At 50.5% G+C, this 563,761-nt stretch overlaps 8 protein-coding genes, 2 long non-coding RNA genes and 1 other non-coding gene across 32 annotated transcripts; 5 read left to right on the forward strand and 6 right to left on the reverse strand.

The window, feature by feature from the left end:
* Positions 1–21,083: 21,083 nt before the first annotated feature.
* On the reverse strand, positions 21,084–78,896 carry PHKA1 (phosphorylase kinase regulatory subunit alpha 1). 5 transcript variants are annotated; one of them, XM_056809229.1, is made up of 34 exons: positions 78,694–78,896; positions 78,379–78,540; positions 77,200–77,358; positions 75,001–75,048; positions 71,691–71,859; positions 66,524–66,606; positions 65,908–65,988; positions 64,808–64,906; positions 62,856–63,002; positions 61,796–61,849; positions 60,359–60,481; positions 57,592–57,687; positions 56,980–57,087; positions 50,665–50,743; positions 49,871–50,005; positions 47,758–47,867; positions 46,057–46,201; positions 44,297–44,375; positions 43,237–43,418; positions 39,327–39,503; positions 37,841–37,935; positions 37,446–37,585; positions 35,763–35,919; positions 35,048–35,127; positions 31,144–31,222; positions 30,902–31,031; positions 30,132–30,233; positions 28,927–29,042; positions 28,665–28,703; positions 27,693–27,743; positions 26,708–26,878; positions 24,832–24,885; positions 23,871–24,071; positions 21,084–22,522 (listed from the first exon to the last, which is right to left on the reverse strand). In XM_056809229.1, the coding sequence occupies exons 2-34, from the start codon at positions 78,454–78,456 to the stop codon at positions 22,349–22,351; spliced, it is 3,741 nt and encodes a 1,246-aa protein (XP_056665207.1). In that variant the 5' UTR covers positions 78,457–78,540; positions 78,694–78,896; the 3' UTR covers positions 21,084–22,348. The 5 variants fall into 5 exon arrangements, with proteins under 5 accessions (XP_056665207.1, XP_056665208.1, XP_056665211.1 ...); XM_056809230.1 differs by lacking the exon at positions 28,665–28,703; XM_056809233.1 differs by lacking the exons at positions 28,665–28,703; positions 39,327–39,503.
* Positions 78,897–78,900: 4 nt separating this feature from the next.
* On the forward strand, positions 78,901–96,930 carry LOC103091968 (uncharacterized). Of its 2 annotated transcripts, none has more exons than XR_474879.3 (3): positions 78,901–80,560; positions 84,445–84,610; positions 89,882–96,930. It is a non-coding gene; the product is annotated as an uncharacterized LOC103091968 (long non-coding RNA). The 2 variants fall into 2 exon arrangements; XR_008914629.1 differs by lacking the exon at positions 89,882–96,930 and adding an exon at positions 85,995–88,332.
* Positions 96,586–103,908, reverse strand: LOC100020545 (uncharacterized). Its single transcript, XM_056809235.1, has 3 exons — positions 103,755–103,908; positions 98,095–98,291; positions 96,586–97,273 (listed from the first exon to the last, which is right to left on the reverse strand). Exons 1-3 carry the CDS (start codon positions 103,806–103,808, stop codon positions 97,213–97,215), a joined length of 312 nt encoding a protein of 103 aa, XP_056665213.1. The 5' UTR covers positions 103,809–103,908; the 3' UTR covers positions 96,586–97,212.
* On the reverse strand, positions 101,071–101,127 carry MIR12410 (microRNA mir-12410). Its single transcript, NR_163031.1, has one exon. It is a non-coding gene; the product is annotated as a microRNA mir-12410 (primary transcript).
* A 1,149-nt stretch (positions 103,909–105,057) lies between the features above and the next one.
* Positions 105,058–112,428, reverse strand: BMP15 (bone morphogenetic protein 15). Its single transcript, XM_056809234.1, has 2 exons — positions 110,684–112,428; positions 105,058–107,141 (listed from the first exon to the last, which is right to left on the reverse strand). The coding sequence occupies exons 1-2, from the start codon at positions 110,994–110,996 to the stop codon at positions 106,315–106,317; spliced, it is 1,140 nt and encodes a 379-aa protein (XP_056665212.1). The 5' UTR covers positions 110,997–112,428; the 3' UTR covers positions 105,058–106,314.
* A 6,475-nt stretch (positions 112,429–118,903) lies between these two features.
* Positions 118,904–266,915, forward strand: SHROOM4 (shroom family member 4). 4 transcript variants are annotated; one of them, XM_056809166.1, is made up of 11 exons: positions 118,904–119,169; positions 206,539–206,690; positions 244,257–244,397; positions 246,010–248,533; positions 250,918–250,979; positions 255,776–256,381; positions 259,805–259,935; positions 260,013–260,277; positions 261,664–261,880; positions 263,502–263,771; positions 264,300–266,915. In XM_056809166.1, exons 2-11 carry the CDS (start codon positions 206,575–206,577, stop codon positions 264,567–264,569), a joined length of 4,602 nt encoding a protein of 1,533 aa, XP_056665144.1. In that variant the 5' UTR covers positions 118,904–119,169; positions 206,539–206,574; the 3' UTR covers positions 264,570–266,915. The 4 variants fall into 4 exon arrangements, with proteins under 4 accessions (XP_056665144.1, XP_007507799.2, XP_007507801.2 ...); XM_007507737.3 differs by lacking the exon at positions 118,904–119,169 and adding an exon at positions 139,295–139,580; XM_007507739.3 differs by lacking the exons at positions 118,904–119,169; positions 255,776–256,381 and adding an exon at positions 139,296–139,580.
* A 56,714-nt stretch (positions 266,916–323,629) lies between these two features.
* Positions 323,630–461,982, forward strand: DGKK (diacylglycerol kinase kappa). Its single transcript, XM_056809327.1, has 26 exons — positions 323,630–323,821; positions 404,488–404,598; positions 409,730–409,810; positions 410,820–410,924; positions 420,992–421,124; positions 421,497–421,603; positions 421,740–421,865; positions 422,710–422,812; positions 429,107–429,269; positions 430,313–430,421; positions 431,016–431,155; positions 431,717–431,774; positions 434,467–434,749; positions 436,594–436,693; positions 438,111–438,218; positions 441,114–441,210; positions 442,769–442,876; positions 443,548–443,661; positions 444,046–444,180; positions 444,799–444,962; positions 448,264–448,384; positions 449,091–449,177; positions 451,351–451,473; positions 453,185–453,290; positions 455,973–456,103; positions 457,701–461,982. The coding sequence occupies exons 1-26, from the start codon at positions 323,630–323,632 to the stop codon at positions 457,773–457,775; spliced, it is 3,180 nt and encodes a 1,059-aa protein (XP_056665305.1). The 3' UTR covers positions 457,776–461,982.
* A 1,089-nt stretch (positions 461,983–463,071) lies between these two features.
* On the reverse strand, positions 463,072–482,901 carry CCNB3 (cyclin B3). 3 transcript variants are annotated; one of them, XM_056809421.1, is made up of 12 exons: positions 482,747–482,901; positions 479,997–480,153; positions 477,759–477,842; positions 475,696–475,814; positions 474,112–474,304; positions 473,479–473,577; positions 471,851–471,943; positions 470,368–470,505; positions 469,446–469,601; positions 468,157–468,306; positions 467,688–467,818; positions 463,072–464,798 (listed from the first exon to the last, which is right to left on the reverse strand). In XM_056809421.1, the coding sequence occupies exons 2-12, from the start codon at positions 480,117–480,119 to the stop codon at positions 464,723–464,725; spliced, it is 1,362 nt and encodes a 453-aa protein (XP_056665399.1). In that variant the 5' UTR covers positions 480,120–480,153; positions 482,747–482,901; the 3' UTR covers positions 463,072–464,722. The 3 variants fall into 3 exon arrangements, with proteins under 3 accessions (XP_056665399.1, XP_056665398.1, XP_007507802.1); XM_056809420.1 differs by having other exon boundaries at positions 473,479–473,580; XM_007507740.3 differs by lacking the exons at positions 477,759–477,842; positions 479,997–480,153; positions 482,747–482,901 and adding an exon at positions 476,223–476,371 and having other exon boundaries at positions 473,479–473,580.
* AKAP4 (A-kinase anchoring protein 4) lies at positions 482,111–522,258 on the forward strand. Of its 3 annotated transcripts, none has more exons than XR_008914658.1 (7): positions 482,111–482,125; positions 493,927–494,032; positions 505,327–505,441; positions 507,973–512,908; positions 514,850–514,945; positions 517,710–518,227; positions 519,259–519,517. XR_008914658.1 is itself a non-coding variant. In XM_007507741.3 (6 exons), exons 2-6 carry the CDS (start codon positions 514,850–514,852, stop codon positions 522,060–522,062), a joined length of 2,580 nt encoding a protein of 859 aa, XP_007507803.2. In that variant the 5' UTR covers positions 512,776–512,908; the 3' UTR covers positions 522,063–522,258. The 3 variants fall into 3 exon arrangements, 1 of the variants encoding a protein (XP_007507803.2); XR_008914657.1 differs by lacking the exon at positions 482,111–482,125 and adding an exon at positions 483,111–483,212; XM_007507741.3 differs by lacking the exons at positions 482,111–482,125; positions 493,927–494,032; positions 505,327–505,441; positions 519,259–519,517 and adding exons at positions 519,524–521,698; positions 521,907–522,258 and having other exon boundaries at positions 512,776–512,908; positions 517,710–517,760; positions 518,126–518,227.
* Positions 498,273–512,821, reverse strand: LOC103093583 (uncharacterized). Of its 4 annotated transcripts, none has more exons than XR_008914660.1 (4): positions 512,692–512,821; positions 501,238–501,376; positions 499,269–499,595; positions 498,273–498,592 (listed from the first exon to the last, which is right to left on the reverse strand). It is a non-coding gene; the product is annotated as an uncharacterized LOC103093583 (long non-coding RNA). The 4 variants fall into 4 exon arrangements; XR_474880.3 differs by lacking the exon at positions 512,692–512,821 and adding an exon at positions 501,914–502,068; XR_474881.3 differs by lacking the exons at positions 501,238–501,376; positions 512,692–512,821 and adding an exon at positions 500,561–500,718.
* A 7,444-nt stretch (positions 522,259–529,702) lies between the features above and the next one.
* LOC100027207 (tumor necrosis factor ligand superfamily member 10-like) lies at positions 529,703–550,220 on the forward strand. 7 transcript variants are annotated; one of them, XM_056809553.1, is made up of 9 exons: positions 529,703–529,900; positions 530,032–530,093; positions 531,421–531,869; positions 533,453–533,573; positions 544,599–544,745; positions 545,133–545,169; positions 546,336–546,452; positions 548,606–549,044; positions 549,579–550,220. In XM_056809553.1, the coding sequence occupies exons 4-9, from the start codon at positions 533,568–533,570 to the stop codon at positions 550,129–550,131; spliced, it is 1,299 nt and encodes a 432-aa protein (XP_056665531.1). In that variant the 5' UTR covers positions 529,703–529,900; positions 530,032–530,093; positions 531,421–531,869; positions 533,453–533,567; the 3' UTR covers positions 550,132–550,220. The 7 variants fall into 7 exon arrangements, with proteins under 7 accessions (XP_056665531.1, XP_056665532.1, XP_056665535.1 ...); XM_056809554.1 differs by lacking the exons at positions 529,703–529,900; positions 530,032–530,093; positions 531,421–531,869 and having other exon boundaries at positions 532,496–533,573; XM_056809558.1 differs by lacking the exons at positions 529,703–529,900; positions 530,032–530,093; positions 531,421–531,869; positions 533,453–533,573 and adding an exon at positions 534,908–535,294 and having other exon boundaries at positions 548,606–548,737.
* The last annotated feature ends 13,541 nt before the right edge of the window (positions 550,221–563,761 follow it).

Below are 563,761 nucleotides of genomic sequence, written 5' to 3' on the forward strand. Positions count from 1 at the left end.
AGATACTGATCGGTTTCTAGTTTTGTCAGATTGCTTTCCAGTTTTCCCAACAGTTTTTGTTAAATTTCCTTATTCCAATAGCTGGCATCCTCCAGGTTTATCAAACAACAATTGGCTGCTATGTTCATTTGCTTCTGTACCTTGTGTACCAAATTGTGCTACTACCCCTATTTCTTCCCCTTTATGTGATTTTGACAATCGTGGCTTTCTAGTTTCATTTGGGATCTACTACTGCTAGGCCCCCTTCCAATTTCTTTCATCATTTCCCTTGAGATTCTAAACCTTTTGTTTCTTCAGACAAATCTTATTATTTGTTTCTAGCATTTATAAAGTAGTCCTTTGGTAAGCTGGCACGTCACTGAATCGATACGTTAATAGGGATAATATTATAATTTTTTATATTGGGTTACTTTTCTGATGGACAATGAATATTTCTTCAGTTATTCAGATCTGTCTTCTTCTATTGCACTGAGCCAAGTGTCTGGGCTCACTAGAGGCATTTAATTTAAGAATCTTTTGCAGTTGTGTTCATTTGGTTCTTGTACGCATCTTGGCAGTTAAATTCCAGAGCATTTTACACTTCTAGAGGTATTTAAAATGGAATTTGTGTCTTCTGCTGGATTTTGTTGGCAATAGACAGAAATATTGATGATTTGCATCAGTTTCTTTTTTATCTTGCAACCCGGATGAAGCTGGGAATTTTTTTATTAGGTTTTAGTTGACTCAATAGGGATCTCTAAGCAAACCATCTCGTCATATTTGAAAGGCAACAATTTTATTTCTTTTTTGATTAAATTCATTCCTTTATTTTGACTCAGAAAGCCTAGGTTTTGGGGGTGACTTTGCAAAACCTCAATTAAAGGGTACCAAAAATGCTAAGAGAAAGAAAAGGGTAAGGTAGCATTTGGAATTCCTGGGGCCTTGCCAGTAATCACCCTCACACTGCCCTATTTTTACTCTTTTATTCAAACCAATTAAATGACATTTTTCAAACTGGAATGTATTCATTTATGTTTTCAGCAAGTAGTTCTATTCCTTTATTTTGGTAACGAAATACATTCATCTATATTTCTGGACAAATGGGCAGCTCCATGGAACAAAATTCACAAGAGCCTCCCCAAACATCCTTGTCAGACTTAAAGCTTGGGCAAGAACTAACCCGAATCTCATTGGCCACACTTAATGCTGGTGCATTTGTCTTTTCCCTCCCACACTCTATTAAAGAGGAAATGAGAACTCTCTTTTATTTGATCTTTTTTTAAGTTCAATGCATTTCATTTTCTTTTTTAACTAATCAATGTGGAAGATTTTTCCGTGGTTACATGATTCATGTTCATTTAAAATGAATCACCTCCCTGACAGCCAGGAGCAAGGTTCTTCAAGCTTCTCTTCTTTTGGCTTGGCATTGCCAAAATTCAGACAAAGGGACACCGAAATGTTAAAAAGAGGCAAGGTACCCTTTTATCGTGCCTGTGATGACCTTTCCAGGAAGCCTATTGCCATGAGGATGGAGGGAGGCTCAAGACCCCCAATACCAAAAGGGAAGGCACTGCTACTGTTTTAGCTACTTTTTTTGACCTAATGGACCAATTCATTTATATTTTGTTTTTGCATGAAAATTTTCATTGCTCTTTTGATATCAACAGATTTATTCATTTTCCCCTCAGCAAATAAATTTATTCCATTATCTTGACAAAAAACTGATTTCTCTGATTTTTTTTTTACAAATTTATCAAAATCATGCTTTTTAAATACCCCCAACCTTATGGAACAAAAATGTGAAAAATGTCTATAAATACATAAAAAGTCCCTTGGATCCAGACCCACATGACCAAGAAGTCTGGGCAAGGAAATAGTTTTGCCGTATTGGCAATGTCACAAAGTTATATGGACTTCGCTGCATTTTAAATGAGTCTCCACCATGGCAGGAAACATATGGGAACTTGTTTGTTTCTGACTTCCAGTGAATACATTTGGTTAATAATTCAATAAATGTTTACATTTCCAATATATTCCCTTGTTTTGCATTTTTTAGAAAGCTCGTTTAAAATGGCGCTTCCTCATAAATCCGGTCACACATAAGAAAAATGGGGGAAATGTCCCCAAATACCCTTGGAGAAGGTCAACCTAAATCTATATTTCAAAGCAGTATGGGCAGTAAAAAAATCCCAGGCCACCCTTGCCAAGCCCCAAATACCATGCAATTTGCTGACTCTCGAATAATAAACTCCCTCACAACAGGTAAGTGGGGAGGTTACTTGTTAGTCTTCTGCTCTTTTGGTTTGGTTTTTCCAAAGCTCAAATTAAGAATAGAAAATACTAAAAAAGGATTTAGTACCTATTAGGATTCCTATGACCTTGCCAGGAATTATCCTTGTGTCAAGGGGGTTGCAGTCTTGTGACTCCTAACATTAGTTGCTACATTTTATTCAATCCTTTCTTTAAAGAAATGAACCAGTTTATTTCTGATTTGAAAGGAATACATTTATCTAATTATTTTTTCAGAAAAAGAAATCTATTCCCTTATTATAAGTTTTCTTAAAAACCCTCACCTTCCATCTTGGAGTAAATACTGTGTATTGGCTACAAGGCAGAAGAGTGGTAAGGGCTGGGCAATGGGGGTTAAGTGATTTGCCCAGGGTCACACAGCTGGGAAGTGTCTGAGATCAAATTTGAACCCAGGACCTTACGTCTATAGGTTTGGCTCTCAGTCCACTGAGCTACCCAGCTGCCCCCTACAATTAACTTTGAATTTGCCTGTCCATGAGCCCTTACTACTTATAATTTTTAATGCATTATGATCTGAAAAAGTTGCATTTATTATTTCTGCTTTACTGCATTTGTTTGTAATGTTCTAGTACATGGTCAATCTTTGTATATGTACCATGTGCTGTTGAAAAGAAGGTATATTCCTTTTTATTCTTATTCAATTTCCTCCAGATAGCTATTCACTTTAATTTTCTAAAATTTAATTCACTTTTACTTCTTTCTTATTTAATTTTTGACTCGATTTATCTAGACCTGAGAGGGGAAGGTTAAGCACCCCTCCCCCCAGTATAGTTTTACTATCTATTTCCTCCTTCAGCTATATTAGTTTCTCCTTGAAAAATCTGGATATTATACCATTTGGTGTATATATATATTGAGCACTGATATTTCTTCATTGTCTATACTGCCTTTTATCAGGATAGAATTCTCTTCCTTACCTCTTTTAATCAGATCTGTTTTTGTTTTAGCTTTGTCAGAGATCATGATTGCTATTCCTGTCTTCTTTTTCTCAGTTGAAGTCCAATAAATTTTGCTCCAGCCTTTTACCTTTACTTTGTGTCTGTCTACCTGCCTTAAATGTGTTTCTTGTAAACAACCTATGGTAGGATTTTGATTTTTAAGCCACTTTGTTATCCATTTCTGTTTTATAGGTGAGTTCATCCCATTCACATTCAGTTATGATTACCATATGTGCATTCCCCATCATTTTGATTTCCTCTTTTAATCCTGCCCTTTCTCCTTTTGCTCTCTCTCCACACCAGTGTTTTGCTTTTAATTGGTCCCCCTTTACTCCTCCCTTATTTTACTCCCCTTTCCACCATCTCCCTTCTTAATCCTCTCCTACTTCTCTATGAGATAAGATAGAATTCTATACCCCAATGAATTTGTCGTTCTTCCCTCTCTGAACCAATTCCAATGAGAGTAAGGTATTACCTGTCACCAACCTCAGCCTCCCCTCCTAATAATAGTATACTGCACCCCCCATGCAACTTATATGGTATAAGTTACCCCATTTTATTTCTCTCTTCCCACTTCTCTTAGTACAATCCTCTTCCCCCCTTATTTTTTTACATATTATTAAAAACTTCTTAATACCACACCCTCTACCTATGCATATTTCTTCTATCTACTATGATAATAACAACAATTTTCAAAAGTCACATATATTATCTTTCCATATAGGATTATAATCAATTTGACATTGTTGAAGCCTTTAATTTTTTTCTCTTATTTATCTTTTTATTATTCTCTTCAATTTTGTATTTGGACATCAAATTTTCCTGTTTTAAGTCTAGTCTTTTCTTCAGGAATTCTTGGAAATCTACTATTTTATTAAATGCCCATACTTTCCCCTGAAAGTATATAATCAGTTTTGATGGGTAAGTGATTCTTGGTTGTAGACCCAGTTCTCTTGCCTTCTGGAATATCATATTACAAGCTTTGTGAGCTTTCAGTGTGGAGGCTGCCAGATACTGTGGAATCTTGATTGGGAATGCATGATATTTAAATTGTTTCTTTCGGGCTGTTTGCAGTAGTTTCTCCTTGGCCTGGAAGCTCTTGAACTTGGCTATAACATTCCTGGGAGTTGTCATTTGGGGATTCATTGCAGGAAGTAATCTATGGATTTTTTAATGTCTATTTTACCCTCTTCTTCAAGAATATCAGGACAGTTTTCTTGGATAATTTCTTGTAATATGATGTCTAGGCTTTTTTTAGTCATGACTTTCAGGTAGACCAATAATTCTCAAATTGTCTCTCCTGGATCTATTTTCCAGGTCAGTTATTTTTTCAATAAGAATTTTCATATTTTCTTCTATTTTTTCATTCTTTTGATTTTATTATTTCTTGATGTCTTATGAAATCATTAGCTTCTACTTGCCCAATTCTAGTCTTTAAAGACAGATTTTCATCCATGATTTTTTGGTTCTCCTTTTCTATTTGGTCTATTCTACTTTTCATGGCACTCTTTTCTTTCTTTTTTTTTTTAATTTTATAGTATTTTATTTGTTCATTTCCATGCATTTTTCATTAAAGACAAAGATCATTTTCTTTTCCTCCCTCCCACCCCCCGTGGCCGACGCGTGATTCCACTGGTATCATATGTGTTCTTGACTTGAACCCATTGCCATGTTGTTAGTATTTGCATCAGAGTGTTCGCTCCGAGTCTTTCCTCTGTCATGTCCCCTCAGCCATTGTAGTCAGGCAGTTGCTTTTCCTCGGTATTTCTATTCCCTCAGTTTGTCCTCTGCTTTTGGATAGTGTTTTTTTCTCCTTGATCCCTGCAGATTGTGCAGGGACATTACACCACCACTAATGGAGAAGTCCATTATATTCGATTATACCACAGTGTGTTTGTCTCTGTGTACAATGTTCTCCTGGTTCTGCTCCTCTCGCTCTGCATCACTTCCTGGAGGTTGTTCCAGTTCACATGGAAATCCTCCACTTTATTATTCCTTTGAGCACAATAGTATTCCATCACCAACATATACCACAATTTGTTCAGCCATTCCCCAATTGATGGGCATCCCCTCATTTTCCAATTTTTGGCATGGCACTCTTTTCATCACTGGACTTTTTCCTGTTCTTCCAGTAGGTTAATTCTGGTTTTTAATCTGCTTATTTCTTCATTTGATTTCTATGACTCTCTTTTCATTTGACCATTTTTGCTTTTTAAGCTGTTATTCTTTTTTCATACTTTCATTTCTTTTTCTCACTTTTCTTCCCATTTTTCTTCTACCTGTCTTATTTGGGTTTTGAACTCCTTTTTTGAGTTTTTCCAGAGTTTGTGATCAGTTTCCATTTTTTTTTTGGTGTTTGCATGTGTTTGCTTTTTTCACCATCTCCTATTGCTTTTCTTTTTTGCTCTTTTTCCCCACAGGAATTTTCCGGGGTCAAGAGCTTTCTTTCATCTCTGCTATTTGCTCATTTTCCTGCTCGTGGACTGGGAGTCCTGCAAGTTGCTGGTTATTTTCATCTTAGCTTCTGGCTTACAGTTTTGCCTTGGGGGTATCTTTACTATCCTGTTAAGAGTCTGTAGTGAGCCCAGTGCTATGGATGTCAGACCCTCACCTCTGGGGCCTAGGATTTCCAGGGGTAGGTCTGTAATGCTTTTTTTGTTGGTGTGGCCTGCTTCCCAGTGTTTTTTCCTGAGGCTATCTTCACTGCTGCTACCGTTGGGGAGACAATGCTATGGAGCTCCAAATCTCACTGCCAGGGCCTGAAGCAACCAGGGGGGGTAGGTCTGAAGTGCTTTTTTGTTAGCGTAACTTGCTTCCTGGAATCCTGAGGTTGCCCAGGCCATTTCTACATCTGGCATGGTAGGTGTGTGTGTGGTGGTGGTTGGCCTGCACGTTTCCAAACTGCTACACATCACCATTTAAGTTCTTTAACTGGGATACAGAATCACAGACCATTTTTTGATAGACTAATTCTCCATCCTTGAGAAGCAGACAATATAATATGGCTCCCATAGACTCCAATGCTAGAGATGGCCAGGAAGGCACATCTTCTAAGTCACTGTTGAGATTGAGTGGAAACTCTGTTCCAGAGTAAATCTAGGGGATGTCAAACACGGTAATAGTCCCTCACATTGTCTGCTGCCCTGCTTCCCTAGAGACGAAAAAATATTTCCACTGTTGAAAAACCAGAACTAATATCTCAATGTACTGCAAGTTTTATTGAAAGTTTTTTAGGGATTTATGGGAAATATTCACCCCCCCCAACTTGCACATCCTGTTCAAATTCTTCATTTGGGATACAGACTCTTAATCCCTCTCTCAATACATACTGATTTTCCCTACTTGGGGAACCAAGGAATTTTGAGTTATACAATTCAATTTGCACACTTCTGAGAAGGCTTATACATGATAGCAATGATTCAAATTACATGTTACCCTCTGTCACCTGAGCAGTACAGGGAAATATTACTAGGTTGGAAAAACCAGGAAGTAATCAGTCACCTGCCTAATGGCTTCAGGGGCTTTGGGGGGGACACATTTCCCCCCAAACATTTACACATCACTGTGAAAGTTCTTTAACTTAGATACAGAATTACAATACATTTTTCTTTTTTTTTAAACATTATTTTATTTGGTCATTTCCAAACTTTATTCATTGGAGACAAAGATCATTTTCTTTTCCTCCCCCACCCCCACCCCCCATAGCCAACGCGTGATTCCACTGGGTATCACATGTGTTCTTGATTCGAACCCATTTCCGTGTTGTTGGTATTTGCATTAGAGTGTTCATTTAGCATCTCTCCCCAATCATATCCCCTCCACCCCTGTAGTCAGGCAGTTGCTTTTCCTCGGTGTTTTTACTCCCACAGTTTGTCCTCTGCTTGAGGATAGTGTTTTTTCTCCTAGATCCCTGCAGATTGTTCAGGGACATTGCATTGACACTAATGGAGAAGTCCATTAAACAATCCATTTTTCTATACAGACTGATCCTCCATCCTGGAGAAACTAAGACAATATGGCTACCATAGATACCAAAGTTGGAGATGTCCAGGAAGACACCTCCTTATCTAAGTCACTGTTCAGATTGAATAGAAACTGTCCCAGTATAAATCTTGGGGATGTCAAACATGGTAACAATGCCTCACATTGCCTGCTGCCCTCCTTCACTCAAGATGGGGAAATATTTCCATTGTGGAAAAACCATGAATAAGTTCTTCAACTTTCTCCAAGTTTTCTTGAATTTTCCAAGACATTTTGGGGGACAAATTTGTTTTCTGCAAACTCATGCATCCTTTTTTAAGTTCTTCAATGGCAACACATCATCACCATCCATTTTTATACACACACTAATTCACAATCCTTGAAGAACTAAGAGTACATGAGTTATAAAGTCTCAATTTATTTGGTTACCTCCTCATAGATATAGACAAGTGAACAATGATCCACATTCCTTGCTGCCCTCTTTCACTTGAAAGAGGGAAATATTGCCATGGCAAAAAACAAAACAAAACATGAGTGAATCAGTCACCTGACTACTGGTTTCTAGAATGCTTTAACTGAAATACAGAATCAAAACCCATTTTTCTATAAAGACTGAGTCTCCATCCTTGCAGAGATAAGGCAATATAGACATAATAGTTTAAATTTGGAGATGTCTAAGAAGGGGTATTTTGATCTAAGTCACTGTTCTTGTTGAGCAGAAACCCTGTCCACATGTAAATTTCAGGGAGGTCAAACATGGCAAGTAGGGTTCACATTTTGTGCTGCCATCTTTCATCTGAGACAGGGAAATATCGCCATGGTGGGACAACCATGAACAAATCAATCACCTGGCTACTTGTTTTCTTGAATGCTTTCCATAGGGTTTGGGGGAACAAACAAACAACCCCCCCAACCAAAGTCCATTTTCTCCACAATTATTGATCCTACATCCTTGGGGAGCCAAGTGAATATGGATACCATGGAATCCAAAGTTGGATACCTTTGGGTAGACACATCTTGATCTCATCATTCTGATGGAGTGAAAACCTTTTCAACCAGTAGTGTTCCATATAACAGGAGTACGGAACCAGACAGGGAATCAGTGATCCACACTGCCTGTTGATCACTTCCCTTGAGCCAGGGAAAATTCCATTACATTCAAAACCCAAGAAAGATGGCCAAATGTTATGTCATAGTGTTTATACCTGCCCTGGCCAGGCAACAAGCGTTTTGAGATACCAGGGAGGTCTGTGATGATCCCAAACCCTGTGCTCAGAGATCTAGGGGGCCTTAACCAGTGGACATAGAGATCAGCATAAGTATCAGGGACCCTAGGGTATAGCACCCTAAATCAAAGTGCAGTGGGAGTGAAGTCCAGTCTAGTTACAAAACCCCAATTCCAAAACAAAAGGTGCTAAGATGAGCAAAGCAAATACTAATGGATATGAAAAGCACTGTAAATCTAACTATAAACAAATGCAAATGGAGACTCAAAGGAGAAAAATGGATTTTCCACAACTACGTTAATTCTTGGGGTGTATAGGGTATTGAAGGAGAACCAGCCCTTCTGGTGTTAGGGCTTGCCAAGCACTTTTCAGGGGCTGCCAATTCACTTTTGGGGTCCACCTTCTCCCCAACTCTTACCTATGGCTCCAAGAAGCTGTGGTATGCAGCCACACTCTAGTAAAACTGTTCCAACAGGTCAGTTAAATCAGGTTGAAGGGTACCAACCGGCCTCAGACCCATTGGTGAGTTAAGGGGCAAGTCTACTCCAAACATGTGATGAATTCTCCCAGTGGAAGGGGCAGATGAGTACAATTTGCTCCAATGGCCAGAAGGGTACCAGAAGTAGGCACTGTGGAGTGCTCAGAGCTTTGGTTAGATATCAAAGATGTAGCATCCCAGATATATTCTCATCTTGAAAATGTTATTGATGTATTGATATTGTAACCTAAGTACTCATATACCAGACACATGGCCATGCTACTTATTGATCACTGTATTTCCTAATCTTCAGTCCAAAGGTCAAAAGAATTCCTGGGCTGGGCGTTAGCTGCCACAGGGTCCTGGCTCCCCCCTTGTTAGACCACACTCCTTACCAAGTCACATGTTCAATTAACCTCCTCCTCATTGATTACGTGACTGTTAACTGAGCCAGTGTTAAGCCTATGCCATGTCACATGTTCATTAGCTACCTCCCACTTGTAAAGGTGAAAATCACCTTTAAAGGTTGTTAAAATATTTATTTATGGTCGCCAGGGAATTCAGCTATATAATTCCCTAAATGAAACACTCAAGTCAGAACCGAGTTTATGGTAGTTTAATCACAATGGGAGCAGGAAAAGGAGAGGGAGAGAAGGAGAGAGGAGGAAAGGGAAAGGGGTTAACTCAACCTCTGGCCAAGCCAGAGGGAGATTAGGCCCAAAGGGCCAAGGTAGAAAAGGAACTCAGTCCTTGACTCACGTGACCGATCTGAAGGGAAGCTGTCTGTGGGCCTCCTCACTCCTCAAGGTCCTCGCAGGAACTGCCGTCTACCTCTCTCCACAGGAAGTGAGCGAATTCCAGAGGCTGTTCCCTACCTCACTTCCTGTGCCTCACAAGTCCCAATGGTGGCTCTAGCTTGACTTAGGACCGCCCAGAGGTCTGTCCTTTTTTGCACATGGCTGTTGAGGGCCATATTCTCAAATAATTAAATCTTGAGTTTTGCTGCAGCCCTTCCTAATCTCTACCTGAGTAGGGTGGAGATTGCAGTTTCCAAGGCCTGACTTTGTTACTCCAAGTATCTCCATTGTCATTGATCAGGAAATAGCTAAATCCCATCCTCCAAAGAATGGTCTGAACAGGGTGGAGTAGTTTTGAAATTCACACACTCCACATTCCTAAATTCTCCAATAAAAAGTTTGGGGACAGGTGAAGATCACTCTCTCTCAATACCATCAGAGGAGCACGCATGATGGAGCCCATGTTTTTTTAACTCCTTGTCTCTAAGTCTTTATTTCTTTCTCTCTCTCTCTCTCCTTTACCCATTTTCCCGATGAAAGAAGCCAAGGTCATCCATTGCATCCTGAGCATCACTAATTGTCTTGACTTTGGTCTTGTTACTGGATTTCGACGTCTTCAGAAGAGAGTGTAAGACCCAAGACTTTTTGCAACTCTGTCTCACTTAAATTCAATTTATGCACAAGTCAAAAGACATCACCAGAGATGTCATTTTGGTCCTCTTCAAGGCCAAAAGACAACAATCATCCAATCTACCAACATTAATACCTAGAAGAAATGAAGCAAGAGATTAAAAAAATGAAATGCAAGTACTTGGGAAAACAATTGGAAGTAGAATAGATTCTATTAATAGAGAATGGGAAACCATACCCAAATAATGGAATCTTTGAAAATTATAGTAGGTAAAAGGGAAACCAGTGATTCTAACATTAGAACAAAATGCAAAGATTGAAAAAATAGAAAAATAAGATATCAGATATGGAAAACAATTGAAGTAAAAAAAGAGTCCATGCAGAGTTAACTTAAGTATCATTGGATTTAAAAAAATCACTGGATTCAATGAAAGTCACAGTCAAACAACAAAAGAAAACATGGACACTATATTTCAAGAAATTATAAGTGAAAAATTCTGTTCTGTTAGAACAAAGGAAAGGAAAGGCAAAGGAAAGAAAGAAGTTACCACTCACATTTTGAAAGGAACTCTAAAAAGAAAAAGTCCCAAGAATATTCATGAATATCTAGAGCTCCCAGGTAAAAATAAAAAACAAAACCAAAAAATGTGTTTCAGAGAGCAGCAATTCAAGTATCAAGGACCTCTAATGAGAGAAAAATCACTCCTCTGTAGAGTTTCTGATTTCATTTAGAATCCTATAACAAATGTACTAAAGATCATGTTACAAGGACATGATAGCAGAAAATTCTCCTGGAAAGACTTTTCAAAATTTTATTTAATTTTTAATATTTTCCATGGCTGCATTATTCATGTTCTTACTCCCAGAGCCGAAAAGCAATTCCACTTGGTTTTACATGTATCACTATTCAGAATCTATTTACATATTTCATATTTGCAATAGAGTGATCCTTCAAAGTGTCAATATAATTTTAGAGTTGTGACTTAAAATCTAGATTTAATTGGTCACCTGGGAAAATCCCAAATAAAATACCCAAGTCAGTCTGGAAATTTATGGTAATGTAATTAATATAGAGGGGAGGAATTTAAGGAGAAGGAGGGAAAAGGATATAGGATTCCTCCTGCCTGGTCTGTGCCAGGGGGAGTTTAAAATTCCTGCTTCTAGGTCTCTGAAGAAGATTAGAGGCTTCTAAGGAGATAAAGTTGGAAAAGTAAAGGAGGAAACTCAGCCAGAAACTCACCACCCAACTGGACAAATATCTTGTAGCCACGCTAAGATGCCAGAAGGCTCAGCACGCTGCTCTCAGCTAACTCTCCACCACCAATAAGGTGCTGGAGAGAACAAATATCCCAAATATATAGACCTTTCACCCTTGTGTCTCCTCCTTGTAAAAATGGAGACTTGAACCCCAGCCTCCAATCCCCAGAAGTCCTTGCTCTAAGTTCCCCCAATGCCCTCTAATCTCACTGAGAATTCTCACCTGGGCTGAGAACAAATTATTATTTAAAGGAACTCTCCTCCTACTGAGCCCTCTTCCTACTCCCGCTTCCCAGCAGACATGATTCTCATGATGTAAGTGAAATTGAATTGAGCCTCTCGGCCCACCTAGGCACATGCTTTCTTCCTTGTACTTTCTTAAATTCTTAATCTTAATAAACCTCATAAAATATAATACTTCTAGCAGAGAAACTAATTTTTACCTGCAACAGTTTGGCCCAAATTTTAATCTTAACATCCTCTAAATGTTCAGGTCTACCAATCATATCAAAGGCTTTTCTCCAGGACTGCCCATACTTTTAGTTCTCATCTTCTTTGATTTGATGATATCTTTAGAGTTACTTAACACTTCTTTGTTAAGTTCACCTTTTGTGAGTTACTTGACCTTTTTGTGATTAATTTAACCTTTATAGTTAAACTTAACACCTTTTTGTATTAAGATCTAAAAATAGATGTAGCTTAAAGTTCTAGCTTAACTATAAGGTGAGAACTAAGTACCTTCATTGTTCAATAAGGAGATTACCACTTTATCTTCCCCTAAAGTTTGGTCTAAGTAGGGTGGAGTAATTTAGAGTTCTCAAGACATTCCTGATTTTGTTAAACTAAGTATCTTCATTGTTACAAACAGGAAATAGCTAAATCCAATCTTCACAATAGTCAACATCCCCAGTCATATCCCTCTCAACCCATGTGATCAAGCAGTTGTTTTTCTTCTATGTTTCTATTCCCACAGTTCTTCCTCTGAATGTGGAGAGCATCCTTCTCATAGGCCTCTCAGAATTGTCCTGGATCATTGCATTGCTGCTAGTAGAGAAGTCCATGACATTCGATTGTACCACAGTGTATCTGTCTCTGTGTACAATGTTCTCCTGGTTCTGCTTGTTTCACTCTGCATCAAATACTGGAGGTCGTTCAAGTTCACATGGAATCCCTCCAGTTCATCATTCCTTTCAGCACAGTAGTATTCTATCACCAACATATACCATAATTTGTTCAGCCATTCCCCAATCGAAGGGCATCGCTTCCTTTTCCAATTTTTTGCCACCACAAAGAGTGCAGCTATGAATATTCTTGTACAAGTCTTTTTCCTTATTATCTCTTTGGGGTACAAATCCAGCAGTGCTATGGCTGGATCAAAGGGCAGACAGTCTTTTAGCACCTATTGGGCATAGTTCCAAATTGCCTTTCCTGGAGAGACTTTTTAAAACTACTTTCAATCCTTAATGATTACAATAAGAAAAAGATAGAAGAATGACACTCCTGGAGAGATTTTTGGACAAAGTTTTTCTTTTCTGTCTGTTTATTTTCTCTTTCTTTCCTTCCTTCAATGGTAAGGGTTAGGAAATTAGGATTAAATGACTTGCCCAGGGTCACATAGCTAGGAAGTGTTTGAGGCCAGATTTCAAGCACTTCTAAAAGTTGAGGGCTGAGTAGAAACTTTGAAATAAAGATGCAGAGAAGCAGAGAAACCTAGACAGGTCTCTTTATTTGAGAAACTGTAAGGAGCTCTGTCATGTTGTAGTTCTAAAATTCGAAAATGAGCATCAGAAAACAAGCATTTATAGATGACAAACTTTACACTGGGCGTGCCAAGCCTCACGATGTTGCTGGGAATGAGGGCAGCCTACTACCCTTGTCGGGGGCTTCCCTTGTGAGGTAGTGGTGGGAAATTTTTAGTTTGATCGAGATGCCCCATTCTCAGGGTTGACTTGTTTGGGGTGAACCCTATTTGGGTAAAACTCAGGCTAATCCTTTTAATCAGAATCAAGGGGAGTGCCAGCATGGCAGATGGATAAATATACTCTTCTTCCTAAATAATCTTGAAAACTCATAGGTGTAATATAATAAAAGATCGCAGTTTCCCACATTTCCAGCTACTAGCTCCACCAAGTGTGCTCCCCCAATCTGGAGTGACGCATGACTCTAGGGGAGTCATTTTTCTCTCAATCTCCCAACAAACTGTACCTCCATGAATACATTTCCAAGTGATGTTGAAAGGAGTGTGCAAAACTGAATCAAACCAGGGCAAGTTTTATCCCCAAAGCCAACAAAACGGAAACCAGTGGTTCGTTTGATTTTTTAAAAGGAAAGAAAACCAAATGACCATTAACAAAAATGAAAAGGGGGAATATACCACCAAGGAAGAGGAAATTAAAGCAATCAATAGGAGCTCTTTTGTTCAATTATATGCTGATAAAACTGACAATACAAAGGGAAATCGATGAATGCTTACCAAAAATACCAAAGTCTTCAACAACAGCTCATTTCAATATTCTAGAAATTATTCTAAAAAACCGGTAAAGCAGGAGGTCTCCTGGATTCCTGCTATGACATTAATACAGCAAAGACAGAGGAAGAAAAGAGATGAATTTTCCTAATGAATATCAATGCAAACATTTCAAATCCTATCCAGGAGATTATGGCAGCAGGCAGAGAGAGATCATACACTATAGCCTTATACCAGGAATGCAGGGCTGGCTCACTAGGATGGAAACTAAGTATAATTGACCATATCAATGGCAAAAACAACAGATGTAAAGCATGAGTGTGTCAACAGATGCAGAAAAAGCTTTTGACAAAATACAACCATTCCTATTAGAAAATACTCCAAGGGGGCAGCTGGGTAGTTCAGTGGTTGAGAGTCAGGCCTAGAGATGGGAGGTCCTGGGTTCAAATCTGACCTCAGACACTTCCTAGCTGTGTGACCATGGGCAACACAGTATTGACTCCAAGACGGAAGATAAGGGTTTAAAAAAATACTCCAAAGTCCAGCTAGTATTTCTAGTATAACATCAAATAGTTGTGCTAATTTAGAACATCCTGTCCCCCCCCCCCATCTTCCTGGGAAGGATTCTAGTTTGTTCCATTACAGATGCTTGTTGTGCACGGTTTTCTGTAGCTTCCCTTTATTTATTCCAATGGGTTTCTAAGGAACGGGGATGGCATTTTCTGCATCTATTGAGAGATTCATCTGGTTTCTGTTGGTTTTGCTATGGGGATGGTCAATTATGCTGAGGGTTTTCCTCCTATTGAACCAGCCCTGCATTCCTGGGACAAACCCCAAATGAAGCTTCTCTTAAAATGAGAAGTAGTTTTCTCTCTCTCTCTCTCTCTCTCTCTCTCTCTCTCTCTCTCTCTCTCTCTCTCTCTCTCTCTCTCTCTAACTAAAAACAAAGTTTATCTGTAAGAAGTAGGCCTGACAAGATTAAGGGTGCTTGTAAGTAAGGGTGCTCATTCTTCCCACTATTATGCGACACTATTAGAAATGCTGGCTATCTGACAAATGGCCAAAGGAGATGAAGAGGCACTTTGGGGAAGAAGAAATCAAAGCTATGCATAATCATACTGAAAAATGCTCTAAATCATTACTGATTAGAGAAATGCACACTCAAACACATTTGAGATACTATTTCACACCTAACGTATTGGCTGAAATGACAGAAGGGGAAAATAATAACTGTTGGGAGGGGATGTGGGAAAAATTGAGAGGAAAATCCACTGTTGGTGGAACTGTGAACCACTCCCACCATTTTGAGGAAGAGTTTGCAATTATGCCCAAAGTGCTAGAATACTGTGTACACCAGGAACACCACTGTTAGGCCTGCTATTTCTCAAGATGATCAGGAAAAGAATGTACCTAGATAATCTAAAACATTTTTGAGAGCAACTCTCTTTGTGGTGACAAAGAACTGGAATTTGAGGGGATGGTCATCCATTGGGCAATGGCTAAACGAGTTGTGGTATAGGATTGTGCTGTAAGAAACAAGGAGCAAATGGATTTTAGAAAAACACGGAAATGTTTTTCAACATCATCTGCCCTCATAATCTCGGTCTCTTGGCTTTCATCAAACAGGGCAGATGAGGCAAGGTAAGGCTCCAAATGGGTGGGCAGCCTTCCTGGCTAATCCTGGCCAGGTTCATCTTGTGCCTACTCAGGTGCCCAGCAAGGCAATACTGTCCCTTTACATCCTCTGTGACTTGTCCCCCACTGGAAATGCTGCACTAACCAGCACCCAGGAATGTCTTAATTTCAAGAGTTGATTGATATTTTGACTGGCTGAAGCTCAGCCCAATGAACATAAATGATCCTCCTATCTACCGCTGCAATCACCCACTTGTCCTGGGTTCTTTGGGATTACGTATACCAACTGAGGCTCACTAACTCACCGTGTTTCACATCTGTCCAGGGCTTAGCATCATTGGTGTCCACAGAAAGCCGACACCCAGAGCTAAAACCTTCCCCCCAACCCAGCACAGACCCAAATTCCCAATCCCCCTTCACACACACATACACACACACAGACACACAGACACACAGACACACAGACACACAGACACACACACACACACACACGACTGAGTCTGGTGGTGGATCTCTGGGGAATTTTGAGTTCCAGCCTTCCTCCATAACTAATATCTGACCAATTATTCCTAGTCTATAGATACACCCACAGTATTCTCATTCTTCCCATTCCCTATTCAATGGCCCTTCTTCCTTCCATTGTCAACAGAGGGCTCACTACCCTTCTACCAGTAGGGGCTCCCCAATGGGCAGCACCTTAGAGCTGCAGAGGCCAGAACTATGGCTGATGGTTCCCTGGCATCTTCGCCCAGTCCCCACCTTTCCCTACAACAGAATGAATAAGAAATATACATAAACTAACAATAAAGAACAAGGAGAATCTATCTGAAGTAATGTATTTTCAACCCATCCCAATGGCTGTCGATGCTGTCATGTGAGTAAAGGATATGCCAAGCAGGGCATCTTCAAAGGCAATGGGTCCTTTCGCTTGTCAATATGTGCTTTTCTCCACTAGACAGTTCTCTCCACAATAGCAAAATATAAGCTGCCCCTTTTATGGCACCTGAGGATTTAGAAAGTAATTCAGTGATTCCAGTTCACAACCAGAGGCCCATTTTTCTGACTTCAGGTTGCCCATTGGATCGACTAGGCAGCAGGCCTCTCAGCAGAAGAGAACTCTGGCCCTGTGGCTGGATGCCAACCTGCTTTATTTATTTAACGCATCCTCCATTACTCTTCTGGTCCACATCCATTGAGGTAAGCATCTTGCAGAGACCTGCGTCACAGTGACTTAGCCCTCTCCTTGCTAATGGCGCACCTGCTGAGAAAAGTGGAAGAAATGTGTGTTGCCAAGCAAGGAGGCTGGCAGGCCTACTTGATTCACTTAGGCCAACTGGAACCAACCAAAGGAACTGGCTTTGAAATCTTTCATTTAGCCTAGAGCATTTATTTATTGAAGCTTTCCTGGGCCCATTTGTAAACAAGATCCTATTTGTCCAGATATAAAGAACACAGAATAAATGAAAATCACCTCTGGCCATAGGGAGGGCCTCCAGCTGCCTAGCAAGGATGTACTTAAGCACTGAGGTCAGATTGAAAGAACCCCCTGAGGCCTGGGCCATTGAATCCACCCCAGGCAGGAAAACAAGCCTTTGGGATGCAAATATCACAAAAAGAAACATTAGAATGGTAAAGCTCAAAGGAAAATCACATTTGCATTGTTTTTAGGACACAAAGGCCAAGTTTGCACTAAATTGTCATCCAAAGCACCGAAAAGCTCTTAAAAGCCTGGCTTCCTGACCCCTCCCAGCACCAGCTTGTGCAGTTCACCTCAACTTCCTTTCTTGTACCAGTGGGATTTCTCTCCCTTCTGTCTCTGCCTGTCCTCTTCCCCAAGCGAAGGAACCTAGTATTCAGCAGACCCAAATTCAGTAGGATCTGCTGGGAGACCGTCACTTTCACTCTGTATGCTACCATAAGAACCGAGTGGATGGGCACCTTGGACAAGAGGAAGAACTTCTCGGCTCCATTGTTGTCAGGGAGAGCATGCCAGGGGCTAGTGGTGACCAAACCCGAGCCATCATTATGCCACCAAAGTTGTACCGAGTTCCATTTGAAGCCTTTAAATTAACAGACACTCCAGGGGAGAGGAGGCCACTTCGTCCAAGAGTTCTGGTAAGTGTGATAAGGCCAGACATTGAGAGAATTCCTACAAACAAGCCCTCTCTCCAGGAAGGAACTATCACCAGTGACAGGATTTCTCCATTTCGGCTACAACTTGGAGGAGGAGGGACCAATGCTGACATATGGCTGTTGAAGCTGTGAATTGGTCAGACTCTTCTAGAAAACAATTTGGAACCAGGGAAGGTAAGTTGTCACTGCTGAGCCTTGGGCCCAATCACCTGGCTGCAGGGCATGGGTTCCAGTCCAGACCACAGGATTCCTCAGTTACCCTTTTGGGACTGAGTGCTCAGTGGCTAAAGCAAGTGGGCTATCAGAATGCAACAGAATACCACAGTGGCCCAGTGACATGCAATGTTTAGGAGGCATTCTGAAAATCCTGACATACAGGAAAGTAAATAGAGTCAGGAGAAGAAGATACACAAGGACCACACCGAAATCAACAAAGGTCCTGACAGTCGTAGCCAAGTTCGAAGGGGCTGGGCTCATGGGAAAAGTACATGAGCTCTGCTTTGGGGGTTTTCTACAGCCACAGTCCAAAATGGCCATCGAACTAATAAATGGCCAAAGGGGATGAACAGGAGGTTCTCAAAGGAAGAAATCCAACTATTAACAAACTTTGAAAAGATTTCCAAATGAATAATCGTCAGAGAAATGAAAATTAGAGCGACTCCAAGTCACAGCCATGAGATTGTCAAAGTGGACACAAAGAGGAAAGTGACAGGGCCAGGGAAGGGGCCCTGCGCTGCTGTCAGCCCACAAAATCACCTCACTGTGCGCACATAACCTAGGACCTGGGGCTATACCCCACTGGACCACATAGAAGCCCCCAGGCACTCAGATGCACAAATACACAGCCAGCAGCTCTTTCTTTAGTGGCAAAAACTGGAAACTCTGGGGGGAGGGGGGCATCTATCATTTGGGAGACACAGGTAAGGAGGTGTAAGAACTGAATAATACTCCTACCCAGATACACACTTTTATAAAGTTTATTAGGAAGGGTAGACAATCATTGCTCTAAGTAACCTGACCACGTGGTGCCTAGCCTTCATGCCTCTTCCTCCTTCCCTTCACCTGCCTACTCTGTTCCTGACTTCCTCCTTCTTCCTTCTCCCCCTCACAAGCCCCAAGCTTTGACTTTTGTTGACATACAACACGTAGAGGGACACAAACCTGGTGCAACTGTGTTGTGTCAGGAATGTTTGATGGACAGGTCAAGCTACTCAGGAGGGGGAGGGGATAATCTTCCTTGACACAGAGGCATTGCTGGTCTGTATGAAATGATAAAAGGCCCAGAAGTCCGACTGTGAAGTGAACAGAAGAACCAGAGGCCAATTTGTGCCCCCCCAAGATCCAGAATGAGAGCAGAGTGTTTCATGTGGCCAATGTGGGAACCAGCTATGATGGAGGACACAAGTATTAGGGTGGTCTCTTCCAATTCAGGGAGAGAGTTAGAAAGAGAAAACAAGGGACTTTTTGTTCACTGAAAAAGACAAAGATCACCAAGAGAGGAAGAGGAGATGGAGGTCGGAGATAGCCCTTGGGGTCAGCCCTGTCAGTCATGGAGAGAGGTTAATCAGCATAGGAGACTAAAGAGATAGGCAGGTGGCAGGAGGACCAGGAAATCTAGAGGAAATGATGTAAACTGGGAAAGCTCACAGAAGAATGAAAGCAAGAAAGCCCAAGGAATACTGTGTTAGTGAAAGCTGCAGGTAACCCAGGGCACTGCAAGGTGAAGAATTTGGCGGACAAAGTGCTCGACTGGACCGTTTTCTCTTCTGAACTTTTCACCTGGCAATGGCCGGCCTCAAGTCCTTCCTCCATTCGGCCATTCACGGTCACTGAAATGATTTTCCAAAACCACAGGGCCAACCCTGGGTCACCCCCATGCTCAATACTCTCCAGTGGCTCCCTATTGCCCCCCAGATCAAACCATAAACAGGCAGTTTGGCATTCAAAGCTCTTCCAAAGGGTCTAGTTTTCTTACACCCACAAGTCCTCTTCATTTCTAGCTCCTGATTTTCTCTGGTCTGTAAAGCTCTCTCTCCTCATCTTCACTTCCTAACTTTCCTTTTCCAGCTAAAATCCCACCTCCCTATCGGAAGCTTTTCCCGATCCCTTTTCGAAAATTCTAGTGCTTTCCTTCATTTGTGGCACCAAATGAGATAATATCCATAAAGGCTCCAAAAGCACAGTGCTCCAACTATCTGTGGCTCCCTCCTTCTCCCATCTCTGGATGGTTCAGCTCGTGACTCAGTGGCCTGCAGTTGGAGCCCTTCTCACCATGTAATTCCCCAGCCTCGGCCTGGATCCAAGTTAAGAGCTGGCTTCGAGGCTGTCAGGAAGAAACCGCAGCTGGCACACCCCAGAAACTCAGCCCCACTTGCCCAGCCTGAAGTCTGCACCTTGGGCCATCACCAGGCCCGCCAGGCCCTTGAGCCCCACCCCCGCAGCGACATGGGGGCCCTTCAGTCTCTTCCCAGCCAGGGGAATAAGCTAGGGGTGCTCCTCTGGCCCCGGCCCCAACCTCTGCGAACTTTGTGCTACTTTAGGGCTCAAGACCCACGCCAGTCCCACCAAAGCACAGCGAGGGCCCTGCTTACCCACCTGGGCCTCCTAGCAAGGGATGAGTGCTGCAGAAACTCCCCCCACTTTTCGCTAGCCCTGCTAGTGCCGCGGATCCAAACTCCAAAAGCTTCTCTAGCCCAAGTGAACGAGTGAATGGCAGCAGGAGCGCTCTAGCTAGTGGTCCTAGCCAAGTCCTCCAAGTGCCTCTCCCGCCCCTAGGGAGGCGGGCCGTGGAAATGAGCTCCAGGCATGCCGGGATTTGTAGTTTCCTTCAAAATGTACCCAGTTAAAACTAGTCTCATTTCTCCATTGTCACAAGCCTGTGTGGTCACAAACCTTGTCAACAGTTTGCGGGTGGACATTCTGGATACGGCCCAGAATCGTCAGCCTTGAGCCCCCGCTGGCCAGGCAGGGGCCCTCAGTGGGCATCTTGTCCAGCTCCAACCCTGGAGTTGTCTTCCACTTGGGTGTCTCAGGTGAGGGGAAGCCCAGCCCCTTCCCCAGGGGCCATCTCTCATCCTTGGCCTCTAGGCAGAAATCTGCCTCTGCTCCTGGGAAGGCGGCCCCTCCAGCTCCTCAGGGTGCGGCTGTCCTGGCTGTGTCTCCTCCAGCTTCTCGGAGTGCCCCACAACTGCCCACCACCCCTGGACCTCCAGCACGGACAACAGCAGCAAGGTCTGAAATGTTAGACGAGCATCCGGACACACTTTCCTTTTATTGCCAACTTTCCAAACAACAAGCATCCTCTGTGTGCACTTTCTGGCAGACTGTGGCTATTGGAGTCAGACAGTGAACTGCCACTGCATGGGGAAACCTGGGAAGTCCTAGTGCTGGGGGATGCCAGGCTGTGTACCCACCCATTGAGCTCCAAACTAGAATGCCCAAGAACTCACCTCCAGAGCAACCCCATCTGCCCACCCATCTATTGCCCTTTGATCCTAAGAGGGCAGAGGGAGGGTTTCTTGGCACCTGATCCCCTGCCATTGCCTGAGAGTCCTTCTGGAGCTAAGAAGATTCTTACTGAGCTGCAGGCGAAGGTGGTTCTCTCTGGAGAAGGAACCTTGGCTCTCAGGTGCTTTCAAAGTCCTGCCTGATTGCTGGCAGAGGGAGGGGAAGAGGCAGTGACTGCTGGGAGCTCTGGGAGATAAGGTCTTGGTCTTCCAATCAGAGGGAAAAGTGGAAAACCCTTCCCTAGATGAGCTGAGTCAAATCAGTTAGGGAGGGGACTGGGGACTTCAGCCTCTGTGAGAAAGCCTGCTGGGCTGGAGCCCTCCCAAAGGCACACACAAATACAGGGAGAGCTTTCCGTAAGCTGGCATCCATGCACCCATGCTCCAAGTGGATCAAAGAGGGCCAGAACCCTCATTTGGGAAGAAGGCCCAGGTCTGTCCCTTGACTCATCTATCACTGTGGGGTCCAGGATAAGCAAGCTAGTGAAGGGGACCAGTTGCCTCCCCAGACTCCTTTGAAATGCCCATGAAAAGAGTGAGGAAAGTGTGCATGGACAAGGAGCCAGGGAAGAGTGGGAAGATGGATGGCTCTTTGTCTGGTCAGCACGGGTCACCCAGGAAAACCAGGAGGAAGTTAGGAGACAAGGCTTGGATTCCACCCCTGCCCTCTTCAAAGCTTTCAAAGTAACAGTCAAAGCACCCCCACCGACCCCACCCCACCCCACAACACAGCAACCCTGGAAAGGAGGAATCCATTAGGATGAAAACAGGAGACATGAGTCAGGAACAGACTCCACAAGGAACACTTGGGGGCCATCCCTCCAGAAGCATCAGCCTCTAGAGAAAGTTTGCTTCTGCCCAAGCAACTACTGTGGAAGGTGACTTTGCTCCCCTTCCAAACTAAGGACAACAGGGAAGAGAGGGAAGGAGTGCTTGATTCTGGGCCAGCTCCCAGCAAGGCAGGCTGCCTGCCCACCGGCCTGTCCATGGTAGGGGCTCCCCGACACATCCTCACTGCATAGCACAGACACTGTGAGGCAGAAACTCTTGGACGTAGGTAGCTGCAGCTTTGGAGAGGTAGGTCATGGTGCCAAACCTGCCACTGGGTGCACTGTCGTACAGGAGGGTGCAGATGCCAGAGGAAGGATCTTTTGTCAGCATGGCATCATCTGCCCCAAGGGCTTTCTGGTTCATTGGATGGAGGGGAAGTCAAGGGGAAAAGAAAAAAAAAACACCAATCACTTCCTGATACTTCCCAAATGGCTCATTGCCCTCCCCTGCCCCACAACTTCTGAGTGCCTGGCCAGATCTTGAGCCCCAAGGGGTGTGCATGTAAAGATGTAAGCACACATCTGTGGGAAAGAAGAATTCTCCAGGTCTCTTCCATTCACTTCCAGAGTGTCTGGAAGCAGATGTGTGATCAAGGAGGAGTAACTTCAGCTCACAGACACTCAGTTTCCCTGTCCGTAAAATGGGGATAATGATGACCTTCATTTCTACCACCCAATCAAAATCTACCATCCCTCTGGTACAGCCCCTTATCATTTCATGTCTGGCCTACTGCAATAATGTCTCGCCTCACTTCAGTCCATCCTCCAGTTGACCACTAAAGTGATTTTCCTAAAGCCCAGGTTTGGCTGTGTCACTCCCTTCTCAATAATCTCCACTGGCTCCCCATGATCAAATACAAAACACTCTGGCCTTCCAAGCCCTTCCTAACCAGTCTTCCTATACCGTACTCCCTGACACATACTCTGATCCAGATCCCCACAAGACCCTCTATCTCTGGGGTTCAGGCATTCTTTCTGGCTGTCCCCCATGCCCAGAATGCTCTCCCTCTTTCACTTTCACTATTGTCCTCTCTGATGGCTTTCTTTAAGCCTCCACTCAAACCCTACCTCTTCCAGGAAGCCTTCCATTGCAGAGCCTTCCTCTGCTAGTTTTTCCCTGTTCATTCTGTACAGAGATAGCTGTTGCATACATCTGCTTGCTTGTTGTCTCCCCTGTTGGGCTATCTTTTGCCTCTTTGTATCCCCAGGGTTTGGCACAGTGCCTGACACAGTGTAAATGTTTAATCAATGTTTACTACATGCCTGACTGATATTTGTCCTATCTCCTAAGGTGGCTGTGATGGGACTGTCTTATAAGATGCCAAAGAGATCAAGGCTACAGATCTCCTTCCTAGCCAGCAGCTGGTGAGGGGGGGGGACTTCTTTGGAGGAACCAATTAGGGAGCTTAGATCTATTCACATTCATGAATAGCTACTCTAGTGGGCCATTACTCTGCATTCCTCATTGGATCCCTGTGTTTCTCTTGCCTTCCCATAGAGACTGAGTCTGCAGAAGGCAGGGATGGAAGCTCTCTCCTTTGGGACATGGAGGCCTATGAGGAGCAGGCTGCCCTGCTCTAGGAAGCTGTAACCCCTCCATTATCCTATGAGAGGGCTAGCTGGTGCCATGGACACTTCTTACAGTTAGGAAATCAAGAAGCTCCTTAGGAGAGGTCAGAGTGCAATGGCCCTGGATAACACACCTGCTCCTGCAGGAACAGCTCGTTAGCAATGTGCACGACCTTCTCCACAGCAATGATGCTGCCAATGCTCTGAATTTCAATATCGGCCAGCATGGCCAAGACAAGGATGGCTTCAACCAGGAGCTGGCGGTATTCTGGCTGAGGAACGCGGTTGAGGACAGACTCCACATGAACAGAGAACTTGATCTCCCCTGGCGTCATCTAGAAGAAGGGAGAAGAGCACCATATCCAAGGTGTTCACCATCCAAGAGACATAGATGGTGGCTTTGTAAAGGCAGCAAAATCGCTGGTGCCAAGAGCTGTTTTGACCCTTTTTTCTTGGGATCTGCCTGATGCCACCCACTCTCATTCTGCCCCCATTTTGGTTTGGCCTCCAGACCAAGAAGAGGGGAGGGAAGAGAAAGGTGGCAAATATTTCTATAGCATCCACTTCTGTCAAGTAACTGCACTAGGCCCTTTTAAAAAACAAAATATTACCCCATTTGTCTGAGAGAGAAAGGGACAAAGAGAGACAGAGGACAAGTGGAGGCCACACAGAACATTCTCTTGATTCTCAGTAGTGAAGGATCTAGGAACATGGGCAAAGGCTAGGGTGGTATGCCACCTGGCACTCACCTGCAATGACTCCAGGGGGATCTCCAGTCCCCCAGCAACATCCACCATTCCTAGGTCACATGGCTATCCTGAAGTCATGTACCATTCCCACATTTCTAGCATCTCTGTCCTTCTGACAATACAAGCCTGGCAGTTGCCAGTCCAGGAGGCTGTCCGGCCATCAAGATATGTCTGACCTGGCACAGTTATGCAGTTTCCTACTGCTTAAGCCAATTTTTCTGCTTTTTCTAAACATGAGCCCCCAGCAAACAACTTAGAAATTCTCTCCGATGTCCAGGCCTCTGCCAAGTGGCCTAGCATGCATCACTCTAGCAGTGTCTTGGGAGCTCAAAGCCCAGATTCTTACCTCTCTGGTTGTTGAAGAAGGGAGAACGAAGCCTTCCACAGACAGGCCATGGCACTGCACAAGAGGAAAGCTTGGGTGACTGGCAGAAATGCACATTTCCGCATCTTCTGCCAGGCTACTACATTAACTGCTGTATGTTCTCTAGGAGACACTGGCAGTCAAGGATCACAGGCCAGAAGGCATTGGGTTTGTGTTTGGTGTTCGATGCATGGGGGGCACTTAGGAAAACATGGCTGGACTTGGAAGCCATGAAGCCCAGATCAGCTACCCAGAAGCTAGTTTGGCACTGGCCATTAGGGCACCTCTTCTGCTCTGTGCATGTGTGTGGGAGCACGTGAGCAGGCATGCAGGGGCCAGGCTCACCCCTCATATTTAAGGAATACCTCAGGGTCATAGATTCAAAGCAAGCCACATTGGATTCCAAATCTTCCCACTCCCTAGGACTGAGCAGAAACGCCTGGGGTAGGTAGGAGACTCCAGGGAGATCTGGAGGCCTCTGACCCAGCTCTCTCCCATGCTCTGCCTCCATTCTTTGGCCCCCCAGCAGGAGCCTTCTCCACTCCTTCCCACACATTCAGAGATGTTCTTAGGGTGGCAGCTGGAAATCCATGCCTTTCTAAAAAGTTTTGGCTGTCAAGGCCAATCTCTATTTGGGCTACAAATGTTAGGGTCTGAGCCAGCCTATTGCCGGCAACAGCACTAATCTCACCAAGAAGGACCTGGTAACGAGAGTCCCACGCTCAGCTCTGTAATAATCTGCCCAGTATTTCCTCCCTAGCATTGAAGCAGCCAAGCTAGGGAACCAAACAACTGCTGGGGCTGCTTCTGTAGCCAGAACCAAAGTCTACAATTAACTGCCTGAAAGGGTGTTGGAAGCTGCCCTCTCCTTCCAGATTTACAAGTTGTGGAGGGAAGCTAACCGAGGAGGGACTATGCCTATCATTGGAATGAGGCAGAATGGGGCCTAGGAGAGCACACCTGTTTTTGGTGTCACTCACCCAGGTACCACTGTGGGGCCAGAGACCCAGAGCAAACACTTCGGGGCCCACAGACCACCTGGGAAGCAAAGGTGTCAGGCCAGGCAGAGAAAACCATGGCACTGGAGCTACCAAGCAAGTTCGCCAACAGGGTCTTCAGCTTCCCTTGCCTGCCACAGACCTCCCCCTAAAAGCCTGGGAGATTGAGTATTACTATTCCCATTATACAGATAAGGACACAGCTAGTGACAGGACAGAACAGAGCCTCACACCCAGGGTTCTCTCCTGACTCCACCACTTGTGTTCCATACCATGCCAGGGGCCCTCCTTACCTCTCGAACTCCCTGAGTTCTAGAGCTTTCCGTCTAGTATCCCTCCCCTCGTCACAACTGGGTTCTCCCCCTTTCCAGTCTTTTATGTCTAGGGGTGGGGGATCATCCAGGAGAATGAATCAGTTCCTCCAGTGATGAGGGATTCCCCAACCCATCCAGACTTAATCAGCCCAAGAGTTTCTCCTTCTCAGGTCCTTCCATCAGTTTGCCAGGAGCAGTCCATCTAATACAGGGTTAGGAAGATCAAGCACCTATGTCAGCCAGCAAGAGGGGAGGGTTGTCTGGCCTGAGCAAAGACTGCCATTGCTGGTAGAGAGAAAAATCCACTTCTCTCCCTTCCCAAGAGACTGCATGGGGGAGGAAGCGAGAGCAGCAAAAGCTGCCCCTTGAGGCTAGAAGACTAGTCCTCTAGAGGATGGAGCTCCTGGCCTCTAGGATAGGGAAAAGGGGAAAAGGGAGCCAGAAAAAGCCAAAGGATTGCCTCCACCCACCCCAAAGGAGCAGGGCTATTCTGCTCCAGGGTTCAAAGGGGAAAGGAGGAAGCCACAACATCCAGTTCAGTCCAACCTTCTGCAGAACCTTCCACACTTTCTGATAAAATCCAATGGGGACTCGGTTCAGGGCTCCATCGAGCCGGCGCCGGCGCTGCCATTGACCCTGGCGAGTGTCCTTCCCGGCCTGCTCTCCATAGGCTCCCATGAAGGAGCCTCCACTTGGGCTTAATGAAGGGCCAGGTGACTGAATGGAAGAAAAAAACCCAACAGTGATAACAAGGCAAAAGAAATGGGGCATGTTACATAAATGAAGCCCAGGGCTTTGGAGCCTGGCTCAGGCTGATTTCATAAATGTTTTTGGGAAGACACTGGATTCAAACCCCATTGTGGGAAAAAGGAACCTGGGAGCTAAAGCAGGAAGTGGATGGAGCTCATGGCACTGCCAAAATCCCAGAGTGAGATGCTTGGTGTGCTGCCCTATTGGCCCAAGGAGGGATCTGAGAAAGCATCAACACCCAGTGCCTCTGACCACCCTTCCCTCTCCCTCTGTATCTCCCCCTGCTCAGCTCCCTGTCTTTAACAGGTCATCATTTTAAAATAATCTGTTATGCCTGTTAATTATAATGGCATACATACTAAGTGGTTAATATTGACTTAGACTGAACCATGTTTTTTTAAACTTAAAAGTAGACAAGGGCAGTTGGGTGGCTCAGTAGATAGGGCGCCAGGCCTAGAGTTGGGAAGACATGGGTTCAAACTTGGCTTCAGACACTTCCTGGCTGTGTGACCCTGGGCAAGTCATTTAATCCCATTTGCCTAGCCCTTGCCCTTCTGCTTTAGAGTTACTAAGACAGGAAGTGAGGGTTTAAAAACAACTGGGTAAGTGGAACTGTATGTTCTCTACCAACCCCTTCCTGCTGGGAATCGATGATTCTAGAGTTCCCCCAAAGCTCAGTTTCTTTAGTTTCATTTGGCCCTCAGTTCATAGTTCCTGGGTCAGCAGCACACAGACACAAAAGGTTTTTGAGCAGCAAGAAAGGCAAGATGTCAATAGTTACCAGAAAAGGCGGGGACATCAGCTCAGTACTCGGTAGATGGCCACCATTGGGCTAGGAAAGAAAAGCAGAGAACAACAGTTTCAAAGGAATGAGTCAAGGGTCCTCTTCAAAAAATAAAGTGATTAATCAATGCAAAGTCATGAATTTTTTCAAGCCTAGGTCAGCTTATTATCAGTGGAAAGCGAAAAATAATAGAATGAGTCTACGAAACCACAGAGAAGTACAACCAAGTAAGCCAGCCAGACCACAAAGACGTCCAATAGCTCTCTTTATAAAACATGTCTCTACTAAAGTCTTTCTCAGAGGATCAGGGAAGAAAAACAGAAGGAATGGGGCATGATGGGATGAAGGTCAAAGAGGGCTAACTGTATCCAACTCTGAACTTCCAGGTGGTCTCTTAGTTGCCTTTTCTCAGGCCTCGCCCTTCTTAACTTCTGCAGCCTGCTATTGTTGACCACCCTCTGGCTCTCCTCCAAACCTCTCTGGCTCCTCCTTCCCAGCCTTCTTTGAGGGATCCTCACCCGCTAACTGCAGGTGTCCCCCAAGGCTCTGTCCTAGGCCCTCTCTCCTTCCTTGTTGCTAGTTCACTTGGTGATCACATCAGCTGCCAGGAGTTCAACTATGTCTACGGAAATGATTCTCTGATTTGTTTTTCTAGCCCAGACTCCACTACTCTCCAAATGTCTACTGGGCATGTCAAACTAGATGCCCATGGACATCTCAAACAACACCAAGACCGACTTTCTTGTTCTCCTTCCCAGTAGAAGGGACGCTCCTTGGGAGCCCTTCAGAACCTATATGCCACACACACAACAGTACATAGTAGAGAGTTAACACAAGCTCCCTGACTGTTGATAAAGGGGCCTCAAGCATCTGCTAGTGGGCATAAGGGTGCCCAAGCATGAGCATGTTCACATGGTGACAGGCCAGGCTGGGTGCATTTGAAGCAGTTAAAGGCCTCAGTCATTTCACCTGACTTTCAACTGAAATAGACAGCCGACGTAATTCCACCTGGAAAATAATGAGGGGGGTAAGTGAGGTCCGAATGTGAAAGAACAGGAAAGAAGTATGGAAGGAGGGAAAGAAGGAGGGAAGGAAGAAAGGAAGGAGGGAAGGAGGGAAAGAAGGAAGAAAGGAAGGAAGGAGGGAAGGAGGGAAGAAGGGAAGGAAGGAAGGAGGGAAGTCCAGACCAGCTTCTGCTCTTCACCTGCTCTCCCCCCCCCCACTACCTTACCTGCTTTATGTCACTTTTTAACTGCAGGATTCCTGCCCGTTCAGTTCTGGTCGCCCCAGCAGCACCGACTTCATGAATGGAAATAGCAGGGCTGACATTGGAATCAGCAGGACGCACTAAAGAGTGAGAGTGAAAGTGCCAGCAGGAGGGAGACGAAATGGAGAGAGAAGGAGAGGGAGGGAGAGCAGTCACTTGCTAGGTGTCTCTCTAGACCAGGTCAGAGTCTGAGCTGGTTCCTGGAGATGCAAAGACAAACACAGCCAAGCCCTGCCCTCCAGGAGTTTCTGTTCTCTTGGTAACGGAATGATCAAATGATCAGGGGAAGGGAGAGAATCCTGTGTGTTCAGTCACTTTGCACAGCCTGTGTTGTGTGGGTGGAGGGCAGAGTGTAGGTTGGGGTGCCCGAGCTGAGCCCCAGTTCTGGAGGAAGCTGGACCAAGACAAGGAGAGGAGTGACACCAAGGAGAGCTCCGGCACACTTGATCCTGATGGCCAACCACCAAAGCCATGTGTCCTCCTCTAAAGGAGTATCATGCAATAACTCCCTCCAAGTTTAATGGTCACACTAAGGACATTTGCCAGGGCAAGAAGACAGGATGTGCTGATGAAAGGCAAAGAACTAGCTTACAAAAAAGTACTAGTCTTATCAAGGACAGAATTTCTATAACTCAGATCCCTTAGAGTCTGCATGCCCCCTGGCACTCATTGGTGCCCTCTGGTATATAGTGATTTGCAGGCCTCTAGAGCCTTGTTGCCCCAAGTGGGCAATTAGAGCTACCTATCAGATATTTTGACAGGAACTAACGGCAGGGCATCCCTGCCCAAATCTAGTGCAGCGCCCTGCTGACAGGGGGCCCTCAGGAAGTCTCATCCTCCTGTCACCTCACCTACCTGCCACCATGGCAAAACTGAGTAAGACAGAGCACCCCTATTTCTATTTGTCTACTCTGCTCCGTTCTAACTGTCTGGCATGAGTTGCTGCCATCTTGGTTACAGAACAGATGGAGAAATTGCTAAAGTCTGGAACTCTGGGGCAAAGGTGACAAGGCCTACCAGCTGGGCAGACACTAGGTGCCAAGAGGCTGAGCCCAGTGACACTCTGCCTTTCAGGGCTTGGGCCACAGAAATGCATCCCTACCTTCCTGCTGTGATCCAGTCCCCCACAAAAGCAACTCTCTGAAGCCCGGATGGGCCTTTGCACTTACCACTTCTTTCCACACCAAACTCTTTGCCACTGAGAATGTGGTGCAGGAGATTCTTCATAGCTGAAGGACTGAGGTTCATCAGGCTCTCTGTGGCTTCTTCAGCTAAGCATCAAAAAGTCAAAGATGGGGGTAGAGGGCAGGGCAGAGGCCATGGCTCCTGGCCGTGCTCCCTCCCCCTCCTCCCCACGTTCCTTCAGGATCTATTTCCATTTTCATGATCTATTTGCATTGCCTCCCATAGAGAACCCCATAAGCATTTATTAAAGGTGACCTGCTATACAGAGACTAAAGAACCAGCCTCTGAGACAGGAGGATCCAAATTCAGGTCTTGCCTCTGAGACCTCCTGGCTGCATGCCCCTGGACAGCCCGTTCTCCTCTCAATGGCTCACCATCATATTTCCCCAGCTCTTACCCACCCCCTCTACCCGCTCTTCTCAGGATTGTTGGCTACTGCCCTGGCTTCAGTTACCACCTCCAAACCTGCACCTTCACCCTCCACTTTCTCCAGAGCTCCTGTTCCATATTTCCAACTGCCTGCTGGGTAGCCCCACTAGCACTTCTGACTAAGCACACCCAAGCTCAATTCTTCAGCTTCCCCATAAAACCTTCCTCTTTCCTTTAAATCTCTATTTTTGCTGATGAAATCATTACCCAGGCAGCCATCAAGGCTTCAAACCTCTGCTCACCCATGTTTGACATAATAGTAGCCAACCAGCAGTGGAGCAGGCAGGGCCCAAGAGGCTAAAGAATAATAGTCCAAACGACATACCTGAGCAGCGAAGTGACTGCACCAGCTCTGTTGCCATCACCTGGATGATAAGGCCAATCCGGAGGCGGAACATCTCCGCAAAAAGGCTGGGTTGAGTTCGCATGTACATGGCCAGGTACACCAGGATCTCCTGGACATGCAACAGGTTGAGAGAAGAGAAGAGCAGGCAAGTCAGGGGTCCATACGTGGCTCTCTCCCTTGAAGGGACCAGCCACCAGGGGGGCCTTTGCCACTCTGCTCACCTGCGTGAGAACTGAGATGTTCACATCATTCTCGCTGGCTTCATCGATCAGCTTGGTGAGCTCTTCATACGGCAGAGGACTAAGGGATGAAAGCTGCCAGCATCACAAACAACATTCTAGTCTCATCAGAACCTCCAACCCCCTGAAGTCAGCGTATTCAAAACGACTCCAGGTCTGCCTGCCTGTTTGCCTGCCCAAGGGATTATTCTCCACTTGCCTATCGCTCCAGCTTCAGTTCCCCAGGCTCAAAAAGAGCTCTCATTCCCCTTCAGCCCACCATCTAGTCCATTCTCCGTGGTCACCAGGGCTTCCTTCCTTGGTGCCATCCTTTCACCCACTGTGTTTTTATAATCACAATCCCATTTCAGATCTCAGTTACCTTCCACATTCCAACACTAGGGGAGGGGCCATGGGAAATGTCAAATCCTAAAGCTAGCACTAGCAATTAGAGAAGAAGAAATTGAAGGGATTAAAGTAGGCAACCAGGAAACTAAAGGATCACTCTCTGCGGACGACATGATGGTCTACCTAGAGAATCCAAGAAAATCAGCTCCAAAACTAGGTAAAATAATTAATAACTTCAGCAAAGTCACAGGGTACAAAATAAACCCACAGAAGTCATCAGCATTTCTATATATTTCCAACACAGCTCAGCAACAAGAGATGGAAAGAGAAATTCCATTTCAAGTCACCCTAGACAATATGAAATATTTGGGAATCTACCTACGAAGACAAACTCAGGACTTATATGAACACAACTACAAAACACTTTCCACACAAATAAAATTAGATCTAAACAATTAGAAAAACATTAATTGTTCATGGGAAGGATGAGCTAATATAATAAAAATGACAGTTCTGCCTAAATTAATTTACTTATTCAGTGCCGTACCTATCAAACTACCAAAAATTGTATTTATAGAACTAGAAAAATAATAACAAAATTCAGCTGGAAGAACAAAAGATCAGTAATATCCAGGGAACTAATGAAAAAAAAATGCAAAGGAAGGAGGACTTGCAGTCCCAGATCTCAAACTGTACTATAAAGCAGTGGTCATCAAAACAATATGGTACTGGCTAAGAGACAGAAAGGAGGAGCAGTGGAATACATTTGGGGTAAGTGACCTCAGCAAGACAGTCTATGATAAGCCCAAAGAGCCCAGCTTTGGGGACCAAAATCCACTATTTGATAAAAACTGCTGGGAAAATTGGAAGACAGTGTGGCAAAAATTGACCAAGATAAGGTCAAAATGGGCATATGACTTAAACATAAGGAGTAATATTATAAGTAAATTAGGTGAACATGGAATAATATACCTGTCAGATCTATGGAGAATTTAAGACCAATCAAGCAATAAAGAACATTAGAAGATGTAAAATAAATAATTTTGATTATATTAAATGAAAAATGTTACCTACAAAAAATCCCCAATGAAACCAAAATGAGAAGGGAAACAACAACCTGGAAAATTTATGACAAAATTCTCTGACAAAGGTCTAATTTCCCAAATATACAAGGAACTAGGTCAAATTTATAAGAAATCAAATTATTCTCCAGTTGACAAATGGGCAAGGGACATGAATAAGTAGTTTTCACATGATGAAATCAAAACTCAATAATCACACGAAAAAATGTTCTAAATCCCTCCTTATTAGAGAAATACACATCAAAACTACTCTGAGGTATCACCTCACACCTAGCAGATTGGCTAACATGACAGCAAAGAAAAACAACGAATGCTGGAGGGGATGTGGCAAAGTGGGGACATTCATGCATTGCTGCTGGACTTGTGAATGGTGGGCAATTTGGAATAATGTCCAAAGGGTGCTAAAAGAATGCCTTCCCTCTGATCCAGCCATAGCACTGCTGGGTTTGTATCCCAAAGAGATTTAAAAAAGGGAAAGAATCTGTTTGTACAAAAATATTTATAGCTGCACCTTTTGTGGTGGCAAAGAATTTGAAACTTAGGGGATGTCCCTGAAGTGGGGAATGGCTGAACACATTGTGGTCTAGGATGGTGATGGAATACTATTGTGCTAAAAGGAATAATGAACTGGCTGATTTCTCTAAGAACTGGAAGGACCTCCATGAACTGATGTGGAGTGAAATAAGCAGAACCAGGAGAACGTTATACCCAGAGACGGATACATTGTGGCACAATCGAATGTAATGGACTTCTCTACTAGCAGCAATGCAGTGATCCAGGACAATTCTGAGGGACTTGTGAGAAAGAATGCTATAGTAGTAGAAATGCAGAAGAAAAACATATGATTTATCACTTGTTTATATGGGTACAGGATTTGGGGTTTTGGCTTTAAAAGATTACTCTATTATAAAAATGAATAATATGGAAATTGGTTTTGAGTGAAAATATATCTATAACCTAGTGGAATTGCTTGTCAACTCTGGGAGAGGGAAGGGAAGAAGGGAGGGAAACAACATGAATCATGTAATCATGGAAAAAATTTAAAATAAAATTTAAAATAATAATAATAATAAGAAGAAGAAAGTGTTAAATCCTGCCTCACTGAGTCACCTTGAACAAGTCACTTCAACTTCAAAGGCATTCAGTTTCCTCATTTGTAAATGGAAGGAGCTGGCCTATTAAAATCTCTTCAAACTCTAAAACTATGAATCTCTGACCCCAAAAGTAAGAGGCCTGAGATCAAAGCTTGGATTGGACACTTCCCAGTTGTATGCTCCCCATCTGCAAGGACTCTGGCTTAGAGCAGTGATGGCAAACCCTTTAGAGACGGAGTACTGGACCCGACCCCACCCTAGATGGAGTGCCTTACTGGCCCCCCACCAGAAACCACCAGAAACTGAGTTCTGTGCTGTGTCCCATCCCAGACAGGGGAGGGAGGAAGTGTTCCCATTGGGCTGCTGGGTGGAGGGGAAAGGGGATATGAAAAAACATTATTAGGTGTGGTGGAGAGGGTTAGGGGAGCAGCAAAGGGCAATGTGAAAAAATGTTATCAGGCATAATGGAGAGGGGAAGGGGAGTAGCTCTACCAGAGTCCCTCTGCCTTTCTAGTAATGAATTGGGGTGGGGGTTGACTGCGTGCCATCTTTGGCACCCATTCCACAGGTTTGTCATCACTGGCTTAGAGTATCACATATGCAGGAATTGTTATTCCAGTCTTTTTTGGCTTCACTCTACTGCACACTAGAAAGCAGCCATGGTCTTCCTTCTAGGGGCCACAAAATAGCTCCTGACTAGAGCTTGCACCAGGTTTCAGATGGGAACTTCAACATGGGGTCCCTCACATTCCATTCACTTTGTGCTGTCACTCCCCCTCTGATCTCCTGCTCCATGTGAGTCAGCTGGCCCCCAACACTTTCCCCTGCCACCTCTAAAGCACCACAGGTGCCTGTGCCTGGTCCTTTCTTCCCAGAGGCCAAGGGAATAGACACGTGGCTGAGTTGGTGAGAATGTCGATACCAAGCTATGGCTATGAGTCACTTTAAGTAATTATTAGAAGCCATTGAATCTTCAGGGACAGTTTCTAGAGGAGAGGGACTATGAGGCAACTCCCGGAGACAGGGTCAAGTGAAAGGCAGCAGGGAAAGGTACCTGTCTCTAGCAAGAATCCACCAATGAGTGGAGATCAATGGGTGAGTTTCCCAGAGGCCTGGAGGGAAAATGAACTGGGGGGGGGGCAGATGATGACTGAGGCATGGCTTCATGCTGGCCAGAACACAGAGGGCAGGTGAAAGAAGGGATTTTACCGCCAAAGAGAGAGAGCCCAATCAGGCAAGAAAAATTCTCTTTAGCCAAGAAGACAAAAAAAAAAAATCTAAGCAAGAGCAGCAAAGTGCATGTGCACGCACATGTATCCGGGCCAGAAGAGTCGGGCCCACACCAAACCAACTGACTCTAGTAAATCCAAGAAGCTGACTCACACAGAGATGGTCTTCTCACGAGGCTCTGGAGGGAGTCCCACTGTCAAATTCTTCTGGTGAGACAGTAGATCAGTGCAGGCCTAAAAGACAGTAGAATATGGCAGGTAAGTCAATGGGCACCTCACCCCTGGCACTCTTCTCCTGGGAGCTTCCCCTCCCTCAGCCTTCCCAGCACCATCCCCTGAAGCACCCAGCAGCCTCCCCCAAGCTCTGGACACATGACGTATGCAAACTTCAAGTTCATTCACTTCTACAAAGTGTCTCTGGAAAAGTCAGCCCCCTCCTGTGTGAAGCAGTCATGGCTCTCTTAATTTTGAAGAAAGACTTGAAAATCATTTATGTTGTTAGCGTCCAAAAAATGTTCCAAATTCAAAAATGCTGTCCAAATTATATCCAATGAGGGGGTATGTGGCTCAAAAGCTGACCTCAAAATAGGAAAGCCCTGAATTCAAGTCCTGCCTCTGACACATCCTGGTTTTGGAACCCTGGACAGCTCTCTAAGATGCTAAGTTAGAGGCAACCCTAGAATGTTCATCAGCAGAAGGATTTTCTGCACTGGAAGGTCCCTACATCGATGAAGTCAGAAATCCAGACCTTCCCCTCCCAACACCCAACAGACACACCCAAAAACTAAAAGCAACACTAAGTCAGAAAGTATGGGCAAAAGGAAATTTAATGTGTGGCCAGCAGAACCTTCCCTGGTGCCAAGACTTACCTCATCCAGTGCCTCCACTTTCTTTTTAAGAATGCCAGAGATGTAGCGGATTAGGCTCCAGTGGTGAGCTTCTCCCGCTTTGCTGTACAGGGCAGCAAGGAGCTCCCAGACTGTCACAGGCTCCTCACTAGAAGCGGCAGTGTTCCAATCAGGACCCCTAGGTGTGCCAAAACAAGAGGACAGGACACGTGCTTGGAGAATTGGGGAAACTGGCCAGCTTTCACAATGATGACAAGCTGTCCCAACAGAAAAATCTGTCTTTTACCAGATGCGATTGCACCATATCACATGGATAACCTCCATCAAACTCAGTCTCATGGAGGGGGCAGGAGGGAGAGGATTTAGAACTCAACAGTTTAGAGAATGTTGAAATTGTTTTTATTTGTAATTGGGGAAAAATAAAATATGGAGGAGAAAAACTAAAGAACTGGATCCCCAGCCTTGACCATCTTTATTTCTGGAGAATCCAAACTGTGGGTGACCCAAAGGACAGAGGAGAGAGAGACACCTGGTAGGAGGAAGGGGGCACAACCTTGAAGATGTGGGTGATGCCACTGAATTGAAGGGCAGGCTGCACTGGTACCTGGGGCAGGCCCAGAGCTCCAGGGGAGGATGGAGACACAAACTGCATGGGCCAAGAAGGTACAGAGGTAGCGGGGTGTGGCCTGGTGGAAGGAATCCTACAGAAAGGAGCCCAGATCCTTCAATCATTTGTTGTTAGACACCTACTACGCACCAAGAACTGGGCTTGGTCCTGTCTCAGGTCCCTGCCTGTCTCAGGGAGCTTATATTTTTTTAGAGGAAAAACATCAAAGATGCTTTACCCCTCTGGGGGAAGAGTAGAACAGCAACTGGGAAGAATCTTCAGTTTCTCAATTATCCAAAGCTCTTTCCCCAGACTTCATGAATTGCCCCCTGACCACTGCCTCCTGGCCGTCTCTTCCCTACCTCCTCTCTAGTGAAAATGCCCATTCTTTTATCAGCTAGCAGGCATCTGATTAAGGGGTGAGGGATCCTCTGGGAGGGTACTCCCAGGAGAATCCAAATTTTCAAGTATGGCGACACTGTTACTCAAGAGAATGAAAACCAGACAGTTGTAGCTTCATGCAGCATGAAAAGCTGGTGGGGCAACTCCCCAGCACCCTGCAAAGCAGGAGAACCCACCAACTCCAAAGGTCAGTCCTGCCCTTAATTACTGCTGACCTCATTCTAGCCATTTACCCTCTCTGGCTCAGTGGCACTGGGATCCAGTGACACCGACCTCCTCCTTGTCCTCTTAAGCCCATGCCCCTCTCCCTTTGTCCTGAATTTCCACTGGCTCTCTCAAGCTGGAATACAGTAGCTCTTCATCCTCACCTTAGGGAGTCCCTCTCCTCCTTCAGCCCCTGCTTCATGCTCCCTTTCATGTAGGCTGGCTGGAAACCAAGAGCATTCTCCTATCTTCTCTCCCCTCCTGCTCCCCCTACCTCCCTCTATTTGTTCGTCTCTCCCCAAGACCTGCCGTGTCCACTCTAACTCTGCCCCACTCCCACTTTCCGCTGTCCTCCCCCTCCTTCCAAGAAAAAAATGGAACAGTTTTCCACCTTACTCCTGGGTAATCAATTCTGGCCCCCATGTGAAACTCAGCTGGTTCAAACTTATATCTGGAGTCAAACATGTAATAACTGAGTCAGGGCCACGTACTTTGTGGTGTAAAGAAGGTACAGGATGTCAGCTTGGTTCTGTAAGCTTGGACACTCATGCAACTGGCCCACCAGGGCTTGGAAGTCGATCTCCCCAGATTCATCCCGGGGAAGGTGCATCTCCACATTGACTGAAGGAACCTGTAACAGCATAACAGAACATGGAAGAAGAAGGAGCAGGGGTCCCAAATGGTTTTCAGTCCATCACGTAGAGCCCCCACACTGTCAATGTTTTCCCTCCAATCCCCGATATCCATCAGAGCATTACAGCTCTGATTTGAGTGTTATCCAAAGCCTTCAGAAGCTCAGGCCTCCTGGTCTGCACCTAACCCAGACACAGTCGGTGGCCATTTCCTGGAGGGACAACAGTGGAAGGCAGTGATGCTGTCCGATTACCTGGTCAGCTTGGGGAGAGAAAGGCATTGTGTCCAGGAAGCTGATGGAAGTCCGGGAGGCTGGCAGTAACTTTGTAGGAAGATACATGTGAGCATCTGGAAGAAGTCAACATTGGAGGAAGGTTGGGGCCATGGGGAGCCTGAACCTTTCGCACAGGTCAAGGTTTCAGTCTCTGCTACAGCAAGCCCAGAACCCACTTACTGGTCAACTCTGTGGTGTGTAGGCGAGACGAGTTGGCCCTTTGGGGGTAACAACTCCAAGGGAAGGAGGTGTTGACATGAACTTGTTTCCAGAATGTCTAAGATACTAGGAGCATCGATTCGGAGCTGGGAAGGACCTTAGAAGTCATGTAACCTAACTCCCTCATTTTGCTGATAAATAAACTGGGGTCCCACGAGATTAAGTGACTGCCTCAAGATCACACAGGGAACAAAGCTGTGATGTGAACCTAGGCCCTCTGTCACCAAATCCAGACTACATGACTCTGAGCTCTAGGCAGAAGAGGGGCCTCCTCAAATCTGGCACCAAGAGCAGGAGAGCTTGCCAGGACATCCTTTGCTACAAGTATAACGAGTTGTCTATATAGCCTATCTGCCGATCTGCCCCATGTGACCATCCAGTGCTTGGTGGGGAGGGTACCCTGCTTTGGTGTGCACAAAGAAGGGGATGCGGATCCCCATTCTAGACCCATGAAGGAGACGGCCCTTGAGTGGAAAGAAAGAATCCTGCTTGGTACTTTGTACCTCTGCCCAAGCCTGCTACAGGCAGTAAGCCAGCAAATATTCACCAGGACCTGTGAGGAGGAGCACTTGGGTTGGCACCACTTCCCAGGTAGGAGGATGAAAGAAGAAATGGTCAAGCAAGGGAGCAGCAAGTTCAGAGCTGAACTTCTCACCTGAAGGCTACAAGTCTAGCTGCGCCATGCCCAAAGCCCCAGCAGCTGGCCACTAGTGCTGGGGTACCAAAGTCTAAGACAGCTGGGCCTCTGGTTAACAGTGGTCAATGGGTTATAGATGGCAAGGCCATGCATGCGGAGTCTTCCCAACTCATAGCAGAACACTTGGGACCCTTCCCAACCCCTGGGCACAGAAGAGTGACTAGCTTTCCCACTTGATAAAAGCCTCCATTACAGGCACTGCTGAAGGATGGGAGGATGGATGCGGCTCTTGGACACATAGGATGCCACTCTGAGTGCACTCTCTAAGCTGCGGATTTCCTTCATCCTTTTGTGGCTCTTGGCAATACAGGGTCCCATTTCTCCTCCTCTGATGAAACTGCACCTCTATGGAAGCTAAGGAAAGATCCCTCCCCTTCCCCAGAGGCCTCCTCTGTCCTCCTGACCACAGGTGACTCCACTGCCCCCTGGCTGGCTCTCCCAAGCCTACGGCAGAAGAAGTGGTGAGAGCCCAATAAAGAAGCTAGCTCCGCTCCCCACTACTAGACTATGCTCTTCCCCCTCCATCCAGGGAGCCGTGGGCTTACTCACTCTGCACATGCAGCTCCTTAGCCTTGGTCACCAATGACATGAAGTCACGGGTGGTTTGCACAGCCGTTCGGAAGCGATCGAGCCCTCCCTGTTGGGCAGTAGTGGGCAGGGTGGGCTTGGGAACAGTGTGCTCCAAAAGGTGATCTAAGTACCGAAGCACGTCATCACTGCCTCGAACTGCAGGGTTAGTGGGGCAGGAGAGAGAAAAGGAACACAGTTTAGATCACCCCAGAAAACTTGACGGCCTGGCCTGGCCTGCCCACACACGGGCAGGAAAAGATTGGCAAACAAACCCCAACCCTCAGACTCATCCCTGAGACTCTTTCACTCAGGAACCATTCATTTAGGCATTTGTTCAACACTTACTGACTCCTGACTGATGTCCCGCCAGGGGGCTACTAACAAGATACAGTCTCTGCCTTCAGTTTGTTCTACTCTAGTCAGGGAGCAAATCCTGAGAACACGGCAGAGGAAGGAATCCTGTCATTTCTCCTAAGAGCACATACAGAAAACGCAAGAGGAACCCAAGTCTAGAGATAGCCTTTGCCCCAACGCTCTCATTTGATGAAGGAGAAAACGGAGGCCCAGAGGGGCAAAGTCCCAACATGTCCTGCCATGTGGGATTGGAACCCAGATGCTCTGACTCTTCCAAGGCATCAGGATGATGGTGGTATTGAAACCTGGAGTGCAGGCATAGCAGAGATCTCAACAGGGTGACGTGGAGGCAGGTTGCTGTGGAGGGTGCATAGTGAAAGGGAGTTCAAGGTGGAGGGAACCAAAGATAGATGCCAAACCAATACCACAATCTCTATGGGAATCACTTCGAAGAGGCAGCATTGAAGCTGAGCCTTGAAAGAGCAGAAAGTTCCCAGAGGCAGCAAGGGGTCAGAGGGGAGGCACAGCCTGTGCAAAGGCTTGGAACCTTGACTTGGAGGTAGAAGGTGGAATTTCATGTGCAGGAAATAGCAGATTTGACTGGAAGGCAGATTACATGAAGAGGAAGAGGAGGAGGGGGAAGAGGAATGTGCTCTGTAATCAACCAGGACAGATGGGCTATAGCCACAGGACATGAGCCTGTAAATGCAAAACTGAGAGGATGGTATTGGACCCTATAGGTAATAGGGAGGCACTGAAGCTTCTTAACTCTTTCCTCCCTCCCTCCCTCTTTCCTTTCTTCCCTCTTTCCTTCCTTCTTTCCTTCCCTCTACCCTCCCTTCCTTTCTCATTTCCTTCCTTTCTTCCCTCATTCTTTCCTTCCTGGAGTCTGGCTGACTAGGGCAATGGTGGCACTGTGGACACAGTTGGGGACAACTGGGGAGGGATGAAGGTTTTCATTTGGAACCTAGTGAGTGGGAAGCGTTAGCAGAGTGTATGGCTGGCTGGAGGTTGCCTAGTGGCCAGGACCAGGGCTGGGTTAGAGAAGGGGATTGGGGACAATTGTAGCTGGGCTGGGGTTGGAGTCCTGAGGTGCCCTAAAAGAGGGGAGAAGAATGAAGACAGAATCCTGGAGAAAGCCTACTTCAGAAGTCAAAGGAATATGAAGTAGAGGCAGTTACAGAGCCCGAGAAAAGGTCTTTCTTAGCTCTGGGTGTGAGTTCAGGCCAGGGTGAGACAGCGATGAGTACCTGAGGTTAGCTCTGGCAGACCTCTTGGTGCTAGTTTAGTAGAATTGAGTGTTAGGTAGAATCCAGGCTGGGAAACTGGGCTGATGAGCAGACATTGTGGGTACGTACGTACTCTGCAGAGTTGGGCAGAACACAGGGACAAACAGTCACTGGTGGCACCTTACTGTCAACACCCTGGGAGGAGCCCGAGTGGCATGTCTGTGCTGCCCAGTTGTCTTTGAGTGGGCCCATGGTCATTCCCATCCTGCTCCAGAGCCCAAATGCAGAGTAGACCAAAGAGTTCCCAAAGTGAGCACCTCAAAGTGTCAGCAGCAGAGCTCCAGTCCCTGTTCCAAGAGGGGCTGGGCAACAGAGCTCGTACATAACATCAGTCCAGAAAGAAGACCAGAATGGCACAGTATCATGAAAGCCAAGAGAGGAGGAACTTGCACAAAGGAGGAGTGGCCAGTATGCAATGATGGGGCACTGGAGAAGGGGAAACTCAGGGTCAGGCGGGACAGGCTCCACTGGAGAAGTTGGGGTAAAGGAAAGGAGAGAAATAGATGTGGGAAGGCAGGAGAGGATGACCAGAACAGGCCTCAGGTAGGTGGCATGGCACAGGTTCAAGGGTACTACAGGTGGTGAGCTTAGCCTCAGGAAGAGGAAGGACAGGAATGAAAAGATGGGCAGAAGGGCAAAAAACTCTAAGGCAGAGAAAGGGGCCTTGATCTTCTTATCTGTGGAGAGGGCAGAGGGTCAGGGTGGGGCTGGGGGCAATGTCATCGATCGGATGGATCAGGCTAATGGAGGCAAAATGCTGAGCACACCAGAGGAGGAGGAAGAGGTGACGAGTTCAAACTGGGTGTGGAGGAGCGAGCATGAGGGAGAGAGGCAACAATAGCCAACTACAGGAGTGGGGATCAGAAACAGTCAAGGGCCCCACAAAGAGTAGCCACAGCTAGAAGGCAAACCCAACTGCCATGTGACCCTGGGGACCTCTTCTGCCACAACACCAACATACAAGCAGAGGCCATTCCTTAGCATGGAAAAGAGTACGAGAAAAATCGATTTCATGGGCTATTTATTAAATTATATTCTGGGCTAACACTCACATTAGTTAAGTGTCAGGACTGAAGTCAGGAAGCCTTATCTTCCTGAGTTCACAGCTGGCCTCAGATACTTCCTAGCTGTGTGCCCAGGGGCAAGTCACTTCAGCCTGTGTGCCTCAGTTTCCTCACCTGTCAAATGAGCTAGAGAAGGAAATGGCAACTCTCTCCAGTATCTTTGCCAAGAAAACCCCAAATAGGGTCTTGAAGAGTTGGATATGACCAAAATGAGTGAGCCCAGAAGGGTATTAGATCTTCTCTCCCCACGCCTGTTCAGGACACGTGCAGCTCCTCACACTGAGCTGGGGGAAACGGCCATCAGTGACCAGCTCAGGACATGCCTCCCTCCACACAGTCATACACAGATAAGAGGGCCGTGCAGAGTAGCTCTGCCCTCTTGAAGACATCCTGGAGATGCCTCCGAATCTGCCTCAGCCGAGCCTATCTCCCCCAGACCAGTGCCTCTGACTAGACACTGACTCAGCAAGAATCCCACCAGACCCAGTCAGTCACCAGATAAGGGAAGATGTCCTGCTGAGTGTCTGTTAGGCTGTGCTTCAGGAGAAGGAGCCAGGCGCTTGATGCCTCCTGTCCTGGCCTCTGCAATGCTCTTTGCTTCCTAATACATCAGGCCGCTTCATCAAGATAAGCACACTGGGGATGGGGAGAGGGTTTCCCACACCACACAATTTTAATCTGTCTCCAAGGCCCAGCTAAGGTCAGGTGCTAAACCAATCAATCAATAAACATTTATTAAGTGCCTACTATGTGCCAGGCACAAGTAGTAGACAAGTCCATCTTGTGGTCTCTCCTCTTTTCCTCCCCACCTTTTTCAATAAAATGACAAACCAACATTTCTACACATGGAAAAAATGCCGTTGGCATTTCTTCCACAAGCCTAGAGCAATCTAGAAGAGTACATCTAATTCTGGATTGCCTGGATCTCCTTCCCCATTGCTTCCTCCCACTGCAAAACTGTGCCCCCAGCCTTAGATCCTGGGGAAAGTGCTTTGGTCAGTGGACTGAAAGCCATTCCCACCTGCCCAGGCCAGAGCTTTGGGCCAGAAGTGATGGAAGCGTATCTAGTCAGGAAGAAGGCAGGAAGGTAGCTACTTGCAGCAGCTGCAGATTACGAGAAATATTAAGAAGGGCTGGTGTCACTGCTCGCAGTTACGTTACTTTGGATTCCCTGGTCCTTACCATGCTTGGGGGAGTCTAAGTCATCTGGCCAGTTGTCCAAGCACAGCTCTCCATCATCGTAATCATCGTCATCGTCATCATAATCGCCACTGTATGGCTTACCCTCCTGGCCAGGATCCATGAAGCTCAGGTGTGTACAGCAGGATGTTGTCAAGAACTCAGACAGTTTACCTGCTTGGACCCTTATGATTGGGGCAGAGAGAAGAGGGGGCAAATAGGGTGCAATGCCTCCTGAACCCTATGTTCTTCAGGGGAAGTCTGTGATGGGCTCAGGGTTCAAGGCAGTGCAATTTCACACTACCCGTACATTGATTCTGAAACTGGACTAATAAGGCCAAGGGAAATGTCAGCAATCAATAGTCAACAAACACTTAAGTCCTACTACATGTCTGGCACTGTGCTACCATTGCAGTTTCAAGATGGGCCAGTTAACTTTGCTTGATTCTACCCATAGTCAGACAGTGAGTAAATCCATGCCTATGGCCACAAAGGGAACCAGGAAAGAAAATGGGGACAAGTCTATGACCCTGATCTGGAGGTCCTAGTGCAATGGAGTGGAAAATGGATCAGCCTTAGAGTCAAAGGACCCAGGGCATTCACAGCCTGCCTGGGGGCCTTCTCTCTGGGACTCTATAACAAGGGCTAGACTAGATGGCCTCCAAGGTCCCTGCCATCTCCAATGCTGTGGTCCCCATAGAGTCATTCTCACATATGAAGAATAGTGTGTTTCCATTTGGGAGCTAGAGTAGGAGTAAATCTGACTCTACTGGATCTCCAAGGCCAGGAATCGAAATCTGGATTCCTGACTTGCAGTTTGAGCTGTTCTCAAAAGCATCTCATGATCGCATTTCTGACACTGAAGCCTGGGAACCAGGGGGAACATCTACCCTCATCATCCACCACCCAAATCCTTGATCTGATCTACAAGGCAGTCAGTACCCTGCATCAGAAGGGGACCTAAGGTTGAAATCACCCAAAAGCTGGGGGCAGAACAGTCTGTAGGCCTGTCCCACCCCTCTCACATATATTTTTCAATGGGCAAGCAGGAAAGGTCACTTACCTTGCCCCACCAAAATATCCATCTTGCATTTTTCTGAGTGCAGCCAGGATAGATGCATTTATGGTGGTTCCAGATTCATCTACAGAGAGCGAGAGAGAGACATAGAGACAGACAGACAGAGACAGAGACAGACAGAGAGAAGAAACATTTAGTGCTAGCACTCGGAGGTCATGAAAAAGTGGCAAGTGTAGCCAACTGCCCCATCAGAGGTGATGGGGCTAATGAATCGTCTTCCCTTTGAACCTCGAGTGGGGAGAGAATTGTGTGGCATTTTAACAATCATGTCCTCTTGGAAGGGTAGCCAATGTAATGATTCTGGCAAATTCTTGGCATGGAAGTCCCTAAGCCCATGCCTCTACACCTGGAGGAGATACTAAAGTCCTCATGGAACCTCCATGGAGTACAGCTTCAGCCCAGAACAGACTCCTAAGAGGTGCTCTGTGATTCATTCCTAGATAAGCCTAGACCCCTAGAAGGCAGTATGATGTCTAGGGCAGTCTTCCAGGAATTCTGGGCTATTTCAGGAGAGCCGGGCGTTTGAGACTTGACTAGAGACTTCTCTAAGATGCCATTATCCAAAGCCAAGATCCCAACAAACATTCCAAAGAGGCTCCAAGTATCCTCAGGCCAGTTACAGTGGACTGGAAGCACATCTCTTAGCTGTCCCCCAGCTGAAAGGCAGTGTGACGAGCTCGGAGTCCAGGAGGCCTGGGTCTAATACTACCTCAGACACACACTAACTGGGGCACGTCTCACACACTGAGCCTCAGGCCATACCTAGGCAGGCTATGGCCTTTGTGGGTCGGGGGGGGGGAGTCCCTGCACTGATGAAAGCTCAGCTCCTTGCCCTCTATTCTATAAGACTAGTCAGATGCCCACTCCTGACTGCTCCTGGGCCATGGATCCTCTGGCACCTGCCCCTTATTTTCCTATTTGATGCCTCTGTCATAACCCATAGTTGTGCTTCTATGGCTTCCAGGTCAATTCTGCTACCACTGGACTGATGTGGCTGCTGCCCAGCTTCCTTCACATACCCTATCCCAGTTCCCCAATTCCTAACACAGGGAGGGTCAATTCTGCCAGACCTCAAGGCCCTTTAGGATCCTAGCTCTGCCTTCCCAGTCTCCCCTGTTTCCCATTATGCATCAGTGGCAGCCCCAAATCCTGGGCACTAAAAGGAAAGCAAAGACTCGTCCTATTTTCAGGGTGAGATGCCAAAAGGAAAAATAAAGGCCCAGGACTTATTCTCTTCTGGATGTAAGGACTTCAGCTAAGCTAGGCCTTGCCATGAGAGGCCCATATACTTGGTACTGACAGATATTTACAGGGTAGCATTTTGCATGCGTGACCTCCACTGAAGGAGGCAGGCACTAGAGCCATCATCACCTTCATTGGTGAAATGAGGAAACAGAGGCCCTGTGAGCCTAGAGGATCACAGGAAACCAAAGGGGCTCTCCGTGGCATCCAACCCAGCCCCTTGGCCTTGATGAGAGAAAGGTGGGGCCCCAAGATGTTCCAGGGCTTGGATAAGGTCTTGAGGGTAGTGTGCACCAGAGGCTGGATTGAAACCTCCATTTGTCTTCATCCCAAGCCCAGCATGTTAATATCTTGATCCTCCATGAGAAACCAGATTCAAAATCTTTAGGAAGTGTAACTTCCCTCAAGTGTGTACTGGTTCAACTGCATTCCACTAATAGAGCAACCTGGCAGTGAGTCTAGGATCCAACAGGATTCAAGCATTCCTTAAGCCTGTTTCTTACCAAGCATGGTATGTAAGATGGGAAAGGTGATGGTGGGGCGGCCTGTCATTCGCCAGCGGCTACACAGGTAGGAAAGGTCTGTACGCAGCATCTCAACTATCATCTTGTTGTCAAGAGCCAAGTAGAACTGTTGCTGATCGATGAACTGAGGGAAAAGGCACAAGACAGAAGGAATCCTCATCACTAAACATTCTATACTATTTAGCAAATGCTCACAAGCCCATGGCCACATCACAGCCCCCAAATTCACCACTTAAAAGTTGCCAAGGCACTGGGTGGTGGCAAACACTAACGGTGGGTGTTGCAGATTCATGCCGTAGGCAAGGATGAAACCTGTTCCCCTGAGCCCCTGGCTCAGTATTGGAAAACTGAGCCCAGGGATCAGTCAGAAGTCAACCAGCATTTAGGACCCCGGCTCTGAGTTGTCACTAAAATGTCCAGAGCTTGGCTGGCCAAGATAAAGATTAAATTGCTATAAAGAGCAGCATTGGGGGCCTGAACACATACACTTATAGAAAGTGCTGCTTGCTCTCTCCAAAGCTGCCAGGGTCTCCTAGATGCCAAATGCAATGGCCTTTCCTCTGCCCTCCTTCTCCCTGACCTCTCTGCCCCCTTGGTTACCCTCTCCTCCTTGATACCCATTTCTTTCCAGGTTTCTAGGACAGCCCCCTCTCCTGGTTCTCCTCTTCCTTCTCTCACCACTCCTCCTCTGGCTCCTTTGCTGGATCCTCCTCCAGATCCTGCCCTCCTCCAGGTTGTGTCCTAGGCCCTTTTCTCTTCTTCCTCTAAACTACTTCATGATCTTTGGTACCTCCCCCATCTGGAGGGTTTTGGTGGGGAGGTTGGTGAGAGAGGAGGCCACAGGTGAGCAGGGAGAGAGAGCACAATACCATACAGTGAAGGGAGTACAGGTATCCATGGTAGGTCTTGGAACACATTCCCTGCAGAAATGGGGGCTCTACTGTTTTCTCTCTACAAGGTGTCAGTGCCAAGAGGTTGTAGGCTCCTTCCTGGCCCTATGTCCCTGGAGCCCAAGCAGGTACTTCACCCCCATCAGTACACTCACTTCTGCAAGGGCCTCTACTACCTGGAGGTAGTGTGCACGGCAGGATGCCTTGGCCATGTCCTGGGCCATGTGTTTTTCCAAGAACAAGGAGAGGCTCCATCAAACCACCTGGATTTGGGGAGGGGGGGACTGTCACTGCCATGAGATCATACAGCTAGATTCCACATGGTCCAGCCCCTCATTGATATAGGAAGAAACTGAGGAAGCCCAGAGGAGAGGGAAAGAGACTTTCTCAAGGCCTCTTATCCTCAATCCACTGCACTTTGCACTAGCCTGAGCTGACTTCAAATGTCAGAAGAACTGGCATCGAGGATGGGGATAAAGCTGATCCTGGCTCACCTCAGGAACCAACAAAGGAATGGGCTGCCTTATGAAGCTGCCAGCTCTGGGACACTCAAGGTGCTCAAACAAAGGCTGGCTGGCTCCCAACCATGGCTGTTGCACAGAATATCTGTTCATTAGACAGGGAGGTAGCTAAGTGCCCACCATCCCTTCCAGCTGTGATTCTAGGACTTTTAGGGTAGCCCTTGCATAACAGTGTCAACATAGATGCCAGACAAGAAGCTCATACTTTCCTGGTCAACAGATGCCATTCCCATCCAAGTTCCATGCATCCACCAGCCCATTGTACCCACCTGTGGTGTGAAAGCAAAGATGGTTTTGCGAATGTCATAGAGCTTTGATGTTCCTAGGACCCCCATGTGTCGGTACGGTCTCCCACTGAGTTTCATCCGACTGTTGCGGCCTAAGAAAGGATTGAGAAATGATCACCCTGTTGTTACTACGCTGTAAACACGTTCTGAGTGTCCAATGCAGGTGGCTTACTCAGCTGGGCACTATAGTGGGAAGGAAATCAGTAGCACAGTTCTGCCCTCCTTTCAGGATGCTTACACTCTAATCAGGGAGCCATGAGGAACATTGAAGAGAGCTATGAGAGCAGAACAAAGAAGTCTTCTAGAAATGAATGACTTTATGAAGTCTAGCTGTATATTTAGGGTCTCTACATCTCTTCCACACACAGATTTTCAGAAAAATATCAAAGAAATGCCCATTTGTTTAATAGCTGACACTTTGTCTCAAGGTACCCAACAGAAGTGAAAAATGAGCTTGAGGCATGTGCTAATCCTCCGATCCTCCTTTCCTCCTCTCTCTCTCTCTCTCTCTCTCTCTCTCTCTCTCTCTCTCTCTCTCTCTCTCTCTCTTCTTCCTTTCTTTCTCTTTCCAACTTCAGCCAACAGGTCTGAAAAGGAATTTCACCCTACTACATCACTGGTGGAGATTTGAAAATATGCAAAGAAAATGGCTAGAAATACTCTTGAACCCAGGAATTCTACTACTAGGGATAAACCCAAGGAGGACAATGATAAAAAAAAAACATTTACAACCAAATATTCATAAGAGCACTTTTTGTGGCAGTAAGGGCCAGGAAATGAAGCAGATGACCAGCTCTGGCCTTCCAATTTTTGAAGTTTATGTAACTTAGGAATTTATTATTCTTTAAGTGTCTGAGGGAATTTTACCAATAAATCCAGGTCCAGGAGCTGTTTTCCTTGAGAGTTCATTTATGGTTTGTAAATTTCTTTTTCTGATGCAGAGTTGCCTATGTAAGTTATTTCTTCTAGTCTAAGATTTTATTTTAATTTCTTAATTAAATTATATCTTTATTCAATGAAAATCTGCCTTCTTTCCTCTGTGGAAAAAGCAAGGAAGACAAAACCCTGGCTACAAACACATATATGCAAGCAAAATAAATTGCTGCATTATTCTATTTTATTTTTGTAAACAGTGATCCATTTTATCTAAATATCTGGAATATTTTGAAACAATAGTTTCAAACAACCTCCTTATTTCCTGTGCAGTTTTTATGAGTTCTTTTTTATATGAACAATTGAGTTTTTCACTTTGTAAAAAAAGACTACCTAAATGTTTACTTTTTCTTTAAAAATGAAAGCTCAAAGTTTTATCAATTCAATTTTTATTTGCTTTCAATTTTGTTAATCGCCCTTCTGATTTCTGAATTTCTACCCTGGTGTTTAGTTGAGGGAGAGGGGTAGAATTGTTGCTTTTTTAGTCTTTAGTCACATGCTAAATTCATTTATTTTTTCCTTCCTCTCTTTTGTGAATGAAAGCATTTTGAAATATACATTTTCCCCCAAGTCCTGCTTTCCTTGCATCCCATAAGTTTTGTCATGTTTCTCATTGCCCTTTTCTTTGATGGAATTTTCTTTTGTTTCTATGATTTGTTCTTTGACCTACCATTTCTTTAGGATTAAGTTATTTAGCCTCCAATTCATTTTCATACTTTGTTAAATAGCACTTTACTGAATGCAATTTTTACTGTATTAGAGTCAGGTTATGATGTATTAAATTTTTGTAAAAGCATGGCACATGGCTGAAGAATATGTAAACTCCTTCCTCTTTCCATTCAGTAATTATAGAGATCTCCTATGTTGATGGTAAGCCTTCGACCCATTAATGACTCCACTTGGAGTCCAGCCATTCAGTCTGTCCTGAATCCATCTAATTATATGACCATATGGGCCACCTCTCCCCATCTTATCCACAAGAATCATGGTCAATAAGATCACGAGGGACTCTGTCAAATGCCCTGCTATATAAGCTGTAGGGAGACTGGAGTCACAGCATTCCCTGCTCCACCAGTTTGGTTGCAAGGAAGGAAAGAATCCTAGTATAGACCCTGTTTGAAGCTAAAGGTCAGGCTTCCTGTGGGCTGGCACAGTACCTTACCTAGACTGGCATAAATATGGCTGAGGATCCGGGCTGGCTGTACTCTGATGGGGTACACTTCAGCAATAGTCTCCACATCAATTCCATTGTCCTTCAGGAGGGCCTTGATATCTTCTGTCTCAGCTAGAATGGACACTAGAGGGATGAAAAAAGGACGAAAAAAAACCACTAGAGTGTTTTCCTCTTAAAGGTGATCTGGAAGCTTTTCCTCTCTTCTACATCAGTGTCATCTCCCAGCTGGGGACAGTTATTGTGCCTATCCTCCCTCAGTCCTTCCTTCCACCAAAATGGCCTTCTTCTTGTCTGCCTAACCTCAGAAACATGCATTTTTCTTCTTATTAATTTATAATTGCTGTGGGTGGGCAATAGGGAGTTTGCTGGTTGAGGAGGTTGGTGGTGAAATGTTTTAGGAAAATCACTTTGATGGCAGAATGGGGGATGGACTGGAGCAGGAGGAGACTCGAGGTAAGCAGGCCCTGCAGCAACTATTGCGATAGTTTGGGTGTGAGGTGATGAAGGCCCAAGGTAGAGGTGAGGTAGAGAGGAGAGAAGATTGGATTTAGAACTAGGAAGACCAGGATTCAAATCCCACTTTGGATGCTTCCTAGCTGTCTGGCCATAAGCAAGTTGCCTCACCTTGCTCAGTCTTCATGTCCTCATCTATAAAATGGGGGTGATGAGAGGGTCAAATAAGACAATGCCTAGAAAACTTTTGTCAAACTTTTCCATGCTATTGCTGATACATATAACCATTCAGAAGGTATCTGCCTCTGAAAGTCTTTACACATGCTTACCTTGAACCACAACGTCTGGCTTGGGGACAGTTGAAAACCTACGATTGAGAGGATCAATTTCCCCAGGAGCTAAAAATCCCTAATAAAAAAGCAGAAATAAACTAATTACCAACTCTCCCAGCTGTCACCAGCTGATGGGGCCAAGCTTGCATTGCCCCATATCCTACAATGGGAAGAACACCATGTGGAATTGAATTGGTCATCTGTAACTGGGCAGGGAATGCCTGTTTGCTGTGGTACAGCAGAAGGAGGATGGGACTTGGAATATCCATTCTGCTCCTTAACACCTGCCACCTCAGGCAAATGACAACTTTCAGTGCCTCAGTTTCTTCATCTGAACTAACTGATTCCCAAGGTCCTGTGGTGGGAACAAGACTCTCACCCCCTTTTCCCCCTCTCCCCTCCTCCTTAAAAGATGTTGAACCTTATTGCTTCAAGGGACTAAAGGCTCAAACCATTACAAATCACTTCCTTGAAGTTTCGATGGAAGATCATAATAGGCAATTATAACAGAAGGGGAGCTTCATTCACATCCTTGTCCAATACCCTTCTCCTAGCTAAGGCTAAGTCACCCTCCCTTAATTAAATATTGGACAGCCTATGATTATCACCTTTTGTTTCAATATCAAACAGAAATGGCCAAAGCCCAGCCCTGAACAGCTCCCTTCTAACTCCCAATGTATGCTTTCATGACTTTCAGCCAAGTTCTTTTCTCCAGAGCTTGTTTTGTTTCAGACTCCAGCCTTCCCTGGACATGTCCTATCTGGTTGCAAAGCCCACAGTGTCAACCTCCATAATTCAGTTCCTCTGTCCTGCTGATTTCTCATTTGTCTCTCTCTAGGTTGTGTTGCTTGCTCAGCAAGTCACCTTGGGTTTAGGAGCTGCGGCAACATACGTGGTGCAGCGAACTTAATCTCCCCATAAGAATCGTGTTACTCAAGAATTCTAGGATGGTGAGCGAAAAGAACAAAAAGAAAATTGAAATGAAAAAGTTAGGACTGACAGGGGAAAGAACATTTCCAGACCTCAAAAGTCATCAAAACCATTTGATATTAGTTAAAAAATAGAGGAGTAGATTGATGGAACAGATCAGACAAGGGAGAATTAGAAATAATGGACTCAATAATCAAGAAGTCAATAAAGGGAAAAACATATGTTACTTAAGAAAGAACTCCCTATTTTAATAAGAACTGTTTGGAAAACTGGAGAGCAAGCTAGCAGAAGTCAGACTTTGGCCAATAACTTATACCATAGTCTACAATCAATTCAAAATGGAGACATGCCATGAATATCTGAGACTGTGCCATTTAGGAGGGAAAAGAAAAACAGATCATAGACTTCCCATGGCAAACAAAAGTGGGAGGCCATTACAGAAAATCATTTTGATTATCTGATTCTGCAAAGTTAAAGATCTAGGAAAAGAAGGGAATGGGGAACAGGGAAAAGCAAAACAAAAAACCTTTGTTACTGAATAGCTCTGACAAGACATGTTGAAAATGAGGAGACCTTTTGAAGGTGAAGTCAGTCAAAGGATGTGAACAAATGGCTCTCAAAGAAGAAGCGCAAACTATTAACAGCCAGTATAAAGACCTCCCTAAATTGGCAAAGACATCAAAAGGTGAAATTAGTCCATGTTGAGGGGCTTGTGGAAAAGCATGCCTGCAGATGTCTGATTGGCGGAGGAATGGGAATAGGAACTACCATTCTTGAAAGCCATTTGGAAGGATGCTGAGAAAATGGCTAAAATGCCCATCCCCATCCCATATATGTCTGTCCCTGACAAGAAGAAAGGCCCCCATGCCACCAAATACGTCTGGCAGGCTTTTTTTGTGGTAGCAAAGAACTGGAAACCAGGATGCCTGTCGAGTGGGAATTTCCCAAGTTGTGGCACATGGATATCATTGAATATGACTGTGCTATAAGAAATGATGGATGTGATGAACATGTGGCTTGAGGCAAAGTGAAGCAACCCAACCCTCCCTTCCCTGCCAGGCAGCAGGGAAGCAGAGGCAGGAGGGGCATTCCTAGGTGACACCGTGCATTCCACCTTGGTTTTACTGAATGTCTTTTTCTCTTAGCCCTCTTAATTGAAAAAAAAATCATTGTCACAGAGTATGGTTTTAGGTGGTACCAAACAAAAGCTATCAATAAGAAGTAATTTTCAAAATCTTTAGATAGATGAAACTCGATCAATGGGAAATGGAAGGAAAATGAATGCCGTGGAATGACAATGAACAAGCCTGACCTGGAAGAGCAGCTCCCTCTCTCCCTGCCAGTCCTCTGTGAAGGTGGGGGCCCATGGGTGTGGAACCTTGCCCAGAATGTCAGGTACTTGCTGATGGCTTGTTCACTTTGGCTTCTTCCCCTTTTGCTTTATTCCTAAATTCTTTGTTATAAAGGATGGCACTCTGGGAGGGGATTGGATATAATGAAAAGATACCAAGAAAATAAGTGTTTAAAAAGAAATGCATTCCTCCCTCCCCTTCTCTCTGCTCACATGGACCCAAAGCTTGGGGTGCTGGGGTACCTGGAGCACAGTGAGTGGTCCTCTTAAACTATTTCACACAGCCTAGTTGGTACACCCAGAAAAGGGGCAATGGGAAAATGTCCATCCCAAAGGAAAGGCTGGGTGAGCATCACTGTCCTGTGTGAATTTTAAAATCTCCATCTTGGTCTAGCACCCCAAAATTGTGCACACCCACACTACACGGGCATGTGCTAGTCAATGACAAATCAGAAATAACTAACTGCCCACCTGGGCTGTCCTAAGCCAAGCTTGAGCCACCATTGGCACGTGTGAGGCACAGGAAGTGACAGAGAAAGCAGCCTCTGGAATTCGCTCACTTCCTGTAGACAGGGCTAGATGTCAGTTCGTGTTAGAAGCTTGAAGAGAGAGGAGGCTCGCAGACAGCTTCCCTTCAGATCAGTGACATGAGTCAAGGACTGATTCCTTCCACCTTGGCCCTTTGGGCCTAAACTCCCTCTGCCTTGGTCAGAGGTTGAGTAGCCCCTTTCCCTTTTCTCCTCTCTCCTTCTCGCCCTCTCCTTTTCCCTACTCCCAGTGTGATTAAACCTCCATAAACTCCATTCTGACTTGAGTGTTTCATTTTAGGAATTTCATAAGTAAATTCCTTGGCGGCCATTGTTCAATATTATAATAATCTTAAAAGGTGAAATTTTCACCATAACAACTGGGAAAGCAGAGAAGGCCCAGCCCGGCCTATCTTCTACAGAAGATAACACTTCATGATACTTTCTGGCAGAAACCACCTTTAGTTTAGAAGTGCAGGGATAGAGCCTCCTTGAAGGTCCAGGGAAATACGGTGAGGAGTATTGGTATTAAGTTTACTGAGAAGCATGGGAAAACGGGTGAACTGAGGCAGTGAAAGAAGCCGAACCAGGAAGATAACATATGCCTACAACAATGGAAATGGAAACCCCAGCAATTTCCCACCCCAAACAGCAGATTCCGTGCTGAAAGCTGTGTAATTATAATGACTACATTTGGCCTGGTACATAGAAGGCCCTTGTTTTCTCTTCCCCTTCTAAGAAGAGATGAAAATTACAACCCCTTCCCTTCTTTCCAAAAGTGGGGGACTCCAGATGTAGAAGGGATAAAAGTGCCAGGCATGAGTTCAAATTGGGCTTCAGACATTTCCCAGCTGTGTGGCCCTGGGCAAGGCAAGTCCTTTAACCCTGCTGGTCTCAGTTTCCTCATCTGTAAAATGAAGAGCATGCATGAGATGAACTCTGAAGCCCTTCATTCCAGATTCACTGCCTATGAACCTGTTAGTCTGATAGGGGCCACAGTCTGACTTCTGAGCTCTCTTCTAATTTAGGGGGTAATTGGTTGGTGGAGTGGTTAGAGTAACAGGCTCGGAGTCAAGAAGACTCGTCTTTCTGAGTTCAAATCTGGCTTCACTTACTAGCTACCACTCTCTTTTCCAATCCTTTGTTCTAAGAGAAGGTTCTCTGGGTGGGGAAAAGGACTCAACTTTGAAGCTCAGAAACTAGTGTTATTGACTCTTTGAGAGCTCTATTTCAATAGAATTGGTTGCCTTCCTAAGCCAAGGCATTTCATTTTTGCTTCACTTAAACACCTTCCTCGGAGAAGGCTGCCTGAGAACCCAAGAAGGTGAAGAAATGATGGTCTAGTAGTCAGTCAACGAAGGCCATCAGTGAACTAGGGGTGGGGGGAGGCACTGAGATTTTCACCAGAGGGTTTATAAGCTGAGAAGAGAGCAGCCCAGCCTTTTAACTGGGCCTTAAAGCCTCAGGCCAAAGTGGCCTCTGCCCTAGAGGAGGGCTGCTTTCTTCCTTCCTCCCTCTGGGACCCCTACCCTCACCCCCAGACAAGCTTTGGCCATTTTCTTTTCTTTCTTTACTGGGTCTCATCACTGCCATTTGCTGTACTCTAAGCCCAGGGAGAAATGAAATCCGAGCTTGGGGTTTTAAAGGAGAGGACCTAGCACCATAGCACAGGGGGATCTGTCAAGGCAGTTCCCCATGGAGGGCCAGAAGCCACAGGCCAGGCCAAAGGGCCAGATGGCCAGGGAATGTGCCACTCTTGTCAGGCCAACCTCACAGATTGCCTTCCGGTGTCCATCTAGTACTGCACGGAGGCAGACAGAAGGGCTAAGGGGATTGTTGTCCCCTGAGACTTGACTTCGAAGCCCACCTCTGCCCCTCCCACGGTGTGTGCCCACCGGCAGGGCTTTCCCTATCAACTCTAAGCCTTGATTCCCTCATCTAGAGAGAAGGGATAGTGCTGATGCTGCGAGGAAGAATAGTTAGCATTTCGGTTCCACTTTAAGCCAGGCCTACACTTTACCTCACATATTATACAGGGTCCCCTGACCTGAAAACTGCTGAGCCTCTTGGACCACCCAGAATCATCTGACTGGAGGCTTACAGCAATGGAAAATTGAGACTGAAGCCATGATAAGCACCAGCGATGGCCTCTTGTTGTTCTTTGTACCCTCGGTGTATACCAGTGCCTGGCATATAGTAGGTGCTTAATGAATACCTGATTGATTGACTAGCTTGCTGGTTAGCACCCAGCTAAGAAAGGGCTTCCTAACTCCAAGTATAGAGCTTGGGCAGGTGCGCCACCTACTGCCCATAGGCTCTCTGAGAAGAGATCTGGGGAATCTTCATGTCCTCAGCCACCAGGAAGAAGGGAGAGGGACAACCAGAGGCTTGCTGAGCCATACCAAGAACACGTGGTACCCTAGTGCCCTCCCAGGGGCTCGTGGTCCACTCAATCAGAGGATTTCGTGCTGGAGATGATCTTAGAGAAAACAAGTCCAGGGATTCACAACCTGCGGCCAGGGCTCAGTGGCTTGGTTTTGCAAGATGTTTGGACAACTGTCTTTCAAGAGAATTGGCTTCCTTAGTAACTATATTTTTTATTTGATTTGATGCATTTAAACACGCTCTTCTGAGAAGACGTCCAAAAGCTTCACTAGGATGTCAAGGAGGCCCATGACACAATAGAGGTGAAGAGCCCTTGGTCTAGTCCAAGCCCCTCACTGTAGGGTCAAGGAAACCAAGGGTCCAAAACCTGAAGTATCCCATCCTAGTCACATGTGTTAATGAAACCAGGTCTTCTGGCTTCAAACTCTCCCAGTATGCCATGACACACCAAGGACACGGCAACACCAGTCAAGGAAAGCTGGTCTGCCAAGGTTGCAGGAGTGTAGCCCAAGAGGCAGTGTGGGCCAATCCCTGGGGCGCAGCTCTGCCTGCCCCTTCTGAGCTCGGCCTCAATGGGTGTCAATTTCCTCAGCTCAAAAGTGGGGGCTTGCTATGAGGCTTGGGTGGGATAAGTTAGACTCTGTGAACCCTCAAGTGCTACTATTCTTACCCATGTTTATTGTTATGAACAATAATGCTTTTTCTGAGAAAGGACCTTGCTCTAGAGGACCTTGAACTAAGGCCCCAGAAAGACAAAGGCCATCATCTATTGGCATCCCAACATTACCAAGTGGCAGAGACCTCAGCAAGGGCCCATTCAGTCCAAGGAAGGTCCCCTGTGACATGTGACCCCATGACCCTGTACCAGACCTCCATGGAGGGGAAATTTATCCCCTCTCAAGGAGGCCCGTTGCACCCTGGGAGCACTGTCATTGTGAGGCAGGTAGCGCTGCCTAAGCCCAGCCGACATTAGCCCCTTTGCCTCTTTCCCCTGTGGCTGCTCCTGGGCCTGTCCTTCCTGTCTACCCTGCCCCGCCAGCTTGCTCCACCATAGCTGCCTAAACACAGAGCAGCTGGCCATGAGAAAGCAGCCAGAGGTTCAGGGGTCTCTCTTCTTACCTCTGTCATCAAGTTTCCCAGGATGTACAGAGACTGGCCCCACATGTGAGGCAGCTTGCCCATGGGGACTCGGTCCACAGTGTGAGGGTGCTGGTATTCTTCGTCAACCTAGAAGAAGCCACATGAGCAGTTATTTCAAATGCCAGAGTCAGGAGATGGGCCCCAAGTTCTGCACTTTGAGCTCTCTGTTCTTGGACAAGGGGCCCATTACAGTAATGACTGACCCAGAGCTTTTTCCCTTCACCTCCAGTGAAGGGAAAGACTGACTCCTCAGTCCTCTGAGTGCTCCAGGTGGGGCCAGTAGGGAAAGAAGCCCCAGGAACTATCTGTGCATAAGGTAGATGGGGGCTTGGTTAGCCTCCCCTCTCTTATCCTGGCCCAGGAGCCTGACCCCTGGAGAGGCATCTGTCCAATATGGCCCGTCACCTTAGCCATGCCTCATTGTGAGTGCCTCTCCCCTCCCCATTCTGGCCCTAAGACACAGTCTGGGTGCCTGCCCTTAAAGCCTGCAAACAGTAAAAGCCCAGGCTCATTCCTAAGGGTCCCCTCAGCCCCGTGAAGAAGGTCAGTCTGGCAGGGTGGCTCCCTCTTCTCTCATTGAGTTATAGTCACCTTCTCAGGAGGGACACTGTAGAGTTCGGGCAGAAGATGAACTCCATTCTTGCCCTTGATGAGGACCCCTTCGAGAGCTTCCCGGTACTCCTGGACCTGCAAAGGAGGGCAAAGCAAGGAGACACCTTAGGCACCTTGAGAGGACCCTGAGGTGGGGCTGAGGCCACATGGAACCACTACCAAAGAGCTCCATCTTGGATTGAGGGCAACAAGATGGGCAAAGGGAGGCAGCAGAGCAGAGACCACAGAATCAAAGCCCTAAAGTGGGCCTGGTGGGGCTAGGCCATACCAGGGTTTAGTAGGCCTTGAACAAGCGAGAACAGACTGCTGTAGCAGGCCCTCACCTAAGATGCTTGAAGCCTTGCAGCAAAAGCCCAGCCCAAGGATTGGGAAGCCAGAAGGGCAGAGGGAGCATCACAGGGAATGGTGCCTGTCTGGTGCCAGCAGGAGGATATAGGGGATGTGAGCCACCTGGGTCAGAGAGTGCAGGAGAGCTCAGAGCCTCGAGCTCCTGGATCAAAGGAGAGGAGTGCACGCCTGACTTAGCATGCTTGTGGACTGCCACCTTGGAAAGACTCCTGGCTATTAGCCAAGGATGTCTAGAACTGGAGCAATGCTAATTACTAGCATTGGGGAGTGATTCCAGTGATACTTGGTGTGAACTCATTGCTATTGTCTGCGAATATTTGCCAAGGTCCCTCCACTGAGCTCCACCATAGCCTCATCACAGTGGCCCCATCCCTTCCCTCTCCTTCAGGGCTGGAAAGGGAGTACTGGGCACAGGACTGGGCCTCCCCTTTGTGAACAAACTGAGGAAAGAAACTGCTCTGGGAGCTAGAGGAATGGGGGCTATCAAAATCCAATGCAATCAGTTAATGAGCAGAAGGTGAGTGCCCACAGTGAAATGACAATGGCAATCATCACGATCAGCTATTTCTCTGTCACCAAACCCGCTTCTCCCAACAACTCATCAAACAGCTGCCATTGTGCCCATGTTATGAATGCGGAAGCTCAAGGCCACACAACTGGCACACAGTAGGCACTTCATAAATGCTGAGTGACTGAATGATTGGCTGATGGGAGAATAGAGGATTGTGCAGAGTTGAGCTGGACAATTGACAAAAGAGAAGGGAGGAGTCAGTGCAGGGGGGTGGTGGTGGGGTGGCCTGGGTCTGGAGGTCAATGGTTGAGGATGAAGAACAGGGTTAGGTATTGGAAGGCAGAGGGAGAGATCAAATGATAGAAGGTTCCATCCCTCTAAAGGAATTTCTGGGTTCTTGATCATGGAAGTGGAACACTTGGGAATGTTGATGAGATCAAGGCTCTGACTATCCCTGGGTATGGCCAAGGTGCAGAGGAAGAGGAAGAGGTCTCAGGGGCTTAAGAGACTGCAAGACTCCAGGACGTGGATGTTAGGGTATCTCATGCTCCCTAGCATAAGGGCAGAGCTTGGGGTGGCAAGGAAGACAGTTGGGCACAGAAGTCCTTGGGAAAAGAGTTGGTCAAGTCCAGCCCTTGGGACCCCAATGCCAAACAGCCAGGTGAGCAAACACTGAGCCAGTTCCTTTGCGTCTGTGTCCCCAGGACCAAGCACAAGGACTGACACAGAGTAATTGTGTGCTCAATGGATCCAAGTGTCGATATGGCCTTAACATTTGACATGAGCAGAGGCCTTGGTTTGTTTGGGCTTTTTGACTTGTTTAGTTACACATTTATTGTTACACAATTAAACTCACTTGAATCCAGTATTATATGCAGTAAAATATATTTCCTCGACAGCTGCTATAAACTTGGGATTCTCTATGAAGGACGGGAAGGGGAAAACAGAATAAAAAGCTCCACTCCTTTATACAATTCAAACGAAGTAATCGCAGAACAATTCATTCTGAACAAATTACCTTTTCCTTTGCAATTTTCTAGACTGAAGGATGTAGACTTTCAGAGCATCATTATTCATATCGCTGGGCGCAGTATGGAGTTGCTCTGATAACTTGACTTTGTTAGGAAACCCCCAATTTGGAGATGCCCTTGGAAGCCGTTTTCTTTATTTTGTGTCTAATTCTCACAATCAAAGCTCTTTGACTGATGTGAGATCATGGAAAAACAAAGGCTCTTCTAGCAGAACAACATAAAAGGACTGCCTTTTCTCTGGGACTGATTTAAAAGAAGAGTCCAATTCTGTCTGGCTCCCAGGCATTTACAGACCTACATGGATGACTCGAAGGCGCCTTCAAATAGGCTCCTCAATTAATTCTCTCTTGCTTTGGAATCGCAGATCTGGAAGGCATCTCAGAAATAGTCTTATCCAATTTGTCTTACAGATGAGAAAACTAAGAGGCAGAGAGGCTGGGGATGACCAAAAGGGATCACCAAAGTGTGGCCCCCCTTCAGACTCTAAGAATTCACTCTCTCATTTTCCAGAGAAGGCTGAGGATATTCAAGGGCAACTCCTCCAACTTCCCTCATCTCTGTGTCTGAGCAGAGACTCTGGGATGGAGTGGGAAGAAGCCAGGGTTCAAAGCCCAGCGCTGAGCCTCCCTGGCCTCCCCTTTAGAGTGAAGGGCTTAGACTCGATAGTCTCAAAGGTCCCCTCCAACTCCGATCACTTGGTCCTCAGATTGCTCTCTCCACAGTTTGGCCAGATCCCAGAGAGCCCCCTGTGAGGACAAAGGCTTGGGCCACTCACTGACTTGATGGGGAAAGCAGAATCTCAGGGCTAGCCTATTGGAGAAGACCTCCAGGCACCCCCAAGTGCAGGCCGGCGTACCTGTTCCATGTTGCCACTGAAGACCCCATCCAGGATGAAGTAGGTCCAGAACAAGGGCCATTCACACTCAATATTCTCAAAGAGCTTCAGCTCAGCTGGCTCATAGTACAGCCTATTAGGATCCTGCAAAAACCAAAGCCTGTCTGGGTTAACACAGCCAGAGTGCCAGGGCAGTAGAGTTGTGGGAAGCTGCCAATAGCCCACATGAGGGCAGCAGCCTCTCTTACTCTAAGGCTACATGTCGGTATCTATTGGCAAGCAGGAGAAACCAGGCTTCTGGGCAGGTACCCCCCCAATGAACCAGATACCATCACAGTTGGTGACCAGATTGTGACAGAAGAAGGTGGATCTAGTAAGAGGGCCAGGCAAGGCAGTGACCTGTGGGACTTTTCCCATGTGCTCTATGTAATCCTGGCCAGGTGCTGGGCATTGGACTCTTTTGTCTGCTGCCTGAAAACACCAAAGGACTGGCCAGTGTTGTCCCTTGACAACAGCTTGAATCTCTTTCTGTTCCCTCAGCCATGCTTGGGTCTGAGGCCATGGAGCTCTGATAATTAGCCCCCTGGCCTTAACAGCTTGGCCCTCACCCTGAGGCAGGAGCTTTTTTGCTAAGAGACAGATGGAGATTTTGGTCCCAGATAGCTACAGCACCAGACTGGGTTCTAATCAGGCCTCTGTGGGACACTGGGCATGTCACTTTGGCTCTCAGTTTCTCCATCTGTAAAATGGGGCTAATAATAGCCTACAGTGTGGTTTGAGGCTCAACTGAGATGGTGTTTATGTGAGGTCCTCTGCTAGCAATGACCTGATCTCTCTCCTGAGAGTTCTGATATGGACAATGAAGGAGACCGTCATGGATGGCACTGTGTATCGCTGGTACTAACACTGTAGAGGCCAGGCTACCTGTTCTTATCCCTCCCTGAAGCTTTCTAGCAAGGAAGCAAAGCTAGTACCAAGCTTGCTACCCTGGGCCTGGAGATCCTTACAGGGTTCACTCAGAAAGACAAAGAGTATGGGGAAGGAAGTGAGTGTGGGTGGGAAAAATGCTGAGCTTCAAAAGACAGTCAAGAGAAAGTGTCTATAGCATCACTGAGAAGGCAGGACTGGAACAGGAGAGAGAGGGCAGACTTGGAAAGGGGGATTCAGGGGTCATCTGACTAGGGTCAATAGGTAGAACCACCCAGACACTAGCTATATGTCTCTGGGGGAAATGGCTGTAGAGGAAGGATATAGACTTAAGGAGAGGATTCTGGGAATATCCTTTCGCCTCTGCTGTCACTATCCCAAGATGGGGTCAGGGGAGGAGAAAAACCTAGTACAAAAGACAAGCAATGGCATCAGTGGCATGTTGGTTGGCAACAGGTGCCCCAAATCCTTGGTACTGACCAAGCTGGCCTGGGGGCAGGGGGAGAGAAGGGCAGACAGAAAGAACCTTACCTCTTTGGGAGTTTTGTACCCATCTCGGAGAAAGCGACAACAGCCATAACGACCCTGGGGGACAAGAGGAAAAGAGAGGATCAGATTGCGAGGTCCCTCTGTAGACCCAGAGGGCAGCAGAATGTGCCAGCTGAGCACTGGGCACAGGCACACTTCAAAATAACTGGGGAAAGCACAAGTGGCCCAAACAAGGAGCTCTGGTTACTCAGCTTTGCCACCAAGCTGGTGATATTATTAGACTGAAGGAAAGCATCATGTCTCTGGCCAGGGAACTGAAGGAGCCTGGGCCCAGCAAGGCCAAGCCTCTGCCCCCTCACCTTTTTGGGGCCTACTGGCCAGACTTGGGATATCAATCAGGCATGGAATGGACAAACATTTATTAAACATCCACTATGTACCAGGCACTGTGATAAGTACTTTGCAAATATAATGTAATTTGAACCTCACTCCAAACCTAGGGGGTAGGTGCTGTTACTATCATCTCCATTTTACAAATGGGGAAACCGAGGCAAGCCCAGGTCTCACAGTAGTGAGTGTGTCTGAGGCTGGATTTAAACTCACATCTTCTGACTCCAAGTCCAGTGCTCATACACTGCTTCCAGGCTGTCTCAGCAACTTCCAATGGAGCAATAAAAACACCTTGGCCTTAGAGCCAAAGGATCTGGAAGTAAATTCTGATTGTGCTACGTGTGTCCCCTCTTTGGACTCTGCTTCTTCTTTTGTAAAATAATGGGGTGAGCCTAGATGAGCTGAGGTCCCTTCCAGGGTTTCATCCCATGATCCAACTGGTTTTCAAGTTGTATTGATTTCTTTTGGTTTTTAGGCCAATCATTTTCCCCAAACCACCAGCCCAGAGAAGCTTTCATACCACCTAGTCTTTCCCTCATCAAAAAGGACAGTTAAAGAGAACTGAGGCTGGCCAGGCCATTCTGCTTTGGGGGCCTTCCAACTCCCTGAAAGAAAGGTAGCATATGTCCCCTGTGAAGCAGCTCAGTGTCTACAATCCCCAGTACTGGCACATCCCCCTAAAGCTGGCATTTGAAATGAAATAGTGACTCACCTGAAGCTTAGTGATTATTTCCTGTTTTGTGATCTCCACTAATTGGCTGTCCTCTACAGCAAATGCTGGGAAGGAAATCACTGACAAGACACTGGCATCTACTTCTTTGGACATTGAAGCCCGGGGCAGCATGGAATGCAGGATAGACTAAGAGAGAGGAAAGAAAAGGACCTGATCAGGGCATTCTTTTTTTCATTTGTCATTTTTTATTTAATTAATTAAGAATGTTTTTCGATGGTTCCATGATTCATGTTCTTTCCCTCCCTCCCCCCCTCCCATAGCCATCACGTAATTCCACTGGGTTTTACATGTGTCATTGATCAAGACCTATTTCCACATTATTGATATTTGCACTAGAGTGATTGTTTAGAGTCTACATCCCCAATCCTATCCCCATCCAACTATGTGATCAATCCTATATTTTTCTTCTGTGTTTCTACTCCCACAGTTCTTTCTCTGGATATGGATAGCATCTTTCTTATAAGTCCCTCAGAATTGTCCTGGATCATTGCATTGCTGCTAGTAGAGAAGTCCATGACATTTGATGGTGCCACAGTGTATTAGTCTCTGTGTACAATGTTCTCCTGGTTCTGCTCCTTTCACTCTGCATCACTTCCTGGAGGTCCTTCCAGTTCATCATTCCTTTCAGCACAATAGTATTCCAACACCAACAGATACCACAATTTGTTCAGCCATTCTCCAATTGAAGGGCATCCCCTCATATTCCAATTTTTGGCCACCACAGAGAGTGCAGCTATGACTATTCTTGTGCAAGTCTTTTTCCTTATTATCTCACTGGGGTACAAACCCAGCAGTGCTATGGCTGGATCAAAGGGCAGACAGTCTTATCGCCCTTTGGGCATAGTTCCAAATTGCCCTCCAGAATGGTTGGATCAATTCACAACTCCACCAATAATGCATTAGTGTCCCAATTTTGCTGCATCAGGGCATTCTTTAGGGGCTCACACAACAAGCCACTTTTCTGTGGAAGGTTAGGTCCCAAGAGGAGTCCTTTTGCAAGGCTCACCAGGGAGTTCTGAAGGAAGAAACATTGAGGGAGCCATAAGAGAGGCCTGGTTTCCCTCCACTGTTGAGTCTGGTCACTCTGCAGCCCCCAGGGGCTCCCAAACATACTCACACTGGCTTGGAGCTCTCTACTATACTCTATAGTCTAGCCTGGGGTGGGGGTACAAGGTAGCCAAGAGTAAGACCCTAAGCCTAATTATTTAAACATGAAGGGACATATTTGGACCTCTGCTTACCATAAAAGTCATTCCTTATCCTCAACACTATCTAGAGCTTCTCTCCCCTGCTGCGAATGGGCACAGATCTTTCAAGCCCCATCAGCCCATGAGCAACTGTTTAAGCAACTGGGAACCTGCTTAGACAAGGGAAACTGTAGCTGTTGAGCAGCTCCACGTGAGGCCGCAGCTGCCAGCATCCCTCTCACATGGACCTTCTCCAGAATGGCCAAAGACTTTTTTTACTAATTTCAAAGGTCAATGTATACGCCACAAGCTACAGACTTGATCCCCAAACTCCCATTCCACATCACGCTCTGAAGTTCTGCCTGGGCGACACCCAAAAAGCCCAAATCCCTGTCCCAACCAAGAGGATCCTGAGTGTCCAAAGCTCACAGCAATTCCAGTCCGACCCTGAATGATTTTCCCAGAGCCAAGTCCCACTCTGCCAGGATTATCTCCTCTGCTTGGCTTTGGGGCCACCACCAAGGGCAGCTCAGTATGTACTCTTATTCTGCCAACGCTGCAAATCTAGAAAAGGAACAGCTTTGGGAATGTGTTCCCAGCTGGCCCAGGGGCTGAGTCCCACATAAAATGGTGGAGGATCCTCTGAGGGGAAGAGGCCCAAACCCCATCAAAAAGGCTCACTGGTTCAAGCACATGGCATGATTCAACCCAAGCAAGAGCAAATGTGGACTTCTGTCCTCTCACCTGGCAGTGCTGGACCTCATCTGACAAAACGTGGATTACAGACTGGGGACCACCCTTTACACCAAACAGGTCCAGCTCATCCAAAGCTTCCAGGGCTGCCTGTGAGCAGCAAGGAAAGAGAAAAACAAGTCCTTGAGAACTCATGGGCATACTTCATCTCTTCCCTGTGTCCTGTGTATCCCTGAAAGTGGCAGGCTATCATCTCTCTGTACACTCTGCTACAAAAGCAAGGACTCTATTTGCTATAAACTTTGCATCTGTCTCTGTGTGTGGCCCAGCATGGTGCACCAGAGAAGGCATTTACTGAATAGTTGTTAAGTGAATGAGTGAGTGAGTGAGCAAATGAATGAATGAGTGAGTGAGTGAGTGAGCAAGTGAGTGATGCTATTAGCCATCAGTCCTTTAAAACAAAAAAAAGATTGTTCTACTAAAGGAGCATGCAAGCAAAGCCCAGGAAATGGCCTATGCAGAGCTGTTAGCATTACATGGGCCTAGCTACAGATGGCCCCAGCATCTTTTATCCAGGCAGGTGCCAAGGGTGCTGTAGCACAGACGGGGCCCAACACAAACAGGTGAATCATCTATCCCCAGAAGACCAGACTGGCATGGCCCAAAGGACTTTCCATCAGTGTTGAGCACTGCCCTGCCCACAGGGAAAGCTACCCTCATGCCATAGGGCTGCCAGAACTGCTAGTCTGGGCAGGAAAGAGAGAAGGAACTGGAGGAGACCTCGTGTGTGTGTGTGTGTGTGTGTGTGTGTGTGTGTGTGTGTGACAAACCAGGCCATGTCACAAGCTATCTGAGGTCTCAAGCCCAGAAGGTCAGTGATGGCCACAGAGGACTACAGAGCTAGTAAAGGATTCCGGATCAAGGGCTCTTGCCACCCTGGCCAACACTGAAGATGTCCAGGCAGACATCAGCTGGTTCTTGCTACAGACACTGGAGAGGGGCTTCCTGGTCAGGTGTGGGCTGTCCCTGGACTCCCTCATAAATTTCTGAGTCTACCTGGGCTAGGCCACTGCCTGTTGCACATGGTGAACCAACAGGGCCCAGCTCCAAGGAAGAAGAGCTTTGTAGTAATTACAGTTAAAAATAATTACCTTTGCCATTCCAACAGAACTTGCATTCAGCTCAGAGATGCCTTGGTTGGTCTTATCACCACGTTCCCATATGCCAAAGTCCTGCCAGGAAACAGTAGCCTATGTCACTGTCAGCAGAACCCTGATGAAGCCTCCATGATACACACAGTCTGGGACCACGTGGCAGGGGGAAAATTAGGAACAGCCACCCTGGGAGGTATTAGGGCCCAGCATAACAAAGCAAAGAACCAAGAGAGAGCCTGCCTCGCCCCGCTATGGTGGCCATGACTGACACTGAGATTTCAACAGGGCCTTGCCTCAGGTAAGGGTAAAAGAGCTTACTCTTCTATATGTTTACGGGTCCAATGGACTGATCTGTTTCCTAGATTGCCATGGGGAGGGTGACTACACCACTAGTGAGAAACATCTCTGGCCCTCAAAAAACCAGCAAGTAGGTTGGGGCCAGGCCCAGGCCTGAAAGCTCACCGGTGTGCCAGAAACTGTTAGTGTTGGGCAATGCCTGGGAGAGCTTACGGACCCATTCACAGCATAGGCAGACATGGGGGCAGGGACAGGGCCTTAGCCAAGAGAAGGCCCATGGCTGGGCTGAGGAGCTGCCCCTCAGTGGAGTACTTACAGCTGTTTTATAAGCAGATTCAATATAAAACACGAGATTCTGTATGAAATTGACCTCGTCCAGGCTGTGGATGATGTGGAGCCCTAGGAACGGAATTCGGAACAGAAGAACAGCATAAGCACTGGCCACTGACCCAGAGCTGAGTGGACCTCAGGGGCCATCAAGGTCAACACCCCTTCCCCTCTGTCTAACAGATAGGAAATACAGACAAGTTCCATGATTTCTCCAAGGTCAGAGGTCAGAAGCACCCAAGGCAGGATTGGAACTGGGGTCTTCCCACCTCCAAGGCCAGACCCCTGGCCACTGCACTAATTCTGCTCTGATGATAATAATAAGACAAGAGCTCTAACTTGCTATTCTTTAGGGGGGATTGGTATGAACTTGCAGGGATGCCTCTCCCCACCAATGCTACTCCAAGACTGAGAAGGGATTTTTTGTACACAGTTGGTGCTTAGTAAGGGCTTCTTGGCTAGAAGGCTCCAAGCTCTCAGCAGGCATGCAGGCTTATCATAGCCTTAAATGCAGATAAGCTCCCCCTTGCAGGACAAGAAGACCCCTGGGAATCTCAGCCCCCAAGCCAAAGGCAGCGAGGTCCAGGAAAGATGAGGAGAATGCTATCTGGCCCAAGCCCACCATGGCTTATGCTGCAGGCAAGAGGAGGCTAGTCAAGAGCCTACAACTCCAAGCTGGGCGAAGAGAAAGCTCCAGATTGGGCAAGCTTGGTTATCTGCTCTCCCCAAGTCATCTCTTGGCCCTTCTTGAATTCAAAGGGGATGACGGTGAGTCAGAAGGAGCTTAGAAGTGGTGAAGGGAGAGTGGGGAGGCTCTGAGAATGAGAAAGGGCAGAATGCTGACACACGTTAATGATTAAATACCAGGCACTGGGGATCCAGAAATCTCCGCCCTCATAGAGTGCACTGTCTATCAGGGGAAACAACATAGACATCTGTAATTATATACAGCAGAAATATCAGAAGCCAATCTATGCACCATAGTTGGGGAGAGAGAGAGGCAGGGTAAGAAGGAGAGAGAGAGAGAGAGAGAGAGAGAGAGAGAGAGAGAGAGAGAGAGAGAGAGAGAGAGAGAGAGAGAGAGAGAGAGAGAGAGGAGAATCAGGAAAAGCTTTTCCTAGAGGGATCTCAAAAGGTGGAGAAAGTGCATTCATTCCAAGCAGAGCGGAGAGCCAGGAGAAATGGAGTATGGGGTGGGGTGAGGGAACAGAAAGTTGGTCAGTGAGGGAGGCAGGGAGAGTAATGCCCAAGGAGCCTGGAAAGATAGGTTGGGGTGAGCTTGGGTAAGGCTTTAAAAAGCGAAACAGAAGAGCTGAGATTTCATCCTTGAGGCAAGAGGGAGCCATTGGAGTTGATGGAGTAGGGGAGTCACAAGGTCAGATGTGTACCCAAGAAAAGACATCTGACAGCAGTGTGGGGAATGGATCGGAGCGGGGAGAAAGCTGATGCAGGCAGGCTAATTAGGAGGTGCGGAGGGCCTGAACTGTGGTGATAGCTGCATGAGTGAAGACAAGGGATCAGAAGGGAGACCCGTGGAGGAGAAAGGAATGGCAAGATTAAACGTCTAATCAGCTAAAGGAGATGAGGGGGCGAGGCTAAGGCCAAGCTTGGGATCAAAGGGATAGAAATGGAAAAGCTTAAAGGGAGGGAGTCTGGGTGGGCACCAGAACATAACAGGTTCAGATTTAGACATGGCAAGTGTGAGATGTCCCCCAGGCATCCAATATGAACTGTCCATTGGGAGAGAACCTGGGGCTGGGGAGACAGATCTGGGAGCCATCTGTAGAGATGATCATGAAATCCAGCATAACAATGAAATGTTATCTAGATCTGAGCACGACATGATAATCGATGGTCAGAGTCATTAAGAAGAGGCTCCTAGTCCAACCCACTCCTGGCACAGAATCCCAGCTATAGCATGTGAGCCCCTTCGGGAAGAGAGGCCATCGGGCACCAAGGTAGCCCCTTCCATTTTTGCCCAGCTCTCACTATCAGGAAGTTGTTCAAATCCAAACAAAACTGGCCTTTCTTTCCCATCTTGCTCCTTTTACCTAACTGTGTCCCACATCACTTTAATTCTGTGTGGGGCCAAGGAGAACAAGTCTAGCACCTCTTCCAAATGGTGGCCCTCCCAGGACTTGAAGACCATTCTCATGTTCCTGCTGTGTCTTGCCTTCCCCAGTCCTTTGAGCACATCCTCAAAGACTAGGACCTTCGCTCCTCTGGCCACTCTGGTTGCCATCCCAGGCATGAATGGGGCATCCAGAACTGAACCAAAGCTCTTTGGTGGGATGGTCTGGCCAGGGTGGAGGACAATCACTTGCCTTCAACAGTCATATGTCGCCACCTCACCTGGAGCTCGAGCAGTCCACCACAACCCTCCAAACATTTTCATGTGAATTGTTGTCTAAGCCTGCTTCAGGCCAGCATCCATCTGAACAGTGATTTTGTGAACCCAAGCAGAGGACCTTCCATTTGTCCCTATTCAATTTCATCTTCTTAGTGCTGATCCATAACTTGGCCTGTTAAGATCATTCAGGATTTCGACTGGACCATCTGCTGCATCAGCTGCCCCGAAAAGCACTGGATCAACTGCAAATCTGGCAAGGACGGCATCTCGACCTCCATGTAGCATTCAACAGGCAACAAGAATATTATACATTTTTAAATCTTTCCATAAAAAGATAATCCCTCAAAGCCAGGTTTTGCTGAATCCACAGCCTGCCCTGAGCTGAATGTATGCTGACTGTGTGAACCTGGGTAAATCACTTCCCCTGGCAGTGTCCCAGGACACTTTAAGCCTCAGACTTGCCAACCTACATTGGTGGGAGGGGTTTCCACACTGGAAGTTCCCAATGTGACAAAAATCACAGTTCCAAATCAAAAAGGCAAACCGACACCACAAAGAAATCAATGCCAGTTAACTGGAAAATCAGTATTCATGAAAGACCTTCTTTAGTGACAGCAGATAACCAAAGAGCTACTACTAATGATAGAACTTAAGACACTAGTTCTATGTGCCCTTGGAACCACTTAGCAAAAAGTTGAATAAATAGGTCACCAGAGGATTCACAATCACGCCAGTTTGTTTTCTCGTTAATGCTACCTTGGAATAAGGCCCAAGATGGGAGCATCCATTCACCAAATGGCCCAGCAGGAGAACTTCAAGCATTTGCTGGGCCAACAATAAATAACTCCAGGACATCCCTGATCATCAGGGCGGTACCCTGAAGGATGAGGGCAGGGCTGCCTCCACAGTGACCCTAGGCTGTGACAAAATATAAAGAGGAAGAGCATGTGGTCACCCACCAAGGGACAGAGAGAAGGCAATGAATCCAGAACACAGCAGAAGGCCAGGGGCAGTGTCTTCTGTAAAAGAAGACTACTGCAGACATGGGCTGCTCCATTGGCTTTCACAGAGCCACAGTAGCCCAGGACAAAGTGCATATCCTAGAACCTGGTGCTCAGGGGGTACCAGCCTCCTGAGCTTTGCATCAGAATCTAGGAATCTATCACCACAAGGCTGGTTCAGAAGAGTAGCACCTTCATTGGTCATTACCAAAAGAACAGTGTCTAATTGGTTCTTCCTCTGATTTCCAACCTTGGCAGTGGAAGGTATGCCCAGTTTTTCATGTATACATAAAGTGTAGCTATCAGAAGCAGCCTGGCCTAGGGGCCAATGCTGGGCTTATGGTCCTCCAGACAACGGCAGAGGCTGTTGAGATGATCGCTGCCTTGAATCTGAATACTCTGCCCTTCTTGGTGTTCCCTGAGATGGCATCTGCTTTCTCAGTGGCCACATCATTCCCTGATGACATACTGAGCTTGGAGTCTGCTGAAACCCACAGCTCTTCTTCAGAACTGCTGGCTTGCCATATCTCTGCCATCTTGTTCTGGTGAAGGCGGTTTTTCATACCCATGTGTGGGACTTTACATTCATCCTTAGTGAATTCTGTTCTGGGTTAGCACTCCCTCCCAACTCTGGGTATCTGCTCATTTGATGCATGCACTGGTGATGCCTCATTCAAAGTCACCGATGAAGGTGGGAAAGAGTAGAGACAAATAGACCTCCCCGGGGAACTCCACCCTCCAGAGATCTCTTGAAAAGTTGACAAAAGTCATTATTGACTATTCTTTGGGTTCAGATATTCAATCATCACTGACTCCATTTCATTATGCTAGCATATTGTCCACCTACTTCAATAACAGACAATAATAGTACGAGATACTTGATTGAAAATCTAGGCAAACTGCCCAGAGTCATGCTCTCACCAGCTAGTTTAGTCATTCTGTCCAGAAGGAAATAAGGTGAGTCCAGCAGGTCCTGGTCTTGAGTGTGTCAGCTTCTTGGAATCACTATTTCCTTTCTAAATTAACAATCCGTTCTAGCATTTTCCCAAGAATGGAAGCCAAGCTCCTTGGTCTGCTGTTTGCAGATTCTGTTCTCTTCCATTTTATACAAAATGGAGTGCGGCTGGGATCGCCATCCAGGGATGCCAGTAGGGGTCCTATTCAGGGCTATCATTTGTTCCTCTCTGATCTGGTAGTGCCTCTCCTGTTTGCCATGATCTTTGACAGCACTGATAGGTCTTTCAGGACCCAAATATTTGGAGCTTCTGAGCCTTGACTTGAATTCACCAATGATGGCTGGGAGCTTTCTTACCATCTCCTCACATGCCCATGGATCAATAAACATTAAGCACTGGGGCTACAAAAAGAGGAAAAAGGAAGTTGCTGCCCTCAAGGAGCTTCCAGACTGAGATGGTTTGGGTATCACTTCCCTTGGAGCCATTTTTAGTCTGTCTTTTCCAGTCTGAAGGTCATTTTCCTTGCCAGAGAAAATGAAAGTGAATAATAACAGTCTCTTAGTCTCCTCTCCTTTGTCAGCTATCATCACCCCATCCACTTTTCTGAGCCTCAGGCAACTTCCAAGAATGTAGCTGAGTCAGAAAACTATCTTCAGCTGGCATTAGAACCCAAGAAGGTACTTTTCTGTAGGGGAAAAAGTCTCCCTGGCTTTTCTTGACTCCACTGGCTGGGCATAGTGTAGGTTTGACAATCCCTCAAGACATCCTGGGGGGCCAAGAGAGGTCTGTGCAGCAGCCTTAAAAGCATAGCTCTCTTGGGCCCTGGATGTACACAACCTCCTGACTCACCTGAGGCCGTCATCTGGGCCAGGAACAGCAGGAAAACAGAGGTGGCATCCAACTGCAAGTGGCCCCACTGATCATCTCCCACCACGGTGGCACAGGTGTTGGTGTTGTACTTGGCATGGAGACTATCCTTGGTGCTCTGACTGTATTTGAAGGACTCCACTTTGTCCACCTGAAACACAACCAGGTCCAATTAGAACAGGCTCCAAAATTGGAGCCTTGCAGCCCCTCCTTCACCCCGAGTCATCTGCTCCCCCTTGGGCTTTGATGAGGGAAGAGCTTGGAGAGGCTGGCATTCTCCCTTTTCTTTTTCTAGGTCCCATCAATATTTATTAAGTATGGAATGGAGGGGATGGGGAATGTGGCAGGGATCCCCATCCTCTTGGAGCTCACTGCCCTTCCTAAGCTTGGGACTTTATTAGATAGAAAATACTACATGTACACACATACACACCTACAGCTATGCCTGCATGCTTCCATACCTCCTCCTACATCTGCCCAGCTCTCATTTCTCTCCTTAATGTCAGGCTCGCGTGGCCCACAGCCTCTCAAAGTGGCCCCCCGAATGGCCTATCATCACCTCAGACTCAATATGTCACAGACTGACCTTGTCATCTCTCCTTAGTCCAGCCTTCCTGCAGATGGCCGGCCCTACATCAGCCCTCTCAGACGTCCTTGCCTCCTGTTTCCACCTCCTTCATCAGCTCTCACAGCCAGATCTTGCCCCTTCTACCTCCATATCATCAGCGGCCAACCCTGTCCCTACTCAAATGGTTACCACCTTAGATCAGGCCCTCAGTGCCCCTCACCTGCACTAATGTAGTTGTCTCCTGAGTGGTTTCCAACTACTTCCCAGGCTTTTTCCTCTCAAATACAATCTCCTCCCAGCTGCCGAAGTCATCTCTCTGATTCAATCCGTTCTTCCTCAGCTCTGCTCCAGGACCTTCACCAGCTCCCCACAACCCCTAAGATCAAAGGTCAATGCCTTGTCTGGCACTGAAGGGTCCCCATAGGCAGCCCCCGACTCTTCTTTTTTAATATCATTATCATTTTCCAATGGCATGCACCTCTCATCCCTCTACCTTCAAGAAATGGTCCCTTCCCTAGAAAAAAAATACAGGCCAACACAAATCCCATTGGCCTTTGCAATGCCATTTTCCATGACTCCCTCTTGGCTCCTCAGCATTCTAGCAGGTAAGCTGCCCTTCTTACTGTTGGCCAACCACCCTGGCTCTGATAGCAAGCTTTTGCTGTCTCTCACCTCCCTGGCTCATCTCAGCTATCTCTCTCCATGGCCTGCCACTGTCCTTCACTGTCCAGCTCCCCTTCATGTATTGATTTCCCCCATCAGAATGTAACCTCTATGAGGACAAGGTTGATCTTTCTTTTTTGCTTGTATTTGTATCCTCACTTCTCAACATGGTACCTAGCACACAGTCAGTGCTTAATAGATACTCTATTGAACTATCTCTAATTCCTGCTTCAACCCATTCTGACAGTGTTGTCCCTCCCTGAAGCTTTCTCAAGACCCCAGCATAGCCATGCCACCCTCCCTCTGCCATTGCTTCCTCCTCCTCCCCCAGGCCTGAGTGCTCCCTCCCTTCTTCAGACTTCCCAAGAGCCTTGTGGGATCATGGGGTCCCCTCTAGGTGAAGGCAAGCCCCATGTGGGCAGGGGCTATGGTGATGTTACTTTGGGTGCACCACCCTCTGTGCTCAGCCCAGTAGCCTGGAGCCGAGTCCATAGGGCACTAAAACATTCTCCTAGCCCAAAATGTTGTGATGATGACAGCGGAAAAGTGGATCAGAGATAGTTGTCTGTTGTTATGTCAACACATGATGAGATGTTCAGGGACAGCAGGTGCTCATCAAATGCCAGTTATTCTTGAGACTCAGGAATGTGGAGTGGAGCACATGCCAGGGTGACCCAGAGGGAGTTTGGGGAGGAACAACCAATCCCAAGCTTTGGCCTCCTGGGATCTCCCCTTTGCCACCCAGGAGTCATGACTATCATGAGAGAGAATGTGAGGAGTGGGCCCTTTAACTGATTTGGAAGGATCTGGGAGGAGAGTGAGAATCTCTACTTCTTAACAGGGTACCAAGTGTCAAGGTCAGAGCATAACAAGAGAGCAGCAGCAGATGGGCCATCCAGAAGGAGGGATGCTGGAAGGCAGTGAAGGGCCTTGAACGCCCACATTCCCTGAGTGCCCCAGGCAGAAAAGACCTCGAGGCTGTCCCCTGTTCCATTCTACTTAGAGCCTGTTTGTCTTGGTCACTGGCCTGCCCTCACTAAGCTGGGCTGTGGTTTCTCCACTTAAGAGGGTGAAAAGGGGGTACCTTCTTCCTGAAAACAAGGCCTAGCAACAAGGCCTGATTAACACAGCATAAGAGGGTCCAAGAGATCCCAGACGGGAGGGCCCTGTTCTTTTTCACTTCTCATTCTCTCATTGTCTCAGTCTCTGTCTCTGTCCCTCTGTCTTTCTCCCTTTATTTCCTCTTTGTCTTTCCTTCTCCCCTTCTCTGTCCCTATGTCTCTCTCCCCCTCCTACTCTCTGTTTCAGTCTGTGTATGTCTCTCTCTTCCCTCTTTTTCTTTCTTTCTGTGTGTGTCTCTCCCTCATTCCCCTTCTCTATCATCCCTATCTGTCTCTTCCCTTCCAGGTCTCTCTGTCTCTGTCTTTCTGTGTGTCTCTCTCTGTCTCTGTCTCTACCTCTGTCTCACTCTATCTTTCTGCATGTGTGCCTCTGTTTCTCGGTCTGCATATCTCTCTCTTCCCCTCTAGTTCCCGTGTCTCCTATGTCTCTGTGTCCCCTCTGTCTCTTCCTCCGTTTTCCCCTCCCTCTATCCTTCTCTGTTTCTGTCTGTCTTTTTCCTGCTCTTTCACAGCCCAGATCTTATCAGCATCATATACTCCTTTCACACCTATTGCCAATGGTAGGTAACTCCTTGATCTGACTGTGAGGAGAGGCCAAAGAACAGGGTACAACATGGTACAGCTGATCAGTTAGCCCTATGACAGTGTTTTCTTCCATTCTGAGTCGGGAAATATCCCAGGGGTCACTTGACAAAGGAGGAAACCGAGGCCAGAGGAGAAGATGTGGTTTCCCCAAGGTTGCACAGGGGTAGGTGGCAGAGCTGGGGCTTGCCCCCAACCACCTATCTAAGGTGCCACAGTAAGCAGAAGGGAGGATTCTTCAGGTTTCAGAGCATCTTCAGGGCTGGAGAGGAGTATGGGGAGTCCTTCCCTTCCAGAACCCCCTTCATTCTTTGGAGTTGGGGGACCAGTCCATAGCAAAGCCAGACAGCAGGCATACCTGTCTGATCATACAGTGCAGAAGCCCCCTCATCAGTTTCACGACACTCTGTGGGGAGGAACAGAATATCAGCCTGTTAGTCCCATGGCCCAGGACAGGAGCTCCCTGAGTCAGCGAGTGCAGCTGGTCCCCGACCTTTGCAAAGCCTGTAACTTTATCCCCACTGAGTACTGAAACGGAATTTGCTTCATGGGTACATGGGAGAGCACGGGGTGCTGGATGTAGGGTGGAAAAGTACCCACTGCCTGTGTCTAGGCAAGCCAAAGAAAAAAGTCCAGCAGCCTTTGCCCCTGGACTGGCCACCCAAAAGAGCTGAGAGGCCTCCCTTGAGGCGGCAGTCCCTAGCAGGAGGGGGAAGTTGCCCTGCTGAAGCCAGGGAGGGACTTGAGGGGGCTTCACAGTCCCTTGCCCCTTTCTTTTCCCACAGTCAGGAGCTGTGTTGGAGAGAGCACAGGAACACCCATCTGGATCTTTTCCAGGGAACAGGGAGCTTCAGTTCAGAGACAAGTGCAGAGGCGCCATGCCCAAGAGAGCTGGTCTTCCCAGCTGGCCCCATTTACCCCACTGGGGCCTGACTCTAGAATCTCCATGCCTGAGGAGCCCCAACTCCAGCCCTCTGAAGCCCTAGGCCCCAGCATGGGGCCACTCATGCAGCACAAACCAACTCGGAGCTTGGCCCCACTCTGTAAGCAGCTTTTGTCCCACACTGCCAGTGGAGCACAGCCAAGCAAAGAGTGCAATGAGGGCTTGGGGGGAAGCAAGGACATCTGGGAAGTGAGAGCTCCCTTGATCACCCCACTACTCCTGATGGGGAGGGAGGAGCCTTTATTTAATGCCACCCTAAGTCAGCAACTTAAAGCTGCTTCCCCCAAGATGGCCACCTTCCCAAAGCAATGCCCCTCCCCTGAGAAAGGAAAGGGAGAACAGATAGCTATCTTCAATGTATCTGCCATGAGTGTGGAGATTTGATTCTGAGTTCCCTCCCCCTCCTCAAGAACACGTGGCGCCTCCCCCAGGCTGTCCTGTTTCACAAGCAGGCAGTGTTCTAGTACTTCAGGGGTGGGAGTGAGTCCCCTACTCTCTGAGGAGCCAGATCCAACTCTGTGCCCCGACACAGCCCACCATACACATGTCCATGATCCCAGGGGGCACATCCACTGCCTTCTTTCTCTACCTAGACAAGCCAAGTATGCCAAAGCTATTATTATAGATACCCACGGACTCACGCACATTCAGACAGAGCATTTTGTGAGAGGCATGGTTCCCCACACTCATCTCTCTCACCCTTTGCCATCCAGCCCATCTCCATACTTTTGGACTAACAGGCTACCTCATACTGGTAGATGGGAGGGTCTCCTGGTCCCCCAAAGTGACTGCTCATGACTTGGACACCAATCCGATACCTACTGGAGCTCTCGCTAGCCTGGGCCCCAAGAAGGATCTCTGCAAGCTTTCAATGTCTTATTATGAAGATGAGGAAAAGGATGCCCAGGGAGGAGGGGCGATTTTGCCAAAGTTCCAAAGGTACAAAAGGGCAGAACAGGGTAGAATTTGAATTCAAGTCTTTGGACTCCAGGACACGGCATCATTTCTTGTAGCATTCTGGATGTCTGAACAGTGACCATTCTCTATGAATGGGAATGGCTAGTCTAGGTGTCCTGAGTGTGGCATGTGTGGAAGAGCTCACCTAAATATGAGCTGCCTTCAAATCAGCATTCTGAGCAGACCAACGGGGCCTGAAAAGAGTGGTTATAGCCATGTAAGTCAAAGAACAGTCTTTCCTTGTGCCCAGTTGGTCCTATGCAAACAGACTTGACGGAGCACAAGGGACAACGTGATGGGCTTACCCCAAATAGTATTCTTAGAACAAATATACTGGGCATAGTGAGATACATTTATTTACAAGGAGGAATTTGAGCTTTAGGAACCACTTCCAGGCAATAGCACAGACAGCTTTTGAGTAGAAAAACTGACTGCCCAACTTGAGCCAACTTTCAGGAAAGCAGGCTCCGAATCAAGCAGGAGTGGAGAGGAGAGGAAGACTGAGAGAGGAGGTGGAAACAAAGCCTTGTTCTCTTTGCTAAGTTCTGCCAGCTAAGCTACGACTGCCTCTTTTCCTCCCTCTTGCCCACCTCCTTCCAGCCCTTAGTTCATCCAGTGCCCTGAGTGGGTGCCCCATGCCTTGAGGATTTTTTCTACCTGCTCCAATTCATAGGCCTTGGCCTTGTCCTCATCACGGTCTGCATTCTTGCGGTAAGCCAAGCCCAGGCCCCACACGGCCAGTATGCTGTAGACGTTATCCCGGACCCAAGCATCTTTCTGATCACAGCTGGCTGGAAGTAAGCCAGTCACAGGATTCTGCAGAGCCAAAAATGGAAGTCAGAAGAGGTCCAAAGACTGGGAGGGTGGGGAGAAGAGAGGTGGGGTGATGAATAATACCTGGAAGGTCCTAGAGCTCAGAGGCACTAGAGGAAACTTAATCTAGGAAATGGGCTCATCATGACCTTCTTTGGCTTTGCTTTTCAGCTGTGCCTCTCCTATGAAACTGCAAACCTTTGCTATTCTAAGAGGAGAGTTAAGGCTAGATATAGTCTGGCTCAAGGCTGAATTATGGACACTTTGTTTTGTTTTGCTGATAACTGGAGACACTTTTAACAGAACCATAACCTGATAGCAAGTATGGAAAGAATGAATTATGAACCCCAACTATGCAATAATGCCCAGTTCCTTTACTTACTAGCTGTGTGACCTGAGGCAAGACTCTTCCCCTCTTTGAGCCTCAGTTTCCCTCCTCTGTAACATGAGAGGGTTGGGCTCAGGAGTCTCCAAGGGTATTTCTATCTGGGTTACTCTATGATCCCAAGTCCACTGCCCTCCTGGTGGTGGTGGGGTGCCACTTAGTTTTCCTCTTTGTAACATACCTCCAAAGTCCCTCTCAGCTTTGACAAAGTAAGAGCAGACAAGCGCAATTGGTAATTCAGTTTCTGCTTTAGCAAACGACCCTACCAGGGGTTGGCATTCTGGATTTGTGGGGGCTGTCCTGGGAGGGGAGAATGGGAAGAAGAATCAGGGTTATCGCAGGCCACTGATTCATCAGGGTCTCCTAGGTCCCCTGGGGGCTCCTGGGATGGCTGTTAAGGATCTGGCCCCAGGTTGGGCTATTAACTCGGGCCAAGAAGCCAGGCCAAAGGACACTTGCTAGGCAACCTGGAAGTGATCCCAAACTGCATGGGAGCTCAGAGATCGCTTCCCTAGGGCAGCTGTCTCCCCTTCCAGGTGGGGAAACTGAGGCCTGGCTGAGGAAGCCAACTTGTCCAAGATCAGGGCTCTGAGGAGTTGGGGCCAAGCCCGGGACGGGCCCCACTGTCCCCCTCTCACCTGGTGACACAGGATGGTCTGCTGCACCAGGCGGGCGTAGCCATCCAGTCGGACCCCTGAGTTGCTCCTGCTCCTCATCGCGCCTCCGAGTCCGGGTGGCTGGCGAAGACTGAGGGGAGGCCGATGCCGGAGGCGGGGAGGGGCGGGGCCTGGGCGGGACGGCTGTTCAAGCACGAGCCAAACGCAAGGGCGACAGGGGCGTGATCACCGTTGGTCCCGCCCTTCAGACCCGCCCCTCCCAGGCCCCGGGCCCAGGCCCCTCCTCCCCCTGTCCTGGCCGGGCGCTCGTTCCTACACACAAAAACTCGAACTCACGTTCACATAAGCACACGCGGCCCTTCCCCCGCCCTCAGTCCGGGCTGCTTAAGGGTCTCCTTCTCTCCCTCCGGCCTAGTGGGCCCCCTGAGAAGCCACTGGGAAGTGTTCGCCTAAGAAGGCTCTGAGGGACCGATAGCCACTTCCCCACCTGGAGCCAAAACGTAAGGTGGCTGGGACGGGTCCGGAGTGTCTTCGCGTTCCCTTTAAGCCTCGCGCATGCCCAGAGCGGAGAGCTCAGCCCGGCTCCACCTTCCTCCTCCTCCCCTCCACAGGCCTCCGGGACGGAGTTGTGAGACGATCCCTAGGGAGGCCATCGAGCCAGGCGTCTGACTGGAGGTATCCCAGGGCAGCCGGCCACCGCCGACGAGAGGCGGCCCTGGCCCAGAGCCAGCGGTCTGCGCAGGTAGCTACTCTGCATCTCCAATCTGCCGGCTGGGCCCACGGCTGGACCCAGGGCCACGAGCACCCTCTGCACTTTCTCCTCTCGGAACTTTGGCTCGAGCCGTGCCCCCTTCTTGGAGGAACCCCCCTACCCCACCCTACTGCTTCCTCTCTGCTTACTTCCAGACTTAGATGCAGGCTCCAGCCCTCACAGGGCGTCGTCCAGCAGGAAACAGCCAGATCCAGCACAGGGCCGGCAGAGCCTCCCCTCCAACCCTCCCAGAAACTTTGTCCGGAACTTGTTTTGAAAATATTAGCAAACAGAAAGCAGCTTCACGTTGGCCAAAGCCCCCATCACGACTGAGTGAGGGCAGGGGCTGATAATAGGAAGATCCCAATTCGAAGGATCTTTCCCCTCCCAGGGTGGGCGTTTGACCACCTTGCCCCCTGAATACAGCACAGGCTGAGCAGGGCAATTCCTGCTGTGTCACCTCTCCTCTGTGCCTCAGTCTCACCCTTCTAACTTACCCCAAGGGATGCAGTTGGAGCACGTGCCAAGCTGTCTGGGACTTAAGAGATCAGTTCTAGGGGGACGTTGGAGGCACACACCTAATGGTCCTGAGCTTGTCACCATCACCTAATTGGCCACCATCCATTGAAGCCTCAGTTTCCTCATCTGAAAAGTCTGTAGTTTCAAGCTCAAATGAAGACATCCTGGCCCTCTTGCTGTTTCTCACACACAACATTCCATATTCTTCCCTCTGTGACTTGGCATGGCACTAAGTCCACGTCTGGAATGTGCCTTCTTCCCACCTCCAACTCTCCAAACGAGAATCGACTTTCCTCCAGAACGTTAGAGGAAATGGAGATGCCCAGTTATACCCAGGCACGGCCCACAGTTCTCCATTGCCACAAGGACACAGATGTGCATGGCTCTTTGGCTTTTTTTATGGTTTTTACACAGTAGAGGAACAGGAACACATCAGCCAAGCTGTGATTAGATCCTAGTGTGTACTGCCTCTCCCAAGAGCGGGGAGTTTGATAGAAAACATTCCAAGGACACAAAACTCAAAGGTTATACTGAGAGTCACCACATGAAGTCACATTGCTCATCTCTGTTGTTGCTCAGTCATGTCTGACTCTTTGCAACCCCATTTGAGTTTTTTTTTTTGGCAAAAATATTGGGGAAACTGAGGCTGAGAGAATTCCAGTGACTTTCTCAGGATCACAGAGCTAGGTAGCATTCAAACCCAGATGTTCTTAATTCCAAGTGCAGCACTCTGTCAACTGTGCCACCTAACTAGGAAGATGATGTGAGATGAGGACGAGAAGGCAGGATTTGTTCCTCCCTCAAACAACAAGGGCTTTGAGTGAGAAAAAGAATGGGGCAGGAGACCCCTGATACATGGACACTGATCAGCAAGTATAAGTGCCATTTGCTGTTTCCTTCTACTCCAAGCCTCTGCAGGAGACCAGCAGACAGGTACATAAACTTGGGCATTGCTGGAGTTGGATTTTTAAAATCCTGGGTGCTCCTCTCCTAGCTGGAAGACCAAGAGAAAAAACGAACCCGACATAGGGGTCTAACAGTTCTTACCACCCTCCCCACATCACTTCACTTCAGCTGGGTGCACAAGCACCATTTCTAATTGTGCCCTTTTCAAAAATTCAGTTCAAGACTATGTCTGACAGATCTAATCAGATTTCTCCTAAACACTTGGGCTTGGCCTTGTGCAGACATTTCCCGGCATCCCTTTGTTTGGAGCGTGAGAGTACAGAGCTGGCATCTGTCTCCCCCTGCTCTTTCTCCTACCCCATGGACCATTGGTAGAGAGGTCTTCTTGTTTTTTATTAAACCCCTACCTTCTGTCTTGAAATCAATGCTGTGTATTGGTTCCAAGGCAGAAGAGTGGTGAGGGCTAGGCAAGGGGGGGGGGTCAAGTGACTTGCCCAGGGTCACATAGCTAGGAAGCATCTGAGGTCAGATTTGAACCCAGGACCTCCCTTCTCTAGGCCTGGCTCTCAATCCACTGAGCTACCCAAGCTGCCCCCTCCTTTTTTTAAACCCTTTCCTTCCGTCTTGGAATCAATACTGTATATTGGGCAGAAGAGTGGTAAGGGCTAGGCAATGGGGGTGAAGGGACTTGCCCAGGGTCACCCAGCTGGGAAGTGTCTGAGGCCAGATTGGAACCCAGGATCTCCCTTCTCTAGGCCTGGCTCTCCATCCACTGAGCCACCCAGCTGCCCCTAGAGAGATCTTGTTTTCTGACTCGGGCATCATCAGAGTCAGTTCGTCACTGTCTCCCAAGGGCAGAATGATGGTGACCTTGGGCCATTGTGAAATCTGCCCATCTGCCTCCTGGCCCACTTCCTTCCTATCTGTACCTCTGTAAAGGGAAGGAATTGGAGGAGATGACCCCCTGGGTCCATATCATGTCTCAATCTCCAAGCCTCTGGCCTCCATGGCAGTACTGTCTTGGACCATGTTGGTTCATTTCAGCCCGGCCCATGTGAAACGATCACTGAATCCAAGTTATCAAAGGCCAGATTCGTGAAGCTTCCTTCTCTCCTTAGCTCACTGCTTCTCCACAGGTCTGAGTGGGGACAAGAAATAGAAGTGGAGGAATCAGAGGCCTATGTCCCCGGCCTCAAAGGAGTCCCAACTTCCTTGTTGCCAACTTGCACATTCAGTGTGCCATGGTTCCCTATGGAAAAACTTGTTACGCCATGAGCAAAAAGAGGCACATCTCTCACTGAGATCAGTGAAGCAGTAAACTATTTCTTGAACATTCACTGTCTAAGCTCGGCTTTCTAGGCTTCAGATAAGGCCTGGCCTGCTGCACCGCTATAACAGAAGCAGGCTGAGACTGGCTTGAGCTTGCTTGGCCATCGGGTGGCAGTGGAGCCCCAGGAAAGCTGCCTCTGCAGTTGGCATCTGCCCCACCCATTTCCCCCCCACCATTTCTGGTTTTTTCCAAGCTTGCTAGGTCATCTCCAAGCACTTGGGGGCAGGCCCAAGCTTCTGTACAAGAAAGGCACCACTGCCCTAGCAATTTCCAGCCCTACATGTGCAGGCTCACTCAGGCCCTTGCCCAGGGCACAAGGAGGCTCTGGTAGAATCAGGCCCCCCGAGCCTCTGTTTCCCTCCCAGCCTACCTCCATACCCCTTCCCCAGGCTCTGTCCCTTCCTCCTGTCATCTAAGACCTATCTGGCTCCTGGGGAAGCTAAGGGTTAGCAGCAGCGGTGAGGCTCCCAGGGTGCAGCTGGCTCAGGGAAGGTTTCTAACTCATTTCCTTTGAGGGGCTGGGCTCCTGTCAGGAGGCCCCGCAGTTTCAGGAGTCCATAGCACAGGACTGGATGAGGGGCCCTCAGGAATGAATGGCTAGAGAGGGCCCTTGGGAGGGATGGTCAGCTGCGTTCATTTGGGGTACCTCCCTCTCCAGCCTTTGCCCACTGAATCTGGGCAGAGCCATCAGGGGAGTCCAGGGTCTGGATCTTGCCTGCTCTGAGATAAAGCCAACAGTGCTCTGGAGCCAATTTCAGGCAAGAAACCAAGTCATTCAACCCAGGAGGGGCCCGGTTCCCCAGATTTCCAATGGCAGACAAAGTCTGCTTTGAGCTTATCAGGTGTAGATGTAGAATGTTCCAGGTGGATGGATTTAGAGCTGGAAAAAGGCCTTAGAAGTCATGGAGTCTTACCCCACCATTGGACAGAGGAGAAAGTCGAGGCCCACAGAAGGGAAATGTCTGGGGCCTATGCAATTGGCAAATGTCTGAAGAGAGATTCAAATCCAGGTCCTCCCAATACGAAGCCCAATGCCTTATTCACTCTGTTAGGGTGCCTCTAGTACATGGATTCTTAACCTAGGGTCCACAGATCCTTAAGGAGGTCTGGGGATCAATTTCAGGAGGTTCTTTGTGAACCTTCTTGAACCCTTTGGATGGGTAAATGACATCTTCATTTCCACTAACCTTCTACTCAGAGTGTGGGCACCAAACCATGCCTCTGAGAAGGGTTCCATGTGCTTCACCAGATGGACTGCCCTTAAAGGGCTCCATGCCCCAAAAGGGGATAAACGAGTCCCTGCTCTGGCGCAAGGCAGGGGCTTACAGCCAAGAAAACTGAGCATTGACCCCATGAGCTAATCCAATTTGCAGATAATACCCAACTAGCTAGAACAGCTTAGAGGGGGGAGGACACAATCAGGATCCAAAAAGATTCTGATGGACGTTGGGCCAAAGCTAAGCCAGAATCCAGCAGGGAGAAAGGCAACATCTTCCTCCTGGACTCAACAAATCACCTCCCAAGTACGGTGATTTATACAAGATGAGCCAGGCAGGGTGATGCAGCAGTTGGGCAAAGCTGGGCCTTTTCCTAGGCTTCGAGTTCCAGATGAGCCAACAGTAGAAGACTGCAGCCAGAAGGACCCGTGTACCATCGGGGTGCAGTGAGAGGCGCAGCTTCCAGAATAAACACTCTATCAGAGCACATCATCAGTATTGGCTTTTGGTTGTGGGTTGTGGCTTCTGAGTTGGGTGGAAGAAGGAAGGGCCTTGTTTCACTCTTGGGTCTAACCCTTTTGCCCTATAAGCCCAACTGCAGAATCTTGGTAGAAACATATGCCTGGGACTGCCAGAAAACCAAGAGCAGCTCCCCCAATGCAAATGTCCTCTTCTATTCTAGATGAAGTTGGAGGGAAGCAAACCCTTTGAATGAGGATCCCCAAAGATACTAGGTAGCAATGCCCAGAGTCCCTTCTAGGCCCAAGTGCCAGGGCTCTTCAGGCAGAAGTCTTCCCACAAGTCCTTTCCTGACCTACTAGGAGGAGGGAACCGGACTCTTTCTCTCTTCTTTTTGTTCTCTCTGATTTGCGGGATCCCTGCTTTGTGCCAACCCTCTCCTCTCCCCCGACCCCGTCAGTTTTCTCAATGAAGGACAACTTAAACATTCTCTGGGCTTTCTGTGCTGTCTCTCCAGGCAGAACAAGAAGAAGAATAAGAACATCTCCCAACCAGAGTCCTCCTGGGGCCTCTCAGGGTCGTTGGTTCCCCAGTAGAGGGAGGTTTCTCCTAGTCACTATCCCTAGTGTCAACCTGGACAAACCCAGAACCACTAAAATAGTCAGCAAAACCAAATCTTTCATCAGAAAAGAGACAAATCCTTACCAGAGCCAGTCCCCGGGGCTCTGAGGACAGTGTCTCTGAGAGGATCACCCGCTAGAGGATTCTCTAAAGAATAGAACTTGGGGATCTTCTGTGCCTTTGGGGGAATCAAGGACAGCAAACCGATGCAGGTTTGGGAAAGAGGCTGGGCTAGCAGGGAGTGCCTGGCTACAATGGATACTAAAAGGATGGTTCTTGCACAGGAGCTGGTCTTCTTGGGAGCCGATCTCTGGTACAACGGGGGAAACTTCTGGGACTAAAACGGTGATTGAGCAATTGAGGATTGTCATTCCTATTCAGGACACTTCATGGGCGCCAGGAGATCCCTTATTCGGTCTAAGCCCAAGTCACTTTGGGACTTCCCTTAAGGTAAGTTCTCAAGGGAAATGGGCAAATTTGGGGCTTCCAGAATTCCCGTTGACACCAGGCAGCACTCTATCCTCAGGAGCAGACAGAAGTTGGTTTCTCCCAATCACTCAGCCCTTAAAGGTTTGGGAAGGGCCCTGTTTAGCCAGAAACCATGTCTGCACTCCCATGCTAAGGCTAGGCAGAGAGCTAACTTCCAGAGTGCCAAGGCTGAGGGCCTTGTAATCTCCCAGGACAGACGAGGGAAGGGAGGAGGCAGAGATCCTTGGGAGAGGCTGGCATCAAGGCAACTGCATGGGGGCAAGCCAAGATGAATGGCTCCTCAGGGGTTGGGAGGAGATTGAAACCAGGAGCTCCCAGGCACGTGAGGCCCCAGAATTTTGAGGGCACTGGATAGCTCAGAGGGGGAAGAACAGAGCTGGGGGTGAGGGTCCTGCCAAAGAGACCAGACAATCGTCACATGGGGGAGTGTGGCAATGACAGTCCTAAGGAGGAGGTTGGTGTGGCCCAACAAGGGGAAAGAATCGAGATGGCCACAATGAGGGGATTGGACTCCTTGGTTCGAAGGAAGACCCCCACCCCCAGATCCTGCCACTGCCAGGGGCTCCCTCCTAACTACTTAGCTCACTAATGGGTTACTTAGCCATTCCAGGCCTCAATTACCCCACCATGCCACCAGGCCAGTTGTATCCATAAACTTGCTAATTGTACGTCTTCTAAGGCTCTCCTTCGGTGCTCTTCCCAGCTGGCTCCCTGTTAGAATTGAAGCCCTTTCCCAGGAGGCATTGTGTCATTGCTTGTAATTGGGTCCCCAGGGCCTAGCCCGGGGCCCCACACCTAGTTAGTACTGCCTAATTAAGCTTCCTGGGAGTCTGCTACCCACTGGAACAGTTCTGTTGGAGGCATCTGGGGCACATGAGAGGTCTTCCAGAGCAGAAAGGCCATCCCTCTCTTTTGCTCCTAAGAAAGGGGCGCATCAGATCCTTCATTGACCAGGCTGCTCAACAAAATAATTGCTTCAGGCTGCTCCCCTCATATCCCTTCTTGCCAACAGACAGTCTTTGAGAAAGCAGGGAGGGGGAGGAAGGGGAGGAGGAGGAGAGCTTGCTCCACTTGCAGCCAGAGGAGGACCCACCTCTGCCCTACAGACTACTTGGCTGACCTTCTCCCTCAGTTTCCTCCTCTCCAAAAGAAGGGGGAATGAGCTGGCTGCTGTCCAACCTGCACATTTAAAGGCAGCTAGCTTTATGGAGGTCTGATAATTAGCTAAGAATGAGGTCCAGAGGGGAAGAGATGATAATCTTTGGCCCCGCCTCAGGCACTAGAAAGAAGACATAGATCACCTAAGGGACCTCAGAGGGCATCTACCCAATCCCTTTCTTTCCAGGGAAGCCAAGAGAAGTGACTTGGCCAAAGTCATGCAGGCCATTGTCTCTGTCCATCCTCCTTTTGAAAAGCAGACCAGAGATATCGCATCACAGCTGATGTCCTGAATTGTGAATGAATTGGATTTCAGTGAGTAGCAGGTCTGGTGCAAGCCTTCAGTCAGTGCTCTTTCCACTGGGCAGCACCATCTCTCTTATCACATCCTCTTAGAGTAGCAAGAAAGGAATCGCCTTTCAGATCTCTGCCTAGGGGAAGAGTTCATGACCAAACTGGCAAGAGAGAGGGTCATAAAAGAGAAAATGGACAATTTTGATGACATAAAACTGAAAAGGTTTTTGCCCAAATCACATCACGTCTTCCCTGAGTCGGCTGGGGCTCGGACCCTCGGCCTCCTGGAGGAGCCCAGACTGTCTGGAGCCAGCCTGGGCTAGTTTCCCATGCCTCTTTTCCATCTACTATGGGGGGGGGAGTCAAGGGAACAGCCTGGGAAGGGACACCTGGAGTCCCCACCCCCCCAGAGCCTGGCCAGCGTGTTGGCCCAGGCATTTAGCTTCCCGAGCATGTTCGGAAAGGAAAGACAGCCTGGAAAAATGGCAGGCTTCACAAGGCTGCTCACATGGCCTTCTTCTAAGCAATGACGAGCCCAAGGTCCCCGGGAGAGGAGCAAGTGATGGATGGAGAGAGGGGCACAGCAGGCCAGCCAGCGCCTGATTCAAGGTCCAAGATGTCACAAGGCTGAGAGCGAGTAGGCAGGGCCAACCTGAAAAGGAGAGTTGAGCCCTGGGAGGGCCCCCTTGAGATCCAGGGAGGGGGGGGGCACAGGGGAAAGGCTCACAATGAATAGACTCCTCCCAGGAGTCCCTGTCACTTTACAGAGTTGGAAAGAATTGTGTCTAAAGTCACAGAGAGAAAGAGTACAGAGTTCAAGTTTTGAACCCAGGCCCATTCAACTTGGAGTCCAGAACTCTTTTCTATGACCCAGGCTGCCTTTAGGCCACGGGTTTGCTTGCTGGCTCCTTCCTCAATCCTGGATCTTGTCTCTTGGGAGTTACTGGCCCACTCTAGTGCCCTACTCCTTCCTGGATGGGGCCTACTTCTGCTGCCCTTCTTTCTATTCTCCAGTTCATCACAGGAATCCACTTCTGGGCAGTTTCCTCCCTCCCTCCCCACCCTAGTCAGTTTGAAACCTTTTGTTCAGATTTGCAAGAGAATTGCACCGACCCTGTGAGGCCTGCTCCTTCACTGGCCAAGGAAAGAAGTAATAATAGGAATAATCATACAAATTGCTAACATTTGCATCGACAACACTTCCAGGCCCTATACTAAGCACTTTACAATTATTTTCTCAGTGGAAATCAAGCTGGCACAGAAGAAAACCCTTTCCGTGTTTGGCCGAAGGGGCTTGAACTTGGGGCCGAGGGGAGGGGAGGTGTACTGTACTTTTTTAGAGCCAAGTTTTGGAGAAAGAGCCTGTTTTTCAAGGGAATGGAGTACAAATTTCAGGGACCACAAATCTCACTGTTCCAATATTTATTGTGTAGAAAACACATCCAGATTCCAAAGTGGACCTTGACACAGAATGAGAAAGGGGGCCAGGGGGCCAGGCTGTGGAGGCAAGTGGGGAACCAATGGGCTGAGGGCGGTTGGCAGTCTGTGGCTGAAAGGGAACTTAGATGAAGCTGTCTGGTCCAAATCCCTTCATTTTACAGAGGAGGAAACTGAGGTTCAGAGGAGAAGGGACTTGCTTGAGGTCACATAAGTATATCAGTCCATCTCTAAACAGCCAAAGACTCCTTTCCAATGGCTAAGGTAGCATGCCAGGTCCTGTGAAATCCTGGGAGTTAGGTGAGTGCCATGTCTTTTCTGCCAAGATGCTTTCACAAACAGTTAAGAGGCATGTGGTGCCAGACTGAGAGATTGGAGGTCCTGGTTTCAAATCTGGCCTCAGACACTTCTTAGCTGTGTGATCCTGGCCAAGTCACTTAACTGCCACTTCCTGGCCCTTACTGTTCTTCTGCCTTGGAACTGATATTGAGCATTGATTCGAAGATGGAAGGTAAAGTTAAAAAAAGACGTATCTCTCTTGATCCAATCAAATCTGCTTCCTCACCTGTCAGTGGCAGAACAGGGACTAGATCTGGGGTGGCTTAGTGAAGAGAGTGATAGATTTAGGAATTCATGGGTTAAATCTCCCCCATCAGCATTTATCAGCTGTGTGACCCTGGGCAAATCTCCATCCCTCTCTGAACCTCATCAATAAAATGGAGAAAATAAGGTCAATAGTAGCTCCTTGACAGAGTTATGGGGCTTAAATGAGATAAAAGCCTATAGAAAGGATGCTGGTCACTCTCATTTGATCTACTAAGGCCGTGTTGGCAAACCTATGGTATGTGTGCCAGACAGGGATGCTCCCCTCCCCCTCTTCACACATGCCTGAGGACATTTCTCATCTGTCCCTCTGTGCAGTGACTCAATGGGAGCACTTCCTCCCTCCCCTGTCTGTCTGGGGTAAGGTGGGGGGTTCACATGTGGCAATAGGATTGCCGTTTGGGCACTTGATCTCTAAAAGGTTCACCATCACTGGCCCAGGGTCTAGTCTGTCCCTTTGTCTCTCTGATAGGAACATTCTGGGAATAAGCAAGAGCTTTTCAGAACTCCAGAGATTATGTTAGGAGGAGGTGATTACTATGGCAGAAAGAGCAGGAAGCAAGTCCCAGCTCTGTAGCTACCTTCCTGTGTGACCTTGGGCCAGGCCCTTCTCATCTATGAGCTTCAGTGTCCTCATCTGTAAAATGGGAGGATAAGTGAGGCAAATCAACAAGCCTCTAGTAAGCAACTACTATGTGTTCATAGATGGAATATAAAATACAGTCCTTGCCTCAAGGAAGCTACATGCAAGTGACACTATGGAAAGAGTAGAAGAAAAATTAGGGCAATGAGCATTGGGGTTGGGTGGGGGGGTGGGGAAAGGCCTCCTGAAGAAGGGAGAGTGTGAGCGGAGCCTCAAAGGAAGTTGGGAGTGGCATTGAGGAAGGAGGGCATTCCAGGCAAAGGTATGGAGATGATAAGAAAGGAAATGTCCTGTGTGAGAAATAGCAGGGAAGCCAATGTAGCCAGACCCCACACACTGTGTGTGCAGGCAAGTAAGGAGTGAGAAGCCTGGAAAGGTAAGAAGGAGGCTGCTTCTGGAGAGCCACAAATGACAAACGGGATTTTCGTCAAGAGCCAGTGGAGTTTCTGGAGAGCAGGGAGGTGACCGGGCAGATGTGGGCATTAGGAAAGCCACCTCAGCAGCTGAGTGTAGGATGGAATGAAGTGCGGAGAGACTGGGGCCGAGACGAGGGGTTTGACAGTTCAGGTGCGAAGATAGAGCACAGAAGACCGAGAAAGAGCAGTCAGTCAGCCGAGTAGGAGGAGAAACAGGAGAAAGAGGTATGGGGAAGAGAGGGATGGGCAGTGCCACCCGATACACAGGGGTCAGGCCAAAGAGGATGCAGACTTGGGAAAAGGCCATTGGGTTTGGCAACTAGAAGATCGCCGGGAGAGGGAGAGGGAGTGAGAGCGGGAGAGACAGACAGAGAGATGCACATGGAGGAGAGACAGAGGGAGAGGGAAAACAATGGCAGCTGAATAATGAAATTGGGAAGCCAGGTTGCTGAGGGTTTCAAAACAAGAGAACAGCTTAGCCTCTAAGACTAGGGGAGTTATAGGCTAATAGCTAGGGAGATAGTTAAGTCAAACACAGGATTTTTGAGAATAGAGTCACATCTATGTCCATAGATAGCAGGGAAGCAAGCCATAGCCAGGGAGAGAGGGTGGGTGGGAAACAGACACAAAGGAGGCAACTGAGGCCCAAAGAGGTTGTGACCTGCTCATCTTGTCACACAGATGAGCATCAGAGATGGAACTGGACCCCAGGACTCCTGATTTCTACCCCCAGCTGGCTCCTTGACTCGGCCTGCTTCTCCAGAGCATCCGGGAGCCCGGGAGAATGTCTTCCATTTGTATAGGCCTTGGCCCTTCTCATCTATGATCAGAAAGCCTGAGTAGAAAGGACCCTTTTAAGGCAAGGCAGCTCTTCCACTGGAGACATGAAAAACGGAGGCCCAGGTTCACATCGTGGAATAGCAAGTGGCAGAGCCCAGAACTTCTACTGCCAAGTCCACCGTTGACTCTAGACACCACGGTGCCAGAGAGGCAAGTGCCAGAAGACTCCTGCACCCAGGGGCAGGCAGGCAGACACAGGTCACCTCAGTGAACTCTGTGCCTTGTGATGGTAGAACAGAAAAGGAGAAAGAAGAGGCCAAGAGAGAAGAAGGGCAGGCCAAAGGGTTCCACTTCCTGGAAGTGGCTCCCTTCTCAGCCCCTCTCTCCTCCTCCATAAGCCAGTCAGCTCTATCTCCAGATCTTTTAAAAGCACTGACCAGATGCCAGACACTGGGGAGGGGGAGACAGCCTGGAACCAGGCCCTGCCCTCCAGGAGCCTTCATTGTATTGGGGCATAGGGAAGCTGCTTTGGCTAAAGGAGAGAGTGTTGGGAGAGTCCTCTGGAAAGGCAGGCTAGAAGGTAAATATGAAGGGAGAAATGTGGATGTGATCCTGAAGGCTTAGATAAGGGCCCCTGAAGAGTGGTTGCCACTTGGAGAAGGCCCTTTGCCTCCAGGGAGCTCCCTAGACCAGAGGTGGCATTCGGAACTCTCCAGACCGGCCTCAGAGCTGAGAAATTTCTCTACTTCTGGTCACTGTGAAAAGGCTCATCTTCTTGGGAGGAACAGGATCCTGCCTTCTTCCCTGTCTCCCTGCACTCTGCCTCCCCAGGCTGGCCCTGCAGGGGCCCGGGCCTTGGCACCGCCAGCATTTTCTCCTCTGAATGCCTCCAGGGATGCCAGCATGAGGCCAGGTCCCCAGACAGCTGTGCGGAGCCCACAGGCCAACCCTCCTGGACCTTGCTCTTGCTGTTGCTGACTCTGCAGGTATAACTGCTGAGGTGGTGCAGTGTCCCTGAAAATGGGGAGCAGAGCTCCCTATCTCTCAATGTTCCCTACAGCTCAGGCCAATGACCCCCTTTTCCTATCTTCCTCAGTAGGGCTGGCCCTTGGTGGAATTCAGCAGAGGTGCTCTTGCTGTGGCCCACCCCAACACACACACACACACACACACACACACACTGTTCAGGTTCGCCTTCATGGGACCCCCGCCCCACTCCCAGGGTAGTCTCAGTGAAAGGGAGTCAGGAGCCCTACGTTGGAATGAATAATGGTTCTCTGGGACAAGGTATGACAAGTCATGCCTCTTTGGGCCTCAGTTTCCCCTGACTCCCTTCCCACCGGAGGTGATCCTAGGGAGCCATCAATCCCAAGTCTCTTCTCTTCCTTAGGCCTCAGTTTCTTGACCTGTAAAATGACTAGAAGTCCTCTAAAGTCCCTTCCAGCTCTAAATTTGCGATTTTATGACCCCTCCCCCAAGCTGGATGATGAGGGGCTCAGGCCTTCCTACCTTCCCTGTCACTCAGAGCACCTTATTTATTACAAGTTAGATTCCCCAAAGGCTCGCCAGGGAATAGGCTAAATGAATTCACACTAAGATGCTAATGGCTTAATAGCTGAATACCCAAGAGTGCTGAGGTTTCAACAAGGAAATCCCGAGACTTGAGGCCTTAACCCAAAGGCATGGATTTTGGATGGCAGAAGTTTCCCCAGTGTGGCGGGCCAGGGGAGGGGTGGCTTCTTTGAGCTCAGGTCCGACTGCTCAGCAGCTCATCCAGGGCACTTTCTCAGCCAAATGAGGGGGCTGGCCAGGATGATCCCTGAGGCTCCTTGCAGGCCTGACATCTTGGGGATCCTCTCCAGACCTCTCTGCACCTCTGCTTGGTGGGGCTCTGGCAGATGCAGGGCTGAGCCCTCGAGCCCCTGAGAATCCGTCAGTCAGAGGCCTACCTGGCAATTCTGGTGCCTGTGGCAGCCCTCAAGGATGCCTCCCGAGAGGCAGATGGAGCAGAGGAGGAAGGCACCATTTGGTAGCTTCCAATTTTAACTAATTAGTCTTGCTAATTAGGTGCTAAACTCATTTCTTTGGATAGCTGCAGTGCTCCTGCTGCCAGTGTGCCCTTTAAATCTGGCTGCCCTAAGACCAAGCTCTGACTGTCTCATCCTAGTTACCCAGTTGTAGCCCAGCTTCTGGTTTCCATGGCAACCTTTCAGCCAGTCTAGAACACTTACTTTGTCACTAACTGTACTGATGTGAAACCATCAGGACTGTGAATCACAGGGTAGTGCAGAGTGCTTTGCCAGCCTTTGAAATTACCTCCCCTCGGTGGTGAGTGAGTCACAGACTAATTAGATAGACTCATCAGCTTCCCTTCAGCTGGGGCCGAGGCCAGACCAAGTAGACCTGCTGTCCATGTGGGGAGATTGGGGGGGGGGTCTCCATGTCCCTGTGTAGCTCCATCGACGATGCTCAGGGCTTGAGAAGCTTGAAATGATTGTGTGGGTGCCAAGTCTGAGGCAGCTCTCCAGGCCATGCTGACTTACTCTTGAGGTGCTCTGACCCCTGTGCCCCCAGGTAGCCCTCCACCCCCAATGGCCACATGCCTGACCCTGTTGTCCAGTCAAGGGATGTCTTCTACCCCAAGCATGTGAAGCCTTCCCTGCCAGAACGGTTGGGTGAGATGGGAACAGTTCGTTCCAACAGCCGTGAAGGCGACTGAAGTAGATGCTCGGAGCTTGGTCTGACGTGGAGGACGCCAAGGCCATCCACTGCATCCTGGGCCATCGCCAGTTCTCCTCACTTCTGTCTGGCCACTGGACCTGGATGACTCTGTACCACTCTTCCTCACTGACATCCAAGCTGAGAGATCACACCCAGATGTCTCCAAAAAGAAGGGACACAAACACCACCACCACCACCATCCCTGTGACACAGATGAGGACACTGAGGCAGCTTATCAGGGACCAAGGCAGGGCCCCAGCCGCCCAGGCCAGGAAAACCTGGATCTTCTGTCCCACCTCAGAATGTGCCTTGTAAAAGGATGAGGGCTGGACCAGATGACCTCCAAGCTGACTTTCAGGTCGAAATGTAGGCTCTCTGATCTCTGACCACCAATTGAGAAATACTCATCTGAGCTATAGTAGTAGGAGGCAGGGTGTTTGGTCAGAGGCCTAGAGAGACACGCAGAACAGGAAAGTTCTTAACCTGGGGTCCATGGACCCGGCCTAGCCCGAAGGGGGCCACGTTTGATTTCAGGTGGTCCATGACCCTGAAGGGGATAAAAATGATACCATTGTTCCTACAAACCTTCATTTCCTACTGCAATCCTATACATTTTTAGTATATGGATTTAAAAAGCTTATTCTGAGAAGGGGGCCCAGAGGCATCCCTTCCACCCTGAGCCTTCCCACTCAAGGAGTGGGCCCTTAGCACTAGAAAAGGGAAGAAGCCTCAAGAGGAGATGGGAGAGCTAAAGCTGGCCGAGTGATGCTTAGCAAAATTGCAGAGAGAACTCTTGGGCAAGTGGGGGGTCCCAGTCATTCTGGGAGGCCTTGAACCAGACTCCCAAGATCCTAGCTGTCTCTAGCCCTTTAGCAAGGTGAGGGACTGTTCACACAAGTACCTGTTGGGAGCCCAGCAGGTTGGGACTGTTGCTAATGTGAGGGGAGGCCAGTGTAAATGTGACCCAGAAGGGTGCAACCTGCAAGGAAGAGCTCACCTAACCAAGCTCTCAGAAAGGTCTGGAAATGACCACGTCAATGGTAATTCACAAACGGACCATAGGCTGCCCAATTCTCTACACAAACAAGAAAGCAGGTGAGATTGGACCCTTGCATCGGAAGCAGGGGAGCTCTAGCATGTTTATTATGGTGAAGAGAGGCCCCAACAGCAGTGTTCCTGAAGCCACAGGACGGAGATGATCATTGCTAAGAGCTCAGAGGCTTCTTGTGGCCAGGGTGCACTCTCGTGGAAGGTTTTCAGTGCTGTGTGGCACAGGCCGAGAATGGAGGTGGGGCTTCCAAGAGCTGGGCTTTAGAAGGCCGGAGCCTGGAAAGGAGGAATGAGGCCAGGCATGTTCCAACATCAGGAGGAACGTGGCCAGAGAGATCCAGGACATTTGCCACTTTGTGTCAGGCACTGTGCTAGCAGCCTTTGGCCTTCAGGGATTTAGTCTCTTGAGGACCTCACACAAATTTCAAGAAATACCAACTCCTAAAACCTGGGGGAGGGGGGTCAACAAAGAGTCCTAGTGGCAGGGGATGCTTGGGCTGAACTCAAGGGGGGCAGGGGTTCTTGGAGGAAAGGCTGGGGGGCATTCCAGGAATAGGAGTCCAGCCTGCGCTAAGGCAGCAATGGGGGCGATGGCTAGTCGGGTATGGGGAGCACTGGGAAGGCCATTTGGGCTGGATGGGAGAGTGCTTGGAAACAAGGATTGTGGAGGACTTTACACACCAAGGGGCTGGAATTCCCAAGGCTAGGGCATACCCACAAGAGCTCAGCACTTCCTTTCTAGGATGAACCACCTTCCCTCCTCTTCTAGCTATCAGGTTGAGCTGTGCAGCTTCTTCACTTCCATCGCTCAGCATTTCTGGGCCATATCATCAGTCATGCCCCTGGCACCGGGTACTGCCCCTCTCCTTTATGGGTTCTCTTCCCCCAGGAGATGCTTGAAGGCCAGGATCAGCATCTGTACCTTTCTCGGCACCCACAGCAGTGCTCGGCACATGTTAAGCACATGCTAAGCACTTATTGCATGCTTTAGCAATGTGTCATCGTGGTGGGAGCACAGTGGGACTGGAGATTTGGTCAGCGGAGCCCTCGTAGCTATGTTGTAGGAGGCCAGAGTACTTCCTCCCAGCTCCCAGGACAGGCAGCTGCCACAGTCTGGTGTTTTGCTGACCGAGATACGGTGAAGGAGAAGATGGAGTTGTGGTGAGTGGGTCTCTACTGGGGTTTTGGGCCTTCCTGGCATGTAGAGTTAGCTCTTTGGTGGGGTAGGTGTCCCTATCCAATCCAGGCCTTGGAAGGATAATGTCAGCAGCCAATGAACCTTTGAAGAAATGGTACCCGACTTCTGCTCTGATACTCTGCACCCCAAGCTGCCTCCTTTCCTGTGGGCCTCAATTCCCCTTGCCTTGTCCCCCACCACATAAAAGGGTCTGACTAGATGGCCTCGTCCTGTTCTGACTCTAAGGATTCCTGATCTTTTCCATGAGCCTCGTGTCCTCGAGCTCTTCAAGGCTCTATTGGCTTCCCCAGGGCGGTGCCAGCACCCAGGTTTAGCATCTCAGGGCTGTAGCCTTTGTTCTCAAACATTTCCTACCCTCTTCAAAAGGATCCTGCCCACCCCTACCCCCACTCACAGCCGCTGAGGGCCCTGCTTTCTTGTAGATCATCGCTTCTAGCATGGTGGTGGGAGTGCACATGACTGAGTCTGCCTTCCTAAAGCAGGGACAGGCTACAAACAAGCTCCACTCCAAAGGGGCACCCCCCAATCAGAGGTTCATTAGAATAGCAAGCATTGCCGTTTTTCCAGGCTGTGAGGCATACTTGTGCACACATGGAGCAAGAAGGGGGGCACTGCAACACTTTACAAATGAGGGCTTGTTCAGGGGAGCTGTAGAAAAATGGAGAATTGAAGAGGAAAATGGGCTTCGAGGGAGAGGGAGTGCTAACTGCTGGCCCCTCAGGTGCCCACTCCACTGGCATCCTTCTGATGTCCAGAGAACATGAGGAAGGCCTCTCGGGGCAAACTAGGGGAGGACATGGCCGTGGCCAGGCTGAGCAGGCCCCAGCGGGCCTTAATCTGTATCCCTGGAGGGAGCATCCAGACCGAGGAGGTCACAGATGACTTGGAGCATTTCTGGATTGAGGAGGCAGTCCAAGTGTTATGGCTCCAGGCTACACAGCTAGGAAGCGTCAAAGCCAGGGTTCAGGAGGCCACAGGCATGAGGGAGACATAAGGTGTGTGTAAAGTGCACAGCAGACTTTATTCTCATTCTCCCCCCTGAGCACGTTTGCAGATAAGCTCGAGGGCATGTTTAAGGCCAGAAGTTTGTGGGGAAGGAAGCGTGGAGGGGGCCATCTTTGTCTAGAGCCAATCCAAGCCTCAGAGGGAGATTTGCATGGGAAAATGTCAGAGGTAGTGAGTCTAATGTGACTGTCTGGCCATTCAGGCTTTCCCTAGTGGGGGTGGGGGCCAGAGCCATCCCTAAAACAGTGTGAGTTTCCCCAGCCATTCCCAGTACCCATGCCACCCATCCTGAAGGGGCCACGAAGTTCTACACAGCTCTGGGAATGGGGGCCATGGAGGGAAGGTCGGGCTTTGGCTTGCCAAGAAGGGACAACTGATGGGCAGCTGAGGCGTGTGAACCTCAGATCTTCTTTTGGGGTACCCTCCCCCCAAATCCCACCCTCTTCCATCACTGCCTATCGTGGGTTGGTATGTGCCAGGCCCCCTGCCCTCTCCCAGACAGAACTCTCTGGAGGTGTCCAGAGTCAACAGTTTGCGCAAGGCAGCAAATTCCTCCCCAGGCTCCTGGGCTCTGTCCTACCAGGGAGCCATTTTGTTGCTTGGGGCAAGTCACATGGAGCAGGACTTCAAATCAAGCTTTTGAGACAAATTCATTTGTTGGAGGGAGAGATAGTTGGGCACAAAGTGGGGGGCATCACACCAAAATGGGGAAACAGATGCCTGCGCTGAGGTATTGAGCCTTCCTGAAGCTGCTTCTGAGGAGGTCAGAACAGGGCTTGTTGAGGTGGGGTCAGAGAATTAGCTTGGGTGCCAACAATTAGTGAGGGGAGGCAGTGACTAATTATTCTCATTAATTAGGTGCTGAGTTCAATTGTTTCTGTGCTACCAAAGGAGAGTAAGGGCTGTCGTCACCCTCTCAATTTGGGTGTCCTGGGACAAAGGCCTGCTTGCCACAGCCTAGTTATGGCTTGGTACCTCAACAGCCAGAAGCTAACTACTTCAGGACAGAGCCCTACTTTTTCCTATTGGGCTTCTCTAAATAGGAGCTGGGGGCTTCCTCCAAGGGCAGGATTCAGATGGGGTATGCAGGGGCCAAGCTAATGGGCATAACTGCCCCCCTGTCCCGAAAGCTTGGGAAAAGGCATGTTTTGTCCAGGGAAGCAAACCAAAGAGGAATAAAGCAAGGAGAAGGGGTTTCAAGCCCATAAATGAAGGTGGGGGAAGGTGGGGGCTCAGGTGACTTCTGGTGCCTCAGTGATCAGGCAGCCCCAGCTTCCAAGGCTTCAGGACTCCAGGGGGGCTTTGAGCAATAGCCATTCCTGTTAAGAAAAAGCAGAGAGTGAGCTGGGCCTGAGAGAGCCTTGGCATTGAAGAACCCCAGAATGGGGGTTCTAGGACCCTCAGGAATCACCTAAGCTTTATGCCCACTTTTAAGGTCTGCCCTTCCTCCAATCTCCATCCTGTGACATTATTCCTCGGCTCAAACACCATCAATGGCTTCTTCCTACCTACTTCTTGGCCTGGCATCTAGCGTCCTAAGTGATCTTAGGGTCCGAACCGCAAGGGTCTCTAGAGGCCATTTAATCCAACCCTCTCCCTTTACAGAGGAGGAAACCACAGAAATCTGGAGAGGAAGATCAGCCTGGACTTGACCCTAGCTCCTCTGCCTCCTGCTGTTAACCTGCCTTCCCAATCTTGTCTTAGGAGTCTCCCTTACACATATTCTCTGCTTTAGCCAGACTGGATTCTGAGATTTCCTGCAGCTCTAGAATAGCCTCTCTCCTTCTTCACCTTGACAAGTCTCTGCTTGAAACCCTTTGGCGAGGAGGAGATCCACCACTTCCCATGACTGCCTGGTCTGCTCTCAGGGACAACTGCCACCCATTGCCCCCAGCACTGCCCACCTGGCACAGAGAACGTGGCACCCTGACCACGGTTTGCTGCAGTGCCCACTTGGGAACAGGGATTCCACTTGGAATGCCAAGCAAGCTAGTATGGGCCTTGTGAAAGGCTTCCACCAAAGCCCCTGGGCTCCGAGAAGCCCAGATGACAAGGACTGAGTTCCTAGAGCTTCTGAACTAGGCAGTTCTGTGGCCTGCTTTCACGTCCCCTACCATTCCCCAAGGCTGGAGCCACTGACCTGCAGTATTTGCTGATGCATTCCAGGTCCCGCAGGCAATGAGCCTGGGAAGGTTTGAAGCCCAGGGACCTCCAGAATGGGGTCATCCGGGCCGCACGGCGAAGCAGGGGCTGTCCTGGAGAGGCAATCCCAGTCACAGTGTCCATCTCAGAGCTATGTCCAGAGGGCTTCTTGTCCCTCGCCGGGCTGGACACCACCTGAAATCGTAAGGCAGAGGCATCTTTTCCTATAGCCCTAGACCCTGCCGATATATAAATATGCATGTATGTACGCATGATCTCATGTTACGCCAACTCTAGGAGTTTAGAGAAGAATTACACTGACTTTGTGGCAGGGAAGTAAAGTCTGACTCCCAATGTCCAAGGAAACAGCAGAAACTGTTCAATGACCAACTTGGCCCCTCTGCTGGGGTCACTGCTGCCCCAGCCCCAAATGTGGGGATTTCCCACTTGGTCTGGGCAGGGCTGATGGATCACCTGGAGCTTCACAAGCTAAGGCAAATCTCCAAGCGGCGATTGAGCACCTTCTGTGTGCCAGACTGTGCTGAGCACTGAGGGTGCCCCCAAAGCCCTCAAGGACCTTGAAATCGAAGAGCTCCCAGGATTAACACTTGACTCTGATGGCAAACCAGCAGTGGAGAGAAATCCAAAGTGATCTGACCCACTGGGGCGCATTTGTGTTGTATATGGGCAAGGATAGTAGCCATGGGAAAGTGCACCAGGCATTCCACCCCTGGCATCAAAGGCTACATGCCCTTCTGCCTCACCCAAGTGAAGAAGAAATGGCCTCCTAAGCATAGTGGACTGCAGGGAATGCTATGAGACTTTGGATAATTCATGTTCCTTCTGTGGGCATACAGACTACTAAGTGACTCATCCCGACCTGGGAGAACTTCCTTCTCCTTAGGTGATTTATTTATTTGTTTATTTTATTTTTTTAAAAACCCTCACCTTCCATCTTGGAATCAATACTGTGTGTTGGCTCCAAGGCAGAAGAGCAGTAAGGGCTAGGCCATGGGGGTCAAGTGACTTGCCCAGGGTCACACAGTTGGGAAGTGTCTGAGGCTGGATTTGAACCTAGGACCTCCCATCTCTAGGCCTGGCTCTCTATCCACTGAGCCACCCAGCTGCCCCCTCCTTAGGTGATTTAGCCTGACCCAAAGGCCCAACTTCCTTCCTCCTCAGGCCTTCTGATCTTGTTGGGTCAGTTTGCAAAAAATGTTGGCTTCCGGGTGGGAGGACCGGGGTTCGAATCTCCATTCTAAATCTGTGCTTTCTCTCTAGATCTAAGCTTCCAGTCATACTGTTCCTCTCACTTTCTTTCCTCTATTCCTGAAATATCACTTGTCAGTCCAAGATCCAAAACAGAGTTTGGGCCCCCAAATCCCCATTTTCAAGAGCAGATCAGGGGCCTGTGGAAAACACATTGAACTGGAAGGCCATGGTCTGGGCTCTGCTATTGACTTGCTGTGTGTCCTCTCTGAGGAGTGACCACCTCTCCAAGCCTCAGCTGCCTTCTAAAAACAGAGAATGCCATCATTCTTGGAGGCTCAAAGGAGATCATAGATGGAAAGGGCTTTAAAATGGTGAAGAGCTTCCCACCATTCTTTCTTTCACACTTTCACGTTACCATCTTTCCTCCTTAATTTAGAATCCTTGCTGGTAGCCATGCCTTGTAGCATCATTTAATGGATGGAGAGAAGTTTTATGTGTCTGTGTGTCAGAATCAGCATGTGGGTGGGGTGACTGGGCCTTTGCCCCAGGGCGCAGAAACATAGAGGGCCCCACCAGCACTACCAAGCTCAGCACTTGAGGAGCTGGAAGAATTGGTTAAAACAGGCAGCCACACCCCAGTGAAATTCCTTTAACCTGCTGCCTGCCACCAAAGCCTGCTGCCTCCCCCCCTTCCCCCCCCCAGCAGGAGTGGCAGCCCGGAGTCTCTGCTGCCCGCCTCTCCCTACTGCCTGTCTTTGAACTGCACAGTGGGAAAAAGATGGAGTCTGACAAAAAGTCAAGTGCAGCCTCCACTGCTAACCAGTTCTTGACCCTCGTCAGGTCATGTCTTGAACTGGGCTCAAGTGAGAACCTGAGAAAATAATTCCTCTGTTCCTCTGCCTGGAAAACTGATTTGTCTGTGCTGACTTGAGTCCTTGCCTTGGGACTGTTGGCTACAGAGTTGGCACCCCACTCTGAGGGCTCTGGAACCAACCGTGCCAAGGCAGAACCCCACAATCAAGAAGTGGGGCTCACTCCCTGGGACCCCAGCACCCAGGAAGGCTTGCTCTGGATCAAAAGGGAAATGGAAGGAAAAGGGAGGGCCCTCTAGAGGGTGTCACCCCTGGCTAGCAGCCACCTGGCTGCGTGCAGCAGGCCTGCTGAGTCCAAAGCCAGAGGCCCCAGGGGAGAAGACAATGGAATCTTTGCTGGGGGCAGAACTTGGAGAGGGACAGAGAAATGGGGGGGGGGGAGAGCCAAGGAAGCCATGGGTCCTCCTGAGAAACAGAGCCAGCAGGCAGGGTGGGGCCCCTGGCTAATATGCTGGTAGCTCCCTCTAGACAGGAGCCCGGAGAAGAGACAGCTCTTGGGTCATCTTCAAGGCTTTACTAACAGGCAAATTGTTTGGAAAGTGAATGGTTTTCAGTGGTGGTGGTGGCAGAATAGTGGCATCGTGCCCGCCCAGTCACAGAAGGCTGGGGCTCCCCTGCTACCTTCAGGCTCGGTTTTCTTGAAAGGCCAATGAAAAGGAGCCTGCCAGCACCACAATCGGGCTCATCTTCTTGCTGGGTATGTTTTGATCTGCCATAGTCCCACACGGGAGGTGCCATATTATTCTCCCCATTTGACGATGGAGCAAGAACATTAGAGTAGGTGCCCTTGAGGATCTGTGTTCAGATTCTGGCTTGGCCATTCATAGGCTCATAGACTTCAACCTGAAATACATCCTAGAGGCCAGCTCATCAGACTCATCCATTTTGCAGAGGAGGAAACTGAGGCCCAGAAAGGTCACTTTCTCCTCCTGGATCTCAGTTTCCTTCTCTGTGAAATGGGGAAAGGGGAAGATGCAGGTTGGACTAGATGCCATCTGGGGACCGAAACCTCTGAACCTAAGAAGCTGAGAGTCAGAGAGCAGCTTGATTGGGTGCCAGGGTGCCAAGTCCTTGGGTGCCTCTCCCTCTTGGTTTCCATTTTTGCCAGTTTCTTTCATTTGAAGCAGGGGAGCTCTGTGACTGTGTGGTTATGGCTTTGTGGGTGTCATTTGTGAAGGGCTCACAGGGTTTACCGAGCTGGAGGCTCTCACCACAAAAGGTCATCTCCTAGCCCCATCCTCGACGTCTCTCCTCTGTGATACTCATTCCGCCAGTGCAGATACCTCAGATTCTCTCCACACACCTGCTTACTGACACAGCATCCACCAGGGGATCAGCCACTTAGAGCCTGAAGGGACCTTGAGGGTCATCCAGGTCTATCATCTCCTTTTTCCCCAAGGAAGGCCAGAGAGGGGAAGGGACTGGCCTGGGGTCACACAGCCAGGAATGGAACCCTGGTCTTCCTCACTTCAAGTCTGGCACCATGTTCACCACCCAATACTGCCTCCCCAGCCAGCCCCTCTAGAGCTATCACAACTCTACCTCCATTTGCTTTTTTCCTTCAGTCACCAATTCTCATCAAGTCCTGGCTCAGTTTCTTACTCCCTGTGTGGCCTTAGGTAAGTCATTTCCCTCTCTAAAAAAAGGAGGTATTCTAGGTAGCGTTTGCAGTGCCTTTCATTTGGAAAATGACTATCTGAAGGTTTCATAGGAAACCAGACCAGATCCCCAATCCTTCCTTCCAAAAGGGAAGGAGCAGGGCCTCTGGAGTGGGACTCAGAGATGTCCTTTATGGGGCTGTTTGACACCCTCCCCCCAGTGGCTTAACTCCCTTAGTTGAAAAGTCTGATCCTGGGATGGAACCGTATACCAACCCCCCACCCCATTCATTCTAAGGAGTTAGTCAGAGAAGCAAAGGTTGAAGCTTCCAATCACCTCCAAGGTTAAGTCCAAAGGAAACTGAAGCCCGAAGAGGGGCAGGCAATGCCTTGCCCATGGTCACAAGGCTCCTAAGTGGCAGAGTCTAAATTTGAACTCGGGTTCTCTGACTGCAGAACCAGTGTTCTTCCCTTGGCAGAGTACCATTTGTAGCCTCCCTGGTTGGCCACTTGTGGGCTGTTCGAATTGTCCACTTGGTCAGGAGGCCATTTTTCCCACAGAAGTCTGTATCTGCACCACGGGCCTAGAAAGGTTGGCTTGCTTGGGTACACTTGGGGCCGGCCTGACAGTGGGCAAGGAATGCCCTTTGGGAGGCCTCTTCCAGAACGCTGGGCAGGCACTCAGCCATTCTGTGCTGGAGGTGAAATGGTTAGGAAGCCTCTGGGAAGGGTACAAGGCTAGGGGCATGCCAGCATTCTGCCGGCAAGGAATCGGCTCCGTTGCCCAGCTTGAAGTTTGCCTGCGACGGGGCGGCCTCGGAGAGAAGCAAGAACACACTGATTTTTGCACCAAAGCCTTCTGCCCCAAAGAAAGCGTGCACAAGTTCTTTGCGAGCAGGCCAATTGGCCTCAGAGAACTCTGTTTTCAAGTGGAGCCTCTCCCCCGAGGATCAGCCTCTCATAAAAACTACTACAGAGGCGAACATCTCCAAGCACACTTTTAACAAGCACATTCTCTCCCTCTGGGAGATGGGAAGAGAGCCAGCCTCAGGCCACCACTTGCTTTATCGGCCCACAGGTAGCATCCCCCTACACCTTGGCGCTGTTCCCCCGCCCCCTTCCTAGCTTTGGGCACTACTCCTTATCTCCCAGGATCGCCCACCTGAAAACTTGTCCCCTATTTCTCCACTAAAGTGGGGCTTTGCCAGATGTGCTGGCTAGACCTTTCGGTTGTACTTCATACTTCTGAATCTGGCCAAGGGGCCTCAGAGGCATTTCCCAAGAGTACTTGGATGGCATCTTAATCATCCTATGGCAAATGAAAGGCAGAAAGACTTGGATTCCAGTCTTGCCACAGACACATCTTAACTATGGCCAAGCGATTTTCCCTCTCAAAATGGTCCTGCTTTTTCTAAGAATGGGCATTAGAGAGCAGCTGCTCAGCTATCAGAATCAGTGGAGAGAGGCTGCACACTGGGAGCTCCCCACACTGAAGAAATGTCTAGGATTACTGAGCTGTAAGTATCTAAGGTGGAACTGGAACTCAGGTCTCTTTCCTGACTCCAAGGTCAGCTGGATCATGCTGTTTCTCTTGGGGTGGAAAGTTTGAAAATTCAAAATGAATGGAAATAGTCATTTGGAGATTTCTGTATGTGAAAATGCTATGCAAGTCCCTGAAGAGAAATACCAGTCAACAGCCTGGGCTAGCTCCCAAAGGGGAATGGAATGTCCTGTGCCAGTGGGGGGGGGAATCCTTGGCCTTTCTGCTTGGCTGGGCCTCATGGGATCCTCACAGTTTCCTCTTCTGTAAAACGAGGCGGGCGGGGGGTGGGGGGAGAGTTAGAGTACCAATGGTTTCAAAGGATCCTCCCAGCTCTGACATTCTATTACCCTAACTTTTCCTTCCTGGACCTTAGTTTCCTCCTTGGGTCCCTGGCAGCTCTGGACATTTTCTGATTCCCCCAAAACAGACCTACCTGCTGAATGGGCAGAAAAAGGAACAGAGAGACAAGGAGGAGTAGCCTCTTCATGGCCAGACCTCACAGGCTGGATCAGGGCTGGGCCGATGCCACTCGTCTCTGCGGTCCCTGGTGCTCCACTGCAAATGCCCGCTGCCCCTTCACCTTCATATAGGCAGCTCAGCCCAACCCCCCCCCCATTGGCTTTCAGGACGTGTTCAAATATTTGAGACATTGTTGGTATTGGGCAACTACTCGCCCCTGCCCTCCTCACCTCTCATTTCTTTCCCCAGGCCCCTCCTGCCTCAGTGATATCGACCAGGCTCCAGTTTGGCCTCCAGATTGCCAAGCTAAGCAGAAAGGGCAGGGACACTGAGGAGGGAACCATGGTTACTCTAATTGCCTCGGCAACTATCCACTCTGTGGACAAAGCACTCAGCCCCCAGCTGGCTAGCACAGGCTATAGGGTCTTAGGGGACTTGCTTTCGCCACTGACTGTTCATGGCTCAGAATATTCTTGTGCTTTGATGAACCCTTCCCTGCCCTACCCTGGTACTTCAGGAATTGCCTTTGTGTGATCTATGATCCCACGTGCCACTCTGGGGTTTTATGGCTTCAATGCCATCCTGGGAGCTTCTTAAAAACTGCCCTCCTTTAGTTCAGCTGGCCCCACCCAGAGATTCCCCAGGAAAGCTCAGTAGTAGGCTTGCTTTTACTCAAGTACAGGCTTCCCATGAGAATAGTAGAGAGGTTGTCATTCTCTAGATCTCCAGAAATGGCAAAAGGACCTCAGCTGTCATGATAGCCACAGGCAACGAAAGTCACAGGAGTACATAAATGGCAGCCCCAATGAGTCCCTTCTTTGCCCAAGGGACCTAAAGAGTTCCAAACTCATAACACCCTAGGGTTCAACCCACACAAAATAAATTGGGGGTTTCTAGAGTCCCCCCCCCCCGTGGCTAGCAAGGCCCAGTTCTCTCCCATTTGTTCTCAACCTCCCTGGTAAGGGAGATCCATTATAAGTCAATGGCAAGGAATCTCCTTGAGGGCAGGGAGCCTGCACTTTTCACAGGTACATCCCTGCCGGTTGGATGGAACCAAATTCATTTAGCTTTCGAATCAGGAAAAGGCCTCCATCTTTACTGGGCCCCCAAATGGAGGGAGAGGGATATGCATAGCCCAGATCCCTGGCTGATCCAGCTTAAGGCCTAGACTCTCAAATCTAGCTAGAAGAGCTCTTTGGAGAGGAGCTAATTGGAGAAACCAAGGACTTTCCACTCTCAAATGACGACTCCCAGCCCAAGAAAGATCCACCTTTTCTTTAGCAAAATACTTGATTTATTTACCACAACGCCCTTCTCCCCTCAGTAGTTAAATACAGCACAAAAATAGAAAACTCCCATCATTCAGATCACTGGCCCTCTGTCAGAAAGAACGGGCCACTTGCCTCCCCCTCCCCTTCCTCTCCAGTCAGTCGTATAAAGGAAGCCAGCCTCATGTCCAGCAGGACCGCCAAACCCAGCCCAAGTGGTGTCAAAACTTCCTTAAAGAAGTGTCAGGCCCACGGCTCTGCCCCTTGTCCTTAATCAAGTTTAAAATTAACAGCAGACTTTTAGTGCCTGCCCGCCCTCCACCCCTGGCCCAGCACACTGGGGCCTCCCACCTTACCTTGCCTCTACCCCCGCCCCCCAACCACCAAGTGATCCACAGTCCATCTGGTGGGCTGGTTTTCTTTGTACATAAAACGAGACAACATTTTGTGAAGCTTTTTCTGTCCTAGACATTTTTTAAAAGAAGATCTTAGCCACAACTTCCTCTGAAGAAGGGATCTGAGCTCCTTATTCCCTCTTCCTCACCAAATACACGTGGGCTGAAGAGAAACAAATCCTCTGACCAATCCCAGGAATCCTCTCTGCCCACTTCCTTCTACATCTTGGCTAAACGTGAATAGGCCACGAGGGCCCAGGCAGCAGCAAGGGAATGATGGTGCTCCAGAAGGCCCAGCCAGGTGAAAGCCAGGGTTGGCCCAGAACAGATGGCAGCTTTGACAGATACATGGGCCAAGAGTGCCGAGAACCCCAGCTCCTTCCCTGAGAGGCTTAAAAGCATTCCCCCCTCACCAAGATCCAGATTCTGACAAGTCAAATGGCACTTCCTTCTAGACCTCAGGTGCCTGCCTGGGGGAATCAGAGGCTCTAGAAGGGAGAATGTGGGGCTTGTCTAGATGGGTGTTAGGGCTAGGGCTCCCAAAGAACAAAGTGCCACACCTTCTGTCATACCAATCCCAAAGATTCTCCTGGCAAGGTGGCTTCTCATTCAATGTGAAGAAACAGGAGGCAGGACTCCCAAGGACATAGTCTCCCAAGGCAGTAGGTATTCAGTCAGACTTAAAGCTTGGGTTTGGTTTTTAAATCAATGGTGGGGCGGGGGCAGGGGGGAGAGTATAGTGAGCATCGGAGAAAGAAAAACTGTGTCCAGCCAGGTGGGAGTGAGGGGACAGAGAGCCTGGGGGATCGGTGAAAGGAGGTCAATATCACCACAGGATGCTGAATAAGCTGGAGCCTCTTGACTTCCACGCTCACCTGCAGGTACAGGACTGGGCAATCATGTCTTCATATTCTTTGTAAAGGATGCTGCCACTGGCCTCAACCAGCAGGACACTAATGGGTGTGTACTTATAAGGGATGCACGAAGGCCGGGGGATGTTCCGGTCCACCAACTCGTTGATGAGGTTCTGAATGATAGCATGGTTGGGTGAGCAGAGACCAGAGCGTAGCACCCGAGGGCAGGACCCCTTGCAGTAGTTAGGGCTATACAGGTTTGGGGCAATGATCCAGTTTTCTAAGCCCAGCTGGTGGAAACTAATTCGGAAGGGATGGAGAGAACACTGGGTCTGCTCTGGTGAATGACCAGGCACCTCAGATCTCATGGGGCCCACCTGACGGACTTGCCGGGCCAGCAAAAGGGGATCGGCTCCCGCAGGATCCCCTGTCAGAAGTTCCTGTAGCCTAACTTGTGGCATACTGTCAAAGGTGTTGTTGAAATACAGAACCAGGAAAGCCGAGTCGCTGGCCAGTGCCTGCCTCCAGCCCAGGCCAAGGTTGGTCCTTTCTTGCTGTTCACACTTGACTTGGATGCGAAGGGTTCTCCTCCTCTCTTGAGGCCAGAATTGCTGCTGAATGTAATTGGTGATGTCCATCTCAGCCCAGGCCTCGGGCAGAGCAAACCCTGGGGAGCCTCCCCCCAGGAGGAGGGAGCTCTTGTGGGCCCAGGGTTCCACATGGCATGAGAGATGGGAGTGAGACAGGCGGAGGTGAGGGCGGTAAGCAACAGCAGCTCTCACAAGCTGGTATCCCTCACGGTTTGGCTGAAGGGGGAAGTCTAGGGTTTGCACATACCAGGGACCTACATGGAGGAGACAAGAAGAACAGACAGTCAGCTTCTGACCTCCCAGAGAGAGTTTCCCCTTCCTAACCCACCTGATAAGGAAAGGAGTTCAGGTTCCACTTTGTTACTTCCTAGCCTGGACAAGCCACAAATCCCCCTAGACCTCGGTTATCTCAGCTCTAAAATGGAGAGAGCATTCACTCAAAGTAGGACTGCATTTTTTGAACCCCTCACCTTCCATCTTAGAATCAATCTTGTATATTGGCTCCAAGGCAGAAGAGCAGTAAGGGCTAGGCCATGGGGGTGAAGTGACTTGCCCAGGGTCACCCAGCTAGGAAGTATCTGACACCAGATTGGAACCCAGGACCTGTAGGCCTGGCTCTCCACCCACTTAGCCACCCAGCTACCCCCAAGAACTGCATTTTCATCTCAGTTAAGATGGGTATCATTAGCTACAGAACTAAACTGGGGTGGGGACCAGAAATAAGGCTTAAGAAGCTAGACACACAGGAAGAACTTGGAATGAAGGAAGTCTCTGATTTAAAAAACCCCAGAGGTGCCTGCAGCAGGCAGACTCCTCAGAGGCTTTTGTCCAGAAGCTGGCTGCCTAGAGACTTCCAGTGACTCTAAGGAAGCTTGCCTGCATGTGTACACAAAGAAGGAACGAGTGCGCGCCCCCATCCTCAGGATCTCCTAGAACCTGAAATAAGTGTTGTTCATGGATCTGGGTGAACTGCTAGCACGCTGTCTTTCCATGGGGGAGGATGGAGAGAGAATGAGGCAGTCAGCTCACCGCCTCTCCTGAGTCAAAGGCCTCCTCTGCCAAGAGGGGATAGTCCTCCCGGGGGCACATGAGAGAGAGCCAGAGGCGGGGAAGAGTGTCACTGCTCCTCTCTCTCTCTCTCTCTGAGCCTCATTTCCCTCTTTTGTAAAGTGGAGAGAAATCCCCCTGCAGACCCTTTAAGGGCAAGAGGAAAAGGTCCATTATTGCCCTGTTCAGACTGACCCCAGAGCTTCTTTGCCACCACCAAGTGATGATCAGGTCGGGGCTATGGGATGTTCCCAAACACCAACACACGGAAATACTCAGAGATGCCTGTCCCATGGACACTTGGTCTAATCCAGCCTTCCCATCCTTGGGAAGGGGTGCTCAGAGCCTCTGCGGTCCTCCCCCTGAGAGCCAGTTGGCCATCTTGGTTTTCTTCCTACTCAAGCAGCCCCCACCAACTTCTGGTCCTCCATCACCTGTCACCTGGCCTACTCGGAGAGCTTCCTACTGTCAGCGCTCCGAATCACACATTCCTAAGCTCCATCCCCAAAGCGAAGGAGTTCCCGACTGTCTTGAGAACAAATTCCAAAGGCCTCCACTGGACTTTTGAAGCCCTGGCTCTGGCCATCCCTTCCAGCCTTCCAGATTCTTCTTCTTCATTCCCTCGAGCGTCTGCAGACTGCCCTCCCTGGTGTCACTTATGTAAGAGAGCTGCCATGCCTCCCTCCCATGTCTTTGCACCGGTGGGCCCTCCCCTTGGTCTGAGATCCACTCCCTTCTAGCCTGCACCTCTTCCCATGCCTGGGTTCCTCACCTAAGGCCTCCTCCCATTTCCTATACTGACTTACATGGGTCACGGCAGACTTGGTGACTTCAGTGCCTCACACATAGTAGGCCCTTTGGGAATGCCTGTTGGTTGTTTAGGAGCGCCCTGTCCACAAAGTCCAAGTTTGTTAGGGTTGGAAGGGTCCTTGGGGGGGGGGCTGGTCATTTATTTGAACAGTGGCTGGGTCCTGGGATGGGAGGGGGCATACAGTGACCTAACCTGAGGCCAGCTTGCTCTCCCTCTCTGGAAGTGTGACTCACCTCCACTCCCAAGCATCTTCCTCTTCCCAGGCACCACCCTTCCTGGGCTGCTGCCTCCACCCCACACACCCTCACTTCCCCCCATTGGTCCGGCTGCCTCTCCTCAGGTTCCAGCCTAAAGCTTGTTTCCGACCAAGGACCTCCTTGGCAGCCTCTTCACAGGCTCCCTCGAATGAGGGGCTCCAGGCAGATGGATTGCTCCACACCTTCTCCAGGGAGTGGAGGGCGAGAGGCCAACTTCCCACCAAGCCTGAGGCTATCCTGACCCCAAGTGGCTAACCCAGGGGACCGTCTGGACTGCTAGAAGTCTCAGAAGGCCCTCCACTGCCCCAATGAGAACTGGGAGGAAGCCCAGGCGTGGCTCAGCCCAAGGCTTGCTGAGTGAGACCCTGCCACCAGAGCTTGGAGGAGTGAGGCTGACTGAGGGTCCTCTCCTAGTGCCAGGGCTGGGGCCAGCTGGGGTGTTGGAGGGTGGTGCTCTAGCACCGACAAGGCGGGAGGCCTTTCCCAGGTTGAGGCTTTCAGGCTTCCCAAGGTGCCTGCTGGCCCCCTTTCCAAGCCCAATTCAAGTCGGTCAGTGGGTGGGTGGGGGTTACGAGCACAGGTGCAACTGGCTTCCTGAAGCTCTTTGAGTTCTTCCAGGTGGGAACCTGGGCCAAGTCTCCCAAGGTTCAAGGCTTCCTTCCATAAAATGAAAGGCCTGGACTCATCGCCGCAAGGCCTCCTGCCATTTTAAATGGGAAACCGGGCTTCAGCCCCCCCCCCCCCCAAAGCCCAGAACCTCTGCTCTGAAGCTCGAGACAATGAGTACCAATAGTAAGCAGCCAGGAACTCCCGACATTAACCACACTGAGAGCAGAGGCAGCTGCTAGAGACCCGTCCCTTTGGGAGCTGGCAGGGGTTTAATAAATGTTGATTTGACTGCCAGTTACAAACCGCTTCATTGGACACTGACTTTGGACAAGTCAGTGTCCAGCATCTCTCTAAGACCATTTAGGTTCCTGAGCAGTTGGGAATCTGTAAAGGGAATGGAGGTTCCCTCTGCCTCTGAGATCAAGTGTCTAGAACAGAAGCTGAAGGTGTTACTATCATCTTCTCAGAACCTCCCAGCAACCATGTGTGATGAAATAGATGCGACGGACATTTTCAGCCCCATTTTACAGATGGGGAGACTGAAGCTCAGGGGGTGTAGGGGTTGGAGGCCAATCATATTGGCCATATTAGACCCCCGACTTTCAGGGACTGGCCTTTTAGCCTCGAGTTACTTACTGGACACCCCTTCCCCGAAGCAAGCATCTAAGGGCCTTTGGCTGGTGGCCCGGGGCCCCACTTAGACCAGAAGGAGGGAGGGAAGGGCCCTCTCCTCCCTGACCTCATCCTGGGCTTCCAGGAGCAGGGTGGGGCGCCTCAGCTGGGAAGTGGCAGAGCCGCCCTCTCTCCCTGCTGCAAAGAAAGGGATGACTCACATCTTGGCCCCAAGGCTTTGAGACCCATTTGTGGGGGGTGGAGACAAGGAGGAAGGGAGGGCAGGTGTGGAGACTGGCCACATCACATGGTTCCCCAACCAGAACACCCCCCCCCCATTCTCCTGCAGCTGACCTCTCCAGTCTGGAGTGACTCAGTTTCCTCCTCTGAAAGATGAGGAGCTTCTCAGGTTCACAGACCTCTGGGGCCTGACCCTCCCCCCTGCTCCTGCCCCACTCACCCCGGGGGGGCAGCGCTCGGTGGCCTGCTGGCCTCACCAGCCTCACAGCGTCGACACGGAAGGTGCGGTTCTCCCGCGGGTGACCTTGTGGGTCGGCGCTCTGCCGGTATAGCTCCAGCATGTACTGCAGGGGGCGCCCTCGAGCTGGCTGCCATTGGGGGGTCTTTGGGGGCACTTCTTGCAGCAGCGCCCTGAGTAGGGGCAGCTGCAGAGCCACGTGGGCAGGAGCCGCAGCATCCTGGGAGTTGGTACCCTTCAGGGAGCTCAGCTCCAGGACAAAGAGCAGGGCCCACAGGAGCCAGTCTGCCTCCATGGACCACGGGTGCCCCTGGATGGGGAGAGGAAGTGAGGGAGCTGAGGGCACGTGGGGACCTAACCTATCAGACAGCTGCCCTTAGGAGACCTGTGGGGCTGGGGTTCAGGGGTGCATCAGCCCCGAGCAGCTCAGCCCAGCCCAGCCAACCTAGGTGCCCCAGAAAGGGCCAAGAAGGAAGCCCCAGATGCCCTTCTCTCCCCTCCCCTGCCTTACTCAGCTGATTCCACTCCTGCCTCTTATGAGCCAACTAGAGGGGAGGGACTGTGGGTTGGAGGAGGCCTTTGGTTGGCTCCCCCTCCAGGAAGCCTACAGCCCTTCTTGCTGACTTCCAGCTGCTTTCCTAAAGAGGGGAATCTGGAGAATTCCTTGGGGGTGCAGGCTGGGGGCCAAAGAACAGCGTGCCCCAAACAAAATAGGCTCCTACTTCCTCACTTCTCTTCCTCACTTCTCTAAGGGCAGTGCTGCCTGGGGGGAAATGTCCTGGAGACTCCATCCAAAGGTTGGCTTCTAGGTCTGCCTTTGTGCCTGCATCCCTCTCTGGGCCTCAGTTTCCCCCTCAATGAGGCAAGCATTTGTTAAGTGACTCCCTCATGCCAGGCTTGGTGCTGGGCACTGGAGATACAAAGCCAGAAAGTAAAGGAGCTGTGCCCATGAAGAGCTGGAGTTCTCTCTGGGAAATGAGCCCTCCAGACTGATTGGTGGCCAAGGAAACCTCAGGCTCAGACCTGCTCTGTTTACTAGACTCTGGGCAGGAGCGGGACCTGCCCCATTGGCAGAACTGTTGTGCCCAACTCTTCATGACCATGCGGCCGAGCACACCGGGCCCTTCTGTTCTCCACTGGCTCGAGATCCGCTCACTTCCATCTCCTCCTCCTCCTCCTCCTTTAGCCTTCAGGCTCTCCCAACATGGGGAACACTTTGCCAGGGAGTCCCGTCTTCTCATTGGGTGGTCAAGTGTTTCCGCTTCCACTTTAGTGTTTGTCCTTGCAAAGAATAGTGTGACGGGGTGACGCTGGCCCAGGGACTCTCCAAAGTCTTCTCCAGCAGCGCCACCGCTCCAAAGCGTTGATTCTGCGGCCCTCAGTTTTCTGAGAGGCCGATCCTCCCAGCCGCACGGAGCTTTGAGGTCCCGTGCTGGCAAGGTGACGTCTCTGCTTTTGAGATGCGGTCCAGACTGCCAAGGAGCCAGGGAGCGAGCGAGCACCTTCTCTTCAGGGCTGCAGTCGGCCTCTGCAGGGATCTTGGAGCCCAAGAATGTAAAAGCTGGCCCTGCTTCCACTTCGACTTCCTCTATTTGCCAGGGAGCGATGGGATCAGTTACCAACATGTTGGTTTTTGAAATAGAAAGCTTCAATCCGGCTTTTACATTTTCTTCTTTCATCCTCAAGAGCTTCTTAATTCTCCTTTACTTTCTGCTGTCATCAATGTTCAGGTTTCTCCCAGCAACCTTAATTCTGACTTTTGATTTGTCCCACCTGGCATCCTGCCTGATGCCCCGTGGAGTGAAGTGAAATAAATCAGGGAACAACAGACAGCCTTGTCATACTCCTTCCTGAACCCCAAAGCGATCATTCGTTCCATGGTGGGTTCTAACTGTTGCTTCTTGCCCCACATGCAGGCTCCTCAGGAGACCAGTGAGATGGGCCACTACTCAAATCTCTTTGAGCACTTGCCCCATTTTGCCTGGATCCACACAAAGGCTGGCATGGGAAATGAGCATAAGCATTCTGTCATTTGAACGCCCTTTGGCATTGCCCTTCTTTAGGGTTAGGAGTGAAACTGATCTTTGCCAGGCCAGTGGCCCCGGCTGAGTGTTTTCCAAATTTGCTGGCATATTAAGTGCAGCACTTTAACAGCATTGTCTTTTAGGATTTGAAATACCTCCACAACCCTGACTTAGCGCTGCTTCCTAGGGCACGCTTGACATCATTCTCTGGGATGTCTGGCTCTAGATCAGTAACCACATCACGGTGGTTCTTGGTGATGGGAAAATCTTTTGTATAGTTTCACTTTTTAACCGTTTCTACTTCTGTTACATCTTTTGTCTCTGGTCATGCCCGTTGGGAAACACTCCTTTGACATCTCTGGTTTTCTTGTCGTCTTTCCCATTCTGTTTCTCATTTAAGAAAACCTTCTAATGTCTTCTTGCTATTGGCTGGAGTTCTGCATTCACTTGCTTAGCTCTTCCCCTTTCATCTTCCTTCTTTCCTGGGCTCCTGGTAAAGCCTCATCAGATGGCCATTTGGCTTTCTTGCTCTTCTTTTTCTTGGAGCTGTTTTTTGTTGCTGCCTCCTCTATGTATTGTGAGCCTCTGTCTAGACTTCTTCAGGCACTAGTATAGCGACCAGATCGAATCCCTTAAGTCTATTCATTGCTTCCACTTCATATTCATTGGGGATGTTGGTTGGATCATGTTGCTACTTACTGTCCATGGAGTTCTCTGGGCAGACACTGGAGCGGCCTGCCATTTCCTTCTCCGGTGGGCCAGACCCCTTTTGTCCAAACTCTCCGCTAGGGCCTGGCCATCCTGGGTAACCCTGCGTGGACGGCATAGCTCAGAATTTCAGTGAGCCACGCAAGCTCCTCCTCCACAACAAGGCAGTGACTCAGGGGGGGTCCCTCTGAGGTCATTCCCAGTTCATTCTGTTTATAACTTGTTTGCGTGTGGTTCTTTGCATGTTGTCTACCTCATTAGGCTGTGAGCTCCCTGAGGAAAGGGACTATCTTTTGTCAGTGCTTACCAGAGTGCCTGGCACATAGTAGGTGCTAAACAAATAGCTGGTTAATGACCCATGGCCTGACTGTGCTCCCAGCAGGGGGCGTCACACACCTTCTGACCTCAGAACTCTCACTGCCCCAAAGCTTGCTTGGCATTTCTATGGAAAATTCTTATTGGCAAAGGGCCTGCTCCCCACAGCAGTTCTGAGGGGAAAGATGGCCAGCTTTATAGAAGAAGAATTCACCCCAGAGTGGTGAATTGTCTTGTGTCCTAGCATCATCGAGTAGCAAGTATCCGAGGCCTGGTTTGAACCCTCATCGTGCTCACTGCAATTCTAGGTCTCTATCCACTAAGCCACACTGCTGACTGCTTTTATCTCATCTTGGTGCACCCAACTTGATTTTTATGGAGTCTAGCTTTGTGCAATGGCTTTTGTTGTTGTCCTTCAGCTGTTTCAGTTGTAGCTGAGTCTTTGGGATCCCATTTGGGGTTTTCTTGGCAAAGATACTGGCAAGGTTTGCCATTTCCTTCTCCAGCCCATTTCACAGATAAGGAAACTAAGACCAACTTGCCTAGAGGCAGACGGTGAGGAAGTGTCCAGCCTGGCGTTCTAGCCACTGCTCCCCCTAGCTGCCCCTATGATACTTCTGGTGATGGGCATTTGTGGTACTGAGGCCCAAGAAACCCCCTTCTTTTGGGAGAAGCAGACACTTAGAATGGGAGGGACCCGGCTACTTCCTGCTGTTGGCATTGGCTACCTCCTGAGACAGTGCTTGTGGAGAAGCCCAGCTAACCAGCATGGGACCCGGGGAGCTTTGCCCAGGTGGCTGACAGCTTGGGCCGGCTTGCTTTTCTCCCACTCTGTCCCAAACTCCCATCCCCTAATGTGGTGGGCTGAGGGACACGGTTGTCCTTGTGAATAGGTAAGATCCCAGGTCAGGCCTACCAGAGCTCTGCCTGGATTGCCTGAATTCCAGACCGAGCATCTTGCCTGCCTTTGGTCTCCTTTCGTGGCTCCTTTCCTGTCCCACTCTAGATCCCCCACCGAAAAGTGATCTGGAACCTCCTGACCTGGCCCTGGTTCCTGCTTTCTCACTTTTCCCTATGCATATTTCCTTGACTGGAGATCCCGGTTTCTGTTCCGTGGCGTTCCTTCATTGAACCTGACCTCGGCCCCTCTCTTCCCCAAAGGCCCTGAACTCCAGGTGTGCTGAGGTTCCAGAAGCTAGGCCCTGACTTGCTAGGCCTGGGCCCTTGAGGGTTCCTCGGCCTGGTGAGTCTTTAACACTTCAAGACCATCTCGTTCTTGCCCATCCCCCACCCCACTCTGTTTCCAGATGAGTAACCGGTTTTCCAATTTAGAATTTCCCATAATCTTCCAGACCTCTTGTATTTCAAACTGCGTCGCTGGATAATTTACACCCATTTCCCAGAAATGTTTGGCAAATCTAGCCATTGCTGTGTGAAATCAGCCTTGAAGAGCAGCACTGCGTGAGGCCCAGGCCCCCACCGGGAGTGCTCTTGCTGACGGGGCCTGTGGCCAAGGCGATAAGTAATTGAGGCGCCCTCTACCTGCTGTCAGGTTTCCTCTGTGCTCACGGGAAGCTCCTTGTGCTGGAGGCTCTGGAGACAGACCTTTTTCACTTCTCACGTGGCTTTCTTATTGCTGTCCCTATGAATAAGGCGCCCACAGAGTCAGCCATTGAAATAGCAGAGTTTGGGCTCTCGTTCCCTGGCAGCCACAGAATCGTGCCCTCAGAGCCAGAAGGGCCAGCCGGTCCAACGAGGACCAGAGAAACTGAGTCTCACCTGGCAACAAAACAATAAGGGCAGGATTCAAACTCAAGTCCTCTTACTCTAGGTCTAGCACTCTCAGAAGAAAGAGATGATGAATGAAGCTTGGAAATGGCTCCTTGCCCAGTGGCTATCCTCCCTGCCCTCAGGACCAGTCCCCCAATTTAGGGCCCAGCTTCAGTTGGCACAGGCTCAGAGCAAAGTGGCATTTGGGCTAATAAGAATCAGTAGTTCTGTCATACCCCAAAGCGTGGCTGCTCGACTTTGCTCGTATCTGTGTCCCCCCCTGTCCAATTAGCATGTGACCTGGAACACAGGGAGAATTCGACATTGACACATGTTGAGGAAATGAGTGTGATTGATGAGATGGGGGAATCAGCCCCATTTCACAGATGAGGAGACTGAAGCACAGAGGTTAACTAGCCATTGTGGCACCACCTAGTGGTCTGTCCTAAGAACTGCGACCCAATACAGGGGGTTGGCTCTGCCCTAAGGTTTGGGTCCCTTCCCAGATAGCCAGTCCTGAGGGATTTGTTTTGGCCCCCGGCCCCTGGCCATCATAGGACTACCCTGGGTTCCCCGGGATCCACTCAGCTGCTGAATTTCCTGGGACTGGCTAGGCCTGCAAGGGGAGGGTACTCCCAGATTGTGCAGCCATTGGCCTTCAATATTAGGTTTCCTTTTTCCAGCCACCCAAGGTCCAGGGCAGTGCAGGTAGAACGGGGCTGCTGGCCTGGCCCCCGCTTAGCCAAGGGAAATCCGTTGGCAGCAGTGATTCCTTCCAGTGGGGCTGATTATAGCCCATCCTGTGTGACTTTTGCCCCCGTCCTTCCATCCTTCCTCTTGCTGTAGAGCACAGAAGCCGGTCGCCCCCCCCCCCCCCTCCACCAATGATTCATTTCCCACATGAGTTCTTTTCTACTATTTCTATATGGAAGTCATCCTTAGCCTGTGAACACCCACCAGGCACCTCTCTATTGCCCTCAGGGGCCCCTACAACCGGGATTCTTGGGAGACCGCCATGTTCCCTTGATCTGTCATTTGTAGCCGTGTAGGGTCCCTGGGAGTCCATTGGCACTGAAACATTGAGGTCTCCTGCCAAGTGCTGTGCAGTCTCTCAGTTGTTATGCCACCCATTCGTGCCCTCCGATTCTTTTCTGGGTCTTATTCATTGTCCGTTTTGGATGTCTGGCCAAGATGGTGGCAATGATGGTTCAGCTCTATCAGGTGCCCACTCAACTTCAAGGCAAATTTCAACCCACGGGCATTCTTTAACACTTTGATGTTCTTGTGTAGGTCGTGGCGCCAGTCTCTTTTGAGTGGCCATGAATGGAGTTGGAAGGGCCCTGTGCCTTCATCAGTATGGAGAACTCCTGGTGGGGAAACTTCACGCACCAATGAAGATTGTTGGCAGGGATTCCAGGAAGGAGGAGAGAAAAAGTCCTAGTGACCTTTACTAGGGATGTGATGCCCGGGGTCCCACAGAAAGCATAGGTCCACAGCAGCTAAGAAGCCTCCCGACTACCGCGCCCAATCCACACTCCAGGTACTGTAATGCCCATTTTACAGATGAGGAAGTGGAAGCCCACTGAAGTGCCCAGGATTACGCGGCTAGTGAGGCTCTGAGGCATGATTTGACCCTGGTGTCTGGCACTCAAGAAGTCACCTTCTAAATGGCAACCCTTCGGACCTCTGGCAGTTTTAGATGAGATTCTGGCAGAGGAAGGGAGGAGGTGGGAGCCCTTGGAGTAGGGCTCTCTGTTGGCAGGGAAGTAGAGTTCACTCCTCCTCCTCCACCATCAACAGTTGCTATTCACATCCTGGACCCCCCACCAAACCCTGCCAGTCCTGACCTGTCCTTCGAGCCTTGGCACTGCCTGTGATGAAATTATGCATGGCTGTGTGGGGGAGGGACAAAGCCTAGTACAAGGAACTCAGTGTCCCACACGCACCGTGGGGCTTCAATGAACTTTCCAAGCTAGACCAGCTTTATTGAAACCCCTTAGGCTGAGGCTGGCTCCGGTCCAGACCCTGACGCCCCTGGAGCAGACCCAAGCAATTCTTGTGAACAGTGGGCAAGGGGGGTGACTCCATCCACTAGGGCTTGGCTCCTCTTGGGGGCTTCTGTGCCCAGCTTGCTTTGGGGCTGACCAGTGACTCAACCCCCCAGGAGCGCCCACAGGCAGTGAGATGCTGTGGAGTATGCCCAAGGTGTGGAGTGAGAGGGCATTGGCTCGATGCCTGGCCCTGCCACTTAGGAGCTGGGACCTTGGCCCAGGAGATCTGCCCTCTCTAGGCCTCAGCCTCTTCCTCCATCAAATGAAGGCCTCTGGGCCCACGGTCAAGCCAGGCTTAATGGGCTTTTGACTGCCTGGCTCTGGGGCTCTCTAATACTCTGCAAGAGAGTAAGGAAGATACTGGCTAAGGCGAGACTTCCAGGGGCAGTCCCCCCTCAGAAGGGCGCAGGCGGCCTGGAAGCTGTCCTGACAGTCCTTATTCCTCTTAGCCATGTTTTGCCAAGGCAGACAGGGTGGAGACGCACAGAGAGTAGTGGCTGCCTTTTCTCTAGCAGGTGGCCACCAATAGGGTATGAGGGAGGGAGGTGCTGCTAAGGACCTTCCCTGCCACCTATGTGTGCTGGAAACCACCAGCACCCAGCTGACCAGATGGGACTCCCCCTCTCTTCCCTCCAGCTAATCTATTCAGTCTGGCTCTCCCCTCACCCTTCTTCTGATTGGTGGGCTAGTGTGTATAAGGACTGTCCCTGAGAGCCCACCGAATTCAACCTTTGCTTTTTACAGAGGGTGAAACTGAGGCCCAAAAAGTGGGAATAAGGCAGAGATTTGAATCCAGGACCTCTGCCTCCAGCGTCAGGTAACTCTTTGGGTGGGGGAAATGGAGACAGGTGTCAAGTCTAATGGCATTTTGGTTTGTTTCAACCCTTTCTTGAAGCTTGGGGAAGACAGCTGGTGAGGGTAGAGAGGTCCTGGCCAGAAGGAATATGGGGAAGGGAGAGAGGCAGACAGAGACACATAGGAAGAGGCTGAGGGAGGGAATGAGATGGGGAGAAGGGAGGGAGAGCTTCAGCCTTCCATGTGTGAGGCAGGCAGCCTGGTGCTGCAGGAGAAGTCCATGGAAATCCAGCGGATGGTGCCTCAGTTTCTTCCTCTGTAGAATGAGGAGCTCAATGGGCAGAGGGAAGGAAGCAGATGTCTTTGGTCCACTTCCTAACTTTACCATGCCATTCGTAGCCTGTTTGCTGAGGAACACAGTGAGGCCAATTTAGATGAAGCCTTTTTTTGAGCTGAGACACCAGCTGGCAGCCCTGGCCCCTCCCTCCCTCAGGAGGTGCCACCCTGAACTGAAGGCAGGAAGCTCGGGGCCACCAGGTTCAGTCAGCTCCCAAGGTCTGACCAGGGAGCAGAGCCTTGTGGCTCCATGTCCTGAGTGGCCCCAGGGCTCCTGTTTGAGGCCCATCTGTGCCGCAGAGGGGAGTAGAGCATCCTCCACAGGCCCCCTCACCTGTGGAGCCAGCAGCAAGCTTTTCAGAAGCAGCTAGTGGGTAGCGGGCATTGCCCTGGGCACCAAGGAGACGGAGCCAAAGCCGAGCAGCCCTTGCCCACAAGGAGCTCCCATTCTCCAGGGGAAGGCAGACAAGTAAGTCCAAGATAGCTCTCTCTGTTTCTGGCTTGGTCCCAATCTTTATGGGTTACACGCAGATGTGCAGACATCTGCACACAGTAGAGTAAGGGCTTGCAAACGACTGGCCGTGGGGCTGGGAAGGGCCTCATCCAGGAGCTAGAATGTGGGCTGCGCCTGGTCGGAGGAAGCCCAGGCTTCTGTGACAGGACGTGAGAAGAGTTGGCATTCCTGGCATGGGGGCTAGGTGGCCTCTGTGGGTTCTAGCTGGGGACCTCCTGGGGTCACATCTGGTCTGCCCACAGGAGGGCCCCCAACTAGCCAAGGCTGCCGGCTTGAGGCAGGGCCAGACTACTAGGCCCAGCAGCTTCCCAGCTGCTGGATCAGGTTGGACTAGACTTATCTGTGGGAAGGCTCTTTTGGCTCTCTGGCTGTAACCGTGGGCCTGGCTCCATGCTCGCTCACAGGTAACTTCTCAGGCTAGTGAGAACAGGGAAGTAGGCTGTGGACTGGGCTGGGTTAGGGCGGAGGGCAAAGTTTGTGAAACCCTGGGCTGGCCATCAGTGGCTCGGGTGGCTTCCAAAATGGTGTCGGGATGGGAGTGGAGGGCAGCTTTGGGCAGGCAGCCATGGGCTGGGTACCAGCCTAGCAGGTGAGCCGGAGTCTGGGGAGGTGTGGACGGGAGTGGGCAGCCACAGGAGAGCACAGGGCATCAGAGGCTGGGCCCACCTTGCTGTGTGGTCTTACCTAAACTGTGTGGTTGCCCTAGTTCTCCTCAGGGTTAGGAGCACCTCCTTTTCTGATGGGGTGAGGGCAGGCTAATGACTGTTTTCTAGAGCTCTGGGGTGAGAGCATGAGGGCTGTGGGTGGGGAAGTGGTGGGAGGCTTGGGGAGCTGCCCTCTCTCACTCCGGGGAAAAGGGCAGAGAGCTTTCTCTGCACGGCCAGGAAAGGGCCGGCCAGCGAAGTTCATCGCCACTCTTTCAGCCGGGAAGTGGGCCTTTCCTGGGCTCAGAGGGCTAGGGCTCAAAGGGACCTCAGAGGGTGGCGGCTTCAAGCCCAGAGTAGACTGAGGCTGAGGATGGGAGAGAATGTCGTGTCCCCACATGGGAAGAGACTGGAGCCAGGTCCTCCAAATCCACTTGCGACTCCTTCCACTGTCCCCCTTGACCTCTGGCTTCATGTGGGGTCCATCAGCCATTCTGAGAGCCAGCTGAGATGGGCTTGAGGCAAGGAGGGTTATATCTGAGGCCTTGTGACTAGGGCCAGAAGCTCAGAGCTGGAAGGGACCCTAATGTCTCCTCTAGAGAAACCCCACTGCCACTCACCGTCTGCCTCTGTGTGTGTGTGTGTGTGTGTGTGTATTTGGGACAATAATAGGAGGGTCACAGAACCTCCCTCTATAGAAGCTCTACACACATTCTTGTGCCTAGGGGTCTGGTCTTGGAGCCAGGAAGGCCTGTGTTCGAGTCCTACTTCTAACACACACCTATTGGTGATGTGGTGGAAGCCAAGTCCCTTGCCCTTTCTGTGCCAGGTGAGCCATCCCTTGCCCTCTTTGAGGTTCAGTGTCCCATGTGCTTCTGTGTCAGTGACAGAATGAGGGAAGGCCAGGCAGCTTGCTGCCGTCTCTGGTGGGCTTCCTTCTGTGAGCCACACACAATGTGCAAGTATGCTGTGACAATTAAGCCTTGCACTCATGGATGTCCTGAGTCATCCTCCCAAGGTCCATGGGGAGGGCCAGGTAGGGCTTGGTGCTCAGGACTGAGGGCATAGTGCCAACCTGCGCTTGGGCTGCTAACGGTCATTCCTTCCCATTGCCACGGACTAGCCCATGGAATGAGTGCAGGAGACCAGGATGAGATAGTGAGGATGGCCTGATGCCACCCTTTGTGGAGACGAAGACTCCCCAGGGCTCTCAGCCGTGGACAGTCAGTGTCAGGGGTATCAGCTTGGGAGATGAGTGGGTTCTCATGGGCTGCCTCCTCTTCCAGCCCACCTTCTTTCCTTGTGGGTGATACCCTCTGTCTGGGATCCAGAGCTACCTGAGAGGCTCCATTCAGGGGACTCCCAGCTGCCCCCAGCCATTAGTGTGCGCTTACCAGGGGAAGATCAGGGCTGCTCTAGCCTGGCTGGCCAGGATGGAGGGGCTCCCCGGAATCCTGGATCTTTAGTCAAAGGGAGGCTCTGAGGCATCTCCCCTCCTGCACTCCTGGGGGAGCATTCCCCCAAAGACCTCCCCTCAGGGGGTGCCCCAGGCTGCCAAGGAAAGGAAGCCGAGAAGATGGCGGCTTAGCTCTTTCCCCCTCAGACTCCTCGGGATTCAGGGCTTCAACTGATGCCACCCCTGCTCAGAAGGGAGAGGGGAGCACACCTGGCTTACCTCCTTCACATTGCAGAAGCACCAGGGGGCCACATGAGGAGGGGCAGTCTGTAGGGCTGGGGCAGGTGGGAGGGATGCCACATGCCATCTGGAGAAGAACCTGCTTGGCACCCTCTACCTTGGCCACTTAGCCAATCTGGAAGGCCTTATCTAGCAGACTCATTCCTCCCTCCTGGGTCACTAGTCACAACATGTGAGCTCCACCATGGGCCACGAGGATCACCCCAGGACACAGTGACGTCACCGGCCCGTTGCCAGGTGACACAGCCCTGTGCCCAGGCAGAGGTTTGGCACTTTGGGGAAGGAGGGCAGCAGGCCATGTGGAGGCCCTGGAGGGCTTGCTTAAGGCTCAGGCCCTCCCACCCTCCTTGGGCTCTTTCCTTGAGCCTTTCCAAAGGTGCGCCCTAGCTGGATAGTGCTGTGGGCCCCCCACAGAGTACCAGATTAGGGGATGGGCTCAGCCATGAGCTCTCTCCTTTGGGCCCCAAGGGAGCTCTGGCTCTCACTTCCTTTCTTTAGGCTCCAGGGTCCTCTGACACAAAGGGCTTGGCCAGGCGATGTCCAAGTCCCCTGCCAAGGGGACTGGCCTCTGGCCTATGTCTCTAGCTCAGCAGGTCGGGTGTCTGGGACTGTTTCAGTCCAAGCCATGTGTCAGGCCTCACCCCTTCAAAGGCTGGAGGGAGCCCTCTGAGAGCCACCCAAGCCTTCGGGTCAGAGACAGCGGAGACACCAGCTTGCCTTGCCCTAGTGAGCCATAGGCCCCTGAGTAGCCTCCATTTTAGAGTTGGCAGAGGATGTTTGAGAACATCGTGGTCATCTTATAGAGGAAGAGGAACCTGAGAGAAGGGACTTGTCCAAGGCCACACAAACAGCAGAGCCTGACTTTGAATGGAGCCTGCCTGGGCACTTCCCATCATTGAGCTTTGGGGACTTTGGGGGTGAAAGGAAGAGAGCTAAGGCAGTCCCTCTCGACCTCTTTCCCACGGAAGAAAGGATGGGGAGTGCCCGGGACACAAGATGGAGGCCAGCCCGAGAGAGCCCCATCGTCTTTCCCCTCCCTCTCTCTTGAGTTGGGAGGGCTCCTGGGGCCACTAGGGGGCCAGGGAGCTCCCCTGGCTCTAGCCCACTGAAGCACTGAGGAGGGCAAGAGGAGCAAATTCTTTCACAGTGAGGACAACGTGAACTGTCTGGAAAATCCCCACTTGGGTTCTCAGAGCGTCTGTCCGGCTTGCTGCTGGCCACAGCTCTCTAGAGCTGTGGAAGGAGACAGGAGGGAGGAAGGAAGAGAGGGCGGGAAGGGTGAACTCAAGCAGCAGCAGGGAGGGAGGCCAGGAAGGAAGGTGGGTGTATGGGCGTGTGGGAACACTGGGCTGGCCTAGAACCAGCTTGACCAGTGGGTGGAGGCTCCCCCTTGGAATGCCAGATAGAATTTGGGGCCAAGTTTGCACCTGACCCAGGGCTGGGCACACCGAGAGGCCACATGAGACCCTGGTGCTCCCCTCACAGCAGAGGCACCAAGAGAGCATGCAGGTCCTCAGGCCATCTCTGCCAACAGCTAATGTAAGCTCACTGTGTGTATCCTGGTGTTCCAGGCCACTCCAAACCGTTCCATCCCTGTGGCGATTACTGTGTTCTATCCATTTTACATGATAGAGCATTCACTTTAGAATCAAAAAGACCCGAGTTCAAATTCTACCTCAGACACTTGCTATCTGTGACCATGACCAAATTACCTAACCTAGCCTCAGTTTCCTCCTCTGTAAAATGGGCATAATAACAGCATCCGCCTCCCAGAGTTGTTGTTGTAAGGGTGAAAAGAGAGGCCTCTAGAAGGATAAGCATGGTCATTACACGCATGCCAAGTGCTGTGGGAGAGACAAAAGGGGGAGCTCCGGGGATCTTGGCCTGGGAGTGACCAGAGTTTCCTAGGCCTCTCTGTGGTCCTGGGGGCTCTCCTGGATTATGCCGCCTCTCCCTCAGCAGCATGCCTTCGGGCAGGATTTGACTCTCCTAGCTGCACCTCTAGCTCCCATTGTGCTCCCTTCCCTATTTCCCCAGAAGTGGCCAGTCCTTCTTCTGGGAAGGATAGCTTCATAGACACCTCAGGCTTTCCTGGCAGAGGTGCTGCACCCAGCCCAAGTCACCCCACCCGAAGCCTGCCCAGGAGAGAGTTGAGGCCTGCACCTGTATAACAGAGCCAGGGCAGCACTCAAAGGGAATGGCAGGGAGGCCCCGACCATGGGGAAGCAGTCACAAAAGCCTGGGCCCCTTGGGTAAGGCTTCATGGAGGAATTCTGAACTGAGGTTCAGTCGGTTCAGTTGTGTCTGCCTCTGTGACTCCACTGGGCCATTCTGGCGATTAAGAAGTCTGGGAATGCGTCGCTTTAAATGGGACCCGAGTCCTTGCGCTCACTGTATCTTGCCTGGACCTAGGCCTCTGCTCTCATTTCCGCTTTGCTGTCTTCCCAAGATGAATAGTGGCTCCCTGAGGACAGGGCCCATCTCCCATCACGGTCAGCCTTTGGCACAATAGCTGCTACTCAGTAAGGCTCCCCATTCCTTCAGCAGCAAGGCCCCAGCTGGCTCCTGGGAACACAAGGCCCGGCACACTGCCCCGACCAACCCATTGTGGAGGGGAGGGCAGCAGCTGTTGCCCCTGAAGCCAAGCAGGGGGTGCCAGCTAGAGCCCTGCCCAGTTCATTTGAGCGTTCTGTAAGGGACCAGCTGAGCACACTGACTCCCAGTGGGGACCGTTAGCTGCTGGGTGCCCATGCCATCTACTGAGTATGCAGAGCAGAGGTCCAGAAAGGGTGGACAAAAAGCCGCCGATGCTTGCGAGCCCTGTAAACGGGCCAGCTCTGGGCCAGGGGTCATCTTCTGCCTGTCAGGCGACTGCTGCCCCCTTCTAAGCAGTGCTCCTTCCCGGGGGGATGTTGGGCTGGCAGCAGGGCTCCGAGGGTCCTCTGGCTCTTAGCCACTCAGGAACCCTTCCCCTTGCTTTGGTGGCACCCAGGGACCTGCTCCTGGGTCACCAAGGTTTGGGCATCATTCCCCCTGCACTGGGAGCAGTGGTCTCAGAGACACTACAAAGGGAATGGCAAGGGCGTGTTTGCACACACACGTACACCACTATAAAGTATGTCACGAAAGAGAGAAGGCCTCAGCTGGTTATTAGTCAGTTGAGAAACCCTGAGTAAGCCCCCACTATGTACCAGTCTTGGTGCCCTCCTGGTTTCGAGGGGCGTGCCCCCTTGGCTCTTTTAGCCGCCTGCTCCTGGGCCCCGTGACCCAGATTAGCCTTCCTTATAGCTCCTTGCTGAATGTGCGGCCCCCAAACAAAAGTGCTTTCCTTTGGGACTTGGTACTCTATCCTTGCATCCCCTTGTGTCCCTCTGTGAGCTGTTGGGAGAAAGAGGAGCCTCCCTTGGCCCTGCTCTGAGGTAGGCTTCTGGAACATTGCTTGATCCTTTAAAGGTTCAATGGGAAAAATGGAGACGAACGGAAGGGGACATTATTTATATGGCACCTTCTATGTGTTGGACACTGTGCGCTAAGTGCTGTTTTGCAAATATGAGCCCATTGCATCCTCACCCCAACCCTGTGACGTAGGGTGCTCTTATGATCCCCACTTTGCAGTTGAGGAAACTGAGCCAGAATGGGGTTAAGTGACTTGCCCAGGGTCACACAGTTTAGCAATGTTGAAGGCAGTCTGCCTCTGAAACTAGCACTGTGCCCCCTAGAAACCCCTAGGATAGGCTTCCATGTTCCCTTAGCAGATATTGAGTTGTTCTAGCAGAGAGCTTCCTGTGTTTGTCTCTCTCCAGGATGCATGAAGGTGTGACATCTCTGTTCATTCTAGCTCAGCTCCAGAAATTGATCTCAGGTCAATCAAATCCTATCCAACGAGCATCTCCTGAGTACAGGGCCAAGCTCTGGGCTGGGCACGTCAGACATAAAGTCCCCTCCCCCCTCCCCCCAAGCTTCTGAGGGTGGCCAGTAGGGCCCATCCCTGGCTGCCAGGTGCTCCCTGACCTGACCTGGCCTTGAGGCAAAGAGCTGCTACACTGAGCATGGCTGCCTCAGTGGAAGCTGAAAAACATCCTAAGTGGGCCAAGGGCAAAACAGACAGCTTCTAAAGGAGACGGCGCCAGTCTCTGATCTGTTGTTTGGTCCTAGAGCTCCTTGGGGGGTACGTGAAGCAAACCAGTTTGCCATTGCCCAAGTTAATCATTACTGGCCTCTCATGTGGTCCTGCTCTTGGTCAAAGACTTTCTGCTTCTTGGAGACGGGACATGCTGCTCTCCTACTGGGGGCTGGGGCCTCTAGGGCTCTGCATGTGTGCCACGTTCAACCTTCAGAGCTCAAGGCTCAGCCCAGACCCTGACTAGGAGGCAGGGCTTTGGGCTGTGGCCTCGGTGGGTCCTAACCTGTGCCCTCTGCCTCACAAGCCCTGGATGTGATTAGTCAGTAGAAAAGTGGCCAACAGGGCAGGGTTAGTTTGCCGGCTCCCAGATGGCCCAGGCTGCATTGTTTATCCTTTGTGGATGCTGGGGTGAAGGGACAAGAAGACTTGGTCCCCATCATACCTCCTCGTAGGAGAGAGGAGGGGGGTGTGTGACCCTGGGTGGGTCCCTATGGGGTCCACCCATGAACCAGCCTATGGCAGGGTCTGCCTACCTACTGAGTTCGAGATGGAGGATGCTATCTGAGGCCCAGCTGAACTAAGCGTGGGCAGGGCCAGCTCCAAGGAGATATTCATGTGGCCAGGCTGAGCATGGCACCAATAGAAATTGAGACAATTCCAAATCCCTCGTGGCTCCCTCTCCTCTTGCAATGATTGTGGACGACAGTCTTTTCAGCCATGTCTGACTCTTGGTGACCCATCTGGCAGGTTCTTGGCAAAGATACTGCAGTAGATTTCCATTTCCTTCTCTAGTTCATTTGACAGATGAGAAAATTGAGGCAAACAGAATGAAGTGACTGGCTTAGGGTCACACAGCTAGGAAGTGTCTGAAGCTGGATTTGAACTCAAAAAATTAGTCTCCCTGACTCCAGGTCTGGCACTCAGTGCACTACAGCACCACCTAGCTGCCCAGTAAAGAGGGTAGAGTATACTAAGAACTACATCATTCTGAAGCCATCCAAGTGGCTCCTTACCATTGGGATGCTCAATGCCCAACTGTCCACACGGAGAAAACTAAGTGGCTGAAGAATACCCTGTGCCCAGCTTGTGGTGGAGAAACTCATGCAAGACCTGAGAAACCCGGAATTTGAAGGAGAAGGGACAGAAAGGAGACCAGAGGGATCCTGGTAAGAAGAAAAGAGGGAGGACCAACCAATGGACCATTCACTCTTCTGGCCTCTACAGGACATCAAGGGCCCTGGCAGAAGCAGCACTCGCCAGGTGTTGGGAAGAGCTCTGTGGCAAACTGATGGGATGGGAGCGACATGGCTCAGGCAGACGTGGAAAGGTTGCAATGTGAGTAGCTGGAGAGAACGCTGACATCAGGGAGTGTCTGCCTCCACTGAAGTAGCAAACTCCTCTTTCTTTTATTAATTTTTAAAATATTTAATTTTATTTAATTAATTAATTTAGAATATTGTTCTATGGTTACAAGATTCATGTTCTTTCCCTCCCCCACCCTTCCTGTAGCTGACTAGCAATTCCACTGGGTATTACATGTGTTCTTGATCAGAACCTATTTCCATGTTGTTGGTGTTTGCATTAGGATGTTCATTTAGCGTCTCCATCCCCAACCATATCCCCTTGACCCGTGTATTCAAGCAGTTCTTTTTCTTCTGTGTTTCTGCTCCCACAGTTTTTCCTCTGAATGTGTTCCGTATCATAGATCCCTTCAGGTTGTTCTGGATCACTGCATTCATTGCCACTAATGGAGAAGTCCATTCCATTTGATTGTGCCACAGTGTGTCCGTCTCTGGGTACAATGTTCTCCTGGCTCTTCTCCTTTCGCTCTGCATCACTTCCTGGAGGTTGTTCCAGTCTCCATGGAATTCCTCCACTTTATTATTCCTTTGAGCACAATAGTATTCCATCCCCAACATATACCACAATGTGTTCAGCCATTCTGAAGGGCATTCCCTCAAAAAGTGCAGCTATGAATATTCTTGTACAGGTCTTTTTCCCTATTATCTCTTTGGAGTACAAACCCAGCAGTGCTATGGCTGGATCAAAGGGCAGACAGTCTTTTAGAGCCCTTTGGGCCTAGTTCCAAATTGCCCTCCAGAATGGTTGGATCAGTTCACAACTCTTCTTTAATGCATGGTCTTTGCCCAGTGACCAATGAGCTGGCACAGTATGGGGAAGTGAGCCCCATCTAATGGGAACAAAACAGAGCTCCAGAGGATCCTGAGAGTGAGGGGTTCAGCTGCCTCCGGTCCAATCCACACACCAATGGGATCTCTGTTGTAACCTTGCACCCAATGGCCTTGCAGCCTCTCCTTGAAGACCTCCCATGATGGGGAGCCCTCCCCCTCCCAAGGTAGCACCTGCTACTCTTATACTTAGAATATACCCAAAGGTCCTGCCCCCCAACCTACAGTGCTCCCCAGGTTTAAAGTGACATCATTCTGACTCTCTGTATAGACCTCTTCCCACAGGACTATGCTACCTTTTGGAGGAAGGGGGTTAGCCTTCTCTCCTTGGCCCCCGAGGGCAGAACTAGGAGTAATGGTGGGGGGAGCAGCTGCAGAAGCCCATTTAGGCTTAGTGTGAAGACAAACATGGTAGCCATTTAAGCTATAACCAAGTGGAAGGGAGGGGCTGCCTTGGCTGGTGATGAGTCTCCCATCACCAGAGCTCTTTAAGCAATGGCTGGACACCTCATTACCAACAGGGGCTGCTGGGATTTTGTGAGTCTCCAGATTTGATTAAGAGTAAGTGTATGTGAGTGGATATGTAGATGTATGTATTCATATTGGTATAAATGTGGTTGTGTGTGTGCACATGTGTGAGTATGCGTGTGTATCAGGGCCTACATTTCCTAAAGAAAACATGTTGAGTAAGTGGTGCCTTTCACAAGAATATCTGAAACCCAAGGACAGACAGCAGCAGCCTGTTGGGCCTGGGTCATTCTGGGCTGGAGCCAAAAGCAGGCGCCCCCCACAGGCAGCTGGGGTCTCTTCATGTGCCTACTGCAAAAGAATTTGGTCAACAGAAAAAAGGAAATGGAAAATAAGGATCCTATAAAGAAAGGGAGAGGGAGAGGACAGGTAGGGAGCTCTTTGCCATTTTGGGGCTCTGGCCCCTCTCTGCATACAGTGACTGTCTGCGTAATGAACTTGCCCCCCCCCCCAGGAGTTCTCAAGGCCCTGTGCTGTGGCCTTCACTCTGGCAGAGCCTTTGCCGTGCCCACATGACTAATGAATCCACAGCCTTGCCCTTCTGTGTCAAGGAGGGGTGCATCCTGGGAAATTGCTGGGTGAAATCTGGTAGCCTCCTCCACCTCCCCAAGGCAGCAAAATGAAATTCTCTTAAGTGGGCCAGGCTGGGGTGGACAGAGATGGCATTTGAGAGGAGAAACAATACAGCCACCACAACTCCTCATACGGTGGCCCAAGATGAGAAATGCAGTGGATACTCGCTGACTCAGGAAGGGCCAAGCAGAGCAGAGCATGGGCCTGGCCTGGAACCTGATTGAACTTCGGGCTCAATGAATAAATATTTGTGAGCGGCTTAGAACATCACGGGAAAGCTCAAGTGGGCTGACAGTGCGGAGCAGAGAGGCAGGCCAGTCCACATGGTGGCGACGCCAATGACGGGCCACCACGCCAAAGGTCACAGCCATACTCAGCTCAAAGGTGATGGCCGATCTTGCTTCTATGGGGTTAGTGATAAAATCCAATGTCTTCTTCCAGAGGGGAACAGAAGGAGGCAAATGCTGTCAGGCAAATGAAGGGTCAGACAGGGGAAACTGTGGGTAGGACCAGAAAAAGGAAAGTTGGGCTACTCAGGAGGGAGGGATAAGCAAAAGCCAGGCCAGGAGCTCCACTGATGCCCGCGTGGTGTTAAGATAAGGCCCCTGAACCTTGGGCAGCCTCCCTATGATGAGCTTTTGGAGGTCACGGACCCAAGACCCAGGTGGGACAGTCGTGGATGGGCTGCAATCAGCATCACAGAGGAGCTTCCAGACCCATTGGGGTTAATGAGAATGTAGGCTCTCTGCTGGTAGAGCTGGCCTCTTTCTCTGAGCCTCTCCCAGTACCCATCAGAGTATTCGTGCCTCTACACACAATAGGCTCTTTGATGAGGGTTTGTTGAATGAATGGAGTAAGAGCAGGGACTACCAGACTTGTCTCTCTTTCTCCCTATCCCTAGAGTGATCATTCCTTCACACACTTCCCCCAGCTTCCTCTAGCCTCCCCCCCAAGGCACTGGCCATGGCACAATTAAGTAAACCTCTGACTGTTTAGTATCAAATGACCATCAATTCAGAGCTGGACGGAACCTGGAGGGGCCTCATTTGACAGCTGGGGAAACTGAGGACCAGGGAGGGGGAGCACCCGCCTCTTTGTATCTCTGGGGCTAGAAAACCAAAAAGGAAACAGCCCCTGCCTTCCAGAACCTTGGGGCTGGGGAGTGAAGGAAAGATACCCGCATGGAGCCTGGGAAATCATGGGGTGATTTGGGGTGGGAGAGAATGCTACCAATTGGGCAGGAAGGGCAGGGAAGGTTTCCCTGAGCTGGGCCTGGTAGGAAGTGTGTCAGGAGTTCTCAGAACTCGGAGGAGGCTGGGATGGAGAGGGTTACCTGAGGCAGGCTAAAACTACTTCAGCTTGGTTTAGGAAAAGCCAGGCTAGCTGAGCCAGTGGCTCCCAGGCCTGGGAGGTTTGCTGGTCAAACGGGATTTTAGCACACTACCAAATATTTCCAAGAGAATCGCTACCACAAGTTTGTGTCTCAGCGTGTCCTCCCAAAGAAGTCACCCAGCTGAAGGAATGAAGGGAAGCAGGGCAGAAGGAGTGGCTGCAAGTCTTCATTCCCTCCAGGCCCCCAAAGGCCATTTCTGAGAAAGGCCAACAATCCCTGGGCCACCCCAAAAAGGGGGTCAGGTGGGGCAGGGGCTGGCAGCAGGGCCTTTCCTGCTGCTGCTTCTCCCTCGTGGCTTAAGTGGAGCCTGGGCATCCCTAGGTTAGCCTCAGCAAATGGCAGCTGATGGCAGCTCTGGGGGAAGCCCAGCTGAACCAAGATGAATGGAAGGGTCCATCCCAGGCCAGCTGCAAGCAGAAGACACATTCTGGGAAGAGTCGTATTGTCCGAGCGCCATGCCGCTTTGGCGCTTTGGGGGGACTTTGGGAGTTGCCTGCCTATTTTACAGGCTGAGGGAACCTTCTCCGCCACAGTACTCCTGTTGGGGAGAGTAGCCTGGAGCACTGAGAAATGCAGCCACCCAGCCAGGGCCCACAGGCAATAGTGGAAGGAGAGTTGCTTCCCAGATAGCAAGGCTTGGGTTCAACTCTCACCTCTGGCAACTAAGAACAACATATCTCTGTAGCAGGTTGGCAAAGTCCTTGACCAAAGTGGAGATGCCATCTAGTCCAGACTTGGCCCAAGAGACAATGAGAAATAGCAGGTAAGTAAGGAGGGAAGTGCTTTGCTCTTCTACACTACACAGGGAGCTTTGAAACATTCTATTGGCTAATGGCATCCCCCAACGATTTCTTTTTCAAGAGAATGCTGAGCCCCTGGCCTGGACCACATTCACATCTGAGCCTTATCTTTTAGAACCGAGATTTGAGATTCCGATGAGGCAACAGCTTCCCCTAATCGCATCGCACCGAGTCACTTTTAAAAGGAAAACTGGACACCTGGCCTTGTACACCTGGGAAGTGCTAACAGACAGTAAAGCCACAGGGAACTTGTGGGTAGGAATGCCTTCTGCCTAGATGGCGCCTTGCTGATGCTAAATGTGCCAAGCAGCTTTGACGCTGCCCTGCATCATCACGGCCCCATCTGAGATGAGGGAGCACAATCTTCAGGGGAGTCCGGGGGGCTCTTCCAACAGATATTGATGGGTGGGTGGAAGGAGGCCCACGGGCCAAAGTGAGAGGAATGTTGGACTAACTGGTCAGCAGAAGCATACAAGGAGCATGGGCCAGGGCATGTGCATGGCCACTCATTCACACTGGTCAGTTATGGTGTCACGACTCTGAAAGGAGAGAGGGAGGGGAGGCCAGAACAGGGCTGATGGACTATTGTGAAGCTGGGTGGGGGGATACCTGGAAGCTGAAGATTCGTGTTGGGAGGAATGCCAGAGAAGGGTGGCATGGAGCAGTCACGGGATGGTGTGAAGGTGCCAGTCATGGGACACGAGGAGGTTTGGGATCTCAACATATATATATATACTGGACTTATGAGGGGTGGGGGTGAAGGGCAGCCCGTAATCTGGGTGCTGCGTGCCTTGAGAGAGGAGGAAGGGAAGGACATGGAGGGCACTGCAGAGAGCCCGGGTCCACCCAAAGGGAAGAGGAGAAGCTGGGAAGCAATGGAGATGACGGAGGGAGGGACAAGAGCAGTGGGTTGTTATTATCAGGAGATGATTATGCAAATAAAGACCCCAGGAAGGATAGTGAGAGCAGACTGAGCCCGGTATCTGGAGCTCATGGTCCTGGGTCTGCACCCCAGCTCTCTCAGGGTTCCCCTGCCCCACCCGCCCTCATTGGAGGAACGAGGAGGTTGGAGTAGATTAGCATCATCTGTTTGTTTGCTATGAGTGCAGGTCTGTCCTTGCATTGGTAACCCAACCCCGAGGTTCACGGGGCCTAGAATCTGCTCGGGCAACCCTGCACTGGGGAGAGTTTGGGTACCGCTTGGATTTTTGCAATGGCTCCTCTCCTTTCAGTTGGCTGAGTCCCGTGTGTGCCCTGCAGTAAATTACGGTCCACAGAGCTCTTAACGAACAAGGTGGTCTCTGATTAGAAGGCGACCAAGCAGTCGCCTTCCTTTGCTAAAGAGCAAATGGGAAACCATTTTGATGATGGGCTTAAAACAAAAATGGAGCTGCTGCCAACCTTTTGCATAATTCTTACTTATAATGATCTTGTATGAGATCGTTTAGACGGCAATTACAGAGCTGGAGGAGTAACCAATTTTTAGACTGACAATTGAGCTATTAAGGAATGACAAAATGGGCATTTAGATAGGAGAGACACCCATAAGCTAAAGAGAGGCCAGGCTGAGGAGGAGCTTAGAAATCATACCCTGCTGGGAAGGGGGAAAGAATAGGGGGGCGCAAGAGAAGACCAGGGAGGGCGGACACAAGAGCCACCCTCAAGGGTTCGAGGGTGACTGACCGTGTTCTGCTTGGCCTCTGAGGGCAGAGAGGGTGGCAAAGAGGTGGATTTGGGTCCCACGTTAGGACAAACTCCCCAAAAGTGAGGACAGTCCCCAAGGGGCAAAGTCTATCTTGGGGTGTGGGTGGTCTCCCCCTCCTTGGAGGTCTTCGACACAAGGTAAGGGATGTTGCAGAAGGGGATCTTGTTCAGGAATGAGAGGGCAAGGTAGCCTCGGAGGCCTCTATCCCTCTGGAGGGATGAGACCCACTGCCTGGGCTCCTTCCTCTCCTCCCAGCTGCCTCCTTTGCTAGAGCTCTCTGGAAGCCCCCTGGGGAAATGTGTTCAAAAGCATCTTCAGAGAGGTAGCCACTAGGAACACTGTTGTATATGTTATATATGGCAAGTGCTCTGAGTCCAGTTTGCGGAAGAGATTCCTCCCTCCAACACCGTCAAGGGAAGGAATGCTTCACAGAGGACAAGGCATGTGAGCAGATCTCAAAGGACGGAGGAGATGGCAAGGGGAAGAATAGGAGAGGTGAAGACGAGGGCATCTCAGATACAAGAAACAGTAAAAGGGAGTTGATGTGGGACGGTTCAGGATGTTCTGGGGAAGCTGAGAGTCTAGAGTATCTGAAACACAGCATACAGATAAAGCTCAACAAAATGTGTCCATTTTCTCTTTCCTTGGCCTTCTCTCGCCCACACATAGACCCACTGTTTCCAGCTGGAGAGTATCTTTGAGAACCAGAGTCCTTCAGGATGTAATGTATCAGCTGAATGGTGGGGCAAGAGGCCATGGGCAATGTGGGCCCCCAGTGGCCATGCAGCAAAGCATACTTCCCTCTCGGTAGAGATGGGGGGCGCCACAGGGGCCAGATGTCCCGCACGCTGCATATCAGATGTGGTGGTCATGTGGGGAGTTTGGGCTTAACTCTTTTTCTTCGTAGTGGAGTGGGCACGTGTTGAGAAATGTGTATGGTGTAGAAAAGCAAAAGAAGAAGCAAACGTTTAAAGGCAATCTATTGGGCTCTCTGCATTCAGTCGGTCAATGAATGAGTGTATTAAGGGCTTATGATGGGCCAGGCACTGGCTAAGTTCTAGCTATATGAAGAAAGGCAAAACTTAGGCTCTTTCCTTAAGGCATGTACGTTCTAATGGGAGAAACCCCTAAATAAATTGGTAATCATCCACAGCACATGGATGGCAACTTGAAAAGGGAATGTCCCAGCAGCTGGGGGACTGGGAAAGCCCCCCACCCCCACCCCGGGGAATGGAGAATTTATGCTGAGTCTTGAAGGAAGCCAGAGATTTGAAGAAGTCGACATGGAGAGGGAGTGCATTCCAGGCACAGCACGGCACGGGGGGACAGCCGGTGCAAAAAGACAGTCAGGAGCTGGAGTGTTATGTAGGTGTGAGAAGCAGCCAAAAGGCCACATGGCTGGACCGTAGAGTATGTGGGAGTTCACAGTGTGGAAGAAGACTGGATATAGGCAAAGGTCAGCTTGGGAAGGGGTAGGGAAGGAGAACACTTGGGGCTAATGGCGAGTCCCAGCGAGTGACCATCCCCGTGTGTGGCCAAGGTAGAGAGAAGGAATCATGGGCTTTAAAGGGGCCAAGGAACCAGAATACTCTGGAGTTTGCGGGAATATCTATATGGATCGGGACATCTCCTAGTGCAAGGGTAGGACTTGGAGAGGAGAGGAAGGTGGTGAGCCAAGGCTGAACTCCTTGAGGAAGACTGGCCTAGGGGTCAGTATACTATCTTCGAGGTTGGGTACAAAGCTTCCATTGAATGGGCTTCAGAAGAGGAAAGGTGTCTGAGTGAAAGAGACAAAGGCAAAGTCTGGAAGTGGCAAATGGTGGGGAGCAGGGACTCCAGGGCCAGTGGATCAGGGGGTGGGAGACATTGCCCAGCCAGGGATGCAGCAGCAGCAGAGGGTGGCGGTCCCTCTGTGAGGGCTAAGAGGGCCAGGGCTGGCACAATTAGAAGGCTGCTTCAAGAATCCAGGTGAGAGATGGTGAGAGAGGCCTGGCCCAGGAGGGCAATTGTGCAAATGGAAGGCCTCCAGCAAGGCCCAGGGGATCAGATTTGGCAGCAGATTAGTTAAATGGGAGTGGTGGGAATGAGGAATTGAGGACAGTACTGAAAAAGTTGTCAGCCTGAGTGCCTGGGAAGATGCCCAGGGAGGTGCCCTAGACAGGACCAGGGAAGGCTATCACACGTCGGGCTCAGAACACCCACTGGGCACTCAGTGACGAGGGTCTGGAAGTGAAGAGAAAGACGAGGGCTGGACGTCTAGGTCTGAGAATGGTCTGCAGAGAGATGATGCGTCGGTGCATGTAGCTCATATGAGGAGATCACCAAGTGCGGCTGTATGGAGAGGGGCCTGGGTCCTGGTCATTAGAAGGCCAAAGCTGGGTGAATATCTGGCAAAGGGGACTGAAGACTGGCTGGATGTCCAGGAGGCGAACCTAGAGAAGAGAGAGCATCCAGCAGAAGAGGGAGCCCAACAGTGGCAAAGGTAAGGCTGCCTAGAGAAGTGAGAAAAAGCCATTGGATTGGCCACCAAGAGCTGAGCAGTAACTGTGCAGAGAACAACAGGAGTTGAGGGGTGATTGCAGGGGTCAGGAAGAAAGGAAGTGAAGATGCCCACCGTCAAGGGCCTTCTCCGAGAGTGTCCAGCCTCAAGAAGGGGAGGAAATACCTAGGGTAGCACAGTGAGGATTTTTTTTAAAACCCTCACCTTCTGTCTTAGAGTCAATACTGTGTACTGGTTCTAAGGCAGAAGAGCAGTGAGGATTAGGCAATGGGGCTCAAGTGACTTGTCCAGGGTCACCCAGCTGGGAAGGGTCTGAGGTCAAATTGGAACCCAGGACCTCCCTTCTCTAGGCCTGGCTCTCAATCCACTGAGCCACCCAGCTGCCCCCCACAGTGAGGATTTTTGAAGATCGGGGGAGGCTTGGAAATGTTTGGAGGCAGCGGTGAGGTGGAAGAGGAGTGAAAGAATACGGCTGGTATGTGTGTGTATGTGCAATAGGATAGAGACAATGGGAGGGGATCACATGTACATGTACAGGCTTGGCCTTGTCATGGAGAAGGGCCACTTCTTCATGCAAGACAGAGGTGAATGTAGAAATGGCGAGGAATGCTATCAGAAGGGAGTGAGAGAAGGCGAAGGGGAGAAGGGGGCTCAGCTTTCTTCAGGGGCTTCGCTGAGAGGGCAGGAGACGGTGGTGCTGTGCCAGGTTGGAAGAGAGGCGTCTTGGCCCCATGGCTTTGTCTCTTCTTTGTATCCCCAGAACCCCCGAAAGGGCCTGGCGGGCATTAGGCACTTGCTAAATGTTTAGTGCTGGAGGTGATGGTACCACCTAGGAGAATTCAAGCACTTATAAAGTACCTACTGTGTGCCAGAGCCTGTGCTAGGCCCTGGGGCTACAGAGATAAACCCAAAGGCCCTGCCTGCAAGGATCTCCCCTTCTACTGAGGAGAATTCCAGCACAGCTACAAGTGGGCCCAAACTGTAATCAGTCATAGAAATTCCTTTGGCAAGGCTTCCCGGAGGGGATGGCGTGCGTGAGAGAGTCTGGGAAGTAGAGGGGAGGAGAGAGGATACAAGGGGAGCCCTCCTAGACTGTAGCCCAGCTGAGAAGGCAGGCCTGGAGATAGTAGGGGTCAACCTTGAGAGGAAGAGATGGAAGACCCTAACCAAACCCATCTGAGGGCAGAGCCTTGAAGAGCAGAGGTGCCAACCCGCCCCCCCACCCGGGGGTCTTCAGACAAGTAGGTGGCACACAGATACCCCAGCTTTCTCCGAAGGGGCCAGCTTGTTCATTGCTGGCCTTCCTGAGAGATACCATGTCATGTGGATTTGTTTCAAAGGGCAAACAATGCTGCTAGTCATGAAATTTCTGAGACTGCTTCAGTACTGACGTGGGGAGAGCCAGGCTGAGCTGCCCGCAGGGGAGTCAAAGGGTAGCTAGCTGCAGCCATGGGTGCACAGAGAGAAGGGGCCAGCATGCATATCCCGCAGGTGGGGGCTCTAAGATGGAGCTTCAGCTTCCAGGTATTCTGTGGGTTAGCATTTATTTCCTGCAAAAGGCACAGCACCCAAAAGCCCTCCAGCGCCCGCCTGCCTGCCTGCTTGCCCGCTCGCTCTCCCTCTGCTGTGCCACGTTTGCTTTTTCTCCAGTCAACCAGAGCAAACCCAAAACATGCCATTCAATGTCAGAGGGGCGACAAGGCACTAGATTTATTCAAGGCAGGAATGCTATGGAGGCAAACGAATAGGTGCCTACCGTGCCCAGAAAATACCCCAACGATCCCTGCTCTGGACAGAAGTGTCTTTCACTCCAGTGGGAGACCCAGTATGTGGCACACAGTAGGCACTTGGGAAATGGCTACTGGTTGGGAAACATGTCCATACAGAGAAGGTGAGATCATTAGCAGCTGGCGACCGGGACAGGCCTTCTGCACAAGACGGCTTTGGAGAAAGCCTGAGAGAGCCCATCAAAGACCCCAATGAGGGAGACTGAGCAAGCAGGAGATGAAGAAGCGAGCAGGGGGCCAAGGAGACAGGGTATGGGAAGCCTGGGAAGCCAGGGAGGGCAGTGGCCAGCGCATGGCCAGCTCAGGACTGGATTTTTCATGCTGGAGGAAGTGGGGAACCCTGTCCCTCAATGTGTGTGTGAGATCAGAGACAGACACAGACACAGACACAGACAGACACCACTACTGTCTGGAGGAGGGATCAGAACAAGGGTGCTCTGCTGGGGCAGGGACCACAGGCTGGGGTGGTTCAGCCAGGGCACATGCATGGAGCAACAAACAGTCCCTGGTTGGACTGTGGCTTTCTGGCATGGTCCAAAGCAGCCACCTGACTAACCAAGGGTTCAATGGGGCTTTGTACCCAGCCAGGGTTAGTCTTTGAGCCTAGCCTCACCATTTCATAGCGGAAACTGAGGCACAAAGGCACCCTCCTCTCCCTCACTGCAAGCTCCCTGCCCTAAGCAATGTTGCTTTTATTCAGTGCTGGCATCTCCTGGCCAGCCCAAACCTCCCCATCTCTCCCCAGGAGAGGTAGCTCTCCTGAGCCTGAGCACCTGCGGCAGGGCTCCCCTCTCTGGAACAGCTTCCAGTACTCTCGAGAATCCAGGGCTGAACTGGAGTCCCACAGTCCATCTGTGCCAGGGAGAGAGAAGTACGGAAAGCCCGGAAGGCAGGAAGTTCTCAGTTCAAGTCTTGCCTCGGACACAGAGCAGCTCCCCGCAATCACAGATGGGAGGGACCTGCCTGGGGGCGGGGCGGGGCGGGGCGAGAGAGATGGCAGGGATCCCCGGACCGTGGATGGCTTCAAAACCAACCATCTTTGCTTTGCCGACTGGCATTTTCTTCAATTATTTAAGAACTGGATTCTGACGAGGGGAGGCAGAAAGGGTGCAAAATCTCGCCTCTGGTCCAGTCTCTTTGTTTCTAAGGGTGACGCGAGGAGTAGGTTCCAGAACTGGATTTGAACTCAGGGCTTCTAAATCCCCTAGACAGGGGCAAGTCACTTCAGGAAGTTGCGTCGTCCCTCCCTCATTTCTGGCTTAAATAATTGAGAAAAAGATCGAGGCTTGTCATTCAAGGTACCGTGGGCTCCTGCCACCTGTTGCTTATCTCGTGAAGCCAGAGCTTGGAGCTCCGAGCGCCCCGAGCCCACGACATTGACCCCCTGTCCAGCACCGTGGCTGCATTGTTCGGGTTACTGCATTTTCCGAGTGAAATAGAATCGACGGGGAGTCTAATGAAGGCCTCCGGTTTTGTCAGAAGCCCCTGTCTTTGGGGAAGAGGCTGCCAAAGATGCGGCGGTAACAAGTGTGAAGGCAGAGGACCTGGGTTCCAATCCTACTACAGCTGCTCACTACTGTGAGCCTGGGCAAGTTACTTAAGCTCGCTGGCCGCACTTTCCCGATGAAGGCTTGTGTATGTGGAAGATGGCTGGCCTAACTCCACGAACTCTTTGAGTCTCAGTTTCCCCGCCTGTAAAATGGGGCCAGCTGGATCCTTGAAGTGCCAGCCTCCAGTGAGGTGCAGGGTGAGGGTTCTGGCCACCCCGGGCTGGCCACCCCCACCTCCTCCGCGGCCGCCGTCTTCCCGCCTCGAAGGTCGGGGGCGGAGAGCTGGGGGGAACAAGGCCCAGAGCGAATCGGCTGCACACTTCCCCGGTCCGGGACCGCCAACTTGGATGCCTGGGGAAAGTTGGGGGGGGCGTGCCTCGAGGGAAGAGGGACGCCCCCCCCCCAAGCAGAAGGAAACAATGTAAAAGCGGGGCTGCGCGGCGGCCCCTCCCATTGCTCCTCCGCCTTGTCCATTACACGCCTTTCCCCGCCCTCCCGGGCCGGCCGCTCTGGCCTTTCGGCTCTCCCTCCGCAGGAGGCAGCCCCGCCCCTCCCTGGCCCCGCCCACGTTCCGCCCAGGCCCCGCCCTGTCCCGCTGGTGCTGCGGCCACCGCCGAGGCCGCCTCCCTCACTCCCGGGCGCTAGGATCGCTTAGGCTCGCCCCGGCCCCGCCGCCCGGGTTTCCCCTGCGCCGCGCTGGGCCAGCGGGGGCGGAGCGCGATGGTGAGCGGCTAGCGGGCGCCATGGAGCCCGGGGCCAGGATGGAGCCCCGCGCGGGGGCCTGCCAGTACGCCCATGTGCAGCTGCAGGGGGGCGCGCCCTGGGGCTTCACTCTCAAGGGGGGGCTGGAGCACGGCGAGCCGCTCCTCGTGTCCAAGGTAAGCGGCGCCCGCACAGCTGCCCGGAACGGCCGCACCCGCCGTCGGCCTACGGGCCCGGGGTGCACCGCACGGGGCCCAGAGGCTGGGACCTCGGGCACATCCCGAGCGGGTTCCAGGCTCAGCGGCCCCGGACCGTGCGAGGGGGTGGGGAGCGCGGGGAACCCCGCGCAGCTCGGGGTGCGCCTCTTCCCCAACTGCCCGCCTCCAGGGGCACGGCCAGAGTAGAGAAGTGGCGCGCCCCCCTCCCGGGCCCCCTCTCCCGCCCGCCCCGCGCCCTGGTGATTTCCAGCCCCGGTTCCCAAGTTACAGAGCGGGGAGAAGCCTGGCGCTGAGCAGTCCAGCTGTGCTGCCGGGGCTGCTGCTGCTGCTGCTGCAGCCCAGTGTTTGTTTGTTTTACAGGACTGGAATCTGCTTGAAGCCCCCCGCGGCAGGGGGCAGGGGAAGAGTGCTGTGGAAGCGAGAATGCAGCGAGTGTGTGTGTGCGTGCGCGCGTGCGTGCGCACAGAGCGAGGGGGGTGGGAGGCTTTCTTTCTTTGGGAGGGAGAACAGTTCACCTTGACGAGCCTCGTGGAGCCGGACGTTCGAGAGTCTAGATTGAAACAAACTTGCTCCTAACTTCCCCAAAGCCTCCGAGGGGGAGGCGCAGATTCCCGAAGCGGCCCACGAGCCAAGAGCCCGGGAGGGGGGAGCTCTGGGTAGGGAACACATCCCCACCCCCATTTTATTCGGAGCCGGGGCCCCTGGCCATGCCTCGCACTTTCACTTCCCCACTTCCCGTCTGGACCCGCGAGTGCTGCGGGTCAAGGCTGTTCCAGAAGCAGCCCGAGGGGAGGGCAGGTTGGCCTTGGGCGCTTGGCAGCCTTGAGGCACCTCTGTGGGGAGGGGCTCTAATCTTCAGTTGGGCAAAGGGCCAGCCCGGCCTCCTTCCTCCTGGAAACTCTAGACCGTGCCTGGGTTCCCACTCTGGGGTTCCAGGGCTCTGGGAAATCACGTCTTTGGATGGTTGTTTTGACAACTGTATTTCGGCAGAATGGGGTTCCTTTCCACTCCTCAGCATTGCATGGGGAGCCTGAAAGAACCTCCTTTGGGGAGGGCCCTGCCCATAGGCTTCCCCACGCTGCCTGGCCTCTGTTCCTGGGGACCTTAGCTGTGGATCCAGCTCACTCTCACTCCCAGCTGCCCCATCTAGAACTTCTCCCACTCGGGGAATCTGTGGCCCAACTGCAGCCCTGGCCGAGAGTTCTCTAAGCAAACACATTCTTTACCTGCTTCCCCTCCGACTTCTCCCAGGGCTTGGCATTGCACAGCAAGGCAGGGCATGGCATGCCATGGCTCTGCTGTCTCTTCAGACCTGCTATTTGGGGGCTCCCCTTCCCAGCCTGGGGTCTCCTCTGGGATCAGGGAGGAACTGAGGATCCCCCAGCAGTCTGTGGTCTGCAGTGGAGAGGAGGAGGGTGGCTCCAGTTAGAGCAGGGGAACCCCGAAGATGGCAAAGCTAGCCTGCCCACGGGTCACCCATTCAAACACTTGCATGGCCCCAGCCTAAAAACTGAGGCCCCCCTCCAGTGGTTGCAGGCCATCCACACTCTCCTTAATGCCCCGCCCTGCCCCCTCATGGCAGAAGCCTTCAGACTGGCTCCCTAGGCTCTCCTCGTGCCAGTTCTCTGCCATGCCCTGGCTCCCACATGATCCATAGATGAGTCTCCAGGCTTCTCCCGGTGTGCCACGGTGCCCACCATTGGGGACATTAGAGACCACCCCTGCCCCAAATCAAGTTAAAAAGATCCTAGGAGTAACAGGGGCTCTAGAGTTGAGTGAGGGGATGGTGGAGGGCCTGGAGAGTCTGGAGGTAGGGAATCTGATTCATGAGAAGGCCCCACACCAGCAAGCGGGAGGTGTGTGTGTGGGGGGTGGGGAGAGGCAGCCCGGCACATCGGGGAGAGGGAACTTGGAGATGTGCTGTGGGATCTCCGAGCCTTCAGCTCACCCCAAACACAAAGAAGGGAAGGAGCTCCCGGACTCAGCTTGGGTGCCCAGATAGGGGTTAGCTCATCACGGCTTCAGAAGGGGAAGGTGGGAACTTGCACAGAGCAGGCTGGGGGAAGTGATGAAGGTACTGGGTAGGAAGGTGTGGCCATGTTGCTCATCTTCCCATCCTCTGATTGGCTAATCCCATGCCCAGTTTTGGAGGTGGCTGCCCTGTGGGATCTTAAGCAGCAGGAGGGCTTGTCTTGGCATCTTCTACAGTGGGCATCTAGCCCTTGTTTGGACCATTGAAATGAACAGAAAACGGGCTGAGGCCTCTGTCCCTGCTTCGTGTTCCAGAGGTTGTCAAAAGAGCTTTCTGTCTTTCTCTGAGGATGGGCTTCTGACAGGGTCATTATTGCAAGTGAGGGAGGCAGCAGGGGGAGCGACTAGAGCTCTGGCCTTGGGATCAGCAAGGCCTGGGTTCTACTCCTGCTTCAAACGCTTCCAGCTGAGTGATCCAGGCCAGGCAAGTCACTCACCTCATCTGGCCTCAGAGGCTTCTTCCATGATGTTCTGGAGAGGATATTCCTCTGAAGGGAGCTGTCAGGAATGAGTATCCCGGGAGAGGAAGAGGAGGGAGAACATTGATTCTTTGTCTCTAGGTTCCAGAGGGATCATAGGATCAAAACTCTCTCTATTCCAACCTCTTCATTTTACAGAGGGAAAAACTGAGACTGAGGGAGGTTGTGCCCAAGATCACAGGAATATTAAGGAGCTGAAGGGGCACAAAGCATGCTGGGAAAAGTACCCGCCAAAGACCAGAACACTCTTTAGAGGGAGGAAATCAGGTCATTTGGGACTCTTTGGATTGCTTAGAGTTTTTTTGTGGGGCAGGCTGGCTCAGAACATGGGAAAAGATTGCCCTGTGTTGGGGGACCGGTTCATGGGAGAAGGATGGGGAAAGAGGAAGCCTTGGGGCTATCTCACCTGGCATGTGTGCAGAGGCTTTGGTATGATTGATCTTGTTAGCCTGGTGGTGGTAGAGAGGTCACAAGAACTATCCAACACCTCAGGTCCCAGGAGGACCCTATCCTTGTCTTTGGTGGTGTCAGGGTAAGGCTTGAGGCTGCTGGAGCCCCTGAAGCTAAATGGAATAAGTATAGTATTAAAAAACATCTACTATGGGCTAAGCATCCTTTACAGATTTGATCTCATTTGTTCTTCACCGCAATCCTGGGAGATAGGTGCTAGTGTGATCCACATTTTATAGGAGTAAACTGTAGCAGGCAGAGGTGAAATGACTTGCCCAGGGTCACCGAGCTAGTAAGTATCCGAAGTTGGATTTGAACTCAAGGCTTCCTGACTCCAGGCCTAGTGTTCTTTTCACTGCCTCTGGTGGGCAGCTTCTGCCTCAATCATAGGAACTCAGAAATTGCATAATCCAATCCCCTCTTTTTAAGCTAGAGGAAACTAGGGGCCAGGGAGAGGAGGTACCTTGCCCAAAAGCTTGGGTCTGGCAACAAACTCCACTCTGACACTTTGTACCTGGGGCCTGGTCCTGAAGTGCAACTTTGTTTTCTTCACTAAGACTGTAGGCAGGGTCTCGGTGTGCTTGAGAGCCCCCAAACGCCCACCTGGGCTGGCTGCCCAGCCCAAGATTCACATTTCCCTCAGAATATGATTGGTGATGAGGCCTGCTCTGTGTAGGGCACTTCCTTTCTCCCGCCCCCATTCCCAGCGCCAGCCTGGGTGGGGCTGGAAGGTTCCCATCACTTCACTGGGAGTTTCCTGAATGGAGGGAGGTACTAACTTCTTTCCTGCTCTCCAGAGACTAGCATCTCTCCTGATCTCCTGATTCTCTCTCTCTCTCTCTCTCTCTCTCTCCGTCTCTCTCCCTCTCCCTCCTCTCTCCCTTTCTCTGTCTCTCTCTGTCTCTCTGTCTCTCTCTCTTTGTGTCTCTCTCTGTGTCTCTCTTTCCTTCTCTCTTCTCCTCCCTCTCCCCCCCCCCCTTCCTCCTCTCCCCCTCTCTCTTCTCCCTTCTCTTTCTCCTTTTCTCTCTCTCCCTCTTTTTGTCTCTCCCTCTCCCTCCGTCTCTCTCTCCCTCTCTCTCCTCTCTCTTCCTTTCCCCTTCCCCCCTCTCCATCCCTCCCCCTCTCTCCCTTTCTCTCTTTGTCTGTCTCTTTCTCTCTTTTCCTCTTCTCTCCGTCTCTCTCTGCCTCTCTCCCTTTCTCTCCCTCTCTCTTTGTCTCTCTCCCTCTCTCTGTGTCTCTCTCCCTCTCTCTCTCTCCCTCCCTCTCTTTCCCTCTCCTCTCCCTCCTTCTCTCCCTCTCTCTGTCTCTCTCTTTCCCTTTCCTCTCCCTCTCCTCTTTCTTTCCCTCCCTCTCCCCCTCTCTTTCAGTCTCTCCCCCTCTCTCTCCCTCCCTGTCTCTCTGTCTCTCTGTCCCTCTCCCTCTCCTTCTCCCCCCCTTGTTTCTGGGCTGTCTCCTCCTGTATGAGTGTCTGAGGGAGTGGAGATTCTTCTCCCCTCTGTTGGTCTCTAGAATTGGGCCTCCCTGGCTTGGCCTCCTGTGGGTGGGGAGGGAGGAGGGAGGAGGTTTTTGCCTGGCCCAGTAGAGAATCTGGTCCTGGGACAGAATGTGTGGGCTCTGGAGGGAGTAGGGGTGAAAGGGGTTCCACATCCTCTGTGGCTCTGGGCCACAGTCAGGGCCCCAACCTTGAGTGTGGGTGTTCAGCTAGTGGGACAGCCTGCCATACTGGTTGGAGGATTGGACTTGGCTTGAGTTTGAATCCTGCCCCTGAAACTGATCCTGGGCCAGTTGCCTAACATCTCCCAGCCTTGGCTTTCTTGTCTGTAAAATGGGCATGAGAACGTGTGTTATGCTTCCCTCACTAGGTGCCTGTGGGACACTGCAGAGCTGATCTATAGAGAGGCTTTTGCAGTCTTTATAGGGCTCCATCAGCTCCTGCTTTTAGTGCCATTTGGAGTGATGGCGGGTGGATGTAGGGAGGAGACTTCAACATCCTGAAGGCATGAAGTGGTTAAGAGATTGCATTTTCCTGGCCAGAGGGAGACTGACTTCTAGTCCTGGGACCTCAGTTTCCTCATTTGTAAAATGAGGTGCTGCGCTAGACAGGTTCTGAGGCCCTCCTGACCTCCTTCCATCTGCCTCGGTGCCGAATGGGAATGACAGCGATCCATCTCTAGCTGGGTGAGGGGGTTGCTGGTGGTGGATGAGAGTGAGTTGCCCAACCTTCCAATTCGAAGATAAAGTAACTTGGGAGTCTAGTGGCTCCCTCTACTCCTGGGGGCTCTAGAAGAATTTGCCCATTGGAGAAAGCATGTGGTCTAAGAAAAAGGGAGTCAGGACCTGAGTTCAAATTCTGACAGTATCACTGCCTCTATATCCTTGGGCAAGTCACCTTCTTCCTGATGCCTCAACTGCCTCGAATGTAAAATGAAAGGGTTGTACTTGATGGCCTCTGAGGGCCTTTCCAGCTCTGCTGCCCTCTCCCCTCACCTGGTACAAGCCCAGATGGTCATCTGGCAGAGGGACCCTGGGAAAGTCAGATTATTGTACCTGCAGGGCGGAGGGCTCAGAGGGCAGGCCAGAGCAGACGACAGTGCCATATGGCTAAAATCCAGCCTCATACTGATAATGCCAGCAACAGAGTTTTCTAAGTGACGGTGTCTGCCCCACCCGCCCGCCCGCCCGCAGGGATCCTTCTCTGCAGCTTATGGCCCCTGTTTCAGTTGGAGTTTGACCCCATTGCTCCCCCCTCCCAGTTGGTGAATGGTCTGCTGTGCCAGGCTCCTGTGAGGGCTCGTGGTGGGGCTAAGGAGCGGGTATGCGCCAATGCATGGAGAACACATCATAGGGGCCACAGGAATGCCAGTTAGTGTCTCAATACTGAAATGCAGCAGTTGCCAAAGAGGGTTTCGGTGAGGATTTGATGCAGTAGGAGGAAGGCGGTGGTCCCGAACCCTGGGAGAGACCCCGTGCATGTGTGCTCAGGGGAGGGCTTGGCCTCTTGCAGAAGCCCTCATTACTGGAACTGAACTGAGACTCCCCCATTCCCCAGCCATGTTGTGTGGACTCCCCCCAGCCCCTTTGGGTCATCTTTGCTTGGTGGGCCCCGTTTCAGGCCCAGGGGTCTTTGGAGCACTATTGCTGGTGGCATCCACAGTGCAGAAGGCCCAACCTGCTTCCGCGTTTGCCCCCTCCAACCCCAAGCAAACAAAAAATCTGGATCCAGCTGGAGGACACTTGAGCCTTGTCTTTGGGGGGACTTGGGGGGTGGAAGTGTTCCTTCTCCCAGGCATTTCTTGAAAGGATGTGGAGAGGCTGGGCTTGGGGGCTTTGGAGGAAGGGCCATGTGGTCCCACTTAGGTTTCTTCAGAACCAGGGTTAAAAAAAGCTGGCGCCGCTTTTGAGAGGGGTGCTGGCCAAGACCCCAAGCGCTGTAGCACTAGGCTTTCAGAGGGGTCCCCAAAACTGACCCTCCTCCATCCGAAGCCCTGGGCCGGATGGTTTGGGCCCAAGCCTCAAGGAGTTTCTGCTCCAGTGGGGAGGGAAGGAATGAGATGAGAATATGTGCTAGTCCAAGGCTAGGATGTTAGCTATTCAGCCAAGCAAGTGCTTTGGGGGGTCTGGAGGAGGAAGGACATGACTGATGGGGCCCACGCTGGCCTTGAAACTGGACAGACAAGGGCAGGGAGAATTCGGCAGGGGATTGGGAGCAGGGAGAACTTTCCTGGCATGGGGAACAGTGAGGCTTCCTGGCTCCAAGATGGAGAGTACTCTGCATCCCTGGGAGTTGGCTTGGAGTGAGAAACTTACAGGAAATACAGGATCCCATTCTAGAGCTGATATTGGCGGCCCCCTTATGGGGCATCGAGTCCAACCTTATTTTAGAGAGGAGAAACTGAGGGACAGAGAAAGGCAAAGACTTGTCTAAGGTCACCTAGGGAGCAGGGGCAGAGTTGGGCCTGGCACCCCCCCCCAACTTTAAGAGTCAAGGCTCTGATCTTCATTTTGCTCATCTGGGAGGAAGCCCTCTCTCCTGGAGTGTGGAATAAACCTTTGAGAGAAGATTTGAAACATGTGTGGAGTCGAGGCAGGGCTGGGCTTGAAAGCACCTGACTGCTCAAGGGCCCGTCCCTTCCAAGGACAGCCCCTCCCCCTCTCTTTCCCTCTCCCCCCCTCCTCCTCCTCCTTCTTCCTTCTCTCTCCTCTCCCCTCTCCCCTCTCCCTGGGCTGGGCCCTGCTGGGCTGGCCCAGCTGCCGCTGGGGCCTCTGCCCCTCAAGCCCCTGCTGCAGGAGGCCTGGCCCAGCAGGGGGGTGGGGGATAGGGAGGGAAAGAGGGAGGGAGGGAGGGAGGGAGGAAGAGCCTTGGGTTGGGGGAGGAGAGGGCCAGATGTGTGCAGGCAGCCCTAGCTGGATTCCTGCAACCTTGGCTCGATGGGAAGTTGGAACCACAATGCCTCACTCCCTCCCACTGTAGCCATCAAAGTTGGCAAAGCCCAGGAGGGCCGGATTTTACCCAGGAGTTCCTTGGTTCTTCTTTTGCCCACCATGCAAGGGTGAAGTTCAGAGAACTGGGCTGGGGGTGGGGCAGTGAGGGCAGGGAGGAGGAGGAGACATCTCAGGCCTCTAGGATCTTCTTAGAGGACTAACCCACTCAGTTTGTGGACAAGGAGGAAACTGAGGCCCAGGGAAGGAAAGCCATTTGGCCAGTGTCCTGGAGCCAGTGAACACCAGGCCTGGGCTGTTGCCGTGTGGTAGATGCTTCTTGCTTTGGCTTCTCCTCAAGATTTGGGATGCACCCGCTGTGTTTGCTCTGGGTGCTTGGGGACACCAAGACAGAAGTGGTTGCTGGGCAAAGCTCTTCTGACTCCCCAAGTGAGCTGCTGAGTTCTATACCCAGCAGAGGGCTCTACCTAGATGGAGTCTGGCAACATGTGACTTTGAATCCCACCTCTGGCTCCTGCTTAGCTGTGGGACTCTGGGAATACGGTTTTAACTTCTCCAGGCTCGGTTTCCTCAGCTGTAAGATTGAGGTGGTGCTCGAGTCACCTAGTATGGTTCTTGTGAATGCCAAGGAGGCGGGCCCTAGAAATGGCCCCAATGATTAGTACCAGTGTTGTTGCTCATCTCAAGGGACAGGGAAGTGTAGACTAGATGCAGCTTTTCAGCCCTAGCCTCTGCAGGGATTGGGCTCTTCTTCGTAGCTCTTATGGCAATGGGGGACAGCATCTGTGTGTTTTCTGAAGCCCAGCAAAAGTAGTTTAGAGTGGCAGCACCCCCCAGTGGGCACCTCTGTCACCCAGTGAGGAGAGACAGAGCCAGGCATGGTTGGTTTAGAGGGGCTGGATGAGTTCTCAGAAGTGTAACCTCTTCATTTGCCAGAAGAGGAGGCTGGGTCCCAGAGAGGAGAAGGGGGACATGTCTGAACTCATACCAGTTAGTAAGTGACAGCCAGCATTTGAGTCCCAGGCTCCCAAGTCCAGATTTGCCACGCTGTCTCAGACACACAAACCTCCGTTGTGTGAGGAGCTTAAGCAAGTGGCCCTTCTGCTCAGCGTGTATCCTGGCTGTCTGGGACCCCCATTCCATGCCCTGGAGATGCCACCTTTGGACAGCATTCTAACTTGGCTTGCAGTTTGAGGGGCTGCTCAGATGGACTCTGTTCCCTCCCCCTTCCTGGCTCTCCCAGGAAAAATAAACTGGATGGAAAGAGTGGCTAATGCATCCGTTGGGCAGGACATGGGTCCTTCTTCCCTCCATCACACTGGCATGTTTGCTTGGGCAGGCTGCCAGCCAAGCTGGGCACTGGAATCCAGGGGCCTGAAGAACTTGGCTTTTCTTGGGGAGCCCAGTCTAGCCTGGACTGCATGCTCGGGGCCAGCCTGTGGGGGGGAGGTGAAGGGCCCTGCAACAGGTGAGATAGCCCAGACCCCAGGCCATCTGCTGTCTGCCTCTGCTCAGGGGGTCCCGCTCTGTGTTCAGCGAGCCTCCCCTTTACTTGCATTCTTGGCAGATTTCACATGCTGGGGCCAGCCCTCGAAGGGCTAGGCTCCAGGCCTGCCCGTGTGACCCTGGGTCAGGGAGTCCACCTGGCTTGCCCCAATTTGTTCATCTGTAAAATTGGGATAAAGTTATGGGTGAAACCTCCCACCTAGAGCTGTAGTGAGAGGACCTAATAGGAGACTCCTGAAGCCTCCTTGCCAACTCTGAAGTGCTACAGAAATGGCGTCCTTCTCACCGAACAGAGAGTGGCCAGAGAGCAGGCACCCTGGGCTCAGGCCCTGGCTCTCACACATGCTCTCCACGTGGCGGGGCAAGCCTCTTTACTGCCCTGAAGACTCATGGACAGTCGGGGCTTGTTACTGAGGGGTGTGAGGGTCCAGTACCAATGGAATGGATGGCCCAGATGATCCGATGGGGAGGAAATCATCATTTCTTGTTGTTGTTGCTTGGTCATTTTTCAGTCACCTCTGACTCTTGGTGACCCTATTTGGTTTTTTTGGGGCAAAGATCCTGGAGCAATTTGCCATTTCCTTCTCCAGCTCATTTGACAGAGGAGGAAACTAAGGCCAACACCAGCTGCCCTTAGGTTGTAGACTGAACTGCATTGCGATGGGGAGTTTCACTTCCCCGGAGGCCCTTGTCCCGATGCAATCCCAGACCCGATTTCTATTGTGTTCTTAATGGATAATGTGGAAAATAAGATGGCAGCAGGGCAGGGAAAGGATGAAAAGGAGAGGGTTCCAAGGTCCTTCAGGAGCACTGTCAGGAAGGTGAGGCCCTGGTGGAAAGCCAGGGAGAGACAAAGAAAGTGTTGGGGGTGGGGGAGGCATTTCGTGAGTTCCGTCATGGAAAAAGAGGCCGAGAGAAGGGTTTGGGGCCCCTCGGCTCATTTCTGCCATTTTTATTCCTGATCATGAGAGTTGCAGACGGCACGCAGCCGGGAGGGAGGGAGATAACAGTTTACGTGTTTATTTTAGCACGACTTTTGATAGTTACCAATGCTGCTCTCGTGACGGAGACGGAGAGCTGGGATCGAGCCCATGGTATAATGAGGCAGGTTTGGACGTGGTTGAATGCTCAGGTGCAAAGAGTCATCATTAATTATTTGCTATCTGCTTGGAAGGAGGTCTCCAGGGATTTGGGCTTGGCCTGGTGCTGTTTAACATTTTTATTGATGACCTGGCATAAATGCCATGCTCATCACTTTTGAAGATGACCTAAAGCTAAGAAGAATAGCTAACATTTGGGAGGATGACAGACAAATCCCAGATGACAGGGACAGATCAGAACGTCGGGACAAGTCGAATGGGATGAAATTGAATAGATATAAACTGCAGCTCTTAGATTGGGGTTTCAAAAGCCCCAGCTCTGTTTGCAGGAAGCTGGGAAACTATCCCTCAATCTAGCACTGCATTGGAGAAAGATGGGGGTGTTTCGGGCCGGGTGTGTGTGTGTGTGTGTGTGTGTGTGGTGGAGTCAAATTGGCCACAGTAAGTAGGAATCCTCCCAGGACTATGGCAGTCCAGATGGACTGGAATTTGGGCCTTGTTGAAAGCTGTGGAGACCGAGCCCGGTAGGCCAGATCGAATCTGAATGAAGTTCTGCTGTTCAGACGTGAGTGCCACAGTTTAGGAAGACAATGGTGGCATGGAAGGATCCCTTGAAGAAAGTGAGCACGATTAGCCTGAAGAAGAGAAGACTTAGCTTGTCTTCTGCCTTCCCCATGGAGCACCCTGGACCACCAGCCCTCCAGAGACCTTACCTTGGGGAGCTCAACCCTCTCAGCCTGGGAACTCCCACCCAACAAGAGGCCCGTGTCGTCATTGTGGAGTGTGTGGCATGGCCCACTCTATCTAGACGATCCCAGCAATACTTCATATTCTGCTGCATCTCTTCTCTCCCCACCCCAATTTCTAGTGTATCAGTAAGGGCTTAGCAATGGGCGTGAAGTGGCCTGCCCAGAGTCCCACAGCTAGAAGGCGTCTGAGGCCAGATTGGAACCCAGGACCGCCCATCTCTAGGACCGACTCTCTTATCCACTGAGTCTCCTAGCTGCTCCTTGCCACTGTTTCAAGGTTCCCAAAGCACTACCCTCCCAGTGGCCCTTTGAGGTAGATAGCATTAAATATCACATTTTAAAAGGTGGCGTGGATACAGTTTCAGCTAGGGAGTTTGCTTTCAATTCCAGGGCAAATTCTAGGATTGATCTATTACGAGAGGGTGAGCTTGGGAGCTTTGGGAGGGGAAGCAACACTCTCCTCAAGCCAACCTGGCTCCTTCCAGAACACGCCACGGCACTGCCATGCTCATGTCCATTCTTTTGGAGCTGGGGGAGGCTGCTGTAGTCAGGAGAGGACTGGGGTGGTCACAGAATTCTGGGACCTCAATCAAGCTTCCCCTGAAGTGAGGCAGCAGTGGAGAGGAGAGGGTGAAGGGGGGCACTGGGAGGAAGAAATGCCAGTACTGGGGGTTTCTGGAGGAGGTCAATTGTGAGCCACTCCAAGACTTCTAACCTCAGGAGCCTAGAGGAATGTTACTCTTGTTTATTGCCAGAAATGGGGAGCCTGGGCAGGGGTCTTGGGGGGACAGAAGGACAGGACCATTCAGGACATTGTAAGTTCATGGAGGTGTCCCAGAGGCCACGGGAAATCAGGGGAGGGGGGATATTTAATTGTTGCTGACCATTGGCCATTCGGGTCAGAGGCCTTGAGGGAGGGGCAGTGTAGTCGATCTCCTCATTTGTGGACCGCTCTGGGAAACTGTATTGCTTGCTTGTGCTCCAGGTATCCCAGAAGGCTTTGGAGGGAGACATGATTTGATAGATTGTCTTATAACGCAGACGGTGGGCTGCTCTCGCCCTGGGGAAGGAAGGGGTCTCCAAAGTACTGCTACACACAAGGCCTGAGAAGATGTAAGAAGAAGGAGAGGGTAGCAGTTGCCTAGGGCTTCGGTGCTCCCGAGGCTGGACCCCAGGGAGGGCTTGAGCCCAAGTCTTGGGGGCTCACTTCCTCTTTGGGGGAGATGACTCACCAGGCCCAGTGAAACACGGCCCACGTTTGTGGTCTGTATTAAATGCTCATTTTTTGCCATTCTATTTGGGGCCTGATTTTCAGCCTGGCACAATTTTATTAATCTTTGGACAATCATTGTTATTTTAATCAGAATTATAGATTTTCTTGAAACATGTGATTGTAAGAGGTCTGCTGCATTCTTAAGTGGGATTTCATTATATCCAGTGGCATTTTTTCTCCCCTGGTAGAACACATCCTAGACATTTAAATGAAGCCAATGGAAGATGAAAAGGAATATAATAGGTTCATTTACAATGAAGTTGCCCGGAAGATGTCTCTTCTGTTAAGGGATGTTCATACAAGTACTGGGTCTTGGTATTCAATTATCCTCTTCCTCCTCCTCCTCCTCCAAGTCTGCCTGACTACAGCCCCGGATTGTATCTACCGTCTTACAGAGACTCCAGGGAAATGAATGGTGGGCTCAGCCCAAACATGGTCCCAACAGTGACCCGGGAGGCGATGACTGGCCCGGGAAGCGGCCTTGTCGTGCAGGGAGAGTCAGGGCTGGCCAATGAGGTGGCCTGGGGCTTGGTGCCCAGAGGAAGTTAGGAAGGAAGCCCCCAACGTGATGGGCAGCTCCTTCCCGAAGGGCTTCCAAGGGGAGAGGGACAAAAATGGCTCAGAGGAGAAGGCATGAAAGGATTGCTGACTTTGCCAAGGCTTTGGCTGTCACACACACGGCCCTTCTTTTGAAGGACCAGAGAGTAGCCTCCCAGAATCACACAGAGGCAGAAACAGTGGGAAGTGGGGCCCTCCTGACTCCCACTATGGCTCGGGGGCTTCTATCCCAGGGGAGCAAAGCTCTTTCTTCTCCGAGTGTGTGTGTGTGTGTGTGTGTGTGTGTGTGTGTGGTGTGCGCACGCATGCCTGCACACATGTGGAGCAGGAGGGAGCATGTGCAGAGATTGCACACTTGGCTCTTCTTGGTCTCACGAGTGACCTGGGCCATCATTGCTGTGACCCTGCCTGCAGCCTTGGCTTTGTTCACTGGTTGGCGTTTCTTCCTTCTCTCTGTACCTCAGGAGAGGCAAATAGACCAAGGGCCCTGTATGCACAGAGTGTTTGATAAATGAGCACCCATTGTTGGAGAGATTCCATTGGCAGAGGCAGAGACCTGCAAGGGGTAGTGGGAGGCTAAGGCCAAGAGCACTGCTGAGGGCCTGGCTTCCAATCTTGGTTTGGTCACTTCCTAGGTAGGAGGGCTTGGCCAATTGTCTCCCACCTCCTTGACCCTCAATTTCCTTCCCTGGCCAGATTGGACCCTCTGGGCAGGCAGGGTGGGGCTTTCCCTCTGCTGCTGTTGGACTTCCCCGCTGAGGGCTCTTCATTTGTTCCCACTTCCTCATACTCTGTTGTCCTTCCCTCCTGTGCTTTGGCTTCTGGGGCTCTAGTCTCTCCAAGGCCACCAGAAAATGCCTAATGGCCAAGTCCAGTGCCCCATCCCCATTTCTCTTTCCCTTCTTCCTCTCCTCTTTGTTTCTCTCTCTTCTCTCAGTTCCCCTCGTCTGTTTCTGTTTCTTTCTCCTCTTACTCCATCTCTTTGTCTCTGTCTAAGTCTCTCCCCCTCCCTCCCTTCTTCCCTCCAGCCCCATTGGCCTTTCTCAGTTGGATCAGGCTTGCCCTCTCCAGCCTGTACCTTGGTGACCACTCCTTTCCCATCATGTTCCCTGCTGGTCTCATCAAGCTGGGTCAGATGTTCTTGACCTGGGCTGGGTGAGTATGTTTCACGGGGTCTGTGAATGGGGAAGGACAATGCCATCTTTATTTTGGCCAGCCCTCTAACTTGCTTTGTGATCCCTTGTATCCGACTGCATGCTTTTTAGCACATTCTGGGAAGGAGGCCATAGACCTCCCTCAGGCCCCAGAGGGTTCAGGTCCCAAACAAGCTTCAGAGCTCGGGAGTTCCTGAGCTCCAGATGAGAGGATCATAGTTCTGGAGCCACATGAGTTCTTAGAGTCCAACTGCCTGAGAAAAGAGATGAGAAAATTGAGGCCAGAGCGGGATAAAGACTTGCTTAGGGTCATATGGCCCACATGTTCCTGACTCCCAGTCTACAGTTTTCACTGCCACGTCACAGTCTCTGCATCACTGACGTTGACTGACTAGGGACCCTGGGAGGAGGGTCCTGCAGGGCCCCTTGCCTGAGGGGTCCTGCTGGCCCCAGCCTCCTGTAGGGAGGGCATTGTGTACTGTGTGTACCCCTCCTCCTCAGTCTCCCGGCCATGTGTTCATGGTTAGCTGCTTGTATTTAGTAAACGATTGCAGCCCAGAGTTGGCCAGGGCCCGGAGTGGAGCAAGATGAACCCCTCAAGCGTGTTTGATGAGAATGTGCTTTTTGGTGGAAGCACTCTGGGTTCGGCCGATGGCTACGTGCTGTTCCAGATGGCCTTGAGGCCAGGTTGCTGATGTGCTCACTAATGGGTGGTACGCGTAATTGCCTCTTTGGAGCCAGAACCATTTCAGGAATCCAGCTGCCTTGCTCCCACTTGCAACCCACCCCCCAGCATCCCTTTAGCCTTGTCTGAAAAAGAGTGCTTGGTGATTGGCCAGTATTTCACAGAAAGTACAAACCATTGGCAAGAAGTAGGCCTCGGACCAGCACCGAGGGACTTGCACTCTGAATGATCAAACTTCCTTTCCCTGGAGTCGGCGCTTCCCAGTGATGCTGTGCTATTGAGCCCAAGTGAAGGCTCCTTCCACAGGGCCCCCTCTTCTTCCCTCCCAGATTTCATCAGCCCTATTGTTAAAAAGGGGCATATACGCTGCTTGTGATCATTCTTGAGCCATATGGGAGCCATACGGCTTTTTGTGCTTCTACTTAAGCACAGCAGCAGAGCACAGTGGGAAGAGGAGGGTTTTGGAACCTGAGGGCCTGGGTTCAGATCTTGACACTGCCACTTCCTGTGTGACCATGGGCATGTCACTCCCTTTTCTGGGCTTCTGTTTCTTCATCTGTTAAACCAAGGGGTTGGACCAGATGACCCAAGACCCCTCCTGGCTCTCAATTTATGGAGTTTTCAGAAAACCATCAGCTGGAACTTCCCAAATACCTGGGTTGTGGCAGCATCTACTGTCGCCTTCAGTTTGGATCCAGGAGATCACAGGAACATGGCAGACTCATCAGAGCTGGAAGGGATCTCTCATTTTACAGGGGAGGAAACTGAGGCTCAGTTAGGGGAAACCACTTGACCAAGGCCCTAGAAACTCCTCACGGGTGGATCCAGTGTTGGTCCCTATAGGGCCCCCTATTCCAGATCCAGTGTTCTTCCCGAAACACAATGCTACTTCTCATTTGGCATCTCCAGTATGGTCTGATGCAGCTCCCATTAACAACATCCAGATACTCTAAGGACTTGGAGGGTCCTGGAGAAGTCACCTACCTGACTCTTTCCTCAGCCTCCAAGCAGGATTAGGTGCAGCTAGAGTGCTTTTTGCTTTTGGCTCTAGTTGCAATGTGCTCTCTCTCCCTGGAGCTAGAGCAGTCCATCAATTGCTAAACAACCATTGATTAAGCACCTACTATGTGCCAGGCACTGTGCCAAGCATTGGGGATGCAAAAGAGGCAGAAGATAGTCCTTGCCTTCAATGGGTGTTCAGTAGGTGGTTTCTGAGGCCCCTTCCCCTCTCCCCCACCAAACCCTTCCCTAGTTCAGAAGCTCAATCCCAATACAGAGGAGAAGAGGCTTAATCAAATTCGGTTGACATCACTGGCCCACAAAGCAGCCTCTGTACCCCGCAGACTCACCTGGCCCTTTCTGACAGCAGCTTGATTTCTTTGGGTCGAGGCATGTGCGTCACTCCTCATCCCAGGCTGACTTCTTCTTAAAGGCAGCCAGGGACAAGAAAAGCAGTGAGCCTCTAGCCAGCCCCTGCTCTTTCAAGTTTCCATGACACCTTGTACTGGTTTGGGGCTTGGAGGTCTTGGGTTCAAGTCTCACCTCTAAATCTTACTACTCGTGTGACCATAGACAAGTCACTTAATCACCAGCACCCGAGTGGCCTCCTCTGTAAAACGAAGGCCTCCAAGGGTTCTGCCAGCAAGCTCATTCACTCACATTCAGGGATCTCAGTTTGTTAGATACTTAGTAGTCTTGTGACCACATCTCTGAAGGCCAAGCTAAGTCTCAGTTTCCTCATCTGTAAAATGGAAAGAATAGGGTTGTTGTTAAGATCAAATGAGATGATCTACAGGACTTTGGGAACACACTGTGCCTAAAGCTCTTTGCAAACCATATAGTGCTATAATTGCTAGCTGCTATTACTACTAATTGATCAGTAAACATTTATTAAGCACCTACTATGTGCCGGGCCCTGTGCTAAGATGGGAGAGGCACCATGCAGACAAATATCTATGTAAGCTTATGTGTGGCATAAATAGGAAAGGATGAATTAGCAGGGGGAAGCCACTGGAATTAAGGGTTGGGGAAGAAGACTTCCTGTAGAAGGGGGATTTTAGCTGGGACTTTTAGGAAGCCAGGGAGGTCCAAAGTTGAAGTGGAGAAAGAAGAGCTAGAGAGAATGCCTGGAGCTGGGATATGGAATGTCGTTTTGGGAACAGCCAGGAGGCCAGCATCACTGGATCCTGGTGGGGAGGATGGTGAAAGAAGACTGGAAAGTTGTGTGTGTGTGTGTGTGTGTGTGTGTGTGTGTGTGTGTGTGTGTAATCTTGGAGGTTATAGGGACTCATGGGGGGGGTAGGTGGGTGGGTGGGGGCGTGGCATGATGTGGCTGTGACATCAGACCTGAGCTTTAGGAAGGCCTCTTTGGTGGCCAAATGGAGGATGGACTGGCCTCGAGGCAGGCAGATATCCCAGTAGCTGTTGCAATCCAGGCCTGAGGTGATGAGGACCCGGATGGGGTGATTGCGGCAGAGGAGGGAAGGGAGCATCCTGGGGAGATACTGCTTAGCTGAAATCGACGGGTTTTGGCACCAGATGACAATAATCGTAATGATTTCTTTTCTCATTTTCTGAGCGGAGGATTACCTTGGCTTCTGTAGTGGGAGAGCGCCGTGGCTTTGGGTGCATTTCATCTCTGCTCACCTAATGACTCAAGCAGCCTCCAGGGTTGGGTTCAAATAGGAAGGAGTCCCCTGCCTCTCCGTTGGCTCACTCTCTTTATCTGAAAAGCATCCATTCACTCACTCAACAAATATCACGGAATCCTTGAGTCTCTGAACTGAAAGGGCTCTCAATGGATCCCTTCCTCCAAGGCCGTGAAGGCTCTTCAAAGAAGGGGAAGCTATCACCTTTCCCAGCAGTCCCTCCTACTTTGGGACAGCTGGTGTAGACAGGAAGCCTTTCATAATGGTTCAAATGGGCCTCTAGGTGCCTTCTCTCCATGGCTCCTAATTCTGCTGTCTAGAACCAAGCAGAGAAAGTCCGATCCCTCTCCCACATGACAGTCCTCTAGGCTCCAGAAGTACAGAGTGCCTCATACTAAGGACATACCCAATCAGCATTCTGTTCTTTAGATTCTCCACCAATAGTTCCTCAGGCCAGTATGGCATTTTAGAGAATAAATGGCACCCTATAGTCAAAAGTCATTTGCCTTTGTAGTAATAAAAATTGTCAGAAGACGTTCCCCAAGGATGCACCACCATTGGGGTCAAATGAGAAGAAGGTCGATGGATCTTTTTGATGAGGAGCCTGTGCTGGACACTTTTCCTGCCTTCCTCTCCTTAGGTCTATTTTCTTTTCTATTTTCTCACCAGTACTACAATTGGGGGCAGTGGAGACGGGGTTGGGGGGGGGCCGGAACTAAGCGCCATCTGTGAGTCCCACTCATATTTGCTACTGACTCAGTCTTTCAAAACAAACAAACATGTCTCTTGAACGCTTTGCTTCCCAGTCCATTCATCTGTTTCTTTTCCCATCCTCTAGTATGGACACCTTGGGAATTGTAGCCTCCCTGGAGAAGAACCCAGTCTCTACCTCTTCCTCCTACCCTCTTAGTCATCTTGCCAGGTGTTAACTCTGTTCTTGGCCTGTCCCAGCTCCAGGGCTTGCTGTCGACTTTTCCTCGACTTGTCAACCAGCCCCCCATTCCTTTGGGTGACTGAGCCTTTTCATCTGGAAGCCACTCTGGAATTAAGTGTCCACATTTCCCAGCCCCTGGTTCTCAGTGTGGGCCCAGCTCCAACATTCTGCATACTTTCTTCCCCAAGCATTCATTACCCACCAGCCACACAAAGAGGCCCCCTTGCCCACATGCTTATGGCAGGTGCCAAAGGCCCTGCTGACCACAGAATTTCCTAATCATATGCTGTTCCCCAACCCCCTCGTATCACTGGCTTCTTGGCCACTGTTAGGAGCTGGCTGTGGCTAGCTTTTGTGGGTTGGGGCTGTAGTGGCGGCCAGGGGTTACCTTGGGTGAGAGTGGGAAAAGTACCCAGTGACCACATTGCCCAGGAGTGAAAGGTTAGTGGAAGTGCACTGCATGGTGCGATTCACTGATCCAACATCTAATGAAGGAACATGGATTGAAACCCAAGCTAGGGAGGGAGATGATGACTTGCTGAGCTGACCATGGAGAAGGCTTGGAGAGGTTGGGCTCTCCACTCATAGCAGTGGACCACATGTCCAGGAGAACACAGCACGGTTCCAGAGTGGCTGTCTGGCTAGCCTGAGGCCTAGCCAGGTGGCAGTAGATATGCTCACTCAGCCACGGTGTGTCCACAGGCCACTGGACCTCATGCTGGCTCTTTCAGTGTCTTGGGATCCTGATGTGGCTGTTTATTTGGTCGCTTTCATTTGTACTAGCTCCTCAAGCCTGGGCTCTACCCTGGTCACGTGTGTCCTCAGTGATGCACAGCCACCATATGTACTGGTTTTTGGCATTCCTTCAGTGTTGTTCTTGCTGAGTGGCAGCCAGGGAGCCTGGCATCCATGGGAGGATGGCACAGTTGGGCTGGGGCTTAAGGAGCAGCAAGCACTTTTAGGATGACTGACGTCATTGGACACCTTTCCAAACTAAGCCAAGGAACAAATAACCTCTGCAGCTGTACCCGTTGGGTTCCTCGCTATTTGTGGGCCCCTTATGTGCTGGCATTCAGTGCTGCCACGGTACAGATTGCAGCCCCTCCCATCCCTTCTCATCCATCCCCTGAGACTCAAGAGAATTAGAGATGCTGCATGCAGGCTGGCTGTCGAGCCCCAAGATTGATTTCCAGCCCTGCCGGAGGCGCATGAAGGTGTGGCCAGGAGTGGAAAGGAAGCTGATCACACTGCTGAACAGTCAATCTTGGACCCAGGGGATTTGGCCTGCATGGAGCTGCTGGGGTGTCTGGAGGTGCTACAGGCTCCTCTGGACACTGTGACCATGGTGAGGCACAGTGAAGAGAGTGCTGGCCTAGGGGGCAGCAAGGCTGGAGGAGTCCCTCCATCTCTCCTCACCTCTGTTTCCTCCTCTCTAAAACAGGGATCACAAAATCCCCCTATCAGGATCAAATGAGATAACACGTGTCAAAGGGCTTTGCAACCCTTAAGGCCTGTTTCTGCACTGGGAACTGTTATTCTTGAGAAGGGGCCTTGCCTCAAATGTGGGTTGGACTTAAGGCAGTGACTTCTTCCAGACGGCCTGGCCTTGGCCAGGAAATATTCCCTGTTCTCCTCACCCAGTAGGACACAGAATTCATGGAGCTCTTTGGTGGGGCCTCACTTCTATCTTCTCTTTTCCCTCTCATGTGGGAATGTACCTGCTGGCATGCAGGTAGGGAGTTGAATGGTTAACCCACAAATCATGATCCTGCCTTAGGGTCCTAATTCTTTGCTGCTTCAGCAGGATGTAAGACTTGGAGCACCTGAGTTCATATCTTGACTCTGCCACTGATTGTATTTGTGACCTTGGCCAAATGATTTTCCCCTGGCTGGGCTGCCTCAGTTTCCCTTTCTGTAACATAAGGGTTTTGGACTGGCTGAGCCTTCAGGGCCCTTCCAGCACTAGGCTGATATGCCCCTGTGACCCATGTAGACATGGCTCTCTATTCAGGAAGCCTTCATTTCTTCTCCGTAGAATGACAAGGGTTCAAACTGTCCAGGTCTGTCGGCGTCCGGTAAGTCTGTGACTCAGTGGCCTCTTCTACTTGGTATTCTTCCCCCTCCTCACCTGAAGCATCTTTTAGATGAGCTGGAGAGATGGCAGGGCCGGACGTGGGAGAAGGGGCTGAGGATTGACAGAGAACGAGGGGAACCAGTGCATAGATTAGCCTTTTCAGCAATCTCGTGGGGCTGAGAGAGGGGAAGGGATGGGAGCTTGTTGCCTGAGGTGGCAGGAAGGAGAGAAGGCTTTGGTTTTCGTTCTCTTTAAAGGCTAGGGGGAGCCCTGAGCATGTGTGTAGCCATAGAGGGGAGGGAGCCCATGGAGATATAGGAATGAGGAAGACATAGATGGAAGACAAGAGAAACATCACTGATGCCAGGGAGGTAGGACTGAGGTAGGCTGGAGAGAATAGGATCCAGGGCGCAGGTAGACGGGCCAGCCCTGGCGAGGCCAAGGGACCCTGGGAGTAGGAAGGGGGAGGGAGAAAGGCTAAAGAGCCATTTGGGCGTGGAGAGAAAGAAAGGGGGAAGTGGCTCAAATCAGATGGCCTCCAGCTTCTCTGTCCAGGACGGGACAAGGCCAGGGGCAGGGAAGTTGCTTAAAGGGTGAAGGGCAGGGTGCAGACATTTGTTAAACTCCTCCGGTGTACCAGACACTGTACAAAATGCCGCACAAATACTGTCTCGTTGAGCCTAAAAAACCCTGTAAGGTGGCTGCTTTGCCAGGGTCCTGAGAAGCAGCCTTGAGCTATGACAATGGTGGGTGCTATGGATAGAGGAACTGGATTCGAGAGTCAGAAAGATTCACATTCCAATCCTGCCTCAGAGAGTAACCAGCCATGTGACGTGGAGCAAGTCATCAGGCTACTCTGCCTCAGTTTTCTCTTCCCTCAGTAGGGTCCTGACCTCCCAGGATGCTTGCAAGGATCGAGTGAGATAATACAGACAAGTAAAGTGTTTTGCAGACCTCACGATGCCATATCAATAACATTTATATTTGGGGGTACAGCCTAGGGGTCTTGCTGAGCCATAGCTCAGATGAGCGCTTAAAAGGCAAGTCCTGTGTTTGCAGCTTACCTTTAGACACTTACCTACTTTGCGCTTTTTCAGGGCCTCCTGGGAGGGAGGCTTTCTTTCTTCACTGAGAGGCCTGATGTGCATCTTCTAGAGGGAGTCTCGAGTGGAGATCTGTGGGAACTCCTCAGAACATCGGGGTGGCCCCTGCTCTCCTGCTGAGTAGCTAACATGGCAGGAGATGCTGCAGAGGCCAGGGAGGCCTAGCCCTTTTGCTTCCAGCCTTTCCTTTCCTTTCTTCCTTTAGTTTGAAAAAAGGCTGACATTTTATCTGGACCTTTTTTTTCATCCCTGTCACTTCCTTTTTTGGCCCAGTGAGCTTTCCCCTTAGAATACCTACAGTACCAACCCCTGCAACACAGCCTCCAGAAAGCCCAAACGGCCTGCTGCTGGGATCAGATTTAATAATGGCTTAACCCCCACCTCAGCACCAAAAGGAAGGGGATGGACTTCCTCTTCTCTGGGGTTGAAGTTGCTTAAGAAAACGAGGGCTTGATTTTCATGGTCTCCCTTTTGCTATTGGGGCCCTCGTGGAGCTCCTTTTCTTCCCCAGCTTGACTGTTAGCTCTTATGCCAGCTCCTGAATTTCCTTTCTGCTGTTTTTCTTTTTTAAATTCTTTTTTCTTGGTTTGGTTCATGGATCCAAGTGGGATTTAGGCCATGGTGGGAGCTAAGCTATTGAGCTGGTGTTTGCTCTCCTCCGTATTTGCTCTTGGTTTCATCCATTGATCCAGGCAGAGTTTATGATGCTATATAGTATGAGGCAGGGCTTGAAGTTCAGTTGAGCTAGCCTGCTTTGGGCTTTTTGTGGAATTCCTTGCCCCCGTGTTTTGTACAATTTGGCTTATCAACCACTGAACTCTTTTCTGGAGATGCTTCTACTTGTGGAGGCTCTCCTTTGAGTTGCGGATCTCCTTTTCTCTTCTTATCCAGAACTGGAGGATTTTGATGGTTGCCCCTTTCCAATCTGGTTGGGTGAGGACCCCCCTCTCCCCCACCCCCTTCATCTTTGTTCTTCATTGTTCCCTTTGTTATTTTTGGTCATTTATTTTTTCCATATGATTTGGGCTATTTTTACATAGAGGCAGCATCGAATACAGATAGGAGTCAGGAAGACCTGGCTTCAACAAGACAGATTGCTTCCTTTCTCAGGGCCAGTTGCTTCAGTGGGGATGAAGTCACACATCCTGGAAGCGTTGATGTCTCATTGGATCTCCTTCTATACAATAGCCCATCAGTCAGAATCGGGATTGTTCCAGTAGAGCCATAAAGTGGTTTGGGCAGTCTTGACATTTTGCTATGTTAACTCTACCTAACCAGGCACAAGGGACGTCCCCCTAATTATTCATTAAGTTCTTCCTGTCAGCAGGAAGCTCTTTAAGCCCACCTCTCTCTAGGCCTCATGTGGGCCTTGGTAGGTTAAAGTCCCAGTGTTTTGATCATCCTAAAGGACATTGTACTGGCAAGCCACTCCAGAGTCTTTGCCATGAAAACGGCATGGATGGCGTTAGTGTGCTTTGGTCCATGGGCTTGACTTCCACGAGTTGAACCCAACTGAATGCCTGAGCAGCGAAAAAGGCTCTTTCTTTCTCTTTCAGGCTGCAGATTTTTCTTGGCAACATTTGGCATGGCAGGCGTTTTTCTGGACTTAGCTCATGATGCTCGTCTCAGTAGTTAGTAGTTCCATTTTTTCACTGACCACCCCTCCATCTCCTTTGGTGGACTATCATCCACGGCACTCCCCTCAACAGTAGCTTCCCCCTTGAGCTCTGTCCTCCTCTTCTCCCTGGCGATGATCTCGTCAGCTCCTGTGGCCTCTGTTCTCCCCAGATCCAGAGTGCTGTCTCCTCCTTGAGAACTGGGACTGCCTTATTTCTTCTCTTTGGGCTTCACCCATGCTAAGTGCTTTAGTGAATGCTTTGTCATTCATTCCCATGTGCTTTGCAAACCTTAAAGCAGTGTGGAAATGCGAGCTGCCAGGGTTATTAATATTATTATTCACATATGCAGCTCTAATCTCTTTGCTAAGTGCTAAGCCAATATTACCAACTGCCTGCTGGAGATCGCCAGCAAGTCCCATAGGCACCTCCAACTGAACAGGTTCAAAATGGAACGCGCTCTGCTTCCCCCCAAAGCCACCCCTTCTCCAGGCCTCCTCAACTGGCCTGCTTGCACTGCTCTCCTCATCAAGCAAGTTCATAGCCTTGTTGTTGTCTTCCTTGATTCTGCCTTGGATCTCAGCGTCCACATCCCATCTCTGACTGCGTCTTATCAGATGCCGCCTCCAGGATGTGCTTCTCTCCTTCATCCCTTTCTCTCAACACACACAGCTTTCACCCTAGTTCAGGCCCTCTTCACCCCTTGCTGGGACTATTATGATACCCTCCAGTCTCTCCCTTCTCCAGTCTGCTGCCCAAGTGAGCTCGAAGTACAGACATGACTGCGTCACTTCCCCCACTCTCCCTCGTTCTATACAGACACACTGCTGTGGCTCCTTGTTGCCAAATCCTGAGGCCATCACTCATCACTTAAAGTCCCCACCTACCTCTCTAGTCTCATTTCCCATTACTTCCTTTCACACACTCTGTTCAAGTTGAAATGGCCATAGACAGCATTCCATCTTTCATCTCCAAGCCTTTACACGAGCACTCCCTCCCTCTTGCCTCACCCATGTCTGGAATGAATTCTCTCCTCCTCCCCTCTACCTCTTGGAATGCCCAGCTTCCTTTGGATCGCCCCGCAAGAGCCACCTCTCCTAGAGGAAGCCTGGCCTTCTATGTGCCTCTCTACCCCCCTTCCCCATCTCCAGGTACTTGCTCTTTCTCCCTCTTGAACTTATGGTGTCTAGAGATGACACCTAGTGGGTGGGCCTAACCGTGACCATCTCCATCGCGTGTGACGTTAGCACCTCTGGCCCATCTCACCCTCACCATCTGAGCATTTGCATGGCTACACAGATTTACACCATCCCTGTCCCTGCTCTCAATCTACACCTGCCTTTTCTTCCATGTTCCTCTTCTCTCGGTCCTCTGAAGGTCCATCCACTGTGCCAGGCCCAGGCCCATATCATCCTTCCTTTGTGTCTCCTTGCTCACAGCCCAGCATTACTGCTCTGTCTCTCCTTCTGCTCAGGCATCCGAGTGATATCTTTTCTGCCATTTCTTGGGCGAAAGCCATCGTAGATAAATGTTGGCCCAGTTGCATATGGAAACTGTGTCCGCTCGGGGCCCTCTTTTTCTGTTGGTGTAATTGTAACTTTACTATCTTATCTTCTGGATGTGACTTGCTACTGATTTTTTCTTAATATCAAACTGTCCGTGGATTGCTAGGACAAATACTGGGTTGCAAAGGAGCATTTTTCTTGGCCAGATGGCTGCCTGGGGGTTGCTGATATTGTGTTTCTTACACGTACATTGATCCTCATTAATGAGACTGGATTACAGTTTAGATTGGGAAAAGAGTTGGGCACCATACCCATCTTTCTTCTTAGAAATAGCTTCTGGAAAGGGGTGGGAGGTTCCTCGGTCTCTGAAGATACAGAATCACTTAGTTGTTTCTCGTGGCCCTTTTATGGGGCTGCTCCTTCATGGCCCATCTGATTGCTCACCAAGATTGATCTAGTCTGTTTCCTTATTTCTCTCTCAGCCACGTTGACTATTTGGGCTTGGTACAGATACTCCTCTGGTCTTTTCCACTTCTCACATGTATGGCCATAAAGCAGTGCTTGGGAACTTGAGAGAATCTTCCTTTTTTCTCCCTTGTCGTGATGACCCTCGCTCATTCTTTGATTTGGTCACTGTGCCTGAGTGCCTTGAATGGAGTGAAGCAAGCTAGGATGGAGGAGTTGACTGGGAAGTCTTGGGATTTTAAAACATTCTTAGGCCCAGTATGTGGGAGAGAAGGTGGTGAAGGAGGGATGGAAGGGCAGGGTAGTGGCATACAATGAAGGGGATAACCCTTCACAAGTTGGAAAAAGTCAGAGGGAGAAATGGTAGGCTTGGGGTGGCGGGGAGCCATGGCATTCAGCACACGCTAGGGCTGGCCACCATGGTGCCCTTTCCCTTCCAAAAGTTTTCTGCTCGGGCAACTTCAGGCTTCCTGTTCTGTGGGAATGCATCTCGGATCGGGTGAGATCAGCCAGTGAGAGAAGAAGGGTTCTTCTTCCCTAGGGAGTACTAGTCCTGCCTCTTGCCTTGCGCCAGTCCCCAGATTACCAGGGAGAATTTTCACGTCCAGGAAGCTTCCATCACTCACCTGCTATATTACCTGGCCATCCAGTCTTCTCTGTTCTACCCTCTCCTTACCTTTTAGTTCTGCCCCAGCTCTCCCACCATCAGCTCCCTGACTGAGGGCCCTGGTTTTCTTCTTGCCTTCGGCCTCTTGTGTTATCTTCTTTGTGCCAGTTGACCACTTGTGTATTATCTCCCCCAAGAGAATGGGTACTCCTTGAGGGCAGGGAGCCTGTTTTGGCCTTTCTTGTCTTCTCAGGGCTTAGCACAGGGCCTGCTTACCGAATGCTTGCTTGACTGACTAATGAACACAGTGGGGCTGTTATAGAAAGAGGGCTTTAGTGGAGGACGAAGCATCTTGCTGCAGTAGAGATGGGTTGTCTAGGTGGGCAACTTTGGGCAGGTTTCAGGCTCTTTGGGCCTCTACCTCCTTCTCTGTCAAATGCCATACTGAAGAAGTGCTCCAACCAAGGTGGCCGGCTTGATCAGTCTGGCTTCAGCCTTCCAGGAAGAAGTTTCCAACCCATTCCGTTCTCCCTTGCAGAGCTGGCCTTGACGGCTGCTCTGGACTGTCCTGCCCCCGACGCCCCAGCACCCCCTCCCCATCATGAAGTCATTGGCAGAACAGCAAGAACAAGCCCACAATTGTGCCATAATGAGTTTACGACCCAAGGGAGGGCCCTGCCAGTCTGTGAGCTGCCACCAGCCCCAGGCCGCCTCATAAAAGCGGTGCTGTCCCTTGGGTTTTCCAAGCTGCTTAATGACTCAGGCCTGGGAGTCTGAGAGTAACTGAGCCAGTGTGTTAGCATTTCCGGAGCTGACCTTTTTATTTTTATTTTATGCAAAAGTAACCTTTAGATTTCTTACAGCTGTTAGGCTGTATGAATGATGTAGCAGTGGTTGACTTTCTTCTCTGCCTAGTGTTGCTCCTTGTTTATGCTTCTAGTGGAGGGAGGGGGAGAGGAGAGAGGGGCACCCTGTGGTGTCTGTCTGTCCAGTCATGTGCCACAAATTGAAAGCTTTTCCCTCACTGGAAACTGCTTGGCCACCATCTCATGGAGGTCTTGCTTCCTGGCCCGCCACTACTATGCTAGTTCCTGGAATGTCCTTAGCATCCTAGAGCTTTAGAAGTCATCCAATCTAATCTCCTCATGTTACAGATGGGGAAACTGAGGGAAGGGACTTGCCCAGGGGCACATAGGGCAAAAGTAGCAGAGCCAAGATTTGAATCTATGCCCCGTGACTCTGAATCTAGTGCTCTTACCACCATATCCTCTTTCTCCCTTAGGCCAATCTAGTCCAAGCCCTTCATTTCACAGATGAGAGAACTGACGCTCAGAAAGGAAGAGACTTACCCAAGGGCACACAGTTGTGGAATTTGACTTCACATCCCCCAAACTCCAGATAGAACTGTCTCCCTGTGCCCTATTGACTTTTTCTTGTTATCTGATAGTTCCAGAAGCCCCTCTTTGGTGGAGAGAAAGAAGCTTGTGTGACATGGGGAAAGAGATCTGTATTGGGATAGGAGGCAGGGCCCCTGACAACAGTTGTCCAAGGCGCTTTACTCTGGGACACCCACTGAGATGGTATGGAGAGAGAAGAGAAGAAAAGAGGGCACCCATGGATATAGCAGGTGGGCCCTGGGGGAGACTCCAGCAATGAAGGCTGAGAAAGAGGGGCTGGATGGGGAGGAGGAGAATCCAAGAGGAGAGGGCAGTCAGTCAGCAGTGCCCAAGGCTACAGAGAGCTCGAGAAGGATGAGGCATGAGAAAAGGCCATTGGTTTGTCAACGAGGAGATCACTGGTACCTTTGGAGAGAGCCATTTGGGTAGAATGACGAGGTCAGGAGGCAAACTACAGAGGGTTTAGAATGGGGTGAGAGGAAAGGAAGAGGGGGAGGGAGGTCAGATGTCTTTCTCAAGATGTGGCTCTGAGGAGGCCTTTAGAGATATAGGATGCTAGCCAGCAGGGATGGGAGGATGAAGTGAGCTGTTTGATTGGTTGGTTGACTTTTCACAACTGAGGGAATCTTGAGTATGTTTGTAGTCATCAGGGATGTAGGGAGTAGTCCCAGGGAGGTGAAAGATTATGGAGGAGGGATGGGTGATGGAGAGGGACAGTCTGCTAGAGAAAACAGGACGGGAGAGGATCAAGGCTCCATTTAGTGGAGTTTGCTTTGTGTGTGGGGAAAGAGCCTTCCTTCCTCAGAATAAAGGAGGGGGGCAGGAAGGAGACATCTAAGTGATGTGAGAGGAGGCAAGGAGAAGAGGAAGCTAAGAGGGAAAGGAAAGGGGGTGCTTGGGAGCTTGAGACCAGCTTGGGACCAGCTGCTGCCATTAGTGGCATAGTGACTTGATTACAGAGATGTCAAAGATAGCCTTGCTGCAGTGAGGGCCTGGATGTGATTAGATAACAAAAATGTGGGGTGGATCCAGGCTGATTTTCTCCAGCTCTTTTGGGCAGCATATGAATAAGGGGTGATTGAAGCAGATGGTGGGAGTGATCTAAAGTTAGGGCTTGGGCCTGATCAGCGATAGGACAAGGGGGCAAGGGATTTGAGAGAAGAGGACAGTGTGGAGCTGAACTGCTGTTCCCCAAGGGGTAGAGATAGGAAAGGGGGAGAGGGTAACATTGAATGCGGGGCACCTTTGAAGGGGACCTCAGTTTCAGGCATCTCCGAATTTCCCTTCTGAATATCTTTTCTCTGGCAAACCAATGCCTCTGAAAACAGAAGTGCACCCAGAAGCCCTCATGGCGTTTGGTGTGGGTGCCCATGCCTTAGGACTCAGCTGTTGAAATTGGTCACTTGCCTGCCGATTTCCCGAGGGAGGGTGCCCAAGCTGCAGCCAAGGCTTGGGTTGGAACTTTCACAAACTGACGTTATTTTCCCAAAATACTTTTATTGAGTAGAAAAGCAGGGAGTTACAAAGAATTAAGTTAATGAAATGGTCATGGTCTTAATTCCATTTCTGCTCACCTCTGCCAGGCCCTCCAACCATGAATCATCCCCTCACTCCCATGCATCTTCTAGTCTGTCTCCACTGGCTCCTTCCCTTCTGTCTACAATCATGCTAAGGTCTCCCCTGTCCTAAATTAATAATAACAGTAGACATTTCTAGAGCTCCTGACAGTTTAAAAAGTACTTTCCATACATTAGGTCATTTGCTCCTCACCAGCCCCCTGGGAGGCGGGGAGAGCGCCATCTCTTAACCCTGTGGCCAGCGCCAGCTAATCTCCCATTCCTGCTCTCCGTTGCTGTCAAACTTCTGGAGAGAGAATCTGGCTTTGGGCTGCTTCTTCCTTTTCCTCGGCACCCACACCCTCCCCGCAAGCAGCCCCCCAACCAATTGTTGCTTTGCCTGTCAAGAGGCTCTCGGGAAGTCGAGAGGCTTGGTAGAATTTAGAGCTTGAAGAGACCCTAAAAAGCTGCTAGTATGGCACCCCTGCCCATTTTTAACAGGAGAGGAAACTGAGGTCTGCAAAGGAAAGTGACTTCAAGTATTTAGAATCAGAGTCAGAATTTGAACCCAGATCGTGACTTCAGAACTAGCATTCTTTCTAGAAGTGCAGCTGGCTCCTACTGGAGAGCTCCCGAATCCCAGGGGCCTTTTCTTAGACCTCATCTTCCTCAGTCACTTGGTCCTTTCTGTTTCTTTGATGGACAAAAGAAGAAATTCTATGCTCCTGCTCCTGATTGTACTCAAGACAAATGATGATCATTGACTAAATGCTTACTCTGTACTAGGTGCTGGGATTGCAAAAAGAAGCAAAAGACAGCTTCCTGGTCTCAAGAACGATCTTTGTAAAGTCCTCAGCCCTCAGTGCTGGGCACACAGTAGGTGTTGTGGGAATGCTTATCCCCTTCCCCATAACCCCAGACGTTTAGAATCTCCAAGGTGGAAGGAATCTTGGAAGCATCTCCTTCAGCCCACTCCCAACAAGTGCTTGGAGAGCTGGTGGGGAAGGGAGGTGGGAAGCCCACTTGATCCCATTCAGGGCTCTGGCATGTTTGGGGAAGCAGTGGATGGGCTGTGCTCTGAAGGGAATACTCTAGGAAGATTACTCAGTGCCTTGGAGTCCTTTGGCTAGCCCTGGGAGCTGGAGAAGGTGGGAAGGTGCAAGCTTGGCTTTTGAGCTTTTGGGGCCTAACCTCCAATGCTTTTTGGGCCTTAGGTCTCAGTGCGGGGATCTTTGCTGAGTCCGATGGTCCAGCTGCAGCAGAGGAAGTGAGTGAGGCCTGTCTTCTCCTCCTAGGGAACTCCCTGAATTCAACAAGTACCTATTTAAGGGCTGAGTGTTGACTAGGTGCTGACCCAGGCACTAGGAAACCATCTTCATCTTGCTAGATACTACTTTTTCCATGTTTACATGCTAGGGAAAGGGAAAGGTAGCCTGGAGGAGCGGGGAGAATCTTGGTTTGGGAGTAGAGAAGCCCTGGGGCCCAATCCCTGTTTCTGTCCCTTACAAGCTACAGGACATGGGGCACATCATCTCCCATCTGACCCTGGGGCCACTCCTTTAGGACTTCAGGACTAACGCAGACTTTGGGGGTTAAACTGTGGCTGTGTGGAAGGACCTCTCCACAATGGTGGTGATTGGGCACGCCTCACTGCATCTTTGGGCTGTTACTTGTCAACATTGGGCTCTGCTATCTTCTGCTCCCCGAGGAAGCAGTCCAGTCTGCTCTGGCTCATTCTGTGGCCAGGTATCTGAAAGGCTGCCATGTGGAAATCAGGCTGGACGGGGCTATGGGGAGGCAGATTTCTGATCAACGACAAAGAGACTTCCCAACTGTCTAGAGTGACCCAACAACAGGAAAGGCTGGCAGTAGAGACTGGGTTTTCTACTCTTTGGGACGTTGTAGGGGCATTCCTGCTAAGGGAATCTTCACTGGGCTACTTGGACTCTGAGGTCCTCACAGCCGAGATTCTGGGATTAAAGGTCAGTCCAACAGTGACTCCCTGACTTTTGTTTCTGGGTTCACGACTGAGAAGTTGGAGCAGGGGCAACTTTGAGAGAATCCTCTTGGTGTGTGGTGGGACAGAGCCAAGGACTGCTGCAGTGGTCCAGGCCTGAGTGTGCAAGCAAGTTAGTGCTCCCCCCCCCTTTTCTAAACTGCAGCAGGCCCCAAGTTGGGTGTGGACCAGTGGGGTCTACAGAGTCTCCACTCCACAGGGGGCCTGAACTCTCCAGCCACCGATCCCAAATTGCCACCTCCCAGGGACAGCAGCAGCTATGTTGTCTCTCTTAAGGCCTTCGTCAGCAACTCCTCTGAATGCGTGTGCCTGTGTGTAGGGGTGCACGTGAGAGAGTGTAAACTGCCCTGCCACTGTGGCCCCCTTGTAAAGTACCCCCCTTCATCCTGTGGCAGAATGAAAATCGGAGCCTTAGAGGACTTTTTAGCTGGAAGGAGCCATTGAGGTACATGGTCTGGCTGTTTTTCTATCCAGAGTCAATGCTCTCCCCACCTTCCCTGCAACCCTCACATCTGAACCTTCCCTTGTAAGAAGAGCAGGTAAGCAGAAAGCATTGATGTCTTGATGCTGGGACCTCCCTGATGATGGAGGTGAAGTTATGCCCCGATACCTTCCTCAGGGTGGGCCAGGCGTGTTTCCTTTGCTGCCATCGTTGCTTGGCTCTTGGTTTCCCAGAGTTCCCCTTCTCATGTTCTCATTGACTTCTCAAGTCTGGTGTTGCTCCCTCTGCATCAGTTCAGACAAGGCCTCCCATGTTTCTCTGAATTCCTTACTTGCCATTTTTTCCTGCTCAGTGATACCAAAGTCTGCTCAGCCATTCCTTCATCCCTGGGCATCTGATTGACTGTCAGATCAGAGCAGAGAAGAGAAACCTCACTACCCAGAGGAAAATGAAATAACCTAGCAAAGGTCCAAGGTGGCAAAGGTTGTCCCTGGGGATTGTGCCACCCCTTTTCTTCCTCTTCTTTGATTAGCAGTCCTTCCTGTTGCCTAGGGCAGGCAATCCATCTATCTAAATACCCCACTGGAGTTCTGTTGATTTTCTACTGCTTTGCGAGGGACCTCGGCCACTAGAGAGGGCAACTAGGGCATGGCCCAACTTGCTGGCTACACCACAGTCCAGCTCAGGGACCTGAGGGCCACCACAAAAGGGCCTTTACTCTTTTTCACTCATGCTGAAGGCTTTCTGGGGTAGACTTGTCCTCTGGATGAGGTACTCAGAGACTCTTTGGGATGAATGGATGGATGCAGGTCAACTGATAGAAGGGAGCTGCTAGAGCTTCCTTCTTGGTTCTGGTGTGGCCTGGGGTTAGCCCCTGAGAGGTGTGACTTGGGAGAGATGGGCTGAGCACAAAGGCAGTCACAAGACCAGGGTGTTGTGTGCCCTGTCTGGAAGAAGATCCTGGAGTAGGTGCCGAAGTGTCTGGAACTCTGACCAGTGAATGCCCCTTCATGGTGGAGATTTGGAGATGGGTGGAGGAGAGCTTTGGGAGTCAGCTCCTTTACCTCCCCCTCAGGATCAGGGTTGTAGGTAACTGTCTAGTGTCCCCCCAGCAGCCATGCAGGTGGCCTTGGCAGGGCTCTCTCCATCCCTGCACCAGTTATCAGCTGCCATCAGTTGTCTGCACCCCCCGAGGGTGGGGTTGGAGGCTAACTTTTTACAAATAAAAAGCACATTCCTCAGGATTAGGGTGCAGCAGGCAGGCAGTGGGGTGGGGTTGGAAGGGTTGGAAGCTCTGGTTTCCCAAGTTGTTGCATTTCTCCCGCTGCTTGGCCTGGGACTGGAGAGAATCCACTGGGGCTGGAGTGCTTGGACCCCCACCACTGGCCTTCTGGGAAGCTTGGGCCTCTGGGATGACAGCTGCAATGGAAGGGGGCCCCTTTCTAGTGACAGGATCTGAAGCCAGTCCCTTCCCCTGACTGGGTCTCAGGGTCCTCATCTGTAAAGTGGAGGAGGGGGCCTAGTGAGTGCCGAGGCTCCTAGGGGCTGTGGTCCTGAGCCTTGGAGGGGGCAGGAGTAGTACATTTGGGCTCAAGTTAACCAGAGGGGATTTGGCTGAGGCCCGAACCAAGTTGAGCAATCCAGCTTGTTTCCATCGATTCATTCGGCCAATAAACATTTCTGTAGCTCCCATCCTGTGTGGATGGAGCTCCGTGCTGGCAGCTCTCAGAAATATACCCAGATAAGGCTCCAATAAATATCCCCACTTGCCCTTCCCCAAAGACATCCACAACCCCCCAAATGGGAAGCCACATCTGGTCCTAGAAGCCAGTGCTCAGGGGCCTGGACAGACGTTGGGATGGGCCTTGCCCTCCAAAGAGCTTCCATTCTCCTGCAGAGATGCTAGAGTGGGGTGAAGGGCCTCAGTTAAGGCCAGCTGCTTGAGCTCCCTGCTATGAGACTCTCCCTACTCCAGTCCATCTTCTTAATTGGCTAATTGGGCTTCCTAAAGGGCACCCCTCTAGTCAGTAAAATCCAGGGCTTCCCAGCTTCCTCTAGGATCAGATAGAAAATCCTCTGCCTTTTAAAGTTCCAGTTGTGGTCAGAAGAGGGCTCAGGCATGGCTGGACTAGCTGGCCTTTCCTGACCTGGAAGAGAGCCAGCAGGCCAGCCACGGTTTCTCAACACCTCTTTTAAGGACAAAAAGCAAGATGGGCTAAAGGCCCTGAGGTGTGTGGGGGACCTTGTCATGGGGCAGCAGAACCGTACCTCTTCATTTTGCAGAGAGGGAAACTGAGGCTTTTAGAAGTACATGGTGAGGGAGGTGCAGCCTTTAGGCTCGATTGCTGCTGGTTGGTGAAGTTGCATCCATGTGTCTGACACATAGTAAGCGCTATATAAACATTAGCTGCTCTTACATTGTCATCATCATCACCATTCTGTGAGGCACCTAAGGCCAAGCTTGCTCCACCCCCCCCATACACAACTCTCCTGTGAAGAGGTATTATCCTACATGTTTGATGCAGAAGAGGAAAACGCCAAGACCTTGGAGGTCTGGGCTGAGTGGCACCTTGTAGTGCTGAGCATGGGCCAGACATGTGGGCCTGGTGTCTGCCCACCTTCCTTGGCCTCTCTAGAGAGGGAGCAGCTCCCAAGGGAACATGGGGATGGGAGAAGAGGAAAGGGGCTGAAGTTATTGGCACTGGACCCATGTGGGGTGGGGAGGAGGCTTTCCCTGCTTGGGAAGTTCCCTGAGGATTAAGGTGAGGCTCCTGGGGGAGAAGGGAAGGGGGGAACAGTGTACCCTTCTGGGTTTGGCAGCTATTGGTCTTTGATTGGACAACAGCTGTGCCCTGTGCCTCCTGTTCACTTACTTGGGGCATTGGCAGAGGCCTTCCCTCGGGGGCCTCATGGAGACTCCCTTTCTGAGATCCTTCTGAGCTGCCCCCAATCCCAGCCCTCCTCCCCCCACTGCCCCCAAGTGTTACAAGGGAAATGGGCAATGGCTGCTTGGATTGGGAGGACTCTGGGTTGGGGAGGGAGTGGGAATGGGTGAAGGGATTGAATGTCATCGCCTCTTCTTTCTCCTCAGCCTCCCTCTGGCCCCACAAGCTCTGCTCTCTGAACCCCCCCCCCCCCCCCCCCGTGTCTGCCTGCCTGCCTTCCTCCCACAGCCCCCTCCTCTGTTCTCCTTGCTGCATTGGGGATTTCAGGAATGAGAATGTCCATGAGGAGAAATCTGGCGGCTGATGGCGATGTACAGGGCTGATTTCTCATCTGGCCTCGATTTCAGAAATGTACACAAGATGTCAGAAATTCACATCTTGGAATTGGAACCCTATTGAGTCAACCCACCCTCCCTTTCCCCAGCCCGACTCTCTGTCTCTCTCTGTCTCTCTCTGTCTCTCTCTCTCTCTCTCTCTCTCTCTCTCTCTCTCTCTCTCTCTCTCTCTCTCTCTCTCTCTCTCTCTCTCTCTCTCCCTCCCTCCCTCCCTCCCTCCCTCCCTCCCTCCCTCCATCTCTCTCTCTCTCCCCCCATCTCCCCCCCCCCTCTCACTCGCTCTCGGAAGGCAGCCTCCTTTGCTTTGATTCAGCCCTGAAGGCCCCATTGCTCCATGCCAATGCCATCTTCAAATACATGGCTTCAATTAGGGTTGGAGTCACTCAGAGAAAGGTGTGCACGCATTTAGGAGGGAAGTGAGACCTTGGGAAGGGAAAAGCATCAGATCCTTCCTTTATCAAGGGAGCAGGGTGCAGGGCTGGAGTCAGGAAGACTCATCTTCCTGAGTTCAAAAATCTGGCCTCAGACAATTACTGGCTTTGTGACCATGGGCAAGTCATTTCACCCTGTTTGCCTCAGTTTCCTCATCTGAACAATGTGCTGGCAAAGAAAATGGCAAAGCATTGCAGAAGTTTTGCCAAGAAAACTCCTGGGGCCAGCATGAAGAGTCGAACTGGACTGAATGACCAACTCAAGTAAAAGGAAAAGCTTTGAAAGCTGCAGCAGCTTTCTAAGGGAAGGAAGGAAGGGAAGTTCTGCCTGCCTGCCTGCCAGGGTGAGGGGCAACTGAGGGCATGGCCTCCTTTGGAGTGGCCCCGCTAGGAGAAGAGGAGCCAGTTCTAGGGAGGCCCCCAGGCAGGTGCCAGTTTTCCAAGGGCTCTTCATTCTCAAATGTTGTTATATTTTTTAAAAGGTTGCTCTTCACATTGCATTTGATGGTGATCCAATAGAAATGGGCATGGAGTAAATTGTAATCCTGCTCTTCTTGTTCTCCCCTTTAACATTCTAGATTGTTCAGTTGAGCCCCAGTAGGATGATGTGTGCCTCATCTCATTCTCCCAGGCTCTTGCTGTCTTCCACTAGGTCTCTAGGTTTTGGGAGCTTTGTGTTCCATGTAACTTGAAGTCAGGGCATTTGGGGTAGGCCATCCATTGGGGATGCTCTTCCCAAGTTTTTATGATTCAGTGTTATTTCCAGGTGACTGTGGCCGACCCTTTGCTCAGGGCTAACATCGCGGCTCCAATAAGTTTTATTGGTTGAACTCTCAGCCCTGTTCAAGATACTTTGAGATCTTTATTTGGAGTCTGTCAGTTCAGGAAGAATAGTAAGCTTTTGATGTGATGCTAGCCATGGGCTCCTGGGGTCTTCAATAGGTGCTAGTTTTTGGTTTCATTTTTTTGCAGCCTGTAATGATGCACTGTACCTTTTCTACCATTTCCTTGCATAATCTACATCGGATAACTTCAGTAATCTGGGGTGGCAGTGACCTCGGTCTGAGCCGCCATCTTTTCTCCTTCAGTTTCCCTTAACAAAATCTACACGACTCTGCCGTTTGTGTGATGTTGGTCGACTTCTTGTGGATGGTGCCCAAGAGGAACCTCTTCTTTGTGTTCCTGGGTCTTGGCTGTTTCCTTGGCTCTGAATGCAATATGAATAGCTTTTAGTTGCAATCTAGTGGTGCTGGACCTGTTTATCCACCTTTATCATTGCTCAGTGAAAGAAATACTACTACTATTCAAGGAACTTCTATAGGATTTTGACCCAAGCCATGCTCTAAGGACGTCTGTGGATCTTCATGTGCTTGTTGATAATCAAGGGTCAGTCTTTTTGGAGCTGTCTCAGTGGGATCCCTGCCTCCTACTTGCTTAATATTGTATGAGACTTGGGGGCAACCAGGTGGCTCAGTGGCTAGAGTGCCAGGCTTGGAGACAGGAGGTCCTGGGTTTAGATGTTTCCTAGCCCTGTGACCCTGGGCAAGTCACTTAACCCCTACTGCCTAACACTTACAGCTCTTCCACATTGGAACCAATACACAGTATTGATTCTAAGATGCAAGGGAAGGATTTTTAAAAAAATATTGTATGAGATTTTGTTGACAATCTTTCCAAATATTATGGTCCATTTTACAGATTTGAAAGTGGCCTAAGATTGGTGGTGGTTGCTTTAAATGGATTCTTGTCATCGAACTTTGGAGTTCAGCATGTCGGTCAGTCTTTTGACCAGTACAACTACCAGTTTCCTCCATATGTTCTGCTTTGATGAGACCAAAGTATTTGTAGGCATTGCCTTCATGCACTGCTTCCATTGAACCCCAGGAGTTGAGGCTGGATCCTTTAGTCTCTTTCTGTAAGTGGCGTTTGTGGAGCTTGCATCAAGTGAGGATTTTCCAGGACTTTGGGCACTTCACCTTTTCCCTTGTAATGTTCTCGAGTTCAGCTCTTGTTCAGTCTAATTTAGACTTGGGCATGATGTCATTTCTTCTGACCTCCTTGCACCGGTCAGCAATAAGTCGTGTGCCTTGGAGCTTAGCGCGCTGGTGACAAAAAGCAGTGTGCTAACTTCATCATGATGCAGGCCAGGCCAGTGTTGGCCTTAATCATTTTGGGCTATTTTGACATCCTAGTGCGCGGAAGGTGGCATTTTTAAAGGTTGTCTTGATGCGCATTTCTCTGGTTATTTGGGAGGTGGGGCATCTTTTTGGCCTGGGTAAGAGTTTTAGTTCTTCAAAAATCTGTTCATGTTCTCTGATCATTGCCAGGATTGGGCCATTGCTCAGAGATCTGCATCGCTTCCTTATCAATTCTGGATGGCAGAGACCTTTTATCTCTTTTTCCTGCATTCATTTCCCCCAGTTCCGCTTCTCTCACTTTGAGGGATGTTGCTTTTTGTTGACTAAAGCGTCTTTTTAATCTCTGTTTAGTCAAAGCCCTCAATTTTATCTTTAATAATTTCTCCCATGTTTGATAAAAATGGTCTTTCTTTCCATCACTGAAAGTTGGTGTTCATTTTTCTTCTAGTTTGGGGGATGGTTTTAAAACTACTTATACCCCTGGCCTAGTTAGAGTATGCCGTAGCTCACAGTGCGAGGTGTGGAGCCAACCACCTTTGGGGGCAGAAAGCTAGTCTTCCGTTTTCCCAAGAAGCATCTCACCCACAGAAGATCCCTTCCTTGTGCATCGGCCCCTATATTCTGGGTTCGCTGTTCTTTTCCGTTGATCTGTTTCTCTTCATTATCTAGCCAGTGCCAGAAAATCTGTGTTATTGCTGCTCCTGTGGAAATGCGGTAGGACACACTCACCCTCCCACTTGGCTTCGTCATGGTTGTCCTGGATGAGCTTGCCCCACGGGTTTACCTTTCCATATGAATTTGGTCATGACTTTTTCTCATTCCGTGAGATAATCTATGGATTTACAGATTGCTACTTTGTTAAATCTAGAAAACAAGTCAGTGAAGTATGGGTCAACTCATTGGACATGGTGCCTTGGACTAACTAACCATGAGCAAGAGCAGGTCCTCCATTTGATCACCTGAGTTTTAAATGGCCAGTTTTCTTTTTTTTAATTTAAATTAATTTATTTAGTCAATTTAGAACATTATTCCTTGGTTACAAGAATCACCTTATTTCCCTCCCTCCCCTACCCCCAGCCTTCCCACAACTGATGTGCAATTTAGGTGGGTATTACCTGTGTCCTTGATCAGAACTCATTTCCATGTTGTTGGTGTTTGCATTAGGATGTTCATTTAGAGTCTCCATCCCCAGCCATGTCCCCTCAACCCATGTGATCAAGCGGTTCTTTTTCTTCTGTATTTCTGCTCCCACAGTATTTCCTCTGAATGTGGATCGTGTTCTTTCTCATAGATCCCTCCAAGTTGTTCAGGATCACTGCATGGCCACTAATGTAGAAGTCCATTACGTTCGATTATACCACAGTGTATTAGTCTCCGTGTACAATGTTCTCCTTGTTCTGCTCCTCTCGCTCTGCATCACTTCCTGGAGGTTGTTCCAGTCTCCATGGAATTCCTCCACTCTGTTATTCCTTTGAGCACAATAGTATTCCATCACCAACATATACCACAGTTTGTTCAGCCATTCCCCAATGGAAGGGCATCCCCTCATTTTCCAATTTTTGGCCACCACAAAGAGCTGAGCCATGAATAGTCTTGTACAAGTCTTTTTCCTTATTATCTCTTTGGGGTACAAACCCAGTAGTGCTATGGCTTGATCCAAGGGCAGACAGTCTTTTATTGCCCTTTGGGCATAGTTCCAAATTGCCCTCCAGAATGGTTGGATCCATTCACCACTCCACCAGCAATGCATGAATGTTCCAATTTTGCCACATCCCCTCCAACATTCACTGCTTTCCTCTGCTGTCATGTTAGCCAATCTGCTAGGTGTGAGGTGATACCTCAGAGTTGTTTGATTTGCATCTCTCTGATTATAAGAGATTTAGAACACTTCTTCATGTGCTTATTAATAGTTTTGATTTCTTTATCTGAAAACTGCCTATTCATGTCCCTTGCCCATTTATCAATTGGAGAATGACTTGATTTTTTGTACATTTGATTTAGCTCTTTGTAAATTTGAGTAATTAAACCTTTGTCAGAGGTTTTTATGAAAATTGTTTCCCAATTTGTTGCTTCCATTCTGATTTTAGTTACATTAGTTTTGTTTGTACAAAACCTTTTTAATTTGATGTAATCAAAATTATTTATTTTACATTTTGTGATTTTTTTCTAGCTCTTGCTTGGTTTTAAAGTCTTTCCTTTCCCAAAGATCTGACATGTATACTATTCTGTGTTCGCCTAATTTGCTTATGGTTCCTTCTTTATATTCCGGTCATTCACCCATTCTGAATTTATCATAGTATAGGGTGTTAGATATTGATCTAAACCTAATCTCACTCATACTGTCTTCCAATTTTCCCAGCAGTTTTTATCAAATAGAGGATTTTGGTACCAAAAGCTGGGCTCTTTGGGCTTATCATAGACTGTCTTGTTGAGGTCACTTCCCCCAAGTCTATTCCACTGATCCTCCCTTCTGTCTCTTAGCCAGTACCATATTGTTTTGATGATCACTGCTTTATAGTATAGTTTGAGATCTGGGACTGCAAGGCCTCCTTCCTTCCCATTTTTTCATGATTTCCCTGGATATCCTTGATCTTTTGTTATTCCAAATGAACTTTATTATGTTTTTCCTAATTCAGTAAAAAAGGTTTTTGGTAGTTCAATGGGTATGGCACTAAATAAGTAAATTAATTTGGGTAGGATTGTCATTTTTATTATGTTAGCTCGTCCCACTCATGAGCAATCAATGTTTTTATTGTGTGGAGAGTGTTTTGTAGTTGTGTTCATATAGTTCCTGTGTTTGTCTTGGCAGATAGATTCCTAAGTATTTTATATTGTCTAGGGTGATTTTAAATGGAATTTCTCTTTCTAATTCTTGCTGCTGAAATGGTTTGGACATATATAGAAATGCTGATGACTTATGCAGGTTTATTTTGTATCCTGCAACTTTGCTCAAGTTGTTGAGTATTTTCACCAGCTTTTTGGTTGAATCTCTAGGATTCTTTAAGTAGACCATCATGTCATCTGCAAAGGGAGTGATAGCTTGGTTTCCTCATTGCCAATTTTGATACCTTCAATTTCTTTTTCTTCTCTAATTGCTACTGCTAGTGTTTCTAGTACAATGTCAAATAGTAGAGGTGATAATGGGCATCCTTGTTTCACTCCTGATCTTATTGGGAATGCATCTAGTTTATCTCCATTGCAGATGATGTTTGCTGATATATACTGTTTTACTGATGTTTTAGATATATGTTGTTTATTATTTTTTAGGAAAGGCCCTTCTATTCCTATGCTTTCTAGTGTTTTCAATAGGAATGGGTGTTATGTTTTGTCAAAGGCTTTTTCTCTATCTGGTGAGATAAGCATGTGATTTTTGTTGGTTTGCTTGTTAATATGGTCAATTATGTGGATGATTTTCCTAATATTGAACCAGCCCTGCATTCCTGGTATGAATCCTACCTGGTTATAGTGAATAACCCTTGTGATGACTTACTGGAGTCTTTTTGCTAGTATCCTATTTAAGATTTTTGCATCTATATTCATTAAGGAGATTGGTCTGTAGTTTTCTTTCTCTGTTTTTGACCTGCCTGGCTTTGGGATCAGTACCATATTTGTGTCATAAAAGGAATTTGATAGAACTTCATCTTTGCTTATTATGACAAATAGTTTGTATAATATTGGGATTATTTGTTCTTTGAATGTTTGATAAAATTTATTTGTGAATCCATCTGGACCTGGGATTTTTTCTTAGGGAGTTCTTTTATGGCTTGTTCAATTTCTTTTTCTAATATGTGGTTGTTTAAGTAGTCTATTTCTTCCTCTGTTACTCTAGGAAATTTATATTTTTGTAAATATTCATCCATATCACCTAGATTGCCATATTTATTGCCATATAATTAGGCATCATAGTTTTTAATGATTGCCTTAATTTCCTCTTCATTAGAGGTGAGGTCTCCCTTTTCATCTTGGATACTGTTGGTTTTCTTCTTTCCTTTTTTAATTAGATTGACCAGTACTTTGTCTATTTTATTTGTTTTTTCAAAGTACCAGGTTCTAGTCTTATTTATTAAATCAATAGTTCTTTGACATTCAATTTTATTAATTTCTCCATTGATTTTTAGGATCTCTAATCTTCATCTGAGGATTTTTAATTTTTTCACTTTATAGTTTTTTAATTTGCATGCCCAATTCATTGACCTCTGCCCTCTCTAATTTGTTAATATATGAACTCAAGGATATGAATTTCCCCCTGAGTACAGCTTTGGCTGTATCTCATAGATTTTGAAAGGATGTCTCATCATTGCCATTTTCTCCAATGAAATTATTTATTGTTTCTATGATTTGTTCTTTAACCAATTCTGGAGAATAGTATTGTTTTAAGTTCCAATCAATTTTTGATTTGCCTCTCCATGTACCCTTACTAATTATTATTTTCATTTCACTGTGATCTGAGAAGATTGGATTTATTATTTCTGCTCTTTTGCACTTGTTTGCAGTGTTTTTATGCCCTAGTACATGGTCAATATTTGTGAATGTACCATGTGCTACTGAAAGAAGGTGTGTTCCTGGGGGCAGCTGGGTAGTTCAGTGGATGGAGAACCAGGCCTAGAGACAGGAGGTTATAGGTCCGAATCTGACCTCAGATGCTTCCTAGCTGTGTGACCCTGGGCAAGTCACTTGATCCCCATTGCCTAGCCCTTACCACTCATCTGCCTTGGAAACAATACCCAGTATTGACTCCAAGACAGAAGGTAAGGGTTTTTCTTCATAGGAGCACTGGGTCTGGGGTTAGGAAGTCCTGAGTTCAAATCCGGTATTAGACACCTAATTAACTATGTGACCAAGTAACATAATCTCTATTTGTCTCAGTTTCACCAATTGTAAAATGGGGAGAATAACAGTACCTACCCTGAAGGGTTGTCATGAGGGTTAAATGAATTAATACTTGTAAAGCATTTGGTAAATTAAAAAAAAATTTTTTTAAAGCAAAAAAAAAAATAATATTTTATTTGATCATTGAAGCATTATTGATTATGAAGCATTATTCATTAAAGACAAAGATCATTTTCTTTTCCTCCCCCCACTCCCCCCATAGCCAACGCGTGATTCCACTGGGTATCACATGTGTTCTTGATTCGAACCCATTACCATGTTGTTAGTATTTGCATTAGAGTGTTCGTTTAGAGTCTCCTCTGTCATGTCCCCTCAACTGCTGTAGTCAGGCAGTTGCTTTTCCTCGGTGTTTCTACTCCCATAGTTTGTCCTCTGCTTATGGATAGTGTTTTTCTCTTAGATCCCTGCAGATTGTTCAGGGACATTACACTGCCACTAATGGAGAAGTCCATTACGTTCGATTATACCACAGTGTATTAGTCTCTGTGTACAATGTTCTCCTGGTTCTGCTCCTCTCGCTCTGCATCACTCCCTGGAGGTTGTTCCAGTCTCCATGGAATTCCTCCACTTTATTATTCCTTTTAGCACAATAGTATTCCATCACCAACATGTACCACAATTTGTTCAGCCATTCCCCAATTGTTGGGCATCCCCTCGTTATCCAATTTTTGGCCACCACAAAGAGCTGAGCCATGAATAGTCTTGTACAAGTCTTTTTCCTTATTATCTCTTTGGGGTACAAACCCAGCAGTGCTATGGCTGGATCAAAGGGTAGACTTTCTTTTATTGCCCTTTGGGCATAGTTCCAAATTGCCCTCCAGAATGGTTGGATCAGTTCACAACTCCACCAGCAATGAATTAATGTCCCTACTTTGCCACATCCCCTCCAGCATTCACTGCTTTCCTCTGCTGTCATGTTAGCCAATCTGCTAGGTGTGAGGTGATACCTCAGAGTTGTTTTGATTTGCATTTCTCTGATTATAAGAGATTTAGAACACTTTTTCATGTGCTTATTAATAGTTTTGATTTCTTTATCTGAGAACTGCCTATCCATGTCCCTTGCCCATTTATCAATTGGAGAATGGCTTGATTTTTTGTACAGTTGATTTAGCTCTTTATAAATTTGAGTAATTAAACCTTTGTCAGAGGTTTCTATGAAGATTTTTTTTCCCAGTTTGTTGTTTCCCTTCTGATTTTAGTTACATTGGTTTTGTTTGTGCAAAAGCTTTTTAATTTGATGTAATCAAAATTATTTATTTTACATTTTGTGATTCTTTCTATGTCTTGCTTGGTTTTAAAGTCTTTCCCCTCCCAAAGATCTGACATGTATACTATTCTGTGTTTACCCAATTTACTTATGGTTTCCTTCTTTATGTTTAAGTCAGTCACCCATTTTGAATTTATCTTGGTGTAGGGTGTGAGGTGTTGATCAATTCCTAATCTCTCCCACGCTATCTTCCAATTTTTCCAGCAGTTTTTATCGAATAGTGGATTTTTGTCCCAAAAGCTGGGATCTTTGGGTTTATCGTATACTGTCTTGCTGAGGTCGCTTGTCCCCAGTCTATTCCACTGATCCTCCTTTCTGTCTCTTAGCCAGTACCAAATTGTTTTGATGACTGCTGCTTTGTAATATAGTTTGAGGTCTGGGACTGCAAGGCCCCCATCATTTGTGTTTTTTGTCATTATTTCCCTGGATATCCTTGATCCTTTGTTTTTCCAAATGAACTTTGTTATGGTTTTTTCTAAATTAGTAAAGAATTTTTTTGGGAGTTCAATGGGTATGGCACTAAATAGATAAATAAGTTTGGGTAGGATGTTCATTTTTATTATATTGGCTTGTCCTATCCATGAGCAGTTAAAGTTTTTCCAATTGCTCAAGTCTAGTTTTAGTTGTGTGGAGAGTGTTTTGTAGTTGTGTTCATATAGTTCCTGTGTTTGTCTCGGGAGATAGATTACTAGGTATTTTATTTTGTCCAAGATTATTTTGTATGGGATTTCTCTTTCTAGTTTTTGCTGCTGAGCTGTGTTGGAGATATATAGAAATGCTGATGGCTTATGTGGGTTTATTTTGTATCCTGCAACTTTGCTAAAGTTGTTGATTATTTCAATTAGCTTTTTGGTTGAATCTCTAGGATTCTTTAAGTAGACCGTCATGTCATCTGCAAAGAGTGATAACTTGGTCTCCTCCTTGCCTAATTTGATGCCTTCAATTTCATTTTCTTCTCTAATTGCTACTGCTAGTGTTTCTAGTACAATAGTACTAGATAGTAGAGGTGATAATGGGCATCCTTGTTTCACTCCTGATATTATTGGGAAGGCTTCTAGTTTATCCCCATTGCAGATGATATTAGCTGATGGTTTTAGATATATACTCTTTATTATTTTTAGGAATGATCCTTCTATTCCTATGCTTTCTAGTGTTTTTAATAGGAATGGATGTTGTATTTTATCAAAGGCTTTTTCTGCGTCTATTGAGATAATCGTGTGGTTCTTGTTGGTTTGCTTGTTGATGTGGTCAATTGTGTTTTTTTAAAGAAGAAGGTGTATTCCTTTTTGTCCCTATTTATTTTTCTCCACATATCTCCTAACTCTAATTTTTCCAAGATTTCATTCACTTCTCTTACATCTTTCTTATTTATTTTTTGGTTTGATTTATCTAGTTCTGATAGAGGAAGGTTCAAGTCCCCCATTAGTATAGTTTTTCTATCTATTGCATCCTTGAGCTCCACTAGTTTCTCCTTTAGAAATTTGGATGCTATGCCATTTGGTGCATACATGTTGAGTACTGATATTTCCTCATTGTCTATACTGCCGTTTACCAGGATATAATTACCTTCCCTATGTCTTTTAACTAGATCTATTTTTACTTTGACTTTGTCAGATATCATGATTGTGACTCCTGCCTCCTTTTTATCAGTTGATGCCCAATAGATTTGGCTCCATCCTCTTACTTTTACTCTATGCATGTCTACCTTCCTCATGTGTGTTTCTTGTAGACAGCATATGGTAGGGTTTTGGATTCTAATCCATTCTGCTATTCGCTTGTATTTTATGAGTAAGTTCATTCCATTCACATTCAGAGTTATGATTACCAGCTGTGTATTTCCCAACATTTTGATTTCTACTCCTAGTCCTGCCTTTTCTTCTTTCACTATTGACGTCTATACCAATGTTTTGTTTTTAATCAGTCCCCCTAATTCCCACCCTTATTTTACTTCCCTTTCTACACCCCTCCCTTCTTATTCCCCTCTCATTTTATTTACAGTCTTTTTATACTACCCCACCTTCTCCCTCCCTTGTACTGCTTCCCTCCCTACCAGTCTGTTTGTTACCCTTCTACTTCCCTATAGGGCCGAAATCAATTCTCTGCCCATTGGGGCAAAACTGTTCTTCCCTGTTTGAGTCAATATCAATGTACGTAAGAGTTGAGTATTTCCTATCTTCAACCTCTTTACCCTTCCAGTGTATTGATATTCTCCTCCCTCCTGCCATAAGCTTCTTTGTGACATATAAACTTACCCCCTTTTTTCCCAATTTCTTTTCGTATTAACCTCTTTTTTAGCTCTAGTTGTGTGTATATATATATATATAATCACATATATGTATTTATTCATACATATATCTATATACATATTATTGTCTTGGCATTTCATCCTATATAGTTTGTCACTGTTCCCTCTAAGTATAATTCTTCTATCTGCCCAGGTGATAACATTTTTTAAGAGTTACCAATGACCTCTTTTCTTATAGGGATACATATTTTAAATTATTGGGTCTCTTAAAAAAGTTGTTTTTGGGGGGTTTTGTTTTTCTTTTTTCCCTCTTTCTTAATTACCTTTTGATGATTCTCTTGAGTTCTGTGCTTGGGCATCAAATTTTCTGTTCAGGTCTAGTCTTTTCTTTACAAATGCTTAGAATTTGTCTATTTTGTTAAATGTCTATACTTTCCCCTGTAAGAATATAGTCATTTTTTCTGAGGAACTGATTATTGGTTGTAGACCTAGTTCCCTTGTTTTCTGGAATATCATATTCCATGCCTTTTGGTCCTTCAGTGTAGATGCAGCCAGATCCTGTGTTATCCTCACTGTGGTTCCATGGTATCATCTGAATGACTTTTTAGCAGCTTGTAATATTTTTTCCTTGATCTGATAATTCTTAAATTTGGCTATAACATTCCTGGGTGTTGTCAGTTGGAGTTTAAGTACAGGAGGTGGTCTGTGGATTCTTTCAATCTCCACTTTTCCCTCTTGTTCTAGAATATTGGGGCAGTTTTCTTGGATAATCTCCTGTAGTATGATGTCCAGGCTTTTTCTTTTGTCATGGTCTTCTGGTAGACCAATGATTCTTAAGTTGTCTCTCCTGGAATGATTTTCTAAATCTTCTGTTTTGTGAATGAGATGCTTCATATTTTCCTCAATTTTTTCATTCTTTTGATTTTGTTTTATAGTGTCCTGCTGCCTTGTGAAGTTGCTTGCTTCTCGTTGTTGTATTCTGGATTTTAAAGACTGGATTTCTTCCCTGGCTTTTTGGTCATCCTTCTCCTTCTGGTCTGATTTTCTTTGGAGGTCATTTTTCAACTTTTCTGCCTCATCTTTCATTTTCTTTGCCTCATTTTCAAGCTGATTAATGTTGGCTTTCAAGACACTTTTCTGTTTCCAGATGACTTATCTTGCTTTTTAAGTTCTTTTCCTAGTTGTCTTCAGCCTCTCTTAATTGTGTTTTGAATTGTATTTTGAGTTCTTCCAAAGAAACCAAAGGATTTCTGTTTTTTAGCTTGGTGTTCCCTCATCCTTCTCTGTTCTTTTTGCTCTTTGTTCATTGCCTATATAGAAGCTGTCGATTGTAATTTCTTTTTTCTTTTTCTGTTGTTTGCTCATATTTACCCCTTCTTTACTCCCTGCAGTTGGCTGTGCTTTTGTTCCTCTCATTTTTTTTGTTATTTTGGGCTTTTCTGTCAGCCTTCTCCCTTGGAGCTTTGTCAGCAAATCTCTCAGTGCAGTCTGTGGGGGAGGGGTGTTGGAGCTTGAGCTTCCCTGCCCTCTGAAGGCTTTGATGGGATTAAGTCCAGCTGGGTTGGGCTGGATGTGCCCTAAAGCCAAAACCTCAGGAAGGGGGGGAGCAAAATGGAGTGTCTCTGCTACAACAACTAGGCTGCCTACTCTGTGCTCTGTGCTTCTTCTCTAACTGCTTTCCCACCACCTGTATTCGACGCTCTGAGCCTGGCACAGATTTGCCCGCAAAGTACTCCCTCCAGACCAGCACCCTTGCCTGCCTAGAGGTTCCAACTGCCACTGGAGGCTTAGCACTCTAGGTGGGGAAGGGGTCCTGGGACCTTCCTTCTTCCTTCCCCTTAAACCCTAGTGTTCTCAAGTTCTGGCTTTTGGGGGCTTACCTTTTAAGTTGAGTCCAGCAGGAGGGTTCCTTGGTTCTGTCTTATTGTTAGGTTTGATTTTCAGACCCCTAGGAGAATTAGTTTGTAATCAGTAAGGAAGGGTTTTCAGATGTCTGAACTTTCACTGTCTCTATGCTGCCATCTTGACTCCACCTCTAAATGGCCAGTTCTCAAAGGACTTGTTCTGCTTGGCCTCAGAGTATGCAATGGGGTTCAGTGGGTTGTGGAAGAGCAGATTTAGTCTCCAGATGAAGAGAGCTATGCTATCCAAGAGTGGAGCCTCTCCTTCCTGGAGGGCCTTAGCTCAGATATTGCTTTGGGTGTTTAGGATGTGTCCCAAGCCGGTGTTTGCAAAGAAGCCAGCAGTGGATTCATGCTAGCTGAGGGGAGGCAGAGTTAAAGGATCCCAGAATGGGACATTACAGATGACCTCCTCTCCCATTAGGACGACAAATGCAGAATGGAGACTCACTACAGAACAATGACTTGTCTTAGGTCACACACCTAGACAGTGGCTACATGGGGGCTTGATCCCAATTCCTCTGATGTGAAGTCCTGCAGGGTCCCATAGTGGGGAGCTGGGATGTAAGTTCCTGGCATTAGGCTATTGCTGGGGTTCTTAACCTTTAGTATGGCACAGACCCTTTGGCAGGCTGGTGAAAACCCTGTTCCTTCCTCAGAATCATGCTTTTAAAGATATACAATGCAATACATAGAATTACAAAGGAACCCCAAAGACACTGAAACTAGCCTTAGAAAAAGGTATGGCCCTTGATCCAGCCATACCAGTACTGGGTTTATATCCCAAAGAGATAAAAAAATGGGGATGGAACTATTTGTACAAAAACATTCATAGCTGCCCTCTTTGTGGTGGCAAAAAATTGGAAAATGAAGAGTTGTCCCTCCATTGGGAAATGGCTGAACCAATTGTGGTCTAGGATGGTGATCGAATACTATTGTGCTGAAAGGAATGATGAATCGATGGATTTCTTTAAGTGGAAGGACCTCCATGAACTGATGCGGAGTGAAATGAGCAGAACCAGAAGAGCATTATACACAGTAACTGAGACATTGTAGGATGATCAAATGTAATTGACTTTGCTACTAATAACAATGCATTGACCCAGGACAATCCCAAGGGATTTATGGGAAAGAATGTATCCACATCGAGAGAAAGAACCCTGGGAGTAGAAATGCAGAAGAAAACATATGATGTATCACTTGTTTATATGGGTAGAGGATTTGGTCTTTGGCTTTAAAAGATGACTCTCTTACAAAAATAAATAATATGGAAATAGGTATTGAGTGATAATGCATGTATAACCCAGTAGAATTGCTTGTCAGCTCTGGGAGGGGGAGGGAAGAGGGGAGGGAGAGAACATGAATCATGTAACCATGGAAAAAATTTCAAAATAAAAAATTTAATAGCAAAAAAAGGGAGAAAAAGAAACTAGAGATGTCATTTGTGGACTCCTGCTCAAGAAGTCTGGTTATAGCCAGACCCACTCATCTGATTGAGATTCACATAAGTGCTCGCAAGCCAGGTTCCTGGGGTATAAGATCAGCTTCCTCCTCTTTGGCGTCTTAGGCAGACCCAAGACAACAGCAAGGGTGCCACAGGCCTAGAGAATGGAAGCGTCAAGGGGGATGATCCTGGTCAGGCTTGCATAGTTTCGATTAGACGGCTTTGGTGGGCCTGCCCTTGGAGAGTCAATGATGCAGGGGCTTGAAGAAGGGGAGAAGCTTGGGCCTCTCCCATTTCCCATACAGATTCACAGCTTGCAGGTGTTTGGAGCTAGAAATGAGCCTGCAGGGCTTCTCATGAGGAAGCCCTTAATAAATGCTTTCTCAGTGAGTCATGCATTCATTCTTCCTTGGCATTGACAACCCTTGAAAGAAAGAAAACAGGATTGCCAGATAGTTCTGTCTCACTTGAAGGCCTCTATAGCTCTTCACCTCCATCATTTCCTTAGGGCCTCACAGTAACCTGAGAGGTATTGTTACCTCCCTTTTACAGATCAAGAACCTGAGGCCCGGAGTGGGGACAGCATTGGTAAATGGCCAAGGTGGGACTCAAAGCCAGGAGTTCTGCATCCTAGCACTGGCTTCTTCCTTTGGGTGCCACACTCTGTACCAAGCTAGAATGTGAGGAGTTCAGAGGGAGGAGAGAATTGATGGAGGGAGGAAGGCGGGGCTTTGTGGAGCCAGTAAGCAGGCTGGGAAGGATCTCTCCATTGCTTCAGTTTGGAAGTCTTTCCTACTCATGGCAGGTGGCCCACATGAATGGGCAGAGTTAGCTAGGCCCATGAGCCAGCTTCAGGGGCATCAGGCTGACATGACTGGAACCATATGTGTGAGGCCTTGAGTGCCAGCCTAGAGGTAGAGGTTTGGACACAAGTGGTTAGATTTGTACATTGAAGAGAACGCTCTGGTGGTGGTGTCCTTAGTTCGCAGATGCTGAAACGGAAATCCATGACAGTTGAACACCATGGCCCAGGGCTCAGCCCGGTCCTATTTGGTTCTGGTTTGAATGTTAGTTTCTGAATTCAGACCCCATTCGATGGCTTTGTAACAGGGACAGACAGCTGCTCTGCTGATGGGAAGCCATAGACTCTGGGCCAAGGAGGAGAGTCTGGGGTTTTCCAGGGGGTGGGGTAGAAGCTCTCCACTGTTGGATGAGGGGCTGCTTGGTTCAGACAAGCTCCCAGGGCCCATCTCCAGGCTTCTGGCACCAGCATCCTCTGTTCTCCTCCTCACTTCCTGAATCTATTTACCTTGGAGTGTGAGCAGGAGCTCATGTTGATTCCCTTCTCATGTCTTAAGTAGTTCCAAGTGAGCATGGCCTTGTGCTTGATTGTTCTAATAGCCCCCAGTGAACTATTACTTGGGGAAAACTTTTATTTTCGATTCTTCCCTCAGTGTCTATCAACCGCAGAGCCCAGCCTGACTAGTTATGGGATCTACTTTATTGGAGAGAGCAGGCCATCCCCTGAGGCACAGTTTCTTGGCAAAATGAAGGTATTGCCCAGAGGACATCCCAACTTTGCTCCTAGCAGCTGGGCTAGGGTAGGGGGATTTAGGGTCATGTGTGTGCTGCCCCTTGGGCCAGGATTGATGCACGCTGTTTCCAGGTAAGATGCTCAGCAGAGGCTGCCTCTAGATGGAAGCTGGCTATGTCCTCTTTTCTTGCCTTTGAGCTCTCTCTCCCCTGTCTGGCTGGGTAAAAAGATTCTGGGGAATTTTGAACTGTGCTGAAAAATCGTTCCACCTCAGAAGGCAACTTTCACCTTGGCTGCCCTCTGTTTGGGGGAAGAGCTTGGGAAATGGGCAACTATTTCGAGCTATTATTTGGTTACTTGTTCCTTTTTAAGTGCCGTAAATTCTGTAGCATCAGATGGTAGCTTTCCATGGGTCCTGGGCACGGGCCTGCCTTTACCAACAAGCTGCTGTGTGAGCCAGGCTAATGGCTCAGTATTTAGGATTGGAGAGTATACTGTGGCTCGAGGACGGTACACTTCGGATTATTGTCTTTGGCCTTCCTCTCTTGCGTTCCTGTCTGCATTTTGTCATTTTAGGCATTGCCATGGGTTGTGCTTCAGCTTGTTTTTGTTTTGCATAATTTCCTGAGACGTCCCATACTTCACAGAAGATTTATCAAATATGTCAGATGATTCCGTTATACTTGATACATTGCTGCCTTCTGCTCACAGGTGTCTAATAAATATTTGTTGAAAGGCACTCAAGTTTGTTCAGCTACTCCCCTATTGTTGAACACTTAGGTTATTTCTAGGTTTGGGGGATGACACGTATTGTTGCTATAAAGATCCTTGCGCAGCTTGCCTCTTTTCGGCATTCTTGAGGAATACCCCAAGTAGCAGAATCATTGGGGTAAGGGATATGGTCATTTTTATATGTCTTCCTAGAGTCCTTGCAGGTTGCTCTCCCCAAACATTCCACCTGCACTGTATTTATGTGCCTGCTTTTCTCCACAACTGCACCAGCATTGTTATATGGTAATAACTGATGTTTACATGAGCCTTTAAGTTTCCAAAGATATACACACACGCATATCTATCTCAATTGACTCTTGCAAATTCTGTAAGGTAGGGACACTCTGGAGTCATTTTTATACTCATTTCACAGGTGAGGAAACTGAGGCTCAAAGAGGTTAAGTGACTTGCCCAGAGTCGTGCAGTTAGTAAGTGTGAGAGACCGGATTTGTGCCCAGATCTTCATGGCTACAAATCCAACCAGCTCTCTACCATGCAAAATACCAACATATGGGTATCCATGTGCCACACACATCATTCAAACATAGTAAGCATACATCCCCTGGCTAGCCAGCTTTCTGATATACCATCTCGAGGAAGTGGGGCTGTGCTCTAAGGACAGGACCTATATTCCAAGTCAGGCAGAGAATAGACAAGTGGAGTGGGCTGCTCTATGAGGGATGGCAGAAGACTGGAGGGCAAAGTTCAGAGCAGGCGCAGGACAAGAGTGCTCTGGCCCACTGAGTTAGAGAGAGCTTAGGTGAAGGCTGTCAAATACCACGGAGAGCTCCTGAGGAGGAGGCAAGTCCAGCCTGAAAGATTTCCTCCTCAGAGCCTCGGGCTCCTTCTTTTGGCTCTGCCTGTTTTCTGGAACTCTCTGGCTACTGAAAAAGCCTCCTCCATTTTTGCCATACTTAGTCTTTATGGGCCTGGGGAAGTGGGCCCAGTTTTAATGGGATTCATAAGCTAGAAGGACCTTGGAGATCATCTCATTCAACTCCCTGACTGATGAATGAGTTCCTACTAACAAATGGTTGCTCAGCCTTTGCTTCAATGTTTCCAGTGAGAGGAAGCTCCATTCCATTTTTTGGAGTGCTCTAATCATTTGGAAGGATTTTCCTAGTATTGGGCCAAAATAGACTTCCTTATAAGTTCCACCCATTCATTGTGCCTAGTTTGGCCCTCTGGGGGTCAAGCAGAATAAATAATGCCTCTTCTATATAACTGCCCTTTAGATTCTTGGAGATGGCTAGCATGTGCCCTTGAAGTCTCCTAGACATTTCTTTTCCAGGCCCAACATCTCTCTCTCTGTCTCTCCCCCCCCCCCCCCCCCCCTCTCTCTCTCTCTCTCTCTCTCTGTCTCTCCCTCCCTCCCTCTCTCTCTCTCTCTCCCTCCCTCTCCCTCTCCCTCTCTCTCTTCCTCTCTCCTCCTCTTGCTCTCCCCAGCCCCATACCATCCTGTGTACCCTTCTGCTAGACCGCTCCTGTTGATCTTTGTTCATGTGGCATCCAAGACTCGAAGTACTGCACGTGGGCTCAAACCAGACCAGGGGATAGTGTTTCCACCTTGTCCATAAGGATGCTGTGAGAAACTGTCAACTACGTTGTCAGAAACAGCCCCTGAGCTTTCAAGTCCTCTATCAGAAAATAGGGTTGTGTCTTTTGATCTCTCTGAGAGCTCCGCTATGGCGCCCATGGCCTGTAGACTTCCAAACTGCCCATAAGGGGGCCCGGGAAGTCTTGGTGTCCATTTTGGATGTTTTAGTAGTCAATCAAAGAGCATGCGTGAGGTAGCCATAATAAAAAGGTCTTTTTTTAACCCTCACCTTCCACCTTAGAATCAATCCTGTTCCAAGGCAGAAGATCAGTGAGGGCTAGGCAATGAGGGTCAAGTGACTTGCCCAGGGTCACCCAGCTAGGAAGTGTCTGATGCCAGATTGGAACCTAGGACCTCCTATCTCTGGGCCTGGCTGTCAATCCACTGAGCCACCCACTTGCCCCCCCTCCCCCTGTGATAATAGCTCTTGAGGATATAAAGAAAAAGTAAAAATATTGTGTGTCCTCAAAAAGGTGGCTGCCTTCTAATGCGAGAGACAACACACATGTGTAAAGGTATATAGAAAATGCATTCAAACCCAGTACACAGCAACCTCTGGGGAAGGTTAAGGAACCAGGAAGAGTCTCCTTTGCAAGGGTGTGCTTGTGTTGAGGATTGAAGGAAACCTGGGATTCCAGGAGGTGTAGGGATGGAAGACAACATTCTGAGCAATGGGTACGTCTAGTGCAATGGATCAGGGACAGGAGGTAGAGCCCTGGGAGTGAGGAGCAGCAGTTTGTTGAGGCAGGGAGAGCAAGGTCGATGCAATCTGAAAAGGTTGGTGGGGGGCAGACTCTGAAGGGCTTCAAACCCCAAACAGACCACATTTTATCAGTGTTCCTGGAGGTATTAGAGTGTCCTGGTCTGGGAGGCAGGGTTGACACAGTTAGGCCTATCCTTTAGGAAGATTCTGCTAGCAGGTGAGTGGAGGCTGGATGGGAGAGAAGAGAGACCAGTAGTGTCAGGTGTGGTCCTTCAGGGATGGCATCATCAGAAAAGAGGAGGAGGCACAGGTGAATGGGCATGTATAAGGGAAGAGCTAAGGATGCCACTAAGGTGAGGAGTCTGGGTAACTGGGAGGATGCTGGTGTACTTGACAGAGAAATGAATAGCATTGGACGTGTTCATTTTGGGGTGTCTATGGGACTTCCACGGAGAGATGGATGAGAGACAATGTAGATCCAAATATGTCGATAATACACATGTACACATACATGCCACATTCATGCATGCCCAATATCAGTCATTTCCATAGGTATCACGGTTACACCCATGGGAGCTGATAAGGTCTACAAGTGAGAGGGGAGGAAAGAGAAGAGGGCCCAGGAAAGGGCCTTGGGAGATAGCTGCTACTACAGTTAATGGGTGTGACGTGGGGGAGGAGGCAGCAGAGAAGGTTGAGAAGGAGTCACATAGGGAGGAGAAGGCAGGCAGGGAGGGCAGTGTCACAGAAGCCACCAGGGGAGAAAGGGTCTAGGAGGAAAGGATGGTCAACAGTGTCAAATGCCACAGACATAGCAAGAGGGATGAGGTTGAAGAAAAGACCATGGGACCAGGCCATTGCAAGAGCAGTGAGTGGGAACTGTGAGGAGAGCAATTCCACTGCGGGAGTTGGAAGGACTGAGCCTGGAAGAGAGAAAGAGGAAAAGGAAGTGTAGGCAACAGACAGAAATGGTTTTTTCAAGGAGTTTGGCTGAGAAAGGGAGGAGCCATATAGACTGTTAGTTAGTGACGATAGTAGGGTCTACTGAGAGCCCCTTAAGGCTTGGGAAAGAAATATAGTCATGTTAGCAGGCAGCTGGCGAGGAAACCGTAGATAGGGAGAGATTGGAGATTGGAAAGGGGGGTTAATAGTGTAGGTAGTCTGCTGGAGAAGGTGGTAGGTAATGGAATCTAGGGCATACTTAGAGGTGAAGAGAAGAGTTATTTCTTTATCAGAGACTGGAGGATCAGAGGAGATGGTGGGATTGCCATCGGGGTCTTGTGAGATGGAGAGAAGGGTGTGAGCAGGGTACTTGCTCCTTATGGCCTCAGTTTTCTCAGTAAGTGGAAGATGACATCCTTAAGTGAGGGAGCAGCATGGGAGAGTTCAGGAGAGAAAGTTTGGAATAGGTACTGTGCAGAGTAGAAGAGTGAATCCGTTAGGGAGGAGTTGAAAGATTGCCTTGCTGCAGGGAGGGCCCAGAGATCAGGCACTTTAGTTATGTGATTTCAAAGAGCAGCTCTGCTCATTGGTGTATGCATAGGTGTGATGGGATGCAGCTAGTGTTGGACTGAGCTTTTAAGGGATGATGAAGTAACGGATGGCAGAGGCATTGGAAGAGAGGATAAGTGTGACTGGGGAGCATAGAGGAGTGGTGGAATGGGCAGCTATTCTCCTTGTATGTTGAGGGAGCTTGAATGGGGAGAACAAGAGCTGTGAGACCTAGTGGACAAAATTCTGATTTCAGCAGAGTAATTGCAAATTGTTTTCCAGAATGCCACCCCCCTCCCTGATTTTGCAGTGAGAGGCTTCAGAAGATTCTTGCCTGAGGCCCCCCCAAATCCAGGGTTAGCCTCTAACTGAGCTGCAAACATCTCCTTTGGTGACAGTGTGGGTAGCGAGCTTAGTGTCCCAGCATTCCCAGGAACTTCACCAGACAAATGCCTGCTCAGCACAGAGCACAAGTATTGGGGATGTGGGTGCTGGGGTAGAGGCCGGGACTGAGTGAATGGAATGGCTCGTAAGTGGAAATCATTTCCTCTCCGGCCTCGTCTAGCAGCCAAGCTGAGTTAGTGGCATTCAGAGCAGGGCAGAAAGAGCTTGGGGTTTCAGCCACTCTCTGGCTGGCCTCTGGGCTAGGCTGAGGACAGCAGGAGTTGCCGATGAGCTTATTGTGGCACCAGTCGCCCCTGGTGAAGGGCAGCTCAAGCCTCTGGGCATCGTCCTGGTCATGGAGAACCACCCTTCCGAGATGAAACTGCTCACAGGCTTCTGGGAGGTGAGGTAGCATAGCCATTCCGGTGGTTCTAGTCTCGGCCCTTGCCTCCCAGGGTAGCTGTACACCTGGGGTGGGGGGCAGCAAGTACCCTCTTTGAAGGGTGGGCCTTCCCATGGCGGGGCTTCTGTTAATAACACCCTCACCATTCCCAGGCTCTTTGCTCACCTGAGGAAAGCAGCAGGGGCAGCTAGTACCACAGACTCGAAGCCAAGCTCTTGGCATCGTGACTGCCAGTGGGAGGGAAAGCCTGGATCATAGACAGATGTCAGCTGAGCAGAGACTGAGGGAGTGGGCAGAGAGTGCCTTGGGCAGGTGCCAAGGCAGAGGGCCAAAGAGCCATTTAACTTGCTGTCATTTCCTCTTTCCAGGCAGCCCCAGGTAATCTGGGTGAGACCTGACAAGACGTCACTGTTGCCTCCTGCCCAATGGCGCAGGGCACTAGTGAAGACACACGATCAAGTTCAGAGGGGCTGGAGCTGGAGGGGGAGGCAGGCCTCAAGAGAGGACTGTCACACCGAGCTGAGATGTGTCTTTGGGTCTGCACACATGTGCTTGTGTGCACCCGTGTGCCTGTGGGTGCATGCCTCTTCGTGATGGAGACGGGTGGGGGTGGGGAGGGACGTGGTTAGCCACCTTCTAAATCAAGTTGCAGTCTGGTTTGGGCCCCAGCATCTGGCTCGGCCCTTCCAGCACTCGGGCCTGGAGGAATGAAAGGTCTCCTTGTGAGACAGAGTGCACAGGAAGGCAGAGCAGAGGCTGCCCTGAATTCCCAGACGCTGGGAGCAGCAGGACCTTTTGGGTTCATGGGGTGGAGGGTGGGGCGGGGGAGGTGCTGTCTGGGAGACTTTTATGAAATGAGCTTCCAAAGTGGGGTGGGGGGGGCTAAAAATGAAAGCCACATATTGGAGCTGGCAGCGCGGGAGTGATTCAGAGTTGCCCCGCACCTCCCACCCAGTACCAGCTGGCCAAAGCATTCACCTCTCAGCTTGGGACAAAGAAGGGAGAGACTTGGCTAGTTATTCCGGAAACTTTGGGGCCAATAAGGACAGCTTTGGAACATGCCTTTTCATTCCTCTCTCCATTCATCCGGATATAGACTGGAGCTCGAGGGGCCCTCCAAAGCCATCTAGCCCAGTTTCCTCCCTCACTTTACAGCAGACAAAAGGGAGCTTGAGGGATTTCCCCAGGTCCCGGTGGTGGCAAGTAGCAGAAGAGGGACTTGAACTCGGGTTCTCTGGTCACAAGTCCAGCCCTCTTTCTGTTCCACCATACTTGTGAGCCAGGCCTCTTCCTTGTGAGGAGCAATAGTAATGGATCATAGGAGCCCTGTGGGTTTTCAAGGAAAAAGGACTAGGTTTAGTTCCCTCTGCTTCTTTATGAAAGGGAACATCTTCCCACTTGAGAACTGTGTGCCTGTGTGTGGCACCCTCTTCTGTCCTCAGTTGACTCATCTGGAAAATGGGCCAAATGAAAGCACCTAAAGGCAGGACCCCATACCCAATCACCCATAATTTCAAGATCTGCTTTTCATTCAGTTCAGCACACTTGGATACAGCCAGTATGTATCCAAATGTCTCCTATGGGCACTGCATCATGGGAGGTTCTCTGCCCTCTGAGGAGGAGCTCCCATTCTGTTGGAAACACTTAAATTCTGCTTAGATAGAATGAATGTAAGGTGACCTGAGGAGGGAAGGAGGGAGGGAGGACCAGAACTGTTGTCTTCAACATCTTGATAAAAGATCTGGGAAGGGAATGCCTAGTGCCCACTGTGGTGCCCTCCCAAGTCTTCAGCCCCAGATACAGATACCAGAGCAGCAGAAGGCCAAAGCCCTCTAAGACTCAACTTACAAGAATGTCCACGTGACTTCCTAGGGTAGCAGATTCATGATGGAATGCACAAGGACAAGGTCATGTCATTAGGAATAAGGACTGTAGCCTTCTAGGATGGCTGCTAAGGCACTTCAGGGCCAATAGAGGACTGTGGAACCTGGCCCCCCAACTGGCCAGTGAGGGGTGGTAGGTTCATAGGAGGAGGAAGGCCAAGAACTGAGCCTGTTTTCTGAGGAGTGAAGAAGAGCTCCATTTTCCCCCTAGTGCCCCCAGTCCCCTCTCCCCACAGTTCTACCATCTGGGAGAGACGAGGGTCAGAAGATCACAGATGGAGAACTGGCAGGGGCCTCAGAGGCCATGGAGTCCAACCCCCTCCTCTTATAGGGGAGGAAACTAAGGCCCAAGGAGAGGAATGGAGTGCGTTGCCCAGGGTCCCTCATGTAATAACTAATGGCAGGGCCAGCATCTGCCCCCTCCCCCCCACCCTCCCCAGTCCACCTTCCCCCCCCCACCCTGCTTCTTGCTCCAAGCTGCCCAAGAGAGCAGGGGGTGGGGTGGGCTTGCTTGCCAGGCTGTTGGCCAATGAATGGCTCTTTGTGGCAGCAGTTCATGGGCTGGGGCTGGGGGAGCCCCCTCTTGTGGCCTTATGGGTGGGGGCGGGGACAGCTCTGGCTGGGCTTTCTTCTGAGCCCAGAGGTGACTCTTTGCAGAACGTTTGGCTGTTATTTCATGGGAGGATCCCAGCCTCCAAGCAGAGTTAGGTGTGTGGTGACAGATCACTTCAGCCCCAGATAGTTTTCTTTCTCGCTTTGGGAAGCAAACTGGGGAAAAAAGAAGAGGGGACCTCTGCCCCCCAAACTGCCAAGGTGGGGGGAGGCGGGAGAGTGAGAGAGAAGACTTTGACGAAGCACGCTGGTTAGACTTTGCCCTGCAGTGAGTCTCCCGCCATCTGGTAAAGCCAAATGCCCACCTCCCCCGAATTCAGCCCTCCCCTCTCCTCCCCCACTCCAGCTGCATGTTGCTCAGGAAAATTGTTATTTAAAGCCCAACTGCTGGGGGGGTGGAGGTGGGGGGCCCTCTCTCCCCCAATAAATTAACTGAACAAATCCCCATCCTGCAGCCTCCTGGGTTTGCATGCATTTTCATGTTTTACGATGTGCAAAGCCAGCTGAGTTGTAGATTATTTAAGGCATGTTAATGAGAGACAGAGGAGGAGAGAGTAATTTCTGTGCTCTCCCCGGGGAAGCCCGGGACAGTCCTACAAAGGTGCGCCATCTGCTTTGTTCCCAAGTTCAGAATATTCTGCTGACTCGGTAAACAGTAAACATTTCTGTCACCAGGAAGGCTTTGCAAAGGGGAGAGAGTCCCTTCTTCGCCCTTTCTTGCCTTCTAAGATGGAGGGAAGGCCCCAGAGGACATCCCCCATACACACATGGAATTTGGCTCAGTAGATGATTCTGAGGGGACAGGATGGGCTCACTCTGCCTTCAGCAGTCAACACACATCAAGGGTTACCAAATCACAGAATGACAGAGTTGGAAGGGACCTTAGAGGCCGTCCGGTCCAGCCCCTTCATTTTACAGAAGAGAAAATGGAGATCAAGAGAGGGAAGGGACTTGGCCAAGGATGGGGGGCCTGGATGATGATGCTTTCCTTCTCTTCCCCTCCCCCCATCCTGCCCATGACATCCTGTTCATCTGCCATTTTGGAAGCTTGTGGAATGAGGAGACAAGGAGGGCTGAGGAGGGAGAGAGGAAGAGAGGAACCCTGGCTTCAGAAAGGGGAGCACTTTTGGACAAGGGAACTTGCCATTTTCTGGCTTCTCACTTCTTGGAACCTCCTGGGTCCTCTAGGTATGATGATCCCCAAAACAACAGAGAAGGGCACCCAGAAGGTATGTGTAGGCCACAGTAGTGGTAACTGTACCAGTTGTCTTTAGAAGCTAATCCTGCTGGTTGCCCCATAAGGGCTCCTGAAGCAGCAGCTTGAGTCAAATTCTCAGGGACACCCAGCACAAAGGGAAATACAACCCACGGGTAGAGAGGAAGCCACTGAGACAACCGCACCCTTCTAGGTTTCACGGGGCGCTCCTGACAGCATAGTTAGTCCGCAGTATTAGGGCCAGTTTAGAGCCATGAGCCCAGAAGCTTAGGCCAGCTTGGTTTCTTAATGTGGGCCATTGACAGTCTCAGAAAGGGACAGATCTATCTGCTGTTCCTCAGACTTACTGGCTGCAGATCTCACCTCCCTGTGTCCACAGCTGCCAGATTAATCATCTACGCGGCCTTTCTGATTGGGCTAACCTACTCCTGTGACAGGAGACCTGCTGGCTCCTTTCTGGGCTGCTCTGCCTATCTGGTGATGGCTGCTCTGCTGATCTCAGGGGCCTGAAGGTGAAGACTTTGTCTTCTACAGGGACGCTCTGGTATTAACCAACCCCCGGGAAGGGAGAGTGTTAGGCCCCTTGTTGCTTAATGTCCTTTCGAGTGTAGATGGTTAGGCTTTTAGGGATAACTCGGTGGCTTGGGGAAACCAAAGATGGCATGTGTGGCCATCTTGCCCACCTCAGTTCACTTTTCTGTTTTGACTACTAGACCACGTCACCTCGATTCTTCTGACACCCATCAGGAAATTGCCAGTGATGAGCTCTGAAAAAAGGAGTAATGAGAAAATGGATCCCCCTGGGGAATTCTGGTTCTGCACATCTAAGCAGAATTAACCCACATTGGCTCTAACTCCCTGCCTAATTTTATTGGGCTATCTCCCACGAGCATGAAGGAGCAGGTCACGGTGCTGACAAATTGGGAGGACCCTTGGACAACCTAACTGTTTCCACATGTGTTGTGTGGGAAAGCGCCCCCCCCCCCCCGGTCTCTCACATCAGCTATTTGACCAGTTGGCACAAACTCTGTGCTAAATTACAGCCTTTTCCATCCCATTGTAAAGACCTTCTGCTGCCAGACTTGCTGAGACACAGAGAGGGAGAGAGGGATAGAGAGACACACAGAGAAACCCAGAGAGACAGAGAGAGGGGGGAGACAGGGGGGGAGACAGATAGAGGGGGGGAGAGAGACACACACATAGAGACAGAGGGAGACAGAGAGAGAGACAGAGAGACACACAGAGAAACCCAGAGAGACAGAGAGGGGGGGAGACAGAGAGAGGGGGAGAGACAGAGAGAGACACACACAGAGACAGAGGGAGAGAGAGACACACAGAGAAACCCAGAGACACAGAGAGGGGGGGGGAGACAGAAAGAGGGGGAGAGAGAGAGAGACAGAGAAAGACACACACACAGAGACAGAGGGAGACAGAGAGAGAGAGAAAGAGAGAGAGGGAGGGAGAGAGAGACACACAGAGAAACACAGAGAGACAGAGGGGGGGGAGAGAGAGAGGGGGAGAGACAGAGAGAGACACACACAGAGACAGAGGGAGACAGAGAGAGAGAGAGGGAGAGAGAGACACACAGAGAAACCCAGAGAGACAGAGAGAGGGGGGAGACAAAGAGAGGGGGAGAGAGAAAGACAGAGAGAGACACACACAGAGACAGAGGGAGACAGAGAGAGACAGAGAGAGGGAGGGAGAGAGAGACACACAGAGAAACCCAGAGAGACAGAGAGAGGGGGGAGACAGAGAGAGGGGAGAGAGAAAGACAGAGAGAGACACACACAGAGACAGGGAGACAGAGAGACACACAGAGAAACCCAGAGAGACAGAGAGGGGGGGAGACAGAGAGAGGGGGAGAGACAGAGAGAGACACACACAGAGACAGAGGGAGACAGAGAGAGAGAGGGAGAGAGACACACACAGATAAACCCAGAGAGACAGAAAGAGGGGGGGAGACAAAGAGAGGGGAGAGAGAAAGACAGAGAGAGACACACACAGAGACAGAGGGAGACAGAGAGAGGGAGGGGGAGAGAGACACACAGAGAAACACAGAGACAGAGGGGGGGGAGAGAGAGAGGGGGAGAGACAGAGAGAGACACACACAGAGACAGAGAGAGACAGAGAGAGGGAGGGAGAGAGAGACACACAGAGAAACCCAGAGAGACAGAGAGAGGGGGGAGACAAAGAGAGGGGGAGAGAGAAAGACAGAGAGAGACACACACAGAGACAGAGGGAGGGAGGGAGAGAGAGACACACAGAGAAACCCAGAGAGACAGAGAGAGGGGGGAGACAGAGAGAGGGGAGAGAGAAAGACAGAGAGAGACACACACAGAGACAGAGGGAGACAGAGAGACACACAGAGAAACCCAGAGAGACAGAGAGGGGGGGAGACAGAGAGAGGGGGAGAGACAGAGAGAGACACACACAGAGACAGAGGGAGACAGAGAGAGAGAGGGAGAGAGAGACACACAGATAAACCCAGAGAGACAGAAAGAGGGGGGGAGACAAAGAGAGGGGAGAGAGAAAGACAGAGAGAGACACACACAGAGACAGAGGGAGACAGAGAGAGGGAGGGGGAGAGAGACACACAGAGAAACAGAGAGAGGGGGGAGACAGAGAGGGAGAGAGAGAGAGACGGGGGGGGGGGGATCTGTTTGTCATACCCTCCTTGGAGTGCTGGTTACTTTGGCTCAGGACTAAAGGATCATTGATTTGGGGCCAGGAAGGCACCCGTTTGTGGAGGGCTACCATCGCTCACTGCCTCATCTGATGCCCATTGTGGTCCTTCTGTGCTCTTGGCCTTAGTTCTTCCTTTTGCCTGACTTTCCAGTAAAGACCCTCTCCTACCTGTGGAATCAGGTGGAAATGCCTTTGCCTGGCATTCAAAGCCCCCATCCTCAATTCGACCTCCTACTCTTCCCAGCTTAGCTCACAGTGAACAGCGCCAGCTTGACATCTGCATCGCCAGGACATTGGACTGCCTGCTGTCACCAGAATGCCTTCCCCTCCAGAGAACCCTTTCATGGACTCTTGTTCTATCGTCCACACTGGAACAGCAGCTCCTGGAGGCCAGGAACTACCTTTTACCTCTCTTTGTTTCCCCAGTGCTTAGCACAGTGCTTGGCACATAGCAAGTGTGCTTATTCAGTCCTTGTTCACCGCCCCTTTCCCATATCCATATCTTTGCTCATGCCATTCCTTCTACTTGACCTCTCCTTGTCATCTGCCTCTTGACTTCTGCCTTTACTGCCTTCTTCAGCTGGTGCCAGGCTTTGTCCTGACCTCCTTCTGGTCTAGAGCTGGAAAGAACCTCTGAGGTCACCTGGGCTGACTTCGTCATTGTATAGAGGAGGAACTGGAGGATCTTCTGTCTTAATGGTTCTGGTTTCTTTGGTCAAACAACGACTTGTCCTAGCAACAGCTTGTTTGTCTAGTGCTACCACTTGGCCAGGCCTGGACCTCCATGCTGGGTCTGGAGTCAGAAAAATTGATCATTATGAGTTCAAATCTAACATCAGACTCTTACTAGCCGTGCAACCTTGGACAAGACACTTAACCTGGTTTGCCTCTGTTCCCTCCTCTGGAAAATGAGCTGGAAGAGGAAATGGCAAGCCACTCCAGTATCTTTGCCAAGAAAGCCAAAATAGGGTCACAAAGGGCCAGGCATGACTGTAATGACTGAACCCCACCACCAGGGAATATTAGAGACGGCACTGGAATAAGTCAGGAAGCTTAGGGTTCTGCCTTTATCTGGCTGTTTGACTTTCAATAAGTCCCTTAGCCTCTCTGGGCCTCAGTTTCCTTCTCTGTCAAAGGAAGGGATTGGACCAAATGAACTGTAAGGGCCCACCCATCCAGGGGGAGCCATTTCTAGGCAAAACAGGTCAAGCTGTCCATGGAGGGGCAGACAGAAGCCAAGTCCTGGATTCTTGGTGCATGAAGGTGTGCGCCTTTCCCTTTCGAAATCAGCCCCAAGTTGGTCAGCACTGGTTAGTGTCTAGAGTAGGGAAGACCAGAGAGCAGCTTCCTGAACTGAAGAGGCCTGTTCCACCGAGTTACTGAATGTTTGGATTATGATTGTCAGTAAGTCTAGGTAAACACTGAGCCTCGGTTCCTGCTCTATGGAAATGTAAGATGGGTGGCAATTCAAACACACTCTCATTTCTCAGCAGACACTAATGGCGTTAGTTAAAACAGAAGCTCTCAGGAAGGCGTTTCGAGTTGCCTCGCACACAGAAGAATATGGGTAATGTGTGTGGAAGCACTGAACATCTTGCCTAATTCCTTTTGCCTTTGCTCACCTTGGCCTGGGTCTGATGTCCACCTGTGATGCTCGTTTGTGTCTGCAAATACGGGAGAAGCCAACGAGTCGGCCTAAGGGACTGCCCTGCCCCTTAGGAGGCAATGGCAAGTGGCCAGGACCTTCTGGGATTCAATGCTTGCAACCACTAGGTTCTCTTGTGTTGCCCGCTTCCTAGAGCTTCTGCCACCCTTTTGGGCAAAGCTGCTTATGGTGAGCTTCCAGACCAGTTGGCGGTGCTGTTTCAGGCTAGGTGAGCCAGTGCCCAAGAATCCATTGGCTCTCCCAGCCAGAGTTGTTCCTCAGACTTACCTCATTGGCTGGTAGAGAAGGGGTTTCTCTAATCAGTCACCTCTGACTCTGCATCCTTTATCTTAGCCTTCTGTTGCTTTGAGATCACCTCATCCAACCTCCTTATTTGATAGATGAAGAAACTGAGGCCTAAGGAAAATTATTTGCTTGAAGCCATTTCAGGAAAGGGAACAAGCATCTATAGAGTGCCTACTATGTGCCAGACACTGTGCTAAGCACTTTTTATAAATATGATCTCATTTGACCTACACCTTGGGTGGTGTAGGTGAAGGAACTTAGGCCGAGGACTTAGCCTCCGAGAAGTCATCCCTGGGACCGACGGCATGTCATAAAAGTAAAGCTACAAGGAGCCTAAGCCCCTCTAATGATCGAAAATAGTAAAATTCGGGGCCCAGTCCTATGCGGTATGCTTAGAGGTAGGTACTGCACACAGTGATTCCGTGAGGGGCTCCAATGGACTATGAAGTGCGTACAGCTCATAAAAAATATAGCTCGCCTGGGTCATAAATTCCATTGAAAACAAATATGCTAACTAGAATCGTTAATGAATCAGTGAATGAACAGTAATTTGATTACACTTTGGACGGGCTTTGGGGCAAAGAGAGAAAGGGCCCCGGCTCTCTTCAGAAAGTTGTCCAGAGATGTCTGCGGCGCTGGGACCTTTGAGGGGAGAGCACAGAGTCGGCCTTTTGGCCATGGTAGCAAGCAGAAGTTTTCCGTTCACCTCGGGAATCCAGCAGAACTCACTTGGTACATAACCAGACCATTTGTGGTGTGTTGAAGCAGTTCTAGGTCTCAGCCACACTACCTCCCACTTGACCAAGGAGTTCATTGAGTGGTAGAAGATGCGTCCTTCTGTCTCACTGCTGCCCTTGGACTGAGTTTGGGAAGGGGAGACACCCATATGATGGCAGCACAGCCATTTGGCCTCACTACCCAGGCTCTAGGCCAGCCAGTTGAGGGTGGTCCAAGGCTTTTAAGGGCTCGGCTGTTTTATAGCTAGGTACATATGAAGAACCAGGGTTTCAGGTGAGCAGAATCAGCTGCCGTTGGATCTCCCAGTCACGAGTGGGCATGCGGAGTCTGGCAGAAGCCCATTTGGGGTGAGACTCCATATTCAACATGGTCATCAGTAGCTCTGCCTCTCTGTGTCTGTCTCCAGGTCCCATTCCTCACCCCGAGCCCTTGTCGAGGGCTTGGTCTAAGCAGCGGGCGTTGTTGATACTGTGATGGGAGCCCTTCGTTCTTCATGGGATGCCATCATAAAGTTGGACATCTTTTAGTGAGGAACCTCGGAATTCTCCAGGCAGGCATTAGGCTATTCTAAGGGCAGTAGGGTGTAGTGAATAGAATACCGGACTTGGGGTTACTAGGGAGCCTGTGTTCAGACACCATGGGCAAATTCTCTTCATTTCGCTCACCCTCTGTTCTCCCTCCTGCAAAATGGCTACAATAATACTAGATTCCTGACCTCACGGAGCTCTTGTTGGATACCACATGGAATAACAAATCCAAAGGGCTGTAGAGACAGACCCTCATAGCTTCAGCTTGTTCTCATCTTTCTGGATGGGGTTCAGAAACAAATAGTCCTTGGCCAGTCATTGTCCTGCTCCCATGCTTTAATGGCCAATGGTCTGTGAGCAGTACAAGTGGCAGGAAAAAAGACTCGGTTCTGGGGGTTGAATAACAGTATTTGGGCATAAGCCCCTTGTGTGAGGCTCACAAAAATGCCCTGGATATGATGCCGCTAGTGGGCAGGCCAGGGGGGAGGGGAGGGGAGGGGAGGTGGCGATGGGCATCGGCCTCATTTGAACCTCCTCCTCTCTATTTGGAGAGCTCTTTAGTAATTCTGAATATACAACTGGGAAAGCACACTGACGATTTGCTGTTGGAAGAACCAAAGAGTACCTCACTTCCCCATCAGATAGAAGGATCCTTCTCCGGGAATGTGCAACGCTGTATCTCAGGAGAATGCAAAATGGCAGCCAAGGGCAGGGGCTGCTCCTTCCTCTGGGGTTGCTGGGCTGTGCCTTTGCTGTGACTCCAGCTGTCAGGATGAAGGAAGGGCTTCATTGTACAAGGAGTTTGTCTAGCCTGGCCCCTGGAGACAGGGGCCATCTGCTGCATACTCTGTATAAATGAATGTATGCTTGCAGCATTGGCTTGGAGATGATTGACTGGCAGTAAGCCAGTCAGCAAGATTTGCACCCATGCCTAGGAAGACCCCAAACCTGGGGAGTGGATTGGGATGTAGGGCAACAGACTGAATCAAAAAGAGGGCGCAGCATGGTGTCTGCAAAGATTCTGGGCAGGGGAGATGGGTCTTGCCCGCCAGACTGTCCCCGACCTGACAAGGCCAGACTTAACTCCTGTAATTTGTACACCTGCAATTTGCGGATGTCTAGTGCGCGGGTCTCTGGAGAATCCTTAGCTGTCTGCTCTGAATGCCTGCCTGCTGCCACGTGATGCTGCTCACCAGAGGGAGGGAGGGAGGAGACAGGCTGTGCTCCTGAGGTGGTAGCCCAAGAAGGAGGCTCTGGGGCCCACCCAGGGGGTGGGCGGCATCAGGGACATTGGCGAATGTCAGCAGAGTGGAGTCTGGCATTTGGCCCTTGCCCGCCCTTGTTAATTAGGTGCTTTGATTGAAAAGGTCTTTCTTTTCACCGTACTCTAGGCTAGAATAGGCAGAGATCTCATTTTTGTAAAGGGACAGCTTAATGAGCCAGACGAGGTAACAATATCAATAAGTACTGAGAGCAAGTTTTGCCGGGGATAACTATCATGTGGGTAATTGGATTGCTTGGGGATGAAGAAATGCCCATGTCGGCGCCATTTGGGCTAATGCATCTGCTTAAACGGGGGAGAGTGGCTAAGCACTGGCAAAGAATTCCAAAAAAGGGAAGAGAGGCCCTTGGAGAGATCTCTCTGGGTTGGTTGGGCCCTTTGGGGGAATCTTTTGCCAAGGGTGCCTTTCTAGCAGCTAAAGAAGGCCTCTTCCTCTGTGAAGGATTGCCTGAGGCCAGTCCCCACTGCCACCCCTGGGACAGCACAGGCTGGGCCATCTAAATGTTTGTGGGAAATGGCACAGAGACCAGGACAGAAACACTGGACTTGAAGGCAGAGGGTTTGGTTCCGATCCCAGCACAGCCATTTCTTGGCTTTGCAACCTCTGGCAAGTTGCCTCAACTTCCTCGTTTGTAAAATGGGGCTAATAACATGGGTCCTGCCTCCCTTTCGGTGCCAGCACAAAAGCTTTCAGGAGATGAGAAGTTGGTCCTAAAGTTTTATATCAATGTTCTGTTCCTCCCATCCATCCCAGATTGAAGATGGAGGCAAGGCTGCCCTGTCTCGGAAGATGAGAATCGGAGATGAGCTGGTGAATATCAATGGTACCCCATTATATGGCTCCCGCCAAGAAGCACTCATCCTCATAAAGGGTTCCTTCCGGATCTTGAAGATGATTGTCAGGAGGTAAGGTGTGCCCGGAATGCTGGGCATCTCCAATCTGTTGGCTCCTAGTTTGAATTCGAGTAATACTTCTGCTTGAATTTGGGTTGCTAGGGGAGGGCCATGAGCCAGAAGCGAATTCTCCATCCCGACCTGAGCTTGCTCTTTCAAATGGCCCACCATTTCTTCCTCAGATTGTTTCTCCATGGCAGTATTTCCCAATGACACCACATACTTTCCTGCCTTCTTCAGCAGAGGATATTTCTGTGCTTGGGTATAGGCACTGTACTCTCAGTGGCACAGATGGGGCCCATTTTGGCATTTCTCATTCATCGGTTGATACGTTGGGAATCTGGGATTTTCCTGGGCTTGGGCTTGGGCACTCCATCTGCCATTGGGGATTGGGACCTGCCTGGGACTTAGGAGGTAAATCCTAGGGACTTGCTTGAGGCTCAGAAAGGGAAATGAGTCCATGGCCAGAGGCAGGATTTGAACTCAGATCTTCTGGACTCACAGCACTACTGAGTGCTTTGTCACGCTCCTTTTCTTGGTCCATGCTCCCCGGCAACCTCTTTTCCTATTCTCAGGATAGCATTATGCCCAACCTGTGGACTCTGCTATTGTTCGTTCTCCCCCATCACTGACCTGACTTGTTGCCTTGTGTGGATGTCCTTAGTGTCGCTCCTTCCATTCCGGCATTTGAGCCAGGCACCCATGGAGATGTGCCTTACACCCACCCTCTGGCTACTTTGCTCACATTAGTTCGTTTTGGAAGTCATCTGAGATCAAGCTGGGCCAGGATTTGCTCCGCCTTTATGCTGGGTGTCCCACATGCCAGGAAGGGCCTCCTTCCCCTCTGCCTCATTAGAATGAAGCCATCTTTGCTCATGTAGACAGTCAACTCCCTGACGGCAGGAACTGCTTATTGTTTTGCTATTATCTCCATAGAACCAGGTCCAGCCTGCCATTAGAGAGAACATTTCGAAAGCCCGAGGAAGCAGCAGCTTTGTGCTCATTGTGCAGCATGCGGCTGGCCTGTTTGGGCCTGGCCGTCTGTGTGGCCCCTCTCCCCTGCACGGTGACTTAGCAGGCCCAGAGCCCTGGGATATTGTTCACGATGGCATTGAGGCTGGCTTCATGCCCCTTGCCATCTCCTCACTTGGCTTGGCTTGCAGTGGCCCAGGAAGACCCATTCTCAGTCTCTTGTCCTGGCTCCTCTCATGCCAAATCAGAAGGAGGGGCAAAACTGAGTGGGGACCTTCTGGGGCCATTTGCCCTCCACCCCCTCAGCCCCAACACTGTTCCTTACAAGGGCTTGAAGATACGTCACTTCCTCCCACAACAGCCCATTGCACTTTTGGGGGAGCTCGAACTCTCCTGAGCTGAAATCTGCCTCTCCCCATTGCCCCCCCTCCCCAGCTTTGCCCTCCGGGGCCAAGAAGAAAATGGAGCCATCTGGCTTCCTTCATGTTCAATTCAGGCCATCACTTGAGCCTGCTGAAATCAGCTCGAGTCCTGACGTGGTCAGCCAGTGCTTGTCTGACTTTTCTTCTGAAAGAAATTGGGAAAGATGGCGTCTGTGCCTTCACTCATGCCTTCTTTGGCTCCCTGGCTAGCATTGGCCTGCTGTTCTCCTCCATCCTTTGATCCTCGTCTCCACACCAGCATGGGTAAGAGAAATGTCCCAATCCAACAATTCTGGCTTCTTAGCATTCAGCTAGAGCTTCATTTTGCACTAGGTGGGGCTTTTCTCCCTAAACCGTCAGGCCCGATATAGGCCAGCTCAGTATCTGGCCCCTGCCAACCCAGGCCTGGGCCTACCTCCCTGTCTGTCTGGAGCTCCTGGCCAAAGGACGTCATGGGCTCCCCACCCAGTTGCATGCCTGGGTCACTTCTGTTTTTCATCCACTTGGTTTTTCTGACATGAATGTTAGAACAGTCAAGTTCCGTTAGGTTGCCAAGGCTTTGTTTTCATTTAGGAGGCCGTGGGTTATTCTGGGATTAGATGTGAGAACTGGTTGAGAGGGAGGTGGTGGATGAGGGGGGAAGACCAGGGGGCTTAAAATCTGTAGTGTTAGAAATGGGGACCCCCCCCGCCCTTTAGCCTCTAGCTCTAGACTGAATGGAATTGGATGTGCCAGAGTGGCCACTCCTCTCATTTTAGCAATGACACCCATGTGCCAGAACAGGCGTCCTCGAGCGCCTGTATTGCAGGAGGCCCTCATCTGAAAGCAGGATTAGGTATGTTCTTCGGGCTCCCCTGGCCAGAGCCACAAGGAGCAAAGAGGGGCAGCACTGGTGACAGGGAGAGCAGGGAGAGTCATTCAGGCACCTTGAAAAGGGGCTGATTTGGAGGGAGTGAAGCCTCCCTCACTGGAGAAGGTCAAGCAAAGATTAGAAAGGATCCTTAGAGGTCTTGTTACAGAAATGATAACTGAGGCCCAGAGAGGGGAAGGGATTTTTCCAGGGTTACACAGCATTCTGAGGAAAGATTCAAACACAGATCTTTCAGACTGCCAAACCTGCCCACTTAGCCATCCTGCCCCTCTCATTGCCCTTGTTCAGGTCTGGGTTGAAGTAGCTGGCTCAAAGTGTGTACTGCCTCTGCCACCCTACAAATGACCCCAAGTATCTGCCCCAGGAGGAGACTTTGGGCTGCTCTGGCAGGGATGACTATTTTGGGCTGAGCTCGCCCCCTTGTGGCAGGATTTAGCCTGTGCATGTTGGGTGCACCACCCACCAGGAAGGACTTCCTCATCTGCTTATTCCAAACAATTAGCCTCAGACATTTCCATAAGCTAAGTTCTTTCCTTACCACAATAATGTGGGAGAAGTATTGGTATTCCCATTGGAAAGATGAACAAACTGAGGCCTAGGGAATTTCAGTGACTTACCCAAGGTCATCCAGCTGGTGGCACAGCAGCAGAAATCATTTGGTATTACATTTTGAGCCAGAAGGGACCACAGAGGTGGAAACTGAGACCCAGATTAGGGGAAGAAGGGGTCAGAGAGTAAATATCAGAGGCCAGATTTGGAGCCAGAACCTCTGACTGCTAATTCAGAGGCCTTTCTATGATAGCATACTACTTCTCTCCGAGTTTGGAGATAGCACTGTAGCACTCAGGAGGCCCAAAGACAAATTCATCCTTCAGCTCAAAGGGTAGGATGTAAAGTGTTCCAGGTGGGACTTGACCCCAGAGCTGCTCACTGCCTTCCCCTGTTCCAAGCTGCCTGCCGTTGCCCCGGGGCCTATGAAAATAGTGACTCATGGCACCATCCCTTTGCACGGAACTTTCCAAAGCATCCTGCCCAAGTGTTGTTGCTAAGGAGGATTTGGATGAAATGAGGGGAGAAGGAGCAGGGTACACAGCAGGTGCTTCATAAGTGCCTATGGCACTAAGGTCAACTGAAAGGTGCGGGCTTGATTAAAGTGATTACACATGGTGTGTAAATCTCTGGCCTGCTCCCCATCTAGGCCCCTCCCAGCATCCCCTCCCTAGCCCCTTTGTCCACACTCTCTCCCTGGAAATCTGGTTTTAGTCAATCAGTCAGTCAAGGAGCATTGAGGATGTGCCAGGCACTGTGCTAAGTGTTAGGGATACGAAAGAGGCAAAAGACAGTTCCCTGCCCTCAAGGGGCTTACAGTCCAATAGAGGAGACAATATGCAAACAGATCTCTGCATTGTCAGTGCCAGAGAGAGGATCAACAGGAAATAGGCAACAGTTGCAAGGGGCAGCTAGGTGGTGCCACAATGAATAGAGCATCAGGCCCAGAGTTAGGAAGATTGACCTTCTGGAGTTCCAATCTGGCCTCGGACACTTCCTGGCTGTGTGACTCTGGACAAGTCACTTGACCCTGTTGGCCTCTGTTTCCTCCTCTGTCAAATGAGCCAGAAAGGAAATGGCAAGCCATTCCAGGATCTTGGCCAAGAAAGGCTCAAGTGGGGCCATGAAAAGTTGGGTACAAATGAAAATGGCTTACCAACCATGACAGAGACCTACTGGGAGGAGGTTGTTAAGGCAGTGAGGACCCTGCAGCAGGATTTGCCATCAGGGGCAGGGGGCAGGGATGCTGCCAGGGGCTGAGGGCAGAATGAGCCAGTCTCTCTGCAGACATTCCTGATCCTGCCTGAGCTGGCTGGCCTGGCCCAGAGCCCCTCCTCCTGGCTAAAGCCCCATGACATGACATGTGCCACCTTGTGAATGACAAGCTCTCGGCTCCTCTCATTTCCTCTCCCACTGGGTTTAGCCTTTAGGGTGCTTCCAGCTCTCAGCCCATTTGGGGAGGCCTGGGTGACCTGACACACTGAAAGGCCAATTAAACCTTTCACACCCAGCCAGGTCCTGCTGGCTTTTCTCCATCTACTTCCTTATTGTCAAGCAGACAGACAAGTCCCCTCTGCCCCCCCATTTCCAAGCTCCCCTTTCCAGGCAGTGCTCTGTCTGCAGCCCAGGAATAACAGAGGCAGGAGTAGGAAGGCCCGGTTTCTCTGAACAATAAAGGAAGGCCCATTTCACCACATCATGGAGGCCTGGACTCTCTGAATCACCTGTCAGGCTTGGGACGGGCCTTGTGCTGTCGGGCTCTCTTTTTGTGGGGCCTCCAAAGACAAGAGGAATCCCAGAAGGCAGGTCCCAGGGAGAGCAGGGCCACTGCAGTGGCTGCGGAGTTTGAGGCCTTGCTGTTTGGACCTGTCTTTGGCCCAGCCCTCAGCTTCCAGCCCAGAGAGCCAAAGAGTAAGCGTCTGTTCAGCACCCTCTGCGTGGTGTTGGAGATCCAAAGATGGAACCCGAACAGTCCCTGTGCTCGAGGGGAGCACAGAATGCCACAGCTGGGGGAGATGGGGGTTTCATAAGTCCCTGCCTTCTCACCCCTGGCATATACATTAGGAAACACGTAAACACATAAATGAGGAAGAGATGCCCAAGAGGACATGCCAACAGGGTGCAGAGGGAGGAGCTGGAGTAGGATTCTCCTCATTTGCCAGCTGAGGACATTAGAGCTCAGAGCTCCTGGTGACTCACAGCTGGAGCCAGGACTTGAACCCAAGGCTCCCAGGGTCTTAAGCATGAGGGAGGAAGGGGGAATTGTTTGGTGCTATGGGAAAAGAGCCTCCCATGGGAGGGGGGAGCTGCTGGCTAGAGGATTTATGCAAGGGCCTCCCAATCCATACTTGACTCATCAGTGAGCTCTTCCCCAAAACAAGTAGGGGGGGATTAACTGAGTCCTCAGATTTCAGGAGACACCAGTGGTAGTAGGATGCGCCATGGAGAGTCAGCGTTCTGAGGTCGGCTCACCTGATCTCCAGGGTTCTTTCCCACTTGAAAGTGCCAATCCTGAGAGGCAGATTTAGATCAGATGTCAGAAAAGGCTTCCTGACCCCAGGCTCCAGTCCTGGTTGGAATGGGCTGCTCAGCCTCACTGGGGACCTCCATTTGGGGGCTTCATTATGGCTTCTAGCCATGGGGGCGAGGTTCCAGGGGCTTCCTTGTTGGGAGGTAGTGGCCAAGATGGCTGCTAAGGTCTCTGATAGCTCCCATAGGCAGGGCCAGGGCACTTCCAAAAAGGGGTTCCTGCTTATGGAGATGCTCCAGGCAGGCCGAAAAGCTCGTTTGGAAATAGGCCTTAAGATGCAGCCGCCGGGGAAGGGAGGAAGGATGGCTGTTATCTGGAATTGTCCGGCTTAGAGGCTGGGGCCTTGTCATCCCAGAGCACAGGCCAGTAGGTGCCACTGCAGAGCACTGAAGAATCTACCTTAGCTCTGGGAAGCAGCACTTCAGGCAGAAAGAACCGGTTCCCACTGGACCTCCTCCCCTGTTGCTGCTGGCCTGCCCCACCCTGTTTCTTCTAGCCTGCTCTCCCCTTCTTGCTGCTAGCCTGCCTGTAGTTTGTTGTTGCTGACGTGGCGTGCCCCCATTGCTGCTGCTGGGCCCCCTGTGCCCCTTCTGGCCTGCCCACCTTTGGCTCCTTTACTCTCAGCATTCTGTGCTGTAGCCTCTTCACACCCTGACCTCACAGCCCCCTTAGCCCCCTGCATCTTTCCCCCTCTCTCACTGACTCGGGGGCACCTCTTGAGTGATTAACTATGGGGGGGGGGCTCATGCCATCTCTTGCCTTGAAGCCCGCCCTCTGCAGGAAGCTCTTCCCTCTTGGGCCTCCTTATGGTCATGTGTGTGGTCTCCCTCTCCCACAGCCTGGGAGTTAGTTCCTTGAGGGCATGGCCGGACTGCCATTTTCCTCAGCCCGGTGCCAGGCACACAGTAGCTGTTGACACTAGTCCTGTAGGCCTTGTTGCTCCAGGCAAGTGGCCTTCCAGCATCTTTTTACATCACGGTCCTCTAAAGAGTAAGCTTCCGGAGGTCAGGGAGGCTGCCTTTTGTTTCCCTGTGTCTCCCCTGGTGCCTTTAGATAGAAATAATTGTGAGATTGGTCGCCTCGATCCCCTTCATGCCTACTCAGTTGCTGCAGCCTGTGAATTCTAACCCGCCACCCCCTCTCACCCCATCCTTTCTTCTGTTTACATAGCCTCTGCCCTCCTTTAGGCACACAGCATCTCTCTCCTGGACCATTGCACTGGCCTTCTGGTTGGCCTCTCTGCTTATAATTTGTCGCCCATCTTTTATCCGTCATCCACCCAGCTCCCCAAAGGACAGGTTGGGAACTCAGAGCTGATCGTGTCCCTCACATGCTCTGAAGTCTGCGTTGGCTCCCTAGAGCCTTTAGGCTAAAATACAAATCTTTGGCCTGGTGCTGAACACCTTCTACATGTGGCTTCCACCTAGCCTTCCAGTCTTGGTTCCTGTTACTCTCTACCTTAATGTCTGGACTAAACTCTGACTTCATTTTGACCTTGGACCCATCTCAGTTCTGAGCCCTCTTTCCCTCTTCAGATGACTACCTTTATAGACTTCACTGACTTAGTCTGTGTATGTTGGCTCTTCCTCCAGAGGGCAGGGGCCACTGGATTTCGTTTCTGTGTCCTCCGTGGCACAGTGGCGTGTACTTGGCGGCTGCTTGATAAATGTATTTGTTGATTTGATTTTGTAAGAACGTGCTCAGTTTACCAGAATGAAGGAACTGTGCTGGCCCAAGGCCTTCTGGTAATAGTCTTCATTGGAGGGGCCCCACTCTACAGAGATGGGTGCTCAATGGGGAGCCAGAGGTCCTAGCTCTCCTATGAGAATGACTTAGGCTGAGCCACATTGTACTCGTCTGAGCATTGTGGATCCAAGGATGAAACGTGGCCTGGCACCTGCCCTCCAGGACTTTCCCATGAGCTACCATGGGTGAAGGCTGATAGATGATCCAGCTTAGGCTCTCACGGGAATCCGGTAAATTGGAAACTCCCTGAGGCCAAGGACTATTTGTCATTTTGGTTGTTTTTGGTCTAGTGGGTAATGTACTGGACCCATTTCCCAATCCTTTCTGATACTTAACTAGCAGTGGCAGTCCCTGGATCTGTGTACGCCTCAGGCAGCTCTCATCTGGGCCTCATAGGCTGGAGGAAACTATCATCCCTTCCTGACCTGTCTCTAGAACGATGGGGCTGGCTCTGTGACCCTAGGGGTGAAGCTCAATCTTTCTTAGCATTGTTTACCTCATCTGTACAATGGGGAGAATAATGTCTGGCTTTACTCTCTCATTTTATAGATGAGGAAACTGAGACCTGAGCTTTCATAGGCAACAGGAAGTGATCAAAGTGGGATTTGAACCCAGGTCCTCTAATGCCAGAGCCAGCTGTCCTTCCTTTACTGCTTAGTGGGCTTGTTGGAAGGTTCCAATTCAGTGATGTATGTGAAGTGCTTTGTAAACCTTCAAGGGCTCTCTAAATACCTGCTGTTGTTATTTTGTGCCTGTCATGCATTCTGCTCTCTTGGTTGAATCTGGCAGTGCCTAGTTAGCTCCTCGGCCACGGAGGAGTCCTCGTGGAGATGCAGGTGTCCAAATCGATTAAGATGTCAAATGGAGATTTGTGGAGCTAGTCTAAGAACCCCTGAAGACAGGCAGCAAGGAAACAGCGAGGAAAGGGCAAGCAATGGCTTCAGAGTGGAGGGGGCTCCGGACCCCCACATTTGTCTGTGCCACTGTCAGATACCAGCAGAATCGCTCCCAATCCACAGGATGCTCTGAGGAAGCTTCTAGCATGGCCCATGCAGTGGAGCTGTGTTTTAGGAGGGCAGGATGGATAGGAAGGAGCTCCCAATCCTACCATGAGATGAGAAGGGCATTTACCTTGTTGTGCTTGGCCCCAGGGGGCAGAATGAGGAGTCCTGGGGAAGATTCAGGCTCGAGATCAGGAAAGGTTTCCTAACGATGACAGCCAGCACAGTCGGAGAGTGGAATGGGGTGCTTTGGGAAAGACTGAACTCCCCCTCGCTGGAGGGCTGCAGGTAGAGGCCACGCCAGGTACGGGTGAGACTAAAGAGCTAGGTGGCTGCTGGGGTCCCTTCCGACTTGACACGTGTAGGGTTCTGTTAGACTTTGGCCAAAAAGCTCTCTTCCAGAGGGAAGAGGGGAATTTGCCTGACGCCCATGCAAAGGGTTTGGAAAGGTGGCAACACCGAAAAGAAAGAGGGATTGGAGAGAAAGGGGCCTAGAAGGAGATTGGCTTGTAATGGGATCCAATTGAGTAAAGTGGCTATTTGGGCAAACCCCCACCTCGTAGGAGAGTTCTGAGGCTGTGTGTGGGACGACCTCCTTGGGGGAAGTAGTGGAAGTCCCACCATCTGAATCACTCTGTTCCGCCACAGGACAATGGATGCACTTGAAAATACCCTGTTACATAATTGAAGGAGAGGCCCCGCTCTGTCCCTGAGGGATAGCCTGGATGTGACCTCATAGGCTTTTCCTCTTACAACGGTGTTGGAAAATCCTTGGTGATCGTTTTTGCCAGGTGACTAAAGCTTGGGCTGACCACAGGGATGTAACAGTGGGTTACATGGAGATGGCACCAAATGGGGTGGGGTGGCCAGGCAGCTGACTTCAAGGGCTGGTCAGGCCATCAGAAATGCGCAATGCCTGGCCTTGCCCAGTGCCCCTGCCTAATCCCAACAGAAGATGAGCTGAGAAGGAAGGAAGCCCAGACCACGATACAGGATGGTTCACGTTTGTATTTGGCACTTTGGGCCTTTCCTTCTTGCAGGTGGCACTTTCCTTAAGCCCTCCAGAAAGTGATCTGCAATTTAGGCATGCTGCCAACAGGAGGCAGTAATGAGCCACAGCTGGGGAGTCCCACGATCCAGGAGGCTCAACTAATAAAATAGAAGGCTTAAGGTACAGTTTGGTACCTTTCCTGCTAATATTTAGCTCTGGCTCACCCCACCTGGTAGCTGGGACCTTCCGGAAGCCCTTTGGCGGTGGACTGTTTTCACCCTCTGGACTCACCCCATCAAAGTATCCCTGCACTGCTTGGCTCTCAGTTTTCTCTGTCTAAGCCACAAGCAATCTCCTCGCTTGCCATCTCTCCAACCTTCTTCCTTCCTTTTGTCTGCGATGGGGAAAGGAAGAAGAGAACGTGATTGCTACCCGGCTTGGGGATGCCCCCTGATTGCACCCCAAGGCTTTGGATGTGCTTAGCTAGAGGGAAGGGTGTGCGGGGGCCCCCCTAGACTCCCTGGGGTTACCACTACTCTGGAGCTCTGGCCGCTTCCCCCTGATGCCCAGCGTTCTCCCCAAACTAGCTTCTTCTGGAAAGGGCTTGCACCCTTACATGGAATAGAACATCGTGAACAACCCTGAAACATTTTTATATCATAACAACAACTAAAGAGGGATGTGCAGACCTTGGTGAGGGTCCAGAGGAGCCAGCACAGTGATTAATGGGTAGGAAAATGGGCCCCTGGAAGACATTTGAAGATAATGGAGATTATTCACCCCGGAGAGGAGTTCTCAGAGCTTTGAAATGAGCTGGGTGTTGGGGAGGGGCGAGTGGAGGCTCGCTTGACCCTTCTGCTGGCTGCTCTGGTGTGACCTCCACCGAAAGGATGGCCAACTCCAAATAAGAGGAAATCAGATCTTCGGGGCATCGGTCAAGTTGGGGGTATTTGTTTACAAGAAGCCAGGAAGGGGCCACTTTACTAACTGGGTTCATCCTTTGCATCCCGCTCTGGGGGGAGTGCAGTTCTCTGGCAGTTGAGTGGTTAACAAGAAAAGCAGGCTCCGGCCTAGCACTCCTTACCCTCCCATCCCTTCTTCTGCCGCCTCCTGGGCCTCTCCCTCCTGCTGGGCCCCACTGCCTCCTGATCCCCCCTCCTTGCTGAGTCCCACCACCTCCTGGTCCCCGTCTCCCTGCTGGGCCTCACCGCTTCCTGGTCCCACTGTCTGTACCGAGCCCCACCGCCAACTAGTCCCTCTCTCCCTGCTGTGTCCCATTGCCCCCTGGGACCCCCCTCTCCAGCTGTCAGCCCCTTTCTCTGTCCAGGTCAGCCATACTTCCTTCCTGTTGGGCAGTTTTCTTTTTTTTTTCTAGAAATTATATTTACACAGATTGACCATTCGAGAAAAAATGGGCTTTTGATAGACACAGAAAATGGCAACCAGCTGCTTGTAATAATAATAAAAATAATTCTTACAAATAAACTTGGGAGGCCCCAGGGTGCAGTGGGAAGGGGGCTGCTGGACTTGGAGCCAGAGACCTTGGATTTGAATTCCAGCTCTGTTCCTTATTATCTCTGTGACCTTGGACCCAGCCCTTCCCTTTCTGGGCCTCAGTTTCCTTCTCCAAAGCTAGCTCCGCGCCCCACCCTAAACTTCCCAGCAGATGAGCTCCAGCACAGAGGGCCCACCTTGGAAAGAAGGCCTTTGAATCTCTCCTCTTGAATTAATCACTGGCCCTGACAGGGAGACGCAGGGATGAGTTTGCATTTGGCTAGGGCTCTTCAGAGGATTTGTAATAGGGGTGGTTGGAGCAGCAGCAGCAGCAGCAAGACTGGCTGCCCTCTGGAGATGGGACCTGCTTAGCCACTTCCACCCAGTCCCATCTGCCTGCCTCCCAGATGCCCGAACACCCCCACTGTGTGTGCTGTGGCCCTTCAGCACAACAGGGAAGACCCTTGGGGATCATTAAGGCCAGCCCTTTTATCTTGCAGAGGAGCCCAGGGCCCAGAGAGTGGATGGGACTTGGCCAAGGTCATACAATGAGTAGATGGCACAGGTGAAAGGCAAGCCCAGGCATTCTCTTGAGTTTAGCCCACAGTGCTGTTCAGTGACCACAGTTCTGGCCAGCAGCCTCTTGGGACTGAGGTTAGCTGCCTCCCAGGTGGCAGGGCTCAACTTGAGCCTGGCATGATGATGCCTGTACTCACAGAGAAAGTTGGCATCCAAGGAACATGGCCAGGGAAGAATGTCATCGAGGGCTTGATGCTGAGCAGCTACCGAGGCAGGAAGACCCATTGACAGTCTTAGACCTCTCCTCCTTTGGCCCCCAAGTTGAGGCAGGCTAGGCTGGGGGAGACTGGAAACTTGGAAACCAGTTTGTCAAATTCAGAAGGAAACTGAGGCCCAGAGCTGAAAAGCGACTTACCTAAGGTCACACACATGATCAGTGGCAGAGCTGAAATTTGAACCCAGCCCGACAGACCTCCAAATCCAGAGTAGTCAACAGTTGTTGGCATCCTGCCCTTTGCCCCCTGCTTCAAGTCTCTGGGCTCTCCAGTTCATCTTTCCAGGGTTCCTCTGGCAAGGTCAGGACTGATCTTGGATCATAGACGGTGTAGCACTCCATGTTTGTGTAGGTGCGTATGTGTGCCCCTTCTACAGCTCTAGGAGATCTCTGGAAATGCCCCCATAGTACCAGAGCTGGGATTTAGCTCTGAGTGCCAGCCTTTTTCCTGCCTTCCTCACCAAGGGCAGAGGCTGGGTGGCTCAGTGGGCATTTGAATCGTAAGGCTGTTTCTGAGAAACACCCTGCTTGTGATCGCACTGCTAGTAATCATGAAGTGATTGCTCAGGATGCTCTAGTGTGGGACAAAGAAAAGAACCCCAGCTATGGAGTCAGAGGGCCCAGGTTCGAATCTTGGCCATCCCTTCCTACCTGACCCAGGCTCTCTCCCTGTCTGAGCTTCGGAAGGGATGGCCTCTGAGGTTCTTTCCGGCCCGAAACCTCAAAGCCTTCTCAGTGGCCAAAGGTCACTTCTCACTTTCCTATTTCTTCTTCTCGCTGCTCCACCATAGGCAGCCCTGTTTTCCAGCCTGCCTTGGCTACTCTAGCCTCATGTGATGACTTTTCTTTGGCCTTTGCCCTCCGAGGGGTTTTGTCATCTCTCAGCAAAGCTGCCTTTGACCTCAGGCCTGCTGAGCCCAAGTGGCGATCGCCTGCTGCCGCCGTGAAGTCTGACCTTAGAGGCATGCAGGACTCAAGACGGCGCTCAGATTTATGGCAAGCGAGCGCTTTCTCTATGAATGGGAGTCGAATTGAATTCTATGATCCTCTGAGCTGCTGACATCAATTTCCCATACCTTCGCTAGTTAAGTTCTTTGATGAATCCATGAGCTCATCGGCGCAGTCCGTGGCCCTTGACTTGTTTTCATTTTATGATCTTCCTGTCTCCATCTTCCTGAACTCCATCATGATAAATCTGCCCAGCGTGCCCAGTGAGCCCTTCCCCTGGCCCTTGTTGAGGCAGAGACCTCATGGAGAGCTCTGACCATCTCATCTCCCCTCGCTCCCAGGACATGAATTTAGGGAGTGAGCCCTCATTCCTGTCACATGACCAGTAGGAACCTTTCAACACCGCTGCCTTGTACGTTGTTGTTCAGTCAGTTTAGGGTTGGCTGTCTGACTCTGCAGGACCCCATTTGGGCTTTTCTTGGCAAAGATACTGGAGGGGCTTGCCATTTCTTTCTCCAGCTCATTTAACAGAGGAGGAAACTGAGGCCAACAGAGTTTGAAATGACTTGCCCAAGTGTCTGAGGCTGGATTGGAACTCAGATCTTCCTGACTCCAGGCCCTACCCAGCTGCCCTGACACACAGTAAGTGCTTGTTGGTGGGCAGATTGAGGAGCAGCCTGCTTACTTGATAGGATCTTATATTCCAGTACTGGCACGCTTAGGCATCTTTGGCAGGGGGCTCAGCTCCACTCATGCCTGCCGGGTGTGCAGCTCTCAGTGGCCCTCTAGGTTATGGGGCATTTTGATGCTCTCCTGGGAAAATCTGTGTGTTCCCCAAATGGGGTTTGGCAGTCAGAAGCTGCCCACTGCCTGATGTGTTGTTGTCTTCCCCCCTGTAGAATGCTGGGCCGCTGAGGGCAGGGACTGGCTGACCTGCATGTATTTGGACCCCTAGTACTCAGCACAAGGTCTGGCAGCAGCCAGACTGTGCTGGATGATCAGGGGCTTGACACAAGGCCCAGTTTGGCATCCCTTTGTCCCCCCTTGTGAAAGTGCAGACAGAAGCGAACTGAGTCCCGAGTTAGAAGCTCCCTCTCCCCACTCTTGACCCCCTCAGCTTGGCGCTTCACAGCCTCCCACCTCCTCACCAAAAGCAGGAGCCAACAAGGCAGAAAGTGAACCAAGTGGAAGTAAAAGTGAAAGCAGAAGAGCCGCAGAAAGCGCTAAGGGGGATTACTGTACCCAGAAGTGAAGGACAATCTAGAAGAAAAAAAGGAAAAAACCAAGACCATCCAGAGGAAATATGTGCACTGTGGCTCTCCAAGGCAGGCTCCATAGAGATAACCTAAGGACCATGGGCCTCCCCAGAACATCCGTGTTGTTTTTCCTGATCTGGCCAAGGGGACCAGGTGAAGACGAAGTGAAGGAAGGAAGTGGGAAAGCCCCAGTGTAGAGGGTTCACAGGGACCTCAGGAATTATCTGCTCCAACTCCATCATTTTGGAGACCAGGAAATCAAAGAGTGTCATATAATAATAGAGCCACGATTTGAACCTAGGTCATCCGATGGAATTACTTGTTTCCAATCTCTCTCTCTCTCTTGAGTGACTTTGGGCTTTAGGGAGGATGCTTTGTAGCAAAAAGAAATCAAGGCAGATGATACTTTAGAGGAAGCTTGTTTGAAAAGGAATTAAGAAGGTGCCAGCTGGATGGCTCAGTGGATTGAGTGCCAGGCCAGGAGAAGGGAGGTCCTTGGTTCCAATTTGGCCTCCGACACTTCCTAGCTGTGTGACCCTGGGTAAGTCATATAACCTCTATTGCCTAGCCCTCACCACTCTTCTGCCTTGGAACCAGTACACAGGTTTAAGAGAAAGAAAGCCCCAAGATTTAGGTGTGGCTCTTTGCCCATTGATTCCTTAACAGCCCATTTGTACCACACTCTTTGCCCACCAGCCACCGGAAGTGTGACTTTGTGCAACTCTAGGGCACATACTGTTTTTTTTTTATAAAAAAAAGGTATTTTTCCCCAATGGCATGGAAAAGCAGTTTTCAGAATTTTTCAAAGAATAGTGAGCCTTGAATGCTCTCTGTCCATCCCTCCCTCTCCATCCCCTGTGATGCTAAGCAATCTCATATAGATTTTACCTGTGCAATCATGTAAAGCATTTCCCCATATGAATCCTTTTGTGGAAGGAAACTTGAACAAAATAAAAGAAAGAAAGTGAACAAAGTTGGGCCTCTGTTCTTGACATCAAGCCTCAGTCTACCTCTCTGTAGCTTGTTTCCATTGCCCCTAGTTGTGCCCTTTGGGGCCAAGCACACCAAAGCTGGGGTCTCTTCCATAATGTTTTCTCAAGTGTACATCATGGCTTCCTTGAGTTGTCTCTTCTCTGGATTTAAGATTCCCACTTCCTTCACTTAGCCTCCATGTGGCATGGCTTCTGGTCCCCTCGATGTTAGGTTTACTCTCCTTTGGATGCTCTCACTGAAGAGTGGAGTCGGAGGACCTGCGTTCAAATTCTGGCTCTGCCACTGACTACCTGCACGACCCTGGACAAGTCCCTTTTCCTCGATGGATCTCAGTTTCTGTATCCCTAAAATGAGAACATTGAACTAGAACCCATCTAAAGGCTCTCAAAATCTGTGAAACTATGAATCTTACAGTGTTCTAGAGCCGTTAGCTATCTTTCACAGCCCTTCCTAAACCAGAGCCTCCCAGAAGCAAGTGAAGCCTGATGGAGGAGGCCAAAGGGCCAGCAGCCTGCCTTGGATGGAAGATAGCAGAAGCTTCTGTGGCATCACTAACACATCGCTGTCTGCAGCCCGCCCAAAGCCTGGGGTCTTTCTTGTGTGAGCCGTTCTCTAACTGTGCCCCTTCTTGTACTTGTGAAACGAATTTCTTAAAGCAAGTGTAAGACTTCAGAGGCTCATTAAATGCAGCCCATTGTTGAGCTCCTTGTAATCTTCTTTGACTTCCACCTCCATCACGCAGCACATTCACTATCCCAACTGGGCCAGTGCCATCTGCAAGTTTAATAAGCATTCAGTTTATGCTGTTATTGATTAAAATGTTAAACACCTCTGAACCCCAAGGGGGGTATTTTTCTAAGTGGCTGTGATGCGAGATCAGAGCTCTGTGACCTTGGGCCTCAGACAAGTTAATTTACTTCTCGCAACCTTAGTTTCCTCATCTGTTATAAAAGTATTGGGGGGGGGATGCCTGAAGCACTGACCTTGCCTAACTTTGGTAAGGGTCACGTGAGACCATGGGCGTAAAGTCTAGAGAAGGCGGCTCGCTGTAGAGTTTCTTAAAGAGATGGGATTGAAAATGCAATTGTTTTCATTGCTCCCCAGTCTGAGGGAGGAATTCTCTAACCAGGATATCGTGTTTCCTGTTTCCTTTCTGGTCCTTTGCTACCATGCTTCCTGTGGGCTTGGACGGTGTGTGTCTGTTTTGGAGAAGGCTGTGGTGAGCTTGGAAAAAATGGTGAGGGGCAAGATCATCTAAGAGAACCATTGCCGCCACAAGAAACATTTATGAAGTGCCAGACGCTGGATGAGGCATAGCCCAACATTTATACCAAGCAGTTGGGGGGACATTGATTAGATCAGGAGATGGTACTTGATCTAGGCCTGGAAGGGAGCTGGGAATTTGGAGAGAAGAGGGCTAAGAGGTGCTGGTTCGCATATTTGATTGCAGACTTCCTCCCTTGGGACATGAGACTCTAGGTGGAGGAAGTCCAGCCACCTTGGTCATATGACCTCTGGCTTTTTCTGTACGGCCTTGTCCCAGGTGGAAAAGGGATCCAAAGTCCTTTCTCTAGAAGGATGGCGAGGGGCCTGAAGGAGTGCTCATCTCTGCATCTGTCCTCATCCTCTAATGGCCTTCAGAAGAGAGGGCAGCCACAGTGATGGCCAAGGAGAGTCTGAGAAGGGTATCGGGTGGCTCTGAGTTGCTTTTAAATCAGCTCATTAGAATAGAACACTCTCAGCACTGAAAGGGGCTTCGGAGAACATGAATTTCTCCCACATCCTCAAACTTCCGCTCCCTCCCTACTTCTTGAGGTGGCAGCAGTGACCATCTCTGGCCCACTCCTATGGCATTTCCATTCCAGTTTTCTCCTCTTTTGAATAAAGCCATTGCATCCTATGACTTTGAAATCTGTGATCCTGTAATCGTTAGGTAGAAGGGGTTAGGGCCCTGGATCTTTGTCCAAGAGAAAATGGACAGATGCCACAATGTGCCCAATATTAGACCGCAGTCAAGAGGCAAAGGCTTAGTTTGGCCTGGCCTGGGCCAGGCTGTGCTCCAGACTCCCAGAGGTCAAGTCCTGTAATTTTTCTTTTTCTATTCCTTCCTTGGTTCCAATGAAGTGTGCTATGTTTAATAAGGCAGGCATTAAAAAGTCTTGGGAAAACCATTTGTTTCTACTCTCTCCTTTTGCTCCAAATGGGTTTAGATTAGCCCCATTGTGTGGTGCCAATATGAAGTAGCGGGGCAGAAACTGGCCCTTGATTATTGCATCCATGGCGCACAATCACTGTTAAGTAAAAATGAATTTATTTACCATGCCCCATCAAACTTTAATGCGCATGATATGTGCAGAGTCTCGGAGTGGCCTTTTTAAAGAGGGAGATAGATTCTGGGCTGCTTGCTTTATGGTGCTTTGCAATACTCTATCGTAAATACCAAGAAAATAAAGCCTCTCCAGTGTGCACATGTGGGCCCTGATTAGCTGTTGATTAGCCTTCGATACATTCACGGTTGTCATTTCCCCAGGCTGTCGGGCAGTTATTCATTTTCTGACCCAAAATGCATAATTGTCAATGCTAATGGTAGGGCCTGCTGTAGCTCCCGCTCCTCTCCATTACGGCACAATTTTACTTTGGGGAGACAAAGGGATTTTTCCTCATTATTCATGGTTATCGTAATTAAACACAAAGGTCTAGGTATAAATATGCTCATTACATACCTATTATTGTAAATCAGAGTTTTTCTTCCATCAAAGCAGTGGAAAACCATGTTTTCTCATCCAGTGTAGAGCAGGAGGAACAGCCTCTTCCTCTCTATGAAACAAGCCCAATATCCGGCCGTCCCAGCATCCCCCATTTTGGGAGGATTGATTCTCCAAACGGCTTTGCTTAGAAGACAGCTCTCTGTTCCTTCCACCTGCATTATGTAGCAAAGCCACGTCCCCGACTACCACTCGAGAAGCCTGCAGTTGAAGCCCTTCACCGCCCTGATTACGCTCCTCTGGATGGATGTTGTCCTGTTAATCAGTGTCCTTTCTGAGCTGGGGGCCCCAGCACATGTGAGTTGACTCGAGTGGAAAACAGCACAGCTCTCATCTCCCTCCTTCCGCCGGTCAGAGACGCCGAGTCCAAAATGAGTGTTTGAGGCCCAGCCCCGGCCAGTGACCAAACAGCCCTTCCTTCCACCTGAGCTGCAAGGACACCAGGGCAGGGATTGCTGCCAGTCGGCCCAAAGGCATGTCATGGGCGCTGAAGTTGTTTTGGGGTCCTTCAGGCCTCTGGGGCAAGACCAACTCCTCGTTTGGAGACAAGAACCAAAAGGAGTTAACGCGAGGCGAGGGCTCTTTGCCAGAGCTCGGTGTCTGGAAATTTCTCAAGCACACAGCAGTGATGGTAAGGAGAGCTCATAGGAGAGAGACAGTGGAGGCTGCAGAGGAGAATAGAGAGGCACTGACTGGTACAAGATTGGCCCCGGGGCTCACAACACTGGTTAGAGTCGGGGCTAGGGCAGCGCTCCCTATCTTTGCCTCCAAGGCCCCCTCCAGCTCTCAGTCTCTGACTTGGAATTGGACTAGCTCTTTTTTGCCATTATGTTCCTAGTGTCTGGCACGTGGTATTGGCGTCAGTGTTGCTGCTGAGCCCTTTCAGTCATGTCTGACTCTTCTAGGACCCATTTGGGATTTTCTTGGTGGAGATGCTGGAGTGGTTCACTACTTCCTTACTCTCCGTCATTTTAGAGATGAGGAAACTGAGGCAAACAAAGTTAAGTGACTGGCCCAGAGTCACACAGCCAGCACATGGTAGGCGGTCACAAAAGAAATGCTGTCTTTCCCCTGATTTGTTCCCATGCCTTGGCTGTTCATCTGCCTTCCTCACTACTCCACTGATAGGACTGTCTTTGGAGTTATTTATGGCCTTCTCACCCACTGAAGGGTCCTTTCTGCAGGTGTGGACACTGAGGGGCCCCTGCGGCTTACTGGAGAAGCTGTGCCTCATTGGCTTGTGCGGTAGTGCACTCTCATCCTTTCCTCCTACTTCTCCGACTGTTCCTTCTGGCTCTGTGGCTAGTTTCTTATTCTTCATTTCCTTAAATATCTCTGTTCCCTCAGCTTCTGGGCTCTCTTCTCTTTATACCTTGTCTTTTGGGGATCTCATCCATTCCTAGAGCATCAATGACCACATCAGCCATTCAGCAAGCATTTCAGATGCAACCCCCCATGTGCCAGCCACTGTGCTAAGTGCTGGGGCTATCTGGAGCAGTCTGTTCCTCAGTCTTTGTCTCTTGAAATCCTCCCTTCCTTAAAGGCTTGACTCAGATGCTGCTTCTCCCAATAAGCCCTCTCCATCCCTATCGTCCACCTCCTAGGAGAAAGGAAGTCCTTGCCCTCCCCTGCCCTGCCCTGCCCTGCCCTCCTCTCCCTTCCCATTCTCCTGCAGGCTTCCTCAGAGCCCTAGGTCCAGATCCTGCCATGGCTCTTCTCTCAGGCTCCTCTGTATCAGAGTTATTTATGTACAATGGTTTTCCCCGTAGGGCCTGTGCTCTATCAATCTGTATCCCCAGTGCATAACACTCGGCTTTGTGAACAGGAAGTGCTTAATCAGTGTTTGTTGAATGAATAAATGAATGTCAAATCCAGGCCTTTCGACAAGGCATTTTCTTCCATCTCATGTGTGATGGCAGTTCTCCAGGACTCAGTGAGAGCTGGGGGTGGGGGGGGGTTCTGCCTTGGCTCTCTCTCCCTCTCTCCCTTCATTCTGGTTGCTGTAGTCTGCCTGAGTTCAGGGGCTCAGCCCAGCTGTTCCCCACCTTCAACACATTCTTCCTAGCCCTGCCCCGGTGCTCTTTACCAGGTTCCCAGCCACGGCTTCCTTGGGCTGTCAGTTGAGGAGCATCATTAAGTGCCTCTGATATGTCAGGTGCTTATGCTTGGCCATGGAGCTGCAAATACAAAATCCAGACGGATCCATGGCCAAAGAGTACCCATCCTACTTGGGGGGTGGATGCAGCAAGTTTGCCGAGGAGGAAATATGGGCAAGAGAGAGAAGAAAGCAGATTGATGAGGCAGACACCAATAGCCAGGGAGTCAGGACAAGGCCTTAAAGATGGCAGCGTGGCTGGTGCCCACTGGACTGAGTCAGAACTCCTTTGTCTGGCGTTGAAGATCTGCCCCATTTTGCTACGTTTACCTCTCATCCGTCTTCGTTCACACACGCTGCTCATCCCCATGCCGGTGGCCTCCCTCCTCTCTAGACATCCTCCCAAGCTCAGCTTGACACACTCTTCTGTGATGCCAGCCCACCTTGGTAGCACTCCTTCTGCACCTATGCCTCAGACTTAATCAAGCATTAAGGAAGCATGCACTAGGTGCTAAAGGCAAGGGATGCAAAGCACCAGCCCTGCTCTCAAGAAGCTCCCAATCGAATGGGGGAGATGAGGCCTAAATGACCCAGTAGAAGGGAAATTGGAAGTGAAGGGAGGGCCTGGGAGAAGCCTCCTGCAGAAAGGGAGGATTCAAAGAGGACAGGGAAGCCATGAGGGCTGAGGCGGAGAGGACAAACGTTCTCGGAACAGCAAGTAGGCTGGTGGAACTGAAACCTAGACTGTGGGAAGGGGCCAGATGAGGAAGAGCTTCGGATGCCCAACCGAGGAGTTTGGATTTGATCCTGGGGCCGCTAGGAAGCCACTGGGGTTTATTGAGTAGGGGAATGACATGATTGAACCTGTGCCTTAGGAAAATGACTGACAATTGAGTAAAGGCTGAACTGGAGGGTGGGGGAGTGGAAGCAGACAGACTGCCTTGTTGCCCCCTTCCCCAGCACGGCATTAATCCAGGTGGGAGGTGATGAGGGCCTCGGTTGTGTGAGGGGACAGAGATAACCTGAGAGATGTAAGAAAAGAAAGACAAGATTTGGCAAAGATTGGATCTGTGGAGTGAGTGATGGCAAGGAATCTGGGGAGATGGTGCTAAGAGGCCTTTGGAGTAATGGGGACATTGGGAAGAGGGGAATATGGGGCAGGGAGAAGATAATGAGTTCTATCTTGCACACATTGAGTATGGGATGTCTAGCGTGAGATGTGCCATAGGTTTGGTGGTAGGTGGCTAGCTCAGGTCTGGATGAGTAGGCCTGTGAATGTCAACACAGTGATGATCATTGAACCTGAGTGAGCCAGTATACGATGAAAGGAGAGCTCAAGGCAGAGTTGCAGGGGGATACCCATTGTTAGCAGGTATGAGCTCGGGAAGAATCCAGCAAAAAAGACTGAGAAGGAGTAGAAAGAGAGCTAAGAGGAGAATCGGGAGAGACAGGCATCTTGAAAACCTAGAGATGAGAGCAATCAACGGTGCCAAGGCCTCAGAGAAAAGACCCATTGAACAATCTAACTCCTGTTAGATGTGGAAAGGGCCTTTGAGATCATTTAGTACCTGATTTTCAGAATGGCAGTGGGAAATGAGTTGCAAGGCCCTCATGTTGGACTCGGGCCTGCACCAGAATCCCTAAGAAGTGACTGTCTGACCTTCACCTGAATGAACTGCAGTAGGGGATGCCACCACCTCTCAAGGCAGCCCATTTACACCTCTGTCTGCATCTCTCAACATTCTTAGTTCTGGCCAGATAGAGGCAGGCTGATTCCTCTGCTGCAGGACAGCATCTACTCCTCTCCCCCAAACCCCTCTAGGAGGCAGTTCTGTTGAAGACTTGATGGGTCGGGGTCCTCAGCAGCTGATCACAGAGGTCCGTCCAGGCCTGTGAGGATGGAGGCAGCCAGGCCAGGGTCCCCAGCCTGGTAATTTGAGGATAGAATTCCAAGGTGCCAGGGAGAGCAGCGAGCAGACTGTAAGAAGTGGGTAGGTGGGGGCCCTGAGCCAATTAGTAGGGAGGAGGGGACGTAGCAATAATAAGGATGAGAGACTTCAATTATCCAGACATCTGCTGGAGCTCACCCTCTCTCTCTGCCAAAAGCACAGAAGCTAATAGCTTCTTGTCTTTGCTTAATGATAATTTCATCCTTCAAAAATTGGAAGAACTAACAAGGGAAAATTCTATACTGGATGCATTTCTCGGTAACAGAGAAACTAGTTGCTAGGGTGAAAATGCCAGCAGTGTTGGGGGGTGTAGTAGAGGAGACAGACATGGGCCACCAAGTGGCCTTGGTTTCTGGAAACAGATCTCTCAGGAAGGCTGGCTTCCCAGATTTGCCTGGGGTGCTGCCATGGCCCAGCAAGGCATCAGAGGACTGACCCCAGCAGAGCCTCTCATCGGGGGCTCAACTCCGAGTTGCCAGGGGTACACATGCAGGTACTTATAGGTGACAGAGACTGAGTCGGGAACTGCGAGGACCTCCTGCCCATCTAGTGTTTTATCCCGCTGCTCTTCCACAGGGCTAGTCTTCCTCCCAGACTGCAAGTTCCTTGAGTTGCCTTAATAAGTTGCCTTATTATGGCTCTCAGCACTCACACTAAGCACGGAGCAGTAGGCATCTGTAGTCGGAGATTTTGAGCTCAAAGGGCCCAACCTTATTTTACAGAGAAGGAAGTTGAGACCTGAGGGAGCGAAGGGCCTGGCCAAGGTGACCTTCCTGCCCGCTGTCCCAGGCCCTTCCCTCTGCAGAGTGTAGTAGGTCCTTGTCCGCTGGGCTCTGACCACTAGCCCCCAGATTGTGACCACACTGGACAATTCCATGTCAACACTCACCCCACTGCTTTCCCTCCATTGTGAAGGGAAGAGAGAGAGTGTGAGTGTGACTCAGTGGGGCCTGGTGGCGAGGGCAGAGGGAAGACCTTGGCCTCCCTCGAAGGTGGCTGCTGCTGCTTCCATTGACAGATTGCTGGGTGGAAATTGGTATTGGGATTGTAGGTCCGATTACAAGGTCCTTGAAAAGAAAAAGAAAATAGCTTGATGAACCACCAGCCCTTTGTGGGTATAAATATATCTGAGGCGGGAGTTCCCCAGGGGCTCTTGTAGAACATTTTGTAATCAATTAGAGGCCTCGGGTAAGGGAGATATCTGAAAACAGAGGGAGGGAGGAGGAGGGAGGCAACCAGCCGCATGCCAACTGCACACCAACTCATCTCCTCCCCAACTCCCCCCCCCCTCCCTCCCTGGGCCAAGAGAACACAGCCTGCAGTCAATTCACTTGCCTCAAGCCTCAGGGAATTTCTTGGAGAAGATACCAGGCAGCCCCCAGGGCTTTCCTGAACCCAGGTCCATCTCCCCCCAACAAGAACACTGCTGCCCTTGTTGTTTGGGGCATTAGGCTCAGCTAGAAGGGAATGCAGATTTGGCTGAGTACACTGTTCTTTTTTTACAGAGGAAGAAACTGAGGCACAGAGGGGAGGGACTGGTCTGCGGTCCCACAGCTTACAAATGGCAGAGTTCTGATTCCCAAATTGCCCCATGCCCCATTGGCCCACACTACTTCAGAGGTCTTGGAGCCTTGGCCTGAATGCCTCTAGTAGTGACTTAGCAAAGGAGACTGAGCTTGGCACCAAGCCAAGAAACTGGAGTCCATTTTCTTTGTTCCTACTTCAGCCTTTCAGAGCCTTGAAGACACTGAGCATGCTCCGTCTCCAGGAGGGCCATCCTCAGCTTCTTCTTCACTTGTCCCCTGCCTTTGGAGCCCAGAGGATTTGCCTCATCCTTGCTTCCACCAAAAGTTCAGTCCAGAAAAGCTCTTGGCAGCACTGGTCCCCTGGAGTGCCTGGCCTCACCTGCCTCACCTTCTCTGCCTTCCGCTTCCCCTATCTAGGGGCCCAGGCTCTGCTGACATGAAAGAAGGGGCTTGGCAGAATGGAGAATCTGAGGAGTGGAAAGGGTCTCAGGGACCATCCAGAGTGAGCTGTCCCTGAAGGAGAGGTCTTTCCTTCAGTCCGCCTCCCAAGGCAGCCCACAGCACTGGCTCTTAGCAAGGTTCTCCTGATTTCAAGCCTCAGTTTGCTTCATTGGATCTTCCCCTGTTTGTCCTTGTTGTGCCCTCCAAGGCCAAGCAGAACAAGGCGAATCTCCTCCACCTGACAGCCCTTCAGATTCTTGAAGACAGCTCTTTGGCCCTTGCTGAGGTTTCTCTTCTTCAGGCTAAATGCCCAAGCCTTCCACTCAAGTTCCAGGCCCTTCACTGTGGTGCTCACCCTCCTAAACCTTCTCCGTATTAACAGTGCCTTGCTTAAGCTGTAGTGCCCAGAAGGGCCTGCCCAGGGCAGAGGGCAGTGGGCATGAGGGAATGTCAGGTGGCAGAAAATGCCCCGGATGGATGCCTAGAGTCTCAGGAGCTGCTGTGCCAGAGCTCAGCTCGAAGGCATCCAGGCCTCAGTTTCCTTCAGTGATGTGACAGGGTTCTTCTAGTTTGAGGACCAAGCCTTGATTATGAGTGAATGTGGGCAGGCCCTACTGGAGGTCCGTGTCATCCCCACTGCATGACCAACATGGTCAGTGCCAGAGCTGGGAGAAAGCAAGGAGTCCCTGGATGTTGAGCGGAGAGGGATCTCAGGAGTCTCTGAGCTCCACATGCTTTTCCTAATAGTAGGAAAGTGGGAAATAGTGATGGCTTACAGCCCACACAGCCCGAAGCTTTGGGGGAAGGTGGGGCTCAGTCCTTTTTGAGACGGGAAAGTTTGAGAACCCTGACTTAGAGCGTCAGACACCAGAGTGAGGAAGAACCCTGGAACATAGCATGTCTGAACGCACGGGGAGGGGGCCTTAGAGATACCGAACTATGGAAAATGGTTTCCCCACCTTAAAGTGCTCACTGTGTGACTGGCTATTATTCCCTGAGCTGGAGGGGAACTGTCGCCTTTTTTCGGGATGGGCCTTGGACCCGGCTGTCCTGATTCCCCACTGCCCCCCATTCACTGGGTCCCATCCAGGCAGTGGCCATGGGTCTCGGGTCCCTCCTCGGCAAAGGAGAAAATGGGTTAAAGGAGAGGAGGAAACCTTTGGAAGAGAGCCCCCACCCCCACCCCTCCTGGGCTATTAGAGCAGTCTCCCTCCCTTGGGACGCCATAAATCCTACAGATAGAAACCAGAGCTGGAGGCTGGACCCTGTGGAAGCTCTTATCGCTTTGGGTGTTGGGCAGAGGCACCGGTGGTCAGAGCTGAGCTCAGGGGCCATCTGTTCCGGGAGGACCCTGCCCTGAGCTCTGCTCTCATCCCCCTCCTACCTCCTCCCTGGGAGCCCTTCTCAGCCTTCCTTCCCTCCTGATGGGCTGTGGCCTGGCTTTGTGCCTCCAATCAGCCAGCATTTGGAAACATCTATTGGGTGCGGACCTGTGGAGACAAAGACCCTTGAGGACCAGGGAATGTGTGCAAAGTACCATAGGGGTAGCCAAGGGACCATTAATCTGGGACTCAGGAGAGGCCTCTTGGAGCTGGGGGCACCTGAGATGAGCCTGGAAGAGAGCCAGGGCTTCCAAGGGGAGGAGGAGGGGGCATTCCCAGTGTGGGCACTGCCCATGTAGACACTAGAAGAGGAAGATTAGATATGAGGAACAGTCCAAGAAGGCCAGTTTGACTGGAACATAGAATTTGGACGGGGAAGTGATGGGAAATCGATCTGGGAAGGTGGGAAGGGTCTTGAATACCCAATAGAGGAAATCCTCTTATTTGATTCCAAAGACCATAGGGAGCCACTAAGGTTTCTTAAGCAGGGGTGCGATGTGGTCAGAGCTGGGCTTTAGGACCATCATTTGGGCAGCTGTGGGGAGGCCAGATTGATGAGAGGCAAGGCCAAAAACCAGGAGGCTATTGGTGCAGGAGGGATCCTGTCAAAGGCAGCCACCTGAATGGTGCTCTGAAGGAAGTGGAGAATTCTTGAAAGTAGAGGCAAGGAAGGTCTAAGTGGAGGAAGAGAGAACATGAACCACAGACAGCTTACACTGACTGGCATCTTCCCCTCTTTGGCTCTAGGCACTTGGCCTTTTGATGGCTGCCATCCTCACCTTGAAAGAGCAGGAGGCTGGGAGGCCTTGACACTGGCCCATCAACATATAACCAGTGAGCGCTGTTTATCCAGAGGTCCTGATCTCTGCATGCCCTTGGTTGACAGCTTTCTCTTTGAGGGATTTGGCATCTTCCTGGGAAAAGGGTCACTTGGATGGCAACCTGCCTTTCAGTCCATGACACCCACCCATGTTTCTTGGCTCCTTGGAGTGGGCTCTCTAAGTGGCACTGGCGCTGGCATGGCAGGAAATGCTGTGCCTAGACTTCACATGCTCCCCTTTTCTCCTATGTGCTAGTTCCCATACATCTTGGCATGTGTGGATGAGGCCTACAGGATGGTTCATTTGTCATAGCTCTGGAGTAGTCCATTGTGGTAACAAACTCAGACCCCAGGCAGCTCCTATTTGGGCTCTTTCCAGTCTTTTGCTCTTCAAAATAACTTGGGCCAAATGAGATCCCCCCTTGAGTTCTTTCCTTAGGGTCTCTTCCCAGAAACCAATGGCTGGCCAGAGGGGGTGGGTGATGTCTTGGGGGAGAGCTCCCTTTGCTGAGCACTTTGGCATCCTCCATCTGGGCTCCTTCAAACACTCCTTTGAGACTAGTTAGCATTACAGGTGTCCCCATTTTTTAGACCAAAGTGGAGATGGGAAAGTGGGAACCAGTCCCAATAGCGGGGCCCCAGCCAAGGAGAGATATCAGCCTGCCAAGGCAGCATACTTTCTCCAAGCTCTGTCCTCAAGCTGCACCTCTCCCTTCTGGACTAAAGAAAGGCCAATAGAGGGGTCAGTGGGCTGGCTGCAGAGCATAAGCAGGCGTCCCCTTTCATTTGACCCCTTCTCGCTGCCCAGAGCAATTCCAGACTCGGCATTGCTAAATACTTTGTTAGAGAGTCTCCCACAGCCATAGGTTCCTGATCTGGAAATTCTGTGAGAAATGCCCCTACCCATTTGAGAGTTCTGAGAGGTTAGGCTATTCATTCAGGGTCACACAGTTTCTCCTGGGACCCAGACACTGCATCTAGAAACAACCAGGAGGTGTTGGAGGCAGGACTAGAATTCCCCCTCATAATTCAGGCCATCTCCTGGGAGGTTGCCACTGTCCCAGGGGCTTTCCTAGGGTAGGGGAAAGGGAAGGAGCCAAATGGCCTCTGAAATCTATGGAGACATGAAGAAATCTTTCGTTCCCTCTCCCTGGGCAGATCTAGGGTGTGGATGTGAGGTAGAGAGAGGAGAACCAGAAGAATATCAGTTAAGGAAAAAGACTTGTACAAGAATATTCATAGCTGTGCTCTTTGTGGTGGCCAAAAATTGGAAAATGAGGGGATGCCCTTCAATGGAGAATGGCTGAACACATTGTGGTATGTGTTGATGATGGAATACTCTTGTGCTCAAAGGAATAATGAACTGGAGGAATTCCACGTGAACTGGAAAGACCTCCAGAGACTGATGCAGAGTGAGAGGAGCAGAACCAGGAGAACATGGTGCACAGAGACGGATACACTGTGGTACAACTGAATGTAATGGACTTCTCTACCAACAGCAATGCAATTATCTGAGACATTTCTGAAGGACTTATGAGAAAGAACATGATCCACATCCAGAGAAAGAACCGTGGGAGCAGAAACCCAGAAGAAAAACATATGATTGATCACATGGGTCGATGGGGATATGGTTGGGGATGCAGACTAGAAGATCGCCCTAGTGCAGACACCAACAGCATGGAAATGGGTTCTGATCAAGGACACATGTAATACCCAGTGAAATTGTGCATGGACTATGGGAAGGGGTGTAGGGAGAGGAGGGAGGGAAAGAATATGATTCTTGTAACCAAGGAATAATGTTCTAAATTGACTAAATAAAATTAAAAAAAAAAAGAAATTAAATCCAATCAATGGCAAAAAAAGCATATCAGCTACTTCCCGCACTGGAAGGGACCTTGGAGGCCAGCTAAGAAATAAATAGCTTTCACAACAAGAAAAATGAGGCCAAGAGCTTTGCTTATGGACTGCCTGCCTTATCCTGAGACTCCCTGCCCATGGTCCTGAAGGGCACAGCCAGTATCTGAACCAGGGTCCTCTAACCACAGACCCAGGGCTTTGGGGCTAGAATTTTGCTTTGGCTTAAACGTCTACACCTGTCTTTCTGTTTCGAGGCTCTGGGGACATGGTATGACAGATAGAGAAGGTGGGCCTCAGAGTTAGGAAGATGTGGGGCCTGCTCCTGTTGCTGCCACATACCAGCTGGGTGACTGACCCACTCACAGAATTCACCCCTGCCTTCCAATCAGTGTGCCTGGTAGCCAGGCCCTCTGAGACTGGAAGGAGCAGAGTGCTATCAGCTTCGGTGAAGGGAGTTCTCCCACAAGAAGGACCAGAAGTTAGAGTTTTTGTGCAGTCGGGCCTCCTCATTTTACAGAGGAGAAAACTGAGGCAAATGGCAGTGCCTCACCTGGGCCCCTGGAGGGGTACTTTACTCTCTGCTCTGTACAGCCCTGGCCCCACAGGGTGAGAGGCCTGCAAGGCTAAACTTCGTCCTTCCTCCCAAGAGGGGCGAGTGGTTTTTTTCCCCTCTTCTCTCAGATAAACAAGTGGAGCATTGTTCTGTCCAGTGGCCGCCCTCTCCAGGGTCCTCTTCCTGGAGTACTGGGCCAGTTAGTCTGTTATTCCTTCATGTGGCTTCCATGGAATGCACTCTTTGGGGGGGAGGCGGGAAGAACCACAGAAAGGAAATCGAGCTAATCAAGGGCCTTCTTTTGTGTTTCTTCTTATCCAAACAGTTTCAGAGAAGGAAAGATCCCCGCTTGGGTTGTGGCCCCCTCTGTTTGGGCCCCACTTCTACCGAGCAACAGGAACCACAGGTGCCCTAATTGCCTTTCCCTCTGGCTAGAAGAACTCTGGGCTCCTGGGGCCTTAGGGATGCAGAAAGAGTAAGGGAGCCAAAGTCCTGAGACCTAGGGCATCTGGGTGGCTCAGTGGCTAGAGTGCTGGGCCTGGTATCAGGAAATCTCCAGTTCAGATCTGGCCTCAGACACTGCCTAGCTATGTGACCCTGAGCAAGTCACTTTACCTTTGTCTGCCTCTGCTTCCTCAACTGTTAAAAATGGGAATGCTAGCACCACCCTTTCCCGACAGTTATCATGTGACTCAAAGGAAATAATAATTGTAAAGCACTTAAGACAGCACCTAGTACACAGTAAGTGATGTGTAAATGTTTTTACTGTGATTAAAGCTTGGCCTTTACCTAGCTCCTGAGACCTGCACGAGGCCTCGCCTTCCCTGAACTGCCGTTTTCTCATCTCTAAAGTGACATCAGTGCCCCAGACCTTCCCATGCTGGCATCCTTAGGGCACTTACAACTTTGGCAAGACCTGCCCTCCTAGCAAATTGATGACCTCTGCAAGGCTCTTTGGAAAGATCAGCCCCCCTCCCCCATATCTACCTGTCACTATTCCTGGCCTGGAAGCCAGGAGACCACATTCTGCCTTTGTGACCTTGGTGAAATCCCTTCTCTCTGTTCCTCAGTTTCCTCACCTGTAAAATGAGGACTAGATGATGTCTTTAAAGCCAGCCAAGCAGGAGCGGCCATTTTGGGTCCCCATCTGGTTGCCACGTGACTTGAGTGAATGAACAGGACAATGACGACTTCCTTGGGCCCCCTTCCTACTTGGTTCTCGGTTCTGCTGAACTGACCTTGACTTAGAGCCAGCTAGTCGGGGTCAAATCCAGGTTCTTGCCAACCTTGAGTTCTCCTAGCCTAGAGCCAGGGATAAGGGGACAGTCCAGAAGGGCCCCAAGTGCCTCTAGTTGATGGTGTGGCCCCGTTCTTTGTGCCGTCACTGAGAGCAGCCCCTACCCTGCTGGGATTCGACTAGGTCTCCTCACTTCCCCGAAGCGCAAAATAAACCGAACTGGTCAGTCTTCGTTGCTCTATCCCCCCTGATTTCGAGCAGTGCCCTGGGCAGAGGCAGAAAGCCCAGTGAGGTCAGGTCAAGGGCTTCCTCCTTTCCTAAGCAGGAGAGCACTCCAAAGAGGAGGTCCCAAAGATGAGCCTGCCCTCTAGGCCCGCACAAGGCAAGGCACCGGGGACCATCCAAAGCTGAAGAGAACCCGCACCATCAGGGAGGACAAAGCAGTGGCACTGGGCCTTGGGAACTGCCCCATGCATCCATGGGACTGGGGAGCTGTCCCTGGGAGCCTGAGGAGGGGAGTCAGGAGAGGTAAAGCTGCAAAGGGTGCTCAGAGCCAGATTGCAGAGGACCTTGGGTGCAGGGCTGGGGAATGCAGCCTTTCTTTGGCAAGCAGTAGGGGGCCAGTTTTGAACAGTGGAATGACATGATGAAAACTATGCATTAGGCAGATTAGTCTGGCAGAGAGCGCAGGTTGGCTGGGGCAGGGGCTGGGGCAGGGGCGGGAGATCCTGGCTGCAGGGAGACAAGGAAGAGACTGGTGCTGCAGTCCAAATGAGGTGGACTGAGGGTCGGGAGTAGGGCTGCTCACCAGGGAGATTGGGAAGGGCAGCCATTTGGCATTTGGCAACAGACTGGGCATTGGGCAATGAGGAGGCAGAGAGGACTTTGTGTCTAGAGGACATGGGGCATGATGGGAGAGAGGCATCATGAGCAGAAATGGGGAATTTGGGGAGAAGATGATGAGTTCAGTCCATCCATCAGCAAGCATTTACTATCAGCACAACCCATGTGCCAGAGCTGAGGACACCAGGACCAAAGCCAGAATCTCTCTGCCCTCTGGGAGCCTGTGTTCTGAGGGGCCAGAGGGATGCCAGCAGCAGGTATTTGGAGCCATGGGGCCGAGAACTCGAGAGTTTGGGGGGCGTCAAAGCCTTGGGAGCAGGGGAAATCGCCCAAGAAACAAATGGTGAGAAATCAGTGCATTCCTGGGCATTCATTAAGCCCATCGAAGAGATGAGGACCTAGGCCAGGGCCATCCTGAGGGGAGAAGAGCTGGAGTGGCTGGAGAAACAATGGGAGGGATGAGAGAAATTCAAGAAGGGGAGAAGGAGAAGGCTCAAGACTTATAGGCCGTACACGGATCAGGAAAGACGAATAGGAATAGGAAATACCCAATGGATTTGGAGACAGGGTGCTCAGTCAGTCATCGGACCCTGGTGAGAGTTGTGGCTTGAGAGAGAGAGTGCTAGGCTCACTTGCTGAGGGGAGAGGCAGTGTGGGGTAGTTGAAGGGGTCAGATTCTGAGTTCCCATGCTGTCTTCAGCCACTTACTCTAGTTAATTAAGTGACCGTGAGCAAGTGACTTCGCGTAGAAAGCCTCAGGTTTCATGTCTTTAAGTGGGGACAGTAAAAATCGCCTATCTGTACCCCACAAGGTAAAGGGCCAGAACCCAGGGGCTGTTATGATGGGTGGAACAAAGAGGGGGGCACCCGGCAGGGTTGAGGCTGGGCAGAGGCTTGACACAAGAGCTTGTGAAGCCTTCGGGCTGTATACACTACCTCCCCCAGCTAGCCAGCTCCAGGGAGAAAGAGCTGGCCTGCTCATGTTTGCCCGACCTCACCAGGTGATCCCTGAGGGTCAGAGCTGCTGCCAGGTGGGCAGCACCCAGCACAGAGTAGGGATTGCCAGGCACCCTGTAAGCAAAGACTTGACCATCCTGGGATCACTTCTCATTTTACTCCATGGGCAAGATGTCGCTTGATGTCCTCATCAGGGTTTAGTTAGTATCCCTATGCTGCCAAGTCCCAGATCTCCACACCCAGCTGAACCTCTCGCAGTTCCACCGGGTTATACATGTATCATTGTTTAAGACCGATTTCCCTGTTAGTCCTATTTGTAGTAGAGCAAAGATCAAAACCCTCATCATATATCCCCATTTCACTTCATGATCAATCCCATATTTTTCTAATGCATTTCCGTTTCCACAGTTCTTTCTCTGGATGTGGATAGCGTTCCTTCTCCTAAATTCCTTCGGATTGTCCTGGGTCATTGCATTGCTGCTAGTAGAAAAGTCTGTAACATTCCATTGTGCCATAATGTATCCGTCTCTGTGAACAATGTTCTTCTGGTTCTACTCTTTTTACTCTGCATCACTTCCTGGAGGTCCTTCCAGTTCACATGGAATCCCTCCAGTTCATTATTCCTTTGAGCACAAGAGTATTCTATCATCATCATATAATCAGCCAGTCCCCAATTGAAGGGCAGCCCCTCAGTTTCCAATTTTTGGCCACCACAAAGAGCACAGCTATGAATATTCTTGTACAAGTCTTTCTCCTCATTATCTCTTTGGGGTACAAACCCAACAGTGGCATGGCTGGATCGAAGGGCAGACAGACTTTTAGTGCCCTTTGGGCAGAGTTCCAAATTGCCCTCCAGATTGGTTGGATCAACTCACATGTCCACCAGCAGTGTATGTGTCCCAATTTTGCCACATCCCTTCCAGCATTTATTATTTTCCTTTGCTGTCATATTGGCCAGTCTGCTAGGTGTAAGGTGGTACTTCAGAGTTGTTTTAATTTGCATTTTTCTAATCAAGCCAACTCCCCTGTTTCTAACAAGGATAACCACCACCACCATTCTGCCCATCACTCAGGCTCATAACATGAGTGCCCTCCTCAGACATTCTCTCTCCTTCATCCCACGTAGTCATTGGTTGGCAAGCCTTGTCAGTTATACCTCCATGCCACACCTTTTCCTCAGCCTAGTTCTTCCCCTCCTCACCTCTTGCCTCCTCACTGATTGCTCTGCTTTCTTTTTTTATTGTTTGAAAATTTTTATTTAATTGATTAATTTAGAATAATTTTCCATGATTACATGATTCATGTTCTTTCCCTCTTCTCCTCCCACACCCCTCCTGTAGCCAACAAGCAGTTCCGCTGGGTTTTACATGTGTCATTGACCAAGACCTATTTTCATATTATCGATATTTGCATTAGAGTGATCACTTAAGAGTCTCCATCCCCCATCCTGTCCCCCTTGACCCATGTGATCAAGTGGTTGTTTTTCTTCTGTGTTTCTGCTCCCATGGTTCTTCCTCTGGATGTGGAGAGCATCTTTCCCATAGGCCTCTCAGAATTGTCCTGGATCATTGCATTGCCACTAATGGAGAAGTCCACTACATTTGATTGTGCCACAGTGTATCAGTCTCTGTGTACAATGTTCTCCTGGTTCTGCTCTTCTCACTCTGCATCACTTCCTGGAGGTCCTTCCAGTTCACATGGAATCCCTCCAGTTCATTACTCCTTTGAGCACAATAGTATTCCATTACCAACAGATACCACAATGTGTTCAGCCATTCCCCGATTGAAGATTGCCCTGCTTTCTAATTCTCTACTCTCCTCAATTCCTTCTCCCCTCTCCAGTTCATTTTTGGCACAGCTGTTAAATCTGGCCAGATTGGTATCCTGCTCAAGAAGACTCAGTGGCTCCGTCTAGCCCTAGGATAAAATACCAATTCCTCAGCCTGGCATTTAACACTCTGCTTAGTCTGGGGCCCTCTTACCTCTCTTTACAGGCTTACTGTCTCCTTCATGCACCTTTCATTCCAGCCAAATGAGCCCTCCTTCCCCTCTCCCTCCTCAAGTGGTTAGTGTGTTCTCCCTCTTCAGATGACCTCATGTTTACTTTTTCACTCATCTGTACCCAATGTTGAAGCTCTCTGCCCCCACCCTGCCCCAGCTCACCCAGTAGAATGGCAGCACCTAGAGGGCTTTGGAAGTCCAGCCCCCCAGCACAGGGCCTTCCCTAAGAAATGCTTGGTGAATGCAGTGGCCTGGATTCTGAGAGACTCTGTACTTTCCTCCTACCTCCCTCTGGGCTTCCTGACGACCCCTCACAGTGGAGAAGGCAAAGGGCCTGGGAGGCTGAGGCCTGGAATGGTTTCTGAGCCAAGTGGGGCTCCCGCTGGGAAAAAGAGCTCCTTGTGCAGATTCCACAGGACCAAAAGCTGCCCCAGGGGCAATGGGCCCAGGGCCAGCCACCAGGGAGACTGAGCTGGGGAGCCGAGTGGGAAAGCCCTGGCCACCAGCCAGGGAAGGAAATACAAACTCTGGTTTTCGAGGTATCTGGGGCCAGAGGCACTGGGAATCAACTCTCTAGTCCCAGCTCCCAGACAGCCGGGCTTTGGAGTTCTGGCATCCCAGGCTAATGGCCAGTGGAGGCCGATGGGGCTGGCCTCTTAGCCAACCCCTTCCTTGTTTATAGAGGAGGAAACTGAGGCAGTGCAGACAGGGGAAGGGAGGTAGATACCGTGTGACCTCTATGACTGAGATTAGAGAATACGGCTCCTCCTCTGACTTGGGGGTCTACTGCTCTTTCTCCCCTGCTGCAGAAGGGCCCCTTAGAGGTCACTGAGTCCAACCTGCCCCCCTCACTTCCCAGAGAAGGGAGGGACCTCAGGAAGATGCAGCTGATAAGTAGCAGAGGGGTTCTCAGGTGAGGGCCCTGACCAGTCCCCTGAGCTCCAAGCATCACTGGCCCTCAGGCAGGCAGGTGTATGGTCTGGCCCCAGACTAGTCAGCCATCTTTTCCGGGGGAATCCGAAGTCAGCTTGGAAGGGAGGCTATCAATGGTCCTTTTGACTCCTTGGGATAGACTCCGAGGTCACTTTCACTCCCCTTTCCACACTTGGAGCCCCTGGTGTGTCAAGAGAATATGTTTAGTCCCCAAGCAAGTATGTGGCAGGAGGGCCTGGGAGCCCTTCAGGGAAGTTGGAGCTGGCCGCCCCTGGGCTTCCTCTCCAGCCTTGGGCCTGGATAGGCGGGGTCCCTTTGGGCCAGGAAGCTGTGGAATTCTTTGAAGTGCCTCTGTGTCTAGAGCATTTGTCGCTCCCACTTAAACGTGTATTTTTAAAAATTCCTTTTGGACACCCGCTTTATCTTTCCCAAACATCACTTCCTTGCTCCTTTCCTGAGTCCTCGCAGTGGCTGGGAGCCCAGCCTGCTCATTGGCTGCTGGGATGGGGCAGGGGGAGGGGCAGGGCTAGAGGAGCTGGTGGGGGGTGCTGTTTATGCTGCCTGCCTGTCCTTCCATCCTTCTCTCTGCCACCCAGTCCCATGCAGCTCCCAGGACGATGTTGGCACCTAGGCTCACCCAGCAGTTGCTCCCCAGCCTGCAGGCTCCTTTTTCTCTCTTTTTGGAGAAGAGAAAGCCAGGGTACAGCCGAGCATCCTAGACTAGGACTTGAAGGCTCTGCCTAGGTCTGTACGTGGTGCCCCCAATGGCCCCTACTGAGGTGACACCCTTCTGAGTGAGAGTGCAGTGAACTGGACGCCAGGCTCTCCAGGGCCTACTCTCCACCCTGGGTAACTTCCATGGTAGGTGCCCCAGGCCTTGATCCTCTTTTCTTCTTCTTGCTGCCCTTAGGAAAGTCATGGGGTGGGCATGGGGCAGGGACTGGGAGAGCCCGGAGGAGCAGTGAGGGAAGCTTTTGCTGGAATTAGCAAGGATGGTGGCAAAGGAGGGAGACAAGGTATATGTGTGTGGGTACTGCTTCTATCTTCTTTTTCCTCCAAATGCCTTGGGCTCTAGTGCCCAGATTTGTGGGCCGCTGAGTCCTATCCGTCCCCTGAGGTGAGTTTACACTGAGATTTTGGGCACAAGGAAAGTTTGACCCAATTCCATTGAAGTATAATGACAAAGTTTTACCTAATTACATAGAATTACGGCAAGGCAGCAATGGCGTAGCCCAGAGAGACAGCTGGTCTCAGTGCCAGCAAGTCCTGGAGTCAAGTCCCACCTTCGACACAGCCAGCTTGCTTGACCCAAATCTCAGTGTCCTCAGAGTTACAGAGGGGGTACCGTCCTGTGTTGGTAAAGGGAGTTTCCTCACCTGGGAGTACTCTTTCCAGTGAAATTCTAGGTCCAGAGCCCATCTAGAACTTTGTGGAGCAAACATTGGATTTCTCAAAGGTCCCCCTCCTCATTTTCTAGAAGCAGAAACTGAGGCCCAGAGATGGCAGGGATAGTCAGCCAGGATGAAGATGGAAGTGTTTGCCTTTAGCTCCTGTTGCTGCTACGTAGCATGTGAACAGCACCAAGAAGTAGGAATTGAAATTGTAGAAACATCTCCTAACCCACACACATCCTTTCTGTTCTTGTGGGTGTAAGGGAAGCCAAGCCAGCCAGTCTGCCTTCCCTGATCTGTCTGTGGGAGCCCTGGGCCTCTGCTGGGTGTGCTGGGAGAAGTATGGATATGGATCTCAAGGGGCCTGAATAGCTGGAGAAGAGGGAAGGAGAAAATCTAGGTGGTGGAGTGATTGAAAAAGATCTGGGGACCATAATGGGCTGTAAGCAAAATATAATGTAGTGTGACACCGAAAAGCAAATGCCAAGCCGGGCTTTGCTGAGAGAGCCCTCGAGGCCAGGACATAGGGCTAGGGCCATAACAGTCCTCATCTCTGTGCTCTGTAGGATTGGGCTCCCTTCTGGGGGCCATGTTTTAGGAAGGACATTGTGAGTGAGCTGGCGAAATGTCCAGGGGCATAGGGACAAGATGGGCTCCTGTCTGGAGAGTCTGCTCCAGGAGGCACGGTTGCCATCTTCAAGGGGAGCGCTAGGAGAGCTAGCCTCTGGCTAGCCCCAGAGGGCAGGCTCCCTATAAGGAGGGTAAGCAAAAGTGGCCTGGGCCACCAGGCATGTTAGGGAGTATCTCCACCTGGGAAGACCTTAGGCAGAGGCTGGACCACAACTTGAAGGGAGGGAGTAGTGTGCAAGTATGATTCAGGCTGCATGATCTTGGAGGTCCTGAGCCTCAAGGACTGGCATGAACGTGCCCAATGCTTGGCCACTCTCATTCTGCGACTCTCAACAGAACAGTTCTTCCTCACAGTGTACACTAACCAAGGAGAAGGTGCTGAACGTAGGCCTCTGAGGCTCTGTTGTCTAAACCTCGTGTGCTCCTGGCTCCTTCCCTTACCCTGATCTGCCTGGAGAAGGTAGGGGGAGGCCATGAAGTAGAAGTGGCCATTTAGATGAGAGCGAAATGAAATTGGCATGGCAGATCCTTTTCTTATTGTCCATGTCTGGGCTGGACCAGTGTGCATGTGAATGTGTGTCTGCATGAGCCTGTGCTTGTGGGGGCTGGCATAGGATAAGGGCAGTGTGTGCAGGCTGTCATGTGGAAGAGAGATTGGCCTTGCCCCACTGGACCCCAGTGGCCTCCATGCTCCATAGGAGTAATACATTGGGCCAAACACATGTATTCTCCCAAGCTACACTGGGAAAGGCTGAGGGTCTAGAATGAGGGTGCCGATGGTCTGCTTGACCTCTGCACTGCTCAGACCACCCTCATCCAGGCTGTTGTGTTCAGTTCTGAGCACATTCAGGGAAGGTCAGACAAGCTGGAGTGGATCCCACAGAAGGCAACTGGGAAGGGGAGCCACAGGACAGCAGTAGTCTCCATTGGAGGTGTGAAGAGAAGCCTGGGATGAGGGAAGGGGCGGCCTTCTGAAAGGTTTCTGCCAGGCTGCCCTGCGAAGGAGGGCCTGAGGGCAGAACCAGGAGCAGCTATGGTGGGGATTTGGAGAAGGTAGATCTAATGGCATCCTCATGGGCAGAGCCAATCTCCAGGAAAATAGGTTGATGGTCCTCTGGAGGTCTGAGCCCTCTCACTGTGGCTTCTTGGTTGGCTGGGATGACAACTGGGATGAATGCTTCCTTCTCCTTTGGGGCATTCGGTGATGCTTTGAAGAGGGATTATTTTTGCAGGGCCCCAGCTTTTGGAGCTTGTCAGGGATTCAGGAATTGGAGGCAGCTACAGGTCCTGAGGCAGGCGGGCAGGCAGGCAGGGAGGGGCCAGTCTTCCTAGGGCCTCTGTTTGGGCCTCTTTGAGCCTGCCCTGAAGGAGCCTTCAGTGTCCCATGATTCCCGTGTTCATTTCCTCTCAGAAGCCTGGCCAGACGGGTTTCTTCCTGGAGAGGGGAAGCAGCTTGTCCAGTGTCCACCTAAAGGCTGAAGGGGAGGCCAGCTGGTCCACCCTTCCAGACTGCCCCCTCTTCCCAAGGCATCTTCATGCATGTGGGGAAAGGGGGGGTGGGCCGGAAACTGCTTGGGAAGTGATTTCAGCCCCAACTCCCCAGACTCACTTCCTCCCTATTCTTGTTGGCAGGAGAACCACCCCCCTGGCCAGGCCACATTCATGGCACATGGCCAAGCTGCTGGAGGGGCGTCCTGAGGTGGCGGCAGCTGCCGCCATGAACTTTCCTGAAGACCCCTTCAGCTTATCCTGGCATTCAGGCTGTGACACCAGGTGAGTGCCTGCTGGTGGTGCTGGGGGGTATGGGGGAACAGACCTTCATGAGGGGAGGCAACTTCAGCCCTGGGGACCCCATGTTCTAGATACCAGCATGGGAATCTGGAAGGACTTGGTGGCTTTGATTTCCAGCCAGACCATTAACTAGCTTTGTCCTGCTGTGCAAGGCCCGTGATGAACCACTTGGTCTTCCCGTTTCTCATCCGTTAAAGGAGCTGGATAGGGAAAGGGAGGCAGTGTAATGATTTGGAACCAGAGGATCTGACTTGAAAGCCTAGTCCTGCTATATGACCTCAGTTTTTCTCCACCTGTAAAATGAGGGAGCCAGACTTCATGGTCTCTGGGGTCCCTCCCCAGGCTTACGTTCTCTGGGATAATCTATAGCCTTGAGGCCATGGTAGTAAAGCCTTTGAGTCTTCAGGAAAGACTTTTTAGCCAGCTTTCCCTGCTAGAAGTGGGCTGCTGACTGATTCTGCTCTGTGGCGGCACCTCAAAGGCCAAGGAGCAGGGAATAGGCCAGTGTAGCTCCTAGAGTCTCCTGGTTCCAGTTCTCAAGTTCTAGTGCTGTGAGATGGCCTTTTAGAGGTGTTGTTTCAATCTGGAAGGGCCCTTTGAGGAGGTCTGGCCCAGGACCTTCTTCTTTCTGTTAGGGGAGAAACCCCTGGGAGTCTTAGAGAGTCAGGGTGGGGTAGGGGGTTATCACCCCTCCAGAATCACATGTCTAGTAACTTGGAGAGCTGTGGGCCCGAAAGCCAGGCCTTCTTTGTTTAGGAGGCTGGGGCCACAAATCCTCAAGAAGTTCTCCTCAGGGAGACGGATCTTGGGGGCCCAGCTAAAGAGATGACAAGTGCCAAGGCAACCCATCCAGGGTCCCTGGGCCTGGTGACAGAGAAAGGGACAAGGGCAGTCAGGACATAGGCCCTTGGCCTGTCTACCCAGAAGTGCCCTGCCCATCAAGGGCTTGTGGACAGGAGCAGAGCCTGGTAGCATAGCTGTCACCATCCCCCATTTGCCAAGGTGGGCATGAGGCTCAGGGAAGCAGCTTCCATACCTAGGAAGTGCTGTGGTTTGGCCTGGCTGACAGCGAGGGGCCTTTGAAGGATGGCTCCAAGGGAGAACATGAGCCCAGCTAGGGGAGGCATATGGGAGGGTAGGGGCAGAGATTTGCCCCTTGGCCTTTCATCCTACCAGGCTCCGTCTGGATGTCCCTGGCCTCCACTCCACTCCTAGCTTCACCCTCTCCTGTTCTCCACAGCTTACTCTCTGCTATAAACCTCTTTGTCTTTCCCTTCTCCTCCTGTGGATCTCAGTGTCCCTCCTTCAATCCTCTCCGTCCTTCCCAGGCACTAATATCCCTTCTTCAGGCACCCAATAAGCCTAGAACAGTGGGGATTGAGTGGGGGGGCAGTTGGAAGGGAACACAAGGGTTATTGTTCCTGTTTTCGAGATGAAAAAACCAAGGTTCAGACTGGTGCTCATCTCATGGTTCCGGTGCTCTGCCTCTACTGTCCAAATTGGTTCATTTGTTTTAGAGTCTCCCCTCCTTGGAGGGGTCCGTGTGCATTGTATGGCCCTCATGTTTCTGGGTACCCTTCTTCTATTTCCCCAGTGACCCATGTGTGCAGTGGTGCCCGCTGTCTCGCCACGGCAGCACTGAAAAGAGCAGCTCCATCGGGAGCATGGAAAGCCTGGAACAGCCCAGCCAAGTGTGCCAGGAGGGCCATGTCTCCCCTGTGGAGCAGAGCACCTATCAGAGTCAGCGGGATTCAGCCTATAGCTCCTTCTCTGCGGGCTCCAGTGCATCAGACTACACCCTACCCCTGCGGCTGGAGGAGACCACAGCCTCAGACTGCAGCCCTCTGGGCCTCGGGCCAGCCAAGGGCCAAGATGGCATCTACCTACACACAGGACCTGATGGGGAAGAGACCTTAGGGGCAGCGGGGCCATCAGGCCACCAGACACCCAGGTCCCAGCCTTCACCCAGCCCCCAGGAGGGTCCTCTCTCTGGTTCTTCTCAAGTTGCAGTGGCCTCCACAGGCCCTCCCCAGCCTCCAGTAAGGCGAGACAGCCTTCGAGCCTCCAAGACCCAGTTCCGCCAGACAGAGAAGCGCAGGGCTTCAGTCCCAGGTGGAGCCTTATACACAAAGGAGAGATGGAACTCTGAGACCTCATTGTCTTCAGATGTCCCTCCTGGGCCCGGCTGCCCCTGTAGTCAGGTCCTAGAGCCCCATGAGGAGCACTGGAAGGACGATCTGGCCCAGGAGCAATACTGTGTGCTGAGCCATCCCACAGGGTTGGACCACTGTGAATCGAGGCTACTGCTGAAGGATTGTCCTCAAAGGACAGGGTGGCCTGGCCAGGACCAAATCAGGGAAGAGTCCCCACCATCCCACAGCCCTGGTAGAGGGCCTGAAGCAAAAGAGGAGGCCAAGGCTGCCCTGACCACCATCCCCGCCCACCTTACTGGACTTACAGGCCACCGTCACAGTGCTCCCGAGCAATTGCTGACCTCTCAGATTCGATCTCTGCACCTCAGTGTTGAGGGGGATGGCAACAGTGAAGAGACTGAATTGCAGGCCAAGCAGGAGGGGCATTGCTGGACCCTGTCCCCCCTCCACAGTGCCCATGTGGGGCCGAAGAGTCCTTGCCATCCAGGGGCAGGAGCCCAGAACAAGCCGGGGGAGAAGTGGATGGAGGGAAAGGCAGGCAGCCCAGCGTTGGCTTCAGAAAGCTCAGGTCAGAGCAGCCCCACTCCAGGGGGCACCTCCTGCAGTCATCAGGAGGAAAGCGCCCCCAGTGAACCAGTCACCGTCCAGCTCTCTGGCCTCCCTGACGTTCCTCAGCAGGCCATCTCCAAGCCAGCAAGCCATGTGGACACAACACTGGAGGAGGGCACGGAGGCCGCCAAGGACAAGGGCTCAGAAAACACTCGCAGGAGTGGCCAGCGCTACCGCTCTGCTCAGCAGAGACGCAGGAGCGAGCGTTTCGCCACCAACTTGCGAAATGAGATCCAAAGGAGAAAGGCACAGTTGCAGAAGATCAAGGGCTCTCTGGCCCTTGTGGGTGACTTGGAGGAGCCGGAGCCTGTGGAGGAGACAGATGAGCCTGTTGGAGAGCCCTTGAGACCACCATCTCCTGAGGCTCCCAAAGCCACCCCTGGCACTGCACCATCTCCCCAGCCTCTGGCTCCTGCCCCAGCTCCAGAGCCCAGCCCGCCTCTCCCTGCTCCTCCCCAGGTACCCGCACTGGCTGCTCACCAGAGACTGGCCAGCCCAGGAGAGCGATTGTCCGATCAGCCCCAACAAAATGGCAACATGCTGAGGACCAGATCCTCAGAGTGCCTAAGCCAGACCACAGAAAGCCGAGAATTGTGGAAGCCACTGAAGGGCCCTGGCCAGAATCCCTGGCAGCCTATAGCTGGACTCCACCCCTGGTGCAAGGCTCCTGGCCATGACCCTTCCAAGGCCGGGTCCCAACCTGGGGTTCGAGGAGGCCGGTGGCGGTGGTCTCCAGAGCGGAAACTACAGCCTCAACTAATGCCAATGTCAAGCGGTGTTTTGAACCCAAGAGAGGAGATGAGTGTCACTTCTGGGGAGGAGACCATCTTTGTGCCTTTTGCAGATAGGAAGAAGGTCTTTGAAGACACCAGCAAGTCCCTGCCACCAGCAGCCTCATCCCTTGGACACAGTAAGCCCTTTGCCTTGAGGCCGAAGGCAGTCGACCCACCTGCATTCCAGCCCATGAGCACCAGCTACAGAGACCTGAGACGTCATTCAGTAGACCAAGCTTATCACTCCTCGGCCTCCCTGGCCCCAGAACCTGCCACTTACCCAGAATGCTTTATGAACAAGGAGCTGGAGCAGCCTGTGTGTTACCAGCCCCTGGGACACTGTGGGGAGTTTGAGTGCCTCCGGCCTTGCTCCTATGCCTGTGGCATTCCGGGAGCTGTGGGCCACGACACATGCACCTACTGCCCCGTCCTGCTGAAGAGAAGCATGCTTCCAGCCCACCGCAGCTACCGCTGCCACCACCAGCAGTGGGCTCGTTGTGCAGCCTGTTGTCACCCTGCTCCTCAGCACAAGGCTGGGGAAGAAAGCAATCCTTCCTGGAAGGCCAGGAACTCCTCACTGAAGGTCAGTAAGTACCCTGCCTCCTGAGGTAGGGTGAAGGGTGCTGCTTGCCCACCACCATCTGGGGCCCAGAGGTGGCCGCTGAGCACATTTGCTCCCCTTTGTGCCTTGGGGTTCCTAACCAGTTTTGGGGGTGACTCATTCCCAGTGGCCTCCCCACTTCCACTCTCCACTAGGGCAATCAGGCAGGCCGTGGTCTCATCCCATACTGTTGTGGTCCATCCCTGTGTGTGTCTACCTTCCCAGGTACCACTTGGGATTCCCGTGACAGTGGGTGGGATGGAGCCTCACCCTGACCTGCTAGAGCGCTCTGTCCTCTGCATCACCAGGGACTGACTGCATTGTGGGCATGGAGGGGGCAGTGCAGTCAAGGGCCATGGTGCCAGAGCCGCAGTCAACCACGGGTGGTAACAGCTTGTTTTTTCTTTTTAATTTTTTTAATTTGCAAGGAGCTGTTGGCTCAGCTTCTCTTGATTTGTGAGACAGTTGCTGCAGGAGGGAGAGGTTGCCAAAGGCCCGGGTGGGACGTGGATGGATAGTGTCAAGAGCTGACTGGAGAGGCAAGTGGCAGCCAAGCCCCAGGGCCAAGAACCTTGGGAGCAGAGGAACTTGTCCTCTGCTCCCAATCATCAGCCACCCCAGCAAAATGTGCGCCCCTCTGCGTTGTGTGTTATGGAGGAGAAGGTGGCCCGAATGACCTGGCCCACCTGCCAAAGAGCATGGGGAACCCTGTCAGGGCTCTGCTCATGGGCAGCTTCTCAGGTGGCGGCTGCTTAGGCTTCTCACCATGCCTGGAGGGATGCAAATGGGCGCCCTGTGATCCCACAGAACAGAATTTCTGTGGCTTCCCACTGTCTCTATTAACACCTGTGGAACCCTGCAACAGGCCTCTAGCCTCGGTAGGACAGGGCATTGGGTATGGGAAATTGTAGGCTCCTTTGCCAAAAGACTCCTTGCTCATTCTTGGGTAGTAGAAACGGAAAGCTGAGGATGGGGGCCTACAGATGGAAGGGCCATCAAAGGCCATCTAAATCAACGTCTTCATTTTGGGATGGGAGAGACCAAAGCAAATGTAGGGAAGGAAAATGACTTGTCTAAGGTCATGGTAGCAAGCCCCAGAGTTGAACCCTTGATCTTCTGACTGAAGATCCCGTAGGCTTTCCCCACTGTGCCAGGCTGGCTTTCCTGAAGTTCAGAATGAATGCAGAAACATCTCTGAAATGCTTGCTAGACTGCCTGAGCTCAGATTACCTCCACATTCTCCCCCTGCCATCTTGTTTGTCCGTCATTGGCCTGGGAGCCCTTGGAAATGAGAGACCATCTTTTGTCTCTTCTGGCACCCTCAGCACTTAGCACAGTGTCTGGCACTGGGGGAGGAGTTCAATAAATGCTTATTGTCTTGTCTTGATTTGCCTTCCCAGGCGCCATGTAAAGTCATGGGAACGTTAGAGAGGGGAAAGATCAATGATGCTCCTAGCTCATAGGCCGGTAAGGGAAGGGAGCCTGGAGCCAGGGAACTAATCATGTGATCATTGGTGACTCTCTTCCACATTAGGGCCTTGGTTTCCTCATCTGCAAAATGGGTAGGGTGGCCTTGAGGATATCTACGGTCCTTTCCAGGTCCATTAGTCTGTGGTTCCAGGGATGCAAAATGAGTTCAGTGGGCATTTGTAGGAAGGAGTTGAGGCAGCCAGAGGAAATGAGGTCCAGGGGAACTGATACAGGAGTGGGCGGGGTGAAGCACTGTCAAGAGGCAGGTTTTGCTTTGCAAAGGGGGCTGGGCAGCTATTCCCATGGCTGCTTGGTTGGCTTCTAGCAGGAGGGTGCCTGTCTCCAGCACGGGGCTTAGATCTTCAGGACCTTGGTGAAAAGAGGCAGAGCCCCAATCCAGTCACAGCCAGCTGGGGAGTGCGAAAATGAACGGGCAGTCTTGGCAGCTGAGAGACAAATGCCTCGAGTCTGCCATCTTGGCCCTTTGTAGCCTTTTGTGGCCTTTTCCAGGCTGTCATGGCCCCCACGACGATGCTGCTGAGTGGAGAGGGTGGGCACTGAGAACTGCTGCCAAGTGAAGCCAGCAAAGGCCTCCTTTGAGGAAGCAGGGGCAGGAGCCAGAGCAAACAGTAAACATGCTAAACTGGTTTCGAGTTTAGCCTTCCAAGGGGGTGGAGAGAGGGGGCCCTGCCAGGCCCCCAGGCCTCAAGGCCCCAGTTGGAGAGCACCTTCTCCAACGCTGCCTGTGTGCCCAGCTGTGGAGGCGGAGCAGGCCCAGGTTACCTCCTGGCCACAGCAGGGCAGTCGTGGGGCCCAGCCTGAGGAGGGGGTGCTGCTGACCTCCAGTGGCATTGGACAAAGCCAGGCTCCCTAATTTGTTGGAGTCTTTCTCGTAGGAGGTTCCTCCAGACGAATGGGAATCGACAAAGATCAACAGGAAGGCCGGCCAGCCTCCGAGGTAGGTGGCATGCCGGCAGCCCTGTGGCTTGGGGCTGGTGGGGGCATCAGACCAGGCAGGTGACTGAGCTTATGGCCAGGGTGGGCCCCAGTAAGACAGGAGAAACCACTTCCCCTGGGAGCAAATAGCAGGAGGGGCCTGGTATCCATGGACCCCAGAAGCCGAGCCCTTTCAGGTGCTGCAGGGACACCTTGGGAAGTACAATGAGCCCTTTGCTGCTGCTTCAGGCCTGCCATCTGCTTTCTTCTCCTGCCAGAAGTTGGTGAAGGCAACACTTCCTGGGGGCCCTGCCTGGGAGGCCCCTGAGCAGCCAGGGACACTGTCCTCCCAGAAGGACAGGAGGTGCCTTGTGGGGGCCCAGGTTGGCACAGGCAGTGACAGCCTCCCAGCTAGGGTTGTCTCCTGAGGCCTCCCATCAGTCCTCGGGGCCGACCTCTTCTCCCCAGGGAAGTTCTGCCCGCAGCTTCCTAAGGGCACATGCTTTGTGGTCTTGGGTGAGTCCCTTCATTTTAGCTGCTGCCCTGCCACTGCTCTCAGAGGGAGACGGCCATTCGTGGTCGTGGGGAACACCTGTGTGCCTAGCCCCAGACCTCCACACAGCTGCCCTGTGAGTCAGTGAGAGAAGTGTGCCCAGTCTACTTGGGGAGGCAAGTTGGAAAGAGCCCAGCAGAGTGCTGGGCACCAAATGAAGAGTGAGGAGGAGAAGGGGAAGAGCTGGGCTGGCTTCCTGGACAAGGTAAGGCTTGGGCTGCTGGGTGACTGTATGTGCCCAGGGGCCTGCCACATGTCATCTGTGTGACCTGTCTCTGCGCCTCAGTTTCCTCATCTGTCAAATGAATGGGACAATAATAGTGGTGTTCCTTACTTCCCAGAGGTGGTGCTAAAGATAAGTGAGCCACCATAATTGGGATGGGCAGGCCAGGAGGAGAGAACAGCATGAGCAAAGGCCCCAGGGTGGGGATAAACATGGCTTAGTCATGGAGCAGGAATGAGACAAGTGTGACATGGTATTAGAAAATGCTCCCTGAGGAATCTGGGTAGTAACATGGGGACAAGTGGAGGAGGCCACTGAATTGGGAAGCAGGTGTGCAGGTTACGGTTGCCCGGAGTGCCGCCAAGGGAGTACGTGATGTGGGCGCTGGAGAAGATGCTCAGGGAGGAGAAGGGTGAAGCCACACAAGGAGGGAAGGAAGCAGGCCAGAGGACTGGCCCTCCTCTGTCCAAGGAAGTGGTGAATGAGGCCATGCCATGGAGGAAGGCAGAGCTGGAAGCAGTGAGGCAGGCTTAGGCCAGAAACCAGGAAAGCTCCAACATGCTAACTACTGGTCAGAGCCAGCCCTGTGTGCAAGGGAGTGCCCAGAGAGGCCATGCCATCAAGGGATGCCTGAGCAGATGCATGCCATCCCCAGTGGCCTCAGTGAACTTCCCTCTACTTTGGGGACACCATTTCCCCCTGTAGATGGGACAGAAGCAAATACTGGCCATTTGGGCCCTGGAGGGTCTCTGACCTGTCCTGCTGGGCTGATGGGGCAGAAGGAGCTGAGCCTTCTCAAGCACTGGCGCTCATATTTTAAAAAAGGAATCTGGTGGGTGAGTGGCCCCCCAGCAGAAGAAGAGCCTGCATTTCTATAACACTTTCAAGATTTACAGAGTTTTGCATATGTTAGCTCATTTAAGCCTCACCAGGATGCTGGAAAGTAGGTGACTTTGCCAAGGTCACACTGCCAGTTAATGCCAAGGTGGCTTTCAGACTCAGATCTAATTCCCTTCTGACCACTCTCTCCACTGTGCCCCCTCACTGGCTCTGCCTCCGTTATTCTCTGGGGCACAGACCCCACTTGGGGTTGGAGAAAGAAACCAGCAGTGATCACGCACAGAGTCTGGGAATGAATGCTCCCTTGAGATCAGCTGTGAGAATGCATTTCCCAAACAAAAGCCAGTTCAGCGCCATTGGCTCCCTTGACCATTGGGTCGGTTTTCCTCTTGGCATCAGGAGTCCTGTTCCACTGGGGAGAGATAATCCCCTTCTGTTAAAGCCATTCTTTTGCCTCCGAGATCTTTCTGGAGAGGAGGGGAGAGCTCCTATGGCCTCCCCCACTGCTGCCTCCTCTGCCCCCAGTAGTCTTGGTTGACCGGCTTTCCTTCTTCGGCTGGTCACAGCCACTGGGTATTCCAAGGGGACAGCAGCAGCAGCAGCAGCTGCAACAGTGCCAAGAAAGGGTGCGCCCCTCCTCGAGGAAGGCTAAAGAGTCCCTTTGCAAGCTTGTCAAGGAAGTGGGCACTCTGGAGGCCGGAGTGCTCGCTGCCTTGGGGAGTTGTTTGGGGGGACGGGGTGCTGTTGAACGCTGGATGTGGCTCTCAGGAGGGCCAGAGCTGGCACAGCAGGAGCCAGAGGCAGGGATGTGGACGGAGCTCTTTAGAGAGCTGGAGGGGCGTCCTAAGGAGGCCTTTTATTCACCATGGAAAGCCTGCCTGCCCGCCCCTCTGCTGCCCACCAACTTACCCGACAGCCTCAGTGAGCCAGTGGGGAGGCCATATTGACTTTCTGCTGAGCCCCAACCGTGATGAGCTGTCCTCTGCTGCTGGGTGGTAGCTCCCTCTTCCCAGTGCCAGCCAGGGTCCAAGGCTTCACAGCATATCTCCTACCCAGGGCCCCTACACTAGAGGCTCCATCACCCCATCATGCTTGGGTGGCACTTCTGATACCCTCCAACTTAGGGTGCTCGTCTGCAGTCTCTCTGCACTCAGTGGCCAAAACAATCTTCCTAAAGCTCCAGCTGGCCAACAATCTTCCTAAAGCTCTGGCTGGCCGTGTCCCGTCCCCTCTGCCTGCCCCTGCACAGCTGTGTAGGCCCCAGTGGCCCTTCTCAATTACATCTGCCTGGCATTTCAAGCTCTTTCCTGCTCATGCCCTTCCAACCTTCCTAGCTTTTCCCTGCTCCAGGAGCTAGCTGCATTGCCCTCATCTACCATCTCCATGCCTTTGCACTGGCTGTTCCCCAGCCGTCACCCCTTGCCATTCTTAATTTTCCCCAAAGTGCCGTGGCAGAAACATCACTTTGGGCATTATTTCAATTAGCTGCCATCTGCAAAGCACTCTTGTGATCCTTCAAATGCTGCGTAAATGGTGGCTGCTCTTGGGGTTTTTGCATGAAGCCCAGCCTCCCTCTTCCCAGCCTCAGTGGGCAGGTCATTTTGTTTGTGCATATGCTTACGAATAGCTGGCTCATTTCATCAGAGGGAAGGTCTGCTTCTTGCCACCTGCCTTCCTATGAGAGCAAAGAACAGCCAGATGGCAGGGTCAGCTTCTATTTCCAACTACAGAGGCAGGACCCCAAAAGGTCTCAACAGTCTGGAGAATAGCCTAGTCTAAGGGGGTGAAATTAATTAAGGATGAATGGAGAGGCCTGTACTGAGGTTGAGGGGAAAATGCACTCCCTGAGTGTAGGCTGGGAGCTCTAGCTGATGGATAGTGGGATGTGGCGGCCCAAGTGAGCAGGCCCGAGGCGTGCCCACGGAGACCTCAGACCCTGTTGGGGGCCTGCAGGCTAGCCTGAGCAGAAAGTACAAAGAGGGACATTGGCATCCTAGGATGGCTCTGAGGGAGGGGGATTAGCCTAGAGGTGGCAGGAACCGAGAGGTCCAGCCTGGACAAGAGAAGCTCGGCCTCGGGGAAGACCCAGGGAGCTGACCAGAAAGCCGATCTTGGCTTCCCATGAGGCAGAGTGGCTCTGGAATTCATGGTGTCTGAGGAAGGAGTGGAAGGCCCTGCCCTGCCCCTCACTTCAGGTGGGTAGGAGCTGGCCTTGGAGCCCCTTCTCCAGTCCCAGTTGTCTTCTCAGGGAGCCATTGGAGGACTGAGACCTTGGCAAGAAGAAGCCGACCAATTGGGCTTGTTATCGTGACCCAGGATTACCAGGGCTTTGGGAGCTGGCTTGGGATGAGGGCAGGGTAACCTTACATTCCTGGGGGAAGAAAAGAAAATGGGATCCTTGGTCCTCTCGAAGGGAGCTGGGCTAATAGAATGTCTCTTATTTTGATTTTAAGAAATAGCCTTGGTCTCCATGGTGATTATTGAATGGCTATTCTAGCCGACTAGTTAATTGGAGTCTGGGAATTTCCTGCCTCTGGGCCAAGCTTAGTCCACGAGCAGGCTATTGAACTCTACAAATTGGTAAGAAGATGGCCTTTAGATGGTGGAGCAGGCCCTCAGCATCATCACTGCCTCAGGCCTGTGAGGAGTGGGAGCCACGAGGGTCCCAGAATTAGGGCTGCCAGGGGTCTCCAGAAGTCATCTGCTCCAACTTCCACATTTTCCAGGTCAAGAAACTGAAGCCTTGAGAGACCTGAGTTCAAATGCAGCTTCAGTTGCCCCTGACCTGTAAAATGGGGATGATGATTCCATTTAGCTCCCAGGGTTGCTCTGAAGATCAAAGGGCTTTGCATGCAACCTTAATGCCCGCCCCAAAGGCCAGCTGTTCTCATTAATCCCCACAGTCACCCTGGGCATGAGTGACGGGGCCAGGATTTGGACTCTTTGCAATATAGCCCACTGTCTGTCTCTTATGGAGGCAAACATGCACATGGAGACGTATGTATCCCCAAGAGTGGGCAGACAGTGCACGAGAATCTTGGTGCTCTCTGCAGGGGTGGCACATTGTGCTTGGACAGTCATGAGCCAGAAGTCAAAGGATGGGGCTCTTGTGTCAGCTCCACTCCTGCCCTCACCGGGCAACAATGGGTTGGTCCCTTGGGCTCTTCAATGATCCAACTGGCCTGTATCTGCTGTTTTCCAGGGACCGGTCTCATTATAAGATTGGCTGCCCACGCTCTTGCTTTGAGAACCCCGGGCGTGAGTGGGCAGCGTGCTACCGAGTGGCCTCTTCCCTTGACCTCTTGTGTGACTACGATCACTCAGTGGGGACCCTGATGGGCAGTGCTGTCTATGAGCAAGGCAGTTTGGCGCCTCCATTGCTCCATCCGCTTAGGGGTCGGGCCTTCTCAGAGAGTCACATCAACTTGGAGCCCCCAACCACACGGGCTAGAGAGAGAAGAGAGCTCCTGGCCAAAGTGGATGAGACCCGGCCGGATCCTCTGGGAGCAAGAAAGAAAGCCCCACCTCCCCCCCGCCCCCCACCTCCCAATTGGGCAAAGTTTAAGGGCAACTGGCCCTCTTACCACTCCCAGTATGCTGCCTTAGAGAGCTCAAGTGGCCGGAGGTCTGACACAGCCTTGGAGCAGCCTCGCCCTCAGGGAGGCCAGGTGGAGGTGGTGAGGAAGCGGTCCCAGAGCCTCCCTCCAGAGCCACTGCCCAGAGACAGGACTGGGCCGGAGCAGCCTGGTCCTCAGTACTACCATCCTGGTGGAGTATGGAGGATGCCAGACCCTGCCACCTCAGCCAGGCAAGTTTTGTTGCCACACCATATCCACAGGGTAGCTTTTCTGCAAGACCCTCATAGAGATGGCCCAGGCTGGCCCTGCACCTTGAGCTGAGCTACTTCCCTCCCCTAACCCGGCCTGAGGGCCCTCGGTCCTCTCTTCACTAACTCTGATCAGGCCCTGGGCCCAATCTTCTTTCTATCTTCCAAAATGAGAAGCATAGACAGCAGTCGGGGCCATAGCTTCTTTCTGGAAAGGGATAGAAAAAGCTAGACCTGTGATCCTGGGCAAGTCACTTAACCCCATTCCTTAGCCCTTAGCACTCCTCTGCCTTGGAACCAATACTCACTATCAAGTCCAAGATGGATGGTAAGGGAAAGAAAGAAAGAAAGAAAGAAAGAAAGAAAGAGAGAGAGAGAGAGAGAGAGAGAGAGAGAGAGAGAGAGAGAGAGAGAGAGAGAGAGAGAGAGAGAGAGAGAGAAAGAAAGAAAGAAAGAAAGAAAGAAAGAAAGAAAGAAAGAAAGAAAGAAAGAAAGAAAGAAAGAAAGAAAGAAAGAAAAAGGAAGGAAGGAAGGAAGGGAAAAAGAGAAAGAGAGGGAAAGAAAGAAAGAAAGAAAAGAGAAAGAAAGTGAGAGAAAGAAAGAAAGAGAGAGAAAGGAAGGGATGGAGGGAGGGAGGGAGGAAGGAAGGGAGGGAGGGAGGGCTTCTCCTGGCCTACAATACTACTTCTCCTCTTGCCTCTCAGGACTGCTAGTGTAGGGCCTTGCTCTGAGCAGGTTGGACACCAGTGTGCCTCCAGCTTCCTTTCTCCACCCTCTTCTCCTTCCTCATTCAGGCATCATCTTGCCATCAGGCATGCACTATGCTCCAGTGCTGCCCACCCTACTGACCCCCAGCTAGGCCTTGCTGCCAACAGTCTCTGGTTCACTCTCTGAAGGCCTCGTGGCCTTGGTGTGCCCATCAATGCTCTGGAGAAGCTCTTGCCCACTACTAGTAGTCATAGGTGCCTTCAATGCCTCTTTTGGACATAGCCAAGGCTCTGAAAAAGCAATCCTAGCCCAGGTTCACACAGGCAGGAAGTGGCCTTTGCTTCAAATCCAATTCCAAAGCCTTTTATTGACAATCAGCTTGTTTCTGGAAAATTAATCAGCCCACATGTTAGAAGGAGCCATTGCCTCATGTGGGGCTTAAAGGGCATCCCCCCTCCTCTGGGCTCCCATTTTCTCTGCTCCTAGGTGGCCCCACACCACTTGGCCTCTGCTGACTCTAGAGCCCTCAACTCTTATGACCCACCAAGCACCCATTATTCTTCCTGTCTCCTGCTCGTGCCTTCAGTTGTGTTCTTGGGTGCTCTCCTGCTTGCTTTTAGCAGCCTGGGATGGGGGTGAGAATGGCATCCTCATTTATTCCTTGGCCTCTGAGCAAGTGGTTCAGTTCCACCCCTAGGGTTGAGACTCATGTTCAGAGTAGGACGGCGCATCTCTAGTTCGGCTACCCCAGCTGGGTAGCCAGGCCTTTGCCCATTTGTAGCGTCTGGCCTTTTTCTTCCCTCTTCAGGTTTGAGTGCCCTGACCCCTCTTCCACTCCCATGCTCTTAACCTGAGCTGAAGCATCAGTGGCCACCAGAAGCCCCTTTCCTGGCTCTGTGACTGGGAACCAGAAGGGAAAGACCTTTTCCCTTGCCCAGGGCCTACCAGGGGCCATAGGGGCCAACAGTAAAAGCACCAGAAGGAAATCTTGGTGAAGACATCGATCAGCCTAGATGACTGCTTTGTCTTGTCCAGATCGAACCCCTTGAATTATAGAGAAGGCTGCCGAAGCAAGCCCAGGAGGGAAGGGACTTGGAATCATAGGACATCGGAGCTGGAGGGGATCCTAAAGATCGTCCCATCCAACTCCCTCATTTTCCAGAAGAGACTGAGGCCCCAACAGGGGAATGGGCTTGTTGCCCGAGGTGACTCGTAACAGGGCTGAGCTTTGAGGCTTGGGTCTTCTAATGCCCAGGCTGATTCCCCTTTGCCAAGCTCATCTCTCTGGGGCCTTTAGCCAGTGTCCAGGGGATTAAAGACCTTGGGAATCGCTGGCATTCTCCCCAACTTCGCCCATTTTTTCTACAAAGTCCTTTTCCTGCTTCATGCCCCACAAGATTCTCTCACCTTGGGCAGTAATGGAGGAAACTAGTAGCTTTTGAGATCACTTAAGGATAAACACTGGTGGGGACCAAGCAGAAGTAGAGAACAGCCGGCCCTGAACAGCCTGGAGAGAACATGATTAGAGACAAGAAGAAAGCAGCATCCCTTGATCAAGGGGAAATGAGACCTGCCACATCCTGGTATTCGGCTTAGGCTAGACACGTAACCATTCAATGCCTAACCAATATTTATTTGGGAAATGTCTTGCAGATAGAAAATTGAAGAAACTCAATGTTCACAATTGTACTTTGAAGAAACACCCATAAACATTTCTGGTGTGATGGCAAAGGTTCTGGATGGGGGGCGGGGTCAGAGGACCTGGGTTCTGATCCCACTTCTGCTTTTTAGCCTTTTCCTTCCCAAGCTCCAGGATACTCATTCATGTGATGAGGGAATCTCATCATGTAACAAGATCCCTTCCAGCTCTGATGTTCCGTGTTCTAAATTCCTTTCCATTCCTGACATTCCATGTTTCAAAGTCCCTTCTAGTGCTGTTCCATGTTCTAAGGTTCCTTCCAGCTCTGACATTCTCTGGTCTGTGTTCTAAGGTCCCTTCCCATTCAGAATTTTGTGTTCTGAAGTCTCTTCTAACTGATGTTCCATGTTCTAAGATCTCTTTCAATTTTGGCATTTTATGTTCTAAAGTCCCTTCCAGCTCAAGATGTCCAAAGCCTCTTCCAGCCCTAATATCTAGTATTCCAAGCTCTCCCAGATCTGATAGTCCATGTTCTAAAGGTCTTTCCAATTCTGACATTTTGTGTTCCCACGTTTCTTCTAGGGCTAGATGTTCCAAAGCCTTTTCCAGCTCTAACATTTCAATGTTCAAAGAACCTTTCTAGTTCTGGCATCCTATATGTTAAGGTTTCTCCTGGTCCTGGTGTTCTGTGTTCCAAGACCTTTTCCAGGTCTGACATTTCATGTTCTAAGGTTCCTTCCAGCTCTGCCATTCCATATCCTAAAGTCCCTTCCAGTCCGGACATTCTATGTTCCCTTCTAGCTTGGTCGTTCCAAGGTTTCTTCTAGTTCCTTCATTTGATGTTCCAAAGTCTTGCCCGGCTTTAACGCTCTGTATATGTGATAGGACTTTCTTAGCTCTGACGATGTCCGTTTGAAGGTCGTTTCCCTTTTTGCCCTTCTATCCTTTCTTTCTAGCTCTGACATTCTGGTAGTGTAAGTGGTAACCTCCTAGTTAATTCGTGGAGGCAATGAGAGCTGACGTTCTGGCCTCTTCCTTTTCTGTCTCCTCCACCAAAGATCCGAGAGATCTGTAGAAGACCAGCCCAAAGCCAAAGCCACCTGGAGCCAGGGTCGCTCCCCTGCAGAGGAGCAGTACCGCCTGGTCAACTGGAGCCCAGAGCAGCAACGGCTCAGCCCTGCTGGCCTTGGTGAGTCATTGGTGCCTGGGGATGCTGGGAGATCTTGGGAGCAGCCGCTTACTCTTACTCCTCACTTTGCTGTGCAGCCACAGAGGAATCTGGGCCTGTTCAGGACATCACTGAGGTTGAGACCTGCCGTTTGGTCTCAACTCGGAAGTCAGCTTCGGCCCGTGTGAGCTCAGAGGACCTGATGAGAGACGTGGCAGACAAAGATCGGTCGCTGGCTGGCATACTGAGCTCAGCCTCCAACATGGTGACAGTCGCGGAGGTCATGGGTGACCTCTTCCCCACCGATGAGCCGTCTTGGAAAAAACATTTGGCAAGAAGGAGACAGGAGGTCGCCAAGGAAAGGTAAGGCCTTTGTTCGAAGGGGGCAGACTGGGGGAGAGGTGGATGGTGCTGAGAACAACCCTTGGACAGTCCAAAACACATTAAAGTGCCTACTGTGTGTCAGACACTGGAGACAAAGATCAAATGGAAAGCAAATAACTTACTTAAAGAAGCAGCAGAAAGCAGTGCCAGGTAGCTCCAGGCATGAGGGAAATGGAGGCTGCCTTCTGGGCTGTGAGCTGAAGGAAACTAGAAGTGAGGAAAGGCAGTGTTGCAGGCAGGCCCACGGTGGGGAGATAGAGCAAGTGTACTTCTCTGGCTGGCATGCAGAGTGTGGAAAGCTGAGAAGGGCAGGCTCGAACTTGTTTGGGGAGACCTTTAGATGGCAAAGTCAAAAGTTGCCATTTCCTCCAAGAGGTGATTGGGAGCCATTGAAAGTTCTTGAACAGAGCACTGGGGTGGTCAGCCCTGAACTTTTGGAAGACTGTTGAGCAGAGAGCCTGGGAGCAGGGAGGCCAATGAGGAAGCAGTTTCTGTAGTTCGCCCAGAAGCACCAAGTGCCTAACTTGAGCTGGTGGCTATGGGAGTGGAGAGAAGGGCCTGGATGGCAGACCTGTTCTGGAGGCAGGGAGTGAGCCTGAGCACCAGCCCTCAGAGAGTAACTGGTAGGTTTTCCTCCTAGACTCAGTAGACAAAGCCTCCTCTTGGAAACTAGTGATTCTTCTTGGGTTTGTTTTTGAGCTGCTAGGCTTGTGGCCCCCCAGATCATTCCACCCTGCCAGGGAGGGCCAAGGAGTGACTCATGACACCTGCTTGGGTGGGCAGAAGAAGGGAGGCTGCCATCATTTGTGGCTTATGCTCCCTGAGCTCTTAGCTTCTCCAATGACTTCTTTATTAACACATATCTAGGGGCAGCTAGGTGGCTCAGTGGACAGAGGGCCAGGCCTGGAGTCAGGCCTGGCTTCAAATATGGTCTCAGATACTTCTTAGCTGTGTGACCCAGGGCAAGTCACTTAACCCTGATTTTCTAGCCCAGCATTAGTGAAGGTGTGGCATGTGTGCCTGGCCAGCACTTGGGGAGCTGCTCTGTTCCCCCTCTTCCCAGGGTCCGAGGACATTTTTGCATGCCCCATCCCTCTGTCTAGCCACCCAAAGAGAGCACTTCCTCCCTCCACTCTCTGGGGTAATGGGGAAGGGCGGCTCACAGGAAAATGCACCTAGCATGGCATAGCAGGGAGTGTGGGAGATTTCAGGCAAGCCTGTAGAGTTCTGCTGGTTGCTGGTCCCTGGTTTCCTCTCACCCAGGGCCCTGGGAGGCAGAGCTGGGCTCAGCCCAGTTTTACAGATGCCCAAAGTGGACCCCTGGGCAGCACCCTCCAGCTCAGTTCTGGTTCTGTGCTTCTCCAGGCAGGAATTCCAACCCATCTCCCCACCACCACCACAGCCTAGCAGTTTCAGCACCCCCACCAGCCCCACCAGCCCCACCAGCCCCACTTCCTACTCTGCCTACTACAACACCTCGGCTGGCAAGGCAGAGTTGCTGAACAAGATGAAGGAGTTGTCCCAGTTGGCCAAGGACTCCCTGGGAGAGGCCGAAGTGGACCACGAGCTGGCAAAAAAGAAGGTAGAGGAAGGCTGGGGCGGGGGCATCCTCTGGGCCTCTCGGGCCAGGACACAAAACTGGCCCAATGGGCTATGAAGTCAAATTGCCCAGCTTGCTAATTGACAAGCGAGTCTCCTTGCGCCATCCTAGACGGTATCACCTAGGTGACCGGCTCACTGGCCGAATCCTCAGGCCTTCTCACTATGTGCACGAGCCCCTTCCCAGGAGCGGTCCAGATCACTGAGCAGTGAGGAGGCCAGGGCCACGAAGGCAGACTGCAGCCAAGTGCCGGTTTAGGTGCCTTTAGAACAGGTGAGGGGGGGTGTTCTCTCTCCAGAAGCACAACAACACCCCCTCCCATTTTTCCTCTAAACATGATCAGCTTGTTTTTTTAATCTGATTCCTGGAATCCCTTCGCCCTCTGTCCATACCATTTCATAAGCAAATAGTGTTGCCATAGCAACATTGCCAGGCTACTCTCCGGTCTCTTGCTATTCAAACCTCCCGGAAATTGTACCTGGGTCCCTAGTCCTCTCTGAGGCAGAGGCAGGGTGCTAGAAGGAGGTGGCCCTGCCCCCCACCAGCGCAGCTGTGACCCCAGGCCCCTGGCACCTGGGGCCCCTGCATGCTCCCTCCCTCCCAGTCTCCTGGAGTTGCTCCCAGACATGGGCTCTCCGTGTCTGCCCCTGGCTTACTCAGGCCTTGAGCTCCGCAGGAGCAAATTCAATAAAGGGGACGGGAGATAACAAACCCCAGAGCCAGCGATGTGCCCATCAGGAACGGGGAGTGGGGGCAGGAAATCTTCTTTTTGACGAGGGTGGTGAGGGGCGGGGGCGCCAGTCAGGAAGACGGGACAACCTGGAGACACCGCTGTGCCGAAGGCTGCAACTCCAGGGCCAGAGTCCTCCTCGCTCTGAGGCCCAGCTCTCCCATTCGGTGTGCCTTCCCGCAGCACAGTGTTTGGACTGGAATGGTGAGAAAGTGGGGCCAGTTCTGGAGGCCTCTGGGAAACCTCTTTCAGGGACCTCCCTCTCAAGCTACTGTCCTAACTTCTCAACTAAAATGAACTCAGGGCTATAGAGGAAGGCAGAAGTAAGTGTTCACATTTCCATCCTCCCTGTCCCCACCCCCAAATCCCATCTGACATGGCTTCAGATCCCTGCTTTGCAATTTAGTCCCTGTGAGACCTTGGGTAAGTCTTTTTCCTCTACCAGGCCTCAGTTTCTCCTTTGACCATCCCTCATCGGCAGCTGTGGACAGCCTTTCTCTCTGGGCTCCTTTCCCTCAGATTCTCTAGATTTCAGAGATGGGCCTGACAGAAGGAGGTCCTCACCACCTCCTGCCTAGAGCCCTCTAGGGAGTGGGACCCCTGCTTTCCCCAGACAGTTCTTGCTGCCGTCCAGCCAAATTGGCCTCTTGACTTCTGCCAGCCCTAGGGGCCAAGCAGGAGAAGGCCGAGCCCTCCTCTACGTGATGGCTCCCCAAATATGTCAGAGGCAGCTGTCTCCCCAAGCCCTCTGCTCTCCAGGTTTCACATGCTCAGGTCTACTCGGCTTACCAGCTTCTCTCACTGTGGTGCTGACCGCATGTCTCTTTCTCGCCCCTGCTTGTGTCTTTCCATCCCGTCCCTCCCTTCTGCTAGTTGCAGCTCATTGCCAGCATCAGCAAGAAGCTGTCCGTGCTGCAGGAAGCCCAGAGGGGGCTACTGGAGGACATCAGTGCCAACACGGCATTGGGGGAGGAGGTCCAGGCAGTGCTGAAAGCCGTCTGCAAGGCCAATGAGTTTGACAAGTTTCGCTTGTTTATTGGGGACCTCGATAAGGTGGTGAACCTGCTGCTCTCACTTTCTGGGAGGCTGGCCAGGGTGGAGAATGCCCTCAACAGCCTGGACCCTGAGGCCACTCAGGAGAAGGTAGGTGACAGGGTGCTGAGGACCCACAGAGAAGAATGGGATTGGAGAACCCCCACATTGGAAAGGCCCTCCCAGGGCACCCCCAACTGGACCTCTACTACAAATGTGCCCTAATTGTCCCAGCTCTTCTGCTCATGTCCCTTCTCCCATTGTCCATGCTCTGGTCTCCTGAGGCCAATCAGAGCCAGGCTTGTCCTTTCCTCTGCCACAGACAAGGCCTTCCTTCAAAGATTGGAAGGTGGCCACCGTGCTCCTTCCCTCTCTAGCCCTTAGTTTGATGTACTCTCAGGGATCCCCGAGGTCCCTCCCAGCTCAGCATCTGGACTCTCACAATCCCTTCCAAGTCTTCTTGTTCCATCTAGCTGGCACTGCCATGGGGCCGGGAGCACCAGATTCAGTGGTTAGAGACAATGGCGTGGCCTTTGGAGGGAGAGGGGCCGGTTACCCAGCAAGTCCTGGCTCCTCCTCGCAGGAGTGCGAGTTTCACTTTATACCCTGGTGCCCCTTGACCCTTGTCCTTGCCCACAGCTTGCACTGATGGAGAAGAAGCGGCAGCTGACGGAACAACTGGAAGATGCCAAGGAGCTCAAAGAGCACGTGGACCGGCGGGAGAAAGCTGTATATGGCACAGTGTCCCGCTACCTGCTTCAGGAGCAGCTCCAGGACTACCAGCACTTCGTCAAGATGAAGTCAGCCCTCATCATGGAGCAGCGAGAGCTGGAGGAGAAGATCAAGCTCGGGGAGGAGCAGCTCAGATGTCTTCGGGAGAGCCTGGTTCTGGGCCCCCAAGATTTCTGAGGCCCCGACTGTGCTGTGAGGGGGCGAAGGAGCTTCCAGGGAGTTTGCTGCACCCCTGCCCTCCTGCTCTCCCTTCATCCGCTCACCAAAGATACCCTGTCACCCCAGCCCTGCCCTAGTCCAGAACCCATCCATGGCCTCCTCTGGCCCAATGCTGCCAGCAGAGCCTGAGCTCAAGCCTGCTGGGTATGCCCCTGCTCCTGTTCCTCTCTGCTTAGCGGGGTACATGGTGGAGACACTCTGAGGCACAGAGGGGTCACTTGTCACTTATCTAGAGAAGCCAAACTAAGGCTAGATTTCCCCTAGAACCTTGCTAGAAGAGCCAGGGTCAGTCACCAAGTACCACCCCAAGAACAGCCAATGGTGTGCATTCACTGGAAGGATCCCTTCATGTGCTGTGTTATGAATGCCACAGCATGCACGTGGAGGGTGTGGCCTTCTTTGGACCCACCCCACTGTCCTCTGCCAGTCACCTTCAACACCCATAGCCCTGGTGGACAGCCAGCAGATGTCCACATCGGCAGCCTACCCTCAAGGGTACCACACTTAGGGTGCTTGTTTTTGGGGCCACCAAAGCCAAAGCCACCTCCCCTTTGGCATTCGTTAGCATTCTTCTTTCCATTTTATTTATTGATCTTCTAAAACCCTAATGAGGAGGGCATTGGGAGAGAGAGTCAAAGCCTGCCTCGAGAGAAGGCTCGGTGGGCAGCATTGGAAGTCCCAGGTGCTGCCTGATGGTACTGCCATGCCAATGGGAAGGGCCAAGGCTTCTCCCAGTGAGCCTCCCAAACCATGGCCCTGGTGCCATCCAGCTCACTCATGAAGCAGGCAGCAGGATGGTTGTTCACATTTCGGGTTGATTGTTTTCCCTAGTTGGCAGACATCTGCACCCACATCTCTGGGGCCCTGGTCTGGCATCTTAGTCTATATTCTGGCCAGCACCAGATGCAGAATCTCCCTTCACAGACCCCAGGAGGGAAGTGGAGGCACCTGGCCATGTGCTGTTAGAGGTGGCTTCATCTCCTTCGGTCCCATTTTGGCCCCTCCTGTTCCAGCAAGACCTGCTGGTGAGATGGCTACTTTGACAGGTGGCTCTCTCAGCCGTGGCTTGCACTCCACTTAGCTCACTATGAGAAGGTGCTGCCACCTTACGTGCTCACAAGGTTGGAACTGCCTTCTCCAGGGTTGTTCAGGGGGAGGCAGGGGAGGAACAGGTGGGGCCCAGACCTAGAGATTGCCAAAGCCGGCCCTGGTTACTCACCCATCTGAAGCCAGAGGCCTTTGGGGCCTTCCAAATTCCCTTAGGGGTTGGTGTCTTCCCCAGGAGGTTGTGAAGGGCTGCCCAAGGATGGCTGGCTGGTAGGTGGAAGAATTTGCCAGGGCACTCACTGCCACTCTCTGACAAATGCCGTCTTCCTATTTACTGTCTTTGAAACCAAGGGGAGAAAGTAGGCCGATTGGAACGGACATGGGTTCACCCCTCCTGTGGTAGCCAGGGGAGCTTCCAGCTCTCCATCACTGAAACAGGGGGCTGGCTGCCTGGCCAGGAGATGGTCTTCCCACTGCTAGGCCACACTCTCCACCCCGGGTGGCCATGCTGTCCCTGAGCCTCCAGGCCTTTTCTGTCACTGCGAAGGCCAGGGGCAGCAGGTTTGCTGAGGAAGGACTGAGGCCTTACCCAAGGTAAAGTGGAGGCAGGCAGGCAGGCAGGCAGGCGTGCTGAGGTCATCGTAACGTACAGAAGCACGCTGTATGTGTAGGAGGATGAGGCGATTGGCTTCTTTAACGGGCCCTGGGGATGAATGGAGGACTTCCAGGACAGTCATTATAAGCACTGGCCCTGGGAGGGGAGCTCTGCACCCCATTCCCTGTGGGGTCTCTCATGATGCCCCAGTGGGGCAGAGTTCCAAGGGAAGGGCAAACCGTGTGGTCCTTTGGGCTGGGTACAGGTGGGTACCCAGCAGGCAGACCGATTAAACCTAGATGGAGAGAAGCCCTGCTCGGGGAGACCCTAGCGGTAAATACTCAAGGGGAGCTCCAGTGGTGGGCAGTAGGGAGAGGGAAAAGGAGGACAGTGAGAGAGTGCGGGGGAGGAGGCAGGCAGACAGCAGCTCCCCTAACCCCCAGCCTGTCTGCTCACTGGCCTGCGGCCACCAGAAGACTCCAGGGAGGGACCCTGGAAGAAGACCCTGGAATCTGCTGTCATTTTAGAGCAGCAGGGAGTGACGCCCTCATTTGTTGCCTGGTTTTCCGTATCCCCGCCCCCAGCCTTGCCCCCCTAGTCCCTTGTATCCCTGCGCCCAAAGAAAAGAGGGGCTCAATACATTAAAAGGTGCTAAGAACAAACTCGTCCTGTGTTTCCTTTGGCAGTGGGGAAGGCCCCCCACCCCCAGATCTCCTCTGGGAGGATCCCCCCACAAGAGGCAGCCTTCCTCCTCCCCCCTGGGCCAGACTGTGCCTCTGGCAGATTCCCAGAAATGTCTAGAGCACAAGGACCCTAAAACCACAAGTCCAGAGTTAGGCAAGACATTTTAAGATCGCTTAACCCGCCTCACCCCACTCCTCTGACAGTCTCACAGAGGACGAGGGACTTGCCCAAGCTGACGAAGGTAAGAAGTCAGCTCCTGAACCCAGGTCTTCTGATTTTGAATCCAGAACTCTTTGTGCTGCCCCCATTGCCCTTCCAAGGATGTTCTTCTCTTGCCTCCCAGCCCTGACCCAGCAATCCAGACAGCACTGCCCATGGCGGCCTCTGGAAAGCCCAGATGGGCGTTGCAAGCAGATGCTAAGTCTTCAGCGGGTCCTGAGCAGGAGGCCCTTTGGCCAACAAGGCCTGTTAGGTCTCTCTTTCTGCTTCCTTCCCCCTCCCCCAGCTTCCTGCTGTTCTCCATGTAGGGGACACCAATAGGCAGTGCTCTTGTAGGCCCCGGGCCCTATTTGGGCCTTTTCATGAGTTGGCCTTAGCCTAAGCAGCAGGGCCTTCGGGCCAGGTGGGCCCCCCTGTTAGGGGGTGGCTCCAGAGCAAGGAAGACTACACGCATTTCATTCGTTTCTTCCCAATTGCAATTCTGAGCATGTTTCCCGAGATTCTGAGGTCCCTCCTTGAGAGGGGAAGCAAATGATCGTGCAAAGTCTGCTGAGAAGCAGCATTTTAGAACACCTGACACGTTCTCAAAGTTCTGGAGAAAAGTCATTTATGTGCAAGCTCACAGCAATGCTCCTTCTGCCCAGGTGCCCGCCAAGGGCCCAGACAATGTTTAGCATTGTTTCAGCAGAGATCCTGCAGTGGTTTGCCATTGTCTTCTCCAGATGGGGAAACGGAGGCCAGTGGGGTGAAGTGACTTGCTCAGGGTCACACAGCTAGGAACTGCAGCTGGTGCTCTATTCACTGTGTCACTTAGCTGCCCGCGAGGTTTAGATAGCACCATCTGTGGCCCTTCTGCTTGTGACTCCCTACAGTGGAACTGATTCAGACACAACATGGGCATGTGCTTCGGGATGTTGGCGTAGGAAGATCTGGAAGCAGCACTGGCCGTTAAGGAAGGGCGGCACAAAGAGGGGGAAGAACGTGGGCAACTCTCCCTACTGGGTACGTTTGGAGGGGGGCTGGTTCACACAAAGGGCAGTATGTAGTAGGTAATTGCTCTGGGGAGGGGTCACTGCAGGGTTTGGGGTCGAGTGGTGTGAGCAGTGAGCAGATCCCTCTGCCACTGGCTAGAGCTCCAACGATCCAGGTGGGGGACCAGATGATGGGCATGGGGGGCAGGGAGTCTGCTGAATGGGCGTAGCCATCTGCAGATCTGTCTAGCTGAGCAAGAGGGTGGGGAGGACCCCAGGTAGGCCCAGTTTGGATGGGGGCAGCCAGAGAAGCACCCCAACAGGGGAGATAGACCCAGATGGGCAAGTCTGGGCATTCAGTTCACGGTGCCTGTACTAATAACAAGCGTTTTGGTCACACTCCATGCCCAGAAGCACATTTGAGCCTCACGTGACACCCACTTTAGGACTCTTTGGTGGTTGTGGTTCAGCTGACTTTCTGTGGCCCCCTCTGGGATTTCCTTGGCAGAGATCCTGAAGTGGTTTGCCATTGTCCTCCGGGTGAGGAAATGGAGGCAAAGTGAAGTGCCTTGCCCAGGGACACATGGCTAGGAAGTGTCTGAGGCCTTATTGAATTGAGCAAGAGGCTTGCTGAATCCAGGCCCAGCGTGCTATCCACTGAGCCCTCTAGCTGGACAGATTCTTGCCCAGGGACACACAGCTCATAAGTGTCCAAAGCCACATTTGAACTCGGAGCTCTATGCACTTAGCCACCTAGCAGCGCAGGACTCCAAAATTTAATAGAAAAGGAAATTGAGGCCCAGCGCCACACAACTAGGAGGTGTCCAAAGTCAAATTTAAGCCCAAATCTCCCCAGATGCCAAGGCTAGTGCTTTCCACTAGAACGCATTGTTATAAGGTAGGGGAGTGAGGCCTAGGCAAGTTGGGAGGCTCCCAATGGCCGGCCACCAGGGCCAAGGAGGCAAGAGCAGGGAGCCAGCTCCAGGCCTTGCTCTGCTCCTGCCTCTCTGCAACTGCTTCTCTCAGGGCCTCAGTTTCCCCCTCTATAAAAGGATGACCGGGTGGGCTCTAGTCTCTCATAGTTCAGGGGAAGTTCCCATTTGGCAAAGCTACAAAGGAGTCCCTCTCAGGGCCTCCTGCCTTTCCACTTGGGAGTGGGGCAGATCCACCCTTCAGGGGCTGTTCAGTCTGTCTTCCCTCATCCACAGATGGCCAGGACTGGCTCCCCTTCCCAGGTGCTCGGGCCTGCACACACATGTCTGTCTGCCCTGGGGGTCCCCAGGTCAGCAGGGGCAGCCTGACCTTGCTGAAGGACAAGGATATGCGGGTCTTGGGCAGTTGGTCTGCTCCCACTCCCTTGGGGGGGGGGGGGAGGATCCGCAGGCACTCCCTGAGCCAAAGGAGGGAGTGATGGAAGGAGACAGATCAGCATCCCTGGCCAGAGGCCTTTGCTGACAGCTCAGAATGACTGCGGTCCTCCCCTCCCCTCTCCCCAAGCTCCACTCCCTCCCACCTCTGCCTCTGGCTGTTGGGCAGGGCCCAGGCTGCAGTGATGGCATGAGCCCGGGACTGCAGCTCTGGTGCATGGAGGCTCCCACTATCGCAGAGGACACCCAGATGAGAGGAAGGAGGAGAGGGAAAGGGCCCTCTTAACCCTGCGCCCCAGAAGTTCATCCACTCATTTGGCTATTCAACAGATGTTCTCAGTGGAGTGAGGATTGGCCCTGGTGGCCCCTGAAAGGTCCTGAGTTCAAATCCCAGCACACATCTATTCCCAGCTCTGTGCCCTGGGCATGCCACTTTACCAAGCTGAGCCTCAGTCTTCTCATCTGTTAAATGGAAGTAATGACGCTTCTAGAACTCACCTCACAGGGTGACTGTCAGTCATCAGGCTCGAATATATAAAAGAAATGACTGCCATGCCACTGAGTATATCAGCCCTAGGAAAGCAGGCAGCGACGGCGTAGGTTTGGGGCTGAGAGAGATATTAATGGCCACCTCACTGAGCCTCTTCACTTCACGGAGGTCAGGGATATCCTTGGCCCAGACTCCCACAGCTGGCCTCCGAGATGAGATCCCTAGTCAGGTTCCCCTGCTTCTAAGCAAGTCTGAGAAACTCCCCACAACCCCTTCTTCACCTGCAACGTGGTGGGAGAACGATGAGCCACGGCCAGCTGAAAAGCAAGCTGGCGAAGGGAGCAGGAGGGGACTCCCATGAGCCTTTTCTCACCCTATTTTACAGATGATCAAACTGAGGCTTTCTGGGTAAAGGTGCCATGCCCCAGGCCTAGGAAGTCAACAGCTGGCCCTGGGTGGGTGGAGAGGAATGTGGTGCCTGGCAGACTGTAGGGGATGAGAAGAGGGAGGAGCCCACAGCAATCCCGCAAACGAATGCTGGTGCCAGCAGGAGAACAGCCAGGGTCCTGAGGACTTTGTGGGGCTCGGGGCTCTGGTGGGACGGATGTCCAAGTGGAAGAGATCCAGGACTCAGATGGGAGAGGGCGGGAGAGGTCTAATGGCTGAAGGAGAGGGGAGAGGGGAGGGCTTAGGATAGTCCCAAGTCCAAGACAGGAAGTCTTCACTTGCACATACTCCATCCTCCAGCCCAGCTGAGCTTGGGTCCACATCCTGTGTACATAGCCTGCCCTTTCCCATCTTCATGCCTACACCCTGTGGAATTGGGAAAGAAGAGAGAGAAAAGGAAGAGCCAAGGTCAGGGCTGCAGGAACAGCCACATGGGAGCTGTCAGAGGAGAAGGAGAAGGAGGGACGAGACAGGTAAGAGTGGAGCCCCAGCCACCTCCTGAGTCCCCTCACCAACTCTGAAGGCCCAATTCTACAGGCAGCTCCTTCTGAAAGCTTTCTCACACCCTCCCGGCAGGGAGTCATGTGTGTCCCTTTGTGGTCACTTAGGCACATGCCTGTGTATTGTTCACCATGAAAAAGCTCGCTCTGACCAGGTTATGGCCCCTTCCTAAACTGAACTTGGGCCTCTACCCCAGTGTCTGGCACTTAGCTACTATATGGGGAATGGCAAGGGCCTAGGACAGCATTGGCGAACCTTTTAGAGATCATGAACCCCCCAAGACAAGAAGGGAGGAAGTGCTTGCTGAACAGAGAGTGGGACATATAAAGATGTCTGTGCTACAGCGGCATGTGTGCCACACCTCCACCAACATGGGCCTGGGTGAAGCCCTGAGATTCTGAAAAGAAGTAACAGAGTCTGGAGGGACAGAAGGAGGTGAAGGTTCAAATCTGGGCTCTGATGCTTCCTGCCTGCCTGTATGACCTTGGGCACGTGCCTTCCCTTGCTGGGCCTCAGTTTCTTTGACTGTCTGTTTAGAAGCTTAGACTCAGGAATGGCCCCTATAAGCCTTCCCAGCTTCAGATCTCTAGTTCTTTGAAAAGGGAGGACAGGGAAAAGCCAATCTGAGGTGGGAAAGAAGGGAGACATGTGAGCGCCCTCCAGCCACCTCTCCCAGGTGGAGAGTCCTGTGGGGAGGGGGTTGGGGGCCTGAGGAGAGGGAAAGGCAGTAGTCGCCAGCTTGGGGAGTTTTCTGGACAAGCAATAATGAATGAGCGAGGAGCTTTCAATCCTGTGCAGATAATGTGCTCAGCCTGTAGCCAGCACAGGAAATTGCAGGCACCTCTTCCCACTCTCGGGCCCTGACAGCTAGAAGCTGCAGCCATAGCAGACCTCTCTCGTAGTCCCCTTTCAGCCGAAAGCCCCCACTTCCTCCTAGCCTGCCCTGGGAAAGCCGAAAGGCGGGCCTGGGGATGGTCCCTTACACTGTGGTCCCGCAGGGCTGGGGAGCTGCCGGGCATCTTGGCTCGGGGCTGAGAATTTCCCCTTGCCTTGCTGTTTTGTTCACTTTGGCATTTATAGGAGTGCTTTGATTCCCCTATTCATGAAGCGGCTTTGGGCCAGCGATGCACTTCATTGTCAGAAGCTTCATTTCCAGAGGCAGAAATGGCAGAGGAGGCCCAGGGACTTGTTCCAGGAGATGGCTTCGTGCCCTGTCGCAGCTTGGCAGGGCCTTGGCTCGAGGTGGGAGGGGATGGCCCGCTGAGGTAAAGCAAGGTCTGATGCCCCTCGGAGTCATGGGGGATTCCTCTCTGCTCGGGGTCTAGAGGCAGATTCGAACTGGGATCTTCCCACTTCCCATTTCCAAGCCAAGCACTCTACTCACTACACCTTACTACTTCACCAAGGAAAGGGAACCAACTGGCTGATGAGTTTGCATAGCTCCAGGCATGGGGGGCTCACCACCTCCCAAGGTAGCCCATTCCAAGGGTGGACAGCTTTAACAGTTGCCTCGTCTTTAGCTGCCCTCAGCCTCCCTTTTCTTGAGCCTGAGGCTTTCTTGTCTGTGGCATGGGCACCGCCACCCTCAAAGCCTGTGGGGCTTGGGCCTCTCCCCTCTGCCACACTGCTGCCCCTGAGGTACAAGGCTGACCAGCTGCGCCGCCCCCACCTGCCAAACGCCTTCAGTGCCTCTTTGTGACCCTGGTTGGGATTCTCTTGGCAGAGACACTGGGGTGGTTTGACGTTTCCCTCTCTGGTTCATTTGCAGATGGGAAAATGGAGGTCAACAGGGTTCAGCAGCTTGCCCAGGTCACCAACTAGTAAGTGTCTGAGGCTGGATTTGAACCCAGGTCTCCTGGTGCTCTCCTGCCTTGCCAGCTGGCCGCCTGGCTCCAGAATAAAGCATAACCTCTTCTTCCCCTGGTACCATCCAAGGCTGGCTAGGGGAGCTGAATAAACCATGGTGCCCGGCCTGGGGTGGGGGGAAAGCCATATTTCCACCTTGCACCAGACTGAGAAAAACCCCAGCTCAGTCTCTGCCTTTTGGCCCCAGGCCTGCGAGACAGAAGTACTGGGTTCGAGTTGTCCCTCTTCCCTTTCCTCCCTCTGCTTTGTTGACTTTCTGGCCCTTTCTGGGCCCTGAGCCCATGAACAGGACTGCCCTGTCTGCGCTTCCTAGTGCTCACCACCAGGTGGCAGCCTGCCCGGACGGTCCTCTGAGGAGCCCAGGGCCTGCCTCCCAAGGAGAGGGCCACCCCTGGCTGGTACCCGCCTCTCTCCCTTCTAGAAGCTGGTGCTGCAGGAGAGCTGGGGGAAAGAACAGACATTCTGGAGCCTTGAAACCTGAGTTCAAATCATTAGCTCAGTTGCTGTGTGGCCTTAGGCAAGTTCCTTCCTCTCTCTGGGCCTTGGTTTCCCCTCTAGAAAGTGAGGGGAACTTGGAGTAGATGATCTCCGATGCCTCCGCTTCCAGTTCTATAGCCTTTCAGCCTACAGGTAGGCAGAGTGCTGGCAGCCGCCACCCACTGGCCCTGGCGCCCTTTTGTGTTTGGGGTGAGCGGGTGGGCCTGGAAAGAGGCTCGGTGCCCCTGCCCCCTGCTCTCTGCCTCTCAGGAGGGGGGAAGCAAGCAAAGCTGGCTCTCAGCAGGCTAAGCAAGGTGCACTGCAGATGAGACCAAGACTGTGGGCACGACCCTGGCCCCCTCCATCACCCCAACGACCACCTCTCAGGGAAGCCCACATGGGATTTGGAAGGAGAGGGGTGTCCCTGGCCAGTCTTCGGGGAGCCATGGAGGACCCCATCAGCTTCTCCTCTACCTGACTGAAGAGGAGAGGCCAACAGGGCCAGCGTGTGAGTAGGGATGCCACTCTGGCCACCCCCACAGGCCTCTGGGATGTGGGGTGTTGGCTCCGGGCGGACGGGGTGGGGGGCGGCCTTGTTGTCCTTTAAGTAAATCTTCCTTCTAGAAAACAGTAAGAAAGGGAGGAGGTAGCCAGTCCTCCGCCCCATCCAGAGGCCTGCTGGTGCCCCAGTCAGCTGAGAAGTGGGCAGGCGCTCACCCCGTGCCGCGGACGTGGCGGCATCCCTGCAGCCCCATGGAGACAATTGCCGTCATGCCGTAGACCCTCTTCCCCTGCCCCAGCGGGCAGCAGCATTCAGTTAGCTTGTGCATGCAAGAGCTCTTGAGAGGGAGCTGGGGAGATGCAGTCACCAGAGGGGCTGTGCAGAGTCTGGGGAGAGCAGCAGCCTCGAGGATGGATCTCAAAGAGAAGGAGCCCAGTCCCAGCTGGGGGAGGGGAGGGAAGGCAAGTGGCAGAGGAGCTCCAGCATGGGGGGCTGCCTGAGGGACTGCTGGGAGGGCCAGAGGTGGGCGCTTCTGGGAAGAGAGGATGTCCCTGTTGAGAACATTCCCTCCGCCAGTGTAGCTCCCAACCCTTTCTCAAATTTTTACCTGGGGGGATCCTCCCATCAACTGGACACAAGGCAACCACCCCATGAGCCTAGGCCCATCCTCATGTTCTTCTGAGAGAGTATGAGTATAGAAAGATTGCTCCCATTTTATAGATAAGGAAGCTAAAGGCCCAAGTTGTGAAGTGACTTGGCCAGGGTCACATGGCTAGACTGGCCCACCTGCCTTGAAAACAGGTGGGGCTGCTGGGTGGGGGACACAGGCAGGCAGGCAGGCAGCCCCAGACTGGGGGTGGGGTGCACAGTCTGCTCTACTTTGGGGGTCACCTTGGAGAAATAGCACAGATCCCCAAGCAGACATTGGGAGCCCAGAAAAGGAGAAATCATCTTTTTCTATTTTTGATGCCAACTGGAGATGAAGACATTGCAGCTCCTTGAGAAGTGTGGATGCGTGCAGCGTGTGTATGGGCATATGCATATGCCCGCCTGTACATTCGGTTCTTGTGCAATTAAGGGCCCTTGAGATCCACAGATGCAATCACCAAGGGGGCCCGAGCAGTCTGGGGAGCTCAGCAGGGTTGCCATGGGAAAAAGAAGAGTGAGTGTGTGTGCGTGCGCATGCGTATTGCATGTGGATATGTGGTGTGTGATATACGTGGATTGTGTGTGTCCCTGGCAAAGTGTCCTGGCTAGGTCAGCTGCCCATTCTGAGGAATAGTAGTGGCACCCCCCCCCGCCGCCATATTTCCCATTACATGCTCCTCCTGCCAATGCCATCTGGGGGTCCAGGGTTAAGAGGAGGCCTGGCCTCTTGCCTCCCCAACCCCCAGCCAGCAAACCTCTTCGCAGGCAGCCTCCACTGGTGAGTCATGCCGTGGTCAGGCTGCCTTCACACCCTCCACTCTTTCAGCTGCACGTCACCCTTCTAGTAAAGCCCCTGGTTCCTGCTTCCCTCCGACTAGCCCAGCCTGGCCAGATCTTTGTGGCTGCGTCTATCCTCCCATGTGCCCTCTCCAAATCTCCATCCAAGGGGCAGCATGGCACCAAGGACAAATCCCTGGGGCCCTCATTGAGCTTTGCTCTGAAGATAGCTCCCTCCTCCATTGCTAGCCCATAAGAAGAGCACGAGAAACTTTGTTAGATGCTTGGCTCATATCTAGGGCAGCTCTCAGTGGCATTCCTGGGACGCACCAACCTTGTAGCCCCACCCATCAGGAATGAGGGTGGTCTAGTGTCACCTGCTTTTGGAGGAGGCCCGCTTGCTTCCAACTTGTGATCTATTTTGCAAGAAGCGTCTGGGCCATATTGCTTTTTTGGTTTGAAAGCAGTAGTGAGTATTTATGACTTGTTTACATGTCTGGATTCCAAATCCTTACTTGAGACAAAGATGCTTTTCCCCATTTGACCACTTCCCTTCTTCTCCTGATGTGTGAATGGTAGCTTTGCACTTGTGTTGTCTGTGCTGAAGCTTTCTGGCTTCAAGTTCACTCTTCTGTTGTAGAGCCAGTGTTCTGCTCCTTCAGTTGGTTTACTTTAGTCCTTTTTAGAGCGGTCCTGTCCTCACTGGCCCTAAATGAGAAACAGAAAGAATCCACCGACCACCTCCTGAATGAGATCCCCAAATGAAGATTCCCAGGAAGAGTAGAGCCCAATTCCAGAGAAACTTCTCAAAGCAGCCAGAAAGTAATAATCCAGATATTGTGGAGCCACAGTGGAGATCGCCCAAGATTCAGCAGCTTCCACGTGAAAGGAGCAGAGGGTTCGGAAGATGATATCCTGGAAGGCAAAGGGGCTGGGATTATAACCTAGAATCACCTACCCTGCAAAACTGAGTATACTCCTTCAGGGGGGAAATGACAATTCAGTCAAATAGAGGAACCCCCCCCCCAAATCCCTGTAGAAAAGCCCAGAGCCCAATAGAAAATCTGACATCGAGCATAAAAAGGTAAACCTGAAAGAGTAACCATCAAGAACTCGATGAGGTTAAACTGTTTACATTCCTACATGGGAAGCTGACACATGAAACTGCTAAGAACTTTCTCATCACTAGGGCAGTTAGTTAAAAGGCATTTACATAGACAGAGAATGTAGATATGAGTTGATGATGTGGAAATGATCTCCCAAAAGATGAAGGGGAAGGGGACAGGTAGAATGGGGGAAATGTTCTCACATCCAAAAGGTGCACAAGGAAGATGGGGGGAATTGGGCTGTGGCAGGCCATGCTTGAGCCTCATTCTCATCAGAATTGGTTCAAAGAGGGAAGAAAACACACATGCGCACACACATACACACAGAGCTATGGATAGAAATGGAGCTTCCCAATAGGGAAATAGGAGAGCACAGAGGAAAGGAGGCAGTGGTTAGAAACAAAATTGACTCTCGAGGAGGGGCAGAATGAAAAGAAAGAGACAAGACACAGAAGAAAATGTAATGGAGAGAAATACACAGCAGTCCCAAGTGGGAATGTGAATGGGATGCGCTCACTCATAAAACAAGCAGATAGATAGCAGAAAGGGTTGGAAAGTAGAATGCAACAATATGGCGTTTATAAGAGACACACTTGAAACAAACACGTGCACAGAGTTAAAATAAAGGGCCGGAGCAGAAACCAATGTTTCAGCTGATGTAAAAGGAAAAAAAGACAGGGCTAGCAATCCTGATCTCAGACAAAGCAAAAGCAAAAAGAGATCACCAGGGAATCAGCATTTTGCTAAAAGGGATTGTAGATAGTGAAGGAATATCCAAATGTTGACAGCAAGTTTCTCTGATAAATGCCTCATTTCTCAAGTATATACTGAATCAAATGGATCAAAATCAGAGCCATTCCCCAGTTGACAAATGATCAAAGGATGTGAAGAGGCAGTTCCAGAAGAAATGAAAGCTATCTGTAAATCATAGGAAAAAATTCCCTCAATCACTATGGATTAGAGAAAGGCGAATTCAAAGAACTATCTACTATCACCTCATACTTACCCAGAAGTGCCAAATGCTGGAGGGGATGAGGGAAAGATAGGCACACTAGTGAACTGAACTGGGCCAACCATTCTGGAGAGCAAATTGGAACTATGCCCAAAGGGCTATTGAACTGTGCATACTCTTTGAGCCAGCAATATCACTGCTAGGTCTGTATCCCAAGGAGATCAAAGAAAAAGGAAAAGGACCACATGCACAAAAATAGCTGTAGCAGCTCTCTTTGTGGTAGTGAAGAATGGAAACTGAGGGACTGTGCATCAATGGGGGAATGACTGAACAAGCTGTGGCAAAGGATTGTGACAGAATACTCTTGTGCTATAAGAAATGATGAAGGGAATAGTTAAAAGAGTTCTGTGCTTTCTAGTGTTTTTGCTGCGACTGAGCCACCATCTTGACTCTGCCCCTGGAGTGTTTTTATAGGAATTGGTGCTGTGTTTTGCCAAACATGCTCTCTGCCTCTGTTGATACAATCACGATTTTGGTTCTTGTTATCAATATGACCAATGAAGCTCATAGTTGTCTTAATATTGAACCATCCCTGAATTTCTGGTATAAAACAGACCTGGTCATAGTGTATATAGTCTTTGTGATATATTGCTGTAATCTCCTTGCTCATATTTTGTTTAAAAACCTTGCAATGAAATTCATTAAGGAAATTGGTTTATAGTTTCCTTTCTTTGTTTTTTGGCTCTCCAGTTTAGGCATTAGACTCATATCTGTGGCATAAAAAATTTTGGTAGGACTTCTTTTTTACCTATTTTTAAAAATAGTTTATGTAGTATTGAGATTAATTGTTCCTTATTTTTTTGGTCGAATTCACTTGTAAATCCATCTGGTCTTGGGGATTGTTTTTCCTCAAGGAGCTCATTTATGGCTTATTCAAATTCTTTTTCTAAGACAGGGTTATTTTTCTATTTTCTCTTCTGTTAATCTGGGTAGTTAATATTTTTGTTAAAATTCATCCATTTCACTTAAATTGCCAATTTTACTGTCACATAATTGGGTAAAATAACTCCTGATAATTGCTTTAATTTCATCCTCATTGGTGGTGCATTCACTCTTCATTTTTGATGCTAGTAATTTGTTTTTCTTCTTTTTAAAAATCAAATTAACCAATGGGTTTTTTCCATTGTTTTTTTCTTCATAAAGCCAGCTCCCCATTATATTTATTAGGTCAATGGGTTTTTTACTTTTAATTTTATTAATCTCCCTTTCAATTTTCAGGATTTCCATTTTGAGATTTAATTGGAGATTTTTAATTTGTTCTTTTTCTAGTTTTTTTTTTAGTTGCAAGCCCAATTCATTGACCTGTTCTTTCTCTCTTTTATTAATATACACATTTAGAGATATAAATTTTTCCCTAAGTACTACTTTGGCCGCTCTGGTTTTCTTTCTAAAAATGTTTCAAACTCTTCTTTTTGATCGAATGTCCATCTTTTGTCCTGTATGGTTAAGCTCAGATTTGCAAGACAGGACACCCTGGGCTTCAGCCTGAGTTCCAGTGCTCTCCAGAACACATGACTTCTTTTCCCATTTCTCTTTCTAGAGGATGTGGAAAAGTCTTGTGCTATTTGAATGTCGTCACCTTTTTATTTGAAGGTCTTTCTCCTTCCTGATGGTTTACAGAATGTGTTTCTGAATTGACGTGTTAAATTTAACCAGTATGTTTCTTGGAGTTTGCCTCCTTGGGTTTTTTTCTGGAGATGATCTATGAATTCTTTCAATTGCAATTTCATTGCCTAGGTTTAGAAGCTCTGGGCAGGCAGTTCTCTGCTAGTATTTCCCTCATTGTGGGGTTAAGGTTTTTTGTGCTTTTATGTTCTTCTGGGAGACCTATGATCTTTTGGTTGTCTCTGGGCATCTTGTCTTCAAGTTCAGTATGGATTGCTTGCAGAGTGAGCCCATTTTCTTTTCCAGTTCTTCGCTTTCACTTTTCTTCTACATTGTCTTTCACTTTTGTGCTGTTACAAACTCCATCCATTGTTCTCTCCTTTGTTCTCTCTCTGGTGAGACTTGCCCTTGCCAATTCAAGTTTTTCTATCTGCATTATTTTTTCCTGTGCAGAACATAATTCTGCTCTCACAATTCTCATTTCTCCTTTAAACCGCTCACAAACAGTATTTTGTGGTTTCATGTTCTCACATTGCAAAGGATACTCTGGCTCATCAAGCATTGGATCACTTTCCCTTATTTTTCCATGTCTGAATTTATTTACTAGATCTGGGAGCCGTATTTTCCTCTGCTGTTACTGTTTTTCTGTTGACTTATGTGTTTATGTTCAAGGTCTTTTCGTTTTCTTCCAGAAATCTTTGGTACTCTCAGTCTCCCCACTTCCCCCTCATTTTCCTTATCACTCACTTCTTAACTCCCTCCCCTTGGATGGTGATTTCCTTCTCAAAGTGTCTCTGCCTCCTCCCATTCTGGACTTTTTCTGGATCAACGATGTACCCCAACTAACTTTTGGGTGCTCAGACCTAGGTCCAGCTAGGTTCTGTGCTCTTGCCTGTAGGTTTGGTGGAGTGCTACCCCCCCCCACAGTGATCTGTCTCACCCTCTCTATTCTTCAATTCTCTAGCTCAGCACTAGCAGTTCAGAGCTTTGTAGCACAGGTGCTTCTGGGATACAGCCTCCAGTATAGGCTTTTGCTCGTGAAGGGCTGGGACCAAGCCAGCTATTGGGGTCCAGGCAAACTTTGGCAGCCTGGAACCACCTCTCTATGGTACTGGAAAGAGGGAGTGGGGAACGGGCTGTAGGGTTGGCTTTTGATGTCAGCCTGTGTTATGTCCTTGAGCTGCTAGTGTAGTATTCCTGCTGATAGCATGGGAGGCAAGAGAGAGGTGCTGAGTGAACTCAGGGTCAGTTCCTGGGTTTAGGGGGTTTGTTTAACCTTCTTTTAGATTCTGGGTGTCCAGGACCATGGAAATAGCTGAAATTGCTTTATCTTTGGCACATTGTTCCTGTTTTGGACAAGTTTGAGAGATTGTAGGGATCAGAGAAAGTGTCTACTCCACCATCTTATTGCTCATGTGACCCTAAAATCCATTGTTTCCCCCCACCCAAGATGTTCACTCACCTCTTCTTTGATAACTTCTAGGGTTTTGCCAATAGTTCAAGTTAAGATCCCTGGCCTATTAATAGGATTTTCATCATTCTTCTCCCACCCCCTAAAGGTGGGCATCTCCCAAGGCTCTGTCCTGGGTGTACATCTCATCATCTTTCCCTGGAGACTCTCTGTCCCTTGATGATCTTTTCCAGTCTCTTTGGTGTCTGACATTGGCCTGATGCTGATGACTCCCAAATTCTTATCTCCAGTACCGACTTCTCTCCACTGCTCGGTGCTCTCTTCCCAACTGCTTTCTAGCTACCTCCTCCAGGCTCTGTTGTGGCCCTCTCCCACAGAGGCTCACCATTTTCCCTGCCAATCCTGCTCCTGCCTAATTTCTCTTTCTGATGTTGGCCTCAGGCACCATGAGTCTCCCAGCTAACAAGTCTCACAACCCAGTCACTTGGCTTCTTCATGCTTCCCATCATCTCCTCAAGTGGTGGTGGAATGCTTCTCTAGAACCCTGGGGCCAAGCTCAAATAGAAACAGTGGCCACCGAATCATGCATAAGGATCCCTACAGGCCACGGACTGGCTTTGAAAGTCACGTATTAACATTATTTCCATTTTATGGCATTTTCATTTATTTTGTCAAGTATTTCCCAATTACATTTTCATCTGGTGCTCTGGGCCTTATGAAGCCTGCAAGGCCAGGTGTTTGAGAGCTCTGCTCTACAATCTCTCGAATCCATCCCCTCCTATTGGAGCCACCCTACTTCAAGTCCTTTTTCCTGGACTGCTGGCACAGCCTCCTAGCCAGGTTTCCTGCCTTCTAGTTTTCACAAAAAAGGCAATGAGCCTATAGTTGGGAGGACCTGGGTTCAAGGCCTGCCTCGGATAGTTATCATTGGTTATGTGACTATGAGTAAGCCATTGAACCTAAGCCTTTTGGTTATCCCCTCTGTAAGCCAGGGATGATCATGCTTGTCCTATTTTCTCCCCCCCCACCCTGAGCTTTGGGAAGCTCACATGAGATGGTGCTTTAGGAAGACTGTTACAAACTCTGCTTTCCTCCTTCTCCAGTCTAGCCTCTTCCCACCTTCTCCCTTAGAATCACCAGTAAAGAGAAAGTAGACTAAACCATCACTCCAGTGCAAATACTAATACTATGGAAATGGGTCTGGATCAAGGACACATGTTAAACCCAGTGGGACTGCGTGTCAGCTATGGGAAGGGGGAGGGCACAGAGAGGAGGGGAGGGAAAGAACATGAATCATGGAACCGTGGAAAAATATTCTAAATCATCTAATTAAAGAAAAAGGATCACCAGTCAATGAACAGTGACAAACATTTGGCATCATCTTTCCCACCACTTTGCTCTTACAACAATGACCAACATGGACTTGGCTTTTGCATGACAATAAAAAGGAAAAATCAAACTCCAGAAGGATCGGTAGACATTTCTTAAGCAACTACTATGTGCCGGATGCTGTGCTAAGCTAAAAAGATGCAAAAGACAGTCCTTGCCCTCAAGGAATTTATAATCTAATGGGAGATTCCCCATGCAAACGAATGTGTTTAAGACAAGCTATATACAGGGGGAACAGGCCTGGTTAACAGAGAAGAGGCTTCCTGGACAAGTTGGGGCTTAAGGGAAGCCAGGGAGGTCGGTAGTCAGCTCAGAGAAGGAAGAACGGTGTAGTCATGGGGGGTAGCCAGAGCAAATGTCCAGAGCAGAAAGAGGAAGTGACTTATTGGTAGAATAGCCCAGAGGCCAGGGGCACTGGACCAAAGACTATGTGTCAAGGAGTGAGGTTTAAGAAGATGGAAAAGCCTTCCTAAAGGCTCCGGAGGGCCGCCGAAGAGGATCCTAAACATCTTCTGCTCTGTTGGTGGCTAGTCACTTTTGCCCTCCAGCAGTCTGTAGGGGAGGCTATTGGCCAAGACTCCCCATGTAACACTGGGCAGTACCAAGGCAGACACCTAGGGAATCCGACTGCCTGGAGCTGCCCTCCTCTGCCACCAAGAGTTCTCCCTGGCCTCTTCTGCTTCCCTCCTGTCAATCTGGCCAGTTCTTCAGCCTGTTTAGGAAACACTAACCTGGACACCTGCGCTCTCTCTGCTTTTCTCATGCATCTATGGGCAGCCTCAGAGAGGGAGAGCAGCTGACGCCTTCCTTTTCCATAGGTCCATAGCCCTGCCTCATCACCTGGAGCCATCCCCCGTCTTTTTCCCTAAAAGCTGCTGGCTAGTCACATGTCTTCCATCTTGTACTTGAACCCAGGAGCAGGACTTTCTTTTTGTTCCTGTCCAGTATCATCTCAGCAGGTTTGGCTCGTGATTTCAGCCTGCCGAAATAGCTTTGTATCCTGATTCCATTTTCCAAGGAATAAATCATGTCTTTCACAGGTTTGCTGAGCATACCAGGGAGGCATTGGCCTACAACTTTTAAGTCAGAGGACCTTGGTTCGAATCTAACTGTAGGAGTTTGGTCCCCTCCCTGAGCCTCCACTTCTTCATGTGGAAAATGAGGGGGGTAGATCTAGGTCTTTATGACCTTCTGCCTCCATCTAGATCTTTTCTAAGAGGGCCAGAGCCAGAGCCATGGAGTACTCCACCAGAAACCTCTGACCAGGCTGTCATGGGTCCATTCCCCACATTCTTTCTGGATGTTATGTATTGACAACTGTCCATCTCATCCACAAGGCTACATTAGAGATTCTGAGAAACCCCAGGAATGCTGAGCCTATAGCATTCCTCTACTTAGATGGTGAGCTCCTAGAGGGCAGGGACTGGCTTTTTGTCTCCGCAGCCTAGCACTGGGCTCACTGCTTGAGTGATTTACCAGTCTCGCCATCCTTTCAAAATCAAAATAACTCAGGCTTCTATGGCACTTTAAGCTTTGCTCGTATCAACTCTGTGATAGATCTAGCTAGAGATATAATAATTATTGTTCCATTGTAGAGATATAGAATTTGAGGCTCAGAGAGGCAATGACTTACACATGTCCACACAGCTAGCAAGTTCCTAAGACTTAGAGCTGGAAGAGACTTTGGCAATCATTGGATCACAGAGACCATTGAAGAATGACCCCATATTTTAGAGATGAGGAGACTGAGGCCTACAGAGGCAAAGGGATTTGCCCAAGGTCCCGTGGCATCTCTCCTCCACTCTTGGGAGGTACACTCTCAGAGCAAAAGCTACTGCTGGTATTTCTCCTCCTCATTTAGCACTTAATTACTGTCAGAGCTGACACTTGAACCCAAGGCTTCTGGCTCCTGTGTGGGTACTTTCCACTAGCCATGCCACTGTTCTGAAGTTCCTTGGTGGTTACCAGTAGCTGCACCCTGGTCTTGGCTCAAGGCAAGAACCACATTGCTGGAGGCCAGAGACCTTGTCTTTGAAAAATAAAGTTGCCCAAGTTCAGTCGGGCCTTTGTGGCCACCACTGCCATCACCTCTGCTGCTGCTCATTAAGTCTTCTCAAGCTTTGGGGGATTTTGTAGAGAGCTTCCTCCATGGATTCTCCTTGGGATCCTGATCTTCCCTCCCCCCTCTTTCTCTGTGGCTCCCTTTTCACTGAGAGGAATGAGGCTATGTGGCCCAAGCTTCTGCTTCTCCCCTTGTCCCCATCTCTGTTTCTTGTGGTTCCTTCCAGTCTTGGTCCTGCCTCTGGGGCCCGGACCCTCCTTTCCTCTTCATGCCCTTGTTCTAGCCTCCATCCCTTCTCTCTCCAGCATTTCTGATCTCTCCTTTTCTGCCATCTTGATTTTCTTTTGCAAAATGCTTAGGACCCTGGGCTCTTAGGCCTTAAGTTCAAAGGCACTGTTGAGGAGTCATGCAGATGAGGAATGGGAGGCTCATGGTTAGGTTCAGGGACTTGCCTAGAGTCACCTAAGTAATAAGTGCCTGAGCTGGGACTGGGCTCCTGGCTCTCTTTCCCACTGTCCACAGTTCTGCCTTCTGGTCTCTTATCTTGGGAAAAAACACAAAAGCAAAACCAGCCAAACAAGCCATTTCCTCACCCCCTCCTGAGTTCTAATCCAATTTCCTTTCTTCCTTCTGCTTCCAAGCTTGTCCAATAAGTGGCCTCTGACCCTGAGGACAGTCCCTTTCTCCCCCCAGCCCCACCCTCCTCCATCTGGTCTCTCTCCCTGACACTCTAAGGAAACTCCTCTTTTGGAAGGTCACTGGAGATCTTCTTGTTCTTCCCAATGGCGGCGGCCTCCTCTTCCTCCTCCTCCTCCTCCTCCTCCTCCTCCTCCTCCATCCCTCTACTACAACAACTGCAGCTGGCTTTCTACTGCCATTCTTGCAATTCTCCAAGGCCTCCAGCTGCTTCTTCTCTGGGTTCTTGGAGGCCTCTTCTTCCCTCTAGACTCTGCAGATGAACAGTCCCCATGTCTCTCTCCTCCATAAACTCTCTGGCTCATTCCCAAAGCTGCAACCACATAGGACTCCTCACTCTGGCTCCCTGGCAGCCCCCAATTCCCCAAAGTCTGCTGGACAGCTCCTTCCAGAAACTTTGCCATCACCCCAACTTCAAATTCCCAAAACCAGATCCATATCCCTTTCCCAGACTCCCAGCTTGTCTCTAACATCTCACAGTCACATCGCTAGATAAAGCCTGCCTTTGGCCAAGTAGGTAAGCCTGGGAGAACTTCAGGAGGCTCCAAGAGATGATGGCAGGGTCAGAGGTGGGATTTGAAGCCAAATCTTCCCCCTTCGAGCCCAGCACTCTATCAATAGGTTACACTGCCTCTCAGCCACAGACAATAGCAAATTCCACAAAGACAAGAGTAATTGTATTTTTATTTGTGGACAATCAGACAACAGAAAGTCATGAAGGCCAGCACATGGTGACTGATTAGATTTGGGCAGGGAGGTGATGGTGACAGAGTTGGAGGGCAAGAAACAAAGAGAGACAGAGAGGGGGGGAGAGGGAGAGAGAGACAGAGAGAATTCTAGCTAGTAAATGAGGTATTTGGGAGGTTTCTGTCCTGGGGAACAAGGAAAATGGTACTCCATTAGCATAAATAGACAAACCCTCCAGAGTGAGGAGATGATGACGCTGCTTTCAGATGTGGCGAGTTGGAAAGAAATGGTGACCAATTATTCAAGTGGGCACTTTGGAATGGACAATTGGAGCTTGGAAGTGATGTCGGGCTGGAGATTCAGCCCATCTACTAGGACACTGAAGTAGCCTCATTAGATGGATGTTATAATGGGATATGTTAAGATGGCCTTGTCTCCATAGCTCTTGGTTATTACCCCCCTCTCCTGGTCCCAGTGCATACGCCAATCACCACAGGCACTCAGGAAGGAAGGAATAGCGAGAACTGGATGAGAAGACCATAATCAAGGACCTGCACTCCTTGAGTCTCCCTGAGCAGTTTACTTAATGTAGGAGTCTGGCCTGGGCAGCTCATCTGTCCCCATGCCCCAGGTTCCCAAGCCCCCCGGGAGTGCTGGAGGAGGTAGATTCGGTATCTCCTCGTGAGGTGTCATCCTCCTTGTCCTTCCCCTGCCATCCCCAAACAATCAGCCTCAGAGCCAGCAGACGGGGTGGAGGGGGATTGTTTTCTACCTCCACTTCCATCCACCAAAGGCTTAATAAGAGGACATGGTTGAGGCCTCAATCCTAGTAGGAGGGAAGCTTTTCAAATGCCAGGCTATTCCATTTTGTCTGGATATTTCCAGAACCTGGCATAGTGGGCACCTCTCACTCAATAATGCTCATTGCACTAACAGACACATCACAGCATGGTCCAGTGGGAGGCATGCATGATACGGGGGCAAAGAGTCTGGGTTCAAATCCTGGGTTTGCTAATGCTGTTCGTGTGACCTTGGGCAATCCAATCACTCCTCTCTGCCTCAGAGTGGTCTTCTATTAAATAGGGTGTTAGACCAGAAGATCTCTGAAGAAGTCCTTTACAGTTCAACATCTAATCCCAAACCTCAAAGGGGAGCAAGAAAAGGACAGGAAGAGGAAACCAAGTCAACTGAGCCAGAAACAGGCATGAATTGTGCTCCCAGTACTGGGTGAAGTTTGGGGAGAGCAATGACTCCCAGAATTCTCCATCGCAACCCATACGGCCCCACCCTTTACCTCTTGAATTCCTTCCTGGCCTTTAAAGCATGTCCTCCAGTTAAGCCTAGTCTTAGACCCACCCCACCCCATACACACATGCACACCTACTTTTGAATAATGGAGGAGGTAGGCCTTTTCTATTGGCTTTGGGTGCCATGTCCCAGCGGTGCCTTGGCTCAGGCCCTCTCTCCTGCCTCACAGAATACCTAGTTCTCTTCCAAGCCCAAGTCAAGTCCTTCCGTGTCCCACTGAGTGGCCAATGCCCTCTCCCTGTCAGAATAGCACCATGCTGCCCTGTCGCTCTGTTGTTTTGCCTACTGTGTGGATGTGTTGGGCGTGCCTCTCCCTGGCCCCAAAATGAAGTGTAAGCTCCTCCAGGGTAGGCACTGTTTCAGCATATCTGCAGAGCTGGCCTGCCCCTGTGTTGCTTTCACATTCCCACGCTGAGCCGCACGGCAATAAGGATTCTTCTCCTAGTCCTAGGAGGGACTGTGGCACAGGAGAACACTGGCTTCCAGCTCTGAACTCCCCCTGGGCAGTCACTGGGGCCCAGCCTCCTTCTCTGTGAAAGGAGGGCATTGCATTCGAAGACCTCGGAGGGCCTTGCCAGCCTGCAGGGATCCTGTGTTCCTCACCTCTGCAGCTCCCCACTTGGGGCACACAACTAGCTGGGGATCAATTGGCGTTTGTCGGCTGCTGATTCCAAATATCTGCTTGTACCCAGTGAGCTGGCAAAGATGGTGGCTCTTCCTCTGCATCCCTGGCATGAGCCATCTCTCCGCCATCAGTGGAATTACTGGGGCCAGGAGCCCAGCCGCAGTGGGGCTGCAGTGGCCCAGTCCCTCTCCCGGCATCCTTGTCCTTCGCCTGTCTCTCCTGGTGTCTGGCAGGAGCCACAGGGGCCAGGGCCAACAATTTAGTCTTTAGTGCAAATGCAAGTAAACTCTGACTTGCCAAATAAGCAAATCCGAATGATAGCTTCTCGATGGATCGATAGTATCTATCAGATGAGAAGCCTGCTTTTCCCGGCGTGGAGAGCCACTCCACTTGGTACCTGGGAGCCTTGTCCAAGAGGGGGATGAAGAGAAGAAGGGCTCTTGCATGCCAAATGGCAATCAGGAGTGGGAAATTGCTGCTTCAGCAGAAAGTGGCTTTCCTCAGAGTCACCCCTTGGCAGAGGCCAGGTGTGCCTTGTTGCAGCTTTCTCCCGTGGTGCCTTTTGCAGCTAGTCAAATGGAAGCCAGGTAATGGAGTGATTCTGAGGGCATCAGTTGCCTGCTGGGACTGGTCTGCCCTCAGATGCCAGCAGGTAGCCTTGTGGCTGGCTGGGAACACCCAGTTTCAAGTTGCCACAAGTCCCCAAAAGGCTGATCCCGTTGGGGTTGCCTCCTGCTCCCCAGAGTCCCTCCAGGCCTACATGAGGCCCTAGGCCATAGATACAGCCTTCTTCCCTCTGGGGCTGCTAGAGAGGCCCCATGGGGTAGCAGGGAAGAGTGAGTGGCCGACCTGGGATTAGAAAGACTAGCAGTCCTAAATACTGACTCGGATTCCAACTAGCCACATGACCCTGGCCAAGTCACTCAACATGTATCCACTCTAGCTTCCTGCTTCACCTGTAAAAAGAGGATAATAGTAACAATAGTATTGACCTCACAGGATTGTTGTGAGCCTCAAATGAAATCATGTAGAGGAAGCACTTTGCAAACCAGAAGTGTTACACGTGGCAGCGGCTATTATTATTACGTGACCATGACTCTTTTTACCCTCCTTGTCAAAAAGTAATGAGTAGGTCAGGCCATTAGCACCTAACTGAAGCCTTCTCCCTAACATCATCGGCAAAACTGAAAGAGCAGGCAAAGAAGGAAAGCTTTGGGGAGCAGAACTTGAAAGCAGAGCCCAGGCCTTGCTGGGCCTTGCCCCCCACCACACAGTGCATGCTCAGAGGGCTTGCTAAGTAGCAATCAATGGATCAACATTTCCAAAGTGCCTGGTGTGTGCCAAGTGCCATGGACACCAAAAGATGCAAAAGTCAACCCCTGCCCTCAAGGAGCTTCTTAATCGAATGGAGGAGATCACTATTATAGATAATGAACAGAGGGGAGACACCGGAATGAAGAGGAGTGTTGGAGACTGAGGTGTCAGAAGACTGGAAAGGTAGGAGGGGGCAGGCTCTGGAGGGCTCTGGAGACCAAACAGTGAGCATTTGCTACTTCTCCCAGCGATGATTGGGCGTCACTAGGGTTCTGAGTACTGAGGGGGTACATGGTTGGAGCTGTGCTTTAGGAAAAGCACTTTGGTGGCTGAAGGAAGGAAGGAGTGGATGGGGAGAGACTAGAAGTGGGCAAATCCCCCAGCAGGCTGTTGTAATAATCTAGCTGTGAGGCAATGAGGGCCTGTACTGGTGGGGGGGGTCAGCATTGGGGGAGAGAAGGGGCATATTCAAGAGATGTTGCAAAGGTAGAATGGACAGGCCCTGGTCACAGCTTGGATGGAGGGGCTGGGAGACCACGAAGAGGCCAGGGTGAGTAGACCCATCTCTCCTTGGTTTTGTCCTTCCTGTTTTGGTAGTGGTATGCCCCACCGAGCTCACAGTGGGAATGCTAGGCAGTAAGCCCTAGCCTGTGGTAGCCTGGGGCATCATGGGAGGATACACAAGTTTGTTCTCTTTCCCAAATCCTCATCTTGCTTGATAAGGTTGCAAAAATCAAGGCTTCCACTCCCCTCCCCTCCATGGGGCTCTCTTATCAATGTCATTGGCTGGGGAAGGTGGCAGATCCCAATCAAACCTTATTTGAGTTTACAGGTCAGGACACAGAGGTAAAGGGAAGGAGCATGACTGGCCAGCTGAGCCTCCTTGAGCCCCAGGCCTCTGAAAGCCAAACACATCAGATGTAAAGAAGCCAGAGAAAGTACACATATTCTTGGAGTTCTTTGGGAATAAATCTGGGCTTTCTGTTCTTTCACCCTCCTCCGGAGGCCTCAGTTCTCTCATCTGGAGAATGGGGATAATGATGATTGCCCTGCCTTTCTCACAGGGCTATTGGGAGGCTCCCCTGAGATAAGGTAGGACAAGCACTTGGCAAATCTTGAGACACCGTGTGAAGGAGAGTTCCCATCATCATGATTTTGTCACATTATTTTGGGTCTTGTCATCATCGTCATTTGTGATGGGCAGTTAGTTGATGACACAAGACTGTCTCAGGATGGGTAGATCTGGGAGTCATCGGGCACAGAGCTAGCCATTCAATCTGTGGGAGCTGAGGAGACCACTGAGTGAGAGGGAGAAAGGAAGAGGCCTCGGGGCATAGCCCTGAGGGACACTTACAGTTAGAGCAGGATCCAGCAAGGAGACTGAGAAAGAGTGGTGTGAAGGGTAGGAGGAGAACCAGAAGGGACACATGTCCTCAAAACCTGGAAACAAGGTTTCAGATCAATAGTGGCAAAGGGCGCAAGAGGTCTAGAAAGCTAAAGGCTGAGAACTGGCTGGAGGTTTCACCAGTGAAGACCCTTGAATGGTTCCCTGCGGTCTCCAAGGTAAAATACCAGCTCTCCAGCCTGGCATTTAAAACCCTTCCCAATTCAGTTCCAGCAGGCCTTTTAAGCTTATTGCACTTGAATCCTCTTCACACGCAAGCAGCTGTCCAAGGAGGCTTGAACTGCCTCCATGCCTCTGCAAGGCCGTGCCCATGCCTGGAGTGCCCTCCGTCCTCCACTGTGCTTCTTAGAATCCCTCATTTCCATTAAAGCTTCTCTTATATGTGTATATATATCTCATCGAAATACCTTTAAAATAACTATATCGATTATGTTAATAAATAACTGTATTTCACTCTAACCGGTTGTCTCGGTAGTCTTAGGTACTTTGCTTATGCCTTTAAAAGCACGATTCGAAGAAGGTGTCCAGAGGCTCCATTAGATGGGGCGCCAAATGGATCTGGGGTACTCCTGGACTAGTTTCTAGTGCATACTCTTACTTGTTTAAATCCCAGTTCAATCACTGCCTGTGTCACCTTGGGCACTAGTCACTGCTACTTCCATTTCCCCTTTTGTCAAATGAGGGGGAGAGGGAAGAGAGTTGATCTCCGTGGCCTCAAAGGGCCTCCCAGATCCCAGATTGTGTTTCCCCTGTAGGACATAAAGCCTTTGAGTGCAGGATTAGGAAGCAGCAGCATGGGCCAGCCTGGCCTCCTTGAGCCAGCAACCAGGAGGGTGAGCAGTCTGGCAGCCAAGGGAGAGCCACTTGTTGCCAATTATCTCCCCTCACTCTGGGAACCCACCTGCCCTTTCAGATAAGATGGCAAGCCCAGAGTTCCAGCCTGTCTTCTCTCTGGCTGACAGGCAGTGCTGCCAACGGGCGACAGAATCAGCGGCCCCAATCGACACCCTTCAGAGCTGTCAGCCTACAAGGCCAGGTTCCACTGCACCTAATGGAGGAGGGCCCTGTGAAGAGCTCTCCTCCAACACTGAGTCCCTGCTGGGCTGTCCCCAAGGCCAACATCACATTCCAGGGGCCCAGGAAGTGTGCCTAGGCATTTCAGACCCAGAGTTGGAGGAAGAGGGTAGAATTCCAAATGAAAAACAGCCTTGTCATGTGGGCAGGGGCTCTGGAGGATGGCTGAGGGTTGCTTGCTGGGGTTTCTCTTGCCCCAAGGGATGTTGATGTCCCCCTCCGCCCACTGAATCTAGCCTGTCCTTTCTACCCTGTAGGCACCAGGATGGGTGGCTTGGGTTCCAAGTAGCTGATGTGTGAGGATCCAGGGGGCTGCGGACCTCTGAGAGGTATGCCGCCCTAGTCCAAACCCCTCATTTGACAGAGATGTACACTGAGGCACCAGGAAGTTAGAGGACTTGCCCAGCCAGTGTCCCACAGCCAGTAAGTAGCAGAGCTGAGATTGGGGTCCAGGTCCTGGCACTCCCAGTGCCCTGCTCTTTGGTGGGTGCCATGCTGCTCTCCCCATCCCCCCAGCCTGTCTCCATGGCTAACTGTCCCACAGTCACTCTTGGATCTGGGCTTCTTGGCTTTGCTTTAAAATGAATGGGAACAAGAAGAAGAAGAGTTCTTTTTTGAAATGTTCTAACCTTGTCTTAGTTGATCCAAGGGGAAAAAAGTGATTTGTCCTCCCTTAACACAGGAGCTGGGGGGAAGCCTAGCCCAGAGCCTTGGACAGCTGGAACTGGAGCTGAGTCTGAGGGAGCCCCAGTGCCGGGGGCCAGCACTAAAGTGGGGCAACCAGAGAACTAGCCAAGGACAAGGACATTCCAAAGGTCCTGAGAGCACAGACAAGAGCAACTGAATAACCGCTCACTGCCTACCTGCAGCTGCTGGAATCCGCCCCAGCCTTCCAGGACCAGTTGAAAATTGGCCTCACCCTGTGAGCCTCCCCTGAACGGTTCAGGCCAGACTTCTGTGAGCTCTGGTGGTCTCAGAATCGTCTGTCTGGGCTTTACCTTGGACTCTCTTCTCTCCTTACCAAATGTCTCTTTTTTCCTTTTTTCTTTTTGAACCTTACCTTCTGCCGTAGAATCAATTCTGTACATGGTTCTAAGACAGGAGAAGGGTAAGGGCTAGGCAATGGGGGTCAAGTGACAGCTGGGCAATGTCTGAGGCCACATTGGAACTCAGGACCTCCCATCTCTAGGCCTCACTCTCCATCCACAGAACCACCTAATTGTTCCCCCAAACATTTCTTGTACAGAGAAAACTGAAAGTGGTCTTAGAGAACACTGAGTCCAACCTCCTCATTTTACAGAGAAGGAAACTAGGGACCCAGGATTGGAAACACTCAGTCACCCCGCTAGTAAATGTCTGAATCAGGATGTGAACTCATGCCTTCTTGACTCCAAGTCCAGTCTTCTCCATTTATTATAGCCTCGCCACCTTAGCTCCTCAAGGAGTCTGTGAACTCCTTCTGTGTATTCCCTCCAACAGCTTTGGTGCATAGCGAGGGTTCAAGAAAGATCTTAAGCTGTTAGAGTTTCAACCTCAAGCTTTACTCAAATTTTCTCTTTTAAAATGAAGCCTAAGTCCTATTAGGGGATTCAATTGAAAGCATCAGTGAGATGGGGAGGATCCCAACTATTAGAGCTGTCCAATGATGGCCAGCCCTGGAAGGTGCTAAGTTTCCCATCACTGGACATGCGAAACAGAAATTGGATGCCCACTGGTCCAAGCCTAGTCCTTTCCCCTCTGATTCCTTGGCACTGCAGGGTGTTTTGGAACAAGAGCAGTCCCACCCCCTCTCACTGTGCTTCCTGACTTTCCCCACAATGGACACCCTCAGCATCTATGTCCTTGTCACTTACGATAGAATGGCAGCTCCTTAGGAGTCGGGATAGTTGCACTCATCATCTTTCCCTACTGAGTGCCTACCATTGTGCTTGGCTCATGGAAGGCCTTGCTTATTGATGGCCTGGCTGGTTGTTTGCAACCATGAGACTGGGGAGGTAATGAGCTGAAATGGAGCTGATGGTGGTGCCTTGGGTCTTGGAGTTTTCCCAGGAAGCCTAAGGGTCAGTGAAGCCTGAAACTGAAGGGCAAGCCAGAGCATTCTGGGATAGACACAATCCTAGGCAAAATGAGGAGGGGGCCTCCTCAGTGTCAAATGGGTATTAAGTGGGGAAAGAAGTCCATCAGCAGCACCTCAGCCCTCATGGAATGCGACATGCTCTTTGTGATCTTTAAGGATCACAGCTGGGAGTTCCCCCTACCTCTGCCGCCATCATTAATGGGCCTAGGATCCAATTGGAGTTTCCAGCTGCATATGTGAATGTGATCTCAAAGAGGCCTGGGCCAGCTTAACTTAGAGGCTGCTCACCCACACAAGTCATTCATCAGCAGAGGGCCTGGCTAGCTATGTAGCACATGTTGGGCCCTGGAGAGGGGAGGGGTCCTGGGGCCCTCGCTGGCCTGGCTTCGGGGCTGCCACTCATGTAACCCTTCATTTCTCAGATTATTGCTGGTCAGTAGTGAGAGAACATTTGGGACTAAGGAAAACCTTGGGGAACCACTGCCTCTCTCCAGTGATTAACCTATTGATCCACAGAGGCCTTTAATAGCCAAGCCAAAGTGAATCTCTCCACAAGCAAGCTGTCTTCTTTCCTGCCTTGTTTTTCACTCCTGCTATTGCTTCACTTTCCACCAAATGAGTTGACTCACTGGGGAGGCCATGGCCATGTTGCCCTGAGTTGTAGAACCTGCCTCTCCATGGATAGCTCCAAGGAGCTTTGAGGATTGCCAAGCATTAATGCTGCTGAGCCTCCCCAGCTGCATTAGATGGTTGAGGAAACTGAGACTCTAGGAGGGTAAACACAGCTTCCCCAACTCCCTCCAAGGGCTCTTCCCACAAAGCTGTGTTGGCACATTTTCCAGAGAAGGCAATTGAGTCTCCGAGTGGGGAAGAGGCTTGCCCAAGATCACCAAGTGAGCTAATGTCATCATTATTTACCCTTTCATTTGAATAACTACTTTTTGGGCTTGCTTTTATTATAGTGTACAGAGCAGTAGAGAGCAAACTAGCCCCTCTGCTAGGATTCTGGGAAGGCCTCAGAGGCTCACTTCCCAACCACCACAGTAGCAGCCCATCAGCCTCTTCCCCTGGCATGGTGTGCCCAGCTTCAGTCTACACTCCAAGAGATTTTCCTCACTGTCTAAGATGTTTGAGCCCCCAATCTGCTGGACTGCAGATCACTCAGCCCTCTTTCTTGGCCCTTCTGGGCCATCCAAAGTCCTGCCACACAAGAGATCCCAAGATTGGCCACCCACTGCTGTTCCCCCACAGTGTCACTGCTGTCACCACTTGGAAAGAATAGTAAGGAGAGGAAGTAGCTCCTCCACCGGAACGCCTCCCAGCCTGGAAAAAATGCCCCAATATCCAATAAGCCATTTCTCCTGATCCGGCTGGCTGTGAGGAGAGAAGCCATTCTTTGGTCTTGGCTGCTCCCATTTCCCCTCCCGGGGACATAATAAAGATGAAGTGTTCTTCCCCTAGGCTACGGAATGAGCAGGAAGTGAATGAGGGCCTGGATTTCAGCGAGTTTCCAGTCTCTTCTTTCTTGATCCACTACACCCCAGGGTCTTGCAAGGCAGTAGAGAAGGACTCGCCTGTACCAACTCCAGGAGCCCCAAGATTTCATTCAAGCCTTTGTTGGTGTTTCACTTAACTTCACCTGTCATGAAATCAGTTGAGCATCACCTCCTTGCTGGGATGGGGGGGTGGGGTGGGAGGGGGCCTGAGTGAAAGCTGGGAAGGTGGCTCTCTGGAGTCAGAGGAGAGCTCCAGCTGACTGATGGAGATTCTGCCACAACTGCTGAGGAAGGGGGGAGGGGGCCTGGGTCAGGTAATTGGGCACTTGCAGGAGGAGGAGAAGCTGGTGCAGCCAGCCTGATGCAGAGCAAAGCTTGCAGAGTGGGGAATGCTCTTTTTCCCCCTCTAGCCCCTGCCAGTGCCTTGGTGAGTGGCAGAGGAAGGAAGGAGCACATAGGACTTAAGAGTGAAGGAATTAATGGCTGCAAAAGGAGAGGGAGGGAGAAATGGAGAGAGGGGAGGAGGGACTCCAACCCAATCCCAGGGAGGAGAGGAGGGGACAGGGAGGGAGTCAGAAAAACCCAAAGGTGCTCAGGTCCTGAGCCTCGGGATGTGGTTTGCCTTCTCGGGGTCTTGGGGGGAGAGGCAGGAGGCAGGACCCCCAGGGCAGAAGGAAGCCGCAGCAGCCATTCTAATGGTGATTTGCTGTCAGAACTGGCTGCCCAGTGATATAAGTAAATATTCTCCCAGACTATGTGGCGGGAGTATTAATAATTCATTCACTGGGGATGGTTCCCAGGGATCTCTTTGCAGTGATTCAAATCTCAGGCAGGAAAGAATTGGATGCTAAGTGTTATGAATGGGGCCCGCTCCTGGAGCCCATAGATTTCAGGAGCAAGCTAGGGAAGGGAGGCAGATGACTGCAGAAGAATCCCTGCTCCTAAAGAGCCTGGGAATCCAAAATGCACAGAATCTCATTAGAAATGAGTCAAGGCAGCTGAAAACAATCAAGGGGGCCCAGCTGGGAACCGGGACACTGTCTATCGACCGCCTGACCAACCAGTCAGTCAATTAAAAGGGCTTTATTAAGTGCCTACTATGCATTCACTTGCAGGCTAGGCTGGGGCAGGGATGAGGGCAAGAAACCGAGAACTGAGTTCCTCAGAGTCCACTTCCAATACCACCTTCCATCCCAAACATCCTTTGGGGCATTCCCTCCTCTCCCAGTCCCCAGTAGCCACAGTAGCCATCTCCCTTGCCTGCCTCAGTGTCTTGATAGTTCCTATTGTGCTCACCCAGCCATACGGAGACCACAGCTCTTGTGCTGGAGACTTGAGGGGAGGCATTGTGTCTCACTGAGCCCTTTAATTTCTCCCAGGCCTTAGCATTGTTGTTAGTGGGTTGACAGTGGCCAGAGCCGTGGGATTGAAGTCAGACACTGTGTGACTCCAAGCAAGTCTCAGCCTCAGTTTTCTCATCTGTAAAATGGAGATAACAATAGTGCCCACCTTAGAGGCTTGTTGTAAAGATCAAATGATATTTCTAAAGCTCTGTGCCAGTGTAAACATGCTGTAGAAATGCCAGCTTTTATTAGAATTATCTGCACACAGTACATGCTTAACTGGCTCTTTCTGAGACATCTCAACCCACTGGATCTTTCCTTCCTCCTGTACTGCCCTGCTCAGTTTTCCTCTTTTGGTCAAAGGCATACTCCCAGTTCACCTAGTTCTCAATCTTGGTGTCATCCCCTCTCTCTCCCTCACTCACCCTACCTAGTCAGGTTCCAAAGCTTGCCATTTCTACTTCCACTGACTGTTTGGCCTATGCCACCTTCTCTATACTCATGTGACTCCCCCCCCATTTCAGGCCCTTCCTTGCTATCTAATTGGTCTCCAAGAGATCAGATCTAACTGTATCACTCCCCTGTTCAAGAAACTCCAAGAACACTATCCACATCCAGAGAAAGAACTGTGGGAGCGGAAACACAGAAGGAAAACGACTGCTTGATCCCATGGGTCAATGGGGATATGGTTGGGGATATGATTGGGGATGGAGATTAAACAATCACCCGTGTGCAAATATCAATAATATGGAAATAGGTCTTGGTCAACGACATGTAAAACCCAGTGGATTTGCTCATTGGCTGCGAGAGGGGGGTGGGAGGAGGGGAGGGAAAGAACATGAATCATATAACTATGGAAAAATTTTCTTAATTAATCAATAAAATTAAATAAAAAAGAAACTCCAATGGCTCCTTTATGTCTCTAGGATAAAAAATACCAACTTCTCTGTTTGACTTCTAAGGTCTGTCCTGACCTGGCTCCATCCTACCTTTCCCACCTTGTCTCCATATGTTCAGAGGTCCAGCCAAATTGGCCTTCTTGCTCTTGCTCACACATGACACTACATCTCCCATCTCCATGCTTTTGCACTGGCTATGCCTCATACCTGAAATACTCTCCCTTTTGGAATCCATTGTTTCCTCCAGGACTCTGCTCAGCAGTTTGCCTCTGTAGGAGGTCCTTTTCTCCCTCCCTCCAAAGTATTCTCCTCTAAATTGCCTTATATGTGCTTGATATATGCTTTGTATATCACTCTATGTGTTCATACTATCTCCTATGTTTATATGGCAAGCTTTATGAGGGCAAGAACATTTCACTTTGGTCTTTATATCCTCAGTGCCCGACACATAGTAGGATAAGGAGAAGAGGAATAAACACAAAGCACCTACTATGTGCCAGCACTTTACAGATATGATCCCATTTGCAGATGCTGATGGTTGTATTGTGTTGCCCCCTTCTAAGGCTTCGAGCGAGCGCCATGAGGACCCTGTGTTGCCTAAGCTGGGTCTCTCCCCAGCACTGACTCAGTGCTTTGCACCCAGTAGCAACTTAATAAGTGAGCCAGGGCTCATGCAATCATCACTGAGGAATGAAAGGCTCCACTCACTGTATGAGAGTGCTGGTGCCACAGGAGCTATGAGAAAGCAAAGCTTGGCCTCTCTGAAATTCATCCATTGAGCTGCCTTTCCCCTGCCAGCCAGCACTCCCTCAGCACCTCATCCACAGGTTCTTACCGTCACTTCTAGGTGATCTCTTCTCTCCATTGCAGCTTTGATGGCACCTAAAGTACCCATTCTACCCTGTCGCTCTCCATCTCAAGAGCCTTCCACAAGTCCCTGTTTCTGATCCAGCAAGTCTCTTTTGAAGAGACAGATAGACAGACAGACAGACAGACAGACAGATAGATAGATAGATAGATAGATGGATAGATAGATAGCTGGATGGATGGATAGATAGATGGATAGATGGATGGATGGATAGATAGATAGATGGATGGATAGATAGATGGATAGATAGACAAACGGACAGACAGACAGACAGACAGATACATAGATTGGAGGTTTTTCATTTTTAGGTTGATCTAATCTGGAAGGGCCTCCTCCTCCCCTCCTCCCCAGAGCAAAGAGGATGAGAGAGAAATCAGCAAAACTGTGTCCCCAGTGGGACACTATATTCAGTGTTCCACCTGAGCTCCCACCTCTGCCAGACAGGGAAGGAAGGGCAGGCATTCTCAGATTCTTCCTGAGCATTGCTTAGGCCAATTGCTTCAGCCCTCAGGCAGCTTTCATTCTACTCAGAGGAAGCAACAAAGAAATGGGGAGGGGGAACAGGACAGGACAGGACTACTAACCATCAGGGAGCATATCAAGAAAGCTCCACGGGGGGGGGAGGGGGGGGTGTTGCATTTCAGGTAAGGGAGACAGTCTGTACAAAAAGCCTAAAAGCAAGAGATAACAAGTTGTTTAGCTGGAGCAGCAAGAAGGTCAATTTGCCCTGGATGTAGAGTTCTTGAAGGTAAGTAATGAGAAATCATTCTGGAGAGATGGATTGTCAGGGCTTTGAATGCTCATTGAGAAGTCGCACTTTCTTTCTAAAGGCAAGAGGGAACCACTAAAGCTTCCTGGAATGGAGCATTGTAATAAATGCTAGCTGGATGAATGGACGAATGAATGAGTGCATGAGCGAGTGAGTGAATATCGAAAAAGTTCTTTGGGATTTTAGAGCATAATGTAAATCTGGCTTAATCAGTGCCTCAGGAAGCAGAGCCAGTTATGTGGTTAAGCCCTGGCATCTGCCTAACTTTCTGAAAGCCTTACCTCCTATCTTAGTCAAAATTCCGAGCCAGAAGGGCAAAGGCAAGGCTAGGCAAATGGGGTGAAGTGATTTGAGCAGAGTCACCCAGCTGGGAAGTGTCTGAGGTCAGATCTGAACCCAGGTCTTCCTGCCTCCAGGCTTGGGACTTGATCCACTGTGCTATTTAGCTGCCCTTCATTTAGGTAACCTTTAAGGTCTTCGGTCACCCAGCCCTAAGCCTTCCCAAGCGTTTACCCCTACAACACTCAGGCTTCTCTCCTCACCATCGCCCAAACACCCCTCCATTACCCCACTCACCTAGATACCCCACATGGAACTTGAGTGTTGTCCCAGGGCAGCAAACTCAAGAGGGAACAACAGTTTAGTACATGCACTCCTTCAGCAGCAGCAGAGAAGCCAAGAGATGAAGCAAGCCCCCTCTCCAAACTCAATTGGACTTACCTTCGTTTGTCCTTGAACTGTGGTCACATCATGGTTAGAAAGCTGACATGAAGGTGCCCCTCATGCCTAAACTGGTAGCCACAGCTCTGTGGATCGAGCTCCTCTCCATCTGGCCCCTGCTTGTGCTCTGGCTTGATTCATTGTCTGAAAATGGAGAGTGCAGAGAATGGGGCACAATCTTTCAGGTGTGCTTGGCCCACCACTCCAGGGTCTCTGCTTCTGTGAATTTGGTCATAGAACCTTCAGCTTATTTGACCACAGGCCTAGCACTTGTCATCCACTCCATGCTCATCCCTGTATTTGCTGCATTGAATGGCGTGGACCCCATTGAAATCCTCCCTGGTGATCCCTGTTTGATTTCATTTTGTCAGATCAGCCTGTGTGTTTATTCCCTTGGCCTTCCAGCTTTGTGTTGTCTGCAAATTAGACTCATGGATTTTATAGCTCGTAGGGTCTTTGGAGGTCATCGACCCCCTGAGCTTACAGAAGCAGAAACTGAGGCCCAGGAAGGGAAAAGCTCTTGCCCAAAGTCTCAAAGGGAGAGTCCGAGCTAGGATTGGAAGTCAAGTACAGAACTCTATCCATTATGCCACCCCATCTCTCAAAAGGAAGCACTTGAGAGCATGGTCTAGAGGTGGAAGGAGCTTCAGAAGCCCATTAGCCCAATGCCCTTGATACTTACAGCTAGGAAACAGGCCAGAGAGGAAAAATAGCAACAGAGCCAGGATTCCAACCCAGAGCCTTTGACTGTGTCCCCAGCACTCTTCCTACTTTACCCTGCTGAGTCCAACCTTGAAGATTTGTGGGTTCTAATGAAAGGTGAACATATGCAAAACAACAAACCAACATAAGTCTAAAGGTTACCTGGCTATCTGCCACAAGGGAACAGAAGCTAGAAATATCCGTTGAGTCTGGTACTGAATTGGGGTTGGAGTTTGCTCAAGTAACAATTGTCGAGATCTCCTCAGCAGAAGGCCTCAAGCCTTGACTTGAGAGTCAAATTCCAACACATACTAGCTGTGTGACCCTAAGCCAGTCAGTTCACCTCTAAAAGAGAGGAAACTTGTAACAGAGAGATCAGTCATAGAGTGAGGAAGTCCTGGCTTCAGGTGGGAGCCCTGGCAGCCCATTTAAGCCTCTCAGTCCCTCAGACAACTCTTGGAGACTCCAGACTACAAGTGTGTAGGATTGTCATATCACATCCTAGGTCTGGTGAAAAAGAGAAATCAATGAATTAATGACAGAGGATCAAGGAAAGCTTCTTGATGGAGAGGAATTTGAGCAGAGCATCGAAGGCTGGAGGGAGAAGATTTGGAGAGGCAAGAGCTAAGGGGAGTGCATTTCTGTGGAGAGGAAAAGCCAGAAGAAAGGTGTGGGGATATGCATGACAAATGTGATATAAGTACACAGAACCTGAAAGCAGATACAATTTGAACTCATCTCCAGGAAATCTTGTCTAGATTTGAAGTCCAAGCTGAGGAATAGAGCTGGGCCAAGAGGAGATAAAGAAAATATGGTATCATGAGACTGGACCATGAGCCAGAAGACCTGAGACTGCATTTCAGTCTATCACTAATTAGCTGTGTGACCTTGAGCAAGTCCCTTGATCACTCTGGGTTTCAATTTCTTCCTCTGTAGAGTGAGAAGGCTGGACCAGTTGACCTAAGAGCCTTCCATCTCTAAGTCTAGCTTTGCCTTGACCAAATTATCTCTTCTGGCGACATATTTTTGCCGTTCCTTTCCTAAGGCCTCCACTGGAATTCATTGGAATCTGGAGGTCTAGTACCTTGCTGAGGTGGAGTGGTTGTGTTTTGTCCCTCACACCATCTGTAGGTTCTGCTGGGAGATTCCCCCCCTCCCCACTCACCCCAGGAGACATTTGTGTTCATATGTAAATTAACACATAGTTAATTTATGTATGGTAATGGGTAGTGGGAAGAGCTCCATTTCTGCTACTTATTAGCTGTAAGATGAGAGAGGTTGGGCTGGATGATCTCCTAGGGTCCTTCTAGACGTAGATCTAGGAAAGTAGGACTAATGGATCACTGCCATCTCTAAGCTTCTAGTGGGCTTGTTTTGTTTTTATTTTTGGCAAAAAGTCTAAGAAAAGGAGCTAGCTAGCCTCTTGGGACTACCAGACAGCTCCTAGAACCGTGGACAGCTCCAAAGGCTCCTTCCACTTGGCTTGGGCAGGCTGCAGTGGTTGAAGTCCCTTCTAGTCTTGCTTATAGATATTTGTTGACTGGCTGGCTGGCTGATCTCAAGCAATTCTCTAGTTCCAAGGTGCCCCTCCTCCTCCTACCCAGCATGCTTCTGGGCCACCTCCCAGGCCTCCTCCCCTTCCCACCAGTCCCTGTGTGCTCAGGGACTGCAAACTCATCCTAATATTGACCCAAGCAAAACAGAATTAGGAAGGGAAACAGCTATAAACCAAATCATATTATGCATCTCCAGGCCAAACAAGAAGGATTTGGGGATTATCGGGAGCAGTGCTGCTGTGTCGGGGCAGGCCATCAAAGGGGACTTGGTTATCCAAAGCAAGAGTGGGGCACAGGGTGAGAAGAGGGACTGATGATGCCATTTATGAAGGAAAGCAAAAAAAATAAAAAAGCAGATTCTGGCTGCTGACGCTCATGCTCTCCCTCCCTCCCCCTCTCTCCCTCCCTCCCTCCCTCTCCCTCTTCCTCTCTCTCTCTCTCCTTTTTTTTCCTTCTCTGTGTTCACTCTCCCTCTCTCACCCCTCCCCTCCTCTTCTCTTCCTCCCTCATTTCCTCTTTTACTTCTTCTCTCTGTTTTGCCCCTCTCTCTTTTCCTTCCTTCTTTCTCTCCTTCCTCTCTTTTCCCCTCCTCTTCCTTTCTCTCTTCTATCTCCGTGCCTGAATTTCTCTCTCTTTGCTTCTATAGAGAGAGACAGACACAGAGAAGGGAGATGGAGAGATAGAGATAGAGCTAGAGAGAGACAGAGAGAGATGGCTGCGGAAGAGACAGGGAGATGAAGAGTGAGCACTCTGGTCAAAGGAGAAGCCAAGAGGCCTGCTAGCCCCTAGCCAGAGACAAAGTCATTCTTTGTAAATGATGCCAAGGAATGAGGAGAGGTGATGATGACAGGAACTGACAGAAAAAACACATTGTAAAAGATGGAGGCCCTGAAGCAGAACAAGGAAGAAGAATGGAGAGAAAGGAGGAGAGGGAGAGACAGACAGATGGGCCAGGCTCAGCAAATGCTGGTTAGTGAGGAGCAGAGCTGCCATCGTGCCTTCCCCCTGGCAAAGGGGAGAAGGAGAATGAAAGCTTAGGCAGAGACTAGGCTAGCCTCTGCTCAGCCTGTGCCCCCTGGCCACCATGCCTCCCTCTAGCATTTCCCTGTGCCCCGCATAGGGCCTGGCACCCAGCAGGTGTTCAATGAAAGCTTGTTTGACTCTGCCTACCCTTCCCCTCCCCCAAGCAGAGGGCTCCTTTTAGAAAGTAAAGGGAAAGGAATTCAAAGATTTATCCAAGGTCACTGAGGTAGCTACTTGCAAAGTCAGCAGCATCTGAATCTTGCTTCTTTGCCTGGGAGCCTGGACTCTGGGACCCCTCGAGGCTGTAGTTTCCAGCAGCCTGACTTGCCATGAGACAGCGGCCAGGCTGCATGCAAAGCAGGGCCATTGGCCTGTGAGGCAGAGGCATTTTTGTGCAGAAGGTGTCTTCATGTGCCTCCTAGGATGCTCCATATACATGACTGCTGATTACTGGACTACATCAAGGACAAGGGTCGCTGGCACACGCGCCTCCCTTCTTGCCCCGTCCTCCTCCCTCCTCTCTTCCACTTGGGGTCTCTGTTCTGGCCAAGGCAGAACCGAGTGTCTGTCATTGACCTTCCTGATCCCCTCCCCCAACACACACTCTGCCTCTCATTACTCTGTATATACTTAGATGGATTTCTTTGGATCCCCAGAGCTTTTCAGTAGAACCGAAGCTCCTGGGAGACAGAGAACGTTCAAAGATGACCTGTGCTTTGGCCTGTAAATATCCTGCGTGGGCCTAGTTGCTCCCTCGTTCCCTTAGATGGAGAGTTCCTTGAGGTCAGGAATTGGTTTTGCCTCCTCTGTGCATCTTCAGTGCCTGGCACACAACAGGAATTTAATTGCTGCTGCCTAATTCAGAACCTGGGAAAGGGTCCGTGGCTGTTCTGGGGGCAGCCCCCACCTTGTGTACCCCCTCCCCCAAGTGGCAGTGCTGAGGTAGTTTACATTCTCTCCTGTTTTGTCATTCTTTTGATTTTTAAAAACTGTTTTAGCCCCCTCATGGAGTCATCTGCTTCCACCAGCCGGCCCTTCTTTCTTTCTTGTTCATGTGGCCCACAATGCTTTTGGAGGGCTTCCCTCATTTGAGCTCTTCTGAGAGAAGTCGGGTTTTTCTTTGAGGCTCAGATGTCACTGTTTCGGCCTTCCCTGTCACCACAGTTTCTCTGCCTAGGTCCCTTTGTGGTAATTTGCTCAGCTTTCCAGCCTATTTCTTGATCCTTAACTTTCTGTCTGCTTTGGGTTATGCTCCCAGGGTGGAGGTGGCACTGCTCTTACCTTTAGGTGTTTGGTGCTGCTGTTTTCCGAGCAGTTGAGTGGCGCGGAGGATGTGGGGCCTGTTGTCAGGCAGAAATGAGTCTCCATCCTGCCTCCAAATCTTACTAGCCATGTGACCCTGGGTAAGTCACTTGATCCTGTTTCCTCAGCTGTAAAAGGAGCTGGAGAAGGAAGGGGCAAATCACGGCCAGATTGGTGTCAGGACACCCCCAAAGAGGACAAGCCTCAAAGGTCGGCCTTAGGAGCTCCTTCTCCATTTGGCCTCAGCTCTCCTAGAGGCCTGTTGGGCATCCCCATCCCAAAGTCTGTGGGCCAGCAGCTCAGGAAGCCTGTCTCTGGCTCCGCCCCGAGCCTGCCCATGACCATGGGTGACAGCGCCTCGGGTCGTCCCCCATGGGCTCCACGGCTCCTGCCTCGTGGAGGCCATGTTGGGCCTGAGCCGCCAGGACACAGGGGGCACCGGGAGTCCAAAAAGGTAGGCACCTTCGAGGCATGGGGGAGGAGAACATGGGCTGAGGAGTTCACCTTGGGGGCGGGGCAGGGCGGGGCGGCTTCTTACTGCCCTCCCCTTCCTCCGGCCACCCCCCCACTTCCTTTCGCTAGCAGCCATCACTGAATTCTGTCACTGCCCCTGCGCTGCCCAGAGGGTATTTTGGACTCACTGATGTGCTAGCAGGCAGGCATGCATGCATGGGCAGAGGCATGTGCTGGCCTCCAGTAAAATGGAAGCCCCCAGGCCAAACGGCCGCCTGCCCCAGACTTGGGAGTTCCCTTTCATTCTACGGGAGGGAAGTGGAGGATGCCAACCATATGGAGCCCAGGAACAGGTGAGGTGGCACGGGCAGAGCATTGTGGGCAGGAGGGAGAGCCCAGGCAAAGGCACAGGGAGAAAGCAGTAAGTCAACTTGGCTGGAACGTAGTGGGAGTGAGGAGGAAGGAGGTTTCTCTAGCCTGAAAAGCCAGGCCCAAGCCAGATGGGGAAGGACTTTGCCATCTGACCCGCAGGGCAAAGAGGAGCCAGCCACTGAAGCTGCTTGAGCAGTAGAGTGCCCCTGGTCTCTCCCTTCTCTCCTCACCTTTCCCAGACTCTCTGGGACTGCGCGCTGGTTGAGTGAGTGATCCCAGGTCTCACCTCCTGGGGGTGCCCTTGACTTCTGTTCAATGATTTGCCGGTTGGCTGAGGTGGGCCCGGGGCCTCCATTGGGGCCGGTCTGAGGACAGACACTGGAGAACAGCCCCCATTCCATCATTTGGGGATCCCAAAGAATATCCCTTCACATCGCCCCCCTTGCCACAGCTCTGTGGACTATGGCTGGTACCAGATCCACTAGAGGCCCCAATTCACTCCTCATTGATTGAGGTGTGCACTGGGAAGGGTAGTGACCCCAGCAGGGAGGAGACAAACCCAAGCCATCAGCCTCTGCTGGCTGTCAACAGACCGGGATGGAGGCAGAGGCAAGGCCCTGTCACCATGGCAACTTGCCAACGGGAACCCTGGGAGAAGTGCGTGGGTCTCTCGGCCCTTCTCCTGACCAATTTCCAGCACTGAGGAGAGGCTTGGGGGAAGGAGGAGAAAGGCTGATTCCTCTTGTATAGCAAGGCAAGGCTGAGGTGCAGGGGGCCAAGGCCTCCCTCTCACTGCCTCCCCCAAAACCCCAGTGCTGTGTGTACAGCATCCCGTTCCCAGGAGGTGTTCCCTCGGGGGGCTACCTGAGTCATTGCGGGGGATGAGTTTCCATGGCAAGGGCTGGCATCCTTCAGCTCCTTTAGACTGGTTCATGGCCTCTTCCTGGGGCTGCTGCCTCAGTGGGCTGCAGCCAGGCCCATGTTGCTGCTGCTCTGAGATTCTATGGGGTGCTTCCAACACATCTCCTCTTCCAGCCTCCCTCGGGGCCCATCCCCGAAGCACTTCTGTCTGAAGAAAGGATTCCCTTTGGAAGCTGGCAGGGGCATCCAGGGCTCCAGGAGTCAGTGCAGGGATAGGGAGAGCCCAGGAGCTGGGCTTTGCCCCTCTGATGGTCCCAGGCCAGGGGCAGCCTCAGTGGCCCCCTGGCTCCTGTAGCCAGCAGGCCCACTTCTGGATGGAGCTGGCCCTCGGCAAGAGGGTTTGGGGCCTTCCAGGCCAGAAAGGAGCAGTTGGCAGCTGGTCCCAGCTGGATTCCTCTTTATCCATTAGGGCGGGCCAGGAATACCTAGGGCCAGAAGGGAATTAACCTGGCAAGGCTCTCCAGAACCTGCCATGGTCCCTTCTCTTCACCTCGTCAGCCACTAAGGACAGGAGAGATTGGCTTAGAATTATGGGTGTCTCTTCTTCTGTCACTCCTACCCAAAGCCCATCTGCACCAGCCTCTGTAGCCCAGGTCTCAAGCCTATAACCCAACTCCAAAGCCCCCCCCCCCCCCCAGGACCCAGTGGGCATGCAGAGGGGTTAGCCCTGTGACAGCCCCATCAGAGAATCCTAGAGAAGCCCTGATTGGTAGAGTTGGGAAGGACCTCAAAGGCCTCTGCTCCAGCTTGTATCTGACTGGCATTCCCCTTTAAAACATTGCTCACAGAGGAACATCTGGCCTCCACTTGGAGACCTCTGGGGATGAGGAACTCACTACCTCCTTGTCATCTATGTTCAACTATATGGAGCAGTGGATAGAGTACTGGACCACAAACACTAGCTCTGTGACCTTGGGCGAGTCACTTCACTCACTTTCCTCCATTATAAATGGGAATAGAGTATCGAGTTTTCAGGGTTGTTGTGAGAATCAAAGGAGATGATTTTTGTAATGGAGCTTTGCACGGTGCTAAATAAATGTTCATTTCCATCTATAGAGTCTCAAGCATCCTGGCTCCTCACTAGAACGTGCGTGGTTGCCTAGTGGGCAATCCTCTGTGTGACACAAGTTGAAGGGCACACACTGCATGTGTGACAGCCTCCCACCAGAAATGCTCTGACCACACAGTGCTCCCATCCATTGAGACTCCCATGGCTCCTCATTCATTACCCAGGACGATCACAATAGGAAAATCCTCTGTTTGCATCTTCAAGGCCTTCATAGCCTGGCCTCTCCCCACTCCCCAACACACACTTTCCTTGGTGTTTCTCAGGTGAGACTCTCCATCTCTGAAATCTGGGCATTTGACCGGGCTGGAATTCTCTCCCTCTTCATCTCCTCAGTCTCTTTCTGGCTACTTTCTCCTGGAAGCTTTTCCCAATCCGCTTTAACGCTAGTGCCTGCCCTCTGAGGATTATCTCTAGTTTCCCCTACCTGGAGCATGCTCGGCCATAGCTGTTGCCACCTCGGCTGGCCCATGAGACAATGAGCTCCTTGATGGCAGACTGTGTTTTGCCTTCCCTTGTATCCTCAACATGTATCGAGGTACCTAGCACATAGTAGGGGCTTGACAAATACCTGTTGACTGTCATATGACAGCTGGAGTACTGTGGGAGTATGTCACTCAAGCGAGTCTCCAGCACTCACTGTGGTCAGGTTCCACAGCACCTGTTGCCTGGAACTGAAGCATTGGTGACCCAGCCTCCCCATTCCTGTAATGATCTTTCTATGGATCCCTGTGACATTTCTACTGGTGCCATTCAGCCCACAGCTTCTTCAGAGGATGCCAATTCCTTTCCCAAGACAATGTCTTTCAGCACTAAGGGCCAGTGGGGACACATGCTATGCTTGAGCATTGTGGGGGGGGGGCAGGTACGAAGCTGTGACTTACCATGTTGATCTGTGACATCATGAGTGGACCTCCAGAAAGGTGGTGTAGTTAAGTGGCTAGAGTCAGATGAGCCATGCTTTTGATCTTCCCTCTGATGCTTACTTGCTGGGGGACCCTGGAGCCAGTCACTGTGGCCTACCTGAGCCTTACTTTCCTTTTCTATACTACCTAGAGTCATCCAGATGTATTCCAAGGGCTCTGAGCCATAGAGCAGAGATGGCTTTAGCCCTAGATAGGGGCCCCCAAATGAATTACGAAATCATCCCAATACAATGTTCCAGTAAGGCGGCCTGGTGGATGTGTGTGTACACATGCGTGTGGCTGTGGCTGGAGTGGGGAGTGGGGGGCTGTGTGTGTGTGTAAGTAATGAATTGTCGCCCCAGACCCTACCTGGAATTCAGGAGACCACGCCCAATGAAACAGTCTGGATTTCTGCCCAAGCCCCTCATCCCTTGTGCCACAGACCCCTTTGGCAGTTCGGTGAACCTTAAGGGGCCCTTCTCAGAATCACGTGTTTAAGTGCACAAAATAAGATCTTTGCGATTACTGAGAGAATGCAATTATATTGAAATGCAGTTATCTAACTAGCTGTCTGTCTGTCTCTTTGTGTCTGTCATCTGTCTATCTCTCTGCCCGTCTGTCTCTTTTTGTATCTGTCTGTCATCTCACTGTCTTTCTTTCTGCCTGTCTGTCTGTCTGTCTGTCTGTCTCCTTGAAAGTTCATAGAGAGTATATGAGAACCCCTTGACTGAAGGGACTTTCTGTCCTTAAGCTAAGGTACCAAATGGCCTTCCATCACAGGTGGCCCCTGGGGACTGCTGTGACCTCAGGAGGCTTCTTTGGGGATTCAGAGCAGAGAGAGGGAAGGCAAGGAGGGGTAACTGCTCTCTCTGAAGGGTATCGGGTAATTTGGAAAAGTTCCTCCTCCTCCTCCTGCTGCTGCTGCTGCAGCCAATTAAGGAAAGTGGCTCTTGGCCTTGGCCCTGCTCCCCAGCAGCGGTGCTGGAATAGTGGGACTCGTCCATCCCCTCCCCAGGCAGTGTGTACTTCCCTTGCTGTGCTATTGCAGTATGGCTCAGACTCGATTTCCTACATGTTCCCCTAGCCTGCCCACTTGTCCTCAGTTGGACACGGCTATCCCTAGCTGTCCTTTAGTTGTCTCTCAGCAAAATCTCTACTCCTCCCCCACCTCCCAAGAGGAACTGTGGAGTGCGGGCAAACCTTCTGAGACTTCCAAAGGCAGTCTTTCCTTCAGCCAACGAGCCAGACATTGCCATGGCCTCTCCTCTTGTCTGATGCCTCAGTCCTTTTCGGGAATCTTCTGGGCCCGGAACTTTCCAACCTTGAGACTTCCAGTGTCCCTGCTGATTGACTCCTGCTGTTTGGCCTGAGCTGCCCTGATGTTGGGGTCTCACCTCGGGGCTGATGTCTTGGGGCTCTTGATGTGCAGCCCAGCCCACTTTGGAAGGGTTGTTTGGAGGAAGAGGACGATGCGGCCCTCAGATCCTCCCCTTGCTCCCCCACCTTCCCTTTCCCTTGGCCAAAAGCCGACAGCAGCAGTAGCCCTCAACTCTGCAAGCCCACGTGTGGCATTCCTGAACTGCCATACCTGGTCCAGAGCTGTACAAGGCAGTCAAAGACCCTGGAAACTTTCTCGCTCGTCTTGAGAGACACAACAAAGAGTGGGAAGAGCCTTGAATTTGGCCTCAAATGAAGCCTCTTCACCTCTGGAGGAAAAACATTCACCACACCTACTTCAAAGGGCTGTCGAGACGGTCAGTGAATGAAGTCATGGCACATGTGGGGGATTGGGTGCTTCCTCTACAAAATAAAGAGGTTTAGACATTTCTCCCTGAGCTAAGGGGCCATGATCCTTGGGAAGAACACTTGGTGAGGAGTCAAGAGACCTGGGTTTGAATCTCTGAACTGCTGGGAGAGCCTGGGCAAAGCCTCACACACTCCTCTCTCTGGCCCTCCAACTCTTCCTCTGGAAAATGAGGGAGTTGAGCCAGATGGGTTCCAAATATGCTATTGTATGCCCTGAATGGTCCAATCTGGAAAATTCATGGGAGAAAAGGAGCAAAAGAGGGGCACCCTGGTGACAGTGGGAGAAGAGTCTGGTACTCTCTTGTTTAAGCCAATAGCCACCTTCCTAAATGAGCTGTAAATAATTAAGTGTACAGCCACATGCACGATAGGTTTTTTATTATCCTGGTTTGTGGATTTCACTGTTTGTTCTTCTCCATGCTTGCTCTGAGGATAAATAAACCGGTCCCGTCCTCTCTCTTCCTCCTTTGTGCCCTTCGGATGCTCTTCTCTGCTCAGGCCCTCACCCCAGCATCCTGCAAATGGATTCTTGCTGTCTGTGCTGCACTGGCATAGCCTGAAGAGAGTGAGGCAAAAAGCTCCAAGATGGGGGGAGTAGAGGCAGCAAAGGGGGCCCCAGGAAAGAGAGCTGTCCTTCTTGGGGACCTCAAGTTCCCACATGCAGAGGAGACTCTCTGGAGGTTTGTGGCTTTTGGCCCATACTTTGAGTGGGGAGCAAATTTGCCAAGAAAGGCTTGGCAGGCCACTCACCCAGGGTTGTTCTGAGCCCTGAGCTCTCCTTTGTGCTATTGTCCATCAAATCAAGCTGGGGCTTCAGTTCTGTGGCATGCTCTCTTCCACTGTCCCTCACAGAAGGGCAAGTGAGGATGGAGTCCAGAGAGCACTGGGCTTTGGGGGCAAGTGGCCTCGCTTTGAAGCCCACCTCAGCCCCTTGCTCTCTGTGCTGCTTACAGCACATCTCTTAACCAGCCAATGTGGTGCAGTTAAAGGAATTCTGGCTTTGGAGTTAGAGGACCTGGGTTCAAATTCTGAGTGACCTTAGGCAAGACCATTCCCTTCTCTGGGCCTCAGTTTCCTCCTTTGGGAAATGAGAGGGTGTCCTCTAAGGTCCCTTCCACCTCTAAATCTACAAGCCTCTCAGAGCCTCAGCCTTCTCATCAATAAAATGGGAATCATTATTTGCATGACCTCTCTCTCAGGGTTGTCACAAGAGAAGCACTCAGCAGCAGCCAGAAGGACTGGTTAGGAGGCCATGGCACGAGTCTAGGCCAGGACTGTGAAGATGGTGACAGTAGACTGAGATGAGAGAGAGTCCATTGGGCTTGGTGAGTGATTAGCTGGGAGAAATGAAGCTAGCTTCCCACTCTGAGTGAGAGGGCCCTGAGGGCCAGGTAGAGCCCCTAAAGTCAGAGAGAGATTTAGCTGCTTGGGAGTCTGAGGTGTTTAGAGGATGTCCAGGGTCTGAGGGAGCCCAGATAGCCATGTGCCCAAGCCTCAGGTAGATCCAGGAGGAAATGAGATCCAGGGTACCTTGAAGGCACCAGTTTATTCAAGTGGCCAGTAGGCCTAAGCCTTCTGTGAGCAATACAAATGAGAGCAAGTGGATGATGGTGGTAGGAAATGTTGGAGAGAGGACCCAAAGGGGTGAAGAGGCTATGGCTAAGGGAACTCAATAGCCTCAATCTTCCTGGGGTACCAGGAGCATCAGTTCTACTGCTGCTATCTTTTGGAGTGCTCATGCTAATCTTTGTCAATGGTAAACCCCTCACTGCTTGTTGACCTTCCCCTAGACTCAGATCTGCCACTGGCTTCCTGGCTGTGCTCTTGACTTTCTGAATATCATCATCCTGCTTCTGCTGTAGCCTCCCTTTAGAATCTGTGATCCTGACCAAGTCATTTCACTCCATTTGTCTCAATTTCTTCCTCTGTCAAATGGGCTGGAGAAGACAATAGCCAACCCCTCTGGTAGCTGTGCCAAGAAAACCTCCAATAGGGTCACCAAGAGCTGGACATCACTGAGACAATTCAACAACAACAAATAAGATTGCCTGTCTCTCTAGAGCTGTGCTGTGAGATGGAACTTCAATTGTTGTAGCTGGTTCCTATGGCATCTTTGTGTGGAAAAAGACCCGGGGACTGTAGTGGACCACTAATTTAAAAGGACCCAACCATCTGACCCAGGAGTCAAGACAACAAGTGCTTGCCCCACTGCCTCTGTCCAATTAAATCTAGAGGCCTCCAGTCATTTCTGACCACCAGTCTTTAGTAAAGGCACAGACAAGATCAGCAACACATCAGCCCAAGGAGCTGGGAATACTGAACCTGAAAAGGCTTCGAAAGGAACACAGTGGGGGTTTTCAAGTATCTCAAAGTCGTCACGTGACTCGAGACCTCAGAAAGTAGAACTAGTATGAATGGGTAGAAGCAACAACTTTGGGGTCACCATAAGGAAGAGCTCTCTCGCTATCAGAGCTGTCCAAGGTTCAATTGTACTTGCTTGATGAAGAGTGTCACACAGTGAGTCTCCAGGCAGGGGCTGGAGAAGCGCCTGTCACAGATGCCGTGGAAGGGGAGCCGCAAGTGGAGGAGGTTGAACTCTGTGACCTCCTAGATCTCTTTGAGCTCTGAGATTCTTAATTCTATATACCTCTTCATCCTCCTCTAATTAAACCTGCTTTCTCAAGTACCATCATTCAAGCTTAATTAAAAAAATGATGACAATATTCCCTCGCCTGGTTTATGGTCTTTCTCTGATTAATAAGACGGGTGCTGATGGCTGGACCTTCAGTTCTGAGCCCCATGTTTTATTAATGGCCAAGCTGGAGGATAAGAGGTACCATAGTGCAATAGAAAGGACCCTGGATTCGGTGTTCACATTCTTTCTCTTCATCTTCCTTACTGGGTGATAGTGGGCCCTTATTGCCACCTCTGAGGACCTTAGTACCCTCAACAAAATGGGGGCTTGGCTAGAGGCACTCGGGCTCCTTCCAACTCTAAATCGTGGGTCCCATGATTGTCCAGAGGAAGGCTACCAGAATGGTGACAGAACTGGAAAGCCTTCTTGCATCCACTGAATTATAAGGGATACGAGAGCTATCCCCCATTATCTGAGGGACTGGCATGTAGAGGAAGGATCAACTTTGTTCTGCTGTGCTCCAGGGGGCAGAACAAAGAGCACTGCCTTGGCAGGGGAAATGACAGAGAGCCAGACTGAGGCTGGATTTCAGAAAGGAGAACTTGCTAACTGAGAGCTGGCCCTGGGTGGAAGTGGTGGCCCCCAGAGGAGTGTTTTCTCCCTCAGAGGAGAGCTTCAAGTCAGTGCTGCAGGGCTGGTAAGGTATAGCCTGGGCTCACAGTCCTTCCCATCCTGCTTGGTCTTCTTTGAACTCTCTCAAGCCAATCAATGCTCTTCTTCAAATATAGCTCCTAGAATGAAGTACAATATTCAAGTCATGTTCTGACTACTCTAGGTTCTAGTGGCTTCCCTCTCTGTTCATTATTTCCTATTTCTCCAATCGAGAGCTTACTTTTCTATATTTGTTTGCATGTTGGCTCTCTTGTTAGAGTGGTAGCTCCTTGAGGGTAGGGACCGGCTCTTGCCTCTTTCTGTGCCCCCAGTGCCTGGTACATAGGGGCATTTATTGACTGACATGGGCAGCGTACAGTGCTGGGTTGCCCTCTCATTCCAGGAAGCAATGTATGTGCCATACTGCTAAGCTGAGTTTGCAGCCTAGTCGAACCCCTCGATCTCTTCTAGTCACACTGCCATCTGGCCACATCGTAGCTATCTCGTATTCATGAAGTTAATTTTTAGAGTGCCCAGAAGTTCTTCTCTTCTTTTTCTGCTCCACAGTTTAGCTTATAGTAGCCAAGGGTGGAGCACCTGGTGAGCATGATTCCAGCTAGGAAGGCCCCAAAGAGGCCTTCATAGTTGACCTCGTCGTTCTCCAGAGTAAGAAATTGGGGTTCTGAGAGGAAGGGGCTTGCTACGGTGGCTGACCTGGGACTCGGGGCGGGGGGCTGACTCCAAGTTGAGCCCTCTTCTTGCTTAGCAGAAGTGTCTTTCTCACACCAATTCTGCCCACGATAATGGAGAACAGGCTCTAGCTTCCACATTGAATCCAGTTACCTGCTGTGTGACTCTGAGCAAATCTCTGACTCCCCTCTGGGTCTCCTCTTCTCCCAAGTCCTCTCCCCTGTCGCCTTAGAGGTTGGATTCAGTGGTCTCTAAACTCCTTCTGGCTCTTATTGCTTGTGGCCACGATATTTTCTGTGGATAAGGAATCATGCCCTTCCCTTCACTTAGCCCAAAGTACTGGCACTGGCACAGTGGAGGATGAGTCACCTCTCAAGCACCCCTCAGGGTCCTTGACCCATCCGGGACCACTCGCTTGTTCTTGTTGGCTTGAGTATCCTATCTGGACCCAGTATATTTCCGCCCCTTCTGGAATGATGGATGCAACTTTATGCTCCAGGGACCTCTTCTACTTTGGGGAAATCCCCAGGTTTAAGGTCAACTTGAATGTAGGCAGGAGATTGTCCTCGTTGACCTCTGCAGGCATCTTCAGTCTTTGAGTTCCAGAAGAAAGGCTACATAGCACAGTATGAACACTATAGGTCTAGAATCAGCAGTCCTGTGTGGCAGGGGAAATCCCTTCACTTTCCTAGCCCTCGGTTTCCCTCCTCCTCTGAAAAGGGAAGGGCTGACTGATGACCCTCACATTCTAAGCCAGTGGTCATCATTTGGCCTATGATCTCCCTTCTCCAACCCAGGAAGTAAGTGTCGCATTTTTTAATTGGGATGCCTCCCCTCCTCCAGCTCTTCTCTTGGGAGGCCGATCAATGAGACGCCAGTGCAGGTTCCAAGATCTCCTCCTCGTCACAGCATCACCCCAGTGACTCCTCTTGATGGACCTTAATATAGCACAGAGGCAAGTGAAAAGCCACCTCACACTGAGGAGAATGAGAGAATGGAGAGGCCTGAATCGAGTCAGAGCTGTGGGGGCTGCCACAGGCAAGATACTGGGCCATGAACATCTCCTGTATAATCTTTAGTGGTCCTTGGTCCAACGACCAAGGGACCCAGAGGCTCCAGCCAAGTGGGCCTTACTTGGGCAAGAGGGGGACACCAATGGTTAGGGGATGGAATAGAGATGATCATTCAGGTCCCCTGCCCCAGTTCATCTCCAGAATCAGCCTGCCTTCTTCCTTAGCTTTGTTCCTGGCCTCTTGCAGCATTTCAGTGCCACAGCTCCAAGGGAACCCCAAGCTCCCAGCACTCTTCCGCTGGCCTCCACAGAGAGTAGATAGGCACCTTCCTCAAGGAGGAGCAGGAAGAAGAGGTGGCCTGTCTTAGAAGTGACCTGGGTGAGGGATAGCTTGTTACTGAGATGAGGCACAAAGGAGCCAGAGAAGGAAATGTGAGTCGGAGGTAATGAAGACAAGGACAAGTGGGCAAGGGGCTATTGTGGAGGGGATTCCTATTCATGTATCAGTTGGCTGAGATGGCCCCAGCTTCAAGGGGGGATGGGTTTGAGGTGAGGAGAGAAATGAGACACCTGAGCACTTTTTTCTTTGGGAGGACCTAAAACATCCCTCTCGTTTTTAGTGCTCCACTCCAGCAATCCCACTGGGAACTAGTTCTGGAAGGGACCTCAGAGGTCATGTGATCCAACTTTGATTTTATGGAAGAGGAATCTGAGAGTCGAAGGGATGAAGGGACTTGGTCAAGCCCCTGCAGGTGGTGAAGAGGTGATCTGGGATTGGAACCGACAGTCTCTGGCACCCAGATCAGGTTCTATCCACTTTACTGGTGCCAGGGAATAGCCTGGGGCATTAGGTCATCTTTGGTAAATGCTGCCTAGAAAAAGAAGGGACCCCTGGGGGGAGCTGAGCAGAGTGGAGAAGGGAGCATGGGGGAGTCAGGGCCCAGAGCCAAGAAGGACAGTCACTGAGACAAATGCAGAGCAGCTGAATCAATGTGTCCGGGAGTTCCTAAGCTAGATTGGAGAGGGTTAAGATCAGTAGAACAGCCCCTGATTTACAGGTACTTTAAGGGCTGAGAACAAGTGAACTCAGCTTAGGCCTAGTGGGGGGAGTAGTCAGATGCTAGCAAGCAAGTGCTTACCTTTGAGTGGCATGGAAGGTATGGTCAGTAATGCTGAATCAGGTCCCTATACCCGCCCTCCACTGAGCAGGAGGAAAAGCTGGGAGCCAAAGAAGCCTGTCCTTGATCCCCTGGCTGAGGGCACTGGAGAGTGCCATGGTACCATAGCAAGAAGCTGGCAGAGCAGCCTTCCCTGGGGGGGCTGCCCTAGTAGTGTGACTGGGTGTGGGGGGGCCCATTTCATCGCAGCACTCTTGGCCTTTACCTCTTCTTCATGTCCATTTCCTCTTCCTTCCTTAGGGTACAGGGGGCACTGGCTGGAAGGGGAGGTAGCAGGGTAGCTTTGGCTCAGGGCCAGGAAAGATCTCATTACTGTCTAAAGAATTCCAGTGAGCACTTTTGCCCACCTCAAGTACTCTGTGGGTACCCAGAAGCTCTGCCTCCCTCCAAGGCCACTCTTGGTACCAGCATCTGAGGCAGACTTCAGTGCTGAAGTTTGCCTCCACATTAGAAGTGGTGCTCTCAAGTTCTCCCATGATGCTCCCACAACAGGAAGAGCTCCCCCCATCCCCGGGATCTAGCCAGTCTGAACAGGCATGGTCTAAGACATTAGAAGCTGCTTGAAGGCAGGACTGTTTCAGTGGCACCTTTCTAGTCACAGTCTAGTGCCGTTCCTGGCACAGGGCTTGGTGGGGAATTCTGAAAGCTAGCCATCTTGGAGTATTTGGCAGGCTGTCATGGAGAAGAGAGATTAGCCGTGGTCGGATACAAATCCATAGACATTGCTTGACTCACCTTGATGGGTTGTGCTGGAATTGCTGGAGGAGTTGCCCACATCCAGCCATCTATCCATCAGCATTTATTTAAGCACCTACTCTGTGCCAGGGACTGTGCTAGGCCCTGAGGATGGAAAGACCAAAGTGATGTAATCCCTGTTCTCTGGAGGCCAGCAAGTACACAGATAGACAGTTGACTGCCAAATGTAGATGAGATAAATCCAAGGCCATTTTGAGGGAGAGGAAGGCACCAACAGTTAGGGAAGCCTGGACAGCTTTCCCTGAGGATGTAGCACTTGAGTGAGCACTGGAAGAAGCTAGGGATCTTGAGAAGCAGAAGTGAGGATCATGTCCCGAGAATGAGAGATAGCCTGGGCAAAGACAAGGAGGGAGGAAATGGGATCTCTCATGTGAGGAATGGCAGCCAGTTTGGCTGGCTCATGAAGGATATGAAGCAAGTAAGGTGGCAGAGAGCTGGCGATCTTTCCCTAACTCAGTTGAGATAGGTTGGGAGGGACTTCAAAATGGTGTTTTAGCCGAGTGGCAGAAGGGAGTTTCCGGAGCAGTGGGGAAGGAAGGGGCACCTGGTCAGACGTGAGCTTTGGAAAATCACTTTGGCAGCAGGGATGGGGAGAGACAAGGACAGGGAGCCCAGGCCAAGGCAATTGGAGTGATCCAGGCAAGAGCTGTATTGCAGTCAACACTTGAGTCTCTGCTAGGAGTAGAGAGAGCAATGGCCCTGGAATAGGGGCAGACTACAACTCAGTAGAAGGAAGAGCTTTCCTAGAGATGGCCCAGATGGGCTGGGGGCTGCTTTCTGGCATTGCTGTCTGGCTAAAGCTAGCTAAAGCAGTGGCCCAGAGACCTAAGGCTTCTTGTGTTGGTGGGAGTTGCTTTTCCCAAACCAGCTTCCACTGGTTGTGGGTCTGGCTGGGCTCCCCCTTCTGTCTAGCCTTTGGCTCTTCCCATGAGCCCCAGCCTCTGCCTGCCTGCAGATGTCATCCTCAGGCTCCTTATGTACCCAACGAAGCCTCTCTGCCTTCCTCCTCTCCCCATGCAGGCCTTCCTCCACAGATCTTTCACTCTCTTATTAAGTTCATCATAATCAGTTGGGATTTCAAATTAGGAATCCCATTAGCATGGAAGTCTGGGGAAGCCAAACTCTACGCTGGACATCATCCAAACGTCTTTGCAGGTGGCCGAGCAGGCCAGAGTGATGGCCTTGGCCACACCTGCCAAACATGGCCCCACATCTGTGGGGCGCTGTCCCCATCCACTGGTCTTGGGTGCTGGCCAGGTGGAGCTGCCCCTCTGTGCTCCTGGAGTTGAAGGTCAAGCCAGGGCCCCGAGTCTCTTTCCTACAGCAACCTCTATTCTATCACTTCCTTGCTTGAGCACTTGACAGGGTTCAGCTCAAATCTACTCCACTGAGTTAGACACTGGGGATGGAAAAGACTGGTCTACACCCAAGGTGCTTGTGCCCCAATTGCGGTGGGGCAGGGTGCCCACAGAAGCCAGCAGTGGGGCCATAGCTGTTCAGATGAGAAATAGGGACCAATCAGAGAATGCCCACCGGATCCAGGCCCTTAGAAGCCTTTGAGTCTGCCCCCCAAGGTCAAGTCGATACCAAAACACCAAGCATTTATGAAGCAGTTGCTCTGCTGGGCACTGTGCTAAGCCCTGGGGGGATCTTTGCCCTCAGGGCTAATGAGCAAAATGACACGCAGATAAGCTGTGTCCAGGGCCAATGGGAGGCTGTCTCAGAGGAGAGGTGTTATCATGGTGTAGGGTGGCATGTGAGGACTAAGGAGCAGGTTAAGACCTTGGGGGTGCCCTTAGTCAGGGAGGGGGAATCAGAAATCAGCCACTCTTTGAGACTTAGTTTCTTCATCTGGGAAATGGAGAACAAAAGCTGCCACCATGCCTTGCCTGCCTCCCAGGAGTAAAGAAGCACAAATGGCACTTAGTTCTCAGGCTGCTGTAAGAGGGGGGGTTGACACTGAGGAAACCCAGCTCTGCTCCCAAGTGCCTCAGCTGGTCCATCTTCTGGCAGTGTGCGGCATGCAGAAAGACCCAATTGGGACATTCAAACTCTTCTTTTTTCTTTCTTAGGCTTTTCAGCTGAAAGATGATTTAGCTCAGCCACCTTACTGTACAAATGAGAAAACTGAGGCCTGTGTGGTGGAAACACTGGCCTAATGTCAGCCAGGTAGAAAGTGGCAGAGCTCAGAGGTTAGAATTGGAGTTCTCTTGGCTTCTGACCCAGCACTCTTTCCCTGGAAGAGCCTCAATTTAGAGAAGGAAGGGACCTTAGAGGTCTTCCTCAATGCTTCCACCCTGGCTTCTGAGAAGTGAGGAAACAGGGAAGGGAAGGGACCTGTCCAAGGTCCCTCAGAGCTAGGATTGAAATACTAACTCTAAATCCACCTGGGAAAGGAGAAGCTGCCATTGGAAAGCCATAATAGAGTGGCATTAAAAGAGCAAGCCCAGCTACTGCTGGAAGAAGGGGGCACCAGACTTAGGCTGCTGCCAGGATTTCCCTCAATCAGGCAACCAATTGGCCACCCGCTCTGATCTGGCCATTGTGTATACCACTTCGAGGTCCAGTGAGCTAGCTGAGGAAATTTCCCATCATGTTCCCCCTCTCCCACAGTAGGACTATGCTGTCCCAACAGTGCAGATGGATGAATCTATCTAGATTGAAAGTGTGCTTGGGTAGCTATTTGGCCTCAGTCTCTGTCTTGTTCTATTAGGAAAAGCATCTGTTATCCCAAATCTCAAATTGCAAGTAACCCAGTGAGTCCTAACATCCTAATCAGTAATCATGGCACAATAGAAAGGGAGATTGAGAGGCAGAGCACTCGGGTCCCAAGCCTCACTCCACCACTTAAGGACTGCAAGTGGGAACTCGGGCAAGTCCTTGCCCTTCCTTGGCCTTCCTTTGCCTCTTCTGTTCTGAAATAGTGGGAGCTGGGCTCGATTCCCTCTGAAGTATCTCCTCCTCCAAAGAGATGCCACTGCCCATATGACCTCTGAGCACTCACTGATTTGGTGCGTGCCCACCAAGCCTTTCCTGACTGCCAGCTCAGTACCAGGCTTCTAGGTGAGGCTCTGCTTATGGAGAACACTTTCCCTGTACCGTTGGGGAGAATAAGGCATAGGTGCCTTTAGTGCCCCCCAAAGCAGGCAAAGGCATCCCCTCTGCAGCCCCCTCTGGCACCCCCTGAAGCAACAGCAGCAGCACAGACACCACAGAAGTGCCAAGAAAGACCTCCCAGAGTAGACCCTAGATTGGGTTTCAGACTTGAATTTGCCCTCAGACACTGAGTCTGCTGCAAAGCTTCTCCCAGCTGACTCCAGGCCATAGGCTCAGGCTTCTGCCCTTCCTCCCCCTCCACAAAGGCAACTCCAGCCCCTTTGGGATTGAGAAGAGGCCACATGGAATGCAAGGAAGGTTAGGGAAGTCAGTGGTGACCTGACTGGCCATGGAAGCAGCTTCTCCAAGATGGCAGAGACTGGATGTGGGGTGGGAGGCTACATTGGGTCTCCCTTCAGGAGTTGGGCCCTTGGGAGGGGCCAGGTGTGCCTGTACCAGGAAAAGGAGTGCTGGAAGAATCTAGACCTGCCAGTGGCCCAGTGAGGCAGACAGAGGAGAGGGGTGGGAATGGAGGCAGCAGTGATGAAGCTGTGGTCCCCTGGACATCCTTCAGGGAGGGTGCTTTGGGATTTCAGGAGCATCTTCCCTCCACAGGGGTACTGGCCTGCCGGCTCCTACAGTGAATGGAGCTGGGAGGAGCACCGTGCTAGGCCCCCAGGAGCAGTGGGCAGCCATGGCAGTCATCTCACAAGAGAGGGGCCGAGAGAGAAGCCCCAGAGAAGAGAGGGAGGCTGGCGCTGGCAGGGAGGCGGAGAGCAAGGCCCCAGACACCCCCACCTTATGCCCCCTGTGTGCCCTGGAGAAAGAAAATGCAGCAGAGAGGAGAGAGAGGAGAGGAGAGGAGAGGAGAGGAGAGGAGAGGAGAGGAAAGGAGAAGAGAGGAGAGGAGAGGGAGAGGAGAAGAGAGGAGAAAACCTTCAGAGGGAGGCTTGAATGCTTCCTTAGGTGATGAGAGGAAGGGAGGTGGCCTTTTCTGCCCCCAGGCTAGGCCAGGAGAAGCCCAGGGCTGCCCTGGCCTACTCCCCAGTCCTCCAGGCCTGGCTGGGCTCTCAGCAGCTCCAGCTTCTAACCTAGAATTTGAGAAAAGGGACAGATTGTAAAGGAGAGCCACCACCCCATCTCCACCGTCTTCCTCCAGCCAGCCAGCCAGCCACCTGTTTATGATGCGACTAGGGCTGGGGTTGGGGCTGGGACTGGGGGTGCCGCAGCGCCTGGGCCGATCACTTGCTGCTGGACGGGCGGGGAGCAGAGGAGGCCAGGGGGCCCATGTCTTTCCCTGGCTCTTCAAGGCAAGTGCTGCAAAGCTGGCACAGAAGCAACCAGCCTCTGCCCCCCCCCCCCGCCCCCTCCCCTGCTCTGCACCCTTCACCCTGCAGGGAGGTCACCCCGATAGCTGCGCGCCTCTGTGCCTGCTCTCCCGCCCGGCCGGCGGCCAGTCTAGAGGGGGGGCTGCGGAGAGAGTCCAGGGAGGAGAAGGGGCGGGCAGCGCGCGCCCCTCCGCCCCCCCTCCAGTGGCTGAGATCTGCTCGGAGGGAGGGAAGAGAGGGAGAGCGCTTCACCAGGCTAGCCTGCTGCCTACTGCCCGCCTGGCCCGGCCCAGCCCAGCCCGGCCAGAGAGAGGCAGGGGAGGGAGAGAGGGAGGGAGGGAGGGGAGGGGACTGCGAGCGCGGGCGCGAGCGCGCGAGCCTGTGGGGAGGGGGAAAGTTTGGCAGAGGCTCCTGGGGGCTGCTGCTGCTCGAGCTGGCCCAGCGCGCCGTCGCCGCCGCCAGAGCGCTCCTGGCCTGCGCGCCCTCCGGACCTCCAAGGAGAGCGCCTGCAGCCTAACCCAGCCGAGTCAAGCCCAGCCCAGCCGAGCCAAGCCCAGCCGAGTCGAGCCGAGCCGAGGGAGCGGACCGGGGCCGTCCGCGCCTCGCGGCCCGCTGCAGGCCAGCGCACCGGCATGCGGCGCCGCCCGGCAGCCGCCCGGGCCGCCCGGGACACCGGGCCCCCATCGGCCTCGGATGCTGCCGCTGAGGGACAGGGGCCGTCGGGGCCAGGAGGCGAGGAAGGCGCGGCGGCGCGGCCGCACTCCGAGGTGGGACATGGGGGCAGCCGGCGCGACTGGGGCTGCGGCCGGGGCTGTGGGTGCGGGAGCGGCTGCAGGAGCCCTGGGTGGGGGGAGCTGGGAGGGCGCGCCGGGGCCTGGCCTCGAGCGAGGAGGGAGCCGTGCGTCGCGCGCCTCTGCGGCGGGCCGGCCGGGGAGACAGAGTCCGGGAAGGCTGGTGGAAGCAACAAGTGCTAGAGCGAGCGCTCCAGTCGGTCGGGCCGGGAGGGGGGGCGGGAGGGGTCCAGGGGGGTTCAGGGGGACGAACCACCGGAAGACAGAGCCAGGGGCAGGGGAATAGGCAGGGCGCGCCGGCCGGGCTCCCTCTGTCTGGGCTGCAGAGAGACTAGGGGAGCGGAGAGCGGAGAGCGCCTCCAGGGAGCGCAAGAGACTGGAGAAGCTGCAAGCGGCGGGGCTGTCCCGGCGCTGCCCTGCACGGAGGCGGGCGCGTTATCTCGGGGACCCACCTCTCTCTCCTGCTAGTGCCGCAGCGGCGGCACAGGCTGGGCTGGGTCGGGCCGGGCCCGGGCCGGGGAGCTGGAGCGAGCGCCGGCAGCGACGCGGCGCCTCCAGGCAGCCAGGCGGCGGACCCAGCGGACAGTAGAGCCGGGCCGCCCCCCCCCCCCCTCCCCGGCAGCCTCTCGGGCTCGGTTCGGGGCTGCCCGCCCGCCTGTGTGCGCGCCCGAGCCCCGGGCGAAGGCGGGAGGTAGGCAGGAGGCTGGTGGTGGGCTCGGCTCTGCTTCCAAGCTCTCCCTCTCCCTCTCCCTCTCCCTCTCCCTCTCCCTCTCTCTTCCCCCCCCCTCTCCTTCTCCTCTCTCCTTCTCTCTCTCTCTCTCTCTCTCTCTCTCTCTCTCTCTCTCTCTCTCTCTCTCTCTCTCTCTCTCTCTCTCACTCACTCTCTCGCTCTGTCTCTTGCTCTGTCTCTGTCACACACACACGCACACACACGCACTGCAGGAGCCGCGGGCGCTCGCCTACTGTCCGCCGCCTGACCGGGTTGGGCCGGGTTCCCTGCTTCTCCCTGATCGCCCTCCGGGTCGGGTGGGGAAAAAGGGACGGGTCGGGGTCGGGGCGCCCATTGGTGCCTTGGCCAAGCTACCACTCCCCGGGCTGCAGGATCTCCGGGCAGGTAGGTAAGCGCGCAGGCATGGGGATGGGGCTGAAACACGCCGGGGGCCCAGGCCGCAGGATGGCGTGGGGGCCGCCGACGGCCGCCAGCTGGCCATCTGAAAAGCCATCCTGTTTTGGGGGCTGCTTGGTTGGGACCCCGCCCTCTCGCGCTCCCTCTCCGCAGTGTCAGGGTCAGTATTTTGGCAGTTAGCCCCAGGAGGGGCAGGTGCTGGCTCAGAGCCATTGTAGGGTGGCAGGGCTGTGAGGGGAGGGGATCGAGGGACCGAGATCTGTTGTTACCTTTTACAAACGGATTCGTATTGCTCTGGACTTAAGCCGAAGTCTCTATGACATCTTTCTCCCCCCTCCCCTCCCTTCTCTGTCGCTTTCTGTCTCTGTCTCTTTTTCTCCCTTTCTCCTCCTTCCTCTCTCTTTCCTCGTCTCTGTATTTGTGTCTCTGTCTCCGTCTCTTCCTCCCTCCATCCCTTCCTTCTCCGCTCCCTCTTCCCTCTCCCCCCTCCCTCCCCCCTCTCTCCCGCCCTCTCCCTGTGTCCCTCTCTCCTTCCCCTTCGCTCTCTCCGTCTGTATCTCCTCTTCTTCTCTCCCTATCTCTGCCTGGTCTCATCTTCTCCCTTTTCCCCTCCTTTGCTGACCCGAAAGACTGGGGATAATCTCGGCCGGGCCTCGGCTGCGCTCTCCCCTTACACACCCAGACGTCCTCCCCCGCGCCCCTCCCCTCCCCTCCCAGCTCGAAGCCCGTGTCTCTTGGCCATCCCTATACCTGTAGAGCAGAATATGCAGCTGAGCGGCGGCGGCGGCGGCGGCTGTGGCGGTAGCTAGCGGGGCGGCGCGGCGGCGCAGGGGAGGTTAGGCAGACAGAAATGGAGCACTTCTGGCTTCCTGAGTCGCAATGAGGGAAGCTCGAGTTTGCAAAATAATTGCAGTCAGAGAGAAGGGCTGAAAAGAGGAAGGCTCGGGCCGATAGTCCCGCTGAGAGCCAGGGAGCAGAGGTTTGTGGAGGGAAATTGGCCAGGGCTCCTGGTGTGGGGCAGGCGGGGGCTCCCCTGCAGGCTCTGCTTCCTGCCAAGCCCCTCTCTTGTGGAGCAGAGCCGGCACCTCAGCGGCCACTTTGCTCCTGTCTTTAGAAGGATTGCCTGAAGCTAGTGGAAGGGGGAAGAGCAGCGAAATTCTGTGGCCCCCTAACTAACTGAGACCTTGGGACCATGGCTGAGGCGCTGCCCCCTGGGGACTCGGTGGCCAGGCTACCCAGGGAGTCTGGCTCCTCAATGGGCTTGGACAGGCTGGCTCCAGCAGGGGGGCCAGGAGAGGATTGCTCTGCCAAGGAGGGAGAGCAAGAAGGAAGCGCCTACAAGCTCACCAGCAAAGTGTCCACATCAGGCCAGATGAGGAGCAAGGTAAGGGCAGTCATTAGCATCCTCTCCATGGTCCAGGATTCTGTGCAGGTGCCCCTGAGCCCAGAGTTGGAATCCTGCTTTTGCCCCAACTAGAGCCAGGTGCTGCTTGTTTGTTTGCTCTCCCATCCCTAGGATGGACTACCGAGGTGGGCCAGCCTCACCAGAGGGCCCTATAGATGAATGACTCAGGGGCACTAAGAAGCTATCAGAACAGCAGAGCATCTCCACAAAGGCTCCCATTTCTGAGGTCAGCGACGTCCAACAGACCACAGTGCCAGCACCTCTGCCACTTTGCTTTGGGCCTCCGAGGAGTAAACGGGTTTCCAGCTCTACAGGGAAGGCAGTGTTCAGAGGCACTGCCTCCTAGAGGCCATTCTTGGGCACAGCATCTCTGCCTGGGGGTGGGGAGCTGGCCATTACTCACAGAAGCACAGCCATCCTGCCCCGTCCATCCATGAAATGAGCAAAAGAATTCGCTTAGGGGGTGCCAGGGATTGGCCCCCCACTTCTAGTTGAAGTTGTCCTGCCAACTCCTGACCTAAGGTGGAGCTGGAGCCCCTGGGGGCAGCTGATTGAGCTTCATGCTGAGTTATTGTAGCATTGGGATTAGGCTGAGGGCAGGTGTTGCCTGTGTGTGTGTGTGTGTGTGTGTGTGTGTGTGAGAGAGAGAGAGAGAGAGAGAGAGAGACAGAGACAGAGACAGAGACAGAGACAGAGACAGAGACAGAGACAGAGACAGAGACAGAGACAGAGACAGAGAGGGGAAAAGACAGAGAGGGACAGAGGGAGAGAGACAGAGACAGAGAGGGGGAGAGACAGAGAGAGACAGAGACAGAGAGGGGAAAAGACAGAGAGGGACAGAGGGAGAGAGACAGAGACAGAGAGGGGGAGAGACAGAGAGAGACAGAGACAGAGAGGGGAAAAGACAGAGAGGGACAGAGGGAGAGAGACAGAGACAGAGAGGGGAAAAGACAGAGAGAGACAGAGACAGAGACAGAGAGGGGAAAAGACGGAGAGGGACAGAGGGAGAGAGACGGACAGAGAGATGCTGGGAGGAGCTAATTTTCTTCTCTCCTGGTGGAACACTCTAGTCTGTGAATGAGAGCTGGCCGTGCCCCTCCTTTTTAAAAATTTCAATTTCCAGGCAGTGGACCAGGGTCCAGAGTCCCCTACCTGGTGGCAGAAAGTGTGAGTGCCAATGTGTGAATTGGTTTTTTAGCAATGATGTGACCCTCTAGGGGTTGGTATTAAGTGAGCCACACTTGTCTGTCTCTGCTCAGCTTCTATTGAGAAAAGGCTGTTGAGTGTCTTTGTGCCCTGAGGTTTGACCAGCTAGGAAATCATTATAATTGTAGGATTGAGGAAAATTAAGTGAAGCAAAAGATCAGCGACTCCTGTTTTTTCTTCTGGGGTCTCTTTGCACTTCCCCATGGACCAGGAACAAATGACTATCCCTCCCTCACTGCTCCCTCGCCTCCCCCCAACCTCAGCCCAAGTCTCCCTCCTCTGCATTTATGTATGGACACTTGCTGTTGCTATCACCTGGCTTGTCAGCCTTGTTTCCCCCAATTGATTGGAAGTTCCCTAGGGATAAGGATCCTGCCTTGTATGTGGCCTGCATAGTGCCCAAGACACACAGGAGATTGTTGAAGCCCATAGTATACAAATCATCCCCAGAAATGGAGAGAGCTACTGAGCTGCTGAAGCCAGACAAGCCCCCCCCCCTGGTTTGCAGCCCATTGGAGATGCAGAGTGAGAAGTAAATGCTCCTTTAAGTGGCCCAGAATATATGGGCCCGGGGGAAGTACAGTAAATCTTTCCATTTTCAGAGTGGGTGTTAGAACCATAATTAAGAAGTAAATTGAAAACTATTAAAAAAATTGGTCGGCAAGCATCCTTTTCCCATTCATTCCCGACAGCAGGCCGGCAATGATGCTTTTTTGTTTAGAGGGTAATAAATTCTTTTTCTAAGTGAACGCAGCATCCGCAGTGCTATTAACAAGCGCCAAGGCTGTTGATCCTAATACTTAACCTGTTGACGGTCGGGCAGAAATTCTGTCTCCTCCTCCCGGTCTCCATTCTTCCTCCTCCTCCTCCTCCCTGTCCCCCTCTCCCTCCATGCCAAGGTTTTCGTGCTTTGGGATGGATTCTTCGGGTGGGTTTAGAGAGCCGTGGGGCACCGGGGCTCGGCTCTTGTGTCTTTATTAAATATAATCTACGACCCCCCAATGGCAAGCTAAGCTAGTTCCCCTCCATCCCGCCATCCCCCAGGGGTCAGCAAGCCACCACAGCTAATCAAATCCCCAAACTCTGACTGCTCAATCTGGCCATCTGCGCCTCACAAGCCTCCCATTTGTCCACAAACAATCTCTTGGCTGACATTTCATCAACGCTGGCTTCCCCCAAACCAGGGACTGACTGCTGGTGCTGTGGAGGCTGCTGGAGGGATCGGAAGCAGGGAAGCAGGGTGAGGCAGGAGCCTCTGGGGGTGGAGGGGGGCCCATGGTCCTTCTCCGGCTGCCAGGCTGCCAGTGTTCGGGGCTGAGCGGGAGCTGCTATTGCCGCTTGGATCTCTCCTTTCTCATGAGAATGAGAACTTGAGGCAGCTCCCAGAGGGCCACGGGGGGCTCGTGGGGGCAAATGTTCAATCCCAGCCCGGCCTCTCCCTGCCCCACTTGGGCTGTGCTCAGTCAGGGAAGACAGTTATTAGTCTGAGCACATGGGGATTAGGAAGGCAAATGGGGGGGGGGGGGGGGCGGCGCAACGAGGATCACAGCAGCCCGAGTGCTTCCGTGGCCCAAGAGAAGTGATTTGGGGATTATCTGCATCACTGCTCCCCTCCATTACCGCAGATAATTGAGAGCAGGCGATAAGCTCGCAGGCAGCGGCTATCTTTCCCACAGAAACTCCGGGCCCAGCACAGTTGACTTGGTAGCTAATTCAATAAGCAGGGCCTAGATTGGCGAGGCGTCGGGGTGCTTAGTGTTCTTAAAGTGAGACTGGCCTTGGCTTTCCGGAGGGGGCGGGGGTCTAGCCGAAGCCTAGGCCCGCCGGAGTGCTGGGGGGAGGGGCCAGAGCCGCTTTAGGCCAGCCCGGGAGTGAAAGTGCAGATGGCTGGGGCGCCCGGGCCTTTGGTGCCGACTTCCCGGGTTCTGAGCAAGGGCTCGCTTCACTTTGGGATTCTTCAAAGCAGCGAGCTCGCTGGCTCACTGCTGGCTCGCTCCTTGCTCTCTCTCTGGCTCTCTGTGCATTTCAAATGGGGTTTCATTTATCCAAAGCTGATTGATGGGCCCAGGCTCTCGTCTGGGTAGAGCAGTGGTGTGCATCCCTAAACACACACGCGCACATGCACACGCCCGCCCATACATGCACATGTTCACCGCCCGGCACACGCCCCCCCGCACACGCACACGCTCACGCACACAGCCAGGTCTAGAGTGCAGCCTTTCCCAGGGCCGAGAGCCACAATGCAGATGTGCGGCATGCCAAGTGGGGGCGTGTCCGCCGGGCCGCCGCGGGAGGCTCCACGCCCACTGCTTCTGGCTCTCCCTCGGGGCCCTGGGGAGCCTTCCGGGGCTCGGGGCTCCTGCCTCTCCTCGTCATTGTCTCCCTCTGAATTTGGCGCACTGCGCTCCGCCGACCGAGCGAGCGACCCCCGCCCCGCCCAGGGAGGGCCTCGGTGTCGCCGAGTACCTGCAGGGCTGGGCGCCCCCCCCCCCCCCCCCAAACGAGTGTGAGCGAGGAAATTAAGAGCAATTAAGGAGCCGAATATTCAATTGAGCCAGTTTTCATTTACCGAGTGTGCTCGGAAACAGGGAGCGTTAATAAAGTGGCGCGGCGCGGCTGGGCCCGGGGAGTCTCAATCTTGCCCGAGATCTGCAGCTCAGGCCCCAGAGTTCCCCGGGAGCGGGAGCGGCAGCACCATTTTCATATTACAGAGGCATCAGCCGCCTAAGGCTCTGATGCTCCCTGGGAGAAGCGCTTTCTTCCCCAGCCTGCGCGGCGGGCCGGCTTTTCTCCAGCACTGCCCCCCCCCCCCCCCCGGCCCCCTTCTATCGCGCTGGCTGGAAATCCCCGGGGATGGAGAAACTGAGGCAGAGTGGCGGAGCAGTCCAGGAGCCGCCGGATTTTCCGGCGAGTCTGTCCCAGACAGTCCAGAGCCCGCTTACCTCCCCCACCCCCAGCTGCTCCCGGTCTAGCTAATAGGAAGGTGGGAGCGCTCTCATTTCCTGACATGGGCGAGGGCTGCCAGCCTTATCTCCCCTGCTCCAGGCGGGAGGGACTCTGATGCTGCTGATTTGGGCTCCTCCAGCCATTTCAGAGCACGCCTGGCTGGTCCAAGGAGGGAGACTGGCTTATTGCTCATTTAGGGCTGGAGAAACTGAGGCCCAGCCCGGATTGGTACCTGCATGAGCTAGGCCCAGGGCTGTAAAACCAAAGGCATGCAGGGCCCAAGAGATGGGAGGCGCCTCTCTCTTCCCCCCCTCTACAGTGCCTGCAGAGGGGGGGGGCACACGGGATGGCTGCCTGCTTAGCCCAGCTGGCCCTCTGAAGGGGTAAACAGGTCAGGTGGAGCCCACAGTGCACGCCTCCCTTGACGAAGGTGCCATGATGAGCCCTCCCAGGGGGCATCGAGATCACCACTCAGCTTCTCTGCTGCTGTGCCCAGGGCAGAGACCCTCTGCAAGCCGAGCTTCCACCCCTCAAGCAATGGAGGAAGGTGTCTCGGCAGGAGGTGGCTTTCACCCCACTGGGTTCAACTTGACAGCACAAAGGATCTCAGGTCAGTTCTCCTACTCTCCCCACCTTGTTTGCCAGGTCAGGAAACTCCTACAGGGGTGAAGTGACTTCACCAGGGCCACTGCTTCGGCTAAGCAGCAGAGACCCTGCCTCCCAGCCCAGAGCTCCTCCCTCTGCCTCTCCCGAGGGGCTCTGCTCTGCCCTCTGCTGCATCCCTTTCTGAAAAGAGGGAAGCCCCAGCTGTGAGCTGGCCGGGCCTCACTGGCTCCCTGGCTGGCTTGGCTGCCTGAGAAGGGAGTGTGCTTTGGCTGAAGTCTTTCTCACTGGAACCATATGGTCTGGGTAGAGGCAGATTTGTTGGGGGGGGCTGGGAAATGTCCCAGGGACAGCCAGTCTCCCTCTGATCTGGCCTTCCAGATGTTCCAGGAGGAAGCCGGAACTTCTTACATCTGTCCAGGGACGATTGTGGGGCCCAGAGCAACACAGCCATTGGGGAGGCTCCTGGGAGCTGCTCCAGACCTGGGCACTTGGGGGAAAGGCTTTTAACCCCAAAAGGGCCAGCCTTGCCAATGACGGGACTCAGAGGACTGGCGTTGGAATTCGACCTCTGCATCCTGCCACTTGGGCCCTCCTCTATAAAGTTTGCGACTGTGTTTGTTGTTCATAGTCACAGTAATGGCTGACACTGAATAACACTCTCCAGTTCACAGAGGACTTGATCAGCTCGCTGGGGCCTCCTAACCATCCTTATTATTCCCATATTACAGAGGGAGAAACTGAGGCTTAGATGAAATAGCAGGCCCTCTGCAGAAAGTCTGGACTAGGGCACAAGTCCCCTGTCCCCCCAGTGTAAAGACCACACGGCTCGTTCTACTGAGGGGTTGCCTAGAGCGCTTGACTCAGCATCTACCCTACCGATTACATGTATGAACTGGGTGCCCCCAGAGCCTTAGCCTCTCTCAGCCTGCCTCCCTCACTATTGTGGGACTCTGATCTCATCAGGAATGGAAGGACCTCCCAATGTGGAAACTCCCTCTAATGGGTATGCTGGCAGCTTCTCCTTAACTTGCTGCCTTTATTTCCCCGAGGCCCTGAAGTGGTTTTCTGTCTTACCAAAGCTCATGAGGCTTGTATATATATATATGGTTGAGGCAGAACTTGAATTCAGGTCTTCCCATCTCCAAATCCAGTCTTTGAGGCCCCAGGTCATACTGTACATATACATATCTATGCCTGGCTCTACATGTATGTATGCATGTGTCCAGAATTGTGTTCAAGTACACCTGCCATTGAATGGCTCTGCTAGCTCATGAGCAAGGGCAGACCTGGTACCCCTGTTCTCCCTCCCTCCCTCCCTCGGCCCTGCCTTTGGCTTGAAACTAGAGCAGGTCACACCCTTGCCCGGCTCACTCAGGAAGGGGACTGTTGCCCAGCTGAGGGGTCACCCAAAGGGCCATTGGAGGATCAGACACATGGCTGCAGGCCTTCCCCTCTCAAAGATATCTGGTAGTCCAAGGTAGGAGAGATGCAGACAGCTGCAGGCAAGTATACCTCCCCCGAGCTAACCCAGCAGGACGTGAAACCCTCTGGATGCCCCACAGCCCTTCTGCATGAAGCAAAGGCAAATGGCAAAAGGAGCTGGGCAGCCAGCCTGATCGGGGTGCAACTGGGAGAGTCCCCATCTTTGGGTTTTGTTTGCATACCCTCATTCTGCTCTTAGCCGCAGACTGCAGTGACAACTAGGGGACGAAGAACCCGCAGGCTGGGCCTTGACCTCCTCTGCCTCACTCTGTTACTTGAGCCAAAGTACCCATGGAGTTTCTCAGGCATTCGGGGCTTGGAAAAGCCAACCTTCTCCCAGTTTTCTCTGATTGAAACTGGAAGGGCCCATTCATTTCCTGCTGGACCCAGTAGGCAGAAAAGGGCAGAAGCACTTGAGGAGAGAGACGGTGACAGATATCATATGCTCTTTCCACCTGTGGCCTAAAGGAAGGCACTATCTTTTTCAGGGCAACAGGAGCTGGTGAAGTAGAGATAGGTTGACCTGGATGACAGCAGAGTTGAAGTCTGTTCCTCTGTAAACTTCAACCCACCACAGAACTTTGGGTCCTTCCTTGCTTGCTTCCCTCCTTCCTTCCTCCCCTCCCTCCCTCCCTCCCTCCTTTCCTCCCCTCCCTCCCTCCCCTATCTCCCTTCTTTCCTCCCTTCCTCCTTCCTTCCTTCCTTCTTTCCTTCCTTCCTTCCTTCCTTCCTTCCTTCCTTCCTTCCTTCCTTCCTTCCTTCCTTCCTTCCTTCCTTCCTTCCTTCCTTCCTTCCTTCCTTCCTTCCTTCCTTCCTTCCTTCCTTCCTTCCTTCCTTCCTTCCTTCCTTCCTTCCTTCCTTCCTCCCTCCCTCCCTTCCTCCCTCCCTCCCTCCCTCCCTCCCTCCCTCCCTCCCTCCCTCCCTCCCTCCCTCCCTCCCTCCCTTCCTTCCTTCCTTCCTTCCTTCCTTCCTTCCTTCCTTCCTTCCTTCCTTCCTTCCTTCCTTCCTTCCTTCCAATAAGCATTTCTTGATGGTCCCAATCCTCTACTCCACTGGAGGGCTACATTGTGTCCAGATGGAATATGTAGGGAGAGTAAATACAAAGTACTTGAAAAGCGAAACTTATGGAACCTGTTCCCAGGTAGCTTGGAATGGGAGAGCCTCCCACTCAGTAAGTACCATGGTCAGGGACCCCAGTGACAGCAGTGAGGTGCCCTGGGCCAGCCCTCTTGGCTTTATGTCTGGCAGGCGCCCTGAGGAGTCTTTCCCTCTCTTCTGGCTGCATTAGTTGCTCTGCACAGAAGCTATATTTAATCCCATCTCGGAGCGACAAACTCTCTGGAGACTTCATTAGTGTCATTTCATTGTTGGATTTGGCTCTGCTGCCTGTAGTTGGCTTCCTTCTTGTAATCATAAGCAGCCCGTGCCCCCCTAGGCTGTGGTTGTCTTCGGGGGCCTGTTGACCCTCCAGAAGGGTGTCACTTGGACTGGCCTTCCTGTTGGTCACACACATCATTTTGGAATGGCAACCATGAGGTATGGACCTCATAGGCTGATGTTAGGCTATACTCAAGCATCAAGGAAGGGCTAGGGAACACAGTAGCGCTCCCTTGATGAACCGTGGACATTGTCTAGTCCGACCCCATCGCTTGACAGATGGGGAAACGGGCCCAGAGAAGCCGCATGCCTTGCTCAACATTACCCACGTAGGTTCCCCCCAGCTCCTGTGACTTCAGTTGTAGGGTACCACAGCTCATTTGCTCAGGATTTAGTCTCTGTTCCATGCTATGTGCATGTATTCCTGGTAGCAAGCATGTCCTTAAGCCAGAGATCAGTGCTTGAGATGCTGCAAATATGCTAGGTGACTTTGATGGGAAAGACAGAGGGAGCAGCTATAGATTCCTTCTAGGATCCCTTTGAGGAGCCCTAGCAAGTTGGCACTTCCTTTTACCATCTGGTTAGAACACCCATGACTACGTGCCTCTGGCAGACTAATCCTCAACTAGGGACCCCTGGGGATGGCCTGTAGACCTCTGTTAGTCCAGCTGAACCTGTAGTTGTGTTTACTGAACATTTACTGCATGCCTCTTCGCTAAGGGGGCTTGGGTGCCCATGCAGAGCCTGAGAAGACACAGACAGCTACCTGAGAGAGTGCCATTGAAAAGTAATGAAGGACTTCCTCTGAGGCTTGCAAAGCAGTCACCTGAGCACAAGTAAAGGATGCTCTTTGGCTATGTGGAAATTCCTCTTCTTGTTGACTTCTTTATCTTTAGATTCAATTTTATGTTATTTTCATTTCCAAATTCTCCCTCTCCCCTCCCCGTCTCCCATGAATCAAGAAAGCAAAAAAACAAATATGTGAGGCATGCAAAACAACCCCCACTAGCCATGTCTAAAAGAGAGAATATGTCATGATCTGCCCTCTGAGCCCATTATCTCTATGTGGAGGTGGAGAGCATGTTTCATCATGGGTGCTTTGAAATGATATTGGGTCATTCTGTTGAGCAGAACTCATTGTCTTTACAATATTGCCATTACTGTATAGATTGTTCTACTGGTTCTGCTCACTTCACTCTACCTCAGTTCATCCAGGTCTTCCCAGGTTTCTTTGACAGCATCCACTTCATCATTTCTGAAAGCATAATATTATTCCATCACAATCATATACCACAATTTGTTCAGCCATTCCCCAATTGACAGTCATTCCCTCAGTTTCTAATTCTTTACTACTGTAAAAAGAGCTGCTATCAATATTTTTGTTCATATGGGTCCTTTTTCTCTTTCTTTCATCTCTTTGGGGTCTAAGCCTAGTAGCAGTATTGCTTGGTCAAAGGGGAAAACCAATTTAATAACTCTTTGGGCATAGTCATTCTCTAAAATGGTTGGACTAGTTTATTGCTCCACTAACAGTACTTTAGTGTTCCTATTTTTCCTCAGCCTCTCTGTAATTTGTCATTTTAAAAAATCTTGACCAAGCTGATAGATGTGAGGTGGTACCTCAGAATTGTTTGAATTTGCATTTCTCTAATTAGTGATTTATTGCATTTTTCACATTGCCATTGATAGCTTAGATTGCTTCTCCTGAAAGCTGCCTATTCAGATCCTTTGACCATTTATCAATTGGGGGATGCTTCTTAGTTTTGTAAATTTTACTTAATTCTCTGTATATTTTAGAAATGAAGCCTTTACCAGAGAAACTTGACATAAAGATCCCCCCTCTTCAGTTTCCTGCTTTTCTTCTAATTTTGACAGCATTGGTTATGATTATGTAAAATCCTTTTTATTTGATGTAATCAAAATTATCAATTTTACCTATACCTCTTATTTAGTCACATAAATCTGATAGGTAATTTCTCTCCTGATTTGCTTATCACATCACCCTTATATCTAAATCATGAACCCATTTTTGAGCTTATCTTGGTAGGTTTATGCCTCATTTCTTTTTTAAATTTAATTTTATTGATTAATTAAGAAATTTTTTTCATGGTTACATGATTCATATTCTTTCCCTCCCCTCCTCCTGCCCCATCGTTGACATGCAATTCTGCTGGGTTTTACATGTGTCATTGATCATGACCCATTTCCATATTATTGATATTTGCTCAAGGGTGATCATTTAGAGTCTCCATCCCCAATCATGTCCCCATCGACCCATGTGATCAAGCAGTTGTTTTTCTTTTGGGTTTCTGCTCCCACAGTTCTTTCTCTGGATATGGAGAGCATCTTTTTCATGAGTCCCTCAGAATTGTCCTGGATCATTGCATTGCTGTTGGTAGAGAAGTCCATTACATTCAATTGTACCACAGTGTATCCGTCTCTGTGTTCTCCTGGTTCTGCTCCTCTCACTCTGCATCAGTCTCTGGAGGTCTTTCCAGTTCACATGGAATTCCTCTAGTTCATTATTCCTTTGAGCACAATAGTATTCCATCACCAACATATACCACAATTTGTTCAGCCATTCCCCAATTGAAGGGCATCCCCTCATTTTCCAATTTTTGGCCACCACAAAGAGTGCAGCTATGAATATTCTTGTACAAGTCTTTTTCCTTATTATTTCTTTTGGGTACAAACCCAGCAGTGCTATGGCTGGATCAAAGGGCAGACAGTCTTTTAGCGCCCTTTGGGCATAGTTCCAATTGCCCTCCAGAATGGTTGGATCAATTCACAACTCCACCAGCAATGTTATGCCTCATTTCTGCCAGACTGCTTTCTAATTTTCTGAATGGTTTTTGTTGAATAGTAAGTTCTTCTCCCCAAAGCTGGGATCTCTGAAACAGAGTAACACTAGGTTACTCCGCTGGTTTGCTTCTATATATATCAACCACCCTAACCCAATATGAAATTGTTTTAATGATTACAGCTTTGTAGTATGGTTTGAGGTCTGATACTGCCAGTCCCTCTTCCATCTCATTTTTTCATCAATTCCCTTGCTGTTCTTGACTTTATGTTCCTCCAGATGAATATTGTTATAAAATTTTCTTATTCTATAAAATCATTTAATTGATATGATACAGAATAAGCAAATTAATTTAGGTAGTACTGCCATTTTATTACATTGGCTTGACCTACCCATGAACAATTAATATTTTCCCAGCTATTTAGATCTTTATTTGCGTGAAGTGTTTGGTCATTGTGTTCATGTAGTTACTGGGTTTGTCTTGGCAGGTAGACTCCCAAGTATTTTATACTGTTTGTAGTTATTTTAAATAGAATTTATTTTTCTATTGTTTTCCCTTAGATTTTGTTGGCAACATACAAAAATACTGAGATTTGTGTGGGTTTATTTCATGTCCTGCAACTTTGCTTAGGTTGTTTATTGTTTCATTTAGAGTTTTAGTTGATTCTCTAGGATTCTCTATGTATACCATCATTTCATCTAGAAAAAATGATAGTTTCATTTCTTTGTTGCCTATGCTTGTTCCTTTGGCTTCTTTTTCCTTTTTTCTTATTGCTCTAGCTAGTATTTCTAGTATAATGCTGAATGGGAATGGTGATAATGGACATCCTTGCTTCATTCCTGGACTTATTGCAAGGGCTTCTAGCTTTTGCCCAGTATAAGTAATGTTTGCTCTTGGTTTTAGATAGGTATCACTTATTTTTAGGAAAGCTCCACTTATTCTTTTGCTTTGTAGTGTTTTCAGCAGAAATAGTTGTTGTCCAAAGCATTTTCTGCATCTTTAAATAGTAACATTATTTTTGTTGTTTTTGTCATTAATATGGTCAGTTATGCTGATAGTTTTCTTAATACTGAGCCAGCCTTGCATTCCTGGTATAAATTCAGTCTGGTAAAAGTATATGATCTTTGTGACATATTGCTGTAATTTCCTTTCTAATATTTTATTTAAAATTTCTGCATCAATATTCATTAGGGAAATTGGTCTGTAGTTTTCTTTCTCTGTTTTGACTCTTCCTCATTTAGGTATCCAGAACACATTTGTATCACAGAAGGAATTTGGTAAGATTTCTTCTTTACTTATTTTTTCAAGCTTATATCATATTGGAATTAAATGTTCTTTAAATGTGTAGACTTTGCTTGTATATTTATGTGGTCCTGTATTGTTGTTGTTGTTTTTCTTAAATTATTCATTTATTGCTTGTTCAAATTCTTTTTCTGAGAATTATTTAAGTATTCTACTTCCTATTTCTTTAATCTGGGTAATTTATGTTTTTTGGTAAATATTCATCCATTTAATTTAGATTGTCATATTGTCATATTGCTGGGCAAAATATAGCCTGATAATTACTTTTATTTCATTTTCATTCTTTGTGAAATCACCTTTTTAAATTTTTATACTGTTTCTTTGATTTTTTTCCTTCTTTTAAAAAGATTAATTATCTATTTTGTTTTTTCCTAAAAAACAGTTTCTAGTTTTATTTATTAGTTCAGTAGTTTTCTTACTTTCTATTTTGTTAATCTCTCCTTTGGATTCAGGCTCTATTTTAGTAATTAATTGAGGTTTAAAAATTTGGAGAGGGGTTTGGTTTCATGCCCAATTAATTTATTTGCTCTTTTTCTCTTTTATTGCTATAAGCATTTAGACCTAAGTACTGGTTTGGCTGTATCCCACAAATTTGGCATGTTTTTTCATTGTTGTCATTATCTTTAATGAAATTGATTATTTCTATGATCTGCTCATTGACTTACCTATTTTTCAGGATTAATTTAGTTTCCAATGAGTTTTTAATCTATGCTTCAAACACCCTTTATGAAATATTATTTTATTGCATTATGCTCAGAAAATAGATGTATTTACTATTTCTACTTTCCTATATTTGTTTGTGATGTTTTTATACTCCAATACATGGTCAGTTTTTGTGAAGGTACCATACACAGCTGAGAATAGATATCATCCTTTCTATTCCCATTCAACATTCTCCAAAGGTCAATCATATCTAACTTTTCTGAGACTCATTCATCTCTTGAACTACTTCTTTATTTTTTGGTTACATTTATTTAGATCTGAGAGGAGTAAATGGAACTTCCCCCACTTTTATAGTTTTACCCTCTATTTTTTCCTGTAAGTCATTCTCATAAGAGTTTAGACACTATACCACTTAGTACATATATGCTTGGTATTCATATGAATTCATTGTCTGTGGTACCTTTTAGCAAAATGTAATAACAGAGATTATCTCTTTTAATTGGGTCTATTTTTGCTTTTTCTTTGTCTGAGGTCATGATGATCACTTTTGCCTTTTAAAAAAATTTTATCTAACAGATAATAGATTCTGCTCCAGCCCCTTATTTTAATTCTATTCATAGTTTTCTGTTTCAAGTATATTTTTATAAACAAATATTGTTGAATTGTGGTTTTTAATCCATTCTACTCTCTTCTATATTATGTGTGAATTCCCTCCAGTCCCATTCATAGTCACACTTGCAAACTATGTATTTCCCTCCATCCTATTCTCTTATCTTTCTCCTTTTTGCCCTGTCCCCTCCTCAAGAGACTATTTTGCTTCTGACCACACTGCCTCCTTCAATCTAGTCCCATTCTTGTAAACTGCCTTCGCTTCCCCTTTCCCTCCTACTCACCTGTTGGGGAAAGATGAATTTCTGTGCCTAATTATATTATATGTGTATATTCTTCTCTCCTTGAACAAGTTCAGATGAGAGTAAGGGTCACCTGTCACCTGCTTTCTCCTCCTTGTGTGCCCCATTTAGGTGAGATAATTTTTTCCATTCTTCCTTTCCTTCCCCCATCCCACTGTTAGGGTTTTCCTCTTCCCCACTTTCCATTCTTTTGAGATCATCTAAACATAATAGAATCACACAATTAGAATTTGTCTAATTAGACTCCCTCTAAGACAAGGGTAAGAGTGTTAAACAGTTTCATCTTGCTTAATCCCTTATGATTTCTCACTCATGTTTACCTTTTTCTATTTCTCTTAATAATTCCGTGTCTGTCAAATTATGTATTCAGCTCTGGTATTTTCATCAGGAATGTCTGGATTTTCATTAGATATCCATTTTCTCCTGTTGCATTATACTCAATTCTACTCAGTAGGTTATTCTTGATTATAGTCCCAGATCTTTTGCCTTCTGGAATATTATATTCTAGGCTTTCTATTTCTTTATAGTGGTGGCTGCAAAATCTTATCGAGTCCAACTGTGGCTCCATGGTACTTAAGCCATTTCTTCCTAGCTGCTTGCAGTATTTTCTCCTTGACCTGAACTCTAGATTTTGTCTATAATATTCCTGGGAATTTTCATTTTGTGGTTCCTTTCAGCAGGTGCTCAGTGGAATCTTTCACTTTCTACTTTGGCTTCCAATTATAAGATATCTAGGTAGTTTTCCTTTAAACTTTCTTGAAGTTTGATGTCTTGGCTCTGATAGAGACCCATCCTAGGTACACAAAGTCTAAGTTGGGATCTTCTGCTGGTTTAATCTTCTAGCTCTGTGACCTTCCCAGTTTGGTCAGATTAGGGTAACTTCTCAGGAATCCCCTAGTCCTATGACATTCATACTAAGCTTAACTTACAGGAGGTTCTGAGTACCTCAGAATTGGAATGAATCTCATAGGTCTTTTAGTCTAGTGCCACAGGCCTTCCCAACCTCCTTAACAAAGGCCTCTGTATGAGGCTCTCAGGTGATAGGAAACTCACTTTGTTCTGAGGCATTCCATTTCAGCTTCCACCCATTGCTCCTTATTCTGTCCTTTAAGATCTAGTGGAATAAAAGAATTTCTTTCCTAAAACAATTCTCCAAACTAAACATAATACTACAAAAGTAGTCTGGCCGGGATAGAGGACAGTAAAACCATGATTTCAATCAATCAGTCAGTCACATTTATTAAGCACCTACTATGTGCCAGACACTGTGCTAAGGGCTAGGGATACTAAAAGAATTGAAAGACAGACCCTGTCCTTAAAAAACTTACAATCCAATAGGGGAGTCAGCCTGCAAACAGATATGTCCAAAATAAGCTTTAGGCAGGATAAATGGAACTAATTAACAGAGGGAAGGCTCTGGAATTTTTTATTTAAATTTTTTTTATTTTTTAAAAATATTTTTTCATGTTTACATGATTCATTTTCTTTCCTTCCCCTCTCTCCTGCCCCCTCCCAGAGCCAACAGGCAATTCCACTGGGTTGTACAAATGTTATCATTTGATACCTATTTCCACATTATTCATTTTTTCCACAGAGCAATCTTTTACAGCCAAATCCCCAAATCATATACCCATATAAATGAGTGATAAGTTATATAAGTTTTTCTTTTGCATTTCTGCTCCCATAGTTCTTTTCTGTCAATGTGGATAGCATTGTTTTTCTCTTAAGACCCTCAGGAATTTTTGTATTACTACTAGTAGTAAAGTACATTACATTGGATAGTTCCACAGTGTTTCACTTTATGTGAACAATGATCTCTTGGTTCTGCTCATTTCACTCTGCATCAGTTCATTGAGGTTCTTCCAGTTCACATGGAATCCCTCCAGTTCATTACTATTTTGAGCACCATAGTATTCCATCACCAATATATACCATAATGTGTTCAGCCATTCCCCAATTGAAGGGCAGCCCCTCATTTTCCAATTTTTTGCCACCACAAAGAATACAGCTATGAATATTTTTGTACAAACATTTTCCCTTAATGTCTCTTTGGGGTAAAAACCCAGTAGTGGTATTGCTGGATCAAAGGGTATGCATTCAGTTAAAGCCCTTTGGGCATACTTCCAAATTGAAGCCCCTGTAATTAAGAGAGGTTGGGAAAGACTTCTTATAGAAGGGGAGATTTTAGTTGGAACGTAAAGGAAGCCAGTAGGTAAAGATGAGGAGGGAGAACATTCCAGGTTTGAGGGACAGCCAGAGAGAATGCCCAGAACCCAGAGATGGAGTGACTTGTTCCTGGAATGACCAAGAGGACAGTGTCACTGGAGAGTAAGGTGTAAGGAAACCAGAAAGAGAGGAAGGGGATAGGTTACAAAAGGTTTTGGATGCCAGACAGAGCATTTCGTATTTGATCCTGGAGGTGATAGGAAGCCACTAGAGTTTATTGAGTCAGGAAGTGACATAGTCAGACTTGTGCTTTAGGAAAATCACTTTAGTGTCTGAATGGAGGATAGACTGGAGTAGGTAGAGATCAGTAGATCATTACAGAACAGTATCACCAAAAGTATTGCTGCTGCCCAGGCAGGTAGCAAGTGCAGGATAACAATGGACAGTCTATGCACTCTGTATAAATGTAAGGTCCAGAGACTCGAAAGGATTCCATCATGTTAGGTGGATCCTCTGGGAAAAGTTTGTGAGCAAACATAGGCCCACATTGCCCAGTATGGGAAGGTATGGATTGTTGGAGGGAGTACCCACACTCATAAGAATCCAGATATATTAAGAGAGAAATTTCATCTCATTAAATGTGCCCTATAGTTCTAGCCTATGATCAGAGACGTTCTTGATTCCCATTCTGTTGCCAGGCACACTAGCTAATTCTCCTATTTATATGTTATCCATAAATCAGTTCTTGGTGCCATCTATGCTTTCATCAAGGACTCCTTGAGGGCAGATGGTGTTTTATGTCTCTCTCTGTGTCTTCAGCTTAGCACAATGCCTGGCACACAGTAATAAAGGCTTGTTCATTGATCAAGTGACACCATTCCCATGGGTCTTTGTCACTTTTGTATCCATTGGCTGTTCCCTTGTTTAGTGAGTTCCCTGTGTATCCACATTGGTCTCTTTAGACAGCTCCTTTCTTTCTCCATTTTAGAAATGATTTGTGCCTCATTCAGGGCTCCTACAGCTGGATTTTATTTACTGAAACGTTCTTCATAGTTTTGATATGGACAGCCTCATCCCACTCCTCCATATGATGGAATGAGGCCTGTCAGTTCCCCTCATCCAGGTTTAGCCTGTCTGATAAAATGCTTTTTCAGGGGTATGGCCACTGTTTTTGGAGCCACAGGTGAGAGTTAGGGGACAGGCAAACACCAATGGGGAATGAGCAGCCCTGAAAAGGGCTTGGTAGGTCTTCATACCAGGGGCGCTAGTCTTCTCTGAACACCACCATTAGGAGGATATCTACCCCAGGCTTGTGAAGACTTCCCCATGTGGAACAATTTGTTCCAATGGCCATGAAGGCAGCTGAAGCAGGCGCTGTGGAGCTCTCAGAGCTTGGCCATCTGAAGACACTAAGGCCATCCAGTGCATCCTGGACCATCACCAGTCACCCTGACTTTTGTTTGGCCACCGGACTTGTATGACTCTGGAAGAGAGAGTGAGGCTGATGACTTTGTGTGACTCTACCTCACTTAAATCCAGTTCATGCACAAGTCAGGGCATCACCTCGTCATGTCATTGGTCCTCTTTGAAAACCGAGGATGAACAACAACCATGGAATGCACTCATTTGTTCAGAGAAGCATTGGCCAGAATGCACTTCCCCACTCAGGAGTTCAGTTAAAGGTGAAATGCCTGACCCACAGAAAGAGAAGTGCAGCCTTTTCCTGTTCCCTAGATAGGGAATCCCAGTGAATGTAGCCATGGCACACAGGTAACTAGTTGGTGAAGCCAAGATACAAGACAGTGGCTTGTGCTGAGAGCTGGACATAAATCATTGCAAAGGGTTACCTCCCACCCCCGCCTTTAGCTTGAGGGTGGAGATGATGGAGAGTGGAGATAACCAAGAAGACTCTTTATAGCTCTGAAGTCTAATGCTAAACAAATGGTCACTAGGTGCCAGCCTTCTTTCTGGCTCAGTTCCCTAGAGAATCCAGATAGAGGAACGGGTAGTAGTGGTTGTTCAGTTTTTCAGTTGTGGCTGACTCTTCGCGACCAGGTATGGGGATTTCTTGGCAAATTTACTATTGTGGTTTGCCTTTTCCCTCTCCAGTGGATTAAAGCAGGCAGAGGTGATGTGCCCAGAGTGACATAACTAGTGAGAGTCCAAGGCCAGATTTGAACTCCAGTCTCCCTGACTCCAGGTCCAACCCTCTATCCATTGAGCCACCTGGCTGCCTTGAACATGGTAAGGAGGGCCCCAAAAGTAGCTACACCCCTCATATCAGGATTCCTGTGCAAGAACTCATGGGGCAATTACCCAGATGCCCTAAGAAAAGCAGCCACAGCACATCCTGTACTAGATCCAGTAATATAATTAAGTTCCTTTGGGCCAAACTCTCTATCCCTTTTTCTTCAGATCCTGCCCATCTCTGGAACACACCGACTCAGGATAATTATGGCTAAATAGGCTTAGAAGAGAGAGGACCTCTCTAGGTGTTGGCATATGCTAGAGCTCTGTGACCCCAAGCACCACCCTCTAGAGAGAGAATGGGCCAAGTCCACTTTCCTCTCTGCCTCCCGTTCCCTCTCCAATTCCTTTCTGCATTTCTCATTTATTGTCTGGTCAGAGTGGTTTCATCCCTGATGATGTTCTACTAAAGGGTCTTCAAAGGGATGCAGAGTCTATTGTGGGAAAGAAAAAGAAGGAAGAGGGTAGGGGGGGGGGGAATGGAGGAAGAGAGGGAAGGAGGAAGGGAGGGTAGGTTGTTCTTTGGGTTGGAAATAATTAGTCTTTCTCTCCTCTCTGGAGAAATAATAGAACATGTTCTTTGATCCAATCCAAGTCATTTATTAAGGTCCTGCCATGTGCAAGATACTCTTCTAGGTGATGAGAATACAAAGACAAAGATGAGACAGACAGTCCCTGCCCTCAAGGATCTTACATTCTCCTAGGGGAGATTCAGCATATATTTTGCATGCAGAAAACTCCAGGCTTTGTCCCCTAGCTCTTGAAGCAGCATGATATGGTGGAAAGAGTATTGGACTTGGAAGAACTGTCACTTACTTGCAGAATGAATTTGCTTACCCTCTCCAAATTGGATTTTTACTGGGCTGGAAAATGGGAATGCTAAGAATTATCCCACCTCCATCACAGACCTTTTGTCATGATCAGAGGAGCATGGAAATGTGATGCCTTCAGGTGGAGGCTGGATGGCCACCTGCCAGATGGGTCCCATTCTGGCACAGCTCCCTTCCAATGTGGAGATATTGTCATTAGACATTCCTGAGCAGGACGTACTCAGGGCTCAGATGCAGCAACTCCAGCTTCACATTGTGACTCCATGCTTTTCGCCCCACTGGAGGGAAAAACTACCCAGCTTCTTGCAGCCTTAACTACTCACACACAACCCACATGGTCTGGAGTGGCCTCGTTACCAAGACCTGAGTTGTCAGCGGTTGCTGGCTGGCTCCCTGCCCAGGTGGAGGCATCTAACATATTTGGGCTTTAAAACTAATCTGTCTCATTCCCCAGCTGCTGGGGATGCTGGAGAATCCTAGTAAGTCCCCTGTCCTCATCCTGCCCCTCCCCTCCCTTCCCATTCCCTTTGGAGCTTCCCCTTCCTATGCCACCCACTATCCCCTTCTCCTGGGTCTAATTCTTTCTCATTCTCCTACCTCTGTGGTAATTCCCTATTCGGCGAGTGATGCCATGTGTTCTCTCTTGCAGGCCAAGGATGAACCAGTAGTGTTGGTAGAAAGGGAAGGAAGTCAGGCAGTGATGGATGGGGAGGCTCTGCCCTTCTTACCCCATGGTCTTCAAGAGGTCTGAGATACTAGAGGGATGGGGAGGGGGGAGCCAAGGGAGAAGAGGAGGCCCATACACCTGACAGTTTCTAGACTAGAAGGAGCCTTCAAGATCATCCAAGCCCAAGATTGTTGGCATGTGTGGTTGTAATAATAATGCACATAGTAGGTGATGCTTGCTTGTTTGGATCACATCATTTCCTGTTACAGATGGGGCAAGTGATTCCATCACCATCATATACCACAGTTTGTTCAGCCATTCCCCAATTGAGGAACATCTTTAGTTTCCAATTCTTTGCCAGCACAAAAAGAGCAGCTAGAAATAGTTTTATCCAAAGAGGTCCTTTCCCATTTTTTTTCTCTTTGGGACACAGACCTAGTAGTAGTAGTATTGTTTCATAGCCCTTTGGGCATAGTTCCCAATTGCCCTCCAGAATGGTTGGATCAGTTCACAATTCCTCCAGCCATGCATCAGCATCCCAATTTTGCCACATTCCCTCCAACATCATTTTCCTTTACTGTCATATTGGCCAATCTGCTAGGTGTGAGGTGGTACCTCAGAGTTGTTTTGATTTGCATCTCTCTGATTAAGAGGGATTTAGAACATTTTTTCATTTGATTATTGATGACTTTGATTTCTTCATCTGAAAACTATTTATTCATATCCTTTGACCATCCGTCAATTGGGGAATGACTTGTATTCTTATAAATTTGACTTAGTTCTTTATGTATTTGAGAAACGAGACCTTTATCAGAGAAATTTGTTATAAATTTTTCCCCAGTTTGTTGTTTCCTTTCTAATCTTGGTTGCATTGGTTTTGTTTGTATAAAACCTTTTTAATTTAATATAATCAAAATGATTTATTTTACATCTTGTAATGTTCTCTATCTCTTGTTTGGTCATAAATTCTTCTCTTTTCCTTAGGTCTGACTATTCTATGTTATGGATGGGGCAATTGAGAATCAGAGAGGAAAGTAACTTGTCCAAAGGCACACAGTTAGGAAATAGCCCAGCCAAAATTTGAGCCCTGATCTTCTGAGCCCAAACCCATTTCTCTTTCCATTCTAGTATACCATTTCTCCCTTTAGAATATCTTTCTAGAGCTCCATCCAAGGTCCAATCAGGCAATATCTTAGACCAGAAGTATCAAACACATAACCACATATGGCCCATAACACCCCCTAGTGTGGCAGAACCAGATTAAAATGTCATTAGGAAATAGTTAACAAAATAAATAAAAATACATTAAGGCAAAGATAATATTCCATTTTAAAGCCGAGTCAGTATGCAGCCTACAGAGATCCTCATGTAGCAATTGGTGGCCTATTTCTATTTGACTTTGACCAGCACGCTTTCCCATTGTCAGGGACAACAAGATTCTTCCTTTTCTTCAACAAATCTTTGAGCATCCAGCCTTAGAGCAGACACTTGGAATCCCAGGAGCAGGAAAGAGCCGCCTTGGAGTGCCTCAGTACTAATGGCTAGCAGTGTGAGGTAGAAACCAATTTAACTCAGCTTTCTCAGCCTGTTCCTTTCTGTGGCAGTGATGTCAAGAAGTTCTGTTTGGGTGGAAGCGGGAGCTTTACAAAGGATGGGTTCAGAAGGCAGTCTGGCTCCATGCTCTCTCAAAAGCTGGTGTCTGGAAGCCATTGCTAGGGGCAGCTTGCCCAGAGAAGACTCGTCCTTGTGTGTCAGTTCCAGGCAGATAAAGAGCACAGGGCCTCAGAAGAGTTGGGTGCAGAGAAGTCTTTTGATTGGAAGAAATATTTGAATATTTGAATTGAATATTTGGCTGCTTGTGGGCTTAAGGAGAAATACCCTCCAGGGCCAGAAGCCCACTTGTTCTTGACTTTTACCATCTGAAGGGCAGAGGAAGAACTCAGAGTTCAGTAAAACTGATTTCAGGCATGGAGGCATGAAGAAGGCAAACTCACTGCTGGGAGCCATGATTGTCCGAAGGCCAGTTGCTGCAGTGGTAGAACACAAGGAAGGAATGCTGGACTTGGGGGCCAAGATCCAGTCTGGCCTCTTGTATTTACTAGCTCTGGATCTTGGTTTCTTTAACTGTCACATGAGGAGACTAATCTCTGTAGTACGGACCTCAGAGGGTTGTGTTGAGGCTCAAATGGGAGAATGTGCAAAAGAGCTGTCCATTGTGCTGATGAGTTCCATAGCTAGAGCTGTATAGCATAAGACACATCTATGGAACTAAGGATGTATATCCATTCAGTGGGTGAGGGTCTAGGCCTGTAATCTTCTAGGTAGAGGGAATTCCTAGTGAGGAACTAAATCCCTTGGCCAATGCGAATTAGTACCTCTATACCCTTGAGTTGTAGCAAATTACTTGGGACACTGAGAGAGGAAATGATTTATCTAGGATCACACAGCCAGAGGTGGGATTTGAACCCAGATTTTCAGAGATAGAGGATGGCTCTTGCTGCCCACTCTGCCTTGATGCCTCAGACACAGGATAGTGAGGTTCAAATGAGATCATGTTTGTTAAGTGCTTTCCAAACATCTCTCATTGTAATTTTATTACATGCCTGATTTCATCTGATCTCTCTCTCATGGTGCCAGTGCAGGGTAGTTGGAGTATAGCTAAATGAAACCCACTATTTACAGTTTAGGAGTTGGCACATTCTTAAATGGATGCCTCCAGATTTGTGCCATTTGCTGTTTTATTAATGTTAGTGCAACTGGGACCCGTTGTTCCCAAAGGTTGGGGGAGTCCCCCCCCCACCCCATTGTTGCCTAGGAAGCAAGAAAGACCTGGTGAAAAGACAAAGCTTCCTAGACAAGCTACCAGGCAATTCATTTATTCATTCAGAAGCATTTTGAAGGGCCTGCTGTGTCTCTATTTAGACAAGAAAGGAGTAAGTAGTTCCTGTCCTCAGTGAACTTTTATTCTATTTCAGGGAGACAGCATGTACAAAGACAATGAAATGCCAAATATCTACTACACAAATTCAGGGGAATCTTATCCATTGGAGGGTTCAGGATGGGCCTTGTGCATCAGGTTGGTCAGCTAGTCGTGGAGGTCAGACACTGTGCTGAGCACTAGATATACAAAAAGAGGCAAAACCCAAACCATCCCTGCCTTCAAGGAGTTCCCATTCTAATAGGGGAGACAAAGTGCAATTAGTTATATACAAACAAGCTTGTAGACAGGAAAACATGGAGAAAAGTGCCAAAGGAAAGGGCCTTTCAGCTTAGGTTTGAAGGAAACTAAGGATTCTGAAAGGCTGAGGGGAAAGGGGGGTGCATTCCAGGCATGGGGGCCTTCCTGTGCAAAGGCATGAAGATGAAAGTATGTATAAATGAGGGCGATGTGCAGCAATCCTAAAAAGCTACTCTGGATCCAGTCTTGGATGGGGCCCTAGGTGCCAAATGGAAGAATTCATATTTGATCCATTGAGGCTCCTTGAGCAAGGGCATGCTCTAGTCAAACCTGTGCTTTTGGGGGGATTGCTTTGGCATCTGTATGGAGGATGGAAAGAGACTCTAGGCTGGAGAAGCCATTGGGAAGCTATTTCAGAGGTCCCGTCTGTAGACAGGTCCCTCCAGAGAAGCCCCCTGAACTGGTGACCACACCTCTCCCTGAGGAGGTGTCATGTGACTGGAGGTGGGATCTGGAGGCAATAGAGGGTGAGGAGGGGAGGGAAGAGGCCCTCAGCAACCCTTCTTTGTTATTATTGTTGATATGTCCCAGAAAGAGTGGTTGATCGATGGGCAGGATCCTTTTTGACTAGCTGTCTTTTGACACCTCTTCATGTTGAGATTCCCTGATTCATCTCCTTTAATTCAAGCCTTGCCATTTTTGTGACATTTTCTTCTCGGTCCTGTGAATGGTAGAAGTAAAGACCAGACAACCTGGAATCCAAAAGCTTCTGGGCCTGGGCTTTGCCATCCCATCCCTGCCTTGGAGTAAGTAAGCTTGGCAGGAGGGAGCCCTGCTCGGGAAGTGGGGGGGTGGCTCTGCTTTCCTCTATTTCATGTACATCTGTCTGAATCTGAGCTCAGTTGCATCTTGTCCTCACTAATTGCCATTACATTCTAAAATCGGTCTGCAGTTGATTGACCTTCCAAGTCATTTCTTTCCAGAGCACATTGGGCAGTGAGAGGAAGCAGGCCTTGGCTAACCCACAAAGTGGATAATCCTCTGGGAAGGCAGCAAACGAGTTTACAGGCAGACCCCCCAATGTGTTCCTGGAAACCACATCATAAAGTGGACCCACATAAAGCAGATTACACTTTCCCATAAGAACCATGATAAATTGGGAGTTATGTTCCTGATCAAGGACTCAGCATCAAATAAATCAGAGATATAATCAGCAAGATGTCATAAAAGCAAAGATAGAGGAACCATCAACTCTTGGAATTATTTAAAACAGTCAGATTATCTCCTGAGTACTGCCAAATGGGCACAGGATGGGCAAGAGGACCAATGGACATGCAGCCTATAACAATACCCCATGGACATGCAACCTATAACAATGCATCTTGATGATTGGGGCCTCAGTTTGACCTCAAATGAATAGTGTGAGCTAGTTGTAATAAGCAGGAACTAAATGTCTATTGAACAATAATTTTGTGTCCCATCTTAGAATTGAGAAAAGCTTGGAGAAATGGCTTGGATGATTTAGGCTTCTGCTGTCCATGATCAGGAGCACTAACTACTACCTTCTTGCTTTCTCGGGAAAGTTAGAGTTGTTGGAGTTGGGTCCAAATAGTGACTCGGCTCCTTCCCAACTTAAGCCTCAGTTACCTACTATGTCTCAACCAACTCAAATCTCTAATTCTGTGATTCTCAATTTCATTCCTCATAAGTTTATGAAGTAGATATTACAGGGGTTATTCTCCCCATTTTGCCAGCAAGGCTACTGAGACTCACATAGCTAGTAAGTGGTGGAGTAGGAATTTGTCCCAAAGTTGTTGTCAATCTCTTTCCCTCCAAGATCTTTTTCAAATCCTTTTTCTCTCCTCAACTGGCCTATACATCCCCCCCCCCATCTTATTGAAAAACTCAAGCTCATTCAACATGAGCTCTTTCTTCTCTCATGTAAGCTACCTCTCACATTCTCTTCTTCTCTCAACCCCTCAACACCACCCTCTCTTCTCGCCTAGGCAGCCTTAACAAAAGGGAGCCCTTCTTGTCAAGGCTAACCTTTCTATATGTGTGCCATCCCCTCCTGTCTTCTCCAGCAGATTGTATCCACAATAATCTCTCATGTCTCCGAAATCGCCAACCTTTCCCTAGCAACTGATTCCTCCCCTGCTGACTTCGAACATGCCGAGTCTCCCTCATCCTTAAAACTACCTTTACGAGACCCTAGGCCTACTGGACCCTCCACCTTTCTCAGAAGAACTGGAGAAGATTGTCTGCACCCACTGCTTTCATTTCTTCTTCTCTCACTCCTCAACCCTTTGCAACTCCCAGCTTCACCACACCGCTGAGACTGCTCGCTTCAAAATTACCAAATCTGATGGTCTTGTCTCAGTCCCAGCTCTTCTCTCTTAAAAATTTATAAGGTTGGCAATTAGCCAAATCTATTCCCTTTGCCTACTCTCCCCTCTCCCTATTGGAAAAAAGAGAAAAAACCTTGTAACGAATATGCATAGTTAATTAGAATGGAATTCTATATCGGCCCTGCCTAAAAGACAGGTCTCATTCTGCACCCTGTGCCCCTCATCTCTCTTTCAGGAGGAAGATGGCCTGTTTCACATCAGTCCTCTGAAATCACGGTTGGCCCTTGCATTGGTCAGAGCTCTCACGCCTTTCAAAGTTGTTTGTCCCTACAGAGTTGTTATTGTATACATTGTTCTTCTGGGTCTGTTTGCTTTTCTTTGCATCGGTTCATATCAAGTTTCTCAGGTTTCTCTGATACTGCCTCTCTCATCATGTCATATACCATAACAGTATTCTATTTCATTCACATGCCATAATTTAGGCAGTCATTCCACAATTGATGGACTTCCCCATATTCCCTGTTCTTTGCCATTGCAAATAGGGCTGCTATGAATATTTTTGCACGTAGGATCCCCTTTCCTTTGTCATTCATTACTTTGGGTTCTAGGCCTACTAATAGTGTCACACTAGGTCAAAGGATATGCACAGCTTAGTGACTTTGTGGATATAGCTCTAAATTGCTTTCCATAATGGCCACTCATCCATATCATGCCTCTAACCCTGGGCTATTCCCCAAGTTTCTGTCCTGAGTCCTTTTCTCTCTTCTCTCTCCACTTTCTCCTAGTAACTTGGTCAGCTTCCTTTAGTTTCCTTCTAAATTCTGTGCAGACAACGTCCATATCTACATAGTCAGTTTTTCCTGAGCTTCAATCCCTCATTACCAGCTGCCTAGGAGACGTTTCAAGATGATGCCCTCAGAACCATCCTAACCTCATTGCATCCCAAATGGAAATGATTCTCTTTCTTCTTTCAAACTTCCATATTTCTGTTGAAGGAACCATCATTGTCCCATTTTCCCCAGGCTCATAACTCCAGCATTATCCTCAGCTTCTCCTTTGCAGTTGCCAGTCTTGCCCTTTCATATAACAAGGGGTTACCAACTCTTTCTCCACTCCCACCCCATCCTAATTTAGGCCCAATCACCTCTCACCTGGATTATTGTCATGGCCTCCTACATGATCTCCCTGACTCACGTCTCTCCCCATTCTAGTCCATCCTACACACCGGTGCCAAGTAATTTTCCTTAAACACACATCTGACCATGTGACACTCTTTTCAATCAACTCCAGTGGCTTCCTTTTGCCTCTAGGAGAAGAATTAAACTCCTCTGTTTAGCTTTGTAAGCCCTATGCAATTTAACCCCAACCTATCTTTTCAGAATTGGAAATGACCTCCAATCCAACCCAACTGGCCTCCTCTCTGATACTCACTCAATGCTCCACCCCCCATCTTCATCCCTTCCCCTACCTCAGAGTCCCTATCTTCCTTTACAAGGAAGCTCAGGTAACATCTTCTGCATGAAGCCTTTCCTGATCCTCCCACCTACTACTCTGGATTTAACAACTTAGTATCAATTAATATTTTTCAAAATGCACATTGTGCTGACTGGTCTAGAACATCCCTTTTCACTCTAACTCTATGACATCATGAGCCCCCTCTAAGCATTTGGTATTCTGCCCAGCACTTAGCACAGAGCCCAGCACATACTAGGTAGTTGACAGATTCTTGTTGACTCACATTTAGTCTTCCCTTCCTCTCTAGAAGTAAGCTCTTGACTACAGAAGAAAGTGAAGGCATGTGATCTGTCTGGGAAAGCAGTGCCAGAGCAGGTGTGTACTCAGCATGTAGTCCTGACTCTCCAAGCTGGGAGTAGTCAGGGAAGGCTTCAAAGAGGACGTGGAACTCTAGCAGGGCCTTAGGAAGGAGGGCTGATCAGGCAATTGTAGATCTTTTTTTGCTAGTCAGTATTCCTGTATGCAGTAGGGTTTTCCTCTTTTACTGTAACTTAAAAGGAAGGAAGGAGACAAGCATAGTAGGCATAGCACCTACTATAACAGCTCTATGCTAAGCACTTTACAAATTTTATCTCATTTAATTTTCTCATAAAGCCCCTGGGAGGTAGGGGCTATTAACATCCCTGTTTTAAACATTAGTAAACTGAGGCACACAGGGTTAAGTGACTTGCCTAGGGTCACACAGCTAATAAGTATCTGGGGCCTGATTTGATCTCAGGTCTCTTGACCCCAGACCCCGCTCGCTACACCACTAAGTGGCCCCCAAAAGTGGGGGTTTTAGCAGGCCTACAGGGAGTACAGAGTATAGGATTGAGAATTAGACAGCTTGGGCTTTAGGTCCTGATTTGCTCCAAACTGGATGACCTCTGGCAAGCCCCTTCCAGCCCCAGAAGTGTATATGAAGTTTCCAATCTAGTGGTCAGGGGCAATGCAACATCTTTTGAGATCTGCTCCACTCTGCTGATTCGTGTCAGGCTGTATGCATGCTGGAGAGCGATTTTAGCTGCCAGTAATTCCAGCTTGGTTGGTGAGAGAAGGATGTCTGGTGATAATGCTTGTCTCGATCATATGCATTGGAAGCATATGGCATTTTAGAAGCCAGATGGTGAGTCTGTGGGCAGCAGAGCCCTAGGACTGCTGGGGCTGGGGTCTTCCCTGAGCAAGCATTTTCCTCTTTGCTCCCTGAAGAAAGACCACAGGAGTAGGCTGGATAAATTGGTAGCTCTGCCCTGGGCAGAAGACTTGGCTTTTTTCCTCTTGAAGCCTCAGTTTCCTCACTTGCTGATGCTTCTACGACTGATTTTAATCAGTGGAACACAGCAAATGACCTCCTCAAGGTTATAGAATGTCTGCTATCACCCTAGTGAGGAGTTTCTGCAAGTCAGTGGCTGTGCCCTTCTTCTCCCTCCAAAATGGAGGAGGAAGCCTCTGGCTTGCATCGAAGGCCTCATAGGCCCAATAGGGCAAGGCTGCTGGAGCTCCTCTTCCTCAGGGGCACAGGAGAAGTAAAGAGGTTCAGAACGAGGCTCTGTTGCCCAAGTACCTACAGGGTGCTGGGAGACATGCTATGTTCTGGAACTACAGCGACAAAAAAGAAGAACAGTTCTTCCCTTGAGGAGCTTCCAATCTAGAGAGGGAAAATCATATGGACCTATTAGACGTTGGTCAGTCAATAAGCATTTCTTAAGCACCTACTATGTGCCAAGCACTGGAGTAGTACAAAGAAAGAGGAAAGGTAGGCTCTGGCCAAAGGAGCTCACAATCCAAGCAGGAAAACAACATGCAAATACAAGATCTAGGCAGGAGACATTGGAGAAAATCAATAGAGGGAAGGCTTAGCCTTAAGGGGGACCAAGAAAGTCATGTTATAGAAGTGGGAAGCCAGGGAGGGGTAACCAAGAGGTGGGAGATGAAGAGGGAGAGCATTCCAAGCATGAGAGACAGCCAGAAGAAGGGACCTGAGTTGAGATGGAATGTTTTGTATGAGGAACAGTGAAGAAGCTACTATCATGGATCAAAGAGGCCCCCAATCAGGGGAAGGGAAGAAGCCTGGAAAGGTAGAAAGGAGATGGCTTTGGAAGGGCTTTAAAAGGCAAACAGGATTCCATATTGGATTGTGAAAGCAACCGAGAGACACTGGAGTTTAGTGAAAAGTGGTATGGCACAGCCAGACCAGAACTTTAGCTTCAATGGCCAAGAGGAACAAAGATTGGAATATGGAGAGGCTGGAGACAGGGAGGCCCACCAGCAGCCAATCCCTGCACCAGGTTGGGAGCAGTGTCAGAGGAGAGACTGGAGTATCACTGATAGATGACAGGATTTGGTAACTGATTGGATAACTGGGGTGAGATTTAAGTGTTGAGGATGCCTGGAAAGATGGTATCCTAGAAATTGAGAATTATGTTCCCTTTATGATAATAGGGAAATGACACAAAGGAGAGCATTTGGGGGGAAAGGTAATCAGCTCAGTTTGGACATATTGAATAGAAGATAGCTACAGGATATTCACTTTGAGACACCTAAAAAGTAGTTGGAGAGATGAGATTGGAGCATGGCAAAGGAGAGGGAAGATAAGTAGATGGGAGATTCATATGCATTTCAATGATATTTGAAAGTCAGAACGCTGAATAGATCATTGAAAGGAAAAGTATAAAATACATAGAGTAGACAGAAAGCCACTTTAGAGGGAAAGCTCCAGCAGCTGAGGAGGAGGGAGTAAGGAAAGACCTGCACAAGCTTGGCTTTGAGCTGAGTCTTGGAGAAAACTGCTAGTTGAAGGTAGAAAGGGAGAACGTTTTGTGCATTGGGGACAGTTGTTGCAAAGCACGGGGAAGAAAGATGGGAAATGAAGGAATAGTAAGTAGGCCAGGATGACTACACTTTAGTGAGAGAGCATGGAAGAGAGAATCTCATGTTAGAAGGGAGGAAGTTGGGAGACCAATGTAGCTAGACATATAATAGGGAGCCACTGGGGGGGGGGGGAGCTGGTTAGCCATGGACTTTAGGAAGAACTCCTGAGGTCAATACAGCTGAGTGCAAGATGGATTGGAGTGGGGAGAGACATGAGACAGGGAGGCCCACCCCAAGACTATTACAGTGGTCCAGGTGTAAGGAGATGAGGGGAGGGCCTAAAAGTGGTCATGTGAAGACATATGGATGTATGCAGGAGAAATTGAGAAGACAGAAACAGCACAACACCGGGGTTGCAAGCCTGAAATAGGGAACTTAAAAATACATATATCTCGATTCTTTTTTCACTTAACTAGCATTGGTTTTCTCCTTCCTTTCCCCCACACTGAGCAATCGAAAAAGAGAAAATTAGCCCCCTACGACAAAGCTGCATAGTCAAGCAGAGCAAATCTCTGCTGGCCACGTCTCTATCTTAAACCCATCGCCTCTCTGACAGGAAGTAGGTAGCATACTTCATCTTCCGCCCTCTGGAATAAATTGGGATCAGTCATTGCAGTAATCAGTTTTCAGGTCATTCACAGTTGTCTTTCTTTTCATTATTGGAGAAGTTGTTTTCTTGATCTGATTCATTTCACTATGTATCAGTGTATACAGGTCTTCCAAGTTTTCTGTGGAATTGTTCAACTTTGGGAGGGAGTGGGTGGATTTGGGAAGAAAGTTTATGTGTTCTGTTTGGGACAAGTTGAGTTTGAGATGCCTATGGAACGTCCACGTGGCCCTGTCCAATAAATAGTTGGCAATATAGGACTGGAGCACAGAAGAGAGACCAGGGTTGGCTGTGTTGATATGGGGTTCATCTGCAGAGAGATAATAGCCAAGACCTGTTTAGCAAGCAGCTAAAATCACCCAGAGACAATGCCAAGAGAGAAGAGAAGACTCTTGGCCAGAGCCTTGGACGACACCTGTGATTAGGGGGTGGGCCCGAGTGGAGAGAGTCTCCAGAAGGACAGGGTCATCATCACTGTCAGAGGTTGTCAAGGACAATGAGGACTGAGTTCAAGTCTTCACATCTGGCCTTTGGAAGCCATTGCTCTTTACATTATAATAAGGGCTGCTTCTATGAGGTTGGGTGAGGAGGGATAGAGGGGGAAATTTCAGTGATGTAGAAACAGAAGAAATGACTCAAAAAGACTATTTTTGGAGAGACATCCTTGGGAAATTTGGACAGGGCAGTTTCAGTTGAACCATGAAGTTGGAAGCCAGATGGCAGAGGCTTTAGAAACCAGGGAGGGGAGGGAAGGGAACATGGCTGAGCATAGATGTCTTTTTCAAGTTTGGCTGAGAGAGATAATTGGAGGAAAACAGGGAGGATTTGGGAAAGACTTCCCATAGGAGCACCCAAGTTGAGTCCTGGAGGCAGATAAGCATTCTGAGAGGTTGAGATGAAGAATGGAGAGCCTTCCAGTCAAGTCATGGAGGATCTCTGCATGAAGCCACAGAGTAAAACAATAGAATCCCTGACTTCAGGGTTGAGCCAGTGGTGGGCTGGAAGGAATTAAGGAGAGTCAAGAAATAAGGCTGGAAAGCTAGATTGGGTTCTGATTGCAGGAAGGCTCTCAGTGTTGTTAGGCTGGGGCATATCCATTTTATCTTGGTGGTAGTAGGGAGCCTCTGAAGCTTCTTGAGTGGGGAAGTAACCTGACTGGACTTGCCTCTCGATTATGAGCATAAAAGGAAGTCTTTAGTGGAGGCTAGAGATGGACTTCAGCAAGGGGTATATATGTACAATTTTCTATTTCTATGTTGAAAGGGATAAAAAATGAATGGTCTTGTAAGCGGGAAGGAGTATGTTGTAGGCAAACAATGAGGTGGAAAGGGAGAGAAAAGGACATCCTGCAGACTAGTCATCCTGGGGCATGGGGGGAGAGTAGGGAACACAGGAGACGGGGCAGGACGGCTCTTTGAAAGGGGCCCTTCCAAGTAATTTCTGCTTCCGCTTTCTTTGAGCTATTCTGTGCTCGATGGAAAGAAACACTGTGAGTAGACTCGAAAGGGAAGGGAAGGTGGTGAATGTGCTGCTGGCTGTCCTTGGCCAGGACTGAAGTGGCTTTTCCCTCATTACTCCTTCTCTGGTGGGGAGGCTGGGAGAAACCAGCGAAGCACATTAACCGACATCTGCCCAGCTGCATACCAAGACACTCCATTGGCACTGTTTCCAGGCTAGCCAGTGTGCCCATGGATGGCCACGGACCGGGAGCGTGGGAGGGGAGGAAAGATTTTCCCAAAGCAGATCCAGAGAGACCCAGAAAGCATTTCTCTGCCAAGCTTATGTAGTCATCCTCGCTTTGGGCAACATGGCATTATGGGAGGGGCTCAGGATTGGGAGGTAGAAGATGGTCCCAACACTGCCTGTAGTACCTAGCTGACTGGGCTGTTGAGAAGTTCAGATAGGCTAAAGCTTCTCTCTGTCTCTGTCTCCCTCCCCCCACCCTTTCATCACCAAGATAAATCCAGGAGCCGGAGATGGGAGAAATTATTGAGGGGCCAGTTGGGGCTGGGGATAGGCGTGCATTGCTGAGAGAGGCCAGGTGCCCCCTCGCTTGTCAGGGTTGCTGAGCCATGGGCCTTGGCCTAGTGGTCTCCAAGATGTCTCCCACTGTGCGATGATTGGGCAGTGTAGTGTCTTGGGAGGCTTTGGAGTGCTCCCAAAATGGCAGCGATTCCATTATTCTGGATAATTTGGCCTTTCAAGTCAGAGGAGAGGAGAGATCCGGGAAGGCTGGAGGAAGGAGAGTTGGAGCCTTTCAAGGCGACTGAAACATTCTGCAGTTCCTGCACTCCTGCCTGAGCAAACCAAGGCCCAGAACTGGACGCAGGGGCAAGTTCAGTTACTGAATGTTCAAACATGGGGCTTCTGGAGTTCCCAGCATTTCATGGTGCTGCTGGTGGAAGACAGGGGGCGAAGTTGACAGGAGCACTGGATTGGCCAGCCAAGACTTTTCCATGGACTAGGAAGGTCTGGAGGGGCCTACAGGGTTAATATGCATAAAGAGGATGAAAGCAGGGCCTTGAGGATGACTATCGTTTGGAGAGGTAGAAAGGAGAAGTGGGGGGAATTCTAGACTGGGGGCACAGCCTGAGCAAAGGTGAGGTGGCAGCAATGAGCCAGATATTGTTGTTCCCCCTCTCAGGCCCAGGAAGGCCTTGGGGCACCCAGCCAGCCAGTGTCTGAATTGCAGCAGGGAGGCTCATCTGGGGGAACCTTGGAAGGGAAGGAGAATCGGGTTTAGAAAGCTCTTCGATGAAGGCCACCAGGCTGGGCCTTGGTCCATAGGCCTCATCAGGTCCAGACCTAGGCTGTTTAATAGGAAGAAAGCATTACGGTTCTGGATGGGGAAGGCAGGAGTCTGCATTCAAGTTCCAGTGCTGCCCCTGATCTGCTGTGTGACCCAGATCAAGTCTCTTTCCCTCTCTGGGCCCCATCACTTCCATCTGTAAACAGGCTGGCCTGGCTGGCCTTTCGGGACCCTTCTAGCCATTCCAAAGACATCAAGAGAATCCTGGCTTAGAACGGCTGGGCTCCAGCATTCCAGAGGCTCAGGGGGCACGGAGCAGCTGGCCGGACGTGTTTAAAGATTCACAATTCTAACCAGAGCTTTCTCTAAAATGGCCTGCTCTTGCTCGGCAGGTGGGGAGTGGTGGCCTAAATGGCTGTTCTGGGAGAGAGGCTGGTTCTGTTTGGCCCCAGAGGGCAGGGCTAAGGTTAGTGGAGGCGGGCTGGGGGGTGGGAGAGCACTGAAGAGACTGGTTTCAACTGGATGCTAATAAAGATTCAGGACAGATGAGAACACAGGCCTCTCCAGGGCCCCCAGAGGCCTGAGCTGTGTATGTGTGTGTGTGTGGTGGGGGAGGGTTTGATGCTGCCCTCACCAGAGACCTCAGAGCCAAGGCTGGCTGGCCACTTGGGAGTGCCCGGGTACAGGCGACACTGTGAGGGGGGCCTCAGCCCCAGTGCTCTACAGTCCCAAGTTCCTTGGCCTCTGTTTGCCTCAGTTTCCTTCCCTGTCACATGAAGGGGTTTGGATGAGGTGTTTGTCGCACACAGACATGTGGATTCAGCCTCACACCCCAAACAGTGAGCAGCTTTGAGGAGGGGCCGATAAAACCTAGAACAACAGATCACTGGGCCTGGCCTGAAAGTGCTGCCTCAGGATGGATGGGAGAGGGAAGGAGGGGCCTCCAGCCTGGGAGTCCAATTAGGCAGTGGTGGCTGCAATAAACCAGCCAGGAAGTGATGCTAATCTGAACCAGGACAGGTGATTGGAAGAGAGAAGAGATGGACTCAGGAGGCCACATGGAGGAGCTCCAAGGGGCAGCAGGGCTGAGGGGCTGCCCCTGCCCCCATGGCAGCGTGCCCTCCCAGTGGCTAGGCTGCCTTGCTGCAGTTCCCAGCCATTGCCAAGACCTGCCTGTGACAGCACAGACTCCAAGCCTGATTGGTTGTTCACGAAACCCTGGTCAGAGAGGGGAGATGAGGCCTGAGCAGCAGCATCTACGTTTGGTCTCCTTCTTTAGACTCAGCCACAGCCTGGAAGTTCTGGCACCTGCTTGGCACATCTCAGTGGAAATGAGGGCCCTTGGCCAGCTCCTGAAGTTCAGGGGCCCCCAATTCTCCTGTTGCCCAGCTAGGGGACCTCAGGAAGAGCAGGAAAGGAGAGGCCATCACGGCGCCCAGGCCTTCGAGTGGTGTCTACTGCTGCTCTCATTGCTCTTCTTCCTCTCCATTTCAGAGCTGAGCCAAGGGAGACTGAGAGCAGGGCTGATCTGGGAACTTCTTGAGGGACAGACTCTGCTCTGCTAGTCGAGAAGGAGGATTCCATTTAGGCCAGCATGAGAGCCTGGCATCTAGGACCCAGGGGGGGAGGGAGGGAGGGAGCGATCATCCACCCTCCCTCTGGAAGACTGGAAGATGGTGTCCAGAGGAAGGCCCCCAGGACGGAGAAAAGCCTCAAGTCCAGGCCATTGGAGAATGGGCTTACAGACTAGAGCCATCTAGCCTGGGACCAGGGGGAGCCAAAGGGGTGCTTTATGGGAGGAGGGAGAGGTTGGCTTGGTTCTGCTTGACAGGGGTTGGGGCTGGGGGCCCAGTTGCAAGGCAGATTCAGGTTTGCTTGAAGGAACAGTTGTGGGCAGGGAACCTCCAATGACTCGCCTTCCCCTGTGCCTCAGGGGTGCGGTAGGTGACAGGGAATACCCATCAGGGGAAGGTTGGACAAGATAAGTCTGAGGTCCCTCCCAGCTTGCCAATTCTGGGCCTTCCCAGTCCCTGAGCTCCTCTTGGGCCTGTAGGCTTCCTCTTACATCCAGGAGCTCTGCACTTGGTGCCAGCCAGTTGCCCTTCTCCAAATGGGAGCTTGCCTGCAGTGGCTATCCTCAGTGGGGTTTTTCCCTCGTCCAGTCACGTATCTTGAAAGTGCGCCCTGGGCTGGTGATTCATCACTCTTATCGGGCTTGGGCCTATCACACCGGCCTTCTCTCTTCTTCCTGCCAGGCCTGGGAGACTTAGGTCAATCCCTTGCCCTCTCCATCTTTGTCTCCTCACCTGCAGACAGGGATAAGGCTCCCTCCGCACCAGCCAAGGACTTGGGCCGTCCTGGAGATGCCAGATCAGCAGCATCTTGGCGGCTTAAACGAACCCACACACGTCGCTCGAGCATCAAGTGGCATTTCTGTCACAGACACAGCAGGGACATAGCTCCTGTGAAGGGCCCAGACCTGCTCCACGCCAGCTGAGTGATGTGGGCCAAGCTGCTTTTCCATCCCTAGCCTAGAAAATGATTCTTGTTTTCAGGGGAGAGTGTGCTAAAGAGAGCAGCAGCAGACCCAGAGTCCCGAAGAGCTTGCTCACTGTGTGACCCTAGGCGAGTCGCATCACTTTGCCAGGCTTCAGTTTCTCAGTTTGTGAACTGGGGCTGCCGAGCTAAGAAGTTCCCAAGTACTGGCCCAATTAAAGGAGGTTTAAACTCGTAAAGTGCTTTGTGAGCCTTCAAATGCCAGGTTTCCTCTGAGGGAGAGCAGCGTTCCTTCATGTTGTCTTCCCACCTCCAGCTTGCCGTCCAGCCTCTTTCCTGTCTACTCCTCTAGGGCCTAAAGGTGCTGATCCCATTGGGGAGAGCAGGGGGCGGGCAGGATGCTCTGTGTGACAGTGAAGGTTGATAGCCAGGCCCAATCTTCTCTGCCTCACTGTTATCAGGATCAGCCTCGAAGGGGGAAAGAGTTCACCTCATCAAGGCCCTGGGGGCTGCTCCAGGGGCTCCCACCATGGGGGCTGGAACAGCTCTCAGGGTCTCCAGCGCTGGAAGAGGCCTCAGAGGCCACATGCTCCAGCTTCCTCATTTGCCAGAGGAGGAAACTGAGGACCAGGGTCACCCTGGCAATGAGTGGCACCTCTACCAAAGCGTCCGGACTCTAAATTGGGCTCTCCAGACACTGGGCTGCCTGGTGGCTCTTTGAAGGGGGCCTGATAGAAGCCCCAAGCAGGGCTTTTGTCCACTTTGGGTTTCATATGTATGAAGGAAGCTTTGGGGAATGGTTTTCCTTGTCTTGGCCTACTTGGCCCTCATCAATGCCAGTGTTCTCAGCCCGGGGAACCTCCCCCCCTCCACGTAGGCATGGTCTGCCTCCTCCTTTATAGAGGGCAGGTAGAGGGTCAAGGGCTCAACCTCGCCTGGGAGCCCGGGGCCCCCAGCCCTCTCTGCCGAGCCAAACCAAGGCTTCGAAGAGCTAGGATTCCTACAGCCTGTTAAGGTCCTCTGATCCCTTTGCAGTCATGTGACCCTCCCAGGCTCCTGGGAAGTCAGTGCTATGAGGATCCCCATTTCAGAAAGAAGGAAACTGAGGCCCCAAGAGAGGAAGTGACTTGCCCAGTGCCACACAGCTTCAGAGTTAGCTCTGCTTCCTGGACACGCACATATCTCCTTTTCCTAGCATGTTTGAGCGTGCCGTGCACTGAGATCTTGTTGGGACTTTTCTTCTTCTCTAAATTCAGTCCTTCCAGTTCTTTGCCCTCTTTCCTCACAGGCCCTATCTTCAAGTGTTCTAATCATTTTATTGTTCTTCTCCTGGCCTACCCTCCGGGTTCTTTGTGTTTCCCTCAAGCTGTGGTGGGAACACTCTAGTCCAAGTCAGAACTGCTAAGGAGGAAGGCAGCATCACACACAGTGGCATCTCTCCCCCTGCATTCCACTTTGATCTAAAATGGGCCTTCACTGGTGGTGGTCCACTATGAGCCCTGGAGCCTCTTCTCAAGCAGCAACCTGGCCTGCTAGAAGAGCACTGGATTTGGCATCAGAAAGAACTGGGTTCAAATCTCACATCTGACACCTGTACAGAGCAAGTCAGTTCAGGTCCAAGTTTCAGTGTCCAGATCTGTGAAATGAGGCTAGGAATGCCAAGATGAGACTCGTGGAGAGACAAGGAGACTTGTGAGGCTCCAGGGAAATCTTATCTCCATTGCCCTCAGTCACCTTTAAGACTGTTCTCATTGCTTAGCATGGTGCCTGGCACAAGGTCAGTGCTTAGTGAATGTTCATTGCCTCCTTGCTGCTACTATCCGGCTGGGCCTGTCAGTGATTTGTGCCCTGGCAGGGTGTGGGGTTCCACCGAGGATTTCGATCCCTAAGAATTATGGGATATTACATGTCCAGGCAAAAAGGATCTTAGAAGGCAATTCATCCAAGACCCTTTTGGATTTGCCTTGCTTGCCTTTACAGAGGTGGAAACCGAGGCCCCAGGAAGGGAAGGCACATGGCCAGGGGCTACCTGGCCAGTGGTGGAGCCCAAGTGGGAAGCCAGATCCTGGTACCTGTAGGTCAGGGGTCTTCTGGTGCCCTACTCTGCAGCTGGGTGAGACCCCGGCTTTGCCTTAGCCACCCTGCTGGCCTCAGTCAGACTGCAGGGGTCTGCTCCCAGCTGCCCCCCAGATCAGCAGGTTCCTGAAGGAACCAAGGGGGAGGCTGTCAGCAGTCACACTTTGAGGATACCCAGCTCGGCAGCGTCAGAGCTAGGCCCCAATTCCAAGGTTGGCCATGCTGCCTCTGGATAGGAAGAGAAGCCCAAGTGCCCACTATATGCCAGACACAGCCTCTCGCCCACACAGCTCCTGTGCTATGTCATTTTTCATCTTGGAAAACCTTAGCAGAGGCTCGCCTTGGTCCTCCACTCCCTTGTGTCGGGCAGGATGCGGGCTCCTTGAAGGATGAGCCAGGCTCTGGCTGTTTGTTTGCTCCCCTCCCTCCCCCAGTGGGATCAGGACTGCCCGCCCTGGCCGGCCACCTTCTGTACCCCTCATTCCGGGAACTGAATTAACAAGTGCATGTTAGCTGAGGAGAGACGACGATTGCCATAGTGCTGGGATGAGCTTCACAGAAACCCTCCACCTGTCATCTTCTCATATTGCTTGCTTGGGCCTCCTCAGGCAGGGCAGGCGGCTAAAGGAAGACAATAGGAACAGCTGGCTCTCCCTGTCTGCAAGGACACGGTGTACCAGAACTACTTAGAGCCTCCCAGCAGCCCTGCAGGGAAGCAGGAGCTGTGAGGATCATAGTACTGAAAAGGAAACTGAGGCTGGTTGCTGTGTGTCAGAGATGGCCTCGGACTTGGGACTTGGGCCACGGCAGCTAGGCTTTCTGAATTGCTTCACCCAGTGTGCCAAGGCTGCTGGATAGCTAAAGCCCCACTTCTTCCACTGCATTCCCCAGTGTGGCCAAGCCCAAGGGGAGAGACAACCCTTCCAACTAGATAGAGCGGAGCCGTGGTACCAGCCGCCACATTTGGCACTGAGTGTGGATGCTCTGCCTTACCATTTGAGCTTGCCCACCTGCCTGCAGCCACCTATTCCTTCAGCACCAGGGCCTGCTGGCTTCTAGTGCCTGGCACCTAATCTGTCTAATATTCTGAGAGCTCCTCCTGCTTGGCCTGCACAGAGAGGAAGGAGGGAATCTGGAACCTTGCCTTTGAGAGAACCTGGCCACATACGGGTCCCTTTACCTACCAGAACTTCAGTTCTACTGCAGAATGGTACACCAAGCTGTTGAGAAGAAAAGTGAGAGCTATCTTTAGGCACAGCATCATGGGAAAGGCAAAAGGTTACTGGCTTAAAAGTCCAGGGCCCTAGGTTCAAATCTCATCTCTGTCATTCAATGACTGTGACTTTGGGCAAGTCACTTTTCTCTGAGCCTCTGCAAGCAAGAGTGTGGCCCTAGGTCAGTGATGGCAAACCTTTTAGAGACTGAATGTCCAAACTACAAACTGTGTGGAGAGGAGGAGGGGAGCAGCCTGGCCCCATGTCCCTCTGGCCTTCTAGTAATGAACTCTGGCAAACTCTGTTTGCCCCCTGGCACATGTGCTATAGGTTTGCCAACATGGGTCTAGATGATCTCTGGGGTCTAATCCAGCTCCATCATCCCATGTTTTAAGTGGACATGTCTTCATTTAGGCACTCTTCCCTTCTCCATACAGATGAGGCCTCTGGGATCCAGACAGGTCAGTTTACCTTGCCCAAGGGTATACACCTAGTAAGTGGAAGACAATGCCTTACAAGAATTTTTAGCCTGCATCGGAGAAAATGCTGTTGAGACCATGCTCCCTCCACCCCCCCCTCCACTTCCCTAAACACATCCTTGTAAGGCATTGTCTTCTCTCCACATCTGAGCAGCTGTCCCCTGGTGGTGCTCAAGCTCGGGAAGAGCCTTCTGGGAAAGGAGTCTCCCACAACCAAACTCTGGATTCAATGGGGTCTGGGCGGGGCCAGGGCCTGCACCCAGTGGGACCATTACCTCCCCCATTCTGGCCCATCAACTTGGCCCCAGGCAGCCCAAGCTCCATTGGCCTGCTTTAGCTGCCCCATCAGAGTGCTGAGTCATCTCTAGCTGAGGGCTAAGCCTCCCAAGCCTGCAGTCCCAGCCCGACTCTCTGTGGTGGCTTTGCTGACCCAAAGTCCAGGCTTTTCATATTTGCCCTCATTTGTCCTCTAACACGTTAGCCATGTCGCCCAGCTCTGTATCATTGGCTGGCCGTGTCTGGTGCAGTGACGGGGGAGTCAGAGGAGCTAGGCCCCAGTCCTAGTTTGGCCACTTGGTCTACCACAGCCTTCTCTGGGCCTCAGTTTTCTCCACTCTAAAACAAGGGGGTGGGTGGGCTGAATTAGCTGCCATCGCAGAACCCAACCAGCCATAGAAAAGCATACCCAGAGACCCAGAGGTCTCCATGACAGGCTTCTCTTGAGGGGAGCTCTGGGGAGCCTAGTATGCAGCAGGGCAGATTTTCCCTCCAGGTCCACTGAGTCATCTTCTCACTCAAAGGACACCAAGCGATGCTTTCTTTGAGGTGATTTCTGAAGCTCAGAGTCGAGAATGGCACAGAGGAGCCAAGGACCCTTCCTTCCCCTGGGCCAGGGCTCCCTTTTCTTTGGGCTTTCGCTTGAGGAGTCCCCTCACTCTGTGTGCCCTCCCAGATGGACAAGCCAGGCCTGATTAGGCAGATGACCATGGTCATGATTGTTAGGTTCCTCTGGTCGCACCCCATGGTCTCAAAGAGGCCAAGACTGAGACCCAGAGACAGAAGACACTTGCCCAAGGTCACCCAGAGAATGCTAATGGCCAAGTTGCAATTGGAACCTGCTTTCTTATCTCTCTAGGCCTAGATTTAAAAATCAATGGACAGGTTTTCTTCTATTAAGGAGAATCAGGCCCAGAGTAGGCTCCTATCAAGCACAAGGCCTCTCCGTTCATTCACAGGGAGTGAACGCAAGCTCAGCAGCTCCTTCCTGGGAGTGGCATTTGGGCAGCCCAGAACAGAGGCCGTTGGCCCCAAAGAGTGCATTTGGAGTTGGAGGAGCTGGGGTCACATCCTGAGTCTTTCCCTTTCTGCCCTGTGTGGTTTGTCAGTTTTTTGGACACAGTGGTTTCTAAGGTCCCCTCCACCTCTGGGTGTCTTCCCCTTCCCCTCACCCAGCAGTCTTGTTTTATCAGTGTCCGCTGGGCTGTGGCAACACTTGGCTCAAACATCTTTTGCCTCTCCTTTCAGTTCTTGTTTGGAGCTCTGGATATTGGAAATATTATTGAATTAGTCAATTTAGAATATTTTTCCATGGTTACAAGACTCATGTTCTTTCCCTAACCCTCACTCCCACCCCCTCCTATAGCCAATGCACAATTCCACTGGGTTTTACAGGTGTTAATGATCCAGACCTATTTCCATATTATTGATATTTGCCACTAGGGTGATTATTTAGAGTCTACGTCCCCAACCATAGCCCCATTGACCCATATGATCAAAGAAGTGTTTTTCTTCTGTGTTTCTGCTCCCACAGTTCTTTCTCTGGATGTGGATAGTATCTTTCTCATAAGTCCCTCAGAATTGTCCTGGGTCATTGCATTGCTGCTGGTAGAGAAGTCCATTACATTCAATTGTGCCACAGTGTATCCGTCTCTGTGTACAATGTTCTCCTGGTTCTGCTCCTCTCACTCTGCATCAAGTCCTAGAGGTTGTTCCAGTTTCCATGGAATCCCTCCAGTTCATCATTCCTTTGGGCACAATAGTATTCCATCACCAACAGATACCACAATGTGTTCAGCCATTCCCCAATGGAAGGGCATCCCCTCATTTTCCAATTTTTGCCACCCCAAAGAGCGCAGCTATGAATATTCTTGTACAAGTCTTTTTCCTTATGATCTCTTTGGGGTACAAACCCAGCAGCGCTATGGTTGGATCAAAGAGGAGACAGTCTTTTAGCGCCCTTTGGGCCTAGTTCCAAATTGCCCTCCAGAATGGTTGGATCCATTCCCCACTCCACCAGCAATGCATGAATGTCCCCACTTTGCCACACCCCCTCCAGCATTCATTACTTTCCTTTGCTGTCATGTTAGCCAGAGCCCTGGATATTGGGCAGCTCAGAAGCCATGGTAGGTGGCAGTGAGCACCCCGGTGTCCTATGTGGAATGGAGAAACTCCTAGGCCAGGGCTCCACTAGGAAGGCCCTGCTCCTGTTCCGTCCAGCCTGTTGGCCTCCGGGCAGGCCTGGGTGAGGATGACTGTTCTCTATACATCCCACACATGTGTTCTCTTATCAGTGCCTCTCCTTGTCTCTGAACTCTGACTCTCTTAGTTAGGGCTCCTGATACCCCTCAGAACTTCTTCTGGGAGTTGGCAACTGGCTTGGCACTGGGTTCCTCCATAAACCCAAGCAGTCTACATTTTCCCATTTCTCCCTTGTCAGGAGGAAGAGGGAGTAGTGATGCCAGGGACCAGGAGCTTTTGCTTCCCTATCTGCCTTGAATGTCTCCCTAGGGTTGTGCTGGGTCTGGATAGGAGCAGAATTTCTTGTGGGTGGTTTGGTTAATGTCAGCCACTCACAATAGCAGGTACTTCCTGTATGACCACATCAGCAGGCGGCCCCAGCAGTGAAGGAAGTGTGTGTGTGTGTGTATGTGTTCCTTGTGTAAATGGAGTGGCTGTGGGCAGGCTGCTGGCATCTATGGGGTTGTAGACAAAAAAGTACCCAACCTTGCCTTCACTTATTGAAGGAAGCTAGAGGTTCTAAGGTAAGAAGGAAGAGCATTCCAGGCATGGGAGATTGTGTGGGCAAAAGCATGGAGATGGGAGATGGAACAGGTACAGGCAGGTTAGTATGACTGGAGCATGGAGTATGTGGTGGGGATTAATGAGATCTAACTGGAAAGATCGGCTGGAGTCAGACTGTGCAGAGTTTGCATTCATTCCTGAAGGCCTTCGGGAGATGCAGAAGGGCTCTGAGTTGGCAGGTGATACAGTGAGAGCTCTGGTTTGGCAGCTACAAGGAGCGGAGAGCGGATTGGAGGTGGCTTTAGAAGGGAGGACTGAAACACTCGCTGGAATAAGTGTTCCCTCCTTCATTGTGCTTCCCTCAACCCCACTGGAGTTATTCCCTGTTACAGAGATAAGGAAATTGAAGCTCTGACCACTTGCCCAGGATTTCACAGTGAGTATTTGAGGTAGGATTTGAACTCAACTCTTCCAACTGTAAGTGTAATGTCCTTTGCATTCCAAGGCAAGAACTGAAAGTATTGTCTTACCTGGGAAAGAGCATCTAATCTGGAAGCAAAGGATCTGGATTTGAATCCCAGGTTTCCACTTGTTATCTGTGTGACCTTGGGCAAGTCACTGTCCCTCAGAATCTCTTTGCTCCATGTAAATTCTTTACATCTGTCCTGAGATTCTCTTCTCTGAACCAGGGCCCCAAACCCTCCATCCACATAGCAGAGCCTAGAAGCAATTCTCTCCTAGTGACCCCACAAAGAATGTTGAATTAGGGACAGTAGAGCTGGGCATCCCAGCTGGCACCTCTGGCAACCCTTTGGGTCTCTTAGCAGCCACAGGGATGTTGCTTGAGCAGGAGGAAAATGGGAAGGGGCCCTGCCCCCAGATCCCACAGCCTGGGCTTCTATGGTGGCGTGTTTCGACGGGCATTTTCCTTTTGCTAGCGTGAGTGCTGCCACCCCTGTGTGGGCGGATGCCATTGTGTGGGCTTCAGCCTTGTAAGGGGACTCGGAGGCTACTTGTTCTTGGGAGGTTAATAGCGCCGTTGGTTTCTAAACGGTTGCCTGGCGCCTTGTGTCCCTGGTTGGGTTGGCTCATTGGGAGAAGGCCGGTGCTGCTAAGATGTACAGCCTGCAGTGTGCCAAGAAGGTAATGCCATCTGCATGTCTGTCTGGATGTCCATCTGTCTGTCCATCCTGGGCCAGCTCATGGGGAGCATAGGGCTGGAAGGTGAGAGAGCAGAGATGGGGAGAATGGCAAAGCATGGGAAGGGGTAGCCTTGACTGGGCTGGACCCACCTGCTCAGCTTCTCTGGGCCCAAGTGGCCAATGCCTAGCCTCAATGCAGCATGTTGAAGGGCTGGGAGGCTGAGTTAAGGGTAGCGCTGGGTGCCCATGCCAAACCCTTAGGCCCTTTGTGGGGAAGGTGCAGGAGCCACAGCATCCTGGCTTTGGAGCTAAAAGGGACCCCCATGGGCACTCCATCCAGCCCTCTCCCTCTACAGAGCAGGTTACTGAGGCCCAGAGGAGGTAAAGGACTGACACAAGGGCAGATAGTTAATCCAGGGCAGAGGTGAGATTTGAACCCAGAGCCTCTGTCTCCAAATCCTTCATACCACTCTGTTGGTCTCTGCTTCTTCTATGGGTTTGCTGATGGCAGGGGGCTTCCTTCTGAAGCTTTGGCTGAAGGTTTTGAAGCCCCTCAAATTCACCAGTTTGCCACTCTGCTAAACAGCTGGCTTTGTTGGGGGCCAAGTTAAGCTTCACCTCAGTCACCACTTGGCTTGGAAGCTGCTTTAGTTTAGGGGCTCTCAGAGCAGGGCTGGGTTTGCCAAGCAGGTGCTATTCTTCATGCCCATTTCACAGAAGAGGGAAGTGAAGGTTAGAGGTTCAGTGACAGGAGCAGGGTCCATAGGTAGTGAATGATAGAGGCGAGTCCACATCCAGCCCTTCAGCTGTCAGCAAGATCTGAGTTCAAGTCCCACTTCTGCCACTGACTGTGGGAACACAAGGGAAGTGCTTTAACTCTCTGGTGCCACCAGGCAACTCTCTAAGACCAGACTGGCTGCCCATCTGCACCAGAAAAGAGCACTTCCACACTGGGAGTTCACCACACACCTGAAATCATAGGTTCAAATTGTGTTTGAGGGGAGATGGAGAGGGAGGGTGTGAATGGAGCAAGGAGGATGGTGGGTATCTTGGAGCTGAAAGCATCAGGTGCCAACATCTGAGAAAGCAGCTAGGTGTGGGGAGCTAGGCACTGAGCCTGGAGGCCTGGCATCTGACTTGGGCAGCATGGGTGGCTGCAGAGCTGGCTCCTGGTGCCCCAGGGCTGGCCCCAAGTGGGCAATCTTTGAGCAAAGTCATCTCTCTTGCCAGAGGCCTGCCCATATTCAGCTCACCATCCAGACCCACTGTGTGGATGCAACAGCTTAGAGTCCCAGGGGGATTAAGACCAAGAGGCCTCTGTCCTCAAGGAGCTTAGTCTGATGGGAAAGTGTGCCAGCAAGCTGAGTGCAAATTAGAAGATGTGAGTGAGAAAGGCACAGGCAAGGCCCATGCCAGCGTCTCTCCTCCCCTATCCAGCTTCACCCATCTGACATCACAGGTCAGACAATGACATTCTCCTGTCTAAAAAGCTTCAATGGCTCTCTAGTGCCTTCTGGGTCAAAGTCTGGCATTTGAGGCCTTCCTCAATCTGGTTGCCCCTTGCCTTCTCTATCTTCACACACTCTCCTTTGGTGAACTCTCCAGCCCAGGCAGAGTGGGCTCTGGGATACTGGCCACATCGGTGCTCCAGCACCTACCTCTCTGCCATTTCATGGGCCCAGAATTCTCTCCCCATTCATCTGGGCCTCTCAGAAGGCTTGGTATCTTTCAGTGCTTGAAGTAGGCCTTTCCTCTGGGAAGCTTGCCCTGATCTCTGACTTTTTCTGGCTACCACCCCTGCCACTGCCCCTGCCCCTGCCCACCTTCACAGGTCTCCCTCCTCTGTTTTCCTTAGATTGATTTTTTTATGCATACATCCTATATCCCACTCCTGGCCTCAAACACAGGTGGTGTTTAATAGATGCTTACTGAATAGGAAACGGATGAATGAGTAGTGAAAACTCCGAAGCTTCGGAGAAGGGGGTATTAAGGAGTATCAGTGTCCATCTCCCCCTCCTTTCTCTTCTTTTCTCCCTTCCTGCCCCCTCTCTCTGTAACTCTCCCTCTCCCGCTCTCTTCCCCTCTCTGTCTGTCTTCCTCTCTTCCTGTTCCCCCTCTCTCCCTCTTTCTCTCCTCTCTTTCTCTTCTCTCCTTCTCTGTCTCTGTCTGTCCATTTCTTTCTCCCTCTCCCTCTCTTCTCTCCTCTCTCTCTCCCTTTTCCCCCCTCTCTCCTTCTATTTCCCTCCCCCTCTCTCTCCCTGTCTTTCTCCTCTTTCTCTCTCTCCCTCTCCTTCTGTCTCCTTCTCTCCCCCTTTCTCTATCCTCCCTTTCTCTTCTCTGCCTGTCTTTCTGTCTGTCTGTCTCTTTTCACTCTCTCCCTCTCCCCCTTTCTCTCTGTATCTCTCTCCCTCCCTTTGTCTCTCTCCTTTCTCTCTCTCTCCTCTTTCTCTCTCCCTCTCCCTGTCTCTCTTCTTTCTTTCTCTTCTCTCCTTCTCTGTCTCTGTCTCTGTCTCTCTCTCTCTCTGTCTCTCTCCTCCCTTTCTCTGTCTCTGTCTCCCTCAGCACATCTCTGACAGTAAATACAGTAAATACCTCAGCCTAACCCTGGCCGGGCCCATGAGCCTTTGAGCTATCATATACTACGTGGCCTATCCAGTCATGATTATGCGCAGGCAACCACAGCCCCACAACTTCCACTTTTCGGTGACCCAACCCCTGCCCCCCAAGCTCTGGAGGCTGTGAAGGCCCTCCCCTACGGGGAGGGGGGCATTTCCCCCTAAGTGCTGTGCCGCTCCACCGGGCCAGGAGGGAGCCCCATGAGTGTAGTTGCCGGGTGGCTCCTGTCCTCAGTGCGGGACCTAATTTACAGGGCTGTTCCAGGCAGTCCCCCCCCCCATAAATCCTGTTCAAGGTACTCTGGGTGGCTTTTCCGCCTAGCTAGAGCACAGCTCAGGGAATTGGGAAAGCTGCTCTGACACCCACCAGTCCATCCGTGAGTCGGAAGCTTGATCTCCTAGAGCAGAGGGGGCGGGGCTGGAGGCGGAGCCCGGCAGCTTGGGCCCTCCCCCAGAGCCCGAATCCAGTTCCTGCCAGTTGCCTGTGGGAAGCAGGAACCCTCCTATCCATCAGCTGATCTACCTGGCTGTATCAATCAGGCTAGGCCGGAGCCCCAGGGTGCCTGAGCCCGCTCTCCTGCAGGCGGCCCTGGTCGATAGATAGCCTGCATCATGGCACTCCGCTAACTGTTCCCCCAGCATGCTCGGGGACCTAATAGCAGATGCTATTCCTAGAAACCAGGTTGCCGCTGATGGGCTTGAGTTACCTCCCTGGAGGGGACTGTCCTTTCCTGTGATTCCCACCCCCGGTGGGAAGAGGCCGGGCTGCGTGGTGCGCATGTGTGCGCTTGGCTTGGGTGCTGGCTTCTGGGGGGCAGAGGGGGGAATGGGCAGGTCAGGAAGTGGTCACAGACCACCCCGATGGCTGGGCCCTGGGCCCAACTGTATGGAAGTACCCAGTGGTGAGCGATGCTGTGCGTCTGTGTCGCTGGGCCCCAGCACACACGCACATGCACACGCTCCTTGTCTTATGCGAAGGGACTTCTCTGCTCAGATCCATAGCAGGAGTCAGGTCATCCATCCCCTGGCAGACTGCAGCAAGGGGCTAGGCCTGCCCTCAAGGCCTCTACCTCGGTGGAAACCACCAGTGTTGGGGGAGATATGAGAGAGTCGGAGGCTAAGAGGCCAGGACAGCCACTTGGGTCAGGAAGCTGGGAGCCAGGCAACTTCCTAGGACCCCCTTTACCAAGTGGCCTGGGCTGCAGTCTGCCCTTGTGGGCAGATTCTTCACTCACACACGCCATCCCCATCCTACACACATAGCTTTAGAACTGATTTGAACAGTCCATTTGATTCCTAAAACAAATCCCAGCTCTCCGCCCCGCCATGGACAGTGGGCAGCCTGGTAAGGCCCCCTGGAGCCATGTCATGTGTCCCTGCAGGGCCTGTCAGCTGAGCTCTCCTGAGCCCCAGTGCTAGGCTAGAAGGGAGTCAGCTTCTAGCTCCAGCTCCAGGGGCTGATGGGCCCCTTGGAGAGAGCCAAACTGAGGCAAACGCAGCGTCTCCTTTACCTGAGAGCTTGGAGTGAGAACTGGCACAACAGCAAAGGATTAGACTCCCTGACCTTCCCGTAGCACACCCAAGCCCTGGCTCTGGACGGCACTAGCCCATGGTTCCTCAGTCGTCCTTAAAGGGAGCCCTGGACAACGATGGGTAACCTGAGCTAAGTGTCCAAGCAGAGCAAGCTCCATAGCCAGGAGAGGGGCACCTGCATGCCAACCTGCAGCCATCTTGGCATTCTTTTCCCACCCTTTGAACTTGGTCTAGGGGCTGGTGGTGGGCAAAGGAGTGAGCTGGGCTAATGCCGCCTGCTTTCTCAGTGCCGTATTTACAGGCTCATTGAAAGGATAAATGAGGCCGAGTGTGTAAAGCACTTGGAACTCCTTGGGAGAAAAGTGCCGCCTAATTCAGTGTTTTATTAGAGGAAAGGGATTTGTGCTGTGATTTCGACCACTCCGTGGGCCCTCATCAGTGGACAAGCCCCTTCCTCCACCTCCTCCCATCCATTTATTCATTCACCCTCTCAAGCTCCTGGCAGCATTTCTATCCATCCTCATGCCTGCTGCTGATGGAGTGAGAGGGGGAAGGGGCTGAGCCAAGTGTACCTGGAGGGAGGAGAAGGTCCATGCAGGAGTGTCTGTCTGCACATGTATGTGTGTGTGCCTGCATACATGTGTGTGTGTGTGTGTGTTAAACGAGAGCTAAACACAGAGAGAAAGGAGACAGAGACAGAGACAAAGGGAGTGATCTCATTCCAGGACCAGGGAAGATTCCACCCCAAAGAGATTGCATTGTTACTTCTTTCTATCAACGTGATGATTGAGAAAAGGCTCCGTGTATGTGTGTGTGACCAGATAGAGTGGAAAGGGGAACATACTGTTAGCATTCCCTACCATGCTGCTGAGAAGAGGCTTGGGAACTCTAAAATCCCTATTTAAAGGGAAACTTTTTGACTGACCTGGTGGAAAGACCACTGGCCTGGCCCACAGAAGGCCCAGATTTCAGTCCCTGCCCTGCCATAATGTCTGTGTGTGTGAGTCACTTCCACTCTAAGCCTCACTTTCCCCATCTATACAGCAGACCCAAGATTACTCTCATTTCCTACCTCCAGAGGTGAAGGGGAGAAGGCAGCCAGTCAAGGAGAAGTGCTTGGGTTTTCCGTAGAGGCACCAATATGTGTGTGGGTTTCCCACAGTAGCTGGCGGAGCAGGGCCCATTTCCTCTTTAGGCTTCCAGATTGGCTTGAAGCCAGAGACCATGATATTTTCCCCAGTATAGACACTTGATGACCTAATGACTCAGATTTCTGGAGAAGAGGGACCCAAGGGAGAGACAGCATGGTATATTGGGAATAAACTGGATTCTAAATCAAAGGCCCTACATGTAAATCCCAGCTCCAGTACTTGGTCCTTATGGACCTTGGGTGGGCCAGGGTATCTTAGCATTCCCAGCCATGAGGCGGTTGGACTAAATGACCCTTTCCAGCACTGTCATCCTTGAAACCCAAGTTTCCTCACGCTTGTGTGTCTCAGTGATCCCCACATGTAACATAAGAGGATTAGAGTGTAGAGAGAGTATTGGCCATGGAATCCTGCCCCAGATGCTTAATCTCTAAATAACCCTGGGCAAATCACTTAACTTCTCTGTGCCTCAGTTCCCCTTTTTTACAAAATGAAGGAGTGGGACTGGATGATCTCGGAGGTCCTTCTAACTTCACAGCCAATGGCACAGTCCTATCAGCTGTCTGGCAGTCTTGGCAAAAGGCAACAGTGTCATCCCATGCCTTTGGACCATGGGGATGGAGGGCTCTTGGGAAAGGGAAAGTGACCTAAGGCCATCAGTCAGGACACTGATGTGGAGCTGGGTCCATGTGCTGGAGAGGAGAGGATGGAACTAGTCCAACCCCTTTTAGTGGCACCGGTGTGAGGTTGGGGGTTCAAGCTGCCCACTTTTCAGGTCATATTGTGTTCTCTGGAGCTAAGAATAGCCAGATGGTTGGTTCCTAGGCACGTCTGTGGCTCTTCCCAGGTAGCTGGTAGTCCCTGGTGGGCTGGACGTGGCTCTCTCTCTAGAAAACTATTGGAAACGCTCAGGTGACAGGTGCACCTTGACTGGGTGGGGTAGGAGGAGAAGGCATGTGAGTAGACAGAGAAGTGAGGACGGTTTCATAGGTGGGAGGAAGAGGCGATAGCCGTGGGATTCCACAGAACTGGTGCCACATGTTGGAGTCTCTCCCATCTCCATGTTCTGGAACTTTGCCCCCACTTCAGTTTGCTGAGTTTGGGGTTTTGAGCTGAGCATTCCATAGGATGTTATCGTGCTAGGGATGCCACTCCTAAGCGTCACAGCAACCATGCCAAGGCAATTGCCCTGAGACCAAGGGAGGGAGCTGCCTGCCTTGGGGCCTTGGGCTCCTCCGAGAAGCTGGACTCTGTAGAGCTGGTCTTAACAGAGTCAAAACTCAGCCGGCCTCCTTCAGAGCCTAGCTTCCCTCTCAAGAACACTGGGTTTGAAAGGAAGCGTCAACTAAAGAAATGACAACCCTTATTCGTTAGCAACAATTCCTGGCTTCGCCCAATCCCAGGTTTGATGAAGATGGTCCGAGGACTGCTGACCTCTCTGTAGTACTTTAGGTGTACAAAGCATGTTCCATGCATTAGCTTCACCTTGGGAGGGAGGTACCACATCGGGGATTGTACCCATTTTATGGAGGAATAGAGTGAGAGCAAGAGAGATTTGGTTCCCTGAGCGGGGCTGCCCAGCCAGTGTCAGAGGTGAAAAGGCTTCCTTATGCCAATATATTCTAGCGCCTCTGCCCTGTATTTCTTTCCCATCCAGGGTCCACCTATTCCTTGTCTGGTATCTCTCCTCCCCTTTGTGGCTAAACTTCTGAGAAGAATAGCCCGGATCTGCTTACTCTGCTCTATGCCTCCTGACCCCCTCGTTCCCCTGGAACTGCTTTCTCAACAGTGACCTTTAATTGCTAAGTCAGCTTGCCCATTCTCAGCCCTCATCCTCCTGGATCTTTGGGCATCGAAGGGTGGGCCTGGGTGCCTGCCTCCCCCTACCTCTGTACGCTGTGTCCTCTTTCTTCTACCTGAAAGCTGACTTCTCTGCCTATTCTCAGCTGCTGAGTGGCAAGGTTTCTCGGGCCCTCATCTAGCATGGCTCCCCCCGCTCCCCTGGAGTCTTAGCTCCTCTAGGCAGAAGACCCCCAAATCTCTTATCTGCACTGCCAGCATTTCTCCAGTTTCCAGCACAGCCTGGGTAGCTCATCCCCACCTGCCAGCCTAGGCAGGGCAGCCCAGCCCAGCATGCACACACAGCAGACATTTAAGAAATGTTTGTTAATTGGCTGATTAAATTCACCACCCCTTTTCCTGCTGATGGGACCCCTGGCCCTGTTTGTCATCCAGGTTCCAAGCCACAAAGCCATCTCCACTTCCTTCGCTCCCCTACCCCCTGCTATGGAAGCAGTTGGCACCCCTTGTTGAGTCGGCCTCTCTGACCCCCCCTCACACAATCCTCTCTTTTCCATTCACACTGCCATGAGCCTGGGCAAGGACTCGAGCACATATGCCTGGTCGGAAAAACGGGTAAAGCCTCCCGGCCCTTAGCCTTCCTCTCCCAGTGATTCTCCACACAGCTGCCAATGAATCTTCCTGAGGCACCAACCCGGTCATGTCAGTCCTCCTCACGAAAGCTTTCTATGGCTCCCTATTCCCCTTCCAGGAAGATACCAGCTCCTCCAGCCTTATTTCACTCTCCTTTGTGCAATCTGCACTCCAGCTAACTAGACCTCTAGAGTTGCCCCAAAAGTTATGCTGGAAAGAAGAGTAGATTTGGCATGAGAGGGTCAAAATTCAAGTCCTTCCGACATGTGGGACCTTGGCAAAACATTTAGCCTCACCGGGACTCAGTTTCCTTGACTGTGAAAATGAAGGGGTTGGTCAGATGGCTTCTAAGGTCCCTTCCAGCTCGAACTCTCAGATTCTCCAAAGAATCTCCTCTCTGGCCACACAGGTCCTTATGCCTGTGGTGCCCTCCCTCCTCGCCTCTGCCACACAGTAGCTACCTCCTCCTTCTAGGCTTAGCTTCTCTGGACAGCTTCCTCAGTCTCCCTAGCTAAGTGTACCTCCCTTCAGACTTGGCTAGAGCCCCTCACCAGACTCTCCTTTGCCCTACTAACCTCTCCCCTGTAACATCCTTGGCCAGGCCTTCTTGAACTCCCACTCCACCCTTCTAGAATGCCAACTGTCTGAGGGCAAGAACTGGCATTTTTTGCCTTTGCAGGCCAGTGCCAACCCACAAGACTACATGCATGCCTATAGCAGGTGCCTGAAGTGGATGCAGTCTCTAAAGAGATGCCTCTTGGGGGCCTTTGGGTCTACTCCTCCACCTTGCATTGTCTTTGGCGGCTCTGGGGCCTGGGCCAGTGTGAAAAGGGGCTCTTGCTGCCTGCTTACTTTCCCTTTGCCCTTCCGGGTGCCTGCTCCCAGGCTCTGCTTCTGTCTCCCTCTTTGTGGCTAAGCAGGAAGGAAGAAGAGGTTCAGAGGATCTTGGGATCAGAGATCAGAGCTGGAATTGGGCCCCTCAAGGCCATTTAGTAGAGAGGACAAAGCCGAGAGCCTGGGGATGGAAGGAACTTTGCTAAGACTTCACAGCTAGTCAGATGACAGTATGGAGCCTGGAAGCTCCACGTTCTACTGCTCTTGCCCCTACAGGCTGCTCCTGGGGTATCTGTCTCAGCCCTGGGATCCATTGGGTTTTTCACTTTTTGATGGGGCCTTCTTCAAGCTCCCAGGCCCCTTGCTGATGGACACCTTGAATCTCCTTGCCCACCCCCACCCCTCCCCACAACATCCTCAAGGACTCTGTCACTGTCACCATGTTCCCACCCTATTCTGCCACTCATTCTCCCTGTTTTCCCAAAGGGCCTTCCCTTCCAGTCTTGTGGCCACTGACTGTACACTGACGTTCATAGGATGCCAGGACAAAAGCATTTAGAGGCCTTGGATGAACCTGCCCAAGTGGGCCATCCCTAAGGCAGCTTTTCACAAAGAGGACAGCTTAAACCCTGAACAAATTGGGTTTCTTGCCTCTAATCCCTGTCTCCTCTCCTGATGAGCCCTGTTCATCAGTCAGTGAGAAGGAGAGATTAGCTGGGCTCAGGGAGACGGATCCCAAGAGAGAATTTGTAAGCTGTGTCCAGAGTTCCAGGCAGAACAGGCTGCCAGGCACATGGAGCACTCAGATCATCCTTAGCCTTTTCTTGTACACCTGACCCCAAGAAGCCCACTGCCCCGAATCCCAGTCCTGCCTAGGCAGGAAGGGACTCTGGAGGCCAGCACCCATACAGCTCCCACAGGAGCAATATCTCCAACAGGCAGTCATCACTCAGATCCCCTTAATGGGGGGGGCTGTCCATTTGGTGCAATCTCAGGTGACTTTCCAAGCATTCAGGGGCACTGTCGAGTTGTTGGTTTGCAGCGCAGCTCTGTCTGGTAACGGCATGTTGATTCATCATTGGGGTCTGGCTCCTGGGAGGTAGGACTCGCAGGTCTCTCAGGCATAACGCAGGCTCAGGACCCGCTAAGAGAGCATGTTGTGCTCAGCCTGCCCTCCCTGAACTCCTTCCTCTGTTTTGCAGCACTCTTCGTTCCCGGACACAGGACGCAAGCCAGAGCCCATTCTTTGGAAGAAGCTTAGTGCCTGGCCGGCGAACTTGAAACAGACTAATTACAGGCCGTTCGTTCTGGTATGCTTTGGTCTTCCCTTGCTGATGCTTCATTTCGGTAGTAGTATTATTCTTAGTCTATGCCAGATGCCCGAAGGTGTCATGAAATGATGCTCCTTGTTGCTCTTGGGCTAAAAGGAGGTGACCCGCTCCTTTAGTCTCTGCTTCCATTTACAGTAAGAATGGCGATGGAGATGTGGTTGAGTTCCCTTCAGAGTGTATCTTCTTACTGCTTGTTGGATAAAGACCTCACATTGGTCATATCGGCAGTTAAATGAATGCCTATAGATGGTCTAAAACCTGTGATGTAAAACCCCCTCTGTTCCCTTTTCTGCCACTGGGGAAAGGGAAGGGGGCACAAAGGGTCCGGGACCCATTTTGTCTTTTCTCCTGTTTCATTGGTCACCATGGCCTAAGAATGCCTCACTGGCTGGGCAGCCTACTAGGAATGGACCTCTCCATACTTAGCTAGGCTAGGCTAGGCCTCCAATGGCAAACAGTTGGCTTCCCTTTCCAGATCAGGAGGACCTGCCAGATCTAGTGATCCACTGGCACGTAGCCACTCCACACCTGGGCAAACTCTCATGGGACTTCATTTCATCTTGCCATGCAGTTCTCATGAAAGAGGGCTAAACCAACAGACCATCCCCTGTGGTAGAGGATGCCCAAACCAAGAAACCCAATGACGAATCTGATTGGCTTCTCTAGGCCAAAGCAACGCTGACTTGAATATTTGGTGACTTGAATGCAAAGATGGACGAAGGGGAGGATAGTGAAAAATGCTCTGGAATATATGGTTCCCAATTAAGAAATTAGAGACGTCAAATGCTAATAGACTTAGCAGAACCTTCCCACCCCGTGACATAAATACCTCGTAGCACACATTTGGACCTGAGAAGCCATCTTTTCATGAGGAATCATCATTGAAGCAAAGTGGTAAGACCCAGACAATATGATTTCTGAAATGAAATTCCCTTTGCAAACAGCAAGAAGCACCAGGGGAGTCATTTCCACTCACCCGGCTTAGTGCAATCTGCTCACTGACTGGCAAGAATAAAGGGCCAAATCAATAGCAAATTAAGAGAAAGGATATAAATGGGAAGGAAGACCCTGGGTGCAATTATAATGGTACCAATCTGACCTATTTAAACAAGCTGTTGACTCTGAAAAATGGGAAATGGATGAAAGTAAAGACATTGGCTCAAATTATCACTATTTCTCAAGAGAAGTTAAATTGATATCGAACAGTCACCACCAAGGGGCCAAAAGAGCACAGAAAATCATCTCAGCCAGCAAACATTTGCTCTCCAAATGAAACAGACATATCGGCCCAGGGCATTGCTGGTTTAAGGTAAAAGCTGATGTGCAAAGTACTGATAAGGAAGAGGAGGAGGAGGAGGAAGAGGAGGAGGATGGAAGATGGTCACCTCACAAGATCAGAGAAAAGCAATAAAAAGAAAAAACAAATCAGTAGAGAGCTAAGGCAGATCCTCCCCAGAACCAGGCCCAGAGTTCATTGGACTCAGACTCCTGAGCACTCCCTGTTAGAGATGGAGCTGATAGGACAGACAGGAAATGAAACAGGCCTGTCAGGCTGCCTCTGGTTTTTCCACTGTTGAGGAAACAAAAATGGAGCTCAAAGAGGGGAAGGCAGGATAGCCATCGTGACCTGATCAAACAGCTAGAGAGAAGAATTCTGCATGGACAGAGCACAACTTTAAGGGTGATGATTGATTTTCAATATATCTTAGAGAGGAGAAGATTTCAAAAGGATGAAAAAGATCACAGGCTGTGCCATTACCTGGAAAAAAGCAACCAAGAAGAAGAAAACACCTACCAATTCGTGTGCCCACTCGTCACTCGGCTCATTGTTGTTGATTACCAAAAAGTGTTTGTCTCTGTAGGCCAAAATGCTTCCTTAAACACTGCCCTCCCACCTGGCATCTCCCAGGAGACAAGCGAGTGAGCTTTGAAATAAAGGCATGTGCTGAGTTTATTATATACTGTACTTCAAATAAAAAACCCAAATGTCGTCTCTCATGGAGTTTTGTGCTTTTGCGTGTCCTCTCCTTGTTCTGTCCTTTGTTGTATATGAATGACAAGAAATAAAAAGCCATTTTTTAAAAAAGCAAGATGTCTCGTGCTTGACAGCTCTCTGTCCTTGATAAATGCTAACAGAAACGCACCTCAAGTGTATTCCTGAGGGATGCCCGTCGGGTAAGAGTCATGTTGGCTGCAGGTTTCATCCATGGCATAGAGGTCCAAAGATTTCTTAGCAACAGAAGGGTCCTCCGTCTTCTGATTCTACTTCTAGGTACTCATTATGTCGAGCCTCACAATTCCATCTCCCCCCTTTCTCGGGTCATGACTGGCCCTTTTCCTTTCCATGGCCAGTCACATGTTTTTCACAGAAGGGCTACACTGACAGCCACCAAATGTCAAGAGGTGGTGGCCAGCTTCTCTCCCAGGCGCAACGCCCACATAGATCCGCCCATGTATATGAATGTGTCTGGGGCCACTGGCCACATAGGCAAGTGCTATAAGTCGCAAATTCCCATCAGGGCAAAGTACAAGGAGCCCGTGGTCTCTTTAGCAAGCCCCTCTCATTTCCTAGGCCCCCATAACTTTTATCACCCCCCAACTGGGAAGATCCAACTAGAAACTGCTGAACATGACAACTGTCATGAATGCCCAGTGGACACTTGCTGTCTGGTGCGCTTAGGCATCAGAATTTTCAAGATCACTTTTGTTCTTTGGGGTCTTCTCTCCAGCTCCGGTCGCCCACCTTCTGGGGATGTCTGCCAGAAGTCGGAGTTGTCTGGCACTCTGTCTGTACCGTACCCTGCTGCCAGGTTCTGTGCCACAAGCTGGCAATGCAGAGACAAAAACTGCAAGGTCCCTCTCCACAAGGAACCTCCTTTCTACTAGCAGACAGAATTCAACCCGAGAGAAACAATGAGAGAGTGGCTGCCAAAGGAATCCACAGTGACGGGGGTGGGAGAATTAGCAATCAGGGGCAATCAGGAGAGGGCTCTTTAAGGAGCTACCACTGGAACTGAGCCTTGCAGGGAACCAGTGGGTTCCAAGAAGCAGACTTAGGAGAGAGCCTTCTGGGAGGGGAGGACAGCAAATGCTGGAAACAGCCAGCAAGCCTTTCAAGCTGGAGCATGGAATGCTTGGAGGGGAATAATGTGTCATTGGCCTGAAAAGATAGGTTAGAAGCAAGTTTACAAAAAGGCCTTTAAACAAAGCCAAATAGAGGAGTTGGTATTTTAACCAAAAAGAATAGGGAGCCCCTGAAGTTTCTTGAGCGAAGGACCGGCATGCTCAGACCAGCACTTTGACAGTGGAGTAGAGGGCAGGTGGTTGTTGCAAGTGTCCAGGAGAGAGGTGACTGATGAGGGCCCAGATTTCAGGAGGCTGTGATGGAAGCCAAGAGGATTGGCAAGATGTTAAGAAGGCGGAATGGACAGGCCTTGGCAAGGGTGTGGCTCTGTGGGCTGAAGGAGAGGGAGGAGTTGAGAATTCTGTTGGACTAGAGGTCTGGGCAACCAGGAGGATGATGGGACTCTCGACAGAGCAGGCAATATGGCAACTACCTTGGAGGACCTTCCAGTCCATACACCGAGGACTATTGTAAAGGAGCCCAGCAGTGTCTGCCTTTCATTCAGGGCTCAGCTTACTTTCTCAGAGTACTCATGCTGTTCTACCTCCAGTCCCTACTTTCCTGAGCCACTCCTTCCTTCCACTCAGGTCATTCATTCATTGATTCATTCATTCATTAACCATAACTGGTTTCACTCCAACTCTAAGGTGACCCATCAAGCAAGCAACATTTATGAAGCACCTACTATGTGTCAGGCCCTGTGCTAAGCCCTGGGGATACAAAAAGAGGCAAAAGACAGCCTCTGCCCTCAGGGAGCTTACAATCAAATGGAACAAATCTGTACAGAGCAAGCTATAGACAGGAAATATAGGAGATAATGAACAGAGCGAAGGCACTAGCATAAATAGGGGGTAGCAAAGGCTTCCTGTAGGAGGTGGGATTTGAGTTGGGACTTAATGAAAACCAGGGTGATTCATAGTTAGAACTGAGGAGGGAGAGCATTCTAGGCATGGGGGACAGCCAGAGAGAATGCCAGGAGCTGAGAAGTGTCACTGGATTGAAGAGTTCCTGGGCCTAGAGAGGTTCTAGGGAAGCCAGCTCAAGCTTCAGGAATCCTTGGGGCTCAGCTCTAGGCTTGAGGAGTAAAGGTCCCTTGAACCCCTAGGAAATGGGTAGTTCCTAGTTCCTGGGGGTTCTAGGCAGCAAGACCCAGAGTAACCCTCCATGCAGCGCTTGTAGATATGGTCTGCCTTGTGAAGTGGTGAGCCCCCTGTTGCTACAAATTAGATGACCTCCATGTGGAGATGTTTGAGGTGGGGTTGTATTGAGCAGGGGCTTGTTCTCAGTGACTCCTAAAGTCCTGGCTGGCCCTGTGTGTCTGTGGTTCTCAAGCACTCTTTGGGCTCTGTGTGTGTTGATATGTGGCCACGGCCCCCTGGCAGGCCATGATGGGCAGGCTTCTCTGTCTGGGTGTCTTCTCTCAGGAGTTGATAATCTACTGTAGGGAAGGGCCCAAGGGTTCTGCGGCGTCTCTCGAGGTCTCTTATTATTTTTGTCTAAGTGTGTCTGGATGTGCGCATCTCAGTGGGATTAAGTGTGTGGACCTGGGTCACCTGAAGCCTGCTCTTCACCCCCTCCAAACCCCTCCCAGAACCACCCTCTACCATCCACCCCTGGGCCCCTTTCTGGTTTGGGCTCCAGCACTTCGCAGGCCCCAGGTGGTGGTTTTTCTCAGTTGATGATTTCCCCCCCATTGCTTCCACCTCCCTGTTCAGCCGATGCTGTCGTCTTACTGGCAACTTAGAAGAGTAAAGAGCGGCCATTGATTAGGGAGTCCTCCTGAGCCAATGAGACAGAGGCTTGTGAGATTGTGCTGGGACCAGTGGGAATTCCATGTGTCAGGAGTGGACAAATGAGCATCTTTGGCCGTCCCTTGCTCTACCATTCTTCTCCACCCCTAGAGACATTCAGGGCCTCCGACTCCATCTCCATCACTCCTCCTCCCAGACTTTGCACATTGAATTATAATTCCATGGAGCTCTGTACCACCCTCCCTGCCCACCCACCCCCGTCCCCGTGTCCCTGTCTCTCCCCCTCCCTCCTCCTCTCTCTTCTTCCCTCCCTCTCTCTAACTCTCCTCTGTCCTCTTCCCCTCGCTGGCTGCTTCCTCTGCCTTTGCCTCTGCCTCTTGCCTTTTAGTCCATTCTTACTTGTTTGTACTCCCTCCTGCTTAAGAACGAGGTAATCTGCAGCTCAGATGGCAGCAGACACAGCTGGGGTCTTAGAACTGGCCAGTGGGCATCCCATCTGGATGCTTGGCTGGCTCCAGCTTGAGCTGTGAAGCCCAGGGAGGCTTCTTCCTAGGTGTCTAATCGAGCTAACATTTCCCCACAGGCAGGTAGTGAGTGACTTGCTTGTGTTCTGCATCTGCCATGTGCACACACACCCAGAGTGGAGAGTATGGGGGCTCTCTGGGTCATAGAGCTTGAAATGTTGCCTCCTGCCGTCAAAGCAGGCTCTCCCGGGCCCCTGGGGCTGTCCAAATCAAGCTAGAGCAACCACGGAGAAGGCTGCTTTATGGCTCCTGTGTGTGACCTTGGGCCAGGCCCTTCCCCTTTGAGCCTCAGTTTCCTTCTCTATAAAATGAGGGAGCTGGGCTAGCCGATGCCTAGGGGCCCTTTCAGCTCTGCCATTCAGTGATCCTCTTTCTTTCCCATGGTGATCTCAGTTTCTTCCTTTGGAAAATGAAGGGCTCAGATGAGATGATTTCTAAGGGCCCTGATTCTTGCTCTGATTGATATTCGGGGACTGATAGACTGTTGTTGTCAGGGATGCTATTACTTACTGAAGGCAGAATTAACAAAGAAGATGTAGAAATGTATTGCAAGATATATACCCCGAAAAGGTTGGCGTAGGAAAGCAGCTTTGCCCCCAGTGTCCACCGTAAGAGCAGCCATATTTCTCTAGCCCCTGAATGTAACTTCCACATTGGATCCTCTCAGCTGGTCAAATCTTGTTTTTCTCTCCATTTTACAGATCAGGAATCTTGGTCCTGGGTAAAGTGACTTACCCAAAGGCACATCGTTGGTTAAGAATTGGAGGTTCAATTCAAGCCTAGGGCTTCCTGAGTCCTTTCCACTACTTTGTACCAACAGCCCGGCTCTCACTGAGGGCCTCGAAACATTCTGAAGATGGTGGTTTGTCTCCTATGTGTGAAGTGGTTGAATTGGGCTGGTTGCCTTCCGTTTGAGGAGGGGGGCATAGAAACTAGAGAAAGGAAAAGATTTACTCAAAGTACATTGGGCATGAGCAGTTAACCAGAGGAGGTATATTCTCTATACTATGTAAAGATTAAAATTTAGGGGAGATGGGGAGACTGAGGCAGGTAGAAATTAGTTTCTCTCTGCAAGGAGTATTATATTTTTAGAGGTTTATTAAGGATTAAGGATTAAAGAAAATACAGGATAAGAAACACGTGTCCAGGCCATAGAGTGGCCTAGACACAACCTCACCTACATTATGGAAAAAGCCAGGCCTGCCCCAAAACGGAAGTCCAAGAGACAAGAGAGCTCAAAAGCCTTTGAATCAGCTTAAATACCTTCTTGATCTTGGCCCAGGTGAGATTACAAGGCATTCTGGGGAAGTGGAGCAAAGGCTTGTGGGGATTGTAGTCCTGTATTCGAGTCTATTTTTTACAACTACCTCTAGCTGGAATGGATTTGAAGGTAAGGTAGTGAGCTCTCCATCACTGGATGACCTCCTCCAGTGAGGGTAATCTAGAGAGGTTAGACTACATGGCCTCAGAGAGTCTCGTCCACTTTGAGAGTTGATGATTCTCAGGTCTATTCCCTTATCTGTCTGCAGTATGAGGGACCCCCACCCATTGTGACCAGAATAACTCCTGGCGGCCACTTTATTAGCCTGGAGATGCTTTCCAAACCATTCTTTACTGTTCTCTGTTACCCCAGAGTGTCAGAGAAAGTGAGGAATAATGAGTAACTCTGGGCAAGAGGATTTCAAAATAGGGAGGAAGAAAGCAGAAGGGACCCAGGTGAAGTGGTCAACCAGGCTGACCATTCCTTCTGCCTTTGGAAGACTAGTCCTCCAAAGAGATCCAGGGAGAGTTGGGAGGTCCACTAACTATGACAAAGGACACATATTTACCTTCCTGCTAATCCTACCTCTGCCCCACTCCTTGCTCTATGACCTTGGGAAAGTCCCTTCCCCCTCTTTGGGCCTCAGTTTTCCCCTCTGTAAAATGAAGGCATTAGACTATGTGGGCTTTAATTAGGGTCCATTTCAGCTCTAGATTATCATCTTTTCAAATAACACTGATCTTGGAGGAAGATGACTTGGATAAGTCTCTTGTCTCTCACTTAGCACCTGTGAGAATTTGGCCTCCCTTGGTCCATTTCCTCCTTTCTAAAATATGAGGGCCTTGGACTTTGAAAGACCCAGATTCCAGCTCTGACCTTCTACCTAGACATAAGAAAAGTTTACATATTCTAACCCCATCCAATAGGTCTTTAGTAGGTGCCTACTGTATGCCAAATGTAGAAGTTCTGAAGATAAATGGAAAAACAGTCTTTCCCTTCAAGAAGCTTCCATTCTAATCCATCCTCGATGCTTCAGAGGGTGATCAGAGATATAGATTGAAATAGGGCACAGGGGGAATGTGAGCATGAGATGCTCACAGACTACTCTTGACTCTGCCTTCAGAGAACTAGTAGGTGGGTGAGGGATGGGCAGGAGCAAGAGTAGTTAGCTTAGGCCTTGCTTTGTCATGCTTGGGTCACTGAGTGAGGCTGGGATGCTAGATAAGATAACTGAAGCCCTGGCCTCTCTGATCTAAGCTGTGCTGAAGCCTGGGGCCCAAAATAACCTTGTATCTTTCCAGCAAGGACACAGTGTGGTCGCCAAACTTCCTTCTCTGAGCTGCCATCTGGCCTTCCTGCCAAGACTGAAAGCCTTTGCTGTTCTTTACTCTGGTTTTCTGGTGCCAAGTTTTGGTCACCCCTAAGACTTAGAACAGTCTTTCCTTCCCTGCCCACATCAAGCTGTGAGTCACCTTTGGGTGCCTTTGAAACTGTAGCATCAAGCCTGGTACTTGAAGACCCCTTTCACGGAAGGATCTGGTCTGCCCTGGCCCAAAGGGTATAGCAACACTTCTCTTGGGATTATTGCTTTTGGTTAGCCTTTCTTAGTGACTTTGTCTGGTCTTCTCAGTTTGGCTATAAACTCTCTGAGGAGAGAGGGTGGGCTTTATCTTTTAGGGACCATCAGTGTGTCATGGGAGCTAAGAATGGAGCCTTAGCCTTGGGTGCCGCTAAGGGAGGCATGATAGCTAGAAAAAGGAAATCAATTAAAGACCAGGTTGAAAATCCTGAAAATCAAAGGAGAGGTTAATAAAATGGAAAATAAGAAAACCATTGAACTAACAAAGAAGATAAGGAACTGGTTTTATGAAAAAAAACCAATAATAATAAAATAGATAAACCATTAGTTGCTTTGATTTAAAAAAGAAAGATGTTGAGAAATAGGGAGGTGATGGTCTCTCTGTTCCCTGTGCTTCTCAGACCTCACTGGGAATACTTTGTTCCCTCCTGGGTGCCACACTTTAGAAAAAGCCATCAGTCACATCCAGGGGAGGGCAGCCAGAGGGATGGGAGGCCTCAACCATACCAGAAGAGGCTCCATAGAAGGACCTGGGGATGCTGAGCCTGAAGGGGATACAATAGAGGGTTTAGATATTTGAAGAGTTATCATTCGGCAGAGTGATTCGAGATTTCCTCCCCTTTTTACCTCAGCTCCCCTTGTTTCTTCCTCCCCTTTCCCTCAGTTTTCCTTCTTCTCTTCACTCCCTTTTATCTGTGCTCCCCATTTTCACCTTAGCTTCTTCTCTCATCCCATTTTCCCCAGCTCATCCTCTTTTCTTTACCCCACTTCTACCCACCTCCCTTTGTTCTTTTCCCCTCGTTTTCTTCTGGCCTAGGGGATGGGAAACTCCCCACGACGACAGGCAGAGAGCCTGGATACCCGCTTGCTGGGAATGCTCTTGAGGAGATTCTTGGCCGGGTACACAGTGGACACATGTGTCTGAGACCCTTTCTGCAGCTGGTGTTTGCTGCACTGCCTCTCCTGTACAATGGAAGGGCTGCTGCATTTTGTAAGAGGCCTTTGGCCTGAGGCTTGCCTTTGCCAGTTACAGGCACTGGGACTGGCTGAGTCACTCTTTCTGGAAAGTGCTCGCTCCATTATAAGATGAAGGCCTTGGACTAAATTGCTTCTAAGGTCCTTCCAGCACTGGGTCTGCAGGGTCCGGAACTGGAGAGAACTGGGATGTTCAGGCACTGTCCCTTCTTTTACCCTTGTCCTTAAGGAGAGCTCACTAATCTCCGCCCCTCCTCCAGATACTAGGCCTTTGCTTAGGCCCAGGCAGGGGCTGCTGCTGGGTGGCTCCTGGCTGAGCTCTCATTTGACCTTAGGCCTGTGGGGTAGGGCATGATACAGCTGGCAAAAGGCTCAGCAAGGGCGTTGTTGAGGACAAATGCTACTTCCTCATGCAGGAGAAAAGCTCCCTGGCCCCGTCTCAGTTCAGCCCTGTCAATGGCAGCATCCCAGTTTGTGGTGCATAGTTTCATTTGGCCCTCCTTGCTGCAAGGCAGTCCTATCAGTCTTGCGGCCCACTCAGACTTTCTCATCTCTTGTTACACCTTCCACGGCACCCAGCCCCCCTTTTCCTGGCTTCTCATACTTGACCATTTGCTGAGCTCTCCCTCTTGTCCCCTCCTCCTTGCCTCCCACCACTCAGACATCTTCCCAATTATCTTGCCCTCCTCCATCTCTGGCTGCCATGCTTCTTACCAAGGCAAACATTTCATCTTGCAGAAGGGATCCCCCCTTTAGCTTTCCCAGCATCCCCACTCTCTCATCTATCTTCAGTTTCTCTCTAGCTACTGGCCCCTTTCCTGCTGCCCACAAATACCCCATCCTGAAAAAGCCCTCTCACTTGGGGCAGCCATCTCCAGGAGCTCGCGTCCTTTGTCTCCTTACTCCGGTTCTTGGCTAACCTCCTTGAGAAAGACGTCTGCACTAGGTGCCTTCACTTACTTTCTTCTCTTTCTGTACTTCAACCCTCACGTGCGGTCTGATTTCTGACCTCCTCGTTCCACTGAAGCCATTCCCCCAAAGTCACCATGATCTCATAGTTGCCAAATCCAGTCTTTCTAAGGTGCCCGAAGCCTTGGACACTCTCCTCTCAAAGTTTTGTGACTGCTTTCTCCAGGACCCCTTGCCCACTGGTCTGATCACTCTTTCTCAGCCTTCTTTGCTAGGTTGTCCCCTAGGTCACATCCACGAACCATGAGAACTCAAGCCTCTCTTCTCTCTCCATGCCAGAGGCCCTTCACCTATTCTGTGCCTTCGGGAGTTTGCTGAAACCCAGACCCTTTCCCAGAATACCGTTTTTAAATATGGAAAGTAAAATACGGAGGATTACAAAGAAAACCAAGGGATGGTGAAAATAAAGAAGAACGGTCTTCCTACTCCAATTCACAGAGCTCAAGAAATCTTCCTCTTAGACCCCCTCGCTACTCTCACACTTGGTCATCTCATTAGCTCTTCTCACAATGCCTGGCCTCACGTCCCTGGCTGCCTTTTAGAAATCTCAAACTCAACCCAAACTTCCGTCTGAGCTTCCCTATTGCTGTCGAGGGTACCACCTTCCTCCCAATCTCAGGGCCATCTCTCTCACATGGCCAGTTTGTGACCAAGCCCTGTCCTTTTCTACCTCATAGTATCACTCATATGGGGAGTCCTCAAAGTCTTGGAGCCTCTTAGGACATTGTTCTCTCTTCTGACACTGCCACCGCCCTAGTGCAGGCCCTCATCACCTCGTGCCTCAATTATGGCAGTGGAGAGATTCACACTCAGGTCTTCCTGACTCTAGGCTTAGTGCTCTATCCGCTGCACCCCACAGGCTCATGGAGGAGAGGACGTAGGGGATAACCCAACAGTGGAGGTGGCAAGACAGAGCTCTGACTTGGAGATGTAGCCCTTGATACCAGAGGGATCCAACTGACCTACCCTTTGGGCCGGCTCTCGGGTTCTCTCTTTGCACTCTCCCCTTAACCTCTTCCACTCTGGCTTCTATCCTCATCATTCTCCCAGACCTGCTCTCTCCAAAGTAGCCACACCCAAAGACCTTTTCTGAGTCCTCCTCCTTGACCTCCCTGCAGCTTTGGGCACTGCTGATCCCTTTCATTCTGGGAGCCTCCCAAGCTTGCCTGGTCAGTCAGGCCAGGGCTCAGCAGCCTTCTCTCCTGTGAGTCCCTCCCTCATTTCCCTAGTGCTTCCCAGAGATCCTCGTGCCCTTCTTCTGTAACCGCAGGGCTCTTCATGGGCTTGTCTGCTGGGCTACTTTTCTTGAGCTTCCTCTGAGCTGCACATAAATTCCAGAAACCTTTCCTAAGAATCTGTATGCTGAGTACCTGTGATACAGAGACAAAAAGGAGACTCTTGGATCTCCACGGCCTTCCATGCAATCTAATCAGCTCACCTGAGGCCTCACAACAACCTTGTGAGGTAGGAGTAGTATTGATTATCTCCGTTTTACAGATCAAGAAACTGAGGCTCACAAGCAGCCATGTGCTGGAGCCAGTTCTAATTCACTTATAAGAGTGATTGCACAATTTTCCTGGGGAGGATTTCCACCTGGGAAAACAGCATCACTACTAGTCTGTGACTTCAGCACATGCTCATGATGCAGACAGGCGATCATTTTTCTTTCTCCTGTCCTGCTGGTGCCCTGCCCTTTCTTTGTCCACCTCTTACCTGTCTGGTTTCTATCGCTTCTCCTGTCTTGGGCTATTATCTAGCTTCCACCCCCCTCGTGTGGCTGTCCTGCCCCCCACCTCTTCCCTTAATTATTTCCTTTGCTCCCAGATAGCCTCTCTGCAGAGGACCCAGGATCTGCTGTGTCTCTCGTGGTCATGGTTGACCTCCACTGGGCTTCCCACTCTCTTGTGCTGGAGATGGCCATCCTCACTCTGCTTAAGCTTTGGGCCTCTTGCCTGCTCTGAAAGCACGGCAGTCGGGGGGGAGTAGAGATGGCAAGGCCACAGAAAAAGAACAGAATGGAAAGTGCCTGATGAAAACCAGGGGTTCCTGTTCCTGGTGTTCTATGGCATCTCCCCCTCTTTTTGCTAGATCTTATTTTCATCTGGTCCAGCCGCTCTCGGGCCCTTGAGGTATGTGTTTGACACCTTTGCTGTGTATAGAAGTAGGCACTCAATTGACACGGGCACCCTGGCCTCTAGCTCCCCAACGTGGAGTGCCTTGGGCAGGCACCTCCCTAGGACTCCAAATGGCAGCAGTCTGTGTCAGTACCAGGCATTTGCTCACCTAGGACTTTCTTCTAGGGATACAGTGGCTGCTCCAGTGGTGTCCCATGCCTATGCTGAGCTGGGCTTGGAGGCCTGGAGGGAAGGCATGAAGGCCGGCAGGGAACTGGTCTACCAGGCAGTGCCTAGCTTCTGGCCCCAAGGGCTTCCAGGCTGCTTCCCCAGTGGGTTCCCTCCTCTGGCCATGCTCTGGTTAAGCCCCAGACACTCAGAGCCCTGTGCTTTCCCATCTAGCCCTTCCTTATTCAGGGACCTGTGTGGGCCAAGTACCTTTCCTTTGAGCCTTCCGCACCTCCTGCGAAAGCTTTTCACCTGGAAAGCTAGGCCTTCCCTTCTCTCCTGCTGTGCATGGAGGTTTGGCTCACCCTCCACCTCCAGACACCTCCTACCACAGTGGTACTCCAGTACTCCAGGGCCAGGGCAGGAGAAAAGGTGGGCTTTGCTCTCCGACTGCCCTTCTCCGCTGTCACTAAGACTGTCCCGGGGCCTCCTATTTCTTCTCTGTGGAGCTGTGTGGGATCTGCAGGACAAAGAGAAGGCTGGGCAAGGATCAACATGGCCCTAGGATGCTGTTGCACATGACTTTGAGTCTGCCTGTGGCCTAACCCTGGAGACCAGCCCATAGGAAAGAATGGGGTACACACAGGAATATTCATGGCTAAAAGTCAAGCTGGGTCCCAGATACAAGGTCAGGGATCCAGGTTGGGGTACAGCAGACCACAGAGCACTGGTATCCCAGCAGTTGTTCTTTGGCGGATTGAGGCCCTAATCTATGACTGATCTATCACTATTTCTTAGCCAATACCAGATTGTTCTGCTGATGACGGCTTTAGGGGAGAGTTTGAGATCTGCTCTGACTAGGCCTCTTTCCCATATTTCTCTCTTGCTTTCCTTGCGATTCCTGACCTTTTGTTCTTCCAAATGCATTTTGCCCCACTTCTCTTGCGTTTTCCTAGCTCCGTGCCATCGTTTTTGAGAAGTTTGGCTGGGATGGCCCTGAATAAGTGCATTCATTTCATTTTTGTTATATTGGCTCAGCCCAGCCAGCAGTTCATCCGGTTGTTTAGATCTGACTTCATTTGTGTGAAGAGTGTTTTGTAATTCTGTTCGGAGAGCACCTGAGTTTGTCTTGGTACGGAGATACATGTCTATTTTCTGTTGTCTACAGGTATTTTCAATGGAATTTCTCTTTCTGCCTCTTGCTGCTGAACTTTGTTAGTAGTACACAGAAGTCCCGATGGTTGCTGTGGGTTTATTTTATAGCACTCGGCTGTTGGGATCGAAGAGGCCTGTGGAACTGGGATCCAAAGAAGTCTAGGGTCTTCTCTCCAGAACCTTTCTGGCTCCCCATTGCCTGAGGGCTACAATTCCCACTCCCCCCACCCCCAGCTGGCATTTTAAGCCCTCCCAAACCGGGCTCCTTCCATTCTCCTCCCTCTAGTCAGTGGCCCCCCAGTCTGTTTCTGGGACTCCTGTCTCTAGGCCCCTAGGCTTAACCACAGCCATTTTCTCTGCCCTCTGGAGAGGGCAGGAATTGTTTGTTGGGTTTTTATCTCCACCTCCTAGGACGGCATCCTGCCTATAATTGACATTTAATAAGCCTTCGGTCTGGGCTATCTATTGCCTCCCTCTTCAATTTACCAAGGGGGAAACTGAGAGCCCAAAGAGTGATAGGCTTAGAATGGAGCCCCAAGGCCGCCAGCTCCAAGCCTCTGGCCTGGCTCTTCCGGCCATCCCATGCTACCTTGCTTGCTGCTAGATAACTCTTGGGGCAGTTTAGCCTCCCATCCTGATCTGACCCACTAGCCTCAATGTCAAACCCAGAATTTGCCCTGATTTTGGAATCCAAGTTAAAGCTTAAGTCTGACTCCTAAGTCAAGTCATTTCACCTCAGTTTCCTCATCTGTAGAATGATGGCTCAGCAGCCCCAGGGAGCCAAGGCAGCTTGACATCTTGGCCCCTGTAGACAGGTAGTCAATCTACAAGAACTCACCCTTAGCCTGGGGATATAAAGCAATGTAAAAGCCCAGTCTCTTTGGTCTCTGAGCTCCCATTCCAGGGGGGGGGGACTGCTTACATCCTAGATATAGATAGAGTACATGGGAGGGAATCTCTGAGGGAGATGGGGCCTGGGGGTGGGGGCAGAACACAGCTGATTACCAGGATGTCTGATGGGACACTTGTAGAAGGTGGCTCTTGAACCTTAGGGAAGCCAGGAGATGGGGGCAAGAAAGGAGGGCAATCCAGGCACAGGAAACAGTAAGTAAAAAGACAGAGTCCCATGATGATGTGTCTACTAATCCTTACTTGACTTGGTTTCCCCACCTTTTGTGCCAGCCGTTGCCCCCAGCCCACCTTGTGTTCACTTCTTAGTTTCTGTCTTTTGGCCAGAGAGGCAGTTAGGACTCATTTCATCGGTTCGGGGAAATCTGGCTGCTGGGGCTGATGGGAGAGCTGCTTCCTGGGCTGGCATGTCATTGGCTTTTTGAACAAATGGTGGTTTGTTTGGCATCAGTAGTTTTAGTGCTCTGGTATCCCCAGAGTGTCAGAAGGTGCTGGAGGAGAATAGTTGGGGGCACTCAGAAGCAGCAAGCTCAACCTTCTCCCATAGCTCTTGGGTTTGGAACTTTGTAGGCCTTTCCCCAGCTGGAGGCTCGGGTTTAATGGAACTGGCACACAGCTTTCTCACCTTTCTCTTGGCTTCTCACATATACCCAGCCCGGACCCACTCAGGAAAAGGCCTCTGGGCAGCTAGCTAGCTCCCAGTTCTTGAGCTGGATGGCCCCATGATTCCAGTAAGTTGAGCAGGAAGCAGCCCTTTGGGAAATACCTGTGGGCTGCCTGCCTGTCAGGGAGTATGAGAGTCGACTTTGGATCCTGGCACTGCCAAGCTTTCTTGATACTGTCTCATCGGAGCCCTTTAAAAGGCCACTCTGCTGGGAAGTGACATGGCAGAGGCAGGCTGAGAACCTGGGCCTCTGATTCCAAAGCCAGTATTGTATCCACTGCCCTCCCCAGCCAAAATGGCCCTGGGCCTCGAGGGCCTGCCTTCTGCTCAGGAAAAGACTCGGCCTGGAAAGTGGGGTTGGAGCAGGTGACTAGGGAAAGTCCGGAGGGCCAGGAGTCCTCAGTGGCCTCCACATTGGTGGGCAGACAGGGCTGGCTTTGAGTCCAGGGGATGAGGTTCTCCTCGTCTCTCTTTGTGGCTCTGCATTTTGCTACTAGTGCACCACTTGGCCTGTGGTGGGTGCTTGCCAGCTGGTTACCAGCTGGCCTCTGTCTGTACCTTGCCCTCCCTCCATGGCAGGCCCTGCCCTTCTTGCCTTTCCCCTGTGTCTCCGTCAGCCAGAGCCAGCCAGAGCTGCTCCCCTGTGGGGAGATGCTCTCCCGGCTGAGCTGGGGCCAGACAGGATGGGTGACAGGCTCTTTATCAGCATAAATATTCAGAAGGCTCTGGCCTGTCAATCTCATCTCCGTTTAATATCCAACAGTGGCAGGGGGCGCCGTGCCCAGCCGGCCTCACGAGATGTCCCTGCCGTCAGGGAGCCAGGAGGGCTTTCAATCAGTCCCAAATGAAGCGAGAATTCTGAAGAAGAACCATGAGTCTAGAAAACAGCAGATTCTCGCTTGCTCGCTTGCCGGGCTTTTCCGGTAGTTTCTGGGATTTGTTCTGGTTTTCCTTTAGTGCTGCAACTGAGAGAGCCCTGGGGTGTGTAATGGCTGGAGGGGCATGGGCAGGCAAAGTCCCCCTAAGGAAGATGGATTTCCCAAGCAGGCCTGCTTCAATGGCCAGGGCCCTGAAGGTTCAAAGTCAGCTTGCACCTTGGGGGGACCACAGGCAGGCCTGCCCTTGCAGGCCTAGGCCTCTGTGGCTCCCCTCCCCTCACCCTGACAGAGCCCTGGAAGGAGGTGAGCGCCTCCACGCTTTCTCAGCACCCACATCTGCTTGGGCAAAGGAAGAGACGAGCTTTTCAGGTTTTGGTGGCCCTCGCTCTGTCAGCCATTAACTTAGCAGGGAAGGAGTAAGGCAGGAGGGCAGGCCAGGGGGGCCTACTGCTGGGGCTTGCCTTTGCATCTAGGGAGCCATCCTCTAACATACCCCTAGGCTGTGAGGGCTGGAAGGGCCCCCTCTAACCAAATGAGAAGGCTGCTACTGGCCTTGGTCCTGGGTGAGCCAGGAGGGGGTCCTTTGAAACCATATCTACAGTGTCCAAAGGGAATGGGCCGTGAGGGTAGGGCTGAGTGAGTGAGGTCCACAGACAGGGCCACCCTGTGGGCAGCTCAGCTGCTGGGGTGGGGAGGGGGCCGCTGCCCTCCCTCCCTCTCCTGGCTCTTCTAACCCAGGGTCCTCAGGGAGAACGGAGAAGCCTCGATTTTGGCTGTTGCTTAGTTTGGTGGCCTTGGGCTGGCTCAGAGAGCTGGAGAGTGAGGAGGAGTCTGTGTCTTGCTCCTGTTACCTCTGGGTGCTAGGCCAGGCCAGTCCTTTGCTGGTCTGTGCTCGAGCCCTCTGGAGCTCAGGCAGACTTGGAGTTAGGTTCCCCTAGAAAGGAAGAGCGTAAAGACATGGCTGGCCTTGCCAAGTGGGAGACACAGGGGCTGCCTAACCTCTTCCATTGATCCACTCTTCTATTTCTTAGCCAATCCCAGATTGTTTTGATGATGACCACTTTACCATGTGCCTTGAGATCTGCTATGGCTAGGCCATGTTCCTTTGGGTTTTTCTATGAATCCCCTTGATATTCTTGGCCTTTCATTCTTCCAGATGAATTTTATTGGTCTTTTTTTCTAGCTCTGTGAAACAGTTTTTGGTGGTTTGATCGGTAAGACAGCGAATAATAAGTTTACCAGAATTGTCATTTGGATTTATATTGGCTCAGCCTACCCATGTGCAATGAGTGTTTCTCCAATTGGTTAGGTCTGACTTTATTTGTGTGAAGAGTGTTTGGTGACTGTGTTCATGTAATTGCTGGGCTTGTTTGGTAGGGAGAGCCCCAGGGATTTTCTATTGTATGCATTTGTTTTAAATGGAATTTCTCTTTCTCTTTCCTGCATTGGACTTTGTTGGGGATCACTAGAAATGCTGAAGGTTTGTGTAGATTTAATTTATATTCTGCAACTTTGCTGAAGTTGTCCATTGTTCCTCTTGAGGTTCTCTATGGATAGCAGCATCATATCATCTGCAAAGTGCAAGTGTTTGTTTCCTTGTTGCCAGGTCTAATTCTTTCCCTCTCCCTTTCTTGTCTTATTGCCGTTGCTAGCATTTCTAGTACAATATTGGATGGTAGTGGGCATCCTTGCTTCACCAGCGTGCAGAGGAAAGCCTACAGCTATGCCCCCAGTGGGCACAGCGAAGATCACAGCCCATGGCTAGAAGGCCTAGCTCTGAAGTGTATTGCTGATAGGAAGGGTAGGGATGCCATTGAAGAGGGAGCAGTTATTAGGAGCCCCCAAGGTTGGGCTTTTAGTATTTATGGAGAAGGGGAAATAACTTGGCTGAGTTCCCACAGGACTCAAACCCAGGACTCCTGCCTTTTAACTCAGGGCCCAATATGGCCTTCCTCAAGGCACCTGTATTTGGAAGTGGGCTGTTGACTTAGCTTCCCACCCCTGCCTCTCTGCATATACACAAAGGACCACCCTTCTCTTTTATTGATCAATAAAGCAGGGGCCTCCAGCTTAGCTCTGGCTCTTCCCCATCCCAGCCCAAAGGACACAGGCAAGTGGTCATGCAGCCAGTGCTTGGAGATCCTTAGCCCTTTGGTGCATTTGTAGAGAACAGTGGAGATACAAGGCAGGTAGGTTGAGGAAGGCAAGCCCCGCTGAGCAGGGAGAGGTTTTTCAGGCTTGGGCTGCATCTGCCATCATCTCCCCTGCTCTGCCTGTGCACAAGGCAAATGCCTCCCTCCTCCTGCCCTGAGGCCCTGGTTCCTGTGGGGAAGAGGAGGCAGGATAGCCGGCCTTTCCTGGCCATTTCCAGCCCTTTTTAGTGCCAGAAAAAGACCAGAAGAGAACAATTGAGCAGATTAGGGAAATGGAGGCACTGACTCCTGAGGAATTAAATACAGCTACTTTGGTCCTGCCAGCAGATGGGTACAAAGCAACCCCTGCCAACCTGGGGGAGGAGACAATAAGGAGAGTGGCCAAAAAAAGGAGGAGCACCCTAGGGTGGAGAGGTGAGTGCTTCAAGCAGGGGATGGCAGCTAGTCCTGTAAAGCTCTGGTTGGCAGCTTGTCCAAGGAAGGCCAGATCTTAGCTAGACTAGTTCCCCTCTGGATAGGACCCGGCATATGGGCATGTCGAGTTGAGCGGCTGTAGGATTATTGAGCAAGCATTTATTAAGTGCCTACCAGGATCCAGGCATTGTTGCCTCCCTGTCACAGATATTTATTTGCTGACAGCTGTCACACATCCCCCTAAGCTGTCTCTTCAACTCCCGACTCCTTCTGCCAGGCTCTCCTTGGCATGATATCTAGGCTAGGTCTGGAGGAGAGGAACTAGGTTCAAAGCTTCCCTTTGATACATCCTAGCTCTGGGACCCTTAGCCTCTCTGAGGCTCAGTTTCCCCATCTATGCAATGGGGATTGTAGCTATCTCTAGCTCAGTAAGGTGCCAAAACACTTGGCGAGCTCCTCCTCCGTCCCAACCCGAGAAGATGGAAAGATAGTGTCAACTAGAAAAAACGCAGAACTATTAAATAGTCCGAATCACTCTTTAATCAAGGGAAAGGGGTTCAGCGCTACTATGTTGCGACAACAGAGCTGCTCCCCAAGACTGCACAGAGTCTGGACGCCCTGGTCACTGACCCCTGGGAGTGCCACTGACTCAGGATGGGCTCCGAGGAACAAAAGAACTTGGGGAACCTATAGACCATTTGGGGAGTCCAGGGACAGGGAAAGATGATGGACATCACTAGAGCTACAGGGAAAATGGGAGGGTTCCAACTACACTGACAGGATACAATCAAGCTTCGGAAAGGAATCATAGCTAGAGGCTGGGGTGTAAGAGAAGGGGCTGCTTACTATGGATACTGAAGGCTGGTCCCTGCCCAGGTGTGGATCTTCTTGGGGAAAGGTCTGATACAATAGGGGAGACCAAGAGGGCCCTTGGCACAGGTGTATCTCACCCAACCAGGATTGTCATTCCTTGAGGGTCTCCCACTCAGTCTGAAACTTCTAACTTGGGATTCTCTTCAGGGTGGATTCTCATGGGAACAAGGAACAAGGACAAGCTTTGGGGTCTCCAATCTACAAGCTAGTCCTGAAAACCGGGGTTCACCAGCTCCCCCTAGGCCACAAGTTTGGGGTTCCTCGATTCCATGTTGATACCCACCCCCCTTTTGGTCAAGACCGAACATGGCTGTCCAAACAAATGGACAAATGGGTACTGCTATATCGGATTGGACTCCATCCCCTAATGGTGGGAAAGCTCAGGGATACCGGTTTGGGCAACTGGCATTTGGGGGCATCCCCCATGCCCTCTGCCTTTGGCAAAAAACCTAACAATCAAAACAGGAGCCCATTCCCCAAAGTCTTAAGTCTTTCACATCTGGTGGGTCCTGATGGTGCCTTCAGCCTCCTCTCTGGCAGACTTGCTCCTCCTTTGGTATCAGCCAGCTTCACTGCTGCTGCAAGAGAAAACTAAGAGAAATCCATGAACATATTCTTTAACAGGACTTGATCAACTCCCTATATGCTCACTCACTACAAAGATTGTCCACACTGCTAACCTTAAATCTGCCATCCCATCTCTATATTCTAGCAATGTCTTCTCCTCACAAATTATACAATTAGGTCATTTACATGCTTAATCAGAAAGATTGCCTCACTTTACCAAAATGTAAAAACCCTACAAACTATAGAAGTATAAAACCAGAAACAGAATCCACATCAGTTTATTCAAGACTTTGTAAATCCGGAAGTGACTACCTCCTGCTTGTGGCCCAAAATTAGTATTTTGTCTACCACCAAGTAATATTCTACCTAGATATTCTATAACCTCCAAATCCAAAACCACACTAGAATGACTGCATGGCAACTTCAGCTTCAAAACTATTTTTAAAGTCAAATTTTAAGTTTCAATATTGGAATGAACTCCAAAAATTCTCAAGATAAAAAATGCTTCTAATTTTCCTTAATTCTAAAGCCTCAGACACCCCCCACCTCCCTTTGGGGAGGTTGAGCTGCATGCTAGGGATTTTGAAACTGTTTTCATTCACCTTTAACTACTTAACAGCCATAACCCTGCTTGAATAGCTTGGGCTTTTTACTTCTATTAACTGTTACCTGCTATGAAAAACAATGTTGCAACTGAGTCAGCTAATGTAAAGTCTGTAGATAAAAATTTGCTAAAATCATTCTCCTGACAGTTTTGGGTCCACAGTTCATTCTCCTGAGTATTTATTCCCTGGCAATGAGGACTCATTTACCATTGAGCTTCTGCCTAAATCTGTAGGTGAATGGATTAGCATTCCCAGTCACAAAGGTTCTCTTCTTATCTCCCTGTTTCCTGCCTTGGAGCTCCAAAATGTATAAGCTTTACAGGTACTGGGGAGCCATTCAGTGTTCTATCTGAACCTTGTTTATTAAAACTGCTGCTTAGAATCTACTACTTATGTGCAAGGCCTCCCCCCTTTGGGCACTGATGTTTTGCCAGGTTTTCCTTATGCTCCAAACTCTTCCTTTTAAGAAAAGGGACCCCTTTGAATTTGCTCACTCATTCGTAATGGCTAAACATTTCTATCTGCCTCCACAATTTCCATAGTCTATGCCTTGCCTTCCTGAGGCTCCTTTCATCATATGGAAAATTTGCTATTAGGAGAAAAAGTGGGAGGTAACTTCAAACGAGGGAGAATTGGCCATGATCAGCCGTCACCTGTAGAACTTGACTAACTCTGCCTTTCCGTTTGCCCTTGTGACTGCCTGGATCAATAACCAATTTCCTCCATCGCTTTTCTTTTTCCCAATTATCTTCCCGTACAATCCACTCTTAGATGGCAAGTCTCTCTAACCACGCTCCAGATTTAAAATGTTTATCTTGTATTACTAACGATCATTTCTAGGCTCCATCATTTCTTCCTAACTTCTTCTGATACCACTTTGAGACAAACTAGCACTCTGTAATCTCTGCTGCAACTTCTCCAATGAACAAATGTTCCTTTCCATCCTCTTAACCAGGTAAAAGGCTCCGACTTAAACTTTCCCACTTCGACTAACTTTGGGGACTAGCTCTGTCCCTTCTAGGCTCTCTACTACTTAAAGGGCCTTGGCTCAGGGGCAATAGAATTTTCAGGGGAAATCAAATGGCCAGTTTGTGTCTGCTACAGAAACATTTCTAGTCAATGAAAATGATGAGAAACAATCCTTATCCGGATCCAGTATCTTGGGGCTCCTTTGGATTTCTCCTAGAGATGTCTTCTTCAGGAATCCTTCAGATTCAAAGCTGCAGGAAAATCTGGTCCAGGCTTTGGGCTCCTCGGAAATGTCTTGAGGTAAAACTTTCATAGGTTTTAATCACTTCAGCCACACTCACACTCCAGAACTGGGGGGTCAAATACAGGCCATTCCTAGAAATTGTAGAGTTTCCCAGGTGAGAAATTCCCTTATTAGCAGTCATGTGCCAAAGATCATCAGAAATAATGCGCACAAAACCTTTAATTCTCTCCACTTCAAAAGGAAAATTAGTTCTCTGTATTCGCTGGTCTTTTCAGACAAAAACTTATCTATTGGAATGGTTGCACTCTGGAAATTGACCTTCAAAGTGCCCCAAATCAGGTCATAGTTCGTGATCCTTTTACTTTTTCAGAAGCTAAAACCCATAACCTTCTTCTCCAGACACAAAACGTAGGATTACTAGGAAAGCTTAAAAGTTACCTTTAACTCTGAATACTCGACAATTTTCTTTTTCTATTTTTTCCCTTATTTTACCTTTGTCTCCAAATTTGCCTTTCCCTTAGCCTGGCCTCGAACCACTTTGGCCACTACTTGAGAGGGAATTTGTTGGCCAGTCTAAAATGTTTCGGGTTTCCCCACCATTCAAAGTGCTGCCTTTTCCCCCATATTTCCTGTCACTTACAACAATTCAATGACCAGTCAGGCCTGTAGCTGACCATCCTCAATTGAACTTTCTTTACTCCTTGTTATTTGAAAACAATGAACAGCTTAAAAAGGGAAATTTGAGCACTTCAAATAGCCAGGTTAATGCCTAGAATCAAATGCACCTTGTTACCAATGTTAAATGCACTTGGTACAATATTTCATACATTAACCAGACCCAAACTTTGGGAAGAAAAATGAGACCTTAAAGTTAGGAATTTCTGGGCCTCCCTTTGCCTCCTGCTGGATATTCCCTCGTCCAGATCGCAGCTCCAGCCTCTTCAGCTTTTGGGAGGAATTCCTTGCTAACAACTTTCAGACATTATTTGCTAACCTTTAAATCACCAGCATTTGAAGTTATTAGTGAAGTCTACACCTAAGAAATCCATTAGTCATATAATACAAGCAAAAGCCCCCAGAAAATGGAGAAGAAACCCAGAACTTCAGTTCTTAAGCTTCCAGGAGAAGCTTTTTTTTTTCAAAACTTTATGACCATGTAAACCTTAAGCCAAGGCATCTCAATTCATGAAGAAACTTTCTCTATGTTAGTCAACTTACTCAGACTCTCAATTGAACCCTCAGGCTCTCTCACTCCAGCTCAGCTTCCCATTCAAAGCTTTCAGCCAACCACTCATGCTTCTGAACTGCTCTCCTGGCCCTCACCTCTAGCATAGACACTGCTGCACTCACACAGGCACCAACACACACCCCCAAAATCTAATTAAGCTCCGAGATAGTAACCAGGTTGAACCAGACTCCATGTTGTCCAATATGCGTTGGGGCCAGACTCTGCTACCTTCTCATCTTCTCAAACCTTAAAATGGCCATATCATTAGGTGGTTCTTTGGGCTGCTGACTTCCCCCACCTTTTTTTGGGACAACAGACAAGCTGTTACCCATGTCCAATAGTGCCCAGGTGGCTATGGACGATGCGGCTGTGTACCCCACAGACCCCCAACTAAGAATCCCTTAATTAAAGAGCAAGTCACTCCCAAACACGAGATGCAAGTCCTACCTCGGAAAGCCACTTACCTGGCCCTCTGCTAACCAGACTCCTGACCCAACCCCAAATGGACTGTGTGGGTACCTCACAGCTCAGGGTCCTAATTAGCAGGATGGCTCAGGCAGCCGGGACTTTGGATCTCACTGGGGCCTCCATTAATATCAACTGGAAAAAACACAGAACTATGAAATAGTCAAAATCACTCTTTAATCAAGGGAAAAGGGGTTCAGCACTACTAGATTGCCCTCGTCACTGACCCCTGGGAGGGCCACCATGCCAGATGGACTCCAGGGAACAAGAGAATTTGGGGTTCCTCTATACCATTTGGGGAGTCCAGGGACAAGGAAAGATGATGGATATCACTAGAGCTACAAGGAAAATGGGAGGGTTCCAACTAAACTGACAGGATACAATCAAGCTTGGGAAAAGAATCATAGCTAGGGGCTAGGGTGTAAGAGAAGAGGCTGCTTACAATAGATAGTGAAGGATGGTTCCTGCCCAGGTGTGGATCTTCCTGGGAAAGATTCTAATACAATAGGGGAGACTTCTTAAGACAAAGAAGGTCCTTAGCATATGCTTATCTCACCCAACCAGGATTGTCATTCCCCAAAGGGTCTCCCACTCAGTCTGAAAGTAGCCTGGGATTCCCTTCAGTGTAGGTTCCCATGGGAACAGGGAACAAGGACAAGCTTTGGGGTCTCCAATCTACAAGCTAGTCCTGAAACTTGGGGTTCACCAGATCTCACTAGGCCACAAGGTTGGGGTTCCTAGATTCCATGTTGACAGTAGCTTAGTAGCCCATTCCTTTCTCTGCCTCCACTTTGTCTGGCTAATCCGTGGGTTCCATAGGCTGGGACACACAAGCCACCTGTCTTGAGTCAACCACCATCCTTGGTCTCTAAAGCTCATCTCTCTGGGCTGTGAACAAGAACAAGGGGGCCATCTTGGGCGCCAGTGGGAACTAGGGTCCCCCTTCTCCAGAAAGCCTGCCCTCTGTTCACTGTTTCCTGTTTGCCCTACAGAGCTTGCTTGGCTCATTTTCTTTTGCACGATGTCTCCGTCCACTAAGTCATGGCTCTTTCTGTATCCCAGCACTTAGCACAGCACCTGCTACATGTTGAGAGAGCAGTAAAGTGGCCTTCACGGCATGACTCTTTTGACCCAGCCTCCCCCTCTCCCCTTCCCACAGTGTGTGCACGTGTGTGTATTCTTGCCCTTTATTTGCATCCCCTTCCCAGCTCTGTGCCTGGAGCAAGTTATTCCACTTCACTTCTGGTGGGCCCAGGGAGCTGTGAGGGTCAGGGGAAACGTGGTGTGGGCTTCCTAAGCACAGAGAGCCCTGCAGAGTATGCAAAGGATCATGGGATGCTTTGGGGAAGCCTCGTTGTGTCTGTGGGGGTGGGTATGTGTATACATGCCCACTGAAGAGCTGGACAGTGACTCCGTGGCGGTTTTCTCGGGAAAGGACTGAGAGGGCAAGAAGCGGCTCTCACCGTGCTGGGTGTTTATAATGAGGATTGTGAACATTTCCAAAGTGCTCTAAGGCTGCTGCCTGGGCTATTTCTTGTGCCTGGGTTGTGTGGCAGGGCCTGTTTCCTCACTGCTCCCAGTAGAAAGCCTGGCTTAGGGTACCTATGTGTAGTCAGCATGGTATGGCAGGAAGGCCATTTAGGTTAGGACCTGACTGCTATGTGCAATTTTTTCTATGCTACCTGCTGGTTGTGTGACCATGGATAAGTCACTTGATCTTTCTTGGCCTCACTTTCATTATCTATTAACTGAGGATTCTGTCCTCTAGCCTCCCTGCCTCAAAGACCTCTTGTGAGGCCTTGATGGGTTCATGGGTACCAAAGAGCTTGTGACAGTGGGGAGGGATGCACTAGTGCATGCTGTCTTACTTAGAGAGACCCACAGAACCTCTTAGTGTGTGCCTGTGGTCTTGTCCAGGCTGGGACTAATCATGAAGCAAGAATGGCTGCCATTCTCCTCTTCCTCTTCCTCCTCCTCAACCCTCCTTGGCTGTCTTTCTAGTCTTGTTGGCCTCCTATCCTTGTTGTTGGGTTCCAGGAATGGCTGTGAGAGAAGTTGACGCCCAGGCTGGCCTGGGTCATTGGCCAGGAGGAAGAGCCCCCGAGCTTTGGAGTCCAGAACCAGGCTTTCTTCCCTTTCCTAGGAGTGTGGCAGACCCTGCCACGGCGTCTGCACAGCCCCGATTTCAAATCCTCCCTTTCTGCCTCAGAAATGAAAGCATGTTTGAGTGACTGCTGCAGAGAGCTGGGATGGGTACAAGGAGCTTTGGAAGGAAAGAGCCAGAGCCAGATGGCATCGTGGAGGCCAGGCTGCCTGGGTCCTGAGCAAGGGGCTCTCCAATGTTCTGGCCACAACCCTTGGCTGACAGGAGAGCAGGGAGTTTAGGCAGTTGTCAAGACTGGGAGGAAGAGGGAACAGCCTAGGCGAAGGCGTAGAGGGCAAAGTTGGTCCCTCTGAGCCTTGAGAATCTGATTGTCGGGTGAGGGCTGGAAGGGGCCTTAGAACTCACAGGGGGACTTGCTCCAATATGGCTGCAAGGCAGGGAGACAAGAAAGGAGGAACAGAGCAGTGCTCCGGAGCAGTGGTTAGGGCCAGGCCCTTGTCTGAAGCGTTGTCATGGTGGAGCCATCTTGTGTTTCCCTAGTGGGTACTCAAGACAGGCTGCAGGACTCCTCTTGCCTTCAACCAATGGGTTGGCTTCTAGGGTGCAGAAGAGAAAAAGAGGGGTGTGGGGAGGCAAGGATTGGTGCCTTCACTGAGGGGGCCAGGTGGCAACCGTTCGAAATCACTACTTGAGAACTAGAAAAGCCCCCTGAGGCTCTCTCGTTGAACTTCCTCATCATAAGATGAAGGAAGTGAGGAGCACCAGCTAGCAGACATAGGTTTGGAACTTGGGTTCTCTGACTCCAAATTGAATGTGCTTCCTGCTCATACCCCTGGTCTTCCTCTTAACTAGTAAGAAAGTGAGGTCACAGACAGGAGAACATCTTTGCCCATTTCAACCAGCTGGTAAATGGGAGGTTCAGGATTAGAACTCGGATCCTCTGGGATGCAGTATTTGGCCACCCTGCTGAGCAGCAGATAGGTAGATGTGGTGGGATGAGGGGGAAAAGGATGTTCAGGCGAGACAGAGGTCAGTGAATCCAACTGAATTCAGCCTGATGGAGGAGTCCCCTCGGAGCAGCCAGGGTCAGGTGGGTCTTTGAGAGACACAGAGGAAGGAGGTTGTTCAGAGGCTGCTACCTTGCCACTTGCCTCTCGATGGGCCCCCTCAATCCCGGCCCTGGTCAGGGCTGCCAGTGTTGAACGCATCCCTCTCTGTGCCCACACTGGTGCCAGCCCTGGCTCTGCATCCTCCTTTGCAGCTGCTTCTTACTATCAGCCAACTTGGGTGGGTAAACTGTGATTAGAGCGGGTAGAGAATGCCGTCATTACCAAATTGTGCTTCCGAAGAACTGTTCTGTCATTGTTGATGGAGTTTGCCCACTGCCCTGCTCTTCTTCTCTGGCCCCCGTGAGTCTGCTCTTTCTGGGTGTCTCACTTATCTCCCTGTACCTGGAGTGGCCTTAGTGGGTGCCTGGCCGGGTGGGGTATGCCTTTGCAGCCTCAGTGTCAGGAGTGAGCAGCTGAAACCGTGGTGGGCCACTGAGGTTCTAGCACATACCTGGCCTTGCTACAACTGGGGGAGATGGAGATGGAGTGTGGCGCGTCTCCTTTCCATGCTTCCCCCATTCTGCCTTCTGTCCCCCACGCGCACATATACTCCCAGCCGGAGCTTCTCCCCCTCAGGGCTCTGGAGCACAAGAGGCCAAGGCCTCATCACACTCCGGGAAGGGGTTCTTGGTCATGCTCTGCTTTCCAGGCCCACAAGGCCTGAGCTTGGCTAGACCAGGAAGGAATAAGGGTGTCCTAAGTGGGGCCGTAGGGTCTGGTGCCCTCCCTAGAGCTCCAGCCCGTTGCAGTATTAATAACCCTTCCCTAGCAGACTCTAAGGATTCTGGTAAGCCATTTTAGGGTAGGCCTCTCAGAGCTAGAAGCTAGGGTTGGGGCTTTGGATTCGGGAGGTGAGGGGGCAGTGAAATGGCCAGGACCGAGCACCTCGAGGCCTCTTCAGCAGCTTGGGATGCCATTCCCCTCTGAGGTCTTTGGACAAGACCTCATTCATGGCAGACTCGTTTGGCTGGCTCTCTGGTGGGGCCTCTATACTGTCAGCTCCCCCTGACCCCCTCCTGCTTGGTCCAGCTAGGTGACTCATGCTTGCTTGTCATCTCTGTGCCTTTCAGAAAAGTGTGAAGGAAGGATTTTTACTGAAACAGACCAGCTCTTTCCAGAGGTGGAAGAGAAGATATGTCCGAATTCGAGGAAAGACACTCTACTATGCCAAAGACTCCAAGGTATGTGCTGGGCGGCCCCCACTCTTTTCCTGCTGCCCTGTTTATCCTTGACCCTGCCATCTGATGGTCAGGTCCCTAGAAGACTCGCTCGTTCAGTCAAGAGACACTAGGGACCCAGAGGCAAAACCCAGTACTGCTGGCATATATGCTCTGGCCCATGGGTGTCTCTTTCCCATGGCTCTGTGTCCTGGGATTTTTCCAGGGTGTCGGGGGCACCAGACCACACAACCAGTCTATGGCAGAGCCAGAACTTGACTTAAGGCCTTACTGCCTGCCTCCAAGGCCCCTCTCTTCCCCATTCTCCCAGATAAGAATAGGGCCTAATTGAACTGAGAAAAGGCTAGGAACATGCATCTGGGAGATGGAGCAGAAAGGAGGGAAGCCTTCCTGTAGGAGGGAGCCCCAGAGCTGAGCCTTGAAGAGAGCCAGAAATTCTCAGGGAAAAGAGGCAGGAGATTGTAAGCCAAGAGGCTGGATGTGCACAAAGGCCTGGAGAGAGGAGATGGCCCTTGGGGAGCAGCTAGCAGGGCAGCACTATAGAAATAGGCAGGTGGAGGGGTGTGGTTAACTCAGGTAGCCAGCCACAGAAGAGGGGGTACATAGGCAACACAAAGAAGCTTGGGGCTCAGAACTGGCCAGAAAGCCAACTAGGATATACAGGAGATGGCCAACATCCTCCTGGTACCTCCTCTGAGTCATACGGTCAGAAAACCTGCCAGAAAGCCCCTGGTTGAACGCCACCCCCAGCCGATCAGTTCTCATCAATTCCCACTGCCGAGCCCCTCCCTCCCATGCTGGGGTGGTGGCAGATGACTTCAGAGGCTGCCAAAAGCCAGCCAGAGGAGTGGCGTTTGGTCCTGTATCTCTAGCCCTAGAGGAGAGGAGGTTCTCCCAAGGTACCCCGGCAGGCTGGCCACATATTTCCTAGCTGTGTGATGCTGGCCAATCACTTCACCTCTGTCTGCCTCGATTTCCTCTTCTGTAAAATGAGGATCAACTAGGCTGATAGTTGGAATAGAAACGCACGCTGTTATTAGCTCTTTGCATTCCTGTTACCTCCCTAGAGGGCCCATGGCTGCTGGGTGACTCAAACCAATGGGCAGGCAGCAGGCTTTGCTCACGGCAGGTGAAGCAGGCCTCTCTGCAGCATCCCACCCTGAGCTCCTGGCTCTCTCCCTACTGGGGCCCCAAAGAGCAGCAGAACAAGGCCAACCCCTCTCACAGGTGACATTTGTGGATAGCTTGTCATTCTTCCCTCCAACCTTCCGGGCCTGGACCAGGGCTGTCCTGTTGACCTTCAGTCCAAAGGCTTTTCCCAGCTGCCATGCTGCACTGCTGGCTGATGTTGAGCTTGCTGCCCATTGGGCTCTCGGGGTCTTTTCCCACGATCCTTTTCCTGGTCACATGTCCCCTGTCTAGTGCCTATGGAGGGAGAGAATTCCTTGGCCTCCAGTACAGGAATGGATATTTGCCGCAGGAAGTTTGATCTTACTCGATCCATCCTGTTTGGATATTTTAGAAATAAGATCATGGCATTCAGTGCCCTTGCCAGCCTTGCATTCTCCGTTCCTTGGTTAAGCACCCACTCTCTGCCTTCTCAGTGCCCGCTGTTAAGAAGGAGAGACCTGTATATAGCTTTCCATGCCAGCAATGCTGAGGAGGGCGAAAAGATGAAGATAATAAGTACGGACTGGGACGAGGGGGAGGCTTCCTGGGAGAGGGGGGAGTAGAGCCCTGCAGGCGAGAGAAGAGAAGAGGACATTCCAGGTGTGCATGTGGGGGTGGGGGAGGGAACACAGCAGGAGCAAAAGCCCAGAGGTGGGAACAGGGAGATGGGCCAGACTAGAGCATGACTGTATGTCAGGAGGCAGGAAGCCTGGCTGCTGGGCCGCTCGGGCGTGGCCATTGTGCAGAGAACCTTCCAAGTCAGGCAGATTCATTGTGCCAAGCAACAGGGAACCATTTCCCAGCTTGTGGGCAAGTGAGTGATTGGATAAAAGCGGCATTTGGGAAGGATTAACCTGGCTGAGTGTGGAGGCTGGACTGGAGGGAGGGGGCTGAGGCTGGAGCCTGGCACAATAGGCTGGGTGGGAAGTGCAGGGGACACATGAGACAACTGATAAGAGGCTGTAAAAGATGAAGGAGAGGAAGTCATCTTCCTCATCATCTTTGTGGCCTCTGCCCTGGTGGCACTGGGCGGTGGTAGCCTCCAAGGAGCTGAGCCTGCACTAGCTGGCTGAGGGAGGCTGCTGAACTGGCCTGGCCCATGCTGGGATGGAAATGAAGGTGAGATGTGGGTTGCTGCGGGCTTGGGCAGCAGCCTGGAATCTTCCTCCTCCTGCCCAGAGGGCCTCCCAACAGGCTCTGCAGTGTTTGCAAGAGGAAGCTGATCAATCCTTTGCTTGGCATTCAAAGTCTTCCCCAGCAGGCCCCTCTCCGCACCCCAAGGCCATGGGTGAGGCCTTTCTTGGCCTCAGTGAGCCTGGCCCCTCTGGTCTCTTTTCTCTCTAAATTGCCTCCTCCCTTGAAGACCCAGCTCCATGCTCCCAAGTCTGCCTGACCCAGCCCAGCTCAGCCCAGTGCAGGCCGGCTCTGCCCATTAATCTGGGAGTCGAATGAATGTGTCTGTAATCACAAAGTGGGCGAGAAAAGGGGTCCAGAGAGGTCCCGAGGCCTGGGAGGGAGGACTGTTCCAAGCCCCTTGGAGCTCCTTGCCATCGCCTTCCTTTGTTATGTCTCCCAAACCAAGTGTCTCATATCTATGATCAGTTACTTTTGGTGGGGCCACCTTCTCTTGGCTGACCCATCCAGGCCTAACCTGTGGGGCTTCTGGGAGGTCCCATTGTTGCCATACTTTAATAGCAGCTTTGGGGTCCAGGTAGTACCTTTGAACAGCATCACAACACTGATTGGGCCCTATTTTACAGGGGAGGAAACTGAGGCACAGAACCAGTATCTGAGGTGGGATTGGAACCCAGGTCTTCTTGACAAGTCATTGGCCCTTCCAGTGCAGGGATGATGAAACTGAGACACGAGTGGCCAAGACCACACAGGTCTTTTGGTAGAAGTCAGGTCTCCCCAATGCCAAGCCCAGCCCCCAGGGCCCTTCCCCTTGTGGCTTCCAGACCAAGAAAGGGAAGAGAATAGGAACTCTGGCCATACTGCTCACCCAGTGACCTCCCTTCCCTGGCAGCTGCCCTGGAAGCAGAGGGCCCTAGGGTGATAGCAGTCCATGAATACTGATTACTCAAGGAGCTTCCCACCTGACCTGTTTTCTAGGGTCACTAAGCATTCTCCCAGGCAGCATCTCCCTTGATTCTCACTACCACTTGGAAGGGGCAGGATATAATTTTCCACGAGGGGAGACTGAGGCTCAGGTAAAGAGTAGCTTGCCTGTGGTCACGACCTGTGAGCCATTGAGGCAAGCCAAGATCTCATCAATCGTGTCTTTCATCCTGAAACCTGCCATCTAATGACCTGAAGGAGTCTGGGATTGGGGGGTAGGGGAAGCTGCTCCAGAAGCCAGTCACCTTTCTGTGACTCTTTGGGAAGATCCCATTGGGAAGGGAGGCAGTATGACCTGGTGGGGGGGAGGCCCAGGTTCCAGGCTTGCCTCTTGACAGTTAGTGACTGGCTGGGCAGCTTGGGAATGGGGATTGGTCTCCTCTACCTCCTGGGAGGCTAAAGGGGAAGAAGGTACCCATAGTTCTTTGTAAACATGAAATCCCAGCTGCCAGTATAAGAGTACTTCCTAGCAGGAGTTCAAGGGCCCAAAGGGACCTTGGCCATCGAGCACCCTGTGGCAACCCCCTCCCCTGCCCCACTCACACACACAGGTCAAAGCTGAGGTCCAGAAAAAGGAAAAGACTTGCCTAAGGTTACCTGGGCGAGAGAGGCAAAGTTGAGATTGGAACTCTGGTCCTGTGCCTCCAAGCTAAGTATGAGAAAGAGGGAGGAGAGGCAAAGAACAGAGACAGAGAGCGCTGTCTGCTAGGGAATGAGGAGAGCAGGGGCTGCAGTGCCAGCCTCAGGAGTCCCCCGGAGACTCCTAGCACAATATTAAGCCCCAGCAGCACTCAGTCAAGACTTGAGGGTGGGAGGGTGCTGCTTTATTCTCACCTGAGGGCCCACAGCTTTGGTTTTCCTCTGCTCTCCCTAGAGGTGCAGGACTTTGTCTCTTGCCCTTCCAGGCTGCCAGCTAGATTGGGCCCATCACAGGTCCCCCCATCTCTTCTAGCCTTCCCCGCAGAACAAGTCACCCCTGTCTGTGCCCCAGAGGTAGTCAGAAGGAAACCTGCTCCTGGCTGCCCTGGAAAAGCTGTACCTAGCCTGCAGTCAACCTGGTAGTGCCAGGAGGGCCCTTTAGAGCTCACTTTGGCCAGCTCTTCATTTGGCAAAGGAAAACACAAGGCCCTGGCAGGGAGGGCACTTGCCTAAGGCTGGGTCCTCTCAGTGCCTGTCTGGCTGTGGCGGAGGCGGGGGATGCTGCCAAGGCTTAGAATGGAAAGGGGAAGGGGCAGAGCAGTGGACTGTTTTTCCTTCCTCCCCTCTATAGTGGCCTCTACCTGGCTCTGGTGGGGTGTCCAGGTTCGAGCCTTTCCCCTTTCCTCTGGCATCTGTGCTCTTCCAGAAGATGCTTGGGTGCTTGGTGCTGGCCGAAAGCCATCTCTGACTGCAGCCCTTCCTCCTCTTCACTGGGAGCTCACTCCCTCTCTGTGTGCCCAAGTCCCCACCTGACCACTCCTGCCCTGGGAAGTCAGCCCTGGGCTCCCCCTCACTGGAAGGCTTCAGACCCAAGCTACCAAGCTAGCCCAGGGAGTGACTCAGTGGGCCTCTGTCATCCCTCCCAACTCCTCAGGCCCACACTCCCAAGTCTCATTATCTTGCCAGCCAGCCATCTGTTGCAAAAAGGGCCCCGGGGGCTGCCCTTGCCCGTTGTTCTTGGCCCACAGAGGATGTTGGGGAAGGGGCTCTGTCTCGGGCTGTGTAGCAATGTTGAGCAGACAGCTTGGGAGCTAGCCACTCAAGTGGAGAGGTCCTGGAGCATCTCGGCTGCCCCATCTGCCGGCTGCCCACTAACGACTTGGTGCCTGCCTCATTAAGCAGAGCTCTTCCTCTTCTGTTCCTCTAGTCCCTGATCTTTGATGAGATCGATCTTACTGATGCCAGCGTGGCCGAGACCAGCACAAAGAACGTTAACAACAGCTTTACGGTAAGCAGGGCTGGCCCCAAGAGGCCGGGCACTTGGGCTGCCCCTTTCCCCGATCCCTGGAGGGCCGTGTGTGCACACAAATTGCAAATAACCTGGCAGATAAGCCCCCCCACCCATGCCTCCATGCAGATGGCCTCGTGAGCTCACTGTCAAGAACAGTGGCATCCATGTCAGTGGACCACCTGGTGAGAAATGAAGCTTGATGAGAGTGGGGAGGGGGGCGCGGGCACACTGTGGGCAAAGCCAGCTTCCACGTTTGATCTTAGCAGAGAGACGAGAAGACATTCCTAGGGGGCTGGCATCAATGGCTCATGGCACAACAGCAGAACTAGGGTCAGAGCTGAGAGGGCCCTTGAAAGACACAACACAGGAGTACCTGCAGCTGGCAAGGGCCCAAGACATGAAACAGCAAAGTGAGTTCAGCTGGGGCCTTGTTGCCACAGCTTTGGGAAGGCTGCTGGGCCAGCCTTCTCCCTCTTCCTGGAGGAAAATCTGTGCAGGCCTAAGCTGGGCTCACCCTCTGGCACCACCTACTAGCTCTGCTTTACAGTGAGGGATCCATCTGACTCCCCTCCACACCCACCAAGTGGGCTGCTGGTGGTAGCCATGGTGACGCAGGCCTGTAGGCCTTTGGGACAAGGGTATGAGCAACAATGGCCAAGGTGGCAGGCAGAGGAGTACTAAGGTCACAAGCTGACCAGACTCCCCTCTGTCCCCTTCTGAGGCACCCTTTGGCCAGGCAGGCTCTCGCCTTGGTCTACACTGGGGGGGGGGGGACCACTAGCTGGATAAGGCTGGTGCCATCCAAGTGGCTTCAAGCCAGCAAGAAGGGTCTAGACATACCCTCACAGGGGGCACTGGAGAGCAAGGCAGGAGTTGGGGTTTGGGGCAGGTGCCCCCACATTTGGTGTCCAGCTCGAGATGGAGGCAGTGTTCATGGAGGCCCCAGCATTCCCGGGGCCCTGAGGTCACAGAGCCGGCTGACACCCCTCCGTGGCTTCTCACATAGGTGATCACCCCGTTCCGAAAGCTCATCCTGTGTGCAGAGAATCGAAAGGAGATGGAGGATTGGATCAGTGCCCTGAAAGCTGTCCAGAAGTGGGCAGCTAATGAGGTAAGGGAGCTGCGCGGGAAGCTGCCAGAAGCAGCAGCTTGCTCTGGGGACCAATCTCCAATTGACGGCATTAACCGGAAAATAATGAGATGGAAACGGGGGCCATCTGGTCAGGTAGCAGAGGCGGTTGGGGGCTGGCCGGCTGCCCCGGGCCGCTTCCCTGTGTCCTGGGGCAGCCTGGCAGGCACGGGTGGGCATTTATGCATGGCTGGCTGGGAAGCCTACCAAGCTGGCAGCCTGGCCTGCTCTGGTGTCACTCACAAAGATAGGGGAAGTTGGTTCATTGAAGCCCCTGTGAGAGGACAGCCCCCACTTGACTCTAGAGAGGGCCTGCCCATGTAGCAAGTGGAGGTGGATCCCACCCAGGGCCGCACTGGGAAAGAGGTTTAATCCTCCTGAATCAGTTTCAGCCCAACAGGTTGGGGCATTCCAGAAGATGAGCTCCAGAGGCCCCATGGGTTGACCAAGAACTGGGTATAGCCATGTTGAGAAATTGTGGGGTTTTGTGGCCTTGAAGTTGGAACCAGGCTGAAGGACAGAAGTCCGGGTGCCTCCTCAGAGGGGGAAGGCAGACAGGGAGCTTGAGCTGGGAAGGATCATGGAGATTGACAGAGGAGGAAAGACACTTGCCCAAGGTCTCACAGCTAAGAAGTGTCAGCATTGGGATTCGCAATTTGAGCCTAGCTCCTATGCCTCCAATCGCCACCTCCTGTGGGCAAGTAGCTGCCGGGCTTTACATCTCTGGAAAAGGTGGGGTGGCAGTGATGCAGCACCTATGTTACTGGTGCTATACTATGCCATACCAGGTGGCATCTCCTGGGCACCTTCTTGGTTATAATCTAGTCATTGATTTTTCACTCGTGTCTGATTCTTCACGACCCCATGTGGGGTTTTCTCTCTTTTTAAAAATATAATTTTTCTCTTTTTTAGTATATTTTCCCATGGTTCTCTCCCTCCCTTCTTCTCCACCCTCCCCCTGGAGCTGACAAGTAATTCCACTGGCTCATACATGTATTATCACCCAAATCCTCTTTCCATATTATTCATGTTTGTAAGAGTCTCTTTTGAAATTCAAAACCGTTTGGGGTTTGCCACTTCCTTCTCCAGCTCATTTTACAGATGAGGAAACTGAGGCCCACAGGAGGAAGCTGGATCTGAACTTGGGAAGATGAGTCTTTATTCCCTGTAGTGCCACCTAGTTGCCCTGCCTCACCGAGGGCCAGACTCCCATGACTCTCAGCTAATGGGTTAATAATTCTACCAGCCCACAGCATGTCCTCTCTCAGGCCCCCTAATTTATGATCATATCACTGCTCACCTGGTCAGTTAGGAGAGCCTTCCAGTTGGACATTTCTGTCCCCCCCATCCCCAATCCTCCTTGAGTCTGACCAGGACACTGTTGCTCCAGAAGTTGCTGGGGCTCCCTATTGACACCAGGATAAAACACTCTGCTTGGCGAGGAAAACCCTTCAGCATGTGACTCCAGCTAATGACACATTATTCCCTTCCACACTCTAGTCTCACTGAAGCAGCTCTATAGGGCATGGCTTTGTCCATTCCTTCGTCCCCTGTGCCTGGAATGCTCTCACTCCTCACCTGGGTCTCTTAAGCTCCCTCACTCCCTTCAGGCCTTAGCTCAGGTAGCATTTAGTAAGGGAAGAAGACTTTTCTGTGCTCCCAGTTAGTTCCAGTGTTCTTTACCTCCTCTACCTCAGAGGAGCATGGGTGGCTCAGTCAATAGAGGCCTATAGACAGGAGGTCCTGGGTTCAAATCTGACTTCACTCACTTCCTAGTTGGGCAACCCTGGGCAAGTTACTTGACCCCCATTGCGTAGGGGACCCCTTTCACATCTTTCTGTGAGAGCCTCATTCATAAGCAGAGCCCAAGCCTGGGGTCCAAGCATGGGAAAGAGTCATGTTGTTCCAGCCTTCCCAGGCTCTCAAGCATGGCAGGCACAGCCCCTAGTGGCCCCTGGTGCCAGGTTCCTGGCACGGCTGGCCATGCCTATTGGATGCCCATCTTGGTGCTGAGAAAAGAGGGTGGCAGGACCCTGGGCTGGGTGGTTGGAGACCTGGGTTCCAATCCCAGCATTTCCACTGACTTGCTGGGTAAGTTGAAGCAGAGATCTTTCCCTCTGTGGGCCTCAGCCACTTACCAGCTTTGTGATGCTCTGCAAATCCCTGGCTTGTCTCGGCCTCAATGCTCTCATCTGTACAGTGGAGATGATTATCGTAAGGCCCAAGTGAGACCTACTATTTTGGTAGTGGCAGGAAATGAGGGGGCAGAGGGACACCTCAGCTAGGCTCAGGAGGCAGCCAGGGGTTCCCCGTTCCAACCATGGTGGACCACGGGGAGGAGGAGGAGGAAAAGGGAGAGGAAGAGGGGAGATAGCAGGTGCTTCACACAAGACAAGAAGGGGAAGGAATGAGGGAGGAGAAGGGCCCTGGGCCTTGCCTGGACCCTGTGGCATTGAGTGAGTAAAAGCAGGAGGTGGAAGCCCCTGGTACAAGGCATTTGGGCAGTGAAAGAGGAAAGAGAACCAGGTGGGCCTTGGAAGGCCTGGGTTCAGACTGAGGAAAGAAGCTCCATGGGGGGGGGGCAGGGCAAAGAGCCAGGATAGGGAGGCCAATGGCCTTCACCGCCAAGGGTCTGAATGAAGGGGGAGGAATTGGGTCAAGGGCACAGCCAGGCAGCAAGGCTAGTGGGGGCACCTGGGAAGTCTGAGGGCAGCGCCAAGCCAGTGGCACTTGGCATGATGGGGCATTGCTCCAGTGGAGTTTCCTGGGATATTTGCTTTCAGCAGACCCCAACTTCTTGGTGCCCCTAGTTTGCATCATCCCTCTGGTTTACACACTAACCCAAAAGGTCTCTTCTCTCCTCCTACTCTCATCTCTGCCTCCCCCCCCCACTCCTTGGGCTTTACTCTCCTGCCATGCCTTAGCCTCCTCCTTCCCCAGCCTCCAAGAGGCCCCAACAGCAGGAGTGACGGTGCTTCTTCCCCCCCCAACCCCCCCCCAGCAGTCACCCTCCTTCTCCTGGATAAAATGAGGCCTCTTCCTGCAAATCTTCTCATACTTTGCTTTCAGCACAGAAGGGTACACAGGGGTATTTGGAAGCTAATTGAGAAATGTTGGTGCCCGCCAAGAGCCTCTGAGGATGCTGGACAGAGTTGGCTCATTTTATCCCACCCATTCCTGCCTCACTTTCTCTCCTCAGCTCAGTGCAGGATCCCCCCACCCCCACCCCCAGGCCTGAAAAAGAAACCAGTTTGCTCTCTGCCAACGGTCCCAGCATCACTCTGTCGCCCCATCCCTCTGCGGAGCTGCTCCACTGGCCTGAATCTATTTGGGAGCAATATTTAGCTGCCAGTGAACTGTCTCTCCGTTGGCGTTTCAGCAATATCAAGCTTGAGGCTTGAGCCATCAAGCAAACCCTGTCCCATGTGCCCCTATCACGTGGCCGCCATCTCTACACTCAGAATGGCCTCCTCATTGCTGTGGCCCTCCACATGGACTAGAGGGAGGGCTCCCTCCAGGGGCTGGCCCTCTTGGAGTTCATACCTGTAGATCGGGAAAAAGGCAGACGGGCTGGCCATTTCATAGCCACTAGGCAGCGAGCTGTTCTTAGAAAATCTCTTTGGGATACAGACCTAGCAGTGATGTTGCTGGGTCAAAGGCTACCCACCATTGGATAGCCCTTTGGGCATGGCTCCAAATTACTCCCCAGAATCATTGAGTCAGTTTACAACTCTACCAACGGCACATTCATGTCCTCATTTTCCTACACCCCCTGCTAGGTGTGTGTGAATGGGTGGTACCTCAGGATTATGTTCATTTGCTGTTCTCTAATCAGTAGTGATTTGGAGCATTTATAACTATCAGTACCTTTGTTTCCTTCATCTGAAAGCTGCCTGTCTATACCCTTTGACAATTTAGCCTATGGGAAATGACATGTATTCTTCTCAATTGGGTTCAGTTCTCTATATATTTGAGAAATGAGACCTTTGTCAAAGATGTAAAAAAAATTCTTCCCCTCTCCATTTTCTGCCTTTTTTTCCTAATCGCAGTCACACTGTTTTTCTGGGTGCAAAACCTTTTTAATTTAATGTATCCAAATTATTCATTTCACATCTCATAATGTTCTCCATCTCTTGTTTGGTCATGAATTCTTTTCTTCTCCATAAATCTGACAGGTAGGTAAACTATTCTATGCTCCTCTAATTTGCTTATATCTAAATCATGTACCCATCTTGGCTTTTTCTTGGTGTATGGTGTGAGATGTCAGTCTATATCTAGTTTCTGCCACATTTTTCCCAGCAGTTTTTGTCAGATAGTGAGTTTTTGTCCCAAAAATTTGGATCTTGGGTTTATCAAATGCTAGGTTACTATAGTCATTTACCACTATGTTGTGTACTAATCTTATTGGGAAGGCTGCTAGCTTATCCCCATTACAGGTAATGCTAGTTTATGGCCTTAGATTGATGTTGCTTATCATTTTAAGGAAAGTTCCATTTATTCCTATGCCCTCTAGTGTATTTAATAGGAATGGGTGTTATATTTTGTCAAAAACTTTCTCTGTATCTATTGAGGTAACCATATGGTTTCTGTTGGTTTTGTTATTGAAATGGGCCCAATATTGAACCAGCCCTGTGTTCCTGGTAGAAATCCCACCTGATCATGGTGTGTGATCCTTATGATGTATTGCTTTTTATTCCCTTGCTAGTATTCTATTTAAAATTTTTGCATCCACATTTATAAGGGAAATTGGTCTATAGTTTTTTTTTCTGTTTTTGCCCTTCCTAGTTTAAGTATCAGCACTGTGTTTTTTATTGTTGTTTTTTAAAAGGAATTTGATAAGACTCCCTCACCTAATTTTCTATATAGTTTATGTGGTATTGGGATTAGTTGCTCTTTAAATGTCGGGTAGAATTCCCTGGTGAATTCATCTTAGAGAGTTCCTTGATGGCTTGTTCAATTTCTTTTTCTGACATGGGGTTATTTCAGTATTCTATTTGTTCTTCTGTTAATCATCTGGGCAATTTACATTTTGGTAATTATTCATCCTTTTCACTTCTTAAATTGTCAGATTTATTGGCAAATAATTGGGCAAAATAGCTCCTAATAATGGTTTTAATTTCCTGTTCATGGGTGGTGACGTAACCCTTTTGATTTTTGATACTGATTATTTGGTAAAAACAGCTTCTAGTATTGTTTGTTAGTTCAGTGGTTTTCTTACTTTCAGTTTTATTGATTTTCCTTTGATTTTCAGGATGTCCAATTTGTTCTTTAATTGGGGTTTTAAAATTTGTACTTTTTCTAGTTTTTTAGGTTGTATGCCAAATTCACTGATCTGCTCTTTCTCTATTTTATAAACATTTAGAGAGAGTTTTCCTGTAAGTATTGTTTTGGCTGCAACCCATAAATTTTGGTATATTGTCTCATTCTTGTTAATCTCTTTAGTGGCAAAATTATTGATTTGTTTTCTCTGATTTGCTTTTTGACCCATCCATTCTTTAGGATTAGATGATTTAGTTTCCAACTAATTTTTAATCTGTTTCCAAGGCTTTTTATTGAAGGTAATTTTATTGCATGAGGATCTGAAAAGATGCATTTAGTATTTCTGCTTTCCTGCATTTGGTTGTGACCTTTTTCTGCCCTAATACATGGTCAGTTCTTGTGTAGGGGCCATGTATGCTGAGGAAAAAGGTATATTCCTTTCTGTTTGCAATTCAGCTTTCTCCAGAGATCTTTCATAGCTAACTCTTCTCTGTTTACCTCCTTAACTTCTTGTTTATTTTTGGGTTAAATCTAGCTTGTTTTGAGAGGGGAAAGTTGAGGTTCCCAGGAGTAGAGGCTTACTGTCTTTTTCCTTCTATAACTCATTTAACTTCTCCTTTAAGACTGTGGAGGTTCTACCATTTGGTGCGTATATGTTTAGTATTGCTATTGCTTCTTTGTCTGGGTTATCTTTTAGCAAGCTATAGTTCCCCTGCTTATCTTCTTTGTTGGATCTCTTTTTGCTTTTGTTTTGTCTGAGATCCTGATCGCTCCCCTGGCTTTTTTTTACTTCCACTGAAGCATAATCGATTCTGCTCCAGCCCCTTACCTTTTACTCTGTGTGTGTCTCCCTGCTTCAAATATGTTTCTTGTCAACAACCTATGGTAGGATTTGGTTTAAAAAAATTTTTTAAACCCTTACCTTCTGTTTTGGAGTCAATACTGTGTATTGGCTCCAAGGCAGAAGAGTGGTAAGGGATAGGCAATGGGGGTAAAGTGACTTGCCCAGGGTCACACAGCTAGGAAGTGGCTGAGGCCAGATTTGAACCTAGGACCTCCCATCTCTAGGCCTGACTCTCAATCTACTGAGTCACCCAGCTGCCCCAGGGTTTGGGTTTTTACTCTACTCTGCTATCTGCTTCTGTTTGACAGGTGAGCTCATCCCATAGCATTCAGTTATTAAGTAGTATTTATTAACACTGATTGTGTTTCCCTCCCTCCATCTTATTTTTCCCATTTATCCTTCTCTCTCTTTTCCTCTCTCTATCTCTCTCCCTCCTTTCCCTGCTCAAAAGTGCCCTTGCTTCTGACCACTGCCCTCCCTGAATCTTCCCTCCCTTCTATCAGTCTCTCCCTGCCCCTTCTCTTGTCCCCTCCTGTCCTACTTCCCTGCAGAGTAATCAATTTCTATGCCCAACTGAGTGTGGCTGTTCTTCCCTCTTTGAGCCAATTCAGATGAGAGTAAGATTCAAATGTTTCCTGCCACCCCCCCATCCTACCTTTCCTCCCTCCATCCATCACTTGCTCCTCTCCCGGGGACCTTGGGCTCGTCATTGCTTAGAAGAAGGCCATGTGAGCAGCCTTGTGAAGCCTGCCATTTTTCCAGGCTGTCTTTCCTTTCCGAACATGCTCGGGAAGCTAAATGCCTGGGCCAACACGCTGGCCAGGCTCTGGGGGGGGTGGGGACTCCAGGTGTCCCTTCCCAGGCTGTTCCCTTGACTCCCCCCCCCCATAGTAGATGGAAAAGAGGCATGGGAAACTAGCCCAGGCTGGCTCCAGACAGTCTGGGCTCCTCCAGGAGGCCGAGGGTCCGAGCCCCAGCCGACTCAGGGAAGATGTGATGTGGTAGGCAATGTGGTCCCACAGAAATAACACTACTGAAGGCTTGCTTGGGAGTGTGTTGGAATCCCAGCCCTGCTACCTGTGTGGCCTCTTTGTTGACTCCCAGTTCCTCCTCTGTAAGGAAGGGGATTGGGCAAGATGCCCTCTGCTTTGGCCTGTGACTTTGTATTGTTAATGTTCTTGCCACCCATGCACATCAGATGGTCACCATTCCTACCTCTGGCATTAGCTTTAGCTACCTGCCTCCCTGGGAGGTGAGCTCTTTGTAAGCCTTGAAGAGATGGACAAAGAAAAGCCAAAGAGACATTGTAGCATAGTGGGTAGAGCCCTGACTGGCCTCAGTTCAATTTACACATCACATTTTGCCAAGCCTCTAGTACCAGAGAGGCGTCATAGGCCTTATTTAGCCACATAGTAAAGGCCTGGCCTGCCTGGCCCTCTCCCCTCCCTGGCAGGCTCAGACCCCAGCTCCTTTGGCAGGTGTTAGGGGAGGGATCTTAGGAGGAAGCCATTATTGGGCCTTTGGAGGTTTCCTGCCCAGCCATAAGGCCATACGGGAGAGGATGGCCAGATAGCAGCAGTGATGGCTTTCGTTCTTCCAAGCTGTGGCCATTTGGGGGTGGTCAGCAAGGTCCATTGCTGGTACCCTTTGGAGCTTGGGGCCTACCCGCTGACTAAGGCCAGGGAGAGAGGGGGCAGAGCTTCAGCAGTAGAAAGTGGGAGAGCAGGGATTCCAGCCCTAGGTCCTACCACCTAGGATCCAGCCATAACCATTCTCCTGGGCCAGGCTACATTTTGAATACCCTCTAAAGGGGGAGGGAATTCGGGCAAGTTGTGGCCAGATGCTGAGCCCTACCTCAGTGATGAGCTCCCAGCTAGCAGCCAGCCCTTGAGTTTAATGCCCAGCCTGTGGTGGGCAGATGGCTGGGCAGGCGGGCACCTAGCTTGTGTGGCCCATCCTGCCCTTGTACCAGGTAGTGTTCACACAGCTGATTTGGGGAGGTAACAGAACATTCAGCAACCTTGTTTGCCTGGGCCCGGGTCATCTGGGCACCCAGGAAGGCTGTTACCCTTAGCGAATAGGTCAAGGCCAATGAAGGTTGGCCCCAGCCCTACCCCAAGACCTCCCACCCACCTGTCACAATGTCAGGAATAAAAGACCATCTGAATGAGCAGGCTGGCAGAGAGATGGAAGGAGGATATTAGAAGGTGGCTGGAGGGGCAGAGAGGCAGGCATGGTGGGGAGGGAGCAAAGGAGAGAGAGACTCAGAGATAGAAGAAAGGAGGGAGCAAAGGAGGAAGATAGGAGAGAAGAGAGATATGTGGGGAGAAAGGGAAGGAGAGAAAGAAGGAGGAAGGGAGGGAGTGGAATTCCTGGGAAAGGAGAGGAAGGGTGGAGGGCTGGGCCTAGGAGAAAGGAAGAACCCTAGTTGTGGAGCAGAAGACTTGATCTGGTGGGCTGCCCTGTGTCTCTTCTCCCCTCCATCTTCTCATTCACTCTTCGTGCTGTGTTAGAATAGACTCCAGCTGATCTGGGTTCAAGTCTCACCTTCAGGGCCTGCTAGATGGGTGACCTTGGGCAAATTGTTTCTTCCAAGCTTTGAGCCACTCTCTGTGATTCCTCCAGCAGATGGGTGGAGCAATGCCTGCACTGCTCCACTCACAGAGCCCTGGCACAGGGTTAGGAAGAGAAAGTAGAGAAGAATGTGCCTCACTTGGCAATCTGGGGAAGGGAAGGGGAAGATGGAGAAAGGCAAAGAGGAATGGGAGGGCAGACCTGGAGCCCCTGGTTCCCATCCATGTGTTGAGGCTGTGGGTAAGGGGGCTCAATTTTGAAAATCGATTGTGTCCCCAAGGGCAGGCCTCTGAGGCTAGCAAAGAGGGCTGGGAGCTCACCCCTCTGAAGGTAGCTCATGTCTTCTAGTAAAATAAGGCCTGGCGGAGACCAGAGGAGCCATTCTGGGCAATGAGCAGTCAAGCGAGTTTGCTGAGGCAGGAAGCTCCAAAGAATCTAAGGGGGGAGCTGACAGACACCCTTAAATTGGCCAGAATGAGTGGCGGGAAGTCTCGGCCATGAAAGAGAACCAGGAAAGGCATCTTGGTACTTGAGGGAAGCCAAGAAGTGAAGAGGAGAAGGACAGAGTTCCACAGGCATGGGGGTAGCCAGGGGAAATGCCCAAAGCAAAGAGGGGAGACATCTTGCTTGAGGACCACAAGGAGGCTGGCCTGTGTCACTAGGCCAGAGGACTGGGTGGGGCAGGTCATAACGGGCTTGAAAGCCAAGCAGGGAGTTTTCTGTTTGCTCCTGGAGCTGCTACTAGGGAGCCACTGGAGAGAAATCAATTGGGTAAGGGCTGGTCAGAGCTCAGAAAGATCTCTAAATAACGGATCTAGCCAGGGAGAGCAGCCCAAAGGTTGCTGCAGAAGTCCAGCTGTGAGGTGATGAGGCACACGGGATGGCAGCAGTATCAGGGGAAATGAGGGGCTGCAGACAGCGTGTCCTAAGTGTTTGTCTTGGGCCCTCTGGCTCAAGAACTAGGCCCCTGACTGCTTGAATCAGGGAGAGCCAGGGAGAGGGGACAGAAGGGCAAGAGAAGAAGCTTGAGAGGAGCATGTCCTGAGGGCCAGTGGTGGTACAGGGCAGGATGGAGAGAACCAGAGCCAGAGAGAGAACCTTGGGAGTCAGGGGGTCTGATGAGATCACCAGAGAGTAGTGGGCCCAGATCCGGTTCAGGGGGCCAGGAACCTTGATGGGGAAAGGCCCCTTGATTCTTCCTCTCCCCTGGCCTTTGGTCTCCTTGGACAGTGAAAGCCTTTGAGCATCATCAGGCATTGGGCCCACGGCAGCTGGCCAGGCCTTGGAGGCCACGCTGGGGCCCAGGTGGCAGGCACATCGCGTCTGTCCACGTGGTGTCTTCTAGAAGTATGCAGGACCTCTTGTTTTACAGCATTTCCAGGTGACCACAGATCACTTCTCCAGCACTCATAACTGGTACACCTGCTCTCACGCCCGCCCCACTTTCTGCAATGTCTGCCGGGAAGCCCTCTCAGGGGTCACCTCCCACGGCCTGTCCTGTGAAGGTACCCAGTGCCCGCTTGAGTTTGGGGGTGGGAATGGGAGAGCCAGCATCCCTGAGCAGTGGGGGGGCACCCCTTCAGCTCCCACAGACGTCACCAGGGCCATAAGGGCAGAGACCAGATAGATTAGTGCCAAGTGCTCACCTCCACTCCACATGCAGCCAAGACAGGGTATGGGGCAGCAGGAGGCCCAGGCCCAGGCCAGACCCTACCTTTTTCCAGCTTCCCATCAAGTGGCTGTGGATTTGATTTGCCTCCCTGAAGATCCTGGGCCCTGGGTGGTCTGGGCCAAAAGGGGAGGCAGGAGGGCGGGGAGGATGTCCCACCTTTCCCACCTCCCTCCCCCACTCACACATCCTGGGGCTTCTCTTGCAGTGTGTAAATTCAAAGTTCACAAGCGGTGCGCTGTGCGAGCCAGCTCCACCTGCAAATGGACCACCCTGGCCACCATAGGCAATGACATCATTGAAGACGAAGATGGGGTAAGTGCACAAGAGGAGCAGTGTGGGGCCAGAGCTGGGCCTCCTCCTGTGCCTCAGTGGCCCATTGTCCTGCCTGGGGTCCTCCTTGCTCATCTCCACCCCCACCCCTGTGTTCTGTCCCACTTCTCCCATGCAGGTGGCGATGCCCCATCAGTGGCTGGAAGGGAACCTGCCTGTCAATGCCCGCTGTGCTTCGTGTGACCGCATGTGTGGCAGTGTCCGCAGACTGCAAGATTACAAATGCCTCTGGTGCAAGGCCGTGGTAAGACCTGGTCCCCCCTTTGTGGGATCACTGCTGGGGGCAGACTTGGTGGCCAAGTGGCTGCCCGACAGCTCATCATACAAAACCACAGCACCCATCTCGATGCACCTATCATGATCAGGGTCAGAGGATCCGAGCTCAGGAACTGGGTGGGCCAGTGGGACCCAACATTTCTCTCAACCAGCTCATTCTACAAGAGGAGAAACTGAGCCCCATGCAAGTTGGCTGTTTTCCAAGGTCAACCAAGTGGTTAGTGGCAGTCAGGATTTGAACCCAAGTCCTCAGGCCATGAAGTCAAGCGTGTTTTCACTGTCCTACAGCTGGCTTAGGAGTTTCTACATTGGACCTAGTGGGGAAAGGAGGACAACTGCTCTTGTGCTAGGTTCTGAGGCAAGTGGTAGGTACAAGTGATGGCAGCCTCTTCCCCCTGATTCCATCATCAGCCTGCCCCAGGGTTACAACCTAGGATCTACCCCCTTGGACTTGGAGGCTTCCAAAACTTTTCAGAGCAGGTAGTGGGATTTACTAGCTAGACTGCTGGAAAGAGTCAGCAAGACCTGAGTTCAAATCCTACCTTGGTCACTTTCTGACTATATGACCCCAGGCAAGCCATTTGACTTCTCTCAGGCTCAGTTTCCTCATCTGTAAACTGGGAATCTTCATAACACCCACATCCCATGGTCATTAGCAAAGGGACCAAGTGCTTGATGCCAAGGAAATGGGAATGATGCCAACAAAGGGAAGGGAGATTGGAAGTGTAGGCTCAAAGACCCTTGAATCTAACTTGGGGAACCTCCTCATGGCAGGTGTCCCTCACTCCTCTCTCCCTGCTTGATCATTTCAGATTCATGGTGCCTGCAGAGACCAATTTTCCAAGAAATGCCCCCTGGGACAGTACAGGGTATCCATCCTCCCACCAACAGTTCTGAACTGCATGGACTCAGATGGTGAGTAGCCTCGAGGGCCATGGGGTCGCCAGGGCTGGGGGGCGGCACGAAGAGGCAGATGGGAAGGAACAAGGATTGAAACTCAGATCACAGCCCTGGGCTTGTTTGTGGAGCCAAGTGGGCACCCCTCTAACCAGGAAGGAACTGAATGCCAGAGATATGGAAGGGGAGGCCTACGTGGATGAGAGGCTGACATCCTGCCCTGGCCTCCTGGTTAGAACCTGGGGTAAGTGCCCAGAATGCCACAGCCCCCAGTATTGGCACTGATGCCTCAGTTTCCCTAGAATTCTTGCCGGAGGAGTCTGCCTGGAAACTCCAGAGTACTAGAAAAACCAGTGATTCTTCCCCCTTTCCTTCCTTACTAAGAGGTCATTGGCCTCCCACTCAGCAGGCTGGGGCAAGGTGAGAGAGGGGGTGAGCTTCCTGCCACCTGTCCCAGAACAAAGGCTCTTGGTCCTGTTTTTGTTGCCTTTAGGCAGTCCCACCTGGCCAAACAGGAGCCCCTGGTTCTCTCTGGCTCTCTGGGTTGAGGAAGGCAGGCCCAGCTCCCTTCTCAGCAGTCCCAGAGATATTGTTTCTCACTCATCCGACTTGGCTCTCGCCCTCACGGTTCCCAGACATGAGAGCATATAAATGGCTCTCTGCTAAACATGGGCTAATCCTCAGGCTAATTCACTCTGTCTAGGGCGTCCTTCCAAAATCCAGGATGATTGACTGATTCTTTCCAGGCACTTCTTTCCCTTGTTTAAGAAGGAGAACTTTCGCCTGATGAGGGCCAGATCCAGAAAGCTCAAGCCACCTGCCCCAAGACCTAGATTGCGGCTGTGGCCCAACCCTCGCTTTCCCGGGGAGATGTCAAGTCTACTAACCGGCTTGTCCAAATGGTTATTAAGTGCCTTCTGTGCTCTGGGTCTGGGAGATGCCAAAGTGGGCCGAGCCCTGGCCATGCTGCATCTGAGCTGATAGAGAGGTGCCCCCCAGGATGAGGTGGGGTATCTTGAGTGTCAAATGGGCCAGCCTGGGTGAGGGCCCCCATGCACAAGATTCACGTGGCAGGGCCATGTAGGACCTAACAGGAATCTCCAGAAAGGCTTCTGCTTGGGAGCCAGCCTTGCCTTGCCCAAGGACCAGATAGGGCTGAGTAGCTTGGCAGTGATTCCTGGGGAGAGAATCTGAGTTAGTCCTGGAGAACCGTCAATTCAGAGGCTTTATTAAGCTCCTACTGTGTGCCAAGCCTCAGGGATCGTTGTTGTTGTCATTGTCGTCAGTCCCATCAAAGGCAAAGGAGGGTCCCTGCCTTCAAAGAGCTGCCAGGCTTAGGGGGAGTCCTGGCACAGTGAGACAATGCAGTCTAAGTTGGCGATGGTGCACCAATCCGCAGAGGAGAGGGCATTGTAGCTGCCACTTGAAGGCTGCTGGGTCCTCCCAGCGCCGGAAGGAGGCTGGGGAGAGGGCCTCAGTCCCCTGCCCTGCTCCAACTCAGCTGCATTGGCTTTTAGAACTGTACAGGGAAGAGCCCCAGAGGAGACTCATTCATTCATTCATTCATTCATTCATTCAGAGTAAGTACCTTCTCCAGCCTAGGAAGCTTGGAGGCATATGCAGAGGACCAGGTTGGGGTGGGGGTGGGGGGTGGAGTTTAGTCTGAGGCAGCAGCAGGGATAGAAAAGGGATGGAAAATGGAAGAAAAGGACTTGTGAGCTAGCAGGCCCCCAGCCCTGTAGGCCAGGATGCTCTTAACAGACAGATGCCTAAAGCTGGTGACTTTGGTTCTAGGGATGTGGCCTAGAGGGCAGGGGTGGAGGAGACCTAGAAATCGGCCCTGGAGATGGGCTGCTGGGGACCCTGGAAGGAGATACCAGAGGGAGCTACAGAGGCCCAAGGGCAAAGATGTAGTCTTTGGGTAGTAGGGCAGGGAGAGATGCAAGGGATAGGGAGGGAGCTGAGCCAGTGTCAGGCCCAGGGCTTCAAGGGGGAACAAGGAGCAAAAGCTAAGGAGGCTGGGGCCTGAGACAACCCTCACGGACCCTCCATAGCCTAGTAGGAGGGATAGTGGAGGCAGCAAGTTTACCCTGTTCTTCTGAGTAGCTTGGGGGGATGGTGAGAGGAGAGAAAAGGAGACAGATAAACAGGGACAGGAGGAGACACAGACAGAGAGAGGGAGGGAGGGAAGGTGGCAGAAAGGAGGGAGAGAGGGGAGAAGCAGAGACAGAGGGAGGGAGGAGAGAGAGAAACAGAGAGGGAGGGAGGGAAGGAGAGAGAGGTGGAGGGAGGAGAGAGATAATGAGAGAGGGAGAGAGACAGAGGGAGGGAGAGATAATGAGGAAGGGAGAGATAATGAGGAAGGGAGAGACAAGGAGGGAGAGAGAGGGAGAATAGGGTCCAAGGAAGACGTGTGCATTATCCTTTCATTATTTTTATTTTATGATGGGAGAGCTATGAGTCTATTTGGAGGCAGATACAAGAGGGGGAGACGGAGGGGGTGGCAGGAGAATTTCTGGAGGCCCAGTGGGGAAGGGGGTGGTGCTCTGCTCCTTGGATTTTTAGGCTCAGGAGGCAGGACTGGGCCTCCAAGGTTCTGGGAACCCCAGGGCCCCGCCTCCCCTCCCAGTGCTCTCTGGCTCCATCTGGCCCTGCTGCCTCCTTTCGTAGCTCTCTGGTGATCTAGCTGTTGTTGCTCATTACTGGGGGAGGGAGGGAGGGGCAGTTGCACCCTGTCCGGGTGAATCTCCTTCCTCTGCAGGCACTTTCGCTTTCTGGCCGGCTCTGCCACCCAGAATTCCCAGCGGGGCAGGACTGGTTCATGCGACTCCACAATGAGGCTCACTGCCCAGCTCGGGCCAGTGCGTGCGTGCATGCGTGCGTGCATGGTGGGTCCGCTTCCCACAGCGGCAGGGCAGAGGCCGGAGGAGGGCGTGATCCGCAGGTGTGTCCTGTGCAGAGCTGCTGAGTGCCAGAGGCCCATGTGTAGGCACCCAGATGCACTTGCTGAGCAGAAATGGAAGACCTGGAAGCTGCCCCTGGGCATCCGGATCTGTCCATGGTCCTGGAGTCCAAGCCGCTGCAGCAGGCCGGAGCTCAGTGGGTGGAGAGCTGGGACCGGCTGGCAAATGGGCTTTTCTGGAGAACCTCCCCCAAAGGGCCTTGGCTTCCTCTGGCCTTGTCCTCGTGCTGGCTTCGGCCACCCCCAGGTCCAGGGGCTCCAGCTCAGGCCTTTCCAGATAAACCGCCTCCTGGCCAGGGTGAGCTGGCTTCGTCCCCCTCCACATGGGAACCAGGAGCCTGGCAAACCCTCCCAAAGGAGCCGGGTCTCCTCTCTTCCTTCCTTGAGTCTCTTGCCATTGCTTGGGGTCAGGCCAGACTGCCTCTCCGTGTCCCCGGGATAGCCAAGAAACCTACTGTGTGTGGGGGACTGGAGAGGCAGCCCCTGCTCTTTAGGAGCTCACAGTCTAATGGGGCAAGCCTCAGACAGAAGGAGGGCACTAGAATGAAGAGGCTTCCTGGAGGAGGGGAGATCTTAGCTGGCTCTTAGGCCTTGCTAGGCAGAGGAGGGAGAGCATTCCAGGACAGTCAGAGATAATGCCATGCAGCAGGCAAGAGACCAGTGTTTCCCTGGATTGAAAAGTGTATGAGGAGAGGGGCAGCTGGGTGGCTCAGTGGATGGAGAGCCAGGCCTGGAGATGGGAGGTCCTAGGTTCAAATCTGGCCTCAGACACTTCCCAGCGGATGATGTGGTCAGATCTAAGCTTTGGGGAAATCACTTTTGTAGCTTAATGGAGGATGGACTGACAAGGGGAGACGCTTGAGACAGGCAGACCCCCCCCCCAGCAGCTATTGAAATAGTCCAGGCATGAGGTGATGAAGATCTGCACAAGCCGGGTGGCTGGGTCAAAGGAGAAAGAAATAGGCCTTGGCTACAGATCGGATATGTTGACACCCAGCTCATAAGGCCGGGGGGGGGGGGGGGGCTTGGACAGTAAGAGGCAAGTTGGGAGGGGGGGGGGGGGTGAGTAATCAGTTCTGGGCATCCAGTTCAAGAGATGGGGCAGGAAAGGTGGATTTGAGAATCATCAGCACGGAGCTGGTCATTTGGGCCCAGGAGCAGAGGAGACCCCAGAGAAGAGAAGAGGGCCGGGGGTAGAGCCAAGTGGTTATGGAGCAGCAGGGGAAAGGGATAGAAAGAGCAGTGTCTGGAAAACCTGGAGAGGAGAGAAGATCACAGGGAGGAGGGCAGTCAGGTCAGTGGCGCCAAAAGCCAAAAGTTGAGAGTTCGTTGGTTGCTTTGGAGACAAAGGTTTGGGTGGCATGATAAGGTTGCTCAGAAGCCACGTTGTAAGAAAGTAATGGTGCCCCTCGGAGATGGCCACAAAGGGCAGAAGAGACTCAGGGCTCTAAGCTACAGGACAGGGGTGTGCTGCCCTCTAGGAGCTTCCATTCTACTGGCAGGAGACAACAGGCAGATAAGGGAAGCTGAGGCAGGAGAGAAAGCCCGCAGATTTCCTATTTCCTGTAAGAATCCTCATTCATGCGAGTAGTTCTCCTTTCCTCCCACTGTCCCCCGCTGCTCCAGCTTCTGCCCAGTGGGGCCAAGCAGAACAATACTTGAAGACAGATGTCAGGCATCACCCCCACCTCCTCAAGTCTGCTCTTTCCAGGGCTCCTCTGGTGACACTATTAAGACCTGCAGCCCCCAGTTTGAAGCACAGGCCAGAACACCAGAAGAGTACAGTGGAATCATCACATATGTCTATGGCCTGAACACCACTATGTAAGCTAAGACTGCATGGGCTTCCAAAACAACTTGAAGCCCATAGCTGATTCCTATGGAGCTTGTGGTCTACTCAAACCCTCTGATCTTTTTTCAAGCCAGACCTTCCCCAGTCTATCTTTGGGTATTTGGGGGCATTGTCATGGGTGGGGTTAACCAAAATATAGGGCCTGCTGGCTTCAGCTAAGCATTCCAAGCTCTCCAGATCACTTTGTCTCCAGAGCCCCCTGGATTTTAGTCAGCCTTCCTAGGCTTGTACCATCCCCAGATGTGATGAGTAGCTCTTACAAGTGGTCTTCTAAGTCAATTCTGATTCCATAAGCTAAGAGGGGAAGCATTCCAGCGTTAGTAAGAGCTCAAGCCAAAAATGGAGGCAGGAAAGCCCAGACGTCACCCAGTTTCCCTGAAGCACAGAGGAGAGCAGTGTGAGACAGACCTGGAGGGACAGTGGAGGCCACAAGGCCTTGCTAGAAAAGCTCCCACTGGTGAAGTGTGTGGGGGCCCCAAGGCAGCAGTGATTGGTGGAGCCAATCCTTGAGGAGGCCCAGAAGCTAGAGTAGAGTGAGGCAGGAGTGAGCTAGCTTGTCCTCTGAGGAGGATTCTTGGAGTGGCTCCAATAGCTGGGTTCCATGTGGGAGTTTTGCTCTCAGGAGAGGAGGAAGAGGATTGATGAAGGAAGGAGAGGTGCCAGTCACGGGCCCTGGGCTCTCTCTCCATTGGTGCTCGGGGAGCTCAGAGAGGAGAGGGCGTCCTGAAAAGAATGCTCAGCATTGGCACAAGGAGAAGAGCTAGAGGCCGAGGAGGACATACTAAGCAGGGGGAGCAGCATGAGCAAAGGGCCTCGGGCCACAAGGTGGGCACACAGGCAGGGAGCTAAAAATGCTCTGGTTGGCAGGTATGTGAAGACAGAGACAGAGAGAGGAATGCAGCTTGAGACCAGGGGGGAGGGCACATCTTAGCATCATCTGTTTCAGTGTATCTCTCCTTCAGTTTCCAAAGCATTTTTTGTGTATTTTTCTTCTGGTGTTTTGGCCTCTCTCCCCTAACTGGCACCCCTGTGTTCATTGTAGCAGAGCCCTGGCTGGGAATTTCTGGTGTTTGGACTTGTTTCTGGCCTGCCATCCCTCATGCCCCATCTGTGGGGCCCCCAGGGGATCCCCTCCTTCACTCCCCCAGAAGGAAAAGGAGGGGGCCCACCTACCAGAGACATTGCGTCAATCCTCTCTACCTCCTTCCTGGGGAACTGTGGCTGCCTCCTCTGCCAGCCATAGTGGCAGACAGGCAACGCTCAGAGAATGCCTTATGGCATCCGGGCAGTCCAGGCTTGGGGTCTGATGCCAGTGCTTTGATTCTGTCAGTCTGAAGCCCCAGGACATGGCTGGAGATGCCATCACCCCATGTGGGTGTATCATGCCAGCCCTTGCCACCTCAGGCCTAGCTTTCCCCTTCTCTCCTGCAGTCCAGATGGGGGGACTTAAGGCATGTTGACGTGGCTGACCCCTAATGTTCTCACCCCCTCTCACCAGGGTTCTGGAAGGCCTCTTGCCCAGGCTCCTGCTCCAGCCCTCTCCTGGCTTTTGTCAATTCCAAGAGTGGCGACAACCAGGGCGTCCGCTTCCTGCGCAAATTCAAACAGTTCCTGAATCCAGCTCAGGTGTTTGACCTGATGAATGGGGGGCCTCACCTGGGGTAAGTGAGCTCAGTCATGGGAGAAAGGCAGCTTCCTCCCTTTGGGCACTCCCATCTGGAGCTTAGGAGACAATAGGACCCTTGGCCTGTCTTTGGTCATGGCATCATGGAGCAAATCAAGCTCATCTGGGCCAAGCCAGGAGACTTAGCCAATGCTTGGCTTCTGTTAGTCTGAGGACTAGCATCAGGAGCCCCGGGACATGGCTGGGACCCAGCTGGTAGCCCCAGAAGTCTTCTCGTTTAAGAGCCAGCAGCACTTCTTAAAAGTCATGGAGTCTAGTGGCCTCATTGGACAGATGAGGACACTGAGGCCCAGAGAAGGGGAGGAACTTGACAGAAACAGCCGAATGAGAGCCCCCATGCTTTCTGCCCAGCAGGACAGGCTCAGGGCCCTGCCACTGATGAACCTGAAATGGATTTCCAGAGTTCTGCCCACACCCCTGCCCCCTGGATCTCCTGATGGGCATTACAGGGTACACTCAGTGGCTTTCTAGTCTAGCCTAGGTTCTGATGTCCCGGTTGACTGGCAAGGACTGTGGGGTCGGTGCTGAAACGTGATGGGGAGGTGTGACCCCTCAGGCACTGGCTTGCGGGCTGGGAACTAGAAACTGGTCAAGATTTCTTCTACGCTAGAGAGCTGGCTTTGAGGGCAGGAAGCCCTGCCTTAGGCACTTTCAACCTGGGCAAGTGGCTTCTCATCTCAGAGCCTCAGTTTCCTCTTCTGTAAAATGGGGATAATGATGGCCTCAGCCCCTTTGGGACAGGCCCTTGGCCATAGAACAGGCTCAGACACGAGTGTCACTGACTTCACCATCTCTGTCCCTCCCCTCCAGCTCCCCATTGCTAAGCCGATATTTATTTGGCCCTGAAAGGGCATCGTGACCACTGGCACTTGCTGCCACCTAGGTAGAATGAGTCGAGCCAGGATAGACAGCCAACCAGTAGTGGCTGAGGTCAGCCAGAGGGGTACTTTCCAGGAGGGGTGCCTGCCTCCTGCTCCTTATTTGAGCATCTGCTGTTTCTCATTGTCTCCCCTGTGCTAGGCTCCGTCTGTTCCAAAGGTTCTCCACCTTCCGGATTCTAGTGTGCGGTGGAGATGGCAGTGTGGGCTGGGTTCTCTCTGAAATTGACACTCTTGGATTACACAAACAGGTGAGCAGAGGCCTGGGCTTGGCCAAAGGCTGGTGGATGGGCACTCTTTGGTCCCAGGCGGGGAGGGGGGACAAAGCTCCGCTTCAGGGGTGAACATTTTCACCTCTGACCTGCTTCCTCACTTGCTTTGACCTCATACTAACAGGGATGTAGATTCCCACCTCAGGCCCACAGCTGGCCCCTTGCCCACTTGGCCAGTTGTGAGCAGGAGAAGGCAAGGAGTTGGCAGGAGAGCAAAATGGTAACCCTCTGGCCTTTGCTCCCAGGAAAGGGGCTCCAGTCTGGGAAACTGAGGGATGACATAGTGGAGAAGCTCTGGAGGGAGAGACCCCCAGGACAGGGAGCTTGTCCTCCCACCCCAATCACTAGCGTGCCAACCCTGAGCCAGGCCTTCTATCCATCCATCCATCCATCCATCCATCCATCCATCCATCCATCCATCCGAGAAACAATCCCCCAGAATTTTTGTACATGTGGCAGTTCATTAAGTGCTGGAGATGCTGAGATCAAAATGCAGTTGAGGCCCCTGTTCCTCCCTAAGAGACCGGCTTCCTCTAGGGGCTGCCTCTAGTACAGGTTTCCTTTCTGCTGCAGTGCCAACTTGGGGTCCTGCCCCTGGGAACTGGCAACGATCTGGCCCGTGTGCTCGGCTGGGGCAGCCTGTGTGATGACGATACTCAGCTCCTGCAGATCCTGGAGAAGATGGAGCGAGCCACCACCAAGATGCTGGACAGGTATACTGCCCCCTCCCTGATCTCTGTCCCATCAGGGGCCATTCTCCAGCCCCCTGCCTCCTTAAGAGGCCAGGCTGGGTAGCCACCTGGTGAGGAGTCCCTCCTCCAAACCACATCCCGCGGACCCTGAGAGATTCTAGATCATCGCTGCTCCTGAGTTCCTGGAAGGAGAGAGGAGCCTCACTGTAACCTTGGGGTCCAGCAAGCAGTGGGTGCCTTTTGGGTTGAGCCTAGGAGTAGTGGGGATGGGAAGAGATGGGGGGTGGATGGCCAGAAGAGCTTCCCTCTGCTGCCTCTGCAAATTCCTCACCAGGAGAGAAGAGAGGCAAAGGGAGCCCCAACCATAGAATTATCAGGGCACTGACAGATATCACTTGTCCCTCCTGGGCCCACTGAATTGTGGGAAATGGGCCTGGCCAAGTCCCCAAGACTGCCCAGCTGTGTGACCTTGCCCTGCCCCCAACAAGCTGACCCGTTGGCAAAGTCAAGGGCTATGCCATCTGGCCAGTCTCATTCTCCATTCGGTATAGCCACCAACACCCAATTCTGCCTTCCCTTCAGATGGAGCGTCATGACCTGGGAGGCCCCTGGAGGAGTGCTCACACGCAGGGCTGGCCAGGTGAGAGCTCAGTCCCACAGCTTCTCTTTATGAGGGGGCATGAGCAGAACCAGAAAGGAAGGTGGGAGGGAGCTAAATTTACATGGCAGAGGCTACCGTCTCCAGGGACAGATGACTTCCTAGCCAGCACAAGGAGCCGAGGAGCCAGCCTGCATGGCCATGGTCACTAGGACACTATGGGAGCCCCAGGGCTGCCAGCCTCCCGAGGGCTCAGCTGCCGATCGCTGCTGCCATGCCTCCAAGAGAAGGCCGAAACCTAGCCTGTGTGATGCTGAGAGGTGGAGGAGAGGAAGGAGGGAGGGAGGAAAACCTGCCTCCTGAGCTAACCAGGCCCCAAAGCCTTTGGCATTCTTTGACGCCTGGCCTTGGAATACTGGGGCCTGCCGCCAAAGGAGCTTCTAGGGATTGTTTTCTTTTTTTGTGCCAATGGAAATGGGAGTGAGGGTGGCACTGGGGCTGCTATTCGCATGTTCCTACCATCTGAGACTCCCAGAAATCAGGCTTGGCGTAAAGGAATCCAGGAAGCTGGGCCTCAAAGAAATCAGTGCTTAAGCTTGGTCTTCCTCTGGGGTACCTTCCAGGCACAATTCTCCTTGGGAATCCGGGCTGCGTGGTGGTAACTCCCAGCTCCAAGAAACTTTGAGTCCTCTGAGGCTGGGGCCAAGGTGGCAGATAGGCCAGGAGGCAGAGGCAGGTGGGAGCAGCCTTGGCTTTGGGACTTACTTGTGAGCAGACCCAAGGAGAACATGGTGGAGTGGTGACAATGGGCTTGGGGGGAAGGGAGTTGCTGCAAGGGCAGTCACAGCTGGGAACCCAAGCATGGCTAAGTGCACAGAGGGTGGGCAAGTTTGACACCCCTGTCACCTGGCAGTAGGGAGCACCTGCCCTCTGAGAGATCCCACCACAGTGTATTATGCATGGGTGGGGAAAGAAGGCAAGGGCTCCCAGTCATTCTGTGGGTAGGCTCCTAGATGTGGAGCTTGGGGGGACACCTCATTGTGCTCAGAATGGCAACTAAAGCTGGCATGCTGTCTGCACACACATTGTCCACATACACATCCTACATGTCTACACATGCTCAGATATTACACACAATAGTATACGTGGCAGGGACCCCCTTGCATATGTAGTGTGCAACAGACACAGACATTCCCATGGATAATGGACTCCTGTATGTCCTAAGGCATACCGTGTGCACATACACTACACCCATGAACACCAGCATTACACTACATGCAAATAAGAGGTTTGCACTCTCATTAACACATCAAGTACCTGTATGGTGAGGCAGGATCCTAGAGGGCCATGCTGAGCTGGAGCATTGGGCTGAATCTAGTAAGATGAAATTCACAAAGGGTAAATGTTAAGTCCTGCATTGAGGTCTAAAAAATCAATTCTTACCGTATAACATGGGGAAGGCATGTGTAGAAAAGGAGTGAGGATTATCAGTGGACTGAGCCAGCAGCCAAAAACAGGTACTGCCATCTTGGGCTGCATTAAGAAGGGCGGAGCTTCCAGGACCAGGAAGGCAATCATCCCACTGGCCTCTACCCTTGTCAGACTTCCCTTAGAGCACTGTGCTCAGTTCTGGGCACCAGGGTTTAAACTGGAGGGTGTCCAGAGGAGGGCAGCCTGGATTTGGGGGGCAGAGCTCAAGTCCACATATTGTGAAAATGGATGGATTAAAGAAGTGGGGTGTATTTCTTCTAGAGAAGAGTGTTTGAAGGGCAGAGGGATTGGACTGGTACTCTTGGCCCCAGAGGGCAGAACTAAGAGCCATGGGGAGGGTGGAGAGAGATGAAGAAACTCATTTTGACTTGAAATAAGGACAAACTTCCTGATGACAGTGGAAGGGGCTGCCTTGAAAGGTGGTGAGTTCCTCATCCTTGGAAGTCTTCAAGCAGAGGCAAGATGATCACGTGTCAGGTATGTTATAGTTGGAGTGGATTCTTTGGTAGATAGGTTTGGCCTAGGTAGTTGCTGAGGTCCTGCCATCTTGGAGATTCTGTGATGGTTCCAGGCCCCTTCTCCGAGACACATCACCCACGTGTATGATGGACTTAAATGTATAAATATACCAAGTGTCTGCCAGATATGCTATCACATTGTACATTGCCCCTAGAGTAGCTTTGTCTAGTAGCTGTATAGACCCCAAATCCTGAGCCCTGTGAGCAGTGGGTACAAGGCAAATACACGGACCCCATCCATCTATGAGACCCATCTCTGACAGCGTGTCAGTCACATGCACATGTATGTAAACATATGGCAGGTGCACACATAGAATCGATCTACATACTCATCCTATACAGACACTCTGCATGCTGTGTGTCCACATTCATCTACTCGCGCATCTACATACTTGTAACCTTTTCCTGTCATTCACTTCCTGTTAGCACAGGTTGGTCACTGGGCAGCAGAGCATGCAGGGGTGGCTTGTTCATCTCTGGCAGCTTCTTCTTCCTCCTCTTCTTTTCTACCTTCTTCCTCTTCCTCTATCTCCCTGTTTCTCTTTGTCTCTCTTTGTCTCTGTGGGTCTCTCTCTCTCTCTCTCTCTCTCTCTCTCTCTCTCTCTCTCTCTCTCTCTCTCTGTCTGTCCCCCCCCCTCCCTCCTTTCTACATCACCCTGGCCTCCCCAGAGCCATGGCATTCCATGGGCCACTCTCTGATGTGACCCTGTTCTTGCCCCTTGCAGTGTACCCCAGTGAGCAACAGAACCGATATGCTCATTCGGGAGCTCGAGATGGAGCCACAGGCTGCTGTGGGCTACCTGGAGAACACCCCATTGGCTGCTCCATCTGCAGAAGAGGAGGGCGATGCTGATGACTTCGAGGGGGGAGCTGTGGGTGGTGCCCCTGCAGAGGTGTGCCAGCCCTCCAGCTTGGTGCCCCCAGCCTTCAGATCCAAGGATCAGATGGTCCTGAGAGCTAACAGCCTGAAGAAGGCCCTGAAGCAGGTCATTGAACAGGCAGAACAAGGTAAGGGGTCTAGGTCTGGGGGCTGGGACAGATCTGAAGCCCAGGTGATGGGGGTGGGGGAGATTGGAGGAAAGCAACTGTTCACTGTTAGGTAAAAGCCTCCAAAAACTGAGTCTGTGCCCAACCAGGCCAAGGATGGCAGCAGGGATCCCCAGCCCCTCCCCGCCTCCCAGGCACTCCTCTGACTTGCTGCTCATCCTCTCCCAGTAGCCATTGCCTCTGGTTTTCTGATCTCCTAAATAGCTTCTCCAATGTGCCCAGCCAGGATCACAGTGGGGTTGTAGCGATGCTCCCAGGCAGGGTCCCTCAGCTCCTCGACTGCCCCCCTTGAGGTGGCTGCTGCTTCCTGCCCTCACTGTGTTCTCAAAGCCGTGGATATAAAGCAGGTCAAAGCTCAGAAGGCCGTCGAAGCCGCCAGCACCAGGCATGGCGAGTGCCGGGGGTTCAGTGTCTGAAAGGTTGGCTTCCAGGCCCTTTGGCTGCCCGTTGGCACCTCTGGGGGAGCTCTGACTGAGAAGGCAAAGAAGGCACTTAACCCACACCCATCTTCCCCTGCTATCTTGGGATCTGGGTCAAGAGCAAAGTCCCTTCACACATTGTGTGGCCCTGTTGCTCAGCAGCAGAGAGCACCAAGAAGGGCAGTCAGTCAGAGGGAGGGCCCCCTAGTGCAGAAGGGGGGATCCTGCCAAAGCCTCAGAAGGTACCAGAGTGGAGAAAGAGAGTCAGGCACATGACTGTGGACAGAGCTCAGTGGACTGTTAGTGCCTGACACACAGTAGACATTTACCAAATGCTTGTAGCTTCGTTGGTTCTCAGAGAGAACTGTCGAGCGCCCGTGTGTGAAGGAATATAAGGAGAGATGAGCAGAAGGCCCAGGACTTGGTTTGGGGGGCCCAACCCCCTACCTCAAGCTGGACTGGCGTTCCAGCCCTTTGGGAGAAGCAGAGGCGGATACCAGGAGGAGCCCAGCAATGGGCACTGAGCAGCCAGGCTACTCGATGAGTAGGACAAGGCCAAGCCAGCATTGGCAGTCAGGCCCCGAGGCCCAAACCTGGGTTATTTGGCCCAAATGGAACAGGTTCCTCTGGCTTCCTCGCTCCCCTTCTGCATAGCAGTTGATATTAGAGCAGGCATAGTAGAGCTCACACTTGGCTTCTCTGAAGGGCAGAGCTCAGAGGAAATCAGCAAGGAGTCCCAAAGCCTCAGTAAGGGTCCTGCCCTGCCCTCTTCTCTTCTCTGCACAAGCCCTAGGACCTGGGCGTCCAGGGAGAGGAAGGTGAAACTCATCCCTCCCTTTTCTCACCTGATGTTCCCCTCCCACTTTTTTTGAGACTTCATGCTGTAAGATGCCATCATCTGGTCCTGAGAAGAGGCTGGGGTCAATAGGGAACCCCAGCAGGCACTGGGGAAAGGCCAGATGTGAGCCGCTTGCCTGGTTGGCCCGTTTACTCATCTCTGCACCCTCTGTCACCTGACAATTCAGGCGCACAGAGGACTGTGGACAAGACACACAGGGAAAGAGGGGTTACCATCGCAAACAGGATTTGCACAGACTGAACCAACCAGCTAATGGAGCCCATTCAGAGAACTTCCCTCTCCAGCTGTCCCCTGTCCTGCAGTTGGAGCAGGCTGAAGGCTAGATAAAGAGTGGTCCATGATGCTCACAGATTACTGGCCCCTTGGCCCAAAGGTGGCCCAGGGCAGTTGGCAGAATGTAATAGGGAAAGCTAAGTGAGGGTGGAGATGACAAAAGGGACATTCTGGTGCCTCTGACGAAGAAGGCATTACCCCAAAGCTCAGCACTGGGTAAACTGAGCCCTGACCAGTGGCATCTCTTTGGCCAGATTCTCGCCGTGACACCGTGTCCTCCACCACATCGTCTGTCTTTCTGGACCAACCAGATGACTCGAGCTCAAGCAACTTTGCCGAGGAACCCGTCACCATGTAAGTATCGGGCTGCTCTTCCTCCAGTGGCCTCGTGTTTTCCCACCCATTCCCAGGCAAGAACTCACCCACATACCAGGAGACAAATGTGAGTAGCTGTCAGAGGCTGGACACATCAGGCAGGAGGTCAGCTGGCCAGGTGCCACAGTCAGGGAGGCGCCGTGCCCTGCTGTGTCATTCACTCACCCTCGTCTCCCTTTGTGCCCATAGCAAAGCCCAGAGGTGCCAGGGGCCTTGGCTATTTTCATGGCCCCTTTAGATTGCCTCGGGCGAGGCCAAAACATCTTGCATTTCTAGGCATCAGAGGAGGGTCTGGGCAGCAGTGAGGAAGGCCTCCCATCCTACTCTGAGCGGTGTAGAAGGGGCTAAGGAGAAAACCCCTGGGCCCTGCAGAGCCCTGGCTCTCCAGCTCTGAACTGAATGAAGATACTGTTCTTCACACATGCTCACAGTAGGAGCATTGAGTTGGGATTGGAAAGGGAACCTCAAGCTCTTCAAGGCTGACTCCCTCCTCATTTTACAAATGGGGTAACTGAGGCCACAGGAGAGGAGGTGACTTGCCACAGGCCACACAGGCATCCAGTAGCAGAATTAGAGTTCAAACTCAGGTTGTCTGATTCCAAGTCCAATCCAGGTGTCTCCCCTCTTTATTGCCTGAGTCCATTCTCTGTCAGGGGCCCTGTGGGCCTGACTAGTGAGCTTACGTGTCTTTGCTCAAAGTGTAGGCAGGCTCACATGTCCCTATGTGTATGGAAGCAGCCTGGAGGCCCAGAAAGCTGCCTATTTGGCAAACCTCCTCTGGCCTTCTCTCCCCCCCCCCCATGGTCACTGCTTCTTCATGCAGGCCAGACAAAAGTCTGCCCAGCTAGTGGGCCTGATGAGCTACTCTCCCTGAGGGGGCAGCAGGCCCAGCTCTGTAGTTTGGAGTCTGTGGGGAGGATCCCACTAGCTACGCTCCCCCAAGGGTCTTGGAGGGGGAACGAAATCAGAGCAGCATTGGAGCTGGAAGGGACCTTAGCCACCGCCCTCATTTTTGAAAGGAAGCCCAAGAGGGGCTTGGCCCATGAAGGAGAAAGCACTGTGCCCAAAGTCACCCGGGTAGCCAGGATTGGGGCCCAGGACCCAGGACTCCAAGCCCACCTGGCAAGGCAAGGCATCTTTGTAGCAGGATTCCAACCTCAAGTGAAGCCTACCTCCTGGAGCTGTGCAGCTCTCTCTGCCAGCTGGGGGTCTTTGTAAGTCCCCAGTGCTCTGGGCTCACCCTGGTGGTTGCCCTTAAGCCATTTATTCTCCGCCTCTCTGGAATGCACATGTGGTCTGACCCTGGGAGGTCCCTCAGCGAAGGCAGTGGTAGTGAGAGCTCCTGTCCAGTTGGCACACTCATCTCCATCCTTTTGTCCTCATCTGTTGATTTTAGCCAATTCTCAGAAAAGTGCGTCATGAACAATTATTTTGGCATTGGGCTGGATGCGAAGATTTCTCTGGAATTTAACAACAAGAGGGATGAACACCCCAAGAAGTGCAGGTATGTTCGAGAGAGGCACGCCCCCTACAGACTCCCTTGGTTAGCACCTTTCAGACATCTGGGTTTGCCCTTGGCCCATTTGTTTCTTTGGCTCATGTTGCCTCTTCCTTTCCCAGAGGATAACACAACGTGGAGCTTGAGCTTTGGTGTCCAGGGATTAGAGAAAAGGCACCTGCCAGGTGCTGGACAAGCCCTTGGGCAATGCCCCGGATCAAGGGGGGCCATTTCCCAGGGCCAAGGAGGGCACAGAGCTGGGGAAGCCATTAGTGTTTCTGCAGAGCAGTGGTCAAGGTGACTTCTTGGGTCCTAGTCCCACACTAGAAAAGCACTCACTTGCCTTTGGGGACAGGCTCCTACCTGGTCTAGCTCCAGGTGGCCCTGTTAGGGTTCCAGTTGCCACCATCGCCCAATCCACTGGGTGTCTGCTTGGGCCCTTCGTGTGCATTATGGTCAAGTCTGAAAGTGTCAGAATTGGAAGGGACCTGAATTGTGTCCAGCCAAACCTCTCTTGATTCTGCAGTAACTAAGTCCCTAAACTCTCCTCTCGGTTCTCTTGGCAAGCTCAGCATCGATCGATATGAAAAAGAGTCAATGGCAGCCTTCTCCCAAAGCAGTCTTGTGATCAGAAATGAGTCTGGGATGTGACATGCTGAAGCCTTGACGCCTTTGACGCCAGGGTCTGGCAGCTAGAAGGGAACTCAGCCGTTAGATACCATTCACACAAGTATTGAGGTTGGGCCTGGTCATGACTTTGCTCCTTTGCTTCTCTGGCCCCAGCTCTCAAGGCTGCCATCCCAGACTGATAGAGGCTCCCAAAGCATCTCCTGCTCCCCATCTTCTTTCTCATTGTCTGTGACTGGGCTGGTACAAATATGCAAACCCCACCTTTGGGTCAGCCTCCTTAAATCCTCTGGCAGAAAGGCAGTGTGCCAGCCTCAGCTGTCTGGGGCCCATTCTGCTGGCATGTGGGCACATTGCAAGCATCTCTTCCCTCGTTGCCCCTTCAACCCACAGTACCAATAGTTGGGAGCAATGTTGCCTAACGACGCCATGGAGACCTCTAACTTTGGCCCCTGCGCTTCCTCCTCAGCTCAGGGGCACCTTATAGGCAGGACATAGTAAGTAGAATCCATGCTGCCATGTCTTTCCTCACTCTCCAATGAATGGCATTGTGGAGGCAGCCCCAAAGTGATGGAAGCACTGTGGACTGTGAGCTCCTGGAGGGACTTAAGTGGAAAGGCCCCTGGTCCAAGACTTGGTCACTCCACTGGCCCTCCCAGTCATTACAGAGATCCTCCTGCCTGGTGGCAGCTACCCTTGGAGGCTGTGCCCCCTCAGAGGAACCTCCCTGGCCTTTGCTTTACAAATGAGAAGAGCTTCCCCTTCAGGGAATGTTCTTGGGTCCCTCCAGTGGCCTGCCTGTTCTGTGCCAATTTTCCCTCTTGGGGAAGGAAGCCCTCCTACACCTCCAGGGATCTGTACCCAGATGCCCACCTGCCAGTAGAGCTGCCCTCCCTCTCTCTGGCAGGCTGATGAGTGCCCTAAATAGAAATGGGAATCCTGAAGAGGCATGCCCGCTTCCTAAGGCCCCTGCCATCCAGAAGCCCTCATCTCCCCCGTTCCCATCTGTTCTTCAGCCCACTCCATAGGTATTCATTTGGCCAGGAGAAATTTCCCCGAGTGCTTTGCATCAAAGCCTCACATGCCAAGAGTTGGGCACATGCATTCACTTGCTCTCTTGGCATCCGTGGTAGTGGCTAAGAGGCCCAGGGAGGAGAAGGCCTTGGTCCTAGGCTCACAGATTGAGGCCTGGAAGGGGCCTGAGAGCCTTCTAGGTCAGTTTATAGGAATGGTGCCTTGGCAGGGCCTAGAGGAGCTCAGATCCTACCAGATCACCTCCAGTGAAGCTCTAAAAACATGCCAGGAGAGAATGATGACAAAAGACAAAAGAACAAGCCATCAGCTCCTCCCCCCAGCCAGGGAGGTGCAGAAGGCCTGTTGGAATCCTGCCGAAATAAATGCTGGGTACTGAGAGAAACCCCCTGAGTACTCTGAGCAGAAGAGAAGGGGAATGAGATGACCAAATAGGGTGATGGCTAGGGTGAAAAACCAGTAAGGAGAATTCATCACCTCCCCCAAGAACCGAACTCCTGGAAAACTAGAACAGGCAAGAGAGAGAAGAGCCTCCCCGAGACAAGGAGAAACATTAGGGGAGAAGCCCAAGACCTGAAAGCAAGCCAAGGACTCCCCTTGTTTTTCAGAGGAAACTTGTCTGAGTTTACACACAGATTCCAATATAGGGCCCTGCTCTGTGTCGGATGTGGACTTGCCCAGTGGCACATAAGTTGCCCACAGGTCTCGCAGAGCCAGGATCCCCCAGATGCTCTCTTTGCTTGCCCCTTCTTGCCCCTGACTCTGACCTATTTCTGTGCTCTCTCCAGGACTCTAGGCCTCTGCACGCTCTTAGTCTCCATTCAAGCCACCCTCCCTTAAGCTGGTAGGCCCCTGGTCTGAGCCTTTCACAACTTTTCTGTTGTGAGCTGCCCCCCAAGCCCACCCCACTGGGCCTTGCCTCTGCCCCAAAGCTGTCAGCATGGACTCCCATAGGCTCTTCATTTCCATATGTAGTTGCCCTCCTCATGGAAGAACCAGGAACAGAGACAGAGGCTGGTTCTCAATGGCAGGGATTTGAGCAGACTTCTAGGACCCAGAGGGCCCTTGTAGCCGCACACATTGGGCCATCCCACCTTAATGCCTCTGGATCAGGTAGCGGAGCCTTATGGTGCCGTCTCTCCTACAGCTCACTGCTACCTGGCAGGTTTCAGTCCATCCCTTCCCTCTCTGTCAATTGTTCTCCCGCCTCACTGCCTTTCTTCTCCCCTCTCCCACCCATAGCAGCCGCACCAAGAATATGATGTGGTATGGGGTGCTGGGGACCAAAGAACTTCTGCAGCGTACCTATAAGAACCTGGAGCAGCGAGTGCAACTTGAGGTCAGTAGCAGAAGGGCCTGGGTCCTCTGGGCCACACCATCAGCCCTTCCCCCTCCCCCCCCAGCTCCAGATGCCCTTTATTTCATTGTGCTCTCAAAGTGGCCATTGCCTGTCCCTTCCCATGGAGAGCAAGAAGAGGCCTCAAAAGCTGTCAAGGTCAGAGGTCTCAAACTTGGGGCCTACTGGCTACATGGAGCCTATAAAACCCTTCGCTCCATCTCAGAGAAGAGGAGGCTGAGGCCCAGGCTTGGGAGCCAGGTCCTCCTGCCTCCCAGTTCTATCACATCTGTCCTATCAAATCCCACTGTGACATGTTCTACTCTTCCTCTGGACTGCTTCCCCCTTGTGGTGAATATTCACACTGTCTCAGAATCTGAGAAAAAAATGGATACAGGCTCTAGGTCAGCATTGGGGAAGGTTTTTGAGGTCACATGCCAAGAGGGCAACTTCAGGCTGTCTGTGAGCCCCCTGCTTTACCTGAGAGGGCAGAAGGAGAAAGTGCTAGCTTTGAGTGGCTGGACAGAGGGGCAGGGCATGCAAAAATGTCCTTGGGCACTGGGAAGAGGGAGAGCAGAGCAGCTCCCCTGTGTTGGGGCTAGCACATGTGCCAATACTTCACCAATACAGTTTTAGATCAGTGATGGCAAACCTATATCATGGGTGCCAAAGATGGCATGTAGAGCACTCTCTGTGGGCATGCAGTCATCCTCTCTACCCCGCCCCCCAGTTCATTACTAGAAAGGCAGAGAGTCTCCAGTGGGGCCGCTCCCCTCTCCCTCTCCACCCTGCCTGACAACATTGTTTCACATCCCCCCCCTCTACCCAGAAGCCAATGGGAATGCACAGGGAGTAAGGTGTGCAGCTCATAGGAGGCAGAGCTGGAGAGGAGTGGAGCACTTGGGCCACTCCTCTCCCTCTCTCTACACTCACTGAGGACATTCCTTACTTCACCTGCCCCTCTGCCCAGTAGCATAATGAGAGTGATTCCTCCCTCCACTGTGTGGGGTAAAGGAGGCAGGGCACACCAGCATTTGATGGAGGAAAGGGCACAGCACGTGGGGCCTGGCACTCGGTCTGGGGTGGACCCCAGAACTCCTTCTCTAAAAGCTTTGCCATCACTGCTCTAGATCATAGAACATAGAAGGAACGTTGGTCCAAAGCTAGAAAAGACTTCTGAGACCATAGACTCCTGGAACATGAGGGCTAATAGAGCCCTTAGGAGCCAATGAGTCTAACTCTCCTCATTTTACGGGTGAGGAAAGCAGCCCACATATCAGCTCATATCTGAAGCTGGACTTGAAGCTGACTTCCTGGGCCTTGCAAGCCTTGGAAGTGCTCTACTCCCACAGCATACTGTCTAGGCCCATCATTCGGCCTCTCAGCTGCTGGTGGCCATCACTTTTAGGGCCATATAATCCTAGAGGAGACCTTGGAGAACACCCAGTTCAACCTCCTCACCTCTTCACAAGAAGGCATCTAAGCTCCCAGGTCCTCTGTGGCGTTGCTACTTTCCAGCCTTCTAAAGCACCAAGGCCCAAATCTTTTCTTTGCTCTTCAGTGTGATGGTGAAATCATGGCCTTGCCCAGCCTGCAGGGAATTGCTGTTCTCAACATCCCCAGCTATGCAGGAGGCATCAACTTCTGGGGCGGCACCAAGGAAGACAATGTAAGTTGTTGCTTTCAGCCACAAGGGGGTCCCTCAGATAGGACAGCTAGCCTGGCCAAAGATGCTCCAAAGCCTGAGCTCTGACCACTGGCCCAGACATACCTGGAGCAGGGCTCAGCCTTCTGGGGCTATGATGAGCAGGGAGAAGAGCTGGCTAGTCTGAAGTGGGGGTGGGGGAGGCTTGGAAGCTGGTTCTCCCAGCCCTGGAGGTTTTCGGTGTCCCATCAGCATGCTAGCTTTCCGAGTTCAGGCCTGACCCACCACCTGACTGAAAGCGAGAAGTAATCCCCCACAAGTGAGGGTGCTACACTTAATCCAGCCAGGCCCCAGGGAGGGAGAGAAACAAAGGGGCTCCACATCCCTCCTTCCATGGCCCCCAGATCAACTCCCTAGGCCAGTTTTCCTCAGGGCTGCTGGCTTTCAAGGGAATCTCAGATCCTCCGACTTTCAGGGGCCTGGCAGCTATCTTATCCATCCCAAAGATAGCGCCCCTGTTAGGTGGCCTTCCATCTCCTTCCAGGCTTGGCATCTGGGGAGCTGGGGCCAGGCAGCCTGGACTGGCATTGGAAGGAGCCGGGGATGCTCTACTCTTCCTCTTGGGCTCAGCTCCCATCCCCATCTCTTGGGCTATTGGGGGTGGGGGAGATGACTTCGCCACTGTCCCCCTACAGAATTTTGGAGCACCTTCCTTTGATGACAAGAAGCTGGAGGTTGTGGCAGTGTTTGGCAGCATCCAGATGGCTGTGTCGCGAGTTATCAACCTTCAACACCACCGCATTGCTCAGGTAGATGGCAGGCAGTGGGCTGGACCAGGGTCGAGCAGTCTGGCCTAAGCCTCCATGGAGCTCACCAGGCCCTGGGCAAACACATCCATGCATACCTAGAAGGGTAATACATGGAGCCTGAATGGCAAGGACTGGGAGCCTGGGCTCTCCCCCTGGGCTAGGCTGCTGAGGCTAGACAAGGAGCAATAAGTGTTATTAGGTAAAAGCACTTCCTATGGGCCAGGCAGTGGGCAGGAAGGACCCAGACTGGAGCTGGGAAGCCTCTGACTCATGGGATAACCTGAGCTAACACCACAGGAAATGGATTTTCTGACTTGGATGGGGCAGTGCTCTGAGCTCAGGATCCCCCTCACCTCTCTTTCTCCTCATTGCCTCACCTGCCAGTGCCGTGTGGTCAAGATCACCATCTGTGGTGATGAGGGGGTCCCTGTGCAAGTGGACGGAGAGGCGTGGGTCCAGCCCCCAGGGATTATCAAGATTCAGCACAAGAACCGAGCCCAGATGCTGACCAGAGACCGGGTGAGAAGTTGCAGAGTTAGGCTCAATTTTGCTTCAGCTATCACCCAGACCCCAAGGCCCAGCTTCAGCCCTGCCCATGGATCCACAAAGCCTCCAGGGGTCTCCCAGCCTCATCCTTCTAAGGATCCCTGAACAACAATCACTGATTTGCTGACCAGCTTCTCAGTTTGTTGAGGGTCCATTGGCGGGTCTGCATGAGGAAAGGGGAAAGGGCAGTGGAGAGCCAGCTAGTATCCCCTCAGTGCCATCACTTACCGAGTACCTCCTTTGTCTCATGGGTCATGTGCCAGACACACTGCTAAGGGGTGTTAGTCTAGTAGCTCCTGCGTTGCAGAAAAGGCCCCACAATGCTTGTTTTCGTAGCTCGCGGAGGAGGAGATAGGGCAGACTTCTGACACCCTGGCGCAAGGTTTGGAAGAAGCTATGTCTCAGCTGAGATCTCCAGTCTGACCCCTGGACACCCAAACATAGCTTAGCAACCACTTCTACGGGGCGGGTGGGACAGGGTGTGTGTGTGTGAGTGGGGGTCCTTCAGGAAAGGGTTGGGCCATGTTTGGCCCCAAGAGAGAGACTGTCTCCTTTCTAATTGTCTTTCTTTGCCATTTTCCTCATCTCCAGGCCTTTGAGAGCACCCTCAAGTCATGGGAAGATAAGCAGAAGGGAGAAAGCTACAGATCAGCCCGCCCCCGGCTCAACTCGCAACAGTCCATGGAATATCTCACCGAGGAGGAATATAGGCTGTTGCAGCGCTTTGCCCGCTCTGCCGACATCCTCATCACCAGGTGAATTAGCTGGTCTGTGAGAGATCTGTAGGGCTAGGAAGAGCCTAGGACAAGGGGGAGGAGGGCAAGACACATGGGAAGCTTGGCCTCTGCAGGGAGGCCCCAGCCAACCATCAGCATGAATGGCTGGACTGAGGGGGTAGGGAACCAGCTTCAATTAGGAGTTCTAAGACCTGGGTTCTAGTCCTGACTGGGCCATTAATTGTCCCAATGATGGAGGAAAAAGTCTCTTCCCCCTCTTTGGACCTCAGTCTTTTCCTGTGTGAGATGAGGAAGTCTGAGTTCCCTACCAGGTCCAGATCTATGATCCCATGATCTTAGATGACTTTTAAGATTGCTTTCAGCTTGACATGTCTAAAGGATCTAGAACTTTCAGTCCCTAATACCTTGTGACTCTGCCTCGTAGTGTGGGGAAAAAATAGCCTTCTTCTTTCCCTCCTTTTCTCCCTCCCTCCCTCCCTTCTTTGGGAGTCAGCTTTCTCCTCCATAAGATAACTGGGGGGCTGGACCTTTCCAGCCCCACAGGCCTAACTCCTTTGGGGCTTCATTTGGGGAAGCTTTCTCAGCCATCGGAGTTTGTACATCCCATGGTATACGCTGAGGTTAAATTTGTTATCTGGGGTCTGGACGGCCTGCCCTGTCCTCCTGCCTTTGGGAATGGAAACAAGCTGATCTTGCTTGGTCTTAGAGGAGACATATATGCACATCCATACGTAGCTCTGTATTAGTGGGTCCATCCGTTTGCCTCGCAGTGCACTAGGCCACTGTCTCAAAGCTCTAAGTTACAGGTGAGTAGCCTCCCCCCCACCCCCCCACCCACACCCGGAGAGGAAGTTCCTGCCTCGTTGTCGTGCACCATTAGAGGGAGTCTTCCTTGCCAGGTGTGGGCTGTGTCCACAGACGCCACCCAATGTCCACCATTCCAGCTGCACTGAGAGGAGAATGCCCACAGTGAGCTGAGAAAGGTGGGAGCTCCCTCTCTTTGTGCCCCCATTGTCACTTCTTAGGCCTTGGCCGGTGGCCAGGTATCTCCTCTCTGTGTCCAAAACATCCAGACGTTGTGCAGATCATGGCCATCTGGGCAAGAAGGAGCATCATCCCACTGCCCTGCAGCCCCTGCCAAAGGCTTGGAGTGAGTTTATAAAGCTAAGGGTCAGGCATTCTAATCCCATGTCCAGCCACTACTTGCCCCCAAATCCCTAAGACCCAGGGAAACTGATGAGGCATCACCAACCCGTGGCAGAGATGGAGCCTTTTCTCTATATAAGCCCCCTTTTGTGCGGCTGCATGTCACGACCTGATGTGGGGACACCGGCGCGTGCGTGGTGCAGATGGTTGGTGTGACACTTGATCTTCAGGCCTGGACAAGGACACAATCTCCCCTCTAGAAGCACCTAGAAGCACCCTTAGTTCTCGATTCTGCATCTGAGACTCGGCCGGCTGTACCTATATCCTTCAAAACACTTCACTAGGATGCGTAAGTTTTGTGCGTGGGTTGTCTTTTCATTCTTCTGCTGTGCTGGCAGACTTACCATATAACCACCCATTAAGAGAGCATTTGCTACTAAGTGAAGGGGAATGGACAAGAGCAACTGATCGTTTCTCCACTCTCAGAAAATCATCCCCTCAAACCCAGAATGTCTGACATGGCAAGCAGGGTGGTTTTATGGTAACTTGTCCCCAGAGTGAAAGACAAGCCCGGGTTCGGTAATGGGAATTCCCCCCCTTGACTTTTGGTTGGCATTTTAATTGCGTGGCTCCCATCTAAAGCTTGCTGTTGTCTATGCATAAGATTGGTGGGGCATGAGCAGGAGTGGACTTCTGGGAGATGACCCTCAGTGACTGGTAGATGCCAAAGGGGAACATTGTGGGAGTCGTCTGGAACAAGGCAAGGCCCAGCAGCCAGTGGCCTTTGTATCCAGAGTTCTAGAGTTGTTGGACTCAAGACCTTCCCTGGTCTATCAGTTGCCTGAGTAGGTCTGATTCTGGGGGACTGCCACTTGTTAGGGGATAGTCACTATCCTTAGAGGGAAAATCCATCAACCCTATTACTGACCCATAAATCGGGGGAACCTTTGGACTGGGACTGTTGCTTTGGCAAGAACCCCATGCCCACCTTGATTAGACCCTGCTAGATAATCGGGGGACCCTTTGGGCTAGGACTCGCCGAAAGGTCAGGAACCCTGTGCCCGCCCCGATAGACCCCGAGGGCCCCAGGGAGAGTAGCATCAAGCCACTGCCAACCAAGAGAACAAGGGAAGGGCCCCTGTTGGGCTGAACCTAGCACAGGGATACACTGAGATGAGTGTGTAGAACTCTGAGGTCCAGCTCCCCTGGCAGTGTGTAGGACAAGAAAAGGAATGGTGCCCTGAGGACAGATATGTGCCAAATGTACCTGGTGCCTGGATGGGATGGAGTCAGCCCTTTGAGCAGGTAGCTCATGGCCAAATGCATTCTCCACTGGCCTATGGCACGTCAGTCGGGGCCCTGCCTCTCCTGAGAAAAGTACTAGCTCAAGCAGAGCCAAAGGGTCCCAGATGGCTGCCTTTGCCAGGCTCTTCTCCACAGGGCACAGCAATGAGGCGGAGGCCTTAAAAGACAAGGTACAGCCTCTTGGGAGAACAAATTCTTGACCAGATCCAGTTGCTTCACTGGCTCTCCTGTCTGATCTCTGTGACATAAGTCTGAGCCACGTTGTCGAGTAGATGGCAACCCAGCTACTTGGACTGGGGACATCCAGAAGGACAAGAGAGAGGACTGGGGGCTTCCTTCCCCTCCCCTTCCCAGTGTAGGATGCCCCAGGCAGCCCAACAGCTTTCTTCCACCTTTTCCCCTTTATAGGTCAGGCCCTGGCCAGGAAACAGCAACAAGCAGATCCCAAGGGAAATGTCTGAAATTAGTTTCAGCTCCTCTGATTACTCACAAACAGAACTATACGACTTGGACCAAGCTGCCCATCAGCTTCCTTGACCTTGGATCTGCTGTGGCCATGACCATGGGGGCCCCAGTAGTATTTTAGGTCCCTACCATGGGACACCATTCTGAATGTGAGGATGGTTCAGGATGTGGCTTCCCCGGACCCCACTTTTTACGTGGCTCACTGATGCCTGGCACCACCCCTAGCCAGCTCTGGATAGCCACCAGAGGCCCCAGCGTGGTATCGCTGAGGGTCACCCGTGGCTTCTTTCGGGAGTGTAGCATGGCCCGTTTTCTTTCTCATGTCATAATGTCCCCCAAGGACATGGTCGTCTCTAGCCTCCAAAATGAGGCTCTTTCTCACTTACCCTTGACTTGGTTGCAGGATCCGAGAGGTGGCCAAGATCCACAAGGCCATAGAGCAGGAGCTGGCCCACTCCGTGAACAGCTGTGCCTCTTCCCTGACAGAAGTACTGCCCAGCAAGCGCAGTGGCAGCAGCCCTGAGGTAAGGGCGGATGGCAGTAAGGGGGCAGAAAATGGCCGGGGCTTGGGGTTGGGGGAAGGTACACATGAACACACACACAAACACAGACCCAGCAGGGCAGAGATAGATCTGGTCTCAGATGGGGCCAATGGGTACCAGAAAACTCAAGTGTTTAGGTGGAAGTGAAAATATGAGCTCAGCAGGAGCTTTATAAGCAACTAACATTCCCTGCTAGCATCTGAGGCTCCTGATGACTGCCAAGTCTGCAAGGGACTGCGGACACATTGGCAGGCCTTGAATGATGCTCTAAGTCCTGTGCTGGCCCAGATACATGGTGCCAAAGATCACATCTGGGACCAGCGACTCCCACACTATGGGCTGGTGATTTCTAGCCCTTCTAGTGGGGAGCCCGGGAGCTCCAAGTGAAAGAAATGGTTTGGTTGATAGGAAGAGAGGGGTGGACTTTATGGAAGGGGGTGCTTGGGCCTAGAGTGACTTCCATTTTACACAATCAGTTGAACCTAGGCCCCAGACTTGTTTCCCTTTCCAGGTGGCTCTTGATGCTAAAGGAGGGCCTGGGGCAAAGTCCCTTCTAGGAGAATCAAAGTGGGCCAGAGCAGCTTCCTGGTCACCTTGCCCGCTCCTTCCATCCCGAAGCCAGGCTCATCAGATTTACTGACAGCAGACTTTCCCCCTTCTCTTCTTTCCTCCCCTCCACACCTTACAGAGCCTAAGCAGAAACTCAGCCGTGGAAGTTTCAATTAGCGTGAAAGCCTTGTACAATGAAGCCAGAGCTTACGTGGAAGGGAAGCTGGTGAGTATAGGGGCTGGCCACAATTCACTTGGGATGCTCTCAACAATTTGGCCAGTCTAGCAGTCATTGGGAGGGACAAGGGGCAGAAGGTTCCCTCCCGTGCCTTCTCCTACAATTGGAAAAACTTCAGAGGTCTCATTTTACATGGGAGGAAAGTGAGGCATCCCAGGTAGGCAGAGCTAGGCATTGAATACGGGCCCTCTGACCCCAACCCCAGGGCCTGCATGCAGTGTGAGAGCCAGAGGCAACATGAATGCCCAATTATGAACTGCCCCCTAAGCCTGCAGTCACATTTGTGCTAGAGGAAGGTAAGGGAGAGCACCCAAGGCCCAGAGAGCCAGGGAAGGTCATGGAATGGCAACAGTGTAAGCATGGAGCTCCTAGACTTCAGTCAGCGCGTGTGACCCTCTTAGCTCTGCGAGAAGCAAACTGGGCCCCAGAGAGAACAGAGCCGAGACTTGACTTCAGGCCCTCTGCCCTTTCTGCTGCACCTACCATAGTGGAGGTGGAGGTGGGGCCACAGACAAACTTGTCTTTCCCTCCCACCTCCCCCATTGTTGCGGAGGACTTGGCCCAGCAAGAGTGGCCAGCCTCACCGCCCCAAATAGCGCTTCCTAACGCCAGGACCTGATTACCCCAACATGACCACCTTTGTCCTGAAGGCCTGCAGACAGAAGAGATCCTCTTCCCTGGCAGCCTAAGCTGGGGCTGGGATGGGGAGGGACCAGGGAGGACCCTTAGCATTGTTACCGTTCTTCCTGACTTCTGTCCTGAACCTGCTCCTCTCTAACGTCCTCCCAGAGCTCCTAGTTCTGCCCTTGGGATCAAAAGTAGATCTAGGCTAGGTTCTTCCTCCCTGAGCCACTCTTCAGATTCTTGAAGGCAAGGAACCCAATTCCCCTCTCCCGGCACAAAGTCTTTTCTTCCTCATGTGCTTGAACTTGAACCTGCTGGGAGGCTTCCTCCAGCCTTTATCAATGGATTCATTCAGCGTGGAAGGGGCTAGAGGAGATAAGGAGAGCGGTGGTGTCACCTCCCTGGTCTCTGCATGCTGGACCTCTCTTGGAGTAGCCTCATTAGGACCTCCCTTTGGTGTCCATGTGGCATACGTGGCCACAGAGAGTTTAGGGGCCACCACCGGGAAATACTGAGGATCCAGCTGTTTAGACGTACCTGGAGCACATCCAGCTTTGCTCGGGATCTTTCCCCAGGGCTGCCAAATTCACTGTGTCTCCCTACAAAAATCTCCAAGACCTTCCAGGCTTCTCCAGATAGATGCTCCTGTCCCTGCAAGTCTCTCCCAGTTGCTGATGATGTCTTACACTGTTGGCTGTCCAGCCATGGCAGACAAACTGCCACACGTGTCCTGCTCTACCCTAATCACCCATCCCTGTTGCCTGTGGCCCTCTCCCCTTCCACCCGTGTCTGTGGCAGGTAGTGCCAGGAGAGTTCCCACCTAGGGGGTACTTTGAATTGAAAGTGGGTCCCTATGCCAAGGAGATGAAAAGAGGCTGGGCAGACAGGCCTCATGCCAGCGGCATCGCTGCTCATCTGTTCCACCTACTTGTTGGTCCCAGGGACATAAAGTTCTTCACGTGTGCTGACCATCCAGGATTGGTTTATCTGAGGTGGATCAAAGATCTGGATTTATGGTCCATGACTCCTGGCAGTGGGAGAGGGCCGGACCCAGCTGGATCTGGATAGACTGTCCTCAGCATCCAGATTCCAACCCTTCATGCCTTCACCCCAGAATCCCAACCGTGGCCTTGAACCTTCGGGTCAAGGACAAGCAAAGAATCCAGGATCTCGGAGTCAGGCTGTCACGTAGAAGCTGTTTGACATCGGAACAGGCTTCTTGCCCCAAGTTTCAGTGTCTTCTGGAAAATGAGAGAGCTGGATCCAGTGACCTCTGATCCTAACTCCAAGCCTATGGGCCTGTGCTTTTTGACCCCAAACATTCAGGCTGTTCTGTTCCCCAGAGTAGGGCTTCACAGGGAGCCCCAAAGTTGCCTGTGGGCATTGGGTCATATTGCCAGTGTGTTCGAGAGGACATGGACCTGACTCCTCCATCTAAGAACTCTCTGGCTATCTCCAGTGCAAGGTGTGAAGCCTTGAACCCTGGAGGTGACACTTGCAGCCGAGCTCATTCTGTCTCTGTCTTCCATTTCTACAGCAGTTGGACAGCCCTCGGCGGGAGGAGGGGCTGCAGGTTGCCTTAGCCAATGTCAGCCAGGAGCTGGAGAAGGTGTCTGAAATCCACTGGCTGGCACCCATCCTCAGTGCCGTCACTGAAGAGGTGAGTGCCTGTTTGAATGGGCCACAGAGAAGCAGCAGGGTGGCTGAAAGTTGTCACCCTTCACTTTGTCTTGCTTCTCTGGATGCTGGGGTCCAGGGTTAGTAGAGACTGTGGTTCTCCTCAATCTAGCAACATGTCCTAAGCACCCATGCGTGCCAAATGAGCACCTTGATGATCCCTAGGGGTTGCCTTGTCGGTGTACAGAGGGCCTTCCTGGCTAAAAGGAAGTGGCAGCAGAGGGAAGCCCAGCTCTTCTGGCCAAGGGTGACTGAGGAGGAGGGGAGCTGGGGGCTGATGTCCCCAAGGCTCAAGGTGAAGGAGAAAGAAAAGCCCTGGTGCCTTTTGGGTCCCCCTCTAGCCCAGCTGCTCCCAAGCTCCCCTCCCTTCACCCCAGCCTTCAGGAGGCCCAAATGGGGCAGGCTCTGGAAGTAGTGCACACAGAAGTATAGAATGGCAGAAGGAGTGCTCGCAGCTATGGGCACATCAAAGGCACAAGATGATTTTTGAGAATTGTGCCACAAAATTACCGAATAGTCACGTTTTGTTCATTCGGTGGCCAAATTAGATCAGTGCCTCACAGAAGCTGCATAGGACAGGACTTCCCTTGGAAGCCACCTAAGCAAAAACCTCTGAAATCTCTCCCACCGAGAGTCAGCCAGCCTTGGCTTGGATACCACCAGGGCAGAGAGCTCCCACCTCCTGAGGGACAGGATAGCTCTCCCTGGAGTTCTTCCTTCCATCCAGCTTAAATCTCCGCCCAAGCAGAACCAGTGGAATTCTTTTGCTGCAGGAGAACCCTGAAGCTATCTATTTTTAAAAGCCTTCTCTGGCCTTAATATCCTCAGTTCCTTCTAGTGAACTTGTATGTGGTCAGCTTTGGCCAAATCCCATCCCATGGCGCCCCTGGGTTCCAAGGGCCACTCCCAGCTCCTTCCCTGTTCCCTTACTCTCTGCTTGTCAATGTCCTCCCGGGAATGTGGTGCCCAGAGCTTGCCCCAGTGCACATGTGGCCTCCTTAGGCTACAGGTCTGGTGTCTCCTCCTGCCGCCATTGCCTGTGGCCTGAGGAGGCCTTGCTGTCCTGCCACTGCCCTCGTGCCCATTTGGGCTTGGTAAGGGGAGAGGCCCAAAGTGCCCAACCCCCATGTTCACAGAGGAGGAAGCCATCTGAGGCCAGTCTGCAGAAGGACTCACTGCCCCCATAGACCCAGCATGCGGCACTCCCAACCTATGTACCACGCCCTCCCAAAGAAGGGGAAGGCCACTGTGTGAGCAGCCCCGGCCATTTGGGAGGGAGAGAGATAGAACTGAAGGTTACCTTTGAGTCGGTCCAGTTTGCCTCTGGGCAACCTCCACCAGAAGGGCAGCAGGCCAGTGGGAAATGGGCTGGAGGGGTGGAGAGTCCTTGGTAGAAAGATGGACAGAGATAGCAATCAGCAAGAGTTGCTGGAGATAGGACGCATATAGCTGGCAACATGGCCAGCCTGAGACTGCCCAGCTGAAGTGAAGCAGCACCGCGCCTTTGATTCTTACTTATCTGGGTGACCTTGGGCAAGTCCCATCCTCTCCGTGGGCAGTGACTGGCTCAGTTTCTTCATCTGCAGAACGCCGGGCTTGGAGGAGCCTCTGAAACCATTTCCGAACACAAGCACGTTTGGAGGCAAGGCCTTCAGCAGGCACAAAAACGAACCCTCTCATTTTCTCTGACCTAGGAGAGCTTGGGACACTCTAGCAAGGGCAGCTTCAGGTTGCGCTTAAACATCTCCAGAGGAAAGAAGAACAAGTCCCACAAGGTCAAATGGAGCAGTGCTGTCTCAGGTAACCCCCTTCCCCATAGTCGTGGGCCAAAGCCGGCTTTCCCATCAGGCCAAACTCACCGTCAGGTCATTGTTTCTTGCCCTCCTGTGTGTGGAGACACAATGAAGCAAGTTCAAAAGGGGATGTTTGGGCCAGCCGCCCTGAGTGCACAGAGCCGCCACCTCTACCCTTGACTCTTTCCATGGGAGAGGAGGCTGGAAGGCTGGGTCCCTTTGGGGCCGACTGGAAGAAATCTATTCTGAAAGCTCCCCATGACTTCTCTGCCCTGCCCAATCATTCGATACCTTTTCTCGTCATGCCCGGCCTTCTCCATGGGCCAGGAGAAAGAGGAGTTTCTGGTGCTGCCAGAGACACTGGTTTTTGAGCAAGTGGGGTTCTGCTCTGGAACGTTCTAAATTTGATTTTCCCAGGAAGTCCCCAGAAGCTCAAAGTGTGTCTCTAGCCTTTGTTCGGCCTTCTTTCCTCCTGTTTTGGGCCTGCTTGGGAAGTAGGAGAGGGGTGCAGGGGAGGACTTTCAGCCTGGGCAGCACCATTTTGGTTCTGAGCAATGAGAAAAGGGGGCCTTAGCCCAGATAGTATGAGGCCTGAACTTGGCCTTACCACTGTGCCCTGAGGAGGGAGGAACAAAGATCCATCGAGGAGGCTCAAAGGGAGGCAGGGGAGGCAGGGGAGGTTGCCCTCTCTTCCAGCCAGCCCCAGTTTGGGCTCCAAGGGAGCCCTTTACAACTCTGTTTCCACTGGTTGACAACAGTGAGACACAAACTATGCTGGCCTAAAACCTTTTGGAAGAAAACCTGTGGCTAGGCTGCCCATCAAGAAGCGATCTGAAGGAAGGCCTACCAGCACCCCTTCTCTGCCCTGCCAACTCCCTGTCTTTGGGTCTCTGGCTATCTCTTTCTCTCCTCCCCTGTCTTTCCCCTTTGCTTCCTCTTCCTTCTCTCCCACGCTTTCTGCACCCTTCGCTTTACTAATGGCTATATAGGCTGAACTAAGAACCTAGCAAACAAATGGGGGGCGGGGTGGCAGGGGGGGTGCCTCCTTTACCCAGTGGCTTAGGTGACTGGGTTTGATAGTTCATCATCACAGCATGACACAGGGATTGGTATTTCCATGTCTCCCTTCCAAATAGTTGAAAGCTAGACCAGAAGCTAGGTAAACCAAAGGGCCTCAGTGGACCAGAGGAAGTCTGGCTGCTGGGGTGGGGTGGGGGGGCGCAAGGGTTAGTTAGGCCCCTTAGCTTCTATTCCACTTTCTCTCTGACCACCATTCAAGGATGAGAGGTAGCCAAGGTCTGAGCAGGCCTTTGGCCAAGGACCTCATGCAGCCCACTGGCCAGGGTGGGTCCATTGGCCCTTTTATCTGGAGGCTGTTGAGAGAGGGCCTGGGCAATCCTTGAGCACTGGGATAGCAAGGATCCCTTTTAGCCCTTCTAGAAATAATCAGGAATTCCAGCAGACCTGGGACTCTGGGAAGGGGGGGCGGGCAGGAGGTAGGATTTCTCTTGCTTCTTTGGCTTTCTAGGATCTCATCTCCCTATATGTTCCCGAACCCCAGCATGGCCACTTCAGGAATTCATCTGCTTGTCTGCTGCTGCTCTCACCTTTGTCCCCACTCCCTTGGCCCAGAGCTTTGGCCACTCATCTTCCTTACTTTGTGCAAATGTGTTATTGCCTAGGCACAAGTGGGGGGGGGGGACAACGATTCATCCTTGATGCTCTTACCTTGAGGTTATTGAATGATGGTGGCAAAAATTCCCAATAGGATACCCACTAGAGTCACCCAGAGAGTACCCAGAGTTCCAGACTCCTGGGTTCTGGCAGAAGAACCCCAGACATGCTCAGATCACCACTTTCAGGCTGTCCAGACAGCCCAGAGACTTCCAGCTACAAGTAAGGCTGCTTAACTTGGTGGGGGCAGTGTGTCTCTGAATAAGGCTGTGGAGAAGCCCTAACAGGCGGCCTCAGCATCCCAGTCTCTCTCCCTAGCGTATTTGGAACAGAGGTCTGCTGAAAAGTAGGGCCCAGGAAGCTCATTTGCTTTGTGCCCAACCTTAATCCCCAGGTGTCTAGGACTGTGGAGACACCGAGTGGACTCGTGCCCCGAAATCCCAAGAGTTTGCCTGTCATCCCATCAAGGCAAGGTGGCCGTGGCCAAATAGTCAACCCTCTTCTAGCCTGCCTCTTCTATCCCCCACAGGGCCTGGAGGCAGCTTGTTTGCTGCTTCCCTTCTTAGCCCTGACAGCCTAGTGAAGGAGCAGGTTCCATCAGCATTTAGAGATCCTCTGAGGCGGTGTGCCTAGCACCATACCAGGGACCACAAAGCACAAAAGAGAAGAGCCTTTTTATTTTGTCCTTGAAGACTTAGTCAAGTCATTTAGGGGGTTGTTTTGAACACGCCCTCCTCTGTTGGGCAGAGTTCAGGCCGTCGGGGCATTCTAGGGTCTTGGGGCCCATGGACATGGTTTCTCATGCTGCTGCTACTGCTGCTGCTGCTGCCGCCGCCGCCGCCGCCGCCACCGCCACCACCCACCAGCACCTCTTTCCAACTCACCCTTATTCCTCCTTTGAATCTGCCTGTGCTTCGCTGAGAATTTCTCTCTCTCTGTCTCTGCACGCGTTTGCTCTTGGCCCTTTCTCTCTATTCTCAGTAAGATGGTCATCTGTCCTTTTCCTTTTTACTAGTGGACAAATGGGGCCCTGAGGAAGTGGCTTCTTGGCTGGACGCACTTGGTTTAGGGGAGTACAAAGACATTTTTACCCGCCATGAAATCCAGGGCTCAGAACTGATCCTGCTGGAGAGACGAGACTTGAAGGTATTCCTAATGTCCCTGTTTTCCAGAAATGGGGGCTTCCCTGTTGGCATCCATGCTGCCCACAAATGGCATGGCCCTGGCATGACCCTTTGGCCAGACTTGCCTTGCTTTACCTTTCCTTACTGAGATTTCTTAAGAACCACGAATCTTTGGCATTGGCCTCTTCCTTGGCTCTGTCATGGAAAGGGGAGAGTGATGTCAGCCCAGAGGACTTGGGGACCCCGAGAATCATCCCAAGCAAAGGCCTCTGTTCTCTGGGTGAAATTGCTTCCCACACCTTAGGGCAGGGTGGGGTTGGGGGGTGTGATCAGAGCTTCTACCCTTCTTATTATCAACGGCCTTCCCTCACGCCCAAGGAGTTTTCCTCTCCTGGCCTCTTATCTTCTTGTTCTTACAATGCTTTGTAGTGAGCTCTGAATTTCCATCTGTTTTTACCAGGTGGGCTCACTCACTAGGGGCGGCCATCCTTGGCTCCACTCTTGGCCTCACTCTGCATGGGAAACCTTTTCCACCCGAGGATCTCAATTAAGCATACTTTCTAGTGGCAAACACAGATGAGGAAACTAAGGGAACAGGGGGAGCCCCCAAGTCAGTGAGCAAGGCTAGAGCCCTTTCTAGGATGCAGGCTTCTCCTCTTGTCTTCCATGAGTCAAAGGCATGAGAACAAAGGAGCCTTTGCCCTAAAAACTCAGATGTGAGGTGGATCCTCAAACAGAAGTAAGTGGGGCTTGAAGGGCACACTCACTCTGGGCCTCCCTGCAGCCAAGCTGATGGCTGTGCAGAACGGAGGCCTACCCTAAGCCCAAAATGCCATGGGGCCTGGGACCAACTTGAATCAGTCTTCCTTTCGGGAAGAGTACAAAAACATTGTACCCGAGACAAGAAGGACAAGGCCTACTGAGCCAAGACTGTTGCCCCACCCAAGGACTCCTCATAGGCCCCTCCCTGGCCCCCTGCCCCAAACTGCCAACAGCTAGCATTCCCTCCACCATAAATAGCAAACCTGCCTCTCACTCTTCTGTCAAGCACTGGAAGTCTTCCCCTCGATCATCTCCCCCTGGAAGATCATCTCTTCTGGCAGCCTCTTGCTTGCTACAGGGAGGGTTGAGCTAGGGTGCCCTTCCTGGAACTAGTTCTTCAGGGTGAGAAGTGGGTTCCTGTGATGGGTGGAACAGTGCTTTGTCAGTGCAGGGAAAGGAGCCGGGCAGCTGACCAGCCCTTCCCAAAGCAGGCTGGCTTCAGAACTCCACTCAGAATCCATTTCCACAACATGCACACTGAATTCACCCACACACATACCTGTGGAAGCAGGATGCCCAGAAGAGGTGCTAATAGCATTCTTTAGCTCTTTGCCTTGGGAGCCCATTTGTAAAGCAGCCCAGGGATTTTCAAGGGTGGTAGCTGGAGAGTGGAAAAGGAGCCCTTTCTAGCAGGTGGCCTGCACGAGAGAGCTGGGCCTGAAGAGACTCCGATGGCTCAGGTGCTGCCAACCGGGGAAGCCATAAGCTCCTCAGTGTCTGCTCTAGCCCAAGTGATTACGCAATCTCATTAGACAAGCTAACTTCTTTCTTTTCTGACTCCCCCCCCCCCCATAAAGGATTTAGGAATTAGAAAGGTTGGCCACGTGAAGAAGATCCTTCAAGGAATCAAAGACATCAGCCACAATCTATGAAATGCTGCAGGAGGAGAGCCCTACAGCTCGGGACTCCTGACAAGAAGCCACCTCATGGTGGAATAACAATAACAACACCGGATGTGACAACTATGACTAGGACTAGGACGACAACAACGATGCCGACTCTAAACCGACTGATCGCAGACTCAATTATCCCGGACAGACATGGACCCTGCTCATTAGGGCCGTCAGACAATGCTTTCCACTAATCTGACTTTCTTGACTTTGACTTTATCAGGTTTCCTTAGAGGTTTACATTTCCACATTGGCCAAAGATTGTTGGATAGAGTTGTTCTTCAGTTCTCCCTCTCTGTGTTTCCTGACTGGCTTCTGTTAAATGAGTTAAGCTTCTGTATATGCCTGGGATCTAGAAGAATGGCCTTCTTTGGGCACTTGGGAGCTGGTGTTTTCTCTGATGGGTCAGTCACCTGACTGATTTTGTGACTTGGAATGTCTTAGTGTTTCCCTTTGGAAGAAGGTGAGAGAAGAGGCTTTGTGCCATGGAAGATGGGAACTAGGTCCTAGGGGCTTCTCTCCTAGCCTTAATTACGTGGCTGTATCCTTTATTGTCCCCGAGTTGAGCCCCCATCCGTGGCCTATGCTTAAGTGTGCTACCTTGACCCCCTGGAGACTTACCATGCATGTTAAAAACTAGGCTTTTCTTATAGATGTGGCTTGCAAACTCTGCAAGTAGCCTCTGCTGCCTCTGTGTGTGTGTGTGTGTGTGTGTGTGTGTGTGCGCGCGCATGCGCGCACGCACGCACACACACATACGCGCGTGCGTGCACTAGGCCAGGAGTGGGATGGGTGGGAGGGAAAATGGGAAGGGGATATGTATGTGTCTGTGTCTGTGTGCATGCTTGTGAATAGCTTTCATCAGGTACCCAATGGGCCACGTAAGAGTCCAGTCCTGATTTCAGGTGAATGGCCCACTCTGCCCACTGCTGCTCACCACTAGTAACTTGATGGAGTCTCCAGAACCTGTAAGAACCCCCGCTGCCTTGACCCAAGCTTGCATGCTGTCCGCCAGTGCTTTGCTTGCATTCTGGCTGGGTTTTCGAGCCAAAAGTCATTCACCCTTGTGCTGCTGTATAGATTATGGAGAGAGAGAGAGAGAGAGAGAGAGAGAGAGAGAGAGAGAGAGAGAGAGACAGAGAGAGACAGAGAGAGACAGAGAGAGAGACAGAGACAGAGAGACAGAGAGAGACAGAGACAGAGAGAGAGATAGAGAGAGAGACAGAGATAGAGACAGAGAGAGACAGAGAGACAGAGAGAGAGAGAGAGAGAGAGAGAGAGAGAGAGAGAGAGAGAGAGAGAGAGGGAGGGAAAGCAAGCAAATGGAGAGATGTATATATTTTTGTAAGAACTGAAGATACAACTCGGTATCTAAGGCTCCTGATAAAGTTCTTCTGTAACTTACTGCCATGCCCAGGACTCTCAGACTTCTGGGCATCTCCACCCATGTTCTTTACTTCTGACAAAGCTACGGGGTCTGATCTGTCCTAGTGGAGCCTTCAAAGCCACCATTGAGGCTAAGGCTGACTGATGTCCAGGCTGCTTCTGTTCCCCTCCTAATCCTAAACCAGGCCCTGGAAAGGGGAACAGAAAGGTCAAAGCTATTTGCTCTGGACTGTGTACATCATTAGGACCTGCTTCCTCCTCACACCTTCTCCTTCCTTTCCCTCTACTTCTACTCCACCTCCTTTGCTCCTCCTCCCTCCCCCTTCCCCTTCTCTTTCTTTCCCCTCCTCTCCAAGCAACAGGCCTTGAAGTCTGGGATCCAGGAACTCTGGGGTCTCTACCCTCAAGGCTAGGTTATGCTTATAGCCTGGGGACCATCCAGGGCAACCAGTTCTGAATTTTCTGGACTAGCTGACTGGATGGTCCCAGACCCAGCAGAGAGTTTCCAGTCTGTTTCCCTCTTCCTGAGACAAGGCTGTCAGAGCTAGGCTTCACAGCAGAAAGAGGCTGTTAGAGCAGCTCCTCTGCAGCCCAGGGGGCTACTGCTTTGGAGTTCGAGGTCACCCAACAACAACAGGTGACTCAAAGCTTCCTTGGGTGGGTACCTCTCTACCTTCTAGTGAAAAACAAGAACAAAACACAAATCCCAGTTGTTCCCAACCCTAAATTTGCTTGGGATTTTGTTGTTTGAAAGGCCTGTTGAAACGCAGGCATATCTGGCCGGGCCCAGCATCTAAAGGGGAGATGCCCCAGGGCCCTAGGAGCCAAGCCCTTGAATGCCTACAGACAAATTTCTTTCCCCTCTGCCCCAAAACCAATCAAGCCCTTGGCTGGGAGCTAGAAAGATGGCCTCTCCACACTGCAAGACGAAGGCGGAGCTCTTCCCTGGGTCTCTCCTGTGGCTGGATCATTGGGGTACATCAGATCAGAATCCTGGTCCTGGATGCTTTTCCAACCTGAAAATGGGGAGCTCAAAACTGCAAAGGGGGGGCAAAGCCCCTGATGCCGTCTTGTCTAATTGTGATGCCAAAAATAGCTCTAGCCATAAATCTAAAGAAGAAAGTATTGTAAATAGATGAAAGAAAATATTTAAAATTTTATTTAAGCACCTACAGCATTAATTTATTTGTCCCCGGGATGAGCTATCTCGGAGACTTCTGCTTTGACTGCCCCCCCCTCTCTCCTAGGCTCCTCTGGGGCTAAAAGCCCTTTCCCTCATCAATGCCCCACTGTCCCGTGTTCCCCTGCACGGGCATAGACTGGGGATGCCCATTGATCTTGGGAGTCTAGGCAGGGTTGGGATTCTTTTGTTGCTTCCCCCCAATGGTGGCTCCTTTTCATTTTGTTAAGATTGCTAATATATCGATGCTAAGCTATGTGCTGTGCTGTTGTTGATCTGACCAGTACCCACACCCCCAAACCCTTGGCCCTCCCCAATCCCCATCTCTTCCTTCCCTGAATCAGAACGGAGCTGGCCTGGCTTGCAGGCCAAGCACAGAGTGAGCCTTGTGCTAAGTGGGGAGGAAAGGGGGAAGGAGGGTCCTGAGCAGGTGCTGCTTGCTAGCTCAGTTTCCATTGTGTTTCCCTCCTGCCCTGATTCCCAGCCAGCCCTCCTGGCAAGCTCAGGGTGCCAAGGAAAGGGACCTGCTGAGCACCGGCTCTGCCTGGACCAGCCCAGTGCTTGGAACAAAGCAAGATCAGCTCCCTCCTTCACAGGGGCTGCCCTCGGGCCCCAGGAGTGATTTCGCCCCACAGGGGCCTCGCTGAAGCAGTGCTGTAATATAGTTGCTTGGGCAATGGGACCAGGCCCTTACCATTCATCTCCATCTCCATCACCTTCAGAGACATCATTTCAGGCAAATAAGGGGTAGGTTGCTTCTTTGGGTGATTGTTCCTGGGTAGTCTCGAAGCTGCTCTCAACAGTGTCAAAGGACAGATAGTCTTGAACTACTTTATAGGATGGGAGTTGGGGGGGGGCGGCGTCATCTGCAGATGACCGAAACTTGCAGAGGTCCAATTTTTCCTCTAAGCTTAGAGGGAAAAAGAGATTGGGCAGAGATTAAGGAGCCGAGGGTTTCTATAATGTTCCCTCCTGGTAGTTGTCATCAGATGTGGGCTCAGCAAGTGGTGAGAGCAGAGGCCAAGGAGAAAGGCTAGGAAAAGCCTCTGCCAAGTGTCTCTGGCTGCCTCCGTCTGGGCACCAGGGACCCCGGACAAGGAGCCAAAGAGCAGCTGCTGGCTTCATGCAGTAAGCTTAGAAAGGCCAGGCCTACCCACCGGCCCTGGGGGAGTGAGTGCTATTGACCACTCCATAGTATATAGGAAAAGTCAAGTTGGGAAAAATAAAGATCAGAACTATGGGATGAAATGGAACTGAACTGTGATCACCTGCCTACCCCGATCCGCGTCCTTCCCTAAGATCTGCTGTGCTTAATGTACTCGGTGAAATTGCGATTGTTCCTCTGTATTTGTCTGCTGATTGTAATCTCCTGTTGGTTTCTGTTGTGTTTGGGGGGTTTTTGTTCGTTTGCTTGTTTCTTTTTGAAGGCTCCTGTTCAGCAGCAGAGCCCGGACTGGAGGGAGGAAGCTGGATGGTGAAGTGGCAAAGAGAATAATACCAAAAGCAAAATAAAAATAAGTCCACAAATCCGCACCAGCCCCTCCTCCCCGATGTAACATCAGTCCAGAGTTTAAACAAAGTTGCGCTTGTGTTTCAGGCCACTAATAAATGGTTGAACATGTAGTCTCAGGCTCCTTGTGAGTTATTTCAGGGGTGATGGGTTGTGGATTCCAAGCTCCTATGAATAAGTGGGGCAGGCTGTCCCTTCTCCAGGCCTTGGCCTAACTGAATATGATGCCGGTTGCTCCTCACTGCTGCTGTACCCAGGGCTGCTCTGATGAAAATCACTCTAAGTGGGGACTGCTTTGTAAAAAGTATTTACAATCTGAATACTTTTGGGCTCAGATGGCTGCCATCTCTGGCTATAAACCACCTGACACAGTGAGCATCTCTGCTAGTGTATATACTACCCCAAGCCCCCATGGACACTACCCCCACTAGCTTGCATCTCCCGGCCTTCATACTTATTCAGTTTGGCTTCCTTGTTAGTCTTCTCCTTCACATCTTTAGTTTGTAGATGTTTAGTTTGGTTTCGTATCCATGGTGAATTGTTGAACTTTGCCATCCTTTTCATGGAAGTCACTGAATCCAGTATCTTACTTCCTCTCTTTACCGTTCCTGACCCCTATCATCCTGTCTCTGTAGCTACATGCCCCTAGAGTGTCTTCTCCCTTTTTTATGTGAGATGGGCTACAGTCTTGGAAAACAGGGCTCTTGCTCAGAGGTCATCTCCTAGGGTGCCCATCCCCTCCAAGGAAATTTGTCATGAGGCTGGCTTTTCCCTTCTACAGAATAAGACCGGCCTTCCATATCCCTCTACTGCTCTTCCTCATCTTCCGCAGAGTCTGATTGTCCTCTTCAAGAGACCAAAGAAATCTCTGTTCCTTCTCCATTCATATCCAAGCCATGTTGAGAAACAACTCCAGATCCCTTCTCTCTCACGTCCTACAAGCACAAGAGAACTAATTCTGGTGCTCTGGGAAATAAATGATTCCCAAGAAGAGACTTTCTTGTCCATCTCTCTTAGATCCTTTTGTTGAAAATCCAGCTTTTTTTCCAACTCTGATGATTGGGCTCAGCATGCAAAAGGCTTCTTTTGGGATACTTACCTCCCTCCTTTACATTACACAGTAGTAATGACTCTTTAATCACTGCTGAAAGGAAGTCGAAAGTTCACAGGATTCGGGCCCAAGACTATAAAAAGAGCCAGGGTACTGGTTTGGGAACTTCTTTATTAAATTGCAAATAAGTTTTTATGCCAGAAACACACATTGAAACATAAATAGTAACAATAAAGGCCAGGGTATAGAACCCAGGTGTAAAAAAGCCACAGAGAAGGCAGGTGACTCTCATTGCAGGTTGTTAAAAGACTGGGCAAAAGGGAGGACACAGAGAGCGAGATCTACAACAGATTGCACAAAAGTGAGTAAAAGAAAAAATGCTGCCATGTAGAAGTTAGTCCAGAGGCCACAGCCGCCGTAGAGTTATACATGGAAGAGGGGGGGGGGTGAAGTGATACTTGGGATGACAAAAACACCTTTGAGGTAACACAGCTTTTCTGAAACCCTCCACATGGCTTCTACGGCTAGAGAATAGAGCAAGGCCTGGGAAGGAGGTGCTCCGAGCTTAGCCAAGAGGTGAATGTCAGACTATTTGAATGAAACAATGCCAAACTAACTTCCTTTCCTATTTACTGTCATTTCAAAACTTCTGGCCACAGGCCACAGCCATTCACCGCATATTAGCACCCCTAGCAGAGGGAGGTAGGGAAAGAGAAGGAAAATGAAGCCACATTTGTTCCTTATTAGCACCAAATCACCATTACTTTGAAGCTTCTCTTCCCAAGCTTTCTCATTCTCAAAGCTAGGCCAGTGATGTGTCTAGCACGATCTTTCACTAGAACCTTGGGACAGTGTCACAATTTGAATTTTGGGTATCCCCCAGGAGTCCCAAAGGATGACCTGGGGTGTATCGTTTCCCCAGTCATTAAAGTTAGATTCAAAAAGCACAGATCAATTCAAAGTGTTAGCCAACACCTGCCACAACTTAAAGGCCTTCACAAGCACCTCTGGCCAATACATGGACGACATCACAGCAGACACACACAAAAAAATGGAACGGAAAATACAAACAAATCGCCGATTCATAGGCAGGCTGGACAAGGGCACTTTATCCACCTCCCCCCCCCCCTCCACTGCTCAGTTGCCTTAACTACCAACTATAGGAATTCTTTCTAGTTACTAAAAGCAAACCATAGGAAAAGGAGACTAACTCCTTAATTCTGTCTCTAAAGATTGTTCTGCAAACAGAACCACGTGAGGTAAAACACAGGGTAGGGTACGCTGGGCACTGCGGGCTGCTCCGACCCTCAAGCCATTGCTGGGCATGGGAAGCTCACTCTCACACTCTCTCTCAGGGGGGAGCTAGAAGACACTCTCCTTGAACTTGATATCTGAGGAGCAATAGTTTCCCCTCCCTGGGGAGAGCTGGAGGTAGAAAAGGAAAAGGTAGAATAGGGCAGGCCATTGGGGACAATTACCAGCAGGAAAGGAACTGCCTTCTGGCAAGAATGCCTTGGCATCTTCCCCAGGGAGGAGGTGGCTGTTGTTTTCTACCCTCATCTACTTCAAGAGGATAAGAGGGGAGGGAAGGCACTTGACAACATCTTATTTAGTTTCTAATCAAAATAATAGAACTATTTCTTCTTAAAAAGTTTTTCCCTTTAAAATAACAAGTTCATACAGACAGAAAGAAAGGGATCAGAAGTGCTGACACGCAAACAAAGACAGGACAAAATATTTATAGTCTATTTACAAGTTGGGCTAGCCTCGGGGCCTCCTGACTTGGGTCTCTGCTTTGATCTTCAGGGTGAGTTGTTCAGAATCTCCTCCAGCTTCAACATGTCCAAGGTAGGAGTTTTAGCAACTTCAAAGAAGATTCTGTAAGAAGCAGAAGAGGCAATTCAGAAATTACCAAAGATATTTCCCATCTGATTTTGCTAGCATTTTATCCGGCATATGGAAATATTTTAAATGTTCCTAATTCTCACTATCACATGGTACCTTTACACTAGGACAGAAAGAAATCAAATATGCAGTGGCTGAAATAAACATCCTTTTCAGACCATAACACAAAAATAATATTCAATACAGGAAAGAGATAGGGCCTAAGTGGAGGCTTCTGCTCAAAGACTAAAATCACAGAAACAAGATTATTCTATAAAGAGGATAATTGATTTATGTGAAAAACTCTCAAAAGAAGAGACATGATGGGGTCCTTCTTTAATATGATCCCAAGTCTGTCTAGAAACAAGAGCTTGGCAATGGGGAAAACACCAACTTTCCAACAAATATGAGTAAAGTAAGGAGGCTCCTTTCTCCCTATTAAGTGACATAGTTCTAAAAATGCTAACTATAGCTACAACCTAGGAGAAATGCAAGGTAGTATCACTTAGAAAGGGGGGGAAGCATTCCTATGTGCAAATGGCATGGTGTTTAAACTTAGAAAAGTCAAGGGGAGCAGGCAACAAATTAATAACCAATAAAATAGCAGAGTCCAAAACCAGCTGACAAAAAGAGTTATCTGTGTAAGACCAACATGGATTTAAATGACATAGAGAAATATAAATTACAAAATTCTTTATAGAAATAAAGGAAGATAAGAAATCAGAGAGATCCACTCGTAGTTGAGTTGAGTACAAAACACTAAATCAATTTAAAGATTTAGCCTTATATCAATCTACTGTATAAAACACAACAAAAATATCAAAACTCATTTGTAGGGACAGAAGCGCTAGAAGGAATCTCAACAGAAATAATCAGATAAAAAAGATGAATGAAGAGAATAACCTTATTTCAAACTATACTATAGAGAAATAATAATCAAAATTATCCACAAAAAGGGGGTGGTTTTGAAAGAAAAATAGATTGGGGATCAGATTAGGTAAGACATAGGTGCAAACACAACAGTCGAGTGTTCAGTATATGCCAAAGCACAAAGTATATGGGGAGAAAGATCTCATGTGATCAGAACAGCCAGAGAGCCTTCTCATTTTCTTTCATTTAGACCGCCATATCCCACCAAAAGCTCCAAAAGGACCTCCGGCCTACATACAAAAAGTCCCAGCATTTCAAAATTCAAGAAGAGAAGGAAGATCTTTTTAACTCATCTGTACAATGAGGATGATAAGAGCACCTATCTTCCAGGGCTATTGTGAGCATCAAATGAAATAAGCACTTGGCATGGTGCCTGGCACATAGTAGGCACTTAACAAATGTTTATTGACTAATAATAGCTATAAAAGAGTGCTTTGCAAATCTTAAAGTGCTATATGTGTTAGCGGCCATTACTAGTACAACACGTAAGCACTGGAGCTGTGGAAAGAAATAAAATCACCAAGTGAACCAGAATAAGAAGAGAAACTTGATTGCAGAAAAAATTCTTAGTATCCAATAGCTTTGATAAAACTATAAGAAACACACACACACATACACATACACAATTCACACCAATCTGGAAGACCAAGTTCCCACCATAGTCAAAAGCTCAGAATAATCATTTCTCAAAAGCAAATATCCAGGACCCTATGAAAGACCCACTAATCAGGAGAAAAACGCAAAGTGAGAAACAGGTTTACTTTATTATGCCCAGCACATGGGCAGATGTGATGAAAACAGCAAAAGAGAGCATTCGAACTGTGTGCACACACCTGGTGAAGCCAGAGGAGTCACTAGAGAGGTCACAGGCTTCCAGACTCATTAGGACCCTACTCTATATCCCAAAGAATATACCAAAAGGAAGCCACTGACAAGAAGGAAAGCTTCATCCATACCTATGCTCATAGTGGTAATTCTGCAGTATCAAAAAAGCTGGAAACAAAGTCAGTGCCCACTAATCTTGGAATAGCAAAAGACCTCCATGAACGTGATGGAATGTTATTGTGCCACAAATAAGGAATTCAAAGATTCATGAGATAGCCTGTATAATCTAATACAAAGAGAAAATAGCTGAACCAAAAGCCTCTTGCCCCCCCCCACAGAATAAAATGTAGTAAGTGAAAAAAATGGCATGCTGCCAGAGATTAATTAAAATGACCCATCTTGATCCCAGAAAAAAGACATATCCTTCCTTCCTCTCCATAAAGAGGTGAGGAACTAAAGATAAAGAATACTTCATCTAAAAATTTGCTGCATTTGTTTTGGTTGGAGGATTCAATGATTATTAATGTTGAAAATTTTTCTTTAAAGGGAAGGCAGCTGGATGGCTCAGTGGATTTAGAGCCAAACCTGGAGATGGGAGATCCTGGGTTCAAACCAAACCTTAGCTGTGTGACCCTGGACAAGTCACTTAACCCCAATTGCCTAGCCGTTACCACTCTACTCCCTTGGAACCAATCCCTAGCATCGACTCTAAGACAGAAGGTAAGGTTTAAAAAAAAGAAAACCACAGATTACTATTAGCTATGCTCTGTTGTTATTTCTATTTATTTCAATACCGATTCTAAAACAGAAGGTAAGAGTTAAAAAAAAAGAATAAAGAATTCCCAAGGAGGGGCCCTCCCTTCTGGGCAGATCTCAGTCAAGGAAAGCTTTTACTGTATTCCTTTTAAAGAGTCACTTAACTCAATGCGACAGACTTTGTGGGTAGTAACCCTGAGGTCCCTTCATTGTCTATTCCACTAATAAGTAATCAGAAAAGAAGATTCACAAGGAATAACGTCTAGAAGCCAGAAGCTATTGGTACACCTCATCCGAGCAGGAAAAGTGACAATCTGGGGTTCCCAAAGCCTTAAGCCAATCCTTTTCTCAGCAGAGAGCCCAGCCTCTTACTTGTGAGAGTACTTGGTACGCACAGCCTTGAGTTTGTCATGACGTTGGTAAGTCAGGAGGAAGTTGAGTCTTTTGACCAGGGAGAAGAGATCTGTGCTCTGGTATCCGCTGTAATGTTCTAATGTGGGAGTCTAGAGGAAGCAATAAGTACAGTCATTGTGGATGAGACCTTTCCTGAGCCAAACAAACCACTGACACTGACTTTGAGGGACCCTGCCTGCCCTCCATGCAAGTCCCCTGACTAGAGTCTCGGCCCCAGGGGCCTCCCCGTAGGGAAGGGCATGTGTACAGACCACTTTTAAACCTCTTCTGAGTCTTTTCCCACTTCATCAGCCTCCTAGCTTGGAAAGGTTTGTTGGGATTCTTCGACTCTAAATATTGCAAAATGGCGTTTCCTCTAGTTATGTTTTGCTATTTTCTGCCTGACCTAGAAATGTATCTCGCCCTGTGCCCCCATCCAAAGGCTTACCCATTGTCCAAGATTCTTCATCTTGAGGGCCAAGAAGAAACAACTAGCGGCCAGCTTTGAGGCGCTCTCTTGGACATAGTCATAGTCCTGCAGAGTCAGCTCACAGATGAACCTGGCTAAGGTCAGGGTCTCCATGCTGACATGAGCACACTAGAAGTGGAGCCAAAAAGAGAGTCAACAACCTGAAAAAAGCACCACACTTTAGGAGATTGAGCGGGAGGAGATATCCAAAATAAAGGGATGAAGAGGTGATAGGAAGATTGATTAATGACACTGAGGAGGTTTAGCCTGCAGAAGGTTAAACTGGGGTACTGAAGGGCATATTGGAGTCCTTAAGAACTGAAGGGTTGTCAGGCGGAAGAGGGATCTAGAGATCTATATTGTTGGGCAGTACTAACAGCAAGAGATAGAAACTGCAGAGAGGAAGATTTTAGCTCAGTAAAGAGCTAGTGTAATAAACAGCTGCTTCCTACCAAGTCAAGATATCCCAAAGTGGATTAAGCTGCCTCAGCAATGGGGAATGTCCCCCGCCTCCATAAAGGTCTACAAAGAGCAGTTGGAAAGCCAATGGTCAGGGCTATTGTAGAGAGAGATTCATGTTCATAAGGGTTGAACTAGAGTGCTTTCAAGAGCTCCGATATCTCTGAGACTCTGTCCCCTTGAGTCAATTCAAATAGTAGAATCTTTCCTTCTTGTGCTTTCTCTTTGTCTGAACTCTTTGCTCCAAGGACCTAGAATTGGCATTTGGCATCCCGAAGATACCCAGCATTCCATAATGTATAGGACATTTGTAGATTAGCAGTGGCCCTAGACAAAAGTGCGCAAGAGACACTCCTACCCCACACCCTTCTCTCCAGCTACTCTTACAACTTTCAGAATAATAGCTCGTATTTATATAGCCCTTTTAAGGCTTGAAAAATGCCTTAGAAATATTTCATTTTATCTTTAGAGGAATCCTGTGAGATAGATATTATTATGTCCATCCAATAAATGAGAAAACTAAGGCAGATAAGAGATTTTAAGTAACTTGAGCAGGACCACATAAGGTGCCTGAGGCTACATTTGAACTCAGGTCTTCCTGATTCCCAGTGCAGTCCTTCATCCACTGCCTCAAAGCTAGCTCTCCCACCCTCTGATGCACTCCCGAAATGTTGTCATGTCCTGGCTTAGGGAGTTTGGAAACGAAGAAGCTGCCTAGGGGCTGCCTTAGAATCATCCTTCATTCCATGCAGGAAGAGCCAGCTAGGGTAGAGAGTGGCCCTATGTGACTTATGATGAGTTCCTCTCACCTTGGCAAATCTGCGCAGGAACCGATAGGCAATAGGAATGTTAATATCAAAGTTGAGGGTGTGGAGGATACTGATTTCCATAGAAAGAAGCTCTTCTCGCTGATAAGCATCGTCACAAATATATAGGAAGTCATCTATGCAGGGTGGGCAACGTTCCTAAAGACAATGATAACAAAGAGTTATATGGGAATAAAATAGCGCCCATTCCCTTAGATTAGGGTACTCAAAAGAATGAGAAAAGGGCTAGGAGAGAAGAAATCCATAATTTTGGGTAGGAGTCCTCACAGCCAGCTCTGAAAACCACTGCTGGACCTGCAAGACTCATTAGAAACAAAGTATTTTTTGAGGTGAAGGCCTTAGAAGAAGGTATTATTTCTTATTCCCAAACCTTAGAGCAAGAAAAGGGGCCTAAAAAATATAAGTTAGTTCACTGAGAGGAAAAGGGAACTTTAGTTGTCAAGAAGGGTCTAAGGGAAAAGAAAAGCTATCCCTGGCAGGGCATAGAATATACCCTATTGTTTCAAATCCCTGTTAACAAGAGGCAAAGAGTGAAAGTCTTGAGTATTTGTCAGAGAGAAGCACATTTTCCCTGACCACAGTAAAGCTCCCTGATGTCCTATGTGGGAACAGACATGACATGGCAGCTAGCCTGCCCTGGACTCATCCTACTTATACATACAAACCCCACCCCACAACACCCCCTAGGAAGGGAGCTTTAAAGGGAGGATGTTGGAGATGCCCAGGAAATGGATAAAATTCCACTCTGTTACGCTCTGGTAGAGCAGTTCGCCATTAGGGTCTCTGCCTGGACAAAGCGGATACAAAGTTTGGAGGGGTTAATGAAGGCATTCAGGCCTCTCTACTCCTGTTTGGGTAGCTGATTGCTTCTCTCAAAGTTCTAGTGTCAGACCCAGGGACTCACCTCAAATTTAGATGCAATCAGGATAGCGGTGGAGCCAATCAGTTGTAACTTGTCCCTCATGCACACCACATGCATTAAGTAGTGATCCACCAATTTCACTGCCAAATACAGAGTCTCATGGGTCAACTCAAAGTTCTCCTGAGAAAAGAGAAAGAATGTCCCATATCAAAGCCAAAAAAACGTTTCCCTTGGCTTCCAGTGGCTTTCGGGTTACACTATCAGTTGGCATACATCATACTCAAGGTATGTAACGGCAAAGACCCAGAGGGCAAGGCTACAAGTCAGAAAGAAGACAGACCTATAGTTCTTTAATAAAAAGCATTGAGACAAAACCTGAGAAAATGAGCAGAGAGAGGCAGCCCTTTCCTCAACTTCCATTCCTTCACCCTGAAGCTTGCCAGTTTTTGTGGTTGGACCAGGCAAATACATCGTGGATGGAAACGTGACTAACGTTTACAGCCAGGATTCTGGCAGGCCACATTATTACACTTCTATTGAGGCTATTCTCCCTCCTTCAAGGCTTCCCTTCGGGTCGTGCCTCTTCAATAAAGCTTGTCCAATCACCCCAAGCCACAAGGACTCCACCCCAATTCTGCAACAGTTGCCTTATTATTTAATTTTTCTGTTCCTAACTTATCTCGAATTAGATTTTAAGTTCCCCAAAGGTAGAACTGTCCTTTACACCAAGGAAGAATTGCTGTGGTCAAAAAAAAACCATTATCTGCTCCCAACCTAGTAATAAGCCTCTCTGAATTTAACTGAGCTAGTTCTTGGGAAACTGGATGGTCTGTCAGTGGGCTCAGCTTAGGAGGATCTGCCATAGACTTAAGAACTTGGGGTCATCTCTGTGCCACAATGACGCAACAGAGAAAGACAGCACTAGACTAATAATCTGAAGAAGACACTGCGGTCAAGGAAGCATCTATCACTATGGTCATCAGAAGACCTAGGTAATCTCAGTTCTGGCTTTTTCTGTATGACCTTGGGCAAGTTAGTCTTTAAGCTTTAATTCTATAATCCATAGTTGGAGATAACTACTATGCTCTCTACTTCAGAATTATCTAAGATCAAATGAGAATTTATGAGAAAGCAGAAAATTCCCCTGAAATAATGGGCTATTCTTTAAATCTATCAAACCACCGTGCTGCCTTCCCCACACAAAGCTCACTGAGTGGGAGAGAGATTTCAGGAACTTGAGAAAGACCCAGGCCCCCAAACATCCTTTCCTACTGAAATGTAAATCTTCTTGGAGTCATCACATAAATCACCAATCAGACATTTTTGAGAAGAAGAGACTCTTTAAAGGAAGCTGCTGGGGACAGGTTTTATAAGGTACAGGAGAGAATGTATATAACAGGGATGGGCCAGTCCTGCTACTCACCTGTTCCTCCTAAGATGGACACAGGAACAACTATTCATGTGGCTGCTCTCTTTGAAACTTTATCTTGCCACAAGTATCCCTGCCAGAAGCTGCCAGACTCACCTGCACCTCCACCATCCAGTCCACCAGGATGGCTCTCATATCCTTGCTGATGTCATGCTGTTTGACCATGTAGTTTGAGACTGGGAAGGCCTCCTAGTGGTCAAGAAGAACAAAGGTGAATAGATCTTTCATGACCAAAGAGCAGCCACATGACGTAACTACTACCTCCTCCCTCTTCCTTCCTGTATCCAGGTATTACCTGAAAGGGTCCTTGGATCTTTGGCCCAGGTCTTCATGGGAAAGGGACACTTTTATTTTTAGAACATGGTATGTACAGAATCAAATAGTGGGAGGGCATGGGATGATACTTTATGAAAATATAATTTCCAAGGCAAGATATCTCCACTAAGGGACCAATGAAACCAAAGAAGCCCAAGGCCCCAAGCCCCTGCCCAACTGTGTCAGTGTAGGCTGAGTTGAAGTAGAAGATCAACAATGGAAACTTCCACATACCAGCCTCTTTGGCTCTGGGCTACCCTCAGTTATTTCGGCAAAGAGAAGATTGGCAGATCATTCTCTCCTCTTTGCCAAAACTACAGTTGGAAGCATAGCCAAGATCCATCTGTTCCAGTGGAAGAGACAAAAAGAAAACTCAAAGCTGATAATAAATGTTAGTTGACATGTTCAGGAACATACTTTGTGCTAGTTCCCATGCCAAGAATGGGGATAAGAAGAAAGGTACAAACATGGTCAATGCTTTCAAAGAGCTCACCTTCTAATGGAGAAGACAGCATGCAAACAACTGTGTATGAAAAACAAGAGACGATCTTAGAGGAAAGACACCAAGGTCAAGAAGGATAAGGAGGGGCTTCCTGCAGAAGGTGGGACTTCAGCTGAGACTCGTAGGAAGCCAGGAGGCAAAGATGAAGAAGGAGAAAAATCTCAGCAGGTGGGACAAGCAGAGAAAATGTTCCAAGTTGGAGGAGGCCCATCTGGAAGGCCAGTGCGACTAGGTCACAGAGTATGTGAAAGAGAACACTTGGCTAGAGAAGACTAGCAAGACTGGAAGGAGCCAAACAGAGGATTTTCTATTTGATTCTGCATTTTTGAACAGAGACATCAAATGGCTTGTCCAGTCCTAAAGGAAAATCTATTTGACAGCTAAGTGGAAGATGGACTAAAGTGGGAAGAGATTTTATGTTACAAAGATAGAATCAAAAGGGCTTGGCAATTGATTGGATATTGGGCGGGGGATAGTGAGGAATCAAGGAAGACACCTAGGTTTCCAGTGTGCCTGACTGAGAGGATGGTGGTGCTCTTGATAGAAAAGAGGGAAGTTGGGAAGAGAAGAGGGTTTTAGGGGAAAGATAATGAGTTCAGTTGTTCACATTCTGAATTTAAGATGTCTAGGGAACATCCAGTTCCAGATGTCAAATAGGTTGCTGGAGATGTAAGACTAGAGGTCAGGAGAGGAAGTAAGGGCTGGATAAATACATCAGTGAATCATCTGCACAGATGATAACAATAATAATAGCTAATATTGATATAGTCGACTTAAATAGGCTTCACAGGAGAAGTAGTTTTAAACAGTAAGAAGTAGTTTTTTAAACAGTTTACAAAAAGAAAAAAGCGACTCTTTCCCATTCTATAACCTCACCAGGCTCTTGAGCCACCTGTATACCACATACCTCTCTCTTTCTCATGTATTTGAAGATTTCCTTGGCATATTCTGTATTGGCATATGGGTCCTCTTCAATTTTTTCAATATCCTCCTCCATCCCAGGCATCTGCTAGAGTCACCAGAAGGCTCCATCAGGAAAAGACAGCTCTCAGGGGAGACTTAGAAATGTACTAAGTATGATTCTTTCTTCCTCCCCCCAGCTCCTTCTGTTAAGGTACTTCAAAGTCTAACTCTCTAGGCAAGGTCAAATCTGAACTCCCCTGAAGGCTGGAATAGATCATATTGCATAATAACTACAAATACGAAATATTTGAATTGCTGAAAGAACTCCACAAGTGTCTCTTTCTGGGAAAACCTACCAGGACAATGATTCTCTTGTGCTGCCAGATCTCCTTATGGCTAGATCATCCTAGCCAGGGGAATTTGGGCCTGGGAACTCCATCTGTCTCCCGAAGTTGCTTGCTAGAGTTTAGTCTCTACCTTTTGGTGGATCCAAATGTATTTTCCTCCCTTTCCCAACTGAAGTCTTCTTCCACCTTCTGAGTCTTCTCTGAGGCTGGCCTACATGCATGACTGACTTCTCTTTCTCCTCCTTGCCAAACCACAACCCTCTAAAGGGGACAATGGGAAAGAAGAGTACCTCTCTTGGTCCTGGTGCTTCTGAAGCTGAGGCCCCTTCAACACTAGGCCCCTCATTCACTGGAAGAGGCTCCTCCTGGACAGGCTCCTCTTGGACAGGCTTGAGCTCCTTCTCCTGGACAGATATCAGCCTCTCCTTGACAGTGGGCTCAGAGCTGACAGAGGCTTCCTCGGAAAGGGTTTTGAAGCCAAATCTGTGGGAGAAATCAGACCTAGGGCAAACTGTTCTAAGAGCCTTGGCCACAGTCTCAATAGGAAAAAGCACGAAAGGGGATTTTAGAGATTGTTTCTTAACCTGACTAGGAGAAGTCACCAATCAATGGTCATGATGCTAAATAAATAGGCCAGGCAGCAGAATTGGCAGACTGTGTGACAAAGGCCTTTAGCTTTTTTGTAATGTTTGTTCTCCCCTACATTGTATTATTATCTACAGCCAGGGAGGAGACATGCATAGCGGGCTCGAAGAGTGGGGAGAAAGGTATAGCAGGCAGTAGCAAATGCCTTAGACCAGGTAAGGATTTTTGTTTTATGGGATAAGGAAAGGGATGATAGGTATCTAGACCAAAAGTGATCCATGTCTGTCAAGCCTTCTCTGATTATGATCTTCAAAGCCAGAACTGGTGACAGGCTGGTGACAAATAGAGCCCAAGTTTAGAAGTCTCAACACAAAAAATAGTAAATGAGAAGGAAGGAAGATACCAAACAGATTTAAGGAATCTTGTTTCCTATGTGAGTAGACAATCTGGCAGACTAGAGCTGCTATATACAGAGAAAGCCCTGCCAGGTCAGATAAAAAGACAGCCTCCCTAATAGGAACCTGCATATAGTAGATACTCAAACAATCTGGTGAGCTGAAATGCCAGGCAGAACACTTACTCAAGAGACTAATGTCAGATCAGCTTATTAGACAACTAACCCATTTGCAGAACTGAACAGCTAATTTGGTCTGTACTGCCCAGTGGCAAACATGGACTAGAGTAGATTGAGATCAGATCAAAGTGCTAGAGGCCAAGGAAATAATTATGGGGATAAGATATAAAGCAATATGGTCCCTTCAGGAGAATTGTTAATGGGCAAGTCAGAAGAATAAGGCAGCAGAGATCAAGTTAAATATAGGCTGGAAGGGTGGAGGGTAGGAAGAAAAAGCACTAATCTCATTGGGTAACGTGGCCATCAGGACAATTTTAAGTGCCTTCATACATCAGGATTTTTGACAAAGGTAGAGACCAAGAAATAAACCATGGATGGGAATGATTAGAACCAGTGAGAGAAGAATTACTTTCTAGTGGCAAAAATCCAACCTTTTTCAGAGGGCAGGAGTGGTAAACCTTTGATTTTTTTTCTGCACATTTTCTGCAAAACTAAAATTGACCACACTCCCTGCAGACTAGCCATGAGAATGGTGAGTGAATTCCAAAGAAGTAAGTCTACAAAGTCCTTTCTCCACCCATCAGAATCAGCTGAGGCCCCGCTAGAGCTCCACCTAAGGCTAACATGACAGACTGGTATCTGACTGGCTTACTAACCCAATCCTCATACGAAGGAAGGATGTCATCCCCTAAATGTCAAGGCTTTTCTTACTCACTTTTTCGAGTTGATCTCATTGTTTTTGGAGAGATCATGAGCCGCTGTGCTCCGAAGTACCTTCTTAGCAGTCCCTTTGACCACCTCCTTCTTAAATTGGGTAGGCTGACTCTGGTGAGCCTGGAAAAGAAAGTGAATAGAACCACTGCAGTTCTAACAGGAAAACCATTTCTCTCAGGAAAGTCTGAGGTTCACTAAGAAAGTGCAAATAACACAAGCTGGAAAATACATCTTTGTTGTGTCCGATTCAAATAATTGTCAAGGCGCCTACCAAGTTTGGGGAGCTGAAGCCCTTCGAATTCCCTACTCTACAGGTCTGTTCAGATATCACAAAGGGACCAGAGATTTCTAGGACTGTCTAGAAACAACTCCTGTGCTAGTGTGGTGGGCATCAGGGTCCCCCAGTAACTGCCAAGTTCCTAGAGAGACCACAGGTCAAGGATTACATGAGGAATTCACTTTGCAGGGCTGGTAGTTGAACAAACTGAGGATCCTCTATCTCTAAGCTTTGGATGTATTGGCACTAACCTTTAGATAAGGGTCTAAGCACGAGGAGATGCCTCTTGTTAACATCTCAAACATATTAAGTTTCTCCAGGACTTTATGATCCCTACATCTCAAACATCACTTGGGATCTGAAACAGTACTGGGTTTCTCAGGATGGATAACTTATCCCACCTTTATGATCAGGATGTCTGTCATAAAGGGTGTGTGTACTTGTACCATGTCCCCAGACCCACCTTTATGATCAAGATGTCTGTCATAAAGGATGTATGCTTATGTTTAAACCCCCAGACTCAAAGGCACCTATTCTGTTACCTATTCTCCTCTCTTGATTGCCCCACTTGCTTGTCCCCATCTTTCCTTTCCAAGTCTCTTAGACCCCATCCCTTTAGGATATAAATATCCTGAACTTTTCTCTGTTCAGGGAGGCAGTTGGTCCTGCACGCTGCCTCCCAACCATTCAACCTAAATAAATCTATCTTTAAAAGGTTTCTGCCCAAGTCTGTCATTCTTGAAAGGGCACCCTCCCTAGACCAAGGGCTAATCTCCAGCCCCCCACAATAGCTACGGAGGATACATTTCCCCAAGCTACCTTTGTGTGAACTCATACCTGCTCAAGTACCCTAAGAACTATATTCTGAGCATTCCCTTAAGGAACAAGGTGTCTTCACCTTGCTTGTGTCACAGACCACTTTGGCAATAGTCTAGCAAAGACTATATGTACCCTTCTCAGACGAATGTTGTTTAAATGCACAAAATGCAGAGGATTAAAAAAGGATTTAAATTCTACTAAAATATAGTTTTCAGAATGTTTCTTTCAAATATTTTCATGGACCCACAGGTTAAGAACCCGTGCCCTAGGGACATGTTAAAGGTTACAGGATCACCTTAGTAGTTCTACTTAACTTGGGGCAATTAAACTAACTCATGTGCCCTTGGATGGGTCAAGCAACGTGCTCCTTGGGATGATATGCTGTTTAATGTTCAGGAATTCCACTAACAGAGGAACCCACAGACTTCTATCAACTGACCTGAGTGGGACATGTTGATGGAGAATGATGCAGCAAAGTTGCCTATTTCTACCTGATAAGTCAGCGCACTAGGGAAAGCATTCCTCCACTGTTCCCTCAAAAAGCACTGTAAACTTAAATCCAAGCAAAGGCCACCCAGGGCCATGAGTCCAGTTTGACTCCATAACATGGAGCTCAAAACAGGAGTGGAATGAACCTCAGGGCGTAGGTGCAAATTTCAAGTCCAGTAGTCAAGAGAAGGACCTATCTAAGGTGGACAGCAAAGGTAGTGAACTCCAACTACTTTGGGGCACCCAAGTTAATCAGACATCACTTGGTTAGAAGACACTGACCAGGGAGCAACTAGATGGCTCAGTGGATTGAGAACCAGGCCCAGAGAAAGGAAGCCCTGGGTCCAAATCTGATCTCAGACATTTCCTAGAAGTGTGACCCCGAGCAAGTCACTTAATTCCCACTGCCTAGCCCTTACAGCAATACACAGGTTTTTTCTAAAGAAAGAAGACACTGACCACAAAGCCAGACTACTCACATTGGTGAGATCTCCAAAAGCAGATCGTTTTTTAGGTGCTCCCTGTGGTGAAGATGGTGATCTCTTTGACTGGCTACTTTCCTCCTATTAGAAAAGAAGAGATGGATGGATGACAATATCTGTGGCCAGTTATTGTAGAGAACCGTGGTCAACTTAGGATCTCAGGAGATACACAGAAACACAATGCTGAGACACAAAGGGGCTGAATATGCCCAGCACGCCTCCCCTACCGCAAAGGAGACAGTCACTGGCCAAGAGGCCACAGGATTTCCTAGAGTTCTCTAACATTATTTGACAACCAGAAACCCCAGTCCAAACCTACTCAGAGAAATGGGGCAGGAATTGCTTTTGGTCTTTTCACACTTATTTTTCTTTACCTTTTTCCAACCTCCTGGTACCAATTTTTACATGCTGTCCTAGGATTCCCCTCCATGCTCTAGAATGGGCCTTCTCCACTGTACCCATCCACCCTCCCCTCCCTCCCCCACAGCTCTACCACAGGGGTATTTATCTGATTGAAAGAATTCAAAGTAAAGCATGAATAATGGGTCTAACACTTCCAGGGTAAGAAACAAATAAGATAACAGAGTACTTTACAAAACCTCTAGAGGCTATATAAATGGAGTTTGATGCTGTTGCTCAATAGTATATCAGAGTATGAGACCTATTGGGATAGAATTTGTAAAGAGCTCTTAGCACACTGCCTGGCACATAGTAGGCACAATGTAAATGTTAGCCACTAACATTATTTTTTTATTATTATTATCATTGTTATTATTAAAATACACCTAGATCCAACCCTTTAATGAAGGGATCCCATATACCCCAAGGAGATCAATGAAAGAAAGGTCTCGTATATATCAAAATATTTATAGGAATATTCTTAGAAAGAACGAAGAACTTGGGGGAAAGTGAGTGGTCACTGATTGGGAGACAGATAAATATACTGTGATATAGGAAAAGTAATGAACGTCACTGCAGTGTCAGAAGTGAAAAATAAGAGGAATTTAGAGAAACATGGGGAAACTGTTATGGACTGATACAAACAAAGCCAAGCTAGAACAACTGATGTTTTCAGGATCAGAATTCAGGTTACCAGGAACACCTAATTCCACAGTGCTGACAATTAAACACATCCTTCCCTTCCAGCACAAAGGCGACTATTGGTCCATATGCCATCAGGCACAGTCACTAGGTTGCGTTGAGTTTTTGCTAACTTGTTTTTGTAATAAGAGAGCATTGTGTGTGTATGTATTAGCACGTAGTGCACAAAGGAGAGCGTTTATTTGGGAAAAGAGGGTCTGGGTAGTGATAAGTTTGCCAAATTAATAATATAACAGCTAACATTAATATAGTGCTTACTATGTGCTAGGCACTGTGCTAAACACTTAACAATTTGATCCTTACAACCCTAAAATGAAGGTGCTATTATCATCTACATTTTACAGATGAGAAAACTGAGGCAAGCAGATATTAAGTGACTTGCTCAGGCTCATATAGCTAGTAAGTGGCTAGGGCCAGATTTAAATTCTGGTTTTCCTGAATCTGAGTCCAGCACGCTAAACACTGAGCCACTTAAGCCGAGTCAATGAAATATTTAAAAATACAGAGAAGAGAGAAGGAGGTTTGGAGGGATATAGACAAATAGGACAAATCTGGAACTATCATGCTAAATGTATTGTACACTTATATGTCAGTGTGTTGTTGTTGTTTAGTGGTTTTTCAGGTATGTCTGCCTCTTTGTGGCCCCTTTTGAGGTTTTCTTGACAAAGATACTAGAGTAGTTTACCATTCCTTCTCTAGTTCATTTTATCGAGGAGGGAACAGAGGCAAATGGGGTAAAGTAACTTGCCTAGGGTCTCAAGGCTAGGAAGTATCTGACATCAAATTTGAACTCAGGTCTCCCTGACTCCAAGTGTGGCATTCCATCCATTGTTTCATCTGGCTGCCCTATATTTCACTAGATTTATGGTTTTATATATAATTTTCTATTCTGGCCTTCCTTACAATGTGAAACAATATTTGTTGATGTTTAAGTTCAGAAAAAATGACATTTATAAAAGAAAGTGACTGAAGTTAAAAACAAAAAGCATCAATAAAACCTGTTTGGTTTTTTAATAAAGCATATACAGATACACTTTAAGGGTGTGGGGGTAAGGGTGCCAGTGAATGGACTCAGAGGTAGGGAAAGAAGAACAAAATAAGCATTAGTAAGAGAGACAACTTGCTCTAGCTAACCTTGTCTGCTTCCTGACTCTCCATAGCACCTATCACTTCGCCTCTAGTATTCTCCATAGGCTGAGTTTTGCTGGATCGGAGCCCCTTTCCGTTGGCACACTTGGAGTTTCGAGGCACTGGCATCTCCCCCAGACTCAGCAGTCGCTCGTCCACAATCCTGTTGTAATCAGAGAGAAAGAGCTTTAAAAAAAGCTTTGGAGGCCCCTGAGAACAGTCATTATTGAGCTAAGAGACATCAGTCTTTTTAGTGTCTGTCACCTGAACTCAGGCTCTTCCCTAAGAATGTATGTTCCCTGGACACCGGGAATTTATATCTGTGGACCCAGAGTTATGGTCTTCAAGACTGAACCCAGGAAAATTTTCTAGGATACATTTCCAGCTGCCCTAGAAATAGGATTGATGATTTAATTATTCTGAAGAGCCTGGATAAGAATATTTACATTAGCAATACATACTGATATTATCTAGGAGCTCTCCTTTTTATCAAACTGAGTCATAGAAAATGGAGCAAAGGGAGAATGGGGAGCTGAAGTAAAAAGAAAGAGATCTTGGTTTAAAATAGAAGGAAGAAAAGAGGAGCTGAGTTTAAAATGGTGTAAGGAAAGGGAGTTGAGGTAAAATGGGTCGAACAAAAGGAGAGCTGATATTAAAATGGAGTGAGGAAAAAAGAAACTGAGGTAAAAGGAGGGTAAAGAGGAAAAAAGGTAACGGAGTTTGTAAAAGTAGGGTGAAGAAAAGAAAGGGAGATCAGGTAAAAATGTGGTACAGAGAGCAAGGTGAAGTAAAAATGAGGTGAAGAGAAGGGGAGCTGAGGCAAAGAAAGATAAAAAGATGGAAGGCTGAGGTTAAAATTGGGAGTAAAGATAAAAGGGAAACTGAGATAAAATAAGGTGAAATGAGAATGGGAACAGAAAAAAATGGAGTGAAGAAAAGCAGAGGAACTTAAGTAAAATAAAGAGAAGAGCTCAGATGTGGAGTGAAGGAAGAGGGGCTGAGATAAAAGTGGGATGACAAGACAAAGCAGAGCAGAGGTAAGAGTGGGGGTGAACAGAAACTTGAGTTTTGTAAAAGTATGATAAAGAAAAGAAGTGGAAATGAGGTAAAATGTAGTGAAGAATGTGAGTTGAGGTCAAAAGAAGGGAGAGCTGAGGTAAAATGGGGTGAAAGGTAGAAGGAAAATTGAAGTAAAAGTGGGGTGAAGTGGGAGCTTAGGTAAGAATGGGGTATGGAGAAGAAGGGAACTTGAGGAGAAAATGGAATGAGGAAAAAGGAAGATGAGATAAAGTAGGGTGGAGAGAATAAGAAAAACCAACATTAAAAAAAAACAATAAAAGATAGAAGTGAGACTGAGGTAAAAGGGGGATAAGAAAAGAAAGGGATCTGAGGTAAAAGGAGAGGGAAGAGAAGCTGAGGTAAAAACGGAGTGAAAGAAGGAGAGATGAGGTAAAAATGAAGAGAAAACAAAGAGCTCAGGTAAAAATGAGAATCAAGGGAAGGGAAGATGAGGTAAAATTGGGGAGAAAAGGGGAAGCAGAGGTAAAACTGAGGTGAAAAAGAGAGCCGAGATAAATGTGGGGGTCCAAAGATGGGTGAAACTTATGACAGGGAATGCTATCCACTTCCAGAGAAAGGACTGTTGGAGTCATCTTTCACATCAGTATATTTCGGGGTTTGGGGAGAAGCTAAGGCAAAAATGGAAAGACAGAAGGAAAGCTGAGGTGAAAGTAGCGCAACATTGGTTCATCCCCCATTCCTTTCCCTCCTGTCAGCTAGGTCTCTCAGTTCCGCAAGACCGAGTTCAGACTTTTAGATAATAAACCGCGGCCTAATTTTAACCCTGCTGCCTAGGCTGTCGGGCGCCCCCGCCTGGTTATGCTGCGTTGCGCCTCTAAGCCTAGGCCTGCCTTCACCCTAGCTTAGAAGTGGTGGCTCCTGACAGGAGCCCAGCCACAGGCCAGCAGGCGGGGGCGGAGCTTAGTAGTAGTTTGGTGAATGGAAGGCGGAGCTCTCCGATGGGCGGGGCTTAGAGCTGGCCACAGGAGGCTAGGCGACGAAAGGCGGGGTAAGAGCTTCCTCCGGACTCAAATTGGATACCTGGTGCCTGGGGCGGGGCTTTGCGCTCAGCTCGGGTAAGCCTTTTAGGAACTCGGCTTGGGGCACAGGGTGGTCGGACGTGCTCCCCAAGCAGAGAAGGAGCAATGGGGTCTTTCTCTACGAGTATTAGGGGTTGGGGCCCGTTCCTTGTGATGGGGCGAGACCTCAGGCTCTGAGCGTGTGGGAGAAGCTCTCTGGGGGACTCAGTTTGGGAACCACGTGCCTAGTGGCCGTGGGGAAGGGAGGGGCGAGGGTGTTCTAGGAGGTCAGGGCCTCGTACTCCACCGGCAGTTCCGGGGATTTTGAGGGGTACGATCTCATAACCCACGGGGGGGCGGGGCCTCAGGTTCTGCCCGGGATGGGGTGTTTGTTTGGGGGGGGATTCGGGAGGCGGGGCCTCACCGCAGGAGGGAGCTGAGGGTTGTGAGACGGGGATTCCAGGAGGTACAGGCACCGGAAGGGATCCCCAAAGCTCGGCGCAGACCATTAGACAGGAACACATGTGGCAGGTGCCCGGACGGGCAGGCGCAGTGGTCCTGGTTCACATCCCAGTGCTCACTGGCACCAAGAGTTCAAGGTGCGGGGCTCCCCAAGGCAGCTAGCCGTTACGTTCCCTCTCCGGATCACTCAGAGTCCCGGTAACCCATCTGTCTTACCTACACAAGGCTCTGGCTATCCGGCCCCGCAGTCTTCGGTGCTGGCACGGGCACTTGCCGCTCCGCTACCCGGCTTGGAGCCCACACTGTGCTGAGCACTGCTGGTTCTCAAAAACCGATTTTGAAAACTGCCACCGGAGAAAGGGGCTCGTCTGTGATTGGTGTTTGGCCAGCCAATCCCTGCGCCAGGCCCCCACAATTCCAGGCGGGGTCGCTGGGCTTTTTAAAATTGAGCTCAGCAGCCAATGAGAAAGAAGCTTGGACCGCAGGGGGCGTGTCCACGAAGTGTGCCGGTGCTCTTGACGTCAGGAGGAGGCGAGGCACCCTGGGCAGGGGCGGGGCGGGCGTTATTTAAATAACTCCCTCCTGCCGCTAGCTCCCCAGTTCCCAGCTCTCGGGGTTTGGGTCCTTCCTTATACGTCCTGGCGGCCTTGGGCTACTTCGGCTCGTCGGTGACGTTTGTGCGGTAAGGTATCTAAGAATCCGCTGCTTGCAATCCCCCTGCGGGAGGTTGGGATACCCCATTCTAAGCCTAGAACACTGCGCCCGCGGGAGGACTCTGTCTCTCCCTGGCCTGCCCTTTTAGGTTTTGTATGGAAATCATAATGTTCCACCCTCGTCCGTTTTAGAATTTGTCCTGGGCCATCCTCAACTGTTATGTGACAGGACTCTGGTGCCTTGGCTCTATGTTGTCCATTTTCCATAACTCTTCGACAGTGAAGGGAGTTGGAAAATTTTTACAGACAATGTCTAAGATAGAGGTCTCATGGCTAAAATATATAGAGAGAACTTCGTCACATTTCTGGAAATAAGAGCCATCCCCTAGTTGATAAATGGGCAAAAGAGATGAAGAGTTTGGGGATGAGGACGTTATAGCCATGTACAGTTATATGAAAAAATGCTCTAGATCACTGATCAGGAAAGTGCAAATCAAAACAATTATGAGCTATCTCTCACAACCATCAGATTGGCTAAAATAACAAGTGGCAGGGCTGTGGAAAAATGGGGACACTAATAAACTATTGGTGGAACTGTGAATGGATCCAATCATTTTAGAGAGCAATTTGGAACTACACCCAAAGAGTTATAAAACTGTGTACAAAAATTTCCCAAGGAGATCAGGGGAAAAGGAAAAAAGAACCCATATGTTCCAAAACATTTACAGCAGCTCTCTTTGTGGTGGCAAAGAACTGGACATTGAAGGGATATCCATCAGTTGGAGGATGACTGTGATAAAATACTACTTATCTTACCTTGAGCGCATTCATTTTTTTTAAACTCAAAAAGAACTACATGGGATAATGAACAGCAAAATTTGTAAAACCAAGAGAACATTATATGCTGCTACAGATTTAATAATTGAAGAATAACTTGTAACTATCACCTCCCTCCAGGTAATGAACTGAAAAAGGAAACTGGCATAATTCATTTATATGGAACTGTTTACTAGATGATGGGAGGAGGGGAAGGAGGGGCTAAAACACTTGTAAATAAATTCCATTAATCAAAAATGTCTGTTTTTTAAAGCAGCGAAAAGAGTAGGGGAGACACAGGCATTTATTAAATGCTCACCATGTGCTAAGCACCATGCTAAGCCCTTTCCAAAAATCTCATTTGATAGTTATGGCAACCCTAGGAGGTTAGACGGCACATTATCCCCATTTTAGGATGAAGAAACTAAGGTAGATAGGTTAAGTGACTTGCCTAGAGTCACCCAGTAAGAGTCTGAGATCAGAGGCCCAACACTAGACTGTGCCACTGATGCCCAAAGAGGAAAATAAGATCAATCTCTGTTGTGGCCCTAAAATATTAAAAGGGGAATAACTTCAAGCAAGTCCCCACCTAACCTACTCTAGACCTTAGTGCTCATTAGTAGAATTAGTAGATCAGACTAGATAACCTCTAAGGACTCTCCCCAACTTTAGAATCCTGTGATTCTATGGATAGTGACCCACAATCCTCTATTCTCTCCCCACATCCTTAATTCCCCTATTAGTCATTCCTTTGGGCTACAATTCACTTGTTGCCCCTAAGGAAAGACAAAAAACCCCATGATCAGGCAGTCACTAGAACAGTGGGGGTGAGCCTATGGCACGAAGAGTACTCTCTGTGGGCATATGCAGCCCTCCCCCCCACCGAGTTCATGTTACTAGAAAGGCAGGATGACTCAGGCAGAGTCCCCTCCCCCTATCCACCATGCCTGATGACATTTTTTCATATCCCTTAATCCTCTGCCCAGCAGCCCAATGAGGGTACTTTCTCCCTCCCCTGTCTGGGGTAAGGGTGGGACTGGGCATGCCCGGCACTCAGTAGTGTGGAAGGGAATGGCATGTGGTCTCTGGGGGAAGTAGTCACAGCACTCAGTCTGGGGGGTGGGATGGGGACGATGCCTGGCACTCTATCTCTAAAAGGTTCACAATCATTGCACTAGAACATTAGGTACTAAGAGAGATGGGGCTCAACAACTTGTGTTTTGATTTCACATATTCCTTCTCACTAAATATCTTCAAGGAAGGGATAATCACTTGTCATGGATGTTGTAGTGGGGATACTGGGACAAGCTATGGGGACAGAGGCTGCTTGGATCTCTTCAAGAATAAGGCCCCACACCATGCTGTGAATGTTAATGGAGATTTCTGGGAATTGTTAGCAGTCTCAGGCACCCCTTAGCTGGGATCCTAGACACAGTATTTTAGGCTTGCTTTACTAGGATTCCAAAGAAAATTCTAAAATCCTAAGTCATTCCCTCATTAAGGAACTTCTGAATTCCATGGGCAGATAAAAATTCAGCTTTGAATATTGGAAAGAAAAACACACCAGCTGTTTCCCAGGGAAGAAAAAGGACAGCTCTCAGCTACTGGCAGCTAATGAGAGCTCAGTGGACAATGATGAAAGGGGGTCTTCTCATATTGCCCCTCCTTTTCTCTGCCTTTCTTTCCTCCCTCTCTCCTTCTCCACCCCCCCCCCATATCTCTTTTCTGGACATGGAACTTATCATCAAACAAAAAGATATGGATACATAGACTGTTTTTCATATTTCTCTTTTTCAGTTCATTTGCTGGAGGCAAATGTTCACAAGTTATTCTTCCAATGTTATTCTCTAGTTGTAGGTAATGTTCTCTTAGTTCTACTCATTTAGCTCTTCCTTACTTTATGTAGGTTTTTCCAAGTTTTTAAAAATTAGCTTGCTAGTTGTTTCTTATGGCGCAACAATCACCTACCATAATTTTTCCAGCCATTTCCCATTTGATGGGCATCCCATTAATTTTCAGTTCTTTACCACCACAGAGAGAGCTTCTATAAATATTTTGGAACATAGGGATTCTTTTTCTTTTTCCCTGATCTCCTTGGGAATCAGACCCAGAGTATACACAGTTTTTATAACTCTCTGGGTGTATGTAATTCCAAATTACTCTCCAAAGTGGTTGAATCCATTCACACTTCTACCAACAGTACATTAGTGTCCCCACTTTTCCACATCTCCAACATTTGCCATTTTGCCCTTTTCTCACTTTAGCTAATTTGAAGGGCGTGTATCCCATGGTGGATAGTATTCCCCTATTGTATATATACACCTTACCTTCCATCATAGAATCACTACTGTGCATTGGTTCCAAGGCAGAAGAGTGGTAAAGGGCTGAGCAACTGGGGTCACATGGCTAGGATGTGTCTGAGGTCAGATTTTAACCCAGAACCTCCTATTTTTGGACTTGAACCTCAATCCACAGAGACACCTAGCTGCCCCCCTACTATATATTTTACATATGAGATCTCTATCCAAGAAAGTATCAACACATTTTTTGGCCAATTTTCTGCTTTGCTTCTAATCTTGGCTTTATTAGATTTATTTGTTCAGAAACTTTCAAATTTAATGTAATCAAAATTAGCTATTTTACATCTCAAATACTCTATCTCTTGTTTACTCATAAATGCCTCTCCTATCCATAAATCTGATAGGTAGTAAGTTCCCTGTTCTAATTGGCTTCTGATATCCTTTTGTCGAGGTCATATATCCATTTTGATCTTATCTTAGTGAATGGTGTAAGATTTGGTCTATATCTAATCATCTCTGCTAAACTACTTTCCAATTGTCCCAGCAATTTTTACCAAACAGTGAGTTCTTATCTCTAAAACTTGGAGCTATACTTTTCTCAAATACAGGCTTTATATAATTTTTAACCCATACCTTCTATGTTAGAATCAATACTGTGTTTTTGTTTTTCTTTCATTCTCAATTGAAGGGAGATGGAGGGGAAGAAGAGAAGAAAATTTTTGCTGATTGAAAAAAATTTCTTAAAAGAAAAAAATGTCTCAGTGACCCTCTTCTCCCTTCACTCAGGCAGCTAGGTGATGCTTGGGTAGAAGTTTTGCCTTAGCTACTTATTAATAATAGCATTTATATAGTGTTTTAAGGTTTGTAAAAAGAGAAACTGACGCTGAGGTAACTGACACAACTTGCCCAGGGTCACATAGTGGTGTGTCTCGGGCTGAATTTGAATTCATATTCCTGATTCCAAGTCTAGCTCTCTATCCACTGTGTCACCTAGCTGCCAAGTCACTGCCTGTATGACCTTGGGTAAGTCATTTAACTTCACAGCTCCAGTTTCTTCAACTACAGAATAAAAGTGGAGATAATCATAGTTCCTACCTCATAGGATTTTTGTAAGGCACAAATGAGCAAACATGTGGTTTTGCAAACTTGAATTTTTTCTTTTTCTCTTTTTACCCTATCTGCCCATTGCCCTCTTGTATCCCTGTTGGGAAAAGAAAAGAGAAAAGCCTTTGTAACAAGTCTATATCATCAATTCAAATAAATTCCTCCATTGACTGTGGCTGAATATCTATGTTTTATTCAGAATTCTGAGGCCCTCACTTCTCTGGTCAGAGCTTGGTGGCAAAACTTCATCAGTTCTGGGGAATGGTTGTCATTGTAGAAATGGTTCTCCTGGTTCTGCTTATTTCTCTCAGCCGCATCATTCCTTATATATCTTACTAGGTTTCTGGGATACCATTCATGTCCTTTTTTTAATGTTGTGATAACAGCCAACTTTGAAGTTTACAAAGTTACACATATTATTTCATATTGTATATGTTTTATTATATGTTATATGGGTATGTGTATATTATTTGATATTATGTACATATATTTAATTCGATCTCAGCAATACTGTGAGGTAGATGTTATTATCCTCATTTTACAGATGAGGAAACTGAGGCTCATTTGAATCACTTGCCCAGGGTCATACATAATGTCTAAGGCAGGATTCAGACTTCAATCTGTAATGATGAAAATTAATGGTTGGACAATAATTGTATAAAATTCTGTGGTTGCCAATATTTATTATATCCCGAGTCAGAAATTTATTTACAAAATAGAGAGGAAACAATAAAACAGAGAAATGTGAAGGGGATAGAAAAGTTATCTGTCCTATCTTAATCCAGGCAGAGACTAATTAGCTCTCAACCAGGAAGGCTGTCAATGAGTAATCCCATGGCTTCCAAGGTGGAAGCTAATCTCTCCAGAAACTAGGAAAGGAGTTAGCCTTTCACGCACTCCACAAAGTAGTCCAGGAGTCAAGAGTCCAAGCTGAAGCCGAGCTCCAAGTCCGCGATCCAAGCTACAGTCTCCAGCTAAGCTCCCTTGAAGACTCTTCAGTCAGGAAATTATCTCCATAAGACTGACTCAAGCCACAGGATTCATGGCTTTTTATGATTTCTTGTCCCTGTCCCTCTTTACAGGGGCCAATCACATTTTCCAAATTGTCTAATTGTTTGTGGGAACCACTTCTCTCCTTCTGGAGGGGTGAATACTCATCAAAAGGGTTCAGATTCCTGACTGAATTTCTGAGGGTATAAACTCTGATCATAGGATTTACAAGTTTGGGACCGAGTTAAAAGGGTAGAGATCTCTAAGTAAGTGACTTGTGAGTTCTCTAAGTACCTTGCTAGCTTCTCACCTAGTACTAAGTAGGGTGTTCAATTTTTTGTTGATTCAATTCAAAAGTAGACAAAGGAGAATTAATCCTGTCTTCACAATCTAAGTTGGGGTACTTAAGTTAGTGTTAACTCAAAATAGACAAGGGGAAAGGATTCCCTTTCATAAGTGCAAACTCAGAGAGAACAAAGAATTCCCTTTTACAGGCCTTTTTAACTACAAGCCTAGCTGTGCATGGTATAATATTGCCATATTCTCATTGCCATGAGAATATTGCCATTCTCAGTCACCAAGAGACTACCAAGAGAGATTTCATTACACTCACATACCATAATTTCTTAACCATTCTCCAATTAGTTTCCAGTTCTTTTAGCACTATAAAAACAAGCTGCCTATACTTTTCTTCATCCTTTGTTCTTTTTTTTTTTGAGGATTATTTAGTAGTTAGGCCTAGTAGTGATTTAGCTGGGTCAAAGAATATACACTACTAACTTTGGGGGTGGGGCAGAATTCTGAAACATTCTCCAGAATGCCTGGCCCAGTGCCCAAGGCTCCACTAGCAGTGGGCATGTGCCTGTTTCCTCACAGCCCCTTCAATAATGAGCTTATGCGCTCTCTGTCATCTTTGCCAATCTGATGAATGTGAGGTGGAACTCTAGAATTGGTTTATTACTAGTGATTCTGAGCAATCTTTTCTGATAATAGTTTGAATTTCCTTTTTTGACAGCTTTCCGCTTGTATCTTTTGACGGCTTCTTTCCTGGGGAATGCAAATGTTTATAGTTTATTTGGCCATCATGTCTTCCCAACTAGACTGTAGTGAGAACTGTGACTTCTCTCTTCTATCCTCTATAATGTCATTCATTCATTCAGAAAATATTTCTCAGGTGTGTGGGCACAAGGCATCATGTCAGATTCTAGGGATTCAGGAATAAAAAATGGCACATCTTTTTACTTCTTTATGTTTCTTCTTGGACTTGGGCCCCCAAATAAAGGGCCTTATACCAAGATGGCAGTGGTAGAGGCTAAATAAAAAGGACTGTCAGGGGAGCCTTGGCTAGGCGGGTGGGAGGTAGAAAGGAGAATCCTTTGAGTTAGAGGTATTAGAGAAAGCTGTATAATAGAAATGGTCTTGGAGCTCGGCCCAGAAGAAAAGGATTCCCCAGGAAGGAGGGAATACATCTCAGACAAGGGGGCTGGCCTGAGCCAGTACATAAAGATGGAAGAAGTACCAGGACCTGGGGTTTGTGTTAGTTGTCCCAGGCATTAGAACAAAAGAGTGGCATGACCCCTCTGGGCTTCAGGAGTAGCATTTTAGTCTCTAGGCATCTGGGAGAAAAGAGAGAGTGGGAGTGGAAGCAGAGAGACCAAGGAAGATGCTGTTGAGTAGTCCAGGTGAGAAGTCATGGGGTCAGGCCTCACAGCAGAAATTTGGATTGTGAGTCTGAATCTGTCTCATGCCGCAGCCATTGAAAGATGCCCAGCAATTCAGAGAGCTAGACAATGAATTAATTTACAGCTAAAGCCATTAGACAGAATAAGAACATAAGAGCACTGGCCCCAATCAGAAGGTGGTATGGGGCCCTTTCTTCTGCCCTCAGCTCTCCCCCAGAGATTCAGACCCTGATCTGCTGGAAGCTGGGGGAATTCCGGGTTCTGGCAGGTGGAACCTATGGGGTGAGACTCACACTGTCAGGCCTGCCATGGGCCTGGAAACAATGCCCTTCATGGATCCTGGTACAAAGATAGATACAAGGGATTGCTCTGGTGAATAAAGAATAAAGGTAGAGGGTAGTACAAGCACCCAGGGAAATGCCTTCCACAGAAGGGTGAGTCTTAAGTTAGCTTTGAAGATAAGGGACCTGTGAGGTAAAGAGAGACTGCCTTCCGGACTTGAGGTACAAAGCCGCACCCCTCCCAGGCTCTGTTGGCTACAGAGAATTGTGAATTGGTAGTGATATGGGCAGTCAGGCTAGAAAACAGTTCTGGAAGCCAGACTGAGAAGGGCCTCAAAAGCTAGGCTAAGGGGTAGCCATGTTGTCTTAGAAGCGACAGGGGGCCCTTGAAGGTTGCTGAATACTGCTCTGCCATGGGAAAGCTCTCTTAGATGCTATTAGGTGCTTATTGCGTCTGCATGTAGCCAGGACCCCTAAACTGAGGGCCGGGGACCACCAAATGGTGCTCCTTTGGCAAAGCATCATTAAAGGGTGTTTCCAGTCTTCAAATGAGCCCTGCTCTAGGCTGGATGGTATCACTTTAGGTGAGATGAAAACTGTAATAGGGCAGGAATGGTGTTCCTCAAGAATGTATAATCCAGTTAGAAAAACAGCCTAGGCAGGCATTCCAAGAAGGAACCTTCTAAACCAGAGGATGGCTGGGAATAATGGTGCCAAGGCCGGAAAGGCACAGCAGCTGCTAACAATGCCACTTTAATGGGAGACTCATTCCTCCTCTCCCCCACTCCCCACCCCCAGGACAATCTGAGTTTCTTAAGAGCAAGGGCTACATCATCTCATCTTTATAGTCCCAGATCCTTGTCCATGGGAGGCACTTAATGACTGCTTTTTATGTTAGATTTCAGTATGGCCTTAAGGTTTACAAGGGCCTTTCTCAACAACTACCCTGGGAAGTGTAGGGTAAGTACTCTGGGATTATCACCCAGTTTAAAGATGAACAAAGACTTGGAAAGGGGTGCTAAACTGGATACAGTTGGACAGCAAAGAGACAAAGGGAGGCTCCAAAGCCAGGTATCCCACTACCAAGTCCTATATTAGTAAGTCTCCAGTGGTTTCCAGTTCATGGTGTAGGTAAGGCAAAATAAAATGGGAAAAGGTTGCTCTGGTGAATAAAGAAATCATCTCCAAGAAGCCTCGGAGACGTTGGCATTCCTTGAGATGTGGGGCACAAACACATCAGAGGTCATCTAGCCCCACATCCTCATTTTACAGAGCAGCAACTGAGCCCAGAGGGGAAGTGACAAAGCTTGGAAGGGACTTCAGAGTTTCAAAGGAAGCCTGGGGTGGTCTAAGAGAAATCTTACCAACTCCTCTATCAAGGGCAAAAGTAAGCATATGTCAACATTTTGAAAAAACATAGACCCTCTGATATGTGGCATCACCTTCAACATCATTCCAGGCTTGTCTCATGTCACCCCTCTCTGAACTTAGGCCAATTGAACTACCTGCACACTCTCCCACCCCCATACTTTTGCATACTCGGTTCTCTAAGTCTGTGAGATCCTCCAGCCATCTTGTCACCTGTTGAATTTCTCTATGTTCCTTTAAAGTTCACATCAGATGCCACTTCTTTTCTAAAGTCTTGCCTGATGCCCATCTTAAAGCCAGCTTGCCTGGCTTGCAGGTGGCAGGTGGTGAGCAGGTGATGAAGATATCATTTTCCACAAGTATTGTGCCCTGCTGTGATGACTAGAGGGTGGGGCTGAAGCAAGGTCAGTGCTTCCGTGGTTGATACTATTCCAGGGTCTTCTGATCTCAGGAACCTAGACTTTCTCTACAGCAGTGTGAGAAGAGGTGGCCAGCTGTCCAGGCGGTATCAATGACTAATGGCCCACTGCTTCACCATGGTTAGCTTGTGCACCCACCAGTTGGGTTCTTGCTCCCTTGTTAAGATAGCTATGACTATCAGATAGGTAAGGACCAGTAATAGGGGTTGGAGGAGAAGGCCCCCATTCCCAGGGCTCTTGGGACTCAGAATAGCAGTCAATTCCTTTCTTGCTTGATATGAGTTCTTTCACCCTGTGAAGATTGGGCTTAGACGTCAGGGGAAAGACCCAAAGCAGAACCAATTGGCTCAGGAGTGGGGTCCTTGAGCAAAGAAGTGACAGCTTGTAGGGGCAGTCAGAGAATACAGTGATTCTCAGGCAGGTCCAGGATTGACTAGAAGAGATATTTCCTTTGGTCTCCTAAGAGTCTGGGAGTCTAGGTCAGGAACACTAGGCCAGGGAAATGGCTGGCATTCTGTAGCCTGGCTGCCTAGCTGCATAGGGCATTTAGCATAGAGTACTACTGGGGCGCTACAGGGGACACTGTGTTAGACCTGTAGAATTCAGTGCCCACTTGTTCTGATCCCCATTCAGAGGGCATTCACATATTCAGGGATTCGTTACTGTTATAACTCTTACCTCACCCCCAAGGGCTGAGACCCTGTTTCCTTCTCTCTCTCTTATCCCCTACTGCAGTGACAGCCTTGAGGTGTTCTAGAATATTTGAATGATTAGATGTCCAGAGGGTGATAATTAGTGGCCTTGGAAGCCTGGCTTTCTAGGATACTATTGTCCTATTAGATTGCAAAGAGAGTTCAGGGTTAGGAGTCAGAAGATGTACATTCAAATCCTACCTCCACTTTTAACAACTCTTATGATATTTGGAGAGGCACAGACTTCCACTTAGGCCTCAGTTTCTCCCTTATGTAAAATGAAAGATTGGTATTTGAAGACCCCTGAGGTCTCATTCTATTCTCAATGATCCTAGAAAAGGAGGAAGCATTTGGCCTGTTGAAGAGAGAGAATGAAGCGTGTCCCGTTAAGGAGAGTAGATACACCAAAATGGAAATGTTCTCCAAGGCTGACCTGGGCCCTGGGGGAAGGGCCTTTGGACAAAAAGGATGGGGGCCAACCACTCGCTGTCCCAGCCCAAGGGGCGCTTGCACTGCCTTCACCACCTCTTCAGGAGGGCACCGGTCACAGGAGAGATGCTGAGCTTCCCCTGAATTTCCCTTCCCATTCTGCCAACTAGCTGGGCATTTGCCCCTTGACACTGTGCCCTCCTGAGCTAAAGCCTGAGTGGACCCTGGCTCCCTGCTGAGAGTTCTCAGACCCCTCCTAGCCAATTCGCTTCTCCCCCACCTGTAACACCCCATGTGCGCCCACCTTCCCTCCCTGCCACCTGTGATCCTGGCTCCCAGCAGTGAGGAGCCCTTGGGGCAGAGCAGCACATCTGAAGCAGGAGCTCCCCTCTCTTCCTTGGGGAGCTCCCGCCCAGAGGCCTTGTCTGCTGTACAGAGTGACAAGACTGGGGTCCAGGATGAAAATGGGCATGGCAGGTGTCAGACCCCAACCTCCACCCCTACCCTGTGGGTTGTCTGGTAAACTGTGGCTGTCCTTTTGGGGAAAGTGGTGCAGTCTTTCCCAAGCCTGGGCCTCATGGGCTCTGCTTCTCCTTCCTTGTGCCATATGTGGTCTCCCAGCCCTGGGGAATACATGGGTAACCTACTGCTCCTCTCTCCAGGGCTCCCCCTGGACCTGCTTCCACTGGGCACACATGGAAGGTGCTGAAGGCTGAAGGGCTTGGCCCTGGGGAACTCGGACCTGAACACCTCCTCCCGCAGCTCCAGGTAAGGTTAGTGGGTTTCTGCTGTTCGAAGCATCTCAACTAGACCCTCCCCAAAGTGGCATCACCTGTGGCATCATTCCAGATGGACTTTCCAACATGCTCGCCACACTCAAGCAAACTGGATTACCCACCCACTTTCTCATCTCCACACAGCTGCCTGCTCTGTTCTCAATGCTTGGAAGGCCTTGTAGCCGCTACCTTGCTACCTCTTGACTTCCTCTTAAGATTTGTGCTGGTGAATGTTAATGCCATAAATTCTAGTCTGATACCCATCAGGAAGATCTTTATCCCAAACACCTCCCGTTCTAAAACTCAGTTTTCCCGCTTTAAAAAATCTCCTAATCACCAGATGGTTTCGAGGCTCCAGTGTTGGGCACACCATGTTGCAGACTCTGCCCATGTCAGCCTTCTCCGTACCTCTCCTACAGACTCCTGAAGCATGCTCTGAGAGGTGCTGCAGTCACATGACCTGGGTCCCAATCCTGAGGCTCTGCAGTTTGGACCTGTGTGACTGCATTTTGTCTCTGTCTCACTGGGCCTCCATTTCCTGACTGGTAAAGTGAGGGCTTTAGGCCAAGAAAGCATTTCTAAAGAATTTCTGTGCCAGGCCTTGTGGAAAGCCCAGGGGATGCAAAAGGAGAATGAAGATTGTCCTACATCTCATGGGGCTCCCTTGGTAAAAGGGGGAGACTGTCTATGTGGGCAGGTGCAAAGAGACCAAGGAGGCCTACAGAGGAGCAAACAGCCAAGCATCTTCTCTTCTGCCATTTCCAGTGACAAAGCCATATCTCTTTCCTTGTGGGCCTTCAGTGGCAGCGGAGGAGATGGCAGCTATGTTGTCTTTAGGGACCAGAATCTTGGAGGAGAGAAGTGGTAAGAGGAGGCCATGCTATTGCCAGCCCCCTGGAGCTCAGGGCAGTGGACTATATATATGCACAGGGATGTGGTGGCTCAGCCTGGCATATACCTCCTGTACATCTCAGCCCTCAGGGCCCTCTGCTCCTTGAGTCTGGTGAGAGCAGGAATGTTAGGCCTCTTCTGCAAGGGGCTTACGATACTGAGAGATGGGCTCGAAGACAGCTGCCAAAGTAGGTACTATTGCTGCTGTTGCTATGCCCAAGGCTCTTGTTTCACCTCTAAATCTACACTGCCATTAATTAGCCTGTGAACACAGGGTTTGTCAGACAGGTCTAGGACAGACTAGAATATGTATCCCCTCAGGTCCTATGCCACCCAGTCATAGGCACATGAGCCCAGTTCTGGAATAAGCCAGTGACATGCTGCTTGGGGGAGCTGTCCAACATGGGGCTTGCCAGGGCCCTGGGCAGCTGGGACTCTGTGTGTTTACCATACTTGGAATGGTTTATAGAAAGCTATGAAATTCAGTGGCCATTAGTGGGAGGGGGCTCAGATCTCAACCCCTGCTTGTTCCCAGAACCCCTCAGTGATTGGCAAATGGTCACTAGGGAACAGGAACACACAAAGGCAGTGAGGTCAGACAGCCCAGGGCACAGTGAATTTACTCTAATTTCTCTAATCAGTTGCTAATAGCTACAGACTGTGGACCTGGGAGCTCCTAGAAGGATAAACTCTTCTAGGGGGAAGGGGACAGGTATCCAAAGCTCTCTAATCGCAGATAGGAGGCACAATAGATAGAGTACCAAGCCTGGAGTCAGGAAGACTTCCTGAGTTCAAATCTGGCCTCAGACACTAGCTGTGCAACCCTGGGCAAGTCAAATTTGCCTCAGTTTCTTCATCTGTAAAATGTATCAGAGAAGGACATGGCAAACCACTCCAATATCTTTGCTGAGAAAACCCTAAATAGGGTCACAAAGAGTCAAACATGACTAAAAAAATGACTGCACAATAATCCCAGCTCCCGCTGTGGCATGAATACTTCTGCTAAATTGGTAACAGTTCAGTTCCACTGAAAAAGCATTTTGGAAGTGCCTATTACCAGGTGCCAGGCCCTGTCCTGGGTACTGAGGATACCCAAAGAAAAAAACCCCAAGCAGGTAGAGCAGCCTGTGCCTGCAAACCACCTGGGACAGAAAGCTTCCTCCATGTCCTGGGTGCTTAGACACACTGAGACCTCCCTCGTGTTCCTCTGGAAGAGTTCTTATTAAGACCTAGGTCAAATATGATTTCCCCTGGCTCTCTGGAATTGAGGAACCCAATGTTCTCCCTCTTCCGCAGGACAGTCCTTGAATTCTAATAGCCTCTCACCCCTCTCATCCTAACCCCAGAGCCTGAAATCTGGTTCCACTCCCCATCTCTCCTTTCCCCATTACTCCTCTATTCTAAACAGTTCACCTACTGAACAATATGCCCTTTTTCCTCTGGGCCCTTTTCCATGATGTCCACTTCCTCTGAAGCACTGTTTATTTCCAGTCACCCCAATTAAATCTTTATTGTTGAGTCATTCAATCAGCCTAGCTTTTGTGGCCTAATGGATTAGATCCTACCCAGGTTTAAAGGCCCTGGTCATCTGCTCTCTTCTAGGAAGCCTTTCCTGATTTTACTGCTCATATAGAACCTTGCCTTCTACACAATGTACCTATTTTCAGTCTTTGTAGGACATTCACATGAACCTAGATAGATATTTCTTTGTAGATCCTGCAGAACTCAGATACTGAAGAGCTCCAAGGCCCTACCTCCATAGCTTCCATTGCCTGCTGTAGCAACAACAGCAGCCCAGGTCGCTCCTCTAGAATCTGGAGAATATCTGGAGAGTGACAGTTATTAGGCTTGGAAGCTTGGAATTCTAGGGCGTTGTCATGGTTGAATACAAAGAGGGCTGGGGATTGGGAATCAGAGGGTACATATTCAAGTCCTGCTTCCCTGTTTCACCCCTTGTGATTTTAGGGAAGGCACAGACCTCTATTTGGACCTCAGTTTCCCCATTTGTCAAATGTGAGTTTGTACTAGACTTCCGAGGTCTCATTCCACCCTCGGAGATCCTCAAAAGCAGGTTGGAAGTGTCTGACCTATTGAAAAGGGAGACTAGACACTGTAGTAGAAACATTCTCCAAAGATGGTCTGGGCCATGGGAGAAAGGGTTTGGAATAGAGGATGGAAGCCTCCACTCAAGAGTCCTAGTCTCCAGAGTACCTATAGGGCTCTCTAAAACACCAAAGGCAGCCCAGTTTCAGGAAACTTGCTTCAGCCTGTTTGGATCCTCCTCACTAACTGAAGCACAATTTCTTCCCCTGCCCCCCCCCCCCCAGACCTCTGGTTGGCCAAGTTTCTCCCATGTACACCTTGCCACTCATCTCACTGGCTGTTGGTTTCCTGTTTAGTAAAGTATGGGGCTTGACCAAGCTGAAAGCCTGGAAGAAAGGCATTGCTGTGCAAAGATAGAAGAGCCAACCTGCCCTTTGCTCTCATGAAGCTCCCATTCTAACAAGGGAGACCACCCAGATACCAGGTTTCAGCTGCAGGAAGGCACAAATAGGCAGGGGTCCCTAGGGCACAACTGCCAAGCAACTGGTAAGGAATCTTCTTTCCTGTTATTTCCATTGATAAGTCCTTTTGTGCCAGGGGGCTGCTTTCCTGCAGCAAGCACTGAGAGGGTGTGATTTTTCTCAGGTGGGTATTTGGTTGGCTTGGCAAGGTCCTTCTCCAGAAGGTTCAGAGCCATCCGAGGAGACCCTAAGAACTTGAATAGCAAGGCTGCCAGTGATCTTGGGACCGCTATACTTCCTAGCCCTAACAGGAAAGGAGGTAGTCATCCAAGCGGTAGCATAAAACTGCCCACATTGGCACATGCCACCTCCCCTCTGGCCCTGTGCATGTCTTGCTACTTTCTCAGCTTGCCCACAACCTGGTTAGATGGTGAGTAACAGATGGTATGATTAGTGGCTGGGGATGACAGAGGGGGCTCCCCTGTCTGATGGCTGTTGGGCCAAAAGTAGGGCCCATAACCTGGAAGGAGAGGGCAGTTCCAGAACCCCAAGTTCCCATTCTAGATCTAAAGCCCATATCCTGGCATGTTGTCAGGGGGAGATTTAACTCAGCTGTCGGAGCTATGTCCTAGCCGGGTGGGCAGCCTCAGAGACTGGTATGCTTCCCCCTTTATTTGGTTCAGTGATCACTTCTGGGAGGCAGGGTGGGCAGGCGCAGGAGAGCTTAGATGTTCCCCAAGATCCTCTGACACCATGAGAATCTGTGATATTCTGACAAACAAATTAGCCCCAGTCAGAAACAAGCTGAGGACACCAGCACGTCAGTCAGTCAGTCAGTCGGGCAGCAATAAACTTTATTAAACACCTAAAGAAAGCCACAGGCTTTACAAAGACAGTCCCCAGCCCTCGATGGCTACACAGCCATTGAAAGGAAGCAGAAAGGCGAGGGGTGAAGGAGGTGTGGGGGCATCATGGATACATCCAAAGGAGGACAGCAGAGATGGCTGGCCTGGATTTCTTCCTTCATTGTGGACAGAGATTCTGGGAGGAGAGGGAGGGGTCCAGGGTGCCAACAAAATATGAGTTCCAGGGCTGAAGTGATCTTGTAGGATGAAAAGCTTTCTTGGGCACAATGGAGAAGTCCAGAGCAAGGCAGCCTGCAGGGAAATCAAGAAGTGGAGAGCTTGGACTCCCTCTACCAAGCCTGGCTGCCTCCATGTAGGGCAGCTCTCTAGCATGGGGCTTTGCCACAGCTCTGGGTACAGTTGAGCTATGGGATATCCTGTATGTTTAGCAAGTTTGGACTGGAGGGCAAAAAACAAGCCTGTGGAATTCAGTGCCCACTGGTACTGGTCCCCAACACCCTGGCTTGCTCTCCCTCTTCCACAGACAGCCCCATTCTCTTATAATTGTCCCTTGTCCCTCCTTTCCTCCTAAGCCCCAAAACTCTGCCTCCCCCCCCCCAACTTCACACTATTCCTCTTCTCATACCACAACTTTGTTCTGGCCAGACTACTGACAACTCTCTGACATGACCACTGGTTTCCCACGTCTAGACCTTTGTCCATGTTGTCCACTCCAACTGGATGGTGCCCCCCTTCACCTCCTTCAATCAGCCCAATTCAGCCATACCTATGTTTAAAAGCTCAGATCCCCTGCCCTCTCCTCTGAGAAGCCTTTTGGGATTTCACCCACCCACACAGAACCAATCCCTCATCTGTGTGAATATGGTTGATTTTACACACTTCCCAGGGCTCTCACTCGATGCTAGATAGGCATGACCACTAGGCCCTGTGGGTACTGCCCACCCCCAAGGGTGCTGAAAAGGCCTACCTCTTTTTCTTCATGTCTCTCATCCCCTACTGCAACAGCAACAGCCCAGAGGAGGTGCTCCTGGTTCACTCAGTGACTGGGTGTGTGAGTGATGACAGTTAGTGGCCCTGGAAGCCTGACTTTCTAGGGTGCTATTGTTCTGGTAGACTGTAAAGGAGGTGGGGGGTTGGGAGTCAAAGGGTTTATATTTCAAACCCTGCCCGTGGGTTGCGGAAAGGTATAGACCTTTGCCTGGGACAAATGAAAAGATTCGCACTTGAAAACCTCTGGGATCCCCTTGTGCGCTCTCAATCGATCCTTTAGGAAAACGAGGAGGAAGCATTTGGCCTGTTGAAGAGAGAATGAAGCGTGTCCTGTTAAGGAGAGTAGATACACCAAAATGGAAATGTTCTCCAAGGCTGACCTGGGCCCTGGGGGAAGGGCCTTTGGACAAAAAGGATGGGGGCCAACCACTCGCTGTCCCAGCCCAAGGGGCGCTTGCACTGCCTTCACCACCTCTTCAGGAGGGCACCGGTCACAGGAGAGATGCTGAGCTTCCCCTGAATTTCCCTTCCCATTCTGCCAACTAGCTGGGCATTTGCCCCTTGACACTGTGCCCTCCTGAGCTAAAGCCTGAGTGGACCCTGGCTCCCTGCTGAGAGTTCTCAGACCCCTCCTAGCCAATTCGCTTCTCCCCCACCTGTAACACCCCATGTGCGCCCACCTTCCCTCCCTGCCACCTGTGATCCTGGCTCCCAGCAGTGAGGAGCCCTTGGGGCAGAGCAGCACATCTGAAGCAGGAGCTCCCCTCTCTTCCTTGGGGAGCTCCCGCCCAGAGGCCAACCTTTCTCTTACTGTTCTTTGGAATGTTACGATGGTATCCAGGGTAACAGTCAAACCATAGCTCTCAGCCCCCTCCCCCGGGCTGCTGATCTTCTGGATGTGGCTGCCTATTTGGGGTACACGGTCTAATCTTTCCCAACTTGGAACCTTGGTTGGCTCTGCTCAGAATGGAGAATCCCCAAATACCATTTCACCTTCCTTGGCCTGTCTGCCCCCCGCCACCCCCCCGGGGATTCCCTGTCATGTGTCTGCTCTTTGCTTTCCTAGGCTGAGGCAGCCAGGATTGCTCTTTCAGGGACTGTTTCCAGGGGCACAGAAGGAAGGAAGGTGCCAAATGAAGGAAGGCTCAGCCCTGAACAGTCTCCCTCCAGGCCAAAGTCAGTCCTTTTGTAGTTTCAAGTATCTCAAGCGGAGCCTCCCCAGAGTGGCATCGGCCTTGGCATATTTCCAGGCTGATGTCTCCCACTCACCTCCACAGTTCACACTCTCCTATCTTCTTGCTCCCATGTTCCCTCTGTCTGAAATTCCCTTTCCCCATCTTGCAGCATATTGAATTTTGCCATGGACCTTTAAGGCCCACTCCAGGTGCCAGGAATTGTGATGTACCCCAGGGCGTCCGGGATACCCTTTGCCCCTCACAGGTCCTGGTTTCCTCATCATAATGGCAGCATCACCTACCTCCAGGATTGTTGTGAGGCCCAAAGGACATACACAAACATGTGCAGCTATGGTGACTGGCAAACCTTCCATTGTTCCCTTGGCCTTTCCGTATATGGTAGGGCGGGGAACAAGCAGTTATCCAGGGCCTTCTATATGCCAGGCACTGGGATAAGTGCTCTTTTGGTTTTAAACCCTTACCTTCTGTCTTGTAATCCATACAAGTATCAGTTCCAAGGCAGAAATACAGTAAGAGTTAGGCAACTGGGATTAAGTGGCTTGCCCAGGGTCACAGCTAGGAAGTGTGTGAGGCCGCATTTGAACCCTGGTCCTCCTGACTCCAAGCCTATTCACTGAGCCATTCTGATAGATCAATAGATACGTGGGGACCACCCACACAACAGGTAGAACTGGGCAGGGGTCCCTGGGGAGCAGTTGCCAAGCACATGGGGAATCATCTTCCCTGGCATTTCCAATGATAAAATCATACCTCTTTCTGCCGATGGGTCATTTGACAGTACCAAGGTCACTGGCGAGTGAGAAATTTGTTAGATGGGCTGCTGAGGAGGTTTTGATTTCCAGTCCTGGAGCCCTTGAAAATGAGCATCTCCAAAGGGATCCAGCCCTTCCTAATATGACATTGGAGGCAAGGCTAGATTTAGAGCCCATGATCTACAAAGAGAGAGCCCCCTGCTTTACTCAAGCCCTCTTGTGACCAGGTTGATGCAAACTTGTATTTTTAACTCTAAATCTTGGTTTCTGGCTTCCTGTGGCATTGCCTGAGGGCAGATTAAACCTGGAAGTTAGGGGAGAAGACCTGACCTCTGGAGAGCTGGCCCAAAAGGGAATGGGCTGACTCCAAGCTGCCTCAACATGGTAGTTTTGCCAAATTTGGTATCCTAGAGCAGAGGCTGAACAATCTCTTTGGGTGAAACAGGGGTTGCAGATCGAGTTTCCCAGACAGCTTCAGGATGGATTAAAAGAAACGGCCCCTAGGGGCCCTGACCAGAGAATCTCTGACTTGGGGACAGACACACAAACTCAGTAAGGGGACAAAGGACATGGCTAGCATTGTGCTATCTAACTTGAGTCTTTGCTGGGGCCCTGGGAAGCTGATCTATACATCACTGTGTTCAGAACATTTGGATAGGAGTTCAGAAACAGACCTGTGGAATTCAGAGGGGGTTCCCAAGCTCAGGAGTTCAGCCAGTGCTTGTGCCTCTGACCCCTCAGACCCCAGGCAGGAAGAAAAAGGTGAACACACAAAGGCAATGATGTCAGATAGTCCAGAGCAGAGTCCACAGGGCTTCCCCAAATGATAAGTATTTCAATTACTTTAATAATTTCTCTAGCCCACAGATTGAATTGATGTGTTATCAAATAATGGAAAGAATCTTCCTAGGGGAAGGGGCCAAATGTCTCTGAGGTTCCCTAATCTCAGATGGTGCAGCCTGGGTCCCTCTGCTCTAGCCCAGACAATTCACTTCAATTTGACAAACATTTACAAAGTGCCAATCTGTGGCAGCAAAGGACACTAATGAATGCTGGAGGGGGTGTGGCAAAGATGGGACATGAATGCATTGCTGGTGGAGTTGTGAATGGATCCAACCATTCTGGAGGGCAATTTGAAACTAGGCCCAAAGGGTGCTAAAAGACTGTCTGCTCTTTGATCCAGCCATAGCACTGCTGGGTTTGGGCCCCAGAGATAATAAGGAAAAAGACTTGTACAAGAATATTCATAGCTGCACTCTTTGTGGTGGCCAAAAATTGGAAAATGAGGGGATGCCCTTCAATTGGGGAATGGCTGAATAAATTGTGGTATTTGTTGGGGATGGAATACTATTGTGCTAAAAGGAATAATGAACTGGAGGGATTCCATGTGAACTGGAAGGACCTCCAGGAAGTGATGCAGGGTGAGAGGAGCAGAACTAGGAGAACATTGTACACAGAGATGGATACACTGTGGCACAATTGAATGTAACTGACTTCTCTACTAGCAGCAATGCAGTGACACAGGACAATTCAGAGGAACTTGTGAGAAAGAACACGATCCACATCCGAAGAAAGAACTGTGGGAGTAGAAACCCAGAAGAAAAACATAGGATCTATCACATGGTTCAATGGGGATGTGATGGGGGGGATGTTGACTTCAAATGATCACTCTATTGCAAACATTAATAATATGGAAATAGGTTTTGAACAAGGATGCATGTAAAACCCAGTGGAATTGCAGAGGGAGGAGGGGAGGGAAAGAACACGCATCATGTGTCAACTTGGAATCTAGAAACCTCAAGTTTGTAGCAACATGAGATCTGAAGACCCCCAAGTTGACCCCATCACATGAGTTTCTCCCAGAGGGATAGTTTCAAACTAATAGACCTTAAAGTACTTCGTAGTCCCAGTTAGGTGGAGCTAAAGACCTAATCAGATATTAAGTATCTTTTTGTCCTGGTAGTTTCTCCCATTGTGTCAAAGCCCTTTCTTTCCCTTCTGTGTCCATTGTAAAGATCAGCCTTTTCCTGATGATCCTATTTTGAACTTTTCATTTCTTTGTAGCCATTGTAAAGCCAATCAACCATACTCCCTGGTCCCCATAAGTTCCCCCAATTCCCTAGGGTGGTGATGCTCCCAGGAATCCTGTAGCCAGAGTGCCAGGCCTTGGGCTCTGTGTGGTTTGGGGTACCCGACTCTGTGTGGAGGCCTAAATATTGGGCACTGTCCCTCTCCTGATTAAAGACTTGGTTTTTCTGACTATTTAATAATTGTTTGTTCCATATAACCATGGAAAAATATTCTAGATGAATTAAATAAAAGATGAAATGAGAAAAGGAGCAATCTGGTGCCAGGCCCTGTCCCAAGTGCTAGGGACACAGAGAGACAAGCCCCCAAATACCTGGGCTTTCCTGTGCTCAAAATCCTCCAGGGCCAGGGAGGGAACCCCTCAGAAGTCCTGTGAGGCAAAGGTCCAAGTTCCACTCGCCAGCCTAGCTTTATGAAACCCTTGTCCCAGACTGAACAATAAGCCAGCAAGAGCCCACCGAGTGCCCTCTTTGTCTTCTTATTGTCTCTAGGTGGCTCCCAAGTATTCTGGCCTCTTTCCCAAGCCTCGAGGTATGAGTCATTTATCACATATATATCCATATTACTCCAAGTTCTTTAGTTCCCCAGAAATTCCCTGTTCCAGGGTCCACTGTGGTGTGCGGTTAAAGACAGGCTCTATTGAAACTGCTTTGGTGCTTCTGACACACTCCATCTTGTTAGGGGCCGCTCTCCCCACGTCCGTTCTCTCTCAGCCCGGACCCAGAGGCTGCAGACTGCGTCTAGCCTGAGTTTTCCTCCTTCCCCATCCTACGTGTATGCCCTACGCAGCCTGAACTTGTGACCATTTCCTGACTGCCCAACATGAATGATGTCTCATCTCTGGGCCTTTGCCCATGCTGCCTACTCCTTCCCTTCCAGTCAGCCTGAAAGCCACATGCTGTCTCCTGAGAAGCCTTTCCAGACTTTCTTGCTCACTTAGAGCGTGTCCCTCATCTTCATTAATGTGGCTGTCGGCACACCGGTTACATTATTCTAGATAGTAGTAGTAGCTTGTCTATATTATCCTGTCCTTGTGTCCCTCCCTCACCCAGCATCCTTCTCCCCTCTCGTCCCTTCCTGCAGCAGCAGCAGCCCAAGGAGGTGCCCTCGAATTTTGGAATGACTGCCTATCCAGACGGTGACAGGCAGTGACCCTGGAAGCCTGGCACTCTAGGGTGCTGGGGTCCTGGTGGAATACAGAGAAGGTTAGGGGCTGGGAGCCAGAGGCTGGCCATTGAAGCCTGCCTGCCCTCTGTACAAACCTTGGGACTCTGGGAAGGGCACGGACCTCCACCTGGGCCTCAGTAAAATGCAAGATTTGTCCCTGGAAGACTTTTGAGGTCCTTTCCTATTCAAAGTCCGGGATCCAAGAAAGGCAGGTTGGAAGGGTCCTATTCACAAGAGCTGCCTAAAGGTTCTCCAAAGGAGGAGACAGCCACTGAGTGGCCTAGCCCAGGGGGCCCTGCCTTAACCCCCTGGGGATCTAAAAACACCAGCTGCAGCCCCTTTCCCCCCCCCCCCCCCAGGACTTCCTTGCCTGTCCTTTCAGCGGGGCCAGCCGGACTTTTATTCCATTGTGCTGAAGCCCCCTGAGCTGAGCCCTGCTAAGAGCCTCTAGTCTCCCAGGCTATTCTGCTGTGCCCTATACCCCATGCACACTCCTTCAGACCTGGCCTCCACCTCCAGTGGATTGTCTTTACCTTGGGCTCCATTCTTCAGTCTGAAACTGCTAGCCTGAGATTCCCTTCAGGGAGGATTCTCACAGGAACAAGGACAAGCTTTGGGGTCTCCAGAGTACAAGCTTGTGCTAAAACTTGGGGTTCATCAGATCTTTACTGGGCTACAATTTGGGGGTTTCTAGATTCCCCGTTGACACCCTCCCAGTGGAATTGTGTGTCGGCTATTGGGGGGGGAGGGAAAGAACATGAATCATGTAACCATGGAAAAAGATTCTTAATCAATTAAATAAAAATTTTCAATCCATGTTGACACCCTCCAGGACCAAGGCAGTGAGGGAGACCCATTCCTGGACTTGCTTCCAAGTGGGCACAGAGTGAGGATGGACAGTGCAGGCCTGGAAAAGAGCCCTGGACCTCTCTTCCCTCCCCATCTAGGTCAGTGGCTTTCTACCTTTTTAAGCACAAAGTGCCATTGCCCTTGGTTGGTGTCATTCCAAAGTTACCTTATACCTTTTCCCTCCACACTTGACCAGAATGGACTAGCTGGACACTTTCCCACCTCTAGCTTTGCTTGGTTTCTTCTGTACCAGCCTGCCATTTATCACATTCCTCGGGGATTCTTTAAGGGGCACCTCAGATCCCATGAATGCTGGCAACATTCTCCATGTATAAAAAATGTTGTAATAATGGTTGTAGCTCCAACTCATAGGACTGTTGGGAGACTCACAGGAGAACATACCACCCCCACCCCCACATTCTTGCACTCATGATGCTTGGCAAATAGCCATCTTCAAGCCCCGTATGTGTCTGTCATTGGGTTTTATAGCCTAATGGACCCATGAAGGCGTGCTAAGTTCAGTCTTTGGAATCGCCCAACCTGGGTTCTCATTCCCAGCTACGCCAGGTTCTACCTATGTGGTTCTGCCTTGTCACTTCATCTGGGAGAGGAGTCTCTTGGTCTGTAAAGTGAGGGCTTTAGACTAGATGAAGGGCTTCCTGTGTGCCAAGCACTGTGCCAGGACCAAGGGAATCCAAGTAGAAAAGCCAGCCAGTCTTTGCTCTTAAGGAGCACCTACTCTTGATAGGGAAGACCAAGTGGAAATGGGCCGGGGTTCCTAGGTGGCAATTGCCAAGCAGATGGTGAAGCATCCATTTTCCTGGCATTTCCTGTGATAAAACCACAGCATACTCCCTTTGATGTCTTGGTCCTTGAGAGAATCAGGGATTTTCTTGGTGAAACCTTTCTTAAGTGGGTTTGGAATGTCTGCCGAACTTGTAGGCCCCAGCTGCAGTACCCTCAGCTATAGTTATCAGGTCAGCTCTCCTCAGGGTGGCAGTGGGGGCCAATAGTCAGGGCTCAGGGCCTAAAGGCCTAGGCTATTCCTAGTGCCAAGGATTCCTGGCGCAAGGGTCTGCTAGGATAGGGTGGCGAGAGTGCTTTCTTTGGCCTGGAAACACCCTCTTTCTCTCTCCACCTTAGAAAATGTCATGACTTGAGTTGGCTGTATTAGCTACCCAGCAGATGGCAGCAGTGGCCAGTTAGGGTAGATGGTAGTGAGGATGCCAAGCTCTTTCTCTACAGGAGTTAATCCTGTCTAAGATGACAGACAGCAGAGACTAGGCTGGACGGGGCCCAGTGAGGGAGTAGCAGCTGCCGACTTTCCCAAGGCTCTTGGGCTCAGGATGACACTACATCTCTTTTTCTCTCTTCATCTGTCCCTCCATCATTTGTGAAGTGGCTTACGGGCAAGAACTCTCAAGAGACAATGAGCATCCCCTTGTACCAGCTCCTTAAACAAAGGCCAGATGATGACTTTGGGGCTGGGGGAAGGTTGAGAGGTTTCTCAGGTAGGTCCAAGATTGACTGATGGCCCCCAAGGTCTCCTGCCATCCTGGGAATCTTTGATCTGTGTTGTCCCTTTTAGGGACAAAATAACTGACATTCTGCAGCCTGACTTCCAAGGTGCTCAGGGGAGCTGCCTAACTGGCGGCCAAGGTAGCTGGCCTTTGGGACAGTAGGCGCTACTTAAGAAGGGTTTGTTCTGTTTGGACAGGAAGACAGAAACATATTTGTGGAATTGGGTGGCCCCTGGTGCTTGGCCCAGATCAAAGGGGCTCATGGGCTCAAGGCTTCTGGTCTTATTTGTCCTCTTTCCCACTCATTTCAATGGGCAGGAGACAGATGGGCAGTAGGGAACAACCCCTGATGCTCCCACAAAGGAAGGCAGTGAGGTCAGGAGCCCAGGGCAGGGAGCAGGCCTCCCCAGATTGTAAACATTGAATCCATTTTCATTTCCCAACCCAAGTTTCCAGTAGTCCCAGATTGAGTGGCTGTATTTACTCAAAGAAAAGAATTTTCCAGGGGGAATGGCCAGGCACCTCTGGGGTCCCCTGATACCAGCTCCCCCAAAGCTCCAGTCCTGACAGTTCAGTTCAGATCAGTTCAGTTCAAGAAGCAGTGTAATCTGATGCTAGGCATCAGGTCCTAGGTAGAAGATCCCAGACAGGCAGCTTGAAACCCTCGAGGGATAGGGAGCTTCCCAGAAGATTCCTCTTCCTCCAGGCACCAGTCCTCTTGGTTCTTAAAACCCAGCCCAAATGTGCCCTTCTCCAACAAACGCTCTGGACCCCTGGAGCTATGGAGACCAGTGTTCTCCCTCTTCCATTTGCCAAGCCCTTCCAGAATGACAGTCCCTCACCCTGCCTCAGCCCAGGCCCAGAGGCTTTGAACTATGTCTCTTCCCTAACCTCACACTATTCCCCTTCATGTACCCCTATGTTCTAGCCAGCTCTGAATCCAACATATGGTTTCCTACCTCTGGGCCTTTGTCCATGCTGCCCAATCCATCTGGAAACATCACCACTCAAATTCAGTCCTATTTGTGTTTAAAGGCCATGCCATCTCCTGTAGAAAGCCTTTCTGGGGTTTACTGACTAGTCTTTCCCTCTTCTCCCATTCTTTATAGAACCTGCACATGCTGCTTGCTGGGCTCCAAAACAATTATGGCCTTTGCCCCATTCCTAAGGGCCAGGACCCTGCCTCCTCTTCTCTCTCACCCACCTACAAGCTACAGCTGCAGCTGCAACAACAGCCTGAGTAGGTGGAAGGCCAGGATGCCCAGAGGGTGGGTGATTGATAGGGAGTGACTCTTGAAGCCTGGCAGTCTAGGGTGCTGGAGTCTTGGTAGCGTCCAAAGAAGGCTACGGATTGGGGGTCGGAAGATGTACATTCAAATCCTGTCTCCTTTTTGTAACAACGCTTGTGATTTCTGGAAAAGGTGCCGAACTGCCTTGGGGCCTTCATTTCTTTCTTTGAGAAATAAAAGGCTCATACTAGAAGACCTCAGAGGTCCATTTTTGCTCTAAATCCACAATTTGAGAGAACAGATTGCACAAAGTGTGACCCAGTCCACATCTCCCTCCAGAACTATCATACGTTCCTCTAAGGCAGTGATGGTGAACCTGGCAGGTGCCAAAGATGGCATGCAGAGCACTCTCTGTGGGCATGTGGCCCCTCTCTCCCCCCCTCCCTGAGAGTTCATTACTAGAAAGACAGAGGGAGTGGGGCAGAGCCCCTCCCCTCCCCCTCCATGCACCTCACAACATTTTTTTTCATGTCCTCCACCCAGCAGTCCAATGGGAGTGCATAGAAGGTAAGGTGGGTAGCTCACAGGTAGCAGAGCTGGAAGGGGCTAGAGTGCTCCTGGGGCTACTCGCCTTCCCTTCTTCCCCTTCACTAAGGACATTCCTTACTTCACCCACCCCTCCACCCAGCAGATGGATAAGAGCACTTTCACCTCCCCTGGGTCACACCTGGCACTTGGTGGAGGTGGGGCCTGGCACTCCATCTCAAAAAGGCTTACCATCACTGCTAAGGTCTAGCCAGACTGCCCTCCCTACTGGTAGTTTCCTGACTATGCAATGTGGTTTTCCCACCTCTGGTTTTTTATCTATGTTGCTCTTTCCATCAGGAGTTCCTGAACCTCCTGGGCAGCGAAATTCAATCCTAACCAGGTTATAGTAGGCATTCTAGAGTCTGTGAATGACTGACTGTCCAGAGGATGACAGTTAGAGGCCCTAGATACCTAGCATTCTAGAGTGTTAAAGTACAGAGAGAGATGGGGGTTGGGAGTCAGAGGCTGGACATTCAAATCCTGCCTCCTTTATCACAATTCTTGTGACCTGGAGAAAGGCATGGATCCTCCCTTGGGCCTCAGTTTCCCCCTTTATAAAATGAACCATTTGTAATAGAAAAACTCTGAGATTCCGTCTGGTCCTAAATGTATAATCCTAGAAAAGCCAGCTGGAAGTCCCTGACCTGTTGAAAACGGAATTCACTGGGTTCTGACTAACAACAGGAAGGCAAATGACCACTCTTGGAAGCCAGTCTAATCCCTAGGAGAGAGGGCTTTAAGCACAAAAGGATAGGAGCCAGTCACTTAGTAGTTTCACCTTTCTGGCTCTGAAAAAGACACCAGGTACTGTTGAGACATAGGAAAGCACATCCCCAGGACTTCCCTACATAGAATTCATCCAGCTAGGCTTTTCTCAGGTGACCTGAAAAGACCCTGTATTGAGCCTTGGGTTGAAACCCTCTGCCCTGCAGAGAATCTCAGGCCCCCTCTCAGCTGCCCCCTTACCTTCCAGGCCCCAAGCATGCCCCTTCCTCTTTGCCCTCACACCCCAGATCCCCAGAAGGAAGAGCCTCTGGACAGGCTGGTACACCAGAAACAACAGTGTCTCTCTCTTCCTTTTCTTGCCTGGCCTCCAGCGTGACAGTCTCTCCCAGTACCAAGCATAAAATCCCATTAAATCCTCTCCTAACTTGATCCCTTCCTATCCCCCTGACTGCCTTGTACATCCTCTGTGATCCAGAAATCCTTCTCTCCCAGGCTCCAGTGGAGTGTTATATACAAAAACGTGGCACACCTTCCTTCAGCTTTTCCCTACATCTCTCTGTGCCTGCATGTGTGCACCAAGCACTGTGCTCAGACAGTCCCTTTTCTCAAGGCCCCCCAATTCTGCGCAAGAAAGACAGACAGACAGAGAGAGCCTCTATGGGAAATTGGGCATTTCCATTGATAAAGCCAAATCCCTTTCTGATGTGAAATCACTTGGGTGGGAGAAGCAAATATTTCTTAGGTGTGTCTTTAGTGGCTCCTGAGGGGGTGGGCCATGACGGTCACCTTTCCCCATATAAGCTGGTAGTGGGGACTTTAACCTGAGAAGATTAAGGGACTCCCGATGCCCAGAAGCTTCCTGTCAGCCTTAAATCTGTGGTCTTGGCATCTTGTGAAGTTGCCCAGGGGCAGATTTAGCCTGGATGTCAAGACTGGTTCCCATCAGGAGCTCTGCCCCTGAAAAGGGATAGACTGCCAAAGGAGGTTGTGGCTTCCCCCTTATTTGAGGCCCTTGAGCAGAATCTGTGTGACCTTTGGAGGAGGAGATTACCAGGCAGATCCCAGGTAGACTGGAAGAGATGTCCCCCAGGAACCCTTCGACACCCTGAGAGTATGTGATTGAATGACAGCTACATGAGTCCAGTTCGGAAACAAGCCAGACACGGTTGGTATTCTTCAGCCTGGCTGCCACGCTGTTTGAGGCAGCTGTCTAACACGAGGCTTTGTTGGGGTTCTGGGCAGCTGGGCTGTGGAACTCTGTTTTCAGATGGTTTGGACAGGAGGACAGAAACAGACCTTTGGAATTCAGTGGCTCCCCAATCAGGGAGGGCTTCCAGACTCAGGGATTCAGCTTCTGCTGGAGGCAAACCTGACCACAGTAGCTCTTCTGGGTATTAGTATCCCGGCCCTATGTATGTGCCATAGGATATGGTGGCCATCCCCTCCAAATCCAAGGCCTGAAGCTTCCCCGGTGCACTGCAGCGGCTCAGAGGAGGTGACCGGTGGGAAAGTGACAGTTAGTGTCCCTGGAAGCCAGGATTCTAGGATGTAGGGTCATGGTGGGGGCAAAGGGGCCTGGGGGAGCACATTCATTTATTTTTAACAAAACAGCCCACTTGGTTTTATTGCCAGTGGATCTCTGGTTTAAAATTAATTAATGAATTAAGTCTGTTTTCCCATGGTTAATGATTCCTGTTCTCTCCCTCCCTATTTCCCTGCCCGCTCCTGGAGTGAACAAGCAATTCCTCTGGGTCATACATGGGGGCACATTGAAATCGTACTTCTGGCTGTGCAGTCTGTTTTGTCTTAGGCATACAAGTACCTTCCTCACTTTGGGTCTCAGTTTCCTCCTTTGTAAAAGGAGACATTGAACCTTGTTAGGTTTCCAGTTCTAAATCTACAATCTTGGGCAATCTGGGAAGTATTTGTCCTCCTTTAAAGGCATTTTAATCTGTAACGCGTAGGGAGAACATGAACACAACCAGAAATCAAAATGGATAAATTGATGGTCTGGTCCCCAGGAGAGGGCTTTGAACCCAGCCAAGCCAGGGGCATAGCCTTCCATTTGGGGGGGTTCAAAAACACGAGTAGCAACCCAGGCACCGGACAAATGGCTTGATTGTCTTGGGTTTCCCTTTATAGACTTTCAGCTGGCTGGGTTTATCACAGGACACCAAGGGTCCCTGGGCTGAGCCCATATCTTAAGCCTCAGGTTGTTCTTGACCAAGTCTCAGGCCCACCTCTTCCCAGCTATCTGCCTTTCTCCTGTCAGACTGTTCCAGCTCCAGGGAATAAGAACTCCCGATTGCAAAGCAGGATTCTCTCTTTTGGTCATCTCTTACCCCATCCCCATTCTCTTTTTTGTGCTTGTCTTTTCTTAGGAATGTCAGGACTAGGGCCAGTGGGCTGGGGCTGTGCTACAGAGCATGTGCCACTTGAGAGCCAGGGTCATTGTCTGTGCTTCCCTCGCTCCCAGCGGGGTACCTGGTCTGGCTGAGTCCCTAATAAGAGCCTGGCTGCTAGTGGATCCCTTCAGACCTGACCCCTTACTAGTACGTGCCTCCAGGACATGGGGGGAACCTTATGTATTACATGATTCAGAGAAGGGGGCCAGAATGTGAAAAAGGTGGGAAAGGCCTTCTCCAGAATCTGAATCTGGCTCCAGAACAGCAGCCTGTGGGAAGGAAAGCCCCATGCTGTCCAGGAGGAAGGGAGAACATGGAGACAGGCGGGGGCCTGGGGGCTGCTTCTTACTCACAACGAGGAAACGTTTTTAGCTTTGGTTTTTAATGGTGGGGCCTGGGAATCCTTGAGGTCACTTTCTGAGAGACATTGCCTTGGACAGAAAGAGTTCTAGGGAGTGAGCGAGCAACAGTGCCACGTGGGAAGAGGGAAGGGGAACAGATAGATCTCAGATGATTTCTCAAGATGGGAAGTGAAAAATGGAGACATTTGAATGTGGGCTGAACATTGATTTAGAAATGTGCTGTAGGCAACTGTCCTTCCCTTGCTAGAAGGAGATTCAGTGCCTCCAAGAGATTTCACAGGCTCTTTGAATGGTGTGGGCCTAGAAAGCTCTGCGGCCACTGGCCCTCCTCACTGGCTCTACCTTGCCATGCTTTTTTATGATGGCAACAACAACAATAAATAATAAAAGCTTTCCATCAAGATCAATAATGATTAATGTCTTCTCTATCTGGATCGGCTGAGCTCTGTGACCTCATCATGGTTCATTTGAAAGCCAACCACTCAAGGCAGCCAGAATGTTGAGGCCAACTCCCCTACCTTGTGAGGTCACGAATCGCCGAGGAAACAGATGATGCCAGTCAGTTAAATTCCAGCCCGGGCTGACTGCTGAGGCATTCGGGGAGTATGGAGAGCTAAAGAAGGAAGCAACATCTCCTCAGTCTGGCAGGGTCATCTCAGCGCCAAATCACCACTCACACCGAAAAGAAAAAGTGTTCTCCAACCTGAAGCACGGTACCACTCTGTTATTGCAAAGGTACAAAAGGCTCACTTGAGCTGGTTTTTTCCCCCTCTGTCAAGTTGCCCTTGGGGGGAACAGTCCCCCCAATTCCCAGGCCCTCAATCTTAATCATTTTGTCTAGAAAGGGGATTTCTCTTATTTCCACAGAAATTGGATCCAAAGTTCCTCACCCACCCCACTTTGACTTGTTCTAGCGAGCCCAGGGCGGGGAAAAGGAATTCAGATGTGGGAGCGTTAGCAGCTCATTTGGGTCTGTCCCAGGAGGGAAAGAGAATCGAATTCCTAGGATTGAATTTTGGATAGATTGGAGGCGAGTCCACTGAGGTGATTGGTTCTTTTCCTGTGTCTCTTTATCCTCCCAAAAAACTGTTTAGATAACTAAGGAGGGAGTAGGGTAGGGCGTAGCGATTCAAATGGATCCAAATTGGAGGCTCAGCTCAAAGTAACTCCTAGAGACAGGACCAAAGTAATGGCTAAAAAGACTCTCGAAAACAGCCCAGAGCTGCCCTGAAATTTGGTATATGCTCCTCCCCAAAAGTGAGTGTGGGGACAAGTTTGGCCATTACTTGTTCTGTCTCCCTGTACAAAGTAACTCAGAGGGAAGCAGAACCAAAATGAATGGCTAAAAAGTCCTCATCAAACTCTTTCTCTAGTGAACAGCCTAGACCCCTGAAATTTAGAATATTCTACTCCCCAAAAGTGAGTGTGTGTGGGGGCAAGTTTGGTCATTAACTTTGGCTCTGTCGCCCTATACAATGTGACTCAGGGAGACAGAACCAAAATCAATGGCTACACAGAATAGAGGAGTAAGGAAAACAACAACAAAGAAAAAGGATGTATTTTGTATTAGGGCTGATCACAAAAGCAGGCCCCAAATTCCCTTGATTTGGTGATGAGGTCATTTTAATATTAAAAAAACAGCCAGAGCTAGGTGTGCTGGCCCCACCCAGTTTTGAGCTCATCACAAGTCCATTGATGACTGAGGCTGCTGACCCATCAGGGTCTCTGTGATGCAATAGAGGGTGATGACCAGCCTGGGGTAACAAGAGTAGTGAGGGGGGTCCCAGCTAGTCAGTTTGACTCAGACCGCCGGACGGGAGGGACATCCAGCTGTAAGGTGCCCAAGAACTCGGCACTGCCCACTACCATCTAAGGGGCCCAGCTTCCTTCCTGGGTACCAAGCTTCAAGACTACTTCTACCAAGGTAATAGTTATTAGACCTTTCCTTTTCCTTTTCCTTTTCCTTTTCCTTTTCCTTTACCTTTTTCCTTTTCCTTTCCTTTCCTTTTTCCTTTCCTTTCCTTTCCTTTCCTTTCCTTTCCTTTCCTTTCCTTTCCTTTCCTTTCCTTTCCTTTCCTTTCCTTTCCTTTCCTTTCCTTTCCTTTCCTTTCCTTCTTTTCCTTCTCTTCTTATCTCTTTTAGGCTTTTTCTGGGGGCATTTCTAGTTCATGTAGAGGGAAGTCTATATTACTTTTTTAATCTCAAAGCTATTAAAGCCCTAGGGGATGAGAAAAAAGGAGGTTCCCCCCTTTTTTCTCCTAAAATAGTCCAATTTCTTGGGTCTGGGGGGTGGGTGTGTCTGTTTTTCCCTAACTAATTTTTTCTGAAACAGACAAGTACTTCTAGGGTCTTGCCAGTAGGATCAAATTGGGGGCAAGACCAAAAGCTGAAATTCCTTATAGCAGAGTTGTTCCCCTCAAATTCCAAGGTATTTGGGAGTTGAGGTGAATCCCCAAACTACTCCGCGGATTCCCCCCTGCCTGCTGCTTAAAGGGAAGGTCAGGGATTGGCAGTATAGAAAAGGTAAGCTTTTAAAACGGTTTTCTGTTGAACTGGCTAATTCCAAGTTTCATTCAGTATTTGAGAATCCCTACCTCAATCTGCTTACGTCCCTCCCCAAATTCAAAGGGCCACCCTCTCCCCAAGCTGTTCCATTTATCGTTTGTCTCATTTCAGATGTCTGATGATATTGACTGGTTACATAGTCGTAGAGGGGTCTGCAAGGTTGATCTCTACAGCCCAACAGGACAACAAGATCAGGATCGAAAAGTGGTAAGCAGGAACTAAGCACCCCAAAATTCAGGGGTCTGAATACAACATCTAGGGTGCTCAGTGAAGATCTGGGGCCTTTTAGGGGCTGCCAAACCTCTCTGGCACATCCTCAGCCATAACCACCACACAGCTAGCTCAGCTTTGAGAACGTTGCGAGAGCACGGAGCTTTAGTTTAGGCTAACCATATAGCAGGGGGGAGATAAGGAAGAAGGGGGGAGGTGGAGACATTTTAGGAAAAAGGATTTTTAAAATCGGGCAAAATGGAGAGGAGGGGAGACTAGAGGTCAAGGGAAAACACCAGGTTGCCTGGCAACCAGATGCCATTACCTCACAGAGTCTATGATGTAATAATGTCCCCCTCACCCAGGCAGCTGCCAACTGGCTCAGCTCAACTAACTCTGAAGGCCATTATAATATCATAAAGGGAGCCAGGAAGTTCAGAGAGTCCAGGGACCTGAGTTCTAATCCCAGCCCCAGCTCTTCTGCCACTAAGGAGCTATGTGACCTTAGGAAAATATGGCAGCTTCTCTCCACTGCCCTCAGTTTTCTCACTCAATTTTCCCTATTAGGATAACTTTACAGAAAGGTCTCCCTTGAAGGATCTCAGACTCCAGCAGGACAGAGAACTCTCCTCACTTTGCACCCTCACTTGCAAACATCCTTCACACCATTTGATCACTATAATTCCATAGGACATGGCAATAGTACCAAATGAGGAAGGCCTTCCCAAGTGCAAGCAGGGGATCTGGATGCGACCTCTAAGCAGCCAATGATGCTAAGAACTAGCTCAAAGTAGTTAGGAACCAGGTTATGGCACTGACCCAGGGTACATGCTAGTTCTGGCTCTCATCTGCTTGGTCCTTAATAAAAGCTGTTGAGGTTCCAAAGGAAGATAGATTGGGAGGAGTGAGAGACATCCTTATTAAAATGACACTTCCAATCTTCACTGAGTGCAAACCCTCAAGATCAGCCCAAAGTCCTGCCACTTTTGACCCTAGTTGTTATTGGCCAAGGGATGGATGGCAAGACAGAAGAGGTGGGGAGGAAGAGGGAGAAAAGGGGGAGGGGGAGAGGGAGGAGGAAGGGAGAAGAGGAGGGGGAGGGGAGAAGGAGGGGGAAGGGAGAGGGAGGGGAGAGGGAGGAGGAGGGGAGAAGGGGAAGGGGAGGAGAGAGAGGAGGGGGAAAAGGGGAGGAAGAGAGGAGGGGGAGAAGGGGAGAAGGGGAGATGGGAAGAGAGGGGGAGGAGGAGAGGAGGAGAGGAGGGGGGGAGAAGGGGGGAGAAGGGGAGATGGGAAGAGGGGGAGCAGGAGAAGGAGGGGAGGAGAGGAAGAGGAGAAGGAGGGGAGGAGAGGAGGGGAGAAGGAGGGGAAGAGGAGAGGAGGGGGAGAAGGGAAGATGGGAGGAGGGGGAGGGGGAGGAGGAGAAGGAGGGGAGGAGAGGGGGAGGAGAGGAGGGGAGAAGGAGGGGAGGAGGAGAGGAGGGGGAGAAGGGAAGATGGGAGGAGGGGGAGGAGGAGAAGGAGGGGAGGAGAGGGGGAGGAGAGGAGGGGAGAAGGAGGGGAGGAGGAGAGGAGGGGGAGAAGGGAAGATGGGAGGAGGGGGAGGAGGAGAAGGAGGGGAAGAGGAGAGGAGGAGGAGAAGGAGGGGAGGAGAGGAGGGGAGAAGGAGGGGAAGAGGAGAGGAGGGGGAGAAGGGAAGATGGGAGGAGGGGGAGGAGGAGAAGGAGGGGAGGAGAGGAGGAGGAGAAGGAGGGGAGGAGAGGAGGGGAGAAGGAGGGGAAGAGGAGAGGAGGGGAGAAGGAGGGGAAGAGGAGAGGAGGGGGAGGAAGGGAAGGGAGAGGAGAGGGGGAGGAAGGGAAGGGAGAGGAGAGGGGGGGAGGAAGGGAAGGGAGAGGAGAGGGGGAGAAGAGAGGGGAGAAGGAGGGGGAGGGGGAGAAGGAGGGGGAGGGGGAGAAGGGGGGAGGGGGAGGGGGAGAAGGAGGGGGAGAAGGAGGGGGAGGGGGAGAAGGGAGGAGGGGGAGGGGGAGAAGGAGGGGGAGGAAGAGAGGAGGAGGGGGAGAAGGAGGGGGAGGAAGAGAGGGGGAGGAGTAGAGGAGGGGGGAGGAAGGGAAGAGAGAGGAGAGGGGGAGGAAGAGAGGGGGAGGAGGAGAGGAGGGGGAGGAAGAGAGGGGGGAGGAGGAGAGGAGGGAAGGAGGAGAGGAGGGGAGGAAGGTAAGGGAAGGGAGAGAAGAGGGGAGAAGGAGGGGAAGGAAGAGAGGGGGAGGGGAGGAAGGGAAGGGAGAGGAGAGGGGAGGAAGGGAAGGGAGAGGAGAGGGGAGGAAGGGAAGGGAGAGGAGAGGGGAGAAGGGAGGGGGAGGGGGAGGAAGAGAGGGGGGAGGAGGAGAGGAGGGAAGGAGGAGAGGAGGGGAGGAAGGGAAGGGAGAGGAGAGGGGGGGAGAAGAGAGGGGAGAAGGAGGGGAAGGAAGAGAGGGGGAGGGGAGGAAGAGAAGGGAGAGGAGAGGGGGAGAAGAGAGGGGAGAAGGAGAGGGGAGGATGGGAGAAGGGAGGGGAGGGGGAGAGATTTTGAGAAACACAATCAAGGGTATGGAATGACAAATACCTAGGGAGCCCACCCAAGAGCCTACTCTTCAATAGGGAAGAATGGAAGAAGAGGCGGGGAAAGTTAGGAAGGCTACCAAATGTGGACACTCAATCCTCCTTGGGCTCTGAGGACTTGATGACATGCTTTGCTAACCCTGTGTTGTCCTCCTTTCCTTCTGGCTTAGATTTGCTTCGTTGATGTATCAACCCTCAATGTAGATGACAAAGACAACAAGGCGAGTGTAATTAGAGGGAAAAGAGTAGACCCTTTGGTTAAAATGGGGCTTAAGGGTAGAAGCCTAAGAGTTGCTGGCCCCTTGGCTCTTTCTGGGCTTTCTTTCCTTCTTTATGTCGTCTCCAATTTGCACTTTGCACCCAGGCACCCCAAATTTTTAAAAAGGGGAATGAGTGAGCGGCAAGATCCACTTAGCCCTCTATTCCCATCTGTATCACCTCAATGAGGATTTGGAAGAAGGCAAGATAAAGGACAAGCAGCCTTGAAAGGGGGCTCGTTCTGGGGTCCCCCCTTAGTGTGTGGTGCCCTAGGAATGGGGGAGGGGGCTTTGGTTGGGGTTATCCCACCTCTCTTTATCCACAACAGGAAGGAGGAGGACCTAGTTCAGAGGGAGAACTGGACCTGGAAAGTCTGGAGGAAAAGGAGATAATTGTCATCAAGGACACAGAGAAATTAGATCAGTCTAAAGTAAGTACCTACCCAAAGAGGGCGGCCTTCCATGCCCCCCACCCCGCCTCTCCAGGAGCAGGGACCCTTAGATCATTCTCCCCATTCCCTCTGTTTGCTTGACTACAATTGGCAACTAATCACATTCCAAGAAGCCCCTCAGAATTTGCATAACTGCCACTCCAGAGCCTCAGAATTCCGATGTGCCCAGAGCCCGAGTTCTGGGTTTTCTGTATGGGAGGGGGGCAGATCTCAAACTCCCACACTTCATACAATGGCCAAACAGTGTCCTCCGAGGGACAGCGGGTCCAATGGCCCTTGCCATTATGTGTACTCAGAACTCAATAGAGCACTTCCTGCGGGAGGAAGGAAACAAGACCTTCTCAAACAGAACTTTATGGGCTGGGGGCAGGAACACACATGCGCACACACACAGACACACACATGCACACGCATACGCACACTAATACAAAACTCACAGCTTATGCACACCAAGTACACTCAGTGCACAACACTCGCTGTCTCTCTGAAGAGTAGCAGCAGTTCCGGTTAGAATGGCAGCCAAAGTAACCCAGGTGCCCGTCAATAAATGCACATGGAGAACAGCCCTGTAATAAGGACTCCTCCCTGCAACTGGTCATGTCCACTAGATAACTTGGATCACAAACGACTTCTTTGTATTCTAGAAACAGGGGGACGAGAAAAACCATCACGGGATTCACACGTGTGTGTGTGTACATATATGTGAGTTGTCGTAACTGTCCACTCACATACTATTTGTACTCAAACAGCCATAACACCCACTGTGTGTGTAGCAGCATAATGAAGGGCCCGAGTCAGTCTTACTCTAGCTGGTGACTTGTGAGGCTTGCCCCCAGGCTCCCAATCTGTGAAATGGGAGGGCCGGACGTGACCAACTCTGAGGATCCCAATCCCACTGGCCATTCACGCTCATCACCCATCACGCACAGGCACATGCACACACTGCCCCACATCCACACTGTCACTGTTATCTTTGTGCCTACATGTATTTCATCTCGTCACACCTGCAGACATGCTACAGTAACTGGCAGGAGAGGGAGCTTTTTGTACATCTGCAGCCAGCCTCAATCCAGAAGATGACTTTAGAGTGAGCACTCCTCAACTCCACAAACGTGGAGAAGTGTGCCATCTTGAGCTGCTCTGCCAGGCAGAAAGGATAAAACAGGGAAGCCGCCCTGGCCCTGGCCCTGGCCCTGCCCCTGCCCCTGCCCCTCCCCACTTCTGATTGTGGCTGGTTGTGACTGGGTGTGTCATCCTGCTTCTTCCTCCCCTTAGACCGAAGGATCTGTGTGCCTTTTCAAACAAGCACCTTCGGACCCTATCAGTGTCCTCAATTGGCTCCTTAACGACCTCCAGAAATACGCTCTTGGCTTCCAGCACGCTCTGAGCCCCTCATCCTCGAGCTGTAAGCACAAAGTTGGGGACCTTGAAGGTGGGTACCGTAGTCATCCTAATAAAGACAACTGCTACAGTGTCTACGCTGACGAGCTGAGCATGGACTACATGGCAAACAATCCCCACAACCTGCGCCTGGAGATGGCCGCAGCCAAGAACACCAACAACAATCAGAGTCCTTCAAGCCCCCCGGCTAAGTCACCTAGCACACAGAGAGCTGTCATATCCCCTGACGGGGAATGTTCCATGGATGACCTCTCCTTCTATGTCAACCGTCTGTCCTCCCTTGTGATCCAGATGGCTCGCAAGGAGATCAAGGAGAAGCTGGAGGGAGGAAGTAAATGCTTGCACCACTCCATCTATGCCTCCACAGGAGACAAAGGCAAGAACAGCCCCCGAAGTGCAGTCAGCAAGATTGCCTCCGAAATGGCCCACGATGCAGTTGAGGTGACTTCTGCTGAGATGCGTAGCCCTGGAGACCTTGATCACAAGGACCGGAAAACCTTCCTATACAGTGAATTATCCAATAAGAGCAAGGGAGGATCTGACAAACAGATGTGCCAGAGAGACAGTAAAGAGTTCGCCGACTCCATCAGCAAAGGCCTGATGGTATACGCCAACCAAGTGGCCTCTGACATGATGGTCTCTGTCATGAAGACCCTGAAAGTACATAGTTCTGGCAAGCCCATCCCAGCCTGTGTCGTGTTGAAGAGAGTCCTGCTAAAACACACCAAAGAGATTGTATCTGATTTAATCGATTCCTGCATGAAAAACTTACATAATATCACTGGTGTCCTGATGACTGACTCCGACTTTGTCTCTGCTGTAAAAAGAAACCTGTTCAACCATGGCAAACAGAATGCAGCTGACATCATGGAGGCTATGCTGAAACGTCTAGTCAGTGCCCTCCTTGGGGAGAAAAAAGAAACAAAATCTCAGAGTCTGGCCTATGCATCATTGAAAGCCGGAACCCACGATTGTAAGAACAAGAACCAGACTGGCCTTGAATTTTCTGCCATGAAAGCCGAGATGATGAAAGGGGGGGGAAAAGATAAAGGGAAAATGAAGCCTGACCAATGTAAATCCCTGACCAGTGCTGAGAAAGTCAGCGAACACATCCTCAAAGAAAGCCTTACTATGTGGAACCAAAAACAAACTGGTGGCCAGACCAAGTGCCATGCCAGCACCAAAGTAGGCCCCTGCCGTGAAGAGAAGAGGGAGAAGATCAGCCCTTCCACGGATTCCTTGGCCAAGGATCTGATTGTCTCCGCCCTGATGTTGATCCAGTACCATCTGACCCAGCAGGCCAAAGGCAAAGATGGTCTTGAAGAACCTGTCATTGAACAACCTGCATCTACAATGGCCTACAGTATGACCCAGGGTGGCCATTATGAGAAATGTGGCAGTGGCCAGAGCGCCAAGGCACTCTCCATGAAACATCTGGAATCACGAAGCACTGCTCAATGTGCTGGCCCATCCACTTCACCCAAAGAGCTAGACACTCAAAAATTGGACATGTCCAACATTGTTTTGATGCTCATCCAGAAGCTCCTGAGTGAGAGTCCATTCAGCCTGGAGGAGCAATGTGAAGGTGAGAGCAAACGGGCCGAGTCCAAATCCAAAGTCTCTTCTTGTACATCAAAGCGGTCCGATAGGGGTGAGGAACACTTCCAAGATCATCAGGAATTTGATTTTATCAGTGGAATGAAGCAAGTCAATCGTCAGTTTGTTGACCAACTGGTCGAATCTGTGATGAAACTGTGCCTTATCATGGCCAAGTACAGCAACAATGGGGCAGGCCTGGCTGAACTAGAAGAACAAGCCGGAGCCAACCCTGCTAATTTCCGGGCCAGCAGTAATTCCAGATGTGCTCAGGATGCCATGATGTCCCATTCATATCATGAAAGCCCTGGACCCGAAGTCATTGTTAACAACCAGTCTTCTACCAGTAACCTGCAGAAGCAGCTCCAAGCTGTACTCCAATGGATTGCTGCTTCACAATTCAATGTACCCATGCTCTACTTTATGGGAGATGAGGATGGTCAGCTTGAGAAGGTGAGCACAGAGACCTCAGAATGGGAGAGGGACAAAGGGAGCTCCATCCGTGGAGGGAGCTCATTGGCTCTTAAAGCATATAGATGGGGTCCGGGGAAGGGTCATCTTCTCCCCCCTTGGGACTTCGATGATCCGGACAATCTTTGAGGTCCTTTTGTCTCAACGGCTCCCACAGTGATTGACCTAATCCTGTTCTTTCTTTCTGAAGCTTCCAGAGGTGTCAGCCAAGGCTGCTGAGAAAGGGTACAGTGTTGGAGATCTCCTCCAAGAGGTCATGAAGTTTGCCAAGGAAAGACAACTTGATGAAGCAGTGGGGAACATGGCTAGAAAACAACTGCTGGACTGGCTGCTCGCTAATCTGTGAGCCCACTCCATCGGAATCCTCTCCATATACTCCCGCGTTCTGTCCCAGCCGGAGTGCCACACTCCATCCACTATGGTAGTAAAACGCACGTTTCCGCGATGGTATTGAATGACACAACGAGTGATTGTACCACGAATGACATTGAATGTACAACGAGCTGGGTACAAGACCAATAAAACACATGCCTCAGAAAAAAGCCAGTCATCATCGTCTTTTAACCTAACCAGCCTCAGAGGAGAAGAAGGAAGGGGCGGTATGGGCTGGAGGTGGGGCAGGGGGAGATACTATTCTGAAAAGGTTGGGCCAGTGGGTGAGGACATGGCTAATAATTACTCAAATCTGGGACCAATTAATTCTCTGGGGCAATCTGTGCCATGGAACCAAAGTCTTACTTACCTACAGACTTATGCAGGGCCAGGGTTGGCGGGTGGTGCTGGGGTGCTTAGCATTACAAAGATGTAGTCTCCCTCTTTGGAAGAAGAACGCTCAGATAGAAGACCTTCCTGACAAGTAGTTTTTACCAGTCCTCAGATTCATTTTAGCTTCAAAAAAGTAAGTTTAAAATGAGGGGAATGCTAAATAAACACTTCTGAAGCCCTTAAAGAGTCAGCCAGGGCCCCTCGCACCTACCCCAGGGAGTCCATGAACACAGTCACAGAGACCACAAAGCCAGAAGAAGCAGGTTTGCCAGAGAAGATAAAAGCTGGGCCGTGCCTACGGTGAGCATGAGAAGCCAGCCAAGTAAACCAGAGGTAGGTGGGGAGGTCTGGAGGGACCCGGGAAAAGACATCCCCCTAGATAGCTGGTGGAAGTTGGTAGTGAAGGAGAGCAGAGCTTAGGGCTGAGGACTGGTTGATCCTTAAGAAGAGGAAGTGATGAGGAAGGGAAGGAGCCAGAAGCAGCATCTAGAGAAGTGCAAGAACAGGGAGAGCTAAGGGAAGGAGGAGGGAGGGGAGAGACACCAGCGGCTAGGAAGCCCAAGGCTTTAGAACTAACTCCAAAGGGGCTGCTGGATCTGCTGGTTGTGAAGTCACTACTGACAGCTGAGAAAGATGCTTGGAGTGGGAGTGCTGGGGGTACAGAGGGGGAAGATGAAGCCAAACTTCCAGGGTTCAAGAGAAGGAATTAGGAAGCACAGGCAGCACAATGGAGTCCACATGTGCAAAAGACTAGGCGGGGGAAAAGGAGGCAAGAGCTCGACTCTTTTGCTGGGTGGCCAGGCCCGAGTGATTGTTTGTGACCCTCTGACCTGGCCTGGAGCTTGTAGGTGTCTTGACTTGCTGCAGTCCCCGTCCACCAACATAACATTTGGGACAGCCCCAGGGAACATTTACCTCAGTCCTTCGGAAGGCTGAAAGTCTAAAAGAAGGCGCAGATCAAACAGCCTAGACCCCCACCCTCCAACATATGCTGCCTTGTAGGCTCGGTGTGGGAGGGAGGGCGGACAGGGTCCTCCTGATCCCGGGCACTGCACTGGCAAGCTGAGATTTTTGGCATACATACATACATGAACCATTAGTAGGCCGAGTCCTGGACTTGTCCTCAGCCAGACACTGCAAATTATCTGGATAGCCTGGGCAAATCACACCTCACTTTCCCAAAGCCTCAGTTTCCTCATCTGTAAAAGGGTTAATTAATGCTTAGGATCCTTATCTCCAGCTCTGAACTCTCCAGCTCTCCTAAGTCTTGCAATCTCCAGCTCATGGATGAGGAAAGGGAAGCTCGAGATCTGAAGGCATCTTTGATGTCAAGGGCCTTCAGTGCCTTCCAACGCCTCATTCCCTCACTCCAAGGTACTGTCTCTGTTTAAGAGGGGTCCTAAGTCAGTTGCCCAAAACATTGCCTTCCATTAGTGTTTTCATTTGGAACCAATTGCATGGGTATTTCTTATTCCTCCACCAGTCTGTTTTGGATGTAGCACCACCAATGGCACGTCCACTGAGGATTCTTTACTGTTAGACCGTGGAATTCCTTTCCCAACAAGCCCTCCAAGTAGCATGTGGGGAAATCAAGGGAAATGAAGAGGGCAGAAAGATGTGGTGGTGTAGGACTCCAGCCTTCCCAATACATTTTTCATTCAGTTCAGATGTAAGGGACAGTTGCTCAAACTGCCTGGTGTCCCGGGACTGAATCGAGCTCCTAGAAAGGATGTAGTCTGGGAGAATGGAGAGAGTCCTGGCTCCAGACCCTGATCCTGACACTTCTTCACTGTGTGACCAAGGTAAGTCACTGGACTTCTCTGAGCTTTTGCTTCCTTCTCCAGAAAATGGGGATGATGACCCCTGAAGCAGCCACCACCCCAGGGTTGTTATGAGGGCCACATGCACACAACACCCTGTGTAAATACGTGTCAGCTATTATTATTGCTATCCATAAGAGTCAACAGTGGGGAAAGAATCACTTTCTGAAAAATGCTCATTGGATCATATGATAGGGAAAAGCATAGGTGGCTCAATGGATAGAAAGCTAGTAAGGCTGGAGACAGGAGGTCCTGGGTTCAGGTTTGACTTCAGGCACTTCCTAGTTAATGACCATGGGCAAGCCACTTTACCCCAGTTGCCTAGCCCTTACTGTTTTTCTAAAGACTTGGAACCAAGGCACAGTATTGATTCTAAGATGGAAGGGAAGGGCTATTTTTTGAAGTGAATGCAGCTACCTACCATATACCATCTATCATAAGTAATACTACCTGATCTATTTAATCAGTCAAATGGAAATGAATTTTTAACCCCAGCTCTGTTACTTGTTGCGTGACCTTATATATATGCTATTTCCTGACTCTGGGCCTCAATTTCAATATCTGCAAATGAGGAGGTTGGACCAGATGATCTTTACAATTCTCAGCTCTAAATCTGTGACCTCATGAGCCTATTTAAATTCCTGGGGGAAAGACTTGGCTGACTTGATCATTTTGCTGGCACCAATCAGAGGTGGAGAAATCCAGAACCCTTCCAAGTAAGCAGTTCTACACTGGACTATAACCTGTTATTCCCCCCCTTTTTTATTTAGAAACATTTCCTGTGGTTACATGATCCACGATCCCCTCCCCAGCTCTTCCCTCCCCACTCCCAGAGCTGACAAAGCAGTTCCACTGGGGTATCCATGTATCCCTGTATTGTTCAAACCCCATTTCCTTGTTATTCATATTTGCAGTAGAGCGATCTTTTAACAGACCCTAATCCTATCCCTATTGAACTATGTGATTGATCATGTTTTTCTTCTGAGTTTCTGCTCCCACGGTTCTTCCTCTGGATGTGGAGAGCATCTTTCTCATAGGTCCCTCAGAATTGTCCTGGATCAGTGCACTGACACTAATGGAGAAGTCCATTACATTCCATTGTGTCACAGTGTATCAGTCTCTGGGTACAATGTTCTCCTGGTTCTGCTCCTTTTGCTCTCCATCACTTCCTGGAGGTCTTTCCAGTTCACATTATAACCTGTCATTTTACCAGCAGGAAGTGTACCCCCCTTTGTCCCTAAAAAAAACCAAGGGCAGCTGTGGAGATCATCGATGACTTGGGCAGGTTCCTTGGTGGGTTGTTTTCTCCAGTTATATGGTATTTATTTGAATGGGGAGGGGTCAAAAAGGTTCTTTTTGGTGATTTTCCCAGGCGGGTGAACTTGGGTGGGAATCATTTGGAGGCCTGAGGGATCATCAACTTTAGAGCTAGGAGGGATCTAGGTGGCCATAGAGTCCAGTGCTCTCATTTTACAGAGGGAAAAACTGGCAAGAAGAAGGGACTTGGGTCAAGGTCACAGACCCAGTAAGTGGCAGAAACCCAGATCCTGTGACTTTCCCATCCAGCTTCATACTGGGAAGTGACTCTCCCTTGGACTCCAGCCAGGAAAGGAAATAACTCCAAAGGCAGCTAATACATGAGGAGGATCCAGCTGTGGTTAGGGTGGGCCCAGCAGAGCAGAATCAGCAGGACCTGCTTCCAGATCCTTTGGACTCCGTGGACACCACATCTGGCCACAGCTTCTGGGATTAACAGGGCTGATGCCTGATGCATTCAACCCCAAGCCTCACCTCAGCCCAGGGGAATCAATGGGGAATCTGGCACCTTGTGTTCAGCAGGGAGGTAAGGAAATAGCTTGAGAGGGCCCTGAAGTTGGGTGACCAGGGCACTCCTGGCCCAACCTCAGAGCCAATCTTGGGCCTATCAGAGATCTCCATTCCCATCATTTCAGCACAAAAATGCAGAATGCCAGCACTGCCAGAGGAGAACTTCAAGCCACGTAGCTCCCCCTTAAACCCTCCATCCAGAGAGGAGGAAGAAGAAGACCCTGAGGCCCAAAGAGGGGGAAAGCCCGAGGTCAACCAGCAAGTAAGGAAGGAACTGAGTCAAGATTCCGTCTCCTAGGGCCACCCCCTCCCCACTTACTGCCTCCATCAGAATCATCAGTCCTCTGCAGACCAGACCTGGTCATACTGTAGCTCACCTGCCTGAGCACCCACCCTGGATTGGATCAAAGTTGGAGAAGATGGTCAGTTTAGAGAAGAGGCAACTCTCGCCCACATGAAGCCCTCAGAAGGTACACATATGGTGTTAGGGAGGTGCAGAAGAGAGCATGCGTGTGAGGTCTCAAGGAGGGAGGAGGAGGAAGGTTGAGGGCATGGCATTGGAGTTCAGCTTCAAGGATGGGTGTCAAAGAGAGGGAAGGAAGGGATCCTAGGCCCAGAGGGAGGAAGAGTCTGAACAAAGGCACCCAGAAGGGAAAACCCAGGGGAGTATTCGGAGGGACAAAAAACAGTCCAGGTGTACTAGAGCACACCATGCATGGAATACTGGAAGGGAAGGCCTTGAAAAGCAGGCAGAGAAATTTGAACACACAACTAACACAATTGATTTCACTGACTTTGGATATTTCAGCTGCGCAGAAGTTCTAGGAAATCAGCCATCCATGTAGCTGCTCACTCCATTCATGCACACATCAGGAGGCAAACCAGCTCGCTGCGGCTTGCTTCCAGTGATTCTCAGCTTCTCTAGCCTTGGTTCCCTGGGCATTGGATGGCACACTGCTCATCACCAGGTCTGTACTCGAGCCCCGAGTCCAGTCAGAACAAGAACAAATGGTTTCTAATCACTGATCCCAGCTTTTACTACTTGCAACCCACTGAGCCTCTTTAGGCCTCAGTTTCCTCATCTATCCATTTTATAATGTAATCTACTTTATAAACTGGAGGGAATCATCTAACCTCTTAGGGCTGCCTCATTTTCCTCCTTTGTAAAATGAGATGCTTGAACTAGATGACTCTGAAGATCCTTCCAGCTCTAAACATTAGACCTAGTGGCCCTACCAGGGCCTACACTCTCCTAGCAGAGTCTAGGACAGTGATGGTGAACTTTTTTAGAGACCATAGAGACTGAGCACCCAAACCGCAACCCTCACGCTGCATGTGAGCTCCCCACCTTACCCCAGACAGGGGAGGGAGGAAGCGCTTCCATTGGGCCACTGGGCAGAGGGGGGATGGGTGATGGGAGAAATGTCCTCAGGCACATGTGGAGAGGGGGAGGGAAGCAGCCCCCTCTGGCATACAAGCCATAGGCTTGCCAACACAGGCCTAGGAGAACCCAGAGACATTCTCTTCATGATGAGATAGCAAAGAAGGAAGGGAGAGAACAGAAGTGTTTTTACTAAGTACTTACCATATGTCAGGCACTGTAATAAGTGCACACCATCTCTAGAATGTTCCATGGATGGTATGCATTCAATAATTATGGTTGATTGAAGCAAAGGGATTCCCCTGGCCACACTTTTTTCCCTTTGGGATTAGTTCCTTGGGAATAAATTTTCCAAAGTGAATAGAATGTGAAGGGGGCACCTGTTCTATTATTTCAATCACTTCTTAACTCTTTGACCTTAGGCAGGTCACTTCCTTTCTCTTCTTCATCTGTAAAATGGGGCTCAATACTTGTGTCTCTCTCTTGATAGAATTGCTGTGAAGTTCAAATGAGAGAGGTGACATTTGGCCCTTTGGAACTCTGAGGGGACAAGGAATGTCTCAGCAAGCACTGTGCCAGGACCAGAGACACAAAGAAAGAACAAGAGCCCCATGCTGTCTGGGGAGCTGAGTCTGGATCGACCCCTCTCACATCCCAACTTGCATTGGGAGTTCTTGGTTTTGTTATAATAGAAGAAGGAACCCTGGTGGGTCTGGAACTGAAAGGGAACTTGGAGGTCATTGAGTTCAATCTCATCATTTTAGAGAGGTGGAATCTGAGGCCCAGAGAGGAAAGAAGAGATTTGAGCTTAGTCTCACAGACAGGAAGTGGCTTGGAAGTCCAGCCCTCTGCCTTTTGTGTCAGGAAGTCTCTTCTCACCTCTCCAACTAGACTAGTGTCAGAGAAGTGGTCACCAAGCTCGATTGGGCTTGGATCTAGAGACTTGGGGGTGGAGTCTCTCTGTCTCTCTGTCCTTCCCTCCTTCCCTCCCTCCCTCTCTCTCCATCTCTCTGTCAGTCCTGACTAAGGAAGGTCCAACATAAAAAGGCGTTGTGAGACCAGAGTAGGACGATACAGCAAGCTTTATTAAATAGCGCAGCAGGCGGGGCCCAACACCAAGAAGATTAGCAAAGGGTCCCATGAGTTTGGGGGAAGATGGGGGTGCAGAGTGTTAGGTAATCTTGGATTGATCTCATTGGCTGTTTTGGGGCAGCTGCTTCCCATGGTCCTTTAGTTCTCAGCAGGGTACACAGATAGCATTCTTTCAGATTATCAGTCCATCTTGACTCTGTCAGGTCAAGGCATGAGAAGCTACAGTGTCCTCCCAGGACGAATGGCTGCTTTGTTCTGAGGTTCTGGCTGGCGTTGGGGAGGGGTGGAAAGGAGGCTCAGATCTGCTCCAATCCAGTGTCTTCTGGAGCCCAGTGCTATTGAACAGGAGGTTAGAGATGGAAGGGACCCGAGAGCTCTACGGCCATTCCCCCACTCCCACCATTTTACAGAGGAAGAAGCTGAACCTCAGAGAGGAGAGCACCTTGGCCAAGGCCACATAGGGAGTAAGTGAGAGGCGAGGTTCGCCCCGAGTCCTCTGCTCACCATTGCATCACCAACTCTTGTTAGGAAGAGCTGCACATGACCACGTTTGACTTTGGGCATGGCATTGACATTGGAGGGGGAAGAGTTAGGGCAGTGGGTGGGGTAGAGTAGAGGACTCTGGGTGTAACCCAAGATCCCATAGACAAGTTGGTGCAGGAGAAAGCAGGGATGTTGGAGGCAGGCAGGGTGGAGGGGAGAGGAAGGCACATGGAGGCTATGGAGGCTGTGTATTGCTTAATGCAGGAAGCTCACTAGACTTCCTGAAGGAAAAACCAGCTGGGTAGCGTCCAGGATCAGGGCCCAAAGCAAGGCCAGGGAGCCAACAGGCTGAAAAGGCACTTTAGTGCAAGGACTGGCGTGGCAAGAGGGAGCAGCAGAGACCCGAAGGGACAGGAAGTCGAGTGCCTTTTGCCTCCAAAGGGCACTGTGACCCTGTAGGTGACCTGGAGGAGTCTGTTTGCAGATGGAACATTCTAGAGCACCAGCATTCTGGACAGTTGGATGGAGATGAGTAGCCATGGAAACCTCACAGAACATTCCAGTCAGTGACAGCCAGTGACTTCCTGAATGAGGTACAAGGAGAGAGGGTGGGGGTGGGGGGTACTTTTCTGGGTCACTGTTGCTAACAGGGACTTCTGGAGACTCCTTTTCCAGAGTATGGACCAGGGACTAGTGAGAGACTCCACCAAACCGGAAACCATTAAAGGCAGAAGGAACCTAAGAGGCCATCTGACAGAGGAGGAAGGTTGAAGCCGGAGGAGGGGGTGGCCCGATCTGCTTTTGTCCCCCAGAAAGGTACAGAAACAGCAGCCTGGCTGGCTCTCTGTCCTCCAGACGTGGGTAGAGATGGAGCAGGGCTCCTCACTGGAAATGGCTAGATGTGGATTGGGAGAAATCTTAATGGATCCTTCCCATTGTCTCCTTAGGTCTGCCTCCTCACTCTTCCCCATGGCCAGGCCAGGCCAGGCCTCAGAAGTTTGGAATGATGGTGAGGTAGTAAAGAGATGGCCAGCCTGGCTGCCTTCTTGAATGCATGAATGAATGAATGGTAGGGTGGATGGATGGATGGATGGAGCCTACGGGCTGCTGAGGAAAGCAGAGCCTAGAGAGTGGGCAGCTTCCTTGGCTTTCTTCTTGCTCATGGAGGGAGGAAGCCAAAGCTTTAAGTTTCTGGCTGATGTTGGGCCCTGAAGCTGCTGAGGGTGGTAGAAGCTGGGCCCTGCATCTCCATGCTAGTCTTTGCAGTCAGAACTCCCTGTTTTGCATATCAGGACTCCCTACTCTGGAGAAAAGCTTTGTTCCTTGGAAGGATCCCCTGAGTTCCTGGGAGCTGAGCCGGCTTCCTTCCTTTGGAGGCCTCTCCCATGTGCTGCCCTGGGTGTTTTGCTAGGAGGTGGCCCACTATGACCAGGGCTGATCTGCTGACTGGAGATTCCTCTGGCTACTGGCCCGTTTCCCCAGAAAGACCAGGAATAATAGGCCCAGGGTAGGCTCCTTACTGAGTCTCATTTGGAGGGAGGAGGCCTTGCTGCGCTGCTCTGAAAACACCCTATGGCCAGGCCTGTATACTCATCAGAGTCTCCCCGAGACTCTGTTGCTCAGGAGTTCCCGATTTGGGAACACTCAGGATGCCCAAGCTGCTGCGCTGCTTGGGGCTCCCCATAGGGACTGAGGCCACCTTCTTAGGCTGGGCTCTCTGCAGAGGACCCAGAGCACTGTGCTCACTTCAGTGGATGTATTCCAAGGGAGGGAGGATGGCTGACTGTAGGGGGACCCCTCGGCCAGGGCTGTACACCAATGGAGGCTCTCTTACCGGCTGCTCAGGGGTGCAGCTCTGGGCCAAAGGAGGGCTCCTTAGCAAGGACTCCCCCTGTGGTTGTTTGTGGTCTTTCTGGGAAAACTGGGGCAAGTAGCCAGGGGACTCTCCAGTCAGCAGATCAGCCCTGGCCACAGTGGGGCCACCTCCTAAGACACTGGGGAGGCTCTGAGTAACAACAGTGGGTGCTCCCTAGAAAGAAAGCATTGGACAATAGTGGGGGTGGGGAGACCCTAGAGCTGCCCAGCAGGGGGTCTTCCGCAACAGTGGGGGGGCAGAGCCAAAAAGCTGGATGCTCTGCCTACACTTATGCATACTCCTTCCTAATCATAAATCCACGGGCAGTAGTGGCAGGGGGGGTCTTCAAAACTGGTCTACAGTGAGCAGCACAGTGGGGGCTGCGGGGGACATGCCCGAGCTGTACAACAGGGAAGCCCATCCTAGGCCGATCCTTCTTTTTTTTAATCCCTCACCTTCCATATCATGTGTTGGTTCCCAGGCAGAAGAGTGCTAAGGACCAGGCACTGGGGGTGAAGGGACTTGCCCAGGCTCACCCAGCTGAGAAGTGTCTGAGGCCAGATTTGAACCCAGGATCTCCCATCTCTGGCCTGGATCTCCATCCACGAGCCACCCAGCTGCTCCTCTGAGCGAATCCTTCTTGAGCCTGGTGGCAAACAGAGGAAGAAACATGCATGAGAGTCTCTCAGCAGATTTCCCTGACCAGAAAGCAGAGCGGGGGCTCCGAGGAAGCCAGTGGGAGATCCTCCCACGGCAGAACGTTTTGGTTCACAGTGGGGGAAGGATGGCTGGTCCCTGAGATGCGGCAGGCAGGGAGTCTTCCATCCTGGCAGCGTCCCAGAGCAGCACAGCACAGCACAGCACAGCACAGCACAGCACGGGGCCTGCCTTTAGACTTCTGCCAAGCCTCCTTAGTGGCAGGTCCACAGGGTGAGCATGTTGGTCTGCACGGCAGGGAGTCTTCTCCCGAGGCAGGGAAGCAGAGGATCCTCCCTACTAAGCTAGGCCCAGTCCACAGTGGTGGGCCCTCAGCAGCAGAGTCAAGAGTCCCCCCTGGAAACACTGGCCCTTTCTAAGTCGGGGCTCTGACTGAAACAGGCCCAGACCTAGCAGCCATCCGCCCGCCCTCCTCAGAAGATGTCTGCTGGCCAGAGAGGGAGGCCCTTGGCAGTGGGGGCATCCCTAGGAAGCCAGCTTCTGTCCACAGTGGAGCATAGTGAGTGAGTCGAGGAGTCGCCCCTCACAGAGGCCCCCATCCAAAACCGCTTGGGGGAGGGAGGGGGCAGCAGTGCATGCTTGAGCACCTGACAATAGATCCACTGAACACAGTGCAAGTTCCTGAGCAGGACAGCACAGAAGGGATCCACAAAGGAGCCCCCACCCACCCAGCAGCACAATAGGCAGTCCTTCTGGCCTTATGTGGATGCCTGAGCAGAACAGCTGGGAGCCTCCGCTCAGTAGATGGCATCTGGCATGAGGGTGTTCCTGAGCCCTCCCTAAGCAGGTACCCCTAGTGGCCATCCCTTACAGCTCTTCTAGGCCCCCCATCCTGAATGACCAGCCCTTGGGCAGCCTCCAGCTCCTGGCTATGGAGGCAGAATGGCACAGCTGGGACAGCCCCTGGCCATAGTGGGAGGTCCCTGATCTCTGCACACTTCTCTCAGTTTCCATTTAGGATGCAGCCTCTGGCCAGGGAGGGCTGGGGCCTGGCCAGAGCAGGACCCTGGAGAGACCTCTCTACCCAGGCAGCTGGGATCCTTGGGGAGCTTTGGGTGTATGGCCCAACTAGACCTTCAGAGAGTAGTGGCCCAATGGGGAGTGTTCCTGAGCATGCGTGGCCTTTAGTCAATGTTTAGCCTGGATGGAGGGGCAATGAGCAGTGCAGTGGGGAGTCCCCCAGCATACAGTGAGGGTCTCTTAGCAGCACAACAGGAAGGCCCCTCATGGTTCTTAGCATCTGGTCAAAGTGGGGCTTCCAAGCAGCAAAGCAAGAGATCTGTACACACCTGACTGTCTCTGGCCAATATGGGGAGGGGGCAGGCAAGGCAGTACCTAGAGGAGTTCCCTCCCTCAGTGAGCAGTTCGGGCTTGGAGCCTTCTGTTCAGATCCAACTGTTTGGGGAGAGCAGCAGCAGCAGGTAGTTCTGGGCCTCATGGGAGGCCTAGTCCTGTAGATGGGGCAGGACACTGGCAGGCCCCTTGATTCCAAAGCTGTCTTCTGGCTCCATGTCGGGGCCATCCACCTGTTGAGGAGCCCTGGCGAGCTCAGGCCAGTGGGCAGGGGGTCCCAGCCCCTCTCAGTTTCTTAATCTGCAAAATGAGGCTACCACACACCCAAAGATTATTTAGAAACTATTTGGCAAGCCTTAAAGAGCTCCTTTGGGGCAGCTGGGTGGCACTGCCGTGGATAGGGTTGCCAGGCCTGGAATCAGGAAGACTCATCAAATCAAGCCTCCGCTACTTCTAGCTGTGTGACTCCGGCCAAGTCGCTTGCTTTCCCTTGTGTGCCTCAGTTCCTCATTTGTCAAATGAGCTGGAGAAGGACATGGCAAACCACTCCAGTCCCCCCATCAAACAACTAAAGCCAACCAAAACAGAGAGAGACAACTAAGCAACAAAAAGGACTTGATGAAGGTAAGCCATCGTCATTATGGGAGTTCCTGATCTTGAAGCTTGGCTTCTTCAGCTGCTCTCCATTAAGGGGGTTGGAGGGGAGGGGAAGGCACCACAGGGGCTGGGCTTTAGGAGAACAAGTGATTAGAGCAGCAAAGGCTCGTTGAAATTGGGAAGTGGGCACCAGGGCAGTGCCCCAGGTCTGGCCTTAGCTTCTTCTCACTGAGGGTAAAAGTCCAGGCAGCCATCCCGGAGCCTTTTGGGGGTGGTGTAGCTAGGGCTGGGAGGGAGAGCAGAGATTGGAATCCAGAACCAGAGATCCAAACGAGGATGGGTAAATACCATGTGGTTTCCCGTATGCAGTGGGGGAGGGCGAGGCATGGCGAAACAGTTCTGGAAAAGATCTGGAGGTTTTCCCCAAACTAGGGTTCTCCCGCCCTGGGATGGCGAGCCCAGAAAAGGGAGCGTTTGCTGCCCCGGCCTGGTTAGGCTCCAGATGGATATGGGAGATCTTCCTACATCGGGAGGCTCTGCCCTCTGAGGATGTGTGGAAGGGCCAGGAGAGGAGGCAGCTCCAGCTTGGGCAATCCCCAGAGACATCCCAGACACTGAGAGCATGTCAAAGTGGAGGCCTGGAGGCTCTGGAAGGGATCCTGGCCAGCCTGCTCAGCCCTTACCCTCCTAGAGAAGGAAATTGAGTTTATGGAGTGAGCGGCTGCTCATGTGCCAGGGGTTTGCTAAGTGAACTTGGAACAAATGTCTCAGTTGATGCGCACAGCAAGCCCGGGTTAGACGGGTAAACGTTGGTTAAGTGCCTCGCCCAGGGAGGGCCACTAACTGAGGCTCCTTCTGAGCTCCCGCAGGCCTCCAGCAGGGCTTGGACCACAAGGCAGGGGAAAGCAGTGGCAGGCCTGGAGAATCCAGCCTCGCTCGGCTTTTGTCCCCCTTCTATGTCCCAGCAACAGTGGCCCCAAGCAGGCCCCTCGGAGGCTGGCAAAGGAAAGGGAAGCCCTGAGGTGCCCGTCGTGGCAAGGTCGGGGACCCGAGTTCCAGTCCTTGACTGGCTGCTTACTAGCGAGCAAGCGAGCTAGTCAAGGATTGCTCTGGGCTTCAGTGGAAACTTCCCTTCATCTTCCGCCTTTTCCTCGGATGACGCCCCTGGCAGCCCTCTCTCTCCCTCGGGCGGGCGGGCGGGCGCCTCGGACACTTTGCTCCCGGGGCAGGGTGCAGCGGGCTAGCCCAAGGACCGATTGCCTTTACTCTCCAAGTAGTCGGAAGGTCATTGGCTGGTAAACAATCTCGGCGGACGGCCGCTCCCGAGTGGGAGGGCAGAGGGGGCGGGGCGGGGCGGGGCCACACCGCGCCGCGCCGCGCCCGGAGAGCCTCCAGGAGTTTCGACTTCTCCGTACGGTGAAGTTGGGCGCTGACAGCTGGGAGGGGGCACGAAGCGGAGTCCCCACAGGCCGGGCTGCCCGCTAGCTTTCTCCCTCTCCCGTGGCTGCCTCCCCGGCCTGGTCATGGGCCCGCCGCCCCCTGCCCAGCACTACTTCCGATCGGACAGCAGCGAATCCTCCGCCTGCATGATGGGGGCCGCCGAGGACCCCGAGGCCTCGAGGAGGAAGCGGGCGAGGGCGAGGGCTTGCAGCCCGGTGTGGCTCGCCACGCTGGCGCTGGGCGTGCTGGCCCTGCAGGTGGCCTCCGCCACCGGCCTCTTCCTCTATTTCACCTCGTCCATTTCCAGGGTGAGTCGGGAGCCTGGGAGAAGGGCTGGGGCGGGGCGGGACAAAGGGCAGGTGTGTGGTAATAAAGGAAAGCCCGCGGGCTGAAACGGGCGAGCCCGGCACTAATGCGGGAGCTCTTCCTCCTGCGCGTCCGAAACGGGCCGCCGGGCTTGGAGGTCGGGTAGGCTGAGTCCGGATGGCCAGCGCACAGGACCCCCGCGGCTAGACAGGCCGGAGCGCAGATAGGAATAGCCAAGATTAGAACCCGAGTCCTTCTCTCGGGGCCAAATTGGGGAGGTGGGTCTGTGGCGAAGCCCCTTCCCCAAGTGGAGAGGAAGCGTTTCGGAGTCTTTCCTCTTGTTTGCTTTCGGAAGCCTTTGCTTCCTGTCTTAGTGTCAATTCCAAGACGAGGGGCAGCCAAAGGCTAAGTGATCTGTCCACAGTCACCGAGGCAGGACCGGTCAGAGGGCAGACTCGAACCCAGGTCCTGGGGATTCCCGATTTGGTGCTCTGTGCACAGTACCACCGAGGTGTCCTAAGCATTCGGGCCTCTAGCTTTCTTTTCTGGCCAGAGCCCTGCTCACCTCAGCTTGTTAAAGGGCCTGGCTACACCTGGGGCAGCTCTCCTCTCCCACTGGCCGATGCTGAGAGACCTTCCGCCTGGGGCACACCAGCAGCTCTGCTTCCCGACTGCTTTCTTTGCCTCCCGAGGCTCTCTGTGATCTGTCTGTCTCCGCCAGGCTGTCCTCGAGGTTCCCAGAGACTGCTTGCTACTTCCTCCTTCGCCACCCTTGGTCAGCTGACCTCAGGAGCGGGGCCTCGCTGCTGTTCCGTTCCTTCAGGGGCTGGCGGGCCCTTCTGTGGAAGGGCGGCTTCACCTCCCCTTGGGGAGAGCCTGGCCGCTTGGCGGGCTTCAGGGAGGCCCTCCTCCTCCAGAGCACCTGAGCCTGGGCGGGTCCTCCTTTGACTGCACCCCTGCGGCCTCCAAGCCCAGAGCTCTTCCACTTGGGGTCAGGGGACACTGGCAGTCCTGGCTGCTTGTCCCAGGCGGTAAGTGGCCGGGATTGGGGAACCCTGCAAGTTACCCAGCCGAGGAGCTGTCTCCTTTCCCTCAGCCTGCCTTTGGCTCTCCCTTCCTTCTCCATCCCTGGCCATCCCTGCCTTGCTGCCCCAGCAAGCTTTGCCCCTCTACCTGCCCAGGCTCACAGCTGCTGCAAAGCCCTACCTTACAGTTCCTGCTACTTGCTTTGTGGGCCGATTTTGACAGAGGCATGCCAGGGGAGACTGGATGGAGAGCCAGGCCTAGAGAGGGGAGGTCCTGGGTTCCGATGTGGCCTCAGACACTTCCCAGCTGGGTGACCCTGGGCAAGTCACTCACCCCCATGGCCCAGCGCTAACCACTCTTCTGCCGTGGAGCCAATACACAGGATTGATTCCAAGATGGAAGGTGGATTTATGCTGGTCAGCCAGCAGTAAGTATGCCCCTAGCACTAGACTAAGCCAGGGGAACACAGAGACAACCGAAGCCTTGGTCCCCGCTCTCAAGGAGCCCTTGTTCTAATGGGGGAGGCCACACACAAGCAACCGTGGACATACAGGATGGAGGCAGGCCAAACAGCCTCACCATTCCTTGGCTAATTTCCAGACGTGGCTCATTTGAATCTCAAAGGCATCAATGGCACTTAATAAGAACACTAGGCCAGCTTCCCTGTTACCCTAGGCACAGTGGACCGAGGGATTGGTCCAAAGCCTGCTTCTTTCTCCCTTCTCCTCTAAGACACCAGAAGCTCTAGGATCAAGAGCTGGATGGCCCCTTGTAGCTCATTTTACAGATGAGGAAACTGAGGCCCAGAGAGAAGTAGTGATGTGCCGGAGGTCACCCAGAGTAGGCAGTGAAGCTGGGTTTGGCCTTGGGTCCTCGGCCCCAAATCCAGGCCAGTCCTGCTCCATCTCTCTTGGTGATAAGGACCATTTGCTGATTGCCTTCAAACCCGAGGGTGTGTCTCTGTGTCTCTCCTTTTGGAGATTTCCTGCCATCTCCCTTCATTTCAGTCTCTGGTAGAAGGCGCCTCCTTGACCCCCGGATGAGTGGCCATGTGCCAATACAGTTGGCCGCCTCCGCTGGAGCCTTGACCCTCCAGAGAGGACAGGCTGAAGGAGAACAATACCTGTGGAAGTAGCTGGTGGTTCCAGTGCACTTGGGGGCCCAGCCTCATTGCCAGACCTGCACAGAGTGACTGGGGAGGGCTCAGGGAAGACGAAGACTGCAGAGAAGTCAAAAGGAGGCCCAGCACAAGCTTCCAGATCAGACTGTCCAGATCCTGACTCCTGTTTCCTCGGCTGGCTTTCTGGGCTGAGGTGCTCATTCCCTATCCCTTTGGGCCTCTGGGTGCAGGAGGAATTGAGGTTCTATTACTAGGCCAGTCACAGGCCCCATTCGCTAGAGCCTTCATGTCCTTACAGCATGTACTTGGTGGCCGAGCTCTGGGCTGGGAGGAGGCCTAGACTGCTGGGCAGAGTTTCTGTCAGGAAGTCTGGCTGTGGATCACATGGGTGGCCTGGCACAGGGACCAGGTGAGGAAGGGTTGGGGCCGGGGCAGACGGGGTGCTGTGATAAGAGGGCACCTTCCATCTGGAGTCCGAGGAAAACTGGCTTCTTGATCTGCCTTAGCCACTTGCGCTTGACTAGACCATGTAAGCCTGGCTTGCTTAAGATAGTCCCGGCCATTGTAAATGTATCTGCATGTGCCATCCATGGCCAGGTTCTGTGGGGCTAGCAGTGGCCATCAGAACATTACAGGGTGGGGAAGAACATGAACTTGGAGCCAAGAGAGCTGCGAGACCCTGTAACTCTGGGCCCTGGGGGTTTGCTTGTTCAATGGGGAGACAACAGAGAGGGCTTCTCACAATTCGTAGTGCACAGCCCTGGGTCATCCAGCTCTGCCTGAGAGGGACCGCACCACAGGATCTCTCGAGGTCCCGCTTCACTTGGAAATCTCTGCCACGCTCCAGATGGTTCCAAAGCCTCACTGACTCACTGAGTCACGATCTTCAGTCCCTGGGAGGGCTCAGCCTCAGCCAGCTCTCGGGGCCCACAGGAAGGAGCCAGTTCCTGGAGCTGGCGTCAAGGACGAGGTCTTGGTCCCAAGGAGCCCTGAATTGGAGCTGGGCTGGGCCAGGTTGCCAGGCTAATAGCATTTATTGGACTCACTTTCATGCATTGCTGGAATCCACGGCCAGCCACGGTAGGGGCTGAGGAGGAGATTTTGCATTTTCCCTGGCACCACCTTGGAAGTGAATCCTCTTTCCTTGAAAACCAGGAAAAACACCAAAGCACAATGGGCCCTTACTCAGGTTTGGACTGATCTTTTTGAGCCTCACGACGACCATGTGAGATGCCAATGAACTATCTTGCGCATAAGGAAGGCTCCGGGAACAGGGCTCAGACACAGCTTCTAAGTGTTAGAAGGAGGATTTGAATCCAGATCCTGACTCCCTCATCCTGTCCTCTTTCCACGACACCTCACTGCCTCCAAACATAGTCCTCAGATAAACCAGCCAGTAAACGATGTTCCTGTTCCTCGGGGGCTGCAGGCCCAGTCCTGAGCCAGCTCAGGCTGAAATCCCACGCTGGGACTTCGGTGCTGGTCTTCCTTTTCCTACCCTTCAGGGCTGCCAGGCTCTTCCTGTTCCTCATGTCGGTTGCGTATATTTGCCAGGGGTACAGCAGCTGTCTCCAGTCCATTGGCTCTTCCCAGCTGTCTGAAAGCGCCTCTTCCAATGGTGTGGCCCTACTAGGCCCCAAGATGCTATTCTCTGCTTTTTTTCATTCATTTGGGGGCTGCTGAGGTCTCCAGGGCAGTTTGCTGAGCTCCTAAACCAACAGCACGGAGACACTGTGAGAAGGTAGATTGGCATCGCCTCCTTGCTGGCCTAGCTCTTGTCTATCCGCCTGCTCACTGCCCTGTGGCTCCCTGCTGGCTGGGATCAGGGCTCTCACCTTGCTGCTTTATTGGATACAGGCTTGCTTTTGGTGTCTGGGTCAGGGCCTGACGCTGTGGCCTTTGTGTGCCATAATTGGATCTCAAAGCACGGACCTCTGAGAGCTACTTAAGCCTCAGCATCATGGCACTGGTCACTGCAGCAAATCTGACCTTCCATTGAATGGCAGCCACTGACCTGAGGACAATCGTGGTACCTCCAAAGGAGCAAGAGAGAAGACCAAGAGTCTGAGAAATAAAGGAAGCAAGTAGGAGGTGGGGATTGTGCAGAATGTGGGTCATGGCCAGAGTGAAGGGGGGGAGAGAGAGAGAGAAGAAACTGAAGAAGAGAGAGGAGAGAGCAACTGAGGCAGAGAGAGACAGAGAGAAAGAAAGACTGAAGGAGAGAGAGAAAGAGAGACTGAGGGAGAGACAGAGAGACGAAGGAAGAGAGAAAGAGATTGAGAAAGAGAGAAAAAGAAACAGAGAGTGAGAGGAATTGAGAGAGAGAAAGAGAGTCAGAGACTGAGAAAGAGAGACTGATGCAGAGAGAAATAGAGACCGAGGGAGAGAGAGACAGAAAGACAGAGAGAGATAGACTGAGGGAGAGAGAGACACAGGGAGAAACTGAGAGGGAGGACACACACACAGAGAAGAAAAGAGAGACAGAGAAAGAAGGAGAGGGAGAGAGAGAGAAAGAGAGAGACATAGGCAGGGAGAAGAGAGACTGAGGAAGAGAGATAGTGAGAGAGACTGAGAAATAGAGACTGAGAGAGAAAGAGACTGAGGGAGAGACACAGAGACAGAGACACAGAGGGAAAGAGAGAGAGATGAGAAACAGAGAGACAGAGACTGAGGAAGAGAGAAGAGAGACAGGAAGAGAGAGACTGAGAAAGAGAGACTGAGGGAGAGATAAAGAGAGAAAGAAACTGAGGGAGAATGAAAGAGACAGAGACTGAAGCAGAAAGAAGAGAGAGAGTCTGAGGCAGAAACAGAGAGAAAAAAGACTGAGGAAGAGAGAGAGACAGAGACTGAAGAAGAGAGACTTGAAGAAGAAAGACAGAAAGATACAAAGACTGATGAGAGAGACAGAGACTGAGGGAGAGAGACTGAGGCAGAGAAAGACAGACAGAGAGAAAGAGAGACAAAGAGGAAGAGGGCAACTGAGGGAGAGAGAGACAGAGATAGGGAGAGACTAAGGGAGAGAAACCGAGGGAAAGAAACTGAGGGGGTGGAGAGAGAGACAGAAAGAGAAGAGGGAGACAGAAAGGAAAGGGGGAGACAGAGACACAGACAGAGACACACACAGAGAGAAGGATCAACTGAAAAAGAGAGGAGAGAGACTGAGGCAGAGAAAGAGACTGAGAGAAAAAGAGACTGAGAAAGAGAGAGACAGAGATACTGAGAAAGATTGAGGGAGAGAGAAACTGAGGGATAGAGAAAGAGAGACTGAGGGAGACAGAGAGAAGAGAGAGACAGAGATTGAGAAAGAGACTGAGGGAGAAAGAAAGAGACACAGAGAGGGAGAGAGCAAATGAGGGAGAGAGAGACAGGGAGATAGACACAAAGACAGACAGAGGGGGAAAGAGAGAGAGGGAGAGAGAGAGATTGAGGCAGAGAGACAGAAGAGAGAGAGACACTGAGGAAGAGAGACTGAGAGAGAAAGAGAGACTGAGGGAGAGAGAGAAGAGAGAGAGACTGAGGCAGAGAGAGACAGACTAAAGAAGAGAGAGAGTGAAAGAAACTGAGGTAGAGAGAGACTGAGAGAGTGAGAATGAAAAAGAAAGACTGAGGGAAAGAGAACTGAGGAATTGAGAAAGAGAAAAAAGAGAAATGCTGAGACTGAGGGAGAGAGACAGAAAGAGAGAAAGATAGACTGAAGAGAGAAAGAGAGAGACAGAGATAGGAAGAGAGAGATTGAGAAAGACTGAGGCAGAAACAGGGAGAGAGACAGAGAGAGACTGAGGCAGAGAAAGAGACAGAGATAGAGAAAGATTGAGAGGCAGAGACAGACTGAGGAAGAGAGAGATTGAGAAAGAGACTGAGGGAGAGAGAAAGACAGAGAGAGAAAGAGACTGAGGAAGAGAGAGATTGAGAAAGAGACTGAGGGAGAGAGAGACAGAGAAAGAGACTGAGGGAGAGAGAGAAAATGGAGAGAGACTGAGGAAGAAAGACAGAGACTGAAGAAGAGGCAGAGTGAGTGAAAGAGACTGAGAAGAGAGAGACAGAGAGAGAAAAGATACTGAGGAAGAGAGAGAGACTAAAGCAGGAATGAAAAAGAAACACTGAGGGAGAGAGAACTGAGGGATTGAAAGAGAGACTGAGGAAGAGAGAAAAAAGATGCTGAGAGAGAGAGACTGAGGGAGAGAGAGACTGAGGAAGAAAGACTGAGGGAGATAGAAAATGAGTGATCGATGGCAAAAGAGAGAGAGACTGAGGCAGAGAAAGACTGAGAGAGAGAATAAGGAAGAGAGATATAGAAAGACTGAGAGGGAGAAAGACTGAGACAGAGAGAGACTGGGGACAAGAGAGAAAAAGAGAGACTGAGAGAATGAGACAGAGAAAAAAGAGACTGAGAAAGAAAGACTGAGGGAGAGAGAAACTGAGGGATAGAAAAAAGTGAGACTGAGACAGAGAGAGATTGAGGAAGAGAGAGAGACTGAGAGAGACTGGGGAAGAGAGAAACTGAAGAAGAGAAAGACTGAGGAAGAGAGAGACAGGGAAAGACAGAGAAAGAGAGACTGAGGAAGAGAGAGAAAAAGAGAGTGAGAGACTGAGGGAAAGACTTAGAGAAAGAGAGAAAGAGACTGAGAAAGAGAGAGTGAGAGACTGAGGAAGAGAGAATGAGAGACTGAGAGAGAGAGACTGAGAGAGAGACAGAGACTGAGGGAGAGAGAGACACACACAGAGAGACAGAGGGGGAAAGAGAGATGGAGAGAAAGATGGAGAGAGGCAGAGAGAGAAAGAGAGGGAGACAGAAAGACAGAGACAGAGAGAAGAGAGACAGACTGAGGAAGAAAGACAGAATTTAGAAGAGAGAGACTGAGACAGAGAGAAAAGAGACTGAGGCAGAGACAGAGTGAGAATAAAAATGAAAGACTGAGAACTGAGGGATTGAGAGAGAGAAACTGAGGCAGAGAAAGATAAAGAGACTGAGAGAGAGACAGAGACTGAGGCAGAGACTGAGAGACAGAGACAGAGACAGAGAGAGAGAGAGATGTGGAAGAGAGTGAGATATAGAAAGACTGAAAGGGAGAAAGAGAGACTGAGGCAGAGAGAGACTGGGGAAGAGAGAGAGAAAGAGATAGAGAATGAGAGACTAAGGAAGAGAGAGTTTGAGAAAGAGACTGAGGGAGAGGGAGACAGAGAGAGGAAGAGAGTGAATGAGGGAGAGAGAAACACTAAGAGAGACAGGGAGAGGGAGAGAGACACAGAGACAGAGGGGGAAAGAGAGACGGAGAGGGGGAGAGAGAGGAGAGAAAGAGACTGAGGCAGAGAGAGACTGAGGAAGAGAGACAGAGAGACTGAGAGAAAAAGAGAGTGAGAGAGAGAGAAGAGAGCAAGAGAGAGAGACAGAGTGAGAAAGAAAAAGAAAGACTGAGGGAGAGAGAACTGAAGGATTGAGAGAGAGAGAAAAAGAGACGCTGAGAGACTGAGGGAGAGAGACAGAGAGACTGAAGAAGACAGAGAGACAGAAAGAGAATGCGGAAGAGGGAGATAGAGAAAGACTGAGAGGGAGAGAGAGACTGAGGCAGAGAGACACTGAGGAAGAGAGAAAAAGAATGAGACTGGGGGAGGGATACAGAGACTGAAGAAGAAAAGGAGAGACTGAGGCAGAGAGACAGAGAATCTGAGGCAGAGAGACAGAGAAGAGAGAGAGAAAGTGAGGAAGAGAGACAGAGACTGAGAGAGAAAGAGATTGAGAGAGACTGAGGGAGAGAGACAGAGATATTGAGGGAGGGAGAAAGAGACACAGGGAGAGAGAAAAAAGGAAAGAGATAGAGAAAGATACTGAGGCAGAGAGAAAGAGACTGAGGGAGAGAGAGACAGAAAAAGAGATAAAGGGAGAGAATGAGGGAGAGAGAAAGAGAGGGAGAGAGAAAGAGACAAGGGCAGAGAGATACTGAAGAAGAGAGACAGAGAAAGAGAGAGACTGAGAGAGGGAGAGACAGAGAGAGTCTGAGGGAGGGGGGAGAAAAGACCGAGGGAGAGAGACAGACTGAAGAAGAAAGGGAGAAAAAGACTGAGAAAGAGACAGAGAAAGATAGATAGAGAGAGAGAGATACAAAGACAGAGAGGGAAAGAGACACTGAGTCAGAGAGAAGGAGACTGAGGATGAGAGACAGAGAAGAGAAAATGAGTCACAGAGAGAAGAGAGAGAGACACAGAGTGAGAGACTGAGGCAGAGAGAGAGAGACTGAGGAAGAGATAGGAAGAGAGAGACAGGCAGAGAAAGAGACACACACAGAGAGACTGAAGGAGAGAGAGAGAGAGAGAGAGAGAGACAGAGGTATAGGGAGAGAGAGAGGGAGAGACATGGCTGGGGCAGAGACAGAAGGGGAATAGAGTGGAGGGGGCCAGAGAGCATGGTGTCTTTGGACTCAGTTTACCAGCCCTGAATGTTCCAAAGGAGACCCACCCGGCAGGACACTGATGTCATCAGTTCCCATGTGCCCCTGGTGGGCCCCCTTTACACTCTTCTCTGGCTTGTGTTGACTGTATTGGAAATGCGAGGTCTGCGTCCGGGCTCTGGAATGGCGTCAGAGGCTGGCAGGGATCTCCAGACGGCATCTGAAGAGCCGCGGCAGTGCCAGATGAATGGGATGGGGCTGGGGGGTGGAAGGACAGTGCAGTCAAGGTAGGATGCCAAGTGGGCCACTACAAAGCTGGACCCTCAGAGGATGTGAGGTTTTGCTAGGTGGGAAGAATCTGGGTCCCAGGGAGCAGTCCAGGCTGGGTGCCTGATTGGGTGGGTGGGTGCTGCTGACAGGAATGACCAAATTGATGTTTTTCGCTGGTCTGCCTTGGCCTAGACCTGCTGAGAAGCCCGAATTCCCAGAGGAAGGCTGTGGCCTGCATGGCGTCCCGTTCAGTTTGGTTCCCTGAACATTTCTGCAGGCTCTTCTTCCGTCAGCCTTTCTCCAAACCTTGTTTTCTTCTTGGCTCGGAGGTCAGTCCACGTTGTGAGAGCTCCTCTTGGATTCTCCTCCATCTTCCCTTGGCAGTAGCAGGCATTCCTAGACCCATTTTTTGGATGAATGAAGTGAGGTTCCGGAGTCACGCAGTGGGCTGTCAAATCCATGTCGGACTCCGTGGGAGCTTGTGGTGTGTCTGTCTGTCTTTAGCTAAAGGTCCAGAGCCAGGGAATTCCAGAGGAGCTGAAATGTCTCCAGCTCATTAGCAGCCTGCAGGAGACCCCCAGCCTGGAGGAACTGCCCAACAACCAGACATGCCTCAAACTCATGAGCAGCATCCGGTCCTACGTGGGCTCGGTGAGTGGCCTGGGGGAGAAGCCACCTTCCTTTCTGTCAGTCAGTCATGTGGCACCAGTCTTCTTCCATATCACTCTGGGTGCATTTTGTGGGCCGGCCAGCCAATGTGGCCTCCTTGCTCTTCTGGGACACGTGACCTTTGTACTAACTCCCTGTAGTCCCTGCCTAGAAGGTCGCCCTCCTTCCTTCAGCCTCTTGGCAGCATCCCTGGTTGCCTCCAGGACTCAGCTCAACGCTGGCTTCTTTGCATAGATGGGTGTCCCCTCCTGCTTTGGAGGCGGCCAAGGACGGGAGGATGGTGGCTGGCACATGGTCTGGGTGTAGACTGACTGGCTGATTTTGGACAGCTCAGCTCAGGCCTCTCTCACGCCTGCCCCTTTTCCCCAGGTGACTGAAAACCTTCTGCACAGGAGTTTCCAGAAAGGTGAGCAGATTCTCTGAGGCTCCCGAGCCAGCCCCCTTAGGGAGACCCTCAGAATGCCAGAGAACTTGGAGCTTGGCAACACTGTGGCTCTGGGAGCTCATTTGAGCTACAACACAATGCTAGGGAGGTGGGTGGCATTCTTCACCCCATTCAACAGATGAGGAAACTGAGGCAGGTGGCTGTTACATGACTTGCCCAAGGTTACTTAGCTAGGGAGTGGCTGAGGCTGGATTCAAATTCCAGTCTTCCAGACTCCAGGACCACCAGCTCTGACCTGAATTCTTTGCTCCCAGTGTCTAGAACAGGCACTTTTTAGCTGGCTGGTGCTTAATTATGAGGTTGAATGAATGAGAAAAGCTCTTAGTAAGTGCGTCCGATGTGAAACAGTCTGCTGATCAATGAATGCAGGGGAGTGAGGGAGGGCAGGAGGGTTCCCCTCGAAGCTGCTGTCTGAAGTGTCCTCAAGGAGATGGGGTGGGGAGAGGGCCATGGGGGTGCAGGCCTGAGCTCCTCCCGAGATGGCCAGTGATCGGGGTGGCAACCTGGGCCTCTGGGGGCCTACGGTGAGATTCCAGTGCCAAAGAGCCTGCTTGGACCTTTGGGGGAAGAAGGAAGCCATTTCAGGAACCCAAGGGAGAGGTGGGCAACGGAGCCCTGCTTCAGGATGGCGGCGGCGGTGGAAAGGACACAGGAGAGGCAGTTTGCAGGGAGAAATGGCGAGGTGTGCCATTCCCTCGAGGCTGTTGCCTTCCATTGACCTTCTCCCTAGTGGTATCCTTAAAGGCCTGCCGCTGTGTGCCCCGAGGAACCCTGGCTGTGGAGTAGAGGGGAGCTGGGGTCCACTTCAGTTTCAGACTCAGCAGCTGGGTGACTCTGGGCAAGTCACTTAAGGTGACATGATAAGGAACGTCCTTATCATGGACGTGTAGAGGTAGCTGCCGGGAATTCTGGGGAGGGGCTGCCTCTTCACCTGGGACTTTGGCTCAAGGTCTCTGGGTCATCTCATCTGAGACGGTTTCTCTCTCCCTCCCCTGGCCACCCCACCTTTGTGCTTTGGCCCTTCAGATCTCCTCCTGCCCAACCTGAAAAGGGGAGTCAGGGCAAGGGGGCATATCACAGCCTCCACTCTTTTACCTGCAGCTCTTGGTCACTTACTTTTTCTGCAGGTTTGACCGGTAATTCTGCCAATGTGGAGGGGCAACCACCGATGACACCCCCCTTCTCTGGAGGAGCTCAGCCCTCGGCCCACGTCACCCTCATCCCCTACAACTCAGCCAGTGTGGGTGAGTGCAGGCCTTAGAGGCTCGCCCGCCAGCCTTGCCCCCTGAACCTCTGCTCTGCCTGGTCCTCAGAAGAACGGGCCCTAGCAGCAAGCCTTCCCATCTTACTTGTAGCAAGGACATAGGAGGCTGGTGTAGCAGCCAAGAGCACCCCACCGCACACACTCCCCAGGGGCACAAGAGGCCCCCTCTCTCTCCCTGTGCTTCTGTCCAAATGGTGTGAGGGCCTCAGGCAATCGATATTCCCTTGGCATCAGTCGGCAGCTCAGTCAATGGAGGAGGCCAAGGTACAAATGAGGTCCCAATTCTGCAGGAGTTTTCTGTCCAGTTGGAGAAAGCAAACCAAAGTAGCAGGGATGGGGAGGATCTGGGTTTGAATCCTGGCTCTGCAACTGAGTGACCTGGAGTGAGACATTTCCCCTTGTCTGACTGGGCCTCAGTTATCTCATGAGTAACAAAACCCAAGGAGTCTCAGCTCTGTGTCCTAGTATAAGGGGGTACCAAGGTTCCCATCTGCCCTGACAGACCCCTAGGAGCCACGATGCCATGTCGTGGGTGCCGTGCCCCGCGTCCAGTCAGAGCTATATGCATTGTTAGACACTGAATGAAACACGGGCGAGTGAGGCCCCTGGAAGCCATGATTGTCTGAGGGGCCTTCGCAAAGCTCCTACTGGGAGCTCACGCAGGGATCACCAGCTGCCCACATGTGAAGAGCAGACGGTGCCCAGGGGGTACTAAGGCCTGTTCAGCCTTCTAAGAATCTTGGCAGGTAAAATCTGGTATTGGACGGATTCAGGAAACAGACTCAGAGAGGCCGAGCAAGTTGCCCAAGATGTCAGGAAGCTAGTAAGTGGCAGGATTGAATTTGAGTAGGTGCCTACGAGCACTCCAGGCCCAGAAAGGCATAAGCAAAGCCCTGGAGGTGGGAGTGCATTAGAAGTGGGACAGAGCTGCCAGGGGATCATTTGGGGCAAGAGGAAGGGACGAGTAGGAAGAAACCTGGCAAGGGTAGCCTGGAGCCAGACACTAATGAATTCATGCAGCAGCTAGTTGGGATTCCTGGACACAACCAGGAGTGGAGTGGCCCTAGGAAAGAGCTTAGCATCTCCTGGCACATAGTAGGCATTTAATAATTATTTATGGAATTGAAGCAAAGGAACGCTCGGGGGGGATTAGGCTAACTCGAAGGAGGAGGCTGCTTTGGAAGTGGCTAGACCAAGGTCTCTGGATACTTGGCTTCATATACCAGTTCTGCCTGGGGGGCCCCCTCCCTTTCAGGTACTCCAGTGCTTCCCCTGCAAGACGGGGCTTGGACCAGGTGGCCCCTAAGGGCCCTTCCAGCACTGCATACCTCAAAGCTTGGCCCAGAAGTAGGAGGCAGATGGGAGGAATGGAAAGGAAGAGATAGGAAGGAGATGGTGGAGCCATTGCTGAGGGTGACAGTAGTTTGGCTAGCTGGCTGCAAAGGTGGGGTGGGGGTAAAGTAGAGGGAGACACAAGTCAGAAGGAGGTGCTGGGTGAGTTTGATCTGAAGCCTGGTGAGACTTCGGAGCCAGAGACGCCACCCACTTAGCCCAAAGCTCTGGGAAGGGCAGTCCTGGCTTAGGAAGACCGCAGGCAGTGGAAGGAAGAGCAAGAAAGAAAAGCCCAGGATCACTCCTTGTACCGCAGGGCTTCCTGCCAAAGTGGAAGTCTCCCCTAGTGTCCGAACCCCATATTTCCCAGGAACTATGAGCAGCAGCTAAAGGAACTGCCGAGAAGAGAACTGGAGTGGGAATAGTTGAAGGGCTGCCAACTGGAGAAGACATTAGACGGTTTCCGTTGGGTGGGGGTGGAAAGCCTTGTAAAGATGGAGATCTAGGCTGCTCCAGGCTAAGTTTGGTAACAGTGAGAGGTCCCTCAGGTGCCACGGGCAGTGCTCCCCTCCTTAGAGGCTGGATGCCCACTCGGCAGCCATGTTGTGGTGATGGTTCCTCTCGTGGGTGGATCAGACCAGTGACCAGGAGGGGGATCTAAGTCTCCATTCGAGCCTTCTGCCTGCCTGCCTGCCTGCCTGCCTGCCTAGTACCGTTCCTGCCTCTAGTCTCTTGCCTTACCACTCTATTCTTCATCTAGGAGGTGCTGAGTTGAAGCGAATGTCGTTCTTCTCCCCCTAGGCAACCTTAACCACCTTGGGGAGCTGCCCCAGTCCTGCCGTTACCCCCTGTACAACTGGAAGTCTCGAGGCCTGCTCTCCCACCTGCAGAACATCACCTTCAAGGCAGGGGTGCTGAGAGTCAGCCAAGGGGGCAAGTACTATGTCTACTCTCAGATCTACTTCCGCTACCCAGCTGAAGGTGAAGGGGCCCAAGCCACGGGCCAGCAGCTGGTACAGTGCATTAGCAGGCAGACTGCCTACCGCCAGCCCATCCTGCTCCTTAAAGGTGTGGCCACCAAGTGCTGGTCTCCAGAGGCTGAGTATGGCCTCCGCGCCATCTATCAGGGGGGCCTGTTTGAGCTGAAAGCCGGAGATGAGCTCCTGGTGTCTGTCTCTTCTCTTGCCGTGGATGACACTGACAGCACCTCCAGCTACTTTGGGGCGTTTCGCTTGGCTGTGTAAGAAGCCTTGGGCCCCAGTTCAGGAGTTTTAGGGGCCACCTTTCCCTCTGAAGTTGACTTGAGTCACTGGACTGGCACAGCTGGCCTTCCTGACAATGGGCCCTGGGGGGGGGGGGCTTGTTCACCCACTGCCCCAAGCAGGCTTGGGAAGGTCTCAAAGGCCACTGGATTTTCCTTTGTCGCCGAGGCGGTACTTGGGGAGGGCAGTGGGGGGGGTGGTATGGTTCTGCTCACTGTGTCCCTCTCGCCGTTCCTTAGCTGGGAGGCAGGCTGAATGGGGATGCCCTGGCACAGGACCTCTGTTATCTAAAGGGGAGGCTGAGCAAAGGACGAGGCACTTGGTGGTTGGTGGGCCACAGCCCTGTGCACCTTACCTAGTTGTCCTAGCGAGCAATGGTCCCCCCACCCAGGTCAGAGAATCCGCTGTCTGCAAGAGGCCTCTTAAAACAGATAGAGCAGGAGGCCGGGTGTGGAGGCCAGCTCCCTGCCCTGCTCCCCACCCCCACTCAGATGTTTCTTCACTACTTTCAGGGGTCCTCAAAGCAACAAATGGCCTAGAAAAGATCCCCAGAGCACTTGGGCCCTGGTTCCTGGAAGCCTCGACTCCAGGAGAAAGTGGGAGGCCAGCTCGAGGTGGGCCTTTTCCTGGTGTGGCCCAGTGAGAAAGAGCATATGTTTTCCCCTGTGGGAAGTGACCCTTGGAAACAGAAGAATAGCGAGCTCTAGCTCCTTGGTCTGTGGCCCTGAAGCCACCCAAGGGTGCTCCACCACAATCATTCTTGACCTTGAGACCCTCTGCTACCTGAGTCAAAGGGGTGAGGGTGGGATTCAGGCATCAGCACAGCTTACCACTGCCAGAGGAAGCCAGGCCCTACAGTTTGGCCCAGCTCCAGCCCCCTCGCCCCCATGCTTCAGTCACTGTGGCCAGCCTTGTCTTTCTCTTCAGCCATATCTCCTCCCCATCCCCAGCCCCCACCCCGCCCTCCATCCCAGGGCCCTTAGAAGGCTTTCAGCCTGTGTGGGAGCTGGGTGCTGGCCCGATAGGCTAACACGACCTTTATCTGCACGGCGTATTAGCTCTTAGGGGAGACCCCCTCTGCATGTCACCCATCATTTCTATTTGTCTGCCTGTGAATAAATGTGGACTGCATATTCTCCACCTCCCTCCCGGGAGTCCTCTTGGTCTAAGCCCTCATCTCTAGCCACAAGTCTGCCCCGGGACCCCCTCCCTTCATCTGGCACAGGGGGCTCAGAGGTGCTTTGGGTAATTGCTCCACTGGAGCCTCGAAGCAGGAGGGAGCTTCTAGCCTGCCCATCCTACAGGCCAGGGAACCCAAGGGTCCAAAAGGTGCCCTGCCCTCCCATGCCTCTGGGGCCCAAGTTCACAAGAGGAACTGAGCCAGAGAGGTAGAATCGTGGCTAGCCGCTCCTCTGCCAGGTAATGCGAGGTCCTTCCTCTTTCCCCAGGCCGTGTGTGTGTGTGTGTGTGTGTGTGTGTGTGTGTGTGTGTGTGTGTGTGTGTGTGTGTGTGTGTGTGTGTGTGTGTGTGGTAGCATGCTATAAGAGCAAACAGGGACCTGGCTGGGCAGCTAAGTCGTCAGCGCCTCGAGTGGAGCCCTAGGAGTGCCTCACCACCCCAGCTGCAGGGGCTTGAGGCCTTTGGCCAGTCAGGAAGCTGTAGGCAAGCACGCACCTTCCTTGGAGCCTTCCAGTCCAAGCTGCTGACGCCCCCATCTGAGTAGGATGCACACCAGTTGGGACGTCCAGAAGCTTCCTGCCTGCCTGCCTTTGACAAAGGAAGCTCACACTCAGAGAGAGGGAGTCCAAGGGCAGAGGGAGCTACCCCTCTAGGCTGCCCAGGGCCCCTGGAGATGGACCTGGCATGGCCTCCTGGCATCCCCCAGTGACAAGGTTGCTCTATGTGTTGGGTGGCATTGGCCCATTTCCACATTAGCCATGGGTAGAAAACCAGGTCTTAGCCAGTACCCTGAAGGGAGCAGTTAGTTGCTCGTCATTCCCTGGGTACATCTTGGTCTTGTCCTTGCTCTGGCTTCCCTACTCCACTCTCCTCCTTGAAATGTCAGCTTCTTCTGCCATTCTTTTCTGCATTATAATCTGACTTTTCCTCCCGCCCTTAGACTGTGCTCTTCATCCTTGTCCCTTCCTCCCCTCCTTCAGGCTAGCCACCGGAACCAAGTGCACAGGGAGACAGTACAGTGCCTGAAGGATCTCCGCTCGGTTTTATAGATGGGGAAACTGAGGCCCAGAGAAGCTGAGTGACATGCTGAAAGGCACCCAGGTAGTGTGTGAAGGGGCATCTCCCGGGAGAGCTACTGCTGGTCTTTGGGGTTCCGAGAGAACCAATAACATCCCAATGTTGGGGTCAGGGTACACAGTGTGATTGTGCCATGGGAGCACGGTGGGCTTTACCACAGATTGGGCACGAGTAGTATGTTAGCACATTTGTGATGGAGATGTCTGGATTTCTTTGGGTTGCTGTGATTGTGCCTTGCTGTTGGATGGTTCTGGGCCAGCCTGTTCCATGTAGTGGCTCATCAGAGGAGGGCAGTGCCCTCCTCCCAATGACAGTTGGAAACCAAGATGGCTGGGGCCAACTGTCCCTCCCTCCACCCCGCTTTGGACCTCTAGGGATTTCAGAAATGGATTGAGAGGGAAAGGGGCAGCCTTCCTTAATCCGGGACCTGGCCCACACAGACCAACGGGACTTGCTTTAACAGAAAGGGCCCCAGGGAGAACCTTAGCACCAACCGAGGCTACCCCCAAGCCATGGGGCACTATACTCCATTGGACCATTTGGCCCCGGGAAGAGGACCCCTGGGAAGTTTGGGGCCTTTGTGCCAAGGTGTGACCTTGGGCCAGTCCTGTTCTTTGTCATGTTAGCAGAGCCGTCCCCCTGCCCCCAAGACAAAGATGAAAGGTAGCCCGTAGGGCATGAGGGAAGGAGCAGCCCTAGGGAAGAGAGATGCTGGGCCTGCCAGGAGGATGGAGATCCTGGCCAGGAGAGAATGGGGCTGCAAAGGGCAGAGCTAGAGCCACTGTGGGGAAGTTCTTGAGAGGTAAATCGAGGCTTGTACGGGGAGAATGGAGTGTTGTTACAAATTGGTTTGGGAAAGAGAGCCATGGGCATGGGCCGGTTGGCATTGGCAACGGAGTTGGAGGAGGCAGGGCTGGGGCGCCCAGAAACAGTCCAGAACCACCAGGGCTGATTGTGACGTCAGGTGGGCCCTGTGATAAATGAGGCCAACGCGGGCCAGAGTCCAGCAGTCGGTGTTGGGGAACGGAGCTGGTCGGAAGTCCGGAGCCGGGGCTGCGGAGCGGCGAAGGCGTCGGCGTCGTCCTGCAGGGATCCAAAGCCAGCATGGGCGTCAGCACTCTCAGCCGAGTGCTGGGGATCGCTCTGCTGAGTGTCGCAGCGTTGGCCCCGTGTGAAGCTCGGGACGCGGTCGTATGGATCATCTTGAATGGCTCCGGAGACTGGCTGCCCTTCACCTGCACGCCAAACCGCACCGAGGAACCGGCGTCGAATGAGGAAGCCACTGCCGAGGGCGCCAGGGGGCAGATCAGGCCCTCAGAGGACGGGCCGTGCCGGGAGGTCCGCCCCTACAACTGTCGCGGCCGGCGTCCTAAGGTGAGTGGAGACTATCAGTGCGTTTCCCTAACTAAACCGGCTGACCACCGGAGCTCGGAGGAGATTTCGAAGAGGCCGCCGCCCCAGCCCGCCCCGCAGCCAGAAGCAGAACTCGCTGCCAAGCCGGAGTCCGAGCTCGCGCAGGAGGGGGAGGGTGAGAGGGAGGAGGAGGAGGAGGAGGAGGAGGAGGAGGTGATTCTCCTCTGTGAGAGCAATTCCTCTCCCGGGATCGATTACTTGGACTCGGATCGCCACTCGGAAGAACAGGGCGAAGAGCCGCTTCGCAACCGTCCGGCCGGCATCCGGCGGCCGCCTTTCATCGCCGACACCCTCCTTCGAAGCGAGCGGCTTCTCCGGGAGCTCAACAGGTTCCACACCAGCGGCCTGTACACCTGCGTGGGCAGCAACAGAGAGGGCTACCACGCCGCCGTCGCCCTACTCAATCTTTACAGCCTCTTGGCTTCCCTCTGGCCCATCGTGGGCTTGGCCTTCGGGCTGCTAGTGCTGCTGGTGGTGCTGCTGCTGAGCCGCCACAGCCGCTTCCTCCCCGAAGACGTGGAGGACGATTAGGCGGGCTTTCTGACACGCCCCTCCGCACCGCGGAGGGGAGGCGCCTCTTCAATAAAGATCAAACGCCCCTTGCTTAGAGAATTAGGCAAGTGGGAGCTGCTGGTGTCTGGCTTTCGGTGCGTCCCGTCTCTTTCTCCTAGCAACGCGGCCGGGGCGGGGGGCGGGGCCGGGCCGAGGGAGGCGGGGGGGGGGAGCGAGGGGGGGTGGAGAGAGAACGGGGTGCCAAGATGGGGAGGGGAGCAGGGCAAGAAAGGATACAACGTGGGACGTTCAAGGATCCACGGAGTGATACTGAAGAAAAGGGCCACTGGCAATGCCCGTTCCATGAGATGCCTTCGGGCATACATACATGTCCTTGAGGCGGCCCCTTTTCCATCCCTGTGCCCCTGCTCTTGGCTCCCTGCCAAGTCTCCTCTCTGGGAACCTTGTCTATCTTGACTTCCCCGCTCTGTGTGCTCCTTGTCAGAGTGTCCCCTAGTCTCTCTGTCCCCCTCTGCCTCTGTGCCCTTTGCCGAGCCGTCTCATCTTTGTCTGCCTATGTATCCCCTCGGTTATAATCTAGGGGTTCCATCTCTGTCCAAACGATTTCCGTGTGCTGCCTGTCAGTCGTCTGGGTCCTATGCCCCCTTTCTTTGTGTTCCTCGTCTGTCCTGCCTCCTTTCCATCCATGTGTCCCCTATCTAGATATAGTTCTCTCTCTGACCCCTTTTGTCTGTCTGTCCTTGTGTCCCACATCTCTAGTGTCTCCTGTCTGTGTCCCTTTCTCTTATGTCCCCATCAGTGTCTCTGTCGCCTTCTATCTGTATTGTGTTCCCTGCCTGTCTGTCCTGTCCCTGTCCATCTGTGTGTCACCCATCTGTCTACATGTCCCCTTTCTGTCTGTCCATGTGTCTCTCTTCTTTGTGTCTCAGTTCTCTCTCTGTGCCCCTTGTCTGTGTGTGATCTGTCTTTGTATACCCTGTCTGTCCTGTCTCTTTCCATCTGTGTCTCCATCTCTGTCTGTCTCCCCTATCGGTCCCTTTTCTCTCTGCCTGTGTTCCTGGGCATCTCTCTGTCCCACATCTGTCATTGTCCCTGTCTATGTATCCTGTGTATACCTGTGTCCTCTATCTATATATCCACCATCTCTCTGACTCTTGTGTTTGTGCCCCCATATCTCTGTCCTCTTCTGTCTCACTCCATCTGTGTGTCCCTTTTCTTTCCATCTGTGTCCCGGATCTGTCTGTGTTTTCCTGTCTTTGTGTCCTCTGTCTGTCCATGTGTAACTTATCTTTCTGTGTTCCACATATGCCTTTGTGCCCCTTTTCTGTGACCCCAGTCTATTCGTATGTCCCTCTTTCTGTCTCTGTCTGAGTGTCTGTTTCCCCTGTAAGTCTGCCCATAACTTTTCTCTCTGTCTATGCATCCCTTGTCTGTCTGTCCTCCATCATGACCTTGGCTGTCTGTCTCCTGTCAGTGTGTCTCCTGTCCCAGGCTTTGTCCCCTTCTGTCTGTCTGTCTGTCTCACTCCATCTGTTTGTCACCATCTCTGTCCATGTGTCCCTTTTCTTTCCATCTGTGACCCCATCTGTCTTTGTGTCCTCTGTCCCTGTGTAACTTATCTTTCTGTGTCCCACATCTGCCTTTGTACCCCTTGTCTGTGTCCCCTTTTTATTTGTATGTCCCTCTTTCTGTCTCTGAGTCTGTCTCCCCTGTAAGTCTGCCCATGTATCACTCTGTCTATACATCCCTTGTCTATCTATCCTCCATCTTTCTGTCTCTTGTCAGTGTCTCCTTTCTGTGTGTCCCAGTCTCTGTCCCTTTCTGTCTTTCTGTCTCACTCCATCTGTGTGTCCCCCATCTTTGTCCATGTGTCCCTTTTCTTTCCATCTGTGACCCCATCTGTGTTTTCCTCCATCTGGTTTTATGTCCCCTGACTATCTGTGTTTCCCTTTTCCCTATGTCTGTGTGTCCATCTCTGTCTATGCATCCCTTCTCTGTGTCCCACTGTCAGTGGGTCACCATCCGTCTCTGGCCTCTGTGTTTCTGCCGTCTGTCTCTGTGTCTCTTGTCTATGTGCACCCCCATCTTTTTGTTCCCTTCTATTTCCTGTCTGTCCTGTCTCTTTCCATTTGTGTATCCCCCAACTCTGTCTTGTTTGAACTCTCTGTGTGAGCCCACCAGTGTGTGTCCTTTGTCCACGTGTCACTTTTCTCTCCATATGTCCCACACATGTCTGTCCCTTGTCTGTGTATCCCCATCTCTTTGTGTCCCCTGTATGCCAATGTGTCACTTGCCCCTCTGTGTGTCTTTCTGTATCTACATCCTTTGTGTGTTCCACATCTGTCAGTGGGTCACCATCCATCTTAAAGTGTTCCCTATCTGTCTACATGTGTGACCCCCATCTCTTTTTCCCCCTTCTGTCAATCTGTATTTCCCCTGTCTCTGTGTATCCCCCATCTCTGTCTTGCTCCACACCATTCTGGGTGTGCCCAGCTAACATCTATGTGTCCGTTGTCTATCGATGAGTCACTCATCTCTCTGTGTCCCACATTTGTCACTGTGTCCCTTTTCTTTCTGTTTGTGTCCCGAACTGTCTGACCCTTGTATGTGTCTCTGTCTCTGTGTCCCTTATGTGTGTGTCCTTGTCTGTCTCTGCATTCCTTTTCTGTGTGTACCCCATCAGTCAACAGGTCCCCATCTGTCTATGTGTCCCCTGTCAATGTGTCTGTCTTTTTGTATGTGTCCCCATCTGTCTGTGCGTATCCTGTTCATGTGTCCCCCATCTCTTTCCCATTCTGGCTGTTTGTCCCCAGTCTCTCCTGTCTCTATCTGTACATCCCTCATCTCTGTCTGCCTCCACCTCTCTGCACCCATCTGTGTGTGTCCTTTGTCTGTCCATGTGTCACTTTCCACTCCCTGTGTGCCACATCTCTCTGGGTGTCCCCATCTTTCTGTGTCTCCCTTTTTTTTCTGTGTCCTTTTTCTGTCTGTGTGTCCCCAACATGTCTGTGTGTCTCCTGTCTGTGTCTCCATCTCTTTTCCCCTTCTGTTTGTCTGTCCTGTCTCTTTCTGTGCATCCCCCATCTCTATCTGCCTCCACCTCTCGGTATGCGCCCACCTGTCTAAGTGTTCTTTATCCATCCATATGTCACTTTTCACTCCTTGTGTGCCACATGTCTGTTTCCCTTGTCTGCCATCTATCTGTGTCACTTTTTTCTACCTCTGTGACTAGCATGTCTGTATCCCATAGTTCTCTGTATGTGTCCCTGTCTCCCTGTCTGTTTGTCCCCTGCCTGTCCTGTCTCTATCTGTGTATCCCCCATCTGTCTGCCCACAATTCTGTGTGTGCCCATCTGTTTATGTGTACTTTGTCCATGTGTCATTTTTCACTTCGTGTGTCACATATATGTATGTCTCCATCTGTATGGGTGTCCTGATACTTTCTGTGTGTCCCACATCTGTCCGTGTATCCCTTTTCTATCTGTTGTGGCTCCCGTGTGTCTGTTCATGTGTCCCTTTTCTTTCTCTTTCTGTGTCCCATAATTGTCGGTCCCTTGTCTGTGTTTTTTCGTCTAAATTTGTGTCCCCCTTATGTATATGTGTCCTTGTCTCTCTATGCGTTCCTTGTCTGTGTGTACTCGATCTGTTAGCAGGCCCCATCTGCAATGTGTCCTCTGTCGTTCTTTCTGTTTGTGTGTCTCCTCTATATGTGTCCCTCATTTCATTTCCCCTTCTGGCTGGCTGTTTGCCCGTTGTCTGTCCTATCTCTATCTGTGTATCCACCATCTCTGTCAGCCTCCACTTCTCTGTGTGCATCATTCTTTCTCTTTGTCCTTTGTCCATGTGTCACTTTTCACTCCGTTTGCCACATCTCTCTGTGTGTCCTCGTCTGTCTGTTTGTCCCCTTTATTTCTGTCTGTGTGTCCCCGTCTGTCTGTGTGTCCCTGTCTGTCTGTCCCTTTTCTTTCTGTGTGTCCCCTTTATTTCTGTCTGTGTCCCCCTCTGTCTGTGTGTCCCTTTTCTTTCTGTCTGTGTGTCCCCGTCTGTCTGTTTGTCCCTTTTCTTTCTGTGTGTCCCTGTCTGTTTGTCCCCTTTATTTCTGTCTGTGTGTCCCCATATGTCTATGTGTCCCTTTTATTTCTGTCTGTGTCCCTGTCTGTCTGTATGTCCCCTTTATTTCTGTCTGTGTGTCCACGTCTGTCTATGTGTCCCCTGTCTTTTTCTCTTTGTGGCCCCCTCTGTCAGTGTGTTCCTTTTTATCTGTCTTTATGCCCCTTTTCTTTTTGTCCATGTGTCCCTCATCTGTCTGTTTCTCCTCTCTATGTGTCCCCCTTCTTTCTCCTTCAGTCTCTCTTTTAAATCCCTTCTGTTGTGTCTCTTTCTATGTGTGTATCCACCATCTCTCTCAGCCTCCACTTCTTTGTGTGCGCCAATCCTTCTTTGTGTCCTTTGTCTGTCCATGTGTAATTTTTCACTCCCTGTTGGCCACATCTCTCTGTCTATGTGTCCCCTTTATTTCTGTCTCTGTGTCCCTTTTCTGTCTGCCTGTGTGTCCTTGTCTGTGTGTCCCCATCTGTCTGTGTGTACCTTTTCTCTCTGTTTGTCCCTGTCTGTCTGTTTGTCCCCTTTATTTCTGTCTGTGTGTCCCTTTTCTTTCTGTCTGTATGTCCCTTTTATGTCTCTCTAGTGTCCCTGTCTGTTTGTCCCCTTTATTTCTGCCTATGTGTCCCCATCTGTCTGTGTCCCTTTTCTGTCTGTGTGTCCCTTTTCTTCTGTCTGTATGTCCCCATCTGTCTGTGTGTCCATTTTCTGTCTGTCTATGTGTCCCTGTCTGTCCCCTTTATTTCTTTCTGTGTGTCCCTTTTCTTTCTGTCTGTGCATCCCTTTTCTGTCTGTGTGTCCCTGTCTGTCTGTTTGTTCCCTTTATTTCTGTCTGTGTGTCCCCATCTGTCTATGTGTCCCTTTTCTGTCTGTCTGTGTGTCCCCTTTATTTCTGCCTATGTGTCCCCATCCGTCTATGTGTCCCTTTTCTGTCTGTCTGTGTGTCCCCTTTATTTCTGCCTATGTGTCCCCATCTGTCTGTGTGTCCCTTTTCTTTCTGTCTGTGTGTCCCCATCTGTCTGTGTGCCCATTTTCTGTCTGTCTGTGTGTCCCTGTCTGTCCCCTTTATTTCTGTCTGTCTGTCCCTTTTCTTTCTGTCTGTGTGTCCCTTTTATGTCTCTCTTGTGTCCTTGTCTGTTTGTCCCCTTTATTTCTGCCTATGTGTCCCCATCTGTCTGTGTCCCTTTTCTGTCTGTCTGTGTGTCCCTATCTGTCTGTTTGTCCCCTTTATTTCTGTCTGTGTGTCCCTTTTCTTTCTGTCTGTGTATCCCCATCTGTCTGTGTCTCTTTTCTGTCTGCCTGTGTGTCCCTGTCTGTTTGTTCCCTTTATTTCTGTCTGTGTGTCCCTTTTCTTTCTGTCTGTGTGTCCCCATCTGTCTATGTGTCCCTTTTCTGTCTGTCTGTGTGTCCCCGTCTATCTGTGTGTCCCTTTTCTGTCTGTCTGTGTGTCTCCATCTGTCTGTGTGTCCCTTTTCTGTCTGTCTGTGTGTCCCTATCTGTCTGTTTGTCCCCTTTATTTCTGTCTGTGTGTCCCCATCTGTCTCTGTGTCCCTTTTCTGTCTGTCTGTGTATCCCCGTCTATCTGTGTGTCCCCGTCTATCTGTGTGTCCCTTTTCTGTCTGTCTGTGTGTCCCCGTCTATCTGTGTGTCCCTTTTCTGTCTGTCTGTGTGTCTCCATCTGTCTGTGTGTCCCTTTTCTGTCTGTCTGTGTGTCCCTATCTGTCTGTTTGTCCCCTTTATTTCTGTCTGTGTGTCCCCTTTATTTCTGTCTGTGTGTCCCCATCTGTCTCTGTGTCCCTTTTCTGTCTGCCTGTGTGTCCTTGTCTGTTTGTCCCCTTTATTTCTGTCTGTGTGTCCCTTTTCTTTCTGTCTGTGTGTCCCTGTCTGTCTTTTTGTTCCCTTTATTTCTGTCTGTGTGTCCATTTACTTTCTGTCTGTGTATCCCCATCTATCTGTGTGTCCCTTTTCTGTCTGCCTGTGTGTCCCTGTCTGTTTGTTCCCTTTATTTCTGTCTGTGTGTCCCTTTTCTTTCTGTCTGTGTGTCCCCATCTGTCTATGTGTCCCTTTTCTGTCTGTCTGTGTGTCCCCGTCTATCTGTGTGTCCCTTTTCTGTCTGTCTGTGTGTCCCCATCTGTCTGTGTGTCCCTTTTCTGTCTGTCTGTGTGTCCTTGTCTGTTTGTCCCCTTTATTTCTGTCTGTGTGTCCCTTTTCTTTCTGTCTGTGTGTCCCTTTTCTGTCTGTGTGTCCCTGTCTGTCTTTTTGTTTCCTTTATTTCTGTCTGTGTGTCCATTTACTTTCTGTCTGTGTGTCCCCATCTATCTGTGTGTCCCTTTTCTGTCTGTCTGTGTGTCCCCATATGTTTGTGTGTCCCTGTCTGTCTGTGTGTCCCTTTTTCTGTCTGTGTGTCCCTGTCTGTCCCCATCTGTCTGTGTGTCCCTTTTCTTTCTTTCTGTGTGTCCCCATCTATCTGTGTGTCTGTGTGTCCCTTTCTGTTTGTCCCCTTTATTTCTGTCTGTGTGTCCCTTTTCTGTCTGTGTGTCCCTGTCTGTCTTTTTGTTCCCTTTATTTCTGTCTGTGTGTCCATTTACTTTCTGTCTGTGTGTCCCCATCTATCTGTGTGTCCCTTTTCTTTCTGTCTGTGTGTCCCCATCTGTGTGTCCCTTTTCTGTCTGTCTGTGTGTCCCTATCTGTCTGTTTGTCCCCTTTATTTCTGTCTGTGTGTCCCCATCTGTCTCTGTGTCCCCATCTGTCTCTGTGTCCCTTTTCTGTCTGCCTGTGTGTCCTTGTCTGTTTGTCCCCTTTATTTCTGTCTGTGTGTCCCTTTTATTTCTGTCTATGTGTCCCTTTTCTGTCTGTGTGTCCCTGTCTGTCTTTTTGTTCCCTTTATTTCTGTCTGTGTGTCCCCATCTATCTGTGTGTCCCTTTTCTGTCTGTCTGTGTGTCCCCATCTGTCTCTGTGTCCCTTTTCTGTCTGCCTGTGTGTCCTTGTCTGTTTGTCCCCTTTATTTCTGTCTGTGTATCCCCTTTATTTCTGTCTGTGTGTCCCTTTTCTTTCTTTCTGTGTGTCCCCATCTATCTGTGTGTCTGTGTGTCCCTTTCTGTTTGTCCCCTTTATTTCTGTCTGTGTGTCCCTTTTCTTTCTGTCTGTGTGTCCCTTTTCTGTCTGTGTGTCCCTGTCTTGTCTTTTTGTTCCCTTTATTTCTGTCTGTGTGTCCATTTACTTTCTGTCTGTGTGTCCCCATCTATCTGTGTCCCTTTTCTGTCTGTCTGTGTGTCCCCATATGTCTGTGTGTCCCTTTTCTGTCTGTCTGTGTGTCCCTTTTTCTGTCTGTATGTCCCTGTCTGTCTGTCCCCATCTGTCTGTGTGTCCCTTTTCTTTCTTTCTGTGTGTCCCCATCTATCTGTGTGTCTGTGTGTCCCTTTCTGTTTGTCCCCTTTATTTCTATCTGTGTGTTGCAATTTTTCTCTCTGTATGTCCACATCTGTCTGTGTGTCCCTTTTATGTCTGTGTGTCCCCTTTATTTCTGTCTGTGTGTCCCCTTTCTTTCTGTGTGCCACATCTGTCTGTGTGTCCCTTTTTCTGTCTGTATGTCCCTGTCTGTCTGTCCCCATCTGTCTGTGTGTCCCTTTTCTTTCTTTCTGTGTGTCCCCATCTATCTGTGTGTCTGTGTGTCCCTTTCTGTTTGTCCCCTTTATTTCTATCTGTGTGTTGCAATTTTTCTCTCTGTATGTCCACATCTGTCTGTGTGTCCCTTTTATGTCTGTGTGTCCCCTTTATTTCTGTCTGTGTGTCCCCTTACTTTCTTTCTGTGTGCCACATCTGTCTGTGTGTCCATTTTCTTTTTCTTTCTTGGTCCCATATTTCTTTCCGTGTGTCCCTTTTCTACCTGTCTGTGTGTCCCCATCAGTCTGTCTTCTGTCTGTCCATGGATCCCCAGTGTTTCTGTGTCTGCTTGTGTGTCCCTTGTATGTGTATGACCCATCTGTCTGTTTGCTCCTATCTATCTGTATATTCGGCATATGTCCATTTGTCCCTCATTTGTTCATGTGTTGTCTGTCCCCTGTCTCTCTGTCTTTCTGTGCCCTGCCTGCCTGTGTAGCCTTATCTGTCTGTGTCCCTAATCTGTTTGTCCCAGGTATTTCTATGTGTTCTATCTTTGTGTCCCTGCTTTGTGTGTTTTCTGGGTGCCTATGTGTCCCTCATATGTGTGTGCCCCATCTCTTTGTGGATTGTTTCTCTGTGTGTCCCCATCTGTCTGTGTCACCTATCTGGCTAGGTATCTTCTGTGTGTCCCCTACTTGTCTGGGCCTCTCTCCCTCTGTCTCTTCCCCCATCAGTCCATGTATTGCCATCTGTCTCCATGTCCCCTCATCCCATCAGTCTATGTACCTGGCTCTTCTCCAAGTGTGCACATCCTGGTTACTGTGGTTCCAAATCATTATGTTCCTCTCATCTTAGTGTGTGTGTCCCTCTCCCAGATGTCTATGTCCCCTGGCTCTCAGTTTGTTCCTTTGCATCTATGTGTGCATCTCCCTCCTGCATTTATGTGTCCACTTCCATCTTGGTATGTGTCTCCCTTCTCCATTTGTGTGGCCCTTGTCCTCTCTCTTTCCTGTGTGTTCCCCTTCTGTCTCGGATTCTTTCTATTCTTTGGATGTCCACACCCACTTAGGTGTGGTACCTGAGTGTCTCTCTTCTGTGTGTGTGTGTGTGTGTGTGTGCATGTGTGTGCGTGTGTGCATTCTCCTTGTTTCCATTCCCACGTGGGTCCTCTCTTGATTTAGGGGGCGAGATTTCCCATTGGGGCTGCCATGCTTGCTTTGTATGTATCCTGCATGTTCTCGTTGTCTGTCCTCTATGTGTGTACCCTTTATCTGGCCTTGAGGGTTTCCCTTTCAAGTGTGCATCCATTTCCACCTATGTCTGTGCCTGCCCTCAGTTTGCTTTTGTTCAGTTCTGTGGTCTTCTCCCTTGTCTCTTGCTTCCTTCTGAATCTTTCCCTTATCTGGAGTTGTACAAGGCATTGCCTTCCTTCCTTAGCTAATTTCTTTTGTGATGTGATCTTTCAGAGGTAGGTCATGTATGCACTGGGAGCTTTTCATGCTGGCTGTGGTACCTAAAGCTCCTTTCTGCCCTCCTACTGTCTTCTTCGAACAGGAATAACTACTTTTTAAATATGTTGAAATGATCGATGAATTATTAATAACTAAGGAACAGGTTAATAAATCCCTATGCATTTTTAAGCATCCACTTTGTGCCAGGCACTGTGTGGAGGGAGGAATGGAGATACCAAGAAAGGCCCCTGAGGAACTCCCAATCTACTAGTGACTGGGAATAAACTTTTGATTTCTCAAACCCCAGGCTCCTAGCATTGTGGGCTGGGCCTGCAAACATTTCTGACAGCTTCCACTTTATATTGTCGTCTGAGATCTGACACCAATGGGCCTCCTTCCAATCCATTCTTGGTTCATTTTTCCCCTTGAGGTTTTTGATAGCTTGTGGGGTAACCACTTAAGCAGCAACAGGGGATTTGAGAATGACAAGAGTGAGGCAAGGCTGGAAAGGCTGGTCTCCCTTCCATTCCCCACCCTGCAAACAAAAAAGCAAACCTCTCAGATTCCAGGTGGAGAACTTTATCTCAGGAAGCAGTGAAGAGCTACTAAAGTTATTGGCAAGGAGAATGGTCCAGGCACTTTGGGGGAGGATGTGCATGGCAGCACACTCATGATGGATTGCTCTGATGTCTGGAGAAGAGATAAGGAGGCCCCGGGAAGCAGGATGATCACAGCGGGAGTGGAAAAGAGGAGTTGGATGGATGGTGGAGAGATTTCAAAGGGACAACCAGAAGGAGATAGTGACTATCTGGATGTGAGACTTCCTTGGAAGGAATACTAAAGGTGACTTTTTTCAGCAAGCATGACTAAGGGGATAGTGTAATCATGGACAGTTACGAGCAATTCAGGAAAAAGTTGGTTTGTGAAGTGGGAAGGAAAAGTTTACCTTCAAAAAGTTGAGTTTGGATTAAGTCCCAAACAATAATGAAATAATGAAGAAGAAGAAGAAGAAGAAGAAGAAGAAGAAGAAGAAGAAGAAGAAGAAGAAGAAGAAGAAGAAGAAGAAGAAGAAGAAGAAGAAGAAGAAGAAGAAGAAGAAGAAGAAGAAGAAGAAGAAGAAGAAGAAGAAGAAGAAGAAGAAGAAGAAGAAGAAGAAGAAATAGAAATGTTCAGTGCCAAGACCTTTGGGTTCATTCTTGGGCTTTCTGTTTGCAGACAGTTCTTGCTGACAGTCACATTTCTGGGGGGACTATCCTGCCACTTGGAATTCTGGTGTGGGAAAGGCACAGGAAAGCTTCTGCCTCAGAACAGACACCAATTAGCCTCTGTGGAGCTAAGTCTCTAAATAAAGATGTCA

Source organism: Monodelphis domestica, chromosome X, assembly GCF_027887165.1.
Source record: "Monodelphis domestica isolate mMonDom1 chromosome X, mMonDom1.pri, whole genome shotgun sequence".
NCBI classification, from domain to species: domain Eukaryota; kingdom Metazoa; phylum Chordata; class Mammalia; order Didelphimorphia; family Didelphidae; genus Monodelphis; species Monodelphis domestica.

Coding starts and splice junctions, on each gene's coding strand:
- PHKA1 (XM_056809229.1), bottom strand. CDS start 78,456: ATGAGGAGCAGGAGCAACTCAGGGGTCCGACTGGATGGCTACGCCCGC. Junction 63,003..64,807: donor ATGAGGTCCAGCACTGCCAG/GTGAGAGGACAG, acceptor CCTCTCTCTTAG/TCTATCCTGCATTCCATGCT. Junction 29,043..30,131: donor GTTTGGTGTGGAAAGAAGTG/GTAAGTGCAAAG, acceptor CTCACTCTTTAG/TGCGTCCTGCTGATTCCAAT.
- LOC100020545 (XM_056809235.1), bottom strand. CDS start 103,808: ATGAAGAGGCTACTCCTCCTTGTCTCTCTGTTCCTTTTTCTGCCCATT. Junction 98,292..103,754: donor TTTTTCTGCCCATTCAGCAG/GTAGGTCTGTTT, acceptor TTACGATTTCAG/GTGGTGTCCAGCCCGGCGAG. Junction 97,274..98,094: donor TGCATCAGCAAATACTGCAG/GTCAGTGGCTCC, acceptor TTTTCTTAACAG/GAATGGCTATTGCTCAAAGC.
- BMP15 (XM_056809234.1), bottom strand. CDS start 110,996: ATGGAGGCAGACTGGCTCCTGTGGGCCCTGCTCTTTGTCCTGGAGCTG. Junction 107,142..110,683: donor CCGAGCGCTGCCCCCCCGGG/GTGAGTGGGGCA, acceptor TCCTCCATGTAG/GTCCCTGGTATGTGCAAACC.
- SHROOM4 (XM_007507737.3), top strand. CDS start 139,446: ATGGAGCCCGGGGCCAGGATGGAGCCCCGCGCGGGGGCCTGCCAGTAC. Junction 260,278..261,663: donor CAGGAGGTCGCCAAGGAAAG/GTAAGGCCTTTG, acceptor GTGCTTCTCCAG/GCAGGAATTCCAACCCATCT. Junction 261,881..263,501: donor ACGAGCTGGCAAAAAAGAAG/GTAGAGGAAGGC, acceptor CCCTTCTGCTAG/TTGCAGCTCATTGCCAGCAT.
- DGKK (XM_056809327.1), top strand. CDS start 323,630: ATGGCTGAGGCGCTGCCCCCTGGGGACTCGGTGGCCAGGCTACCCAGG. Junction 404,599..409,729: donor ACTATGCCAAAGACTCCAAG/GTATGTGCTGGG, acceptor CTGTTCCTCTAG/TCCCTGATCTTTGATGAGAT. Junction 421,866..422,709: donor GCCTCTGGTGCAAGGCCGTG/GTAAGACCTGGT, acceptor TGATCATTTCAG/ATTCATGGTGCCTGCAGAGA.
- CCNB3 (XM_056809420.1), bottom strand. CDS start 480,119: ATGCCAGTGCCTCGAAACTCCAAGTGTGCCAACGGAAAGGGGCTCCGA. Junction 474,305..475,695: donor AATGAGATCAACTCGAAAAA/GTGAGTAAGAAA, acceptor TTTCTCCCACAG/ATTTGGCTTCAAAACCCTTT. Junction 468,307..469,445: donor TCCTGCGCAGATTTGCCAAG/GTGAGAGGAACT, acceptor CTCCACTTCTAG/TGTGCTCATGTCAGCATGGA.
- AKAP4 (XM_007507741.3), top strand. CDS start 514,850: ATGTCTGATGATATTGACTGGTTACATAGTCGTAGAGGGGTCTGCAAG. Junction 517,761..518,125: donor TAGATGACAAAGACAACAAG/GCGAGTGTAATT, acceptor TATCCACAACAG/GAAGGAGGAGGACCTAGTTC. Junction 518,228..519,523: donor AGAAATTAGATCAGTCTAAA/GTAAGTACCTAC, acceptor TCCTCCCCTTAG/ACCGAAGGATCTGTGTGCCT.
- LOC100027207 (XM_056809552.1), top strand. CDS start 535,070: ATGGGCCCGCCGCCCCCTGCCCAGCACTACTTCCGATCGGACAGCAGC. Junction 546,453..548,605: donor CTACAACTCAGCCAGTGTGG/GTGAGTGCAGGC, acceptor TTCTCCCCCTAG/GCAACCTTAACCACCTTGGG. Junction 549,045..549,578: donor GGGGCGTTTCGCTTGGCTGT/GTAAGAAGCCTT, acceptor CACTACTTTCAG/GGGTCCTCAAAGCAACAAAT.